The sequence below is a fragment of the Alligator mississippiensis genome, chromosome 2 (assembly GCF_030867095.1).
Source record: "Alligator mississippiensis isolate rAllMis1 chromosome 2, rAllMis1, whole genome shotgun sequence".
Classification (NCBI taxonomy): Eukaryota; Metazoa; Chordata; order Crocodylia; family Alligatoridae; genus Alligator; species Alligator mississippiensis.
The window spans coordinates 251,872,400-252,449,115 of record NC_081825.1 but is presented as its reverse complement, the minus strand read 5'-3'; the positions used below and the strand labels follow the sequence as shown (position 1 = coordinate 252,449,115).

General features: G+C 42.5%; 1 protein-coding gene and 2 long non-coding RNA genes across 8 annotated transcripts; 1 reads left to right on the top strand and 2 right to left on the bottom strand.

Moving 5' to 3' along the window:
• Window positions 1-41,605: 41,605 nt before the first annotated feature.
• Window positions 41,606-61,944, bottom strand: LOC109285378 (uncharacterized). The gene is made up of 3 exons (XR_009459609.1): window positions 61,853-61,944; window positions 60,387-60,458; window positions 41,606-43,849 (listed from the first exon to the last, which is right to left on the bottom strand). It is a non-coding gene; the product is annotated as an uncharacterized LOC109285378 (long non-coding RNA).
• Window positions 61,945-211,615: 149,671 nt separating this feature from the next.
• PRKD1 (protein kinase D1) lies at window positions 211,616-491,356 on the top strand. 6 transcript variants are annotated; one of them, XM_019496201.2, is made up of 22 exons: window positions 212,323-212,376; window positions 242,463-242,581; window positions 244,435-244,523; window positions 245,772-245,874; window positions 355,425-355,563; window positions 410,124-410,255; window positions 412,186-412,346; window positions 418,776-418,799; window positions 429,778-429,988; window positions 433,413-433,490; window positions 437,648-437,852; window positions 439,835-439,958; window positions 441,180-441,257; window positions 441,659-441,938; window positions 445,049-445,101; window positions 447,378-447,450; window positions 449,900-450,006; window positions 451,495-451,656; window positions 453,238-453,336; window positions 455,724-455,991; window positions 486,904-486,989; window positions 490,372-491,356. In XM_019496201.2, exons 4-22 carry the CDS (start codon window positions 245,788-245,790, stop codon window positions 490,588-490,590), a joined length of 2,586 nt encoding a protein of 861 aa, XP_019351746.1. In that variant the 5' UTR covers window positions 212,323-212,376; window positions 242,463-242,581; window positions 244,435-244,523; window positions 245,772-245,787; the 3' UTR covers window positions 490,591-491,356. The 6 variants fall into 6 exon arrangements, with proteins under 6 accessions (XP_019351742.1, XP_014451793.2, XP_019351744.1 ...); XM_019496202.1 differs by lacking the exon at window positions 242,463-242,581 and having other exon boundaries at window positions 212,298-212,376; XM_019496197.2 differs by lacking the exons at window positions 242,463-242,581; window positions 244,435-244,523; window positions 245,772-245,874 and adding an exon at window positions 211,616-211,770 and having other exon boundaries at window positions 212,185-212,376.
• LOC132248791 (uncharacterized) lies at window positions 480,738-492,343 on the bottom strand. The gene is made up of 2 exons (XR_009460208.1): window positions 492,064-492,343; window positions 480,738-480,958 (listed from the first exon to the last, which is right to left on the bottom strand). It is a non-coding gene; the product is annotated as an uncharacterized LOC132248791 (long non-coding RNA).
• Between the last annotated feature and the right edge of the window lie 84,373 nt (window positions 492,344-576,716).

Here is a 576,716-nt window from a genome sequence, read left to right as displayed (position 1 = left end):
ACCTAATCAGTGACCTAATGATGGAAGGGAAGCTGGGTGACAGTGACCATGAGCTGATCACCTTCACCATCTGCCATAAAGCTACCAATTCTGTCAGTAATACAGAAGTTCTTGACTTCAGGAAAGCTGATTTTGACAAGCTCAGGAGGCTTGTCAGAGAGGCCCTAAAAGGCCACAACCCAATGGAAAGAGGAGTTCATGATGAGTGGTTGCGCCACAAGGGAGCAATCCTGGATGTGCAAGCAAAGTCTATCGCATCTTGGAGGAAAGGCAGCAAAATGGCACAGCAGCCCCCTTGGCTCTCCAGGGAACTGGTGGACCTCCTGCATCTTAAAAGGAAGACCTACAAAGGATGGAAGACTGGAACCACCACCAAGGAGGAATACTCTGCTCTGGTCCGGACCTACAGAAAGCAATACAGGAAAGCCCAGGCTACGATGGAACTCCAACTGGCTACAAATATCAAGGACAATAAAAAGTCCTTTTTTAGATATGTGGGGAGCTGGAGGAAAAGCAAGGGCAACATGGACCCCTGCTAAACCAGATGAGGCAACTGACAATTGATGCCAAGGAAAAAGTGAACTTGCTAAATGAGTACTTTGCGTCAGTTTTTCACCAGTCCCATGGGATGGCCCTGCCCACTATTGGTCAGGGAGGCCCAGGTGAGATAGATTACTTGCCCTCCATCGAAGCCGACCTCATGAAGGAATACCTTGACAGGCTGCATACCTTTAAGCCAGCCAGCCCTGATGGGTTACACCCAAGGGTACTCAGGGAGCTGGTGAGCATCATAGCTCAGCCCCTGGCACGGACCTTTGAGAGCTCTTGGCACTCTGGTGAAGTGCCCGATGATTGGAAGAGGGCCTATCTTCAAGAAAGGAAGGAAAGTAGATCCAGCAAACTACAGGCCCATCAGCCTGACCTCTATCCTGGGGAAGGTCTTGGAAAAGATTATCAAAGAAGTCATCCTTAACAGACTAGCTGAAGGCAATATCCTAAGGGATACCCAGCATGGGTTTGTTGTGGGTAGGTCTTGCTTGACCAATCTCATTTCCTTTTATGATCAGGTGAATTATCACCTGGACAAAGGGGAAGAGATCGACGTTGTATATCTTGATTTTAAAAAGGCCTTCGATCTGGTATCCCATGATCACCTCTTGGCTAAACTAGCTAACTGTGGCCTCAACCTCGCCACAATCCGCTGACTGGGGAATTGACTCTGCAGCAGGACCCAGAGGGTGGTGGTCAATGGGAGCCAATTGTCTTCGTGTGCTGTGACCAGTGGGGTCCCTCAAGGCTCTGTCCTAGGGCCTATACTATTTAACTTCTTCATCAATGATGTGGAAATTGGTGTTAGAAGTGGACTGGCCAAGTTTGCCGATGACGCCAAACTCTGGGGTAAAACATCCACACCTGCCGATGGGAGGGTGCTCCAGGCAGCTCTTGACAGGCTCATGAAATGGGTGTTCAACACTGAAAAATGCAAGGTTCTCCACCTTGGGAGGAAAAACCTGCAGCATGCTTATAGGCTCGGTAGTGCTATGCTGATAAGCACTACAGATGAAAGGGACTTGGGGGTCATGGTTGACCATATAATGAATATGAGCCTTCAGTGTGATGGAGTGGCTAGTAAAGTGAGCAAAACACTGGCTTGCATCCATAGATGCTTCTCAAGCAAATCCCAGGACTTCATTCTCCCGTTGTACTTGGCCTTGGTGAGGCCACAGCTGGAGTATTGCATCCAGTTTTGGGCTCCACAATTCAGAAAGTATGTGGAGATGCATGCTTGAGAGGGTGCAGAGGAGAGCCACATGCATGATCAGAGGTCAGGAAAACAGACCTTATGATGAGAGGCTGAGAGCTATGGGACTCTTCAGCCTGGAAAAGCACAAGTTCAGGGGTGAACTGGTGGCCACCAATAAGTTTATCAGGGGTGCTCATCAAGATCTGGGGGAACATCTGTTCACCAGAGCTCCCCAAGGGATGACAAGATCTTCTATGGGTTTGATTCTCCCCTACCCCATGCTAAATCCCAAGTATTTAATTTCTTGTCCAGCAAGCATGCACTTTTTTGGGTTGGCTGTCATCCCTGCTGCTCCAAGCTCTTGCAGAAAGGCTTTCAGGGCCTGGATGTGTTGCGGTTAAGTCATTGTAAAAATGACAGTATCATCAATGTAGGCAGCGGTGTATGCTGCATGAGGTGCCAACAGTGCATTCATGAGTCTTTGAAAGGTGGATGCCACCCCATTGAGCCTGAACAACATGCATAAAAATTCAAACAAGCCCCACAGCATCCCAAATGCTGTCTTTGCACAATCTGAGGGCTTCATGGGGATCTGCCAGTACTCCTTTGCTAGATTGATGGTTGATATAAATTGGGCTTCCCTGATTCTCTTCAGCAAATGGGATATATGGGGCATAGGGAACATGTTGAATGGCCACTGCATTTAGTTTCCGGTAATCTATAAACAGTCTAAGTGAGCCGTTGGGTTTAGTGATGGGCACTATGGGGTTGTGCCATGGGTTACACTATGGACGAATTATACCCTGTTCCAGCATCTTATCTATCTCTGGCATACCACCTGATGGAGGTGCTGTGGGATGGGTTGCCATTTTTCCCTGACCAGAGCCCCTGGTGGTGTTCTTATGTCATGTTCCATCCCTCTGGCCTGCCCCAGGGCTTCCTGGAACACATCCTGGAAGGCTCAATCCAGCCCCTATGACTGACATTGTTGCACTGTAGTCAATTCATCCCAAAACCATACTTGTGCCTCTGGCATTTTTTGGTCTGCAACTCCAGGTAGGAGGGCTTGAACTCCTCCTCCGCATGCATAGCCATCCAGCCCTGGAGGGCTTTCTACTCTTTGAGAAGATTCACATGGTAAACTTGGTGCTCTCATCAATGTTCTGGTTTCAGGACTTCATAGTTCACTGGCACCACCTGTCTGATGACCTTAAAAGGGCCTTTCCAGGTCATGAGTTCTTTGCTTGTGGAGGTAGGGTGTAAAACCAATACCATGTCTCTGGGCTGGAATGTCCTCATGTTCATGCCTTGGTTGTATTGAGCTTTCTGCTAGAGTTGGGCTTCTTTCAAGTTCTCATTGGTGAACTATTGCACCCGGTGAAGCCGTTCCTACAGCTCGCGCTATTAGCCTTCTGCTGTCACCCCTGGCTCCACCGGTCTCTCTCATTCTTCCTTAAGAAGGTGCACAAACCCCTGGGGTTGTGTCCATATATGAGCTGGAAAGGGGAGAACTGTGTTGATTCTTGCAGTGCATAACAGAGCGCAAATACCATTGATGTCAACACCATATCCCACACTGTCCAGAACTTTATATATCAGGTCCCACTCTCGATCTATGATACAATATGAATACCATTGATGTCAACACCATATCCCACTAGTGCAGGTCATCTTGGGCACATCTCCAGATCATTCTCTTTATAGTTCTATTCAGCGTCTCCACCAGGCTGTTCTTCTGGGGGTGGTACACAGATGTCTTCAAATGTGTGATGCCTAGTGTGCTGCAGAGCACCTTCATCATGCCTGACATAAAGTTGGTCCCCTGGTCAGTTAGGATCTCCTGGGTATGCCTACACGTGCCATCCATTTCAGTAGTTCCTCAGCTACTCATGGTGCCGTGATCAATTTCATGGGTACTTCCTCCAGGAAGCAGGTGGCATAGTTGATAAGGACCAATAGATATTGGTGTCCTGCATAAGAGCTTGGTAATGGGCCCACTATGTCTAAGGCTACTCATGAGAATGGGGTTTCTATTATTGGCATTGCCTGTAAGGGAGCCTTGTGGCCTCCGTTCTTGTGTTTTTTGGCTTTCTGGACATGCTTCTCCCTACCGGTCAATGTCTGCTTGTAGACAAGGCCAAAAGAAATCTCAGGTAATCTGCGCCTTGGTCTTGTTTGGATCAGGTGCCCTCCCAATAGGGTATCATGTACTAGCCACCAGATCTGTCTGCGGAACACACTGGGTACACATCGTTTACTTAGACTTCAGGAAGGCCTTCAATATGGTATCCCACACCATACTTGTGAACAAGTTAAGAGGCTGTGACTTGGATGATTACACGGTCCGGTGGGTGGCAAATTGGCTAGAGGGTCGTACCCAGAGAGTGGTGATGGATGGGTCAGTATTGACCTGGAAGGACATGGGCAGTGGGGTCCCACAGGGCTCAGTCCTTGGACTGATACTCTTCAATGTCTTCATCAGTGACTTGGACGAGGGAGTGAAGTGTACTCTGTCCAAGTTTGTGGATGATACAAAACTGTGGGGAGAAGTGGACACACTGGAGGGCAGGGAACACCTACAGACAGACCTGGACAGGTTTGTCAAATGGGCAGAAAACAATAGAATGCAATTTAACAAGGAGAAATGCCAAGTGCTGCACCTAGGGAGGAAAAATGTCCAGCATACCTACTGCCTAGGAAATGACCTGCTCAGTAGCATGGAAGTGGAAAGGGATCTTGAAGTCCTAGTGGACTCCAAGATGAACATGAGTCATCAGTGTGATGAAATCATCAGAAAAGCTAACTGCACTTTATCATGCATCAGCAGATGCATGACAAACAGAACCAAGGAGGTGATACTTCCCCTCTATTGGGCGCTGGTCAGACCGCAGTTGGAATACTGTGTGCAGTTTTGGGCGCCACACTTCAAGAGGGATGTGGATAACCTGGAGAGGGTCCAGAGAAGGGCCATTCATATGGTTAAGGGCTTGCAGGCCAAGCCCTATGAGGAGAGACTGTGGCACCTGGACCTCTTCAGCCTCTGCAAGAGAAGGTTGATAGGTGACCTTGTGGCTGCCTTGTGGCTCCCATGAGTGGCTCCAGCCACCACAGTCACACTAATTGCTCTCCCCCAGGGAAAATAGGTTCTGACAAGAAGGAGAAGGGGGAGGGGCTTCAGGGAGGAGAAGCTGGGGGGAGGCAAAGAGCAAAGGGGCTACCTGACCTCCCCGATTTATTTTCCTGGCTGTAGCAGTGGAAGTGAAACAAATCCAAAGCAAACCTCCAATAATTAGACTCTATACCTGGAAATTTATAACAAATTTATAAATTTTCCATATATAAAATCTAATTACTGGGAGGTCATCTTATAACCAGGTTCATTTTATAGTCGAGTAAATATGGTAGTCTTGGTGGGAAAGGTGTGTGTCCCAGGGGAACAGGGGCACCGGGAGACCCCCGTGGCGGCCAGGGGGTCTGCTTACCTCCCGCAGGGCCGGAAGACCCGAAGAAACTCCACGCGCTGGCACTGCTGGCATGGGCCATCAGCCGGGCGTTTATCCGGCTGCGGCTGAACGGGGCATGCCGGCCGGGAGGAACAAAAGGCGGCCCCGCCGAAGCAGCGGGGCGGCTGGAGGGAGAGAGCTGGAGCGCGGAGCCCCAGCGAGCAGGGGATCAGCCGCCACCCGCGGAGTGCGGGACGCCGCCGGGTAGAGGCGGAGCAGGCTGCGAGCAGTGCAGCGGAGAGCCCAGAAGTACAGAGACGGGGAGAAGTCAGCCCCAGAGGCGGGGCAGCAGCTGGTGGGGAACTCAACACCCGAGGCAGCGGGAGGCGTAGCAGCTACCCCGAGAGCGGGGCCAGCTGTAGCCGGTATTGCGGAGCCGACGGAGCGGGTAACGGCAGCCGAGACTATTGGGGGAGGCAGAGAGGACGGCTGCATCCCAAGGAAGGAGGGATCAGGGCAGCACCCTCCAACTGGGAGAGGCATACCCGGCCCGAAGTCAGCTGGTAGGGGCTAGGGTGACCAAGCCAAGAGAGAGGACGAGACGAGGATGGGTGAGAGGCCAGGACAGGAAGACCTGAGGTGGCGTATGGCCGGGGTGTAGGGGAGGACGGAGCCCCGAGAGTACCCGCGAAGAGGCGTGCTGGCACCAGGGGATACCCCAAGGGAAGACCCCCCACTGAGAGAGTCATCAAAGTCGTGGCAGGCGAGTTCTGGGGTCCCCCTTAATACCAGCTGGGGTAAACCCTGGGGCTTACCAACGAAGCTCGGGGGCACAAGATCCCGAGCCCGGGCTAAGGCGGCGCGCGAGCTCCTAATCGAACGGAGGCGGGTACAAAGTGGTGCATTGGCCGGGAACATGGAGGACCTGGACATGGCGGCCTATGCCAGTGCCCAACCCGTGCCGGTGTCTGCACTCAAGGCTTTAGGCCAAAACCTACAAGCCCTCACCCAAATTGTGGGCGCTCAGCAGCAGATGCTGGGTCAACAACAGGAATGGTTCAGGCAAGGCCAGGCATCTTTTAGGATGCCGAAAATGACGCAGGAGGATGACCCCGAAGCATATATAGAGGCCTTCGAGCATCATGCCTTAATGACTAACCTCCCCCAGGAGCACTGGGCCAGTCAGTTGGGAGCCCTAGTGGTCGGAGTGGCACAGGCGGCCTACCGGGCCATCCTGAGAGAGGAGGCCCGGGACTACGATCGGGTCAAGCAAGCCATACTCTATTGGCTGGAACTCAGCCCAGATTATTACCGACACCTGTTCCGGGCTAAATAGAGGCCCGATGAAAGGCATCCCCGGGTGCTGCTACAGTTATTGCGGGACATCCTTGATAAATGGGTGAGCCCAGTGGGGTCGGACCGCCAAGATTTGGCAGATCAGGTTATTTTGGAACAATTCCAGATTGACCTAGATGAAAGAACTCAGCGATGGGTGTGGCAACACGCCCCGCGGAATTGCGAGGAGGCATTGAAGTTGGCGGAAGCCTATGCGGCTGCAGAAGCAAGTTATCCAAAGGAGCAGAGGAACCAAAAGCCAGCATCACTGCCACTGAGAGAGGCCGGACATCGGCCGGCCCCTATCCGGGGGACAGGTAAAGATACGGTGTGTTTCCGCTGTGGGCAGAGGGGGCACCTCTCACGAGAATGCCCCACGCAACCTACTGTGCGATGGGTCCCGGCTAGTCAACCCAGAGGCTTCCCTCACCGGCGCCGTGGCATGGAAGTGGGAGAGCCTATGGACTGCAGCTACGCTAACTGCGAGGGGAACGCGACGTGGAGCCGCCCAACCGTCAAGGCCTGGGTAGACGGCCGATCTATACGGGCCACTCTGGACTCAGGGTGCGCCCAATCAATGGTAAGGGCCGAGGTGATCCAGGGCCGAGAAGGAAGGGAGGCCCCTCCTGTGACGGTGGCCTGCCTCCATGGGGAGGCCAAACGCGTAAGGCGGCGATGGATACAGCTGCGCGTGATGGAGCACCAAGGGGAGCTACTCGTGGGAGTGGTGCCGAGGCTATCGTGCAACATGCTACTAGGCCGAGATTGGACACCCCTCTACGACGTGTTGGAGCGAGTGAGGGATGTGGAGCGAGCCCGTAAAAAGATGGGGGCCAGTGAAGGGTGGCTAGGAGAGGAAGAAGCGGAGCCGACCAACAGGGAGGGCCCCATAAGCATCGACCTCAACCAGGTTGCCAGTAGCCGACAGTTCCGGGAGGCACAGAGCGATGACCCGGAACTCAAAACCCACTGGAGGCAAGCCCAGGCGGACCGAGGCGAAGCCACATCACCCAGAGGAGAGCAACCCCAATACGAGGTAAGGAACCACCTCCTCTATCGCATACCAGGGCCCAGGAGGGAGGGTCCCGCAGAGGCACAGTTGGTAGTCCCGAGGCAGTTCCGCCAGGTGATCTGGCAACTCGCCCATGCGAGCCCAGTGGGGGGCCGCTTGGGGCGAGATAAAACCCTGGCCAAGGTGGGACGTTGGTTCTTTTGGCCTGGGATGGGAGAAGTGGCCCGTCGGTGTGCAGCCTGTCCAGAATGTCAGAAGACCCGAACGGAGCGCCCTGCCAGGGCCCCTTTGCAACCGATGCCGGTCATAGATACCCGCTTTGCGAGGATAGCCCTAGACATTGTGGGGCCCCTACCCCGCAGTAGCTCTGGCCACCAGTATGTGCTAGTCATGGTGGACTATGCAACACGGTATCCTGAGGCCATTCTGTTGCGAACCGCCACGGCCCCTCGGGTGGCAGAAGAACTGATAAAATGGGTCGCAAGAATGGGTGTCCCTGAAGAGATCCTGACTGACCAGGGCCGAAATTTCATGTCCGGCGTCATGAAGGTGGTGTGCCAGACCCTGCAAATAAGACAGATACGCGCCGCGGTATACCACCCCCAAACCAACGGGCTGGTGGAGCGCCTAAATGGCACCCTGAAGAGGGTATTGAGACGGTGCATTCAGGGAGATCCACGGAAGTGGGACTTGTTGTTGCCGTTGGTCTTGTTCTCTCTCAGGGATACCCCTCAGGACTCCATGAAGTTTTCCCCATTCGAGCTGGTCCTCGGGCATCGCCCGAGGGGATGGCTGCAGGTCCTCCAAGAAGAGTGGGAGCAGGACCCTAGGGGGCTGCAGGACCCGGCGGGATATCACCAGGCTTTCCAGCAAAGGATAAGAACAGCCCAGAATATAGCTCGTGAGAACCTAAGAGATGCCCAGGCACGGCAGAAGGAGAGGTACAACAGCAACACCAAAGAACGGGTCTTCGAACCTGGGCAACGGGTACTAGTGCTGTTGCCCACATCCACTAGCCGGTTCCTGACGCAATGGCAAGGCCCCTTCGAGATTCTCCGGTGAGTTGGGCCTGTGGACTACGAGGTGCACCGGCCCGGCCATCGCCGAGAGAAGCAAATCTTCCATGTAAATTTGCTACGAGAATGGAAGGAACCAACGGGCTGGGTAATTTTCGTGGAGACTGAAAAGGAGGATTTGGGGCCCCAAGGGCAGCAGCGAGAGGGGACGTGTTCCGACGAGATACAGCAACTAGACGGAATAGGGGAAGACCTGTCGGAACTACAGAAGCAAGAAACCCGGAAGGTCATTCAGGAATTCCGGGACGTGTTTTGCATAGAGCCAGGGTGGGTCCATGGAGCCAGGCACACCATTAAGACGCCTCCCGGGGCTATAGTGAGGGAGAAGTGGAGGCCTATACCACATCACTTACGAGAGGCCGTGCGGGGAGAGGTGGACTCCATGCTACAATTGGGGGTGGTGAGGCCTTCCCGAAGCCCTTGGAGAAGCCCACTGGTCCCCGTGCGAAAACCGGACGGGTCACTAAGGCTGTGCGTTGACTATAGAAGGTTAAACGCATTGGCCACCTTTGACGCATTCCCCATGCCCCAGGTAGACGAGTTAATAGAAAAGATCGGAGAGGCCCAATATATATCAACGTTGGATTTGGCCAAAGGCTACTGGCAGATCCCAGTGGCACCAGCCGACCGACCAAAGACGGCCTTCGGCACGCCCTGGGGCCTATATGAGTTTGTCAGAATGCCCTTTGGGTTACATGGGGTGGCAGCGACATTCCAGCGGTTAATGGACCGACTGCTGGCTCCGCATGCAGAATATGCGGCGGCCTACATCGACGACATTATCATATACTCGCCAACCTGGACGCACCACAAGCAAGCGCTCCGGGCCGTGTTGTCGGAGTTAAGGCGGGCCGGAATGACAGCAAATCCGCGGAAATGCGCTTTAGCGAAAAGAGAGACCAAATACCTGGGATTCCTGGTGGGTAGAGGCACTATCAGACCCTTAGCGGATAAAGTTGAAACGGTGCGAAATTTCCCAGCCCCTCAAAATTGCTGTCAGCTCCGATCATTCCTGGGGCTAACCAACTATTACCGAAGGTTCGTGCCCCACTTCTCAGAATTGACGGCTCCCTTGACAGAGGCATTAAAGGGAAGGAAAAATGGGGCGGTGAGGTGGACAGAGCACATGGAGCAATGCTTCCGGAGATTAAAACAGGCCCTTTGCGAGGAGGTAATAATGCATACTCCTAACTTCGGGAAAACTTTCGTTTTGCAGACGGACGCCTCCGAAACCGCACTGGGAGCCGTCCTCATGCAGGAGGAAGAAGGAATAGAGAGACCAATAGCATATGCCAGCCGCAAGTTGACACCGGCGGAAAAGAGGTACGCCACGATAGAAAGGGAATGCCTGGCCATTCGGTGGGCCGTGGACCATTTCCGATATTATTTAATGGGCTGAGAATTCAAACTAATAACGGACCACGCCCCGCTCCAATGGCTAAGCACGGCCCGGACCAATAATGCCCGGATCACCCGGTGGGCATTGGCCCTACAACCTTATAAATTCCAAATAGTGTTCAGGCCTGGGAAATCAAATACCGTGGCGGATTTCCTGTCTAGGTGCAACGGCAGCGACTCGGACGAAACAGCAAAGCCGCAGACGTTCAAGGCAGACAACGGCTCTGGTGTACCCCAGAAAAGTAAAACAAGAACGCCCCAAGGCATCTTGAGGGGGGGGGTTGTGTCCCAGGGAAGCGGGGGCACCGGGAGACCCCCGCGGCGGCCAAGGGGTCTGCTTACCTCCCGCAGGGCCGGAAGACCCAAAGAAACTCCACGCGCCGGCAGTGCCAGTGTGGGCCATCAGCCGGGTGTTTATCCGGCTGCGGCTGAGCGGTGGGGGCGGGGCATGCCGGCCGGGAGGAACAAAAGGCGGCCCCGCCGAAGCAGCAGGGCGGCTGGAGGGAGAGAGCTGGAGCGCGGAGCCCCAGCGAGCAGGGGATCAGCCGCCACCCGTGGAGTGCGGGACACCGCCGGGTAGAGGCGGAGCAGGCTGTGAGCAGCGCAGCGGAGAGCCCAGAAGGACAGAGACAGGGGGAGAAGTCAGCCCCAGAGGCAGGGCAGCAGCTGGTGGGGAACTCAACACCCGAGGCAGCGGGAGGCGTAGCAGCTACCCCGAGAGCAGGGCCAGCTGTAGCCGGTATTGCGGAGCAGGCTGCGAGCAGCGCAGCGGAGAGCCCAGAAGGGAAGAGACAGGGGGAGAAGTCACCCCCAGAGGCGGGGCAGCAGCCAGTGGGGAACCCAACACCCAAGGCAGCGGGAGGCATAGCAGCTACCCCAAGAACGGGGCCAGCTGTAGCCGGTATTGCGGAGCCGACGGAGCGGGTAACGGCGGCCGAGACTATTGGGGGAGGCAGAGAGGACGGAGGGATCAGGGCAGCACCCTCCAACTGGGAGAGGCATACCCGGCCCGAAGACAGCTGGTAGGGGCTAGGGTGACCGAGCCGAGAGAGAGGACGAGACGAGGATGGGTGAGAGGCCAGGACAGGAAGACCTGAGGTGGCGTATGGCCGGGGTGTAGGGGAGGACGGAGCCCCGAGAGTACCCGCGAAGAGGCGTGCTGGCACCAGGGGATACCCCAAGGGAAGACCCCCCACTGAGAGAGTCATCAAAGTCGTGGCAGGCGAGTTCTGGGGTCCCCCTTAATACCAGCTGGGGTAAACCCTGGGGCGTACCAACGAAGCTCGGGGGCACAAGATCCCGAGCCCGGGCTAAGGCGGCGCACGAGCTCCTAATCGAACGGAGACGGGTACAGTGTGGGTTACATGTGAGAAAATAAAGTAAATAAGCACTTTATTTAACAAACAACTGGAAGAAAAGCTTTCTCTGTAAAAGACTTCAAATTTCTGCATCTTTGGTTTAAATTGGCCAACACCTCTGAATGTTTCCTGTGGTACCAAACTATGCCCTTGGCATCTGCGGGGTGATGTAGCATGTTGTTGCCTGGTGACATGTAAACATGGCTATACTGCTTCCATGTTGATAGCTAATGAGTCTACATGCTATGCTACAGATAAACAGAACTGGAAGTGCTGTGATCAATTCCTAATTCCAGAGGTTTGTGTACTTGGGATTGTGTCCTGGATTTAGCTATAGGACTGTGGGTCACATTAGTCTAAGCTCTAGCCTACACAGGAAAAAAAAATCTGGCACTGATATAGCAACAGTATCAGCAGACCCTTCTTGTGTGGACATAGACTAGCAGCTGTTAATAATTCTTTTTGACAATATAGGTTATTCCAATTCTCTGTAGGGTAAACTATTCTACCAAAAGCACTTTTCCAGTATAACTGCATCTACACTAAGGTGTTTCCTAGAGTATCCCTAAAAGAACAACCCTAGGAGACATTGTTCTTCTACTCACATTTCTAAGCATAGACCTTAAGTGTCCAAGGGTTTTATCTTATATGTTAGTGAACTGGAAGAAAAAGCAACTCAGAAATGTGAAGGAATTAACTTTAAGTATTATAACCTTGTCATGTTCTTATGTAACGCTGTTCTTGTATGGTAGTTTCTACATGGACCTCATTGGAACAAGGTATGAGTGACACCAGCTTAGATTTATTTAAACACAATTTGGTCCAGTGCTTCTGGAAATATTATTTGAGGCTGGGCCTCAGTAGTCTTGGATACTAAGTGCTTTTACAAGGTTCAGCCCCACTTTATTTATCCCTATCCTAGCTTGATGTGGCACAGTGAATAGAATCCTAGACAGAGTCTAATGACAAGGTTGTAATTAGGCTCTCCTAAATGGTGACTGGAACTCATGCGGAACTGGGCACAATATAAACTAAAGAACACTTCAAGTTTGCTTGGACAACAATTAGATATCAGTTCTATACGTATATGTTGTATTGTGCACTACCTTCTAATAATCTAGTCAATGGAAAACAATTGACAAAGGAACAAGATAGAAGCTCACCTTCCAGTAGGAGGCCTAGTATTTTGGTTTTCAAGGACAATTGTGTCTAATAGAGCTGAATTGAACAGATATCACTGGAACCATTTGACTGACAGTTTGGCCCAGGTTCTCCAAGGACCTGGTTGAACCAATATGGTTTAGGGGATTTGATTTTCCAGAACACATTGATGAATACTGAGAAAAAGAGTTGGTAAAGTTGAGAAGAAGGCAGAAAAGGAATACGTGAGATGATGTCTGACAGTTTTGACTGTCTCCTTTTTAAAAGGAGGGATGGTGGCCTGCTCTTAGGAAAGTCAGACTCTAGTCTAGAATCTATTCTCCAAGAAAGGTGTGAGTTGATAAATGGTTTTCTGAAATTTAAGCTATGACAATCGTACCTAGGTTAAGTCTGAGGCAAATTTACTTCTAATTTATAATTCTTCTTCTGTTTTCAATCATTTTCCTTCACTTTTAAGCAAAATAGTTCTTAAACGTAAACATCCCATTTTTGTCTGAGTCCAACTACACATAGGGAAGAACCGTCTCCCACAGATACACGGTGCAAAAGGTCGAAGATATATAACGCTAAAATGCTGAGGATGCTAATGGGAAGAGAAGGTGAGGTAAGTCCAGAAAAAACCTATCAGCATGAGGGTCTTATTACTAAACTTATCTAGCATTGTTGTGGACTTCCTGCTATTTTCAAGTATGCAGCAAGCCCACTTATATTGTATTTCCTAAATATTGTGGTGATGTTTCTATTCCTCTTGAAATTACAATGATGGGAAAATGTTTCTGTGTCCATCTACCTTTTGGGAAATTACACCTTTAAGAGGTTCCACCATTGGCTAGGTGGAAGTGGTTTTAATGTTTTATAGGGGCACATGGTACATAATGCTAATCAGTATAAAGTACTTATCTGTCATATATCCTAGTTCTGATCATTAACCACAAAACATCCACCAAATCTTCACTGTATTGGGCAAGCATTATGACCATCGTATATTGGAAATACTCTGTGGAGGTCAGAGGCACACATGAACCACAGAGCCCATAGACCTTGGTTCAACAACAAAACATTTAAGCATGTGTTTATCTTTAATCCAAGGTATAGACTTATCTATTTCAATGGAGCTTCCTATATATTTCATATAAGTGTCAAGTCCTTTTCTGGTTTAGGGTCAAACAGAACTACATATGTGAGGATATACTTTCTTTGTTGGTTTTGTTTTGAAGTTGAATATCTTGCAAGAATTTGTGGTTCTTTACTTCATTTCTTTCCAAACTGATGGACAACACTAATTTCAGTAGACGTTTTTCAACATACAGTATGCAGATCACATTTTTATTGAAACACTTCTTTCACTTTTACTTATTTTGGCAATAGTAATAAAACTAAAAGTAGTAAAATCAATTGACTAATTTTTTATTCCTGTATATGCCAGATTTAATCCTTTTAAAATCACCTAATGGATTTATAGGGACAAAATTTCAAGTCTAGCCTCTAACTTTTAATGTGCAAGGGAACATGCACACCTTTTTTTTTTTTTTGCATGCTAATGTGGATGTAAACAGCATTAGGTCTACAAAATGCAGTCATTAATATCCATTAATATCCATCAAGATAAGAAAGAAAATATAATTTTATTTCAAAGAAAATATCAAGAAAATATAACTTCATTCAAATTTCAGCAGCTCCACAAGCTGAATATTAACACAGCTCCACTTTCCATTCTCCACTCGAGCAGCAGGGACAAAGGTGTCAAAGGCAGTGAGGACTGCTGAAGACGGGTCCGGGGAACCTGTAAGGAGAGAATTGTATACCCAGGAGTAGCCTACTGGTTCCCTTGATGCTTCAGAGAGGAAATGAACCATTCCCTGTCCACATCTGTATGTACACCACACCTATAGAAGTGCAAAAACAAGGCTCTACTAATCTCCCCACAATTCCATTTTCTGCTGCCCACCTGTATTATATGGGCTCTGTTGGGCCTACTTCCCCTCCCTTGCTGCTCACTACCATGTAGTTAATCAGTTTCATGGGAACTGCCTTCTGTAGGAATTGTCTATCACATGAGCTAGGCCTTCTGTATGGTACAATCCCAGAGATGAGACTAGGACTAACAGGTTGAGAGGGAGAAAATTTAGATTGAATATCATGAGAAATTGCCTGACAGTGAGAGAGATTACTTTTTGGAACTATTTCCCTGAGGGGATGCTAGTAATATTGTTGAAAGGGGGTTATAAAATTAGACAGAACAAAAAGACTAGAAAGTATATTGCAATGAAAATTTCTACCTGTTTTCTGTATCAGGAAAATGGTCTAGGTATGTTTTCCCTCTCTTTGAGTACATCACTGATTCTATATTTGTTTGTGCTATGCATAGGAAAAATGCAATTTATACAAAATTTATTAATGTAAAACCAAATAAGTGTTCTATTTCATGATTCCTTCAGACTATTTCAAAGAGAGTGGGGAAAAAAGGAGTTTACATCAAGATATTTAATACTATTTCATACTATCAATTTCATACATAGTATTTCATACTATCTATTAAGATATTTCAAGATATTTCTTTCAAGATCCTTTAAGGCAGGGGGTCAAACTGACCTGGGGCCCTGGGTTGGATGTGGACCATGGAGTTCCTCACAGGCTGGAACCAACCAAGGATATGGGGTGGTCACCATGGTGGTAGTGGCAGCAGGGGTCTGACAGCAGTGTGGGGGGTCTGGATGCAGTGCGGGGTCTGATGATGGTGATAGGTCCAGATAAGGCAGTGGTAGATCCAGGGGTGGGAATTTGTTGGCAGTGATAGGGGTCCAGGAGTGACAAGATGCCTTGTTGTAGAGGTCTGTTAGCAGAAGGAGAGGACCTGGAGTGGCATTGGTGAGCCAAGCTTGCTGCTGATAGCCATGGCCAGTGGGGCCAAAGGGACCTGAATTCTGTGATAAGCCAAGACCTCCAAATTATGGTGTCCCCCCCAGTGGCTTGTTGGGCCAGATAGAGAGGTTACAAGAGCCAGATCCAATCCAAAGGCCATGTATATAACACCCTTTGCTCTAAAGGAAAGACAGAATTAAGAGACCAAACAATACATCTCTATATATACCCTAGAGATGCCTCTAGGATATGGGTTCTGCACAGATGCCAAATCTTCAGTTTAGTCTGGTTTTGGATTTTGTTACAAATTCAAAATTGGGAACACACAATTAGAAAAGTCCTCCTGGACCGTGGAGCCTAGCCCCTTACATTTGCAGGAAAACATTTATCCACAAGATGCCTGACAGCATCCACTCTGGCCTCTTAGGCTAGGGACAGACATTCAAAAAGCCTGAGCCTGAATTTCATAGATTTCATAGACATTAGGACTGGAAGGGACCTCGGAAGATCATCGAGTCCAGCCCTCTGCCCAAAGGGCAGGAAGTCAGCTGGGGTCATAGGATCCCAGCAAGATAACCATCCAGTTTGCTCTTGAAGGTGTTCAATGTAGGCACTTGAACCACCTCCGGTGGCAGGGTGTTCCAGACCTTGGGGGCTCAGACAGTAAAGAAATTCTTCCTTATGTCCAGCCTGAAACGGTCTTGTAGTAGTTTATGACCATTCGACCTAGTCGTCATCCCTTGGGGCGCTCTGGTGAACAAACGTTCCCCCAGATACTGGTGGTCACCCCTGATTAAACTTATAGGTGGCCATCAGATCACCCCTGAGCCTGCGCTTTTCCAGGCTAAAGAGCCCCAGGGCTCTCAGCCTGTCATCGTAGGGTCTGCTTCCCTGACCTCTGATCATGCGTGTGGCTCTTCTCTGGACTCTCTCAAGCTTTTCCACATCCTTTTTGAATTGTGGAGCCCAAAACTGGACGCAGTACTCCAGCTGCGGCCTCACTAAGGCCGAGTACAAGGGGAGAATGACGTCCCGGGATTTGCTTGAGAAGCATCTATGGATGCAAGCCAGCGTTTTGGTCGCTTTACTAGCCGCATTGCACTGCAGGCTCATGTTCATCTTGTGGTCAATGATGACCCCCAAGTCTCTTTCTTCCTTAGTGCTAGCCAACATAGCACTGCCGAGGCTATAAGGATGCTGTGGGTTTTTCTTCCCAAGGTGGAGAACCTTGCATTTATCGGCGTTGAACACCATCAGATTCTCGTCCGCCCACTTGCTGAGCCTATCCAGGTCAGCCTGGATTACCCGCCTGTCTTCTGGTGTGGATGCTTTTCCCCAAAGTTTGGTGTCATCGGCAAACTTGGCCAGTCTGCTTCTAACTCCATTGAATTGATTCAATCTGTGCAGGTTAGTTCAATCTGGCTAGGCTAAACAGTTTTGTAACCAGACAGGCACCCCAGAAATGCAGGCATGTGCCTCCAGTGGCTCAGGCTAGAAGCCGGGGGGCTCTAGAGCAGCCCTCCTTTCTTTTGCACAGAGATGAGCTATGGGGGGCATGCCCAGGCCCTGGGAAAACATTGTGATTAGGGAGGGTTCCCCACCCTCTTGAACAGCCCAGCGGGGAATGTTTATCACCCCATTAAGAAAACAGAGGGACATTACCAGCTATCTGCTAATTCGGCCTTTGCTCCATGTGCTACAGCTCAGAGGTAGCCAGCATGCGGTCTTCTAGCTCAGGGGTTTTCAACCTTTTTATGCTGTGGGCCAGCAAACTCACTCAAAGAATCTTGCAGCAAACAATATAATTTACATGTTAAATCTGCATGTTTAAATTTAAATTTGCATATTTAAATTTAATTTGCTGTGGTGTTGGGGTTGGGAGAGCAGCTGAGTCTGCCTGGTAAGTCTGTTGTGGGGAAAGGGGTGTGGGGCTTGTAGATCAAGGCCTCAGTGGTGGGGGAGGGAGTGAGGATGGGGCAGCTAGGGTGGGGCACCAGACTGAGCTGTATGGGGGTGGGAGGTGGCTCCCCGAAATTCCCAGGCTCCTCACAGGGGTTTCCTCCCCCCTCAGCAGCTGCAGCCCAGGTTTGCACCCCAGCTGGGGCAGCTCCTTCCCCCAGGCAGTCCTGGCATTGAGTTTCCTCTGCCTCTGGTGCCAAGCGGGTCTTGGGCTGCCTCGTGCAGCTCTGCAGGCACTTGCTTCCGGGCCCCCGCATGGAGCAGGGAGGCAACACTACCAAGCTGCTTTCCCCAGCCACAGCCCTCCTGCCCCATGCAGATCCGGGGGCACATGCCCCCCATGCCCTCCCAGGATACACACAGCTGCAGGAGCTGTCCACATCTCCCAGATGAGTTGCAGCTCCAACCTGTGTCTGCCCCAGCAGCCCCACTCCTTCCCTTACCATGGGGGTCTATGGGAGTAGGGCTAGTGCCACATTCCAGCAACCAACTCTTCACGGCCTGGTACCAGGCCATGGCCTAGTGTTTGGAAACCCCTGTGCTAGCTAATGCTGAGGTGTCTGTGAGGGGTGGGAATGTCTGCTTAGCAGAGAGGTGGGGGAGGGAGAAGTAGAAGTTAGGTAGATGCCTGCAGAGAATGTCAGTTTGCAGCCAGGGAACAGAGCAGAGCAGAGGGGAAGGGCCAGCCCTGCTATGGAGCAGAGAGCCCCACCCAGCCCAGAAAGCATGCTGGGATGCTGGGGGAGTCTGATTTAATTTAAACCAGCAAGAGGTCTGGGACAGACATTGCATAAACCAGTTTGAGCCAAATCAGTTAAGTCTGATACTACATTCAACCTGGGTTATCTCAAACTGATTTCAGGCATTCTCAAACTGGTTTATGTACACTGAACATTTGTTCTGTTACAGATTTAAACCAGTTTCTGATTACTTAAGCTGGTTTATGTGTAAAATCTGTCCCTAGCCTCAAACCACGGTCACAAAGCACTCAATCAAAAAACCCTTACAATATGTCAGAAGTAAAGAGCAGAGACGAGAAGGCTATTGTTAGGTCAAATTCCTAGGAAGAGGACCACACCTCACACAATCTTGTCCTCTTCAGTGTCAGTTAGATATACGTAAAAAATCCTTTCTGACCCCAAACCCATGCTTTTGGAACCTCTTGATTAGTAGTATATTTTCAAATACTGAGTAAACTTATGCATGCTTAATATTAATATTCATTATTTAAAATAGGTATTTAATATAATCAGAGTTTCAAAATTATTACTTAGATTGATGTTTTCTTTCCTAGGTAATAATGAGGCCCTTCTAAGGGGCAATTAGAATGAGCCAAAAAGGCTAGTGGGCTGGTGATCCACCAACTGAAAGAGCCACGAAATGTAATCTCATTGCTTCAGGTACATCTCTCTCACTTTCTTTTCTAGCATAGCCTTTTTCATTTGTGACTGAAAAGTGACTGGAGGAGAAATTAAAAACATCATTGAAATATGGTTGCTGATTTATGGCAGGGTTAGTCAACTCAGTTCCATGGATATTACATGGACTGGAAGGCAATACATACTTGGGGTTCTCTGTGGGTCAGGTTATTTTTAGAGAACCTTTTTGGGTGTTAATTTCTGTGGTTTCCAAACTCTGGCAATTGGAAAAGTTTAACTACTGACTAATGTCCTCTTAAGTTATTTTACTTAGCTCCACGTCCTTATATTTATGACAGTTTCTGAGCTTGCCTGTCATTGAAAAGTATCTTTTACAGTAGCAATTTATAAAGTTTAAATATGTATCATTTCTAAGTGCAACATATATATATAAAGCAAAATGGCAGTTTCTTCAGGTTTCACACACACTGCTCCTCAAGGATGTGGATTATCAAAGAGCTCTACAAAAGCATATCTCTTTTTACAAACACTTGGAGTAAAACATGGGATATATATTTTTAGAACTGTATTTGACTGTACTATTTCTTACATTCACCTCTATGCTAGAGATCTGGTGTCTACAGAATTTTCCTACCTACCTGGCATGGAAGAAATTTCCTTTGTTGGGGCAAACAGATAAACTATGTCTTCATGCTGTCCCCGAGTCTATAGGAAGTGTATTTTAAAGAATTTATCTGAAGAGAGTTGGCTTCTACTTTGAAGTTCTCCATCATCATCAAAGAAAAGGAAGAGGGGAAAAGGAGTGAGATGGCTGGGCCTTCTTTCCATAGAATGAGTCTGATTATTAAGTCAATGCATATTTCTTCAGCTGTTAAATTTGAAAAGCCTGGTGATTTTGTATTTTCTGTTGAAGCAGAGCTAAGTATGGGATTTAGCATAGGCAACTAGTAGGGGATGCATGGGGGTGCACGTGCCCCCCGATGGAGCCGGTGTCCCCCCTGACGGCCGACACTGATACTGGTGGTAGGGCTGGTGCCCCCCTGACAGAGTTGCCTCTGTTGGTGGCTTCTGTGGGTGCCCCCCCAGATTCAGGAGGCACCAGTCTCTCATGGGATTTAGGTGAAACCATCCATCATAATGATCAGTGAATGAGAGACCAGGCAAAATGATTTAGGCTGAAGAGCAACTGAAAATTGATTTAAACCACCTGATTCATTTAATTTACAATTGCAATTTACTTTGAAATGTACTGGGTTAAAGTTAATTTTCTAAGTCAATGTCATTTTTTATTTAAAGGGAAAAACACTGATAGTGCATTACAAATTGTTTTACTTAGCTGTTACAATGCAAATAAAATCATATATTCTTAAGAATATGCTTATAGAAGAGATTGACTAGAAAAATTAGAAGAATCAGAGAAAGAAACCTTCAGGAAGAAGAGTTACTAGTAGTCTGTATGTGTGAAATCTATGCCTAAGCAAAAAACTGAAAATAGATTTTTCCGCTTTAGACTTCATTATTTTTACATGGCTACCCTAAGAACATGGGTCCTTACAGCAACTATTTAAGATGTTAACTTTGCAAAATACAAATTTAAGGCATTTTTCTACAGAGAAACTATTCTATACATCATCACTTTATCCATTAAAATACTGTTCACTGCTTTAGAATTTTAGCCAGATGGCAAAAGCCTTTATGTCTTAATGTATTGAATAAAATATAAATGAGCTCCTGTGTTACCAAACTCCCACTAGATGTCAGCACAGGACATATAATCAATTTAGTAGCACGCCAGGCTTCTGGAATTTTGACAGCTAAAAATGGTACCTGTGGTTTTGTGTATAAAACTAGTATAACTGTTTGTACATTTAAAAATGTAACAATAAATTAAACACAAGGGAAAAGTTGTTAATAAGTACAGTGTCAGTCTGCTTTTTTAATAGTACGTGATAAGGATGGGCATTCAGACCTGGTTGATATTTTGAGGTGTTTGCAAATTTGAAAAGTAATTATATGGTTTTTGTGTATCAGTGGTTTTGGGGTTTTTTTGTTTTGTTTTGTTCTGCTTTGCTTTGCTTTGTTTTTAAACATCAGGCCAATCTAATATCTTTCTAGGACAGGAAACCTGATTTCTTAAATAGGGGCAATGTACTGGACCTTATCAATCTAGATTTAGGCAAACTTTGCCTCATGGGAAATTATTAGCCAAACAGGAAAAGATGGGGATCAAATGTTATACAGGTACAGAAGCAGTTGGATAAAATGGAGATTGCAACAGGTTAAACTGAGATTGGAAATAGGAGTGCTGTTCCTCAGGAATCATCCTTGGGTCCTATCCTGTTAGCTACCTTGGTGCAGGAACTAAATGTATGGCTGGCACTAAACTAATATGTGGCTGGCATTAATGTGAGGGTAAGTGGGGGTTAGACCTGGATTATTACATAAGAAGATTTAGATTACTTTATGGGATGGTGTATTAAAAATGGTATAAAGTTTAATACTAGATTTACTCAAATATAGGATGATCCCCAATAATTTGATTCTATATATGCAAAGTTTACAATTTTTAAAATAATTTTCCCAGTTATAGAATCTAATTATTGGAGGTTTGCCTTGAATTTGTCCACCCTCCACTCTTACTGCAAGGAAAATAAATCTGGGGAGGTCAGGTAGCCCCCTTGCCCTCTGCCCCCTCCAACTTCTTCCTCCTGAAGCCCTTTCCCCCCATCCTTACTATCAAACCCTGCTTTCCCTGAGTGCATGGAAATGAAGAGCTAATTTGACAACAACCTTGAAACAAACATACCTGTAGTAATTTGCATATAATACCACACATTTAGTTAATCCACAATTTATGTATTTTCCCTTTTTTGAAAGTGCTACACATTTTAGCATGGCTGCTTCATAAAACACTTTAGCAGTACTTCTGTATGTATTTATATGTGATACAAACTATACATCATATTAGTCTAAAACCAAAAGACTCATGATTTATGCTCCATGTACTAATTCGCTCTCACGCTCATGGGCTAATTAGCTCCCCACTCAAAACTGGGTGTTCTTGTCATGAGTTCTGGGATCCTCCAAAAATTTATATGCATATGTGGTGCAGGGCAATTTGGTCTGGCTTCACCTCATGGAGGACAGAGCCACACTAATCATATGTAACAAGCTGAGAAAGGGGGTGACAGGGGGATTCTGGGTGAACTGTTTGGGTCCTGTTTGGTGATGTTTGCCAGACATTTAAGGCTGGTGGAAAAAATAAGAGTAATTGGAAATGGGCAAGAAAGGTGCAGCTCAGCTGTGGGAATGAAGAGGAAATTGAAATGTATGCAATGATGAATCACACTGGCAACTCAGGGTCTCTAGAGACTATTACACACACGTCCCACCCCTTTCTCCATTGCTTTCAATATGTGTATCCCCATTTTATGGCAAAAGCCCCCTAATCTTAGATTCATAGATTCATAGATGTTAGGGTCATAAGGGACCTCAAAGATCATCGAGTCCAACCCCCTGCATAAGCAGGAAAGAGTGCTGGGTCTAGATGATCCCAGCTAGATATTCATCTAACCTCCTCTTGAAGACCCCCAGGGTAGGGTAGAGCACCACCTCCCTTGGGAGCCCGTTCCAGACCTTGGCCACTCTAACTGTGAAGAAGTTCTTCCTAATGTCCAATCTAAATCTGCTCTCTGCTAGCTTGTGGCCATTGTTTCTTGTGACCCCCGGGGGTGCCTTGGTGAATAAATACTCATCTTACATTTGCATACAAAGAAACCTCATTAAAGTCTCATCATGTAGTGGCTCACCATAACCTGGAAAATAGTCGGTGCTGAGAGGGACTGCATACAATGAGCACTACCGTATATCATATTCAGTTAGGCTGGACAAACCTATTTTTGTGGTAGGTTTCCATCAGCATGTTTGCTCAGTATGGGCCATGTGTTTTATAGTCATGCTCAGTGTTGACTGTATTTAATCAGCTTCATAGGTGGTTTATTTTACTGAGCACATCCTGCTTTTGGCAGAAGTCTGATGATAGACAATGCATATAACAAGGGTTCCTTTTATGCAAATGTAGACAAGGAACTATTTTCCCTCATGCTGTTTGGTGGGAAAACCCTTGTCCTGTGTTCAAGTAAATACAGTAAGATAAAGTGCGATCTTAGACAGTTAGGGAAAAATAACAAGAATTGCCATAAAATGGGGGTATATAGATATTAAGCAACTGCAAGAGGATGGGTTGTGTGTGTAATGGTCTATAATAAGTAAGACCATAAGCTGCCAATGTGGTCCATCTATGATGAAGGTTAATATAATTCTACAGTATATATGGCAGTTTATATTCAGAAGGAACAAAGGATTACTAGTACTACTCTGCAAGACACTTGTAAGACCCCTTTAGAATACATTGTGGAGTTCTGATCAACAATGTTCAAAAAAGAAATTAGTTTAAACTGGAACAGGTATAAAGAAGGCCCATTGGGTTGACCGAGGGATGAAAAACCTGCTTTATAATAGGAAATTAAAAAAACTTAGCTAGTTAGTTTTGCAAAACTAAGATTGAAAAGGGATATGATTTTTTTTTAAATACATGTACAGGCAGGGCCATACATGGGCATGGGTGAACTGGGCGGCTGCCCAGGGCCTGGACAGAAAGGGGGCCCAAAAATGGTAATTTTTAAAATTATTATCATCATCTCTGGTGAAGTGGGGCCCAATACTAAAAGTTAATTCAGGGCTGCTGGAAGCCTAGGTACAGTGCTGTATACAGGGTGAATGCCAGGGAGTGAGAAGTGCTATTTAAATGAAAAAATAATAGCAGCACACAATCAAATGGTTACTAAAAACTTATGAGCAAATTGAGACAAGAAATAAGATGTTTACCTATTGGAGGAATTAAGTAATTGTGTTCTGAGTCAAGTGGTTGGGGCAAAGAATCTGAATTTCTCCAACATAGAACATGACAAGCTTATGGAAGGGATGATATGTGATATATGATAAAAGATTCTTGGGTCAATAATCCGTTCTTGTGATACGTGGATGCCCTCCTAATGTTAGGGTTTAAAGGTAATTTTCTTTGTGCAGGAAGTGTCTGGAAAGCTCATGTTTTAGGGCTACTGCTGATCATCTGTAGGGACAAGGAAGGCATTTTTTTTCCTTCATGAATGCTTCATTAGTTTCTGGTGGGTGTTTTTGGCTTTCATTGGAAGTTTGGATACTGGCTACAGCTAAAAACAAGTAGTTTGACTGGAACATACTGGTGCTCCTGTTGGGTTGGTCTAATAAAAGATATTAAATTCACCCAAGGAACCTTGGTGCTCCTGATGGCACTTTGAGTATAAAGAGACATTGCCTTTGCCCTGCCATAACAATTTTATAGTGGTACAAAGGGAAAGGAATAAGATGTCTATACGATTTGTCATGCCATTAATCCCCAAATTTGTGACCGGACAAAAGGTGGTAATAGTTTATTCTGTAGACATCACATCCCTTTATTTTTATGAAGTGAGAGTGAGGGCAGCTCCGAACTGCCCACACTCTCCAGCTACTCTAAAGGTGCTCCCAGGGCTTGAGGAACCCAGTCTTGCACACCCCAGGAATTCTCATGCAGGGCCAGGTGCCTCAAGTCCTGGAATTGCATCCCCAGCTTTCCCCTTTTACAGAGGTATGCCTTGGGGAATTTCTGCGGCATGTCATTGTAAACAGGAACTGTGGCTTTTCTCTATTTCAGAGTCACACTATGGATTTCCCAGGGCACTTCTTTGGAAGGAAGGAACACATTGCTCATTGTCCTGCAGGATCAATGGTGGAATGGTGGGACAATAGGCAGCATGTTTTACCTAATTAAGTGAATCAACTGTTCCAGGACACATTCTGGCACAGCTGATGTGCTTCGTTTAGCAATGGCTATTTATACCCTTAGAAACCTTTCAGGTACCTGGGTAGATGTCTTCTACTTCTATTTAGGGTTAAATCAATCATCAAATTTGATGTAAGGAAGGATTCCTCCCCACCACCATCAAATTGGCATGCACTCTGGGGGCTTTCCAGAGCCTTTGTCTGTAGCCCCATAGCCTGCATCCCCTTTTAGCATCCTCTGGGCATACAAAGTGCTTATACACATATTAAGTTTTCTTAAAATAAGGCAACTTAGCTAGGGGACTTAACTAAGTTGACTTAAATTAAGCCTTGTTGGAGTATACACATGTACAGTTCCTTGACGTGGTGGCAGCCATCTTGTGAGCTAAGTCTACTCAACTAATGTGACTTAAAATAATACACCTCAGAGGTGTATCTTATACCACATTTAAGTTGACTCTGCTCCACTTACATGTATAAGCTCAGACAGTTAAGGCAGTAAAAATGTTAAACTAGCTTAACTGTCAGACAGTTAGTACATGTGTATGCACCTATGGGCGTGCCTACACATGTCCCTATGGCCATCATTTAGTACTTTTCCAAAGTAACAGCTTATACTGTGCTGTCCATGCCATGCATGGTTATTTTTAGTTGCTATGTCACCGTATCAACACACTATAATGAGGGAGTGTGTTACTACGGCGACGTAGTTGTGGCTTCACTGCTTGTGACTGCTGATTCTACATTGCTGTAGTGCGTTGCTACAGCAACGTAGTGTTACGTGTAGACATATCCCATGTTAAGTAGGTTACTTCTTTGACATTTGTTTTACTTGTGCCAGATTATAGGGTATTTTGGTTTTGATTATTTAATGCACTTTGTGGTTGGGTTGACATGTCAGAGTAAATAATTTTAAAGACTTTGTTGGCTGCAAATGTAGGGGACTAGACTCAGTGGCCTGAGGTACCCCTTCCAATCCTATGTTGATATTCTTTCAGGCAATTTGGGAAACACGTGTTTACTGATATCCCCTAACAGAGTGTTTGTTTATTCCTTTGGAGTCAGTTGATCCAATATTTTGGAAGTAATAAATTTAGTGAGCCTGACATGAGAGATTTTAGTCACACTGCTTAAAACAAAGACACCACAATGTTAGATGCAATTTGACTGCCTAAATAACAGGGGGGGGGGGTTGGTTTTTTTTTTTTCTATACAAAAGCATTCATGAGCCATTGCCTCTTTTGGGAGATAAATTCATTAGAAATCCATAGTTGGCACCCTATGAAACATTCACAAACTATGTGATTTGCCATTTGGTATTTCAAGATTCCAAACTGGTCATTCAAGTGACATGGTTTATTTCAATGGTTTGCAAATATGATCAAAACAGTTTTGTATTCACATGTTGTTCATGAATATGTACGTTCATTATTCAACCAGCTGTAACGTTCATTCAGAAGTTATTTAACTCATTATTTTTGTAGCTCTCTGCACTTTCATTGTTCTAAATGCAACACTTCTTGACTAATGTTTGAATGAAAACAGATAAATGACATAAGTTTTGGTGTTCACACAATTATTATTAATCAGATTTTTCTCCCATGGAGCTATGGTACATTTGTGTGTTAATGGAGGGGTTGGAAACCTAACCACCATCTATGTGCACAGTGGCTGTATGCATACATTCAAATGATCTGGGTTTGTTTTCATGGTACAAAAACTTACCTGGAGACCCCTGAACAGACATTCAAGTGTTGAGCTCCTGAACAGCAGAGAGCAGCAGTGCTAATGCTGTGCAGTCAGGGGGACCTGGGCACACATCACAAAATGCTCTGCAGCCTCCCTCCATCTTCCTGGAGACAGATGGCAGCAGTGCACAAGGCAGCCGTGACTGGCTGACCCAGACTGCTCAGGGTCAGCCTATGTCTCCCTTTAGCACAATGTGGGGATTGTGAATGGGGTGTGTTATGTTCCCTGCTTAGTTGAACAGTAGAGCCCAGCTAGAGTGACATGCTTTCTCTCAAAGGGCCAGAAGCATAGCACCCTGAGATGCTGGAGGACTGTGCTGTGGTTTCTCTCAGAAGAGAAAGTGTACAGATATTTGCTGTCCCAGAAGAAACTGTCCTAGGAATGATTTTTCTCAGGCTATTTTTCTCTCATCTTTGCTCTCAGAGAAAAAATACTGAACATCTGTACACACACAGTTTCTACTAGCAGAGTAGTGACTCTCCTGGTAGAGACGAAATGTCTGGACATGGCCAGAGTGGGAGCCATTCCAGTCAATGACATTGTATAAGACAGGAAATCAATAAAGATGTGATATGTTCATGCATATGGGGAGAGCTAAACCTAACCAGTGAAATGACTGTGCACATATGGGTCACATTCAGACATGTAGGCATATGCACTTTCCTGGGGACAAACAGGAGTGGCACAATATGGTGCAGCAGGTTGCCCTGGATGGGGTAGGGAAGGCTGAGACCAGCACTTGGGCAAGCCCCAACAGCTTTACCTGGCATTCTGGAGGCCTTCTGGGGCTCTAGCAGTGGCAATCTGACAGCAGAGAGCCTGGCCAGCAGATGGAGTGTGACTCCAGCTGGCTGGGCTCTGGTTTTGGGCAGTGCATGCTGCTACCATGTGTGCTGCCCTGCTTTTTTCTGACTTGTTGTTTTTTTTGCCACCAGGATCTTCCAATCTCAAAAAATTCTCTTGCACAGCAAATGAGCAGTGTGGGGAACACCTGCATGTGTGGCATGTGGCACTGTAGATGGGTCTGTGGCACCACATACCACACATGCACATTTGTCTGGACATGTCCTTAGAGGGCTGGATTAAATATAAATCAGTGACACTGCAGTGTACAAGTACTTATGGGATAGAGAGGAAAGAACAGCATTAATAAATAAATGCCATTCCAAACTGCAGAAATAAGACAATGTAGCTGCTTTACAGGGGCACTGAGAGTGTGCCAATAAATGTGGCTGAGACAAGGAACCTTAGACTAGAGCTGGGTATATGCCATGGTGGCAACATTGCTTCCATTTACACACTTGGCATTCACAGTAGGAGTGAGTGGATGGGGCATGCTTCATGGAAGCCTCACTGGGTGCAGCACTGGAGATTAACAGATACCATACACAGCATGGGAAGTGGAGGTAAGCTAAACAAATATACAGGAATAGTCTGAATGTAACTACTCAAGTCATAATGCATTTTTGTGGGTCAACAGGCACTTCTGAAAGTGTGTTTTTGTGTGTCTGAGAGAGAGAATTTTTTGAGGAAGTGGAGGGTCCCTGATACTCTAGCACACTGGTTTTCAACCTTTTTTCATTTGCAGACCCCTAACAAATTTTGAATGGAGGCATGGGTGACTGGTGCCACCTTAGTAAGTGGGGGGCACGTGCCCCGCCTGTGACCAGTCCTGTTGGGCGGTGGGGGTCCCTTCACAGCTGATCTCACTGCCCGATTTCACCGTGGCTGATCACTGCAGCTGCTTCTGGGAGTGGCTGCAGCTAATTCTGCGAGTGGCTGCAGCCACCAGCTGGTGCTTGGAAGGGGAGCATCAGTGCCCCCGCCTGCCCCCCTGCCCATCACCTAAGTGGCAAGTGCGGCCAGTCAGGAGGTGCACCAGCATTCTCAGGGGGTAGATGTGAACCCCCTACATGTCACCACTGAATGGGGGTGCAGACCCCTTTGGAAATTTCAAATGGAGGTGTAGAACCCTTTGAATTCACATACTTTTGATTGAATCATAGTCATATTTTGTGGACCCTTTAGACATAGTCTGCAGACCCCCAGGGGTCCACAGAGCACAGGTTGAAAACCACAACTGTTGTGCTTTACATCACACTGGACTGAATGCACCCAATCTTATCTGATCATGGCACCTAGGCCTGGTTAATACCTGGATGGGAGACCACTTGGGCACCAAGGAATCCTGATTGAACACTTGGCAAGTTCTAGACCACAGAAACTGAATAAGTGCCTAACTTAATTCAATCCCATTGCTATTGCTGAATTTATGGAAGGAAATAAATGGAAAATAGCAATGCTTGAATACATATAGGACATTGGACTATAACTCAGGACACTTAGATATATCCAGTTTTCTGCCCTCCTCTGCAAAGTGTTTTGAGTTGGTTTGGTTAAAATATTTAAGAAGTACCATTATGTATCAGGAAGAACCAAATTTGTGTATTTTTTTTAATTTCATCATAACTGCATTAATTAGATTCCCTACCTACCTTAGAAAACAATACAGTATGACTTTTACAACAATATTGGATCAAATTTCAGTTGTTGCAGTGCTTTGGGCTATTAGTAGGCACCTTTCATACTATAGAGGCATGACCTCTTAATAGGTTTTACTCAGGAAATATATTTTAATGGAAAGTAGAAAGCTTGGATAAAATATTTGATTCAGCATCAAAGTTGTTGGTTGTAGACGTGTTGGTCTAAGGACATAGGCGGACAAGTTTTTTTGGGTAGATGTGATATTTTTTATTAGACCAACTAAATAGCTGAAAAAATTGTTCTTTGCAAGCTTTTGGGCACAAACACCCTTCTTCAGGCATTGTGCACTAGTATACTATGCTAAGTAATATAGTGTCCAAAGTATAGATGTGAACAGCACAGAGAAAAGGATTCAGTTCGCACCAGAAAACGTAGCAAGCAGAAAATCTTAAAAGGACCAGAAGCTCACCAAATAAGACTCACAGTGTCTGTGTGCAAGTGTCTGTGGCCATGTAGGGGCAATAGGAATACAAAACCTCGTTTAAACTATAACTAACCAAACATGCATGTGAGTCCTGGCTGCATGCCAGGAAATGGTGGACTCAAGCCCCCTTGAGTGGCTCGCAAGGCCGGAGTCCCACTGGACCGTGCCAGGCCGTGCCACACTGCCAGCTCTGAGGTCCCGGCCTCGTGCTGGGGGTTGTAGACCCAAGCTGCCTCATGCAGCTCCCAGGGTCTGGTGCTCCATGCACTGAGGTCCTGGCCACATGCCGCGGGTTGCAGACTTGAGCTGCCTCATGCAGCTCCCAGGGCCTGAGGCTCCATGAACCAAACCAGAGCTGCCTCATATAGCTCCCAGGGTCTCATCCTGTGTGCCTCACTATGCACCAGCTGGGGCTGAAGCCATCTGCTGCTCCTGTCAGGGGCTCTTCAGGGCAACAGCATCCGCTCACTGTGCTGCTCTTCCCCAGCTCTTCTTAGCCCCACTCTCTTCTCCGTCCATCAACGCGTCTCCTGTGTGCTGGGCACACTGCTCCTTCTCTTTTCTCCAGATGCTCTGACCCTGGAGTGCTGTTGGACCTGCAAGGTGCAGGCTTCAATCAGGTTGGGGGCTCTTCACCTCCCCCCTCCCCCCAGGCAGGGATGTGGCCAGCCCCACCTAGCATTTACCTGATTGGTGGACTGGCTCCACCAATCACAACAAAGCTCCTCTGAGCCCAGGCATGTCAGGCTGGTCAGGCTGTATTGGTAAATCTTCCACAGGTATCTGCACGTTTGCTTAATAGGCTCTCTCTTCCATCATGCGACTCATTAATAAACATGTTAAATAGCATTGCCCAGTGGTGGATTAAGATTTATTGGGGCCCTGGCAAACAGAAAATTGGAGAACCCCCACAGCCCATTATAAACATGGCACATTCATGAACATATAATGCCACACCTCCCCTGCAGCTAGACCCCCAAGTCTTGGGAGCTGGACTCCAGTCGGGTGAGGGGCCCCTTCCTCTCCTGGTGCTACTGATGCCAAGGGCAGGGTGGGGCCTGTATGCCCTGTGGGCTAGCCTGGGGCTGGGACTGAATGGCCCCAGCCAGGCTGGGGGTGAGGTGGCACATGCCCACCTCTCTTCCCTGCTCTCAACCCACTGTCCTCCCCACCATAGCCAGAGCAGAGCTGAGCAGGGCAAGGGTGGATGCAGGCTGCCTGCTGTAGGATTTGGGCTCTCTGCTCTGCTACCTTTGCCCGGGGGGCTCTGCACCAGCAGCACACCCCCTGCCCTTTCACAACAGTGGGGGTCAGTGAGTTGTCCCCCCACTTCTAGGCAGGCAGTGGGCACACAGCTGGCATGGGGTCCCTGGGGCAAAGGCAGCAGAGCAGAGAGCCCAAAGCCCACAGCGAGCAGCCCTCATGTGTCCCATACACAAATATTGGAGGGAGACGCATGTCTCCCCATTTCTCCCCTGGGTGTGTGTGTGCGGTGGTGTGTAGCCACCCTTCCCAACCCCTCACACTTCTTGGACAAGCTTTCCATGGCTCCATTCAGCTCTCCACCCCAGTCCCAGATCCCCTGTACCATCCTGGCTGGGCAACACCTCCAGCCCCAGCCCCTGCCCCTGCCCCTGACACTCTCCCTCCCTCACCATGAGGACCTCAGTCTGGCCCTCCATGCACCTTCCCCTCCACAGACTTACCTGCAGGGAGCTGGTCTCTATGCTGCCTGGCTGTTTTCCTTGCCACATGCATGCATGCGGCCGTCCACATTCACATGGGACCCCTGCATCTTGCTCCAAGCAGCCACAAGCAGGACCTCTTGCAGGCTAGAATGCTGCCCGCCTTCAAAGGGAAATCCACCATTTCCTGAGGGAACTGAGCCATCCAGGGGGCTCATGATTGGCAGGGGCCCTGGGCCAGGGCCTCATGGGCCTGTGTTTTAATCCACCTCTGACAGACCCCTGTGGAAGTCCATTAGAAACCTTCTGCCATTCTATCATGAATCCATGTGTCCATCCTTTGCTTCGAACTATTGAGCTAGTTGTCTATCCACTGGGTAATAATTTTGTCTAGCTCACATGTCATTAATTTGTTTATGAGAAGGTCATGTGGGACTTGGTAAAAAGCCTTGCTAAAGTCCAGATACACAATATCAGTTGCATACCCTCCTCTACCAAACTTGATACCTTGTCAATGAAGGAGATCAAGTTTTCTTGGAATGATTTGTTCATAATAAATCCATGGTAGCTGCCTGTGATCAGTCTGTCCTTTTCCAGATGCTTACAAATGAACTTCCTTATGGTATACTCCAGTAACTCCCCAGGTATCAAGGTGAGGCGAACCAGTCTAGAGTTCCCTGGGTCCTCCTTTTTGCCTTGCTAAGGGGGAAGATGAGCACTATGCTGGTTGTTTTCTGGTTGTCTAGCACTTCACCTGTCCCCTACAACATTGTAAACTTTATTGCCTAAGGCTCCAAGATCTCCTTTGCCAGTTCTTTTAGTACCCTGGGATGAAGTTCATCAGGTCTTGCCGGCTTGAATTCATTCAGACGTATCAAAAGTTCTCTATCTCTTGTTATTTCATTCCTCAGTTTGTCCCCTTCCATTATAATCCATATAATCTTTATTAGGCATCTGGTTTTAGCTTAATTTCTTTGTGAAGACTGAGGCAAAGTAGCTGTTGAACAGCTCCATTTTCTTTGCATCTTTTGGTAAGAATTTACCCTGGCTATTCCCTGGCCTATTTTGAGCCCAGTGGACTCAAAATTCCTTGGTCTTTCTTTTCTGGCCAAAATATTTATAGAACCTCTTGCCTTTAACTTCTCTTGCCATTTTTTATTATTGCCTTCCTGATTCTAGCCCTTAAAATTCTTGCTATTTCCTGGTATGCTTTCTTGCTGAGCTGTACACCTTTCCATTGCTTGTACGCTCTCCTTTTGCTTTTGTGGCATCCTAGAAGCTCCTTGTGCAGCCACATTGGTCTCTTGCCATTCTTTTTGTGCTTCCATGATGTTGGAATACTTTCTTGCTTGGCTTACAATATTACGCACTTTAGAAGCTTCCAACCCTTCTGGGCACCTTCGTCCTTTAGTCTGCCCTCCCATAGTACCATGCCTACTATCTTCCTGAGTCAATTTAAATCTGCCTTTTTGAAAGCCAGTTCACTTAGTTCTGCTTACATTGTGTTTCCCTCGTCTCATACTTATGAATTCTATCATACTATAATTGCTTCTTCTTGAGTTTCCCACCCCTGACATCCTTCACCAGTTCTTCCCTATTGCTCAGGGCAAGATCCAAGATAGATGTTTCCCTAGATACAGCCTCAACCTTCTGGAACAGAAAGTTGTCCTCCCATTAGTACCATCTCATAACTTTTGGATAATTTGGATAATCCTTGAAGAGTGCTTTGTCCACCTCCTTTTCTGGACTCAGCGGCCTATAACAAATCCCCACCATTGTATCGGTGCTGTTATCTTTCACCTTTTATCTTCATCCAGATATGTTCTGATCTCTACCTTCTTGCTCCTGACACTCTCACCTTTTCTTCCAACTCTGTCTCTCCAAAACAAATTGTACCCTGCAATTTCCTTTTTTTCAAATAAAATAATTATAAATGGACACAGTTCTGACTTCAACTCAGTTATTCTTCCACTTTGTGGGCACCATGAGATCGTACAATGAGACAGAAACGTTGTCTCCATGGAGATGAAAGGTGAGAAGAAGTTGGTGAAGATGCAATTCACATAGTTAAAAAACATTAGTCAAAATGGAACAATGCACAAAAGCTCACAATCTATTTTTATCATTATTTTGCAGAACTGTGTATGACAACACAATCATTTTCATTCCTTTCAAGATGAGCAGGTGTCAATGACATCAAGCATCCTTACTCCATATCTCTGGGCTAGAGGCACAATAAGTGAAAGGTTTTTGTGGCTAGGAACTCATATGAAAGTAGTTTTAAAAAGTAAGTGCAGTTTCTTTGAACAAAAAAAGCTCATAATTATCAGGATGAACATTTCCTCCCCAGTATATTTCTTACTGCTAGAAATAGCCATAGTTTTAGTAGAAAAATGTCTGCTTAATTAACATTTTCTTGATTGCATTTAGGAATTCCATAGATATGCATGCATGTATATGAGGGGTGGGTTGCTAACAGTTTCAAAACATAAAAATAAATGTATATATTCTCCCCTTGATGAGTGTGCATAACACTGATTAAAGTTAATAGGAGCTATATATACACACTGAAGAAAAGATAAACATTTGTTTATTTTTAAACCTTTATTATCATTTCCTATAGGAATTTTCAAACTGAGACAGCAGAACAGAACACATGTAATTGACGGATAGATCTAATGAAAATCTTTACTAATGTTATCAGCGTCAGTGGAAAGTTATCAGATTTCATTTTAGCCTTCACTTAAATTAATTAAACAACTTCAAAGGAAAATGTTTAGTTTTCATATCAGATTTCCGCACCTTGCATGAATCTTACAAAAGAATGTGTACTGAGTACAAATTTGATATGACCAGACCCTGAACATCTGAAGATTTGAACATTTTCCCCTAACTCCATAAAAGCACTATGTTTGGTACATATTCATGAACAACCCAAGTTTCCTGTTATGTTTAGAGTACGATGAAAATTTTCAGTGGAATAACACAACAGTTGGTGAACATTATTAGCCCTCCCTCCCAAAGTATAGGAAGGGGGGGGGGGTGGAGATTGTGAAGGGTTTTTTTGGATTGGTGGAACAGATTGAGAGTGATATGAACAAGCCTGTCAAAGTCTCTGGGAAGAAAATCCTGAAAACATGACTTGGGTATAATTAATTGAACAATGACTTTCTAGTTTGTAGAGAACCTGAAGAACAAGATACAAGAGCCTGAAGCTCTAAGATATGAACTGCCCCATTCATTTCAATATTGATAATTTTAATACATTGGTAATTATTACAGGGAACCCCTGTCCCTGTTACTAGCAAGGCAGGGGAGAGCATGAAGCAGGGGTCTAGGAAGTGCAACAAAGAATGGCTGAGCAGGTGGACTGAACCAAGGACTAAAAAGGTCAGGCAGTTAATGAAGCAATTAACTGCATCTGGCCCCTGGGTGCAGGAGATCCAGTCACATGGCCAGAAGAAGGCTGGGCTTGAGATATAAACCCAGTCTCCGACCATACAGAGGGAAGAACTCCCAGGAGAAAAGGGCTGCTGGGCATTGATAGGCAATCATCCAAGTCACCTGGGCTACCTAGGGTGAGATAGATGCAGGGGAGGTATGGCTTGTGTGCAACATTAACCCAGAGTAAGGAAGACTTTCTGTTTTGAAGCAGCTTGCTTGTGTTTATGATCCATTTTGAACTTGAAACTGTAGGACTGGGTTATAGCTACAGGGGTAGAAAAGGCTACACCTGGGGGTGCCTGGGTGGCACTCCCCACTATATGTGCCAGAAGCTAGCCCCATGCCAGAGTGGCTGAGGCTGGCAAGGTGAAACTGGAGTCCCAGGAGGGGCTGTTGCCAAGGTAGGGCCAATGCCTGGGTGCTGAGGTTTTAAACCAATGGTTCCCAAACTGTGGGTTGTGACCCCAAATGGGGTTGCAACATCAGTGGATGGGGTCGTGGGGGTGGGAGTGTTCTGGGTTGGGAGTGAGGGGCCATACTGAGGAAATGGGGTCATAAATGGGGTCATGCTGAGTAACTTTTGGGAAGCACTGTCTTAGACAGTAGACCAAAGCTGAGGGGGCAGCCAGAGAAAAGGACCAACTATGACAGCTGAATCCCAAACAGGTGCTCAGAAGTCTGAGGAAGTGCTCCTTTAAAGGGGAAGCACTTAAGGGGAGGCCACAGGCACCAGGTGGGGTGGACCTAGCTGGAAAGGTAGGGCTGAGCAGTGAGGGGCCTAGTGAGGCTACCCGGAGTCTCAGGGACCATCTCTCCAACAAAGCTTGGGGAGGTGAGGTCTGAGAAGGAACCATCAGGTGGGTTGGACCTCTGGGTACCAGGTGTCAGGGTGTGGATTCCCAAAGGTGCCACAGTAATAGGTCAAATATTGATGATTCTTTAAATGTTAATCTTGTTATTTCACATCTCAGCAAATTGTATAAGAAAGGTGATAAAGCACATTGTGAAAAACTATTTAATGCATTCTGAGCAATTATTCATTTTGAGTAGGCCTATAAGATGCATGGTAAAGTTAAAGGGGAGCACAGTTTCATTTTCTAGAATACTGCATTCAGAAGTCTTTACAACATTTGTCTATACAGTAATAGTCTACCTGTATCCCACTCATGCATCAAAGCTTCATGGGATCGTGAGGTAATCAGACAAGTTCTGCCACTTTTCACAGATGCTTCCTTATTCTTTCTTGTTGCAGCTATCTAAGAAACGTAAAATTTCTGTAGAAATTAGATCTTTGCTATACTGGTAATATTACTGTAAACATACTTTTAGATTCAGGTGCTATCATTTTAAGATATTGCATGACTCCAAATATTTTATTTAGTAAAAAAATACCAAAAGTTAGAGAAAATTACATCAACTCTGAGATCTAACGAGTATTGTTCAAACTGAAGCAATTAGTATCAACTACATCTGTCCCCACTGATAGTTCTCTGGTTACAAATAATTTCATTCCAATTGAGATGTGGCCAACATATAGTCCAAAGAAAAACTGAGGCCTAGAAGTTTTTTTAAGTACACTGTAAAAAAGAGAGGGAGCATGCAGCAAAAGAGATTCTAATCTCATGGTATATAGCTCTTAAACACACATTTTTTTAAAAACAGAAAGCAGAAAATACTGTTGTATGGGAAATTCAATGAATTCCCTTTTGCTTTAGGAATGCCGTTTATGATTGGGATCTTCATGGTACATTGAAATTGCCATTTTTTTGCCTACAAACAGATTACATGTCTCAGTCTGGTACAGGGCTATCAAAAAGTCATGAGCACTGAACACTGGTAAAACATGGTTAGTAGAAGCAGAACCATTAATTTATCACCTCTCTGCCCCAGTTGAACATCAAGTTGGAGACTGGAAATCCCAACAGAAAAAGAAAAACAGGCAATGCATGAAAATCAGCTTTTAAAAAAGAATAGATTCTCACAGCATTTTACCATGAGACAGAAAGAAACAGCTGAAGGGTGTTGTTAAATAAGGAAGGCAAAACTTGTCTTTCCTAAGGACATTATTAAAGCCCAGGGGCTCTTGGAAGAAGTAAAAATTCTGAGCAGCAAATTGCACCAAGGAACTTGTCAGTTTGCCTAATTTATAAAACTCTTGTGCTGGCAAAGAGTGAAGTACGTATGTTCTTATGCAAGGCCTTTACACCTTATTTTATTTGCTGTGTGTCCCTAAACTAGAGCAGTGATCTGCTGCAACTTTGGGAAGCACAGAACAGGTACCAGGTCTAGAGAGTTTTATGTAGCAAGAAAAGGGCCAGTCAAATAGTCTGTACTCTGAGGGTCTTCCAGACAAGCCCACACGTGCAGTCTGTGGCACCTCAAAGCTGTTTGAGGCACTACAAGATGCACACAGCACACACAGCCATTTGCTGCACTGCTAATTTGCAGCATGGCACCAGAATATGACACCAGGAGATCTTAGTTTTAAAAAAAATTCTAAAAAAATAAGTGGTACAGCACACATGGCAGCAGCTTGCACCACCAGAAACAGAGCCTGGCTGTCCAGAGCTGCTGGCCAGGTTCTGTGCTGCCAGACTGGCAGTGCTACTACCCTGAGATGCCCCCAGAACTGCAGGTAAGGCTGCTGGGGCCAGCACAGGTGCTGGCCACAGCCTTCCCTACCCTACCTGGGACAATTTGGTGCACACTGGAGCACCAGTGAAGGTGCATGCCCTGGGGCACAAAGCAGCAGTACAAATATATGCCGCTGCTATTTGTGCCGCAGCAAACATATGCCCATGCATGTGTGCGCTTGCCCGGTTGCACCCTGAGAGTCTGCTGGGGGCCAGATGTGGAGACCAAGTCAGGACTGTGCCCAGACCTGACTTGCTTCAAAGGCACATGTGATCCAAAGATTGCTTCCAGTTATAAATGGCCAGATGTGGGACTTATCCAGAGATGTAACAACCAAAGATTTGTCTGTATAGAGGCAACAGAGGCTCAGGGCAGTACATAAATAAATACATGGGGAAATTGACAGTAATACTATTGTGGAGAAAGCTATTTTGAAACATCTATCCCAGTCAATCTCTTCATGTGCATAAGCGCTAACTATGGAGCTGCAGGTAACCAAAATGATTTTTAATTGACCAAAAATTAGATTAACAATCCAAGGGAGGTTTTCAAGAGCAGCTAAGGGAGTTGAGGGCACAAGCTCCATTGACTTTCAGTTTTTGCAAAAGTGGCTGAGGCACTGATTTAGAATTGATTTGGAAAGAAAAGAGCTACCTAATCAATCATTACCATAACTTCCTGTAGTACCAAAGACTCCCTGAGTTTCCCATCCAAGAATTGCTAGGTGTGATACTGTTTAATAGGGGAGAGCTGATATAATCGCAGCCCATGGTTATATTGTTTCTGTGAAGGAAGGAGGTTGGCCATCTGCTGTTTTCTCCAATGTACAGGAAGCAACTTGGTTGCTGGCAGCTTTCCTCTGTGGCTCAGGAAGGGACAAAACAAGGCCGCTTCATGACTAGATCATCTAGACACAAGAAGCAAGTAACAGGGCAACTCCAAAAGTAAGGAATATGTACTGGCAAAGGAAGAAGTGGTGTCTTCATTAGTTCTAATTCATGTATGAACTATACCTTCTTTCTAACTTATAAAGAGAAAATGGGAAAAAAATATGTTAAAATCTAATAACCCCCCCCCCAGTAGTGCTTAGTATTTTGCATTGTGAAAGGTAATAATGAAGAATGCTATACAGTATTGATTTAAATAACAGTACTTCATCTGATCTGCTGGATATATGAAGGTACACCTGATGCTGCTGGCACTTGAGTATAGCCTTATAACAACCAAAGCAAATGAAAAGCCTCTGGAAAAAGGCCACGTCTACACAAGATGCTGACTACACAATGTCGGGACCCAGGGCAGCCGGCCAGCAGCTCTCCCTGACTCCCACCTGGGCAGATAAGGATCTGGGGCCTTAGAAGGCCGTCAGGCGGGTACTTGTGACGCTTGGAGTGGAATTACTTAGGCAGACGCTTATCGGTTGCAAAGCAAGATTATTTACTCACGCCGTCAAGGTGGTGAATAGCGGAGGTCAGAGATACTTGGTTAGTTACAGCTTAAGGTCAGCTTAAGGTTCGTAGGTCATAGGTTGGTCTGCATAAGAGTTCTTTGGTCGGGCAGATAAACGGAGAAAAAAAATCGGGCCGGCAGGTCGTTGATTTACGTCTGATAAGGTCGAGACGGGGGAGACTGACAAGCAATAAATTTGTCAGTTATTCTCACGCATACGTTCAGAGGTTTTTTTAGGTGTGTGCGCGCGGAGGTCTCCCGTTCTTCACGGAAGTGAAGACGGGTTTTATTTGTGTAATAGCCAATTGCTTTTTGCCATGTCATAAATTTAATTAGAATCGCCAATTATCTAGCAGTCTTCACTAGGGTGTTATCTCACAGGGTTACTCCCTGTTTTTTCTGACCAGTTATAATGATTTATGTACAGCACAAAAGGCTAAGTTTCATTTCATGTTAGTGTCACAGTTATAAATTTCTTTTTGACATGCGCAGCAAAAAAAAAGCGGTTACTATCATTATTGTTAACCCTTAGTTAACCTAGTGCAGAAAAAAACTGTTTTGAATGGTTTTACTTGTTTGTGACATGGGCACTACTTAATTTGGTTGTGACACACAGTAGCTCGAGACTGCTGTACAGTAGTGTCATGTGGCAGAAACCATGACATGTCTCGAGCTACTGCACAGTTAGCATCACAAAAAAGCCGTTTGCCAGTGCTACTGCACAGTAACACAGGTTACTGCACAGTCATTTAGTGCTTGTTTATACAAGTCCGTAATGACTGCACAGTCAGTGTCCATGTAGATGAGGCCAAAGAGTAGGACATTAACCAAATGTGGTTATTTGTCTTTTGTTAATGAGGAAAAAAGGAAAAGAAAGTGTATCAAGGTAGTAGATTTAAAGTTATAAGAGGCCACAACATGAATGATAATGAAATTTTCCATTTATAATGAAAAATCCGCAACCTGAAGAAAAAAGCCAAACTACATAGCAACATCTTTTTTCTAGGCTTGTCTGCAGTTTTCTTGTCTGTTAACTGCTCCTGGAAACATCTCTCTTCTCCAGTTTCACAGCCTTGCAGACTGTGCCTACCTTTTCCTCAAACCTGAAGAAGAATACCCTGCATTTGGAAGTCTCTCTAAAACTATCCCAACCATGCAGTTGTTTCAATAAGGGATATCCCCAACAAAAATCTTTGTCTCTTGCAATAAAATATTTTTACTTCAGCTATTACCATATTTACTTGCACCACATGCACCTCTCCCCCCTGAAATCAATCCTCCAAAATTGGGGCTTCTCTTCTAACCAAGGAAGCTGATTTTTCTTCACTGAAATAGAACCAGAGAAGAATTAGACCAGTGGCTTTAAAACATTTTTCATTTGCAGACCTTTAATGTTTTTTAATAGAGGTGCAGACCTTTTTGAAGTGTGGGTATTCGCATATTTTTGATTGATCATAGTGATCTTTTGAAGACCCCTTAGACATAGTCTGTGGACACCCAGGGATCCATAGACCACAGGTTAGAAACCACTGAACTAGGTGCTGTGCTACCTGAGACTGCGGCTGCTTCTCTGTGGCCAGGAGGGGTGGGGAAGCAGCAGCTATAAACTAAATGCTTTATCTCATGCCTGAAGTAACAGTTGAGTCAATTTTGTGCAAGTGAGCTGCTGCCTGTGGCTTGTAGTATCTTGATGAAGCTCCTGGTGTGAAAACAACACTTTATTATTTACAGGAACCTTATAAAGAACTATTTACAGTGAAGAAGTAACAATCTTACTACCTACCCCTGTTGCTGTCCTGCCACATCAGGGAATTCAGTCACCCAGACTGTTTGCTGGGATGCAACATTTCCTGGACACTTTATGGGCACTGACAGAAGTGGCATTTGTTGTGCATTGACCCCTGGAAGTCACTCAACAGCAGCGCTCTGACAGAAATGCATGGTTGCAGAGTGCTTTAAAAGTGCTCAAGCACAAGACAAATTAACTGTCATTACAGGAGGGTTTAGATGAAGGCACTCCAAAGCAAAGCGCCTTCATTAACTCCTGTAAGCCACTGCATATGAGCTGGGCTGGGTTGATGCAGCCCAGCCCTGCCCCCAGTGTTATCTGCAGGATGGGAGGGGGAGAAGGGAGGGGCAGGGAGCTGCAGACTGGGGTTTTCCCAGCCCACAGCTCCATGACCCTCCCTTTCTCCCCACCCCTAACTTCCCCCGCAGACAGCACTGCAGTGGCACAGAGGGAGCGGCGAGGGGGCAGCGCTAGGAGAGACAGGCTGCAGGCAGGCAGCGCCTCATTTGGATCAGCTTCAAAGTGGAGCTTGATTCTCCCCTTTTCCTGACCTAACAGTGAATGTCTGTTGGGTCAGGGGAGTTGGTCTACTCATAGTGCTTTCTGTGAAGTGTCACGAGTTAGACCAGGAAGCTGCACATCTGTTAGCAACCTATGCCTGTATGCAGACATTACATTTAGATGAATCTAAACCCAGTTAGGTTAGTTTGATCTAAGTGCCACTCTGTGGTACTTTCCAGATGTTCAGGGAGGTTAAATCAGGCAAAAAATGGCTGGCCTGATCTAGATTAGCTCACCTGATTAGGTGAACTAAGTTAAATCAGGCATGTGTTACCTTGATCTAGTAAATGTCTGCACACATTCAGAGTGCAGCCCCAGGGCTGGGAATACCCAGCTTCTAACTCCAGCCCCAGGGCTGGGCTCTTTCAGTGTCCCCCCCAAACTTTTGGATAAACAAAACCCACCAGACCCAATCCTACTAACACCTGTCCCCTGTAAACCCACTAGCTCCTTTGATCCTGCCCACCCCTCCCCTTACCAGGAGTTACTTAGATTGAGTTCCTAGCATGGCTCCTGGCATATGTGCACAAGCCACTCCCAATCTCATGTCACATGGCTTAAAGTAAGTCAAGTGATCAAAGATCAGGTGTGGCAAATTACTGTTTCCAGGGGAACTCTGTCACACAGCTGACCATTGTCTGCCTTCCAAAAACAAGATGAATGTCTTATTTGTGGAATGTTGAAAAACAATGTAGTTGTTAAACTGTATAAAGGCATGACTCATAACAGAAGTAGATGACCAGCTGGTTTTTCATTGGTTTTAAATGACATATAATATTAGTACATGAAGCATCTCACTTTCAGGAGCTTCCAAATATGTACAGGTTATGCTAGATTACACACACAATGAGCTGTAATGCATCATTTGTTTGACAATAGCATAAGGCCTGTGCATTGATTGGATACTGTACTACAGTATTACAGAAATTCACTTTCTGTCAGAAGGTTGTTAATATACATAGTGTCACTACCAAGACCAGATAAGGTAGAATTAGTAGTATGCAAGCTTGAAGAATGCTAATGTGAAAGTCTGCTTTAATTTTAATATTCAAATGATGCATTACATGACATTTTGACTATTAGCTAAAATTATGAAAAACCTTCATGAATTTTAAATTTGCTATGCTAATCTCATGCAATTTTTTCCCAGTTATGACATTTTTCACCAGTATTATTTTTAAAGTTAAAAGTTTAAAGATGAAATAGAGATATCACTGGTGTCAAAGTCAAATTTGAATCACTACCTCAAAATATTATGGAGCATTCTTTACAAAATCAGCACATGAGAGAAAGAATGGACAAAGAATTTTTTTTTTAAAATAAAAAGGAAAAACAATTTAAAAATTCGCTTTCATTTAAATTTTCAGTTAGCATAAGAACATTCTAAAAAGTACCAGCAAAATGCCAGAGGGAAAACACTACAATAATGTGTTGTCACCCGCTTGCACACTAATTTTCAGAGTGATTATTTCCAAACCAGAGCCAGCCATAGGGGTTTTGATAACTTAAGGAAATTGGCTGGTATCTACCACAGCCATCTGTAGTCAGCACACAGTCAGTGTCTTTCTACCTCTAATAATCTTACTCTTCTAGGCAGCCAACAATTATGCTTGTATGGTGGATCTAGCTCATGTTAGTTGTATGCCTGTATAAGTGAAAAGCTTTCAGAAAATTAAGTAAAAGTGGCTCCTGTGTTTGTGAAAAAAAAAAAAATATTATGAGGTCAAAATTAGGCCACTTTATTATTTTGAACCCTTGCTTTTCCCAGACACAAACTGTTAGGAAATAGCAGACTCAGAACAGTCTTGTTTAATTATGATGGCCATTTAGATAGGGGATAAACTTCCTTAGTTTCAAGACTTGGACAAGGCTTCACAGTCACCATTGGCGACACGTAGGGGGTGCACGCAGGTGCACGTGAACCACCTGAGATCGGCCATGCACACCCTGGAAGTGCCGGCAGAAGTGCATTTCTGGTTTCGCAGCTGGCTCGGCGATCAGTCGCTGGGGGACTCCTGCAGCCCCCCGCCCCCGGTCGGTGATTAGCTACTGGGGTACCCACCCCGGCGGTGATCCGGTGCACCCCCCCAGACTCAGGAGGCACCAGTTGCCCATGTGACATGCAGTCCTGGTATAGTGACCTAAGTCCAACCAACCCCAAATAAGACACCCACAAAAATCAGACTGGCTTATCACAAGGGATTTTTTCTGAACCATTCATGTTTCACATGAGGTTACAAGGGCCAGAAAAAGTACCTTTTGTTTTAAAAAGAAAGTCAAGATTCTTATGCTTCCAAAATTGGAAGCTACATGAAAAGCACAAAATATTGGGAGGCTACTGATAAGTTATAGTATTTGCTAATGCTACAGTCAGTAACTGTGCTGGTAACAAATCCTATGTCAGGACAGTGTTGTAATCTTGAATTCATATTCAGTCAGTCCTGGTTTAGTGACAAAGTGAAACAAAAAAGCCTCTTGCTTGAGCAACCCACTGGTGAGGGTGTGTGAGAACTTCTCTGTTCCCAAGCCCAAGAGGAAATAAGTTGGTAAAAGCTGCAGCTGCAGAGCTTTAGCAACTTGTGCTTAATAATTGCTGGTGGCCATCAGTTCAATCTCCTGTGTATTGGATGGACAACAGGGTGGGAGTAATGACTCATCTGTAATCAGAAGACTTCAGATGCTTGGAAAAAGTCTTCTTGAGAAAAGGAAGTATGTAACATACTGGATACAAATCCTCTTCTGTGCTTGAGTCATGGACGATATTAATTGTTACAGAAGCTTGGCTGTAGTTCAAAGTGTAAAAGCTTTTTAGCTTTAGAAGTGCCTGGTTAGAGATGTCAGTTTGGTGACCAAAAGGCTATTGTTTCATACATTTCAGGGAAGCAGGGAAAGAAATCCTCTGCTTTGGCAAGGCCTGGGCCTATGTTTGTTCCATGATGCACCTGATTAGACTATTCAAGTTCTTTCCAGTCTCCCATTTCCTGTATACAGAGAAGAGAATGTGAAAAAGAATTACAGGAATTGCTCCACCTAGATCACATCACATCCTTCTTATTCCTGGAAGGATTTTTAGGGGAAGGAGCTTTATAGATTGTGAGATGCTCTGTGGCAACTGCCTCTGTACATATGCTTACCTGGCTAAGCTAATCTGTGGTAGTTCAGCACTCAGTGAAAGAGGCATACATTTCCTGGGTTTAACTTTCATATACTGCAGGGTAAATGTGCCATGCAGGCAGTTAATATGGATGAGCTGATGGGATATTATGTCACCACCTCATATTGTTTGCATGTCCATACTCAAAATCATGTGAGCTAACTGCCTTTTGGCATGATCAGCTGAGTAAAGCACACCTGAGGTATCTAATGGCAGCCACCACACAGGGGTACAAGAAGGGTATAATTTCCGTTCTTTCTCTTTCCCATTTGTGTTGTATTTGGTTTTTCAGAAAGAGTAGCAATTAAAAAAAACCAAGCTACATTTAGTAACTAAGCCTAAGGTAAAAGGGGCACAGGGACCCTGGGTCCAACAAGCATTGTCCAAACAATGACATATACTGTACCAGTATATAATAATCAGTCCTAACAAGGTTCCATAGCATTGCTTTATCAAATTAAGTAACTTTGATGGAGTGACAACATATGCAGTGAATCGCATTATCTAAGGATATTGTACTATTAGCATGGAACAAAGAAAATAATGTGGCATTTACCATGGTTTGCTACATCAGTGACCTTGATTTCCCGCAGAAATGACTTATACTACTCTACCTTGTCATAAAATTCTGCAGAGAATATAAAACTTGCTCCCATCACCCCAGATGCAACTTTGGAGGTAATTTTTCAGCACATTATGCAGGAATTTTAGCTATGCAATTATATTTTTCTTTTCAGCACAGCAGTTGAATCCTCTCTCTCAGTGTCATGACATTTAAGTTGTTTTAGTGGCTTCTAGGATGAGTATGAGAGGAAGGAAAAAACTACTGTGAATTTTAATAAGTTTGCTTACACTACAGACATAACAAAGATGCTTAAACAGCACTGTGTAAAGATGTTAAGAAAATATTTGTAGTTCTTCTCACACACCTATAGACAAAAACAGTTCTTGTTGCTGTAGAAGCAACAACACTGTACAGCCTTAATTAAAGCATCATCTGACCTGTTTTTTTTATGCTACAGTTGCCGAATCCTGCTGAAAGAAAGATTAATTACAGATGGGGTGTGTGTCATGATAATTAACTATTGCTGCATCTCCTATTTGTCACATTCTGGTACTTTTTCCGCTTTAGTAGGTACAGGGAATAAGAATTTTTATCACATTCCATGCCTGCAGTCCCTGATGGAATTGTCACCCATAAATTTGCACAGCATATACAAAGTATTGGGCTATCAGCATTTTTATACTGCATGCATCAGAACATTTTTTCATATGCAGAAAGCACTGCATATAGGAGGAAAAAAGGTCACAAAAACAATAGTGGGGATACTATGTATATCAAATCTTACTAAGAAATTAACACAGAGCACTGCTGACATAACTTACTGAGTTCTTGAACTGTTACATAAATACTATTTCATGGAATTAAATGAATGGGAGGCACTGTACAATATCACCCTATTTTCACTGCTGTTAGATTAGGAGTAGTGACTTTGTCTCCCATAGCAGTTTGAGTGGAAAGTGGATAAATATGAGAGAGATTTGATCATGTATTACATGTGCTTTATGCAAGCAACACAAGAACATCAATGGAAACCACTCTCTGAAAATGAAGGGTGTACTCTTCTACCATACCTAATTTGTTTCTTGTTCTATTTCATTTATCAGGCATTCCTCCACACAAAAAAGGATTAAGGACTACCAATCTTTTTCTCAGGATTTTACTTTCCCTTTCCTTTCTTTTTTTATTACAACCCTCATATTCCAGTCCAGATACCATATTGGAAATAGCACCGAAGCAAAAACTATCCTGAATGTGTCTATATGTGCTATTAAAGTGTACAAATGAGCTCTGGAGCTTATTGCTCAGGAGGTTTTTGCTGCCTGCTGGCTAGCCCCGTGCTGAAGCACTTTTGTACCTCAGCCAGCCCTGTCGCTGTCTACATGTGCACTGCAGGGTAGTACTTGTGTTTAGCTGGATTGCCCTGCAGCGGCATTTATTAACTGACTGCGACCTATTAGTGTTGCACACATAGACAGTGACATTTTACTGTGGAGCTAATTATTCAGCTCCACAGTAAACATCTTGTGTAGATGTACCGCGACAACAATATAAATAAAGCCAGTATTCATTTCTTTTCCCACCACATCTTATTAAATGACACATTTTAAAACTAAGCTTTCCTATGGATTTATGCACTGTTGTTGAATCCTTTTCTCATAGAAAGCAAAGAGGATTTGGCCATTGACTTCTATGGAGATAGTGCCAGGAGTCTGATCTTTAAGTGCAGGGCAAGATTTCTATCGAATGCACTTTTCAGATTATTACATTAATAGGCCTTTTTCTATTTTTAGAATTTTAATTTTTTATAGTTGTACTTCCCTAGAAAATAATTATGTACTAGGGTAGAGTCCTTGATTTTAGGTCAGTCCAATAACTTTTTAAATCAAACATTAGCTGCCAGTAAATGCCCTCTTGACTGGTTATTATTTCTCAGTTAAACACATGTCAGTGGTATTCCATATTTGATGGTTAATTTTATCATTTGTTATGGTCTCAGTTATTTACATATAACTGCATTGACTTTAAGAGATGTTAATCTAAAAGTACAGTCTAAGCAATCAATAAAATATTTTAAAAATCCCTAAGGAGTTAATTTTAGCAATAATAATAGCATTAAACACCTGGTTTAAAATATCAGATTTCCTAAAACCACACATTCAAGTCAAAAGTACAGAGTTTAAGATCCAAGAGGGGAGGAAGGAAGGAGAGAAGCAGACTAAAGACCCTGGATTTCAGAAAGCAGACTTTAACAAACTCAGTGAACTGGTGGGCACAATCCCTTGGGAGGCAAGTCTGATAGGGAAAGGAGTCCAGAAAAGCTGACTGTACTTTAAGGAATCAGTATTAAGGGCACAGAAGCAAGCTATCCTGATGTGATGGAAGATTGCAAAGTGGCTAGACAGCAATATTTTCAATGAGGTGAAACTCAAAATGGAATCCTATAAACTGTGAAAGCTTGGTCATGTTACTAGGTAAGAGTATAAAAGTATTGCACAAGGGTGGAAGTAGAAACATCAGGAAAGGCAAGGCACAATTTGAGATGCAACTGGCAAGTGATGTAAAAGGCAATAAGAAAGTACTATATACATTTGTCAAAAGTAAGAGGAATACCAAAGAAACCATATGTCTCTTACAAAATGCAGAAGGCAGTCTAGTTCCAAGTAATGAAGAGACGACTGAAATATTTCATGACTTTTTAGTTCCTTCTTTACAAATAGGATCAGCTACCAGAAGACAAGTGCTGTTGGCAGCAAAGATAGGAAAGAAGACAAGCAACCTAGAGCAGTGGCAGAACAGGCTATGTATTAGAGAAACTACAAGCAGGATGGGATACACCCTGAGGTACTGAAGCATTTGGCTGATGTTATTTCTGAGCCAGTGGCTATCTTTTTGAAAAAAATTGTAAAGGTCAGGTAAGCTCCTGGACTATTGGAAAAGGGCAAATATACTGCCCATCTTTAAGAAAGGAAAAAAGGAGAATCCAATGAATTGTAGACCATGCTTCCTGACCTCAATACCTGGAAAGATCATGGAGCAGGTCATCAAGTAATCTACTGTGAAGCACCTATAGGAGAATAAAGTGATCAGGAACAGCCAGCAAATGATTCATCAAGAGAGCCCCTGACCAACCTGATTTTCTTTCATAATAAGGTGAGTGGCTCTGTGGATAGAGGGAGGGCAGTGGATAGAATATCCTTTAACTTTACCAAGGCTTTTGACAGTCCCCCACAACGTTACCATTAAACAGCTAAGGAAATACAGATGAGACGAAAGTAAAGTACTGGTTGGATCATTGTGCTAAATGAGTAGTCATTAGTGGCTGAATGTCTAGTTGGGAGGGAGGTTTTAAGTAGGGCTCTCCATAGGTCTGTCCTAGGTCCAGTAATGTTCACACATTGTTCATTAATGATTTGGATGATGGAATTTAGTGTGTGCTTAGTAAATATGCAAATGACAGCAAGTTGGGTAGAGTTTCAGACACTCTGGAGGGTAGGGCTAGTATTCAGAATGATCTGGAGACTGAAAAATGGTCCTATGATCCTAAGTCTTGGCTAAGTTAACTTAGCATTTAATCCTTCTGATACATTGAATTCAATGAAATTTATACTTCAGGTGTAGCTTTTGGGTAAGCCTAGCTGAGAGTTCTGTATGTTTTGTGTGGATATTCAAAATCTCATTTTCTCTTTGTTTGTACTTTAAATCAAAATATCTAATTTCCCACACTATTGCTGCAGGTCCAACTTGGTGGTCTTCTTGCAGCTAGAAGTGGCTGTAATAAAATTCTCTCTCTACATAGTTGGTCAGCATTTTGGGAAGTAGGCATGGTGATGATTGAAATTGTATCCTAGTAAATGTAAACTATTAAATGTAATTGTTTGATGAAAAACTGCCTTATGTCTATGTCTGACTACAATTATGTATCCTATTTTTGTGTCTGGTTTGTACCATGCTTTATTTCAAATTTGTGGCATGCAGCTCAGCACTGGGCTGCATGGTTTGGGTTTAAATGTCCCCATTTAGGAGCCAATGGGATCCCCCTGCTCAGAAAAGTGTAAAACTATACTGTACAACATGCTAGGTTCACATCATGGGCAGCTGAGGACCCAGGAGCTCCTTGATGTCTAGCAAGTACGAACCCTTCCATGCTGGGACATGTGAAGCTGAGCACTGGGGAGCTCCCTAGTCTCTACATACGATGGACAGAGGAGCCCCCTAGTCTCCGGCAACATGCACCACACTGACAGGTCCCCTAGTGTGTATGCACACATCTATTTGTGAATGAGGTCATGGGCCTAGCCCACCAAGGGAGTCATGGCCACCCTTATTGGGCAGCGGTGGTGACCTCAATCACAACTGATTGCTTGGGACAAATAATGAGAAAACAGGGCATGCTCGTGAAGGTCATAGGGCCAAAACAAGTGCACCCTTGGGGACACCGAGCAAAGCACCCCAGCTAGCGCCCACCAGCACTCGAAGGCAGCGAGAGAGCCAGTGACTACCACCCAGTGGTGCACCACCTGGATATGGATGCAAAGGACACTCAGGAAAAAAGCCCCAGTGTCTTCAGGAACCCTCCTGGCCAAAGCCTCCCACCTAGTTAGCTAGATGGTGACTTTGGCCAGTCAGGAGGAGGTTGACCAGGAGGTCCTGGGCCTTAGTGGGGCAATGGATGGGGAATGCATAAACAAAAAAGTGTGGGGAAAAGTGCAGCCAGAACTACAGGACCAGGTTCTGGAGGAGATGTGTATGCACACAGCTGCATGCGTACCACTGATTGCAGAGATCCCAAACCCATAGCTGGCTGCAGTGCAAACTTTTACCAGCACATGCAGGTGAGTGGGCCCACACTGGGCATAGGCATGTGGGTATTGTGGAGCTCTATGATCCCCAGCTAGTCCACTTGGGTAGATGAATGCAGCTAGCTACTTGCTCCAAAAGATGTGAGATTTGGATATGATAGATTTTACTGTAGATCCCAATATTCATGCATCTTGCCATGCATGTCTAGTTTGGTAGGTTGCATGATTTTTGAGATTCTCAGTAAAATTAGTCAGATTCCAATTGTGTCAATAAATTAACAACTGCCAGAGGCCTTAGAATAGGTGCTTGGTTTATGAATGAAGTGTGAAGCTATGTACAAAGTGCTACCATTTTTCTGGCAGAATCTAGACTTCTTTTTGGGTTTTCCATTTTAAATTACTTTTGGTCTTTGTTCACTTTGTTGCCTAGCAAGGCATTTGATGTCTTTGCATTAAAGGACTCCCATGATTTTTTTATTTGATTATTCTCACTTCACTGAAAACCTGTTAGGCTCCCAGTCAAAGCACATTGGAGTTAGCAAGGGCAACTGTCAGTTACTCACACTTGGGTACTGATGTACATCTTCAGTATTATGATGCTCAGCAGTGAACAATATTGTCTAAGTAAATTGAAATGTATCTGTCGGTCATATTCCTCTTCATTTCCTGAAAATCTGCATCACTGTCATTTTACAATAAACACTTACTTGACATTTTTACTTAACAAACAGGGTTAATAATGCTTGGAGATAGCCATGGAAAGTAATTAAATGGCTTTGTCAAAATTGAATGTGTAATTGTTGCCTTCTGAGAGACAACAGTATCTTGAAGTGTTACTCTAATACTCTACTGGCCCCTATTCTGTTATTTTTAGGCTTTGTAAACTGTACCAGCCAGATTCTAAATATTAGGCACATTCTCCAGCCAAGGGAATGAAAACTTTTGACTTCCATGTTCTGATTCATCTATCTTAGGCAGTGGTTCCCAGTCTGTGGTACGTGTACCACTAGTGGTATGCAGACAACCTGTCAGTGGTACATGGCAACAGCAAGGAGGGGCATTCAGGGTACTTATGTCTGGTGCAGGCACCTAGTGGGGCACAGCTCCGGCCAGTGCTGCACATCACACCAAGGGGCACAGCCTCTGCCAGGCCAATCTGTATTGCCAGCATTCTCTATGCACATGTGCAACTCTTGCACTCACTGGACATGGGAGGGAAGCCCCACATACTCAAGCCAGGTGCCTTCCCTGCTGGGGTTGCATGGCATAGGAGGGAAGCCCCAGGCACCTTCTCCTGGGGGGTGGAGAAGCCAGCCAGCTCCAGTGTGTGGGGCTTCTCTATCATGGCCGGTGAGTGCAGGGAGCACCAGTGACACACACTGCCCAGGAGAGAATGTGCCCCTTGCTGCTATGTGCAAGGCTGGCCGGAGCTGTGTCCCACCAGGCACCTTGAGCACCCCCACCTGCTGCTGTACCATGGGGGGAGTAGGTGGGGTCTCCCCACCTCCCTCATACCCAGCAAACCCCACACACCCACACCTGGCCCCACAATCCCCCACATATACATAACCCCCCAACATACCCTATGCTCTCCCACACACTCACAACTATGCCCCCTCACAAGCCCCCCACACACCCTACCATACACCCCCCCCGACACACACCCCTGGTTATACTTAAGGTTGTACCATTTTAAATTGATGGTGCACAATGTGTCAGTTTGGGAACCGCTGATCTAGGGTGACTACCCAAAGGGACCACATCCAAATTTAAATCAGGAGTGAACCAGACCCCAGAGCATGAAAATTAGTCCATAAACCCCTTTCAGCCTCCCACTGAATTGGCCTTGTCACATTTCAAGTAAGCAGAAATAAGTATCTTGGTTTTCCAGATAATTAACATTTTCTTTTCCATTCTCCAAAATAAAATTGCACTTTATAGTCTTAATAAGCAGTTTGATCACACTAGTTATATAGTGTCATCTCTGTGAGTACTTAGTCTATTGGTTCTGTAAACTTCGGTAAAAGTTACAGAATTACTACTTTATGGAATTAAATGACTAATTATGGAGGACGGGCATTATTGGCACAGTATACAAGAATTATATCGACTTATATTGACGTTATTATGTATGTAAAGCTCAAATTACTTTTCCATTTGAAAACACATCCTATCATGAAATAGCATCATTCTTAAGTCGAGGCACATTTATCCACTTATCAGACACTCATTTTTATTATGTGCTCTTCTAACATCCCACCTTAGGGTGAAGTTGAATGTTATACTTAGACCATACTAAGGACACTTAAAACATGAGCCTTTTCATGTTAAAGTTTGTTAACTTGTGCTAAGTACCCACTGAGTATCTCAAAGTTATGCTACTTTAGGGAAAGATTAACTTTGGCCTGTGCTACCTAGCTCATGTTAAGGTAACTTCAGACTGTTCCATGGAAATAAAACGAGCAATATTCAGTCCTCCAGCATACCAGGATGCCTTGCTCCCAGGCCCCAGCGAACAGAGGGATACTCAGGGTGCCTAGCTGAGGTTGTGACAATCACTATAAAAGCAGGATGTCTTAAGGGTATGTCTAACTACGATGCTACCTTGTGCAACACAGACACTGAATGGTAGCTCTGCAGTTAAGCTTACTGGTGTTGTCTTGTAACACATAGACATATAAGGATTAGAAAAAAAATCAGTATAAACACAGACAAGAGGATAGAAAATCTCATTACCTATATTTTAAGGTTAGCAGCCTAAATTATTTTTTAATCAGATGTTTGAAGAAATTGTTTTCTTAACTCTCCAAGTACAAAGCCTATCTACTATGCAATGTTACAGAATTCATAGGGCACAGAATTTATTCCTTTGGTGGTAACAAATGGGGAAATGTTTGTTTTTATGACAGTATAAAAATTCCTTCTGTATATGAAAACATCTGTATGTCTCAATATTTAGTCACTCTGATTATTCTGTGTTTAACTTCATTAAAAAAAAAAAAAAGAGAGCAGTAATTTTCTAATCTGTAAAATAGTAAATTATATATCTTTACATATTTCCCAAGGAAAGCAGTATGTATTCGCCTGATTTAGGAAGTCTACCCATTAATTTTTCATTGACTAGATCCAATTAATGTAATTTCAAACTGACCTAGGAATCCTGAACAACATCACTATAAAAAACACTGTACAATGTTTTTAAGGTATGGTGATCATGCTCACTGTGCCCCATCACTGGTCTCTCTAAGTAAACCCCTACAAGTTTCAGGCCTTGTGGCTCTCCCTCACTTGTGGTGTATTTCTGTAATTCTTTCACTCCTAGATTGGGTTCTCAAGCTGTGGTGCTCCCTGGGACTGCCCAGGCCAGGTGCCTGCAGGTGGGAGCCACGTGGGGGGCATCGCCATGGAGGGAAGCACTGCCCCTTCCCACTGCTTAGGGACCACTTACCCCTTGGCAGCTTGTCCTCCTCCTCCTCTCCTCCCCCTCCTGCCCCTGGACAGGCAGGTAAGGATTGGGCCTGACCCTTGTGTACATGCCAGGGGGGTTTACTTCAGTTTAATTTGAAGCAGTGTTTTTAAAAACCCACCACTTCAATTTAGGGAGAATTAAACCAAAGTAAACCCCTGTGGTGTGTACAAGCAGCTTTTGGTATTTTTTACAGCTGCTAGACTGAAAGGAAAAAGAAGCAAAACTGCATTTTACACATAGTCTTTCAAAGAAACATCAGGTTGCAACAGATGTGTTTTCCTGTTCTCTGGGGATGGAAAGAAGGAGGGGAAAAGTGTTCTCCTTTCCACTGTGCAGTTACTGCCAGGAAGACAGGAGAGAGGGGAGGTGCGTCTATCAATGAGTGAAGCTATATATATATAGAGGGGGGGAGTTTATGTTTATCTTCAGTTTAATATAAGAGGTTTAATATTAGATGAGTGATTCAGATAATGTACTCATGGAATGTACTAGTTACATGCACCCGATGTCTCCCAGGATCACCGTGAGATGACAAGTGTACTCAAAGATACCAGTAGTATTGCATGCCTGTTGCCCAGAAGAGAAACAAGAGAGACCATATGAATTTAATCCAAATGAGTGAGTTTAGCCACTGCATGCACAAATCAAGTTGACAAGGTATAGTCATTTCATTAAACAATGTCATTACTCTGACATGTTTAATTCAACCTACAGTAATCTGATCGGTCCTCAGAGTGCAGAAAATCTGAAGCTGACTTGGTTTCATCTGTTTTGGCACTTATACTGTATATTAATTAATGATGTGACCTCTGAGCAGACACTGCGGCTTTCAGTGTATGCTAACAAGCAGTCTTAAACTGTCTCCTCATCAACACTAGCTTGATTTTCTACTACTGTAACCTTTCCAAGCCTTTTTAAATGACTCCTTCGATCTTTATTATTCCTTCTACTGAACTTTGTTTTCAATGGGACCTCTAATGAAAGCAAGAATGAATAATTAGCAGCCTTTTGTTATTTGTTGATAAATTCTTAGTGTGTATTGCTTAATTGTAGAGACTTATATCAGCAGTATAACTCCATTTGGTTTTGGAAGCAGTAGTGTTTCTTTGACATCATGTGTCTATAAGTGAAAGAAATCCAGGTATATTATCATAGGCCTGACTAAACACTTGTGTGTACTGGCACCAGTTTGCCCCATGGGATCTGACATTTGTCTCTTAATGCAGAAACAGCATTGGGAACAGGGAGTAAAAACTAGCACTCCTTCCTACTGGGCTATCATCACATTCCTTCATGCTTGCTCTCTTTCTGAAAACATAAGAGTTGTATTCCTTCTCATCATACAGTAGGCCATGGTTGGAGCATGCTCTCAGCCCTCTCTAGCCCTTTGGCTGATGGTGATAGCACTTTTCTGGAACTTGGAAGATGCTGTTTCAAGCCCTGTCTCCCCAAGATAGGGCTAGAATGCAGGTTTCCCTCTTCCTAGGCTAACCACTACAGTCATAGGCAAAAGATAGGTCAGTACTGCACTCCCTGCCTCTCCATAATATTTACTTATGACTCTCTCACCCTCGCCCCCAGCCCTCCCCCCGCCAGACCCCCATTGTTTTGGGGATTTATGGCCATTCCTCTTAGTGATCACAGGCAGAGTATCAGGAACTGAAATGTAACTAGGCTGTACTCTAGAGAAGAATGGGGAGATGAAGCAACCAAACTACAACTCTCATTAGGTATGGTAGCACTGATCTTTAAATTGAAATATTTGATTTGGTTTCAGGTAGTTTGATGAAAAGAAAAATCAGAAATTTTCATGGAATGCAGATACTTTTCACCAAAAAGAAAAGAAAGTCATTTAGTACAAGGCTGTCCAGCTTCTAAACAGTTGGGTGCTGCATGCCCCACTGGCTGCAACAACATTAGGCCCCCAGGGGTGCACAACATATGTTTCCCCAGCTGCACAATGTTCCTGGGCCTTCCCTGGATGCACTGTGCATCCAGGTGCCCCATCCCCTCCCCCATACTGGGAGCCCAAATGTTCCTTCCTCTTGGCACTGCATGCCTAAATGCCTTTCCTGGCTGCACCATGCACCCTGGGGACCCCACCTCACCTGAAGCATCCTAAATACAGGCTCCCATGATGCATTGCACCTGGTGCCCTGGGCCATAGGTCTCCTATAGCACTGCAAGGTATGCCAACCTGTTATACCCTGCTTCCTGGAATGGGGAAGCGGAAACTGGAAGGAGAGGGAGTCTGCAGCCAGAGCAATAGGTGGCACAATGGTCAGGTAGGAACTCAGGAGCTTCAATTTAACCCATTATGTAGCCTGTAGAATACCAGCTGGACAGTATTGATTTAATACAAAACCCAGTGTTGAAACTTGAGAGTTTTGATGGGAAATTTTCAATCATCCTTGCTAATTAGCTCCTTCAAGCTATTCCCTAGTTCTCATGGAAGAATTGTAAAACCTTTCAGATGTGATCAGGTTTAAACAAAGGAGTGCTCTCCTCAATCTCTCAGTGTGTATCATATTAATTCTACTGACAATTTTATTGAAAAAAAAGGCACCACAGAGATTCATCAGGATGCTTCCTATATAAAATGTAATTCACTTCAGTCTCTTCCATACTGGTTACTTGAGGGACTAAGCCTATGGGAAAAAAAAAAAAAAAAACAAAAAACACCAGATCTGAAAAACTTATATCAAGGTAAGTAAGAAAGCAGTACTACTGTATTGGTGGATGTGGCAAAATAGCAAATTAATGGAAAGGACAACATTTTATCTGGCTGTTTACATTTCTGGACCTCAAAACTGTAATTTTAATCCTGTTTTTGTCTTGTTTTTAAGATAAGTTAAAGAATAAAACGTTCTAGACCAAAATTCCTACTAGAGCATTTTTATAGTCCCCTTTAAATAGCAAATGAAGTGTTTCCATCTGCATTGAGTGCTGCACCTGAAGCTTGGATCAGAGGTTGCATCCTGCCAACATTTACATGCTGATTACTCCTATAAAATTTGAGAGTCATTTCCACCGCAGCACCTGGAATAATTGCATAGTTGCTAGCAAATGAGAGATGAAGGTGCTGTTAAAATCTGCCAGTCATTGTGTAGCTAATAGTTCACCAGAAAATGGCATGAAAGATCAGAGAATGACCTTTTGTTTTATTCCAGCCCTGGTTTTTTTTAATCCCTCTTCCTTTGACTTGTTTGTTGCTACATTTAACAACAACAAAAAAGGACAAGCCACCCACACCAAATTCTTTTCCTTCTATCCAGTAAAATTAGCCATTAATTATACCAGTGAGTGAGAGAATGAAAAGGCTGTTAAATCTGAGGAACATATTAGACAAATATGCAACTACTTACTGGATTGTAGTTGCCCTTTTTATTGATGCGGACAGCAAGAGGCTACTTCAGATGTATTACGTACTGTTCTAATACGTAGGCAAACAACCTCATTATGCATAACAGGAAAGCAGAAATCTTGAGTAACAAAAAGCATTTAAAATTATACATAACACATTTATCTCATTTTAATTTCCTAACGCACGGTTTAAAAAAAAAAAAAAAAAAAGGCAACATGTGGGTCTGCAATTCATACCAGGTTTATTTTGTTTAGAAAGATAAATGCTCTTTACCTAGTTCCTTTGAACCCATTAACCCCCTCCTACCAAGAAAAGCCTTAATTCTTACTCTAATTGCTTGTAAGTTAGGAATCTTAATGGGATACTGGATATTAGCTTTTCTAGTTTTTTCTATTTTCAGTAAAAAGGACGGATGCTGCTTTCCAACTCCTGCTCTTCTCTCCTGGGGTGAAGGACTCCTGACTAGAATTTTTTAGCTAGGAAATGGTGATTCTCTGAAACAAAATGAAAACTTGGGTTTCAGATTTAGGATGGAATGTCTGGTGAACAAGAGACTACAGAATAGCTTGGTGCTTTCCTGGGAAGCAGGAGGCCTGGGTTTATGTCCCTTCTCTTTCAGATTTGGAGAAGGACTTTGAATCTAGATCTCCCATATCCTAGGGCTGGTAGCCATTTTGAAGTGGGCTCTCATTTTTCTGAGAAAGTAAAAAAGAATCTATAACATTTTTTTATCTCAGTGTAGAAAAACATCTAGAAATATCAGTATTTGCACAAACTTCTTGTTTTCTGACAACCAATAATCCTGATCAAATGTATTTCAAAACAGTGAAGGAAAATCTAATCACTACCTAAAGCATTGGTCACAATTAACAACAATCACAGAAACCTGGATGTGTAGCAGAAAGCCCCCTTTGTACATTTGCTTTCTGGACACTGATATAACAGAAGCCCTTTCTTGCCTGCACCCCACTTCTCCCATTTTGTGCATTTCTTTTTCTTCTCAGTATTGGCAGAGACCTAGCACACTTATTGTATGGGTGTGGCAAAGCTCAGAACAAACCAGAAAGCTGAAGTGGCTTTCTGTAGGAGAAACCTAGAAACTACATCTAGGTATCAGTTAAGCTCAGTGTCACTAAAGAAAACAAAGGATCTAAAATATCCACTGCAAAGACTGTAAATATATCCTGGTGTTAACTCACTTACTGTCCCCAGTAGCCTTTGATCCTCACTACCTCACATTGCAATTTTATATATATTTCTCACAGTGCATTTTTATATTTAATCTTTCTTGTCTTTACCATGGAATTTTGTATTTTATACTTTTAAACTCTTAAGGAATGTACTCCCTGTAGAATGAAGTTACACCCCAGACCATTGTTAAAACCTGCATTGAAAGTGTAATCGCAAAGTGATGAAATCTGTTATATTGGGCAGTCCCTTGTGTGAATGTGAGTGAATTATATTTATCAGTAGACAATAGCCTAGCCAAAGGAACTCCATTTTAACCTAATCAAGCTAAAGAACCGATTCCTGGAACTGAGCACCTACCCTATTGACCATTCCTGCAACCCTAAACAATACCATTGTTAATTAATCAAAGTTAAAAATTGACTCCCAAAACTGCATTACCAGCAGGCAAGACCCCTGTGACTAACAGCTTTCAGATACTACTCAAGACCCATGTGGGACAACGACCTCTGGAATGGGTAGCCAAGATGCTGGGGGGGGGGGGGGGGGAAAATAATCTCACAATCCTGCCAGAAAGGGATAAAAAGCAGTGAAGCATGACCCTCAGTGGTGCCCTATCATCCAGCACTTGACTTACTGAGACAGAAAGACAAGCAGGCAACCCCCTCCTTGAGAAGACATTGCCTTGAAGGAAACTGACCATTAACAGCAGACTCCAGCACCTTGGATAGGTAGATATACTAACACCAGTACTCACAATCACTACAGCAGCTACTATACACTATACTACATGGGTTTGAATGAGTGAGTGCATGTGTGTGTGTTTCTGCTAAGGTGCCCAGTACCACCCATAACCCAAAGTTTGTATTTATGATTTTATTGGTAACTTCACATCTTGTCCAATAAACTAGACTTTATTATGATCCTGTGAGTTGGTCCTTTGTAGCTAACAGATGAGATTAACTGGCTTCCTGCCAAAGGATAAGCTTACTTAGTTTTGATGAAAAGACTAGATAGTTCTAGAATTGTTTTGAAGTGCGATCAATACTGGGTGCGTCTACATGAGATGCTATGTCACCATAGCATCACTGGGCACAAACTGTGATGCCAATGCTACTGCATAAGTAGGGTTGGAAACGTCCCGGGAGCTGCTAGGACTGCTCAGTAATGCTGGTTACTGCAGTCATTTAGTACTTGCTGAATCAAGTATTAAATGACTGCACAGTAACAACTGTGCAGTCAGACACACGGTGGTCATGTCTACCCGAGATTAGGATAGCATTGGGTGTATCTACACTTGCACATAATCCAGAACCAGTTTACTCTAAAAGTACTCTAGAGTAAACCTTCTTAAGCACACATCTACACATGCAGAGATGCAGGAGCATATTTGCCGCTTCTAGCAGCAGGCTGCTCCCACTTCCTGTGGCCCTGCAATGGGCCCCTGTAGGAGCCAGGGAAGCTCTAGGCTAGGGATGGGCAAAAATATGGCCTGCAGGCCAAATCTGGCCCATCAGCTGATTTCATCTGGCCTGTGGATATATGTCTACCAACTCACTGTATCTGGTCCAGCCCCAGGCTGCACCTGTTGTGCTTATATGGGGCCAAGCTCCACTCACTCCTGCAGGGGCAGTGCATGCTGTGCTCCCGCCCTAACCCGTGGGATGGCCCTGACCCTGGCCCCACAGGTAGGGAAGAGGTGGGAGGAGAGGAAGTGGTGGTGGTGGGGCAGGGAAAATGGCGGCAGTGGCAATGAGCAGGAAAGTGATGGCAGCAGTGGTCAAAGGCAGGCAGGGGCAGGGGAGTGGTGATGGCAGTGGGCAGAGTGGACTGACAGCGGTGGGCAGGAGTGAAGTGGCAGCTAGGTGGGAGCATGGGGTCCATGCTGGTGTCTTGGGACTGGGGTGGCAGAAGTGTGGGGTCAGGCCAGCAGGGGCATGGGGTCTGCCTGGTTCCATCATGCTAGATTCATATGCAGTTTTCCACCCAAGATGCATGCCTCTAGGGGGAACCCAGATGATGGAGTGGGTGGCACAGCTCCACTAACTGCTACATGTCATGGGGAATGGTAGGGAGCTCCATGCTATGAAGTCAGGCCAGCTCTGCCCCATCCCCTGCCACCCCAGATGAGCACCACTGAGTTCTTGTGCTGGGCTCCCCCTGGCGGTGTGGGGCTGAGGCATATCCACCCACACACCCACATCTCCCCTCACAAATCCCACACACACACATCCATACCCTCCCACACATATACACCCACAGCCTCCCACCCCTCAATATACACACAATGCAAACACAAACAAATCAGGAGAAAAATATTTTTTGAAATAAAACTAAAATGTTATTGTAGATGTTTGATTTTATATAACTTGGGGTTTTCAAGATGGCAAACCCCCTTCCCAAAAGAAGTACATCCAGTGGCAAAGGTCAGGGGTTAGGAGTAGGACTTTCAGTCCTGAGATGGTGACAAGGGGGTAGTACACCTGTGAAGGGGCAGGGCTATACTTGTGGCCTTCAACAGCTCACCAAAACTCATTAAGCAGCCCTACAGCTGAAATACTTGTCCATCCATGTTCTAGGTGATCACGGAGCAGGGGCTGGGAGCTTGCTGCTGCCAGGGAAGAGGAACATTGTCCCCACCCAGGCTCCAGTGGTGAAGCCCACCCTGGTAGCAGGCAGGTCCTAGTGGCAAGGATCCATCTCCCAGCCAGGAGTCTGTGTGTGTGCTACTGCATAGTAAGCAATTGAGAATAAATTTGCTATTTGTATTTATAGGTAGCAAATTTATTTATGATTAGAGCAAATTACTGTGCAGTAAGCATCTTCACATGTAGATGGTGATACTTACCGTGCAGTAATTAGCTCTAATCTTGAGTAAAGCACCTCGAGTAAGTGCGCCCACTGACTAGCAAACCACTTTCACCACTAGTTCCAAATGTCAGCAGATTGAAAGAAAAAGATTACTATAACAGGGGTTACCTTCATGGCCAAGTCTTTGCCTCCAGTCTTCCCCCATCTCTGGGCAATCCACCTGCTCCTGTCTTGTCATGCCTTGGTGAAAATAAAGTTCAGCTGTTACTTGAGCAGGAGACTACTTTTTGTACACCCTAATGACTAGGGTCATAAGTGCATGCTTCAACCACCTCTGTACATGCCCCATGCCTTGCAGATGTTCCACCGGGGTAGCTGCTGGCAGCCATAGAGTCTGGGCTGGGGGGCAAGGGGCACAAGCAGGGCATCCTGTCATGTACCCCTTGCCCTCATTTTGTTTTTCTGGCATGCCGACACTCTGGCACCTTCCAAGGTAGGCACTGTGGTGTTTTTCGGCACTCTCGCCAAAAAATGTTGCCTATCCCTGGTCTAGAGTGAGACTTGAATGTTTGCCACTGGAGCTACAGCAAGATACTTTAACACTGTTTTGCCAATGTTCCATCTCCCTCCCTTGCCAAATCTAAATAACTATGTATAATTTAAGCTATATAATTTAGCTTGCTTTTAAAAAAAAAAAGAGAGATATAATAATATTGGGAAAATACAAACCTGTAATGTTATATCACCTTGATTTTGTTGTATTATTTGTTCCTATTCTTTGTACTTTATTAAAGATCTTAGTTGGTTAGAGAATGGCAGGTGTGTTTGGAGAAAACGTGGGGCAGGAGTTACTGAGAGTTGGCCTGACCCCACAGGGCAACACTTCTATATCTCAAAATTGCACTGTTAGACAGGAGGGTGTGACAATTGCACATATACAAACACACAAATCAATTAGGTACACCCCCCCCCCCCCAAGATTACCAGCCTAGGCATATACATACCTATTGTCACAGTGGATTCTGCAGGATGGCCGTAATCTCCTCAAGGCCCCCTTCCCATGCCAAGTTGGCCCAAGGGCACCCTCAAATTCTCACCCCCTACATCTTTGATGACACACTATATAAGGGAGGCTGCCTTTTATGCCCTCTTGGTCACATCTTGATGAAAGCTCAGGCCCCGTGGTTTCCCAGACCCCTCATGGGTCCCATTCTGTGATGGGTGCTGCAGGGGCACTCTAGCCTTATGGGCTGTGTGTGGCTCCAAACACCCCTGTACCACACCCCAAGCCTTGCAGATGGAATAGACATTGTTAGGTCTCAGCCTTGCTGTAATCTAGCCCCTTGTCCTCTCTGGGCCCTACCTCTTTCAATCTGCACCCTCTCCAGCGCTAGGGCACTCCACAGCCTTCTCCACAATGCTGCCCCCCTCCTCTGGGGCTGGGGTCAGTGCACCACAAATACTGCACCTTCACTGGCACTAGGGTCCCCACACTGCTGTGGGTCCCCTATGACACCTCCTCCAACCCCTAATAGCCTCACCCAAACCACCGGTGACAAACAGCAACACAAACGCAAGCCCCTTGGCTATAACATAAACCGAAGCCACCCAGCTATAACCATATTCAAACCTACCAGGGATACTTCATGCAGCTACAACATCAGACACTGCTCCTGCATTTAGGTTGCTCCTCCCTTCCATGACAGAGCTCCTTCCTCCTTGGCTGCTAGCAAGGAACTCTCCTGGCCTTAGTCCCTAGGGTTTATAAGGGAGCCAGGCCCTGCCCCTTTCAGTCAGCTGACCGCTGGCAGGTGTGAGTCACTTGCTAGCTCCAGTTGCCCCTGCTAACCAACAGCTGTGCTCTTTACTCACTGCTAGGGCTCTTTCCCTAGCAGTTTCTCCTCTTTAAGAGCACGGTATCCAGGTACTCTGTGACACCTATCAACAATTCACACACACTACACACACCAAAAATTAGACAAAATCAGTTACCAACACCCACAATACACATATCGCTTATTCATATATCATGCACACAATGATATATATATATATATACACACACACACACATATATATATATTTACCAGTTCACACACATAACACCCACCTACACATAGGTAAGTTCCTAATTTGGATGGCATGGTGTATATATGTGTGCTTGGAGTACATGGGATACCTGGGGGAAGGTTAAGGAGAGAGAGTGAAAGTGTAGGTAGTGAAAGTTGCTGGGAGTGAAAGTTGCCGGGACCGGGATTAGAACCAGTAGACTAGAGAGAAGCTGGGATGAGGAACTGAGGTTTGGGGTTACTTAAGGTCAAGTGGCCCCAGGGTTACTCGAGGTCACTGGTGCTGGGGTGGTAGCATGGGAAAAAGCCTGGTGGTAAGCAGGAGACAGCCAGGAAAGAGAGAGGCAGAAGGTTGGGAGATTGGGGCTGGAAATTGAGGCAGAAAGCTGGAGACTGGGGCTGGAAACAGAGAGGTAGAAAGATGGGAGATTGGGGCTGGAAACTGAGGCAGAAAGCTGGGAGATTGAGGAGGGTTGGGAGGTCAATAAGACAAGAACCCAACTCGGGGTTTCAAAATAGCAGGTTTATTAAACAGACAACACAGCCCCATAAAGTTATTGGTTCCCACACACACGCACTCACATACACACCCAGATAATGGTAACAGGAGAGAAAGAGGCTTGGTGGAGGGATTGAAGTCAAGGTGTGTAGGGACAGAGTCCAGGTCCTTTGTTTGGGGAAGGAAGGTGGGTGATAGCTACCTATCCTGGGCTGTGAGTTGACCCTCGATGACCAGACAGGGGTCTTCTCTAGCAAGGTGTTGTCCAGAGGGGGTCCCTGGCAGGGCCTCTGGGTGGATAGGTGGTGTGGCGTGGTGCTAGTCCAGATGAAGAGGGCATCCCACTGGGTCTGTCTTCACTGCCCCCTTTTATAGGGGCAGACCTTCTATGACCCTAGTGGCAGGGGTATGCCCAGGCAAGAGTCAAGCCCTGGTGTACTGAGCATGTGAACTCCTAGATAAGGACATGCAGTTTCAGGTGTCTGTAATGGTGGGTTGACTGATTTCTCCAGCTGTCTTTGTTTTCCAAAGCTTGAGCCAGAGAGGGTCAATGCAAGGTAATAGTTGGGTCCTCGAGTTGATGGTTCGGTCATTCAGAGGGAGCTATTTTTAGACCTACTGCCATAGTCTCTCAAGCACCCTCATTCATCACCATTCATTCTGGTACTAATTTACATAGGAGGGGTAAGTATGAGCCATAGGTTACAACATACACTACAGGGCATGGGGACAAGATGGGAACAAGATGGGAACCTGACACACAAAATGGATACTTAACATCACTCATATCAACCCGTACTGCAGGCCTAAATCATACAATGTTAATATGAAACAATAAAAATCAATGCACAAATGATAGGAATACAATATAATACAATATAAAACAGTAAAAATCAATACAAACATAACAGAACACTATTTACAATATAAAAAGGGGCTTATTACAATAATAGCATACAAGAACATAGCTTACCTAGTACTACTTGTAATCACTTATAAGGGATAGAGAGGGCAGAGAGAAAGTCAGAAATGGTTGGGAAAGGGGAAGGAATGCATTTTAAAATTAAAAAAAAGAAAAACTGGGGGTTTTCCTATAGAAGTAAATGTTCAACTTCACGCTATTACTTGGTTTCCTGGATTTTCAAGGAACTGAACCCAGGCTCTCCCTTCTAGTCCAGTGTTTCTCAAATCTCAAGTAACAAAAAAGTAAATTGAAGATATTTTAAACTAATCAAAGTGTTAACTACACATTTTAGATAAATAGTCCCTTTCTTTTACCTCAGTGCTAGTTGTAACATATGAAGAAGTTTATCAAGGACAACTATACAAAGAAACTACATGTCTCAGACCCTGCAGGAGTCTATGTGAGCATTCTGGTCAACACCTAAGGTATTTTAGTTTTTGAAGGAAAAGCTAATACACATGTAGTCTAAAATTTCTAAAATCAAACTCCACGGAACTCCAGATGTTTAGTTTATATGAAAAAAAAAGTTCCTTGGGGGGGAAAAAGGTGCTGTAACCATGACTGGCTACTGTGCCACAGGTGGTTCCCACTATTGCTTTCTCACAGATCTACAATGGTTCCCTACCCTCATTTCTTTTCCTTCCTCTCAGAGGTGCTTCCTGCATTTTTTTTTACTCTAGCCTTTTTCTCTTTTCCCCATCTGGCCCTTGCAGCTGACCTTTACTCCATGCAGAAATTTAATTGGTCTCACTTTCTGGCAGCTTCCACCTTCCCATCTGAGAAGTGCTTGCAAGAGAATGGATCTAGAGCCAACAGGTGCTGAGAGAGAGTAAAAGCATCTCTACTTCCCAGCAGCCCGTCCTTCTTGGCAACTTAGAAGAAGGGTATTACTGTATTGAATTTATGAATGAAATAGCTTAGCAAAGTAGATCTGGAGCCACAGTCTTGGGACACTGGCCAGGACAGCATTGTCCTGGAGCTGGGTTTGAAAACCTGGAACTGTCCTCACTACGACAAGATTCTTGGCAAACTCTCCTCTATTCTGAGCAATATGAATGTTCCCCCACATTTTTGTACTAAACCTCCTGGCTCCCCAATTCCCTTGCTATAGAAATAGGGCTCAATATTATACATGTAGACCTTTGTTGCTGTCATGACTGAGCCAAGTTATTAGGAACTGCAATCTGCTGGTCTTGGGCCCAGTTTTCAAGCTCTACATTCTAAAGTAGCATGTATAAAACTCAAATAGATTTGGTGTACCATTTTGTAATTCTAATTCATAGTTATTTTTCTGATACTAAGCTTTATAAATTTACTATTGGACTTATGTCTGATTACTATAGATTAAGAAATGGATTTCTACAAAATCTGGTCTGAACCTCTTGGAAGATGCATACAAGTACTGTCATCTTTAAATCCACCATTTATTTCCTGCTTATGAGAAGCTATGATATTATTCTCTCTTAGCAGCTTTAGGAAGTACCCCTCATGGTAACAAGTTCCAATTTTCTCCTGGCCAGAGCTCTTCAACAGGTTAGACACTAGGAAAAAAAAAAAAACAAAGGGAAAAAAAAACAGTGAAAGTTATTGAGAAATGTGGACAAAATACAGGGAACCCTCTGACTGGAAGTGGCTTTTTTTTTTTTTTAGAGGAACTGCAATAGCTGGAAATGACAAGTTCATCAGTTACTTCAGGGTTCATACAAGTCTACCTACCATATTCCAGCAACCAACTGAAATAAATCTAGACAATTAACTTCTATCATCCTGGTCATACTACTCAATCAGGAATTCCTATTCATCCTTTTTAAAATTTAGTATTAGTGACCTTACTAGTAAAGTAAGAAAACTGTGGAGCTGAAAAGGAAACTGATGCTCTTTCTCTCTTTTTTTTGAAATTTTAAATACAATATTGAGACATCTGTGCTGGAGTCTGAGTTTAGAAGTAGTCCTTTATAGGTTGAACCTACTTCTTGGCAGCCAGAGATTCTTGGTAGTTTATTCTAATTTCAGACCTCCCCTCCTCCCCTAAATAACCTTCCAATTAACTGCTTCAATATGATTATAAAATTCTTAACCTGATAATACCAACAGGCACAACATTTGGTGGAGATATTTTGATATGAACAGAGCTGGTAGTGGTAATACAGCAATAATTGCTGGCTCATTTACGGACTATTTAGCTCGTGCAGTGAGCCAGATGAGAACAGCTAATGAGCACAGCTTCTTGCTGTAATTAGTAGAACAGTAGCGGCTCACAGATGATTTACAGTTTGCAAAAATCTGTGTATTTACTGAAGAGCTCATGTGTTCTGTGAAGTTGTGACCATGCAATGACTTTGGAATGTCATGCTTTATAATCCTTAAATAGTGAAAGGAAGTAAACCCAGATCTTCCAAAGCCCAAGTCGAAGCCCAAGCCCAAGGAGTCTTGTAACTACTATGGTATTTGGATAATATCAGACCTTTCATTCCTCCTCCCACTTTTTTTTTATTATTATTATTATAAGGGCCCTGTAACAGGGCAGTCTGGCACTTTTAAAGGAGGCAGACAGCCCTGGGGTAGGAGCCTAGATGCAGGGCCAGACACAGGCATGGGAGAAGCGGGCAGACACCTGGGGCCTGGACAGAAAGAGGGCCTGAAAATATTATTATTATTATTATTATTATTATTATTATCATCATCATCTCTGGAAAAGCGGGGTGGGGGGGGCACCAGGAGCCTAGGTGTGGTGGGGATGTGGGAAATTAGTTGACAGTTAAAAGCTCAAAGGGAGAAGGGGCAAGTAGCATGATCTTGGAAGGAGTAGTTTATGGGCAGGAAGCAGACTGCAAGAGCTTACCTCTAGGACGGCCAGAGATACGGTGCCCTCTTCTCTTGCCCGGAGAAAGACTGAAGGTTTGGTTTACTTGTTTGTTTGGACCAAAGATTATTGTTTGTGAGTGCTGGCTGAGGGGCTCCCAAGGGATAAAAGCCAGGCAGTGAAGCTGCAGGCACCCAAGTCTGCTTGTGGACTATTGTTTGGACTGGCTGAGGAACTCCTAAGAAAGCAAAGCCTGCCTGCATGGCAGCAGGCACATTAACCTGTATGCATGCCCCAAAGCAAAAGGGTGCCCATACATGTGCTCAGGGGTGGGGAGGGACCATTTTAATTAGAGCAGTTCTCTGACATCTGCTCTAATGAAAATGACTTACTGTCGTGTGTATTAAATCCTCCCACATTTTCAAATGGCTGTGGGGCACTTTAACTAAATCTCATTCAATGAGCTTCAGTTAAAGTGCCCCCATGGCCATTTAAAAATGGGGGGAGGGGGGAGAAAGGAAGGTGGCTTAACACACATGACGGTGAAGTGATACTGGAGTGTTCTAATTAGAACATGAACCAGCATGTCTATAGGCAGCCAAGAGTGTCAGTAATAGTGAAAGAGTTCATATTGGATTGAACAAAATGTATCATTCAACTCAAATTTCCAGTGAAAGCAGCAAAATGCAATTACACGGCAGTTGGCTGAAAGTAATACAACTCTATTATAAAACAAACATTCAGCAAAGACTCTATAAGTATTGTATGATCTTCTGTATAAAATGAGATGCAATTATATTATCATTTGTTTTATCCATTTCCTGCTGTTTCTCCCCTTAGCTACCTTATATTTTCATTGTATTACAGGTTGGACTTGAATTCTGAAGCATAATGCAGGAACCATGGGGACTGAGCAGGATGAACTCAAAGTCTCAGTATGCAAAGAAAAAAATAACTTAACTAGCGTTACAGAGAGTTGTTGGGAAAACTCCCATAATTGCACATCAACATTGGCAGGTACAGCTTGTTCTGGAAGAATAGATGCAATAAAACAGGAAAAGGTATTACACTGTGCACCAAGAAAATATATATACTTGATGCAAGGTCTAAGAAGTGAGTGGCAGGTGTGTAGAGTGTATCTGGGTGAAGATTGGGAAAGAGAATAACAATAGAGATGTTATTGTGGGGTCAAATGTAGACTAAAGATGTGGATGGAGCATTCTTTGAATAGATAACAAGAATATCTAAAATGTGTGACCTGGAAATAATATTTTTTTGATCTACCTTGATATCTTTTGTAAGAAAAAAACAGTGAAACAAAACGTCCTTGAAGTTATTAATGTAAGGAGAAACTTTCTGTTTCAGAAAGTTGAGGAAACAACTAAGGGTCCTCTGTCATTAGGACCAGTAGGGATGAACTCAGTACAAAAGGGAATGTGGTTAGAATCTTGTGAGGAAGTTTCATAGTTTCATAGTAGCTAGGGTCAGGAGGGACCTGAACAGATCATCTAGCCTGACCCCCTGCCACAGGCAGGAATGAAAGCTGGGTTCACAAGACCCTACAAGACAGGTGATCATCTAACTTCTTTTTGAATTTACCAAAGGTAGGGGTGAGGACCACTTCCCTAGGAAGTTGGTTCCAGATTTTGGCCACCCTAACTGTAAAACATTGCCTCATGATCTCTAACCTAAACCTATTCTCCTCCAGCTTATTACCATTGTTCCTCATCACCCCAGGTGGTGCTGGGGAGAATAGAGCTCTTCCTATTTGCTGATGATCTCCCCTGATGAGCTTGTAGGCAGCCACCAGGTCCCCCCTCAGTCTCCTCTTGCCAAGGCTGAACAGGTTCAGGTCCCTCAGTCTCTCCTCATAGGGCCTGTCCTGCTGCCTTCTTACCAAATGTGTGGCCCTCCTCTGAACTCTCTCCAGGCTGGCCACATACTTTTTAAAGTGCGGCACCCAGTACTGGATGCAGTACTCCAATTGCGGCCTGATCAATGTCGCATAGAGGGGGAGTATCACCTCTCTGGACTGGCTTGAGAGGCATCTTTGGATGCATGACAAGGTATGGCTGGCCTTGCTGGCTGCGGTCTGGCATTGGCAGCTCATGTTCATCTTGGAGCCAATAATGACTCCAAGATCCCTTTCCACCTCTGTGCTTTCAAGAGGGGAACTCCCCAGCCTGTATGTATGCTGTGCATTCCTTCTCCCAAGATGCAGCACCCTGCATTTGTCTACATTGAACCCCATCCTATTCTCATCTGCCCACTTTTGTAGTCTGTCTAAATCTAGTTGCAACCTCTCTCTCCCTTCAAGTGTGCCCACCTTAACCCACACCTTAGTGTCATCAGCAAACTTGGACAACGTGCTTTCTACCCCTCGTCCAAGTCGCTGATGAAGATGTTAAACAGTACGGGCCCAAGGACTGAGCTCTGGGGTATCCCACTGCTCACATCCCGCCAGGTTGAGTACAACCCGCCCACCACTACTCTCTGGGTGTGCCCCATCAGCCAGTTTTTTACCCATCCCATTGTGTAGGCATCAATGCCACAGTCGCTTAATTTATTAATGAGAATGGGGTGAGAGACAGTGTCAAAGGCCTTCTTAAAGTCTAGAAAATCTATGTCCACAGTGACAACATCATCCAAGGATTTAGTTACCTGGTCATAAAAGGCCATGAGGTTGATCAGGCAGGACCTGCCTTTGATGAACCCATGCTGGTTGCCCCTGAGCATAATCTCCCCTGCTGGCCCCGCACAGATGTGCTCCTTGATGATTTTCTCCAAGATCTTCCTGAGGACCGAGGTAAGGCTTATGGGCCTATATTTACTTGGGTCCTCCTTCCTCCCTTTCTTAAAAATAGGGACCACATTAGCCAGTTTCCAATCCCCCGGCACCTAGCCAGATGACCACGAATGCTCATACAGCTGGGGCAAGGGCTCCACGATGACTCCTGCCAGCTCCCTCAACACCCTTGGGTAGAGGGCATCTGGACCTGCAGATTTAAAAATGTCCACCCCTTCCAGATCCCTAACTACCTCTGTGCTGACCCAGAGCTATCTCCACGATTGTCCCTACCTCTGGCACAAGGGATGTCCCGGTCCCTGTTCAAGAAAACAGAGGCAAAAAAACTATTAAAAATATCGGCTTTCTCATCTGGTGTAGCCACAAGGTTACCATTTGAGTCTTGCAGGGGCCCTACATTGGCTGTTTCCCTCTTATTGCTCCCAATGTACTTGAAAAAGGACTTTTTGTTGTCCTTAATCCTGGACACTAGCCTGAGTTCCATCTCTACCTTGGCCTTCCTAATAGCCCTCCTACACTCACGGGCTGATGAGGCATACTCCTCCTTGGTGATAGCCCCTCCCACTTGTTGTACGCCACCCTTTTAGCGATGATGACATGGCAGAATTCATGATTTAAAAAAGGGAAAGTATGAGAACAGTACTTCAGAAAGATAGCTTTTAACCAACTAAGAAATATAGTAGGTAAGATCCTGTAGATGGAAAATGTAAAAGAAAAAATAACTCCAAGAAGACTGGAAGTTCCTAAAAGGTATAATATTGAAAGATTAATATCAAGCTGTTCTAAGATATTGGAAAGTTAACTATTATTGCAAGAGACTGATGTGAGTACACAAAGAAGTCTTTTAGTACTCTGAAAATTAAGAGATACATGCAACTACTGGAAGGAAAGTGTACAAGGGATTAGCACAAACATATAGGTATTAGTTAAATATCTTTTGACTAATTTGAATGAATGTACATCAGCAAGGCATGATGAAATTCATTGCAAGGCACAGAAGGAACATCCATGCTTAAATGGATTAATATTTAAAAACATAATGATGACAGATAATGGCACAGAAAACAGGAGAAGCGCACTTGATTTCTTCCTTTGACAGGGTAGCTAGTGTCATAGGTGAGAGGAATTGAAGACGGCATAACATACCTGGACTTTAGTAACACTTCTGGCATAGTGCCCATATGATATTCTTATAAATATGCTAGAGAAGCAAGAGATAGATAGAATTACTGAATTGAGTGCACAATCCCAAGTAAAAGTGAAGGTAGATTTTTAAAAACTTGAAAAACTGCCAAAACGAAGATTGCTTAAAGTTCATCTACCTGGCCATAGAGGGCAGGACAAGAGGAAATAGGCATTGCAATTGAGAAGTCTTTGGGGTTGGAAGGGACCCTGGGGAAGAGAATAATTGCCTTGTACTTACTTCAGGAGAGAGAAAGACCACCATGGAAGCAAGCAGTGGCATGCCACATTTCTGGAGTGAATACTCCCTCCAGATTGGTGGATGGTGAGCCCAGACAAGTACTTCTAACCCCAGAGAGGGGCAGCCATGAAGAGACCTCAGCATCCAGGAAACAGAGATGCTGTGGGACTCTCTTGCCGATGCTGGCTTGCAGTGAGTGAAGGCACAGAGGTGCTCCATGAAAGGCACAAGTTGTCAGAGGGCCACCAAGGAAGGAAGTCCTGCTGCTGGAGTTCTTGAAGACTCCACCACTGCTGCCAAGTAGGTCCTGGAGAGGGATGTGGGGATCCAGAGGGCTAAGCCCTTCAAGGCCCAAGGGTGGTCTTGTAGGGCCCCATAGAGACTGTGTTTCTTTTCCCTTTTATTTGTTTTTCTTTGGAGATAGTTTGAAGTCCTGGGTAGGGTCTGGGACAGCAAAAGGACTGGACTTAAAAGGGCAAGCAGGGTGAAGTGCCCCAGCAGTATAACAGCCCCTGGGACTGATTGTAGGCCTGGTTTTTTCTTTTGGGGAAATAGAAAAACAGGAAATCTGTCATTGCGGCTGTAAGTGGACGTGCCTGGGCAGGTGGGGAATGGGGTCTGAGAGCAGTCCTCATAGGTTCCTAGTCTTGAGAGCCTGAGTACTATTGGAATGACCCAGGGCTCTTCTTAGCGGAGGGAAGACAGGGGGAGGTAGAGCCCAATGAAGACATTCCTCCTATCAGGCTGGAATGATCTCCCCATGGAACAAATTCCCAAACAAAAGGAACATCAAAGTCATGGTGGGTGAGAAACTAACATTGGAGAGCATCTGAGGAGGTAATGTCAGCATGTCCTTAGCCAGTCAGTGCACACAGGGAAGATGTCAGCCCAAAGGGGACCCAGGCTTATAGCACCTACCCATGACAGGCATAAACTACAGAAAAACATCTTGGCTAGGGACAAAAATTACACATAAACCAGCATAAGTGACTGTAAACTGATTGAAATCTGTAATACAACAGAGATTCAAGGAACATGAACTGCTTTCAAAATGGCCAAAACCAGTTTAAGATAAACCTGGATAGAGGTAGTATCAGACTTAATTAATTTAGGTAAAATCAGTTTATTGAACTTCTGCCTTCGATCCCCTCCAGATTCAAGCTGTCTGCTCCAGCAGAGCAGGGAGGTGAGCTATAGTGCCCCCTAGCTTCTGGCATGGGCTACTGAAGGTATGTGGCTGCATTTCTGCAATCAAATGTGAAGGTTTGTTCACTTACTTACTGGTTCAATCAAGCACAATTACCACATCCTTAAATAATGATAGTGAGAACTTAATTGAATACAGACATCCTTTGCAAAAACATTTTTTTAAACAGGATTATCATTGCAAGCTTATAAATAGAACTAAAAAGGATAAAAACTATTACTACTGAACATAGTTATAGTTTTGTTGGAACGTATAAAATGCACATAATCATTTCTGGCTGAAATAAATATCAGAAGCTAAGCAATGTTCCTGGAATTTTGAAAGACCTAAATTAAGCAATAAAAGAACGAAGATCCTAAGGGTCCTACAATCCAAAAAATGCCATATTGGCTTATTTTGAAACAAAAATAAAACAACCCCCACATATTTGGCTGAAAAGAAGAAAGATGGAATTACACAGGAATAAGATGCAAGTTCTACTCACTCCTGAATACTAATAAAGGACCTATTTCCATTCCAGTTTACAAACACTTGTGTCCCAGTTCATACAATCTTTGCCCAAGCCACAGTATTTTCTCCTAGAGTGGCATTTGGCCTTGGCAACATTTGTAAAACACTTTGCATTGACACAAAAATCACTCTGTATGGTTGATGCATGCCTTAGTATCTACTTACAAAAAAATCTTTCAGTAGAAACCAATCAATGCAGAGAAGCTAAATGACAGTAAGATTAACTGAACCAAATTCATTGGTCCATTTCTAATTTCAACTTTTGCCTACTTCTTTTCGATGCTGCCTCTTTGCAAGCTTCATATATTTCTTATATATGACAGATGAGTTGCATTCAGTCATGTCCCTGACCGATGCATTTGGTCTCAATTCTCCTCTACTTTAAGGACACCTGAATCCACCTTAAAAAAAAAAAGTTTTTTCATAGCTAGAGGCCACAAACCCCTCTTTTAACTGTCCAGGCTAACAGTTTGAATTATGTAAGCTTTTGAAAATTTTGGCAATGGAGAATGAGTAGTTTTTCACATCAAGCTTAAAGTACTTAGCCATATAGATTATGTGACTGAAGGAAAAAAACTGAGTACAGTTATTTTGTATGAAAGCTAGATACAGGCAGCTTCCTGTTTACCAGAACAGAAACAGGTTTTCTGTGATATTTTGTCAATTTGTTTCTTTGCAACAGTAGTATAAAGTTGTCTATGGGAATATTATGAGCTGACCCAAACAAATGTTCTTCTTATGGAGCAACTTTAAGACTATAAATAGATTAACATATAAAAAGCTCATTAAATGAATGTATGCTATTATGCAACTAAATCGTAATGCATGTCCACAAATTGGCTGAGATATGGTGCAAGTAACCTGAATTCTGGCACATTTCCTAACTTAATATTCTTTTATTCTTTTTTATTTTAAATTCCTAGGTTTATTTAAAATACAGCTGCAAAATACAGAAACTACTGAAATTCCATCACAAGAAATCACATTGACTCCTGCATCATTCACAAGCAGACATTAGAATTTTTAGATTCAAAACGCAGACCTCTTCTGCTTGAGCTGACAAAATAAGAGAACAGTAGTAGGTTGTTATCCGCTATATGGCAGTCACTCATGGAAGATGAAATCTATTTTGCCAAAGGCTTTCACAGATATTTACTGACAACAAAGGAATGTTCGGGCTCAAGAATTCTAGGTTCTGAGGAGCATCTATTGGATCCCAAATCTTCTTCCTTGTCCCCTGAAGCCTGATCCCTTGTGCCCATGCCTGTCACCCCACAAAGCTCCTCAACACAGGCCCTGTCCTTCTTCCTCTAGCTGTACATTCTATTCTTAGTTCCCTCCACACCTTAGTCTATCGCATATGTCAAGAGAACGCCCCCTCCCCCCTTCCCCTGCACTGTGGTTCATAGATTTTATAGATTTCATAGACATTAGGGCTGGAAGCGACCTTGTAAGATCACTGGGTCAAGCCCCCTGCCCAAGGGGCAGGAAGTCAGCTAGGGTCAAAGGATCCAAGCAAGATAAGCATCCAAATGTTTCTTGAAAGTGTCCAGAGTAGGTGCTTGCACCACCACTGGGGGGGAAGTCTGTTTCAGGCCTTGGGGCCTCAGACAGTAAAGAAGTTTTTCCTTATGTCCAGCCTAAAATGGTTTAGCAGGAGTTTGTGACCATTGGGCCTTGTCTTTCCTTGGGGTGCTCTGGTGAACAGACATTCCCCATAATCCTGATGCACACCCCTGATGTACTTATAGGCTGCCACCAAATCATCCCTGAGCCTGCGCTTGTCCAGGCTGAAGAGTCCCATAGCATTCAACCTCTCTTCATAAGGCCTGTTCCCTTGCCCTCTGATCATGTGTGTGGCCCTCCTCTGAACTTTTTCAAGCTTCTCCACAATCTTTCTAAATTGTGGAGCCCAAAATTGAATGTATTACTCCAGCTGTGGCCTCACCAAGGCCAAGAACAGCAAGAGGATGACATCCTGGATCTTGCTCGAGATAAATCGGTAGATGCGAGCCAGAGTTTTCTTCATTTTGCCAGATGTGGTATCACATCAGTGGCTCATATTCATCTTGTGGTCAATCATGATCCCCAAGTCTCTTTGGTCCTGGTGCTAGTGAGTGTCTCATTGCTGAGCCTATAAGTGTGATGAGGGTTTTTATTCCCGAGGGGGAGCATCTTGCATTTCTCCATATTGAATGCCATCAGGTTTTCATCCACCCACCTTTCAAGCCTATCAAGGTCAGCCTGGATCACCAGCCTATCCTCAAATGTAGACACTCTTCCCCAAAGATTGGTGTCGTCAGCAAACTTGGCCAGTCCACTTTGATACCAGTGTCCAGGTTGTTTATGAAGACGTTAAAGAGTACAGGCCCGAGAATAGAGCCGTGGGGGATGCCACTTGTCACTGAGTGCCATGTTGATTTGGTTCCATTAACTACCATTCTCTGGGTCCAACCTCAGAACCAGTTCCCCAGCTATTGGACTGTGGCATGGTTGAGGTCTCAGTTGCCCAAGTTTTCCATGAGAACATCATGGAACACCAGGTCAAAAGCTTTTTTAAAGTCCAAATATATGACATCAACCTTTTCCCTTTTGTCCAGGTGTCACATCACCTGGACATAGAAGGAAATGAGATTAGTTAAGCAAGACCTAGCCACAACAAACCCATGCTTGCTGTCCCTCAGAATGTTGCCTTCTGTTAGCCTGTCAAGAATGTGTTTTTTGATAATTTTTTCCAAAATCTTCTCAGGGATTGAGGTCAAACTGACTGGCCTGTAGTTTCCTGGGTCTTCTTTCCTCCCTTTCTTGAAGATGGGAACCACATTGGCCCTCTTCCAATCTTCAAGTACTTTGCCTGAGTGCCACAAGTTTTTGAATATGCTTGCCAGTGGCTGCACTATGATGTCTGCCAGTTCCTTTAGCACTCTTGGGAGCAACCTATCCAGACCAGCTGATTTATGGGGGTCCAGCCTCTCAAGATGCTCTTTCACAAGATCCATGCCAATGGTGGGCATATCTTCATCCTCACCCTGATCATCCTGCATCATGTTAGGCAGGGTGGTCCCTTTGGGCTGGTGAAAAACCAATGCAAAGTAATCATTAAGCAGATTGGCTTTTTCTTGGGTGGCGGGTTCCACAGTTCTTGAGCTGGCCATAGAACACAGCCTTTAGCAGATGATCTTGAGGCATCTGCTACACTTGTCCCAGACAATGAAGCCTGTGAGCATCCACCGTAGTCTGCATAGACCAGTTCTGTCAAGGATCTTGTTGTTGGTGATCTGTTTGTCCCAAGTGACTCCAAAGATTTTTCTGAGACAGCAAAGGTAGAAGCTGTTCAATCTCTGCTCCTGCTTGGAGTATGTGACCCAGCTTTCACAGCCATAAAGGGGGGTGCTGAGGGCACAGGCCTCACAGATGGACAGCTTTGTGTTCAGGGTTAGCAGCTTGTTGTTCTGGACACATGAGTTAAATTTCCAAAGGTGACAGAGACTTTACCGATTCTCACATCAAGTTTTCTATCAAAGGTAAGTGAGCTGGTAAGAGTTGATCTAAAATAACAGAAGTGGTCTACACTGTTCAGAGCTTCATTATTCACATAGATTTTGGGTGACATGTTAGTGCCCTGTGACATGCCAACTGTTTTCTTGATGCTGATTGCCATACCAAACTTGATGCATGCATCAGAGAACTTGTTCATCATGATCTGCAATTCATCAGCTGAGTTAGACATGAATGCAGCATCATCTGTAAAGAGCAGATCCTGAATAACAAATTATCCGTCCTTGATTCAATTAGTATGCCACATGGATCATTTCCAAAAGTGTACTTAGGAAGGATATAGAAGAAATTTCCAAAGCAACTAAAACACAGCCTTGCTTCATGGCAGTATCAATTTTAAACTCAGATGATGTTTCATTTTCATACTGGATGGTTGCCTTCATTTCCTCATGGAACTCCTTGAATAGGGAGAGTACCTTTTGTGGACAGCCAATTTGCAACAGGCTCTAGTAGATGCCATTTCTGCTAACTTGTCAAAGGCCTTTTGCAGGTCAACAAGTACTATGTAGATAAGGGCCTGTTGTTCAAAGCTTTTTTCTTGCAACAAATGCAGTGCGAAGGACATATCAGTTGTGGAGTTTCCAGCTCTGAACCCACACTGGCTCTCAGGGTGGACTCTCATGGAGTCTTTTCAACAGGACCATTGCAAGCACCTTGCCAACCATGCTGAGCAGAGATATCCCTCAATAGTTGCTGCAGTCTGCTCTGTCCCCTTTATTTTTGTATACAGTTATTATCTTTGAATCTTTTAGATACTGGGGCATATGGCTTTCTTCCCAGAAGGCACAGAGAAGTGCATGGATGTTGCTCCCAAATTTTCTCTCCCCTTCCTTTATGAGCTCTGGAAGTCTCTGATCATTGCCTGCTGCGTTCCAAGCCTCAGTCTCCTTGATAGCTTTCTCTACATCTTTGAGAGTTATTATTTTTTCACTTGCACCTCTAATTGCCATTGTAAACTCATTTCTCCAAAGCAAAACATTAGTAAAGGAAGAACAAATACCATGCTAAACTCATTAACATCTTCCCAAGTTACTAGGTATATTATTCAGGTAATTTTGTTTCATTGTACACCTGCCTTTCAAGTTAAATTCTGTTTTGTAAAGGGAGTAAATTCTATTGTGGATTACATATTTGTTATCTGTCAATGCCTCTGCACCAGAAATGATGCATTTAAAAAAGAAAGTGTTCTTTTTTCCCCCTGGAATTGCCAGTTTTGTAAATGCATCCCAAGATTCAGAAGTTTTCTTTCTTTCTCATACTTAATTGCTTATATTGCAAGTTCTTCTGATCCAAATGTCTTGTCAGGGATCCCTTTACAACCTCTGCCTTCAGTGGGCTTACACAGGTGTGAATGATCAGTTCTGCACATGGAATTAATTTAAAATATTTTTAGTTGTGTTTTATGTGAAACGTTAAAAAAGGTAGCAAAAGCTAATTTATCAATAAACTTAGCTATAAACTAAGTGTCTACATCCATTTCTGAGTAAGAAAGTTCTAGTTTTAGAGACAGTAATCATTCTTCATAAAAACAACTCACTTTTAAAAATATGATTTAGAATACAGAAGTGTAATAGCTTTTCAAATCATTGTAGGTTCCATGTTTCATTTCAGAAGATCAGGACAAGCTCAGAAAAAAGTTGTGCTAATTTTCATTGAATATAGAATATTTATGAAAGTAGTGAATGTTTGTCATGCATGAAGTCTTTCTGCCCATCTATTTTTCTCTGAGTCTGTGGCTCATAGCAAAAAGAATACAGTTGCTCTTAATATTCATCTGTACATAACTATATTAATGTACGTTAGCCATAAGTCTGAGTTATTGAACTAGATTGTTTAAAGTAAACAATACTTTCTTGGTTCGATCTATTCCTTAGTTAAGATTGTTTTAAGAGAACCTAATTACAAAAATTGAATCTTAACTTTTAAAAATGTTAATATAGACATAATCATTGAACAGAAAAAGGTATTGCTTTCACATTTATTGATTTGAAGTTTACATCAGAAATAAATAATGCAGTGCAACCTTGTTAGGAAGAAATGTCTTTTTACAAGAGAAAAACAAGTAAATATTACAAGAAATGTCAAGAGTGCTTTTTTTTAGGCACCTGGACATGAATGTCATGTGTGATATGAACTGTAGCTTATAGATGCTCTTCAGGCAAGGATTATCTTTCTCACAATGACCAGGAAAATTACAGTAACGTTTCATTAACAAAAACAGCTCTATCCCAAACCTTCATGCTCATTTTGATACTAGCACTTACAAGTAGGCATGGGGAAGATGAGAAAGAAATCTAGGAAGTCTAAGAAATCTAGGAAAAGAAATGAAGAATCTACCCAGGTATATTAACCAGGGTCAAGATGCACAATATTTTTGTTACCATACTCCTCACCTTATAAACTTTAAGCTTCTCTGGAGATTATTTCCCATCTCAATATCCACAAATACCTTGAGCTTCTATCAGTCCTTCTTGGGGGCTGACATATATATATTTTCTCTAGCCTACCTTTACATATTTTCTATAGACTACACCTTACTTGACCTTCACAAGGCAGTAAAAACAATCGAGTTAGATTTTCAAAGGTAAATTATTTTTACTAATTTATTCTAAACCAGCATGAAACAAGACAACAAAGCACACTCTTCTCCAAATCATTCTGTATTACACCAAGGAAAGCAGGCCATATAATAAAGCCCTTTAGTACCCTAAGTATGGAAGGAGCAAGTGAAAAAATGAACAAACACCAGCATTTTATGCAGTCAAATCACTATTTTCACCTTTTCCTTCAGAAATGGCCTTTTCTCCCTGGTCCTAACCAGGCTTCTCTATTTCCCCACCCAGTAAGTCAAGCCATCTCTGGTAGTCTCCTCACCGGACACCAGAGCAAGCCTCACTCTGTCCTATTCTCATTCTTGTACCCTTTTTATTATCTGACACAATATCAGTGATTTGAGTCCATTTTGTGTAGCTCTTTGGCAGGAAAGAATATGCATATAAGTATGAAAAATAATGAACTATGATGACCCCGAAAGTTCAACATTGGTTACTATCTATTCCGTAAGTGACAACATCATAAGCAGAGCATTTTCCTTCTGTCTGTTTGCTGGTTCTTTATTAAGCCTGCGGGCTATACCTCTATGTAGTTTTCAGTTCTGCCTCTCCAGGTTTCTATTAGTCATGAGGATTCCATATAGCATTTATCAATGATATTTACAGAAAAACAACTGTGTTGATCTTGCATATTCAAATAAAGCTTATTCTTTGGTGGTGAGACAATAAATTTAGAAAGAAATCTGAACAGCGGCTAGAAAAATGATTTCCTTCACTAGGATGCTGTAAACTGGAATGTGAGTCGAAGTAAATTAAATATTCTGAATCTTGTGTAAAATCTGCATTATATGAAAGTGACAAGAGTTTAAGTCCTTTGGATTTTTGGAAGTCCATTCTGTCACTAGAACAGTGTTATTATTCATGATTTAAAATGGGTCCTTTCCAAAAGAAAGTAAAACTGAAAAATATGAAGGGGTATTAAATCTATTTTACATGACATTTCAAAGAGACACTCATTCAAATGGAAGTATGTGCTCCTAAATGTGTCAACACTAAAATTTAAACCTAAACAGATATCAAAGCTCTAAAAGTAAACATTTTTGGTATTTTTCAATTGGGTTAAAAGCAAGGAAAGAAGTTGGCAAAATTTTGAGATGCAGCTTTTGTGCCTGGTCTTGCTGCATAATGTGCATAATGATTTCACAAGTGTTACACAGTATGCTTCTTAGAGCATACATGAATACAGTCAACTTAAAGTCACATATGCACAACAAAACAAATCATAAATAATGAGATACTAAAAACCAACTGTCACTGAGGTAGCAATTATTTGTATCTTTTTTTTAGCTTCAGTGACTTTTTCCTTTTAGCCTGAGACATGCAAACAGAACAAACAATTAGTGCAATAATTGATGATCAGTACCTTCAAAGCTTGTGATGACCTGGTTTATGCTTTATAGGTCTAATAATGAGAACACCTCTTGCTTTGTGATTAGCGTGCTGCCTGGTGTTCACTGATGGTGCTTGGGAGGTACATGGGTATCAGACAAAAGATTTTTATCTGCTCTTTTCAGGTAGTCAGTCCCTAATGAACTGATCTTTTGTCCCTTGCTGTTTTTAGATTCCAATTAAACTTGTTTATAGAATTGGTGAAATAATTAAATATGTACTGTGTTTTCTAGAACTTAATATTGCCTTCTCATAGGGTTGAGTTGCAGTTGATGATAATGTATAAAGAATGTTGTAAGCATTAAAAGGCACTCCAATTTTACACATTTTCTTTACCCTCCTTGAGTAAATCAACTATTGGCTTTTCTTTTGAGCTAGATACTATTACTCATTATCTATTAGGGCTGTGCGAAGCTTCAATCCCTGATTTGATCTAGCAGAGATTCGGCCCAATTGGGTGGCTAAATATCCAAATCTGAATTGGATCAGGAGAACCTTTTATCTCTCCAAATCAAAATGGAACCCGCTGAATAGATTCGGAGAGATTTGGAAAGATTCAACGATTTGGACATAGACACAGCTTTAAATGTTTTATCTATATACCTCAAGGTACCAGGCGGCTCATGAATGCTGCTATGGTGGGGCAGATAGAGCATCCCACAGGAGCATGGGGGGGGGTCCCTAGCACACCCAGCAGCACACCCAGAAGTGGACCAGAAGCACTTCCAGTCCACTTCTGGGTCCACGGGGGAGCGAGTTGGGGGGGCCCCCAGACTTCACCGGCTCAGCCACTGGTGCCTCCTGGGTCTGGGGGGGGGGGGGGGGGGGCACCTGGGCTGATTGCTGAGCTGGGAGGGTGTGGGGGGAGGCCCCCGCATGCTCGGCGGTGGGCCCAGAAGTGGACTGGAAGTACTTTTGGTTCACTTCTGGGTTCACTGCTGAGCACACGGTGATGGGGGCAGGGGGGCCTGTGCTCCTGTGGAACGCTCCATCTGCCCCACCATTGCAGCATTCATGAGCCGTGCCTCATGCCTCAAGGTATGTAGAAAAAACATGTAAAGCTGTGTCTATGGCCAAACCGCTGATTCTCTGAATCAGCATCAAATCTTCAGATTCGGATTTGGCCGAATCAAATCAGGGACAGTGATCCAAATCAACAAATCAAATCACTGTCCCTGATTCAGGCCGAATCTGAATTGAATACAGCCCATTTCACACACCCCTACTATCTATTGCTGGTTAAATTAAACTTTTTTCTGAAGGATATAAATTAGTATTTATTTTTATACCTGAGAAAGCCAAAGTACTGTAGTGTAGATAACATCTTTTATTAACAGAGATAGACATGGTAAACTTAGGACAAATTGAAGTTACATTGGAAGCAAAAGGAGTCATTAATCAGAGAAGTGGTATATCCTGTTAGAAACTTGTAAGAATGCAAATCTTTTGCTCATTTAATTCCTTGCAGTCTAGCGTGTATATTATTTTGTTATACACAAGCAGGTTGTGTTTTTGAAAGTGGTTTCTTCATGATCACAGAGCATTCTAGAAAGAAATATATAGAGAGCTGTTAGCTGGAACCAGCGATTACACTATCTAGCAGACTTGCTCTTCTCTAAGTTTGTTTACTAGTATCTCCATATCTTACTGCTTTCATCCTTTTCACTCATAGTAAAAGTAATCCTTATGTAGTAGCCTACATTACCATTGTAACAGGGAACTTCAATTTTCAATGAAAGATCCTTAGTAAACTGTTGTGGAGCCCATAAAATGATGCAGAAATGGTATTCCTTTGAACCTCTTGGTTCCATGGAGGCCTCTTGGTATTTTACATATGAATGATTTGGGAGAGGGGAGCAAGAAAATAATATCTACAATTTAACACTTTTTATGATTTCAGTTTTTCACCTGAGTGACTGCCAAACAAATGAATTTTTAAGAGATACCTTCTATATATTTATAGCTGTGAAGTTATTTCATACAGACTTAATTAGCCGTGTTAGTCCAAGATCAAGTAGAAAGAGGGTAGATTTGTACCTTATAGTCTAACCAAGGTAAAGAAATAAGCTTTCTTATAAATAGATATAAAGCACGTATATAAGCTTTCTTCAAAGTAGATATAAAGCACAAGCTTTCAGGAGCAGAAGCATAGGATAAAAAGAAGAGATAAATAAGAATACAAAAGACAATGAGGGGGGGAGTGCTGGGAGAAGCAAGCAAACAAGCAGCAAGCCCATGGGAATGGAAGAGTCACAAATGCTAATCCAGGAAATGGGATAAGAATCCTGAGTCCCTGTTTAAGCCACACTCAACCCAATTCAGTCTGTGGATGATGTCTTGCACTGCAATTTCCCACTCAAATAATGTTTTACCAATTTGTTGTCTGAGAACAGCAGTGGAGTGACGGGGGAGCTTAAAGTGTTCTGCCAGAGGCTTGTGTTTCTTTCTGCAGTGCTGTTCATTCATTCTATCATGTAGGGATCACCCAGTCTGCCCAATGCAGCCAGCAGAGGGGCATCATAAGCAGGTGATATCATATATGACATTGGTGGAGGTGCAAGTGATGCACCTCAGATATTACAGTGTTATAGTGTTATTCAGTACAGTGATTATGTGGTCTTGATGATGGGTCACAGAAGGCATTTGAGGTGGAGAAAAGCCTTAAAGTCTCCATACAGCTGTCTTCTATGGAGTTGTGAAGTAAGGCAGAAAGACAGACCATAGAAAAGTACAAACCCCTCAGCCAGGCTGAGCACCTGGTTGGGTAGGTTGATGACATTACCATGAATTGCAGGGCTGTTGTTAGAACATGCAAATTTGGAAAGTTTTGCTTCAGGTCACAAAAAAGTGAGTTATTTCTTAAGCAGTCAGAGATTGCTAGCCATGTCAGTCTGAAGTCAGGCAGGATTCAGTGTAGATTTCCCTATTACAGACTAACTAAATCAGAGCCATAAGCTGTCATAAGCAGTGGCTTACTGAAGTAATCACTGAAGTAAGCTGATGCATTGCTTGTTATAGTTTATGCCACTCTGATTTAGTCTCTACCCTGCCTTCTGCTTGAGTTTTTTATAGACTTGTGTGTCTAGAAACAGAAAACTTTATACCAGTTTTGATAAAGAAGAGTCCTAGTTTCCTTTGGAATCCATCCATTAGAAGTGTCAGAGATTTCAATTACCTTACATGTAAAATGATAATGCCAGTAATCTAGGTTTATATGTTTCTCTCTGTGCCCTGTGCCTTGTATTCATGAAAACCCAGATATCCAGCTTATAGAATGAGTGAGATAAAAAATAGATCCAACATATTTTTAAACCATCCTAAAAGGTACCTAAAATAGATATTCTTTAAAATATGTGACTGGGGACAAAGTGGGGTACTGTGGAATAAAAGATTTCATAATAACTGAATGAAAGATTCAGCTGGCATGCTTTACCCCTAGTTTCAGCACTCTTTACACCAGGCTCATGCTGCCAGTGTCCTGTCCTTATCCCTCACTACCATCTAATACAAAACACACACCCCATGTATGGATGCACGTTACTGTATAGTAACTCTGTAGGATGTGTATAAATTTCAGTCTTTATGAAGCTGTGGGGACTCACAGAACCTGTTCATATTTGGATGCTCTTATATGTAGAAGATTTCTCAGCATCTGCAAGACCCCATAAAAGTTTTTGACAAGAAATTCACAACTTTCATTAGAAGCCTTCCTTTCCTGTATATTAGCATTAAATAAAATGCTATACAACACTATTTACTGATGTCACATACAAATTATATTGCCAATGAATTGAGTACTAAATATATTATGGAAGTTCCTTGTGCAGTAAAGTAAGAACAAAAGGAGGATCAGCTTGAGATCGAGTTCTGAAATAATTTGAATAAAATTAGACCTATGGAAAGCAGTTTTGCATGTTTCTCTTCTTTCTATTTTAAACCAATACCAGAGGAGTTGGGGGTAAATTTTGCACAGTGGGCCTAAAGTTTCAGTCTAGTTTTGTACACTTGTGTTCCTTCAGAAAAGGAACTGAACTTTATAGAACACTTGAGTCTGCGATTTACTCATCACCACTTTATAGCAACGTTAACTAGTCCAACATTTATGCTTGCAGGAAATATCAATATAATATGAAAAATGGCTACTTGTTACTTGCTACCATATGTTGTTTGGTGTGTGATATGAACCTTAACCCCGTAGTGGTTTACCTTTCTCCTCTTGATAATACACATTGACTGAGAGAACATTTCTCACCACAAAATGGCACAATTATTGATGCGAAGAAGGAATATTGAGAACAGCCCCTCTTGGCTGCATGATCAACGTAAGATCTTACATCAAGTAACAGCATCCCCAACATATTTTTACAACTGTGTTACATGTGTTATAACTTAGGCAGCAGGAGTAATTAGATATGTTTGCTGCAGCAGAGGACAGAAGTCACCTTTGCAATACATCAGTTCTAATGCCTGCAAAGTATTTAAGCCTCCTAGTACCACATAGGATCATAGGAAAGGGACCCCAAGAGGTCACATAGTTCAGCATCCAGCTCAGGAGAGGATCAGCCCTAATTAAAACATCCCAGTCAAGTACTCACCTAAGGCCCCTGACAGATGTTCATAGATTCATTCATAGATTCATAGATTGTAAGGGTATTAATATTATGTGTAATTTAAAACCAATAGAAAAGTAGCTGGTCAGCTACTTCTGTTATGAGTCACAGATGCATCAATTGTAAGGGGCTGGAAGGGACCTTGCAAGATCATCAGGTCCAGCCCCCCTGCTCTAGGCAGGAGAGACAACTGGGGTCAGGTGACCCCAGCAAGGTGACCATCCAGTCTCCTATTGAAAATGTCTAGGGTAGGTGATTGTACCACCTCTGAAGGGAGTTTATTCTACAGTCTGGACACCCTAACTGGGAAGAAGTTTTTCCCAGTGTTAAGCCTGAAATGATCTTCCAGGAGTTTGTAGCCATTACTCCTGGTTTCCCCAAGAGTGTCCTGCTGAATAGTTATTTGCCGAGCCCCTGATGTATTCCTTTGCTGTAGTGATAAGTTGCTACCAAGTCTCCTCTCAGCCTTCTCTTTTTTAGACTGAAGAGTTCCAGGTCCCTCAGCCTTTCCTCGTATATCTTGCCATGCAAGTCTCTAGTCATATGGGTGGCTCTTCTCTGGTCTCTCTCAAGCTTTACCACGTCCTTGTTGAAGTGCAGTGCCCAGAACTGTATGCAATACTCCAGCTGCAGTCTCACCAATGCTGAGTGAAGTGGAAAAATAACTTGCTTGGTTTTGCTTGAGATGTATCGATTGATGCATATCAAAGTATTATTTGCCCTGCTGGCTACAGCATTGCCTAGATGGCTCATGTTCATACTGTGGTCTATTATTACCCCAACGTCCCTTTCAGTCAGGGTGCTGGTCAGTTTGGTGCCACTGAGGCTGTAGTTGGGGAGTGTTTGTCTCCAGATGGAGCACTATACATTTCTTGATGTTGCACTTCATCTGGTTCCGATCCGGTCAACTTGCCAGCCTGTCTAGGTCCACCTGTATCTGCAGCCTATCTTCAAGTGTGACCACGCTCCCCCATAACTTGGTGTCATCCACGAGTTTGTCCAGTGAGCTCTTCACCCCCACATCCAAACCACTGATAAAGGTGTTGAAAAGAACAGGACCAAGCACCAACCCCTGAGGGACACCGCTCGCCAGTTCTCACTAGGATGACACAGATCCATTCATTAGAACTCTCTGGGTCCTACCCTGTAGACAGCTTCCTACCCACCTGACTGTCGAGCAGTTAAGCCCACAATCCTCCAATTTTCCCATGAGAACATTGTGGATACCAGATCAAAGACCTTTTTGAAGTCAAGGTATACAATGTTGACCTCCTTTCTTTTATCCAGGTGGCGAGTTACCTGGTCGTAGAAGGTGATGAGACTGATAAGACAAGACCTGCCTGAGATGAAGCCATGCTGGCTGTCATTCAGGATCCTACCTTTTGCAAGCCTATTGCACATAGACTCCTTAATGAATTTTTCCAGGATTTTCCCTGGGATAGAAGTTAGGCTAACTGGCCTATGCTTACCTGGGTCCTCTCTCCATCCCTTCTTGAAGATGGGCACAACACTGGCCCTCTTCCAGTCCTCAGGGACCTCTCCAAAATGCCATGATTTTGGAAGAGTTTCAGCAGGGGTTCCACAATGACTTCAGACAACTTGTTCAGCACTCTCGGATGAAGTTTATCTGGTCCTGCTGACTTATATATGTCTAATTGTTTTCACTGATCACGCACCAGTTCAATGCATGCACCAGTTAAACGTCAGTAGTAGGCAGATGGTCATTCCCACCATGTCCATTCTGTGCCCTATCTGGCATTATTTTCCCCTTGGCCTAGTGAAATACTAAAGCAAAGTAATCATTCAGGAGTTCAGTTCTCTCTTGAGTGTCAGTAATGAGCTGTCCTGAGTTGTTGAGCAATGGCCCCACACTCCCATTTCTTTTCCTTCTGTTCCCTATGTACCTAAAGAAAGACTTCTTGTTGTCCTTGATTTCTGTTGCTAATTTAAGTTCAATTGCCTCCTTAGCCTTTCTAATCTGCTCCCTCCAAGTGCGGGCCGTTGTTGTATAGACTTCCTTGGGGACTGTCCCAAGCTTCCATTGTTTGTACATCTCTTTCTTCTTTTTTAAGAGGACCATGATTTCCCTGTTTAGCCAAGAGGGCTTCCCAGCCCTTTTGCTACCTTTCCTCCACATGGGAATGGACTTCTTTTGTGCTTCAAGGATTGTGTCCTTAAGGAATGACCGCTCTTCACGCACTCCTTTTAACTTCGGTCCCTGGTCCCACAGCACTTCCCCTACTATTGTCCTCAGCTTGTTGAAATTTGCATTTTGAAGTCCAAAACTTCAATCCTGCTATCTAATTTGCCTGCCTTGTGACAGACAGAGAATATGATGGTTCCATGGTCGCTGTCACCCAGGTTGCTTACTTTGTTCAAGTCGGTCACCAGAGACTAAGAGTGATTAACTGGTTAAGCACATCTTAAGTAGTCACTTGGCCACACATTCATGTAATTAGTGGCATGCTAAAACCAGGAATAAGTGACAGTTATTACACAAAATTTGTGTAATAACTTTGTGGATGATTCTTATTATACCTTTAATTGAATTTGTGGCCAGTACTCCCAGCCTCTATAGTACACATCTGCAGAGTCAGCCTTAGGGAAAATGGAACCCTGAGCAAACTTGTATTTTGGCTCCTCCCCCCTGTATTTTGGCATGCCTCCCAAGTCAGCAGTGCTGCTGCAGGCAGAGGCAGAGGCAGGCAGGGGTGCAGGGCAAAATCCAGTGGGGAAGCAGAGCAATGTGGTCCATGAGGCAGGAGGGCAGGCAGGCACTGCTGCTGCTCTGCAGGAGCAAGGTGGGCAACTAAAGCAGGCTCCACCCCACTTATGTGGGCCCAGCCGACATCTTCCTGAGCACCAGCTGGAGGTGGAAGCAGGGAGGGTGGGCTGGGCACTGCTTCTCTTTCCTGGGGAACAGATCAGCCAGGGCAGGGTGGGGCAGGGGGAGAGTGCTGCTGTAAGCATGGGCTGCTCACACGTGTGTGTGTGTGTGTGTTTGTGTGTGTGTGTGTGTGTGTGTGTGTGGCACCCAATGACCATGGTGCACTGCACAGGCACCCACATCACCCACTGTTAAGGCTGCCTGTGCACTTCTGTGTGCTCCAAAGGCTGGGAGCACTAGTGAGGTGATTGGGGAAGGAGGCTTTTGGAGGGGATGCAGACTCAGGCAGTGGCACTGCTCCCCTCTCCTTGCTGGCAGTAGAACAGGAAGCCTCATGCCTACTAATTGTAGGAAAGAGGCTCAATCTCAGTTTGGGGGTGGGAGGAAACTTACAGCTCTCCCTCTACACCCTCTTCTGCCCCACCCTGAAGGCTTGCCAGCTGCCTTTTCAGCATGCTTTATGGCGTGTTTCATAGTGTGTTTGGTATGCTGGAAAATCCGTGTGTTCTTCTGTAATTTGAACTGTATTTATGTAATATATGTACATAATTGTATGTATGTATTTATGTAATAAATAAAATATATAAATGTATGTATGTGTTCTTGTATAAATTCTATATTATAATATGCAATATATACTGTGCTTCTCTGCACAGTGAATGGAATGCACACTGTGAGAGAAGGCACAGATTTCTTTTCTGGGGGAAAAGAATCAAAATAGACTAACAAAAACAAAAAGACGATTTTTGGGGAGGAATAAATTGAAAGCAATGAATGAATATAATAATAAAACGGTATAGAAAGCAAAAGGTATTGAATCCCACTTGCTAGTAACAGGCTAGCAAGTAGGAAGTGATAGCCTTTCTCTGATGTTGCTGAGCTGCTGGAAGACACAGCTCAGTAACTGACCCCAAGGCACAGAGAAAGCTCAGTTCAAACAGCTTTTTATGCTGTTTTTCCATCCCTCCCCCAGAGCACTGGGATTGGAAGGGACCTCAGGGCAGGATCACAGTCACAGTCCAGCTACACATGTCACTATCAGAGCAGTCCTTCCCTCCTCTTCCCCCTCCCTCTCCTTAGTTTCTGTTTTCCCTGAAAGCAAGTCCAGCTTTGAAACTTGAAACCTTTTGAAACTTTCTAAATGTTTTGAGTGCCCTTGCTTCATTTCAAGGCTGTTTCAAAGCCTTTCATTTTGATGTTGCTGTTTCAAGCTCTAAATGAGTTGAAATGGCATAGAAACAAAACACCCTGTGAAATTTGCACAGCCCTACTGTTTTTCTCTTTCCTTATCTTTGTTACCAACTGTGCTCATCATTTGGTATCCTACTGCATTTGTGAAGAATTAATTAAAAAAAAACCCATTAAATACTGTAGCCTCCTCTGCAGAACTAGGTTTGTCTTCTTCACTTAGTAAGGAACCTACACTTACCTTGGTTTTCCTCTTACTTCTGAAATAATGTTGATTCACTTTTTATTCCCTATTATGTCTCTTGCCAGTTGCATCTCAAATTATGCCTTGACCTTCCTGATTTTCTCTCTGAACGTCCAAGTGATAATCTTATACTCTCCTCTAGTAATATGACCACACTTTCTTTCTTATTGGAATCCTTTTTTGAATTTCAATTAATTGAAGAGATTGCTGTTTAGCCAGGCTGGTCTTTTGTTGTATTACTCATTCTTTCATTACATTGGGGTAACTTGTTCCTTTGCCCTTGATACATTCTCCTTAAAGTACAGCCAGTTCTCCTGGATTCCTTTTCCCTTCAGTCTTGTTTCTCAGGAGTTCTTGCCCACCACGGAAAAATGAAACACCACTATATCTATCTATCTATCTATCTATCTATCTATCTATCTATCTATCTATCTATCTATCTATCTATCTATCTATCTATCTATCTAGTGGTGTTTCATTTTAATCACAGAAAAATGTAGATTTTGGTTAAGTTTTTTTAATGCAAAAATTGGGGATTTTTTTAATCAGAGAAAAACAGGATCCCTGCTGATCAAAAATCTACAGACAGTCCTCAACTTACAATGTTTCAAGTTACAACATTTCACACTTATGTTTATAAATTGACACCCTGTTTCAGCTTGCTGATGTCAGTTTTGACTTAACAACGCTTGATCTGACGCGATGCAATGCAATACGAGCAAACAAGTTTGCTGCGTCACCCATCTCCCTGAACATCTGTCCAAACTTCTTTGACACTTTCTTCAAGACTCCTGAGAAGTCTTCAGTCAAGAACCCTTCAAAAAGTCCAGCAAAGTTACCTTAAAGAAATCCTTCCAAATCAATATGATTGCTATTTACAATATAAATACATTAATGTAGCTATATTATTGATTGAGTACAAAATTCTGGGTTATTTTTGGTGAAAATAGGGTATCGCACCTTGGTTCATGAACAAATCCCCCATTTATAACATTGTTTCCTATGGGAAAATCAATTCTGAGTTACAACATTTCGACTTAAGATGCAGTTTTCAGGAAGCAATTGTATCGTAAGTCCGAGGACTGCCTGTATAATAATCTATGTTGTATTAATATATTATCTATAATCTAATATCTATATATTAGTGGTGTTTCATTTTAATCACGGAGAAATGTGGATTTGGGGTTACTTTTCTAAATCTGAAAATTGGGGGGTTTTTTAATCAAAGAAAACCAGGGTCCCTGCTGATCACTCCCAGAGATAGATCCACACCCACTGAAGGCTACAAAAAGTGAAACCACTTCTTCCCTGCATTGGTGAGAGATGCTCTTCCAGCTACATATACTAAGATGTTTATGATAGCTCATTTACTGAATATTGGAAAGGAGCCTTTTTGTCATTTAGTTTTATAGCTCATTTGTGTTATAGTTATTAAAGCCTTTCTGCCATTAATTGAATCCTTAACTGCACTAGCTTTGAATCCCACTGTTGACTGCAACACAGAAGGCGTAACATGCACATTTAACAGGAACTTTATCTAATGTTTGAAAAAGCAGGGGAGATGAGGAAAAATAGGATAACATTGGTAACTGTAGTACTTGTAAATATGTAGCAACTCACTAAAAGCCAGTTTGTGTATCAACTTCTCAAGCAATTCTCATTTAATTTCCTGATATTATATTTATTTAAAATAAATTGAATAATTCCACATAGCTATTTCCTTATGTTTATGTTATACATGGTCCAAACTCACTGTTACAGAGTGGATTAAGATAGGGATTATGCAGGTCCTGCTCCAGCCTTGCTGTTGAAGTGGCCCTCTGGGCAGCCAAGAGACAGATAGACACATGAGGCCAGGAGGAAGAGTACAAGCTCAAGGGTTTGTGGCTCTGCAAGATAGATGCTATTCTGGAAGCGGGGCCCTGATTTCTAACCTGGAGTCTTATTTCCAGTGAGGCTAAAAATGAGGGCCTTTCTCCTCAGTTTTGTGAAGCTAGAATTTTGGGAGCTATGATCAGGTACATTTGTAAGAGCTGTGTTCCTGCCAGGCCAGAAAATAGGTTACTGTGATTGCTCCCTAGCTGTGTGGACCCTTACATATCCACACTTTATGTGGGAGTAAAATCACAAGTTGTGCATACATGTCAAAATGACAGTTACAAAGTTGGGTGTATTAAGTGATATAGATTTGTGCCCCATAATTGCGTTTTCCATCCCATTTTATACAGTTTAAATATGTTGTCCTAGATCTGCCAATGTTTTTAAAGCTGTTCTCTTTCATTGTTTCAGATTAGTGGCAGGGGCAAACTACATTGTAATATAAGGGTGTTGAGTAGATTACACTCATGAACACACAAATGATTACAAGGTCATTCTAATATAACTACTCTAGAGCTTCAACACTCTTAGACTCTTGGTATTGGCCAATTTAGGAGACAAGTTGTTTAAGAATAGAATTGACCCCTTTCTAAGTGTTTCTTGAAATTATTTTGTTTTCATAAGGGCTGAAAAGGTTTCACAATGTCCCACTACTCATAATTCATTCCTTCCAGTAATTCTTCCAAAAACATTTTTGTTGCAGTTAATATGCTTTTTGACAACCAACAGTAAGAAATTCCAAATAGCAGAAAAGTAAAAAAATGGTATTTTAAAAAGTACAAATTGTATTTTTTTACCAGAAAAAGCAATGTAGCAACTCCTTCCCAGTGCCATAATAACATCCGATATTGTAAATAGTTATGTTGTTCAAAATCTAGGGATACTTCAGAAAAGTACAGAACAAAAGTAGCTCAAGTCCTCACCCAGAAACCTGAGAAAACCAATTAGTGCCCCTCTGAGTGCTTCCAAAAGGCAGTATTTCTCACTTGCAAGCAAAGAGCCTTGAAAATGCATGCAAGAAACTTATATAAAGGAGAGAAAGAACAAAGGATCAATTTGGGGAAACATAGCAACAACACCCAACACTATCTTTAGCAGTGGGCCTTTGCCTCAGTTTCCTCACTTGCTGATGTGACCATCTAGTATACAAGGACAAAGATTCCTTTGACATTTTATTTGCCACCTTTTTCCTCTCTGGTTCACTGTATTCATAGCTTCCTGTAAGTAATTAGTGAAGATCCAGAGCGTGGACAAGTCCATTTCCACTCTACAGGGAAAAGTTTTACCTGGTTTCCTTGCCTTACTGCTGCCTTAAGCCATGATTGTTCAGTTTAATCTTACGGTTCCCCTTCAAGGATTTCAGTTCTGTTCATAATTGGCTACAGGAGTTTACTCAGTCTTGTTACTCTTCTCTACAGGTACTATCATATCTTGTTCCAGTGTCCTTAACAAGACTTCCCAGTTATAGCAAATTTTCTCTAGGTGCTGAATAAAGGGGGATCTTGCTACCTTTTGTAAGCAGAAAGCTTCTACCACTGCTCATCCAAACTCCAGACCTTATATTTTCCCTGCTAATGCTCTGTGAAGAAAAGTTAATGTTATACACAATGCTTTAACTGTCTACATCATTAGCAATACATTCCCCCTTCCAAACATGGAACTATATTCCACTTCAGTCTTACTCAACTCTGACCCCAAGTGATAAACAGCTGAGATTTTGGTTTTGGTGAGCTACTTGCTCAGGGTATATTAAGTACAGTTTTGTTGCTATTTCACCATATAATAAGAATAACAACATTTCATTACTCCATACCCAAAAGCCAAGTGAATGTTAATCAAATGTCCAAAATGTTTGCAAGGGCATAACGGAGTTTGGTGTGAAAAATAAGTCTGTCTTTTTTACTGCAACCATTAGGTTCCCCTAGGCCAGATAGACCACAGGACAGTGGTTAACAACTAAATTTCATGCCAAGATACCATGTTTACTCATGCACCATACGTACCTTACTCTCCAGAATCAACCCTCCAAAGTTGTGGTGCATGTCTTAACCAGAAAATCTGATTTTTCTTTTCTGGAATAGAAGCAGGGTGGAAGAGTGCAAGCAGATACTGTGACTCGTGGATGCCAAGAGGGCTGCCACTTCTCCCTGCAGTTTCAAACAATAGGGCCAGGATCCAGCGTTAAACCTCTTCCAGATGCTTTTGGCTGAAGAACCACAGAGCTGGCTGAGGGTGAGTGAGCTGCTGTATAAACTCTGTAGTATCTTGATGAAGTGTGTGGTATGGAAGCAACATGGAAATGTAAGAATAAGAGCTACTTACAGTAAAGAAGTAACAGCCTTACTGCTGTTCCTGCCAGGGTCAGGAGGCCTAGACTTCTTGCTGTCTGGACACATGAGAAGTTTCTTCTGCCTCACCTAGACTGTCATATGGGATACCACACTCCCTGGATTCTCTATATTTCTAGGAGGACTTTATGTCACAGAATCAGCCCTGACTGGAAAAATATGTTCTACATTCTGCTTTCCAAGAACAAAGTGCTTGTTTTGTTCATTCTGGGGGGAGAGGAGCGCGTTCTTGAGCCTGGGATGTGCCAGGGCTCAAGCAGGTAAGTCCACCACAATTAATTTCATATTTTTTTTACACAAATTTTCTTTCCTCTTATTTTTAATTAAGCATTATTTATTATTTTTTTATGTTTTTATTATTTTATCTTTATTCTTTTTATTCAAGTAAAGTTTATTTAGTGTTAAAATCTGCTTGTATTTATTTTTTCCCCCTCAAACGTGGCACTGACATTTGGCTGGACAGCCAGTGGCAGCAAGTTTGTGGGTGAGGGAGTCTGTGATGTGGGGAGGGGAGCCCAAGCCAATGCGGATCCTGTGTGCAGTGGACAGCCACACAGCAGCCCCGGGCTGCACCCAGGACAACAGTGAGTTTGGCAGGGTTTACTTTTGGGGGTCTGAGCCTATGCAGCCCCTGTGTGTGGCAGATGGCCACACAGTGCCACACTCAGGATGGCAGCGGTAAAAAATTGTGGGAGCTCAGCAAAACACTTTAGCCACCAATCCTGAATTCAAGCTCAGGTGCCTACTGCAGGTGTCATGTCAGGTCCCATTATTACAGCCACAGCTAGTTGCCTGAACCAACAGCAAAATCCTACTCACAATTTTTCCAAGTCTTTTAGCCAGCACTCCCTTTTTACATGAGACACCCTCAGCTGTAACAATATGTGGGCACTCAGCAGAATGCTTTAACCCCTGAACCCTAAATTCAGGCTTGGGTGCCTACTATGGGTGTCACATCCCCGCCCCATACTTAACAATAGGTCCCCTTATCACAGCCACAGCTAGGTGCCAGAACACAATAGCCAAATCTCACTCCCAGGTTTTCCATGTCTCTCAGGAACCCCTTTTTACATGCAACACCTTCAGCAGTAAAAGTATGTGTGCGCTCAATAGACAACTTTAATCCCCAAGCCCCAAATTCAGTCTCAGGTGGGTACTGTGGGTGTCATGTCCCCTCCCCATACTAAACAATAGGTCCACTTATCCCAGTCACAGCTAGGTGCCAGAACCCAACAGCAAAATTCCACTTCCAGTTTTTCTACATCACCCAGCACCACCTTTTTTACATGCGATACCCTCAGTGGTATTTTCACAGAAGGCTTGGGGACATATCGCTTGGGAAATGTGGTGTAAGGGGAGGTGAGAATACTGAGTTTGGGAGTCTGGGGTAAACCCCAACATCTTTCTTCCCCTGAAGCACACCCAGCACTTCTTGAAGAGGCTGGCCCCTGGTCTACTTGAACTTGGTTTTTGGAGAGGAAGAAGACTTCAAAGAGGGCACTCAGGAAAGGGGAGTTGGTATATGGAAGTGTTTCAGTCATTTTTTTCACTGTTTGTTTCCTTAGTTATTTATTTATATTTGAATTAAAGGTTTATTCTTGTAAAGTCTTTTGCTTCCAATCAATGTATGCAGTGCTTTATTTGTGTAGCATCAGTCTTTTGGCTGGTGGCTGCTGTTGATGATGTGGGTCTTGCTTCGGGGGCAGGAGTACTGGTTTCATTTTGGGGATGCTTTAAACCATAAGAGGTTTCCTATAGCATACATAACCATTTGGGGGTGGGGACATGACACCCACAATAGCCACCTGAGCCTGAATTCGAGGTTTGGGCATTGAAGTATTTTGCTGAGCATCCAGTTTTGTTTTGTTTTTACCACTGAGGGCATCTCATGTAAAAAGGGGGTGCTGGGAGACCTTGCAAAACTGGGAGTGGGATTTTACTCTTGGGGTCTGGTGCCTACCTGTGGCTGTGATAATGACACCTATCAAAAAATGGGACACATGGAACCTGACACCCGTAGTTGCCACCTGAGCCTGAATTCAGGGTTTGGGCGTTGCAGTGTTCTGCTGAGTGCCCACATAGTTTTACCACTGAGTGTATCTCATGCAAAAAGGGGGGGGGGGGGGAGGGGGGCTTGTAACATGATTTTATTGAATGCTACCGTGCTTCTGCACTACTGGATGCCTGGCATAGTTCAAGCACTAGAGGTGTGCGAAACAGGCTGTATTTGATTTGGATTCAGATTCAGCCTGAATCATAGTATCATAGTGCTTAGGGTCAGAAGGGACCTAAACAGATCATCAGGTCTGACCCCCTGCCCTGGGCAGGAATGGGTGCCAGGGTCACATCACCCCAGCCAAATATCTGTCCAGCCTCCTCTTGAAGACCCCCAAGGTAGGAGAGAGCACCAACTCACTTGGGAGCCCATTCCAGAGCCTGGCAGCCCTAACTGTAAAGTAATGTCTCCTGATGTCCAGTCTGAACCTTCTCTCTAACAATTTGTGGCCATTATTCCTAGTAACCCTGGGTGGTGCCTGGGGGAACAGAGCCTCCCCCAATTCCCTCTGGTTCCCCCTGGTGAGTTTGTAAATGGCCACCAGATCCCCTCTCAGCCTTCCCTTGTGGAGGCTGAATAGGTTCACTGAATCAGGGACAGCAATTTGATTCGTTGATTTGGATCACTGTCCCTGATTCAATTCAGCCAAATCGGAATCTGAAAATTCGATGCTGATTCAGAGAATCAGTGATTCAGCCATAAGCAGACCTTTAAATGTTTTTTCAACATACACCAAGGTACCAGGTGCAGCTTGTGAACTCTGTGATGGTGGGGTGGATGGAGCATCCCACAGGAGCGTTTGGGGGGGGGGGGGGCGCTGCATGCTCAGAGGTGAACCACATGCTTCCAGTCCACTTCCGGGTCCACCACCGAGCATGTGGGGGGGCCCCTCTGTGCTCCCCCAGCTCAGTGATCAGCCACAGGGGGACACCAGGTGCCCCCCCAGACCCAGGAGGCACCAGTCACTGAGCCTGGAAAGTATGGAGGGCCCCTCTGTGTGCTCCCCAGCAGACCTGGAAGTGGCCTGGAAGTGTTTCTGGTCCACTTCCAGGTCTGCAGCCAAGCGTGCTGGGGGCCCCCTGGTACTCCTGTGGGACACTCCATCCACTCTACCATCACATCATTCATGAGCCACCTGGTACCTTGAGGTCTTTAGAAAAATCATTTAAAGCTGTGTCTATGTCCAAATCGTCAAATCTTTCTGAATCTCTCTGAATTGATTCAGAGGGTTCCAACTTAATTCAGAGAGATGAATTGAATCAGGAGACTCTTTAAAATTTGGAGATTCAGCCACCAAATCAGGCCGAAACTCTGCTGAATTGAATTGGGGACTGAAGCTTCACACAGCCCCTTCAAGCACCCCAAACTTCAACCCCCACAACACAGCCTGGCTGTCAGTACAGTGAAATTGGAGACAACTAACACAAAATGGTTTGTTTGAAATATTTATTTAATTTATTTAATGAATTAAAAAAAAGAGGTCAGGAGAAAATTGATCCATGTTGGACTCTGCAGCTATACCTGGTGCTAAAATATTCGTTACACAGAATACCTACAAATTATACTACAAATTACCTGCAAGTACCTGAATATTGTAGTGGCACCTGGTGGGCAAGTACCTCAGGACATGTAATTTAATGAGTTGCCATGTATATGTGACATATTTTTGGCCCCAATGGGACAATTTGCCATGTGTCAAACTAAACTACATTGGGATGTAATTTAGCTTGTCATGATGTGGGACAATTTGAGACACCCGAACCGTGAGCACATGTATATTGTGATGCCATTAAGCTACACAAATGGTGATTTTTGCCACATGTACATGGGAAAACTGTCATATGTATAAGTGCCCTGAGGCATTAATAGCTATTTAAAAAAATATGTAGAATTATTCTTTCATGATCGATTTCTAGATGCACCAATGAATCTATTCTTCATAGTCTCAAATCCTATCTTAAATTATCAATTAAAATTTAACTTTATCTTTCTTATGTTTAAGTTTATTCACCCTAATTCTTATCTCTGATATTAGATATTCATTTTTACATTTCATTACCAAAGCTCAAATAATTCATTTTTATAAATGTATTCAAGTCACAGAAAACTTGTTTCACTTTTCTTAAGTGAGTTTAGAATGTTCTTGTTCTTCTAACATAAAGTTAATTTGGGCTATTTTCCTGGTTGTATTGAGCATGTTTGTCAATGTATTAATCTACTGTAAACCTTCTGCCATTACGGTCTCTTTAGCAAAAGCACATCCAAAGGAGTAATACAACCACAACAAATTACATTAATACTATTTTTAGAGGATACTTTTAAGGAGGAAAATTATACAGCGGACAATGTATATGGAAAAGAACTATAGAGAACAACAGTAGATCTGGAGGGGGATGAGCTACAGTAGGTACCCAAATTACTCTGTCTTTCCAAGATTTCTGTGATTCTATTTTAATGTACTGAGAAGTCTGTACTGAAATGTTTAACAGTACCAGAGAGAGATGCCATTATACAAATGATCTTTGGAGGGCCTCAGAGCTCATGCTAAAAACACCAAACTGCTTATTCGGGGTAAACAAGGTTCCATTGAGAATTATAGGTATAAAAAATCACCTCTGCAGTGATTTCTACCTATACAAAGGCAGCTCCATCATAAATAGGGAAGACACTTTTGAGTATTTTAATATGGGGTACTTATTTGAAGTATAGGGAAATACTATGTTTCCATAATGCCATCAAATATCACTACTAATTCATATTAATTTATCTCCAAGCGGTTCTTTCTTTATTGGTTGGAGCACAAGAAATGATGACTTCAGGTTATTTATATGACTATAAATAACTCAATGTACTTGGCACTGTATTACTTTTTTTTTTTACTTCTTTTTTTTTTTTTTACTTAACTGATCCCAAATAAACAGTAAAAATAAACAGGACTTTTCCCTCTCAGTAGGGAAATGTAGGTGAACAAGTTCAAGTTAGGAATCAGACAATTCCCCTGCCCCCCTCCCCGCAAATCATAATTACCTTCCTTGCAATGTCCATTATAAAAAAAAGATGACATCATAGAAACATAACAACATAGCCTGACTGTTAAACAGTATGCCAAATTGTAGGAATATGTCTTTGCAGAAATGATGGCCTTGGGTGAAAGATATCAGCCAAGATTTTAAGAAGTTCAGTTCTTAATATATAGATGTAAAAGCCGGAAATTCACACAGACAGATGTTTGCATACCTTTGAAAGCAAAGACCTTAATGTGTTAGGTATCAAAAGGAATGAATTGTTAATGTCAAGATTCATAAGAGTTCAAATTATTCAGGCACATGCCAAGAACTAAACCAAAATGTCTCCCATAGCAAGCATGCCACCAGGAAATTGAAGGACAATGCCAAAAGAGCTAATAATAAAAAAAAAAAGACTCATTAAGGTTTCTGGGATTTAACAAAGAATTCTAATATTATAAAAGCCTTAATCTGTCTGTCTGTCTGTCTGTCCAAAACTCTTTATTTGCACTCTGATTGGCTGACAAAAAGCCAATCAGAATGCAAAGAAGTGTTCAGACAGGTGGCAGCACACTGCCATGATGGCAGGGACACAGGGGACAGAGGCTGTGTGGCCTCACCCCCCCTGCCTTGCTCCCTAGAGGCAGCAGCAACAGAATGGAAGGAATGAGGAGGTGAGGCCAGTGCTGCTGGCCTTGCCCAGTACCAGGCTCCTCTGCAGCTCAGGGGCTGCGTGACTTAGTGGCAGCTCACATGGGCAGGCTCTGGCAGTGGGGGGAGGAGGTGGAGAGCAGTACACATGCAGCTAGAACTCCACCTGGGCAGCCTTGGGAGCTGCTACCACTATGCAGGAAGCACTGGGCCCCACTGCAGTTTATGGGCCACTTAGCCCACCAGCAGCTCATCTTCTGGCCATGGGAGATGCAAACAGGCTTTGGGAGAAAAAAGAGAAAAGGATCAAGCCCCTATTCACTTTTTTGTTTTCTCCCTCAGCAGAGCCTGCCCACATGAGCTACCACCGGGTTGCACAGTCCCTGAGCTGCGGGGGCCTGGTCCTTTCGTCTGTGGCAGCAGTGCCCATGGGGGCTGCCTGGGTAGGCTGCTAGTGAGCGGGTATCACCCAAGGGGCACCACTGCCATGAAGGAAAGGATGGGGGCTCCCTACAACTCAAGGCCACTGGCAGCTCGCCCCCCAGCTGTGTGAGAGGTGGGGTGGCTGCACAAAAAAAAAAAAAAAAAAAAAAGGATCTGGCCCCTCACCATCGCTTGGAGAACACATTGGGGTTAAACCCTATTTCACGTGGGATAACAACCTTCCTATGCTTTAGCGCAAGTGGTTAGAGTATTCAACAAGAAAGTGGGACACTTAGTTTGTAGGCCTCCTGCACCCAGAAGGAGGGTTTACATCTTCTACTTCCCAGCACAACACAATGCATTTGAAGAGACTGGATGAAATGGATAGAAAACATCTCCTCCATTTGGATCAAGAGTCCAGGCTAGAAAGCACTTCCAGGACTCCATCTCTCACTGAACTGTATTAGGTAACACATCTACTTCCTCCTTATAAAGCCATGTATCTATTTCTTGGCTGTTGAAGGGGCCAGCTTCAAAAGGAGAGCTGAAGGGGGGATTGCTAACCTCTAGCCTGGTAGTTAGAGTACTGTGCTGGAAAGTTAGGGATCTAGGATCAGTAGAACCTAGATTCTGCATCACCCACTTCCTGGGTGAGTACCCGAAACTCTAAGTTATTTGGCTAAGATGTATTGCCACCACAGTATACTTGCTAGTCATTGGTTCTTGTCCTGCTCTGATTTCTAGACTTGTGAGTATATGGTACCATGTATCTGCCCATCAGCACACAGCCTACTCTGTTAGATGGTAAACTGTGCTTAGGTTTACAAAACAGCATTTACATGGCTAGGTAACTGCCATCTAGGTTTGAAAAGTGAAATAAGTTAAAGCCCTTAGAAATGTAGATGGATGCACACAGTGCTAGAGGTGGAGAAGAAAAAGGGAAAGGGGACCAGCCTTCATAGTACATGCAATTATTTATTACTGTGTTCCATATCCCATAATTAATTAACTTTCTCTCTGACCCCTTCATTCCATTGAAAATCCATTCATTTCCACAGTCTTACAAGAAATTCCTTCTTTTGTTTCACTTTCTGTAGCAGAAGGTAATCATGTCCTGCCTCTTCAGCATCTCATGTTCTCCATCCTCCCCTCTCCCTTCCATTTATATCTGCAGTCACCCTTACAATTTCATCCTCAGTAAAGCATTGTCAAACCTAACCCTGCTACTGGCTCAGTCCCTGTAGATACAGAGAGGTACAAAGAGAAGTTTGCTGTGGAGTCAACTGATTAGCTCTGCAGTAAATGTCTCATCATTTACACAGGCAGGGCTATTAGTCTAGAGTAAACTAATAAACACCACAGCAGGATAGATACCCAGTTCAGAGCATCAGTTTGGCGGGAGTCTCTGAGTTATGTAAGGAGTTATGTAAGGCTCCAAGCTGGTACTTTTTGGAGGGTCATGTGCACCAAGGTGTGCCAGGTGCAAAGGCAGGGGTCGTGTGCACTCATGCATTGATTGGTACATATATGTGAATGACAGCTGTCTTGGCATGGAAAGGGCTATAAGGGATGGATCTTGAGTGGTCTTTGTTCCTTGTCCTGGAGTGTGTGGTGGTGTATGACTGCAGGGTCTGGGTGTGACCAAAGGTCATAACTGTTTGAGTTATGACTGATTATGGAGTTATGGAGAATGAACAGCTGCAGCGGGAGTTGTAGTATTCCCCTCAGAGTGAGTGAGGACTGGGGTTGTCCATCTACACTGGATGAGTGGTGTCTTGGGTGTTAAAGCAGATCTGAGGAGAGATCTGTGGCCTGCCTAAGAGTTTGTGTGTGTTGATTGCAAAAGAGTATGGTATGTCTGTCAACAGGGGGGGGGGGGGGGTGACACAGAGATTGTTTGCTCTGTAGCACCACCTGCAGGGTTCTTGTGTCCCTCTCTTTGTGTTATTGGTATTGTTATTGTCTGCTGTATTAGTGGTTTTACTGTGTTGTTGTTGTCATATTATACCTTGTTGTTGATCTTGTTTGGTTTGTTGATGTACAATATGATTGGTTGTTTCACGTGTGGTGTGAATTAATTATTCTAATGCCTGGTAGGGTTGGTCTGCAGACCAACACCAGGTGGATAAAGCCCTTCAAGTCCACATTCATTTTAGGGGGAGTGAACTCATTACCTTAATTAGGTTCTTTCCTTTCCCTTTTAACAGTGTGATACATGCTGCAGTTTAGTGCATTACATTAATATGCACATGTAGACATGCCCAGAATCACTGAATGCCCAACACCCACTTCAGCCTTAAAAAGCTCTCCTCTCTGGACTGCCTGGGTGAGGATGGGGAGGGTTATCCTAGAAGCTTTCTTACCGGGTCAGGGGCCTAGAGACATTTCTTTCCTGATACCTCTAGCAGGAATCTTTTTGTTTTCTCATTTCCTCCAGTCTGGAAGGAAGTGCAGCACAGGAGCTGTGCAACCAGTAGTCGCACCTTCTCTTCCTTATTCTTCCTTGTTCTCTTTAAAGAACTCTGTCTTCATTCGGGGAAATTAGGATGAAGTAGATGTTCCATTGTCCTCCCTGTAAAAGAGAAACCAATCTGCATTTTCACAGCTCTGATTAGTCCATGAAGGTGGAGATATGGGGAGGGCACAACCAGCCAGACAAGGATTATCTCAAAGACAAGCAGCTTTCCCATGCACTTATGAGTGTTAGAAAACTTTGATTGAAAACCCTGTCACAATGCTAGCACTGCTTATCAAGCAATGGCATGGTGCCACCGTGTTCCCTTTGGTTTAATGCTGAAATGTGTGCTTGAGAACCAAAAGAGAAGCAATTATAGCTAGGCCTTGACTAATGGGCATAATTAGGGACACCAAACTACTTGCACCCTCCTTCCCTTGCATATGTACTAAAAACCTCCCATAGTTTTGTCCTTTTTGAGTCTCCATTAGAGAAGAGAATTTAATTACACTCAAATCATAACTATCTGGTATATCTCATATTTTCATTCATCACCTGCTATTTTTGTGAGTGATTTGTACTCTTGAACCCCAATATACACATGCAAGCATACAAGTTATGCCATTGACTTCAGTTGACTGCCTATGTCAAGTAAAGATTAAAATAGATTCTAAGGATAATGTAGGTTCTGTACTAGTTGGTGGCACTCAGCCAGGGGAGCCTTGCATTTATTGTAATCAAATGGCATCTGCCTCTCCAGAAGGTAAATGAGTTCACTTGGGAAAATTTTGGTGAGGGAATGTGTTTGGGAAGAGGGCAGGCAGCAGTACTCAGAAATGTCTGGACAGAGGAGATGAATTACAGGTGACAAATTTGGAACCTGATAGGCACCATTGGCAATGTGTAGGGGTTGCACACAGGTACATGTGCCCCTCCTGAGATTGAAGGTGCACCCCCGAGAGAAGCACCGCTGCTGCTGCTGGTGGCATCTGTAGGCAGTCGTCACTCACCACCCCACCCCATCCAGCTCGCTGTTGACACTGCTGGCAGCATTTTGGGGCGTCACCGACACCGGTGGCCGCCACTGATCCTGCCAGCTTGCCAGCCCTGCACCCTTGCCGCTGACACCACTGCAGCCACCTGCGGGAACTCCCTGCTCACCACCATGCCCCACCACTGCCACTGCTGCCACTGCCTGTGGGCAGTCACTGTGGCCCTGCAGCCTCCAGGGGCACATGTCATTCATGCTAGGCATTGAAACCCTTGCTTAGAGGGATGCTCAGATAAGAAATGCTGGATAAGGATTATGAGGAAATGAAAGCCCTGTAAAGGACTGGAAAGATGTCCGTACCTAGTGGGCAGGCTATGGTGAAGCACATTATAAACTGAAAGTACTAAACAAAGAAGAAAGAGACAGAAGGTTTTAAATGCTGTAGTATGGTAAAAATCTACACCTAGAGATGAGATAATGGCTGGGCTTAAAGCCACACAGGGCTAGGTCTGCTACAAACTCAAGTTTAAATGGCTAGTGATATTGTGTTACAATTACACAGGTACACAACAGGACCTGCAGATTTACTCTCACTGTGTGACCTTACACAGGTCAGTTTACCTTTGTTTCCATTTCCTCAGCTGTAAGATAAGGATAATGCTTTCTGTGGGAAGTATTTTGAAGAATTGAAGTCACTATGAAGGTATGTAGAAAAAGTGGCACTTCTATCTTCTATGCAACTCCCACATCAAATACTTCAGAATAAAAAGTCATGTGAACAACTCTTCAGTGAACATGGGCAATATTTGTGTAGAGAGAAGTCAAGTTAAAGGTGACAGATGTTAAGAGAAACTCTCTCTTGGTTCAGTAGTAAACAAAATCTGAACTGAGTTTTCAAGAACTGTATCAGGACAGTCTCTTGCTGTAAGAGGGAACAGTCCATCCAGTTGAAGAAGCCCAGGTGTAGGACACTGGGTTAATGAAGGACTATCCCACTGGGAGCTTAAAACTACAAGGGAGAGAGCAGAAAGTTAGCTGAAGGGAACAGTTTAAAAGTAGGAGAGGCAACTGCAAGAAAGACTGGAAGTTTTATTGTTTCTGCATAAACAGAGATTTGCTTCAAGTACGCATAAATCATAGAAAATTCAGGTTGGAAGGGACCTCAGGAGGTCATCTAGTCCAGCCCCCTGCTCAAAGCACAACCATCCCCAACTAGATCATCCCAGCCAAGGCTTCATCCAGTCAGGTCTTAAAAACCTCCAAGGAAGGAGTTTCAACAACCTCTCTTGGTAACCCGTTTGTGGCAGAGTACCTTTGGTGCCTGCCAATTTAAGAATTTGGAGCCAGCAGGAAGGCAGTCAGCAGGTGTGTGCTAGCCTTGATGAGATTAGCATGTGACCTTAGGAGGGCCCTGGGATTGGAGGATGGGGTGCAGCATCCTCCATTTTAACCCAGGCCCTCAGAGAGGGAGCAGCAGTTTGTTGCCACTGTCTAGAGAGACAATACTGGCTGCTGAGGAACAGCTTGGAGGTAAAGGCAGGAGCTATGGGGATGGTAGGAGGCTCCTGGTCCTGGGTATGACGAAACTACAGCTTGCTGGGAATGGGTGGCCTGGTGGGACTGTCTGTGGTGGGACAGTTCCCCAGAAATGCCAGGCCAGTTACCTCCCTAGTGAAAGGTGAGTAGCGGTGCCTGAAAACCCCAGCCCCTGCCTGTGAGTGGGTTATTAGCACCAGAGAGGAGTAGGACCAGGCAAGCCCAGAGAGAGGTTACCTGAGCCCACAGGGTGGAAGACCCCAGTGGTAGGGGCCAGGCATGGTGGCATCCATCTGAGCTCATGGGGTGGAAGATCCCAGAGTTAGGGGGGCCAGGCATGGTGGTAGCTACCTGAGCCCCATAGAGTGAAAGGACCCTGTGGCCCCAGTGAGGGGGCAGAGTGGAAGTACGGCCCCAGTGAGGGGGCAGAGAGTGTGGCCCTAGTGAGCAGGCAGGCCTGCATAGAGTAGGGTGTATGGTGGAGGGCTAGAGTACTGTGCGAGAGAGGGTCCAGTGGCTGAGTTCAGCCTGGAGTACAGCATAAGGCCATGGGGCATGTAGAGTAAGGCCAGAAAGCGCGTCCACACTGCAGGCAGGTAAGCCAGGTGGGTACCTGTTACAATGGCCATTAAAGAAAGTGCACAACTAACACAAAACAATCATGATGGGGTTCACAACTTGGTTCCCTTGGTAAAATAAAACAGACAAAAGAAGCCTAAAGGTAAGTACTGGGAGATCACAAACAGTAGCTCCAGAGCTCAGCTTTTTAGCTCTTGCAGGAGATCCTGCAAAAGAAAATATTAAAGAAAAAATAGCACATTGAACTCCCAATGCATATTAAAGATCAAATAAGCTTAGAACTGCACTGATGTCTGAGGCAATATTTTCCATTTTAGCTTCTAGATCAAACTACCTGATAACAGTAGCAAAAAGTCTTAAATAGAGTACATCAGAACTAAAAGTCAGGTTAAGGTAAATTGCATCTGAAAAAATAGATTATTAATGTGTCAGCTTATTGAATAATGCTTCTGTCTAAGGTCTTGTCTTTGCTGCTGACTCATAACATCAGCAAACTTGTAGTAATTAGTCTAAAAAGCTTTGAATAAAAATATGGTAGTTATTCATAGCAATGTAACACTCATTATTTAGTTTGGGCTCAAGCACTTTGTTTTGACAGATGCTCTCTGTGTCTGAGGTTTTAAATCCCAGCTCAAGGTTTCTGCCTTTCTGGCTGTTTTTACATTGTGCATGTGGTTCACAGAGCTGGGGAAGGGGAACAATCAATGGCACAAGGGAGAAAACCTGACAGTTGTTCCTATGACAAAGATGGAATGTAGAATTACTTAAATAAGAAAAAAAGTTGACACTGTTTGCTACTCTTTCTTCAGTACCTTCAAACATGAACCTACCCTATTGTAATGAAATGAAATTTCATTGAAATGCAAACTTCACAACTTAACAAGGAAGAAGCAAAATTCAACACCCTGCCTGCTATCTGACACCTTCAGGTAACCAGCCTGCTTCAGCCTTTGTCTGTGCTAAATTTGCACACTCACAGAGCAGCTTTTTTACAAATGGACTTTTACACCTTACCATCTCTCAGTTCCCTTGTGCAAGATGAAGTTTCTTTTTTACCTGGGAGAATTTTTTCAACCTTTGAATTCTCCTTTGCCTGAAGAAGGGTGTTTGGACCCGAAAGCTTGCAAAGAAAAACTATTATTTTGCACCTATTTTAGTTGGTCTAATAAAAGACCTTGCCTCTACCCTAAGAGATTTGCCTACCTATGCCTTTAGACCAACACGGCTACAATCAATATCCCTGAAACTACCCTATTAGTTTTTGATGAAGGAAAATTTTCAGGGGAATAGAGAATATTTTGGTGACCATATAGGATGGATATAGAAAAGCAATCAATAACATTACAGCTGTAGAATTTTGTAGCACAATGATTAACTTGCTGAAAATATCCAATTTCCATTAGCTTTAAGAATGTCATGTACTCCTGTATTTTTGTTTGCTTTCTGTGAATTCTTATTTTAAATTAAATGTTATGGTTGACAGCAGACTTAATTTACTGTATCAAACAACATGCCATCTCAAAATAAAAACAAACTGAAAACTAACAGAAGATGACTGCATAAAATCCTGTTGGGAAGAGCATAATTTACTAAAACCTACATCTTCTGTTCACACCTGCTTCTTACATAACACAAAAGTTAACTCTTGATCAAATAGGTAATAAGACTTTGTAGCAGTATATGGACCCCCTTTTCAAAACTCACTTCTTCTCTAATGCATCTAGAACATTGCAATCAGACAACACTGAGGCAGGTGACAAGTTTTGATCTATACTGTTGTCCTACTAAACTGCATGAATCCTGAAATATCTGTTACTCACTCTCCCTCACATGTCTTCTTGGGCCTATAGTCAAGGTTTGGACTCATGCTAATCACCCCACCCCACAAGGCCTTAGGTGCTATGTTGGGGAAGGATGGGACCAGGTTCTCTGTTGCTTCTTGGCAGGAGAGGAGATATTTGGACAGAGAGGTCATCCCAGGTCCTCTAATTTCATGGGAAGAAGTGCATCCTTAAAAGTTCCCATTTTGGGAAAAGCTACAATGCTAGGTTTTGTCCAAAGCCCCTTAAGATCAATGAAAGCATTCCTTGGCTTTGAATATGGCCCATTATATGGTATGTATAAGTAGATCTGATGATCAACATTGATTTCTTTAAAAAACAAACTTAATTTCAATATGGGTAATGCCTGAGAAGTTATGAAAAGTGACCAAGAGATCCCAGTGTGACAATTCCTAATTTGTATTATTACTATATTTTACCAGGAAAGTCTACTTGCAGTTGGAAATTATCTCTAAATGCAGAGGTAAATGCATTGAACTAGATCTTCAGCTGGTATAAGTTAGTACAGATCCTTTGAGCTTAATTTAGTCAGAATAGCACAACTACCATTGGAAAGCTGGCACACTAGATGCAAGTCTCCCTTTGCAGACATTAGCGACTTTTAAAATGTCATGGTAAACCAAGTCAATAGAGTTGACATTCAAATGTGGCTAATCTGATTCAGCACTACTGTGCTTTAGGAAATGTGTTTCACAGTAATAGGGATATGTCATACAGTTTTGTTTTGTTTTTAGAAAAATCTAAATTTGCGAATAAGAAATGTAAGTCACTTACTTCTTAATGTTTTCCTTAATGTTGTACATACAAGAAAATTGTATATCATCAGAACCTGAAATAGACATGGCTTAATAAAATTAAAAATATACTTTAATAACTATAATTGTGTCCTGCCCAATATAAGATTTGTCCTAAACAAAAAAAATACAATTAACTATATTAACAGAGCATCATATCTACCTGATGATTTGATGGATACAATCTGGTATATTAAAAAATTAATGTAGTTAGAAGATGTTACAGGCCAATACCTCCGTCAGTGACTTGGAAGACGGCATAGAGTGCACCCTTAGCAAGTTTGCAGATGACACCAAGCTGGGCGGTAGTAGTAGATGCACTGGAGGGTAGAGCCAGGATTCAGAGAGACCAAGACAAATTGAAGGATTGGGCCAAAAGAAATTAATGAGGTTCAACAAGGACAAATCCAAAGTCCTGCACTTAGGATGGAACAATCCCATGTACCAGTACAGGCAGGGGACTGACTGGCTGGGCAGCAGCTCTGCAGAAAAGGGTTTGGGGGGTTACAGTGGACAATAAACTGAATATAAGTCAACAGTGTACCCTTGTTGTGAAAGAGGCAAACTGGGCTGCATTAGTAGGAGCATTGCCAGCAAATCAGAGAAGTGATTCTTCCCCTCTATTTGCCACTGGTGAAGCCACACCTGGAGCACTGTGTCCAGTTTTGGATCCCACATTACAAAAAGGATGTAGACCAATTGGAGAGAGTTCAGTGTAGGGCAATGAAAATGATTAGGGGCCTGGAGCACATGACTTATGAAGAGAGGCTGAGAGAACTGGGCTTGTTTAGTCTGTAGAAGAGAAGACTAAGTGGGGATTTAATAGCAGCCTTCAACTACCTGAAGGGGGGTTCCAAAGAGAATGGAGCGAGACTGTTCTCAGTGGTGGCAGATGACAGAACAAAGAGCAATAATCTCAAGTTGCAGCAAGGGAAGTTTAGGTTAGTTATTAGGAAAAACTTTCCTTTCCTTTCACAAGGAGTGTAGTAAAGCACTGGAATGGGTTACCCAGAGAAGTTGTTGAATCTCCTTCCTTGGAGGTTTTTAAGACCTGGCTAGGTAGAGCCTTGGCTAAGATTATATAGTTGGGGCTGGTCCTGTTTTGACTAGGTGGCCTCTTCAGGTCCTTTTCAGCCCTAATTTTTTGTGATTCTAAAACCACGAGTGGAATTAATTAGTCTACTATCTTTAATGTAAAAGTTATGCCAGTTATGCTAGATGAAGGTCTGGATATATCTTTATACTGTAGCTATTCAGTTACCTAAAAAGTGGGGAATTGAAGCTATGGAGGTTCTAACATGGATCCAAAAAGTAAGCACTTTTTTTTCAATAAGATCTTTAAATCCAAAACAAAAAATAGGGTCCAGCTGCCTCACCACATTCATCTTTTTTTGCAGATACTTATTTCTGCTTATAACATAACAGCATGTTTCTCTGGAACATTCACTTACTTGAATAGAATTTCAAGACACAAAAGGTATGCCCAGATGCATTGGGTAAAAGCATTTCCTAAATGTATCTGTTATATCTTTCAACAGGGAAACAATCAATGTATTAGCATTTAAGTAGTCATAATTAGAGTTCAAAGAATACCACATTAAGACAATGGTGAAAGGTAAGGCCTCTCTCAATGCTCTAAATTTCCATTTGACTAGGTCAGGTATGACAAACTCTCTCTGAATAGATTGTTGAATTTCCTGTGAATTGGGTATATATTTAGGACTACTCTCAGTTCATGTTAAATTCCTTAAACCTCAAAGGGATGCTTGCACATTGATCATAACAGAGCATGGGGATAGATCCAAAGGAAGTGTAAAAAAGCTTTAAGTTAAGTGCCACAATATCTAATTTTTAAGTGCTTGATCCCTGGACTGGAATCCAAAGCCCAGACTTAAGCACCTCAGAGGGGTGCAGAACATAAACATATTCTGAACAGTGAACTGCCTAGAGCTAGTCAATAGAAAATACTAAGCGCAGGGATGTGTCTGAACTAGCACACACCAATGCTGAAACTTCCTTAGCCTGACGAAGGGTTTTTGAACAGGAAAGCTTGCTTAAAAATTGTTTTCCAACTATTTAAGTTGGTCTAATAAAAGATACCAGATTCACCCAAAGAACCTTGTCTGCTTATTCCCTTCTGGCACCTGAGTCAGAAATGCAAGGAAGACAATTTCATTCATGAATGATCCAGAACCTGGAATTTAATCCTGGGGTTAGACAGTATTCTTCAGAAGAACAGGGCTCATTTTTTTACAGATATGAGAGATGTTTCTTACCACATATATGATAACCTAGAGCACTGGTGCCCAAACTTTTTGCCCCTCAGGCCAGATGAGAAGTGCCAGGTCTGGGCCTGGGCTGGATCCAGTTGGTGGGCTCAATCCCACAAGCAGAAATGTCATTGGGGGGACGGTTGTCTGGCCATGCGGGGGGGGGGGGGGGTGCATAACCTGACTTTCATCCAGACATGCTGGAAGAGGGAGTCCCAGAAGTCCCAATCAGGACATGTGGGAGAAGGGTGGCCCACAGCAGCCCTGATCCAGACATATTGTGGGAGGGAGGGTGGAATGGAGCGGCTCCTATCTGGATGCATATGGGGTGAATTTGGCCCATGGGATGGAAGTTGAATACCCCTGGCCTAGAAAGTGGAGCACTCTCCTGAAAGTGGAAGATCTGGGTTTTCGGCTCTCTTCATCTCCAATGGGTTCAAATCCATGTCCAGTTCCCAGGAGAGTGCCCCAACCACCAAGTCATAGGGCATATTGGATGAATGTACTGTGCACTCCAACTGTTTAGGCTGTTACTGTATATAAAAAAAGAGATTCACATAGCCAGAAGGACATTCTGTAGCTTGCACTAAGGTCATTTAGTGTGAAGGAGGGAATAATGGCTTATATACAATGCTCCCCAATTATTCATTGCATTTCATTGTATTTATGCTGAATTAAATTTAATAACATTTAAAAGTAGAATTGTTGATTAAAAGCCAAAACTAATCCCCAGTTAACCAAGTGTCACAGCTACCTGGCTATAGACAAGTTCACTCTTGTTTATTCTCCTTTGGGCCCCAATGAACTTACCATTTCTTTCTATATAGTGATTCAGCTTCAATAGGAGGGATGGAGAATGCCCACAACTGCCTGTATTATTAACAGGTTGGAGTCTAGGGCACTCTCCTTAGAAACAGAAAATGTGGGTTTGAAACCCCTCAAGCTGAGAGTGACTGAATCTTCCACTTTTTGAATAAATGCTAAGCACTACAGTATTATTTAAAAGGTAGTCACCACCACTGACCACCTTTTTTTTTTAGTGACAGTGGATGCGGTTGTGTTCTGCAGTAGGTGTGGGTTAGTCATGTTCTGAGCTCACCTACTGGCTCAGGCTTCTCAGATGAATTATGCTCCATTCCACCTAGTGGGTTTCTAGTAGGACTTAGGTAGGAATCATGTACCAGCTAACCAGACTAGGCCAGTCCTGGCTATTCCTAGAAGGTAGACCTTCAGGCACAAGGGGGACATTTAGGTAAGAAAAAGGCTGTGCTATGCATTTAGGTCACTAGAACAGAGATTTTCTGATTCAGTGTTGGATTTAGGCCCTAAACATCTGCCTAAGCCCTTCTTTGTGTTTTCCCTATAGCCTCTTTGAATGGTCATTGTTACTAAGGTACTAAATGATGAGTAGCACATTTAAAACCCCTCAAAATGAAAGTAGGTTCCATGTTAGGGTCTCTGTTCTCTTTGCCTTTCATTTCTCTTGCCTCAGGTAAGAGCAGATTATGGTCTACCTCAGTGATGGGGTGCTACAAGATCCTTTGAACAGTACCACAGGAAATGTGAGGAGATAAACAGATCAGGGCAGGCTCAGGATCTCACTTGCTGGCTGCTTCCCTCTGCCTGACCCCTCTGAAAGGAAATAAGCACTGTAATAAATACAGTTGTTTTTGAAATGGGGTGCCGCTCAATTCATGAAAGTTATGGAGGGGTATGTTGACTGTAATGAGGGATGCCTGAAGTCTGAAATGATTGAGAACCACTAGTACGGTCTTTCAGATAGCAACAGTCCCAGAAGAGCAGATAAGCACAAAGTGTAAGGGCTCAGCCAGGATATAGGTGGCTGAGCCTGTGGGTAGACCAGTAGGAGCAACTAGAGGGTCAGCAAGGCAGAAGCCCAGATTACCAGTGTCAGGCTTGGGTTTAGATTGGGAAGGCTGAGAAAATGGGGACCAAATTCCGGGATGACCAAGAAGTGAAATCCAAGAGGCATACTCCAAGAAGTGAGTCAAAATCAGAAATCCAGGGTCAGAGAGCAGGTACCTAGTTCCAGGAGAGATCTGAGGTCAGAGTCAGGAAAAGTCAGAGCTGAGTCAAGAACCAAGAGAACCAGAAGGAGCAGCCAGAACAGAGACTGCCTCAAATTGTGCCTGAAGTTACAGGTGCGCTTAAAAGGGGTGAGCAGCACTTCTAGTGGCCAATCTGGTTGCTTGACTTTGCAGAAAAGTAAGACAATCTCATTAGCAAGGGATGAGGAGCAGGTGTGATGGTCAGGGATCCTGGTTTTCTGTTTAAAAATTGTAAATTCTCTGATAAAAAATGCAAATTCTCTGATTATAAAATCGAAAATCTGTATTTTTTCTGTGATTAAAATAAAATGCCACTATATATATATATATATATGTATAGGTTATGGGGAAAAGCAGTCTCACTAGGGAACAGGATGTGGCTACAAGCGGGCCTGGATAAGCTGGAAAGGTGGGTGGAGCAGAACTGTGGACGTAGTTCAATAAGGATAAATGCAGAGTGCTTCATCTGGGGAGAAGTACCCAGCAACATGAACATAGGTTAGGAGATGGCCTGGCCAGCATGATGGTTGAAAGGGACCTCAGGTTTATAGCTGATCACAGGATGAACATGAGCTTCCAGTGCAACGCTGTAGTCAACAGAGCTAATAGCATACTGGGATGCATTAGCTGACGTGTCGTGAGCTGGGATAAAGGAATGCTACTTCCTCTCTACTCAGCACTGGTGAGACCACAGCTGTAGTACTGCGTCCAGTTCTAGGTGCTACACTACAAAAAAAGACATGGAGGATTTTGAAAGGGTCCAGAGAAGGGTTAAAGAATGATTATGGGCCTGGGGGAACAAACTTATGAGGAAAGACTAAGGGATCTGGGGCTCTTCACCCTGGGGAAAAGAAGACTGAGGGGGGACTTGGTGGCCATCTATAAGTACGTAAAGGGTGAATATCGGGAGCTGGAAGAAAAACTGTTTACTAGGTCCCTAGGGGAGGACAAGGAGCAATGGCCATAAACTGTTAAAGGATGGTTTCAAGTTGGATGTAAGGAAGAACTTCTTTCTGGTAAGGGTGACCAGAATCTGGAATATACTTTCCAAGGCGGTGGTGCAGTCCCCAACTTCAGAAGTCTTCAAGAGGAGACTGGACAGTAGGGCTGTGCGAGGCTTCAGACCGCACTTCAGATCTGGGGCCGCTTCAGACGCTTCAGCCCACACTACCGGAAAAGCTTTGGATAAGCTTCGGAGGCTGAAAGTGAAAGTTAGAAGAGTAAGGGGGAATGGGGAAGGGAGGAAGAGTGGGGGGGAGGGGGAGCCGGGTTGGGGGGAGACTGACATGTGTAGGTGGCCAGTGAGAAGGATTTCTCTCTGGCTGCTTTTCCAATGACAGTGTTGAGAGGGGGGGGACCTAGAAACAGCAAAAAAGCCTCTGTTTGTAGGTGTGCTGTGCCTTTTGTAAGCTTGTTCTCTCTCAGGAACTGTGTTTGAAAGGTACCTTAGGAGACAGGCATCTTGGCCTGGTTGCTTTACTCACTAGTTAAACTTGTCTGCTCCTTTTTGTTGTTAGAAAGGATTGGGCAGGATTTAGCTTAGCTTAGCTTAGTTTAGCATCTCTTAGTACTATTCAATTCATTTCTTTCAGTTTATATTTGCTCTTTGTTTTGTGCAAACTTTGAAAAAAGAAAGCTGTGTTTTCCCTGCCATCATGATCCATCACTGTGCAGGGAGGCACACACATTGCACACACACACGCACACACAATATAAAGAAGAAAAATCAGATATTCATAGGAGAAGACAGACAGACAGACAGCACGCAATTTTACATAGCTCTTAATACTGAAGCAAACAATTGAAGAAGAGTTCAGTGCACGTACGCAACAGAGGGAATAAAACACATAACACAAAAGGATTCACACACACACAAACACACGCACACACAGACCTTTAGCAGCACAGGAAAGATTAATATGAAGCGTGCTAGAAAGGCAGGTGCCAGGTCTTCTGGCAGGGGAGGGAGAGGGGGTAGGGGGAGAGCTAGAGCTGAAAGCACCCCCCTTCCCCAAACATAGATACATTCTTTTCCCAAGCAGCCATGACATCAGTGCTGACAGTGGAAGCAAGGAGGAGGGAGCAGTGTCTGCACCTGACATCCCTGCACCTGCACCACCTCCGCTCAGTTCAGAAGCAGGGACCAGCAGTGGAATCACTGTCTCCTCCACCCCAATGTCATCTCTCAGCATGAACCTCCCACTGCCAGAGGAGGAGCTGGAGCTGGAACCAGGGATGCTAAGCACACTGGATCAAGCAATTCTGGAGACTGAGGGGGAATCAGAGTTTGTGCTCCACACCCCTCAAATTTCCCCTAGACCCAGGTCTCCTCCGGAAAGCTGCACCTCGGAGGAGGCTGAGGTTGCGGAGGCAAGTGGCTCAGCTGAGGCAGCTCTTCCTGCTGTTGAGCCTCAGCCTGCTGAGGAGTGGGATAAGGCAGGATCCTCACCTTCAACCCAGAAGCGGGGGAGTAGTGTAGTGTGGGAGCATTTTGAGCTGGCAGATGATCCCAGGTTTGCCATCTGCCAGCACTGCCAAAGGCACATGAGCCGTGGCAAGGATGTGAGATGCTTTTCCACCACGGTGATGCTGATGCATCTGAGGAGGCACCACCCCCTTGCCCTTCTTTCTGCTCAGCCTGGCACCAGTGCAATCATGCCAAAAGGGAAGCCCCCTGCTCGCTCCAAAGCCCCTTCCCCGCAAAGCAGAGAAAAACCACCCTGGACCAGTGGGGGAAAGGTGGACAGAAAGGGAGGCACATTCCCAAGGTGAGCGAGATCACCCAGAGCATTAGGAGATGCTTGCTCTGGATAGCCAGCCCTTCTCCCTAGTTGAGTGGCCAGGGTTCAGGTGGTTCGTAGCACTTCTGTCCTCATCTTACAAAGTGCCCACACGCACCACCTTTAGCAGCATGGTGGTGCCCTCCCTGTATGAGGTATGCAGGGAGTACTTGAGAGAGGAGCTGCACAAGGCAGGGCTGCAGGTAGCCTTGCACTTCATCTCTGACATCTGGAGCAGCCGGGGTGGTGATCACACCTACCTCTCCCTCATGGAGCACTGGTGCGATCAGTTAGGCTGTCGGTGGGCTCTACTGAAAGCCGAGGTGCTGGATGAGTCCCACATGGCATGGGAGGTCATGGGGGCCATGAACTGCATGGTGCAGGGGTGACTTGTTGGGCAGGCCGAGCTCATCCACAGGTTCGTGGTCACCGACAATGGGACCAATATGGTGAAGGCTGTCCATGATGCCAACTTTGTTGGCATCCACTGTGCAGCACACAGACTGCACCTCATAGTGAGGGATGCCTTGGAGGGGGACAGGGCTGCCGGTGACAGCACTGCCACCACTACTGCTACAAGCCAGCTGATTTCAAAATGCAGGAAGGTGGCGGGCTACTTCCACCGCAGCATCAAGGTGGGCAAGATGCTGCAGGAGAAGCAGGCAGAGCTTAGTGTCCCCCAGCACAAAATAATGCAGGATGTGGAGACTCGGTGGAACTCCACATATCTGATACTCAAAAGGTTGGTGGAGCAACAGAAGGCCATCCATGATCTCCATGGCCTTGCTTGGGGAGATTGGGATCAGCATCCCCCTGAACAGAGTTGAGTGGCGGTCCTCAAGCCCTTCTTCAAGGCCACTGAGACCCTCAGTGCTGGCGATGCCCTCCTTAGCCAGGTGATATCCCTAGTGAGGGAACTGGAGAACCAAATGGAGAAGCTCCAGGGGATCAATGTTCCTGGCTGGGGCAGGCCGCTGTCACCAGACATGCAGGCACTAGTGAGGCAGCTGTAGGAGGGCATCAGGAGATGGCTGGATCACTTATGGTGCAGTATGGTCCACATGATGGCGGGCATGTGCAATCCAAGGGTGAAGGGGAGCATGTGCACTGGCAGCACCAAAACTCTAAATCACTGCATGCAGGTGCTGGTCAACAAAGTCAGGGAGGCTGAAGTGGAGAGGTGAGGGGATGTGGAAGAGTGGGATCCACTTTCCCATGTCAGCACTCCCAGCACCGGTGCCAGCACCAGCAGCAGCACTAGCCAGTCTCCTCCACACCAGTCACTGTCAATGTGGGCCATGGGCATGGCTTCAATACTAGGTCCAAAAGCACCAGACCCCAGTCTCAGGCAGGTAGCACTGAGGCTTTGGTGGCTACCTGTCTTGCTGAGGATGTGGAGCCACTGGACTGCGACCCCTTGGTCTACTGGGCAAGCCACAGCCAGATGTGGCAGGATCTGGCTATGGTTGCCCGGCAACACCTGTCCTGCCCACCAACCAGTGTTCCAAGACAGAGGGTGTCCAGCATTGCCGGGGATGTTGTGACACCCCACTGCACCTGCTTGGATCCTGCTTTGGTGGAGCAGCTGGTGTTCCTAAAGGTGAACCTCCCACTGCTGGGGTTCCCCAAGCTCTACCTGCAGACGGACTGAGTGCCACCCTTCTCACTCTGTCTGCACCAATTTCCTTTTTGAGTTTTTTAAAAGCCAAGTAATGCCCTGCTGTCAGCTGGAGGGGGCACTAATTGCATCACCAGCCAGCAGGGGAAGAACGTGTCCCTGCTGAACTCATTCCTCTGTCAGGATGAACCTGGAGGTATGGGATTGGGGCTGTGGGGAAGGAGGCGGCCCAGGTCCTGGACATGACCACCAAAACTGCACCCTGCCAGGGTAGGGAGGCCTGGTGGGACTGCTGGTGGTGTGGCAGCCCCGTAAATGCCAGGACCAACAATCCCCTGGTGAAAGGCGGGTAGGAGCTACCATAACCTCCAGCTAATGCACGCACACACAAAGTCCTGGCTGGGGACCACCAAGACCAGTCACATCTTTGACAGGCCTGACACTTGCTGGTTGCAGTGCAGTTGTGAGGCTCCCAGTGAGCTCAGTTTAGCTGCCTGGGATGCCAGCTTTAGAGCTGAAAACCCCTTTGTCAGGCTGAGGAAGTACCTGCAGTTGGTCCTGGATGGAAGGGATAGTAAAGAAGCCAGAAGCTGGCCTGGCTAGCAATGCAGTCAAGAAAGCCAGTCTGTGAAAATGAAAATGGAGGCATCAAGGGGTGAGGGACAGGCTGGGGTGGGGGGTAGGGTGTAAAGGGGGATGTATCAGTGCAGGTAAAAGTGCAGCGGTGCCTGGGGTGTCAGATGTCCAGCAGGTCACAATGTGCCAGAACTCCACTGTGTATATTGAGTCCATGAGTTTCTGTACCTACTACCTAGGAGGCTGATGAAGTGCAGTTCATAGGCTCAGCTCTGAAAAGTGGTTTGCATTGTAATTTGTTTCCTCTTAGGATCAGGCCTGAGAGACTGGAGGCAGAGTGTTTTTTTGGTGAGGAATGTGCCTCCACAGGTAGTTGGGTTTTGTTGTCTCTGATAGATTCTAGTGTGCAGTTGTGGGGGTACTAGAGATAGTTGGCAGGTTTTGTGTTTTGAGATGTAGGAAGTTGGCTTCAGTTCTGGTGATGAGGTTAGGTACTTGTTTGAATGTACAAAACACAGTGTTGGAGCATGGGGCACAGGGCTGCTCCACTGCTGGCAGTAGGGTGCAGCCAGCTGTAGCAGCAGCTGTTTTTTGTGCCCCATGCCAAATGTAGTATCCAGGGCTACTGCTCCTATCACCTTCTCCCTACCCTGTTATGCTACTGGGTAGGTTGTTAACAGAATTAAAATAACTGACTATTGAAATGTTTGCTTGTTAATTTAACATGTACAATTGCAGTTTGCACGTTCTACATGGTGAAGTTGTTGATTCTATGCCTGTCATCTTACAAGACATCTTTGTAAGAAGAAAACTATTTCTTACTTCCTGTGGTGTTAACAGGCACCAATAGACTTCTCAAATTATCTTTATTTTATTTTATATTTCTTTGACTATAAGATTGTCCCAGCTGGAAAGGTCAGCCACATTGCTTGCCATTTTAGATAATCCAATTAATAGTTTTCCATAAGCAAAAAAAGATAACGTTATCTTTGGAGCAAATACTTAATTGCAGAAATCTCTGTGTGTTTTTCTGATGAACCGTACAAGGAAGCTATCCTTAGCTACTGAACTTCAACTTTGCTCCTGGTTTGTTTGGTTTTTTTCCTTTTTAAAAAATTGCATGTAATTCTGAAAGAGGCAGGCATAAAAATTAGTTTTAACCCAGCTATTTCCCTTTCTGACTACTGGTGAAGGAAGCATTGCGGGTACTTTCCTTTTGCCTGCATGTACTGACTGAACTGTGCCTTCTGGGAAGGACAGCCATAAAGATTCACTTTATTGCAATAACAAGTTCATTAATGTTTACAAACATTTTTTCTCATACAATACCAATTAAAGTGAGCAAACACACTGTGCAAACCAAATACTACATTCAGAAATAGCAGTCTTCAGTTTTTGTTCCCACTTTTTTTTCAGATACAGGATTGTCACAAAAACAGAAATTGTCACAAAAGGAATGCTGTATTTCTGAAAAGTTTTCACTGCTGCCTGACTCACTGTCATGAAGTGTACTGTTTCTAGGCTAACTCAGTCTATTAAAAGACACTTAGGTTCCAAACTGTCGTCCCTAAGTCATCAGGAAGTGTTTGCAAAAGAGTAACATGGCACCGCAACAATATTTAGAATACAGTGGCCTCCAGCATCTGTTGTCTAGTCTGCTGCAACACTAAGCCCAAAATAATTTTTCAACAGCTCTTTCAGGTCTTTTTTCTCAATTGATTTGAATAAAGTGTGATGCATGTTTTTCAAAGAGCTTTCTAAACAACTTTTTATAACCGTGCTGTCTAAGACAGTAGGGGCCTAGATTTTTAGCAGGTATGCCACAAATTAGCCCTGTACCCTACAAGACTGGCACTCTAATACCCCCCTACCCCCCTGCCTGATTTGCTGTTCTGCTTTCTGCTTCCTCCCTAAAGCTCTCTACTTCACCTGCTGCTTTGCTTTCTGCTTCCAGACCTTTACTGTGCTGCTTGTCCCCATCCTGATCTGCCATGTGTCACACACATAGGCTGCCTGTAGACCATGTGCTGCACATTGGCCACCCCTAGTCTAGGACATGAACTGGCACATTCATGGTAAACAAGACCAAGTTGGTAATTTTCTATTCTTTAATTTCTTTAATGCATTTATTCTAGTGTTTTTACAGAAAATAACTCACTCACTATTTTTTGTGCTTTTGCACTAAGTACAGACAGCCAAAAAGCCCAAGGCTGAATTGATTCAATTTTCACAGGTTAGTCTGAGCTGCATACGTTGAACATATAAGCAAGTGAACCGATATTCACTTTTAATTCTGGAAATGCAGACACGTGCCTGCAGTGGCTCAAGCCAGAAGCTGGGCTGGGGGAGGAGGGTGCTAGAACTCTCCTCCCTGCTGGGCTGGAGGCAGATAACTTGGACCAAACCTAGCCCACACACCCTTTGAGTCAGGGTTTGCAGGGCAGGTGCAATCTGGGATGCTGGGGGACTGTGAGTTAACTTGAATCTGGAGATGATCTGGGACAGACGTTCAATAAACTGACATAACCTAAATCATTGAAGTATTGAATTAAATCCATCCAGTTTTATCTTAAACTAGTTTTAGCCATTTTGAAAGCAGTTTATTTGCACTGAACTTCTGTTGCATCAGAGATTTGAACTGGTTTATTATCCCTTATACCAGTTTGTGTGTAATTTCTGTCCCTAGCCCTGTTGTCTTTCCTATTGATTTCTCTGCTTAGCATTTATATTTTCCACTTTGCTTGCACTTTTCAGGTAGCCTTTTTTACCTAATTTTCACTGGAATGGCCCTATCCACTTCTTTCCTCAGCTATAAAATCTATTACCTGAGCTATATTGCTACATATGCAGGCTGCATAATTACAGCGTCTAAGGAATAAGCTTACCAAGTGAGAGACCAACTGATCCGACTTCACTACATGACATGATAAACATTTTTTATAAAGAGTCCAACAAATTACGTTCATTTAAAAGTCACTTGCAAAGATTGTTCAAATATCTGTTGATTGTGAATCTTTCATGTCAAAATCATAACCTTCTAAGGTGCAATGCCTCTCCAATATGGGAAACATATGACAGTATTTATAACAAAAAGAATGGGGATTACATTTAGGGAAATGTAGAAATGTCAGCATCAGCAGCAGAGAGAAATCCAAATGTTTCCATACTTTTATTTCATAGTTGCTTCATTATATACTAGTGTCACGGCGGGGTCTGCCAGGAGGGCCGTGATCTCCTTATGGCCCCCTCACCGTGCCAAGTCAGCCCAAGGGCACCCTCAAATTCTCGCCCGCCACGTCTTTGATGGTTAGATAAAGTTGGGAGGCTGCCTTACGACTCCCTGGGCACGGTTAGCTGGGACCTCTATCCCCATATGTTCCCAGACCCCCTGGGGGTCTCCCGGTATGATGGGTGCTCCCGCTGGCACCCTAGCCTTATGGGCTACGCGTGGCTCCTACCAACCCCTAATACCACGCCCCAAGCCTCGCTGATGGGATAGACGCTGGTATGTCTCTCTATATATATACTGCCCGTCTCTCGGGCCTCCTCTACGTACTCTCGCCCCTTCTCTGGGGCCTCCTCTGTTGTGTTGCCCTCTGTTGGGCTCTCTGAGCCCACTCGGGGCCTCCCTGTAATGTTGCCCCTTTCTGGGGCCTTCTCTATAGTGTCACCCCCTGTCTGGGGCCTTTACAATAATGCCTCCTCCTGGGGCTTTTCCTACAATGTTGCCCGAACTCGGGCTTCTAAAATACAGCCCCCCGATCTGGGGCTCTCTGCACCCACTCTGGGGACTTCTGGGTAACGCCGCCTGATTCTCGGGCCCACCGCTCTGCTACCCCCTTCTCCCAGGGCTCACTGTGCAACTACCCCCTCTCGCCGGGGCAACCGCAGCACTCTACCCTGCTCCGGGGTTTGTCGCAGCACTAGCCCTTCTTCAGAGGCTTACTGCACCCACACTGGGCTTCCTAATAATTTTGCCCGCTCTCTGGGGCTTGCTGTGCTCGTCCTGGGCTTCCTCATAACACTGCCCCCTCTCTGGGGCTCGTCGTGCCCGCGCTGGGGCTTCTCAAAGCCGCCCCTCTCTGGGGCTGGGGTCTATGCACCCCGCAAGCTGCACCCTCACTGGCGCCGGGGTTCCCATACCACTGGGGTTTCCCCTGAGAATACTGCGCCCTCACTGGCGCCAGGGTCCCACCCCCTGTGGGTCCCTATGAGGCCTCCTCCAACCCCTATAGCCTCACCCAAACCACTGGTTTGTTCTCAGCAGCCCTCCGGCCAGGCGATGCCACTGCCTGGCCTCCAGCAGCCAAACTGCCCTGCCTATATAGGCAGCCCTTGCCTCTAAAATGGCTGCCTCAATCAGGCACCTGGAGGCTGCCAGCTCCAGGCCCTTAAAGCGGCAGGCACACACAGTGCACTGCCACACATCTCCCCCCTTAGATCATCACCTCCCCCTCACTGGGGCCACTTCGCCGCCCCCTTTCAATGGGGCTTCTCATCGCTCCTCCTACTGCCCCCTCACACTGGGGCCCTGCAACCCACTGGTTGCTCTCATCGCTGCCCCCTCTTGCTGGGGCCGCCCCCTCACTGGGGCTGGGGTCTCCGTACCCCGCACACAACCCGGGGTCTATGTTCCCTGCCCACAACCCACTGGTTGTGCTCATCACTGCCCCCTCTCTTGGGGCTTCTCTTCTTATCGAGCCTCCGGTCTTCTAGGCCCCACACATTGCTACCCTCTCTTAACTGGGCTCACCGTCCTACTATTCCGTCTCCCAAAGCTACCTTCCCCTCTCGGGCGTGGTCCCCCCGGAACCTTAGGCCTCTTGCCCTGGCCCACCTCCAGGCCAGTCGGGACCCCAGGCCTCCAGCTCTTGGGCATCCCTCGCAGTGGGCCCCTGGCCCTTTTGACCCTCGTGGTCCTGGCCCCAGCTTGGGCCAGTCGAGGGTACTCTCTCCTTCGGGCTGACCACCGCAGGACCCTGCCCCCCTCGAGGCCTATTGCTGTGCTCACCTACCACCGGGCTCGATGTATGGCCCCTCTCGGGCTCCTCTCATCGCTGTCCCCCTTTCAATGGGGCCAGGGTCCATGCACCCCACATGCAACCCACTGGTTGAAAGTGGCAGGCACACACAGTGCACTGCCACACACTTCCTCCAACCCCTTATAGCCTCACCCAAACCACTGGTTTGTTCTCAGCAGCCCTCCGGCCAGGCGATGCCGCTGCCTGGCCTCCAGCAGCCAAGCTGCCCTGCCTATATAGGCAGCCCTTGCCTCTAAAATGGCTGCCCCAATCAGGCACCTGGAGGCTGCCAGCTCCAGGCCCTTAAAGTGGCAGGCACACACAGTGCACTGCCACAACTAGCCTTATAACTAAAAAGTTGTGGGTAAATTCTGTGGGCCTTCAGTGTTAATTTGAAATATAGTTAATTAAATAAAAGTTAGGTGTACTTTCAGGAACTCACACACTTATGTGTCCCCTTTGTTTGTTATCATCACATTTTCTTAAATTTTGGTCTCTCTCCTGTTATCCTGTGAAGGAGTTAACAAAAAGTAACTAAAAGTTAGATCCACAAAGACACCTAAAATGACAAAACTAGCATTTGGGCTTCACTGAGATTACCCCAAGCACTTGATAGGCAGCTGCCTAACCTAGAAGGGCCTAAAGTTCTGCAGGTCCATAAATGTTTTGTTTGTTTGTTTGGTCAGGGCACATGTATGTAAGAATATACAGTACTGTATATTGTTTTATCCAACAAGTCCTGGAACATAATATGTACCTTGTTTTCAAAAGGAAGAATGAAGAAGTAAAGATTTTTTTCTTATAGTAACTGAGTAGCAACAGCCAGGGAGCCTACCCTCATTATTCTGCTCTCCGTGAGTGGCTTGTAGATTTTTACTTTCACTTTCCCTTCCCAACAGGCAGAAACTTATCACCATATTTCTTGCATGCTACACTAAAATTGCCAGCAGCTGGTTTTGAAGGAAAGGGGCATGTTATATGTGAGAAAGTGTGATAATTCCTAATAAATGAATCCTAGCTCATGTCTAAGTCCTGGTGGGACTAAGGATTCCCTACCCATCTTGCCTATAGGTTCCAATTCAGTAGGCATTTTTAGAGCATACCTACTTGATTTGTCCATGGCTGTCTTCTGTATATGGCCCAGATATTTTTTGGGGGGGGGGAGTGCTGTCCTATTTACTTAATGCTGGCTGTGGTAAGAAATAGAAAACCTGTTTTCAAATCTGGTTTTTGGATCTGGTTGGCCCATAGCACAGAAAGGTACTCTAAGTGCCAAGTTATAAATATCAAGGAGTCAGAAAGAAAGGAAACGAGAGGCCAGTGCTACAGTCCAGTGATCAGTGCTGTTGTCCCTGTCCTTTACATGTGGAAAGTTAAAGGGTGTTTTGATGTTTTGAGAATTTTGCCTGGTAGTTGTGTGTGAGGGTTGTTTCCAAAGTTCTTAAGAATAGGTTAGACAAGCACTCATCTAAGATGGTTTAGACAGAGATACTGCCTTAAATAGGGGGTTTGGCTAGATGACCTCTTCTAAGGCCACTTCCAACCCTTCTTTTCTATGATTTTATGGTAGAGTCAAATTCTAGGCACAGATCCAGTGAATGTTTATACTGTTCTAGTGCCACTAGCAATGGAATCTAAGGAGAGAATGGATCTGTCCATGATTTCTACTTCTTCAGGGTTCTCTTTTGGCCTGACTAGTACCTGATGTTATTCTGTAAAGGTAAAGTCCATGAAATCACCAGAGACTCCAGTATCTAAGAGAGCCAGAACAGAGATGCCCAATGTGGACTGGTAGGCAAAGGGTGACTAGGAAGGGTGAGTCTTGGGGCTTGATGGCACTTGAGAGTCTAATGCAAGTTGGAGGGGCTGGCAGAATGACCAGTGGCAGGTGTGGGACACACCCCTTTAGTGAGGATGGGCCGGGGAGTTTTCCCCAAGAAGAGGTGGGTATCCGTTTCATTGGGCACCTCTAAACAAAATGCCCTGACTCCCCCCCACATTTAGGAAGAGGCCCTATGGGGAGCAATGGGGAGCCTTCTCTTTTAAGGGAAGTCTCTTTCTTGTCATGTCTATCTGCATGGCTTCCAATGGGGGCCATGTTGGCTCTTCCAGGGTCCTAGCCAACCCTGGAGGCTGAGATAGGGCCCCACACTCCTGTTACCTCTGGTCATTCATATGGATACTGAGGTCAATAAGTCTGTCCAAGTTAACTGGGAGCCCCACCCAGGCCAACTCATCTTTAATGTGGCCCTGCAGCCCATGGTGGAAGTGGAAGGGTTGGGCCACCTTCTTCCATTTCATGTCAGCAACCATCCACCAAAACTCAGCAGCATAGCTCAATACTGGACAGTGCCCCTGCCCAAGGGTCTGGAAGGCTTGCTCTGCAGTATGGACCATGGCTTGGATAAAATCTTCAATTTGTCAAGAAGGGGGATCTGCTGAGTCCAGAAATGGGGAAACCCAGGCCAGGCATAACCACTTAAAAGGCTAATTATCTGTTCAACCTTGTCCATATCTGAAGGGAAGTTTCAGGACAGAGACAAAAAGAAATATATCACTGATACATTATTATAACTTCAGGACAGGGGCGGCTTGCCATGGCATCATGGGGCACCTGGCAGCAGTACCAAGCCTCCCCACCCTTCTCCGCCCTGCTGTGCTGGGTCCCACCCACTGGGCTGCAGAGGCCCCCAGGGGAAGGGTGGGGAGCCCCGAGCCTGCAGCGGGCAGCCTGCATCTGCCCCTGCCTGGTGCACAAATCTGAGGGGCACGTGCTCCTCCATGCCCCCTGGGGGAGTGCACACAGTGGCAGGGAATCCCCCCCCCCCAAACTCTTGGATGAGAATTTTCCTGCCCCTTTGGGCAGGGGGCTGGACTCAATGATCTTCTGAGGTCCTTTCCAGCCCCAATGTCTATGAAGTCTATGAAATCTATGAAACCCTGTGGCTCCTTCCTTCTCCCCACCCAGAGCATTCCCGCCCCAGTCCCAGGCCCCATGACCCATCTACCACCTCAGCTAGGCAGCACCCCCAGCCTCAACCCTGCCCAATCCTTTCCTCCCTGTGGGAGACTCAATGCCTTCCCTCCCCCCCCCCCAAAAATACCTGTGGGGAGTTTCAGGAGCTGCTCTCCATGCTGCCTGGCTACCACATGCATGTTTGTGTGCGCATATCCACGTGGCACCCCCGTGATGCCCTTCTCCCACTCCCCCCAGCCCCTTGCAGGCTGCAACTCTGCCAGCCTGCAAGGGGAAAACCCACTGTTTTACACAATTTTCTCCTTTAAAAGGAGAAAATCCGCATTTTTCTCTTTAAAGAGAGAAAACCTGCATTTTTCCACAGTGAACAGAAAACCTGAATCCCTGCTGATAATGAACACCTGGAAGCAGTGGGGTCCACACTGAACTTGGGAGGTAGGGGAATTCAGGGTTTGGGGAAGGATGAGTGGGCTGGCTGCACTAGTGGACCCAGGAGCAGGGTACTTTGAGCTTGTAGGGCTGTAATCTGGGTTTGTAACCCCTGTAAAGTAGCCAGTATCTTGCCCACAGAAATCTGTCCAGTGGTAGATCCATTCTCCCAAACCACTGTGCATCTGTGATGCATGCCTTGCTGTGAAGGTTTTGCAGGGCCATAGACAGCCAGGTCTGCAGGTAGGCCCCTATGGGCAATTAAGAGATCTGTAATGTGGGAGCACAGACTACCAGAGCATTGAGTTGGGGTCTGGGTCAGTGGCTTGGGGCAAAAGGACCAAGTTCCAGGAGGACCGAGGGGCAAAATCCAAGACAGGTAATCCAGGAGTGAACTGAGATCAGAAACCAGGGGTCAGAGAGACAGTGCTTAGTTCTAGGAAAGATCCATGGTAGGGTCAGGAAGAGCCAAAGCTGAGTCAGGAGCCAAGAGAATCAGGAGAAGCAGTGAATACAAGGCCTGCCGCAGACTGAGGCTGCGTCAAGGTGTACTTGGAAACCAAGGCTGCAGATATGCTTAAAAGAGTGCATGGTACCTTCAGCAGCCAATCCAGTTGCTTGCCTTCACAGAAAATTATAGCACTCTTGTTAGCCAGGGGTAGGTGTGATGGCTCAAGTTCTTGGTCCAGCTGGGTCTGATAGAAGCCTGGAAAAGGGTTTGGCAGAATCGATACAAATTTTTCAAGTAACAGCCACATGTACAAGTGAGGGTACAAAACAGAACAGGATTCTGTTAATGTATTAATGTCACTTTTAGTGATCTCTTAGGCAAAATTACTATTTATTTCCAAACAAAATGTGTGTATCAAGAAAAATAGAAGCTAAGAGTCCTTTTCTGGCACAATAAGTCAACACCAAAGTCAACAGCTTTGTTCTCCACTTATCAAGCTCTACCACTCAACAGTGAATTATCAGACAATATAATAAATCTACATCAATCTGTCTTTACTTTTATGCAAACCCAGTTTTACTATGTCAGTCTTGTCAACACTGCTGAATATTAATGTGAATAAAGTTAATTGCTGGGTGGATAAAGGTCTGATGCAGTCAGAGTGAAAACGAAGCACCTAAACTGAAATCTGTCATTTATGACAAGCTATAATTTATTTCTGCTTCATGATATGTACTGACAGGTTTCCTAACCTTATGCTAGGTTTTACCATAAATTACAATTATAATAAATTCACTGTGACATTTGACCCAGAGGTTGTGACCTAGTTCACCTCATATTAAAGGTGACAGAGGACATTCTTCTGCAAACTGCAAAGTTTACTTAGTAATTCTAGTTGGCTCACCATGGAGACACCAGAAATTTCACTATTTTCAGGACAAACAGCATTTTTAAGCAAAAAAAGAGAGTATTCATGTTAAAGTGTTAATAGGTCTTTTCAGATTAAAATTACAATTGAATTCCAACATGACTATGCATTTACTAGGAAGTCTTACAAGACTAGATTCTTACTGAGAGTGGCCTTGTGCCATAACCAATACAGTTTAACTTTACTGAATCATTACTTTACTTATTGGATTCTTCATCATTCACTCCATTTTGAAGCAAATTATTGAAAGGTATTTAACTTTGGGACCCATGAGGACAAATATTAAGGTTTGATTCTATGCCTCCTGACACCAGTCAGAAAATCCCATATAATTCACCGATGCAGGACCTTGATTTAACTATCCAGGTAGAGCTTCAAAAATCTCAAGTCAACACATTATCCAGCATAAGCAGAAATGAAATATTCTATGCCTCTACTAATTGAGGACCTTACCAGAAACTGCATTACAGTATATTTGTCTGGCAGCTTGTAGTTTTATTTTCATGTGGTTCTTGGACCATAAGGAGGGTCTGAATACAATGGAAAATTAGAAATCTCCTACCTGTGTACTGTAGTTCTGTATCAGGATTTGCAGTGCCCCAAAGACAATATTTTACTTTCATACTGCTTATATAAAAAAAAACCTGACAAATTACAGGAACGTAGCACTCCAAAAGCTTTGACTAAGTTTTCCATTGCATTTGAGATACTGGGGACACTGCAGCTATGCAAGAGCCTAATACTGCTGCACACCTCTGTTGCATGAAACTGAATAACCAATTAATTTGTAGTTGAGCTATTCCAAGCTATACTTGAGTTAAGGATGCTGTTACTACTTCTCTGAAGGAACGAGGGAATCAGAGGCCTCAGTGAGAGAGAAGGAAATGATGTGCTGTTAAAAGTTTAAATTAAGTTTACTAAGAGCAACTCAGGTGATTATTACTGAGATGGGAACTAGTTGTTCCTGAAATAGTTACCAGAACTGAGAAGAATCTCAACTTTGATAGAAGGAGAAAAGGCGTGATCTTCATTTGTTAGTCCACACATCTTCCTAAAACAGAAGCTTGTAATTTTTATACCGTTAAAAGGCTGATTTAAATCATGAGGAGGAGCCTGGAGCTTGCCTCAACAGTCTAACATAGATGAAAACCACAACCAGTTTGTCTTCACTAGGTTTTTACAATGTGTTAATTCAATGGGTTATCCAACGTGTGGTAAGAACACATCTGTTATTCCAGTAAAGACAAGATCTGAGCATGTTTCGGTTCAAAATATTTAAATTAGTTGGCGATTCCCATAAAGATTCCTATACATCCTTTATTTACTGATTACAGGTAAATTCCATACTAAATGGAAGTAGGTGTATTAACTGATTAGATTTCATGTTAAGTGGAGGTTGGTAGTGAAGAAGCGGGGGGGGGGGGGATCATTTAGTTTATATTTTATTTTCCTATTTTGATAGCCTAAATGTAATGTTTTATTGATTCAGATCCTTATAGGGACTGAATCTATCACAGTTAAACACACACATGCAGTTTTGAAGGCAGTGATACGTTAGGTGATGTTTTTCTGTAAATTTCCATTTAAATTTTATAATTATGATGTAACTCTAGCCAGTTCTGTCTTTAGAGCAAATGAATATCTACATATTCCTCAAACATTAAAAATGCAATAATTTAGGAAGAAACACAGAGTTATATGGAGAAGTATGCTCAGCCTGGTTAAAAGTGTCAGATTTTTCTAGAAACCATAAAAATGGGGTAACAGAACATTTTATGAGCCAGCAACTATCAATACCTCTTCCTCCATAGAAGTACCTCCATTAAAGTAGCATGTTAACCTGCAGTTTCCCCCAAATGGTGTGAAATCCTGGTGCTAATGAACTCAATGGAAAAACTCCATTTCATTTTACTGGGGCCAGGATCTTGCCAATAGGCCTAATCACTCAGAAAACTCTTGTTCATTTTCCAGCTTCTAGACAGTGTGGTTAACAATGCTAGAGCTACAGCCTTGGAAAGAGGAAGCAGAGAGAGCACTATGGGCATTTGTACATGACACGGGGGTGTTAATTTTCCCTAAATTGAAGCAGTGGTTTTTTAAAAACACCGCTTCAATTTAGGATGAAGTAAACCCCCATGTCATGTACACCTGTGTCTGCCTGATCCTTACCTGCTTCTCCAGCAGCGGGAAGGGGAGAGCAAGCTGCTCATGGGCAGAGGGGTCCCCGAGCTGCGGTGGGGCTGGTGCTTCTCTCTGTGGCAGCAGCAGCACCACCCCTCCCCCCCAGCAGCAGCCGCCTGCAGGCACCTGGCTTGGGTGGTCCCGGGGGGCACCAGAACCGTGGAGGGAAGCACCAGGCCCCTGCGCAGCTCAGGCAGGCAGCTCCAGGGAAAAGAGCCTGCTTTTTTTTTTTCCTCCTCCTGTGGAGTCTGCCTTCCTGGGCTGCTGCTGGGCTGTCTGGAACGGTCTGCCTGCACAGCCCCTGAGCTGCACAGAGCCCAGTGCTTCCCTCCACGGCTGTCAGGTAGGAAACTAAAACTCCTTGAAGGTGTTTTACTTTTCAGTGCCCCAAAGTCTTTTGCTGTGTCCCAAAGTCACTGAAAGTGCATCACACCGCCAAATGTGCTACAGCAGCTGGAATTAATGTGCAATGTGCTGCTGAATGTGCAAACAGCAATGCCATTCAAGCAGTGCAAAAGGCATTTAACCCATTTTAAATCTGCTTTAAAGTGTCATCTACAAATGCCCTCTGATAGCACTTCTCAAGATTTCCTCTGTTATGGGACTATGAATTTCTTTCATAATCAACTTCCTTCTTTTTTCTGGGATTCAAATGAAGAACTCTCCATGAGGTAATGGTGCATGCATGGGAGGGGCTGGGAACTGCACATCAGCTCCTTCACCCTGTTCTTTAGACAGTAATTACAGGCCTTTTCTATTCTCTTCTAGGGAGAACTTTCAAGCTGGGGGATTCTTATATAAGAGAAGCAACCAGAAAAAGCCATGATAGCAGAACCTGAAAGGAATTATCGTGTTTTGAGGTGCAAGTAAGTAGTGGTGCAGTATCTTGAGTCAACTGAGCCATCCCAAGGCTTTCATAAGCATAAGATCAGAGTCTCTTATGGATCATGATAGGTTTTTTCCTCACCAAGCTAGGTGCCATCCCTCAATGGGAGCAGGGGACATGGCTTTGTATGAAAAGAGGGTAGTAGCTTTGTAGGGTGGCATAGAGAAATCAAGCCAGGAATCATGTGGGCCTCAAAATACAGACACAATTGTGGGACAGTAGGAAAAAGAGATCTGGGACAGTACAGTTTACAATACATAATGTTGCAGAATTTTACAAAATATTTTAGGTTTTTCTTTCATTTTTGTTCTTTATACAGTGGAGACAATGTATAAAGCTGACCATTTATACCAGTCTTAAAACTAACCTTGAATCCATGTTGCCAGTTCCTTTGGTACATACATACCTAATATAAATATTTTGTGTTTACCAGTGAAAGCCATGTAGAAATAGATTTCAATGTTTAAATTCTCTGGAATTGTTGTTTATGAAATAAAAATGTGAGTTTGAATGTTTTGTTTTGTTTTTTTCTGTTGAGCAATGAAAGAAAGTAAACTGCTTGCAACAAATGTCATAGGGTAACAACATTATGGAAACACTTATTTTGCTTTAGTGGCAATCTCTATTGCACATTTCTGCCAGCATCTTTCTTACAGTGTTGAAATTGTCTTACAACAAAAGAAATTTCAAAGCTTTTCCACATACACTTTTCCTAAGAAGAGCTGCAACTATTAAGGATGGATATTGAATGTGTTCAAGGTTTACACAGCTATTTGTAAACACTCAAAGACCAATAAATAAAAAAAGAAATACTACAACAATGCAGACTAAACAGTAGAGGAAATCTATCTCAACACAAAAGGGAATATGAAGGCAGAATCTAGATACATATACCAGGATTCACAGAAAATCCATTTAAAGTAGCCAGATATTCTACAATGAAAGGTTCTACATTGTTTAGCATCCACACTGTTCTTAGTGCCAGCAAAATAGAGGTCCCCATTTACAGAAATTAGCAAATGAACAAAAAGCAGTGACTAGGGTGGCCATCATGGAGGATATTCCGGTTTTCTGCTACTCTGTCCTCTATTGAAATGAAACCCGGCACCTTTGTGTCCTCTATTTTTCTCTTCAGGACATAAAAGGTGCCGGGTTTCATTTCAATAGAGGACAGAGTAGCAGACTGCCCTCTATGATGGTCACCCTAGCAGTGACCCTTAAGATAATGATGTCAGGAAAGTAATATCTGAGGACATTTCATGTTTAATTTCTTGCCTTCAAGACATTTTTTACTTGGTAGAATTCAAAATAGTTGCATTGACCATGGTTTCAGATGAAAGTGGCTAACTATCTCTCTTAAGCCTTTCAAGCAGAACATGTAAGTGTGCATCAACTACTATACCCAGTTCCTCATAGATAAAAACAAAATGACTGCAAAATAGCTGATTTAGTTTAAAATACTCAAAGTTACTGCTCTAGCTCTTCCGTTTACCACATTGGGTTTGTCCAGACAAGTGTGCACGTGCTTCTTACCCTGCCTCAAACTCCTTTGAGGCAGGGCAGCATGGGAAGAAAATTAGACCCCTGGATATCCAGGGGTCTAAAAAAAAAAAATAAAAAAAAATGAAGTTTAAAAAAGCAGGGAACTGGAGGCTGAGGGAACCAGAGGCTGGGTCCTCGATGGAGATGCTCTGGCTGCCAGAGTGTCTCTATGGTTGACCCCTCACCCTGGTGCTGAAACACGTGGTCAGCCAGGCCATGTGTTTCAGCATCACGGCTCCAGTGCTGATGAGTAAGGGATTGGGGGGGTGGGGATGGAGGAGGGGACAGAGGACCATGGGAGGGGTGGGGGCGTGTATCAGGTCACCCTCCCCAGCGCCATCTTCCTGGTCATCTGCGCCTTGAGTGGGGTGCCCTTGGAATTCTTCTGTCCTGCCCTAATCTCTCCTGCCACGTCTTGATGGAAATTATTATGCAAGCAGGAGACTGCCTATTGTACTGGGTATGTTGGGGTCTCTCCTAGGATGGCTGGACCCCTTTTTTCCTCTAGCTAGGCCTCCTTGTCCAAACCCACCAACCAGGGTTTGACTCTGAGGCTCTAGCTTTTCTTTCCAGTCCCTGGAACCTCATGGCCCCCTTTCCTGCTCCTTTCTGGAGCATGGCACTCCCTGGCTCAGAGGCACAGGTGCTGGCCCCACAGCAAGAAGGCCACAAGTTCAAAACCAGGGCACAACACCACCAGTCCAAACAAAAACACACTCCCAGGTGCACCAGGCCTCTCTGGCCTTTTACAATCATCCCTCAAATACCGGGGTTTGTGTCATCCCAAACTGTGCCCTTACTGGCACTCGGGCTCTCTACAGCCCTGACTCACTCTGCGCCTCACTGGTGCGAGGGTCTATGCCCCCAAAAGCTGCGCCCTCACTGGTGCTGGAGGTTGTTCCCCCCCACAAAAAGCTGTACCCTTACTGGCACCAGGGTCTATGCCCCAAAAAGCTACACCTTCACTAGCACTGGGATCTGTGCCCCAAAAGCTGCACCCTCAGTGGTGCCGGGGTCCATGCCCCCAAAGCTGAGCCCTCCCTGGTGCTGGGGCTCCCACTCCAGAGTGGGTCCCCAAAATGAGGCCTCCTCCATCCCCTAATAGCCTCACCCAAACCTCCAGGTTTTAAAAAGCAAACAAAATGCAAGCACCACCAGCTATAACATAATTCAAACCATACCGGGGAATCCTCCAATCCTCAGCAGTGACAGAAGCAGCTTTTGCAGTCAGGCCTCTCCACTCTTCTCTGGGAGAGCTCCTTCCCCCCTGTGCTGCTGGCAAGGAACCCCCTACCTAGCCTTAGCTATGGGGTTCAAATATGAGTCAGGCCCTGCCCCTTCCGGTCAGCTGACTGCTGGCAGGTGTGGGTCACTAGCTCACTCTGGTTGCCCCTAGCAACCTGAACCTGGGTAATTATCTCTGCTCTACGAGTAGCAGGTGCCTTAGTGCCCTGCTACAGGGGGACCCCAACAGCCCCACTCACTCCTCCAGCCCCCTGACCCCTGCCCTGGCTAGCCCCTCCTCTACCAGCCCCCTCCCCCGCAGCCCCCAACCCCTGCCCTGGCTGGCCCCTCCTCCACCAGCCCTCCCTCCGCCAGCCCCCACCAGCCCCCCGACCTCTGCTGTGGCCGGCCCCGAGCCCCACCAGCCCTCCCCCTGAGCCCCCTGAACCCTGCCCTGGCCGGCCCCATCCCCCTCATCCCTCCCCCCGCCACCCCATAGTTTAAGGAAACAAAAAAAAACAACAACCAGGACTTACCAACTGCTGTCTGCTGACTGGAGCACTGCCTGCACAGTGTGGGGAAGGCTGACAGCCCCAGCGGCCCCAGCCTGGGCCCTCCTGCCCCCCCCACTGGTGTCCTGTGCTGCCTGGGGGGCTCTGCCAGGAGGCCCTGGAGCCCCCCCCCCCCCTTCTAAGGTAAGAAGAGGCTTTTTTTCTTTTTTTTTTCTGTTCTTTTTCTGGGTTTTTTTTTTTTAAGTGATGGTGCCTGGGGTTGTGAAGGTAGCCATGGGGGCCTGGGGGTGCAAGTTGGGGGGTGAGGATGGGTGGGGCAGCCATTTGGGGGTCTGGGGGAGCAGCCATTGGGGGGCTGCAGCATCTGGTGGGGGATGGGACCATGTGGGACAGCAATCAGGAGGCTGGGGTGAGGCCATGTGGGCCTTGCAGGGGGGATGGTAGCCCCTGTGGGGGCCATTTCGCCCCCGTTGAGGGGCTGCACTCCTTGTGTGGAGGCTGAACCCCCTGTTGGGGGGGGGCGAACCCTTTGTGTGGGGGTTGAACCCCTTGTGTGGGGGCCAAATCCCCTTTTGGGGGGCTGAAACCCTTGTGTGGGGGCCATCGCCCTGTGGGAGGGCAGCAAAATATGTATTCATGAACATGTATTTACAATTCACTTTATTATTATGATAAGAGACTTGCTTTAACACTGTAAGATATATCAATAAAACACTGTCCAACTGATCACTGTCTCTGTCTCACTCACTCTCCCTCTTTATAGTGGACTTTTGTTTTACTTGTAGAGGAACATGGATTTGGGGATGTTTTACAGAGCGACTTTAGGATTTTTTTTATCAGGGATTTTTCAGTTTTTCAGTAGGGAACACCAGAATTCCTGCTAGGGAGGCCAGTGGCAGGACCCTGCCTGCTCAGAGCTGGCACCTTGGACCCAGCTGACTGTGGCTGACCTCCTGGACAAATGGGGCCAGGAGGACATGCTTTGACAGTTCAAACAGGCCACCACATCCAGAACATCTTCCGGGCAATAGCTGCCCAGATGGCCAGGCAGGAGGCACACGTGGCAGCAGTGCCACACAGAAGCCAACCCTGCAACTGGAGTCCACTGGCAGCTGGCCCAGAGGGGCAGATGCCTCTACTGGCTGTGCAGTCCCCATCCAGGTCTGGTAGATACACAGCAGGTCACAGCCAGGCAGCAGCCCCTACTGCCAGACTGCTGCAGTGGGTAAAGGGTGCATTGAACTCTCACGACTGCTTCAGCAGTCCAGCTGGCACAAGGGGTAGTGTCCCCAGGTACCAATTGGCTGGGCCCCAGAAGCTCCCGAGAGCTAGTAGCCCTGAGCTACTTGTCAGAGCAGCTTTTTATACTGCTGAGGCCAGGACAGGGCAGCTTTTTATACTGCTGGGGACAACGCAGGTGCTGGCCCTGGGCTCTAGCTCCCCCTGGCTGAAGATCCGAGAGGAGCCAGGCAGGGTTATTTTGCCCCAAGTGGCACTATTTGCTCCACAACAAAATGCATGTCCAAGCACATGCACTGAGACAAAAAACCCTGACTCAAATTTGCACTGCTTCTATTTGAGCTGCTGCAAGCGCACATGCTTGCATGTGTGGATGTGCCCATACTGTCCATTCTTCATAACACCAAAGTATCGTAGGAGCACTCTATAACAAACAAAGACCTAATTTTTTACCAATGGGAATAATATAACATAATGTCCTATCATGGGTGGATCTAAGATTTTGCAAAGGGTGGTACAAATGTTGTGGTGCATCATCATATGTAACACAACACACTTTTTTCCAGGTAAAAAGAACCTAGAAGCTTTACTAATATGCTAGGGGCCTAGGACTGTATTATTCAGTTTGAGATTGAGGCAAAAACAAATATAACTTTATTGGATTCATTTGCTATATCATATTTTATGTATTAAAAAAACAAACTAGGCATAAATAATCAAAAGATCTTGTTTTTGTTAGTCCTGTAGTCATTAGAATTAAATGTACATTTCTTTCTGATTCATAAAAGAAAATCCTTCTTGAGCAAAATTATTTCCACACCCAAGTTAATGTTTTTAGCTAAAGTTAAAACCAGTCATGTAGGACTGTGAAATAAGACCTATATTATGAGGGTCAGCTAACAGAGAACAGAATCACAGAAGAAAGGTTACCTTGATTAGTGGAACATTAAGACCATTAAAAAAAAAAAAAAAAAGAGAGAGAGAGGGCCATTAACACCAGTGGAATGAAGAGTTCAGAAGGTATAATGAGCCATTAAGTCAAGAGACTTTTTCACTGCTGCTTAAATAGAAATGCTGCTGCCACTGCCAGGCAGTTGGTTTTAAACATAGGGTAGACCAGGAATAAAAAATGTGTGTGTATGGGAGGTGAGAGGGGCAGTAAAACTGCACAACTGCACGTCCCCTGGATCCGTCCCTGTCCTATGAATGTGCTACTACAGAAAATGCTCTGTTTTAGTGGCTTGGCATATTCTGATAGTCATCTAGGAGTGGCATCCATTTAAAAGCTAATTTTAATTGTAAATAAATGTGCATATTTTCTATGTAACTTGCATGATGGGTATTTTGGAGATAGAAATTCTGGTTTGTATGCATATGGGATAAAATAAAAGTCTGAGTGAAATATCCTTTTCCTTAGGAAAAAGTGGCTGCAGCAAAATTGTGTAGATGATCTGGATTTTCTCTGATGTGATTCAAATTCAGGCTAGTAGGGGTTAAAATCTGTAACAGCCTGATGGGCTGGGCTTAAATGAACTGAGCTAGTAATCTTACTCCACTTTCTCCTGTACAATTATTTGCATCACAAGATATGATTGGGTAAATGTTTATTAGGCACAGCAGACAGGCAAAGTTTTGAATTGATGTCCACAATGCAGTCTTTTCCCTTTCCAGCTGATCTCACAATTAAAGCACTGCATGGTAACAGAGGAAGCACTACAAGAACACCCTAAAAGCATACCTTAAGGAAGGTGGCATCAAGCCTACAACTTGGGACGTGCTGGCTTGTAACAGGTTTCAATGGCGCTGCACCATACATCAAGTTACAGCCCACTTTGAAGAGAACCATCTTGCTCAGGAAGCTGAAAAATAGCAGAGAAGGAAGGAAAGTGCTCAACATCCTGTCCAACAGTTGTCCCCCCAGCCCAAGGCACCACCTGTCATATCTGTGGAAAAACTTGCAGAGCATGGATTGGACTCCTCAGCCACTTAAAAACTCACTCGTAATCCACTGCCCCCACCCCCTGGATCATCCTAATATCAAAAGATAGCTGATAATGGAGTGTGGTAAAAAGACCTTTCTTGATGTGAAACCCCCCCTCTTATTAGCACAGAAAAAAATTAAAGTGTTTATGAATCATAATTTTATTATTGTATTTTCATCACTTATGGTCTTAACCAGACCCTTCAGCTCTTGTTATGAACTTGTCCATGGAATCAGGTACACTGTATACACAAACACCTTATACATTTCCTGAAATACATAAATCTGAGCAGCCAGATCATTCTCTATAGGCGTACTCTCCAATTTTAATAAAGAACTGGCCCATTTTCAGGATTATCTTTTCATTAAGGCAGGGCTGAAAGCAAAGGTTTTGAAAGGGGTTAGAGAAATAGTGTAATCACTAAGATACCATTATCCTGTACATAGTAGCCATTAGATGTGAGCTTCCCAAAGCTAGGAACAGAAAATTACTTATTTGTTACCTGGGCTGTGTAAAGAAGACTGAAATCCAGGCTATTAATGAGCTTTCCATTCTGTTTGGGAGATTCTCTGAGAGTTCATGTGCAGCACAGATGCTAGCTGTCTAACATTACCTCCAGACACACAATGAAACATAGGTGACACTTTACCTCTATCTCAGAGGAAATAAACCCAAAAAATTCCCATCTATGCGTAAAAGCATTTCTAAGCCACAAATTGGAGGAAAACAGTATACCTTTTCTATATCTGTTAAGAATAGTGATAGATCTGTAATACTACATACCCTAAATGCATTATTAATTAAAATGAAATATAAATTATTAACTATTAATTAGGGAGTGATTAATGTCACAGAGCCAAATAAATAATTTATTCAAAACAAAGATATCCAGCTTGTGGTTTCTTGTTTTTGCTTGCTTTTATCAAAGATATGTGTGTTAAATACTGTTACTCCTTTCATGGATTAAAAAAAAGAGATCAGAATAACCTATTTTAATTTGTCTGCTACTAAAATAGCTAACAAAGTTTAGGTGGCTGAATCTCTATGGAAAAAACATTCTAGGCATCATTGCAAAACAATTTTGTTAAAGTGTTAAGTAACTAAATCATCCATCACTTCCACGGATGATGAGAAGCTGAGGCAAGGAAAGACTCAGATACACAGTGTCACACAATTAAGTTCAGGCCTCCTGACTCCCAGCTTAATTTAACTGTATCATCATTCTCCTTCCCTGGTCTGTTCTTACACTGGTTTATTAAATTCTCTTTGTTCCAATGGCTACTAAGATTTGACTTGAGACCGACTCTTTTCATACATTTGAGACTCATAAAGTCACATTGTTTCCTTGCTTCTTTTCTGGCATTCTGACTATTCTCATTCTTACCTTCTCAGTATCCCAGCTTAAACAGAAGGAAAAAAGAATGCCCTCAACTCTGCCTAGTTTCAATGGGAAAAATAGAGAATCTTCTCTTAGCCCAAGCCCTGGTGATATGGGCACTGTTTTAGGAAGTTGGAGATGTTCGTTTAAGGCTTTTAAGCCCTGTTAGGATGAAAAGGACTGTTTGCCTTCTTTGGCCAGATCCAGGCATGTATGTAGGTGTGGCTGGTTTGTGGTGCTGCAGACCTCTTTGTGGTGCCACAAACAGCATGTCTGGCATGTTAAAATGTGCCCTGTGCTGCAAATTTGCAGTGTGGAGACAATATTTATGGAGGCAAAACAAAATGCCACAAAAAAGTGGCATGGTGCATGCCACAGGAGCATGCATTGGCAGACATGAAAGCTCATTTCTCTAGAGTGATATTCTGGCTGCTGGTCAGAGTGTCTCCCCTCCTTTACTTCCACTCCAGCTCCTCCAGTACGTCAGGAGCTGGGAGACATGGGGAAAGAGCAATTTGCCTGAAGTGCAGCATTTTGCCCTGCACCAAAGCACATATAAAGGGGCAAGCAGAGCGGCAAAATGTGCTGCTACTATTTTTACTGCTGCAAGCACACACCTCTGCATGTGGTGACATGATCTTCCTGAGCAAATGAAGTAGGACATTAAGCAACATGGGCTAACCAAATGTAGGGGAACTGTGGAGAGTTTCTTAGCTTAAGACAGGGGCTCCAAAAGGGTGACAAAAGAAATGTAGGTGCCCTAACAGAATTCAGGGTTTCAAACAGGAACATGTTTAATGACTTAGATGCCTAAAAGTTACCCTAACAGTGCATAGGTGCCTTTAAGTCACAATAGGATCTGATCCTAGGTGTCTTGAATCACATGTGAATGAGGGCACCTATTTTCCTGAAATGGGTGGGAATTCAGCCTATACTGCTAAGGACTTTTGTACACACGTATGCACCATGGCAGCAGGCACTTCGAGAAGCGCATGGCGCTGCAGCACATACAGTTGTATAAGTGGCAAAATGTGCGCCAGAGCTGACAAAATGGCTGTGGCACACTTTTGAACTAAAACACATCAGAGGTGCTTTAGTTCAAAAGTGCTCCACCACAATTTTCTGTGCACTGGTCTGCATTTCACCCCTTATACAACTGCATGTAACTCAGTGCAGTGCATGTCAGCTCACATGTGGAGCAGACTCAATTAACTGAGTCTCCTCACACATCCCTGCACAAAAAATGTATGTGTATAAATGCCATGCCCTAAGTGCTTAATGTTTCCTATTGGCTACTTCTCAGTGCCTTTGGACTTTCTCAGTTACTCCTTGGATGTACCTACCTCTCCCCACGCTATACAGAGAGCACCTCTGTTCTTAAATATGGCTGAATTGGAATTCTCTCCAAATGTCCCTAAATCTCTGCATTTGACTGCATAAAGATACCAGTTGTTTAAACCTGGTCAAATGAAAAACTAAGTTTTAGGCATCCCAGCACCCAAGTGTGGAAATAATCTGAGACTGGCTTTTAATCTATTTTTCATTATTGTTGTGTGTGTGTCTGTCCTGCTTATGAGTCTTGGTCATTAAATTACCTACTTCTTTTAGGTTGTTTTTTTTAAGCATTACTATTTTTATTCCCTTCCCTTTTTTAAGCCTTATTATTGTGGCTCACAACATAACCAAAGCTGAAGAAGAGAAGCCATATAGTGTTGTTATAAGCAAGCCTCAGAGCAGTTTCATCTGAGGCTTTCCCAAATGTCCCAAGAGATTTGAAACAGTATGACTATCTCCTTAAAATACACACATTTTCCAAACAGCAGAACTGTGACCTCACTGAATAGGTCAAATTTCAACTTTTAATTTCCTTTTTAAAGGCACTAATTTCCTCCCTTTGTAGCCTGCAGGGGATTCATGCTTATAGCTGTACCAAAAAGAAGAAACTGTTTTCTGTTTATTGAAATTTGGACTCTTGACCAAATTTCCTTCCTTCAGCAAAGCTAGTTCAATATCCAAGGCTCTGCATAAGTTATCAATAATGACATTATATTAACAGCATTTAATTTATTAGATGTTAAAGGCTTTTAGATTTAGATTTGGATACTGGGCATGTCTTACACAAGATGCTTTACTGCTTTACTGCAGTAGTGTAGTTTACTGTGAAGTAAGTGCATGTGTCTACATGTGTGCATGCTTACTGTGCAGTAAATGATGCTGCTCGTGAGTAGATTTGCTACCTGCAAATGAAAGTAGCAAATTTACTGGCAAGTAGTTACTGCACAGTAACGCATGTGTAGATGCCAACCAGCCCAGGTGATAACCAGGCCAACCAACCAGCCTAGTGGTAACTAGGGAGCCAGCCTGAGGCTAGTCTTAGGGCTCCAGGGCTGGGAGCCTCTCCTTCCCCAGGGCTGGGTCAGCTCTATGCCTGCCCCAGCCTCAGGCCCTTAAAAGCTTGAAGGAATTTTGAGCCCTGGGGCACATGCCTGCAGCCTGAGACCAGTCCAGACCCCTGTGTCCCCCTGGGCAAGCCACAAGCCAGCTACACCAGCCTTCCTGCACCCCAGCACCTAAGCCTGTCACTGCAGTGCCATGCAGCTTCTAGGCTGGCGCTGTCCAGGCCTGCAGGCTGCTCCAGGCATACCAACATCCAGAACCAGCTGCAGACAGCTCCTGGCCACTGGAGTTGCCTACCCAGTAGCCTGCCCAGAGCCTGAAGGTGCTATGGGGCATTGTCTCACTGTATGGCTGCCTGTCCCATGCCATGGCCCTGCACTGAGCAGTGCAGGCAGCTACATAGGTTCAGCAGCACAGGGACAGCTGCGCAGAACCAGTGCTAGGAGGTGTGGCACTGGGTGAGCCAGAAGTTGCGGGCACAGCTCCTGAGCCTAGAGCACAAGTGGGTGGACACCTTGGGGGAGCAGATTGTGGCCCTGGGTAGGGTAGTGCAGGCCATGGAGGATGACCACTGGGTGCTGGACACCATCCTGGCCCTGGCAGTCACCTTCATGTCACCTGCTGTCTGGCCTCTGATCCTAGCCCCACCTTCCCTCTGGCTGCCACCAAACACCAAGAAGCAGGCCCCCCCCACGGGCCCCAGCAGAGGCCCAGGAGCCACCTCCATAAGACAGGAGCCCCTTCCCTGGTCCCTGTCCCAAGTCCTCCACCACCCAGCCCCCGCTTCCTGTGCACAGGCTTGATGCTCACCCTGGTTCCACGTGGGACCAGAGCCAGAGCTGCCTGCAGTGGGGCCTGGACCACATGCTGGTGTGCTGGCCCTGGACACTGGCTGCCAGAGTGAGAGCTGTCCATGCCAGGTGACCACTGACCACTGCTGCCTCTGGACAAGCCCCTCACCCATTGGACTCACCATGGCATGTGCACCCAAGGCAGAACAGCCAGAGGCTGGGGTGCTGTCCCTGGGTTCTACCCGCTAGGTGCCCCCACCCTATGGCTGGCTGGGAGGGCATGCACACAAGCACAGCACTTCACTTGTAAACAGGGGAAGAGAGTGTTTTATTGTGGGTGGAGTGGATGGTGGAGGGACTGTGTTGTGGGGAGGGAGGGGGGGGGGGCTTTTTCTGTTGGGGTGGGAGAGGGGTCTGTTTGACATGAGGGGAATAAAAACTGTGGTTCTTCTGAAACTTGGTGCTGGGGGGGAGGGGGGGTCCAAAGGTGGCTGTCCAGGTGGGCTACAGCAAGGAGTGCAGGAGGAGGTGGTTGGCCAGCACGTTACTTCTCACACACAGTGCCCTGACCCCCAGGGGCAGGTGTGCAGCTCACCCAGGACCTCAGTGGAGGGGTGCCACTGTCACTGCCAACACAGCTGTTGCTCCCGCTGCCAAATGTCCTCCACCCACTGTGCCTCTTCCACCCAGGCCTCACAAAACAGCTCCCCCTGGGCCTCACAGAAGTTATGCAGCATGCAGGCTGCAACAACAACCTGGAGGATGTTGTCCTTGATGAACTCTAGACAGGTAGTGAGGGTACAGCAGTGACCCTTGAGGTGGCTGAAGGTGCAATCCACAAGGGTGTGGGTCTGGCCCAAGCATCAGTTAAAGTGGGCCTGGTGGGGGTCCAGCTGGCCAGTGTAGGGTTGCATGAGCCAGGGCAGCAGCATTCAGGCAGGGTCCCCAGTGAAGAGGGGCAGGACTACCATGGTGCTCAGCTTCAGGTCCAGCACCCCTAGCATGAAGTAGCTGCTCTGCACCAGGCCTGGCAGGGTGGAGTTGTGAAAAACATGGGTGTTGTGGGTACTGCCTGCCCAGCCAGCACTCATGTTTGTGAAGGCATTGCAGTGGTCCATGACAGCCTGGAGCACAATGGAGTGAAAGCCTCTCCAGCTGTAGTAGGGGTGGTTGCCATGGGGCAGGGAGGTGATGGAGATCTGGGTCTCATCCCTAGCCCCCATGCACTGGGGGAATCCCAAGGCATGGAACCCCACCAGCGCCACCAGCACCATGTGCCCCAACACACCCTGGAGGGCGCTGCACACCTCCAGGATGGCCTCCCTAGAAGTGGCCTTGCCCACCCCAAAGAGATAGCCCACACAGCAGAGGCTGGCATGTGTGGCCAACTAAAGCAGGGTGAGGGCCAACTGGGTGTCTGTGGGGAGGGGTTGCCTTCATGGATGTGTCCTGCCACTCCAGGTGTGGGTGGAGCTGCTCCAGAAGGTCCCAGAAGGTGGCCTAGTTCATCCAGAATGCCTTCACACACTGCTCATCATCCCAAGTCTGCTGGACAACGTGCAGCTACCAGTCCTGGCTGGCCCAATGAGCCCAGAGGTGGCAGGACTGGAGGCCCAGGAGGGCAAGGGTGGCCCTGGTGGTGGCATCCAGCAGCCCATTGCCAGCATCTCTGCCAGGATCTGACCAGCTGGACAGGGTCCAGGTGGCAGCTGTGTGGTGGCGGTGGCTCTGGGATGGTGTACTGCAGCCAGGCAGGTGGTTGCTGGCATGGGGGAACCAGGAGGGCCCAGATGGCCATGGGCCAGCTGGTGGTTCTCATGATGGCCCAGCAGGGTCAGCACAGTGGCCAGCAGGATCCCAGGGCACTGGTTGTTGCTGCCAGAAGCAGGGGCTGGAGCAGCCATGGCATAGGAAAGCAACAGTGGCAAGGAGAGAGCTGCTACATGCAGTCCCTCCACTGTGAACACTGCTCAGTGGCTCAGCACCAGGAAGCAGGACTGGTTTTTCAAGATAGCCGCTGGCAGCTGCAGCCAGAGCCTCGAGCTCCCCCCAGTAGTGGCAGGGGCCCATTACAGGGCTGCAGGATGTGGCAGCAGTTTGCTGCTAAGAGCAGCAAATCTGCTCTCACAGCCCTGTATGTGTAGATGCCTACCTGGCAGCATTTACTCACAAGTAGTTTATTTGCAAGTAAACTAATCCCAGATCAAATGCATGTGTAAATGCACCCACTGAGTAAGAAATGGAACACTAGAAAGTGTTTATGATGAGATCCAGTGTTTTAAAGAAGCCCTTACTGTTTTTGTGGTCTGATTATTGTAAATGCTGGGGAACAGTTTCTCAGTAAAACTCATTTATAAAGGGTATAGGACCACAGACAATCTATCCCCCTTGCCAGGGGATGGGTGGACAACCACTTGAGCAAGCTCACAAAACATCAACTGGAAAACCAACAGGTTAGGATACTCAAGGGAAACCACTCCTACCCCAGCCCAGGAACAGAGTTTCTCCATGAGTACAAGGAAGCCTAGGGCCTCCAATGGCACACTTACTTGCCTGTACACTAATACCAGGAGTTTGAGGAATAAACAGGAGGAACTGGTCCTTCTGCTAAACAAAAATGACTATGTTCATCATAGGAATCATGGAGAACTGATGGGACTCCTCCTATGACTGGACTACTGGTATAAATGGCTATATCCTGTACAGGAGAGATCATACTGAAAAAAGGGGTGGGGGTGTAGCTCTCTATGTGAAGGAGAGCTACCCATCCCTACAAGCTGAGATTGGCACCCAAGGAGGATGACTGGAGACCCTTTGTGTTAGAATACGAGGGGAACCTAGTGAAAGAGATACAATGGTAGGAGTCTACTACAGACCTCCAAACCAGTAACAAGTGCTTGACCAAGAATTCACCAGGGAACTGGCCGAGGCTGCATGCTCTCGGTGCATGGCCATCATGGGAAACTTCAGCTACTTGGACATCTCATGGGATGAGCACTCAGTTAAATCTGATCTATCACAAAGCTTCCTTACATGAGTGGATGAACTCTACCTGTCTCAAGAAGTTTCTGGGTCAACAAGAGACAAAGCACTGCTGGACCTGATTCCTGCCAAAGGGAATGATCTAATGAGTGACCTAAGAATTGAAGGGAAGCTGGGTGACAGTGACCAAGTGATGACAAGTTGATTGCTTTCACTATCCACTGCAAAGCTAGCAAGTCAGCCAGAAATTCAGTAGTCTTCAACATTAGGAAAGCTGACTTTCATAAGCTCAGGAGGCTTGTTCTTGAGGCCCTGAGAGGCCATGATTTCACAGTGAGGGGAGTTAATGATGAGTGATTGCTCTTTAAGGAAGTGATCCTAGAAGCACAAAGGGTGTCCATCCCAACCCATAGGAAAGGTGGTAAAAGAGCTCATCAACCCCTTGGCTCAACAAGGATCTCATGGACCTCCTACATCTAAAAAGAGAGGCATATAAAGGATGGAAGGCAGGAAACACCACTAAGAAGGAGTATACTGCACTGGTCCCCACCTTCAGGGAGTGAACTAGAAAATCCAAGGCTGAAACTGACCTCCATCTGGCTACATGAATCAAGGACAATAAAAAGTCCTTCTTCAGATATGTGAGGAGTTGAAAGAAAAACAAGGGCAACATTAGACCCCTGCTAAACCAGCTGTGGCAGCTGACTACCAATACACAGGAAAAAGCCAATCTGCTGAATGATTACTTTGCATCAGTTTTTCACCAGCCCAAAGAGACCACCCTGCCTAACATGATGCGGGATGACCAGGGTGAGTATGAATCCACCATTGGTGTGAATCTTGTGAGGGAGCATCTTGAGAGGTTGGACTGCCATAAATCAGCTGGTCCAGATCAATTGCACCTAAGAGTGCTAAAGACATCATAGCGCAGCCACTGGCGAGGATATTCGAGAACTCATGGGGCTCAGGTAAAGTACCTGAAGATTGGAAGAGTGCCAATGTGGTGCCCATCTTCAAAGAAAGGGAGGAAATGAGACCTGGGAAACTACAGGCCAATCAGTTTGACCTCATTCCCTGAGAAGATTTTGGAAAAATTATCAAAGAAACCTTTCTTAACAGGCTAACAGAAGGCAACATTCTGAGGGATAGCAAGCATGGGTTTGTTGTGGGTAAGTCTTGCTTGACCAATCTCATTTCCTTCTATGACCAGGTGACATATCATCTAAACAAAAGGGAAGATGTTGATGTCATATAGTTGGACTTTTAAAAAGTCTTTGACCTGGTGTCCCATGATGTCCTCATGGAAAAATTGGGCAACTGTGGCCTTGACTACTCCACAGGCCGATGGCTGGGGAACTGGCTCCAAGGCTGGACCCCAAGAGTAGTAGTTGATGGAACTGAATCAACATGGCCCTTGGTGACTAGTGGCATCCCCCAAGGCTCTGTTGTCAGACCTGTACTCTTTAATGCAGGGGTGGGCAATTATTTAAGGTGGAGGGCCACTTACCCAGTTTTGGCAAGCTGTTGAGGGCTGCAAGGGGAGCCCTGCCCCTTGACAGGTGCCCTGCCCCCGGTCACCATCTTAGGACCAATGTCCAAATGTCTTGGGACCAATGTCCCAGGGCCAGCACCAGTGGGGCCCAGAGCTGGGTGCAGGCTGGCAGGGGTCTATGAAGCCAGGCTGGGCTGGGCTGCAATGTCATTTTTGACAGGAACCAAGGACAAATAAATTTTAATTTTCAAAAAAATTTTAGGGGCCCCGCAGGCTGGATAGAATGGCCTCATGAGCCTCATCCAGCCCACAGGCTGTATTTTGCCCACCCCTGCTTTAATGTTTTCATAAACGATCTGGACACTGGTGTCAAAAGTGGACTGCCCAAGTTCACTGAAGATACCAAACTTTGAGGAAGAGTATACACACTTGAGGATAGGCTGGTGATCCAGGCCAACCACAATAGGCCTGTAAGGTGAGTGGATGAAAACCTGATGGCATTCAATATGGAGAAATGCAAGGTGCTCCACCTTAGGAACAAAAACCTGCATCACATTTATAGGCTTGGGAATGCTACACTTGCTAGCACCATGACCAAAAGAGACTTGGGGGTCATGATTTGACCACAAGATGAATATAAGCCACCAATGTGATACTGCAGCTGGCAAAGCAAACAAAACTCTGGCTTGCATCTACCGATGCATTTCGAACAAGACCCAGGATGTCATCCTTCTGCTGTACTCTGCTTTGGTGAGGCTGCAGCTGGAGTACCGCATCCAGTTCTGGGCTCCACAATTCAGGAAGGATGTATAGAAGCTTGAAAGAGTCCAGAGGAGAGCCATGCACATAATCAGAGGGCAAGAGAACAGGCCTTATAAAGAAAGGCTGTGAGCTATGGGACTCTTCAGCCTGCAGAAGCACAGGCTCAGGGGTGGTGGCAGCCTATAAGTACATAAGGGGTGTGCATCAGGATCTGGGGGAATGCCTGTTCACCAGAGCACCCCGGGGGATGACAAGGTCCAATGGTCACAAACTCCTGCAAGGCCATTTTAGGTGGGACATACTGAAAAACTTCACCCCGAAGGCCTGGAATAGACTCCCCCCAGAGATGGTGCAAGCTTTCAAGAAACAGTTGGATGCTTATCTTGCTGGGATCCTTTGATCTTAGCTGACTTCCTGCCTCTTGGGCAGGGGGCTGGACCCAATGATTTTACGAGGTCCCTTCTTAATGTCTGTGAATCTATGAAAAAAGTTTGTGGAGATTAGACAGTTGTTGCTAAAAACAGATTATGTAGACTTTGGGCTTGTCTACATGTGCAAATGCTGTGGGGTGAGTTTACTCTAGAATAAATTACTCTAAAGTAAACCCACCCTGGGCAGGTTTCTACATGTGTAGGGATGCAGGAACAGATGTGCTGCTCCTGGCAGAAGTCTGCTCCCATCCCCTCTGGCCCTGCAACAACCCCCTGCCACCACCAGGGGGAGCTAGAGACTCTGGCCACAGCTGCTTGCAGCTGGAGGCCATGTTTAAAAGGTGCTCCCAAGCCACCTGCTTTCCTGGTGCAGAGAAGAATGCAGACCATGGTGGCAGCATATGGCAAATGTTGTTGGAGCCTCTGCTGACCATGCTATGTCTGCTATACCCCCAGGCCCCAGAAGTGATGTCCAGTGCCTCAGGCTCCTTCTTGCCATGCTGATCCACCACAGCAACTGCCACCTGGCCCAGGTCAGTCTCGGTACTGGCAGCCACCCCACATGATGCAACCACTTGGCCTGGCTCACCATGCCATCCCAGGCCCCTGCCCAGCACTGGGGTGCAGGCAGGATGCTGTAGCTGGCCTAGAGCCTTTGTGGGGACATACAGTGGCCAGAGGCTGCCTGTAGGTGGCCCAGGGCCCTGGCATCCCTGCAGACTTTTAAGGAGCTGGGGGTGGGGCAGGCAAAGAGCCTTGGAGAAGCTCCCAGCCCATGGGCCCTGAGGATAAGCTATAGGTACCCCCCTAGTGGTGGGGCTGACCGGGAGCAAATTTGTTTCCGCACAGCGTCTACACGTGCATTACTTTACAGTAACTAATCGGAAGTAAATTTGCTACCTGTATTTGCAGGTAGCAAATTTACTCATGATTAGACCAAAATGCTGTGCAGTAAACATCTGTACATGTAGGTGATGCTTACTGTGCAGTAATGTGGTCTACTGCATAGTAAAGCATCTTGTATAGATGCACCCTTTGAGTCCCACTTTATGTAACCTATTTATGATACTTCGCATACTTAGCATTTACCTCAAACATAATGTAGTCGTACAAGTTTCTCTATTTAAATGCAAATATCCCACTATCCCTTTTGCCATGAAAATGATAAAGCAGATGTAACAAGTTGGCATCCCAGGGCCGGTCAAGTCATTGGCGCACCCACTTTTCTCAGGGCTAACTGCCTGCCTAACTCACCTGCCACGCCGTTGATGATACTAATTGGAAGATGTTCATGAGGCAGGAAGTGCCCATTTACTTGCCCTGCTGCCAAGGGCCTACATACACAGCTCTGAACCTTCTCTTATACTGTGTCCCATGCCTTGCAGATGGCATCCATGGCCTAACATTTGGCCTTATCATACATGGCCTAATGCCCAGCCTATAATCCAGTGCCCCCAGACTAGAATCTGCACTCCAGTGCCTCATGTTGGGACTCTCACTCCTATGCCCTCACACTAGACTCTCAATCTCATTTACTTGGGGCTCCCAGCCCCTCCCTTTCCTCAGGCTCCCTGCCTGGCTTGGTCTCCTCATGCCCCCCACACTGGGGCCTCAATCCCCTTGCCCCAGGATCTTCACACCCAGCTCCTCCATGGGCTCAGGGCCTCAGCCCCCTGGAGCCTCACACCCAGCTCCTTCATATACCTAAGAACTCGCTGTGAGCCTGGGCTCTGCCTCAGGTCCCTTCACATGGCCTGGGCCCTGCCTTAAGCCTCACTGTGAGCCTAGGCCCATTCTTTGTCTTTGGGGTGTGCTCCCCTAGCCTTTCCTGTCCATGGGGTAACACGCAAGGTAGCAGGGGCTGAGGCTTTTTGGTGCCCCATATGTGCCCTGCACTGGGGAAGAACAGGTGTGGCATTTCCTGGAGACTGCCCTGCCACTGACAGTCCCATCACACCATCCAACCCTAGCAGGGTGTAGTTTTAGGTCATGCCCCATAATCAGGAACCTCCAACCATCCCCATAGTTCCTGCCATATATTTCCAAGATCTTCTGAGCAGCAGCTCCAGCCAGGCAATGCCCCTCTCTGGCTGCCTGCAGCAAACTGCTGGCCCTGCTGTTCTTATGGCTAGCAGCTGGACCCACTTCCCCAATCAGGCAGCCTTTGGCTCTCTGTGTGATTCTTGATGGGGGTTGTAGCCACCTGCAGGCTGGTCTGCTGCTAGCTCAGCCCCTTTGAGTAACAAGCACAACTTTCATCAGAACAGAAACAACCATTTTGTTTTAACACTGAAAAAGAAACTAAGGAAAAGACTGAGTACATTTAGAAAGGTTCTTCCTCTCAATGTGTGCATTACTTTAGGGATCCCTAGAAATTGACTGGTTTTGTAGTAGATATTTAAAGAAATATTTGGCACCTTCTCCTACAGATAATTAATTGTTATTAATAAAGAATTTGAGATGTACTTTCGTATAGCCTATCTGTATATTGAGATATGAAACTATTTTACTTTGAATGATTATACTCTTCCCATAAGCACAGTTCCCTCACCCTTTCCTCAGAAGTCATGTGCCCTAACCCCCTACATTTTCATTGCCCTCTGCTGGCTTCCCTGCAACTTGTCCACAGTTGTAGTGGGACGCCCAAAACTGGATACAATGCTCCAGATGGGGACTCACCAGTGATGAATACAGGGGAAGAATCATTGCTCTCAATCTGCTAGCAGTGCTCCTACTAATGCATTCCAGTATGCCATTAGCCTTCTTTGCAACAAGGACACACTGCTGGCTCATATTCAGCTTATTTCCCACTGTAACCCGCAGGTCCTTTTCTGCAGAGCTGCTGCTTAGCCAGTCAGCCCCAGCCTGTACTGATGCATGGGATTGTTCCATCCTATGTGCAGGACTTTGCACTTCTTATTGAACCTCATGAGATTGTAAAGTGAGCTTTAGAAATTTGAATTTGAACATAGCACATAGTTACTTCACTTTGAAACTAAACTGAGACACACGTCCAATTTAGTTTAAAATGAGTACTCCAGATGTATTAAGTAAATAGTTTATTTTTATTGTTACTCTATTTTCTCTCTATTTTTAATGAGCCTTGTTGTCTTCAGCTGTTGTTGAAGGTGTTTAGGGAAGTTACACTTAGCCTTCTTGAGACGAAAGGGTATTCTGTGACTGTAAGAGAGTGATGTGATGAAATCATCTTGGGAGCCTAATCCTGATACTCCAAGTCCAACAAATCAAACAAGGAAACCACTCCCAGAAAAGTATGTTAACATCCATGAGGTGCCAGATGGTCAAGGCAAAAGTTGGCTTGAGGTAATATAAAAGAGTTGTTCCAGGGAGGACATACAGAATGTACATCCCTACTCTGCATGAACATTGAGGGTCCTGAGATATTTTCCTTAAAATTAAGTATAGATATGGGCTTTGTCCCTGGCCATAGCTTCCTTTTTGCTGTGAACTGTTGGCCTGCATCCACCATAGGCAACTGTATTAAAATAACATCCCCATATAATAACTTGTGAACAATCATACAGATATCATTTTAACCTAAGCCAAATGAAGACTGAAGCAGAATAGCCATTTAGTTTCAACAGCAACATTATAAGCCCATTTTTAGTATGGATGTAAAAAGACAAGTATGCAATTAAATTCTAAGTATAATTGTGTCTGGACAACCAGGTTACTGAATAATCTAAAAAGATTATTTAATCCTGAAATGCTAACCCTACAATAGTGTAATAGTGCTGCTTTAAAATAAGCATTTAAAATCTGAATATATCTGTAAACTTCCACTGTCACTTTAGTCAAATAGAAGACAAAAAGAATTCAAATAGAAGACAACAATATATGGTCTTATCCAGTCTGAGGCAAAAACACCAAACATACATGTAATGGATAGTAAACATTCTCCCGCTTGGATATGCATATTTAACATTGCTTCCCAGCCCAATCCCATAAAAGGAAAGCAGAAATACATTATCATTTCATAAATCCAGATATAAAAAATCTGGAATTATCAAAAATTTGGCACTTTTTAAAACTACACTCCATTGGGGAATAGTGGTGGCCGGTCCCGGAGCAACGGATGGGGAAGCTTGTACACAGCGGCTGCCGCCGCAATCCACCACCCTGCACTGCTGCTCCACGTGCAGCAGTTGCTCCAGGATTGTCTACCACTACCCACCCCTCCCTCCCCGCTCCAGGACCAGCAACTGCTTCAGTTTAAAAAATTCAGAATTTTCACATTTCCAGCAGGTGCTCGGTCCCTGGCATGCCAGATTCATGAAGTTATACTGTATACATAAATGCCATTTGAATCTAAAACCACTCCCTCTCTAGTACAATGATCCAAATCACACAAATATTAGCAAACAGGGATATAGCAAATTATAAATAATATATAATTTATAATAATGCTATTATAAATAATAGCAAATAGGGATGGAATATATGTATTCACGACCTTTCTAATTTGCTGGACAGGAACAGACTGAAATACAAAAACTAAAATGATACTAGCATCTGTACAAATATTTACATTCCTAAACTGTGATACAGCTTTTATTGGCCTTAACATATTTACTTCTACCACAGCCTCTGAAAAACTCAGAATGTTCTCCTTGTCTATAGCTACTACTGCTCTTGTGCATTGGGCAGATGATTACCTCATTTGGTGAATTTAAATACTCACACACTGGGTGTGTCTACACGAGACGCTATGTGGTTTTAATCTATAGATAGGATATTGCTATTTATAGTTAAATTCTATTGAATTTCACAGTACTTGTAGGAACTTGCATTATATTGCAGTTGTAGCTAGTAGGATCAGAAAATTTCATTTTTCTGCAGCCAAGTCCTTGTTAATTATCAAACCAAATCAAATCACATCTTCTAGTCAGACTGCCCAAATCCAGTTGCAGCTTAAGAGTGATGTAGTCAGCTTTTGATATGACCTGCTCCTTGTCTCTGGCTCTCCATTAGCCCTGGTGGCCCTGTTGTAACTGAATTATTTCTGTTTGTATGACCAGAACTGGGAGTCAAGGAAAGGTGAAAGAATCACATATGTGCTGTAACTTACCTTTCCCTGAAAATGAACTGGCTTAGTTACCAAATATGCATTTCTGTAAAACACAACAACTGTGTTTCCCCAAGATATGAACAAACAACTGACTGAAAATGAATTGCATTCTAGTTACTAAATATGACATATGTACTATTGGCTCATGCACTTCACACAGGCAGCAGCTAGTATAAGAAAAGACAAGAGATTCATGATTATCTTTTATGTCTGATTCTTCACATTTTACATATAGATTTACTGAAAATGCAAGAATTGTTAGGAAGTAGTTAAAAATGTCACCATAAGATTGTTATTTTATCAGAGAGCGGATAAGGTAGTCAGAGGAAGTCACATGGCTCAAAGCTAATCTACAACTCTTTTCATGGAGTTAGTCAAAATGTGTGATGTTATCGCATATCAGAAAATTAGCTGAAAATTTGAGAAAATGCTGCTTAAATGAACATTCCCTGTATTTCCAGTAGATGGCAGGTACAGAACTTCAAACTTTTAAAAACTAGCACAAATTATAAACATACTCAAGTTTGAGGACTAAGTGCTATAGGAGGGTGCCTGTGTGACAGGCATGCCCTGGGAATACAAACTGTATTGCGTTTGAAGACTGTGTGAGCTAGCAAAAACCCTGAGCCCACTATGTGCCCAACACTATTAGCTTTTTTGGTCACTGCTTCACACTGAGCTAACTCTTCAAAAAAAACCCAACTGTCTATAATGACTACAAAGTCTCTTTCTTGAGCATAATTGCTAGTTCAGAACCCAATGTTGAGTACTTTTTAGTTGAGGTTATTTTTCCCCATGTGCATTACTTTGCACTTGTTAATTGAAACTCATTTACTTTTTTGCTTGATGAGATATTTCTGTACCTTGTCTCCTTCAGTTTGGGACTTGAATACCCTGAATAATTTGTTCTACAATTAGGCTAAGCACAGACAGTCAAAAAGCCTGAGGTTGGATCAATTCAGTCTTTGCAGGTTACCTAAACTGTAGAGATTAAAACGAGAAACAAATGAACACACATTCACTTTTGATGCAGCCACAAGCCTGCAATGGCTCAGGCCAGAAGCTGGGGGATGCTAGAGCACAGCCCTCTGGCATATAGCCAGCATGGGCTGTGTGTTCACTTCCTCTTCCCACTGCCCCTGAGGTCTCTGGGATTTGCGGTCCAGAATCACAGAAGCAGGACTCTGTAGGGTTGCTCATCACTTCCTCTTCCTGCTTCTGGTTGCCTCTGGGATTTGTAGTCCATGGTCCCAGCCAGCAGTAACTTGTAGTAAGTTTATCAGGGCAGGGAAGCTCCTGTACTTGTGGACGGGTTAGCTCCCTCTCCCCAACCCTTATCTGCTGGAGCAGATAGCACAGCCCACCCCAGGGCTGGAAAGCATGCTGGGGGATGTTGATTTAATTTGAAGCAGGAAAGGGGGCTGGACAGAAGTTCCTTAAACTGGTTTGACCCAAATCAGTTAAGTCTGATACTACATTCAACTGGGTTTATCTAAACCAGTTTCAGCCATTTTGAAACTGGTTTATATACACAAAGCTTCTGTTCTGTTACAGGTTTAAATCAGTTTCTGATTACTTAAACTGGTTTATGTGTAAATTCTGTCCCTAGTTGGAGATTTCACTGTTCACCTCCACTTCCAAGTCCTTGATGAAAATATTCAACAAAATTTAAGCTGAGCAGAGGTCCCTGTGGAGCTCCACTTCTGACCTCCCTCCGTTCTCAGCAATGACTCTATCCCTAATCTTTGATTCCTGTTTCTTAACCAGCTCTCAGTCCACAGGAGACAGCATGTGAGAGTCTTGTGTGGTGTTTTTGTTAGAAAGAGAAACTAGTAAAAAGCTACTTTATTTTGTGGTTTTGTTTTTTGATGCAATCCTGTTGTGGGTTGGGGCGGTGGGGTTGTGCATATTTCTTTATTTTCCAGACTTAAAAAAAGGCCTTCTCTCAAACAGGAGAAATGAAATGGGAGATCTTTCCTTGTACACATCTTTTTTTTCTTTGTGATTTTTCTGCCCCCTGCCCTCCTTGGTGCCTTGCTTCAAGACACATGGCCACAACTGAATCAATTTCTCATCTTTTCATTTATCAGATCATATGGAACTCTACTGGGTAGGGTTACCATATGTCTGGGTTTTCCTGGGCATGTTGTCTTTTTAGGTCCTCCATCCGGGCAGTTCTTTGAAACATAAACATGTCCAGGATTTCCTCTGCTAGTTCTTTTTCAACATGGATGCTGGTAGGTAGAAGAATTTCATTTCCTGGCTTGCTTAGCAGTGAGTATCTTGGGGATCCGAGTTTTCCATTTCCTGCAGAACAATGCAATGCCATTTGTGGTGAATGGAAGCAGGGGACACCATGTGTATCTCCACATGGCCAGCATACAGCCAGGTGAGGTAGTAGGAGCAGCCCTGGCTCCTGGATATAGGTAACCCTATAGGGAGCAGGGTTGGCCTGTCTGGGGCTTGGGGACTGTGTTCAGAGCCCCCAGGGGAATGGGAGTGTGCCCAGGTGCTGTGACTATGGCAGGGCAGGAGGTTTGCCCTCCTGCCCTGCCATAGTCACAGCACCTGGGCAGGCACCTCCGGCCAGTGGGGAGGTGCCTGCCCCTCCAATGGGGGGAGAGGGCATCTTTCAGCGATTGTGGGGAGCTATGTGACCAGACCAGGAGGGAAACATTGCCCAGGACAAGGGGTGTCACAAGCCCCACTTCCTCATTCCAGCCCATGATGGGGTCAGATTTACTCCACCACCACCTGCCCCACATGAGCCAGAGCTGCTGTAGCCACTGCTCCAACCCAGGCAGGATGGGGCAACTGGGGCACAGTGGCTGGGGGGCCAGAGGGCTTGCAAGTGGGGAGTGAGGGACATGGGTAGGGCACCAATATATCACTCAGGGCTGCTCAATGCCACAAAGCACTGAAGGTGGGGGCGGGGAACAGTCACAGCTGAACCCATATCCTGGTGAGCAGAGGGGAAGGGGGAGCTCTGACTTTAAAAACAGAGGGGGAAAAACAGCCAAACATCAAAATTATATAGATATTTAGAATTTATTTTATTATAATGATTGAGGAAGTGGTAGACTTCCAAATTGCTTTAAAATTGTAAATATACCAATAAAATATTGTTTTTGAGTTCAACTGATGAAGGCCATTTTGAGGAGAGAGCTAACAGATTATTTTGTTAAACCAGGCAGTAAATTGGAGGATGCTGTTACTGCAGAAGAAGATGTTCTAACATTTCACACGGTCAAACATCATAATAGCTTCAAGTCAATTGATTGCACATCTGGCTTACTGAAAAAGACATTCCCTGATTCTGTGAAACCCCGAGAATGTTCAAGTGCTCAAACCAAGACGGAAACGATTGTTAAGTCTGTGCTTGCACCACATTCTGTTGACACTGATCTGAAAACACTTGGAGACCATGACATACGTTATTGTGGAGTTGCTAAAGATGGAAGCAATCATGGTGCTGTGAAAATATTTCCAGTAATAGTTCAGTATTTTGATTGGAAGAACGGTGGGCTGCAGTCAAAGCTTACTGAGCTTCAGAGCACACCTAATGAGACTGCAGATACAATTGCACAATATCAAGGAAATTCTGGAAAAGAGAGGGTTGTTTGAGAAGTGTTGCATTTTGCTGGTGACAACTGCAATACAATGTTCAGAGGACTCTGGTATGATTGAAGGCAGGAACATGTTCGCAAACCTAAAGAAGCTGTTGCAAAAGAAGACTTTAATTGGTGTGGGGTGCTCAGCACACATTTTGAAAAATTGTGTCCCTCACGGGGAAGATGCACTTGATGTTGACACTGAGAGCATTATCTTCAAAACTTACAACTACACCGTCAGAACTGAGCTTCTGAAGGAATACTGTGAGTTTGTTGAAGTTGAATACAGAAAGCTGCTTTCTCACAGCAAGACTCAATGGATATTCTTATTTCCAGGCATCACAAGGCTGCTTTGGATGTTTCCAGCCTTGAAATCATTCTTCCTGTCACAAGGCAAACCACCTAATGTGATCAAGAAACTTTTCAAAAATTAATTCAGCAAGATTTACTTCTGGCACATGCACTCACTCATGAGTGAATTCCATTCACACATTCAAGAACTAGGAAAAGAAAACAACTCCGTCATGGAAGTGGTGAAAAGCTTGAACTCAGTGCGCTCTGTCTTTCATGAACACATGGTCCAGAACTTCATGTTACTGAAAGCTAAGGAGTTACTGGCACAAAAGTGCAAGGAAGGAGTTGATAAAGTAATGTATTCTGTGCAAAAGTAGAATGTCTGTACAGCATGTGCATAGAATATTTGGAGGTGTGGATGGCACCCCTGGAAGACTCTTCCTGTTTCATGTGGATTACTTAAGTGAGACACCAAGTTGGAATGATGTGGAACCTTCTGTCAGATACCTGACAGAGAAGGGGGTGCAAATTGATGTTAAGTGCTTTGATCATTTCAGCAATCTCAGGAAATGTTGTGGAAGGTTGCAACAGTGAAGAATAAAAATCTGCTAGCACACTAAAAATAGGTCAGATGCTTTGAGAAGGCCAAAAACACTGACTGTCACTCAGAACTTTTAAAGATTGCCCAGTTCTTTGCCGTTCACTTTCACAATACAAATGTAGAGTGAGATGTGTTGTGTTTTTTTCCCCCCACCGATGCAAAGCCAGTAGACAAAGGAAAGGAACAACTTGGCTGAGTCGGAGTAGTATCCGACTGAGTCGGCGTTTCAAGCAGTATCAAACACTTTTCTAAGACTTGAAAGCTAAAGGCTGCTTACAGACATGGGAGGGGAGGGAGATCAAAAGAAGGCCAGTGCTTTACTTTCTACTTCGCATGTGCCTCCATGCCAAGTGCAACACATGCCCAGAAGAGGCATTGTGTTAGCTGGACCTGGCTCCTCCAATGTCTGTAGAGATTGCATATTTCGGTGGGCTTTTTCATGCTTTTATCTAATAGCTGATTGAATTGTCTTTAGATAAAAGCACTTAAAAACCATGCTGAGGCATCTGATCTATACAGATGCTAGGGAGCTGATTCAAACTAATGTGCTTCCTCTTCTAGTAAATCGCTTTTTCCTCTACATCTGTCAGCACCCAAAATGTACAGAGCTAGAAGGGGAAGACTTACAGTACAAGAAAGGAAATCTTCCAATGGGACACTCAGTACTTGCTTATAGGTCTGGTTTGTCTAGAGATACTAAACAGTCACTGGCACTGTCAGGCCATAGATTATTTTAAAACATTTAAGGGTGCTTTTATTTTTTACAGTATTACTTTGGTGCCATTTCTGAATCCTATATAGTCAAATTCATAGGCCAGATTTTCCATCTTGACTGTTCAAAGTTTTTTCAAATGGTCTAATTTTTCAGAGGTGTAGAATTATCTCTAATTCTCACTGAAGTAAGTATTACATAAATGGTTGATATGTTTGGATGGTATCAGGGCCCATGATCAAGCACACTATGCTGGGCCAAGCACCTGAGTTACCATACTGCCCCTTTATACCTGGCTAATGTACCTGCCCCACATCTCTGCAGCTGGATTGGCTGTCAAAAGTGCCACTCATCCGTTATAAGCACACCTGCAGCCTCAGGCCTCCATCTCTTCTGGCAAGCCTTGTGTTCATACTCAGCTTGGTTTCCTTGACTCTGATCCTGAATTTTTCTTGGAACTTGGTACCAGCTCTCTGACTCCTGCCTCCTGACCTCAGCTTACATCTCAGACTATGGTTCTTGGATCTCCCATCTCAACTTCTCTGGAATTTGGTCCCATGCTGTCTGCTCTGCTGACCCAGCCCCAATCCAACAGTCTGGTAACCTGTGACCCTGTCCTGGTGACCTTCTAGGTATCCCTTCAGGCCTGGCTGCCTACATCCTGGTTCAGTCCTCACAGATGAGAGCAATTCTTTAACTGGTGTTTAATTACTAGGGACTGTGGTAGGTAGGGAAAATATGTTTATAATGGTTACATAAGGAACTGGGGCACAATGAACTCTGTAGCTGAGAATGTTATTTTGGAAGCTCCTCAAAGCTCGAGCACATATTAAACTATTGCAAAGTAACATTTTTACCACCAAAGCCAATATGGAAGCCCTTTTTCCAGGCTGTTCTTTTAAAAAATGTTTTTGGCATTCAGACAGATGCTGAATATATTCATCTCAATCTATATATATTTGCATCAATAGCCTTCTTCCTTTTGGAGATCTATGACCACTGCTGTATACAGTGACCAGACAGCTCTTAAACTTAGTGCTGTCTATTCTAACAGTAACAGTAAAAAGATAGGTTAAAATATTCTAATCTCAGAAAGGCCTTCATGGGATAATACACAGCTAGTCCTAAATGTATCTCCTACCTTGCACAATACCCCCTTGATGGCTCAGAGCAACACACACTTGTCCACAATTTATTACAAAGGTGAAAAGTCCAAACTCAAATATGACACACACCCAGACCAAGAAAAGGAAGAGTTGGAGGGCATTGTTGGAGCCTGCCTTTGTGAGCTAGTTTCTGCAGCTTACTATCTTAGTCTGGGCCAGCAGGAAGTTGGCCAGGCAAATCATACTCCCTTTGGTTAAACATTTTCTCTATCCTGTACTGAGCAGAGTCTTAGAAAAGTCTGTGTATACTATGCTGAAGAGGACACTTAGAGTAGCAAAGAGTAGCCACAGTAAGGTACAGTATAGGAAGAATGGAAGAGAATTTCCTCCACCTCTTTGCAGAAAGGGTAGGCCACCAATGCCAATGGGTCTACGTGGTGGACAAAGGTGCCTGTGGCCCCTACTGAGAGAGTGAGGTAGTTAACTTTGTTAGTGTGAAATCAGGCAGAAGGCAGGGCAGAGTGGCACCTTGGAGACCAACTCATTCAGAAAGGCATATGCTTTTGTAGGTGATGGCCTACTTTATAAGATGCTATGAAAGAACAGAGTATAACTTCATAGTATCTGAAAAAGAAGACTTGCACTTATGAAATATTATGCCTTTCTGAACACATTAGTCTCCAAGACCACATACATCATGTGACTTACTTCAAGCAGTATGATTGTAGTTTGTATCCTGGCTATACAGCTGTTTGCCAGGGCTGGGATCCCAATCTAAGTAACTCAGCTGTATTTTGTAACTTGGTCATCTCACTTCATATGAAGGACATTTTCTCTCCCCCTTAATTACATGCTAAAAAGTAAGCTATTGAAAGAATCCAGGAAGTTGGCTAGAATAGGTGTGTTTACCACTTAGTGATATAAAATTTCTTTGGACTGATTCAGAGCTCACAGAAGCTAATGGAGCTTCCCATGATTTTCAGTGGCCGCTTGATCAGTCCCATTTTCCAAACAAGAAACAGAATAGGCTGTGATCTCTATTATACAATTTTGTGTATTATATACATCATACTGCAATAACTATGGGTTAAGTATAAAAGTAGGAAAAGAGAGGTACCTGATAAATGGGGATGTTTGAAAAAGTGATGGTGGGGGGGGGGGATTCACATTCCTCTCTCCATTTTTTGTCAGAAAACATTGGTATTTGTCTACCAGCTTTAGAAATAAAACTCCAGTTCAATATATAAAGACAATCTTCTATTTCCCTGGATCTCTCATTAGTGTAAATGATAAGTGTAGCTAAAGTGCTCTCCCCTTCACCTGCCACAGCTTGCTGAGAGAAGGTTGTTAAAAAAAGTTTCCTAACTGTACCTCTGCTCTATATTATTTACTACATAAACATATATCAGGACCACAATATAGAAAACCGTGCAAGAGAGTCTCCTATAGGATCAAATAATTTAACTGTTTATGGAATATTGTAGCTATTCGTGAGCTTAAATGACAATGAAGAATGAAAATTAACGAGCAATATCCAAAGTAACAGGAAGATTAATATTGGTACAAGACATCAGCTAAGAAACAGAAGAAAGAATATGCAAGTACAGGGAGGTTTGTGATTCATTTTAACCTTAAGAAGTTATAGCTTTGACGCCAAATGTAAATATGATGGTGTGAAGTCTTGCCACAATTCCTTAGGCCACTGTTTCTGCTCAAGCCACATCAGCAATATTTATTAACTTTAACTTCAATGCTGAGTTTTCAGAGAAGACTCAGTAAACAGATAACCATTAAACAATTCCTCTGCCACCTGGGAAGCACTCCCAACAGAAATTAAGTACTGTTTTCTCATGGACTTTTCATAGGCTCCTTTGTTCAATTATATCAGGCTGGCCAGGGAGACCCCTAGTCCTAGGCATGTTTCATTCATTTCTCTGACCTTTTAGACTTTCTTGCCCCAAAACTTAAAATGTACTTGTATTGTGACAAAACCTTGGGGTGTTAGGGTGCTCTCAAAGATGCACCCTGGGTTTGTTTAAGCTCATTGGTCACTCACTCTGCCCAGGTTATTAATTTGCCCAGAAATCACAATTTACCACAGGCGTTACAGGAAAAACAAAAGGGTTTATTGTATGGAAAGAAAAATTGATCAGATGCTTTACAGCAGAATACAGTCTAAACAGAACTGATAAAAGCCTTGCCCTACTTCTGAGCTGTCACCTACCCCTCAAACATTTCTATGAAAATCCTTTGGGGTCAACCTCCCCTCAGTCATCTAGCTCCCTCCACTGGGGACTTGAAGTTCACCTCTTGTCACAGGGACCTGTCACTTGGTCCAGAGTGTCACTCCTTCCAAAACATTCCACCCAGGCATGCTGCCCCTCTTCTCCCCACACCTACCTTCTGGAGAGCCAGAGAATCCTTTTTAGTGCCTCTGCTTGTGGGCCTGTGATATGTATTTTACCCAAATACTCTAAACTGTCACATGTGAAGTGCATGTGATCAGTCAGTCAATTCACCTGCTCACCAAGAGAAGTTGGCAGGGAATTTTCTCTTGTGTAGGGTCTTGGGCCATCTGAAGTTCTCAAACAGCTCTAGACACTCTCAGCTCTTTTCAACAATTGGTTTTAGTGAACATGTCTACACGTGCATTAATGTGCTTTTTCTACTCTACTTTAAATTTAGTACCACTAATATGAGGTACTACATAAATAAGCATTATGCTAACGTGCATGCCTTTAGTGACACTGAATGCATGGTAACCTATTTCTATTACATGTTAGTGGATTAGCACAATTTTTGATGTGATGTATGTGTAGATGCACCCAAAAATCAAGCTTTCTAGTCCTTAGAGGTTTCTGGCCTTAGAGTTTATATCAGAAGTACATGCATGGAAATTAATGTAATTAATCCCAGGAAATGACACACTCAATCCTGGAAGAAAAACACTTTCAAGGCACTAGGGCTATGTCTACACACCAAAATGCAGTGCATGTAGAGATACCTCAGTTAGTTCTCATCCAGTTAGCATGGGTACCAGATGCATCATGGCTGCAATAGCAAAATGCTACAGCTACCCCCAAGTTAACTAGCCCTGCCAAGAAACAGGGTGAAGGACCATATTTCAACTGCAGCATGTAACAGAGTGACCTGTCCCCTTAAGAGAAGGCAGCTAGCCTGGCTGAAGGGCTGCAGCTGTGGGAAGGCTAATAGGGATGTGGCTAACTGGAAATGAAAACCTCCAGAGGGCAGAACTAGAAGGAGTGGAGGAGAAGCACCAGAGGCAAGAGACCTTTGGACTAGGAAGAAGGCAAGCCTAGGAAGGATGAATCCACAGCAGATTCATTCCAGGATCCAAACAATAAAGGTTTGTTTCTTTACTCTGGTAAAAGACTGTATGGGTACAACTACATGTCACTGTATGGCAATGTTGCTATAGCGCCCAGCTTTAGTACTTCCTTTTGGAAGTACTAAAGCATGAAGCAGTACGGGCAGTCATTGTGCCGTGCATACAGTACATGGTTAGATTTTACCACTATGTCACCGTAATGGCACGTAATTAGGCAGCTCAGAGTAGATGTCTTGTGTAGACTCACCCAGTAATACCAGTTTTCATACCTGAGCTGGCATTGTGGGATTTTCTAAAGTGTTTGAAGAAACTTGACAGTTTTAGAAAAGCTAATACATTTATAAAGCTTCAAGAAGCCACAGGACCCAAGGAAAATGTTTCACTTCAAACCAGCACAAATTAATTAAACCACTAAGAAACTATCAGAGAGGTGAGGAACCAAATATATATATTACTATGAAAGAAATAAGAAAGCAGATAAAAACTGCTGAAAGGATAAAGAGCAAAAGATACAGCAAACCTGGTCAACTTTAAGACAGGAATAAAAGACAGCTAATTTAGTCTGTGAAGACATTGGAACAATTCTCTAAGCTAGGGAAACCCGCTGAACATGAACATCTAATATATTTAGTTCCCTGGAATCTAATCAACCATGTTGGTTCTGTGATCATTATTTTAAAGGGTGACAATTAATTTACACTGCTATACATGAACAGAAAATGGGCGGGGGGGGGGATACTACAATTAATGTGACAATCATTTCCCTATAGTCTGGTGAGTGCAATTTTAGAGGCAGGGTATCACATTGAAGTATTTTAAAAATGAAGTAATCAAACAGAGTAATGGGTGTTAAAAACACAGACCTATAGATTTGAGGATACATTTTGTCTCATTAAAAATATTCTGCAGTTTTTTTTTACATGAAAGGAGGAGTTCTTTGGAATTGGGATGAAGAAAAATATTTTTAAATGGTTTTAATGTGCTCCTGATTGGCCTACCTTCCACTTATAGTAATGAGGGTAGAAAGGATACTTGATTTAGGGCCTTGTTACACTGTAATTTTAGGTAGCTCCTGGAGCTCTTAATTTGCCCACACATTATCACCTGAAACTAGTTTTAAGTACTTGTTAGGTGGTTTAAAGTCCTGCCACTCCACGGCAGGATTATCTCTAATTCACGTTACCCAGTTTGTTACCTAGCCAGTCTAGGCTACACCTTAGTGCAGGGGTGGGCAATTATTTTGGGCAGAGGGCCGTTTACTGTGTTTTGGCAAGCCATTGAGGGCCACATGACAGGCAGCCCAGGGGAGATAAATATTAATTTTCTAAATTTTTAGGGGCCCCATGGGCCAGATAAAATGGCCTGGCAGGCCGCATCCGGCCCCCGGGCCACATTTTGCCCACCCCTGCCTTAGTGTATCTATCACAACTGCTCCCCCACCCAGCCTGGATTGAGTCTGCTGCCGCACCCTAGATCCCTGCTCACTGCATTCCCTCCCCACCTGCCCACTTGTTTGTGGCTGCCCATGCTGCCTGGGAGAAGAGCAGCAGCTCAAGAGGAGGGTGGGGTGCTAGGCAGGAAGGTTAGAAAGCACGGGCAAGTAAGTTGGTGTAGGGGTGAAAGATTTAACCTTTCAGTCATCAAAGTCCCTGATGGCCTGAACATGTGACTGCTCCAAACTTGAGCTAGCACTAATGCCAGTCAACATTTGTGTAGCTCACGGTGTATGCTATAACAAGGCCCTCAGTCATCAAACCAGGATGAATCAATGATCTTAACAGCAGCCAGCAAAAAACAAATCAGGAGATGACATGTAGGTGACCTTTTCATGGCCCATGCTCTGACTTAACTGTTTATTCCATGTGAACAAAAGCCACACTGAAATGGTAAATTCTTTTCATAGGAAGGAGTTTAAAATAAGTAAAAAAGTATTTTTTTTCTTTCCTGTTTCTTTTCTGATGAAAAGGGAGAGAAAAAAGAACATGTATTTTCTACTTCTGACACGTTCAATTACCTGAAAAATCAATAAAAAGGGCATTTTAAACATCATTGTTTTATATTATGAAATCAGAACTCTTGTACTCCAATGAAAAAAACAAAACAAAAAATCATAGCTTGTGAATTCTGCAAAATGCTAATCTATGAAAATTTGCCTTCCCCTTATTGTTAGCATTACTTACACTCTTCAGCCTTTCCAGCATCTGCTATATCCAGCTGCTATGTCTTGCCTTAAGTTAAGCCCAGAACCTGCAATAAACTCTTTTTATGCTTTATCTGCTCATGGGGAATTCAGTGATGGAAACAATTTGGAAAAATGGATGTTTCTGTTGACATGATCTATAATCAAATAGTTAAATGCTTGATTTTTATTTATTTATTTATTTATTTTGGTTTCAGAAACAAGGCAGTCCACACTTTTAGGTGTACTATTTCAGTCTGGTTGCAGTTGGGAAGACACTGCTGTAACTACTTAAACTCAAGTTACATTGTCAAGAATATCTTCACAACTTTAAGTAGTTTTTTTTTTAATTCCAAGGAAAGCTAAAATTCTAGAAAATAATTTTGCAGTTGTAGTAAATTCTATGGGTTGTGAAAAAATAGAATATGTGAGACTCTGAGATTAAGTAGAGGTTTTTACTTTTTCCTGGATAATGACTAATGAATCTCCCACAAAGATTTTTAAGAAGTTGAAATTTTTTCTGACATACCACTGTCTTAGCCATCCCTGGAAACAGGGACCTGTGTGGAAGTGTTACAAGACATATGGTATTAATATTTGAATTTGGACTGGTAATTGTACATTCATTTAAAATATGTTAATGACATAGGCATTTGTCCCAAATTGATGTTTTCATTGTAGGTTACTGGAAGTTTGACTATAAAGAGGATCTTTAGGTGGCTGTATTTTACTTCATTAACCTGCATAGATCCAACCTGGAATACACATTTCAGCAGGTAACTCCCTATCTGCTTAAATCCTTGGAGAGCCACACCATTAAGCAGACAAATACCATAGCTAACTCACCTTAACAACACTAAAATCAACTCAGAACTAGCCTTGGTGCCCACCTTTTGTCCAGCTACTTAGTGAGTAGCCAATTCTGCTGGACATAGAAGACCTTGATTCTAGATTCACCTCACTCTAGAGAGATTTGAACCAACAACTTTCAGTTCCTAGAAAACATCTTAATCACTTGCAGGGCCATCCCGGGGGCGGGGGGGGGTGTGTGCAAATCAGGGCAACTGCCCCGGGTCCTGCGCTTTGGGGGGCCCCAAAGAGTGGGGCAGAGCAGCGGCAGCACAGAGCTGGGTGGAGCAGCGGCTCTGCATCCAGCCACTTGCTAACCACCCCCCTCCCCTCCTGCTGATGTGGCCACCACCAATGGCAGCAGCAGCTTCTTTGGGTCTGGGGTCCTTGGGATTGGAGCAGGGGTAGGGCCCTGCATGGGCTGATTTGCCCCAGGCCCCTCATCCTGCTTGGGTCAGCTCTGATCACTAGTTTATAGAATAGACGACAGAGCCCACTACTCTCTTCCAATGAAAGCCGCCCACTTGACTGATGAGAATATAAATGACACAGGCCCAGGCAGAGAACAATCAAAGGAGAGGCTTCCCTTTTAGCCAGGTGGCTGGGCCTTCATGAGGCGGCTTGGGTTATAGTCTCTGCTTCCATAGTTACCATATTTTCTTACATATAACATGCCCCAGAATATACATACACCTCATTTTTAAAAGACTGAATTAAGAAAAATAGTTTTTTCCAGTGTTATGGTTGCATAGAGGAGAGGAAGAATTTAATCTTCAAATGACTCATTCTCCCTTTCCTGCTTAACTAAAGCTGAAACCCTAGCTGTTGCTGAAGACTGGTTTCCATGAGTAGATCTATGGCTTTGAAAAGAGCTAAAGAATCCCCAAGGCCATGAAATAGGTGAAGAGAAACTGAGAGCTGCTACCACACAGCAAAATTGCCCTAAGAAAGCTTAGCTTGATTTGTAGACCATCAAGGTCATTAAAAAGGAGAGAGACAATAGTTAATATCTCTTGAGTGAACAATGAGCTATTAAGTCAACTGATTCTCTCAGTGACCTGAATAATAATACAACAGCCGCTTTACTGTGGAGTAGGAGGCAAAGGGGACTTCTATCCAAGTCAGAAAAATCAGCTTCTTTGCTTAGTACACCCTTCCCCCCCCTCCCCCCCAATTCTGGGGGTTGGTTTTGAATGGAAAAGGCATGTGTTATATGCAAGAAAATAAGATATTTCTGTTTCTTTACCAAAGACAATCTAATGTCAAATGCACAAATAGCTTGGAACTCAGGAATCTCTTCTAGGGAAAGCTTAACTACTTGGCTATAGAGACAGATATTCCTATTTTGCTCCTAACACTGTTTATGCATTTGACATTAGACAGTGAGAGAGAGAGGGAGAGAAGGAGAAGGAAAAAAAGACAGACTTTTCCCTTCCCACTCTTAAACCTGTATTATTCAAATATTGAAAACAAATGGTAAAAATGTAAAGACATGTGCCCCCCCCCAGGAGCTGAGCATGAAACACTCATTAGGAACAACAATAGCAACAACACCCCCCTCCCCCCTAACCCCACCTCCCTACCCCAATGTCACTGGAGATTAAATCCCCCTCCTCCATGCCCTTCATGGGGTTACACATGTAGGACCAGATGTCTGTCTCCTCTTGATGGTCCAGTATGTCACAAACTGGTCCATATCTTGTTGTAAGATGAAGTGTCCAAATTGTGACACACGTCCAACTAGGAAGCAGAGAAATTGGAGAGCATCATCAGAGCTAGCTCCTGTGAGCCAGTTTCAGTCATCCTGTGGCTTTTCAATCACCATTTGGGCCTGGCCGAGCAAGAACTTGGCTAGGCAGACCATGCTCCCCTTGACTGCTTGGTATGGGATAGAGGAGATATACACAGTCCTGGAGAAGTCCAAGTCCAGTGTGCCAAAGAGTGTTGTTGGCAGCAAAGAACAGCTGCAGCTGGGGGCAGTCCAGGAAAATGTGGGGGAAGAGATCCTTGCAGAAAGGGCAGGAAAGGAAGGAAGGCAGGCAGGAAGGAAGGCTCTGCAGTAGCAACCAGAATTCAGGACTCATCTCTTCCAGAGGAGTAAGCTAATCATTAGGCTACAGCAGCATGTTCTCTCTTGCTTGTTCTCCTTCTAGTTCCATGAATCCACCTTTGCCCAGATATTCAACCTTAACAAGAGTGGTTTCAAACATCCTTACCCATCCTATTCTAGAGCTTGATTGGCTGAGTGCAATTCTAGGAAGTCAGGATGAGGGACCTAAACCCCCAGTCTCCCACATCCTGGGTAAATGCCTTCACTTTGAGGCACTTGTGCAAAAATCTGCACTATAACATATCACCTAACTTAAGAATTCAGTGCATGGTGATCTCAGAAGTAGGTGAATTACAAGTAAATAGAGACGCAATGGGTAGCTTGAGAAGGGTGACTATTCAGTCATAGGCTTTAGCATTTCCCACCGGCTACCTTCAAGTGTTCCTGGGCCTTAAGAATTGCCCTTTGGAAGTGTGTACCACTTCCCATTCTCTGTATAGCACCTATATACATAAATATAAAATGTTCTTAAGTGTCTTCAAAATCTCCCCACTGACTCAGTGGAGATAGTGGTTGCCTACCTGGGCCATTTTGAGTCTTCTTCGTGGGGCAGGCATTCAAAAGGGAGGTGCTACTCTACCTAATCTTACCTTACTACTTGAATCCTGCTCTCCGAACTAAAGTCTTGTGCAATTTGGCTAATTGAAAGGAACAAGTAAGTAATAATAGATTTCTTCAAGAGCAGAATTTGCCATAGTTTGGCAGTTGAATAAAGGCTTATGTTATGCTCCAAATTCTGATCTGAGAGGTCAGATCCATGTGCGCAGTTTGTGGCACTGTGAACTGAATGAGTTGCATGTTAAACCACATGTGGTGCTGCTAGTTTGTAGTGCCAAGACAAAATTTGTTACTGGGATTTCCAGGTAGCAAAAAACAAACAAACCAAAAAAACCAAAAACCCTTGAAAAAAAAAGCGGTGCAAAGTGGTATGCACCAGGAGAAATACAAGGACAGAGAATTAGGCAGCCCAGGACTACCTATTCCCCCATCTCCACATGCTGCGGAGCCCCCACACTGAGGCACCTTGTGCCCCAGCCAGCCACTCGAGGCACACTACACCCCAGCTAGCTGCATCCACAGTGGAGCCCCCTTCTCAAGGCACCCTGCACCCCAGCGTCAGCTGCTTGCCGGTTAGCACAACACTGAGGCACCCTGTGCCCCAGCCAGACCCTTCCCCTCACCCGCGCAGCACTTGGAGTAATGGGACAATGAGTGCTGCTGCAAAGCGCAAGGGTAGGAGCATGCACTGTGGCACAAAGTAGCGGCACAAATTTGTGTCTGTGCAATTTGTGCTGCTGCTAAGGCAAGGTCCTGCTCATATGGACATGGCCGGTGAATGCATATATAACTGGTTGACTAGGATCTGCAAGTACTGAAGAACAGGCCTTGTCGTTAGTCCTTTTACAACTGATGATTGACCCTTTTATTTAATTCTCTTAATTCCTAACAGTCATTTTCCATAAAGTAAAACTATCCTATTGCAGCAAGGATTTTAGGGGCAAAGACAACTTAAAGGCAAATGTTTAGAAGGTAACCCAGCAAATCTTGCAGTTATTCTGTACTTCTAATAGTTACTTCTCTATAAACTCCAAGGTGGATAAAAGCAACTAAATTTAAAGTAAGACAAATACTCACACTAATACATCCCTGAGTTAAATTAGTGCATTCTCTCCTCAAACATACAGTAAAAGAGTAGAAAGGGACCAACCTCCCCAAAAGGAATGAGTAAAATATTACAGTTAATTTTATCAAAAGTAAAACTGCATAAACAAATATAAAGGTTTGGACATCCTGGAGAAAAGAAAGGTAGGTATTTATTTAAATTAAAACTTCTGTTTTCAAATAGAGAATAGTCATAACATATTTTAATCCTTGTTTGGTAAGAATTGAAAGTTGTAAGGCTTCACAAAAGCAACTTCTCCCATGTTATGTGTATAACTTATTCAAAACTATTCCCTGAATTTTCAACTAATTGATTTTAAACTGTCTCAATTCTTGTTCAAGATTGTTTTCTATCCCCGACTGGATGATTATGTCATTACATATAAATAATTCTGCTTGTAAATATTAAAGTTCAGTTTTCAGAAATTTGTTCTTGACTTTGAAATACATTAACTGTGAATATTTTTCTCAGTAAAATCAAGTCACTGTGAAAAAGAAACATGATGTTTATAGATATAGGTTAAATGTTAAGAAAAAAAATTAACACATATTTGAGAAACATTCCTTGAATTGCTTGCCAAACTACGTAAGTCTACATTTCTGATGTCTCTAAAGTTTTAATAGAAAGGCATAAGATTTAAACCCAATCAAAGGATGATTTAAAAGCAAGAGCAGTTTTTAACGTTTAAAAAAAGTTAGGTTATAAAAATGTAATGCTTTAAAATACATTTACAAAATGTTTGAAATACTTGTCCTTATTTTGCAGAGACCAATAGATATGTAGAGGAATTTTCACTAATATCATGCCACTGCCAGATATGAAGTGCTTTATTCCTAAAATGAATAAACAAAGCTTCTACAGACTGTTATAAAACACTGTGTTTACAACAGCTGAACTCAATCTCCAGTAGAACAAATTTCTAACAAAGAATTTTGGCAGAAATATTGAACATCTATCTTAATGAATAGTATATAGAGAGATAATCTAAGCAATATTATCTCAAGAAGCACTTTGTGAGTGCTGACTACAGAATTCAAAGTTCAATCCTGATTGTTACCATATATTCAACATAAAGATTTAATTTAATCCAGTGTGATGGATGAACTTTTAAATGCCCCAGAATATGGAAATTACAAATCACAGTTCTCCCAATGACCAACACTAAACTCTTTACACAGATGTAATATTCTTTTACTGTATAATCCTGTGAATATGTGCCTTTTATGTGTTTAATGCAGCTGAGTTACTGTTGCTGTGAAAAATGTAACATTCAGTTTCCTGACTTTTACACATAGTTCAACCATCATCTTGAATTAAAAGTAAATATTTGCATTGAATGTAACACTTAGCATTTTGCATGAAATTGCCTTTGGGTTTTGGGGAAAAAAAAATCCCAAAACAGATGCTTTTGCATTTGAAAGTGGGTATGTAATCTAACAACTACTGATTCAATTTAATGAGCTAATGTATTTATTTAAATATGCTAATAGGTGATACTTTCAATTTAGGAGTTGTATGTTGTCTATAGAAAAATGCCCTGAAGGGTAGATTTTCCCAAAGATTAGATCTACAGTCTTATAGTGTGAAGAAAGGTTGCCCAACACCCTTATTCTTGTTTTCTACTACAACCCCAAAATACCGTAAATCTCAGTACAGGGCCGCATCAATCTAAAACGTCTTTGTTCACCCAAGAATTATAGTGCATTCCTGGATGCAGAGCCCCACAGTCCTTGAGACTTGGCTGAATGAATTTGCTTATTCCACTTAATGAAGAAAAATACATTTATGAAGAAGTACAGCTGGGAAGAATATATGAAATCTGTGGGTCATAATATAAAATGTATAAATCAGGGCAGGATGGCAGCCTAGAGACTAAATGGTTCAGAATGCCATAGGCTTTCCTAGATGACAGCCTATAGGAGTGATGTTCAATGTAATAAACTTTATGACCTAGACCCAATCAGGGGAACTAAGTCCATGTACAGATGTTCACTTTCTACTGAGAGGCAGGGACTTTGCCCCACTGCTTCCTCTACTCAGCTCTAGGGCACCTGCTTCCTTACCCCTGCCCCCTCCCACCACTCAGTGGAGTGGAGGGGGTGGGGGTGAAGGGGCAGAGGGAAAGGGGAAGCCATCTGACATTGAACCGGGCTGTGGAAAACCTCCCTGAGCCTGGCTCCTAGCCATGCTGGTATTCCTGATGTGAGAAATAGGCAGGAGGCTTTGCCTCACTGCTCTAGTTCCACCAGGAACTAGGGGACTGGAACAGTCCACATTTTTCCCACACTGGGATCACCCCAGTCTGGGGAAGGGACAAGGAGGAGGATAGAGGGGGCAGTTGCAGACTGAACATATGTACTGCTCCCTCTCCCAGAATCAATTCTAGAGGTGGAAGTTTTCCACTGCCAGGAATGAACATTTGTAGGCAGTCTAGGTCAAAATAATAAATGTTTTATAATTTTCGAACTCTAGTTGTCACTGCTACAGTTACTACTACCTAGGAATGTCCAGTCACAGCATGTGAAAAGTTTTAGGTAAATGTCCCCCCTTATTACATCTATTGCAGGGGCAGGCAATTATTTTGGGCAGGGGACCGCTTACCGAGTTTTGGCAAGCCATAGAGGACTGCAAGACAGGCAGCCGGGGGCAGATAAATATGAATTTTCTAAATGTTTTAGGGGCCTCGTGGGCCAGATAGAATGGCCTGGTGGACTGCATTTTGCCCACCCCTGATCTATTGGGATTTTCACATCACAGTGCATTAAAGAAAGAGAGGAGAAAAGTCACATGTAGGGCCCAGATCTTTTAATTGGAAATTTATTCTTAGACAGTTTTTCCCCCCAAAAAACTACAGCTTTATTGAAGACAAAGAATACATGTCTCTAGGCATATATAAGAGGTCTACCAAATTGGTAAGGGTGCTCAAGTCAGAATTTGAAGAACCATGGAGGTAAGGGAGTGCAGTCCCAGCTGGGAGTCTCTTGGCCTGGTGTTCCCCGCCACCCCCTAGGCTAGCCATTAGCAGCAAATCTGCTTCCACTTCCCTGCATGTGTAGATGCCTGCCCAGGAGCGTTTACTCATGAATTTACTCAGGAGTAAAATAATCCCAGATCAAATGTATGTGTATACATGCCCAGTTAGCAGTCCACAGGGCTCTCTGGCCCAATCACCTGTCCACAGAGCTCACCATCCCAAAACCAGTTTTCCTGGGCTGCATAACCCAAAATAACCGACAAATAGTAAATAGACGCTGCTGTTGCTCAGAATGTCCTCAGCAGCTTTTCAGCTTCCCCATGCCTCCTATAGCCAGGAGTCATCCCAAAAGCACAACAATCTTAACTCCCTCTTGGGGTGAAGTTTGCTGTCCACGTCACTTTTCTCCAGGGCCCCCCCCCCATGCTTCTCTCAATTCATCTGGGATGCTTCTTGCAACTGGAAATCTCTAGTTCAGCTTCTGTGGCCTGTAGCAGCGAGTTTCCAGAACCAGTACTCTCAGAACCTGCCTGAACAGTTCTCCCCAGAGTCCACTTTATATAACCACAGGGACTACCCCTTCTTGCCCTATTCACTCCAACCTTAAAAATGCAGTACTCTTTTCCCCACTCTTATACTCTCTAGTAACACGGTTAAGAGGGTCCCATTACACAGAGGCACTAATAATCATAAAGACGGAACTAATCATGAGGACATGTTACTAATCCATGTCACATGAACGTATAACATTTCTCTATTTTCAGACTGGCCCTCTAAGACCTTAGTTTTTTAAAGCAAAATCCATTTCTATCAGAACAAAGCTTGCAAAGTTCTTTTAATGGTGAAAAAGAACAAACCTTTGTTACTGTTACAGGTTGAGCAAATTAAATGAGAGCTCATGAATAATGATGTGGAATATAACTAAATCTTTCTCTTTACTGTCTGCTCATTACCATGAAAATAAAACATCTGAAGAGATTACTTACAATGTGTTTATTGAATGAAAGTTCTTTAAAAAAAAACAACCCAAAACCCAGTTTCCTTGCTATGGGGCAGACTGTTCTTTTTTCAATGTACTGCCATTTATCTAAATTCCCTGTATTCAGTTTTCAGTACCAGGAATGTGCAGTTACATTCCGGTGGTTTGTGAGTCAGTTATACATGCTGTTTTCTTTGGTGCAATTCTTTCTTTCATAAAAATAATGAGAATTATAGAAATTATTCAAAACCATGCTGGATAATGAAATAACTTTATAAGACTAAAAGTAACAAAGAGCCTAAGAAAATATATATTTAAATTTCCTTCTATCACTTAGATTCTCATTCCCCATGTGGTAATACTGAGGATTTTGAAATTAGAGACTTCTCAAGAGAGATACAATGGAGAGTCCCCAGCTTGTTTCTCATAATTCATTGTATTAGAGGTTTAGGCTTGGTTTACCACCATATTGTAGTTTGTGTGATCATTTATGCTAAAGGACATTGGAATAAAATGTCACTGTTCTCAGTTAATAAAGCTTTGTAACTACTTGCACTGGTGCAAATAATTGCAGAGGGAATGTAGCAGGAGCATGCCCCAAGGGCAGCTATGATGTCTCCTGGTGGTCATGATCCTTGGGGTACCCTTTCTTTTTCTTTCCTGCCATGCCTTGATCAAAATATTAAGATATTAATGGAGGCTGCCCCAGGGTCCCTGAGTGATCCCTTGTCCACTTTGGCTGACTAGTATCTCTTGTACATGGCTGGCCCCAGTTTTGCCTCTCAGCCACTATGTTATGGCTCTCTGGCCCTATCAGTGCCTCAGGGCACCATCTGCATTATGGACTACATCCTTGGCCTCCTTCCTCCCCTGTAGGAGGGGAGGAAGGAGGTCTATGCCTTACAGATGTTACTCAATTTTTGTTTGGAGGGCCCCCCCCCGCAGTGCCCAATGCAACTTTTGGCCTTCAAGCCCAAAACTTTGTCCAGGCTTCATCCTTCCTGGCCTTGGCCCTTTTATTTTGGTTGCACCCCTTAGCCCAGGTTCACTGCCCTGGACCTTGGCTCCTAGACCCCAGCACTGTCTTACTCTTGCATGCTCTGGGTCCCTGGGCCCCCATCTCATGTCCCCCTGTCTCATGCATTCTGTGTCAGCCCTTAGCCCTCTGGGTTCTCCAATTCTAGGCAGGCTGCCTACTGCAGAGTGCCACACCGCACACCCCTCCATGGCCTCCACATCTCCCTCATAGCCACACCCCAGTCCTCTAGTATCAAGCTCAAAACACAATATAAATGTAAGCAAGCTGCTTCACAAACTAAAACTCTTCCCTACTCAGGGTTAATCTTGCCCACAAACCATACCTCCTTTGGAGCCCTCTCACCCCAGCCGCCTTGCAAGTTTGGCTGTTGGTCACCAGCAGCCCTTCTTTGCTAACAGCTCCTCTTCCTGCAGCACGCAGAGGCAGACTGTCTGCTTGGGCTTAGGCATAGGCTTTTGTGCCCCAAAGCCCTACCCCTTCCTGTTACATGGCTCCCCAGTCACACATAGGGGTTTCCACTTGTTCCTGCCTGCCAACCTGCTGTCCTTTGCTGCAGCAGCCAGCTGTTCTCCCCTCTTAAAGCGACTGGCCTTGGTCAGCAGACATATACTCTGTTTTTGTGCTCATTAGCAGCTGCTCAGCTTATCATCAGGTAAAGACAAAACTTGTTTGGTGCAAGACAACTATCACCTTTTGCCTTATTTTTCTTAAGAAGGAGAATGCAGTCTCACTGTGCAGTCAGCTTATCTTTAGGAAAGTATATTTGTCCAACCTGCATTTCCTAAATAAGTTTAATCACCATAAAGCAAACCAGGAGTCAAGATTCAGTTTTTGGAGAGAGAGACAATTTGGTAAAACCATCATAAAGGAGAATGAGGTGGTAGTGTCTTCTTCCCGGATAACTTGTGGTTGTAACAAGATTCTTCCTTGTTGGGCTATTTCAAGCAGCTTCACTTGGATGAATTTGCATCTATTTGTAGAAGCAGAGATGATAATTTGAGGCAGTGGCTGCCTTTTTTTCCTGTTATTTTCATCATTGAAGTATTTAATCTCTTCCTTGCCAAGCAGTGTTTAAAATAGGTACAAACTGTCACAAGACTGCAAGGGGCAGGGGGTCGGACACGATGATCCATTGTGGTCCCATCCGACTCTACAATCTATGAATTTATGAATCATATCTATACCGCAACTAGTAAAAGCTTCAAATAACGATACTTCTGATAAGAAATGAAAACCTTGTAAAAATGGTCTAAATTAAAGCTTTTGTTGGCAGCAAATACTGCTCACATATTGTACTATTGCAAAATATTGGTCATTTTCACATATATCTAAATGGCAAGTACTGTACTGGATTAACACAGTAGGCAATGGCTGCTTCATTGTATAAGTAGGTTGTAATAGTTTTCTCTTTTCAAGTTTAAATATAATATTCACATTGAAATAGGTTCATATTTGTCCATGCATGAAACACTGAGCTGCTAAAATTATCTGTAATTTGTATATGTTTCCATATATACTTAGGTTAATAACATTTCATGTGTCTGAGCTGCGCTCAACTCAGTGAGTTCTAAGTAGGTAGATTATTTTAAGTCTCTGTAAAGTTTCTGACATCCACAGGAATCTGGCTGCATGAAACAGGACTTACACTCAAGCATACACGCAAGCATATAAATCAGTAGCCAATGGTTTGAGAGATCTGTATTCAAGTCCATGTTGTGTTATTCAGTAATTAGTCAAAGCCACCATGTCTGCTCCACTCAGTGTTGGAGGTCTAACTGATTAGGTTTGTGTAACATGAGTCTCTGCATAATATAAGAGTCAGCTCCAAATGGCTCATGGAAGAGTCTCTTATAATTAGTTTCCCAAACAAACAAACTAGCAATATTCAGTTAATCTCTGATGTGACATACGCTGTCAGATTGACTAGTGTGTGGTCTCCTGAATCCTGTTGTGTCTATAGTATTTCAATTAGTTCTGACTGTGCCATGCCCTTGGGCTCAGTCAGCTGTGGCTGTTGCCTGAGACTTCTCTGCCAAAGCAACTAACTGAGGTACCTTTATCTTCTGCCCTGCAGCTATTTTGGAGAAGGGGCACCTATTTCTCCAGAGCATGTGTCTGCTCAGTATGACATCTTCATACAGCTGTTCAGTATATGATACCACCACTCCTGTTTTGCAACCATTGTGTGCTATCATAGACAAACACACAGCATCACTTGCATGAAATGGTGGTAGGTCCCTATGCTAATTATTTATCACATATTCATCTATGTGTCGTCCACAAACTTTAACATCATCCATTTTATTTCCACAAAAATATTGCTTAGTATTGTCTCTAGAGCATCTCTCTCCAAAACCTGACTGCAATATCTGTATGTGATGATTCCCTTTGATACTATATTCTTCATCTCTGTTAGTTTTTTCGACAACTGATGCATGATGTATTGATCTTGTGTCATCCTAGTTTTGTAACAAGAATGTTGAACCCTAGCAGATCAAAAATTCTGAGTATTTTATGTATAAAGAGTAACCTTTACCAGGGAAACCTCTAATTTTATCAAAGAATGAAATCAGGTGTGAACTCTCTCATAGACACTAGACAAATTTTGCCCACCAAGAGATTTTGCACCCTGTGGAGCATGAATCTTTGTGACTGGGCCAGCTGTGAAATAGAGCTGATTTTGCTTTGAGATTTGACTGGACCAGGAGTAGGACTTTGCAGTACAAACTAGGCAGGGACACAGCCAGCCTCTGTTTCTTGGCATAATAGGCCAACGGAAGCCTATATCTGATATCACAAATCAGGACTCTATAACTGGCTGGGACCTGTAGTGATAGAATTTGTAATTCAAAGATGTTCCCTAACTAAGGAGACAGAATAAACTGCATGAGTTAAGTGGTGGGTAAGCTAGAAAAAGAGTAAAAAGCTGCAGAGGTTGCCTAGTACTCCAAAATAAAGGACACTTTTGTTACCTGTAGTTCTCATTTATGCATGTTTGTGTTTATTGAACTCAGTCAGGAGTGGCAAATGAGAAAGAACTTGAAACAATTTTAGTTCCGTACTGAAACATAAGTTGAAAACTGAGACCAAGTGGAGCAGTGCAGCCATGTGGAAGGATAAGGCTCTCTGTAAGTGATCTTCGAGCAGGGTTCTAGTTTAAGTAAAAGGACAGTTAGTCATGGATATTCTGTAAGCTCCATCTGCCCTTCTAATGTCAGGCAATATAAGGAACACTTGAGGACATTCAGTGGTACCTAGCAGTCACAGGGGCAGAAGAAAAAAAATGACAAAAGAGTCATTTTTTTGTATACTGTGGGAGAAGGGGTAAGCCCATAATACCCTTACATTTCAGGAAAACCAAAATATGCAGTTAAATGTAATATTGTCCAAGTTTCAGGAGTACTATGAACCAAAAAAGAATGAGACCCTTGAAAGACCCAGGTTTTTAATGTACCAACAAACAAGAGGGGAAAATATATATTAGTATGTTACTGAACTAGACTGAGTAAGAACTGTGCTTTTGGGAACTTGACTGAATCCCTGATAAGAGATAGAATTATTTGTGGTATTACAGACACTGCTTTACAAAACAAGCTATTGTGTGAAGGATATTAGAAAATACTGCCCAAACATGCAAAACATCAGAAATTGTGAAGCCCCTGGCTTCAGAACTGAATACACCAAAAAACAGTCATCCATCCTGTCCCAGGGGAGCTGGGGTGGCAGGAGGACCCCGGGCTGAAAGAGAGCCCCACTTACCTCTCGCAGAGCCCGAAGAGCTGGAGGAGAGGCACGCGGCAAAAACACTGGTGAAGGTGATTAGCCGCGCGTTTGTACAGCTGCAGCTGAGCAGCGTGGGCGGGAGGCACTGCCCGGGAGAAATAAAAAGCGGCCCCGACGATGCGGCGGGGCGGCTGATGGGTGGAGGTTGGAGAAACGAGCCCTCACTTGGAGGGGATCAGCCGCCGTGCCCGGCAGCGTGGGAAGCCGAGGGCAGAGCCAGGAGGGGCTCCGAGAGAGCCGACAGGGAAGCCGGCTGCAGCGTCGGATGCAGAGCTGACAGGCAAGCCGGTTGTAACGCCGGCAGAAGAGTCAGCAGGAGAGCCGGCAGTGACGTCAGCTGCAGAGGCAGCAGTGCAGGTGGGAGCAATGCCTGTGGGGGATCCAGCAGCCTGCCCCTCAGAGGAACCGGAAGGAGGAGTCAAGAGAGCAGCGTCAGGGCGAGCTGGTGCTGAGGTCAAGGAGCGAGCCTGTGCAGGGGCCTCGGAGACGAGGTAACAGAGGGGCGAGTCCAACGGGGCCTTGTTGGGCCACACCAGAGGGCGGATGAAAACCCGGAGTGGAGTTGGACGGTGGACCTTCAGGGCCCACAGCAGCCTTACGAAGAAGCAGTGACTCAACACCCCAGTGGGTGAGCCGCTAGGGTGGTGGAACCCGAGTCCAGGGCAATCCATACGGCCCAGAGGTCAGAGGCACCCCTTTTGGGCCTCTCAGCCCAGTAGTTTAGAGGCCTTAGTTATTGCAGTGGTGGTCAGGCACGTCATATCACAGGGTGTTTAGTATAGGGCGATAGGGAGCCCTATCGGAGGGACTAGGCCACAGGACTTCATGGACCCTACACCAGGCCCGAAGACACAGATGCGCAGCTGGCAAGCCATAGGCAGAAGTTGGGGAGGAGCCGAGGACACCAAAGGGGCCCGAAGATCGGCAGCCCAAGGTGGCGAGTGGCTGGGGTGTAGGGGAGGTCGGAGTCCCGTGAGTGCCCGCCAGAAGGCGCTATGACCTGGGAGGCTGCCCCAAGGGGGAACCCCTCCACTGAAGCAACATACAAAGTCGTGGCAGGAGAGTTAAGGGGTCCCCCTGACGTCAGCAGGGGTAGCCTGTGGGGTCCACCCGCAAGCCCGGGACAGACGCGATCCATAGTCCGGGCGAAGGCTGCGCAGGAGCGCTTAGTTGAACGGAAGCGGACACACATCCAGTAGGCATAAAATAATGTGGCCAGAAAAAGTCTCCTCACATGGTGGAATTTTTGATCCAACCATGGGGAGGGGTCAGGGAATGACCCAGCCCCAATTAGGGCACATGGGGGAATGGGGAATGGCCAGGCCTGGCCCCCATATGGGGGGAGGGGAGGCGAGGGGTGGTACTATTGCTTGCCACTGCTTCCCCACCACCCAATTTTCCCACCCATGGGGAGCCCTGCAGCCCAGATGCCATGTCTCTGTAGGCCAAAAATTGAGCATCTCTGTAGTACTACATTTGGAACTTAACTGCAACAGGAGGAACAATTTTGGCAAGTTCTGTAGATCCCAAACACAAAAACTTCAAGTGGATATAATTAGTATGAAGTGGAGGAGGAGTTTTGATAGACGTGTTAGAATCAAGTAAAATCAATGAGGAACTCGATTTTACCAGTGTAAATGCAAGGAACAATGGTCTCATTAAAATAAGACACTGGAGCTCAGGTTAATATTTTACCAGAACATGAATAAATAACAGTGAAATTGAAACCAAAAGTGAGTCCAACAACAAACATCAAAATAGCTGGCTATTCAGGAACAGATAGATATTCCAGTGAAAAGGATGTTGCTAGCATGCACTATAAAATAGAATATACAAGCTCCCATTCATTGTGGTACCTCAGCAGATGACACCAATTTTGTATCTTGGAACTTATGAGAAACTGTGTCTAGTTATGCATGCGCTTGCAGTACACAGAGACACAACATTTGTGCCTTCTGAGGATCATCTTGGCTGTCGAGGCCCAAATCTGGACAATTTTCATAGAGAGAAACAATTTGTTCAAGAACACAAGAAGCAACCATGCCCTTGTGGAAAGAAATGTACCTATGAACACAACAGCAAATGCTATCATGCTGAAAGAGGAAAACAGTCTCAGCGATCAGTAGCTAATGGATTTAGTTCTATGTGCAGAGGCACAGTTGCCAAAAGTGCAAATCAGTCAGATCCCAGTATAAGGACTGAAGTCTATCAAGAGTCGGAGGAAAAGCTTCCCACAAAAAACAAATTGGAAAATGGATCTGGTACATCATTGCTCTAAGAAAGTGAAACCTCCTGAAAGACTCCTGAAGACTTATTAAATCAGCTGCATAAAAAAGACAGTAGGAAAGAGAGTAGTAAAGACTCACTCTAGAGTGACACGCTAGTAATCTCTCTTTTGTAGATGGGTGTTAACTGATTTTTGTGCTTATTGCTTTGAAGGAAGATATAATGATAGAAGTTGTAATTTAGAGATGATCCCTAAAGAGACTAAGGAAGTTGATACTTTGGATGTGGTCCAAATGGACGAGAGATCAAGGGGCTGCAGATTTTCCTACTGCTCCAAATAAAGACCATTGTTGTCAATTCTTCTCATTCACTGTATGCATATCTTTACTGAAACCAGTGATCACTACGGGCATTTTTACATGTGCTGGGACAAGGCACCAGGTGCTTTTAATTAGGGAGCTGTGCTAATTAAAAGCACCCATACATCATGTGTATCAGCATCACCTTATGTCCCACACTGAACAAATGGCAGTGGGGCACTTTGAACTAAAGCTCATTGAACATGTTTTATTTCAAAATGTCCCTCTGCCGTTTTTTTTCCAGCGAAGAGATGCGTGGTGATGCTGATACAAGTGATGTGGAAGACTGCCGGAGCACGTCAATTTTCGTGTTCCAGCAGACTCGATTAATCAATTCAGCCTTGGGCTTTTTGACTGTACTTAACCCAAGTATAACCATTAGTAAGGTTGTAGCTGGGTGGGCTTCTGGTAAAACTAAGAGTTCTAATGTTCCATGAAGTCAGTTTTTTAGGATTGCAGCATTAACTGTCTCCTGACATGCTGATTTGGGATGTTCATTTTAGGATGCTTATTTTTCAGGCTGACATGGTTTCTTTCTTTTCCTTATTATCTCTCTTTTTCCAGTTTCAGAGACTCCTGAGTTTGGGGAACAACAAGCTGGAAAACTGACTGGGATGGAGTTATTTCACTTTCCCAGAGACATAACTAGGGGTACAGCTCTGGGGGCCATAGTTTTATTTATTTTAGAAAAAGGACCATGTTTCTGCCATTAATACTTGGCAAAAGGATAATATACAAGGAAAAAACCACATCATTTTCTGTGATTAAATTTGAAGTGTGAATTAAATAAAAGTGTTGCTCAGTGTTCACTTAATTTTTTTTTTAGGCAATTTTCAGTAATGAATTATTTTGTATGGATGGCTGGTTTTGCTTCTCTGGAGCATGGTATGGCAATAGGAGCTTTGTTTCTGATATGAATTTAGCTCAGTGAGGTTATCCTAGACAAACATATGATGCAATTGGTAAAAATGAACATTTATAACTTATTTACATGGAGTATGGGGAACACTTCAATGCATCTTCCTTACAGTATCCATTATAAAAATGCACCTAGTTATGCTGTTTAAATGCTTTGTATACTTTACATATGAAAAGAACATTCAGATAATAAGGGGGAAAAATAAAAATTAAGTTACAAGAATTTGTCTGTAGCCTAATGGTTAAATTGCAGAGAGATAATTACCTGTATCCCAAACCCAAGGATTATATGTAGTGGAAATGCAGAATTAAAATTCCATTAAAAAAAAGTCCAAATGTTGTCAGGTAAAAAAATTCACAATTAGGCTACCCAGAAGACTTAACTCTGTACTGTATTGATGTCATAAAAGGAGGCATTTTGGAAATGCTGGTGTTGTATGTGTATGTGTAGTAGTAAGTAGACACATAACTAGTAAGGTTTGGGCATGGTGCAAAACCCTGCCAGAGAGCGGGGAGCATCGGGTATGCAGTAGAAGCCTTAGCTGCTTTGGGGCCTCAAAAAAAATCCCCATCTGCTGCTGCTATGGCATAGTCTGCTTATCCTGGTTGTTGCTGCTACACAGCAATGTGGTGTCTGCACACCCAAATGCTGCTGCAGCATGGGGCTGATGTTGTTGCCATGACACAAATTTCCTGGGAGGCTGCCATTCTGGCACCCCACTAAGTTGCTGCATAGAGCTGGTACCCTGTTTGCCAGCTACAATTTATGCTAATTTTGAAAGACTAATAAGAATTTAGATGTGTAAGTTACGAAGGAGAATTCTTGCTATCTGTCAAATCCTCTTATAATATTAAGAAAATTTGACAGATAGCAAGAGTTCTCCTTGGTAGTTTAAGTCATTACAACCAACAGAATGATTGGGAGGAAATTAGCTATAGGGAAAGGGTAATAATTGATTGATTTGACTGCAGTGTCAAAATCGTCCCATTTAAGAGCTATCTGCACTTGTCTATTGTTGATGAAGTTATGGTGATTGCATACTACAATCATTAATAAATTAGCTTAATTATAATCTAATTTCTTAAATATAGCCTATCAACAACACTTTAATTAATTTAAGCAACACAGAATTGAAGACTATGTACTATCCCATTGCTAAAATTACTCAGAACACTAGTATCTGCAGGGGTTTAGGTTGTAGCTGTGTTGGTCTAAGGACATAGGCAGACAAGGTTCCTTGGGTGAATTTGATATCTTTTATTAGACCAGCCCAAATGGTTGGAGAATGGTTATTAAGCAAGCTTTCAGGTTCAAAAACCCTTCGTCAGGCTAAGGAAGCTTAGTGTTTATCTGCTTTCACATACTTATTTTGAATGAAATTTAGCTGAGCTGGGTCAAGATCAGGTCAACAGCATTAATAAAGGCACAGATCTATGCAAGATTACTTTCCACACAGCAACCACACAGAGGCCTTCAAAAGACTTTGGTTCATTTTTACTGATATTCAATCATTAGATCTTTTACAATAAAAGATACTTTATAATCCTGAATAAAGAAGTGCAAAATAAATAATAGTTCATTAGGTCGTCATTGGCCACCCCTAAAATTGAGGACAGTCTCTGCCATGCTTATTTATGGGTTTTGAGGACCATTTATAGAAATTACATTTTTCTAGGTTTAATCTAGACTACAGCCTTCACTAATATATATGGGCATCTGTAGTCCAAACTAAAATTGACTTCAGTCCAAATTTACTAACCTTCACTGAATGAGGATTAAAGTTAATGTAAATTAGGGCAGTCTGAACCAGGTAATTTAAACTGTACTAATTAACATGTATATACAGCAGGTATCTAAGGCTTGCCATTGCTCATTCCCATGACCAGATGTAGCAAGTGAGTTCAGTTTTATAGCCCTGAAGTGCAAAAATGCACAAAAATTCTCTTATAGTCAATGGTCATCTATTAACCCTTAATTTGAATTGATATTTGATTCAAACTGTGTGATATGAATCAGTTAACACAGTTTAGAAAATGGTGAACATATCTACAAATGACAAAGGTGAATTAAAAGTCAAATTTTAGAGCCACATCCAGAGAAGTGGCAGGGCTTTCCACAGGGTAGAGTAGGCTGTAGGCTAGGATTTCTCTCCTTTTCTTTCTTTGCTCTTTCTTCTCTGCTTTGAGGGCAAAATGTTTACCTCGAAATGGGCTGCTGCTTGGTTGAGGTTGCAGTTCCATTGGAGTTGGATGGTAGCCAGCTCTTCCCAGCTCTTGATGTCAGCATCCATCTTTGTGAGGTATGCCTTCAGTGTGTCCTTGCAGCATTTCCTCTGGCCACCGGGAGATCTCGGGCTGTTACTAAGTTGGGACTAGAGTGCTTGTTTAAGGAGTTGAGAGTCGGGCACCCACACATGATGTCCAGTCCAGCAAAGTTGGTACTTGAGAATTATGGTAACATTGACTTCAGCAAGGATGCTGGCATGTATGCAGTGATCTTCCCATTTGATGGGGAGGATTTTCTGAAGGCATCTTGGTGATACCTCCCAAAGTTTTTGAGATGATGATGGTAGGTCACCCATGTTTCACATCCACAAAGGAGAATAGGTATGATGACTGCATTGTAAAACTGGATCTTGGTGTCTTTCTCAGGACTGTGATGAATAAAGACATGCCAAAGCAATTTCCCAAAGGAGGCACTTGAACACCAGATCCCAGGTTGGATCTCTTCATCTATGTTCACTCCCTGAGAGAGGTGACTACTGAGGTAGGGAAAGCATTCGACTAACTCCAGGGTCTTTCCCACAATGATAAGTTGGAGAGGAGTTTACATTTATGGCTGGGGCAGGCTGATAGAGCATTTTAGTGTCCTTGATGTTGAAAGAGAGGGCCAACGTTTGATAGACTTCTCTGAAAAGATCCAGCATGGTCTGGAGGTTTTCCTCTGTGAGAGCAAGGATGAAGTAGTCATTGGCGTATTGAAAGTCAAGGATAGTTGTGTTTTGAGTATGTTGGTCTTTGATCAAAAACATCCCGGATAGATATTGGGTTCTTCAATGCCAATTCCAGAATGAAGACAGTACTTAATGAGAATCAGTATAACTGTAAAAAAAAAATGAAGAACAGTGTTGGGGTGATGATGCATCCTTGCTTGACCCCAGTTTGGATGACAAATAGATCAGTCTCCAACCCACTGCTTAGAATGTCACAGTCACTTGGTGGTGGAGAAGCATTAGAATCTTGTACTTTTCAGGACATCCAAATATGGCCATGTGACAGGGGGCCATCATGAGGCTGGTTGAACACTGGCCTGCCCACCTGCCACTGTCTAGTGCAGTCTGTCCTCATTCTCCTGCCACATCTTGCTGTTACATTACTTGTTGTAAAGTGAGGGAGGCTGCCCATTATGTGTCCTGATGCCTAGGGCATTATACACAGCTCCAACTTTCCCTAGACCATGTCCCATGCCTCACAGATGGCATCATAGTTAGTATGAGCACTGGCCCAAGGCTGGGCCAAACTCTGCCCCTTGTAGGGCCTCTAACATTCAGCTCTAACACTCTGCCCTTCACAGGGCTTTTTCCATACTGCTCCCTCTCACAGGGCCTCTTTAATACTGCCCACTCTCACTGGGCCACTCTCATTCTGCCCTGGTCCATACAGTCCACTCATGTCCCTTTAGGCTTTTCTATTCACACTCAGGCCAGTTGGGATGATGTTCCCATCCTTGTCCCTCACTCCGGGCTGAATTCAGCCACTAGCCCCTGTCTGGGCAATTTTCTCCCATTGTCGCTGTCATGGGGGTTGGCACACATGCAGCCCTTCAGGTTGCCTGTGCAACTCTACTCTACACACCCCCTGGTGCAGCCCTTCAGGCCTGCCTATGCAGGCCCTACCCTACACCCCTCATGAACAGCCCTTCAGATGCCACCATGCTCTCTACTCTGTGCAGGCCTCTACACACACTTCCATCCCCACTGCTGGGGCTAACTCCTTGCCCCTTCCCTGGGGCCTTAGGGTCCTACATCCCCTGGGCTCAGGTGTCTGAAGACATGCCCCACTTCCTCCCTACTACCAACTAAGTTGTGGGGGCTGAGGCTATAAGGCACCCCTTACTCACCTTTCACTGGGAAGGTGACTGGCATGGCATTTCCTGGGGACCACCCTGCCAGGGTGGACCCACCATGCCAGCCTACCCCAGCAGGGTGTAGTTTTCAGTCATGCCCCAGGACCAGAAGCCTCCTGCCATCCCCATAGCTCCTGCCATTACCTCCAAGGATGTTCTGAGCAGCTGCTCAGCTGGGTGGTGTTCTTCCAGCTGCCAGCAGCAAACTGCTGGCTAAGCCCTGAGGGCCTGAATTAAAATGGAGGCTGATCAGCCTCCTCCTCCGATCACATGGCCCTCCAGCAGCCATGTGACTGCCTCATCAGGGCTAGCTTGCACCTGCCAGCTGCCCTGCTGCCTGCTCTATGCCCTTAAAGTATCAGGCCATAGCCCAGTACTTTTCCACAAGGTTTCATGACTAATGGAGTCAAAGGCCTTAGTGAGGTAACTGAAGGCCATGTACAGATCTTGATTTTGTTCCTGACAATTTTCTCCTGACAATTTGGACATGGTGGGCAACCAAAATCATGTAATTTAGGTACCATTGCCTTAGACAACAATGCGTCAGATTTCCATGCCATGTACAGTTTTATAAAGTTAGTTTTTTGGTTTCTAAAACTAGAACTGAGCTTAATTCTAAAAAGCCTGAGTTGTTTGGAAACTGGGGCTGCATGTACACATATAGGAATGCTGCTCCAATGTGTTGTAATTAATCAATTAATCAAGTCTGCTGGAGCGTGCTAATTAGCGTGCTTTACTAACCTTCATGTCTCATATATTCAGCATCCCTGTATTTCAAAATGGTGGTACCCAATTACCGGTGGGGGCACATTTCTCTCTCTCCAAAACCACTCTCTCTCCAATCTCTCAGTCCTGATCCTCAAAGGAAACTTACACAATACTTCCCAGAGACAAGCCTATGAACTCCATTTCATCAACCTCCTGGATACTAAAAATCATGGACTACATATAAACATTGGATTTCTGACACATTATAACCTGCCTGACAACTGACTCCCCAGCCCAGGCTCTGGCTTCTTTACTTTTCATTCCATCCAGGAAGAGCATACACAAACTGCTGAAACTTCCTTAGCCTGACGAAGGGTTTTTGAACCCGAAAACTTGCTTAATAACTATTCTCCAACTATTTGGGTTGGTCTAATAAAAGATATCAGATTCACCCAAGGAACCTTGTCTGCCTATGTCCTTAGACCAACACAGCTACAACCTACACCCCTGCAAAATGGTGGTAGGGCACTTTAACAAAAGTTCATTGAATGAGCTTAGGTAAAGCACCCTTGCTACCAATTTGAAGTGCAGAATGCTTAATACACAGGATGCTACGGGTGCTTTATTTAAAGCAGCTCTTGGAGATGCTCTGATTAAACTCCCCCCCCCCCCAACTTCCACCCCCTGAAGCATCTGACCTGGTGATGTACAACAAAACTTGAAACAGAAGGGTTCCATTTCCATTTGGTTCTGATAATAGTACTATCGGGGGGGGGGGAGGGGTGTACACACACACACACACACACACTGTATTCCATTACTTCTTATTATTTTCAGACAAGATTCTTTATTGTTTGCATAATGCAGACTTGAAATAATTAGAAAAGCATAAAGAACAACAAGCTTTTTTGAGAGAAAACACTATTGGAATCTGTCCCTTAATTTGCTGTCATGAGTCAAAGCTGGCTTTGATGTTGTGTTTGAAGCTGGGCAAACATTGCTAAGAAACATAAATATTTGAAAAAAATCATATGTTCTTTAATAGTATTTAAAACCATACGTATATTCTTTTTAATAGTTATGGTAGAAATTTTTTGTGCATATGATTATTTCTGGATAGGAAGTGTTGGGATCACTCAAACAAACAAATCCACAAAAACATTTATATCAGAAATCATTCCATGTCCAACTTCATAATTTTTGTCTGTTGTATAATCACCCAATTATGCAATATCTCTTAATTGATCAATTTCACAGTTGAATATAACATTAAGAGGCATAACCAGAATTTGGGCACCTTGAGCAAGGTGCGTGTGCTGAAGGCTGGGGAGCAGGGGTGGGAGGAATGGGGGAGAGTCTGACTAGACTCAAAAGACTCTGGCCGCTGCTGCTGGTGCCGCCACCGTGCAGCTTCCCTGTGCAAGCTCCTCACTGGCAGCAGCTTCTGTTGCTGCCTCACTGGCAGCTGTTTCTGCTACTGGGCAGTGTCCCTGGGGGCTACCTTCTAGTGCCATCTCTGAATCAGCCCATGGGACTGGTGGACCACTCACCCACCCCTAGTTATGCTACTATTGGGAAAATAGAATACCCTAAAAGTTTCAGCAAATCATTTGTACGCAAACTATGGGTTAAGAAATTCATGATCAAGTAGTATGTTCACATAAATCATTTAACAAATCACTTCAAACTAATAATTGAATATCATTTAAGCCTTTGTTGATACTGTGCAAACAGGAAAGCGGCTGAAAATAATATATTTGTCATTGTAAATTATTCACATAATGTTAGTGGTTAGAGTAAATCACAGCTACCTCTTTGAGTCAGCACTGAAACATTTATGATGTTTAGGACTACAGAAAGTAAGTGCCACTTGAATAAATCTGCAGTCATGGAACCATTTCCATCTTGCTCCAAATAAAGTTAATACAGGCTTTAAAAATATCAGACTACTTCTTGAAGTTAGTCTTTATCAGTAACAAATAGCAAAATATAATCCTCAGTTGGTACCTGCACATTGCAATTAGTGAAGCGACTGCAGCTCATGTAGACATATCCAAGATAGTTTTAAACTATTTAACTTGATTATTATTATCAGTGTAGCTGTAGTAGCAGAAGCTACAAAACTCAATTGAGAAGCTGGGAAATTACTGACCCACACATCCATAGCCTCCCACAGCCCCCACACACAGTCCTACAACCCCCACCCCACACCATTCTCACACACACACCTACACCCTTCCTTGAATGATCATCACTCATATTCATGGGGTATGACTACTACTGATACTGGAAATCAGTTTCCACATGTAGGGTTCAGGAAACGTGCCAGGACAAGTTGGTGTCTACTGTCAGCCAAGGTGGCACGATGATGTTCTGTTGCTTGTTCTGCTTCCTTTGTAGCAGAGGGCCAAGCTCACCTATCATATGCCATATCCTCCCAAGATGTTAAGTCTAGCCCAGCAGACTTTAATGTATTGCTTAATGAAGTCCTTGTGGTGGAGTTTGGGACAGCCAGTCTTCCTACTGCCTTTTTCAAATTCACTGTACAGAACTATCTTAGGCAGTCAATTGTTTTCCATACATATGACGTGGCTGACCTAGATCATTTGCCTCTGTGCTAGCATGACTTCCATGTTTAGTGTGGCTGCCAGCCAAGTATTTTGTTGTTGATGATTTTGTCCAACCATTTAATTCCCATTATGCTGCAACAGTGGTGTTGTTGCAAGCAGTTACGTTTTTTGATATAGCAACCATAAAGGGGGCAGGTCTCTAACAAGTTTAGAAGATAAAGGAACACAACAGCTCTGTAAACTTGGGATTTTGTAGACACTTTGATCTCCCCCCAAGTTGTTCATAGTCTTTTTTGTAGGCAACTGAAAGCTGAGGCAGCTGCCTTTAAGCATACTGAAAGTTCTTTGTGAGTGCTGGTGTCCTTGGTAATTGTGCAACCTAGGTAGCAAAAGGACCTGATGTTGTTTAAATGGCTGCCATTCAATTTTATTCCTGGTGGTGATGAAGGTGATAGGTTTCTGGAAGAAGGTCATTAGTACAGGACTTTGGCTTTCTTTACATTAATACAGAGCCTGAAAATGGATACAGCATGGGCAAAGGAATTCAGTAAATATTTCAGGTTATTCTTGGAAAGGGTGACAAATGCTGAGCATCAGCATACAGTAGATCCTTTACTTCACTTTGTTGAGACTTGCTTTTGGTCTTGAATTGGTGGAGGTTTAGAAGTCTGCCATCAAATTGTGTTCTTAGGGTGACACCAGCAGGTGTAGTACATGCGGTGACTTATAGCACTCCAGCCAAGAATAGAGTGAATAACGTAGGAGCAAGCACACAGCCCTATTTAACCCTATGGACTACAGGAAAGGCATCAGATGAATCAGCACCCACTGATACATGGGCCTGTATGTTGTCATGGAAGCAGCATTTGAGGTTAATTAGTTTGTCTAGGCAGCCAAACTTTGCAAGAAGGCACCAGAGAGCAGAAGGGCATTTGTTGTTCATCAGCTTTCTCCTGTAACTGGCATAGGGTAAATATCACGTTGGCAGTGCTGCATGATGAACAAAGACCACACTTGGATTCATGGAGTACATCCTGGAGTACTTAGACTTCAGGAAGGCCTTTGATACGGTATCCCACCCCATACTGGTGAACAAGTTAAGAGGCTGTGACTTGGATGACTACATCGTCCGGTGGGTGGCGAATTGGCTGGAGGGTCGCACCCAGAGAGTCATGGTAGATGGGTTGGTTTCGACCTGGAAGGGTGTGGGCAGTGGGGTCCCGCAGGGCTCGGTCCTTGGACTGATACTCTTTAATGTCTTCATCAGCGACTTGGACAAGGGAGTGAAATGTACTGTGTCCAAGTTTGCAGATGACACAAAGCTATGGGGAGAAGTGGACACACCGGAGGGCAGGGAACAGCTGCAAGCAGACCTGGACAGGTTGGACAAGTGGGCAGAAAACAACAGAATGCAATTCAACAAGGAGAAATGCAAAGTGCTGCACCTAGGGAGGAAAAATGTCCAGCACACCTACAGCCTAGGGAATGACCTGCTGGGTGGCACAGAGGTGGAAAGAGATCTTGGAGTCCTAGTGGACTCCAAGATGAACATGAGTCGGCAGTGTGACGAAGCCATCAAAAAAGCCAATGGCACTTTATCGTGCATCAGCAGATGCATGACGAATAGGTCCAAGAAGGTGATACTTCCCCTCTGTCGGGCGCTGGTCAGACCGCAGTTGAAGTACTGCGTGCAATTCTGGGCGCCACACTTCAAGAAGGATGCGGATAACCTGGAGAGGGTCCAGAGAAGGGACACTCGTATGGTTAAGGGCCTGCAGACCAAGCCCTACGAGGAGAGACTAGAGAAACTGGACCTTTTCAGCCTCCGCAAGAGAAGGTTGAGAGGCGACCTTGTGGCTGCCTATAAGTTCATCACGGGGGCACAGAAGGGAATTGGTGAGTATTTATTCACCAAGGCGCCCCTGGGGGTTACAAGAAACAATGGCCACAAGCTAGCAGAGAGCAGATTTAGATTGGACATTAGGAAGAACTTCTTCACAGTTCGAGTGGCCAAGGTCTGGAACGGGCTCCCAAGGGAGGTGGTGCTCTCCCCTACCCTGGGGGTCTTCAAGAGGAGGTTAGATGAGTATCTAGCTGGGGTCATCTAGACCCAGCACTCTTTCCTGCTTATGCAGGGGGTCGGACTCAATGATCTATTGAGGTCCCTTCCGACCCTAACATCTATGAATCTATGAATCATCTGCGCTAACTTGAAGCCTTTTCAGCAACAGCTTACCAAGGGTCTTACTAACAATGGAAAAGAACAAAATGCCACAATAGTCACTGCAGTCATGTTTGTCTCCTTTGCACTTGTAAATTATTACAATTTTGGCATCTTTAAAATCCTGAGGTAAAGCCTTGTTTTCCCAGGAGAAAGTAAATGGGTCTAGCAAAGCTTTGTGATGTGTCAGACCATTGTATTTAAGCACTTCAGCTGGGATTTCGTCAGTTCCAGCTGCCTTTCCTTTTGCCAATTCCATAAGTGCATTCTTTGTTTCCTCCAGAGTTGGGGGATTTTCAAGTTGAACTGGTCTTTGCTTGATTGAGTCTATTATTTGGTCATTTACACTGAGCTTGTGATTTAGTAGGGTCACAAAAATGTTCTTTCCATCTTTCTAATATTAGACTGTAATCAATCAGAAGGGCGGTGCCATCTGTGGACAGGATTGGACAGGTATTGGCTTTTTGTGGTCCATAAATGGGCTTTAACTTCAGACAAAAACCTTGGGTGTTATTTGTATCAGCAAGAACTTTTAGTTCTGTTGCTTTGTTTTGCCACCAAGTGTCCTCCATTTCCTACATCTTTTTCTGCACTTCAAATTTTGATTTCTTGGTGGGCAGAGCGGAACCAGATGCAGCTCAATAAGGATAAATGCAGAGTGCCTCATCTAAGGAGAAGTAACCAGCGACATGAATATAGGTTAGACAGAGATGTCCTGGCCAGTACGATGGCTGAAAGGGACCTCGGGGTTATGGTTGATGACAGGATGAACATGACACTGTAGTCAACAGAGCTAATAGCATACTGGGATGCATTAGCCAATGTGTCACAAGCAGGGTTAAGGAAGTGATACTTCCTCTCTATTTGGCACTGGTGAGACCCCAGCTGGAGTACTGTGTCCAGATCTGGGTGCTGCACTTCAAAAAGATGTGGAGAATCTTGAAAGGGTCCAGAGAAGGGCCACAAGAATGATTAAGGGCCTGTGGAACAAACTTAATGAGGAAAGACTAAAGATCTGGGACTGTTCAGCCTGTGGAAGAAAAGACTGAGAGGGGACTTGGTGGCCATCTATAAGTATGTAAGGGGTGAATATCAGGAGCTGGGAGAAAAACTGTTCACTAAGGTGCCCCCGGTGGGCGGGGGGGGGACAAGGAGCAATGACCATAAACCATTAGAGGATAGTTTCAGAGTGGATGTAAAGGAAGAACTTCTTTACAGTAAGGGTGACCAGAATCTGGAATTGACTTCCCAAGGAGGTGGTGCAGTTCCCAACCTTGGAAGTATTCAAGAGGAGACTGGACAGACACCTTGCTGGGATCATTTGATCTCAGAAGTATTTTTGCCTTGATCTTTCGAGATCCCTTCCAGCCCTTCATTTCTATGATTTCTATGATTTTGATTCTTGAATCAAAATCTTCTGCAGCTTCTGCAGCCATGAGAGAGGAGGGGTTGTTCAGTTAAACTTGCTGCATGGCTCAATGGGCAACAAGGCTCGATGGGCCGCAAGGAATGCTTGAATATTGTTGTCATTTGCATCAAACCAGTCCATGTTTCATCAAGTTGCGACAGTAAGTATTTCTTTAGCTGCTGATTGCACTGCAATTCACAAAGTGCCTCACTTTTCATCAACAGCTCCACTTGCTCTTGTATTAGCACAGTTTGATATCACAGCATGAGTGGAAGTTGCTAACTGAGTTCTCCCCTCGCCCGTGTGAAGTTTTGAAAAATTGACACTTAGGTTTGGTTTTGGAGCAACCTTCTATCTAGGATGAACCCAGCTGTTCAGTTCAGTATGGACAAGCTGGTGATTCATAGAGCATTCTATGCCTCACATAACCCTGGTAATGTAAACTTCCCTTAGGTCATTGCGACAAATGATGATGTAGTCTAGAAGGTGCCATCATTTAGACTGAAGGTGCTGCCAAGAGTAGAACCACTTTTTTGGCATGTTAAAAAAGGTGTTTGTAATAGCAAAGTCAAACTCTGTACAGAGTGTTAGGATAGTTTTCCGTTTATGTTTAGAGACCCACCCCATTTTCCCATGACTCTGTTCCAAGTGGTGTAGTTATCTCTAGTACATGCACTGAAGTCACCTAGTAGTTGGATTTTATCATTGTTGGGTATGTTTCTTACAGTGTCACTCTGCTGGCTGTACAACTGACTCTTTGTTTTGTCAGGAGCAAGCAGTGTTGGCATATAGGTGCTTATTATTGCCAAAAAGTTGTTGTGGGACAGTGGTATCTGCAACATCATTAGGTACTCAGCTATTGACACAGGTTGCTGTGGTAGGTTATTAGCAATGGAGTTTGCTATTGCGAGTCCTACCCCATATAGTCTGGCGTTTTGGTCTGTCTTGTAACCTGACTAGTAGAAAAACGTATTCTTTTTCTCTAAGCACGCTGCTGTCATGTAGCTTAGTCTCAGATAAGGCAGCAATATCCATTTGATACCTGTGCAGCTCTTTCGCTACTAATGCATTTTTTATGTGGGCATGATTTATCTTTCAGTCAAGTAGTGTATGAACAGTCCAGCATCCGATTGTCAGTTTCTGTCCTTTTTTGTGATTGTTTCTCCCACTTTAAAAGGAGATCCCGCTGATCATGGGAAACCAGCCAAGAGTTGGTGAAAGGCAAACCTTTTTTACCCCAACTTTGATAGCGGTCTCCTCAGATTGAGGCTGGTGGGGCCTCCCTAAATAAGACCACCTGGTCACCTAGGTAGGACCTCATGTTCCTGTCACCAAGCAAGAGTCATGCGACTGTCCCACCTAGGCTGCTTATGTGGAGATTGCTGGCTGCTGGCTTCTAGCTTCTTAGGTCTGTCGGTACTCCCTAGGAAACTCTCATCACAAATCTTTTGGTGAAGGGTTAGTGGATGATGATGGTGAAGTACTGGGAGGGTGGAAACTGTTGGTACCAGTAGACTGTCCATATGAAATAATTTAACATGCAACCTGTGGTGCATACAGGTAGGATGCACACTCTGGGATGCTGCAACCTTTACCCAGTAGAGAGCCGAGGCTCTGTGTCTGCCCTGCAACTCGGCTATGTGGTTCCTGCCATTGTCCAAAGAGGATCCTCCACCAGGAGCCTGAAGCTTAGTGGCTGTTGATCCATATTAGGATTCTTCCACCCATTTAAGCCCTAACCATTTGCCCTGTTGCTGATGAAAGGTGTACACCTTTATTCACCAGTCCCAGATCCAGATACTGGACATTTAGTCCAGATGAGTACCTATAGGAAAGGCAGGGGTAGCCTCCAGGATGAGGGTCTAGGTGGGATTTCTCTTACCCCAATAAACACCCTCCCACACATACACATACACCCTCACCCTTCCCCATACGCACATCCACCCCCCTACAGCCACTCATACCCACACCCCCCACACACCCACTCCTGAACCACATCCCCCACATATTCCCCCTTATGCACGCCCACACACACGATACAAGAGTAAGACTGTATTTTGAGGTAATACACAATCACCTCTATATACACACTATGCAAACACACATAAATGGGGCACAAATATTTTCTGAAATAAAGTTAAAATATGTTATAATAGATGTTTGACTAGTATATGATTTGACTTTTTTCAAGTTCCAAGATGGCAACCCCCCCACCAAGAAGTACTTCTGGGGTGAGGGGAGGGACTTCAGGTGGAAAAGGTCAGGGGCAGGACTTCCAGTCTCACAATGACAACTAGAGGAGTGGGTGTCACAGGACAATGTCAGCCCCTAAAAAGGGTCCCAGTTCGTGTATGTGAGTAATTGCCTCTGCTTTGGGGACTTTCCTGCCATGCCTTGATGGGAGAAAATAATATATATACTGCAAAGGGAAAACCCCTGTGTCACGGCGCGGGGTCCTGCAGGAGGGCCATGATCTCAAGGCCCCCTTCCCATGCCAAGTTGGCCCAAGGGCACCCTCAAATTCTCATCTGTCACGTCTTTGGTGTTCAACTATATTAGGGAGGCTGCCTTCACGTCTTCTTGGACACAGTTTAGATGTGCTCTAAGCCCCGTGGGCTCCTGGACCCCTTTGTAGGCCCCGTTCTATAGTGGGTGTTTCGGGGCACCCTAGCCTTATGGGCTATGCGTGGCTCCAACCATCCGTTTACCATGCCCCAAGCCTTGCAAATGGGATAGATGTTGTTCTGTCTTGGCCTTGTTATAATCTGGCCCCTTGTCCTCTCAGGGCCCTACCTCTTTTGATCTGTGCCCTCTCCAGCGCTGGGGCTCTCCACGGCCCTGTCTCACTCTGTGCCCTCCTCCAGGGCTTCTCAACGCACTGCCCCCTCCTCTGGGGCTTCACAATGCACTGCCCCCTCCTCCGGGGCTTCTCACAATGCTGCCCCCTTCTCTGGGGCTTCTCACAGTGCTGCCCCCTCCTCTGGGGCTCTCCAAACCCACACTGGGGCTTCTCATCCACGCCCCTCTCTCTGGGGCTTCTCAACTGCCCCCTTTCTGGGGCTGGGGCCAGTGCACCCCAACTGCTGCACACTCACTGGTGCTGGGGTCCCCACACTGGTGTGGGTCCCCTATGAGGCCTCCTCCAACCCCTGGTAGCTTCACCCAAACCACAGGTATTAAACAGTAAACAAAATGCAAGCCCTTCGGCTATAACTTAAACAGAAGCCACCCAGCCATAACAACATTCCAGCCTACCAGGGAATATTCCATCCCTCAGCTGTGTCAGACACTGCACCTTCAGTTAGGCTGCTCCTCTCTTCCATGAGAGAGAGCTCCTTCCTCCTTGGCTGCTGTCAGGGAACTTCCAGCCTGGCCTCAGCCCCTAGGGTTTATAAAGGAGCCAGGCCCTGCCCCTACTGGTCAGCTGACCTCCTCTGGTTGCCCTGGGAACCCACAGCTGGGCTCGTCCCTCACTTCTAGGGCTCCTTCCCTAGCATTTTTTTCCCTTTTTAGGAGCAGTGCACCTAAGTGCTCTGTGACACTCTGACTCACATCTAATGAACAGCATCCACTTTAATGGTTGTTGTTGTTGCAGGGCTCCACCTCCCCTTATACCCTGTCCATGCCCAACCTGTCTTGGTCTTGTAATTCTTAACTTCTGGAGGACAGAGAACATCACACTCAGCTTGTATCACTAGCAGGTTCTTTCCACTGTCATTCTTCTCAACTAATGTTATCAATTATTCAATCTCTTTTACAGTCACACAATCCCTTGCATCAGCTTAGATTTCCCTCCCAGGTTCTACCCAATAGTGGGTTCAGGAAGGTCTCTTTCCTTTCTTTGTTTCTCCAATGTAACAGAGTTCCCCAGCTGTCCCTTTTGCCAGGATTTGCCATGAAGCTCACAAAGCTCTCAGGGTCAACAGTTCCATTTACTGTCAGCTGTCGTTAACACCGTTTATCCTGAGGGTCGACAGTTACACTCACTGTCAGCCATCATTAGCACTGTCTATCCAGCTCTACGCCTCCGCGTAGATTACAGCAGCTATCAGTGGTTGCTCCTCCGTCCCGTCCCGGGTAACTAACCTTCATTTTACTTTTCTTTTATAGGTCCTTCTGGTTCCAGTGAGCATTCCGGGTCAATCAACTTCCCACTGTGCTGGCTCTGGAGTCTCCCCAGGTGGATGCTATTTGATCATATCATTTTTCCATGCAGTGCTCCACACTCTCATCCCAGGTAAGTATTTTGTATTTTTTCTCCTAAAAGGGGGCCAGTAATGGCTTCCCTGTTACAGTGGAGCTATCGTTGCATCCCTCAATAGCTAACCAAAACTCGTTAGGTGGCCCTCCATACGAAATAATTGCCAACCCCAGATGTACAAGAATAAACACTTGTGTATCAAACAATGGGCATGAATAGACAATATCTTTACACCAGACTATTCAGCATTACACCTGAGTAAATTACACTGTTTGAGCTGAAGTCTGTCTGTATCCTGGGCAGCTATCTGTTAAAGGCAATAAAGTTTTTTGCCTGTTCCCCTGCCACTTAATAGTGAGATACAGTAGCAGCTGTCTACTGCATTCAGCCATGTTGGGATAGCTGCATATTGTTTTACTCCCAGTTCTGGTGTAATTTTCATCAGTTCACAAACCAATGGCAATTATATTGGCGGGCCTGTATTGTCTATGTCAAGATACCTACTATTACCTTATGTATCAACTATCCTTACTTTAACCCATAATTAAGACCAGCCACAGGCTTCTTTGACTGACTTAAGGCCTGGTCCAGACTAGAAAGTTTTATCAAAGATAAAGGACTTTTTTTTTGCTCACCTAATTCTTCATTAGACCTTTTGCTATCATAATCATGTTAGGTAGGGAGTATAGTTTTTTTCATACTTGTAACTGACAAAGCTTCTCTGGTGATATTTAATTGATGATTCTTTGATAATTTTCTTTTTTTCTGTTCATTAATTGCCCTTGAACATATACATTTCATCAAATGTATTAATGAAAAAAATCATCAAACTAATTCTTGGTGTGTATATTGCTTATGTAGATTTGCAAATAAGAGCAGGGAGTCAGGAATCCACAATCCCCAAGCCCAGAAAGGGCTGGGAGTGTGTTCAGATGGTCCAGGTACAAGTAGGGCTGAAAGAGAGAGAGACCCGAGAAGGTCCAAAGACAGGGGGACTACCTGAGTGTGGGACATGAAGGAATGAGCCAGGAACTGATGGACAGTTGGGCCAATAGGCCAGGGTCAGGGCCAGGGCCAGGGTCTACAAGTCTGAGAAGGGCTGTGAGCCAGACGAGGGGTCCAGGAGCCAGAAGAGAGGTGCTTTGAGCCAGACTGCGGGTCTGGGAGCCCCGAGAGAGGGGCTGCAAGCCAGACTAGGGACCTGGGGGCCAAAAGGGTCCAAGTGCATGAAGTGAACATCATAGTGATAACACCCACAAGGCTTGGGATGTGGTGTAGGGGAGGACTGGAACCATGTAATGTAATAGATTTCATAGATTTCTAGAGTCAGAAGGGACCTGGTAGATCATCTGGTCTGACCTCCTGCTCCAGGCAGGAAAGAGTGCTGGGGTTAGGTAACCCCAGCCAGATGCCTGTCTAATCTCCTCTTGAACACCTCCAGGGTAGGGGAAAGCACCACCTCCCTTGGAAGCCCATTCCATATTTTGGCAACCCTTACCATAAAGAATGTATTCCTTATGTCCAATCTAAATCTGTTCTCCTTCAGTTTGTGGCCAATACCCCTGGTAACCTCAAGCGGTGCCCTGGTAAAGAGAGTGTCTCTTGTTCCCTGCTGGCCCCCCCAGATGAATTTGTAGGCAACCACAAGATCACCTCTCAGCCTTCTCTTGCGGAGGCTGAAGAGATTCACATCCCTCCGTCTGTTTTCATAGGGTCTTATCTGCAGGCTCTCAACCATATGAGTAATCCTCCTCTGAACCCTCTCAAGGTTATCCACATCCCTCTTGAAGTATGACACCTAAAACTGGACACAGTACTCCATCTGTGGCCTCACCAATGCCGCATAGAGGGGAATTATCACTTCCCTAGACCTGCTCATGATACTCCTACTGTTGCAAGAAAGAGTGCGGTTAGCTTTGCTTATTACCTCATCACACTGGCGACTCATGTTCATTTTTGTGTCAACCAGGACTCCAGGATCTCTTTCCACTGTTGTGGTGCTCAGAATGGTACCCCTCCAGTCTATTGTGTTGGAGATTGTTTCTCCCCAGGTGCAACACCTTGCATTTATCCTTGTTGAACTGCATCCTATTCTGGTCTGCCCACTTCCCCAGTCTGTCCAAATCTGCCTGAATTCACTCCCTGCCCTCCAGTGTGTTTACTGTGCCCCATAGTTTAGTGTCATCTGCAAATTTATTAATTTAATAATTTGCCCTTAAGACTACAGGTGCCCTACAGGGGCATAGTCAGGCCCATGTGGACCTATCAGGCCTGAGGGCTGGATTGAGACTAGTGGGGTCCAAGAGAGACCTGGTGGGGAATTGTTAGGATTACGGCTCACTCTAAGACCTGTGGGCTACCTCTCTTAATCAATGTTTAATAAGAAGAATAAGGTGTGGTGGCCGAGTAATTTCAAGAGAGCAACATTAGAGGCCAGGCTGGGCAAGAGCTGCAAAGCCACCAGGGGGCATCACAATCACTCTATGGCCATGAGCCTGCAGAGTCTGCTACACAGTGAACTTAGTGTCATCTGGAAATTTACTAACTGTGCACTCAGTTTCATCCTCCATGGGTCCATGTACATGTTTGCTTTACTGGGGAGTTGACTTCTTAGCTCTGCAGTAAAGGGTCACTGTCTATGTGTGCACCAATATTAAGGTGCAGTAAATTCATTACCTCTGCTGTATGATAGTACTGTCTGGGAAAAAGTACTATCCTACAGTGGAGTAATTACATGCACTCAAATGCGTGTGTAGACTGTTACTGGGGTTGGCTGGGGCACAAGGTTGCTACAGTGCTGGGACTGCCTGCCACCTAGCCCCACACTGTAGCACCCTTGTGCTGCAGTCAGCCTCTCTGTCACCCGAAGCTGCCACCTGGAGCCCAGGGCTGACCCCCTGGACTCTCTGCTAGCATGGGGCTGCTCTGTCCCAGATCAAATTGCTGTGGTCCTGGGCACACATGAAGATGCTGCACCTGGGAAGCAGCTGACTCTGGCATGAACTGTGCCAGAGTTTATTCAGGCCCATTAATAGCACATGTAGATGCGCCCCATGTCATTAATTATATCTAATAGAACAGGACCTAGGACTGACTGACCTCCAGAGACTGCTACTTAGTATCTCCTCCTTTGAGCCACTGATGACTACTTTTTGAGCACAATGTTGCAACCAGTTATGTATCCACCTTACAGCACTCTTATCTAAACTGTATTTCTTTATCTTACTAATGTGAATGCCACAGGAAACTGTCAAAAGCCTTGATGAAATAAAAAAAAAATCACATCCATTGCCCCCGCTCAATCCACAGAGTGTGTCATTTTGTCACAGAAGGAAATCAGGTTGGTCAGGCAAGACTGGCTCTTGATGAATCTATGTTGGCTGGTCCTGATAACCTTGTTCTCATCTACATATGTAGAAACTGATTCCCTGAAGACCTAATCAATTATCTTTCCAGGTGTCAAAGTTATATTAACTGATCTACCCTGACTACTCCTATGCCCCTTTTTAAAAGGATGGGTGCTATATTTGTCTTTTTTCACTAATCCAGAACCTCACATGGCCTCCAGGAGTTTGCACAAATAATGGCATCTTGGCCACTTCCTTGATTACTTAGGATTAATCTCCACCATCTCTGCTGAATTAAAAATATCCAGTTCTCCAAAGTAATCACCATCCTATTGTTTTCCTATTCTAGGATGATTATCTCTTCCCTTATCCTTGTTGCTTGGGCTTGTTATCTGAAAGTTGAGCTTTTTTGTGAAGACTGAATTAAAAAAGGCATTAAATAAATACTTCAGCTTTCCCCATTTCCTTCATTATTATACTGCTCTTCCCATTTAGTAAAGGACCTGCACTTTCCTTCGTCTTCATCTTAGTTCTAAGATACAGATAGTATGCTCTTTATTGCCTTTTTAATGCTTTGCCGGCTGTATCTCAGTGACTAGATCCAGGAATAGTCAGCACAAGGAAAGTCTGACTTCACCCCTGTGGCTCTAGACTGAATTGAGCCCTAGACTTGATCAATCTGTTACAATTTATGCATAACCTTGTCAGAACTAAGAGCTGTGAAAAATTCAGAGATGCAGAGTATGGACAGTATCTTTGGAGATGTATATGCTAAAATACTAGATGCATCTACTGAACATAAACTGCAATTTTGGAAAGACTTGACACTTGCCCACATCCCTTCTCAAACTTGAATTTCCTACACCATTTATTGGTGTACTAGAACTTAGAAAGAAAGGAAGAAAGAAAGGAAGTATTTAGTTGTCTGAATTTTTCATGAGAACATATCAATATATTAATTCCTATCTTCATTCTCAGAATTGCCTGGACTACTCAGGCTGACATTTCCCAGAAAATGCATGAGAGAGGATCTGCCATGGAAAACTTAAATCCAAACAGTTGAAGTTTGACAAAGTTGAAAACAACTAATCCTGAAAACAGGATCATATAGTGTGGAAGTGTTAGACAACCTTAATAAAGGTACCAGCCTTCACTGTAATAGAATTCTATCTTGGATTTAGGGTTTATTATTACTAACAAGTATCAAAAACAGAATAGCAACAAAGAAGCTGATTCCTAGGCCTTTCTGTGAGAGCTATAAGTCAAAATTTGCAATATACTTCATGTTTCAGACTATTACATAATGAAAACTGACTGCTGCTGATTAAAATACATGATTTTGACAAGATTAGAAACATTAAATTATTCAGTGGTTGTAATGATTTTGAAAATAAATAATTTTGGAAATAAAGTATTTTAGATGCTTGCTATAGTATATATATATTTTTTAATTGCAGAAATGACTACATCTATCACTGGAAACTAAAACTCCATTATGAATTTTCATGTTCAAGTTGTTAATTTCTAAACTGCCTCAAAGTTCTTACTTTGGTAGAGATAAAGAATAAAAAAGCAAAGAACTTTTCTAGTCTCAGAACATATAACAATTCAGAAGGAGAATAATATTTATAACACATTGAAAGGAATTTCACATCATGGATACTTAATTTCTCAATGAAACCTAATGTTTTGCAATTAATTTATACTTTTGTATACTTTTGTATCACATATGTTGGAATGCTATGGGGAACACATTTTAGTCATTTAGTCATTTTAGTCACAATTTGTAAATATCCCTAGCCAGCTGATTAAACCGCAGTTTGTCAGGGACTCTGGGAATTAAGCCCTGATCTATGGCATCTACAAGTAGAAGACTAGGCTGCAATTCCACTAGGCAGCTATCCACCTGATCAGCATGGGCCCCCTTTAATAAAGGATCGGATGACCTGGGATGACCACTGAGGGCCCCAAGCCCCTGATGAGATGGCTATAAAATTCTCACACTTTGTGCAAAGTCTTGTCCCTGCAATAATATTCTTAGTACCTTTGCTGAAGACCTCCTTGCCTGACTCTTGTCTTGGACTTCCAAGCTAGTGTCTCAACCCCACAGCATACATACAGGCTGGGGACTTCCCCTCTTGAAAGCACAGAGGTGGAACGGGATCTTGGAGTCATTATTGACTCCAAGATGAACATGAGCCACCAATGCCAGACCACAGGCAGCAAGGCCAGCCATATCTTTTTCATGCATCCGAAGATGCATCTCAAGCCGGTCCAGAGAGGTGATACTCCCCCTCTATGCGACTTTGGTCAGGCCGCAGTTGGAGTACTGCGTCCAGTACTGGGAGCCGCACTTCAAAAGATGTGGCCAGCCTGGAGAGGGTTCAGAGGAGGGCCACCCGCTTGGTGAGAGGGCAGCAGGACAGGCCCTATGAGGAGAGACTGAGGGATCTGAACCTGTTCAGCCTCAGCAAAAGGAGGCTGAGGGGGGACCTGGTGGCTGCCTACAAACTCATCAGGGAAGATCAACAGGAAATAGGAAGAGCCCTTTTCTCCCCAGCACTGCCTGGGGTGACAAGGAACAATGGTCATAAGATGATGGAGAATAGGTTTAGGTTAGAGATCAGAAGGCAATTTTTTACAGTTAGGGTGGCCAAAGTCTGGAACCAACTTCCCAGGGAAGTGGTCCTTGCCCCTACCTTGGGTAAATTCAAGAGGAGGTTGGATGATCACCTGTCTGGGGTCTTGTGAACCCAGCATTCATTCCTGCCTGTGGCAGGGGGTCAGGCTAGATGATCTGTTCAGGTCCCTCCTGACCCTAGCTACTATGAAACTATGAAACCCTGACTCTGCTCATGAACTAGGGGTGCCAACTCTTTTCAAATCTATTCTGGGAGGTTTTTGGAATCCCTGAGTGCCCACGATCCACAATGTGAACATGCCATGTACTTGCATATATCAGTTATGGATTACACTGTGTAGACTTTATGCCAGGAAGGCAAATGCACGTTACTATTACATTTGAAAAATCCACTGGTCTACTGTATAAGTCAGAGTCAACACATACTACTTACGTTAATGAATGTCCTATCATTTATCTCCCGGGTGACTCTCAGCAGTCTCCTGGAGATTTATATCTAATTCCTGGAGACTCCAGGGCAATCCTGGAGGGTTGCCAACCTTATCATGAACCCTTGGCTTGTGTCTCTAGCTCTGAAATTTTGCCTTGTTCCTGTATCACCTCATCTCAGATCTTCCAGCCTTGCTTCAGCCTTAAAGGTCCCCTACCTTGGACCCCAGTATATCACTCCATGCACATTGGATTCTCTAGCTCCTGATCTCTGGTCTGGCCTTGACCATAGACAGGCAACTGACAACAATGGAGGTTTGAAAACAGACCAAAACCAGTGGCTGCAAACCAAAATCAATGGCTGACCCAAATCAGTGGCTGTAAACATGGGAGTTGTTTTTGTGGATGGGATAACAGCAACAGTAAATTTGTCCTGTTTTAGGTGGAGGAAGTTAATGTTCACAGATAAGAATATACTTTTGCCTAGAGTCTGCTTCCTCTTCCCCAACTGGCATGCTGTTCCATTTTGAAGAATCTCAGCTTAGCACAGGGAAAACATAAAGTTCAAAAAAGGAATTTTTCTCAGTTACTTTTCTTCCAGCCAAACTATGCACAAAGAATAGAAAAATTCCACTTTGCTCAGGGAAACAAAGGAAATAATTTCCATTCTTCCCTGATAGCAAGTTATGGGGGGAAGGAGAGAAGAGCAAAAGGGAGCAAAGGGAAATAAACAATCTGCCTTGGCTTAAGAAACAGGACAAAAGATGTTCTTGCTACTAAACCTCCTTTAGTACAGATGGTGCACTAAAAATGTCAGAGAGGGCAAAAAGAAACCCTTATGTCATTAGGAACTTAAGTTGAACAGAAAGGTACTGCATTCCACTATTTAGCTTATAGGCCTTATGGACATGCATCATTTTCCTCAACAATATATTCTAATAGCAAAGCGAGTTTCGGATTGTCTTAGGGTAAGCAAATATTTTACCTTGGAAAGATATGCTAAGTGAAGAAGTTAATTTTTATTCAAGTTTCTGGGAAAAGGGACTTGTGTGAATAGTAGCACAGCTTATTTTCTGCCCTGATTTATGATTAGACCTAATTCTTGAGGCAAAATATCTTCTTGGGCTCCAGATGTTAGTGTTGGGCTGAGATTTCTGAGCCATGCTGTTTGTGATTTCCCCTTTGCAGGACTGTATGAAAGTGAATAAAACAATTTATTTCCCCCATATTTAGAAGCTGACACACAAGGTCCTGGATAGCTGCTACTACTTAGAGAGAAGTAAGTATTAAAAATAAAGCAAAAGACCTAAAATTGGGACAAAGCAGGTTTTTATCAGTTAGAAAACAGCAGGGTATACTAGACAGCTGTCAGTTACAAAAATAATCACAGTAAGGTTAAAATTGCTCTTAAAGAGACAGCAACAGAAATTCATGTTGAAAAAAAGTTTCTCTAATTAGACAACCTTAAAGTAGGGAGTTATCTGGGACTCTGAAACTGTTGTGAATACATTGTTTAGTCTATAATAATTATATCACTTATGGCAGGGATATCAAACTCAACTGAGGCCCTGGGCTGGATCTGGGCCACAGGGCTCCTTATGGGCTGGATCCAGCCTGGGGCATGAGGACTGTCAGAGCGGCCACCATGGCAGCAGTGGTGAGGGGTCTGGCAGCAGTGAGTCCAGGGTGAGCCAAGCTTTCTGCTGATGGCCACTCCCAGTGGGGACAAAGGGTCCTGGATTCTGCAGTAGGCCATGACCCATAATTTCTGGTGCCCACTGGTAGTCTGGTGGGCCAGACAGAGAGGTTCCATGAGCTAAATCTGCTCTATGGGCCAAATATCTGACTTATGGCATTAAAATATGATTACTAGAAGTAATTGGAACAGCTAAGGTAGATATGTAATTATATCTATTTTCATGTCAGTAGTTACTGATAGTGGTGACAAAGAAGAGATCCGATACTGCTAGGAAACATGTCATGACTCAAGAAAACACATTAATAGATTAAATGCCAAAAAGGACCACCTAGCCTGACTTTTTGTATAACAACGTCAATAGAGTTTGAGCTAGTTATCAATGTACTGAGCTCAATAACTTAAAGCACCATGGGGCAGTGGGGGGAAGTGGGAATCACCCTCCTGCCTGGCAGCAGCCAGTGAATGCCGAGCTTATTTTTTTAAAGAGCTGGGAGGCTGGGGCCAGGCAGGGAGCCACTGACAGGGCTGGGAGAGCAGATGGGGCCTGTTTGATTCGGAGATTCAGCTGATTTGGCGGTGGCCGAATCTCCGAATCAGATTCAGCCAAATTGATTCAGGACAGTGATTCAAATCACCAAATCAAATCACTGTCCCCCAAATTAGCCGAATTTGAATCCAAAACAAATACTAGCTGCTTCGCAAAGGCCTAGTGGCCAGTAGTGTCCCTCAGGGTTCAGTACTCAGATCAGTGCTCTTCAACATGTTCATTAATGATTTGGATTCAGGTATTATAAGCAATCTGGCAAAATTCACTGATGACACCAAACTGTGGGGAGTGTGGTCACACTTGAAGACAGGCTGGCAATACAGGCCAATGTGGACAGGCTTGTGAAATGGGCGGACCTCAACCTGATGTCGTTTAATACAGAAAAATGTAAAGTGCTCCATCTGGGGAGAAATAATCTGCAACACACTTACAGGCTCAACAGTGCTATTCTTGCTACTGCCACAACTGAACGAGACCTGGGTGTCGTAGACTGTAGAGTTGGAAGGGACCACAATGGATCATCGTGTTCAACCCCCTGCTTCTGGCAGGAAAGAGGACCGAGGTCAGATGACCCCAGCCAGCTGACTATCTAGCCTCCTCTTGAAGACCTCCAAGCTGGGTGATAGCACCATCTCTCTTGGAAGCCCATTCCGGATCCTGGCCATCCTTACTGTGAAAAATTTCTTCCTAACATCTAATCTAAATCCACTCTCAACTAGTTTACACCCATTATTCCTAGTCACTCTCTGGGGTGCCTTAGTAAACAGCGCTTCCCCTATTCGCCGTTGACCTCCCCTAATAAATTTATAGGTGGCCACAAGATCTCCCCTCAGCCGTCTCTTGTGAAGGCTGAAGAGATTCAGCTCTCTCAACCTCCCCCTGTAGGGTCTATCATGAAGGCCACTAATCATGCAAGTGGCCCTCCTCTGGACCCTCTCAAGATTCCCCGTGTCCCTCTTGAAGTGCAGTGCCCAAAACTGGACACAGTACTCCAACTGCAGCCTGACCAGTGCCGCATAGAGGGGGAGCATCACCTCCTTTGTTCTATTAGTCATGCAACTGCTAATTCATGACAAGGTGCAATTGGCCTTGTTGATGGCCTCATTACACTGACGGCTATGACTGACAACAAGATGAACAAGAGCCACCAATGCGATGCTGTAGCTGGCAGAGCTAACCAAACACAGGCATGCATCCACCAAAGCATCTTAAGCAAGGCAAAGGATGTCATCCTTCCACTGTACTCAGCCTTGGTGAGATTGCAACTGGAGTATTGCATCCAGTTCTGGGTGCTGCACTTTAAGAAGGATGTGAAGAAGCTCAAGAGAGTCCAGAGGAGGGTGTGTAGCATGATGGAAGCCTGAGGACCAAGACATATGAGGAAAGACTGAGGGACTTGGGATTGTTCATCCTGGAGAAGAGAAGACTCAGGGGGGACTTGGTTGCAGCCTATAAGTATATCAGGGCTTTGGGGAGCATCTATTCACCAAGGCCTACCCATGGGAGAACAAGAAATAATGGGAACAAGCTGATTGAAGATTGCTTCAGGCTAGACATAAGGAAAAACGTCTTTACAAGCCGAGTGCCGAGGGTTTGGAACAGACTCCCCTCAGAGGTGGTACAGTCATCCACCCTGGAAATCTTCAAAAAATGTCTTGACACCCATCTTGCTAGGATCATTCGATCCCAGTGGTCTTTCCTACCCATGTGCAGGGGGGCTGGACCCAATGATCTGTAAGGCCCCTTCCAGCCCCTAATGACTATGAAACTATGACTGCACTAGAAACCCATTATGACCTTTAAGTGCTTTTTTAGAGTTAGTGCTTCCTAGGATTCACCTCTCCATACTACAGATTTGTCTGCATTCTTGCTTTTTAGATGCCTGATGCTGAATTTGGCTATATTAAAACTCAGAAGACTGATTCTTACTTGTACTGAAGAACATAAGGATGAAGCAGAAACATGCTGGCAGTTAATGGTACCAGTTACACAACAGACAGAGTGAAATAGGGAGTTGACTATCTTAGACCTTATGAAGAAGGTGACTCTATTTCCAAAGGATAGGACAGAACACTTGCATGGATGGCAATTCAATAAGCTGAGTAACATCAGAAAAAGAGAAACAATAGAAATCAGGTTCACAAAGATTAATGGAGACACTGGTGGCACGTTATATACATATACAAAACAATACAATATACATGTACATGCATATATATATACATATATAGGCGACTGGTAAGGGGGAATACGGTGGGGGGGGGCACATGCCATCCCTGCCACCGCCACCTTCGGTGGGTGCTCGCCAGCCCTGTCCCCACCACTGACACTGCTGGCGATATCTGCAGGTCCTCACCAGTCCTATCCCTGCCACCGCCACCAGCTTCTACAGGTGCCCCCTCCAGACTCAGGAGGCACCAGCCCCCGTGTATACATGCATACATAAATGTAAAATACATAGCACAATATGTCCATATTTAGATTTATTCTGTACTGCATACACTTATATATAATTTATTATTATTATTATTTACGATAGATACTTGTATGCAGAACAGTAAAGACCCAAATATGGACATATTTTGCTACGTATTTTACATGTATGTAATAATAAATCCTGTGCCACAGCATATTCTTAGTAATTTTCTATACTTAAAACTTTTTTGACCAACCCATTGATATAATTATAATCATTATGACCTGTTTTACAGTTCTTCCTGAAGGCCCAGGTTTCATTACTAAGCCTGGTATGAAAACAATCTATATTCCAAAGAATTTGTGGCTAAACATACGAAGACGGATAGAAAAGACCAGCATGAAGAAGTGAATGGACTTATCCATGGTTGTTCAACAGGTCTCTGAATTAATCCCTTGGGACTGACTGAATTGTTATGCTTGTGCCCCTGGTTGTTCAGTAGGTCAGTGGTAGGAAGAACACAGTTTTCCAAACCATTCTATGTTGCCAGTATGACAACTCACAGCTTGACTTATTGAACTCATACAGTTCTTGATTAATTTAAGTTTCAAAAAGCTACTGCTCATAAACTACAATTATTGGTTCAATTAAGGAAATGTATCATATGACAGATATATGCATAAACCTGTTGCAGGTTTTTTCTCTATTGAGCTGTGTGAATTTAAATTATTCATTGCATTTAATTAGTATTTATGAAGAGTCATCTAGCTGCCATTTGTATCCTCTGATATTGCAGTCATTGTAGGCATGGCCAAGTTATATTTAGAATCACATCATTTGATATTATTAAATCTGTTTGGAAACAAGGGTCTAACTGTGAGTTGATGATATAATTCTGAACATGACTTGCTCATCGCCACACCAACTGTAAAGTTGTGATCAGCATTATGTCTGCTAACTGAATGCACACATTTATATATTTTAATGAAAATAGTCCTTTATGCACATCTAAAAATGGATCTGGGCTGGCAGTGCTTATGGGTTTGCAGAACTGAAAACAAACCTTTGGAATAGTTTTATCTGCTCCGAAAGTGTGCAGCACATGTTGAGAAGCAGCTCATAAGTGGCATCACCCTGTAAAATGTTTAATTCATTATCTCAAAAACTACATTCCACAATCCATTATCACCATATAGATTAGGGTAGGTTGTGTAGTGATAAAAGTTAAAATTTTAAAAATCATCCCTAATTTAAAAGAAGTTGGTAATTGGGAGCTGGTCCCTCAGTTAAGTGAATTAGAGCTGGACAGGGTCTGCAAAAGTTGCATGCAGCTTCACAAATGTAAGTCTACATGTGTTTGTGTTTACTGAACCCAGCGATCACTACATGGTGTTAGAAGTGGTGAATGAGAAGAACTTGAAATCATTTGGAAACTGAGAGCAAGTGGAGCGACACAGCCATGTGGAAGGGCAAGGCCCTCTGTAAGTGATTTTCCTGCATAGTTAAGTTAAAGGGAAGTTGGGCGTGGAAGATTTGCAAACTCCACCTGCCCTTCTGATGTCAGGCAATATAGCTAGAGGGCATTCAGACAAAGTTTTAAGTAGCACATAGCAGCCACAGGGGCAGAAGAGAAAATTGGCAAAGTTAAATCATCTCTTTTCTTGCATATTGTGGGGGAGGATGCCTTGGCTGTTTGTAATACCATTTCTTTGAAAAAGGCCAAAATATGAAATTAAGTAAAATACTATCCAAATTTGAAGTGTAGTACACATCAAAAAAGAATGGTGCTCTTGAAAAGCACACAATTTTTATGTGCAGACAAACAGGAGAAAGCATACATCAGTATGTTTCCAAACTAGAGACTAAGAACCGTGCTTGTGGGAACTTGATAGAATTTCTGATTAGAGATAGGATTATTTGTGGCATTGCAGGATAGGATTATTTGTGGCAGACACTGCTTTACTAGAAGGGCTATCCAAATGAATAGGGCAGCAGTAAATGTGAAGGCCTAGGCTTCAGAGCTGAAAAGGGGTTGTCCATGTAGTGGACCAAAAAGCACGTGGCCAGAAAAGCCACCTCACAAATGGGAATTTTCCATTGGCAGGAGCAAGCTAAAGATGAGCCATTACAAGGAGTAATGTGCACCAAGTAAGGAAGGCAGCGTGGGCCCAAACATTATTCTACATTTGAAATGCTCTGCTTTAACTATTACAAGAAGATCCATTTTGCTAGGTGCTGCAGATCCCAAGCACAAAAACTTCAAGTATGTACAGGTGTGAGCATACCAGAAACATTTTATGTAGATATAGTTGAATCAAGCCAAATAAATGAGATGGCCTGGATTTTGGCAGTGGAAGTGCAAAGAACAATAGTTTTATTTAAATAGGACCCTGGAACTCAGGTTAATACTTTACCAGGGCATGAATAAAAAAAAATTGAAATTGAAACCAAAAGTGAGTCCAACAAACACCAAAATAACTGGCTATTCAGAAACAGATATATCACTGAAAAGGAGATGCATTGTTAGCATCCAGTATAAAAAGGGTATACAAACTTCCATTTGTTGTGACACCTTGGGAGGTGACACCAATTTTAGATCTGGTAGATTCAGAGAAACTGCATGTAGTTAAGTGTGTGCTTACAATACAAGACAACATAACATTCGTGCCTCCTAACAATAATTTTGACTGTCATGGCCCAAATCTGGACAATTTTTCTAGGAAGAAACTAAATGTTCCAGAACACAAGAAGCAACCACATTGTTATGGGAAGAAATGTACCTGTGGCCACAACTGCACATACTGTCATATTGAAAGAGGAAATCAGCCTCAGCAACTGTAGCTAGTGAACTTTGTGCTATGTGAAGACACACTGCTGCCAGAAGTGCATGTCAATGAGATTCCAAGATAAGGACATAAGTCTATCAAGAGTTGGAGGAAAAGCTTCTGACAAAAAACAAATAGGAAACTGGATGTGATGCTTTCTAGGTTCTAGTAGGAAGTGAAACCTTCTGAAAGACTCACAGAGACTTGCTAAAGGGGCTAGAGAAAAGGAAGAATAGTAAAGTGAATGGTAAGGACTCACTTCAGAGTGATGTACTAGTAACCTCTCTTCTGTGAATGGGAGTTCATTGATTTTCATGTTAAATGACTTTGTATTTATTGTTAAGAGGAAGGATGTAGTGATAACATTGCTCCCTAACCTAGAGGAAGCTGGTGACTAGGAGATGGTCTCCTGAGTTAAGAAGCTGGTAATGAGTGAGTTAGAGCCAGACAGGGTGTGCAGAGGCTGCCCACAGCTCCACAAATGAAAGATTGCTGTTCTTCTTGTTTATATATGCCTGTGTTTGTTGAACCTGGTGATTGAACAGGTTGTGGGACAATCTTGCTTGTTTTGGATTGCAGATTAAATATTGAAATTGATACATTTGATTATCCTGGCTCTTTTGCTGCCCTACTGGCTAGAGGCCATACTGGCTGCTCATCAGAATACTGTAGATAGATAAAGCACAGGCAGCTGGCTGATAGTGCCGTCAAACTGGGTAACAATCGCTCAGCAGCTGTCAGTTGACCTGGTGGTGTCTTCTCAAGCATTAAAGAACTACAACTGTAGTTTTCCTGCGTCTTCTGGCTAACCTTGGGTGGCCAGAAGACGCATAACCTTCTTTTTCACAAGTGGTGGAATACTCATTAGAAGCACAATGAAAGAAAATAGCAAATACTGTGAGAAAACAGTATTGCTTTCTCATAATGCTGTACCAAGAATAGGTAATGTCAAAAGTTGGAATATCAATGACCTGTTCCATTGGCAGCAAGTCTTATTCCAGAATATATATTTACATAGACATAGATAATGGCATAGGCCCACTAATTGGTTTCAGCAGCAAAGCTGTGAAAGTGGTTGGAGATGTTCATTTACACACTAAAATATAAACTTAACCTTTTAAGTGTACATACGACATTTGTGACCTAGGTAAAACTAACTAAGAGGAGAGGGCCAGATAGAGGTGCCGGCCACAGGTGCTGACAGTTTGATTATGCTTGGTTTTCTCAAGAACAGAAATAAAAATGTAAATAGCTAAGCAAACCTGGTGAAGAATAAGATTACCTCAAAGCATTTACATGGAACAAGCAGCAGAAGCATGTGTTTGTTCCCACACCTCCCTGTCATCCATAGGACAGACATGACCCAAAAGTTCTTGAAACAATACAGACACAGGTAGAGTGTCCAATAACAGCCAGTGAAAACCAGAACCATGTTTGAGCTGTAAAATATCAATGAAAGATTTTTTTTTGGTAAACATTGCAAAGCTTGAAAATGCCTGACCAATTATTACTGTACATTTTAGTGTAAATGAACATCTCCAACCACTTTCTTCTACTTCGGCTTTGCTGCTGAAACCCACTAGCGGACCTATGCCATTATCTATGTCTATGCAAATATATATTCCGACATAAGATTTGCTGCCAGTGGAACAGGTCATTGATCTTCCAATTTCTGATTAGTGACTTGGAACAGCATCACCAGAAAGCAATACTGTATTTTTGTTTACCTGGCAACAGGCATTTTGTACATCCGCGGTTGTGACATGTAGGTGCCACACGCATAATTCAAGAACCGCTCTCTTGGTACCCAAGCTACCCGCCGTCCAGTTGTTCTGCCGGATCCTGGCGCTGGCATTGGCCTCGGAAGGCTTGTGCCAAGAGACCCGCCTTGTGCCTTGAAGTTGCCAAGTCCCCCTCACTTAAGGTTCCTAATGTGCCCCGCGCATCCCTCAGATTGGAAGGGATTTTAAGGAAGAAACAGGTGAGCTCTTTATCCCTCGCTCCTTTCCTTCAGCTGCCTCCTGGAGAAGGAGAGGAGCCCGCCAGCAAGGGGCGCAGCGCTCAGCAGAGGCATCTGCCTGGGAAGGAAGAAGCAGCTCCCCTCCCCCGGGGCCTGCCCGCTCCCTCCCCCGCCAGTGCGCGCCTGGCTCCGGGGAGGGGGGCGGCCCCGCGCGCTGCTCCAGCGTGTGCGTGCGGGAGAGCTGGCGACAGGTTTCAGCTCCTACTTGGCTGCGGATCCCGCCGCCGAGCGCGCTCCCCAGCCCAGCAGCGCCCGCACCAGGCAGGGGGCAGAGCCGGGCTCGGCGGCAGCATGAAAGCGGCACTCAAGGTACCGGCCCGGCTGCAGCGGGCTGCCCGCTCTCCCCCCGCAGAGGGGAGGTCCGGGGCAGGGCAGCGGGCTGGGGGGAGCCGCTCCGCGCCCTCGGGACACGGCGGCGGCGGCTGTGGCAGCGCGGCCTCCCGCCCCGCCCCGCCCCCGCGGGTGTGTGCGAGTCTCTCGCCGCCTTTTCCTGTCTGCATCCTCCCCGGGCGTCCTCCGCCTCCTCCCCCCGCCATTTTCGGCCGGGAGCGGCGGCGGCGGTGACAACAACTACTTCCCTGAAACTTTTTGCCGCGGTGGTGGTGGTGAGGGAGGGAGGGAGGGAGGGCCGGGGGCCCCCGCGGCAAAGTGGTGACGGCGGCTCGGGTGCTGTGTGTGTGTCTGTCTGTCCGTCCCCTGCCGGCCCCCGCGCCCCGTGGGCAGTTCTCCATGAGCGCCCCTCCGCTCCTGCGCCCGCCCAGCCCGCTGTTCCCGGCGGCCCCCGGCGGCGGCGGCGTCTCCTTCCACCTCCAGATCGGGCTGAGCCGGGAGCCGGTGCTGCTGCTGCAGGACTCCGCGGGGGAACTCAGCTTGGCGCACGTCCGCGAAATGGCTTGCTCCATCGTGGACCAGAAGGTAAGATGGGGGCTCCGGCCCCTGCTCCCCGGGGAAGGGCCGCGGAGCCCCTCGAGGCGGGGCATGTCGCGGCGGGCTGGCCCCCCTTTGCTCTGCTCTGCTGTGCTCTGGGCCAGGCCTGGGTGCGAGGAGCAGGTCTGCTCTGGCGGCTGTCATCGGCCCCCGCCCGGGGAAACTCTGTGCTTCGCAGACGCGGAATCGGAGCAGCCTGGAGCCCGGGGGGGGAGAGCGAGAGCGAGCCGCTCCCCGGGCCAGGCACCAGGTGCCCTCTCCGGGCCGCGGGGACCCGGCCGGCTCCGCACTCACTTCCTAACTAGGCTGCCCGAAGCCGCGGGGCTGGAAGGTAACAGGATCCCGCTTGGGCAGCCGCGAAGGCCCCTTGTGCCCCGCCCGCCCGCGGGCTGCATGCAGGGCGTTTTGTGGACAGATGGAGCCGGGTGCTAAAGGGCAGGTGGTGCAGGACACAGGGATGCGAGGTACCCGGGGTGGGGAGCGAGCTGGTGCTGCGTTTCAGCCTTGGGAACTGGCAGGTGACCTTCGTGCATAATGAACCTAACTGAATCTCCCCCCTCTCTGGGGCTGTGGGTGTGAAACCATCCCATAGGCAAGGTCAGGGGTAGATTTCAGCTGGCAATTTTTGGTTCCAGGAAGAGCAAGGAGCTTTCTTCAGGTGATACTTGCTGCCTTGGGGGCAGGCCCGGGGGATTGTAGCATGGGCTCCAGTCTACTCTGCTTTGAAAGTTAAAAGTCACTCGCAAGGACCTCATCTGCCCTGACAGAAAGGCACTTCCTTGTTGTCAACTTCTCTGTTTTACCCAGCACACCTGATTTCTTCTAAACCAATATTTTTCTCTTACACAAAAGGCTAACAATAAACCCAAAGGGGAAACAGTGAGAAGGGCTGGGCACAAAGTTCTGTCAAATGCCTGCAGTAAATAAAGAGCAATCTTTTCTTTATTATTGTTATTATTTTCACTTTAAAAAGGGGAAAGAATTTCAGGCAAGTGATTTTTGGTTGTTTTTTTTTAAAACTTGATGGTATCACTTGAAATCTTGGTATAGGGCCAGTCATACAAAGTTTCTTGAAATGTGGCAGACTTTCCCCATCTTGTTTTTCAAGTGCGAGACATGCCTTCTAAATGGTTTGAACAGGACGTTTTGGGGGTCTAAATTGTGTACTGATTTTACCTTTTAAGGAGCAGTTATTTCCTTCAGTGTGCACATGTATTTAATGAAGTAAACACATCCTTTTGTTTAGTCATCCAATGTTTATTTTCAAAGCTAGACAGAAGCAGATTACTTTTCATATAGAAGCCAGACATGCAGAGCTGTTTTCTCCTTGACCATTCATAACTTATTGCACTGGGTGTAATAGAAATGAGCTCAGATCACTGCAGCTGTTGTTCAGTTGTGTGCACTTAGTGTTTATTTCATGTTTGTAGTGTTCTAGGCTGCGTTCTCTTAAATTATTTCGCAACCATGTTATATTGCCTGAAGAAAATTTACAATTTAAAGAAATTGGATGTCATGATAGAGTGTAAGATGCTAGGTTTAGCCAGTGTAGGAATAAAAACCTTGAACAGTTTTTTCAAGGTAGTGTCTTTCAATGTAGTGTTCGTCTTCCCAGGGTCGATCAGAGCCTGAGTTTGTTGCTCTTCAGGGGACACCGCAAACCTTCCTTGTTTCTTACAGCCTTTTCTGGGAGAGGGTGGCTTATGGAAGGGCAAAAATTCAAGGAGGTTAGTTTTAAGTTTTAGATGGTGGCATACATCTACTGGGAATTTTCCCTTGGGTTTAAACCAACAAGTACCTACATGCACATTACTTTACCTGCACAAGTAATTAAACACAATGTTATTACTTGCATGAGTAAAAATATACTGTGTTAATATTTGCAGAATTGAGGCCTTAATTTATTTTTTAAAAAGGGGCGTGTGAGCATCAGGGAGCACTGCACTGTCACTGCTTAGTCTTCAGTATCTAGGGCTAATTTTTTAAAAAATAAGATGACTATAAATATGAATAAATATATAAATAATAAAACAGCTCATGGCAGTGCTAAGTATACATGTTAAAAGTACCTGGAAGAAGTGATTACAGTTACTCTCTTTTGCAGTTGATTACACAAGCATTCTTAGATTCTTTTCATGTTTTAGAAAATAACTAAGAAGCTGTGGTGGAGTTAATCAAGCAAGAAACGATTCAACTTCCTATAAGCATAACTGGAGTAAGTGTCCACTTACTCCTCTGTTTTCTGAGTGTTTATTATTTTGTTCTGTCTAATGCTCAAAAGCTTGAAAACAGGTTGTTGTATTAAAAGCATGTTTTCTTGTTACCTTACAACATGCTTGTTATATTTAGAAGATCACAATGCTGCAGCTCTTTTGAAGGCATTTCTTTACTTCTGATAATATAGAAAACATTAATATGTTTGTCAGGGTTAAGGAGGCAATTATACAGGACTGACTACAGTATGGAAACATCAGATAGTTTTTAAGTTCTTTTGTGCCCACTGAATAGGTACATGCTACCTCCCAGGAAAGTAGTGTCTTTTATGTAACTATTCTGAATCGATGTCATAAAGAAGTAGACAGCTGGTACAGATAGTAGACAGCTGTCTGTCCATACTAGACAATTGGTACCATGTTAGTCTGTCAAAACCAGTTGTACCTCCTTTATAGTGCTCATAAACTCACAGAAGGTATAGGATTACTGGGTGTGTGTTTCCAGGTTAGGCTCTATGTGTAGATATCATTGAGCCTGTATGAAATCAGTGAAGATTTCACTACAAAATGGGGTTTATTTGCCTGCATCTTTCTGCAAAATTAGAGTATTTGGATATGTTCTGGCAAAGATGAAATACTTAACTTTGTACACTGTGAGTAGTACTACTGAAGTCAATGACATCTTTTGAAGCCTATGAAGTTTAACATATGTCCAGGATCAGACCTATAAAAGCTGTGGATGTTTGAACCATGTGTTTACATATGTGCATGTGTGCATGCAGCTACTCTCCCCCAGTAATGATAGTATTTGAAATGCAATGGCTTGGGTATTTTTGCTTTGTAAGAGGACATAGTTACATTAACAATTAATAACCTTTTTATGACTTGAGTGGTAAGTTTCCTTTTTTTTTTTCTTTATTAAAACTAGTACTGGACAAATCTTCAAGCCTGTCCGTATGAGGTTATTTGTTTTATGGTTGAAGTGGAGCTCTATCATTCAACTGATGTTCTAGTTGGAAAGGAGTGAGAATCAACTACTGAATGTGTCAACACTTGACTTTTAGAGTATCTCACTTAATAAAAAAACTGAGCAAATATTGCAAAAGAGAGGATTTGTTCTTTGACACAATATAATGTCTTGGGACTAAGTTTTAAGGAAAGGCACAATATGTAACAAAACTAACTACTTGCCTAAATAGTTGCCCAAAGTGTCAAAGTAGAAAATAGCTGCATAAGTTTCTTTTTTGAATATACCCCTATTCTTTTGGCAGCATTAAGTAAAGTTGAAGGAAGATAATCCTATTTTGTACAATACGGTTTGATATGTAGACTAGTGAAAGAAAATTTACACAAAAGTTAGCTGAAACTATTTGTTTCCATTAGGTTCTAATACATGGTGGTAATGTACAGTACGTCTTTGATATAGAGAAAATGCATATCTTTTTGTTACAAATAATGCTATAGCTAACAGAATTAGATATCATTGTCAGTTTGCAAACATTAAATCCCTGATGGAAAAAGATTATTTAATTCTGCAACAGGACAACATGGGTTTTTATGAGACGGTCACTGGTGATGAAAGAAAATATCAGCTGGTCTCTTGAGAGCCAGAGGCAAAGGAGTTGTTAGTAGAAGAACCATATGAGTGGCTACTAAGACTGTCATGTCTCATCCCAAACTCACAATGTGATTACGTGTTGAGCTGTAGAAGGGTGTTCCATTGTTACTTGAGCAGCCAGGATGCATGGCCTGTGTATTTTTAGTGTGGTCATTGTACTCAGGTTGGATCACTTAATCTGTGAATAGAATATATGGGTATGGAATTGGCTTACTGGGGGTACAGTTAACATTGCTGTTGTGCTGCTGCTGCTGCTATTTAGTTGAAAAAGTTGACAGAATTTGTCTTGTAAATCATCTTTTTAATAAAAGATTTTTGAGAAGCTAAGTACACTATAGAGTTATGATTGACTTCTTGCCTTGGATATTACTTTATTTCTTCAATAAAAATGTAATTTAAAGGAATAGGCCATTTTAATAATAGAAAACTGCAAATAAAATAATTGAAATGATGTATTGCAACCAGAATATTGAACTTATGTACTCGTAGTATTAATAATAATGCTAATGATAGATGTCTTTGAGATTTTTTGCTTCAGTAGTTGTTGTCTGAACCTGGAGATTTTTGAAAGTTTGTATACTCAGGCATGCTACCTATCACTGAGTTGAGACATGCATGCATTTAGTTACAGGTACTCACTTGTTTATTGTCTTCCTTAGCTGTCTTTGGTCAGGGACACCTAGCTGTCTGTGTCATACATAGATAGTCCTGGTGTGTTCTTGCCCATGATCCTTAGTTCTGTGACCCGGGGGGTAGAGTGGAGATTTTCATCTAAAGAAAAGTTTAATATTAAAATGTGCTTTCTCCTTTCCTGCTGTCATTTCAAACAACCTCAGAGATCATATGGGGTTTGTTTACTTGAAAGGGACATCCTCTTCCTTCCTCATCTTCATAAACCATCCTAAAACAAACAAGTGTGTCAGTAATCAAAGTGCTTCCTTGAACTTTCTACCCAATGTGGTCTTTCTTAGAATTGGTCATTTCCTTGTGTGCTCCTTGTGAACAAACAAGAGAGGTAACTTTCTTTCCTGTGATTTGAGGTGTTGTCCCACCATACACAGAAACATATTTCAGCCTTCTAAAAACACTAGTGAATTGCCCGTTAAGAATGATGGATGAATTTCAGATAAAGCCAATGCTCTCAGTAGCTTCACAGTAGCTGGGTAAGTGTCTTCTCACAGTAGCCGGGAGCCCGGCTCCCTCTCAGCTGGCGCCTCCCTCTGCCCTCCCTGCTGTGCAGGGCTCCTGAGGCCCTTAAAAAATGTTATGGACAGACAGATGGACTAAGCCCTTTATATAGAGAGAGATAGAGATATATATTGTTTCTAATAAAAAGGTGACACCTAACTCAAACTGGCCTACACATTTTAGAAAAGGGACAAATACTACATTTATACACCAATAAGTTACTTATCTGGTACAGAAAAGGAAACCAGATAAATCTAAGTTATGGGTCATTATTGTAGGAAGAGTAATAGGCAGAGTTACCATAGGTAATATAATTATATTATTGCCTGTAAATATCATTATTAGATAAGACAGTTAAAAAGGTCAGCTTAATTTCAAGTATACAAATAACAAGACCCATGTAGGTTTGAAAAAAACCCCACAGAAATTATGGTTCTATTTAATGGCTCTTTAAAAATATTTCACTAGCTCCAAATGTGACTTCTGGAGATTAGTCATGCTTGATATCTTCCAAATAGAAAGATCAAAAGATCTTCATATAAAAGCTCTTAAAGTATTTTAAGAAAGACACGCCTTTTTTTGAAAAGATCTCAGAAAGTATCTGATGAGATATGGTGGTGAATGGACACTTGAAAAAGTTTTGACTAAAGGAAGTCAGATTGGATTAGGAATGGGAAATTGTTGGATAAGCGATGTGTTGTTTGGGTACTATAGTGCTGGGTAAGGCAAATATTGTGGATATAGAATATTCATATCTCCTAAAAGCCTTTGACAAAGTTCCACATTGGAGTAAAAAGACTGCAGAGTGAAGTGCCATGGAAGAAGGCATAAACATAATGTTTTGCACTGAGAACTGATCTAGCAGCAAAACCAGTGAGACAACAGGTTTGAAAGGAGTTTCAAAGTGGTCGTTTTAGGAACTCTGTTAATTTATAAATAATAATTTAAATGTAAGTAAATTTGAGAGCAGTCTCAGAGCTATATACAGGTTTCTGTTGTACATTTTGTGATTGTTTTATATGTAGTACTTAAACTCCATTGACATCCCGGGAAGTCCCACATTCCTAATATTAAAGAGGTCTATGAGAGAGGAATTCAGATAATTTTGCCCATATTTTCTGTATGATAGAGTATATAATGAGGCTTAATTCAGATGGATTCAGAATGACTTAGATTATATAGGAGACATAGTGATAAAATACAAAATGTAGAGAAGTTTATGATAATTAACAGTACTCTGGGAATGAAGAACCCACTGTTCAGCAGATGGAAGATCTCGGGATTAGTTTGACTTTGTCCTTGTTCCACAATTTTTCCACACAAGTAAAGACAAATAAGGTATTAGATGTTATTAACAACATCATAGACTTTAAAGCGCTCATGTTAGACATTTGTTAGAAACCCCCCTGCAGAACTGTATGAGAAGGTGGTTCCAGTATCATAGGAGAGAAACTGTTTGTGAAAAGACAATGCACTGAAAAGCAATAAAAAAAAGTCTAGGACAAAATGGGGTAAGGAGGGAAAAATACTCACTGAATGCCAGAAACCCCCCAGTGTGGGTGGGGAAAATGCAATGGTTTAAACAGGGTGACAGTTTCGTTTTGTGATTGTTATTGATTTCTTATACATTAAGCTATTTTGTTGAATCTTTTGTTAATTACTGCAATCTGTTTTTCAATTTATACAGTTTCTTTGGGCAAATGCTACAAGGAAAGTTAACAGTGTAAATATAGAGTTTGGTAAGAAATTAATATTTTGATGAAAATTATGGTGAAGCATAAAGGTCTATAATGGATAATAAGATCTAGACATAGATTTTAAGTAATATTATCACATCTATGTTTATTTTATTAAGTTGCTTTCTGTGTTTAATACTGTGAGCCCCCTGTAGCTTTGTAATTTTTTGTTACTTAGCTGACATTGAATATATTGGTGTTGGAACTGGGTAATAGTTCTTTTTATGGCCTTACTAAGATCTGGAAGATTCAAATATATTTTAAGTTAGGCTTTTTTCCTGTGATTGTTAATTTAAAGTGTAGCTGTGTTCACTATCTACCTGGAAACAGTTGACAGCAACTCAGAGTATAGGTCAGGGCTAATTGGTTGGTGGCCCTAAAGGACTGGGCACCCCTTCCTGATGACTCCCCTTCCCTCCCTTGCAGCTGCCAGGCTGTATGACAAGATCCAAAGTGGGTTTGCTGTCTTTTGAAGCTGAAGCTTTGGCTGTGGTAGGAGGGCTTTGGTCATGGGGAGCTGGGGCTGTGCCCCTGCCATGGTGTCCAGTGCTGGGACTCCAGCCGTGGCAGGAGGGAGAGGGTGTTGACCACACTGATCCTGGGGAAGCGCACCTACCACTGCAGTCAAAGCTGGAGATTTCAAGTGTGCCAGCCATGTTTCCTCTGATTGAAGGGTTGTGAACGCTTGTACGCTGAGCCTTTCAACGGGTGGAACTGCGATTGCACTGGTTGAACTCTAATTTTTGCAGTATCCTGGGTGTTAATTAATAATGAATCCTTCTTTGGAAGTGAGGGCCTTAGAATCTAATGAGCATTTTTAGAAAATAATGAACTTTTCTTCTATTTGGTTGAGCTCAGTGAAAATTTCTCTTTTTAGTAGTCTGATTTAGGCCTTGGTTCTTGCTACTCTGAGTATGGCTTCTGATTCAGATTCTATCCTGAATGTCTTGTTTATATATATAAACATGTGACTGCTTTATTTGGCATGGCATTGCATCTTCCCTTAAATTGTCTGATAAAATATTTTCTACAGCCTCATCATAACGTTTTAATTTTATAGGTATATTCCTTGAGTTTCAAGCTTCTGTTGGAGTAGCTATATGAGCTTTGTTTTTTTTTCTATGGTACTACATTTATAAAAATTCAGACTGTCTTTTTGAATTGGGAATTAGTGTCTTTTTCTTCAGGTGACTTTGTTGCTCTTCACCTCCGCGCATAATAATGTTACTTTCGACACTGACATACAGCCACAAACAGGACATGTTTGCTGTAGGTTAGGACAGCAAGTTTTTACATGACATATTTTTAAAGTTAGAAAGTTTGAACAGTGTAAACAAACTTTTTAGTGTGTTGCCCAGACATAATCTCCATTTGCATTTTTCTTTCTCTGAAACCCCTATGCATGTCCAGCATTTCTGCAAGCACAAACAAGCTTCTTTCATAGTATCTCTCTGTGATTTGATGTCTTACTTATCATGTTTAGTGTTGCCAAACTTAGTGTTTTAGTTTTTGATTAGTTCTTGCATGTATTTTCACTTGTAGTCCCAGGTGATGATATAATAGATTTGGTATAATTTAGACAGGAATATTCTTAGGGTTAAAATAATTTCTAAATTTATTTGCATTGCTTATGGCAGTAGCTTGAAGTCCACACCTCAAATCACTGCATGAGGTAGATTTTTAACTTTTAAATCTCATTGCTGTTTTACCTGCTGAAAGAACTTCTATAAAGATTAGTGTTACTCCTGTCACCTCAATTTCGATGTCACAATACTACCTAGAAGTAATAGTGTGGAAAGTTTATACTTTCCGATTCAGATATAGGTCACTGTCTCGGGTGTAAGTATAAGTTTATAGCACTTTATCTGTGGTGGTGTACTTTCACTTCCCTTCTGCATTTGCTGGTCCCTAACCCATCTTGCAATTCTGCTTGCTTTCTCACTCGGAGAATCTTGGCCAGGAGGAATACTCGCCCTCTTTGCACTATGCAACATGTATCATTGTCAAACACCGCAGTGTGGTCTGCAACATAACTAAATAGAGATGGGCTGTCATTTGTGTATGTGCTATAGTTGCTGGCACACAGAAACAGTGAAAAAATGACTAAGGACAGAGTACAGTTGCATATCTTGAAATATAAATAATAACAAAAACAAATGTTCTGCAACTTACTTGTATTGTAGCCTTTTTTTTTCTGTATGCCTGTGTTTAGAAGTTTCTCTTAGTGGATGCCAATCCAAAGCTTTTTGCATACCACATTAAATACAAAGTATATAATATACTGCCATATAATTTCAGCATTTTAACTCTTTACATGTATTAAATTCTATTTTATTATCAAAGTAAACTTTCCTATTTTAAACGTATACATCTAATCTTAAATCATGTTCAATTTCTTCTGTTTTCAAGATGTTAAATAGACCTGCCTTTAAAACTGAAATACTTCTATGCCTTAGGAACACTGTAGCATAATCTCATCAGTTTCAAAATTATAGAGAAGATGCAGCTGTGATCAGGACTACTGTGTCCAGTTTTAAAAGTACTATATTTAGAATATTCATATTGCTCTGCTGGATTTAAAAAAAAATTCCTCCCTAAAATATTAAACACATTGGATTAGATTTCTTTTGAATTTATGTTACTCACTGGTAAGGGTGTTACAGGTCCCATGTGCATCCAAAGATGATATGAATTATTATAGACCTAGCCACTAGGTAGCTTAAGTTGCAGTAACTGTGGAGGTCCCTGGATATTGGCCAAAAGGTATGGATGTTACATAAGTAGGAGCTTATCTAGGATTTAGGTTAGTGTGGAAATCTAATGCTTGGGGAAAGCTTCTTTTGAGCAGAGGAAGAATATATTGTCTTGTGTCTTACCTGTTAAAGGTTTTCCACATGACAGTCTTCAGAGGACATGAGTTGTTGTAGACCTAAGATTCCTAGCCATGACTCCATAGTGTAGGGGGTGTCAAATGGCTCCCTGACCTGGATCTGTACTGTGGGGCTCGCCAGATGTGAATGTGGTGGTGAGGTGAGTGGCAGAAATGGCAGATGTTTTTTCTCTCCCTGCTCCTAGCTGCTGACATGTATGCCCAATAGAGCTCTGTACCTTACATTTCAGTAGCAGGCTCTGCCCCTACTCACCCTGCCCCTAAATTCCCAGTTCCTCTAAAAGCTCTGAAGGTGAGATGATGAAATTTTGCAGGCCAGATTATCTGTGGACTATATGTTTGACACCTCTGCTTCAGTGCAAGCTGTAGTTGCTCATGTTTTTAGCTTTGGAGGTTTCCAGGTTGATCCTCATTGCAGAGGGTTACACTTTTATACATTGACATATTGCAAATGTAGACATGCATTGTACTGTTCCAGTATGCTCTCATGATCTTTTCCCATTTTGAGGTTTTACATTGCTACCCATGATAAGCTAGGAATCAAAGAAAAAAACTCCACCCAATGCATCATATACAACCTCTCAAGTTACTGTACTTTGTGTGTGGGTACATACTGGTTTGTGGGTGTGCAGTGTATTCCTTAAGTAGGAGGCAAGGACTTTCATTAAAATTTAAATTGTGGTTTTTCTGAGTTTATATGTGGGATTTTCAGCATAATGCTGCAATAGCCAAACTGCTGTTGTTGAAAGTAAGGCTAAAACTCCTATTGACCTTAGTGAGAGAAGGATTGGGCCAATGGTTAATTGAATGCATTTGAAAAATTGTACATTTCCTTCAATATGGCAATACAAAACTATGCAGAAGATGGGCAGCACTTTCCCATTATCCCTTTTCAGGGGGGAGGTAGCTGTTCTGAAAAGAAAAACTTCTGAGGAAAGAGATTCTCTGAAGTAAAACTTTAAACAGGGTGAAGAAAAGTGTGGGTGAACAAACCTTTTGAGGAAGGTTGGAGTGTGTGTTTTTGATAATGCAGCTGTCATCCCTCTTACCTAACAGGACATCAGCTTTGATGCTTTTAACTGTCTAAGGAGGTCTCTCTTTTTTAGCAAGGTTGGTAAATCATTGTAGCAGAAGGAGTCAACTGTAGCTAACAAATGCTTGGGCGAAATGTTATGAAAGACATACTAGGAGTGTCTTGTTTCTCTGTTTCGACTGTCAAATCTCATCTAAATTTAGCTGCAGCAGTTAGAAGCATAATTGTACAAATAATAAAGAAAATGACACAGTATGTCATGACTGGAGAAACAGTGATCCAGAAAAAATCCTCAAAACCCAGCAGTTCTGGGGAAAAAAAGAATATTTGTACTAGATGACTGGATGCATATGCTACCATTCTTCTTCTGTACTTTAGCTATGTGTACGGCCATGCTTTTCATTTCATGCTATCTAAATCTTACCTCTAAGAAATGTAGAGTGACAGGAAGAATCCAGAATTCATGATTGTTTTCCAGGGTTATATTTCAAGAAAAAGTCCTACTGGTCCTCGCATCTTGATTTTTGTTTGACAAAAAACCTGGCTAAGGTAGTGATAGAGTAGAAATGTCTCAAGTCGGTAGAAGGGGTAATAATAATTGTATTCCAACTTTGCTTTAATGTAATTTGATTTTAGTCCTACCTGGCATTGAATTTTAATATTCCTCTTGAGCTTGTGAACTTTGGCATGATGATTAATAAAGATTATTTTGTCGTCTTTTGAAATAATGAATAAACTCTCGCTTAGGTATTTCTTGGATCATTTGTAGGCTATGGGTGGCATTCTGTTCTTTCTTGATTAAGTGGTGAGTTTTCAGATGTCTACAGGGCACTTTCAGGACTTACATGTCCAGTGATATTCTATTCCTGTACACATAGCTCTGCACATGTGGGGAACTCCATACATTCACAGCCTGAAGCAAGTAGTTCTTTCTATCTTTTCCCCTGAAGAGCTGAGTGGATAAGGCATTCACCTGGGAATCTAGAGGTCCTGGATCATAGAATCATAGAAAATTAGGGTTGGAAGGGGATCTCAGGAGGCCATCTAGTCCAAGCCCCTGCTCAAAGCAGGACTATCTCCGAGTAGATCATCCTAGCCAAAGATTTGTCTAGCTGGGTCTTAAACCTCCAGGAATGGAGATTCCACCACCTCTCTGGGTAACCTGTTCCAGTTTTTTATATCCTCCTAGTGAGAAAATTCTTTCTAATATCTAACCTAAACTTCCCTTGCTGCAACTTGAGACCATTGCTTCTTGTTCTGTTGCTTTCACTCAGAGTTTGATTCTGGATACATCTGATTTTGCAGTACAGTGCGTTAACCACCCCACTGCAAGTCAGCCATTATCTAGCCTCTTCTCTAGTACTCTTTTTGAATCTGGTGCTCTTGGCACCCATGAAAGGGAGGTCTGCAGGAGGTATGTAGGTCCAGGAGGAAGCAAATAAGTCAGAGTGGCTCAGTGAAGTGGGTGATAGCCAGGAAGGGCTTCTAGCTGGGGTATTTGGTCCTAGTGAGCAGAAGCTTCCTTCCTGCATTGTTTGCCATCTTTTTTTCCATGGACTGTATTAGTGGCTTAGCTGCATAAGGAGTGCCAGAGAGGAGAGTAATGCCTGACCTGTGGTGGGATGGGAAGAGTGCTGTTCTGGGAAGTAAAAGAATCCCCATTTCAGAACTAATTTGGGAGAGGAGAACCTCCAGCATCTGAGGTGAGTACCCTTACCACTGAGCTGTGTGGACAGAAGAGAGAGAGACATGTATACAATTTTTTTCCATTCCTAAGTCTAAGACCAGTAGTTGTGATTTCTGGACTACTCCATTTCCAGATACCTAAGTCTGTTGCATGTCCAGAAGGGGTAGGTGTAAGGACTATGGTTGCTCCTGTGCATGGTTTGTCAGCCTGATTATGCAGTCACATACGTGCATAGTAGGGCTGCGTGAAGCTTTGGTTGCTGATTCGATTCTAAGGAGATTTGGCCTGATTTGGTGGCTGAATCTCTGAATCTGAATTGAATCAGGAGACCAATACAAAGTTCCAGATCGGTCAGAAGCCACCAAATTGATTTGGAAAAAGATTCAGAGAACATTTGGTGATTCGGGCAGTTCCTGCTCACTGCCTCAGGGAGCTGGAGCCAGACTCCATGCTGGTAAGTAGGGAGGGGGGACTGTGGGGGGACCCCCCACCAGGCCCCATCCCCTGACCCCCCCCCACCTTGCTCTCCTAGTCCCATCAATGGCTGCCCCACTTGGCCTCAGCGTCCTGGCGCTTAAAAAAAAAAAAAAAAAATGCCCTGCAGTCACTGGCTGCTGCAGCAGCTGTTGGGGCCTCTGGGGGCTCACGGCAGAGACCCCCATGCAGCATGGGGCAGTGGGGATTGCCCCCCCCCCGGTAGGAGCCAGTGAGCGTGGGGCTTAAAAAAAAAAAAGTGTCAGGAGAGTGGGGCTGGGCAGGGCAGTCATTGACAAGGCTGGGAAAGTGGTCGGGGATGGGGCTGCTGATTCAGCAATGGCCGAATCTCCGAAATTAGACTCAGCCAAATTGAATCAGGACAGTGATTCAAATCACCAAATCGAATCACTGTTGGCCAAATCCAAAGTAAATACTAGCTGCTTTGCACAGGCCTAATGTGTAGGGGTATTCACCCAGGAACAGAATACCCCTGGTTATGTAAGTGCCAGAAATGACCACTTAGATGACCAAGAAATAATAGAGTGCCATGGATCTATGGATGTTTTGTGTCTTGTGAATGTATGTTCTGTACATAATTGCTGATTGCTCTTCATAGAATATAGTTAGGTTTGCATATTTAGTGCACTTTGCCTTTAGTAGTATGCCTCCAAAAGGCAAACACAAAGGAGATGTATCCTTGATGATGCAACTGTTATACAATAATAGTTATTATCGCATTGCATGCAAGCCATAGTAATGTACTTAAAGAAAGGGGAATGTACAAAGAAAAAGATATAGTACCAGCTTGGATATGGTTGCTAAGGACAAGATGGAAAAATAACTGGTACAATTATTTTTTTAAACAATGCTTTTGCATCTTTATGTTCTCTAGGATGCGTTGCTCATATTGGGGTTCTGTTGAGAGGAGAGTTCCCTTATGTAACATATAATTTAAATGGGTAACAGAGAGAGTCTGTGCCTTGAAGAGCTTACAATAAGTGTAAGGTGGTAGCCTAACATTGCAAAAATGGTTTGGAACAATGAACCACTGTTAATACTCAATTTCTTGTGGACTGCAAGGCTAGAGACAGACATTACACAAACTGGTTTAGGTGATCATAAACTGGTTTAAACCTGTAACAGAACAGATGTTCAATGCAAATAAACCTGTTTGAAAATGACTGAAATAGAGATAAACCTGGCTGAATGTAGTATCAGACTTAACTGATTTGGCTCAAACCACAACCCAGACCCTTTGCTGGTTTAAGGCAAGTCAGACACCCCCAACATCCCGGCAAGCTCTCTGGACTGGGTGGGGCTCTCTGTTCCACTGCAGGGCTGGCCCCTCCCCTCTGCTCCCTGGCTGGAGCTTGACACAGACTTGCAGGCACAGAGTATCTGCCTGGCTTCTCCCTCCTAAGCAGGGATTATTTCCCCCCTCCCCTCTGCCTTACACAGACACCTTAGCATTAGCTAGCAGACCACACATTGGCTAAGGTCTGTGCTGTGGGAGAGGACAGAGGCAGACCGGCTTTTTGGAGCTAATCAACAGGTAGCTTAATGTCGTTTCTTGGAAGAGCTGTTTAAGAAGAGCTCCATTAGTTAATGGAGAGAAGCTTTGTTTTCTTAATGAGCTGATTAAACACCGAGTTAATGGTGATAAACATTTCCTGCTGGGCAGCTCAGGAGTGGGGGAGGGGAGGAATAATCAGAGCCTCCTGCCAGGATCTGGCCACATCCCCCTTTGCTCTGCTCTGTGGCAGTAAAGGGAGGTATGCTCTAGCACCCACCCTTGCTTCTAACCTGAGCCACTATAGGCATGTCCCTGCATTTCTGGGATGTCTGTCTGGGTTACAAACTGATTCAGCCTAGTCAGGTTAGGCTAACCTGCAAAGATTGAATCAATTCAGGCTCAGGCTTTTTGAATGTCTGCCCCTAGCCCAAGTTACTGTTATCAGCTTTTTAATTGAAAACACTATAAAGGTCCATGGGGTCGGGCCCGCATGCCACAGTTTGGAGACCAGTGCTGTAGATGAGTGGAAAAAATAGTAGGAAAAAAGGGAAACTTAAGTTGGTGCTAGTCATCACGAAGAACATGAACTCTCTAAGCATTGTTAAGAAGGTTTGAAGAAGCTAGTGAGGTGTGACTTCATAGCAGTGATACTCCTTTATGAGGGTGCCACAGTGCACTGTGATGACTTGAGATCTTTTCAAAGGTGCCACAGGGTGCCACGCTATGTTAGCATTGTTAGGCATGCCAAACATGTTTCACAAAGTAAACCTCAAGTTTTTGCTACAGAAAAAAATGTTCTATTTTTCCATAGTCAAAAAATGAGTGAAAACTAAGAGCTGATGTTTGCTGAGGGGTGCCTTGAGTCTAGTTAGGTTGTGTACAACAGCTTTACAAGTATTTATGAGATACTTTTGTGTATCAAGGGTGGCATGGGAGAAGCCACAATGCTTCTTGGGAAATTTTAAGAATGGGCAGTGGAGATTGGCAGTATCTGTGGAATAGAGACATTTGGAGTCTCAAATTTGGGTTAGGAATGATGGGTTGGACAGTACAAGTAAGTATTTTGCACGTGATGCAGTGATGAATGGTGAGATATGAAGGGATCAAAAGAAAGGTAATGCGATTGATATGGTGAACCAGAAAAATGGTATTTGCACTAGCATATTTTGGCAACGATATATTTTAGTTACATGCCTCCAAAAGGATAAAATGGATAGATCTAAGTGGAAGAATGTGGAATATGTCAATGCCAGGGAAGAAGAGATTTCACTGAAATACAAAACATGAAGGAATGCACAAGAGACTTAACTGTCTTGACGGGAAGGAAAGGTAGATCTTAAGAATGATCTGCAGGAGGAAAAGGGAAGACATTAAGACAACTTGGTTTATAGCTAGCGAGAGCGAGAGTCAGTGATGATAAAACTCATGTTATGGCTTGAGTAACAGGGAGGAGAAGTGGTTTTTTCTCCTGTATTTACATTTTTCTTCCCTTCTCTCTCTCTCTAACTTATTAATTCTACTTGCTACTCTTGTCCTGTCACTCTTTTTTTTATCATGTAAAGAGCTGAAAGGGAGATGGAAAAAAAAAAAAGTATCACTATCTCAAATAAACCCCAAATAACTCTAAAATCCAAAGTTTTAATTTATAAAAAGCAGCATATCTCTAAACCTGCTAAAGTGAGAGGGCAGTGCCCAAGTGTGATAGTAACCCACTTACACCTGGACATTCTTTTAGTCTCAGTGACATAGATTCCCATTTCCTTCCCTGGCTTGGTGTAAAATAGTGGGCTGCTTTTTAGTCTTGAATATTGTCTGACCTACCCCAGTGTAATTTTGGGAACAGTATAGAAAAGTATGGGGAAAGAAATAATAATTTTGGGACAAATTAATAGTTATTTTAATCACAGTGCCTCTTTGGAGCTGTTGACTAGTCTGGAATATTAGCAGTTGTTTGTGGGTTGTGATGGGTTAGTCGGTGGCTGCATTTCAGTGGGTCAGAGATTCATGCCAAGTATAATTCATCATATTTCCAAATGGAGTAGATATAGGAACAGAATCAAATACATAAAGAATAAAATACTGTAATCGGATCAATGTTTGTTCACTCAACTGCATGTCTATATTAAATTAACCCCCCCTCCCAAACATCTTACTATTGTATTTTATGCAAGTTTAAGTTGCAAAGTAATTTGAGGGTTGCACTATTAATGATTGGTATTCATAAATGACTGTACAGTAGACAAGTCATTCTCTTGTACTGTATTTCTCTGTGTGCATGAATGAGATTAATTTCTTCAGATGAGCTTTACAACTATGTCTGAAAAGATTAAGAACTACTGAATCCTTACTCATCCAGGCATAAATCCCATTATTTATTTCCAGGCTTTGTGGTCACATCTGTAATGCTGTTTGCAAATTGGTTAACTCCTGATTATGGAACAATTTTGAAATATCTAAAAGCTTAAAATAAACCAAAATGTATGTTTGTGCTGTCATCTTCTAGAAAAGTCAAAATTGTGTTTACAAGTACGTTTAGGTAAAAGGGTAAAGATGCTAACATTTTTGTGTATGCACAATATTTTTGTCTGTATTGAATGATATGTTTTAAACTAGAATAATAAATGCTAACTTTAGTACTTCAAATATATGTATATTCTGCTGCCTTTACAAACACTAACAAAAATTAAAAATTGCTCAGCCATAATTTTATATGTAAAAATTATCTTCATAAATTCTAAATAATCTTTTATAGTAAAATATGTGTGTATACTGTTGCTAGATGAGTATTTCTGGGATAAATATTCCAAGTTGCAACCAAGATGTCCAGTTCACTAGCATTCATATTTTGGTGTTCATAAAAACACTCGAGTAATGCTGGAAAAAGATGTTTGTTTATTTTCCAATATCAACAAACAGATTTTTATCATTTTTGGAATGCTATGTATGTACATCTATATTAATGGGGATGGATCCAGCGAGTGGCAAGGTAGCACAGCCACACCCTCCTTTGGCTGTGCTGCATGCGCAATGAGCTCTCAGAGCGCACTGGCATGTCAGAAGAGCTTCTGCTGGGAACCGCATGTGATGTGAGCTCTCTGAGAACTGGCTGGGCTGCCCAGAATTCCTGCTTTCAAGCAGCTCTCTGGAGCCCACTGCTGTTAACTCTTCCCTCACCCCCTCTTCTCCCTGAATCCAGCAAATTGTTAATTCAAGGTACTTGGTTGTTTGAGAAATTAGTGTAGCGTGTGAAAATTGTTTATGGTGAAAAGGATATATTTTTGGCTGTGATGCCTTAGGTACATTTCTCTGAATGCATCCTTGGTTCAGTTGTTCTCATATTGTAGCTCTTAATTTGACAATCTGACTCTTATCTTTTGTATTTTCTTCTGGTGCATAATATTGCCAACATACAGCTAAATTGTTGTTCTTTGTAACTTTATTAATAATACATACTTTCTTGTAATATATATTCTTATGTAGGAGATATTCAGTGGTGTGGCAGGCTTTCCTATATGCTTCATGATTCTGAGAAGTTGGATTACAGTAATTAATATGATAATGCAAGCAGATACCAACACAAAGAAATGTGTTTATCCTTTCCAAAAATGAAAGCATATGTTGTTTCTTTCCATGTACTGTTTCACACAAGAAGTGTTTTTATGTGTAGGATCTTTTGAAATGCAGAGAATTACTGGAATCTTGTGGTGGTAATGTATTTTGTTTTTTTTCCCCTCATGCCTCCTTTCCCAGTACTTGATGTAGGATTTTACAGAAGGGTGTGCCCTAGGGTGTTCTTGGTAGGCAAGGTGTTCAGGGGCGGGCAGTTGTAATGCTGTCTGCTACTTGGACCCAAGTAAGTCAGTATTTTTGCCAGGAAGATTTTTTGAAATACATATTCTACCAACAATATGAAAACATGTTTAAAGTGTTTTTTCTTTTTGTAAATAAAAAATAAAATGGGTAAACCATTCCTTTAAAACCTTTCTACATTCTGAGACTTGGTGCAGTGTGCTCACAAGCTGATGGTATTGTTGGACCTCTCTGTGGTTTGCTGAACTTAACATGAAGTCCATTTGATACTGTTTTATCAGAATGGGATGTTCCTAACCTTTTGGACCTGAGGAAATGCAGAAATTTTGTTGTCGGAAAGCTAGGTGGGCATTGCCTTTCCTCCCTGCTGCCTTTGGAATGTTTTGTACAAAATAGCGTGTTTCTAGAGCAGGCTATAGAGCATATCTGGTTTATGTTTGCATCCTACAGTGGTTTTCTTTACTAGTATGAGGCGCTTACAGTGTTCATTCTCTCTGCCCTTTCTTCAGTGCAGCAAAGGGAAGATGGCTGCTTCTTCCTCTGAGCCATCAAAATGAAAGAAAAAAAGTAGTGATACATGGCAGTATTTAATTGCCAGCACTTTAAAGACAGACAAAAAAGAAAATGGTGGCAAGATCTCCAGGTACAGGAATTTGTGGATTCTAATGAACTCCAGGTTGTGTGTAAGATGAAAGAAAGAAGACTGGAAAAGATTCTTTTCATTTGAAAAAAATATTCTGGATCTGTACCCATCAGAAGTTGCATATTTCTATCAGAGCCCTTATAAACTTCCCTGGGGTTCTTGCATTGAGTCCCATGTCCCTACCACTATATAGGATCACTGGAAAGTGGGGCTTGAGCCAAGATCATCCCTGACTATACCCACCTCAGACAAGTGTCTGTTTAACCTGCTCTTGAAAATTTCCAGGGATACAGAGTCCACAACTTCTTTAGGTAGTCTGTTCCAGTGTTTTACTATCTTCATAGCCAAAAACTTCTTCCTAATTTCCAACCACTGCCTTAAGCTGTCCCTTTATGGCCACAGACAAGAGTCTATCTCTATCTTCGTCATCATCTTTCAGGTATTTGAAGACTGCTATCATATCCTCCCTCAGTCTTTTCTCCAGACAAAATAACTCTAGACCTTTCAGCCTTTCCTCATAAGTTTTGCTTCCCAGGCCTCTAATAATTTTTGTTGGTCTTTGCTGGACTTTTTTCAAACTGTTCACATCCTGCTTGAATTGCAGGGCTCAAAACAGGAAACAGTACTCCAGGTGAGGCCTTGCTAGTGCTGAACAGGTTGGGAAATTCCCTTGATTTGCAAATGAAGCTCTTGTTAGTACAGCTTGAATTGTTGGCTTTTTATTTTTTCTGTAACAAGAGCACACCTGTGGCACATGTTCAGCTTATGGCCTACTGTAACTCCCAGGTCCTTTTTTGTAGTGCTGCAGCCTAGTCGGTCATTTCTCAGTCTATTTGTGTATGCAGTTATTCTGTCCCAGGTGTAGGACTTTACACTTGTCCTTGCTGAACTTCATTTGGTTGGTTGCACACTATTTCTCTAGTCTGTCCAGGCCAGTCTGGATCCTAACCCTATCCTACAGTGTGTCTGTAACTCTACTCAATTTGGTGTAATCCACACATTTGCCCCACATGTATACATTTTGCTGTCCTTCCTTAATGTGTTATACCCATCTATGACAGTACTTCAGTCACATGAATTGTCCCACTATGGCTCTATAATCCAATTGCATCCTAATTTGATTGTACTTGGACCTCCAGCTTTTTAATTATTCCCAGTATTTCTTGCATTAGGATACAAACAGTTCAGTTATGTAACTAATTTGTCTTACTTTCTTTCTGAGAACACCGCTAAGACCTCCACTATTGCTTCCTCTTTTAAAACGTTTTTCAGGTCCCCTGGCTGTTTGCTTACCTCTGGGCTTTGTTTTCGTTCCCTGATTAACTTGGTTTAAAGCAGGGGTGAGCAATTATTTCAGGTGGAGGGCTGCTTACCAAGTTGGGGCAAGCCACTGAGGGCTGCATAGGTAGCCCTGCCCCTTGACAGGTGCCCCGCCCCCTGGTCACCATCTTGGGACTGGAAGTCCTGTCCCCTAACCCCTGACCTTTGCTACCAGAAGTCTCTCCCCTTGCCCCCCCAGAAATACTCCTTTTAGCAAGGGGTTTTGCCATCTCTGAACCATAAAAATACCACATTATATTCTAAAAATTGATCCTATACTACAACATCCATTAATTGCATTAAAAAAAAAATTCATCCCGATTTTCATGTGTTTGTGTAGTATGCATAGAGGTAATAGCTTAAATTGAAGCCTTACACGTGTACATTGTGGAGGTGTGTGAATGGGAAGGTGAGTATAGGTTTGTGGGTATGTGGGGGATGGTGTGTGTGGGATTTGGGGGGGGGTGGATAGGTATGGGGGTTCCAGGTGTGGGTTGGTATGGGTTTTGAGCGGGGAGCGTGGCTGGGGAGGGTTGTGGCTTGTGTGGAGGGGGAGGGTCTGCCCACAGCTTCCCCCCCCCCCCGCCCCTGCAAGCCTGGGGTCTGTGCTCCTGCCACTCCTGGACCCAGGGCTCTGGCATAGGCCCCATGCTCCCGCTCGCTGCCACTTGCCCCCCACATCTGCCACTGCTATCCTTCTGCTGCTGCTTCCCCATTACCCAGTGCTGCAGCTGGGAACCAAGTGATGTCGGAACATGGTGGGCAGGTTGCGGGGGTGAGTGAGGAAATGACTGTGGCAGGCAGGGGGAAGGGACAGTGAGCGGGTGCGTGGCATGCAATGACAGCTGAGTTGGAGTGCGGGGCCCGTGTCGGTTTACTGGAACAGGGAGAGGAGGGGGAGCCAGCCTGGCTCCATAGAGTCCCTGCCAGCCTGGACCCATGCTCCTGCTGCCCTGCTGTGGGCCCCGCTGGTGTGGGCCTTGCATTCCCACCTGGCTGTTGCTGTGCTCTGTGTGCCTGCTCGCTGCCCCTTCCTCTGCATGCTGCAGCCATTTACCTGCTCCGCCCACCGGTCGGCACTACATGGTTCCGAGGTGCAGTGCTGGGACCACAGGAGCCAGCCCGGCTGACCCTGAGGCCAGGGGCAATCGCCCATGTTCCTCCCCTGCCTCCCACCTGTCCTCCTTCTTATCTGTATTTTCCTTAGCACACAGAAGCAGGAACAATCCCAGGACAGAAGCCTCCAGAAGCCCCTGCTAGGCAGAGGTTTCTGGCTGGGGTTTTGGGGAGCGGTAGGCAGGGTCGTACTGGACTTGCTGTGGCTGTTTAGTTCTGCCTTTGGCTCCCCTGGGTCCTGCTGCCCCTGACTGCCTGTCAAAGATGAATATTTATTTTCATCAGATAAATATTTATTTTCTACATTTTTTTAGGGTCTCCACAGGCTGGATAGAATTGCCTGTCGGGCCAGATCCAGCCTGCGGGCTGTATTTTGCCTGCCCCTGGTTTAAAGCCTTCATCACTAGATTAGCAAGCATGTATACAAAGACACTCAGACACTTTTCCCCCTTTGTCAGGTAGACTCCATCTCTTCTTAGTAATCTTTCTTAGAACATCGTTACATGGACAAAAGTCAAAGCCCGGCTGGTGACACCATCAATGCAGTCACATTTTGCTTTTCAAGATGCATCTGCTCCTAGCCTTACCTATACCTTTGACTGGAAGGACTGATGGATAAGAACACCACGTGGACCCCCATCCCCTTTGCCCTTGCACTCAGAGCCATGTAGTAATTTTTGATCTCTTTGAGTTTCCCCTTGTCAGTATTATTGGTGCCACGAGCAGGGGATCATATTTAGAGGGTCAAATGAGTTTCTGCAGCCTTTCCATGGCATTTCAGACTCGGGGTTCTGGCAGGCAGCAGACCTCCCAAGCCACCGGCTCTTTGCCCTGCAGGAGCGAGTTGCCAACCACTGCCACCCATTACTTCCCCTTGGCAGCTGTGCTCTCGATCCTCTTCTGCTAGTGGAGTAGGCTTCTTTTCATATGAAGCCAAGGCTTCATACTTTTTTGAAGCATAGAAGCCTTTGGCATGGTTTAATTCCTTGATTTTTTTTCTGGTAGACCTGTGCACACGCTTTCTGACTGTTCCACCATTCAGAAATGAAATTTTGTGGTACAGCAACCACAGGCCCACAGCACCAGTGCTGACCTCCTGTCAACACTCAGTTTCTTGAGCATACATATTCCCAGAACTTCAAGCTCATCAGCATTTTGCCTTGTACTTTGTCCTTTGAGGAATGTCTGATAGTTGAAGCATGGAACATATAGACTTTGCAAAAGTTTTATAACTAATCACTCTTTAGTTTACAAAGTATAAGAAATATATAAGACCTACATGCAGGGGCAGATCCATGAGGGCTGGAGTGGTGCAGACACCCCGCCCCCCACCCGCTTTTGGTACCATGCTGTAGAAACGGCAGCAGTGGGGATTTTTTTTTAAGTTCACAAATCGGGTAAGAACTGTGAATTTAATTTTTTCCCGCACTTTCCTCTCCTTCCTCAGCCGCATGCCCACTTCCCCTTCCATTTGCCTTTTTCCTCCATTTTGCCACTGCTACTGCCACTTTCCCTGGCTGATCAAGCTGGAGGGATGGGGGTTGTCCTTCAGAGCCACTTTTGCCCTACTCTTGCTGGGAGCACTGGGTGGATTCCTCTTCCCTGCCTGGTTCCCTTGGGTGTTCCCTGCCAGTCAAATGCAGGCACCCCTTGCTGAGCCCAACTGCAGGAGTTCTGGAGTCTTTTCCCCCTGTGAAGTGAATTGGGATGGTTGTAGTTTGGGAGGCTGGGGGAAAGGTTCGAGAGCCACTGCATCTGTGATCCTCAGGAAATAGCAGTGGTAGCAGGTAGGTTAAATGAAGCTAATATCTGTCTAGAACTGGATATCATGCTAGTATCCTTTTCCTGTCTCCTTAGTACAGGGGTGCTCAGCCTCTGGCCTGCAGACCCAGTCTGGCTTGTGGGGCTCCCCACGTGTTGGGAAACATGGTGGTGGAGAAGCAGCGGCAAAGAATACTGCCACCCCTCCCCCACTGCCAGATTCCCAAGCCCTGCAGAGTGGATCAGGGCAGTACCACATCTCCTTCCCATATAGCCAGATTGGGGCCGGGCCAGGCCACTTCCCCCTTCCCCCATGTGGGCGGATCAGGGACAGATTTACCATCCTCTCCCCCTGCACAGCCAGATCACAGCAAAAGATGGCCATAAAATACAAGAATATGGATATTTGATTTCTAAGATGTGTATAGAGTGATTTTTCCCAAAATTTTAGAAATATATATAAAAAGCCATTTTCATGCAGCGATACTATGTTCTGTAGGTTCTTACAAGAGTAGGCTAATCTAGTTTTGTTTTTACAAGTTTAAAATTTTTTTTCACTAGCTTGGTAGTGTTTTCTCCTATGACTACCTCCTGTGTGAGAGAGTAACTATTTCAGCAATATTAAAAAAATATTTATACTTTTCTTCCAACAGTCCTATATTTTTGGGCAATAACAACTCTTTTCTAAGGTTACTTTTCCATTATAACTTCTTTAGCAGTTCTCATGTGGCAGTGATTTTATATACTTTAACCTTACAGATTTGTAGTGGAATCTATATTAACTGTTTTATATTCAATTTCCATTAATTTGCAGTTCATGGCACTATTCTTTGTATGCATTATAATCTCCTTTCCGTTCTTTTCTTTCCCTTTGGGAGTTGATATGTTTTTCTCACTTATTTTTGTAGTTACTTTTGCTTATCTTGTTCAAGCTACGTCAGATTTTTTTTAAACATTATACTCCTAATCCTCCATTGAAAAGTTAGGAATAAAAATGTAATTATTATTATTATTATTTTGTGACAGAGTTTACAGAGTTATCTTTGTTTACTGTATTTTTTTAAATGCACAAACTTCTCCATTCCTTAAGGTTAGTGTAATGCTTTTCACTACTTTGTTTTAAATTGCTTTTTCCAATATATTCTGACCATTATGAAACTAAAATTTCAAGTTCAGTAGGTTAGAGTTAACATTTTAAATATATTCCTTATACTCAGACCATGGAAAAGTACCTAGACAGTCAGTTTTCCATCTAAATCCTGTTTATCATTATTCCAAATTGCAATCCTTTAAACTATCTTTCCATTAAAATTACTAAATGTTTGGGAGTTTGCTGTTCCTTACTGCAATCACTGGGATTACTCACATAAAGTTAAGCATGGGCCCATGTGCTTCAATATATCAGATTTTTACATAGAACTCTTTATGCTTGGGTTTATTTCTGAATATTTTACAGAAGAGGAAGACTTACTTTATAAGTTTATATGATTTATATATGACTAAATGTTTGTCTATTTTTGATACCCATGAGACAGACTCTTCTTTATCTGAATTTACTTGATAACCCAAAATGCCTTTAAAATTAGCTACCTCCTAAAACAGTAGGTTTTGAAGGTAAGAGTTTCATCAAACAGTCCTAACTGAGCTGAAGAATTTCCCTGCTTGGATGACAAGTTTCCCTGTTTCCCAGTCCTTTGGGTGGATTTCTTTGAGCAGGCCAAATGGATACAATTCATTGTGCAACCTTAAGTCCTCTGGAGTAATTTTCATTCTAGAAGGCAAAGAAGGGTCTTGATACTAATTTTTCCATTAACACGCACGCCTTATAATTATTCCTTAAATTAAATATTTATTCCATTTAATTTATTAACATTCTGTAGCATCTTAGCATGGACCACTATACCCCTCTGAACAGAGGCTTTTTCTGTATGTTATCTTTCTTATTCTTTCTCATGACATTCTACTATGTTGATATTTTGGCATATTATTTCAAATACTTAATTATTTAGAAAGAACTCAAATAGCAAAACTTCTATTGTGTCTCTAGAGAGCCATCATAGGAGTTTTAATGAAGATAATCTATGAAGGCATAGCTGCATTTTATGTTAAGGAAGACTACTTTTTGGCAAAACTTAATTCCATCCTTATCCCTGTTCCCTTCTGTATATAACTACACATATACATCAAGTGCTAACAGATAATATGGGGGGAAAATATCTTAAACTGAATTTATATTCATATTAAAATATATCCAGATCAATTTTTACCATTTATAGCCGTTTTGTTTTTGGAAATTTGTTTTTGTAAAATTTAATAATTTATTAACATTAACTATATATTCAGTTATGACTCACGTCCATAGCATGTTATTTTTATATGTATTCATTATACTATGGTAACTTTACATGGGTATTATTTAGTTACACCATGCATTTAGGATACTTACTGTCTGTAGAAAAACTCCATATTAAAATTCAGAGAAAAATATCTGCCCAACAATGGCTCAGAGCAGCCTCATACCACTCACATAAGAAAACAATGTGAAGAGTATCTTGATGGACATCTTAACACTGTTCATGAAATTTACTTTTTGACTAAGATGTTTTATACTGTTTTCCACACCAGAATGTATGTTCTGATTCTTACTCCCTGGAAAATGGGGGGTGTATAATGGAAATGTAGAAGGGTTTCAATCATATCTGCAGGTACTATGGATAGAATTTTCCAGGAGCCAATATTCTGAGGAAAGGTACAATTTCTTCACCTGTTGTTCTATGTTGTGGTATTGTTTCAGCAGAAGTACTTTAAAATCAACTTAGAAGGAATAGATAGACGATTACTTCTGTCATGAAGTAACTGACTTTCTCTAGTCAAATATATAGAAAATGAATGTTGAAGATAGCCTGTTATATATCTGTGTGTTTATACATGGAGGAAATGGAGGCTTATACATATTTTGGGAAGCTAATGGAGTGGGCCAAATAAGTTACCTACATGCATGGAGCTGTGTTCTGAAATTTGTAACAAAACCCAAACATCCTGAGTACACTGGCCTGCCTTGTACCCAGATGTTTGTCACTGATTTGCAAATGATTTAAAATAAAATAATAGTTTTATAGAATTTATGACTTTTAAAGACCACGTTATTATTTTAAATAATTATTTTGTAACTCTTATGACTAGATGCACTACTCACTGGCATGGTCTGATTGATATACAAAATAAATTTGAATAAGTGCAAATAAGTCAGCCCAGAGAGAGAAAAACAGTAGGTTCCTAGTATTCCCATTGATTTGTATTTTATAAAGTTTGGCTTTATCCAAGTATGATGGGCCCTAGTCTAGGGCCCAAGTATGATGGGCCTTAGACACTCCTGGGGTGCTTCTACACCTTTGGGGATGCCTTTCTGTCCCAGACCCTTCTCTGCTGTCTGTTGCTTGACCACTGAGAACTAGCTGAGGTGAGGTGTGTGTTAGAGGCCACATCTTGTCCTGTGGGTTCTCGGCTTTAACTGTCTCTATCAGGCCTTGCCAACCATTAGCAGAGGAGATTTTGCCAGCTAGAAGGATCACACCTTTGTTCCATCATGTGCTCAGAAATGATGGATCTCTCTTTCCATAGAATGGGGCAAGTTTGAATGGTACAAATACTCAGGAATCCTCACTGACATCAATGATTTTATAAAAAGATAACCAAAGGATTTATTATACAAAAAAAGAACAAGCATAAGAAATCAGTAACTATATACTGAGATGCAGACATAAAAGTAAATAAACAAAAAGAAATATCAGAACAATAACCTGTTCTTACCCTGCAGCGAAACCCAAAGATGTGCCCCTTCACCAGGTTAGAGAGTAGATCCTGTCTCTAACTTCATGGCTATTCATGCAAGTCATCCCTTCATTTCTGGGGGATGAGGAGGGCACACTATGCCAGTAACTTCCTGCCCCCTTCCCACTCCCCAAGGTACATGTTTACAAGACTACAAAACTTTTATCCTTTTCAGACATGTAGATTCACTAATGCGATAAGTACAAAGTAAACCCTGCAGCCCACCCCCCTCCCTGCCACCAGAGTGGTCAGGTGTAATTCTTTTCACCTTTAAATAAAAATTTATCGCTGTCTGGATAGATCCTGGCTTCTGTCCATCTGGGGTAAACAACCCAACCCAAGTCAAATGCTAGTTCTCAGCGATTGTCTCTTCTAAGTGTAAATACAAGATACCCTCGCCCTACTCATTCATTCTCATTCATTCATGGGGGAATCCACGAATACTGGGATCAGCAGCGGGAGCCCAGAGGTGGTAAGCTGGAAGCTCCTGCAGCTGGCGGCGGCACTGTCAGCAGGGTGTGCAGGGTAGAGACAGACTTTTTTCTTAATGTGGACTTGTTAATGCCATACATTCTACCTGCCAAGGCTGCATTAAGTCCACTTGCAAGCTTACTGAATGTAAAAGTATCACCAGAGTGCACCACAAATATTTCAAATCACAAATCCGCAAATAGCGAGGGTTTCCTGTAGTTAAGGGCTACTTAAATGAATCTCTAACCTCACAAAACAACCTTGGCTATAATATTGAGATTTATGAAAGTTACATTTATATCAAATGCTATAATATAGACATAAACAATACAACTGAACACAGCTTAACACTTGCTACAAATGGAGACTAAACACCACAGGAGTATATTGAATGTAGGAGAAAATCCATGCCTGCCACAAAGGGGATCTCAAAGGAATTTGTTTTTGGGGTCAGTCCTTGACATCAAGCCCATATCCAGCTTATACTTTAGAAAAATATTTTTTTATCCGTAGTAAAAATCACTTCTCAAGATGTGCCTCTTCTTAACTCCCAAGGCCCTTTCCCCCTTTTTCTTGTGTTATCTAAAAGGTTCTCTAAACAATTGTGGTTCTCTATAGCTTTTTTCTTTCTTTTTATATTTCTGTCTTTATAATAAATGATCCTAATCCTTTCTAATCTCTGTGTGTGTGGAAGTTTGTATTCCTTAAATAATTGTTGTTGCCATTCTTTGGTATTCTACATCTTGTTTGGGATGGGATGAAAAGGTGTGTAACATTGTATTAGAGTATAAAATGGTGTTATATTCAGGTGCCCAGTAGCAGGATCTCCTACAAAGCATGAATTTTTGGGTAATTAAAGATCCCAATGACCTTACCACCTGTGTGGTTTGCAGGCTTTAATGTATTTGTCCCCACAACACCTGCATGAGGAAGTACTATTAGCCTCATTTAACAGATGGGAAGGTAGAGTAGGCTTATAGTACTATAATTTATAATATAGCATTATGCGTTATGTATATGATAATGATAACATATGATGAATTGCAAATTGTGTATAAAGCATGCACATATATGTGTGATATTTATAACCTGTAATATAACATCTATAGTATTATAAAGTATTATATTAATATAAATTATAATATCCAGGGTTCATGTATCTGCTTCTCAACTAACATCATACATAGTATATGCCAATACTGGCTAACAGTGTCCATGTGCTGTCTACATTGGCCACACAGGCAATCCCTACATGAAAGAATGAAAGGACACCGATTCAAGAAACGCACACAAGCACATGGTGGAACTCATTAGCTTCTCCGAATCATCACCGACTTCAGAGTACCTTTATTCAAACAGAAAATCTTTAAAAACTACCTTGAATGTGAAATTACAGAAAAGAAATTATCCACACATTGGATTGTATTAATCATGGTGTCAGCACGGGGACTGTGGATTCTTATCCCAATACCTGGATTTTTACTCCAGTGCCATGCAACTAGTAACCACCTTCTTCATTCTAAATGGTTTAATCAATCTACTTATTACCATTTTTAGCAGTGTTCCCTTCCTTTTTTCCCCTTCCCTCTGTATAAAACCTTTTCTTTCAACAAGTCTGTTCCTACAAGCAGATGAAGTAGGTTGTTATCTATAAAAGTCCACACCTTGTTAAACCAGTTATTCTCCAAGGCTAGGGACAGAAATTACACACAAACCAGTGTAAGTGATTGGGAACTGGTTCAAACCTGTAACACAACAGAAGTTCAATGCATAGAAGCTGCTTTTAAAATGGCTGAGATTGGTTAAAGATAAACCTGGATGGATGTAGTATCAGACTTAACTGATTTAGATTAAATCAGTGTATTGAACTTCTGTCCCAAATCCTTTCCAGATTCAAGTTAATTCACAGTCCCCCAGAATCCCAGGATGCTTTGTACTTCTGCCACAAAGTCCCCTTCACAGAGTGGGCAGGCTAGCCTTGGCCCAAACTGTCTGCTGTAGCCGAGCAGGGAGGTGTGCTAGCATCCACTGGCTTCTAGTCTGAGCCACTGTAGGCATGTGGCTGTGATTCTGGAATCAAAAGTGAATTTGTATTCACTTGTTTATTGGTTCAGTCTACACAACTTAGACTAACCTGCGAAGACTAAATCGATTCAGCCTTAGGCTTTTTGATTGTCTTTACTTAGCCCAAGGCAACAGTTGGCAACCTTTTTGGGCTGTGGGCCAGATTGACCTAGTTCAGGTCAGAGATGGGAAAACAGGTGCTAGGACCCAGCCACTGCTGCCAGTTTTCCCTGTGGCAGCCTGGGGAGAGGGCCCACTGCCAGAGCAGCACAGGGCCCATGGCTGCTGAATGCCACTGAAACATTTGGGAACTAGGTCATATGGCTCTGCAGATCAGATCTGGCCATGTATTGTAGGTTGCCAACCCCTACTCTGAGGTGCTGCCCTGCCCCCTGCCTGACTTCAAACTAACACATCTCTGTTTTCATTTTATGGGAGGGAGTATAGACAGAGAGAATTAAGTTATTTACCTGAAACTAGATGTATGAGTGGGGAAAGTAGGAGAACCTGAGTCTCAGAGTCCCAGTCTGCCTCGTAACCAGTGGACAATTTTTGCATTGTTTATGTTCCTATGACAAGTGTGTGCAGCAAAATCCTATGTTTATTTACATTTTATTTCAGATCTCTTCCCAATTTATCAAGGTCATTTTGAATCCTACCCTGCTTTTTCTAAGATGGACACTACATAAGCCTTATTTTTCAGTCTTCTAGGATCTCACCTCAGGGTCTGCAGTAGTTTATGCCAGTTTCTTGAGTCCCTCCAGAATGAATCTCATCAAGGAAGATAAGCTGGGGATAGACTGACCTGGACAGGTTTGCAAGGTGGGCAGATGAAAACCTGATGATGTTTAATACTGAGAAATGTGAAGTGCTCCATCTGGGGAGAAATAATCTGCAACATACTTGCATGATTAGTGGTGCTACACTTGCTAGCACCACAACTGAAAGAGATCCAGGGGGTCATGATAGATCACAGAATGGGCATGAGCCACAAATGTGATGCAGTAGCTGGCAAAGCGAATAAGACACTGGCATGCATCAACTGATATGTCTCAAGCAAATCAAAGGTGTCATCCTCCCACTCTACTTGGCTTTGAGGCCACAGATCGTGTACTGCATCCAGTTTTGGGTGCCACACTTCAAGAAGTATGTGGGGAAGCTTGAGAGTGTCCAAAGGAGGGCTATGCGTATGATTAGAGGTCTGGAGAGCAGGCCATATGAGGAAGGGCTGAAAGACATGGGACTGTTCAGACTGGAGAAGAGAAGACTTAGAGGGGACTTGGTGGCAGTGTATAAGTATATAAGAGGCACACATCAGGGCCTGGGAGAGTATCTGTTTAGCAGGGCACCCTAGAGGAAGACTAGGAATAACGGTCATAAATTGCTAGAGGATTGCTTTAGCTTGGAGATAAGGAAAGACTTCTTTATGGTTTGAGTGTCCAGGCTCTGGAACAGACTCCCCCCCCATAAGTGGTACGCTCACCTACTTTGGAAATCTTCAAAGAAACATCTGGATGCTCATCTTGCTGGAGTCATCTGACCACAGCAGTCTTTCTTGCCTAAGTGCAGGGGGGCTTGGACCTAATGATCTCAGGAGGGTCCTTCCAGCCCCTAACATCTATGAATCTAAGCCCTGCAGATTTGAAAAAAAAATCTGGTTTATTTAAATAATTTCTAATTTTTTCTTTCCTTACTCTGATGGTTGGCCTTTTATGGGATGCTTGAAGTAAAAAATAATGTACAAAGTTATCATCTAATTGGAATAACCTAAGACTTGATGTGATAGTTCACCTGACTAGATTATTAATATGGATAGCTATAACTTCTTCAGGAAAGAGAAGCATAGAAAAGGCGTAGTTTTGAATATTGTAATGCGTGTGTATATACACACTAGTCCTGATGTCTAGAACGAAGTGAAAGGATGTCCCTGTTGAAAATCTTTGGGTTAAGGTAAAAGGGAAAAATGGCAGAAACTGTGTCATGATCAGTGTTTATTATATATCTCCAAACCAGGAGGAGAAGGTTGGTTGAAGATTTAAAGCAACTGCCTGAATCAGCCAAATTACAGAACCTCATGGTTATGGGAGACTTTAATTACCAAGATATGTTTTGAGCAGGAAATGCAGAAAAAGCCTAACAAGCTTGCAGAACATGTTGGGGAAAAGTTTTTAGCATAGCTGATAGAGAAATTAACTGCGAAGAAATTCTCAGTTGCTTCTTGCTGATAGGAAGGAAATGGTTGAGGAATGAAGGTGGAATGCAACTTAGATAACTGATCGGATAGTGATAGAATTCCTGATTCTAAACCAAGTAACTAAGCGGCACAGAAACACTAAACCTAGGAAAAGCTGACTTTAACAAGCTCGTAGGACTAGTAATACTCCATAGGAAGTAAGTCTAAGAAAAAAAGGAGTGCAGTTCTTGGTTACAACCCATGATTATTGTATTAGTATGTTGGCATCTTAGATAATTAGCTCATTATATCACTAATTGTCCTTCTTATGTCCTTGTTAAGATTTCCAGTATTTCTACTTATTTCTGAACCTTTTTCCAAATTATCCTACTCTTTACTTCCTTGTGGGCTTTTTTGTATCACTTGTTGAATGTAATTGAAGTCACACTCCAACAAGGCTGTTGAGTCTGCAAGCAAAGATACTCATTCTTTTCTTCATTAGGCGAGTCCCATTTCAAGTTGGAAGGACTTCTTGAAATATCACCCTATGGTCAAAGAAGCCAAAGCCCTGCAATGACACCATCAGTACAGGTACACATTGATGTCCAGGATTCACCTGCCCACGACTTTACCCTTGAATGGAGGGGTACATTATAACAAAATTTGAGTGCTTGCCTTAACTCTTATTTCAAAACCCCGTTGTTACCAACTGTCCTCAGAATAAAGCTGTTTTTTCCTTAGCAAATTGTAAAATGAAACCAATTCTTCTGGCACAGTAATTCTTTAAATGAGATGCTATTTGGAAGTGCTTCACTTCTTGTTTTTTTTTTTAATTTGTGTGTAGGTCTTCCACAATCCTGGAGTGCACTGCTGTACCTTTCAACAGGCAGGCACTTTTAGGCACCCAGATTCACCAACTCTCACCTTTCCGCTGCTGCTCTAATCTACCTCTCTGCCCTGCTGGGAGGGGGTGAGGAAAGGTTTAGGGGATTTGGGACTAAAGTGACATAATCCTGATGGTGGGAGTCCTCACAGCCCTCTAGTGGCCTTTGGCTGGAAATCTATAGCTGAATTCAGCCACAGTGGTTTTGAAGCATGCCATCCTGAGAATACTCTCGTTGCAGCAGTGATGTGAGCTTGAGTGCCCAGAACATGGGCTGCTGCTGTGGTGGTGGTGATGATGTGGGGTATCTGGGGGCTGCCTTTCTGATGCCTACTCTGAGTGCACACCTTTGGCTGGTGCCCTGCTCACCCACCCTAAACTATGATACAGGCTTGCATAGTCATTTGTTCAAGCTGAAGCAAAAATTGTTGAAAGCTTGATGAAGATTAGCAGCAATTTAGGAACATGGCTGAAAAATTTCTGGTTGCTACTTCAATCACACAGATGGCTGCCAGCAGCAGCCACTTTTTTTAATCCTTCTTTCTCACTTCCCCACCTTGGCACCCTGAGCTGTTGCCCTTATTCCCCTACACTCCCCTTCCTCCCTCTCCAGTTATGTTACAGAAAAACAGGCATGGTCACATTTCCTTATTCATGCTTTCATTGCTCAGGTCAGTTTTTTGCCCTGACTTAACAATTATATGATTATATCAGGGTCCATTAGCACTCAAAATGAAGTTAGTTTTGGCTTACTCCTTAAACTGAGAAACAGCTTTGATGGTTTATTTAGCTGTCTCCATTCTACAGTTTCATTTGTGATGGTGCTATTAGATAACAGGCCAGTTCTTATTTATTTACTTTTTTGAGATCTCTTTTGGAAAGGACACAGCTTATGATGTAGATAATTTTTTGCAAGAAAGTGAGTGTTGACTTGCTTGTTGCTTGCTTGTTTGCAGAGTTATCTACTGTCTCATGGGGTACAATATCCTTTTAGGACTGTATGCTGAAAGGCAAAGAAAAGTCTGTTTTTCAGGCACAGACTGGCTAAGGGCTGACAATGTAAGTATACACTATCATAGTTACCTAAAAACTCACTCTTTCAATTCATAGCCTGCATACATAGTTTAAAAAGAAAGTAAAGGGCTAGTTATTTTCCTAAAGTAGATTAAGCTTAATATTTTGCTTTCATTAACAAAATGTATGCAGAATAGAGGGGGAATTTGATTTGCAATGGCTTAGCTATGGCCTCACAAAAATATCTGTATAACTTGAAAGCATGAGTTTCCCCATGAATATACTTTTTGTTTTGACTGCATGTTGTATACTGATTTGCTCCATCTCAACCGTCAAATGGAGATGTTCTTCCAAAGGGGTACAAAGAAACAGTAGGATATATACAATACAGTACTCATGTTGGAGATTTGCTCTTATTTAATTAAAAAAATGATGACTTTTTATAACATGCTCACCCCTCTACCCAGGCAAAAGAGAATCCTTTAATTTGTGCATGATTTTCATATGCGAGTCCCAGTCACAATAGCCTCAATTACATTTATTCATTTCTATGACCTTTTTCTTTCTTTCTTGTAAAGTGATCCTATCTAGGGTCAAAACATAAACATCTGTATGTTTAAAATGACTGCAGGATAGCCAACTTATGTCCTGGTCAACACTGGAGATGCACTGATGCATAGATCTGATATTGGCTCTGTACTGACGCAAAGAAAATTGGCTGTATCAGGAATCGGCACAAGTATAAATGCCTGTGCTTGTGCACAGCTGCAGCGTAGCACTTGGGCAGCAAGGAGCAGAGCCCAGCAGCGTGGAGAGCTGCCTACAGCTGGTAAGTCTGGGAGGGGGAAGGGAAGGGGCAAGGGGGGGCAGATCAACCCAGTGGTGAGGAAGGGCTGGGGCAGGGGCAGGCACTGCCTGGCTGGGGCGGGCCAGGGTATGGGATGGACCTACAGCACATCGGGTGGGGGGCAGGTCCCACCACTGTGTGCACCCAGGGAGGGCATGTGCCCCTGGATCTGGGCAGGGCAGGCGGGCTGCAGCTATGGGCTGGAGTTGGGGCTGCACTGGGATTTTCTCACCGGGGGGTAGGGTTGGGGCTATGGAGGGGGCTGAAGCCATCCCATAGTGCCACTTCCTGTGGCACCACTGCTGCACGCCTGGTGCAGCCCCATCTCTTCTTGATATGTGGGGGGAGGCTAGGGTTGAGCTGGGAAGAGCTAGGGCTGTGCTGGGCATGCAGCAGCAGTGGTGCTGGGAGTGATGCTACAGCAAAATTAGGGGTGGCTACAGCCCACTCCATAGCCTCTGCCACAAGCCCAGCCCCCATTGAGAAGAGCCTGGCGCAGCCTCAGCTCCAGCCCGCAGCTGCAGCCCGCCCGCCCATCCACCCAGATCCAGGGGCACACCCCCCCCCGGTACCCTTATGGAGGGCATGCAGCAGTAGGAGCCACCCCCCAGCCCCAAGCTGTGGTTCTGTACTGTGGCCTACCCCTCCCAGGCTGGGCAGCCCCTGCCCCTGTCCCCTCCCTCACTGCGGGGGGGGGGGGGTGGGTGGGGATGATATGCCCCTCTGTGCCCCTCCCCTTCTACCACAATGGACTTACCAGCTGGAGACAGCTCTCCATGCTGTATTAGTAATTGGATCGGTAGCAGCCAATATGCCTCCTTAAAAATCGGATATTGGTATCAGCCCCCAAAATCTCTATCGGTGCACCCCTACTCAACACATATATAAATTACTTTCATTTAACTAAAATTATTATGATACTGAAATTACACACATTGATTAAAACACCTGTGCAAAGACTGTCATACTGGTTAACTTGTATCAGTAAATTTTAAGCAGCATCAAAACAAGGGAGCTTATAAAGGTGTTATTCTCCAGTAATTTAGCAGTGGACTATTCATTCTCTGAAAATTGTGGTGATTATTTTATTCCTTGCAAGATAAATTTTCCTGACTAATAGAAGACATACCAGTAATGTTACTTTCAGATTCTTAAAAATTATAACATTTTGCTGGGAAGCAAAAGTGTTTGCAACTTATAGAGAAATTGAGACTTCTGGAAACATCTGAAGTTGCTTTACAGTTTTGCAAATACTTGTAGCTAAAGGCTTTTCTTTAGACAGATTAGGTAGACTGATTCTTATATTGCCTCCTATTGTTGCCAACACCTGTTCAAGAAATAGAATGTGTAACAATAGGCCTTATGCTGAATTAAAGAACTTCAAGAATAATTTTATCAGTGGTTCAGAAGGATAAGCATTCTGGCTGGCTGTAGATGACCAAGTGAAGCAAAGACAAAAGCTTAGGTAGAGTTGACTAATATTTAATAGTCTGATCCACTTCTAAGCTCTCTTGAAGAAAAGTTAGTATATTTCTAAAAACTCTTGCTTTATAAAAGCTTAACCCTTGCTTTATAAAAGTCACCCAAAATATATATAAAAGTGTTTTTATGTAAAACTTACCTATATTTTGGCCTGATCTTGCTCTGTTGAAGTCATTGGTTGTTTGCTTAAAGTCTTTGTGAACAGACCTGTTTACGATTCTTCAGATTACAGCTGCTTTCTAGACTCAAACCTGTATCCATTAATTTTGTGTCTACTTTAGAAGTGGATCCAGACATCAGAAAGTAGTTCTTGGAGAAGTAATGCCTGTCTTTCCACTGTTACTCCCATTGCTTTCAAAGTATGCTTTAATTTAATATGTATTTTACAATGTTTTATACCAAGATAATTTCACTCATGGTATCATAAGTAAAATGAAAGCACATAGCTTATGCATCTAGTAGCCAATTCAAAGTTAAGAAGCTCAATTAGCCTGATTTTTCAGGTCAATAGACATGACTATTTGCTTTTAACTAGGAGAACTGCACCACTTTGCTTCACATATTTCATATTCTCCAGGAATCCCCAGCTTTACCTAACTCACTTGATAAATGTTTTAAGGCCAGGGATACTCAGTTCAACATCAGCCTGACTGCTTGCTCTAGGGCATTGGTGCTCAACCTTTTGTACCTGCAGGCTGGATGGACAGTGCCCCATCCATCTGTGGGCCAGATTCTACCAGATGTCTCTTTCCAATCTGGCACTTGTGGGGGGATGGAGGGAGGTGTGGTAGGTACCATTTGGTCATGCAGAAGGTGGCATGGGGCAGCCTGACCCTAAGTCTTAGGGGAAAGGGAGCATGGTTTGGTCCTATGGGGGGGAAGGGAGTGTGACATGGCCCCATGGGGGGAAAGGAGGTATGGTCTGGTTCTAACTTGGTCCTGCAGAGGGGGAGGGGACGTGACCCAACCCCATGGGGGGAGGGGATGTGGCCCAGGCCCATGGTGGGGAAACGGGTACAGCCCAGCTCCAATTGGCAGTGCAGAGCTTGGGGTTTGCGAATATGGTGGAGCAGGGAGGGTGGCTGCATTAATGGCCACTGCTCCCCCACCACCAAATTTCCCAACCCTCGAGCCGAATATGAAGGCTTCATGGGCTGCATCTGGCCTGTGGGTTGGAGGTTGAGCACCCCTGGTCTAAGGAATCATGTTTCAGTGAACTTGTATATTGCATCTAGTTTACACAGCTGATAAAGTATCTCACTTTAAAACTCTTATTCTCAAGGTGGTAAATACTTACAACATGGCCTTGACTCTCAATAAAACATTTATCAAGGTAAATTGTGTAGAGATAAACTGATGGCAACAAGCCTTTATTTTCTTCCATGTCTGGTTGCTCTCCTGTAGGCTGCTTTAAGTGTCACTAACAGTTGCAACAAACAGCTACTGCTTTCTGACTGAAAATTGCTTTTGCTGATTTGGTTTATGCTTGTAGAAACAATTTCAGACATTATAAACACTTGTTCCCTGGCTAGTTGGGTACCTGGGAAAACGCCAAACAGGAAAAAATTACAATGTGATATCATTAGTTTCATATGGAGCTACAAGCTCAGTGTAATTATTCAATTTGAAGAAATGAAAAGTGACAATCTAGGCTTACAGCTGTTGCTTGATTTGTAGAAAGGATATAGGTAGCATACACTATAGTTGAAAAAACTGCACATTTTGCTGCAAGCAAACCAAAAAGTTTAATACTTTTTTATAGCTTATTGAAGGATCATATATGCAAGTGAAAAACAGAGTGAGGCAGAAAACACTAGAAGTAGAAATGCATACAGAAAGATATTGTTTGTTCACATTCAAACTTTGAAAACTGTCTTTATAGCATTTTCCAAAGTTAGGTATATTTGGATTATTTTAGGTCTCTAAGTATACATTTTATTCAGGAACACTTTTTTTCCTTCTTAATACACGGAAAGTTTATGGAAAATTGCTGTTTTACAGATATAAAATATGCAATGCCATTTATTTTTAGTAATGCTATAAATACATATCGTGCAGTTGTTTTTTCAAAATTTAATAGTTCTTACTGTAACAAAGTTCACGTTCCTTAACTATTGTTGTGTCTTTGGTATTTCAATAAATATTCAAATGAAGCTTTTTGAATTATTTTTTCCTCATTTCAGTCATTCTTTCCACTGTTCCCCTGCAGTTTTTTATTTCAATTTGTCAGATCAGTGGTGAAACTGGGTCTGAAAAGTATTTTCACTCATTCATTTTTGTGTTCTATGTTTGCTAGGTGTTTAACTCTAAAATTCTTTATCTTTAACTTGTGCCTGTGGTACTCAGGATTCCCATGACTTCCAAGATCAGATGTCATTAGATGTATTTAGTCCAGCATGGATATGAGGAGTGGTTATGCTAAGAAAATATAAATTGGCCTTTAAGACCTCTGACTTGTAAAATCATAAGAAAATGGGCATCATGCTAACAACTAGGTTAGTTGAACTGTCATTTTAAGCATGTACCAACTAATGCGGATGTGTGAAGTTGGCCCTATTTGATTTGGATTCTGATTCAGCGTGAACTGGGGACAGCGATTCAATTAGTTGATTTGGATCACTGTCCCCAAATCTGAAGATTCGATGCTGATTCAGAGAATCGGTGATTCGGCCATAGACACAGCTTTAAATGTTTTTTCTGCATACCTTAAAGTACCAGGCACGGCTCATGAGCGCTGTGATGCTGGGGTGGATGGATCGTCGCACAGGGAGTACTTCTGGTCCACCAGTACTTCTGGTCCACTTCTGGGTCCACCGGGGAGCATGCAGGAGGGCCCCCCATGCCTCTCTGGCTCAGTGATCAGCTGCAGGAGGACCCCAGGTGCTCCCCCAGACCCTGGAGGCACCAGTCACTGAGCTTAGGGGCCATAGGGGGGCCCTCCTGTGCACTCTCCAGCAGACCTGGAAGTGGACTGGAAGTGCTTTTAATCCACTTCCGGGTCTGCTGCCAAGCACGCTGGGGAGCCCCCCCCGTGCTCCTGTGGGATGCTCCATGCACCCCAGCATCGCAGTGTTCACGAGTTGCCTGCTACCTCGAGGTATGTAGAAAAAACATTTAAATTTGTGTCTGTTTGAATTCCCGAATATTTCCAAATCGGTTCAGAGGGTTTCAGTTCGGTTCAATCCTCTGATTCGATTTGGATTTGGAGATTTGGCCGCTGAATCTCCACTGAATCAAATCAGGGACTGAAACTTTGCACAGCCGTACCAACTAATGCCAGTTAAATACAAGTTTAATAAAAAATCTGTCCATGAGTTTGCAGTGACTCTTTTCCAGCTTCCATAGATTGGATTTTTGTTAGGAAAAACACACCATTTATTTTTTCTAATTGCTTGTAAGTCACAGAATCCTCCAGACATTTCTTTCTTTTTGTCTTGGATACCTGGCATTCCTCTGGCTGAGGGGCCATTCCTCTCAGTTGCCTTTGCTATTGTTCAGTTTTTCCTCCCATTATAAACAGACAGTGCCTTGATGCCCACCTTTCCACCTGTGTCTGGCAGTTGTTCTTAACTGTGCATACCTGAGTCCCTTGGCTAAAGCATGTCCAGAATTATAAAGGTATATGTAGACAACATAATATAATCTATACAGTGATAAAAATGTCAAAAATGTAAACATTATAACATGGGGTTTTCAGTGTGACCACACATGCCATATCAATACAACAAAACACAAGACAACATTTGTGACCCCCCACGACCCTCCAGAACATAACAGGTTCTTAACACTCCGTATCTTCACTTGGTACCAGTTTCTGGTACAACCAAGTAGGTGAGCCATTGTTGCTACAAGGAGTGATTTTAACAAGAAGCTGTGGCAACAGGAATGCCATTTGTAAGGTGGTGTTTGCCTTTCTCAATAAGTTTATCTTTCTTCTCTCCAAAAGAGCAGAAGTAAATATCTCTTTCCAGCTCTTTACCTGTGTTCATTTTCCTATTTCTGTTTCCCTGCCTGCATCATCACTTATTTCCCAGAGCTCCACAGCCTGTTTGTTTTCTACCCACTGCATTTTGAAGCCCTGTTGATGTGCCTCAGCTGCTGTGCTCCTGTCGATTATAGAATTAATGACAAAATGCTTCTTTAAAAAAAATTAATCAGAACATTTCTGCAGAAGGGAGTGAGGGATCCTCATGTAATCAGTTTACCTTGAAAGAGGGAGGATATTCAAACATGTAAATGAACAGACTGTAAGCTAGTACAAAGCTTAGAAATGCCAGCCTGCCACGTTTTTAAAAGAGTGAGTTATTTTATCTTCCTAGTCTTGTTCTGCATCTCAAATGTTATTGAAATGCCTTTGTAAAAAATGGAGTAAGTCATTTTATTACAAAATAAGCTATAAATCTGAAGGGTTTTCAGGCCCCAATTCATTGTGAGCTTTTAAACTCCTCTTTAACTTTATGGGTACTTATGTGCTGAAATGTATGTGTGCATGTAAATGTTTGCAGGATCAAGACCTTCCATAGTGAAATTTTTCCTGCAGTTACTGTTTTTGGGTCCCAAATAAAGGTAATAAAATAGGAAGTATAACTAACTTACTTTCTAACTTGCTGCTAAGTAGAATGTAAATGCAGCAGTGATCTAAGTTTATATCAAGTTAATAGTGGTTTTTAATACTAAAAATATATGTGTTACTAACATTTTCTGTAGATCCATAAAAACTCTTTCTAGAAACAAGTAGCAATACAAAATCACGTAATTTGCCCAAAAATAAAATACATTTTTAAGTTTCAGTTGGCCAGAAACAGAATTTGGAATGGACTTTTGTAGTAGAGTATAACCTACCGACCTGAAGAACAACTCAGGGAATTGTGTGATTACAATGGAAGTGGGGTAAGCAGCAATTTAACATAGGAGAGATTATAGGAACATTGTATTTGGTATTGAGTTACAAGATTTTCACACCCTGACTTTTGTATTACCAATTTGAATGAAGAGGCAGACCAGACTGAAACTGTTGATTGTCACGCCTGATTTAGTGTGGGAATTGGTTCAGGTTTCCTAGAATGACTTTTGCACTTTAAGATTTTTTTCCCCCAATAAATCTTGACTGCCTTTCTCGTATGAAACCAAACTGGGAACCAGGTCAATTAAACACAGTTTAGGGTTTTTTTTTGTCGATTTGTTTACATATATACTGTTTTTGAAACCAGCTAGGATTTACCAAACCTCTAAAAACTCCTAACTACCTAATCTGAATGGGGACTGAAGAGACAAAATAATCCAGGAGAAAATCAGTCCTGGTAGTCTATTAATTCCCTAATCACATGAGGAGTTTGAGTGACAGCTTCTACCCCATCAATAATATTCCCTGGAGGGATTGCTAAGTAAACAAGATGCTGATTCTGGAACAATGCCTGCTCCAAAAGCTTAACATCTGTGGCCTTAAATTGCCAAATCCATCTCCTCAGTGGCCCTGTGTGCTCACCCTAATGCCAACTGAGATACACAAACAAGGTGGAGCCATTTATTTTAGCTTAAATATCTAAGAAGATTTTTATGTTGAGTAAGGTTTGCAGGGTTACAGTTAGCATTAAAACAGTGGAAAAGAGGATTTATGTCCTATATTTCAGTCCCAGAATATGAATTAGAGTTCTAAGTGTTGCCATATTCCAAGGTTGGCAAATACTTCTTGGGATATGGCAGTAATGTATTGTGGGTTTACACTCTGTTTTGAGCTAAATTGATTAGTGTGTCTAAAAATGTGTATAAAATCTCTATATTTTATCAGTGCAAACCAGCCCATACATCTTAATATTTGAGACACTTGCAACTGTGGTACAAAGACATAAATTTTGTTTGCAGTACTATTTGCTCTGATACTAGTGACCACTTATGAACAAAATTAAAACATACTGCAGTTGTCTCCAAGTGTAGCGCTGCAGTTTAAGATATTAGTAGGCATAAATGCATGTGGAAGAGCTGCAGCTGAAGGGGTGTGCTTTTTCTCATCATACACTGAAACCTAATTTGGTCTTTATTTGTTTCATGGATTACATGAAATGTGGAAGGAATCTGAACTATAGTTCTAATAATTTCTGATTGCACCTATTTTTCATACTCTTCAGTTTAAAAAAAAAAAGATAGATTAACATGACCTTATCTGGGTAATAGTGAGGTAGGAGGTATGTCTGATGAAAGGCATAGATTGGGGGTGGCCAATATGTGGCCTAGGGGCATGGACATAGCCTCTGTGTGTGCCATGTGACCAGGCAGGAAGCAGAAAGCAAAGCAGCATCAGTCAGGGAGCAAAGAGAAGAAAGCAGATCAGTTGGGAGTGGGGTTGGAATGGCACTGGAAGAAGGTGCAGGGCTCTTTTGTAGCATGCCTGCTGAAGGTTGGCCTCCACTGGCATACATGAAACTGGATGAAGTCAAGTAAACTACGGCTAATACTACTGGAGTAGTTAACATGCAGGAAAAAAATAAAAGGCAGAAAGAAAAATACATTACAATTAGTTAAGAATGTACTCAGATATGAGAGTATTCCTTATTACAGTTGAGAACAGAATTGTATTTTCTATTGGGAAAACATAAAGGACTAATTCAGAACCTGAGACATGGGTTTTCTGGAAAATTTTGAATTGGAAAATTTTCCAATGCCTTAAATAGAGCGTGATTATGTCCCAATAGCCACAAGTATTTGAACTCAAATATTTGATTAGGAAAAAAATTAAATACAGCACACTTAATGTGGCTTAAATATTTATATTCAAACAAATTCAAAGCTTTATGTGGAAAGAAATTATTTTTTATTGGAATACAGTAAAAGCTCCAGTAACCAGCATCCTACAAGCGAGCATGCTCAATTAACCGGTATGCCGACTTGTAAGATAAGGTGAAACTGGAAGTGCCCACCGTGGCACTTCCAGTTTTTCTGAGCCCCCATGGCCCAGGGCAAAGAAGCCTGTGCTGTTGATCCCCCATGGCCTGAGGGCATAACAGGCTGCGTGGGGCTGTGTGAGGCCCGCCTCCCTGTCCCACAGGGCCCGTGGGATGGATGGCAATGTGGCGGGAGGGACGGCGATGCTGCAGGATGGGTGGAGGGACACCCCAGACACAGCAGGAGAAGCGGCGTCCAGGGCCACTCAATTAACCGACATATTTTGTTATCCGGCATCCCCCATTCCCAGGGGATGCCGGATAACAGAGCTTTTACTGTACTTGTAAAAATGTAAAGACAATGCCTAATAGCATGTACTTCCCTTATATTGTTTGTTAAATTTAAGAAAAAAACCCAAAATCACTAAAAACTGTTGACACACTAATTTTAGCACATCCAAAGAACTGTGCGTGATATGCCGTGGTTGTCCACTCATCTACTTCAACAGAGTTTAAATCTCTTCCACTGAGGGCATTGCGGCACCTCCAGTTTCACTGTCACAGAAGCACTTGCACTACTTATTAGTTCCATTTCAGAATCGGATTGAGGCAAATCTAATTCAGAACTACTTGAACCACAGTCTCTTTCACTAAAGGATGGTTTTACCAATGAGTCTGTGGACAAGGGCAACTTATCATCACACTGCATCTTCTTCATTAATTGTGCTTCTGACTGATTCTCCAGAAGCAAGATATTTTGAGAAATAGGAACAAGCTTAGCAGTGCATTTATTTGTTAGTCTATTCCTCTTTTTTTGTCTTGGTTGAGCTGAAAGTCTTCCAGTTCCATTCCCAAGAAGCTGCTGTTGGTAGAATGCTTAGGATCCTTAGAGCAATCCTGAACAACAGTTGGGTGCTACGGTATCTCTTCCACCATACGAGAGGAGACATATTCGTTGCTGCCAAATGATGTCTTTGCTCCAGAGTTTTTCTTTTCCACAGTGCTTGGCAATGTTTGTTGTCACGGCTATTTAGTCGATGTTGGGGACATTCTTAGCTACTTCCATAATTGTACTGAGAGCAGTAAACAATCTGTCTTCTGATAAATATTGTCCTCTGTGTTGAGGTTCCAAAAGGCTTGCTGCCAGATGAACTGGATGAGAGCAAAACTAAGATCTCTTAGTAAACATTTGTTTTACTACTACTACTACTTTTTTGGATAGAGGTGAAGAAGGCAAATGCTCAATTAGATTTTCATTCAGGTGGCACTGGGTGCTCCACTAGTGTCATGTATTTATTGTCTGAATATCTTTGGAATACTATTTGAAAGACTTGGTCCATCTCCTTCAAGTTTCTTGATAGCCACTGGAACTGGCAGTAGCAAATTGAATGCTCCTTGAACTTGAACCCAGAACACATCGCTGTTGAGAATCTGCTTCTGAATGTTTGTGGGAATAATCTGGGATACTGTGTCATCTAGGGGTGCACCGATAGAGATTCTGGGGACCGATACCAATAGCCAATATTTAAGGAGGTGATACCAATCCGATATCCAATACAGCTGCCATCAGGTGGTAAGTCTGGTGTGGTGGAAAGGGAGGGGGGGAAGGAAGGGGCATGGGGGGGTTCAGATCAACACCTGCTGTGGTGAGGGAAGGGGCAGGGGTAGGCGCTGCCCAGCTGGGTTGGGGATGGGGCGTGGGATGGGGTGGGGTAGGGGTGGGGGGAAGCTGCCGCTGCTTGCACTCCAGGAGGGCGGGGGGGCATGTGCCTCCGGATCTGCGTGGGGTGGGCTGCAGGTGCGTGGTGGAGCTAGAACTGGTGCTGCATGGTACTTTTCTTGCTGAGGGCTGGGCTTGGAGTGAGCTCTGGTGACACTAGAAGGAGGCTGCATCCACTTGAAATTTCACTGCAGCTCCACTCCCCTGTGTGAAGATCAGGGACCCCTGTGCCTTCCCTCTCTTGGTTCCTTGGTGCCACGCCAGCTTTGGAGGAGCCTCTGGGTTGTGCTGGGCTCAGGATTGGGGCCTGTTGGAGCCATGAGGCCGCTGCTTCCCCTGCACCTGGGGTCGATGCCTGCACCAGTGGCTCCAACAAACCACTGCCCTGCATTGGCCCAGCTGCAGCCTGCCCATGCCCTGTGCAAAGATCTGGGACCCATGTGCTTCCCTGCTTTGCTCCCCAGCACCGTGTTGGCTCTAAAGGAGCTTCCAGGCTCTGATTGCCCCATGACCTGGCCTGGCTAGGGCCTGATTCACTGTGAATGGGGCCCCGGCCGAGCCGGGTTGTGAGGTAATCGCCACAGTGCGGGAGGGAGTGGGGCCCGCTGTGATCCTGGCTGCAAGTGTCTAGGTATCTGAGTGCATGCATGCCCCTCTGCCCTGTGGCGGGGCTGCCCTCCGGGCATCCAGCTATATCTGCTGCCCCTCATTTAGGGGGCTGAGCCCCATTAGCTTCCCCTTTCTGCCATCTATGGGCAGGGCCTATATTGTGCTGACAGCGGGGACTCCCAAAGTACGGGGTCTGGAGTGGTCGCTCCGATTTGCCTCCCCCCCCCCCCCCCCCCGGGACCAAAGTTCCCTCTGTGGTGTAGTGATCCATGACTGCTGCCTCCTCTCGGCGCATGCCGCTTTGGTCCACCACACAGTATAACACAGTATAACAATAAAAGATGATACAGCATAAACCTCACAGTCAAAACATAGAAATGGAAATAGGGGAGAGAAGTTGTTGCGAGAAATGCTGAGGGTGGTAGGAAAGGCAAGTTTCAGACAGCCTCTACCACCTTTCCCAGACGGGAGATTGTGAGATCATGACTCTCTTCTCTGCCCTTGTTAGAGACAGTTCCCTGTAACCCAGAACTTCCCATGGGGTTGTGCTGCTGCACAGGCCTGCTATTTATTTGAGGTTTGTCAAACATGCAGCGATGCTGTTGTGGCTGTCTGCTGCAGCGTTCTTTTGTCCATCAGCAAGCAAATGCCAAATTGCAAATACCCTCATGGTTGTGGCCGTTGGGAAGTTGGTGGAATTTTTGAGCAGGTGACAGCGAGAGCTTCAGCTAGAGCAGTACAAGAAAAATAAGCTTAAAACTTTTATGTGTTACTTAAATGGAAACTTCCCAACTTGTGTTCTGAACCAAACCTTGGAGAACTCTTTAACCAAAAATGTGTACTTCTGGAAACCTAACTGACAGGGACTGGGGAGCAGAGCAGTTCCCTGGAGCCGGCAGAGCCTGTGGAGTAGTTCCCCGGAGTCAGCGGAGCCTGCTCCAGACCCCAGACCCAGCCTCCACCCCTGCCTTGCCTCGGGGAGTGAGGAGGCACATGATGAGGAGGCATTCTGCCTTAGCCCCACCCCCACCTCGCATTGGGGAGGAGCTGCTTGCCTGCCCCGTGTGAGAAGCTTACCTCTGGTTAAGTGTCCCACACTGGCCCCGGTGCCTCTGCCGTACTCTGTGGCCAACTTGTCTCTAGAAAGCTGCAGCCCAACTCCTCTCTGGGCAAGTGCGCGGCATTAAAAAATTAGTGCACGGCAAGATTTTTAATTGTGTGTGGTTGCGCACGTTCACAGCTTAGAGGGAACCTTGCTATGGATGGCCCTGGGTGCACATCTAGTATCATCTATTGAAGCACACTGCGAACAGTTATTTATGCACAACAAGCTATGTAAACGTTTTGTAGCCAAGCCCCATCTAGTTTTTCCTGGCAATAAAAATTCACTTTCCTTCCCCTGCTTCTCTTTCTGTAATTTCTTCAAAATCTGATTAGCAGCATGATGATTGTTGAATACCTTCACAATCACTTTGCAGTTTGCCAATATTGTCTTCACTGTATTCACATTTACTATGTCCTTTGCCAGAAGATTCAACCCATGACCAAGACCGCCAAATACTATTAAATGAGGATACTTTGTCTTTAATATTTGCCATGCAGCTTTCATGTTACTTGCATTATCAGTTAAAAGGCTTGTACCTTGGAGAGACCTGCACTTTCTGTCTCTTCACTCAGTAATTTGGCTATGTATTCACCTGTATGATGAGAAGATTTGGTAGCAGTTGCTTTCAGGAATATTGGTTCAGGTGTTGCTAACACGATGTTCAATAAAGGATTTCCTTGTATATCAGTCAATCCATCTGACATCAGAGTCAGTGATTCTGCTTGACCAATCCTTTGAGTAACCAGTGTCTCCTCTGTTTTTTCTTGATCTTCTTTTGACATTTTGTCCACAAAGCTTGGTAAAAAGCTTGACTATCTTGAACAGCTATTCATGGTGGATCTCATATCTGGTGAGTGACCTTGAAAGCGAGGATCCTGATGCCTCTTCCCCCAGACCTGGCAGATCAACATTTTGATTTTCCATTTTTTGCAAATCTGTTATTTCACTTGAGCTACCAAGTACCGACAGCAAAAGGGGGAAAAGATTTTTATTTTAGCCTATTCTAGTCTGGCCTTATCCATCCGAAGAAGGAGAAGCAGCAGGTAACTTGCTTCACCCCTCCCTGCCAGAAAGAACACTCTGCTGCTCAACTTGCTGCTGCTCAGTTGCCCTGGGACTGCAGAGACAAAGGGAAGTATAGTCTGGCCTCTGCCATCGGCCAGAGGACTAAGCTCATGCTGCTGAGTTGAAATAGTTAACTATTTAACTATTATGTCATTTAACAAAAATATTGTTAAGCCTAAGCTACTTTGGGTGGTTAGTGCAAGCAGAAAAGCAGGATACAAATATTTTAAATAAATAAAAGTCCAGAGTTGCATTTACAGCTTTTAAAATTATAATGTTTTAAAACAATATAGATGCGAGTCTATACTGTGTGTTGTGTAACATATTAATTTGTTTACTTGCATAGGATTCCTAAAGTAGACTTTTCTTAGATGATGTTGTTCCACCACTTCATTGTATTAACTTTTTGTATATGGCTTGTACTCTTTCAGGACAGTTTCTACATGGAATTAAATGTTTCTTCATTCTTGTTGCATTGTTAGCATAATCCTGCCCGCAATATTTACATCTACCAATTTTCTTCCTTCTTTCAGTGGCTTGAACTTCATTAGAATGATGCCACACACTAGTTTTTTTCTGATTAGGCATTATTATGACGACTTCAAACCAAAAGTCTAACAGATCTCATGCAAAGACTTCCAACTTCCCCAACTCAAGAAACGAAATGAGACACTGCTGTGTGTGCTTGCTGAACTGAAAGTGAAACAAAAATTAATCACAGTTTTTGTTCTTGTTTTGCTTTCACTTGCAGTCTGAGATGAAATAAGAATTTTAGCTTTGGCTTTGATTTGACCTGCACAGCCAATTAGGTGAGTTCATAACTTGATCAGTAAAACATGTATGTACTCTCTCTCATGCTTCCAAGGGATAATCACCTGAAAAAACATTAATTACACCTTTGAAACTGCCAAGCTTGTCTAATATTGTATCGCCATCCATTCATTGTTACTAATTAATTTTATGAAACAATGCATTTTTAGACATGGAATATTTCCCACGGAAAAATGAAGCACTGGAAAATTTTCTGGAAAATTTCAGAACAAAAACTTGGGTGGATGGGTCTGCTCTGTGTGGTTATAATTTTTACTAAGAAGGAAGTCTTTAAAAACATTCTGCACCAAAATCAAAGCCAAAGCAGCTAATTTAATCAGTTTCACCAGGAGGTCTAATGAAGGCAAGGTGAGTAGCATGAGGAACATCTTTATTTCTTTTGACCCCATTTATTAACATAAATATTCTATTTCATGGAGTATACTTTTGCACAGCTGAACACAGAAATGGTATGCTTAATGTGCAAGAAAATACTGCCCATAATTTCATAGTTTCATAGTTGGTGGGGTCGGAAGGGACCTGAGCAGATCATAAAGTCTGACCCCCTGCCACGGCAGGAAAAAGTACTGGGGTCAAACGACCCCAGCAAGGTGTTTGTCTAACCTCCTCTTAAAGACCCTCAGGGTAGGAGCCAGCACCACTTGGAAGTTGGTTCCAGGTCCTAGCCGCCCTAACTGTGAAGTAACGCCTCCTGATGTCTAGTCTGAATCTACCCTCTGCCAGCTTGTGACCGTTATTTCTAGTCAGTCCTGGTAGTGCTCAGGGGAACAGGGACTCCCCCAATGCCTGCTGGTTCCCCCTGACTAGTTTGTAACAGGCCACTAGATCCCCCCCCTCAGCCTTTTCTTGTGGAGGCTGAACAGGTTCAGGTCCCGTAGCTTCTCCTCGTAGGGCCTGCCCTGCTGCCCCCTGGTCATATGGGTGGCCCTCCTCTGAACCCTCTCAGCTTCACCTAAATATAGGTTGTATTTTGATCTTGATGGCATTCATTCCTTCAGAACAAATTCAGTTTGTATTGATTTAGAAAATACTACATCTTAGTTTCAGTTGAAACGATGAATGTATAATCCTTCTCGTGATTTAGCCCTTTACATTGCATTATATTGAACTGCATAATGTAGGTCCAGAATTGCATTATGTTGAACAAACACAGTTCCTTTATTGATTAAAAATCAACTAGTGTTCATAGCTCTCTTTGTATCTGGAGCAGGTCTATTTAACTTTTTCAGGACCCAGACTGGAATAATCTCCAGCATGTCCTGTAACGTGTAAAATGAATAAACTGTCTTTTTGAGACAACAGTCTGGCTTTGTGGGAGAAGAGGGCTTGACCTGGCCCTTCCATGACAAAAGGGGGCTTGATGTAGCCCCAGCCCAACCCCTCTGATCCAGCTGTTCAGGAGGGGAGGGGTTATGGCCCAGTCCCTCTGGTTACCCAGAGGGAAGGGGCCTAGCCCCGCTCCAGCCTGTCATGTGGAGCTTGGGGTTGGGGGATTTGGCAGCAGAGGATGGTGGCTGAATTAATTACAACAGCTCCCCCACTGCCAAATTTTATAACTGGTGGAGAGTTAAATACCTATTACCTTACCTTATCTTTCTACCACTTTTGGAGGGTGGAGAGACAGTGGCCTTAGAGTAGAGTGGAAGGCAGGGTAGATTTACACCTTATAGAACATCTGTCTTTTTCACATCGCTTTTTGCAATGTAAACCCATAATGATATTTCATAAAAGGGGACTTTAAATTGAATAGCAGGAAAAACTTTCTAACTATGCTTAATGCTTAAGTACTCTAACACAGATTTGCCTAGCCAGGTTATAGAATCTGTTTCATTAGAACTGTTTAAATTTAGATTAGACAACTATTTAGCTATAATAGTTTGGACACCGGGTCTTGAGGTCCCTTTCAACCCTATTTTTTGAGGATTCAGTTGTACTTTATAAAGAGCTACAGTGTAACGCTAATCCTTGATTGCCGCCTTTCGGATGGGCTGCATCTCTCTCTCATCTTTCTAAGGCCAAACACGGATAATAGAAATAAGAATGGAAAGTGGATCTTTTTGTGATGACTAGATTTCATAGACATTTGGGCTGGAAGGGACCCCGGAGGATCATCGAGTCCAGCCCCCTGCCCCATGGGCAGTAAGTCAGCAGGGATCCTAGGATCCCAGCACTATAAGCATCCAAATGTGTCTTGAAGGCATTCAAATGGGTGCTTGAACTGCCTCCAGAGGCAGTCTATTCCAAACCTTAGGGGCTTGGACAGTGAAGAAGTTCTTCCTTATGTCCAGCCTGAATTCGTCATGGCGGAGTTTGTGACCATTCGATCTTGTCATCTCTTGGGGCGCTCTGGTGAACAGACGTTCCCCCAGATTCTGATGAGCACCCCTTATACTTATAGGTGGCCACCAGATCACCCCTGAGCCTGCGCTTTTCTAGGCTGAAGAGTCCCATGGCTCTGTCTCTCATCATAAGGTCTGTTTTCCTGACCTCTGATCATGCATGTGGCTTTTCTCTGGACTCTCTCAAGCTTCTCCACATCCTTTTTGAATTGTGGAGCCCAAAACTGGACACGGTACTCCGGCTGTGGCCTCACCAAGGCCAAGTACAGTAGGAGAATGACATCCCGGGATTTGTTTGAGAAGCATCTATGGATGCAAGCCAGCGTTTTGCTCGCTTTACTAGCCGCAGCATCACATTGAAGGCTCATGTTCATCTTGTGGTCAATTATGACTCCCAAGTCCCTTTCATCTGTAGTGCTAACCAGCATAGCACTGCCGAGCCTATAAGCATGTTGCAGGTTTTTCCTCCTAAGGTGGAGAACCTTGCATTTTTCAGTGTTGAACGCCATCAGGTTCTTATCTGCCCATTTCATGAGCCTGTTGAGATCTGCCTAGATCACCCTCCTGTCTTCAGGTGTGGATGCTTTACCCCAGAGTTTGGTATCATTGGCAAACTTGGCCAGTCTGCTTGTGACACCAATGTCCACATCATTGATGAAGATGTTAAACAGCACAGACCCTAGGACAGAGCCTTGAGGGACCCCACTGGTGACCATGCACCAAGATGATTGGCTTCCGTCAACCACCACCCTCTGGGTCCTACCGCGGAGCCAGTTTGCCAGTCAGCGGCTTGTGGTGAGGCCGAGGCCGCAGTTAGCCATTTTGCCAAGAGGTGATCATGGGATACCAGATGGAAGGCTTTTTTGAAGTCAAGATATATGATGTCAATCTCCTCTCCCTTGTCCAGTGATAGGTCACCTGGTCATAAAAGGAAATGAGATTGGTCAAGCAAGACCCATGGTGGGTATCTCTCAGGATATTTCCATCAGCTAGTCTGTTAAGGATGGCCTCTTTGATAATTTTTTCCAAGACCTTCCCCAGGATAGAGGTCAGGCTGATGGGCCTGTAGTTTGCTGGATCTACTTTCCTCCCTTGAAGATTGGCACAACATTGGCCTTCTTCCAACTATCTTGTTTTTAAATGGATTAAATAAGTCTTCAAATTATATTCAAATGTGGAGGGACAAGGGGGGCATTTGAGAGAAAAGGAAGTAATAGAGACCATATTAAACAAGGTTTGAAGATCAGTTTCTGGTAAATGTGTTTGTTTTGTTTTCAGTGTATCATCTTGGATCCTGAAGCATTTCATACTGGAATGATACTTCCTTGTCTATCAAACAGTATGCCTACACATTCAACTTGTTGTGAATTTTTGTGCCTATGTTGTTCTTTGCAACAATGCTGCATGATTACTGCATGCACATCTAATATTTGTTCCACAATCAAGACGTTGTTGCCTTGTATCTTTGTAGCTCCACAGCCTGATTATGTTTGTTTGGCAATAAACACTCAGCATTTTGATCAGCTATTCCATGGTGCATTCTATTGGTGTTATAAATGCTTTCTCTTATTTTTTTTGCACTCTGGTGTTCTAAGATATCTATCGGAAGGTAATGAGATTATGGGGACAAACGGATCAATTTCCATGATTCCTCTTGTTTTGTTTTGTGGTCTCTTTGATTTTTATGAGCCAGTACCATTTTGAAAGTACTGTCAGGTATGAGAAAAGTAGGTTTTATGTAAGACGTTTATTATTACTGCAGTTGATTCTTTTGTATTTCAGTGAAATGATATACTTACACTTAATACATGTGAATTATCAGTTACATTTCACCTTTTATTTTTGTCGTATTTGTAATGTAGTGCTTTTCACTGGAGTGTTTGTTTTGATAATGTGGCTCTGGATTTAGGACAGTAATACTTCATTTCAGAAGAGATCTGATACTGAGGACTAAGAAAGAAGATAAAATTGATGTATTACTGTGTATTATTTTACATGGAAAATTTGTTAGTAAAAGAGCAGTAATTTTGTATAGCACTAATAGGAGGCCATGTGTCCCAGGAAAGTTATGTGCCATCTGGTGTTGTCCTCTACCCCTTTTTCACATTACTGTTGTGTACAGTAAAATAATTATATACAGTACACATGAGTAAAAAAAAAAAAAAAAAGTCTCCTTTTTAAAAATATATTATGCTGTTACTTTTATTTGGGATGGGGGAGTTTACTAGACAGTAAGTGGAGTAGGGGATGTGACACTAGATACAAAAAAGGTTATATAACACTTGCTATAGATTGCTGTGTGATCATACCATATCAAAGTAAAATTGCTTGCAAAGATGATTTATCAACATGTAAAAATGAAAGATGTTTAACAAGAAAACACTTTGTTTGTGGATGTACAAGAAGTTTTGACAAAACAATTCAACTGGACTCACAACAAATTTAAGTTTGCACACAGCATGGCTTGACTGCTGTTTTTAGCAGAAGGAAAACTTATTAGATATTTCCCTACAGGCAAATGTTTGGCTCCAATGAAACTAATAAGATATTTCTAATGACTTTAGAAAACCTAGAATTTCACCCCATATTCTTATTGGTAAACTGTGCAAATTTATTTTCAAAAGGATGGACACATTTTAAATTTTCTTAAGCCCAAATGTCATTTTGTGGTGTCACATTTCAGACTAGAACTCCACTGTTAATAATAACAAAGCAGAAAATTTGAATTTTTTTAAAAAGAAAAATGTATCAGGGTTTGGATTGGGCATTGGCACTATATGCTAGTGTTTTATTTTAAAAAGTCATAATGCAAACATAACATCAAAAAAACTTTCATTGCTAATTGCTAATTTATTTGGGTAAATAATTTAAATGCAAAAAAACCCTGATATTAAAGTTTAGTAATTTTGTTTTTAAAAAGCCTTTGAATAAGGAAACAAACAGAGAAATTCACTTACAAATAGCAACATCACTTCATCTTTGAAGAATGTGTTTGAAGCATACGTTGCAAAAAGAATCTGGCCAGGAATAGCTTTCATATATTTGTTGTAAAAATAATTGTAAAACTACAGGTCCCTTTTGCATTTTTAATATAAAAAAGAATGTAACAGCAATTTGGAAAGGATTATTAGTACATCATTATGTAATGGTATCCTTGGTCTGGCAGAGAGCTTCTGATTAGGTTTGAATAAAAATACAGAAAATAGTTTTGCTCTGAAAAAAATAGAAGAGTGTTTTGTGATACCTAAAACACAGCATATAACACAACACAATCAAGATTCTTATAAACAGAACATTCTTTCAATATATAAAAACTGTCACTGAAATTATTAGAACACTAATTTTACTATAGGATCTCTACTTCATGCATGTTTGCTCTTTCTGCTTTCTGAACGTACTTTAAATGATGGGCTTCAATAGCATCTGGAATAACTGTGTACTTGAAATAACTTTGGATATGGATATAGCTTATGTTGGTTTATGGAGTACCTGTGCAGATTGTATAGATGTGTAGTTACCACATTACACACAGTTCTCAGAGTTTCCTGTTTCCTTTATGAACAAGTGTAAGAAGACTCTTTAATCTTTCAGCATACTATGCCTTACATGTGTAATACAATACAATACAACATGCATTTTCATATATTAAATTATTGAATTGTTTGCAATGGCTTTTTCCTATGAGTTCTAATGGATCGAACATTTTTTCTGCAAGGTACTTTCATTGCAGTCTCTTCATTTGCTCCAATTTTCCATGTATATAATCTAATTATTGGAGGGTTATTTTAAATTCATCCCCCAATGCTTTATAAGGGAAAGTAGTGGCAGGGGGGCAGACAGGGAGGTAGTAGGGCTAGGGGAAGACATTCAAAAAGCCTGAGCCTGAATTGATTCAATCTTTGCAGGTTAGTTTAACTTGGCTAGGCTAAATCAGTTTGTAATTGCACAGATATCCCTTCTGGACTGAAAAAAATGCCAGCACATGCCTGCAGTAGCTCAGACTAGAAGCTGGGGGGGGAAGGGGAAGGGGACTAGAGCAGCCCTCCCTTTCCTTCCATAGTGCTGAGCTGAATGGGTCATGGCCAGGCCCTGGCAGAACGTTCCTGATAACAGAGCATTTATCAGCTATGTTATCAGCATTTAGCATCCCATCAGAAAACAAAGCCTCACTTGTTAGTTCAGGCTCTCCTTAAACAGCTTTTTCCAAAGGAAGGAATGCAGGCACGTTACCAGTTGACTTGTTGATTAGCTTCAAAAAGCCCTAAGCAGACACTGTCCTATTTGCTTTATGGCTCAGCATTAGCTAGCATACCACATGCTGGCTATGGTCCATGCTGTGGGAAAGGAGGAAGGAATCACTCCATACAATAAAATGGACTTTACCTTAGATCTGTAGAGCGTTAGTGCTGCCAGTACTGCCCTTCTAATGGTTTTAGATTAAAATTCTACCTAAAGCTTGTTTTGCTTCAGTGCTCACATTGTCAGTGTTTTTCCCGATCGTATTTTTATTAAAATTAATTTTGAGGTATTTAAATGAGAACACCACCTCTAATTTCATTTTCTCTAAAAGCCATATATGCTTCTTTCTTTGATTCCCAAAAAAACAATATCTGGGATGTAGTAGTGTTGATTTCCAAGCTGTTTGAGAGGCAGTATTGTTGAAGAATATCTAATAACATGGGGAGGCCTAGTTGGGATTGGGACATTAATAACGCATCATCTGCATAAAGCTAGAGAGGGGTAGACTCATTTAATAGTGTGGGTGCATGGGATCGATTCCCTGTTAGCATGTGTCTTAGATCATTCAAGAGCAGATTAAAAAGTAATGGAGGATTCAGACATCTTTGTAATACCACTGTCTTCACTGAGAAACTACTGACTGGATTTGGTTAAAAATAATACACTTAACTGGCCCCAATAGAGATGGAAGCAATTATACAAGTGGAAAGACAGAGGACTCTTTATAAAGATTAATGGGACTGTGTATCCCTGTAAGTAAACTCAAAATAGCTTATCTTGGACATCATGGGAGGTGGAAAAGACAGACAAACAAACCAGACAGAGATTGAGAACACAGTAAAATTAGTTTAATTAAACTGGAGCTTTAGTCTCCCAGATTCATTAATATCTGGAAATAACTCGTCTATCACAGGTCATTCTTCCTTTATCCATCCCTGCCATGTGTTGAGATTCACCTCAGATCCTCCCTGCTCATACTTAACTTGATACTAGTACCGTAGCACTCCCATCCCTTTTCTGGGTGTAGAATGGTAGTTTTGAAAATTAGAGGGAATTAAGACAGTTGGTTTCCAGACTAAAGGATGTAGTTGTAGAAATTTCAGTTTCTGGCTGGGTAGCTGCGCTTTCTAGGGCAGACAAAATGGCTCATAAAGACAAAATGGCATGAAAAATGTTTAAAAGGGATTCTGCAGGGTTGGTTTTTTTTTTTGCTGGTCACCCTACTGCTGAGACTTTGAGCAGAGTCCTGTGTCATTGTTAAATGCTTTACTCAGAATGCCACTTAAGGCCAGGACAGAATGGTATTGGAAAAACTGGCAAGAAAGAAGCGCTTAGGAATCAAAACAAACATCATAGTCTGTCCTCTGTCAAGACTGATCACCCAATGGCATGCATCTCCCAAACCCTGATTCAGAGGCAGACCATATAGCTTTGCATAAGCTGAATCTAGATAATTCATACATATGTCAACAATAATGGGCCAAGGTAGAAGCGATCCTGTATTAGCATGCTGGAGCAGTCCAGGTACTAGTTTCTCAGAAGGCTTCCCTTTCCCACTTGTTAGGGTAAGTTTTCCAAATAGTTTCTTTCTTTGGTCCTGTTCCCTCCCAGAGTATGGTCTCTTCTCCCAAGTTGCTTCAGCTGGTCAGATGCAAGCTATTCTTTAGCTTTCTTGAGTGCTTATGTACCTTATCCTGTCTACTGAGCCTCTCTTTTATTCTTTTTCTCCATACCCATATCTGGCAGATGTAGTAGAGTGGAGGTAGCTTGATTCAGAGATTTTTTTCAGACCCTTCTTCACCATCTGCCAGCCCAAAAACCATTGTGCAGACAAAACCTACATTTCAGAAAATGATCAGGAAATTGCATGCAATATGGGAATTGGAGTGTATTAGGTGTTATCTGTGTTCCCATAATAAATATATTTAATATCAGATTACAATATTTTACAGTGACCCTTTGTCAAGTAATGCTTTGTTTGCAAGAGGACAGAATATGGCTGACAGGAGGGTATTATATTTCTAAGTTGATACATACTTTTTAGTTGTTGCATGTTATTGGAATCAAAGCACATTCTTCTGTTTTACATTGTATCTTGTTTGTTTCTGCCTTTTGCTGATGACTTTATTTTATATACAAAGTTTTAGGAAATGGGTTGGAAGGCATGATTTAAAATGACATAGAAAAAATCCTTCATGAGTTCTGCAATTATATACCCTCTGAAAGCCAATGAAATAAGAAATATATTGATTAGGTTTAGGCTGGTAACGAGCATCACAGAATGCAAGAGAGACCTGAATTTAAAATGAACTATGTACACCAAATAGATAAATGCTAGTGAAGTAGCCATTTGGAAAGTCTAGTCTACAATAATAGTGGCCCAGGTCCTGCATTGGTCTCTATAGATGAACTGTTGCTGAAGTCATTGAAGCTAACCTTCTTAGAGAAGTTTACGGAGTTTGGGTTTCAGATTTTAAGAACCTGGGAACAGGGCTCTGTTTTCACTTTTTGTTTGATGTCAGCACACTACCAGTGGGTGCTTAACAACTCTTTCAGTATTTTCTAAGAAGGGATAATATAAATGAATTTGGGGGGAAAAAACAAGAAAATATAAACTATTCTACTGAAAAATGAACACAAACTTCAAGAGTAACTGACTTCCAGCAGGAGGAAATTCTACATCATAAGGCTGTCCAACTAAGCAATTTCAGCAATTCACATTAAAATAAAAACAATTCACCCAAACACTAAATTAAGTTGAAACGCTGCTTAAGAAACAGTTCTACTTATATGGTAAACCCTATCAACTGTGTGGATAGCCAGGAACAGGGAGCTCATTTCTTGTGTCTCCTATGATCCCCGGCTTGGCTGAGGCCAGGCCAGGCAACATGGAGAAGAAAGCCTGATTTGAATATAGAGTTGGCAAGAGTCAAACTGGGAGAGGGAAACAGAGTGAGGGGCAGGGGAGTAGACTAGGATAATGATGAACCTCAGAAGACAGAAACTGGTGCCACAGGCTGGCATAAAGCGATTGGGATTTGGAACTGGTGTGTGTGGTGGGGAGAAGGGAGATGGAAACTTCCTGGGGATAAGGAGTTGGGGGTGGTGAAATAATGGGAAATAGCAAAGAAAACTGAGGGTGGGAATCTGAAGGGAGACTGAAAGGCTAGAAGTTACACATAAACCGGTTTAAGTGATCTGAAATTGGTTTAAACTCCAGCAGAAGTTCAGTGCACATAAACCACTTCCAAAATGGCCAAAACTGGTTTAAGATAAACCTGGTTGGATGTAGTATTAGATTTAACTGATTTAGGTCAAGCTAGTCTTTTGAACTTGTGTCACAGATCCCTTCCTGATTCAAGTTAACTTACAGTCCCCCAGCATAACAGAATGCTTTGCAGCCCTGGGCTGTGCTGTCTGCTCCAGCAGAGCAGGGCTGCCCCTCCCCCAGCTATCACAGAGATAAGGCACTAAAGCCTCTGCTACCTGCCAGCACCTGTAACCCTGGCAGGATGGGGCAAGGGGGGGAGCAAGGGAATGGACCCCCAAACCCCTCTAGCCTCCTGTCAGTATAGGACAAAGGAAAGAAAAGCCCCGGGGGGCGGGGGGGGGGGGGAGCTTTTCATCCCCAGAGCAGTGAGGAGAGTGGGCTTGCCATCAGCTCAGCCTCCACCCCTCCCCCTACTCCCTGCCCAGCTCCCTGGCTTGCCAGACTGAGATCAACTTAGCACCCCCTTCCAGCCCCTACCTGTGAGAGGCAGGGGGTTGGGGGCTGAATACACTGGCCCAGCTGGGCTATGGCTCTCCCAGCCAGAGTCTGCCTGGTGTGGGGGGAAGGGGGAAACCCCCACTGCAGGCTTTTTGCTCCTTCAGAACCTGGCTGGCATGGGCTCACCCTGGCTCCTCCTCTTCCCTCCTGTCTGTGAGAAGTGGGGGGCAGGGAGTGGAACACACTGGCTCAGCTCAGCACCAGCTCCCCGCACCCCCCCAGCCAGGGCCTGCTCAGCATGGATGGTGAAAGCCCCATGGGGATGGGGTGGGGCTGAGCCAGGCTGTGGGGGAGTTAAAATCCTTCTGGAGGCTTCCCATCCCCTGAACTGGGCAGATCCTGGCTGGGAGTCCAGTGCTGGGCTGGGCTGGTGTGTTCCTCCCTTACCCCACCTCTGCTATCAGAGATGGAGGGCTAGGGTGGGGGCCTAAGTTGATCCCAGCACAATGAGCCAGGCTGCGGGGGAGTAAAAAGGCCCGGTGGCGGTTCTCCACCCCCTCCCGCCATGGTGGGCAAGCCCTGGCTGGACCAGTACATTCACCCGTCTGGGCCCCTGCCTCTCATAGGCGGGGGTTGGGGAGGGGGCAAGGCTGCAAGGCTGGTGAGATGAACTTTGAGAGAGTGAAAAACCCTTGGTGCAGAGCCCGGTTGTGGGGGTAGGGATGCTGGTCTGGGTGTGTGCATTTCCCTCACAGATGTGGGGCTGGGGTGGGGGCAGAACTGAGCTAATGGGAGCCCTGCTAGCCAGTTTGAAGTGGGTGAGAAGCCCCCCAGTGGGGGCTTTTCCAGCACTAGGCAGATTTGAGCTGGGGGGCCAGGGATGAGTGGTGCATTACTGTTTCCCATCCCCATCTCAAAAGTGGGGGCTGGGGAGAGGGAAAGATTTTCTGCTTGCTCTTCCCTCCCTGCAGCCCGGGGGGAGGGGGGAAGGATGTGTCTAGCAGCCTAGCAGGCTTGGGCTGTCACAACTGAGTTTAGTAGCCTTAGGTAGATGGCCAGTAGGGCTAAGTACAGATGCTCAAAAAGTCTGAAGCTAAACCAATTCAATCTAGGCAGCTTCCTCTAAGCTGTGTAGGTTGAACCTGTAACCAGCTGAACTGATGTTCAGTTTTCAGTTGGGAAAGGCAGGGGGAGGCCTGCACTGCAGGGGCTGAGGCAAGCAGCATTGCGGTTCGGGAGGAGAAGAACTCTCTTTAGCTCCCTAGGGCTGCCCCGGGCCGGGGTTTAGGTAAGCCTCCCAAGGTAGGGGTTTCCCAGTGCACCCATGCTAGGCTGAATGGGCAGGCACCCAGCCCAGAGGTCTGCTTTTCCCACCTGTGGCAGCCACTGAAGCAATCAGCACCTAAGAAGGGGGAGGGGGTGGGGGAGCGGAGAGGGCTGCCAGGGTCTGAAAAACCCCTATCACAGGGGATTTTCCTCCCCCCATGTGCTGTGTAGACCCTGGCTAGGGGTGTGGGGGTCTATTCTCCTGCCCCCCCCCCCGTCTCTATGGTTGGACAGACACAGGCAACAAGCAGGATAAGGAGTAGAGGGAAGAGGCAGTACCTGCACCACTGAAGGAGACAACATAGCCCAGAGCTGCAAATCATCCTAGGATTCTGGAGGGCTGTGAGTTAACTTGAATCAGGAAGGGATCTGGGACAGAAGTTCCATAAACCGGTTTGACCTAAATCAGTAAAATCTGATACTACATCCAACCAGGTTTATCTTAAACTAGTTTTGGCCATTTTGAAAGCGGTTTATGTGTACTGAACTCCTATTACAGGTTTAAACCAGTTTCTGACCACTTAAACCAGTTTGTGTAACTTCTGTCCCTAGTATAAGGGTGATGCACATAAGCACTCTCAGGCCTATGCCAATGCAGGCGTCTGCCTGTCTTGGCCATGCAAACACTGAACATCAGTTCAGTTTGTTTATCAGTTCAAGCTATGCAGCTTAGAAAAACCTGCAAAGTTTGGACTGACTCTGCCTTGGGCTTTTTGAACTGCTGTACTTAGCTCAGGAGTCTGGAGGGGTGAGACTAGGGCTTGCTGGGCAAGAAGAGTAGGATTGGGACTGGAAAGTGGGGTGGGGACTGTAACTAGGATGAGGAACTACAAGTGGAGAAAATATACATGGACTAGGCACATGGACTAGGTCAAATGAAGCTGTAGCTGTTAAGATGCGCTTCCGTCCATGATTCTTGAGTCTCACCCAAACACTGCTTAGAAACAGTTCTGCTTCTGTGGTAAAGCCTGTATTGTATTGTATGTTCTTCTTTTCCAATTGTTTTCTAAAGAACCAAGTATGTTTTTATGAGAACAGGGTATAGGTTTTTTTTTAAGTGTTTATGCTTATTATATGTATTAATATTCTAAAAATATCTCCCTTCTCCCCTCATTCTTTGATCTGTGTTCTGTGATTTTGCTTTAGGTGGGAGTAACTTGTCAGCTTGATGGTGTTTCTTGAGATACTCAGTGAGTTTTTGATCAGTCTCAATAAATTCAAGTCATTAGAGCCTGATGTACTGCATCTTAGGGGACTGAAGGAATTAGCTGGGTCGACTTCTGAGCCCTTGGCAATAATGTTTACCAAGTCTGGGAGACACATGAGGTTCCAGAGGACTGGAAAAGAGCCAACATAATGCCCCTCTTTTAAAAAAGGCAAGAAAGGACAGGGAGAATTATACATTGTTAAACCTCGTCTTGATACCTGGTAAGTACTGGAGCATATCAAAATGAAGTCCCTTTGCAAGCATCTGAAGGAGGAAAGGCTGATTTTTGAGCAGCCAGCATGGACTTGCTAAGAACAAATCATGCCAAACAAACTTGATGTCCTTTGACAAAGTGATTGTCTGGATGGATGAAGGCAATGCAGTGGATATAGCATCTCTGGACTCCAGTAAGGCTTTTGACAAAGTTCCTCATGATCTTCTTATAAAGATATTGGAGAAATTGGGCTAGACAAAACTACTACAAGGTGGATATAGCTGGCTCAGTAGCCACAAGCAAAGGATGATCATAAATGGATCCATATTAGAAAGGCTAGAGATTTTGAGTTGAATTTCATAGGGGTCTTTACTGGACATTAACAGTTTGGGTGCTGGAATACAGAGAATGTTATGCAAATTTGCAGACAACATAAAACTGGGAAGGATTGTAAACATGCTGGAAGACAGGAGTGCAATTCTTAAGGATCTTGACAGATTGGAAGGCTGGATTAGAGCCAACAGGATGAAGTTCAATACCAATAAATGCAAGGTGCTACACTTTTTATTCTCCGGAAGAATAACCGAGAACACAAATAAAAAATGAGACACAAATAGCTGAGTGGCAGCACTATAGAGAAGGATTTAGAAGTCTTGGTTCCTTGCAGAGTGTGTATGAATCTGCAGTGTGACATAGGTGCAAAAAAGGTGAAATAAATAGAAGCCTGTCTATCCATAGGGAACAATGCATCTTTACTTGGACCTGGTTAGGCCTCATTTAGAACATTATGTGTAGTTTTAGGCTCAATATTTAAAAAAGGATGTGGGAAAGTTAGAGAGGGTCCAAAGCTGTGGGATAAAAATGATAAATGGCTTGAAATGCAAACCATATGAGAAGTTGAAAGATTTAGGTATATTCAGCTTGCAGAAAAGGTGATTTAGGAGGGATATGATAGCAAACTTCAAATATCTGAGGGGCTGTCATTCAGAAGAGGGAGAACACCCTTTTTCCTATGTGGCAGAGAGAGAAATTTGTAACTGTGGCTTGAAGTTGCAGCAAAGTAGATTTAGACTGAATATGAGGCAAAAAAAATCTTGATGATTAGAACAGTCAGACAGTGGAATAGACAGCCGAGGGAAGTTGTGGCTCATAATCACTGAAGGTTTTCAAGAGGAGGTTAAATAAACATTGGTCAGGGATATTCTAGGGTAGGCAATCCCAGGGCATACATGCCAGAGCATGGCATGTTGAAGGCATTTTGCTTAGCACTCACCTCAAGGAAGGGGGTGGGGCTGTGTTGCCAGAACAAGGATTAGGCCCCTCAAACCTCCCTTGCCATCTGCCCCTAGCATGCCAACATCTTCCAAGTCAAGGTTGTGGGTGATTTTGGCACTGTGCCTAAAATGTTTTCACCCCCTGGTCTAGAAGTATCTGTGCCTAGAGTTCTCTGTAAATGGCAACAGTTGGAAGTCTAGGAGTATGCCCCCTCACTCTCCATCCACTTGCCTCAATTCCCAATGGATCACTAGGAGATCACAAGAAGAGCTCCATAGCTCTGAGAAGGTAGGAGCCTCCTTAAACTGTGGTGAGACAAGAGTTTTTCATGGCCTGCTTGTAGCACGCAAAGCTGATTGCATGAGTATTTCGTGGTAGCCCCACCCCTCAGTTGGTGAAGATTGGTGGAGAGGCCCTACCCCTCAGTGCTAATTGACAGAGAGGTCTCGGGGTGGAGGAGGGATGAGGGAGTAGCCAACATCTTGATTGATGGCTGCCCTTTGTGCCTCTCCACCCCTTCGCACTGATTGGTGGAGAGGCCCCAGCAGGGGGAGAAGGGACAAGGGTGCAGCCACCATCTAGTCTGCTGCCCCTCATGCTGCCCCACCAGCTGGTGCATTCTTGTCCTGGCAGTGAGGACTCCTGGCTTCCACTGGGGAGCCAGCATCTTAATAAAAATAAGGTTTTTTTTGTGGATTCTGTGGACAAGCATGGATTTTACAGTTTCTGTGAAATCTGCCAAATTACAAATTAAGTAGATCTCCTAGATACAGGAGAGGACCATGGAGCAGGAGAATGAAGCAGAGCTCCATACCCAGCTTAGTTAGGAATGAAGATTAAAGCATCTGAGAAGTTTATGGGGGGCATACAGAATGAGGAGTTTTGTCTGTACAGTTGGAGGGTGTGATATGTGGTGTTATGCTTGCTGTTCTCAGGTTGTAGAGCAGGGTAGATGGTATTTGTTTTTCCCCATGCTCTGGGGGTTGCTCGCTGACACATGGCTCCAGAAAGGCTTTTTTTCCTCTCCTGTTGCTGCAGGTAGCAGGTTTTTTCTTTTGTGTTTGTTACTCAGAAGCACCAAGTGTAGGCCACAGCTGAGGCTGGGGACTTTAAATGAGATGTGCCAGTACACCCGCTGGAACTAAAACTCAGAGGGTATTTTTATATGTGCTCCTGATGTGTCTCTGGGCGCTTTTATTTAGTGACGTGCGCTAATTAAAAACACCCGCAGATCATAGATTCATAGATGTTAGGGTCGGAAGGGACCTCAATAGATCATCGAGTCTGACCCCCTGCACAGGCAGGAAAGAGTGCTGGGTCTAGATGACCCCAGCTAGATGCATATCCAACCTCTTCTTGAAGACCCCCAGGGTAGGGGAGAGCACCACCTCCCTTGGGAGCCCGTTCCAGACCTTGGCCACTCGAACTGTGAAGAAGTTCTTCCTAATGTCCAATCTAAATCTGCTCTCTGCTAGCTTGTGGCCATTATTTCTTGTTACCCCTGGGGGCACGTTGGTGAATAAAACCTCACCAATTCCCTTCTGTGTCCCCGTGATGAACTTATAGGCAGCCACAAGATCGCCTGTCAATCTTCTCTTGCGGAGGCTGAAACGGTCCAGGTTCTTTAGTCTCTCCTCTTAGGGCTTGGCCTACAAGCCCTTAACCATACGTGTGACCCTTCTCTGGACCCTCTCCAGGTTATGCACATCCCTCTTGAAGTGCGGTGCCCAGAATTGCACGCAGTACTCCAGCTGCGGTCTGACCAGCGCCCGATAGAGGGGAAGTATCACCTCTTTGGATCTATTCGTCATGCACCTGCTGATGCATGATAAAGTGCCATTAGCTTTTCTGGTGGCTTCATCACACTGCCAACTCATGTTCATCTTGGAGTCCACTAGGACTCCAAGATCCCTTTCCACTTCCGTGCCTCCAAACAGGTCATTCCCTAGGCAGTAGGTATGCTGGACATCTTTCCTCCCTAGGTGCAGCACTTTGCATTTCTCCTTGTTGAATTGCATTCTGTTGTTTTCTGCCCACTTGTCCAACCTATCCAGGTCTGCTTGCAGCTGTTCCCTGCCCTCCGGCGTGTCCACTTCTCCCCATAGCTTTGTGTCATCTGCAAACTTGGACAGAGTACATTTGACTCCCTCGTCCAAGTCGCTGATGAAGACATTAAAGAGTATCAGTCCAAGGACCGAGCCCTGCGGGATCCCACTGCCCAGACCCTTCCAGGTCGAAACCAACCCATCCACCACGACTCTCTGGGTGCAACCCTCTAGTCAATTCGCCACCCACCAGACTGTATAGTGATCCACGTCACAGCCTCTTAACTTGTTCACCAGTATGGGGTGGGATACCGTATCGAAGGCCTTCCTGAAGTCTAAGTATACGATATCCACCCCTCCTCCTGTGTCCAGGCATTTCGTAACCTGGTCATAAAAAGAGACTAGATTAGTCAGGCATGATCTGCCTGCTACGAACCCGTGCTGGTTTCCCCTCAGCATAATTTGTCCTGCCAGGCTCTCGCAAATGTGAGCCTTGATAATGTTTGTAATTTGATAATCATGTATCAGTGGCACAGTGTGTCCCCATGCTGAGAAAATGGTGGCCATGCACTTTGAACTGAAGCACATCAAACATGTTTTAGTTCAAAGTGCACTGCCACTGTGGGTTTTTAAGCTGTCTTTTGTAGCAGGAGTCATGGCTAGGGTGAATATATGTCCTGGTTTGACTGAGACAGTCCTAGATTTTGGGGGCCAGTCCTGTCTGGCTCACGAAATTTGAAATGAGTGTCTCTAGCACAGGGTGTGGAGGCAGAGCAGCAGGAGCTGTGAAATACAAAGTGCTACCAGAAAGAAAAATTGTCCTAAAATACATCAGCTCAATTAGTGGAATGACCATTAACACTAATGATTACTTCACAGGTGTTTGTAGTAAAGAACTGTGAAGTAAAGAACAGAGGGTCATTAATGGGCTATTGACTCCCATGTGCAGTGCCCTGAATTTTATATTGTCCCATATGGTCACCCTAGTCATGGCCCTCTTCCTTGGATCTCTTGAGTGCATTTTGACAACCTTTCCAGCGGTGGGACTTTTACAGCCCTCATCTACCTGCTTTACCTGTGGCAGATGAGTGTGCTTTTTGTATTATTGTGCAATATGCCTTGTAGTTGTGGGACAGGGATGATTTTGTAGTTTTAGGAATAGATTAGACAAGGATTTGAATTGGGTGGTTTGGACAGATGATCCTGCCGCATTCAGGGGGCTAAACTAGATGACCTCTGAGGTCCCTTCCAGGCCTTTTTGTAGTTCTGTGGTGGGTCTAGTGACATTGGACTCAGAAAAAGTGAAATACCATTACTTATCCTGTCTTCCCTCTACTGTAAGTACTGATGTGAATATTTTACTTTCAATTTTGCCCCGACATGGAAGTGGAGATATTGCTACATCATACTTTTCCTATTTTCTTACCTGTAAAATAATGATAACTACACTTTTTAAGGTGGTCTGAGATCTATTGATGCAACTCCCTAAGGTATAAATTAATTCCTTTAAATGTTTGTGAATAAAGTTGATTTTAAGAAAGACTTCTTTACAGATGATTGATGCAGTATATAGGAAAATGTAGTAGTGGAAACCACAGAAGTTACTAAATAAAAATTACATTTTTTAGGGATACATACTTAATTTATTAGCTGCCATGTTGTTGTTGTTGTTGTTATGTATGGAACAGTCTAAAATGAAGTAATTATATTACAGTTTACAGAAAAAAATGTGTATTTCCAGGGGTTCCCCCCCTCCCATTTTAGATTAATAAAGGTTCATTAAGCCCCAGGTAAGAAGCATTCTACATTTTTTTTTTTTTTTAAATAAAATGTAGTGAATAATCTGTTTAAGGCTTAGAATGTTAAAGTGATGATGGATCTTGTCTACTGTTGCTATAGCTTCTTAGCTGACCCCTTGTGGTCCCACTTCTTTCAGTGATGCAGCTACAATGTGGATATAGTCTACCTGCAGCCACTGTCACACCATTCCTGTTATCTAAGTGTGGTATATTGCTAAGCAACACTTATGTGAAAAATAGCATTTGCTTTTGTTTAATTTTAAAAAAAATAGTAATGCTGATGTATGAAAATTCTGTGTATGTATTTTTCAGCAGTCCATCCAAGCAGAAATAGTAGTTCAGTACATCAATGGTAATGGAAGAATATACATGTCGGGACCGAGGGTCGGTCTAAGGCTATGGCCAGTAGCTCGGACCGTCAGGTGGGGTTTTTCCACGACGGAGTAGAGTTAGGCACGGAAGCGTATTGGTTTTACAAAGAAATCTTTACTTACACTGCTGATGGTCACAGTGCAGGGAGGAAACTTGCTTGAGTTGCAGTTGCGCACTAACAAACACAAGTGAGATCTCTTCCGAACCGCACCGAACTGAGATGAGTCGTCGATGTACGACTCCACGAGCGCTTCACATGGGGGATATGTCAAATTTCCACTATGACGGGGAGTGGCTAAGAGCTGATCAGGCCTCTATGTCCTCCTCCAAGACGCACGCGGAGTTTGCTAGGCTCCACAGCGCGCTCAGAGTTCCCCACGAGATGGTTGTGGAGTCCTCCAACTTGGGCGGAAACTGCTCTAACCTTTTGTACGGCTAGCGAGTCAATTGCTAGCTGCCACGTAGGAATAATTTAGAATTGACCAATAGTGGGACACTAATTTGCATACGTGTGGCGGGAACTCTTTTGCACCGGGGATTTCTCTCTGCAGCTGAGAAATCCACCGTGCAAAGAAAGCTCCATGTGGCGGGAAAATTCCAATGTGCCGAGGCACTAAAAATCATTGGGTTATGACAATACAGTATGAATTAAGGACTGTCTGTATTTTTAGTTTTATCATGTAAATATATATACTTGTTATTGAAATATAAATATTGGATAGTATTCCTAAAAATCATATTCTCCTGTTCATTGCAAATAAAATATCCAGCTCTATAGAGGAGAGAAAACAAAACTGGTCATTTTTCTTATTACTTGCATTCAAAGGGTCAGAATTACCATTTCAAAAATTACTACTTTGATTTGATAACATTTTATACCCATGTTGAACTATAAGTCACTGCCCAAGGTAGAGAGCACTGGTGAATTGGGATCTAAAAAACCTACCATAGACATTTCTGAAGTCCTTGCTATGTGTGTAGTGAAATGTTAAAGTGCAAAATAATAAGAAAAACAGAAACGCATACAGTGGAAGAAGATTTCATAAGACTGGCTTAGATTTTGTACAAATATAGCTTCCTAAGCTTTTCTTATACATTATGCAGAATTTGGGTTGGCTGTTTTTGCTTCAGAATCATTATATAATATATATATCACTCATGTAGAATACCACTTAAGAGGTGTGCAATAATTGGATCACAATTTGATAAATGTAAGTGCTTTAAAAATTCTGTAATTACTTTAGAAGATTAGAGACCTAGAATATTCTGAAAAGTTGTCTTTTTTTTTTTTTTTTTTTTTTTTTTTTTTAAAGAAGACGGGCCCTACCTAGTGTCTCAGGGAATTTAAACACAGGAGTCAGTTGCAATACAGGACTTGTCTGTGAGTTTTCTTGAGCTGACATGCTTTAACACTGTGCAGATATGCAGGCTAATTATTCAGACATTCATTAGGATATCCTTAGTTCCAGTACATCTATAGGAATGGCTGAATTTCCTGCGTGGGGAGTGATAATTAGGCCATGGGGCACAGGAAGTACAGGATGGAAATTATTGTAATACCCAAATTTGGAAAGAAAGCATTGTTATTATATGTAGACTTTGTTGAGTGCAATTTTCTTAGTCTGGTTTTTATTCTTTAAATACTGTTACCACTCACTAGATGCTAATTGTACTTTAATATTTATATACATAGTGCAAGTTCTTCTCTTACAAAAGACTTTTTGTAGTTCCCAGAGTTCCACTGTCAGTGTGGTGGTTAATGGTGGATTTGTGTATTGTGATGGATTCTAATCTCAGGAAAGGACTTGGTCTCATACCTTAACTGACTGCTCTAATTGATACTTTTGCTTGTGGAGTATGTGTGTAGATCTGTTATAGATACGGATGTACCAAAATTGTGATTTTGTGATTTTCACAACAAATGCAAAAGCAGGCATTTTCTGCGAAAATCAGAGAAGTCCGTGGGAAAAATAAGCCCTGCAAAAAATCGGGGGAAAAGCAGAATTCCATGTAAAAATAAAAGGTTTTTCTTTTTTCCCCCACCTGGGCAGCCATGATGGCTGCTGCTCCTGGCTCTGGCTGCCAATTGGGCAAGAGCGCTGCCATCATGCAGCCCCTCAGCCCCACTGCCCAGGTAGATGGGGACAGGTACAGCCCAGCTTTTTCTTCTCTGCAGCCATAGCAGCCCAAGCTGGCTATGCCCATCCCATGGTAAGTGGGGGATCAGAGCTGGGGCAGGGGTCGGGGGGACAACCTAGCTGGGCCATAGCAGTGAGAGCAGAGTCAGGGTGGGGCAGGGAGGCAGTGTGGCTGGGCCATGGCAGGGGGAGTGGGGCTGTGGGGGGGGGGAGGGGATAGTGTGGCCCGGTTGGGGCAGAGGGGCAGTGGTGTTCTGGCCCCATGCAGGGAGAGCAGGGCTGGGCCAGGAGGAGCAGGGCTGTGTTTGGACAGGGGGCAGTGTGGTCTGGTCAGGGGGCAGCAGGATAGCAGTGGCCCGTTCCTGTCCCTGTGGTGGCCCATTTCTGTGCCTGCGTGCAGGCCAGAGCTGGGCAGCAAAGGGGGCCAGGCCAGGCCAGATGGCATTGACAGGCCATATGTCTGCCGCCCCCACCTCCAGCCAATCAGAGGTGGTGGGGGGGAGGAGGGCAGCTGCAATCTGCCCACGAAATTGGAGCCTGGGACCACAGCAAGCCTGCAAAATTTGGCTCTGGGCTCCGCAATTTGAGTACATCCCCAGTTATAGATGCTGTCCAAATGTCTTCTAATCATCTTTGGTGTATGCGTAGGTGAAAATCAACTAGGAAGGTTATGGTATAACTCTTAGGTGTGAGCCCTCTTTCCTTTTATCATTGGAGCAAGTTGAGGCCATTGGTGAATGTACAATTACTGATACATTTTCCTGCAAATTATTGTACTTCCAATTTGTTCCTTCAAATCTTAATTATTTTATCAACAGCTTTGGTGATTATCTTTAACTTAATGGCACTTTACAAAATCCAAATTCTGCATATTTATATTTAGTCATTTGCAAATAATTTATAACCAAAGAATACTTGATATTTGATCAAGCATTTGTATTTAACAGTATGGATTTTGCTTTTTATTTTTCTTTCATTGACAAGCTGGAGATAACCTTAACCATGCATAGTTTTTTCTTATTAAGGAAAAAGAATGTCTTTTCCAGAACGTTTGATTACGGAAAGGTGAACTCCATTAATTTTTCTCTCTGATATTCATCAATTTGCATATTAATGTTTTCAGTGGAAAATAGATATGTTAATTTTTTCATCAGCCTAAGAGATTCCATAATCATGAGGGTATTTGTATGTTTTAAAGAAGAGGTAAACTTATGCAGCACTGGTTCAGATAATTATACTACAGACCAACCAGAAAATAAATTTTGCATAAAATAGTTATGCTTCCTCAGCAATGTGTAAATTATTGTCCTTACTAGGATCATTATCAACTCAGACTTTGCTCTATTTGCATTTTTCTACCAGTTTATATTGTTGCACAATCAGTACTCAGTGTAATCAAAATTGTGCAGTATAGTATCCTCCATTCATTCCATTTTAATGACCTCTTCAGTGATGTGTACTTTAGTGGATATCAAATGTATCAATTTTTTTCATTAAATTTGATCTTCCCAAAATGAGTACTTACATGCTTTTCTTATATCATCAATGTTTTCTATTAAAAGGAAACTGCTTGCTTAAAAAGTACATTTCTAAAGTTTTTGTCAATCACTATCAAAACAGATATGATTATAATAGCATCCTGATCCATGACTGGAGCACCTAGCTGCTATGATAATACAGAAAATGGTATGATTAATATTTTGTCTTGGCCTGTTTGAATTTTATTTTTCTCATATTTTATTTTTAATTGATTTCAGCAGTTAGGAAAGGTATTGGAAATCCTGTAGAGTGGACTTCTTATTGAAAAGGTAGTGTACACATACTGTAAGGCTCTCAATGTTGTGTTATCACTGTGGGTGAACAGTGTTCTGTAGAAAACACTTATAGGCCTAAGGTTAAAGCATGTCTCTTAAAACATGGGTTCAGTATTTAGTCTGCCATACACTCATAGTATAACACTAGAAAAGTCACTAAAGTTCTGTGCCCTTCTCTTGCCTATCCCTTAGGTAGGCTATTTTGGGAGGCTTTCAGGTACTACAATATCTAGAAATAAATCTAAGTTTCAGTTCTGAATCATATTGAGCCTACGAATTGTGTTGAAATTCTGTTACTGTTACTCTGATTCCAGGGTAACAACTCATTAATTTTAATGTGCTTTTGTGATTTAAATATTTTTCTTAGAGCTAACTAGGCTGAAACTACCTAAATTCATGTTGACTTTTACAGAGGGATCATGTTAGAACCAGGGCCTCTTGTATATTTGGGTTTGTAGAAACAAGCCACATAGACTAGAGGCAGGTATTACACAGAAACTGGTTTAAGTGATCAGAAACTGGTTTAAACGTGTAACAGAACAGATATTCAGTGCACATAAACAAGTTTGAATGGCTGAAACTGGTTTGAGATAAACCTGGTTGAATGTAGTATCAGACTAAATGATTTGGCTCAAGCTGGTTTATGCATTGTCTGTCCCAGACCGCTTGCTGGTTTAAGACATGCCAGACACCCCCAGCATGCTCTCTGGGCTGGGCGGGGTGCTCTGCTCCACAGCAGGGTTGGTCCTTCCCTTCTGCTCCCTGGCTGCAGCTCAGCAGAGACTTGCAGGCACATCAGTGTCTGCCTGGCTTCTGCCTGCTAAGCAGGGATTATTTCCCCCTCCCCTCTGCCTTATGCAGACACCTCGGCATTAGCTAGCAGACCACATGTTGGCTACAGTCTGTGCTGTGGGAGACAACCAAATCAGACAGGCTTTTTGGAGCTAATCAACAGGTAGCTTAATGTCCTTCCTTGAAAAAGCTGTTTAAGAAGAACTGTTTGTTCCCTGACACCGCCCCCCCCCCCCTCCTTTCTGCCTTGTGGAGAGGTGTCTGTCTGTGTATAAGCTAGGAGACCATGTGTTGGCTATAGTCCGTGCTGAATCAACAGAAAACTGGTAATGTTCCTCTGTTGTTTTTGTAATAGGGTAATAAACATTGAGTTGGGGATAATAAACACTGTTATCAGTTCCCTTCTGGGCTAATCAGAGCATCCTGCTAGGGCCTGGCCATGCCCCACCCCCCATAGCTCAGCTCTATGTAAGGGAAGGGAGGGCTACTCTAGCACTCCCCAGCTTCTAGCCTGAGCCACTGCAGGCATGTGCCTTCATGTCTGTGTGCAGTTACAAAGTGATTTAACCTAGTCAGAGGCTTAACTTGCAAAGATTGAATCAATTCAGGCTCAGGCTTTTTGAGTATCTGTTCCCAGCTATAGTGCTTCAATGCACCAGATGTGCAAAAAGGTAGCGTCACAATCACTGTGTTGATATAATGGTGTCTTTAATCTCTTGTACTAATGATATGTATCCATATCTCTGGATCAAACATACATTGAATTCAACAAGAAGTTTGTCATTGCTTTTAGAGAGTGAATTAGCTGAGGTATACATAACTGCTTAGCTTATACGTTTGAATGTATTTTAAACCAGAAACCAGAGTTGAAAGTTTTGAAGGTCATGGGGTTTGGTTTGGCCCTCTTCATCCTTCCTTTTCAATGTTTGCGACTTTGATCTTCTTCAGGAAAGTTCCCAAGTTGGCTAGATTTTTTTTATGATTGTGTTTGGTTATTTTTTCTTTAGAATTTACTTTGTATACAAATGCCCAGTTTTAGTTATAGAGCAGGGGGGTGTATAATTATTTCTGCTGGACTACCACTTAACGAGTTTTGGTGAGCTGTTGATGGCTGCAGGTGTGCAGCTCCAGCCTCTGAAAGATGCTCCAGGTCCTGAAAGATGCCTTGCTGCCGTTTGCCATCTTGGGACCAAATGTCCCACCCCTAACCCCTGACCTTTGTCCCTTCTTTTGGGTGTACTCCTTTTGGGAGGGGTTGGGGTTGCTATGTTGAAACCAGAAAAAAAAATCATATACTAAAAAAATCAAACATTTATTATAACTAATTTTAAATTTATTTAAAAAAACATTTTTGTCCTGATTTATGTGTGTGTTTTTGCATCTAGAGGTGATTGCATAATAACTCAAAATACAGTCTTACTCTTGTATATTGTGTATGGTGGAGTGTGGAGGGGTGTGGTGCAGGATATGGGGTGGGTGTGGGAGTGTGTGTTGGGGCTGTGGGAAGCTGTGGATATGTTTTGGCGGTATGGTGGGGGATGGGGAGGCAAGGGAATGTGGTAGCATGTGTGGGGGATGTGGGGTAATGGTATGGGGTTGGGAGTGTGTATGGGGGCTGTGGGAGGGTGTGGGTGCATATTGGGGTTATGGTGGGTGGGGGGGTGGCAAGAGGGGGTGTGTGTGTGTGTGTGTGTGTGTGTGTGTGTGTGTGTGGTGGAGGGCAGGGAGGTACTTGGAGTCCCTGGAGTGTGAGAGTCCCTGAAAATCCCTGTGGTGGCAGCAAGCAGTGCCAGCCCCTCTCAGCCCCATAGAGCACAGCTCCCCATGCTCCCAATTCCTGGCTGCAGATGACAGCAGTGTGCAGGGCCAGTTTCACCTGGCCCAATGGCACTCCTGCCCGAGTTCCCAGCTGCACATGTTGGCAGCATGCGGGGCCAGCCCTACCCAGTTCAGTAGTACTCCAACCCAAGTCCCTGGCTGCACATGGCAGCAGCATGCAGGGTCAGCCCCATCTGGTCCCATAGTGCATGGCTCCTGTGCTGCTGCATTGTGCGGGTCCAGCCCAGCTTGGCCCCATAGTGCCCAGCTCCCCACGGTTCTGCCCTTTTACCCCAGCAGGAGTCCCTGGCCCCTGCCTGGTAGGGCCCTCATCTGCAATTACAGGGTCACAGCCAGGGAGGCTGGAAACAAGAATGGCGTGGCCTGGAAAAGCCTCTGCCAAGCAAAGGCTTCTTGCCTCTAGCATCCCCTAGCAGAGGGTCGGATGCAGGTCAGGTGCAGGGGCTGGTTGCTTGCAGAGGAGCAGTGAGGGTCAGGGCTTACAGAGGGCTTATGTAAGGGCCCCACAGGCTAGATGGAATTCCTGGTGAGCTGTACATGGCCTGCAGGCCATATTTTGAAACTTGCATCGATATGGCTGGGACCTTTCTGTTTTAGGAAAAAGTTTTGAAATATGACAATTTAGGTTTATTTAATACTACATTTCAAAATTTATTTTTATTTGAATTTGTGTTCTTGAGTTTTCTAGACTTCATTGCAGTTGTTTAGCAGTTTTATTTTTTATTAATATGATATTCATTCACTTCATGCTAATAGGGATCTCATTAAATTGCCACGGGTGTAATGAATTAATAATTTACATGTAAGTTATATTGCCATTGACACCTTTCCATCCTAGTGTAATAGATACTGATCTTTAAAGTCTGCTAAAATAGGTGTGTAAAGTAAAAAGTAACATAGAAGAATTTAGGATTGAACCGTAATGGCTGCCATAGCTTTAACAGTGCTTTCTCGTTTTGCTTAAATACTGTAATATGTAGTCTTAACAATATGATGTGACTGTTGGGATGCAGAAAACCTGAAAAGCTCATTAAATTTCCAAGGATATAATGGCCATGTACAGGCATTATGTTTCTACCAGGAGAATCAGACTCTCCTGGTAGAAGCTGCAAGCATGCAAGCATTCATTCAGTTTCTCTCAGGGAAATATGCCCCCGTTGGGAGAGAGAACTTTTAGGTGTAAACCCGGGAGATTTCCCTTGTGAGAGAAACTCTCCTTTAAGAATGAACGCTTGTACATTCCCTTTCTGGTCTGGTCCAGGAGGGGAGGGAGCAGCAGAGCAAAGCTCCAGCCTTAGCCATAGAGCAGACTGGGAGCTTTAGTGGCTCCTCCAATCCCTTCCCTGAACGGTACTGGAGGGAAGTGGAGCAGCTGTGCTTTGCTCCACTTTGTTGCCAGGAGCAGAACAGAGGAAGAGTAGATCTTTGCTTTCCTGCCTGCTCCTCAGACTGTGAATTGATTTAGGAGGGAGTGGAGCAGTCACTACTCCCTATGCCTTCTCTCCAGTCTGGGGAAGGCATGGAGAACAGGCAGGGTAACACATAGGGGGTGCACATGGGTGCGCTCCCTGAGTGTAGTGGTACACCTTGTACAAAAAGGCGCCGCTGACACTGTTGGTGGCACCTGCAGGCGGTTGCTGCTTGCCACCCTGCTGCCAACACTGCCATGCCCCACCAGCCACCGGGGGCACGCATTGTTCATGAGAGCAGCACAGAGAGGGACAGCTGCAGGATGAGAACCCCTGTACTACTTCCTTTCTCTGATAGATTTGTAATGGTGGCAATTTCCCAGAAATTTCCACCACTAGAAATTGAATGCCTGTTTGAGGCTTGTTATGAAATAATGTCTTTGTTTAGGGTGGTAAGATTTCTTTATATGTTTATTTTATATTTATATTTGTATATTTATTTATTTCTATGTGGCTATGCTTCTGAATATGAAAATGCAGAACACCTCATACTTAGAATTTTCCTTAATGATGGACTGTCAGAAAAGAAGGCCTATAGAAGTATAGAGTTGGGGAAGTATTATATAATCAAAACCATCCTGTTCTAGAACAGGATGTAGTGTCCAGACTGGGAATGTATTGCATATTAAACAAAATAACAGACACATTTCCTGTAATAACTTAAGCAATATTCTGTATTCAAAATTCCAGTAACTTTAGTTGGTTCAGGAATGAATAACATTAATATTCTTTTGAAAATGTAATTTATCAAGCATTATATATTTTGGAAAGAGCGTATTTGTTTTATCCTAATTTTTTACATTTAATAACAGCATATTGTTTTCCTACATTTTTGTAATTATCAGATAATTCTATTGAGAAATGAAAGCCTTTCTCTAAGATTTCATATGTAATATCAGCAAATGGGGTATTAAAGAAATATAAACTAACCTTGGGATGTGTTAAATTTTTAGTTAGTTTAAAAGAGTGGGGTTTGCTTTCCCTGAATTATCCTGAAATCTGTTTATGACTGAAACTTGTAGAAGACGGTTTTTCTTAACATTGCTTGTCTCATTTTTTATGTTTGCTTATACTTGCTTAATATCACTTGTCTCATTTTATATGGTTGCTTATATTTGCTTAACTTAAATGGGTTATAGAGGCATAATTAGTGTTAATTGTACTTTGAGACTTTTTAATGCTACAGAAGTGTAGTAGTTATACTGGAACACATTTGAAAACTGTAAAGCAGTTTGTTCATGGAGTTCTGAGGAAGCAGTAAAGAGAATGATAACGAAATCTTCCTAATATTTAAAGAATCATTTTTCACTAGATATTAGATGACACAGCAGTTCTTTGGTATATCAGGCACTGATTTTCCAGAATATAATTTGTAGAACTAGCTGGATGCCTTTTCAACTGTGCTATCATGATGTTTGAAATTGATTAGTTTTTTCCTTTTGCCTTAAATCCTCATAGTGTATAGTACATGTTGAATGATTACAATTCTAGAAATTCATGAAATTTATGTTTCACTCATTAATTTTTGTAGTCGAGTTGTGTGATTGTGATCCAGATGCCATCATGCAAGTGAGAGATGTCTCAAGAAGCAGTCCTAGTGAGGAAAATGTAAATAGACTTCATGTCATATTCTTGCTGTGAAATTCTAAAAGAGATTTCTGTGTCATATCCTGTATCACTGTTATCCTAGCATTCTATAGTAATACATATGCCATAGTTGTATAAAAAATAAGACATTACATTATAAAAAAATGTTCTTTAAGAATAAACATCTATGATATCTTACAGGAATAGTAGTGCTGCAAACTATTTGGATTTTGGTTTTGAGCTAATAACTTGGAATAAGAGATGTTAATGGTTCCAAAATGGCACGTAATCCAAAACCCCCAGAGGATGTAACTGAGAATCTCTTCCATAATTCAGTCTGGTGACGATATAGGCAAAATACCAAATTTCTTAAAGAATGCTTTTATGAAAAAAAAAAAAAATTTCAGTAGATTAATCCACTCATGAAAATATCTTTTTTTCAGGTCAGTTTGACATATTAAGTATAGTTAAGGAAGACTGAAAAAACCCAAAAAGCATTATGTAAAAGACAATACTACTTGTAATACACAGCACAATGTTTAAAACCACTGCAATGAGCAAGTTTAAAACTTATTCTCTAATCATATATTTAGGGGGATGGGCTGTTTAGGAGATTTTTAGATTTCCAGATGCTCAAACAATGTGCGTTAAATGCTGTATTCATAGATTAGACCCAGAATGCAGAAGATGATCTATTTTAAGATTTGAATTGTGAACAAATGTTGGAGGAAAAGCAACAACACTTGCAAATCTGTGCAGTCTCAATTAGCTCATTTAAAATGTATTTACAAGTGAAGTAGACAATAGCAAATGTCTGTGTGAAACACTGTTACTTCATTAATATTTTTATAACAGAAAAGCTTTCTGTGAATACTGTCAACAGAGAATATCTGAATCAATTGCTTTTCTTGTATGTGTGTTTATTTGCACTCAGATGGAAACAACATTTCTTATCACCCAGGACTAATTAGAAAAACTTGAACAATAATAAACGTAGTTAAATTTTAAAATAAGCTTTTTTCTGATTTTTAGATGCCCAAGGTTTGACACCTTTGAAAGAGAGGTTGTCTGAATGCCAATTCGAATACTATTCTTATATTTTCATTAAGAATTGTAACTTGTACCCTGACTGCTCCCTTTATTTTACTGTTAACAGTGTATGGTTTTTATTCTAAAGATCTTAAGTTCAATTTCAAACTGTCATCTTAAACTCTTCCTTATTTCTTAGGCGTTACCTTATGTTTTTGATGTTCTTGCTCAATATGATTAAGCCATATTAACTCAAGTGGAGTTCATAGTTATATGCATATTGTTTGATGCATCTTCATCGAGGATTTCCTTTAGATTGAAGAAGCACTTACATTCCTTAAATGCTCTGACTGTTCTAAGAAAAGTCTTATTTACCTCCAGCCAAATGAGCAAGTTGGACTGATTCTTTAATGAGAAACTAATAAATGGTTTCAGTGGGGTCAATAAACAGATTAAAGATGACCAAAGCAGGTTTTTATGGTTTGCGTCTGTGTGACTCAGTTCAGGGTGATTCTGACCTTCCTTTCATTACTTTTACTTACAGATGAACACATTGTAAAATATGCCAGGCAAAAATAAACAAGAAAGATATTTAGCATAGGGTTTTAGTTTTCCAAATTTCCAAAAATCTGCCTTTTATCTGAATTAACCTCTGCCCATCACATGTATTACTTAGCATCACAAAAGAAGTAGCATTTATTATTATGTTATTGTAAGGTTCTTTCATGAAGGTTTATGGTATTCAGTATATTTCTACAGATTAAAATGTTCCAAACATTTAAAACTCATTACAGATTCCAGTTAACTCAGTATGTTATATAGTTATATAGTGCAGTTGCTATATAAACTACTTGATGGAAGAGCCATTCCTTTCTTGATATTTGCACATTATACCCTACAGTGTAATCAGTATGGCTTAGATTAAAATAGGGATTTTAGTGTTGTAGCAGTTAGCTTTATCATGTATAACTTTTATGTGTAACCGGCATAAGTCAGAACCATTATTTAGGTGCCTGTACACTTTATGGAGAGAGTTACGTGCTTCAGAATAGGATCCAAAATAACCAGTGAGATGAATTGGAAGCTGCCTGAAGTCTGCCAGTTGAGTAGGGAGTAACCTAGCTAACCAGTAGGTAAAAACTAGAAGCAAGGTCTTCTGTTAAATCCCAGTGTGGGGTGCGATTTATTTACTTCAGTCAGAATTCATAGTCCTAAAGCCTTGCTGGAGGATGGTTGATGCTTAAGCCCTTCCTTTAAAAAAATTAGAGCAAGGATCACTCTTTTCTTTTACAACAGAGAGGGAAGTTCTTTTATAGAATAGTTCTGTTGTCACTAACCTAGGATGTGGGGAAGACAGGCTCACACAGATATTACTGAATATTGTTCTCTTATATTTTGTATGAAAAGGCTGTTGTAGTTAAGGTAGTTATAGGTCCTTGAGGCCTGTGAAATCAGAGAGAGAGTGTGAAAGGGGTGTGGAAACAGCAATATCTTACTCCTTTCCTGGTGTAAAAGAAAGCCTCTACCACTGCCTTTTGAGTGAAGTCTGATATACTAGGTATCCTAAAAGAAAATATAATGAGGAAATACATAGTTGAGGAGTGCCTGTTTTCTGGATTCTCACTGAATTTTAGGAATAAGTCCAATTTTGGGCCAGTTTTGGGTACCACACTTCAAGGAAGATGTGGACAGATTGTTGAAGTGTCCATTGGAGAGGGACAAAAATGATTAAAGGCCTGGGAAGCACAATTTATGAGGAAATGTTGAAAGAGCTAGGGTTATTTAGTCTAGAGAAGAAAGGCTGAGAGGAGGTGTGATAACAATTTTTAGATACCTGATGAGGTGGTCACAAAGAGGATGGAGCTAATTTGGTCTCTGTGGCTGTGGGGGACAGCTAGGCCACTTCTGGCCTCTAGCAGAGGAAATTTAGGTTGGAGATTAGGAAGAATTTTTTACTACGAGGGTGGTCAAGCTTTGGAACAGACTACCCAGAGAAGCTGTGGAATATCCATCCCTGGAAATGTTCAAGAGCAGGTTAGATACTTGGCTGTGATGGCTAATCAGGAATGATCCTGACTTGAGCAGGCAGTCAGATTAGATGGCCTCATGTGGTCCCTTCCAGTCCCACTTCCTTATGATCCTACAGGTACCAAGCTGTTCAAGACTGGGGTGTTCCTGGCTTTTGAGCAGGAGAGGATTTTAAGTGCATATCTGGGGTACTTTAAGATGGAAAACAGGTACGTATGGAACTAGGTGCCTCTAGTGTTAAGGAACAGATGTGTTGAGGGCTTTAGAGTCAATTTTGGATTTAGGTGACTACATTCTGCCTAAGATATAGCTTAGGTATCTAAGCTCTTATTAGGATCTGGGCCTAAATAAATAATTCCAGTAGTTGGTTTCAGACTGGTTATATTTGTCTTCTGTTTGTTTACAATTAATTTAATATATGTCACCATTGCTGGCTTGATAGTACAATACAGAAAAATAGATCTTTCTGAAAGCTATTTTTGTATTCCAAAATCTTTCAGTTGGAGGCCAGCATGTTATCTTTGCTTAGTTACCTTGTATATTAGTTTCATTAGAATTCAAGAGAAATGACTATGGCTCCTCAGAGCTGCTCTAATTAAAGCAGCTCCCTCACATCCCAGAGCATGTGGAAAGATGCCATATGGTATGATACTTTATCTAGGCAGCAACTGTGGTGTTTTCTGAAGGCAACTGACAAATGAGTTTGGTTCTTGATTCCTTCAAAGTCTGAAACTGGCACTTACGGCTTAAAAAACTTACCGTTTTTTAAACGCTGAAGAAGATATCCCTGGAACCTCTATATTTCAATATTTGTTCTTAGTAGAAATATTTTTAGCAAGAAAAGTGGTTAAACTAAGACCTTTCTGCAAAAAATTAAAGTGTTTGTGTGACTGAAGCTAGGGTTTGGGTTCAAGGCATCACCAGCTTTTACTTCAACCCATGACATCATGACCTTTCTGCCTTGAATGTAAGAACCCTAAAGAAGTCTACATTATCTCAATATACACAGTTTCCTATGGACTGCCATAGCAGGAATGTCAATCTGAGACTTGTCATCGTACATGAACACTGAAAGAGAACTGTAGTGGCTGCCTAATCCTACTAGAGATGGTAATCAGAGAATGTTACATGGAACAGGAAAAGAAATATCAGAATCCTCTTAAGTGTCCTCCATGCTTTCAGTGGCATTCTCATGGAAAAACTGAGGAGATATTTTTAATAAATATTTGCAAGACAGCTCCTTGGACTCTTATCTATTCCTTTGCCAAACATCATAGAACAGACTTGCAGGCATCACAGAAACTGCAAACAGTAATTTCAGGCAGTTGTCAAATGATACTCCCACTTGATACAAAATGTTACAGCTTCAGAATGCAAGAAGCTAGGGGAAAAAATCACTTACCTGTTAAATTTCTTTATTTCTTTTCAGTCCAGACTTCTTATTGGATAAGAGCTGCTGTTTTATTGCATTTAATGGAAGTAACCAAGATGCTCAAAATGTTACTGTACTAGTTATTTGCAAATAATTATTGAAGATCAGTGTTAATCACATTTTTGTTTGGTCCAGCTTTCTAAGACTGTATTAAAAAAACTGATTCTTATGGAAGTCTGACAACATTAAAAGTGCTAGTAATGTTGTTCCCAGCTGACTGCTTGGGAAGGATTGTAAACTAAATATCAGGGCTGGTATCTAAGACTTCAAATTAAAAACCTAAAAGGTAGAAAAATCTTTGCTGCTGCTACCAGCCTGGATTACTTTGATCCAGTGGCACAAAATGAATTTTCTGTGTTCCTTGAACCATCCATCATTTTGCTCATCAGTGCAGAGAGAAGATGGCTATACAGACTATGCAAGTATTGTGTTTCATACATTTTACAATATACTTCTCTCTACTACAATATGATCAGACTTCACATTCTTTATGATCCTCAACTTGTGGTAATTAGGCATTCTTTTGGCTGAAACTGCACAGCTCATGCTGTGTGCAAGTCATATGCATAGAGGATCCAGAGGAAACCTTGTACCAATACATCTCCCACACATTCTGGAGTGTTGTTTCAGAATGAGCTGAATGTATTATTTCTCCTGTATCACTTGTTTTTCTAATATTGAAGAAACATTTTTGTTTTCTATTGTTTGCTTAGGATAACATTACAAACCTGATAAGGTCTGGGAATTTACCACCATCCTTGCTGCAGATAACTCACTTAAAATGCACATATATTGATTAAACTACTAAAGTGCCTTGAGCACTGACTTCCAGCCGTGCATGTTCTGATTACAGCTTGCAGTGCATACTGGGAAGTTCGCTTGTGGAGAATTGTGAGAGATTTTTAGCCATGGCATTGCACCACTCAACATTAATCTTATAAGAACCAAAACAGTCAGTGAAGAAAAACATACTTGCTGTTTCTAGTTAGAAATGGGCTCCTTTCCTAAGTAGAAGAAATAGGTATAGATAACTGTGTAAATGGGTTGATTTTTTTCATATGTATTTTATTTTCAGGCTACTTAATTGGAATAAAAATGGACAGTCTCCTGCTCTCAGAATTGCCTACAGTTTCTCCTTAGTTTTCCAAATCACACCTAGGTTTATTTTACTGAAACCTAGCTATTTACCTAAGCATTTCCCCAGGAGTGGTGCAAATTTTTTTTTTTACCACCCTAGGTAAACAATATTTTACTACCTTCCCTTGTAATGTACCTGGGACCTAGTGAGGGCGGGCACCAGGCAGAGCCCTAGAGCAGTGGCGTGGCAGTGCAGGAGCTTCCCTGCTCACTTCTGCACATGCCCAGACTCCTGAGGTAGCCCCTTTTGAGCAGGTGAGCTGTTTACACACCAGTTTTGCTGCTTCCTTCAATTTGTTTCCCTATGCAGATGCTCTCTGTGTTACCTGAGTGGTTACGTTGGCCCTGCATTTCTCATTTTCAGATATAACCCTGATTTTTCATGGGAGAGCATCACCAAGTATGCAAATAGAAATAATAGTGTATTTTCTAAAAATAATTCATATGCTGAAATTATAGCAAAAAACCTACTATAGATCTCCACCCCCCTATCTATAATAGAGGAAATAATGTAAACTAAGTGATGTAAGTATACTCTGAGGTTGGGAAGACATCTGTCTGTGAACAATGCCAAGTCGAATTTTTACAGTTGGGGGGGGGGGGGGAAGGATTTGGAAACCATACCATCCCCTTCATTGCTGAAATGACTAAATTTGATCTGCTGCTGCTGATTAAGTTCTGCAGCCTGACTGTAATGAATACTTTCAGTCAGACAGCTCAATATTATTTATTCAAATGATTCAGCCAGAAAAAAACAGATCATTTTCAATAGTGACCTGAGAAACCGAAAGCACTGATGATCCAGACAGCAAGTTATTAATGAAATAAAAAGAATTTTAAGCATGGAAAAAATTAGGTTTTCAAAGTTGGTTGTAAGCATTTGTTGTTATTCAAAGTTACTGATTACTGGTATTATCATTTTCTGTAAAGAGGGTAGATGATGGAGTTAAATTCATAGTAGTTGTGGAAATCTAAGTGTTTAAGGTTGTTCTGACTAGTAAATTTGTTTATCATAGAATTTTGTTGTGATGGGTGGGTTTGCTTTCAGATCAGAATTTCTTTTATTCTGTATTTGAACAGGATGCATTTGTATTTTAGATTCAGCACACTTGAAGTACAATATTTTACAAGCAGTAATTGGCTTTTTTTCATGATGTCTTTGTTTTGTCTCTGTCTCTAATGAAATCTGCTTACTGACTTGATTTTTTATTTTGAAATGTAATTATTTTAGAAATGCGATATTTTTACTGTTTTTGTTAAAGTTGGCTTCCAGTTTTACTCTGTCAAAGGGTTTGAATCTCTAAGTTTTCTATTGAAAGTGTTATCTTCCCCAAATTTGCAACATGTAATCTAATTGGATGGTTTGGTCATTTTCAATGAACTACGTTACTTAATATGCAAGTTGCAATTAACTGGATTTCAAGAAATGTTGTTTTCAAACTTCTTTGGACACTTTTGTTAGTAACTGTTCCTTCCATGTAGTTAAATATCATTAAATATAGTCTTAATAATATTTGGTAGTAAGGAAGTTATTAATAAAGGTAAATAAATCTTTTCCATTATAGTCACAGTTTTTCCTTATTGAGAATGCTGATGGTTGCAATTTCCCATAAGTTAAAATGGGTTTGAAGTTACCAGTATCTTCACTAAAGTTCTACGCAGCATCTTCTATTGTTTCCAAATAGTCTGAAACTGCAGGGCATCCTTAGAAAAGATGGCTCTGATTTCACTAAATGCTTTGCTTCATACCTTTCAACCTTCAAATCTGCTACCTTATAATAAAAGGCATTGAGCTAATTTATTTATTTATTTATTTATTTTTAAAAAGGAAAATAGAAAACAGGACTTATATATTGTACCATCATAAAGGCACAAATGGTTTGGGTCCCCCCGCCCCCCCAGTTCTGCCCCCAAAACCCCACATTGGACAGTTTACCTCTGTTAGCTAGACTAACAATTGTTACATTCAGTGTAGATGTAGTACAGCAATTCTGAGATGGAAGCAACACATCATCCTTTACTTGTGGGTTATGCTACTGATTATTAGCTAAATTTCACAATGTATAGATAATGTATGAGAACCCTATTAACCAAATTAATACATTGTTTTTAAAATGCATAGGTTGAGGTTATAATCTTAATGTATTTGAAACCCCATCCCCCAGTACTATTCTGTGTTGATAAAGAATCTATTACAACAAAAATAAGTTGAGGATATAGTTCCTAAAACAGTGCTTCCCAAATGTTTCCTCAGCATGGCCCCTCACTCCCAGCCCACAGCCCTCCACCTCTACAAACCCACCCACTGATATTGCGACCCCATTTGGAGTTGCGACCCACAGTTTGGGAGCCGCTGTCCTAAAGTATGAGAGAATTTCCAGAACCAAGTGTGTGGTAGTTAAGGATGTCTTACAAAAAGTTTATAGGGGTAGCTGTGATATTTGATTAGGAGAATCAAATTTGTTAGACTTGAGATGCATTTCAATTTTGAACCCCCATATACAAAAGTTAGTTGATAAAAGTAACACTATTTTAGATTCAGCACTCTTGAAGTACAATATTTTACAAGCAGTAATTGGCTTTTTTTCATGATGTCGTTCTACCTTTTCAACTAAACATTTTGGTTTCTAAATGAATTCATGTACATTTCTTCAGTACTTAGGTATTTATGAAGCATACCAGTTGCACAGTCTTCTAAAATATGAAAGTCAAACTGTTCATAGGAAACTGTTTCCTGAGTCAGAGCTTTCCAAATTGTGCCCAAATATTAACTTATATCCAAATGTGGAATTAAAGTCAAAATTTGGGCCTAGATGTGCTCTTGCTTCCATTGTTTCAGACTTGTTTAATCCAGTGCTTCTGAAATTACTGATTTATACCAGGAGCTGAACACATAAAATTAGAAGTCTGCATAAATAACTTAAGTCTGTGTATATCAGATAGGTGGAGATCTGTGGATTTTTTTTCATCCCAGTGGACCAAGGTGCATTTTTCAGCACCAGTGTTGAAGGTGCTGAATTAATAATTGTAGTGAGCAAGACTGAGACATGTAGGCTACCCAGCTCCATAAGATATGAACCTGAAACTTTTAGGGAGAAACTTTCAGCTCTGCAAAGGTGAGAGTAAGTCAGTATGAATGTATATAATCAAAGACTTGCCTAATATATTTTCATTTTTTACTGACAGAAAAAATACTAGTATACAACCTAGAATTTGGAAGGAGTTAAAGATTACAGTGCTCCTGTACCAAATATGGAGAAAAGTATACCTCCAACCTGAGGACGGGAGTCCTACATTTAAGAACTACAGTTAGCCAAAATTTGCCTGGTTTTCAAAATAGCCCCCAAACTTCAGAAACATGTTAATAACTGAATGAGGAAAAACAAACTTTTTATTAAAAGGAAATCAACTCCAATCCAGTGAAAAAGATTCGTCCTGCTCCATGTGAAAGCTTAACCTATCTAATGCCTCCTCCTTTCTTGGACGAAACTCTTTCCTTAAGACTTTTTACTGCTTGTGCATAGCTGAGAAGGGAACACTGAAGGGCTTTATTGCAGTAAGGAATAAGAAGACAAACAAGCTGCTGTTTTGATATATAGCCTTACATTTTTTACATACTCAGCAGTAACAACTAACCCTCAAGCATGAACTTTTGGGATGCCAAGAACTTTAACATCTAATGTTAATGTGGGCATGCCTTTTTTGGCAGTAATGGAGTTATTCAGTGTAATTTATTTACTTTATTAAAGGCACCATCTTTTAGCTGACAGCATTTACAATCTGCTGAAGTGTAAACCTATCACAGGATCTGCAGTAATAGCAGAATCTGCATAGCTGTGCAGAAGGTGAAAGTAAGTCAATATAAACTATGCTAGTGAAGATGAGATGTTGGGTACATTATCTAGGAAGGTACTTTAATTTTTGCCAGTCTTCATTACAGTTAAATGGAAACAACTGAAAAAGTTGTAAGTCTATTTGTAGCAGAATGTAGTAGATCATATTCACATTTAAATGCACTGGTATATATAAAAATTGTAGTAAATTAGAGATTATGGTCCCAAACTTACTGACAAAATATTATTTTCCCTCCTAAATGTTGTCACAGTGCTTTACATCTTTTCCCTCATGTTACAATTCCATCCAAGTGGCACTATTTGAGGATATTTGATGGGAAGCTGAACAGAGAGTAAAATAAAGGAAGTTGTTGAAAGCAATACTTTCATGCAATGTAAAGACTTTTTATCTGGTTTATTTGTTTTTATTAATTCATATTATTTTACTAGGTATGTTTACTAAGTATGAAGTAGAAAGCAGTTACCATGGATAGGAACTGAGCAAACACTTTGTCTATAAAATTATAGTTGAAAATTTTCTAATCAAGGTTAGTGTAGATGCTACAAAATAATTTCAAAGACAATTTGTAAAAAAACAAACAAACCCAGTGATTTAAGACAAAAAATAAAAAGAATATTTGAGTTGAGTGAAATTGTTGAGCCACATTTGGTGGCTTAGGAGTTAAAGTAGTATTGACTGAATATTCAGCCTGAATATTCAGTATTGCTGAGGATGAGATCTTAGAGTTCAAACGCTCCCTAGGAATTAGAATTAGTAATTCAGTACATGTTGCCAAAGTTGTTGGTACTGATAAATTAGCATGTGAATCCAGCATTTATAAGACAATAACTAAAATGCTATAACTTTATATTACACCAAATAAGCCTTCCACCTTACATTTTCATATGGGAATTTTAGCTTTTGACTCTTCTTTAATTGGAATTGTGGGGCTGGAAAATACATAATTTAAAGTGTAATTCCAATAGTGTCAGTAGTGTTAAATCACAAAACAAGAAGCAAAGAAACTGACAATATTTTTTTACCTGTTACCAGAGAGTAGTGACTTCTTTTTTCACCCCATTCAAATAGTAAATCTGTAACTAGCATTAATCATGACTTCCTTTCTTATTTTTAGGTTATGTATATGAATATGAGAATATGATTAGTTTCAGCACCTTACCTGAACCATAGCAAATAAGGGTATTTTTGCTAACTGGCATTTTTCTTTTGCTAGGAGTATATTTATAAGAACAGGTCAATTCAGTTTATTATTACACTTGTAAGAGCAAACAAATCCAAAAGTAAAGTAAAACATCTGTATCCTAGTGAGCTCTTGGCTTTTAACACATATATAATACATACAAGTATAGGAGATAAAAATTAGCAGGCTCCACCCATGTTCATAACCAGTAAACACACACTGGCAAAGCATTCAATAACGTTTTAATGCAAGTATTTTTAGAAGAAATTCAACCTGTTTTATGAAATTCCAAATCAGTAACATAACTAGGTGGGGCAATAAGGGCAACTGCCTTAAACGCCATCTTGCGGGGCCAACTGGGGGGGGGGCGGAGAGGAGATGAGGGTACAGAAAAAGTGGCTTCTGCAGGAAGCTGTATGTTTGTGATCATGGTGGCACCTGGAAATTGCCGCTTCCGCTTTGCCCCAGGTGCCTAGCCCACATCTCTACACTGCTATTTCAGATATTAAGTCTTCCAAACTCCTCATGTTGTCAATAAAAACATAGTTGTTAAATTTCTGGGTTAGTCATATGCAATTATATAGGCCTTGTCTTCACTGGATAAAAAAAGTGTATCTTAGCATATGTTAACATTCTTTGTTGTATAGTGCAGTTATAGTTTTAACAGTGAGTGTTGAGAATTTACTTTGATCTAATAAGATGTATTAAATTTACAACTTGCTTTGGCCACTTCAGAATTTTAATACGTCAGGTAAAAATATTAGCTAACACATGCTAAAACACATCTTTTTTACTAGTATAGACATAACTGTAGTTGCAATATAAATGTTTCAGGAAAACGTCCATCTGGCTACATGGGAAATTAAATTTAAAAAAATGGAATATGTTTATATTTAGGCTTAGGTGTGTTCATGAGTGTTTGTGTCTGGATTGCTTGGGGTTCAAGCCTACTTTAACTCATTCAGGTTCCAGCACCAGGTTGGAGTTGGAAGTGTCTCCATTGCATGTGCTGGGCTGGATCCAGTCAGCAGGGAGCCCTGCAGTTCAGATCCAACCGAGGAGTCTGACATCCCTGATATACAGGATATTGTCTTCTCTTCCCTTAAAACACAGTGGTCCTAGAGGAACCAAGGTATTATTTTGTCTTTTGCATGTCCATAGGTCTGTGTGGACACTGTACCGTATCTCATTTCAATTCATTGTCTGTGTTGAACTGTATTAGTAGTCACAGGAGGTCAAAATTAAATTCTGGGAATTTACTTACTTAAGGGCCGTCTTGAAAAATGATTACTGCTTCTCTCAGCAACTGTCTGTATTGTCTCATACAGATTAAAACATATCTTGTTTAGAAATATCAACCTGTTCAGCTTTCTCTGGCTGTAGTAGGTTCATAGGTTAATTAGTCACCAGGTACCTTTTAAAAGTAAACTGCTCGGTTAATTTTTGATCACGTGTAGGTGCACATACTCTGCATTGTTTTTCTTTATTTTGTCTTTCCTGTTCAGACAGTTTGAAATCTGACCAGGTGCTTGTTTCCAGCAGGAGACTTTAACTCATTTGTTCGGATTTCAGGTAGCATCAGCAGCTGAAACATAACACATTTTTGCTGGTGCATATGCAGTTTTTAAAAGCGTCCCTGTCCCCTTTTTCTCATTTCCGTATGATGTAGTATAGTAGACGGGAAGTTGAAACCCTGCATAAAGCTAAATATGTGGGCAGTGGAAAAGGACTGAAATAAATGTGTTGGAAATTGTAATTAGAATTCTTGAAAAATTGTTCCAGACTAGTTAATTAAGTACCACTTCAGTTAATGATTGTTTTATGCGAAAAGCATATTTATGTTTTTTCTTTGTTTGTTATGCAGGATAGTTCAACATGAATACATAAAACTATTCTAATCATTTACCATTTCCATAGTATTCTTTCATAAATGTATTTTAACAACATTTTTCACCGTTGTCCCGTCTTATTTTTAATGCACAGTTGCTTTCAATAAAAGAAGAATTTAATGAAGTTTTCTTTTTTTGGCCAAGACTTTACCCATACATTTTTTTTTAAGTACAGATGAGGTATTTTGACATTTATCTGTAAGTACTCATAGGTCTATTAAACATCATTGTATCCCATAAATAATCTGAAAAACTGTGTAAAATGTGTGTTTGGTGGTGCGCAGAGTATGTAATGAATAGGCAGATAGCTGAACACCACCAATGTGGACACTTTATTATGCCCATTATGGAATAGAAGTCATTTATATATTTTCATTGTCATTGCAGATGATACCATGTTGGGGGCATTTGCAGACATTGAGAGTAGGGTTAGGTTTCAGAATCACCTTGATAAACTGGAAAATTGATCCAAAAAATCAATCGAGTGAAATTTAAAAAGGATAAATGTAAAGTCCTGCACTTGGGATGAAAAAGTAGCATGTGCAAATACAGTCTGGAGAATGGTTGTTAGGGTGCAGTACTACAGAAAGGACCTGGGAGTTACAGTGGGCCATAAAGCTGAATATGAGCTAAGAGTTTGCTACAAGAGTGGCAAAAGTGTTTCTATTGTCAACAAGCCAATAGAGTTTTCTGTTACTGACTAATATGAGGAGCAACTTTTGTTCAACCTGTTGTGTATTATTGTGAGATATTAGATTGCCTCTTCTTCCTTTGGGGCATATGATGTCCACTACTGAGATAAAAATTCTAGAAGTGTACCGATGTATCAGTTCAATATTGGATCAGTGTGGATATAAAGAAAATTGTCTGTATTAGGAATCAGCCTGATATGGCTAATAATTTGGCCGATAAATGGCTCATGCATGTGTGTAGCCTCAGCGCAGCATGTAGGTGGTGAGGAGCATGGCCAGGCAGCTTGAAGAGCTGTGTGCAGCTGGTAAGTCTGGTGTGGTGGAAGGGGAGGGGAGAGGGCAAAAGGAAGGGGCATGGGGGGGAGCAGATCAAAGCCCCTGCGGTGAGGGAGGAGTGAAGCTCGGGCAAGAGTTGCCCAGCCGGGGCAGGACGGTCACGGGATAGAGCCGTGGCTCATCTGGTGGGCATGGGGGGCAGCTCCCACCGCTGCCCACTGCTCGTCCAGCAGCTCCCATCACTGCTCCTGCTGCTTGTCTGGGAGGGCGGGGGGGCGGGGAGGAACACGTGTCCCTGGATCTGCCCAGGGCCAGGGCTGTGTCAAGGTCTTCCCCGCAGGGTAGGGCCAGGCTTTGGAGAGGCAGTGGTGGCACTGGGTTGGGTGGGATATGGAGGACTGCAGCCACCCCATAATTCTCCATAGCTGTCCCATTCCCGCCCCCCTCTCGTCCCAGTGCCACCACCACCTGCCCTGAGTCCAGGCTCGCCCCACTGGGAAGAGCTTGGTGGAGCCCCGGCCCTGCCCACATCCAGAGGCATATATCCCCTCCATGCCGTCCCAGATGAGCGGTGGGAACAGTGTTAGGAGCAGCCTGATAAGCGGGTGACTGCCAGACGAGCCACCAGACCCACGGCATGCAGCAGTGGGAGCTGCCCCCCAGATGAGCCACGGATCCATCCTGTGCCTGCCCTGCCCTGGCTGGGCAGTGCTTGCCCCAGCACCAGCTCCACTCCTTCCTCACTGGGGGGCCTTGATCTCCCCCTCCACTCACGCTCCTTCCCTTTCCCTTCCCCCCTCCCCACTCCCCTTCCACCACACCAAACTTACCAGCTGTATGCAACTCTCCAAGCTGCCAGGCTGTTATCGGAAATCGGATCGGTATCATCTGATATGCCTCCTTAAAAGTTGGCTATCTGTATTGGCCCCAAAAATCTCTATCAGTGCACCCCTAAAAATGTAAATTTACAAGTGATGTGTTTCTCAAATAACTCTGCAGCTACATATCTATTGTAATAGATTAGTGACTATTATAGTAAACTACCAAAGGGGATTTTTTATAAGCAATTTACAAAACTAAGGCTCTATTTTTCCTTTTTAATCTCCTCTCTGGCTATGGGTCAGTATGTAGCTGCACTTTATCTATACCAGACAAGGGAAAAAGTGAGTTTTGAGTAGGTCCCTGATTCCCTCCTTGCATCTTCAGGGAGGTGGTATAAACTAGGTTTTCTACCAGGTACTGACACTTCTTTCAGCAAAATATCACATTCCATAAAACATGAATTCATAGTATTGTGGCTGGGATTAGTTTATTAACTGAATATAAGAAAGAAATGGAGACCTGTTATCCTATTTAATCAATTTGGTGTTTCTTTTAAATTTCTACTGGCTTTAAGTAGTGGTTCATGTTAGCACAATATATAAAGTAATCATTTCATATTGATAATTACTGCAAGTTTACCCTGTTTAAACCACAGAAAAGTAATGTTAAAACCTATTGCCAGTGTTCTGGGAATAGGTAATTGCTATTGACTAACATTATAATTAACTGTATGTAATACAACCACTGGGAGTGTTAGCATTTTGGAAAAATGTCTGCTCATTAAGCCAAGTTCCTGTTAAATCATTCTTACCTTTCCTAAACTCTTTTTTTTTTAACTTATTGATAATTTAAGTTGTTAGACATTTGTCCCACTCTCTTGCCCACAATGATTGATTTATATTCATTGCTTTGTGAAAGTTCACTTATGGTTGTGGTAACTTGATTCCAAGAATGAGGAATGGATTTGCTATAAGAATAAGGAGGCCAAAGTCTCCAAAACCTTGTTTGGAGAAAAATTCTGAGATCAAAGGAGGAGAAGCGCAAGCATGAGTCCAGTTCAGTGAAGAGGGCATTGCTTTGCTGCCTGTTTAATCCAATGCCCATTTAATACAAAAAGAAGAATTGGCCCTGGTATTTGGGAGTAGAACCCAGGCCCACCTCTTCCTTAGTACCTCTGTGGTACTATCCTTTTGCTTGCTCTCTGTACTGTTTATATATTGTATGTTAGACAACAATTGGTCAAAAACACAAGAATATTCCTGACAGCAGGGGGCAGAAACCAGAATTTCTTCCTCAAAGGGCAAAGCCTTCCTCATTGGGTTTAAAGTCATAATGCCTCTTGTTTACTCCCCTTCTGGTCCAGCATTGACAGGAGGTGGGAAGATCATAGAATAATAGAAAATTAGGGTTGGAAAGGCCCTCAGGAGTTCATTTAGTCCAACACCCTGCTCAGAGCAGGACCTTCCCCAAAGATGTTCTCAGCTCTGTTCCCATGAGTAAAGGCACTACTAGGAGATGTAAGCACAAATCCTTTCATGGTTAGGTGGGCCAACAATCCTGATTTCCCACTTCCTGAAGAAGTGTCTGTCTTACTACGTTGCATAAAGAAAGGTGCGGGTCTGATAGACATACTGATGTACATCTTGAAGTAAGCTGATCCTGACATAACAGAAATTCCTAAGGCTGCCCATTGACTGTGTGGTTCTGTGGGAAGAACAGGATTGCCTTTTTGGGATAAATTAAGCTTCCTGCTGTCCATTGCCAGAACAGAAGAGGCATGTGATTCCAGGGGTGGGGGGGGTGGGAGGGTGGCAGGGATAGGAATAGGATAGGCCTTTGGGAGTGCACTAGGCTGAGTGACCTAAGTGTCTTAGATGTGGGATCACTTGCTGAAGGACAAACATTATTTTTGCGAGACTGGAAGGTAAGTTTCAGGTGTTTGTTAAATGGATTAGGATCCAAGTCATTATTGTATTAAAATAGATTCAAGCAATTTATTTTCAGTAAAAGAGGAAAGAATGTGCTTAGTTTGGGCCCTATTTAATATAAGTTGATAAAGGTTCATAATGAGATTTAGAAAAGTGTTTGGAGATACTAAGTTGGGTGGAGGCGGGCAGGTGAAGCACGGGCACTTGGATTAGTGTATCTTCAGAATAGCAGGGGTAGTTATTGTTGTATAAGCAGATAAGATTGGAAACCATAGCAGGAGAGGAGGGATGTAGCTAGAAAACAGACCTTCATGTGACACACCTGAAGTTCTACTGAAACAGGCATTTGAGAGAGAGGAGGAAAATCATAAATAAAAATACTGAACATCACCTTTCAGGACACCACATTTTATATCCACAAGGGTATCCTGCAAACTGTTCTGTACAGAAAATGTATGGACTACCACACTTACATCCACAAATCCAGCCTGGAAATGCACCCCCCCCGTGATTTTTGTCAGGCCATCTGATATAGCGTATGCTCTGAGAGGAACACTACCAATACTCATTTTTGCAAAATGAAAAATAAACAGTATCTTTGAAAGAACCACTCATATATTCTGTAGCAACCTACTAAAATACAAGGGTGGGGAGGGCACTGACTGCATACCATTGGTTGCCACCTACTGTCCCACACTTGAACTTATAAAAAGGATCATCAAACAACTACAGACTGTGCTTGAAAAGGACCAGACCTTGAGAAAAATATTCCTAGCACTCCCCTCTACCTCCATGCTTCTGGCCTTCAAACAGCTTCCTAACCTTGCCCAACTCAGAAGTAAATTTCCTGCTGATCAACGAGCACTTAAGGGGAATCAGCCAGCCTTACCTTAACAATGAATGCAAGAGCTGTTAGCTGTATCTCTACTGCCACAGCAATCAATGGTCCCCACAACAAAACCATCAGAATCCATAAATCATCCACATGTCTATCCCAGAATGTGGTATACCTCATCTAGTGAACCAAATACTCTTCTGGAAACTGTGTGAGAAACCAGACAAAAAATGTGCACCAGAATGAATTATCACTATAAACGATAAAGGACCAAGGCACTAGAACACAGAAGTAGGCTTGCAAATGAATCTTCTGAATCCAAAAAAACCTGCTTGTAAAGTTGGTGTTAATGACTGAATACCTTCAATTAGCAATTTATGTTTGCACTGCTATTCTTCCTATACAACACAGTAGGATAAAGCTGAGTAAAAACTGATGTTAGCGGGAGTGTTAATTTTAACTTAAATATTAAGTTGGTTCAAAAGATTTTTCCAGTGTCTGTAGCCTGGTTAATGTGCCTGTATATAAGAGGATAACCCTGATTAACAGATTAGTAATGAAATACTATTTTAGGAAGATTAATGACTAGCTGCTCAACTCAGTGTTAGTGCATTGTGCATAGAATGCTAGGATTTATACATACATCTGTGGATTTATAAATAAATCTGTGTACTGTGAGAGAGATTTCAATGCAAAGTTCATTAGCCAATAGTGAGGGCAACACTGGTATGGCCCATAGAAGTCAAGGTAGAAAAGTGTGTGTGTGTGTGTGTGTGTGTGTGTGTGTTGCCTTTGCATTATAATAGAACTGTACCCATCCAAAGATTGGGTCTTTAAGGGAGCACAGTGAAAGTACAGGTGAATGCACTGGTGATGCGTAGAGGGCGCACACAGGTGCATGTGCACCCCCTGAGATTGGCCACCGCCGGTGGTGCCTGTGGGCGTCTGCGGACTGTCACCAATCGCCGCTGCTGCTGGCAGCATCTGCAGGTGGTTGCTGGTCAGCACTCGCCACCACCCCTGCCGCTGCCACCACCGCAGTGACTGCCTGTGGAAGCTTCTTGTTCGCTGCTGCCACACCCCTGCTGCCAACACTGCCACCACTGCTTGCGGGCGGTCGCCATGCCCCTCCAGCCTTGGGAGGCACGCAACGTTCATGGGTGAATGTACTTATACCGAATGTATAGTTAGTAATATATTGTCTGTTAAAAGGAGGGAGATTTTACTATGTATACATACACATATATACATATGAGCATAAGCAGAGTTACAGAATTCCAGACAAATTCAGTTAAGATTAGATTAGAATGTTGTACTTGAAAAAACTTTGCAAATCATGAATTCAGATTTCAGGTCTGGTCTCAACAGAGCTACACTCTAGTTAAAGAAATGAATGTTTTTGTAATTTTATAAATTGGACTCAGTGACCATCTACATGAAATAAAAATGGAAATAAATGGATCAGTTTATAGGAGGAGTGTCAAACTCTCCTTGTGCCCTAGGCCAGATTCAGACCACAGGGCTCCTTGTAGGCCAAATCTAGTCAGAGGCATGAGTAAGATGAGGTAGGGGCAACAGCAGTAGCACTCTGGCTCCAACCTGGAGTGCACAGCATTGGTGGCAGCTCTGGCAGTGACCTGGAGCACATGATGATGCCCCATGCCACAACAGCAGCCAGTTTTGACTCTGCCACAGGGCATGCAGCAGGGGCCAGCAGACGGGTGGCAATGCAGATGGGTGAAGCAGCTGGAGACTGATTGCCCTTCTGCCACTTGATTGCCATGTATACTGGGGCCTGAGGACTCCAGATTCTGCAACATGCCACTCCCCCCAGTCATGTCAGTAGTCCAGTGGGCCAAATAGAGGGGCTTCTTAGGCCTTGTGTTTGACACCTTTGGTTTATAGGAACTGTTGGTCAACAGAAGCTCTGGCTATTAAAATACATTTGTATCCCACGCACTGGGGTGTGGGCATTCTTGTCTAGGGGTTAGTTACCCAAAGCATGGAGGATAGTCTAGGTCAGTTTCCCAGCTGAGGTCTGGAGGGGCCTGGCACCAGAACTGGATTTGGAAGTCATAGCCAAAGTCAGATAAGCAAGGGCCAGAAACCAAAGCTGGAGACACAGTAAAACAAGGATTAATTTGGATCAGAAGTCAAGAGTTGAAACTCAGGCCAGAATCACAAGGAGGAAACTGAACTGAGGACATGCCAAGGGTCTTGCCAGAGGCAGAGTGAGGAGTCAGAACCAGAAGATCAGCAAGGAAGCACACACAAGGATTAGGAACAGGAACTTCCACTTTGCCTAGACAAAGAGGTTGCAGGCTGGGCCTGGCTTTTAAGAGCTGAAGTGGCTAGGGCCTACTGCCTGTGGCTTCAGGGGATTGGCTGCCCTGATTGCCTCACTCAGCCCCTCTGGGACCAAGGTGCTGCGCTGGGTTTGCTGCAGGTGACACTTGTTTTGGGGATGACATGCCCTGTTCTCTTGATTGGGACTGGCTGAGTCTAGGTTCTAGTCCGTCCTCATAATATATAGCCTGACTTAATATGAATAGTATCTACAGCACATTTATTTTAATTTTTTTCTTAGTCCATCTTCTAGGGAAACATTTGTATACAAAGTGACAGTAATCCCATTCCCTCCCCCCAACCAATGAATAATTTAGCTGCTAAAATTGATAAATGTGAGACTAGATAGTAAAGACTGTCTTCTGATAAGAATCTGAGTTTGGGGGCTTTTGAGAAGATGAATTTGTTTCCTGATGAGTGTATTTTTTTTCTATACAATTTGCACTTGCTGATTTTTTTCAGCTAATTTGCTTCTTGCTATTTTGAAAAATTCTTACAGCCACTCATTCCAGAGATGAGTGTTGTATTTGAAATATGGGATCGGGTGTCTCATTTACATGCCATTCTGTTTTGGAGGAACACCTATTATTTAGATAAAATTATAGTGTTTTTACAAGGAAAAACTAGTCTTTTGTTACTTCTGTAGATTTATGCATACTTTATTTTAACCAGAAGTAATTTTTTCCATTTTTGGCAGAAGTAATAATTGGCAGACCGATTTTCTTAAATGCCAGCGTGAAGAATTCTATTACTACTTGAAAATTTGTCTGCATAACTTTGTTTTTTTTCTTACAGCTTCTCTCTCTCTCTCATATGTTTTTAATCAAATATATATTTTAATTCTGTGGGTTTTAGCTGTTTTTATAAAGCTGGTTTTATTAAACTTTCTGCAAAGTGATTTGGGGATGTGGAAGGTGATAGAAAATCTTTGGCCTTTGCAATATTTACATGGCTCGTGAGTTTTCAGCGTAGTTTCCCTGTAGTCAAAATATTTTTTAGAGCTGCCACTGTTGTGTGGTCACTCCCAGTTCTTGTCGGCTGTGATGCCTGATGATCTGAAAAGATTTGACTCATATTTTAAATAACTGACTTACAAGAGACAAGCAAGTCTGCAACTGTAGGGGATCTAAAATAGGTATTGGGAACACTGCATGCATTATGGAAGCAATAAAGCAATGCCATTTTTACCTTCTTTCCAGTACAATAAAAATATATATAGAACAGTGACAAAGAAACTTGTATATTTGTTTACTGTATATTTGTTATTGAAAGTATCTTTATATACTGTATATTTGTTACTGAAGATATCTTTTTACATGGCTAGCTAGCATGTAATTATTTCTAATTTTCCGTATTTTCTGCTGTGTCCAAAACTAAAGACGTATTTGTGTACCTCCTAATCTTAATTCATTCTGATTTTTATATTTGGTAAAGGATTGTTTTTTGAAGGAGAATATAATATTTTACAGAAAGGCAGATAATCAGAGAGTTGGTGGCTACAAATTGTGGTCTTATTTCAGGCTAAGTCTTTAATCAAGAATTTCTAAAGAAGGACTCATGAGCAGGGAGTGCAAAGTGATCTAAAGCCAACAGGCCTTTCTGCACTTAATTTGTATTGCACTTGTCTGTAGAGATAAACCTCACATTTGAACATGCAAAATTATTCCTTAGGATACCAATTTTGTGTAAACACAGATAAGAGAGGTCCACTTAAAATTCAGGCTTTAATAATTTACTTTTAACTTCATAAAATTTATCTTTAATTATTACTTGTTTTCTTATTCATTATGTCAACCCCTCATTATACTTAGGAATAAATAAAATCCTTCTCTTTTGTGCCTAAGTGATATCAGGTAGGAGTGTGATGTCTGAATAAATCAAGGAGGAAAGGAGATTATTTACAGAAATTAGAGCTTTGTGCTAATCAACAATCAAAATCTTTGATTTTCTTTCAGTTAATTGTCCATATGCACATCTTCACTTTGAGTGCTCATATACCACAAATACTCAAGGTCAGAGAAATTTTGCCTTAGTAGTACCTGCGGAATGTACTATGGCCCTCCCTTCTTTTAGTACTCCATGTTCAGGCAATAAGGGACAGTGCTTCCTGTACCTTCAGTGCCTCAGACCATGATGGAATACTTGTTCGCTTGTGCTCATTATGGCCTACAAACCCTTCAGAAAACTTTTCTTCAAGGAAATTCTTCCTGTGTTTCCCCTTTTACTAAAGCAAAAACAGTTACAAGAATTTATTTTCTGTCATGTGTTTTCTTTCCTTTTTATTGCATAAGTGGCTCCAGTTTAGATTCGCCTTACCCCCCTCCCCCACACTCACACACTTCCTACCCATGCTTCTGAATGCTGCATATAATCTACCCACAGTGATAAGATTTGTTTTAGATTATTTACACTGTTTAGATCAGGGCTGTCCAGCTGGTGGCCTGCTATGTTGGTTTGGTTTTGCAACCCATGGAATAATGCCACCCCTTACTCTCCCCACCCCCTTACCTGCTGCTTAATTCAGGGTTTTCAGTCACTGCTGACTGCTGGCAACTCAAACTGGTAACAGGCCAGCAATATTTAGCCCCTGGCTTATAGAGCTGTGCCAGTGCAGTGGTTTCAGCATTTGCTCTAAACAAGCTATTGCTCTGCTGCCAGAGTTGGGTAGTCTGGTCTGTAAGAAATCCCATGGTCCATGTCCAGCCCATGGGTCCAAATAGGTTGAACAGCCCTGGTTTAAATGATCCTGCTGGCCCCTGCATGACCAAGATATTTTTGGTAAGATTTTCTGCTCTTGTCAATGGGGGACCCAAGGGCTCTGCCTCACCCATGATAGAAGGTGAATGCATCAACTGGATTGATTCTCTCTACATCTCACAGGTCGATGGTTCCCTGAATGGTTCAAGGGCAGATTGGTCAGGGGCTCCTGTCCTTTCTTGCAGGACAAAGGACTTGACTAAATACACCTATTTAGCTAAGTGAGCCAGGCTCACAAACTGTCAGAGGGATCTCTCTCCCAGAAAGTCCTCTATTTTAGTCATGCTAGAATTCTTGCTAGAAATTCAACTGAGCTTATTCATCAGTTCAGTAAAAGTGAACATGGTCAGTGGCTGCCCTGTATTTTCTCATCTCCCAGTTCTGATATTCCTCAAAGGTGTCTGACTAAGGTCTTCCTTCACCACGCTGCTAATTTACAGTATAGTGAGGGGTTTTTTTTGCTACTGGTAGATTTCCAAAAAAAAGGGTGGTGCACTTGATTGCAGTGTGTGCTACCAAAAACCAGAGCTTGGCCAGCTTCACGCACCCAGATCGCCACTGCTAGAGCTCTGGGAGGTCCCCAGGAAGGCTGCCCAGCCTCACTTACCCCACCTGGGGTAACTTGCTGTGTGCCAGAGCCTGCATGCACGGGCATTCCCTGGGGACAAGTAGCAGTGGCATAACTATGTGCCACTGCTGTTTGTCCCCAGGAAAATGCATGTACTTGCTCATCTGAACGTGCCCATGGGAACTGCTTTTTGAACTCATAGCAATCTGGTTCTATCTGCCCATGAAAATTGGTTTCCTCATAGTGATTCTTTTGGCAAGGAGAATGGGTGAGATGCAAGCCCCGAGGCAGTGTATCATTGAGGTCCACCGAAAATTCCTGCATAAGATGATCACTGAATTCCACGTTAATAAACAGATTACTGGTATGCTTTCTAAAACCTTGCTTTTCCTGAGCTGAAACTTGAAGAGATCCCTACTCAGGACAAACACTTGGAAGAGTTGAGGTGGAATGTAGTTCAGTGGCAGAGTGATTGTTTTGCATGTTTGAGGTCCTAGGTTCAACCCCCACCATCTCAATTTTTCAAGAGTGGCTAGCATTGAGGGGGCCCAGAGGAAGGCCACTTGCATGATCAAGGGGCAGTGGGGCAGGCCCTACGAGGAGAGGCTAAAGGGCCTGAACCTATTCAACCTCCACAAGGGAAGGCTGAGAGGGGATCTGGTGGCCATTTACAAACTCACCAGGGGGGACCAATGAGAATTGGGAGAGACTCTATTCCCCCAGGCATCACCTGGGGTTACTAGGAATAACAGCCACAAATTGTTAGAGAGAAGGTTCAGGCTGGACATCAGGAGACATTACAGTTAGGGCTGCCAGGCTCTGGAATGAGCTCCCAAGTGAGGTGGTACTCTCTCCTACCTTGGGGGTCTTCAAGAGGAGGCTGGACAGATATTTTGCTGGGGTGAAATGACCCCAGCACCTGTTTCTGCCCAGGGCAGGGGGTTGGACCTGATGATCTCTTTAGGTTCCTTCTGATCCTAAGCACTATGATACTATGAAGTTTCCATAGCTTTTTACTTTCTTAGCTGAGAGATCCAAATGTAACAAAAAATTGTCCAGTTGGATATTGGGTTGTGTGAAGTTGTGTTACCAGATCACTAAGGTGGAACTTCCACCAGTAAAGGTGTATATCTATCCTGCTTTCTGATTGCCATGAGTAGTCCGAGCTCATTTCACCAGAGCCCAGGCAGCTTCTCCATTTGGTAAGCTGGTTCCTCAGTTACTATTTCATGGGGATTCTGAGACCCACCACCACAGAGACATATCCATAGTGATATGTGCAAATGGACAGTCACTCAAAAGGGAAAGAGAAATTACCATTTATAGAAGTTCTTTTAAATGAATTGTCTATATCTACATTCTGTCTTCCTTCACCTCTTATTCATGGTCAGGTACATATGGGCAGTGGGGTCCCGCAGGGTTCGGTCCTTGGACTGATACTCTTTAATGTCTTCATCAGCGACTTGGACGAGGGAGTGAAATGTACTGTGTCCAAGTTTGCAGATGACACAAAGCTATGGGGAGAAGTGGACACGCCGGAGGGCAGGGAACAGCTGCAAGCAGACCTGGACAGGTTGGACAAGTGGGCAGAAAACAACAGGATGCAGTTCAACAAGGAGAAATGCAAAGTGCTGCACCTAGGGAGGAAAAATGTCCAGCACACCTACAGCCTAGGGAATGACCTGCTGGGTGGCACAGAAGTGGAAAGGGATCTTGGAGTCCTAGTGGACTCCAAGATGAACATGAGCCGGCAGTGTGACGAAGCCATCAGAAAAGCCAATGGCACTTTGTCGTGCATCAGCAGATGCATGACGAATAGATCCAAGGAGGTGATACTTCCCCTCTATCGGGCGCTGGTCAGACCGCAACTGGAGTACTGCGTACAATTCTGGGCACCGCACTTCAAGAGGGATGCGGATAACCTGGAGAGGGTTCAGAGAAGGGCCACTCGTATGGTTAAGGGCCTGCAGACCAAGCCCTACGAGGAGAGACTGGAGAAACTGGACCTTTTCAGCCTCTGCAAGAGAAGGTTGAGAGGCGACCTTGTGGCTGCCTATAAGTTCATTACGGGGGCACAGAAGGGAATTGGTGAGTTTTTATTCACCAAGGCGCCCCTGGGGGTTACAAGAAATAATGGCCATAAGCTAGCAGAGAGCAGATTTAGATTGGACATTAGGAAGAACTTCTTCACAGTTCGAGTGGCCAAGGTCTGGAACGGGCTCCCAAGGAAGGTGGTGCTCTCCCCTACCCTGGGGGTCTTCAAGAGGAGGTTATTTAAGCATCTAGCTGGGGTCATCTAGACCCAGCACTCTTTCCTGCCAATGCAGGGGGTCGGACTCAATGATCTATTGAGGTCCCTTCTGACCCTAACATCTATGAATCTGTGAATCTATGACACTGTGTGATTAAGAAACTAAGGAATGGGATGTGTGTGTCCTTTATCCCCTTGGTACACAGCATGTGGGGAGGTATGGCATGCCCTACAGGTACTGCTGAAGCAGAAAGTCTTCAGGCTGTGCTGTGGCACATGCATCTACAATGAGTAGTTAATCTCAAACAACTCCTATCTCTTGCTTGGGGAATTTTTGATAGCTCTCTTTTAACATAGCAATTTGTACAGGTGAATACTTTGTAGGCTAGCATAATCAAAAATAATCAGCCCAAAAGTCTTGGTTGTTAAGGTTAGATTTAACAACTTGCATAAGAATAATCACCAGATGTTCTGAAACTCATGGCCTTGGTCCTTTTACCCTGCAGAGAATACTTGCGTGTTGGCTTAGACTGTTAGTACATTAAATTTAATGTCAAGTGCTTATTTAACTTGTTGAAATATAGCAATTCTTAGTCAACACATGCTTATAAAAGTACATTTGCTTTAAGTGAATCAAACGAAATATAACACTTTGTAGATTTCTTGGTCTTTACAATAATGGTCTAGGTGGGCATTTTCTATTCACATAGAACCTGAAATAGTTGCTTTGTGAGCTGCAGGGACCGCTATTGACATGACCATGGCTTCCTGGTTAATTGTCTCTGGGAAGATACAGCTCAAAAGGAACCTCAAAAGAGGACATTTTTCTTACTTTTGCACAGATTGCAGGTGGCAGCACTCTAAAGACGTATATGATTGACAGTTTGAAGTACTGACGTTATTTGCATGATCCCTGGCAGGGCACTACATGGAGGTGGACCAGCTCTTAACCCTCATCTGTGTAAAAAAAATGCCACATCTTCAGAAAAATGATGATATATATGTTATTCCTTCCTGGAAATTCAAGTTCATACCAACAACAGGCAACCCCTTGATGCATAAACAGCAACCAGCACCACACAATAAGTACATGCGCCTCTTCTACTAAAGAAATAAGCCCCCGTATCCTGTTTCAATACTAACTCTGTTAACAAGCAAAAATGAAATTTTCGGTTTCATTTGCTTTCTTTCAAGACTTTTATGTAGTCATTTAAGTTTTCAAGGCCATGGTGTTTGTCATGGATCTCTGTAGTACAGGTTCAGAAACTGGTTCACTTGAGAAGCCACTTCATAGCCAGTTGAATGCTGCTGCTTTTTCCTGAGGACTGGTTTGTGAACAGGTATGTCAAACTTACTGGGCCCTATGGACCAGATAAGGGGCATGGAGCTGGTCTGCAGGCTGGATTGGACCCACAGACTGGTCCCATATGCCAGAGATAGGGCACAGGGCCAGTCTGGTACAGGCAGATCTTGCAGTGTGCATCCTAGACTGGCTCTGCACACTGCATGGTGGCATCAGTCCAGGGCTCGAGCTCAGTCCTGGCATGGGGAGTGTGCTGCATGAGGTGACTAGGTCAGACCAGACCTGTGCGCTAGCTCTGCTATATGGGGTGGTCTGTGAGCCCAATCTGGACTGGCCCCAGAGGCAGCATGCAGACCCAGTCTTGCATGGCTCTGCATGCAGTATGCATCTGGATCAATTCCCTATGTCATGTGCAATCTGTGCACAAGATCCGGCTCCACACACCATATGCAGCATGAACTGGTCCCAGTCCAGGGCTCATGCTACACGTGCTCAGGGACACCCCAGGGCACATGCAGCATGCACCACGTGTGCTGGACCAGCCCTGTGTGTTTGCTCTGATGTACAGGGATGGTCTGTGGGACACATTTGGACTCAGAACCAGCACACCAGGCTAGTCTGGTACAGGTGCCACATGTAGTATGTGCCAGACTAATCCTATGCACCGCACATAGTGCATGGGGCACGTGTATGTCACATGTAGTGCATGGAGTTGGTCTGAGACCAATGGTTCACATTCTAGGGTTTCACAGTCTGGATTTGGCCCATAGGCTACATCTTTGATACCCATGCTTTAAAGTAAAATTTGGTTAATTTTTCCCAGAGGGTTGATAATGATGATGATTAATCATCAATAAATATCCATAGTTCACTGTTCACATAATTATTTGCATGCTGTATCGACATACGGTATCAAAAGATTTTTTACTTTTGACATTGACAAAAATATGTATATTACAAAATTTATGACTGCAAATTATATACTCTCTAGCTTGCTGTACAAGAATTGTATGATTATAGAGATACATGCTAAATCTACAGTTTCTTACTACAGAAATTCAGAGCGCTCACTTTACAAGAATTACATTTATTATGAGGGAGTCAAATAATCAGTCTAAAAATTTTGTTTTGCACTTTTAGAAGCACCTGTCATCCTAATACAAGCTAATAATGCAAATGGAATGTTTGATTATCTGTCTTGTTGAACAAAGAGTATCCAGTGTTTTGAGAGCATCATCTGACTTGAACATGCTAAAGAAGGCATAGGTCAGTACCATTTAAGGCAGTAGTTCCCAACCTTTATGGAGGGGGAGTCCCCCATGCGCCCATGCCATGCTTGGCGGCGAACCGGAAGTATTCTTCTTGAACACTTTGCAAACCTCCTGAGGGCTCCCTGCGACCCTGATTTGGGTTGTGACCCTAGGTTGGGAACTGCTATTTCAAGGTGACAAATTAGCAGAAAAAAATTCTGCTGTGAGCTAGTATTCATGTACATTTGCAAATTTTAATTACACGTTAACAGGTCATGAATTGACCAAAGCATTTTATGTACATATCAATGGGACTATAGTGGGGATTCAGGCTACGAACTAATAAAACTGTACTGATGAGTTATCTCAGTGTCTAACCAGATTTCTCTTTGTTTTGCTTCTTCTGTACCTCTGCTTGTTGATAGTCTTTCTTTGGCAAAATGCTCTAGTTCCTTACCCTAATTGTTCTGCTTTCCAGAGATGGAGTCAGAGGTGGATCCAGACACAGTACAGTGGTATGGATGCACTTTCCTTCAACGGAGTAGCTCACCTCCTGCTGGCTCCAGTCCTCACAGCCAGATGCCTAGGCCCCTTGTGGAATCCAAGGCATGGCTGAAACCTCAGGCTTGTGAGGGATACCCAGGAGGACCAAGCAGGGAGCAGGTGAGGAAGCGGGACCTACCTGCCACTTCTGTTGTTCCTGACTGACTGAAGTGGGGGAAGCCCCAGGCCTCTCATGCCCTGCTTTAGCCAGAGGCTGCTGGGAACTGTTGCATGGAATGCTAGGTTAGGTGATAGCTGCAGCAAGTGGGTCTCTGCTCCCTGTCCCCTTCATAGATTCGTAGATATTAGGGTCAGAAGGGACCTCAGCAGATCATTGAGTCTGACCCCTTGCCCCAGGCAGGAAAGAGCACTGGAATCAGATTACCCCAGCCAGGTGCTTATCCAGTCTGCTCTTAAAGACCCCCCACAAGGTAGGGGAGAACACCGCTTCTCTTGGAAGTCCATTCTAGCTTCTGGCAATCATTACAAAAAAAAAAGTTCTTCCTGATGTCTAACTTGAATCTGCTCTCTGTCAGTTTGTGGCCGTTATTTCTAGTTACTCCAAGGGGTGCCCTGGTAAACAGAGCATCTCCTATCCCTTTCTGTCCCCACTGATGAATTTGTAGATGGCCACAAGATCACCTCTCAGTCTTCTCTTGTGGAAGCTGAAGAGATTCAGGTCCCTCAATTTGTCTTGCAGGCCCCTAACCATATGAGTGGCCCTCCTCTGGACCCTCTCGAGGTTATCCACATCCTTCTTGAAGTATGGTGCACAAAACTGGACTCGGTACTCCAGCTGTGGCCTCACCAGTGCCATGTAGAGGGGAAGTATCGCCTCCCTGGATCTGTTTGTGATGTATTTGCTAATGCATGATAAAGTGCATCACTTTACTGATCACTTGATCACATTGATGACTCGTATTCATCCTGGAGTCATCTCCAAGATCCCTTTCTACACAGTGCTGCTGAGAGGGTCATCCCACAGCCTGTAGGTGTGTTGGTGATTCCTTTTCCCTAGGTGCAGCACTTTGCATTTGTCTTTGTTGAACTACACCCTGTTCTGTTCTGCCCACTTTTCCAACCTGTCCAGATCCACCTGGATTAATTCCCTGCCCACCAGTGTGTTTACTTTACCCCATAATTTGATGTCATCCATGAATTTGGATAGAGTGCTCTCCACGCCCTCATCCAAGTCACTGATGAAGACATTGAACAGCACTTGTCCAAGGAGTGAACCTTGGGGAACTCCATTGCCCACATCTTTCCAGGTTGATGCTGACCCATCCACCATCACTCTCTGGGTGTATCCCATTAGTCAATTTGCCATTCACCTGACCGTGTAATCATCTATGTCACAGTCGCTTAGTTTATTTATGAGATTAGAATGAGATACCGTACCAAAAGCGTTCTTTAAATCCAGGTAGGTGACATCTACCTCGTCCCCTGCATCTAAGCATTTTGTGACCCAGTCATAAAAAGACAAGGTTAGTCAGGCAGAATCTACCTGCTGTGAACCCGTGCTAGTTGCCCTTCAGCATTATTTTTCCTGCTGGACTCCCACAAATATGATCCTTAATAATTTTTTTCAAAGGTTTTCCTAAGGATACAGGTGAGGCTAACTGGTCTGTAGTTACCTGGATCCTCCTTCCTCCCCTTCTTGAAAATAGGGACCACATTGGCTCTTTTCCAATCCTCTCGGACCTGACCTAAGCACCATGAGTGCTTAAACAACTGTGCCAGTGGTTCTGCTATGACACTGGCCAATTCCTTCAGCACCCTTGGATGAAGATCATCTGGGCTTGCTGACTTAAACACATCCAGCCTCTCCAAGTGTCCCTTCACTAAGTCGGCGCTGACAGTTGGTAGGCTGGCTTCCCTCCTGTGCTCGTTTTTAATCCAGTTGGGAGATTTGTCCTGACCCATGTTCAGGAATACAGAAGCAGAAAACTTATTGAAGAGCTAAGCTTTGTCCCGCCTATCTGTCACCAATTGCCCTAGTCTGCCCTGTAGGGGTCCTATGTTACTGCCCCTTCTTTTTGCTCCCTATATACCTGTAGAAGACCTTTTTGTTGTCTTTAATTTTTGTTGCCAGCCAAAGTTCCATTGCAGCTTTGGCCTTTCTAACTGATTCCCTGCAAGTGTGTGCCAGGGAGGTATACTCTTCCTTAGTAGCTACCCCCTGCTTCCACAGCCTGTATTAGTGGCAACGTGTAGGGGGTGCACAGGGGTGAGAGCGCTGGTGCACCCCCTGATAGGCTGCACTCCCCGCTTAGGCAAAGTACCCCTCGGTGAGATTGGCTGATGGCGGACTCTCCCCCTGGTCGCTGGGGGCGGGGGGGAGGGGGCACGTGGCTCCCCTGACTAAGACCAATCTCCCATGGCCTGTATGCTTCTTTTTTTGCCCCTAATCTTTCCTGAATTTGCCTGTTCAGCCAAGAGGGTTTCTTGGACCCTTTGCCCCCTTTCATGTGTAATAAGATTGTCTTCTTTGTGCCCGAAGGATTGCTCCCTTTAGGAATGACAACCCACCCAGGTTTCTTCTGTGGACAGGGTGCTCCAGCTGTAGGAAGCAGCTGTGTGGGGTGCCAGGCTGGCCTGGGCAGTGGCATTGATGGGCAGTCCTAATTTTCAACACCAGCTTCCAGCCAGTGGGAAACATCCAGGGGGACAAGGCAGGAATCAGGTGCTGGAAATGGGGACCTGCTTACCATTGCCATTGTCCCTGACTGAGCCCAACACTCCATGCAGATGCTCACTGCAACCTCTGGCTAGAGCAGGGTGGGAACAATTCTGGGACTTCCCCTTCCCCGAATCAGTTGGGGAGTGGCAGCAGGCTTGGAGGCAGCCTCTGCTGGAGAGAGGGAGGGGGAAATGGGAGGGAATGGTAGGAACATGGGCACTGGAAGAGAGTGGCTGCCCAGTGTGAAATGGGGGTGTGGAGAGGCAAGGGAGTCATACCTGCTATTGGGTCCCAAAAAGGTTCCTTACACATGCTATTGTTGTGTGATCTGCCTTTGGGTGGCATCAAGGCTTGGCTGCAGCCAGTTCTACATTTCCTGCACCCCTCTTTTTGCAATTCTAGATCTGCCCTTGGGTAGAGCACTAGGTCTTTTATATGAGAAGGCTACAAACTTTTCTTTTGTCACTCTGGCATCCTCAAGTTACATTTTATTAAGTTGCCATCATTTATGAAATTGTTTCTGGCACAACATTTGTAATCAAATACCAACTTCATAAGTTAGGGGTCTCTCATAAAGATAACTTCCTGCTGCGTTTGTTCAAGTTGCACTCTTTCTTACCCATCAAGCTTCAAGAATCTTGAAGGAGTAATTTCTTTTACTTATTTCCACTTAGGAGCAAACTTTTTTCTTACACAACATAAAAGGATCATAGAAAAGAAGATTTCTAGACTCAGGTAGAAAACTTTGAGAGTCATCGTCACAAGAACTAGACAGTCTTCAAGCATGAATAGAAAGCTTACCTACCTGACTCACTTGTCAGAGTTTGAATCTGAAGAGAAATGAGTGATGGAAAAGGCTATCCTGAGACACTTGGAAAATTGGTAACTTACTCCTTGTGGTTTTTTGGTTCTGCCTGCAGTTTGTATCTCATGATATATTGTTCCATATAGGAGGATCATAAGCAACATAGCCGATGTAAGCTTCCTTGATGTAGTGGTTATGAACCTGACTGTATCTTGCTGCCTGTTCCTCTGATTTTAAGAGTATGCAGAAGGATCAAGAAGAACCACAGAAAATTAATTCTAAGTATTTCTTATTTTTTTTAAGTGTCAGAGACTTTGGCAGTGAATTCCTGTTCTTCCTACAGGATGTCAGTTGCTTTTTGTGTGGAGTGCCTAATACTTCACCCCAGCTGGCCCAGTGCCAAATAATAACTCAGAAATTAGCTGTCACACCATGCAAATTGGCTTCTTTAGTAACTGGTCATTTGTTATTAGAATCTAGAAAGGTTTCTTCTACAAATTTGAAGAAAATCAAAGTGTTTTCTTTTTTCTTTTAGAGTCTAGCTCAAATTTGATGCTATATATAGAGTTTCTCCTCAAAGTATACCCTTTGGCCCTTGCTTATAATACCTTTTAAAATACAGTTGTCAGTGATAGATGTTAGATTTAAACAGAAAGCAGGGACCTTGGGTTACATCTCTAGCTTTCTCCACTCTGTCTTTATGATTAATACATTTCTCACAATGGTATTTCATACACTCATGAAATTTCCAACTGAACCATTTGCTATGAGGAGTTAATGATCTTGTGTGTAATATTAATTTCCTCTTCGTTATATCACAGAATGACAGCTCCAACCAGGTTGGATTTTGGGGACTAAATATAACAGCAATATATAGATTCAAATGTTAGAGTTTATTTTACTATTTTATCTTCAATACCTTAGCAATTGTCCAAGAATATAATAAAATCACAATTGCAGGGATTTTCTGAACTTGAATTAAATGAGATCTCATAAAATCATTTTAAATATTTTTTTAAGAAGTTTTTGACAAATACCATTGTAAACATTCTAATAGTGCCCTGATTGTTAAATCATTGATATAAATATTTGCACAGGGATCATTGACTATTCACTATACAGTATTTCTATAATTTGCAATGCACAGTTTACATATATACATATGCATGCATACCTCCTTATTCAAAATCTGGTTTTCACTGAGTTTTTTATGGAACTCTGTAGTACTATAAGTCATTGCATAAAAGTAATATTTGAAATTATGGAAAATTGAAATAGCATCTCAGCAGTATCAAATACAATACATAAGCTTTAATCTGTGAGGCCCTGTATTTATGTTAAGCACTTACCTCAACATAAGTCTCATCAGTCATTGCTAAAGGACAGCATTAATAATCATAGTAACTTAAGTGTTGGTGATGAAAAAAGTAAGCAGCACTGGTGATGATTACTCTGGCAATCTGTTTGTTTCCCATTTTAGAGGATGATTGACTTCAGTGGGAGTTGAGGGCACTCGTCATTTTATGGGATCAGGCCCATGTGGAAAACATAGCAACTGGATATATGCGTTACTTCCTAGACTTGCTCTCTGGGTTTGTTTTCTAAAGAACACTTAACGACAGATCAATAGAAAGAAGGAAAATGTGGCATTAAAAATTCTCCCCTCCATTTTGCTTTTTGTGAAGTTGACTTTTTCATACTAAAAACAGTTTTGGTGTTTATTTCTGTATCTCTTAAGTGTGTGGCACATTTGAAGAAAAAAAAAAAAAAAGATTAGTCATTTTCCTGAAGGGCTTTACCAGGTAGTTAGACAGAGTTTGGATAGAAAAAGGAGGGCACAGGAAAGGTAAGAGATTCTAATACTAAGATTTTTACATTCAACACGTATTTATAGAAGGAAGCTCAATCTAAATTCTGAAGTGCTTTGGTGGAAATATAGAAAATGTGCAGAAGTTTCTGATGAAATAAAATATGTATGTCTCACACAATCAAAAACATAAAATAAGGTAGAAAGGTTTCTTTTATAGATTGCAAAGAAATGTTTTCTTTCTTCTTTTAGAGTTATACTCATACACCTGTTGCTGTTTAGAGTTTCTTCTCTTCATTTAATACAATGGTGCCTGAACTGTTTATTTAAAGAACCTGCAATAAGAAAATTATGTAGATATTTCTACTAATATGTTCAGCACTGAAATATTAAACTGGCAGTATCAACAATGCCATGAAGTTTTGTCTATCAATTTTTAAGTTAATAGATAGTTTACAGTTCTCATTTTAATATATTATTTGAGAAAGATAAATCTGGCAGGAGCATTTGTGATACAAAGCACTTAAATATAGAGCCAGTCCACCCTGATTCACCATAGTCCTTAACTATTTAAGTTTTTGGTATTTGTTTCACTCCTTTTTGGTTGCTGAGGCATATAAGTAAGGGCCAGCATCCAAGGAGGACACGATGACCCTATGGAACGGTATGGGAGATGAGGTTGCAGAATTTGAGAGTGAAAGTCAAAGGCACTAATATGATAAACCATGAATGAGCATGAGACAGCCAGGGCACAGTTTGCAGAGCCTGGGAGGTGAGCATGATTCACCAGAAGACAGATCGAATAGCAAATCAGTTCAAAGAAGATGATGATGTTCCTTTTATCTCTGTGAAAAATCATTTTTGAGGTTTCCTCCAGACCTATTAAATTCTAAAGCAACTTCTGTCTTGATGTTTAAAAATATTCTTGAGGCAGATAAACTTGATTGAAATTAGACTGTCAAATAATCTGTCAGTACTGTGTGAATGGGGGTGGACATGTATTCACCCACCACTGAGATGCAGAAACCTCTCTTGTGTAATGTGGCAACTATTTAATACTGCAGTTCAGCACAACAGTTCAGGTTAGAAAATAGAGAAAAACTTAACCAGTAGGATCTACCGAGAGAATTTTAAGTAGGCAGAAAGGAATGTTGGAGGAATGTGATTTTAAAGGGAACATTGAAATGAAGTGTGTCTTATACATACACTTTATTGTTCTTGAAACCAAACTGAATAGAATTGTTTCCATTAACCACACATTTGTAGTTATGTCTGTACATTCCAGAAATCTTACAGAAGAACAGTTGTCTGTAATGCTTTTGAAAACAGAGTTAAATGCAAATAACTTAAAAATTAATCCTTATTAATCAATGGAAAAGCATCAAACTGCTTTCTTCTTCAAGTCACCATTTCAGTGTCAATAGCATAATTCATAAAAGGATAAGAGTTTTCTTGCACATCTTTGAGGAAAAGTAGATCATCCAATATTTTCAGAACCCCAGGGAAGTCCTAAGCCTCCCTTTCTTCTATCCCTAACTACTGTCACTGAAAATTATTCATCTATGATAGGGCCAGAAGGGACCTCTTATACAACCCAAGCCATAGGTTTTCCATGAATAAACTTTGTCTTGGATGTTTTGACTAAGGTGATCCTGTCTTGAGCAGGGAGCTGGACTAGATAACCTTTTGAGATTCCTTTTAGCCTTATTTTCCTATGATTCTAGGTCTTTTAGGAGGCAAAACATTCAGATTTGGTTTAAACACTTCCAGTGATGGAGAATCAACCACATATTTGGAAAATTGTTCCAATGCTTAGTTACTCTATCTGTTAAAAACAACAAAAACTCTGCTTTTGTTTGCTACTTGGAAGAGCTCTCCATTATTAAACTGCTGTTCCCCATGTAGTAGTGTGTGATCAGTTCACCTCTTAACCTCTTGTTTTATAAATAGGGTTTGGATACACGAACTGGAACCCTTCCAAAGCAGAAACTTCAAAAATGCAGAAGGTGATACATTCTAATTATGTGTGAAGAAGCTGAGAACCATTCAGATACTGGAAACCCACTCCAACTTTAACACTCCTTCATCCTGGGTTAAGGTTGGAATATTTGCTGTGTTTGAATTATTCTCAGTTTGTTTACATGTAGCAATTAAAAAATGCCAATGTCTACCTTTTTCAAATGTTTTCCTTTCGGAAGGGGTCCAAGCATTCATATATCCACACCCGTAGATGAAGTTTTTGAAGCCTTTCATTCTTCGACATGTTTTTGCTCACAGCTCTTCTCTGAATCCTTTCTGTTTTATCACCTTCCACCTTGAATTTTAAGCTATGTCTACACATCAAAGACAGTGTGACATGTCTACACATCAAACATTGTCTTAGGGAGCAGACCCATCAAGCACACTGAGGTCCTCTAAGTGGGCTGCTTTTGAACAAGAAACAGAATAGCTGCATCTGCATAACTGTTCAGCTGATTAGCTTGGTGGTTAGTTGGTACTGGGCATACCTTCATTTGCAATTAGTGTGCCTAAATAAACTCTGGTGCAATTTGTGCCGGACTTTATTGCTCCTGGGCACAATATTCATAAGGGTCCCTGGGACTGCAGCACACGTTGAGCAAGGTCGGCGCAGCCCTGGCTAGCAGAAGAGCCCTGGAGGTCATGCACGCTGGACCTGATCTGTTTCAGCTTAATGTGCTGTGGAGGGGCTGGCTGGGGCACAAGGGTGCTGCAGTGTTGGGCTAGCCAGCAGGCAGCCCCCTGCACTAGCACTCCAGTGCTCCAGTCAGCCCTGGTCACTGTCTACACATGTGTTGCAGTGGAGTAAATAGTTCTGCCATAGGATAGTACTTTTGTTGGGCAGTACTATTCTATGGCAGAGTTAATTAGTTTACTCCAGCCTAATAGGGGTGCATGCTTTACTGCAGAGCTAATTAGTCAACTACCTCTGTAGTAGTAAGCATGGCTCTTTTCTTTGGGTTTCTTGACCATTTTAACACCCTTGGAGGTCCAAGACTGTGCTCTTCTGTTTTTTCTGTTGTACATTAGGGTGTTATGTCTTGTGGTTATGTTAGGGTTGACTGTAGTTTTACTAAGAGGTTAGACAATGGCTTTGTATAGAATGCTTTGGATGGGAATGATCCTGTCTTGGTAGGGTTTGGATAGGTGGCCTCTGGACGTCCCTTGCAGCCTTTTTTCCTTCATGATTCTATATACATAGGCCATTACCACCTAGAATAGGGGTGTCAAACATGATCTAGACTGTGGAGCTGCTCCATCTGGCTTACCAGGCTGCTGGCAGACCAGGAAATTTGGGGGTATGCCAAGTGAGGCAAGGTCTGCCATGAAATCCAGAGTCCCAGGGCCCCACTGGATGTGGACCTGGGTGGCAGAGGGAACAAGTAAGGGCTGTATCCCATTTTCCTATGGCCACTTGCCTCACCACCACCGCTGTATGCCCCACTGCAGCTGTAGCTGCCGCTGCCACCACATAGATCTCCACCACCATTTCTGGTCCCACCACAGCTGCTGCTTGCCTGCAGATCTAGTTTACAAGGATCCTCTAATCTGGTTCTGTCCTGGGGCTCGGGTTGACACCCTTGATCTGTAAGATTACGTGGTTAAATCCTGCCCTCTCTTTCCCCTGTGGTAAACTGATCACATGTCTATACCCTTTGTAAGTCATCACCTAACTCCCTCAAGCACCTAAGTTTTTGTCAGTAACTTTCCCTGGGCACCTATAAGCACTACTTTTACAAATGCCCAGAACTACTTCTATCTTGACAGTGTTGAGAGTCTTGGAATCTAGAGCATTTTGTATCCACAAAAAGGTAACCATGCATGTAGGTATGCCCGAGAGTTCAAGTGTGGTCATAGTGGGATGGGGCCAGAGTGGTCATATTTCCAGGTGTGGATCATGTTTTTGGGCACAGGTGGGCAGTGTGCTAGGACCCATAGTTGTAGGCACCTAGCATTGCTGCAGTGTAGACATGCCCTGAAGATCCAAATCCAGTAGGATCATACCTAACACATGGACAGCATAGAGTTTTGCACAAAACACAACTACCATGATGTTACATTAAAAAAGAATAAGGCCAGTGCTAATGATAGTGGGTAATCCTAGGTTATTCCAGGACTGTTTCTGTATTTTACTCAGTTACTTTTTAATCCAAAATTCATAAGCAATCTTGGGAGAAGGAGTCAAAACTGTGGGTTCCCCCTTACCAAGTGAGTTTTCTCGACACTGATATACAGAATCCTGTTATTTCTTTTGGTCTGTCTCTGACTCCTTGAGTATCCCAAGCCTTTCTTCATAATGGCATACTTCTTAAGAGTGCTGGAGAGTGTCCCTACCCAGTCCTTGTTTCTAGCGTGGTTGTTAAGGCTCCGATATCCCATCTCCTGGGAGATGGGATATCTGAGTTCAAATCCTCTCAGGCTGAGACAGGCCATAAACACAGGACTCCAACTTCTAGGTTTTTTTGTTTTTTTGTTGTTTTTTTTTAACCAAGAGGTTATTGTATAAAATGTTAGGCACCACCACTGCCTTCCCAAACTCCTTGCTCTTCTTCCTTTTGTCATGTTTTAAAAGAAAGCCATTTGTCTATATCCAAAAGGACAACTTGCATGCTTAAATCCAGGAGAGGGCTAGGGCTGTGAATTCCAGTTTCACATAGGCGCCTTATTCAAGGGAGGGAGGCTTCTTAATTTTGGAGAGATATAGAATTTCAGAAACACCCCCCCTTTCATATACTATTGGCTATCTTAGGCAAATCTACTTCTCAGTATTCTAGTTGCTATAAATCCCATTCTGATGGGATTCAAGGTAATATACGTAAGTGTTTAAGTCAGGGTTGTCAATTCAACTCTGAGAACTGAGTGCCTAAATCCATTTGTGGATCGGTCTTCAAGTGAACTGGTTTGGATTTTATTTTATTTACACACAACAAATATAATCTCATAATACCTTCAGATTCAGGAACAAATTTTATGTTGTGAACAGATAAAAGAACAAATAGTTCTTAAAATTATTTTTTAAATTAAAAAATAGAAAAAAAAACCCCTTATTGCATCCCCCAAGAAATACCTTAAATATTTGAAAACTCTTTACAAATCTGTCGTCTGTTGGAGAGAACTGGAACTGAATGTAATTTTAACAACAGAAAAAAACACAAATTTTTCTTACAAATTAGTAATGAGTTTCCCTTTATTTTCTAGTATCAAAGGGTAGAGAACTAAGGTGACACTGAAAACCAGAAGGTCTTTATTGAGTAGGAAAAAATGCTAAGTCATCATGGTAGACCTCAAATTTAATGACAAATAGTGAAAATCAAACATTGCCAGTACTAAAACACTCTTGGATTTGTTAACAACTAGATGACAGTTTCTTAGCTGTGAAGTATTGCATCTAAAGAACGGGGATTCCACAGAGCTCATCTTGCAAGGTAAAAAGTAATTTATTACAGAATTAATAGCTTAGGTACCAGTGATCATTACTAGATTATATTTGTTGTATGCAAATAGAATAAAACTCAAACCTTAAGAGAATACTCCTCTGTTGTTCAAGAAAAGCACTTATTTTAATAGTAAAGCCTGTTATTTTAAAATCTCTTTAATGGCATAGGCTTGTTTAACGCTGACTTCTTTTTTATGCAACAAAATGATCAGTGCAATTTTTAAGTTGGTCTCTAAATTACCAACCTTCACAGAATTCTCTGTTTAAGGAGGTGGGAGAGTATGTGGGGGTGAGGTAGAATCTGAGAGTTGTTGATGACTTTGTTCTAGAAACACTTGACAATATGTGCTAAGTTTTAATATAGGTTGTTAGATAAGTTGTTAGTAACTAAATCACATTGCACACATGTTTAGTACTTGCTTATGGCTTAAAGAATCAGATTCAGAAAACATACTTGGGAGGGACATTATGAGATTCAGCTTTAAATAAACACAAGACAACTAAAATTACAGATCCTTCAGTTTCATCACGTTTAATTTAAAATGACAGTGTAGTCTAGGAAAAAAACTGTAAAGACACTATAGGACTCTTTTTTTTAATAGTTTGTCAAACTTGGTCCATGAACTTAAGTGAAACCTAAGGATACGGTTAGATGTCCATTTAAAGCAGGATTGTCCAGCATATGGCCTGTGAGCCAGATCTGGCCCCTAGTACTGTCTGTGAGTCTTGGAGTGACTCACAGGAAGCATGTCGGACGGTCCCACTCACTGCATGGGGTTCCTGTTCCACGCTGCATGCGGCGGATGGTTTGGGGCTCTGGGACTGTGCTGCACAGCCCTGTGGTGACGGCTTTACTGGTTCTGGGACCATACTGCAAAACCTTGTGGTGACAGCAGCACTGGATCCAGCTCTGGCTCCATCAGGATCCTGGGCCCCCCTGCACCAGCAATTTGAAAGCTGGGTGCTGATGATCAGCTGACTGTCAGCTGGATTGGGACCACAACAGGGATTCTTGACCCTCTTGGTCCCAGCTAACAGTCAACTGATCACTGGCAGGATTGGGACTGCATTTAGGACTACCTGGCATGGTCCTGATCCTGCTGCTGACCACTGGCCAGCAGAGAAGCCCCAGGGCTTGAACCAGAGCCAGCACAGTCCCATTTCTGCTGATATGCTGACAATCAACTGATCACTGACCAGCAGGGACACACTGGGGCTTTCAACTCCTCATGTTCCAGTTCAGTTGACAATTGGCTGATCATCAGCTGTCAACATAGAAAATTGTGTGGTTCCAGTTCAGCCAAAAATCAGCGGATCGTCAGCTGGCATGGATGCACTGGAGACCCCACTCTTCCCTACATTCAAGTTAAGGTGCGACGGAAATCAGCCACAAATTATTATGTATATTTGTGTGATAATGGTGTGGCTTATTTCCTGTTTTATTGCGCCATTAATTGCCTGCATGTGCGGCTGGGTTGTGCTTTAAGACATAATTAACTGGTTAATCACAACTTAAGCGTAATGTCTTTCAGGGGCCTAAGCCACTGTTCAGTAGTGCACATTGGAAAGGATCAAAGATATATGTACTATGCATGTATAATCTTAGGAAATATACACCTGATTAAGCCACCTAAATTTATATGGAGTTCAATGATTGAAGAAATACACTGGTGGCAAAACTCTTACAGATCTTCTGTACCCCAGGTGATCCTCCTCCCGCTTCTCCCCATCAGGCACCCCAGGACAACTCCTAATCAAGCCTTCTTCCTAAGCAGTCCAAATCCCTTCCTGCTCTTAAAGGTAACCTTTAAAGAAAACAAAGAATGCCCTCATCTAGCTTTTAGTAGTGTGTGAAATAGACAATTTTTCTCTTGTTTTTATGTCAGAAATTTAGGTCTTTCCAGAAAGACTATATGGCTAAGGGTTAATAATACTCAGGCAATATAGAAACTGTGGGTATTGGGGCAGCAAGGAAAGTTTTTGTCATATTGTTGTTATATTGTCATATTTGGTATATTAAAAAAAATTAGCACAGCAGAATTAGGAGAAACAATCTTTTAAAGATTCACTGCATCTAGCCTTTCTTCTACAATATGGAAACTTTTATTCTAGCTTTTAGATCCTTGGCTGGAAACTTACTTCCTTCTCCATCTATTCATGCAATATAAAGCATCATCATAATCAACAGCTCTATTTTTAGAACTTAATATGGACATTTCATATTATTGATCTGAGGTGGACAGTGGTGAGCTGCAAGAATGTACAATGGCTGCATCTACACGAGAGACTGAGTGCTCAGTAGCTCATTAGTAGTGTTCAGTAGCGTTGCATGACGCAAAGTGTGATGCGATGCTGCTGTGCAGTAGTAACGAGCTACTGAGCAGTCAGCATCACCAAAAAGCCATTTGGGGATGTTATTGTATACAAGTACTAAATGACTGCACAGTAACAACTACACAGCCAGCATCTTGTGTAGATTCAGCCTATAGGAGCTATATGATTTCTTCTGCTAGGTTTCACCATCAACTCCCAGATCAGCTTTAGTCAAATGAATCTTTTCTAATGTGGCATCAAAGAAACTGTACTATGCAAGAGTCAAACATGAGGAGCCAGAGTTTGCGCAGACACGCAGAAGCTAAGGTAGGGCTAAGTGGTCACTTTTCAGGATGGAGGGAGTTCAAGAGTGAGGTCCTGCAAGAGTATGTGCTGGAGTTAAGTGTATTCAACATTTTCATCAGTGATCTTGAAGTGGGGGTGCACAGTGGAATTTCCAAGTTATTATTGTTATTCTAAATTATTCTTTTTATTCCGGGTAGTCAAATCCCAAGCTTATGGAGGCAAGCTGCCAAAAGTTCTTACCAAGCTAAATGAGTGGGCAAAAAAAAGGCTGATGAACTTTAGTGTTGACTTGTGCAAGTTAATGCACTTGAGAAAAATAACCTTGAGTATACAGACACAACAATAGGCTCTGAACTGTTTCTTGCCACTTAGGAAGGGGATTTTGGGATCATTGTGGGTAGTTATCTAAAAACATCAGCTCAGTTGTCATGACCAAACAAGCCAATAAAATGTTAAGTATCATTAAGAAGCGAATTGAAAGCAAAGTGGAAAACATCATCATGCCATTATACAAATCTGTGGTGCTCCCATATCTTGAATACTGTGTGCAGCTCTGGTCTCCATATCTCCAAATATATATAATAGGATCGGAAAAGGTATAGAGAAGCCAAGCAAAATGATCAGGGTATGGAGTAGTTGCCACACCAGGAGAGACTTAAAAGTCTGGGCGTCTAAAGTCTGGAAAGAAAAGGCCTAGCGGGGATGAGGTGGGGAGGGGTGGGGAAGTGGGGATGGTCTTATAGAAGTCTATAAAACATTCACTATGATAACAGAATGTTTCATTCAATACCAAAAACCAACAACCCTAATTGGGAATGCTATACTAGCTTATTCCACTTTTTCATTTTTCATCTTTTATTTTAATGTATCATTCTAATGCAACATGACAAGTAGCGGCTAGATCACTGTGGATTGAGTAGTGTGTATTCTGTCAGGAAGTATTTTGTAGGATGATAGAATAACAAATGGAAATAGACTGGTTCAACAAAAGCAGAATAATGTGCAAGACTGATATCAAAAATCACTTTTCAGTGATAAAAGCAGGAGGTTGCTTAAACTATGATATAACTTCCTGTAGAACATACAGAATTAAAAAGGGGATGTGAGAAAAGAGAGGGAAGGGAGAGATTAGGAAAGAGGAGATTAGAAAAAAATATTTTCTAGGCATTTGAACTTTTTTTAGTTTTTGTAGATGACAGGGATCTGATTAGGCTTAGTTTATTTATTTTCAGTTGAAGATCCTACAGAAGAGCAGTAAAATACTTTTTCATTAATAGTTTATAACTCAAATGAGTCTGCTTTTTACTGTTGCTATTCACTTCCAAGTACATGAATCTGCCTTTTGAGTTGGTTAATTACAAGAGGTGCTGTTTTAGGATGATTAGGCTTACACTGTTCATCATTAACTTCCTCATAGAGTTTGACATAAAGGCATTCTACTCTACTTTCTGTTCAGTTCCCATTCTGTCTACTGCAGAAAAAGATGCAATAAGAGTCGGGGAGAAAGGAGGATAGTGCTTTTCCTGTTCATATTCCACGCCGTGCTATCCTAGGAACAAAACAGCATTTAATAAGAGAGTCAGCAACCCTTTTGGGCTAGGTACAGATATTCAAAAGGCCAGAATTGATCTAAATTATGCTTTTCTGTAAACAGCAAAGTTTAGCTTGGTAGCAAACAGAACACACCTTTTGGTGTGTGGGGGAGCAAATCTTAGACTGGGTTGATCCAGTTTTAAATCAGTCCATTTGTGCCAAACTTCTGTTCTGTTATGGGTATTAACTGGCATCCAATCACTTATATTAGTAAAAGTGTAATATCTCTATCTTGCCTTGGTGTATAGAATGAAGTGTTGCACTAATGAGCTTTGTTCCAAAGCATAAGGAAAAAAAAAACGGGTTCTCTCTGATTCCACATACAAAATTGGGGCATTTTTACGTGTGTTTTGGGATGGGGCAGGGGGTTGCTTTATTTAGAGTGGCTTTGAGAGCCGCTTTAATTTAAAGTACCCAGAGCATCTTGTGTATCAGCGTCCCCACACTTAATAATGGTGGGGACTCTTTATTTAAAAGCTTATCAAATGAGCTTTAGTTAAAGCACCCCCCCTCATTTTGAAGCATCGGGATGCTGATACACGAGATGCGGAGACTGGCTGGAGCATGGTAATTACCACACTCCTGAGTCTGTTTCAGTGCACTGTCATTACAGCATGTTGGAGCAACCTCTGCACTCCTGTATAGGCACCCTTAGGCTCTAAACCATGTGGAATCCCATTGAAGTTGGTGTGGGCCTGCAGACCTGCAGGAGAGTTATCCACAAAGACTGAAAAATTAAAGCCTTAGTTATGATGGCAGCAAAGGAAAAAAGCTGGTGAAAATAAAAGTTTTGTTAAAGGTGGGTTTTTTTCAAGTGACTATCCTAGTGAAAAAAAAATCACATTTGGGAACAGGACACTCTAGAACTGGCTTGTCCAACATATGGCCCACGGGCTGCCATGCAGCCTGCCAAGCCATTTTCTGAGGCCCGAGACGCTGTGACAGGAAATGAAAGTAAACACTGTTTACTTTCGTTCCCACCCCTTGTCCCTCCCCCCGTCCCTCAGCAGGTAACCGGTGAACACGGACTATGAGGCAGTTGGCTGCCTGGTGACTGCTGGCCCTCTCCCACGGAGGCTGGGGCGGGTGAGCATGCACCAGGTGGGTCCCAGGGCCTGGGCTGAGGTGTGCTCCCCCCCTTCGCGCCCATCATGTGGCTCCTTTAAGCCCCGCGCCAAGGATGGTCCACACTGCATCGGCGGGGAAGGGGCAGCACGGAGCAGGGCGGGGTGGCACGGTGCAGTCCGGTCCGGTGTGGGGATGAGTGCATGAACGTGAAACATGGCTGCCTGGCTGTCAGCGGGGCCGCATCCCTGGGCGGGATACTGAGGAGCCTGCGTGGGGGTGCCACATGCATGCGTGCACTCATGAGGAGGAAGCACAAGGTCACCTTCTCCTTCTCCTCCTCCTCCATGGGAGGCGGGGGCGAGGAGGGAGGCAGGCTGCGTGTGAAGACCGGGCTCCTCATCCTTGATGGAACTGGGCAGTGTCCTGAGGCACTGCTTCTTTTCCTCCTTGCTGCTGCTGCTGGAGGCCAACAGCTGGCTGCTCCTCCATGGCTTCCTCTACCTCGTGCTGTATGCCCAGGTGTTCCAGGGCAAGCCTGCATTATGCTTCTTTCATTCATTGAGAAGTGAGTAGAAGTGAAAGTGTTTATTTTAGTCAAGTGTTCAGTATTATTTCATTCTTGCTTTTATATTGTTTTGTTTTGGATTTTAAACCACCTTTCCAGACCCATTTCATTGTCACTTCCTGCAACTTCATTGGTGTCAAAGGTCACGTGACATCACTTCCTGATGTGATACCGCTTCTGTGAGGTCTTTGAATATGGCTCGCTGGCCCACTGGGTGATAAAAAGTTCATGATCCGGCCCCACATTCAAAAAGGTTGGACACCCCTGCGCTAGAACAATTCTTGGAGAAGAAAGTTTTCTAAAGATTTCTAAGATTTTTCAGTGGGTTTCTTTCTCTCTCTTTTGGTACAAGCTGTACATTTATATTTTATTTTTCCTTGGGAGGGTGTTACTTGCTTCACAGTTACCTCCAAACTTTTTTCCCTGCTCCTGTTCTACTATCGGTGTAATTTTTTGATATTGCTTAATAAAAGGGTTGCTTTAAATAAAAACAAACTATTTTTGATGTAATTAATTAGAGCCCAATCCAATGAGAGCTGGTTTCAGACGATGGCTTAGGAAGAGCAACATTAATTATTCTAAAGAGAAAACTATTCTCTTATTATTTGATATTATTGTATAACATTAACATAATTAATGCTTGTTATTAAATATAATAATTTAACTAATGCATACATTAATATTTTATGAATAACATTGAATGGCAGCAGGAAGTAGTGCATGAGCACAGGTATATTTTTATTTTAGTCCTTTAAAAAATTTTAGAATCAAGCAGAGGCATTTATTTTAGAATCTCATTAAGATGTGGCTGGATCCACAAAACTAATATTGGCTTATTAACATTTTATTTATCAAGCAAATGAGTAAATTTGAGTGGACTTTTGAACCCACAGTCTTTGATACTTAGATGCATCTTCAAAACTACCCTGTCCCCACCAGATAAAAATAATCCCAGTGGTCTGCTATTCCAGATGCATCATTTTGATTATCAGCTCCAGTCTTCTGCTTTCATCCTCGCAGTAGCTGCAATGGTTGCATTCTTGAGTCATTAGTGAAGGGCGTGTATATCCTTTATGCGGGCAGCAAGCATCGTGTTTGGTGTGTCATAACGGAAATGGAGACAAAGCTATTCCAGGTATAGGTAACCAAAGGAGAATGTTTGCTAAGATGCACGCTATGGAGGAAGTGACACCCTGTCTAACTCCTCATCTGCTGGCATAGAACAGCCTGTTCTTTTTCAGAGCCTCAGCAAGGTACACAGGAAGGTCACCAAGAGGCCAGGCTAAGAGGCAGACACACCAACATTGTACACAAATAGACCCTTACATTCTGTGCTTGTTATCGTGGCTTATTCCATAGATAGCAATGGAGAAGAAATTGTTGCCAGGTCAGATCAGTATATGTGGGTTACTTGCCCACAAGTTGGTTTTCATATTGAATGTTAAAGAAAAAAAAAAAAAAAAAAAATCAGCCGGTGAAACAATAAAGATAGAAAAAAATGTTTGTATTTGACATAAGTAAATATAACTTGGACCTCAGAACTAAATGGAATTTTCTCTTCTCTAAAGGCTTATTTGACAAAAATTGATTGTTCAGGTCTTCCTGCTTTTGGGCCACTAAGTTCATGACTATTTTACTTTTCTGATGGGACTACTTCCAAGATTGAAGTCCTAGGCACTCACTCCTTCTCTGAATATATCCAAGCCTCATAATTAAGGAGAGTAGTTAGCTTAAAGATGTTCTGAATGTGTGCACTCATGTGATGCTCAAGGTTTCCTGAGGTACACAGTCTGATAGCAGTATTAATGCAAGTGCTTAAGATCCCTTTAAGTTGTTGGATCTATCTACTTCTCAGGGATGTGGGCAAACTGGGGTATGGATGGGTCTGGCTTCTTGTTGGCTGTCTAGAAAAGCTGTGTAGTAATGCTGGTGTTGGGTAGATGGTGGAATAGTGAGAAGGGCAGTGGGCTTTAATTTTAAAAACATAGACATAGGTGTGTCTATATTTGGAAACACAGGAGGCATTCTAATGCCAAAAACAAAACAAAACAAAAAACAGGGAAGAATATTTCTGCTCATAGAGTAATTATTAGGCCTGTGAGAAGTGGTAAATATTTGCTTTGGATTCAGGTTCGGCTGATTTGGAGATTCGAATCAGTGTCCCGATTTGATTTGGCTAAATCAAGCAAAGATTCAGTGTCGCTTTGGAGATTTGGCCATAGACTAAATAGACAGCAGTCCTTACCATGCTGGACACAGCTGCTTCCAGCTGTCACATTTCCCCCCCCCCCCCCCCACTTGTTACCTGCCTGCTGGGGGATTCCCCCCCGGTCACCGATCAGCCACCAGGGGACCCCCCCCCCACACACTTGTCTGGCCACCAGGGGACTCCTGCCTTCTTGACTGGCTGCCAGGGGTACACTGACTAAAAAGTGTTGAAAGCTCCTGATCTAGTCCATTGTGGGAGGGAGGTGAGCAGCAGTCATGGGCAACTGGGGAGGAAGAATGGGCAAAGAATAAACAGTGGGTGTTATTCCGCCTAGGAGCTAGTGACTTATGGGGATAGGCACAGACCCAATTGTGCACTATTAAGTGTTGGTTCTGGGCATAGGAGACTAGCACAGGCTGGTAGGCCCAAATTATCCTGCAGGTATGTACTGATCAGGAGTGGCTGTAGATCTTACCATGTGCAAGGCTACTTTCTTGATCTGTGTATCAAACAGGGTTGCTAACTGTCCATAAATCTGTGGACAGTCCTTTAAAAAAAGTGGCTAAAAACACTTCATAGATGTTAGGGTCGGAAGGGACCTCAATAGATCATCGAGTCCGACCCTCTGTGTAGGCAGGAAAGAGTGCTGGGTCTAGATGACCCCAGCTAGATGCCTATCTAACCTCCACTTGAAGACCCCCAGGGTAGGGGAGAGCACCACCTCCCTTGGGAGCCCGTTCCAGACCTCGGCCACTCGAACTATGAAGAAATTCTTCCTAATGTCCAGTCTTGTCTGCAAATTCTGTTAAAAATCCTGCCTGTAAAAACAAAAAACAAAAACAAAACAAAACAAGAAAACATGAGCTTGATTGAATATCCATTGGCAGAATGAGATTGTTAACTGGTTATGATTGGCCTTATACCTGTTCTGACTCCTTCCTATCTAGTTTCCAAATAGATCAGCATGGAGAGTGTAGGACCCAAAAGGATGGGGGTTAGCTACCCTGCCTCCTTCTACCCCACCATGGTCCACCCCTCTTGTGAGTCCTTACCCAACCTACCCTTATTTCTAGTCTCTCACTTGCCATGACTTTGGTGTTGCTCTGTTGGTTATTAGGGAAATAGTTCCTGGGGCTGGGCATAACCTCACAGGGCTTGTTTTGCTTAGTCAGACTATCCCCACCTTGGTGCCTTTGTTCTCTTTCTGATACTTCCCCTTTAAAGGCATCCTCACATAGCATTCTGAGCACTTGTCAGGGTTTCAGCTGTCACAGACTCAGCTTCTTTTTCTTTCTGACCTTGCCTTTCTGACCCTTTGCCTTGAACAGTGGGTCAAGACCTCAGCCTCTGGCAATTGACTCTGCCTTGATGGCAGCCCCCTTTCCTGGGGTCTACTTTCACCTTGATAGTCTCTGCCTCAGGACTGACCTTTGGTACCTATTGCAGGGAAACACACTTAGGCACCTCCCTGCCCATGGCCTCCTCTGCCCCTATAGCCACAACTCAGTCCTCCGGTTCAATTTTAAAAAAATGCAAGCCCATTGGCTGTATAAACTAAAATTATCCCTACACTGAGTCCATAATTCTTCCCTCCTGCCCAGTCTACAAGTCCCCCTTAGGTACTTACCTTTTAGGTATAGCCAGGGTGCTGGTCAGTCCCTTTTCTCAGCCATCCTGTTCAGGAGCTCCTCTACCTGCTCTCAGCAGGACCAGACTGGCCCTTGCCTGCTTAGGGACTGGGCTTATATTCCCCTGACCAGCTTCCTTCTGGTCACCTGATTGGCCCTTCTGCCTCTCTCCCCTAGGGCCAAGTGTAGCTAATTGCTTCATTAGTTGCCTGACCCCTTGTTCTTTAACTCAGGGGTTTTCAACTTTTTTTAGTAAGCATACCCCCAGCCAGATGTTTTTACTAAATGTACCCAAACTTTGGGAAGTCAAAGGAGAAGCCTTGTCTGGAATGGCTACGGGAGGTGGAGCTGCTTTCATGAGTTTGAGCAGCTAGATGCAAGAGCCATAATCATATGATCAGGCTGCATGATAAGCAAAAACTTGTTTTAAAAAAGTATACATAACAAACACCAGAATACAATAATATTTGTGAAAGGTAACAACTAGCTGTGAAAAGCATCTATTGCAGTGGAAAAAAACAGAAAGCAACCAAAAACAAAGTGCCAAGACCTCAAAATGTAAACATATATGAAGTTATATCAGAAAAGTGACAAAGCCTGGGGTGCCAAGCTGATCCTTTTAAAAGACCTTCCTATACACTGTTGCTCAGTGAAATCCTTGTGTGGTGGAGAGGTACAGGGCATACCATATGATATTTCCTCAATGCCCCAGAAGAGTGTGGAGTAAGGATTTCTGGACAGTGGACTACTGTAGCATCTCCACCTGTTGTTTAAGGAATTGTCTCTAGCCTATCTGCATGTATTCATTGGCCTACTGCAGGGGTGCTCAAGCTCCAGCCCCTGGGCAAACCTTGGCATCTGGCCTTTGGGACTCCCCCTAGGTTGGGAAATTTGGTGGTGGGGGAAGCATGACCATTATATGGCTACCCTTCCAAATTCCAAAACCCTGCATGGCCCATCAGAGCTGGGCTGCACCCCCTTGCTCCTGCAGTTCCCATAACCAGCGGAAAATGCAGGAGACTACCCATTACAGGCCCCAATGCCAGGGGCGCTATCCACCACTCCGAGCCTCCCCTACGTGGTGGCCTATGCCTTGCAGATGGCATCATAAATTCTTGCTATGCACCCAGTCTAAAGCCAGACCAAGCTTAGCCCTCACTGTCAGGCCTCTTTCATGTGCACATTCACACCGCCCTCCTCTCACTAGGGCCTCTTGCACTCCACCCCCTCTCCCAGGGTCTCTTTCTCGCATTGACAATTGGTTCTGCCCTGCTCCATCTTGAAGCAGCTCCCGTGGGCCTTGGGACTTTATCCAAATCACATGACCCTCACTTGGGTAGTGGCCAGCCAAGTTCCCGACCTGGGCCAAGCTTGCCCTGGCCCCTTCCGGGGCAACTCTACATAAACATACACAAACACAGACTTGGCTCCGGTTCCCCTTCACTGGGGCTCCACTCTGCCCCTTCTCCAGGACTAACTCTATGCCCCTTCATAGGTTTGTGGTCTTACACCCAGAGGGACTCAGGTGTCTTTCCTTCAGCATGCCTGGCCCCATAGTTTGTATATTCTCCACTATAGAGTGGGGGCTGAGGTTTTAAGGTGCCCATACCCACCTTTCACTGGGGAGGTAACTGTCCTGGCATTTCCTGGAGGCTCCCACAACACTAGGAGCCCCACTAGCCCACCCTTCCACCAGCAGGGTACAGTTTCAAGTCATACCCAGGACCAATGAGGCCTCCTTCCCCATACCTTCATTCTTACCTCCAAGGTATTCCAGGAGCAGCTCAGGCTGATGTTGCCTCCCAGCCTGCTCCACCCAGATTGCTACCTTTCTGGCCTAAATGTCCACCACAATAAGCTACCTGGTGGCTGCTTGCTCCAGCCCTTAAAGTGACATAGCACTAAAGAGGTAAGCTCTAGTACCTCCAGCCTTCTGGCTTGGGCCACTTCAGACATGTGGCTGCATCTGTGGAATCAAAAGTGAATGTCTGTTCGCTTGCTTATCAGTTCGAGCTATGCAGTTTGGACTAACTTGGAAAGGTTGAATTGATTCAGCCTCTGGCTTTTTGACTGTCTGTACTTAGCCAAAAAGGGAAAAGTACCTCTGAATTCAAGTCTTTATAGAGAGATGAAGCCCCTGAAGTGCCCATGGGTACCATTCCTATAATGGATCAGGATGAGCCTACTGGTTTCTAAAACAGCTGAAATTCTTGAGCCTGTTGTTAGGCAGCTTAGGGTCTAAGGGTTAAACCAGAAAGCAACCAGAAAAGGATCAGAAGTGGCCCCACCAAATCCTGGCTCTTATATCTTATGTTCCTGTGGACAAGTGTTCTCAGTTTACCTGTTTTAATGTTTCCAAAATAGTAAATTAAGTAGTTCTTTTAGAGAAGTGAAAAATATTTTTGATCTCCTTAATGGAGCTCTTGGCCAAAAATGCTGTAGTTTTCAATGTCATAAATTTGCTGTTTTGGAACCTCTGCATGGAAAGGAAATCCTGCCATCTAAAAATAATGTTTTTATTTTACCGATTGGTAAGAAGTGCATCTTGTTTTGGTTAATGTATGTGATTCAGGAGTTCTAAATGCTTTTAATTATTTTATTTCATTGAAAGATCTGCTTTGATATTTTTTTGAAATCTATTAACTAACTTTCATTTTGCCTGGCTTTGTCCACATGCTATGAAGACACTATTTGCCTCAAAAGTCCTTACATGTGCTGAATTGTTAGCCCTGTCATACTTAAGATAGGTGCCCAAAATGTTCTTGCTAGGCTCTTTGTTATTTGTAAGGTATAGATTTTTTCTATGGGTTGTCTTAACATGATTTTGGACCAGTTTATCTAAATCAGTATAAAAAAACTTTCAGTAAAATTTGTGTTAAAAAGTGCTTATTTGTTTTGGCTGGGGAGTCTTGTCTAAGTAATCATTCCACAGGTACAGGATCATACCTGTAGTTATCCCATGAATTAAGTTATATGCATGTTTTCCATGTTGAGGGGTGTAGGCCTACAGTGTAAAATTAGGCACTGTTTCATTCTTCAGCTGGTTCTGCAGGTAAAAGAGGATAAAAAATATATCTCTAATAATAAGAGGAGAAAATTCTAAAGGAGAACAGGAGAGAGAGAGAGATAAGTATAGAAAAAATGCAGACAATAATTCATGTGGAGATGGCACAAAGGAGATGAGGACAAAAATGGAGACAACAACAGTTGTTCTAAGGTCCCACTTTTCTATTAAATACAATTTAGCATGTTTCCTAATGTTTTTCTACATATAACACTCCGATTATATTGATTAGGGCTGTGTGCAATTTTGCCGGCTGTTTTGTTTCAACACTGTTTCTACTCATTTCAAGTTCGAAACAGCGAAATCGAAATGAAACGAAGGGCTTTGGAACAGCCTTGAAACACAGTGAGGCTAGTCAAAACGTTTCAAAAGTTTTGAAACATTTTGATTTTCAAAGCAGCCAGCAGCCAGGTGGTGGGAGACAGGGGAAAACCAAGGCTGCGCACCCAGCAACTCCGCAGCCCCATGTGGCTCAGCTGGGTGGGGAGCACAGCTCTGGATCTCCCTGCTTCTCACAGCTGGGCTGCAGGAAGCCAATCGCAGTGCAGGCGAAGGGAACTGAGCCCTGGCTCAGTTTCCCTTCCCAGCACTGTGATCGGGCTGGGGAGGGGAACTCAGCTCAGTGGGGCTCAGTTCCCTTCCCCAGCCTGATGGATTGTAGCACTGGGGAGGGGAACTGAGCGATCCGGCTCAGTTCCCTTTCCCAGCTCCTGGTCCCAGGCAGCAGCACCCAGCTTCCTGTCCTCTTCTGGCAGGTAGATTGGGGGCCTGCAACCCCAGAAGGACTGGCCCAGGCCCCACAGCCCTCCTGGAGTTGTGGGCCCTGATCTGCCTGCTGTATGACAGAGGCTGTTTCGAGCTTCACCCATTATAGCCTATGGATGAAATGTCAAAACAGCATCAAAACAGCGTCACTGTTTCGACTAAACGAAACCGAACAGTGGTTTCAAATTTAAATGAAATTCGCAACAAAACTCTGTTCCATTGAAACCTCAAAACGCAAGTCAAAACAGAACAGTACCCTTTTGCACAGCCCTAATATTTATACATGCTCTTTTTCTAACAACTCAGGCATTTCATTAAATACTTGAATTTTGGAAAAGGGATTTTTGTTTTGTTTGCAGCAGTGCTACTATAAAAAATATTTCTGATTATTGATTAGAAATATTAAGTGGTTAAATTATAGTCTTATTTATTATTAGTCCTAGGTACCTGGAAGTGGAGGAGAATCCCTCCTCAGAAACACTGGGTGCATCTACATGTTCATTAATGTGCCATAGTTACGGCACATTAAGTTTAATACTTATATAACCAAGTACTAAATGAATGCTCAGTAACTGGCACTACTGTGCAGTAGAGCCAGCATATGGCTTTTTAGTGATACTAACTGCACAGAAGCCTAATACTATGGCACAGTAGCATATTAGCATAGTTTTTGCCACGATATACTGCTGCACCATAGTATTAGGCTACGGCACAGTTAACGATTCATTAACAAAAAAAACCAGTACTAGTGCAGTCTCTCTGGTGGACACAGCTGATGTGAAGCTGCCATATAGCACTGAAACTTATTGCGCTTCTTATAAAGGTATAAGATACATCTGTGCTGGTTTACAGTGAATATATAATTCAGTGTTTATATATAGACTGGTATATAATTCAATCTGGAGGTTGCAAGGATTCTGTCAGGAGGATTTATCACTTTAACTATGCTAGAATATCAATAAAACTTACGTTTGCATTCAGTATCTCCATTTGTAATGTATACATATCTTCCAGAATTTTTCCATGTATACCTTGCCTTTGGTTTATTTAAGTAATGAATAAAATGTGGAATTATTATAAAGCACAATTCTTCCCTGTACTATAAAGACAGTTTTATTCAGCGTGGGAGACAAATAGTGTGAAGTGCTTTTGGTTTTTTTTCATTTTAGTTGCAAATCCACACACCTAATTACTGTTGTGTTAATAATTTGAGCATGCCCACTCCACCTCACTAATAGCTTTCACTAAGCAATAATCTGTCAAAGTATAATAGAGCATAATATGTTTTTACACAACAATGGTGGACCTTTCATTAATTATTATCAACTATCATAGATTTATGCAAATATTTTATTTGAAAACTTTGAATTCCTATATAAAACATTTCAAATGTCTACAGTAAGAATAATATGCACATTAATTTCTCATTAAAGGATCCCTCTTTTAATGAAAATGTAGATTATTCAAATGAAATTAATAAATGAAAAAAATGTTTCTAAAGTCATCTGAATTGCATACTATACTGAATCTCTTATTGCATCAGCAAGGATAAACATTAATTAGGTATATATGTTACGATGATTCCTAGTAGTTGAGAAATTTCTCACAGAAGAAAACTCTGAAGTCTGGTTTTATAGCCTATAAGACTATACAATATTGTATAAATTTCTTGTCTTATGAGTCTTAGATTGAAGGGTTCATGTTGTAAGACATTGTAATCGTGCGTATCATGATTGCAGGCTTTGTTGTCTGCAAGAGTCAAATAGCTAATCTACCATTAATTAGCTATGGAAGAAATTATCGTAGGTCCAGACATCCAAACAGCAAATGCTGTATACTAGGTAATTTTATATACATATTCTGTTGTGTGTTTAGTTTGCATACAAGCTTTGTCTGTAGTTTTGAGAATTGTCTGATTGTATCCGTTACAATTTCTAATAAAAATTTTAAAAAGCTGAAGTTGCTATAAAAAAAAGATACTTTGGCTTCCTTTATTGATTTTTACTGATGTAAGAAACTATCTGATGACCTTTAAAAACAGTGCGAGGAAATGAGGAGCTAATATAAAGATATCAGTCTGTGACCTCTGACAGTCCTTTTAAGTTTTAATGGCAGTTTTAGCCATAGGTGATGTGTAGGGAGTATATGGGGAGGCACATGCCCCCCCTGAGATTGGCTTCCACCAAAGCCTCTGCTGGCTTCTACGGGAGGTTGCTGCTTGCACCTGCTCCTCCCCCCCCCCCACCACTGACACGGCCAGTGGTGGTCGTGGGCAGTCCCTGCTTGCCGCCATGGTGCCTGCCCAGTCTGGGGAGGCACCAGTCATTCATAGTTTTAGCTCTTTTTCTTAGTATCTAGAGCTGGTGGGTATAACTCTTCAAACCAAAAAAAGATAATGTTTGTTAAATATTAACCCAGTGTAAATCCCAATGGAAGCCCAGTTGTACTTAGAAGCAGTTGGTGAGAACTATATCCTTCTGCGAGTCCTTACAACCCAGAGTTTTACCTGCTTGATTTCCATTGACTCTGGTGGCTGATAAGCATAATCAGTGTATAAAATATGTGCGGGATAGAGTCCTATATTTGTAAACATTTAATCCTGAAACTTAAATGTATCAGTTGAATAACTTGTGCTCTTCCGTAATCTTGTTTCCTTTCCATCACAAGAAATGTGAATATACAGAAAGTACTTTCCTTAAGACTTCAGCATAATATTCAACTGACAATTGACATCACAGTTTATGATACTGAACAATATAGGGGCGTGACACATGATATATTTAGGACACAGTTAAGGTATTAATATTGCCATAAATAGTAATTCTGCCACCTGTCTGTAAATAAAATGCACTTTCCAAACATGGAACTAGTTCTTTCAAAAGGATTATAGCTACAACTTGTACAGTGGATGCCAAATAACTATAAATATTAAGTGAAAAAATCATTATGAGATTATTTGCCATGGTCCCTAAAATATATATAACCTCGGCTTCTCCCAAAAATGAAGGTTTGACAAATTTTTTTAGGTAGCTTATAAAGATAATAACTTTTTATACCTTATACTGAATATATTGTTTATTTTATCATATACTGGATTTTTTTCTTTTATTCCTTTAATTTGGAAACTTTAATACACCTGGATAAAATATTTGCATTTGGGGGCAATTTGTATTTATTTAGGAGTTCTATGAAGCTATGAACCTGGAATCAAACATGACCTCACAGTAATTTAAGTTGCAAATGGTATATTTTGTTACCTCTGTCCTATGAAAATTTATATTTTTGTTGTTAAACTGCTCAGTTGACATCCAAAAAAGTTTAGATCACACAGTGAATGGTACCTAGGTTGGGTAGAAGCATTATCACAGGAATGTTCCAATTAATTCATTTTATTTTTGTGTGATTTTTTTTTCACTATTTCTGGAGTTTTCTCTTACTCTGATCATATGTTGTAGAGTCCAAGGTATTTTTCTTTCCAAAGTGCATAAAATGATTAAAAGACGCATCCTAGTCGTCTAAATTTCCAATGAGATTCTTTGTATTTCCATCCATGAATATACATCATCCCTAAACAGCTATGCCACAACCCAAGGTCAGGTTAGCTGCCAAGATTCTATAAAGACCGTGGGATTTTACATTTTCCACATCCATTTCCAGAAAACAATATACAACACTTCATGAACTTCATGTTTTTTGAAGTAGTTTATGACAATTACAATAATTTGTCTACAATATTTTCAGAACTTGAACTGTTTTATTTTGTAGACTGCATCTACTGTTCCTTTTTATTTACTTTATAAAACAGTATCTACTTTCCACTTCTTGCATTCCAAGAGTGAAAGCCCCAAAGCTCCTTCTGCACAACTCTTGCACTTACACCCTTTATTCACACCTTAAACAGCCAGCGTAGTGCAGTAGCTCATTAGTGTAATTGGAAATTGAGATCCAATGTAATAATTCTGACTTAGAAAATTGTTGTATTTCTTTTTCTTTTGTCCCCTATTTAGCAAAATATTGTTGTTTGTAGTGCTGAAGTATCTAAGCAATGCTTTTGGTTTACTTGTGTTTGTGCACATTAATATCATCATTGGCAAGAATAGGCACAGCCCAGGGAATAATAATATTTGTTACTGCTGCAACAGTTGGTTCTTACAGTGTTTTCTTTGGAAAAATCATACCAGTAAAATGGCTTTTTTGGCAAGAGGGTAGTTTACTTGAGGAATATAGCTGGGATCCAGAAGAAAATCCTTACATAAAAATACCAGAAGTTTTTATTCTTTTCACAAAACATATAGTATTGTATCTATGTCTAAGTGCAAATGTGACATAGAATAAAAATATTTATGGTAGGTGCACCAAAAACAGGAAGATAATTAGGAAAAGAGTTGGAGGGCCAGATAAGAGAAAGGACAAATACATTATACACGGTGTAAATATCTCAGGGGAGGAAAAACATACTTGTAATACCATGTTTACTCAAATAAACATTCCCATTTTCCCAAAAAGTCAGCCCTCCAAAACTAGGGTGCATGTCTTAATGAGGGAAGCTGATTTTCTTTACCTGAATTAAAGCATGTAATGGGTGCCATGGGCTGAGACAGAAGGGATACGCTTTTCAGGCTCACAGTTTTAACTCTGTTACAGCCACTCATCAGTAGATCTGTACTTCTAAAGTGGTAGCTAGAGATTGAGTGATGCTGAGAAGAGGGCTCTGTCCCTTTTTCCTAGGGCTAACATTCAGCCATGTAGAACCTGTTGGCACTGGATTTATGACCCAACTACCTTGTTTCAGATGGACCCAAACCCTCAGACTGACCATGACCTCTCCATTCGATAATAGGCAAATTTTATTGATACATAGTGATAGCAGATAAGAATAATGCAAACAATTCTATATCTACCAGTCCCAAGGCTGTCATCAGAGTCAAGATATGTCTGGCCAGCATGCAAGCTTCACCCTCAGGTTCTTTCTTGAATGTTAGATGTCAGCAGCCTGGAGGTTGAGGGTGGAGGCCCATGCTCCTCCGCCCCCAGTGAGATAGGTGAAATGGGCTAGTGGTATGCCCTTTATCCGTCGTGAACTCAGGTTCCTCTCTCAGGGACCCTTTGCTGCTCTGAAATCTCTCCTTTTGTATCCTTTCTCCCCTCTGATGACTCTTCATCTCTGGGCACTATTGATTGATTTCCCTGTGGTCGTTATACTCTCCACATTCTGTCCTGTCAACATATTCCTTTGTTTCACAAAATCATCACATGCACATATCCTAATTTGGGTTTTTACAGGTTTTCTGATTTGGTCCATCTACCAAAACCAGAAATCCCAAAGGCTCTGCAGCTGGTCACTGTGACCTGGCCAACGTGGCAGAGTCCTTTATCTCTGTATGGAAGACTGTAGTACAAGTCTTCAATTTCCCAGCCAGTGGGCCTTGAAAGAAACTTTGTCAGAACTAGGCTTTGAGAAATCAGTTAACCCTTGTTGTTGCTCTGGATCATTATTCTAATGCATACCTACTTTACCTACAAGCCAATTCCCAAAAGCAAAGCTATAAATACCATTTTCTAGCCATTGGAACCCATTATGTGGTAGTGAAGATTCTGGAAAAAAAAAATCTTCATTCTTCCATCCTAAAACAAAGTGCAGGTATTATTTGGATGCATGTGGTATGCTTATAAATATGCTATTTGTGAAACTTCATGAAATGAGGAATCTTCCAAATTTTGGAAAAGGTCAGTAATTTTTATTTCTTCAGGAACTTTAGTTTTCCAGTATTTCCTGATGAAATCTGAATGCCCTAAACTCTATTCTCTACTATCAGGCTGGACATATAGCTGCAAAACAGAAAGTTGTCTTATTAAAATTGTAGCCTCCTGTTGTCAGACAGTTATACTTAAGACATTAACAAAATGCACAGGAGTTAACCTGTCTGCCACCAGAAAACTCAGTGCCCTTACCATAACTTTTGTTAATATACATTTGGAAAATGAAACTGACGTGATTCTTATCAGACACTTACTGATACCCTTTGGATGATGGATGGCAACAAAGAAGGCAAGGTAGATTTACACCTTTATAGACTAAATAATTCAGAAAAGTATAGCATAAGATTTCATAAACAGAGGGCTTACTTCATCAGATGCTGTGAAGGGACTGCAGGAAGCAGAGCTGCTAAATAGAAAGCAGTGATTAGAATGCAAAGGGAAGGGAAGGGGGAGGAAGATGAAGGAGGGGGCATTGCTGAGAAAGACAAGGTGGGTAGTGAAAAAACAAAGCAGTTAACCCACTGAGGGACATAAGATTTATAAAACCTAACCCAGGTAATTGTATAAGAATCTGTAGTCTTGGTTTAGAACACGTATAATGCAGTACAGGGATGATTTGTTTTATAGTTTCCTGTTTAAGTTCATTTTTAAAGATTTGTTGTCTAAGAACAATTGCTCTGAGGCAGTGATAGAATGCTTAGAGAGTTAAAAGTGTTCTTTATTGGATATTACCTTGAATGTTATAATCCCTGTTGTTTGGTCCAGTGATAATGTGGTCTTTGTTGATGAGGGGGCAGAGTGGACTTCTGGGTCTGGAGCAAGTTCTACTGCATTGGTGAGAAGAGAAGTGAAGTTGTCTGTTGCTGGAGAGATGCCATTTGAGGTTGGGGTGCTTCTTGTAAGCCAAGATAGGTTTTCCTCCCATGACTACCTTGAGCTAGTCATCATTTTCCAGGAGGGTTACAGGTCATTAATGATGTATCTAAGTTGTTCAAGTTGGGGGCTGTAGGTGACAACCAAAGAGATTTTGTTGTCCTTGTCTTATTGTCAGTTTAGCAGGCCAAAGCAAGATCTGAATCTGGCTCTGTTGATTTTAGTGGGTACAGTTTTGAGATTGTATTGTAATTGTAGGAATCCCTGCTCCAGATTTTTAAAGTGTGCATCCCAGGCAGTGGAGAAATCACAGAATGTTGTGGCAGTTAATAATTTAATCCTCTAAATCATCAGATGAAGTATCCTATGCAGCAGATGGAAGTTATCACCTATTATTTATCTATACATAAAAGATGGGCCAGAATTTCACCCATAATTACTCATAAATATATAACTAGTGTATTTACTGCCTTAGCAGCTCCAATAATTAATTTAAGAAAAAGAAACTACCAGCTTTTTAAACAATGATCTCAGAACTTGTGATGTCATTTTAAGCCTATAAAAATTAATACCGTAAACAGATCTTACCAACTAGAATCCTTTTTTTTTTTACTACAGGCATCTGGTTGTTAATTATGGGTGATTTAATTTCTTTGGTGAACAAATAAGCACAGAATATCGTATCTTTTGGCACTGGGTCAACTATACCATGTTATTTCAGTTTACTACCCCTATACATTTCTCATACAGATCAGAAGGTGAGGAAAAACTCTTTCTATTAGAGCAGGAGGTAGAGAACACTGTAAAAGTTGCAATGTGTCATGTTCTTTATGTGCAGTCCATCAATCAGAGCATTTAGAAGTTGAGTCATTACCATAAGTAAGCTCCTAAATTTTATTTTTATTATAAGCTTTCTTAAAATTTAATTTTTGAGCCTGTTTCTACCTCCTGCTGAAAGTAGCCATTTTATTAAACAGTTTATTCTAATTAATTATATAGAAATCCTTTGAGGTAGGACTAAGGACTGTGTCCACAAAAGGATTTAAATGTTAAGTCATTTAGAAGTTACATGTTGCTACTATAGGTACTTGGCTGCCAAAGTTGAACCAATAGCCTAATCAACAGTTAGGTGTCTAAGTTCTGAATAAAATGCTTGGTACTCAGAATAAGATTCATAACAACCATTTTAAGGAGAAGAGAACACAAAGCCAACCACTAGAAAATGCTGAAGAGAGGGGGCTATGTTAAATCTAACATGTTTTGGAAGCAGAGGCTCTAAGAAGAGTGAGAGGAAAGAGGCAAAGCCTAGTTTCTGGTTTCTGCTTTAAGAAAGCTTCAGTAAAATTATATTGAATAGATGCTTATTTGTTTTACACAATGTTTAAAGTAAAATGCTTAAATATGGGAATGATGATATTAAAGATAACAAACATTTTGTTTTCAGAAATTGAGCCAGCCTTAAAGGTAATTCTAAATGCTACCATAACATTACCATTTACATACGGAATACTGAAATGTGAATGAAGCCATCATGTGAATGAAGGACAGCTTGATCATCATGCAAATGCTAGACTTTACCTAAAGTGAATTGCAGAAATCACTGCATATACCAGGTGACTGTGGTGTAAGTCAAGACCAGTCTCTCAGGGTGTTTATACATGTGCTCGTGGGCAGGGGGATGCTTTAATTAGAGTAGCTCTGAAAGCCACTCTAATTAAAGCACCCAGAGTGTCACATGTATCAGCATCCCTGTGCTGAAAAATGGTGGTGGGGATCCTTAAACTAAAGCTCGTTGAACAAGCTGATACAAGTGACAGTGGAGGCTGCTGGAGCACAGTAATTACCATGCTTCAACATGCTATAAATACAGTGCATCAGAGCAGCCTCGATGTACTTGTAGAGGTGCCCTCAAAGCATTCACTTGCAGTTTCATTTTATATTCTAGGGTATATTTCTCCTACTTTAGAATACGCTAATTCTTTCCTAGCCCAGGTTTCTATAAGATCATATTTGCTTAAAAGTAACCACTTTTCCAAGATTTACATAAAGTCGTTGCTGGTCTAGGGGGAAAAATGCCTAAGAGGTAGATTGAATTATCACCTTCAAGAGATTTGGAGCAAAGATCAGATTGTAAGCATTAAACACACCTCTTTATTTTAAGCCTGTGGGGTTTTTTGTTTTATTTTTATTTACCTTAGAATGTTTGTCTTTAATATTTTACTGAACATTTGCATCTTCACAAGAACTTCTCTGTGTCCTTGGGTCTATTTGAAAAAAAAAAAAAAAAGATTATGAACAATCCAAGTAAAAATATATTTCTAGGAATCTTGGTGGTGTACTCAAATGCAGCCCACATTCAATGTCTTGGTAACAATTACTGTAACTACAGCATATTTAGAAGTTGATTTCAGCACTACTAAAACTTAAACTGTCTTCTCCCCTCCTACTTCTCTTAGTTTTCTGAGGTTGATACTCAATTCTAGAGGGCAGAATTATAGTAAAACAAAGAGAAATACAAATTCATGGAAAAATTCTGCTTAATGGACACTTTATTCAGTTTTTGTCAATATATATTTTCAGTCTGCCTTGATTGTTTACTTCTTTAGTAACCTTTTAAAAAACTTGGAAGTAACATTCACTTCTTTAATATTATTTCTCTTTCTAGGGCAGTTAAAATTAATAGTACTTTGGTACACAGGCATCAATAATAGTGTTGCTTTAACTCTGGGAATATTTCCTTGCATTTTTCCCAGCAAATGGCACTTTTTCCATTAGGACACATTATATTCTCCAAATATGGTGGTAAGTCATAGTACGCTGCGGATGCCATGACAAAATATAACATTTAGGGCTAAATACAATTTCATAGTACATGCCTAAGTGTCAGTTATCCAGCCATGTAAATGCTGTTTTTGGCACAATTTGTTTATGCAAAATTTGCAATTCTGTTCTGAGCATAGTGCAGATATGCAAGTGATCAAATGCCTACTGATCATGCCCAGTACAGCTCTGCTTTGGCCAGGCTGGTATGCAACAGTATGTATTTGCAAGCTGGGTAAGCGTCGATATTCTAGGGGAGCAAAAACTCGTGACTATTGGGTATGAAGAGAAGGGGCTTTCCCATGTTTTAGATCAATAGCACACTATAGAGGTGATGGGTGTGGCCTTGTGGTTAAAGGACTGTGCTTGAGAAGCTGGAGACAGAATGTCAAACTCCCTCTGAGTAAGAGAGGCCTTGAACTCCTGCTTTAAATTGACTGCTTTAAACACTAGGCTAAAGTATGGAAGGGTGTTCATCATTTGCAGTAGGTGGAATAGAATTACAAACTGTGCCTAAATGCCAGAAAAAAACCTTCTAAAAGTATGGCCTTAAATGGTGAACATTAATGGAAAATATCTAACAGTTCTAGATACTATTAGAAATATGTGAAAGGAGCAGAAGAATTTACTTTTGAGGTAGGACTCAATTTATAAGGAGTTTACTCAGGAAATTTGCAATGACAACATGTTAGGTGGAGTTGCAGACACTCTGCCAGGTAGGTTAATGTTTCAGAATGACTGATAAACTAGAGGAATGATCCAAAATCGATCAAACTAAATTCAGTAAAGTCTAATGCAAAGTCTTGCACTTAAAATGGAACAATTGCATGCACAAATACAGACGGGAAGGACTGTGTAGGTTGCAGTACTTTAGTGAAGGACTAGGAGCTTATAGTAGACGGTAAACTGAGTATAAGCAAACAGTATGCTCTTATTGCAAAACAGGCCAACATGCTGTATCTCAGGGGTGCTGTTTAATATTGTTATTAATTATTTGGACAATGGGATTGAGTGCACACTTCGAAAATTTGCAGGTGGCAGCAAGTAGGGTGGAGTTGCAGACACTGGAGGACAGGGCTGGGATCCAGAATGACCTGGATACACTAGAAAATGGTCTGAAATCAATCAGAAGAAATTCAATGGGGATAAGTGCAGAGTCCTGCATTAATAATAGAATAATTAATAACAGAATAATTGCTTGCACAAATACAGACTTGGGAGCGAGTGGCTAGGCTGCAGTACTGCAGAGAAGGACTGGAGTTTACAGTGGACCATAAGCTGGATATGAGCCAACAATGTGTTCTTGTTGCTAAAAAGGCCAGCGGCATCTTGGATTGTATAAACAGGAGTGTCACTTGCAAATAAAGAACAATGATGGGTGCCTACACATGTGTAATTACCGCACTCCAGCAGACTCCAGTGTCTCATGTATTAGCATCCCTGCACTGAAAAATGGCAGGGGGAGAGGGAGGCACTTTAAAGTTTGCTCAATGAGCTTTAGCTCCCCCACCGCCATTTTCCAGTGGTGGGACTCTGATACATGAGATGCTCTGGCTACTCACGGAGCCACTCTAATTAAAGTGCTCTTCCCCCCCATTCCCCCTCCCACTTTCCGAGCATGTGTATAACAGCCCAGTGCTTCCCTATTCATTGCTAGTGAGGCTGCTCCTTGAGTATGGTGCTCAGTTTTGTGTCCCATGCTTCAAGAAAGATATGGGCAGATTGAAAAGAGTCCATCAGAGAGCAACAAAAATGATTAGAGGCTGGCTACCATAACTTATGGGGAAACACTGAAAGAACTATTTTAGTGCTATTAAAAAGTGCTAGAAAGTATTATTTAGTGCCAGAGAATAGAAGACTGAGGAGGGATTTGATAGCAGTCTTGAGATACCTAAAGGGCAATTATAGAGAGGATGGAGACAAGTTTTTCTCTGTAGCCATAGGGGACAGGACTAGAAGCAGTGGGCTGAAGTTGCAGCAGAGGAAATTTACTTTGGCAATTAGGAGGAACTTTCTGACTATGAGGTTTTTCAAGCTTTGCAGCAGGCTACCTGGAGTAGTTGTAGAATCTACACTCATGGAAATTTTCAAGAGCAGGTTGTGCAGACACTCGGCTGGGATGATTAGTTGGGAATGATCCTGCCCTGGACAGGAATCTGGATTAGATGACCTTGTAAAGTCTGTTCCAACCCTATTTTCCTGTGATTCTAAAAAAAATGAATCCAGTCTATATTATGGAATGCTGCAATATCAATCTTCAGTTATCACAAATATTGTAGAACTAATGGTTTTATAATGGCTCCCCCATTTTTATGTGGTGCTTTAAATGAGCAACATATTTTAGCTGTACCCACTTCGGGTTTGGGGGTTTTTTCATCTTGCTCATCCTCTTTTAATACATTATTCATGATCCTTTTTCTGGATCTGCCCCCTTAACCCACCAGTATTTCAGTACCATATCCTCTGTACATCAAAAGATATGTCATGCTGTATTTAGGGTGCATCAGATGGTGCCACCCAAGCATAAGCAAAGTGTCACCAAACAGAGAAAAATGATCTAAAGTTGTGGGACTGCCTGCTGAGCCTGCAAACCTGTTCATATGTTCTGCTCCTGCAGACAGTAGGCACCGTGGCCGTGATGTCTGGACGTGACTTTTCTGATCAAATAGATTTTCATTCAAAATAACAATTCACTTAAACCAATTAGGAACACATGGTTTTTGATGGAGTGTTTGGCAGGACGGAATCTTAAGCAACAGGATGGAATTTCTGGTGTGAAAATGAAAGTGAGACCCAGTGTTTAGTAGATTTATTTGGGAAAACTTAGCTTTAATTCTGTGTTTTATCTCTTTTACACCAGGGATTTGAATGTCATCATCCAAGACCCCTGCTGAGCACACTAACGACCAAACAGTAGTTATAGTTAGTTTGTCTCTTGACTGAATGATACTCAGTCATCTAACAGCTTGTACTATAGTTAATTTCTTGATTTTTGGTGCATATTTTTGTTGGGCTTCTTTTTTTTTAAATCTTTTTTCAGTGTAGCAACAACACTTGAGTGCTTAGCTATCTGTATGTTTACCATGCCATGTGTAAATTATACATAGTTGGAAATTCCAAGTGATATCCAGAATTATTTTGCGAATATAGAATTGAATCGAAATGCTGAAACTAAATTCAGGAATTGCTGACTGTGCTTTCACAGTTAACAATTTGTTTTTCTAAAATTGGAAGCTTGGACTCGCTTATCTCAAATGTTTTTGCTAATGACAAATAAACTTGATTGATCTTGTAATAAGTTCCAGCAAAGTATACCAGCTCTGAGCTTTTCTGAAAGGTTGTTTAATGAGAATTTTCCAATTTCAAAACTCAAACATCTTTACTAAAAATGGACGATTATGGTCAAATTAGGGAATATTGTTTCATGCAATTAATAACATACTGAAAAAATGCAGCACCTTACTACAATAATCTTGCTGCTAAGATAATATTTAACAGTTTTTTAAAGTCTCATGAGCATGTTTTTTATTCTAAAAGCATGGTGTGGAAAAGCAAAGATTATCAACTGATTTTCCTGTTAAATTAAAATCTGATATGTGTACATTCTTCTGTCCAATAAATAAGCATTTAATATAGTGGTTGGGGAAAGACCTCAGGTTCCACTCCCATGACATCTAAGTAGTGATTGAAATTCTGCTGTGACCTCTGTGCCCCCCACTGTATTACTCTAAAGCCCCTGTTTAAAGGGTACATTAAGTGAAATAAGAAGTTTTGTTAATGAATAGAAAAAAGTATTGTCTAAAAAGCAGTGATAAGGAATATGTAAGAATACAAGCTGTTACATATTGTACAATTAACTAATGGCCATTTATAAGTTAGAAGTACATTCTTATTTAAAAGTTGAATCACTAGCTTTGACTTCAGTTTTATTGGCAGGGTAAAAAATTTGATTCATTCATATTATGCCAAATGGTCATCCTGGATTTATGAACAGGTTAACCTTACTATCGAAATGCATATGAACTGAATGGAGTTATAAAAAGTCCATAACCTTATTTCAACAGTTAACTTATTGATCTTATGTTCATCCCTCTGTAGACAAGATCTAAAATCCACTTATGACTTGGGAGGAAGGGAGAAGGGAAGACGCTAAAACAGGGGGTGGCAGCCTATGGCCCACAGGCTGGATCTGTTCCAAGGAGCCTTTGGGTCTGGCGCACAGAGTCATGACCAGTGCATTTGGCGATGAGGGGAAGAGCGGGGTGTGCTGCAGTGAGGGAGTTGTCTGGGGCCTTCTCTGCACCACAGTCAGATGGCATGGGCTTTGACGGAGCACAGCTGTTGCTGCACCATGCTGCAGCTGAGCAGTCGGGGGAAGCAACAGCAGTGGCTGAGTACTAATGCCCATCCCCTCCAACTCAACCTGGGTCATTCCAGTCCTGCTGAAAAATGTTGCTGTCCCCTGAGCTAAAATGTTTAGCTAATGAGGGAGTACTAAACAACTTTTCACTTGCACCAAATTAATACCAAATTTCAGTTTTTTAAACATTATTTGAACATCCAAGGACCGCTTTACCATTTCTAGGGTTTCTAGACTGGCAAATCTGAAAATGCTGGGATCCCACCCCTAGTGAATTTCACCAAATGAAATATTTTGCGACTGCTTCCAAATAGCTGTAATCTAAGGATTCTTACTTACTGAGAAATGAAAACCTTTGGATTTGAACTCTAGAGCATTTTACAGTTAATCCAGCTAGTGGTATTAGCTTTAGGTAGTGTTTCACATACTACCCTATTGCCCTATCTATTTTTTTTTTTTTACATATTTTATTAGGCACTTCAAAGAGAAGAGATGAGATGAGCAATAGGCCTCATATTTTAGGATTTTGTGAGGTGATACATGTTTAATGAGAGAAATGACTAAACAAAGCTACGTGCATGCTTAGTTTATTACTATGTAAATATGAGGACTAGTCTATTACCAGAAATGTTAGTTTTGTTAATTATGTTTTACAGATCTGTATTTTATACAAGTTAAATGTTCCTGGTTTTATATTTGCAGTTTCCTGAGTGTGGTTTCTATGGAATGTATGATAAAATCATACTTTTCCGCCACGACCCTACCTCTGAAAATATTCTCCAGCTGGTGAAGTCAGCTACTGATATCCAAGAAGGAGACCTAGTAGAAGTTGTCTTGTCAGGTAAAGTGTATGTTTTCTTTGTGTTTTTTGCCATGCTTTTGTAATTGAGGATACCCACAATATTTTGGCCAAGGTAAACATCTTACAGGGCAAATAGAAAACAAATTATATCAAGCAAAAATGGAAGGAAGAAGCAGGAGGAAGGGAAAATTCCTGTGCATCATCTGTTCTGTGTTTTATCTCACAGTAAATGGAAGCTAAAGCAAGGTGATTTATCCATGAATGAAACAGCTGCTCAGTTACTGTATTTTATCTTTCACTTACCACAGGACAGAGCAGACACACAAAACAGCTACCATAGGTGACCTGTATTAAGTCCCTACCATCCCCACCTTTTAACTCCTAGCTTATATTTTACATGTTTTTATCTGTGCGCATAAAGCCCTTTTATTTTTAATATGCATTTATAGTAAATATCAAAATAAATATCTTTAAGAAATGCATATAGAAATGGTTTAAGTTAATCAAATAAACATTAATGGCACAAATGTATCAATTGTGTGTGTGAGATATTTATACTGGTACTTTACAGGTAAAAAAAAGCATGGACTTAGCTTCATAGAACTTACAACATGAAGTAGGTAGTAATAAAATGTAAAGATAACTAACACACAAAAGTAGTCATGAAGGGAATGATGTTTAAAGTAAGCACAAAAAACTTCAAGTCATGCTGTGAAGTTGCAGAGGATTTTATAAATTCTGGTATTTTTAAATTACTTAGAAAAGACAAGCAGAAAGGAAGGGTCTATAATATGTTTTCTCTAATTGAATAAATAAATCAACATCATTTTTAGTTTCATTTCTTGACTCAACAGCTGCACTTACCCTCTTAGATTCTTATTTCCACTTGATATTTGGAAATTGTTTGAGCAAACCCCAGTTCATGATCTGATTCATTTTCAGGGAATACTTTAAGTTGCATAAAGTTAGTGTTGAACAAAAGCTACTATACTGATTTTATGAGCTTGAGAAAATACATCTGGTATTTGATGTGCTGAGAATATATTTGAATAAAGTTTAGTACATTTGTCCCTTACAAATGGTCTCTAAATGGATAACAAATAAACAAACCAAAATAAAAACCTGCTGTCAATATTTATGAAACTGAAAGCATATGGAAAACCTCTCTGCTGTTTCTTGCTATAAAGATATTTAATATGAAATTACAATGGCTTTAGGAAAATGCATCTCCACGCAGTTGGTTATTTTATTTGTTTAAATTTTAAAGTAAAATACAATCTATAAATATTTTTCTAACAGGAGCAACCCCCTCCCCCCCCATTTGTCTCTATATCCTTTGTTAATATGAAAGACATGATTTCAAGGAGTAAAACACTCTACAATGACTGCTTAACTTTCTTTGCCCCTCTAAATAAAACATACAAGTTGAAAATGTTATTTTTGTCACTCATCTCTCCTGACCTAACCTTAGACCTCCACTCATCTCACATCCCACAATAAACATGTTCTGTGTTGTTCGTCAGCACTCTATTCTTTGTGCTTCTAAATACACATTTTTAGGTGGGTTTTCTTACCTAAGAAAGCTTCACATAATCAAGCCATGTCTTATTCCATCCAGGATAGGGTAAAATAAGAAGCAGATGTCTATCTAGTCTCCAGATAAATATAAGATAAGGGAAATCTTAAGTAAGCTAAGAAAATATAGTTTAGATTAAAGTACTGCAAAGCAGATACATAACTGGTTGGATCACCATGCTCAAAGAATAGTCATCAGCTTCATGTCTAATTGGCAAGAGGTTTCAAGTGGGTTCCCCAGAAGTCTGTTATTGTTTAGTATCTTGATTAATGATTTGAAAGACAAGACTGAGTGTATGTTTAACAGATTTGCAGGTGACTTCAAACTGCTTGAAGTTACAGACACTCTGAAGGGTTGGATTGGGATCCAGAGTGACACTGATAAACTAGAGAAATCATCCAATATTAATCAAATGAAATTAATTATGAAAAAAGAAGTCCTGCACTTAGGACTGAATAGTTTCAAGCCCAAATGCAGACTGGGGGGATGATAGGCTAGAATTCAGTACTGAAGAAAATGGTTATTATAGTGGTTCACAAGCTGACTATGAGCCACGAATGTGCTCCTGTTGCAAAAAAAAGGCTAATAGCATACTGAGCTGTATTAATGGGAGCATCACTTTCAAATCAAGAGTAGTGATTTTCCCAGTGTTTGGCACTGGTAAGGCCCTGTTTTGGATCCTGCATTTCAAGAAAGCTGTGGACAAATTAGAAAGAGTCCAGCAGAGAGCAACAACATTATAAGAAGTCTGGGAAACATGAAAAGGCTTATTTACTTTGGCAAAGAGGAGGATTTGATAATAGTTTTCAAATACCTGAAGGATGGTATATGGTAATAAACTATTCCATGTGATTGTGGGGTACAGGACAAGAAGCAACAGTTTTTAATGGCAACAAGGGAGATTAAGACCAGATATTAGGAAGATGTAACAGGGAGCCAGGTTTGTCAATATCAAGTGGAAATGCAAAGATGCATTTCTGAAAATGAAAAACATATTGACAAAATTTCTATGGGGATGAAGTTAAGAGTATTGGATTGCTGTTATAACAGTCCTCATGTATGCATCAGAATGGTGGACAATATCGCCAAGTATGGAAAAGAGAATTGAAGCAACTAAGATATGGATCTTAAGGTGCATCTTGAAAGTATGTTGGACAAGTCACACTTTAAATGAAGATATTTTGTTAAGAGCAGGCTGCAGGACAAAGCTGCTGATTAACATCAGAAAGAGACAGTTGGAGTTTCTCGGACAGGTTATGAGGAAAGAGGAAATTGAAAGTCCGGTCATAACTGGAAAGATTGAAGGAAGGAGAGATCATGGAAGGCAGAGGTTGACTTTTGTCAAGGGTTTATCTAAATGGAGGTATGTACCGATACTGGAAATTCTGTATGCCTCAAAGAGAAGGGATCTGTGGAAGACCATGGTCACCAAGGTCCTGTTTGAATATGGCACCTGGAAGAGAGTGCAGGGGAATAGGTGAGAGACCCATAGGCTACAAACACCAATTGTGGGGCTAGCTGCCCGACAGTAGGACAGAGTCCTGCTTGAGCAGCAAGAGCAGTGCTGTGACAGCCAGAGTAGTATCCATAAGCTACCCATTAGAGTTAGAGGGACAGCTGTGCTGGGGCTAGAAAGTCACCTGAGCCAAGAGGGGCTGTGCTCCAAGGAGCTTAAAAGCCAGCATCTGGAGAGAGGAAAGAAAGAGGTGGGAACTGGGCCTCTACAGGGAAGGGAACCCTCAACAGGGGGAGCTGCCTGAGAAACCTGGGCAAACACTAAATGCCCTGGAGGCAGCAAGGTGAGAGCCCCACAGGAGAATGGTTGGCTAAATATTCGTTTAACCCCTAGTAGGGGGGAAGGTTTTGTTAAGCAATTGCTTGCTTTTTGTATTCAAGTTATACCAGTAGACCAGGAGTGGCTATAAAGGGTGATGAGGCCAGAGGAGATACCTGAGAGGAATACCATTGAGTCTTGCCAGGAGTAGGGGCACAAACCACAGAGGTGCCCAAGGGTTATGTGCAGGTTTGAGACCTGCTAAGGGTCGGGGCTCAAAACACAGAAAGGTGGAAGCCAGGAGGGTTAAAGCTTGAGCCAGCAAAGGTGAAAGTGGTGTCCTGAACCTGGTGGGGCTAGGGGAGAGCCTGAGAGGTCAAAACCAGGGCCAGGGGCCTAGAGCCTAAGAGGGGTGAAATCTGGTGAAGCTGAGGTCTGGTGCAGTGCACCTAGGCTAAGTAGCCCAGCTAGAAAAAAGGGTTGGGAATTGGGAAGGTCGAGGCACCAATAAAGGCTTGGAGGCCTAAAGAGGCCTGACATTGTATTGGGAGCAAGCTGCCCGTTGGAGTAATTAAGCGGTAACATCTGCAAGGCATGGGCAAAATGAAGGCATGGGAGTAATTTAGCGGTAACATCTGCAAGGCATGGGCAAAATTAAGGTATGGGAGTAATTAAGTGGTAACATCTGCAAGGCAGGGGCAAAAGGAGACCACAAATAGTCCTTAAGACAACTGGAGTCCTGGAGCATGCATAGGATCAGAAGGGCCCTACCTACTGCCTGAGGGATAGGACAGGGACTGGCTGGGTCTGGGGGAGACCAGCTGGCCACAGAATAGTAAGTGTTCACTCTGGGACCCTGGGGACATTCTCCTTTTCATAAACAAATAATTCCATCAAGGCATGGCAGATGAGAGAGAAAAGGGAGGTACCCAGGGAGAAGCTGGGCAGGAACCACATGGCAACCAGGAGGCATCATGGCTGCCCTTGGAGCGTGATCATATCACAGAAGAGCTTTCTCACTATGAAGGTGATTAAGCATTGGAACAGACTAACTAAAGAGTTTGTGGTATCTCGGTCCTTAGAAGTTTTTAAGAATAGGTTAATTTTGTCTAGGATGGCTTGGACAGGGTTGGTCTACTTTGAGCAGGGAGTTGGCCTTCTAAGGTCCCTTTCAGCCGTACTCTCCTATACTTCTGTGGTTCCTTTTTCAAGTAGGTTGTAGCCTGAGGCACAAAAAGGTGATCAACAGATGAAATCCAGATATGCTATTTCAGTATTTTAAGAATTAATCAATAATAGCATTTTTGCATATGTTGAGAATGTGTGTTGTAGTAGTGGACTTAGGCTTCATGGAAGTATGTTGTCAAGATAGATATAAAAATATATATGCTGCTTACTTGCAGCATAAATATATGCTGCTTACTTGCTGCATTGAGTTAATCAGGGTATTGCAGATATAAAGGATAACATGGATTAAGTAATGAAGATGAAAGGAAAAGAAGAAAATTAAGGGGATAGTTATGAATCTAGGTCATGACAAAAGATCAGAAGAGGCAACGTAAAAATGTTCATAAAGTTGTGAGGATCCTGGAATTAAGAGCAAGCAGTTGAAGGGAATTAGAAAAGTTAATGGAGGTCACAGTTGCCACAGAAGGAAACAACCCACATTTTGATGATTGGAAAGTCAAGGGAATGATACATTTTTGGACTATTGTAGATGAAGTTGATAAGATTTGGCAAAAGCCTGATCAAGAGAGAAAATTGGAGAGGTAATAATTGTCACAACCCAAAGTTGTGAGTTTTTGTTTGTGTGTGCTTCGGCACTGCTAAATTATGTTCCCGCTAAATTGCAGCTTCCTTGCATGATGGAGTTCTCTGCTGCAGAAGAGAACTCCGGTGCAACGGGGAATTTCCCGCCAATTTGTAGCTTTCTTTGCATGGTGCATTTCTTTTGCATCTCAGAAATGCACGGTGCAAAGGAGTTCCCGCCATTTGTATGAAGATTCGTGCCACGTTATTGGCTGATTCTAATATATGCACACGTGGCGGCTAGCGATTGGCTTGCTAGCCATATAAAGAGCTTGGGTGGCTTCCGCCCAAGTTGGAGAGAAATCACTTAGAGAGTGTGAAGATCTCTAAGCGCTGCGGATCCTCACGGACCCAACGCATTTCTTAAGCAGGCAACAGAGGTCTAAACAGCCTCTGGCCTCTCCCCGTTGCCAAGCGCAATCCTAGACGTATCCCTTTCCTATATACTCAAGATTCAAACCCGTGGAGCTTTAACAACTCCAGGGCCAGAGAGCCGAACCAAACTCACGGAGCTTCGACAACTCCATGGGAAAGAAATTGCCGAACCCGCGGAGCCTTAACAACTCTGGGGCCAAAGAACCGAATTTATCGTAGTCCTCCAACGAGGATTTAAGTGGAGCTGTACCTGGGAAACTGTCCAGCCTACACCGCGACCATCTTGGGTGTAAGTAAATAATCTTTAAATCAACCATTACGCCTCTGTGACTAATTCTAGCCCGTGAGTGCCTTGCCGCCGCACGGTCCTCTCCGGCCCCGCATGCCTGGGCTGCTGGCCACAGCCCGCGTGCGCAAAGACGGGCCCGGCTCGCCCCCGGCCCGCACAATAATATGCCAAATTTTAAAGGTTTGTATCTTAAATAGACTGCTTGCTGAATCTTTCAGGACAAAAGGTGAAGTTGAGATAAGGGTGTATTTCAGAGAGAGATGAGGAGCTTGATTTTTACTAGAGGATTTTCAAGACAGAGGTGCTACAGTGATAGGTTAGGGATAAAGAATGAAAAATTGGAGCCTGATTGATAGTAGGTGAAGTTTTGGCAGAAAGTAAGATCTTTGAAGAATAAAATAGGAAGAAGCCAAAATCCCGCTGGACACTGGTAAAAAGAAAGTGAGCATAATTCAAAATATTCTAAACCCTGCATGCATGCTGTCATACTGTTTTACCTTACTATTCTCATATGGATTTCATATGAAATGCTCATCTTCATCCTTTGCTCAAGAAGGCAGAGAAGCAGGGTATTCAGTAAAGACATTCAGATTTAAAATATTCCTGCAAGTCAGTAAGTGCTTCCATATCAGGAAGCAAATTTTGCTCTTTGAAAACATCTTAGCTATCCCTTTTTCCTGTTCTACATTTGCTACAGATAATAATCACTACAGTTCAGTAAATCAGTAATAATGCTACAATCAGCCCAGAACTTAGTCTTTTATTTGGCCTGGTGCTTGCTCTCTTTTTGAAATGCAGACCACATAAAATTCTTTTCAGTTTTCCAAAATTAGAAAAGCAGCTGTTTGTATCTTAAAAAACAACACTTGATGTGGTACTTTAAGACAGTAAAGGAGAACTGTATTATGGGAAAAAATAAAGTATGCAGTTTTTTATGCCTCCATTTCATTGGCAAAACCTCATGTCCTTTCATGACAGTGGCTGGTTATAAGTAACCCCACAGTATTTATATTAATGGCATTAGGATATGTATAAATGTTACATTTCTATTAACAGAGGTTTTGGTCCAAATATAAGGTTTTAGTCTGGTGTACAGGTGTCCACAACACTTAGTCTAGTCTAAAAATGGTGCACCGAGTGGAAAATTGAACCTTGTGCAACAAGGTTTAACTCTAGCGCAGTAGGAGTGAGTGTAGTTTAATGAATGTTTGTGCACTTAGCCAAGCAGTAGAAACTCCCCAGCTGTCCAGTGGGCATCCCACTATACGTTGCTTCCCTTCTCCTCCCCCTGCAAAGAGGGACAGCAGCCTGTGACTTAGCGAGACTCCACTGCTCCTGCTGAGTCACCGACCAAACCCCTTCTGTCAGCCCAGCCTCTCTCCACAGCCTGTGCAGTTGTTAATCTCCCTGACCCTGAGCATGTAGCAGGAAAGCCAGTGGTCAGCACCCCTGGAACCATCAGCACACCCTGAGATAAGGGCTGGGCTTTAGACACAGGGCTTTGAAGTGCCATGTGAGGGAATGCTCCCCCCTCGCGACACTTCATGCTGGCACCTGGAACCCTGCATGTGGATCTATGGGTGCCAGCTTGAAGTGCTGTGGAGGGACAGATATTCTCCCCACCTGTGGCACTTTCAGCACCCTGCCTCTGCAGCCCCACACCTAGGGCTGTGGGCACTGAATTTGAAGGGCCATATGGGGGAGAAACTCCTTCCTGCAGGACTCAAGAGCCCTGAGCTCTGGCCATGGTGGCAGGACCACAGGAACGCCACCACTGTGGATAGGGCTGGGGCTGTGGCCATGGTGGTGGATTTTCCTGTGGTGCAGTCCACAACCTAGTGAAAGCCAAGGCACAGACAGCCACAGCAGTCCTACAAGCAGAGCCCCGCTACTGACCTCCCCTTCCCACCAGAGATTGGCCCAACCCAGCCCCTGCTAGGAATGCAGCCTCCACCCTGGCAGCCCTCACCCCATCATCATCGCCTAACCTGACCCCACCAGCACTCGACCCTGATGAGACTTGCTTGACCTACAGCGGAACTGGACTTTTCCAGAAGGGTAAGGATCCATTGGGCTGCTGGAGGGAAATTGATAGTCTTGACAAGATGGTAGAAGAGGGAAAGAGGAAGTGTTGCGAAGAGGGTGTGTCCCCTGGGGCCACCAGCCATTCAGCCCTGACCTGTGCCCTAGGCTGTTGTTACCTGTCTCCAGGCAGACTAGGAAGCCTGCAAAGCACTTGGGGATGTGGGCTCTAGAGCCCACTGACTGGGTGTCATTAGCAGCACAGTCTGTCTGCAGAGTAAGCAGTTGGCAAGATGAATGTTTGTGCGCTTTTCTATCAGTAGGGTTTTCAACTGCCTAAACTGAACTGCTTAACTTCTCTTGGTTCATTTGAATGTTTGCAGGCATCCTTAGGGCCTCGTCATGCAGGACACTTATCATATGTTTTATCTGAGATTGTAGCAAGAATTTCCATGCTGTATTAAAAGTTAGAACGTCTTTTGAGTACTCGCATGGTAACGCTTACTATGATCTTAGCCCACCCATTGTCCCCACCAGCCAAAACACTGACCCCAACACTAGGTGCTGCAGCTTGCACGTGCAACTGTGCAACTGTGGGAAAATGCAACTCTCACTCCTGGCATCTGTACCCTCCCTACTGCATGCCCAGTACTGCCCAGCTTGGGAGCACCTGTCCCTGGCAAGCCAGGGAAAGCTAGGTCTCTGCTGCTGGCAGTAAACAGGGCGTGGCATGGGAACCAAGCCTGAGAGTGGGTCATGCTCCTGCTGCTGGAACCTGCCAGTGGTGGGAGGACCACAAACTACTCTTGTTATCTCTGGAGTGGTCCAACCATACCTGAATAATTGCTACTTGATACAATCTGGAGATCTTTCTCCTGCAAAAAGTCATAACTCTACTATAATGAGTGTACTTAGCATGTGTTTTACTGCTGAAATGTGCAGATGCATGCACTTTAAGTGCAGTTAAAACATCCTAAGTGTAACATCCAGCCCTTAATTTCTGATTTCTATGTGACATAGCCCTCAGTCAAGCTAGCAGAAGGAACACAGGAAAATGTGTGCAGCATCTAGGAACACTCTTGCATCCTCCAAACTCTCTCTTTACTGGCTCAGAGCCTGGAATTTTGAGTCTGACAGATGATATCATGGAGTACTAATGTCCTCTTCTGTGCTCAACTAATCAGATTTCAATTAAGAAAAACCTCTGAAGTATGCTATTATGTACTCCCTAAGTACTGAGCTTTATAGTTGCTGACAATATAGATCAGCTGTGTAGTCATCTATTTTTACTTATGACCAGCAGTAGCACTGTTACTGATCTCTGGTTAACTTTTGCTATTGATCTCATTATTTGATACCTGGGGCTCAGCTGTATAAGAAAAAAAAATCAGAATATATTTGAGGAGTGGAATACTCTGAAGACAAGATAGTTCTCTTAATTACTCTTATCTTTTCTTTGCCTGCTCTCATGGTGGTACTATTTTTTTTCCTGTCAGTTCTCATCTTAGTTGTAAAAGATGCAGTCTACTATTTCTTACCAAGCAAAATGTTCAGTGAAGTTAAAGGAAATGGTAGTTCTGCATAAATAGTAATGTGGGACATTTTTAATGACATTTTTGTATATAACATATTTACTTGAATATAAGACAAGACTCCGCACCCCCCCCCCAATTGGAAAATTGGCTCCGGGGTTGGACCCAGAGGGTAGTAATTGATGGAAGTCACTCATCGTGGTGTCCTGTGACCAGTGGGGTCCCCCAGGGCTCTGTCCTTGGACCCATACTGTTCAACATCTTCATTAATGATGTGGACACTGGAGTCCGAAGCGGACTGGCCAAGTTCGCCGATGACACCAAACTTTGGGGCAAAGCATCCACACCAGAAGACAGGCAGGTGATCCAGGCTGACCTGGACAGGCTCAGCAAGTGGGCAGATGAGAATCTGATGGTGTTCAACGCCGATAAATGCAAGGTTCTCCACCTTGGGAAAAAAAACCCACAGCATCCTTATAGGCTCGGCAGTGCTATGTTGGTTAGCACTATGGAAGAAAGAGACTTGGGGGTCATCATTGACCACAAGATGAACATGAGCCTGCAATGCGATGCTGCGGCTAGTAAAGCGACCAAAACGCTGGCTTGCATCCATAGATGCTTCTCAAGCAAATCCCGGGACGTCATTCTCCCCCTGTACTCGGCCTTAGTGAGGCCACAGCTGGAGTACTGCGTCCAGTTTTGGGCTCCACAATTCAAAAAGGATGTGGAGAAGCTTGAGAGAGTCCAGAGAAGAGCAACACGCATGATCAGAGGTCAGGGAAGCAGACCCTACGATGACAGGCTGAGAGCCCTGGGGCTCTTTAGCCTGGAAAAGCGCAGGCTCAGGGGTGATCTGATGGCCACCTACAAGTTTATCAGGGGTGACCACCAGTATCTAGGGGAACGTTTGTTCACCAGAGCGCCCCAAGGGATGACGAGGACGAATGGTCACAAACTACTACAAGATCGTTTCAGGCTGGACATAAGGAAGAATTTCTTTACTGTCCGAGCCCCCAAGGTCTGGAACAGCCTGCCACCGGAGGTTGATCAAGCGCCTTCATTGAACACCTTCAAGATGAAACTGGATGCTTATCTTGCTGGGATCCTATGACCCCAGCTGACGTCCTGCCCTTTGGGCGGGGGGCTGGACTCGATGATCTTCTGAGGTCCCTTCCAGCCCTAATGTCTATGAAATCTACGAAATTGGCACAGGGAAAAAAGTCTTTTGCCTTTTAATTGCATACAAGGAAACCCCATTAAATACATTGTTTATCATTAAACTTCTGCCAAAAGGAGCACATGTTTGGGAATGGAAACCAACAATGAAGCTGACTAAATGCAGCCAGCACTGAGCATGATAATAAAACACATGGCCCATGTTGGGTAAACATGCTGATAGGAACCTACCACAAGGATACGTTACTGCAGCCTGTCTGAATAAGATATATGATAGTTCTTAAGTGCAGTCCTTCTCACCACTGACTCTTTTTCAAGTCATGGTAAGCCGCTACATTTTATACATTTCACCTTCCTCTTTAATCCCACAGCTGAGCTGTGCCTTACTTTCCCATATCCAATGACTCCTGTTTCTTCACCATTTCTTCCAATGCTGCTTGGCAAACATCACCAAATGGGACCCCAAACAGTTTACCCAGAATCCCTTTGTCACTCCCTTTCTCAGTCTGGCACATATGATTAGTGTGGCCCTACCCTCCATTAAGTGAAATCTGACCAGGTTGCCCTGTGCCTCATTTGTATATAATTTGCATACACCTGGTTCCAGTGATGAATGGGGGGCTAGTTAGTACATGGATCCTTTTTGGGGTATATCTGGAGTACACACAGACTGAGTAGTTCAGAGTTGTGGGGTCACCATGGCTTGAAATGTTGTTGATTCTGCTGGGGCCCAGCCCAGTGAACTTTATGGTAAATCATGAAGAAGGACCTATTGAATTCACGATTTTGCTTATTCCCACAAATACAAGCAATGCTCATGAAATCTGTCAAATCTGTGAAATCTGGGGGGGGGGGAAGGAAGGGGGGCAACTTACCAAGCATGGCAGTAGCTCACTGGGGTGGAGGAGGGGGAGACTGCCTGCTCAAAGGACTGCTGGCAAGATGGGTGCTGCTCCCACCTCTTTTTGGTTGCAAGGGTTACCCGTCATATGGTTGTGCTCCCCCCCTCAAATCAGTAGTAAGGGGCAGGGCTGCATGACTTCAGTAGTAAGGGGTGGGGCTGCCCTCAGAACCAATCAATGGCAAGGGGTGGAGCCACTGGGGCCCCTCAGCCAATCAGAGGTGAAAGGGGGCCTGTTGCACTCTGCCTACAAAATGGCTGCCTGGGCCTGAAAAATTGTGGGGCAGCCCCCATGAATTAGGTACATCCTTAATGATGAGCCTTTTGGCTCTATGCTAATATCATGCATAGTTTGTACTACATATAAGTACATGCCAAAGTGTGTTTATGGAGTACCTGTGCAATTTCAAATTTGGAGCAATTTCAAAAGAAGGTAACGTGCATCATTTCTGGCTAAACTAGGTGAATGAGTTCTATATGTAAATTGTTACAGCCATGTTTAATTTCAAGGTCATTGTTTTCAAATTTACTTCTAACTTCCATTGCTCAGGGACAGTGAGGTCTGATAGAGTAAGGAGATGGGAAGGGGCTGCTGGGGGGGGGGGGGGAGTTGAGGAAAGCAGAGAATAAAGGGGCTACCTGAACACCCCCCCCCCCCCCAAAAAAAAAAAATTTTTTCCCTGCTATAGTAGTGATAAGGGGACAAATTTAAGGCAGACCTCCAACAATTAGATACTATACCAGGAAAATTATAACAAACTTATAAATGTTCCATATACATAATCTAATTACTGGGAGGTTATCTTATAATCAGGGTTGTCTTCTATTTGAGTAAATACAGTGCATATTTAACAGCTTTATATGAACTAAACATCACTATCCTCTACTGATTGGCTGCTGTAAGAATAGCTCCTGTTCCATTTTCTCTTTCTGTTTAGCAATAATGTCTACAACATGCTAGCTCTCCTCTTTTTTTCCTTAAGACAGCATGCTTATGTGACTTCACTTCTTCTGGAAGCCAAGAACAAGGGCTGTCATCACATTGACCAGTCATCATTCCATTTATTTCCAGCAACTATTCCATAACCTATAGTTTGTGAACTTCTGGTTTATCTAGCTGTACTGACTGCTGCTCTTGCTATAATTAGTATTAATTGCACTGTGTATATGTAAAAATGCAGGTATATGTGACATAGTATATGCTGTTTTACCCCTATTATGGCTGTAGTGTTAGCAAGGCTTTCAAAGGAAGACTTTTAAAAGTACTCAGTGTTGGCTTTACTTTAGAAGCAGCAGGTTAAGTACTTTGAAAATTTATGCCCTCATTGTGGAGTTCATTCTGTTTTCACCATCCATATCTGCGTCTGTATCAGCTCTTTGAACAATGCCATTTAGCCATTGTTTTCAGTCGCAGCAAGTTTGGAGCCAACAGAAAACTATTATAAGAGTGCAAATGTCAATCATTCATTGGCTGCTTAATTTGAATTGAAGCTACATTTGTTATAAATTTACGAAGAATAGCTTTATTAAGAGAAAATATGCTAACCACTACCTATTTGATGCTGAGTTGCAAATTGGTTACAAGCAATTTCATTTTGTTTTAGATTTCTTAGTTTATAGATTTTATCTGCATTTCTATTTAATATTTTATATAGTCTTAATAATTAAATCTAAATTTGGACTTGGCTTGCAAAACATAAACAGCTCTGATGGGATTGACTGTTTGATGTGATGAATGTGAAAAGGAATCTTATTAGACAATGTAACTATAGTTTAGCAAATAAACCAAGCCTTGAAAGTAACAGTGGTATGTCCATTTGGAAGAGATTAAAGCAGTACATTTACACAGCCTATTCTATGGAATTAGCAACCCTATACTTTTTGTCTTTCCATACTCCTGTGTTTAAAGGTTTGGGGGCCAGATAAGGTTATGAGGTGATTAGCAATACTAAATGGAACACTTTCATATAGTTTCACATAACTTTTCAACATTAGATAATATTTATTTTTAGTCTGTTTTATTACCTTAAAATTCTGCCCTTGAGGGGCTGATGGATAAAATGGAGCAGTTTTGATTGCAGATGCATCTCATTTGCACAAATCTTTCTGGCCAGAGAACAGACCTTGTAAGAGCTTGTTCACTTATTAATTTGTGCTGCTGAAAGTATGAAAGCTTAGGGTACAGGGAGAAGGAGTATAGTCACATGAATATGCTGCCTCAGGGAGATGAGCTGCAGGTCATCATAGGTCAGAAGTGGGCAAAATAAGGCCCATGGGCTGAATTTATCCCACTAGGCCATTCTATCTGGCCTGTGGGCCCCTAGAAAATTTAGAAAATTAATATTTATCTGGTCCTGGCTGCCTATCAAAGGTGACAGGAGCCAGGGGCACTAGAACCGCAGGGAAGCAGGCAACAGAACTCAGCAGCAAGGCCCACCTGGCCCAGCCCCACCCAACCTCTGCCCCCCTAACTGGGACCATGGGGCTGTTCCTGCCTCCCTGTGCTGGAGAAGGAAACTCAGATAAGAACATGGGGGGAAGGAGGGAGGCAGGGGAGGACTGTGGGCGATCATCCCAATCCTTGGGGCTGGAGCCACATGGCATTGGAACAGCTGGCAGCAGGCAGAAAAGTGGGGAAATGGCAGCTAAAGGCAGGGGGCAGTGGCAGTGAGTGGGCGTGTGGGAGCACAGTGACAGCTGGGCGGAAGCGCGGGGCCCACATGGGTGTCCCGGGGCCAACACTGGCAGAGCCCAGGATGGGGCGGCAGGAACACAGGGCCCCTGCTCCTCCTCCAGCGCAGCTGGTGCCAGACCCCATGCTCCTGCCACCCTGCTCTGGGCCTCACAGATGCTGGCCCTGGGACACCGGCATGGGCCCTGCACTCCCACCCAGCTGTCGTGGTGCTTCCTTGCACCTGTGGGGTGGCACCTCCCCCACCTGTATCTGCCATTTCCTTGCTTTTCTGCCCTTTGTCAATTGATCCAGCACCACATGGCTCCCAGCTGCCCTCAGGAGCATGGGACCTGCACCAGTACCCTAGAGCCAGGAGCAGCAGGGGTGTGTGTGTGCAGGGAGGGAGGAACAGAGTGTGTGTGTGTTCATAGGGTGAGTTCTACATGCACATCCCATCATACACATACACCCACAACCCCCCTCTCACTGCCATACATGCAGACCCCCCACCCTCTCACACACTCTAACCACCCTCCCCCAACATACAACCCCCCCTTGAAACCCATACCCACCCACACCTCAAATATACACACACACCCCCACATGCTCTCTCACCCCACACCCTCACACCTTTCTGCCCCCACAAACCCCTCCACACACACACACACCCTCCCCCACACCCTACATACCCACACACCAACTGCTTCCCACAAACCTATACCCACCCCTCCATACCCCCCCAATATACAAGAGTAGGAATTCATTTTAAGCTATTGTGCAATCACCTCTATGTACACTATACAAACACATGTAAATCAGGACACCAACAGGGCACCATGTCCCCTGAGGCAAAGTGGGGCAGGGAGGAGAGTTAGTCTCCCCTCTACCTCCACTGGCAACTGGGTCTGCCCACCATCACCACCATGCTTGCTCCCTACAGTGGAATAGGTCCCTTGCTGTCCCATCTGCCAGATGCCAGAGGGAAGAGGAATAAACCCTGTCCTGCCCCTCTCGCTCCCCTGCAAGGGGCCCTGCCTGCAAGCATCTGGCCATGCCCCTGCCCCTGCCCCGCTGCTGCAGTGGTAGGGGGCAGGGCCTGGTTGGGGGCAGCAGCCCCTATCATAATATCAGGGATCACAAGCCCCTTCCCAGTGGGCTGCTGCGCTGCAGGTCTAGCAGAGCTGCGGTAGGCTCCATGCGGCAGCACTGGCATCCAGAGCAGGCCAGAGCCCTGCAAGCCCCCCGACAGTGCTGCCATGCTCCACAGGAGCTGCCAGCCCTGCAGCACACCCCCCACCAGGAAGGAGTTCATGCTTGGGGAAACAGGGATGGGGGCTGCTTCCCCCATCACAGTTGCTCCCTTCTCACTGCTACAGTGGCCAGGCGAGGACAGGGGCAGGGCCAGACACCACCGACAGGGCCTCTGGGGGGGGCAGGGAGCAGGGTCTGCCCCCAGGGAACCGCAGCCAGGTGCTCCCTGACATTATGACAGAGGCTGCTGCCCCCAACAAGAGCCCTGACTTTTCCTGCTGCAGCAGCGGGGCAGGGGAATAACCAAATGTCTGGGGGCAGGTTCCTTGGTGGGGAGGGGGCAGGAATAGGGTTATTCCTCCTCTCTCTGGCATCTGATGGAGGGGACAGCAGGGGGGGACTATTCCACTGCAAGGAGCAAGTATGGTGGTGATGGCAGGCAGACCTGATTGCCAGTGGGGGTAAAGGGGAAACTAACTCTGCTCCCTGCCACCCTTTGCCTCAAGAGCCATGGTGCCCTGCTGTTGTTGCAGTCAGGGGAGAGCACCTGGCAGACCTGGCTTGGGTCCCTGCTGGTAGGATAGGGAGGGGGGGAATTAAACTTCTCCCTGGCCTGACCCCCACCCCTGCCTGTCCCTGCTCTGGCTAGGGAGCGGTGGGTGTGGGAGGTGGGCGGCCTGGCTGGGCTGGAGCAGAGAGCCCAGCCCAAAGAGCATGCCAGGATGCTGGGGGAGTCTGGTTTAACTTAAACCAGGAAGGGGTCTGCAACAGACGCTGCATAAACCGTTCAGCCAAATCACTTAAGTCTGATACTACATTCAGTGAGGTTTATCTCAAACCGGTTTCAGCTATTTTGAAACTGGTTTATGTGTGCTGAATATCTTTTCTGTTACAGGTTAAACTAGTTTCTGATCACTTAAACCAATTTATGTGTAAGTCTGTCCCTAGCCTAGGTGGGCCTGTTATCCAGGGAATGGATTTATGACATTAAAAAGTAAAAAAAAAAAAAAAGAAAAAGAAAAAAAAGAGTAGAAATGAGAACAGATTTTTAAATAGCCTCCTTTTTTCCTTCTTGAATGTGTTTCTTAGGTGTATTTGACTGTACAACCATTGATCTTTTAACTATTTTACTGTGAAGGAGTAAGCACAGAATAGCTGGAAACATCTTTCATCTGCAAATGCTGCATGATGTGATTCTGATGCCCCCAAGTTATTTATAATCTTTTTGCTTGTTTTCTTGGGCCTGTTTATCACCAGTTAGTGTGTCATTCTTTTCCTAATAGCAGGGGAAAACATGGTTCACATACATGCTGTGTTTTAAACTTGTTACTACCGTAGAGGTGGTACAGCCATCCTTAAGTTTGTTCCTCCTGCTTTTGTTAGTGTTCCTTTGGAAAATCTCAAAATGTTGTTATATAAAATGTATACAATGTATTAGAATTTTGATTTTATCACTTAAAAATATGACCCTTTAGTTAAACTTGAACACACTGCTTAAATAAGTCAGGGAGTTTATACTGGTATTCTACAGCACAGATGGAAGGAATCCAAATAATAAGAAAAGGAAACATTTTTTTTAACATCTCACTTTTTATTGCCCAGAGACTAATTTTGTGTTTTCAAATATTCAGATTCATTAAACTAAAAGAAAATATTAGTGCTTGAAATACCTACACCTGACAGGTCCAGTGTGAATACTGATAATGGTTTTAAGAACATTTTGCAATAGGATGTGCAATCAGAAAAACATTTCAGTAAGTTTACTTGAAAATCATTTGTGTTTTCTCATACATTCTGACCTTTAATTCTTCTAGGAAAGCATAATGCATCTCTGAATGCTGTTCTATAAATTTGAATAGGCATTTATTCTCAGGTGCTCTGTCTTTTTTGGCATGTAAAATTACAGGGTTCTTATATAATATCAAAAAAGTAGAAAGCTGTAGGAGTTTTACAGTTTTGTTATGTCAAACAGGGAATACATTAAAACTCAGGTTTTTTTTTAAGTTAAAAATATATCTGTTGGGCAAATTGTAAGCATAATCACATCAAAAGAAATGAAAAAAAGTATTAAAGTGTGACTTATTTAAAATATAAAATTTTATGTCTGTGCTGATATACCATTCCCCACAAAAGTCCAGAATTTGCCTTTGGAGATGTACAGGTGCATTACATTATATTGAATTCTTAACATAATGAGAGTAAAAATGTGAGATGGCTAAAGGAAAGAAAATCCTATTTTCATTTTTCTTTGGAAGGGAAATCACTCATAGGCTATTAAGCTTTCATTGGAATCTTTCAGGAGAATTTTTCTTCCATAATGATGAATGTAATTCAGTTTTCTTTCAGAACTATTTTTATTTCTAATTGTCATATTGGATTTTATGAAGAAACACTACCTAATCAGCCAATTACAGTGTTCAGCTGCATCCACTGTTTTTCCAAATTGGGCACCCAACATTTTTTCACGCTTTTGATTGTAATCTCACTGTGCATCAGTTTTCTATCGTGCCATTGTTTCATTTCACATGGCTGTTGAAAAAATATGTTTGTGTAACACCCAATTATGAGCACCACAGAAAAATCCCATAAATATGTTAATAATTTTGTCTTTAGAGCATGGTTTATAAAACACACAGTAAAAGAGACTTATTGTGACACACTAAACAGTGAAGACAACACAAAATATTGGATAGTTACTCATTCTTTGGTCACCGTTTATTCTTTTTACTGAATGAGGCAGAGGTCCTCATTCAGTAAAAAGTACTGAAGAAAGTAATATATGAGCATGTAATTAGAGACTGTCATGTGTTCCAGCTTGCCTGCATTCCAGTAAAACAGATTCCTTTTCCACATCACCTGAACCCAGCATAGGATCACTGAGTGCATGGGAGAAAAAAGTGTTCAGTCTGGCAAGATAGTCATTACACTTTTACTGGTATAAGTGATCAGAAATCCATCTGTATCTGTAACAGAACAGAAGTTTGGCATACACAGACTGGTTCAAAAATGACAGAACCTGGTCTAAGATTTGCCCTCCACCACTAACCAAATTAAAGGGCAAAAGTGTGTGATATCCACTACCAATCAAAACTACGCTGCTTACAGAAATCCATGTAACTTAGATCAATTCTGCCTCAGGATTTTTGAATGTCTGTACCTAGTCTTTCAGACCCAGCAATGCCTAAAACAGCCCAGAGTTGCAATTGCTAGGAAAGCAGAGTACAGTCTCAGCTGCTCCTTGTTCAATGGTGGCAGAATCTTGATAAAATTTAGTTGCTAAAATCAAGGTGCTACTAACTGGGTGCATCTACATGAGATGCCTTAACACACAATGGACAGTTCTACTGTTCATTAGTACATCACAGTAAAAACCATCCTAATGCATAGTAGAATTAGTCTACTGCGCATTACCCATCACAAAAAAGTTTGCTTTTGCTTTATCTAGTACCTAATATTAGCAAAAGTGCATTAATGAACATGTTGATGCATCCATTGAGGCCAATTTATACAAGGATAGATGGCACATCTTTGAAACAGAGTTCACTTCTTTGTCAAATTTCAAGTTTATTTCCAAAACATGAAGGCAGTAGAGGTTTTCAAAGAAAAGGTCATCACAACTGTATAGTTAAAAAAAACCCCAAAAAACATTTTACCATTTTCAGAAACAGATTAACTGCTGTGACTGAAATTAAATTAAAACAGAAATAAATTAACCTCATACAGACATGCTAGCATAAAAAAATTCAACTAGAACAGTTCAAATTTGGCCAAGTTATAAGCAATTGAAAACTAGTTGTTTTAAGGGGACCTGCCAGGCTGCTATAATCAGATGGAGCTGGTTTGACCAGCCCTACCTATTATAGATAGGATAATTGTGTATTCCCTTTTAACATGATCATTTTTAGTAGCTCGCACGTAATTTGATATTAGTTGCCTAGAGTATGCAAATCTTTTTTTCACAAAGGTAAACAAGACTACATATATATTAAAACATCTAGAAAGAATACTTTGCAAGAAACAAATTCTTGCAGCTTAAAATATAATTAAAAGGCCGGTATATCAAAAATACTAATTACCAAAACTGTTGCATTTGCCTGAATCTGGGATGACTTTAAATTTATGACAATCCCCCACAATAATAAGATCTTATACATGGGAAATGTATACATTTGTTATAATTTTCCATGTAAGGAATATAATTATTGGAGGGCCATCTTAAATTCATCTTCCCTACTGCTGCAGCAGGGAAAGTGGTGTGGGGGGGCTTCCAGTGGCAGAGTCAAGTGTTCTGACCCCTGCTTCTTGCCTCCTGATGCCTATTGGTTCCCACCATTTACCCCTGGCATGCAAACACCCCAGCAGCTGCCAGCCCCCATGGTGCCTGCCCCTTGCTATTTGCACCCCCATGCCTACACCCCTGGCGCCTAGCCGCCCAACATTCTCACCCTCCTACCTGCCTCCTTCCCACCGCCTGGCCCCTGCTCCTGACTGTCCCACTGCCTGTTCCTGTTCCCCTCCCCACTGCTGCTTACCTCCTGACCCTGGCTTTGGCCCTGCTCCAGCCTTGGGCATGGTAGATATGGTTGTTGCAATCTCTTCCTAGCCATGAACAATGGCTGCAGTAGCAGTAGCTCCAGCCACTGCTGCTGCTGCATGGTTTGGTGGGGGCCAGAGCCAGCATGTGTTCTGTGCCCCAGACCGGAGCAGGGCTAGATCTGGTTAGGGGAGAGGGCAGACAGCAGGGGACACAGTAGTGGTGGGAGGGGCAGCAGCTGTGGCTCCAACTCTACCCCAGGTCCAGGTTGGTCATGTAGTTGGAGCCGCAGCAACTGCTTGTCCCCTCTTCCCTGTCCCCCCACACTTGTACTTGAATCCAAGATTTGGGGCTTTCCCCCTCATGTTGAATGGGGGAAAATGACCAGTTTTGTGTGCTGAACTTCTCTTCCGTTATAGATCTAGATCAGTTTCTTGCCTTGTATTCAAGTAAATACAGTATGTGGTGGTATTAGATCATGAATAAGAGAGAATACAACATGTTTTTTTATATCAAGTCATTGATTTTGATTTCAGTGGGACTGTTGTGTGTGTGCATGGACTGATTCATTTAGCTTTTTCTAGGGATGAAAAAGAACATTCAAAATCTGTAGAACATTGACAGAAAAAGAGATAAGGATTTGGAGGAAAGTCAGATGGAAAGGAAAGACATAGGTATATAATCTCTGAAGATCTCTTCTTTGTAGAAATCCTTAAATAAAGAGACAAAATTAGGGTGGTGTGTGGGTGGGAGGGGGTAGGGAGAGGGGATTTGTTTGTGGGGGGGGGGGTTCCCCCAGCAGACAGCTAAAATTATAAAAGTCCTTCTTTTTTCAACTTTATTTCTTTGTAAATGTATAATAGCCTCAGTTGTAACCAAAAAGTGAACTTAAAGGTAAAAAAAACAAACAAACAGGTTTTCATAACAGTCTCTTAAATTTTAAGGCTAGGGACAGAAGTTACACATAAACCAAATTAAGTGATCAGAAACTGGTTTAAACTAGTAACAGAATAGAAATTCAGTGCATACGAACCAGTTTCAAAATGGCTGAAACTGATTTAAGATAAACCTGTTTGAGTGTAGTATCAGACTTAACTGATTTGGATCAAACCACTTTATGAAACTTCTGTCTCCAATCCCTTCCTGGTTCAAGTTAAAGCAGAGTCCCCCAGCATCCCAGCATGCCTTGCAGCCCTGGGCTGGGCTGTGCTGCCTGCTCCAGGGAGCAGGGTTGGCCCCACCCCTTTGCTCTGTAGCTGGAGCAGTAAGGACTGGTTCACTGGCCCTCCCAGGCAAACCTCTGCTGGGGTCTGGGGCCAGGGAGGGGAGTTAAACTTCCCTTTCCCCCAAGTATGGAGCTGCCCTGCTTTGCCCTGCTGGCTTACTTAGTGCTGGCTGCAACTGTGGATTACAAATCCCAGAGGCACTCGGAAGCAGAAGGGGGAATGATAAACAACCCTGCAGAGTCCTGCTGTTGTGACTCTGGAATTAAAAACCCAGAGACCTTGGGGCCAGCAGGAAGAGGAAGTGAACACAACCCATGCTGGCTACATGCCAGAGAGCCATGCTGTAGTGCCCCCTGGCTTCTGGCTTAAGCCACTGCAGGAATGTGGCTGCATTTCTTGAACCAAAAGTAAATGTTTGTTTATTTGCTTATTGGTTCAATCTTTGCAGTTTAGAGTAACCTGCAAAGACTGAATCAATTCAGTCTCAGACTTTTTGACTGTACTTAGCCTAAGGGTGCTATTATGATTAGGCAGTTAATTCTACTGAAGTGGATATATTAGCTTGTAAGCTTTAAATACTGATTAAAGAGAAAGTTCAAATATATATCTGAAAGTATATGGATACACCTGTGCTTAACTTGCAGTTGCCTGTTTGAAAAACTATTTTCAGTTCCTTTTTTAAATCATCATTAGACACAGGCAAAGATCTTTCTGTGTCTCTGAATGTTATGGGTAAATACATTCATTATTTTAATCAAGCATTTGTTCAGAAATCCTAATTATGTAGTTTATGAAAAAAGCATTTCCATATGGTTTATTGTTCAACTGGAAAACATCATGTCTCATTAGGGCTTGTCTAGACTAGGGAAAATAGGTTGTGTTTTAATGTGTGTTAGCTAACACGTTAATTGCCATATTTTTAAACACAGCTAAGTACCTAGTGTAGACAGCAGCAGTGATGCTGGGAGATTAGTATTGGCACTGTAAACATCTTGCCTTTGTATACATTTGGTGAAATGATGTGGTGAAATCTGTGGTAGAATATAGCCTATCTTCCTAGTCTAGACACATCCTTTTAGGAATCCCAAACATTTGAATATTTGCTTTCATTTCATTCCTTACTTTAGAACTACACTGCCTGTACTTTTTACCTTACTAATATGACTACAAATGTAAAGATGATGTGGAATTTTCAGCTAGATGAAGGATGTCAAAATCATCTAGGACCAGCAAAAAGGTGTGATGGGATCAAATGTGTGGTCCACAATCATTCCTCCTGCCGTGCATGTGTGGCATGGAAGGAGACATGATTGCATGGATCACACTTCTTTATCCCATTGTGCTTTTACCTGAACAAGTGGAGGGGGCCTAACACAGTTTCTTTGTTGTATTGCAGTAGCATGCCCTGGGAGCTATCAGATCCACCGCTCTTTGTTGTTTTCATGCATATCAGTATTAATCAATGAAGAGAAAGTGGACTGTCAGTGGAGTTAGTTGTCAAATCCTAGTAATGTGCAAGTATCTCCTAATACGTGTTTAGCAGTTTGCTACACTGCAAGATCTTTTTAAGGAGTTTTATTGTTTCTGAAGCACATTCCATTTTAGAAAAAAAATGTACTTAGAGACTTCAAATGCTGTCATATAAACAATCATTTTAACAAACAGTTTTCATTGGACCCAAGATTTCTAGTGGAATACAGAAGGTTTAAATCTCAGAAATACAATGTTCCTGTCATCTAGGCCTCCTTGTCTGTCTGTACAACTGTACATTATGCACCAGGATTTTGACAATGTAAGAATCATACATGTGTGCTACACTAACTAAATGTCATATCACATTGTCCAGGCTGGTGCACCAAAGTCACCCACTAACTATTGCTAGAAGCTCATGAAGTTACTTGCTCAGTATCAGAGCCCCTCTACATGTACAGGTAAAGGAGCCATGGGATCTAATGCATGATCCACAATTACGCCTCCTATCATGCCACACCTGCATGGCCTGCAGAAGTATGACTGTGGGATCGCACACTGGATCCCATCGTGCCTCATTGCTTGTGCTTGATAATCCTGGGCTCCCGCTGCACCAGCAAAAAGCAAGCTCCTGCAGTGGAGAGCCCCCTCATTTGAGAGGTGCTTGCCACAGGGGGACCCTGTCGCCGAGTCTGGGGGATTGCAGCCATTGCGATCTCCCAGCCCAGGGGTTTTTACACACCTGCTGTCCTGGGAGATCACAGCAGCTATGATCCCTTAGCCTCAGAGGTTTCATGCACCCGCAAGCCTGGGAGATCATGGCAGCTTTGATCTCCCAGCTCTAGAGGTTTTACATACACCGAAGGCAGCCGCACCACCCAGCTCCCAGGGGGGTCCTGGCACCCACTGTCCACAGGTGCAGGACTCTGGGTCCCCATGCTACCAGGACCCAGAGTTGGCAGCTGCTGGAGCTGAGAGGTCCCATAGTTGCAGGACTCCCAGCCCCACCTGGGCATAGTGCACCCCTGTAGCTGGGAGCCTGACAGGGCTCCTAGCTGCTGGGGAAACCATGCTTTACAGGCAAATTAAAGCTGAATAGCAACCAGCTATAAAGTTACTACACATTTTTGATGTCTAACTTTGTAGTTGGTTGGAGCTTTTTATGGATAGCTTCTTTGCACACGTAGCTGGTCATAAGGTAATTGTCTAATTAACCAGTTAATTGAACGATACCTTTAATGTGTAGACCAGGTGTCAGATGAACCTTTTTCATTGATCTTCCTAGTGAGGAGATAGGGGACTATTGCATAAGTGTAGTTATGGGCTCATCTCTCCCTACTTTAAGATAATGATGATAAGATAATTGTAGCAAGTTTAAGTTCCAGGGACAGCCATGATGCTCCCAGTCGACTACACAACCTTTGCCCTGCTCCAGCTGTAGAGTACCCCCCGCTTCTGACTCATATTCCATACCTTACTATATTTAATTGATCAGAAGCGAGGCTGCTTAATGGTAGGGTTAAAACCTTGAGAGAGACATCATTTTCCTGACAGTCAACAGGTTTCTCCCAGAGTCCATCAGTCTTGACCCCGCTTTCATGCTAAGTGGGCCTTGTTGGCCCGCCCTTGCCCCCAAGGGTACCTGTAGCCTTAAGGCCTTTCATGGCCTCTGACCCCCTCCCCCCTACAGCACTGCCCATGCCTTTCAGGTGTTACTGTACCATCGCTCTCTTGTTAGGACCTTGGCCTTCTCAGCCTCAGCCCCTTTTCTCTAGCTGGCCCTGCTAGTCAATGCCCACTGTGCTGGGCCTGGCTTAAGAACTCCAGCTCTTATCTCAGTACTTTGGTCCTGGGTCCCCTGGCCCTGTCTCAGCCCTGCTTTGGGCAGTGAGCCCACTTTGGCTCTGTCTAGACACCTGGCCTTGTCTCTGCCCTTCTCTAGGCACTGAGCCTACTTTGGCTCTGTCTTGGCCCCCTGGGCTTCACTTGGCTCCAGCCCACACTAGGCTACTTTCTCTCTCTAGGCTTTAACCTGCTTTGGGCCTCAAGCCTACCCCATGTCCTGGGTCCCCTAAGCTCTTGGTGGGCTCAAGACACTCTCGTGCCCTCAGGCACTATTGGGACCTCCACCAACCCCTGATAGTCTCAAATCCAAACTGCTAGTCTAAACTGCAATGAAGGAGTAAACCCACTATAACTAAAGACTCCCAAGCTCCCTAGCTGTAACACAGACTAAACCTATGCTGGGTCCAGACATCAACAATAGCTTACTGTCAGACCAGCAAGACTTCCCTTGCCCTGGTTTATATCATTCTGGTAGGAAGCCTTTAGTGCCTTACTTGTATCCTTAAGGTCTATCAAGAGCCAGCAGAGCCCCTTTCTGCAATCTGCTCTTCACTCTGCAGCTTGCTGATCTGGCTCAGGCCCTCCCTAGGTTTTTACGCTACCTAAGCCCTGCCCCTTCTGGGGAGGTGGTGGTCCAGCCCCACAGGGGTTTCTTCTTAGAGCCTGAGAGCTGGTTGCCATGGTGGCTTATGACTGCTGCTCTAGCAACAGCCCTGCTGGCCTATTGCCTAGGAGCTAGCTCTGCAATAGGCAGTCATAGCCTTTTGTCTTAGTTGCCTTTCCCCTTACAGCCAGCTCACCCTAGACAGAGTTCCCCTGAGGTGTGCCCCTTCACTCTAATAGGCAGCTCCCTGACTAGGCAGCAGTGTTTCTTTACTACCTTCCCTCTTGTTGCTTACTCCTGCTCTGCTGTCCATCTACCATTTCTCTCCTTAAAGTAACAGGAGTCCCAAGCTCCTTGTTACAATAATAAAATTAATTATTTTTACCAATTATCTTGATAATATCAGCAATAATAATAAGGATTTTTTAATCACAACTACTGTCAGACCTCACATGTAAAATGTACTTCTTTCCTTTGCTTTGTGTATTATTTTTCCTCATCTACTATTTTTTCTAGCTTTTAGGATTGACTGGAGGGATTTTTTTTTCAGTTATTTTGTTGTATTTTTGTAATGTGTTACTATACAGGATTCTGAGCATGCCCAGAGCATGGAGAGAGAACAGAGTTTAAGAAATACATATTATTATTGAATGATAGCCTATTTTGTGTCTACCTCTTTGGATAATCATGCTAAACTTCTGTTCTATTGGATCCTGGATAGCTTGGTTAGGGGAGACTTGAACTTTAATATGAGATCAGTGGTTCAAATCTATCTTCAGACTGCTCTGCTCTTGAAGAGTTCTACCACAGGGCATGAAATACCAGTCAGTGACCACAAGAATACTGCACAAAATACAATTAGCTCTAAAAAAAGTGGGGCCCAAACCGATGTGAGCACACATCTATGGAATCTTAAATTCCACATTTTCTCCCCTGGCCTGTTGGAAGAGCAGCCCAGAGACTGAGCTGGGGAAGATCTTAGTTTCCATCATGTAATGTTGATCTTGTTTGCTTTACAAAAGCAGTCTTCTGAGTTTGAGACGCAGTGAAGCAGCTGTCTGGGTTTGAGACCCAGTGAAGCGAGTGAGGCTGTATGTTCCTGTAGTTGTTGGCTGAAATACTCTGTAGTAGCTGGTCTTTGAATTGCAGGGTCCACCTCTCCCACCTGAGATAATGGGATTCTCAGAGCAGTGAGAAACCACCTTCCTGATGGAGGCATGACAGCCTTACAAAGAGTCATGGGTAGTAAGCGATGGAGAATGTGAGCAAACTTGAGAGGGGAATGAGATAAAGGCAGCATTGAGAGGGGCTGAGGAAGGCACAGGCCAGGAAGGTGTGCACACTGGTGGGGCTGGGGCCATCAGTGGGCATGGGTGACAGCGCATTGTGGGCTGCCCCAGGTGGGAGGGGGTGGGACTCAACCCTATGCAAAGCACCTGACCAGGCAAGCTCTCTTCAGATGCCCCCTGCCTATCCTCCCTCTCCCAACCCTGGCTTGCTCCCAGTACCTAGCATGTGGACAGTCCCCTCCTCCTCCCCCCCAAACACACATGCACACACACATGCATGCACACACACACATGCATGTACCCCACACCTACCCCATACAATATACAAGAGTAAGACTTTGAGCTAGTATGCAGTTGCCTCTATATACACTATGCAAAAGAACATAAATAAGGATAACACTTTTTTTTTTAAATAAAATTAAAATATTATAGGAGATATTTGATTTTTAGTATATGATTTGTTTTATTATTTATAATTTGTTAAAATGATATCCTTTAAAAGATTTTGTGTGCAGCCCTTGACAGCTCACTAAAATTCGTTAAGTGGCCCTGCAGCTGAAATAATTGCCCACCCCTGTATTTAGGCACTCTGGCTTCTTAGTAGGTTACCTCCCTTGCTCTTTCCTGCCATGCTTTTTTGGTAATTATTATAAGTTAGAGACCCTCAGGACCTCAGACCACCAGAGGTCACCCTTAGGCACTTTGCTTCACCCTCTTCATCATTGGGCTACCTCGGCCTGGCCCAGTCTTTTAAAAAACACCACCTTTGGGAAGAGCATCTTTATATCCCCAGTCAGACTCTTTCCACAGGGTCAGCCCACTTTAGTCCACAGAGCCTTACTCTGTCTACACAGATTCCTTTAGACCTTACTGTACCCCAAATCAACAACCATTTCACTGCATCCTGCTCAGGCACCAACCCCGTGCCCTTCACCACAAGCTCTTATGGTCTGTACCAGTCTCAGTGTTTCTTCACTAGGCACCCATAGTACGTCCTACTTTCCATGGCTAGGGACAAAAGTTACACATAAACCAATTTAAGTGAACAGAAATGGGTTTAAGCTTGTAATGGAACATACATTTAGTGCACATAAACCAGTTTCAAAATGGCCAAAGCCAGTTTGAGATAAACCCAGTTGAATGTAGCATCAGACTTAAGTTGGCCTAATAAAAGATATCAGATTCACCCAAAGAACCTTGTCTGCCTGTGTCCTTAGACCAACACAGCTACAACCTACATCCCTGTATCAGACTTAACTGATTGAGGTCAAAGCGGTTTATGGAACTTCTGTCCCAGACTCCTTCCTGGTTTAAGTTAAATCACTGTCCCCCAGTATCTTAGATGCTCTGCAGCCTTGGGCTGGGCTGTGCTTTCTGCTTCAGCACAACAGGGCTGGCTCCGCCCTTCTACTCCCTAGCTGGAACAGGGGTGAGGGTGTGGCCAGAAAACAGCCCCCCTAAGGTGAAGGGGGCAGAGAAGAGGTTTATTCCCCTCCTCCCTCCCATGTCCTACCAGCACAGACCCCAGCTGGGGTCTGCCAGGCAGGGGTGCAGCAGCCCCTGCTAGGCATTTCTTTGCCTGCTGCTCCAATGGTGGGGGGCATGGCCAGCCCCAGCAGCAGCATGATGTGAACAGACTCGGGGGTTAATTCCCTCCTCCGTCCCTTGTCCCAGTGGCACAGGCCACAGCTCGAGTCTGCTTTGCCAGGATGCAGCAGCCTGTGTCAGGGTTCCCCTCTCACTGCCGCAGGGGTGGGGGTGCAGCCAGGCATCAGCTGGCATGGCCCCCTGAGGTGAAGGGGGCAGGGAGGGGGTTTGCTAGCTCCAACCGCCATCTCTGCTGATCAGAACAGAATAAGCAACCCCCTTTGCCTAAGGGGGCCATGCCAGCTGGCCTCTGGCCACACCCCTGCTGCTGAAGTGGGGCGGGGGGAGGGACTCAGATGGGGCAGCAACCTCTGTGATGGTATCCCAGGAGCACAAGGCCTGTGACAGTGTCCAGGGGGGCTGCAGTGTGGGAAGGAGTGGGGGGGGGCAGAACTTCCGCAGGCTCCTGCTCCTCCAAACCTCAGTGCCACAGCTTGTCCCACACAGTCTGTAGTAGCTCTGCCTGCCCACAAAACAGACCCCACAGTGGGAGGAGACTTGCACTCCTGGGCAGTACAGAGCTCACAGCAAAAAGCAGATTCCCCACATGGCCTTGCTTTGCCCTGCAGCAGTGGCTTGTACCTGCTAGACTGTAGAGTCCCTGGGAGAGAGCAGAATGGTGGGGAGCCCGAGCGCACAGTGGGCAACCAGCCCCCACTCCCACCCCCATCCGATGCACAGATATGGAGGGCACGGGTGCCCTCTGCCCTCTCCCCCTCAGGATTGCACACAGTGGTGGAGAGCCGGCCTCTCCCCTCTGGATGGGCTGCCTGTGGCCCTGTCCTGCTCCCCTCTGGGGCCATGCAGGCCCTGGGCCCCAAGCCCCACCACCACCTAGCTGGGCAGCAGCCCCAGCCTCAGGTCTGGCCAACTCCCTCCCTCCCTATGGGGGCCTTAGATCCACCCCGGCAGACACTTACCTGCAGGAGCTGCTCTCCAGGCTGCCTAGTAGCCATTTGCATATACATGCTCATGGAGCCCCCTGCCTGACCACCCTCCTTCTGCTACCTCACTGCTCCTTGCAGGCTAGAGCTCTGGCAGCCTGCAGAAAGCTCTTTGCAAAACTGCATAATTCATGGGTTTCTCTGGTAAAGTGAGAAACCTGTGTCTTCTTCTGGTAAAGGGTAAAATCCACAGTTTTCTGTTTTCTGCAGGAAATGGAAAACCTGGATTCCTGCTGATCACCAGGCTCCCCTTCCCTAATGGGGCATTGGGGTTCTTCTTTTCTAATTAGCAGGAATAGTGTTTTGCAACCTTCCTTTCTAAAGCAGGCCCCTCTGCACTCAGCAACAAGGGTTACGAGCTCTTGTTACAAAAAGTTACAACCAATGAGATATTCTCAACAATGCCTTCCATGGTGAGAGAGGCTTTAAAAAATATAAATGGATTTTACAACATTTTTTAATTCAATAGGTTGAAGTTCAATAAAGACAAGTGCAAAGTACTATACCTAGGAATAACCAAATACACAAATACAAAATGGGCAACAGCTTGCTAGGCTGTAGTAGTGCAGAAAAGGATCTGGGAGTTATAGTAGATAAGCCTAATTTTTCACTATGTTTTGAAATAAAGATTTGAAAATATTTTTCCAATGTTTATTTTCATTCTAGTCTGGAATGACTCTTGGGCTGGGGACAGACATTCAAAAAGCCTGAGCCTGAATTGATTGAATCTTTGCAGGTTAGTCTAACCTGCAAAACCTGAATCAATTTGAAGATGGATACATTCCCTTTTCATCCCAGAAATGCAGGCATATGCCTGCAGTGGCTTAGGCCAGAAGCCAGGGGGTGCTAGAGCAGCCCTTCCTTCCATTCCACAAGTCTGTGCTGAGGGGGAGGCTGTGTGGCCAGACACAGTCAGGATGCTCTGATTATCCCATCAGGGAATTGATAACAGTGTTTATCACCCCTAACTCAGTGTTTATCACCCCATTAAGAAAACAACAAAGGGGAGGGGCATTACCAGCTACCTGTTGATCTTGGCTTTGTCACAGCATGGGCCAGAGCTAGCATGTGGTCTGCTAGCTGATACACAGATACCTCTCAGCAAGGCAGAGCGGATTTCCTGCTTAGCAGGGAGTGGTGGGGAGCAGCCTGCAAGTCTCTGCCAGGGCTGGAGCCAGGGAGCAAAGGGGAGGGACCAGCTCTGCTGTGAAGCAGAGAGCTCCGCCCAACCTAGAGAGCATGCCAGGATCCTGGGGAAATCTGGTTTAACTTAAACCAGCAAGAGGTCTGGGACAGACATTGAATTAACCAGTTTGACCCAAATCATTTAAGTCTGATACTACATTCAACCAGATTTATCTCAAACTGGTTTCAGCCATTTTTAAATTAGTGTATGTGCACTGAACCTCTGTTCTGTTACAGTTTCTGATCACTTAAACCAGTTTATGTGTAATGTCTGTACCTAGCCTTGGTAGCTATCCCAGACCTAGAATCAAGGGAAACAGAAATGATATACAAAAGGACAGGTCAAGAGAAACTGGCAGATTGCCAGATCCCTGAACCCAATGTAGAAGAGGATGCAGCATTCACCTTAAATATTGTGCAGTGAAGAAATAGAGGGAAGCCCAAGGAGTGCCATAGCATGGCGCACCTGCATGCTACTTCCCAGCTGCAAGTTGCATAATTTCATTAATGCAGTGCTGTGTATATACCACAATATTTCAGTCCATTACAGAAGCTTATTTGAACCAAGGAATTATCAAGCAGACTCAATTACTCTCCCTGAAATAAACCACACTTTCCCCTCTACTTTCCTCTACACAGCTCTCTGTTTCAGTGGGAATCTGATAACCTGCCACCTCACTTCACCTGAGACTGAGAAAAGCTATAGTCCATTGCCCAAAAATGTAATTTTTGTGTGTGATTAAGGCCTACATTTCATCCCATCTTTGCTCTCCATGTCTTGAAGTGGTGCCCTTTGTAGAGGTTCTTCTTTCCCTTGTGTCCTTTTACTTTCTTTGTGCTCCATTTTATTCCTTAGCCCTGTGGATCATTAGAGGGATGAGATTCATATCTAATAGCCTAATTTTCGATAAACAAAATTGCTTTTACTCTGTTGCTTCCCAAGTAAATTCTTACATGTCTGGAGCAGGTTGGACACTTTTGCCATACCTTCTTGTTGCATACATCTATCTTCCCTTGTAACAGCTGCCTCATGCTGCACCCCTACTTGGGTGCTCTGCTGTCTGCTACAGAGAATAAAAACCCTGCTAAAATTGTTGCTGGAAAGGTGGGGGTAAAAAAGAGTAGGTCACCAGCAGCAACACCTGCATCATCTATAATCATAAACCCAAGGGCATAAACTTAGCTAACATCATCAATAGAAGCTGGCAAAATGGTATGTGATAGGTAAATGTCAATAGGTAATCATCACTTAAGGTGTCAACTTTGCTTATAGTGCAGAAATACACACAGTTCCAGTTATTCTTCCTTAGATACTTTCGTATATTTTTTGATGCTTAATGATTATTTCAGCAAGAGAGAAGTGTGAAATTAAGCACGCAAATTTGCATATGTGGCTTGCAAGAGGGAAAGTGGTGTATTTGTTTACAAGGAACAGAATTACCTTGACATTTTTAAATAAGCTTTTTGAACTCTAATAATTTCTCACTCACGTCAAGCTTTTATGAGTCAGTTTAAAGCTAAAATAGTATGTAATTATAAGTAGTGCCATTTTGCATTTCTGTAGAAAACACTTTACAGTAAATTTTGGAAAAAAACAGATTTTATGATGGGGGAAAGTCATTGCATCAACAGTGAATTTTCTTTGATCAGAGCTTTATATATGATTACATTAAAGAATGCATTTTTTTCATTCTTATTCTAAAAGAAATCTGATGCTCACTGCTATTTTGATTTCATTTCTATCTCATGAGGAAAATCAGCTTTATTTATTTACAACAGACATTTTGCAAAATTTCTCTCATTTCCATACCATCTACCGTCTTATCCCAGGGTACTGACAAAATCAATATATTGGTAAGTGTCTGTGCGTGCCTACCTGGATGATTGCTGTCCTGTTATACTTTCATATTTTAGCCCTTTCTAAGTCAGCATATGTAAGAAAGAGAGATTATTATTTAACTTGGCATGGCTTCAGAGAATTTTAGTAGTACAGAGAGAGATTCATATACAGAGGTATTCCATGCTTCTGGAGAAAGGGTCACACACACAGACAGTGAGGACCAATCCCAATTACTGCTTTGCTTATCAAGATAACTAAATAGTGACCTGGACAAGTGGTGCTCAGCCTCCAGTTTCTGGACCAAATCTGGACCCCAGGGACCCTTTCATCCAGTGTGTGGAGCTTCCAGAGCTGCAGCAATTAACACTACCACTGTTGCCCTGCTGCCAGATTTCTGGACCTGTGGGAGCCATTTTCATAGTATTATTTGAATTATAATTTCTCAAAATATTAACTATGGCCCATTGTTAGACAATTGTAAAGTGAAAATATTAATTTGCAATGATTATTGCTAATTTTTAATATTGAGTTTAAACTTTTATCTTTATATTAAAATCTGTTGATCAAGTATGACTTTCTGGAAGCAAGGACTTTTTGGGCTTTAACCAAATATTGAGGAAAGTTCCCACAACACTCATCAAATGCTTGACCTTTTCTTTCTAGGTGTTCTGAATAGAGCAGACTGATTTAAATCCTAGTGATTTAAATCACTGATTTTATTGATAATTTAAATAAACGCTAGTCTCACTTTCCTGTTAGTATTTTTAGTTTCTTAGCAAAAGGCTGAAAAATAGATTTTTAGCTAAATATAGACTTTCTACTGAATTTGTTAGTTTTGTTATTAATTGGAAGAATACACTGTATATCCATTTATGTAAGCAGCTATATAACTTAAGATATATGTTATTCATATTCTTAATTCTTAGATTTCTTATTTACTAGTTGACTAACATATTACTTACTTTTTGTGTCACTGGACATTTGGATGGAAATTGGAATTCCAATTAAGAATTCAGAACAACAAATAAATGCTGGTTTATTAGCTAAATAGAAGTGCTAGATAGCTATATGAGGAAAAAAAAGAGTATGTATCAAGTATGTCTTCCATTTAAAATTGATTCATCAATGAAAATATCTTCAATGAGCAAATTGAATTATTTGCTTCAGGTCTCCACATCTTTCAGGATTTTACACCTCGTAGATCTTATCTTCTTTTTCGCCCAAATGGTTAGATGGAGGAGAATATGCTTGCTTTCTTCAAAACAAAAATAATAATCCATTTTTCCATTTGAGTGAACTAGTTATTAAACTAAGGTAACTGAACAAACTGAAATAGAATATTGAATATAATATTCTTTGTAGCTACAGAAAAGCCTGCTGTTGTCAAAAACTACTTTAGCGTATCAACAGACTGGTTCCAAGTGCTTTGCCTTTGACTTTCCCTAATTTAGTCATTTGATCTTCTTTTAAACATTGGTAACAATCATATATTTGTTCAGAAATAATTATTTAATTTAAATGATTTAATAAATTGTCACAAATATAGGCTGTAATGAAGATTGCCATAACTTCAAATGTAATTGCAATCCTTTATTTTAAAAAATTAAAAGTGTAATTGAAATTTAAAATCCAGTATAAATTAGAATTTTTTTTTTTTACTTTCCTGACACTCATTGTCTGAAGTTCTCCAAATCTACTTGTTATATGTTCTGACAACATTTTATGTTTTCAAACATAGCCTTTTATATTTACAAAATAGCCACTGTAGCTCCCCCTGGAGAATAATGGATTCTGTCACTGTGTAAGCTCTTGACCTATATATTCATGAAAAAATAAGGCTGAAAGCGACTCTGAGAAATCATCTAGTCCAACTCCCTGCTGGGTATTCTCTATCTAAACAATCCCAGACAAAGGTTTATTTACCTGGCACTTAAATTTCCAATGACAAAGATTCCACAACCACTCTAAACAATCCTTCCTGTGCATAACCAGCCTCATGGGTAGAAGGTTCTTTCTGCTTTTAAGCCTGAACATCACATGTTGCAATTTAAGCCCATTACTAATTGATGTGTGTCCTGTGGACACAGAATACAATAGATTGCTATCCTGTTTATAACAACCTTTTTTTGTTTTGTGTTTAAAGAAAATTTCACTTCGGTCCTCTCCTACTTTAACCTTTCCTAATGTGTTCTCTAGACCTTTCATCCTTTTTGTTTCTGCCCTCTAGATTTTGTCCAATTTGTCCACCTTTTTCTTAAAGTGTGATACCCAAAACTAAATTTTTGCTTCTAGTAAGGCCTTAACAGTGCTGAATAGAGCAGAAGAATAATTTACCAGGACTTGCATAAGTTACTTAGAATAGTTCATTCCAATGCTCTGTTATTGTTTTTTTCCTCCAACAATAATTCACTGTTCATTCATATTCAGCTTGATGTCTGTTATAGTCTGCAGATCTCTGGAGTACTGTAGTTTGCTAGCCATTCCCCATTTTGCCTGTTTATATTCGATTTTTCCTTTTTAGGTGTAGTAGCTTGAACTTGCATTTACTAAAGTTACTAAGATATAGTTCAGACCACTTATCCAATTCATCAAGGTCAGTTTGAAACCTAATGTGTCATCCACATCCAGTTCTATCCAACTTCATTCCACCTTGCAAATATAGTCAGTGCACACTCAATTCTTTCCTCCTAGTTATTATTTCAAAATTTATACTACCAGACTTAATAGAGACCCTTGGGAGCTCCATGCCTTTTCCTAATTTGACATAGTGCCACTGGTGACTAGTTTTTGAGCACTTAGAAATCCTAAAGGATATCATGCCTACTTCTTTCCTCTTATCTCTGCCTCCCATAGGTGAGGTAGCATGTTTAGTAGGTCTGTGCGAATAGGGAAGTATTTGATTTAGATTTGGATTCAGCCAATTCAGAGGACAGTGATTTAATTTGGAAATTTGGATCAGTGTCCTGAATCGATCTGGCTGAATCAGCTTCGAAAGATTCAGTGCTGATTCGGAAAAATTCGGTCATTTGGATCAGCTGGGGAGAGGCAGGCACAACCAGGCAGCTCTTCCAGTTGTGCCTGCCTCTCCCCAGGTGGTGGGAGCCACAGGAAAAGCCCCCATTGCTGCCCTGCCCAGTGCCATCCCCCACCCAGCCCCAGTCTAGTCCTGACACTTAAAAAAGCACCCCACACTCACCAGCTGTAGCAGGGGCTCTGGGGATTCTGGGGCCTCCTGGCAGAGCCCCCCTGCACAGCCCCCACTCCCCAATCACACCCCCCCACCCCGCCCAGCCTTGCCACTGATGGCCTCCCTGCCCAGCCCCTACAGCCTGGAAATTAAAAAACAAACAAACAAAAAAACCCAGAAACCCACACTCACTGGCAGTAACAGCGAGGGCTATGCCCTGCTGCCGCTTGCCCAGCCAGTGCAGGGAGGGCGCAATGCAGGCATGGCTCACTCCAGGTGGGAGCAGGTCATAGCCCTCACTCCCAGTGCTGCCTTACCCACATCAGTGCTGGGAGTGGGGCTCTACCTTGTTTCCATTTGTCAGCCAGTGAGGGGGGTGCGGGTTGTGGGTGTGGCAGTGCTGGGAGTGAGGGCTATGCCCTGCTGCCACTTGCCCCCTTCTGCCCAAAGCGAGCTGTGCCTGCATCCCTGCCCTTGCTGGGCAAATGGCAACAGGGCAGAGCCACCCACTCCCAGTACTGCTGCACCCACATCCCACCCCCCTGCCCCCCTTTCCCCCTCCCCAAGTAACGTGCCCCCCCCCGCCCCACCTGGGCAACTTGTTCCAGCCCCAGCTCCAATCCCTCCCTCCCTCCCTCCCCCACACCCCTTCTATCCCCCCTCCCCCAACCCCAACAGACTTACCAGCTGGAGACAGCTGGCAGCTGCCTGTTTAGTCTATGGCCAAATCTCTGAATCAGCTGCATCTTTTCTGAATCAATTCAGATGCTTCGAATTAATTTGGAGCTTTTACTTGGTCTCCCAATTCCATTTGGATTCAGAGATTTGGTCCCTGAATTGGGCTGAATTTCCTCTGAATCAAATCAGCTACTAAAGCTTCGCACAGCCCTAATGTTTAGTGCACTTGGATTCCCCTAACAGATAGATTGTTATATTGGCTTACCAATAGCTATTGGCTATTCAGGAGAATCTTAGCATGTCGAGAAATTGGAGCATCTTAGCAGTAGATGGAGAAAAGTACTGGTGGAAGAGACCATTATCTCCCAGTCACCTCCTAGAAAAGTCTTTTATGTGGATAAACATAGGAGCTATACTGGAGATAAAGTTATATAATTAAACATTCTTGTATTGTAAAGGCTACTGTTCCCCCTTAACAGTTCTTTCAGTTGATCAGCCTGAGCTATTTTTTATGTTTGTGAAAGAAGGAGCTCAGTCTGGAGAAAGTCTGTCTTGTGAATAATCCCGGAATCTATCACTGGTTGAGCTCCCTGAAGCATAACTACATTTCCGGGTCCTGTCTATCCTAGCTTCTGTAAGTCAGTGAGGTAATTATGGAAACATTGCTAATGGACATTATCAGTGACTCACTTTGAGCCATCCTCAAATATGAAGGACTGCTGCTTCTTCATTTAGATAATAAATAATCAGTGGGCTTGTTAGTTATTGTTTTGTTTCATTTTTAGTCCAGGGAATTAAGAACCTGATTATTTTCACTGTCGGTACTATTTTACACCACTTACGTCCTAGGTAGGTTTTAGTCATAGTTCTGGCCGTCTTTTGGAACTGACAGACTATGATGGTCAAGGGTATGAAACAGGTTTATAATTTACTTGTCAACTTAACTTAGTCATTATCAAGTTTTGAAACTGAAGTCTACAAACTGTTCCTTCAGTAACTAAGGGATATTGTAAATGTGTCTGACTACTACTTTCTAGTGATTTTGCTCATGTCTATAAGAAAGGAGTCATCCAAAAGTTTGTGGAGTTATCTAAAAAAGTAAACTATGCACTTTGGTGAGATTTTAAAGCTTTTGATATTTAAGGTATTCATTATGAATGTTTGTTTGCTTTACAAAAAATGTAGTTTCATTGTGAAAAATGCTGAGCCTCATTCGGGTAGATGTCAGTGTTCAGACACTGACCACTTTTGAGAGGTTTCACTGTTGCATTTTAGGGTGATAGATGAGCTGAAAAGCCTCTGTCCTGCAACTAGGTCAGTAACACTCAAGTCCCTAAGGAGGGCCAGCTGAGCCTGAACCTGCTGCTTGGTTCCAGAGCCAGAGCCACTCTTAAGAAGCTCTTGCAGCACCTGGCTCCTGTTGTGCAACAAACTGGCCTCAGTCTGTGTAGCACTCATCCATGTGACTTTCCTGGTGTCTGTTCCTGCATTCCTACCCATGCACCCAGTCCCTGAACTTCAGAAGCCCAGTTTGATGTTGGCTTGCTTTGTGACATCTGCTTCTAGTAACCCCTTGGCCCGGCACATGAACCCCGGTTTGCCTTCAGTTTGCTCCCTGACTGTGGATGGCGGTAACACCCCCGGTCCCCTACTATTAGGCTGAATGCCTCTGTGGACCCGAAAATAAGCAGTATTTTGCTCTAGGTGCTTTACACTTCCTTTTTCATGTTTATAACTAAAATAAAAAATCGGATGCTATCTTTCCAAAGAATTTTTCAGTTTTTCAGTAATCACTTGCAGATTTCTCTTTACATAGAGCCCTCCATCTTACTTTTCCTTTTTACGGCATGATTTAAAACAGTGGTGCCCACCATTTTCATTCCATTGGTTGGATGAGTGGTGCTAGTTCCAGATCTGGCTGCAGGGGCTTGTCTGCCTGTGGGGAGGAGGAGGGAGCGGGCAGGGAATAGCTCAGTCCCAATCTGGATGGGGAGGGGGGGGGGGGGCAGGGCGGAATGGAGCAGAGCACTTCAAATGCAAATGTTGAGGGGAGCAGCCTGGCTTCAATCCAGATGCAAGGTGGGGTGTAGGGCAGGGCTGAGCCCTGATCCAACGTGTAGGTTGGTGAGGAGATGGAATAACCTGGATGCATGGGAGCAGACCTGGCCTGGTCCCACTGTGTGGGCAGTGGCCTGGCTGAGGCTGGATCCAGCTGTAAGGAAATTTCACTGTTCTACCTCTGCCAAGTTTTCCAACCTGTGGTGATCCCTGCAGGCTAGCTCCATGGGCTGGATTTGGCTTGCAGTCCAGAGGCTGAGCACCCCTGATTTAAGATGATTTAGTTTTTAACAGTTTGTCTTGTTTTATGTGGGTGGGTTTTTAACTGCATTTTAAAATGTGTCATGCAACATCTGGGTTATTAATTATTATTATACAGTGACTATTTAACATTACATTTTCAGAAAAATAATAGTTTTAAAATTCAGTTGATGTAAGGCTACTAATCCTGAGTTTTATAACGTATCTTTTTAGTGTTTCCAAAGTTAAGGCAAGTATGATATTGTGTTTGCCAGATGTACTTTATAACAAGTTCACAAAAAGAAGGGTGAAATCCATTTCAGTTAATATTTTAAAAGAATATCCATCTTTCTCCAAGTAGCTAGATTTAATTATATCTTCATTTTATTTTTGATTATGTGGCCATATTAACAGTAGAACAAAGGCTTTTTAAAAACATATTATTTTTTGCTGGAGTCAACCACAATATCTTTGTTTTATTTCTTTTTTACTCCATTCTGTTTAATGATGTACACTAGATTTTCCCTGTTTAGAAATGTTTTATGTATCATCATTTTGATCTACTGTAGAAATCCCCTTTCAGTAATAACAGCTCAATAGGTTATTCAAGTACAGTACTTCAGCAGTCTCTTCTTTAATTGACCTCATCTCATTCATGGTGAAAGCTTTGAAGTAATCTGCCAGAGTTAGAATTTATGGTACATAGTGTCCTTCATTTCTAATTGGTAGTTCAGGTCTTATTTGCCCTTTTAGTATGATGGTATCAACTGATTAGCACTTTGAAGCAACATCAAGTGTTTATTTTACTGTGCAAAAGGAATTCATAGCAGAAAACAAAAATACATATTAATACAAAACATTTTTGTAAAAGGATAAATTCAGTCTGCATTCTCTTTTAGGATCAAGCATTTACTTCTGTGTTTATTAAACATGAATGTGGATATATATCATCCTACATGACAAAGTGGATGCTTCTCTGAGGGCCTGATTCAATGTGTTATATTCAATGGCCAGGTATAATTGGTTTGGTTACAATAAGACACAGACTGAAATCTCTGTTCATCTAAAAATAAATCCAAGACAAATATTTTTCTTGACTAAGTTTCTTTTAACTATGATCTCTAGGTTGCTGCTGCAGCTGGTGTAGTCTGTGCTTCCTTGGCAGTGAAACTTTGGAGTGCACAGCATGTCTATGGTTAACTCTTCTTTTTCCTGTCAGATTCCAGAAAAAATTCACCATGTTTTCACATTCCATGACTGACCTTCACTTTCATGTCCATCAGTTGCAAATGGCAAGGCTCTTGGGCCTACCGTCAAGTCCTTTCTGTTACCTTGAGGTATAAGTGTGTATGTCAAGACAAAAATAAAAATCTGCCAAAAGCAAAAACACACAGAGAGAATGGGATTTTCATTTTTGTAATACTGAAATCCTAATTTTTACTTCTTTTGAGCCCATAGCTTCAGTGATGTTGAATTGCAGTGAGCATCACAGATTAATTAAGAGTTGTTTAACAACATATTTCCATGATCAATAATAAGCAAATTGCATTTTAATTTCATTGACAGTCCTCTTGATCTTGTATTAGGATCACTTGATCTAAATCCTCTGTGCTGTTCTGTATACCTCATTTGTGTATCACATTGTGGTACAAGATACCAACCCTTTGAGGAACGGTCTGGAGTTTACAGCCAAAGCAAGCCTCTGCACAATTAAGGATCACTCCCTGTCTTGAACTTGTGCTGAGTTATACCCTCAGGAAAAGGAAACTATTACAGGTTGCAGCCTCCTCCAGTGCTGGGACACTACCCTTATCTTGGCTTCATCAACTATGGTTTTCTGACTGCAAGTTCAATGGCTTTGACTCAAGGCCATGACTCAAGAGTATTATGAACTTTAAACTGCATGCTTACTAACTAGAATGTTGCATAGTAGGAGCTCTGCTTCCTGGCTCAGAGGCTGCCCTAAAGGGACATGGATGCTTTTAGTATTCCTCTTCTTAAATCTTACATAACACTCTACTCATTTCCTCTATGGATTAAATCATTCTAGTCTTTTCACTCTCTTCTTATGCGGAAGCCTCTTCCATTCATCTACTTATTTGTTTCTTGGCTATGAATCTCTTCTCTTCCTATTGAAGTTCTTTTTAGATAGGGTGACAGAACTGAACATTGTATAACAAATGAAGGAACTCTATTGATTTTTATAATGGAATCCTAATTTTAAATTTTAATATAGTCCCATTTGGGTCATACTCTGGGTGAGATCCTGCCCCCTTTGAAACTAATAACAAAACTCCCTCTGTCTTCAGTGGACCTAGGATATCACTTCCTAATATCTGGTCTGCTTTCTTGTTCTGTTTGGCATTTGGTCTGATACTTGCATTGAGCTATTTATTATGAATTGTATAAATGTTCATCAGTTGTTGTGTTTCATTAAGTATATAACAATTTATATACTTAATTCAAATTGTTCCTTGGAATATGTTATCTGTTTTCTATAACCAGTTTTAGACCACACTTTAAGAAGAAAGTAGAGAAACTCAAGCAGATGCACAGGCAGGTGATGAAGGTATTAGAGAGATTAGAATACAAGCCATGTAAAAACAGGCTGAAGGAAATAGGTATATTTAGCACAGAGAAAAGGACATTAAGGATATTTGAAACCATGCTCAAAGATGATGGAGAAACATTGGGCACCTATACACAAGTAGTGAGGCTGCGCTGATGCACTGTAATTACATCACGTTGGAGCAGGCTTGATTAATTGAGTCTGCTAGAGCATGGTAATTACTGCGCTGCAGCAGTCTCCCATGTCTCCTGTATCAGCATCCCCATGCTTAAAACTTGCACTGGGTGCGCTTTATCTAAATCTTGTTCAATGAGCTTTATATAAAGCACCCCTGCCACCATTTTTAAGCGCAGGGATGAGGATACATGAGACACTCCAGGTGCTTTCATTAAAGTGACTCTCGGAGCTACTTTAATAAAAGCCCCCCTGCACCACTCCCGGAGCATGTGTATAAATGTCCCTTGTTCTTCCTTGTCACAGAAGGCAGGCTGTGGGCCAAAGGATCTAGTACATCAAAGCAGATTTAAATCAACTTTCAAGGAAAAAAAAATTAGCTGTAAGAACAATAGGACGGTTCTTGTGAAACAGTTAAATAAATTGCTTAAGGAAAATATAAAAACCTCTCATTGCTGAGGTTTTCAAAAGTCTGGATAGGCATTTTCTGGGATGGTTTAGGAATAGCGTATGCTCTATCTTTGCAGGGACTGGACTGACTAAGAGATCCTTGAGGTCTCTTTTGCCACTTTCATAGATTTTCATAGATTTTCATAGACATTAGGACTGGAAGGGACCTCGGAAGATCATCGAGTCCAGCCCCCCGCCCGAAGGGCAGGAAGTCAGCTGGGGTCATAGGATCCCAGCAAGATAAGCATCCAGTTTCAATCTTGAAGGTGTTCAATGAAGGCGCTTGAACCACCTCCGGTGGCAGGCTGTTCCAGACCTTGGGGGCTCGGACAGTAAAGAAATTCTTCCTTATGTCCAGCCTGAAACGATCTTGAAGTAGTTTGTGACCATTCGACCTCATCATCCCTTGGGGCGCTCTGGTGAACAAACGTTCCCCCAGATACTGGTGGTCACCCCTGATAAACTTGTAGGTGGCCATCAGATCACCCCTGAGCCTGCGCTTTTTCAGGCTAAAGAGCCCCAGGGCTCTCAGCCTGTCATCGTAGGGTCTGCTTCCCTGACCTCTGATCATGCGTGTGGCTCTTCTCTGAACTCTCTCAAGCTTCTCCACGTCCTTTTTGAATTGTGGAGCCCAAAACTGGACGCAGTACTCCAGCTGCAGCCTCACTAAGGCCGAGTACAGGGGGAGAATGTCGTCCCGGGATTTGCTTGAGAAGCATCTATGGATGTAAGCCAGCGTTTTGGTCGCTTTACTAGCCGCAGCATCGCATTGCAGGCTCATATTCATCTTGTGGTCAATGATGATCCCCAAGTCTCTTTCTTCCATAGTGCTAGCCAACAAAGCACTGCCGAGCCTATAAGGATGCTGCGGGTTTTTCTTCCCAAGGTGGAGAACCTTGCATTTATCGGCGTTGAACACCATCAGATTCTCGTCCGCCCACTTGCTGAGCCTGTCCAGGTCAGCCTGGATCACCCGCCTGTCTTCTGGTGTGGATGCTTTGCCCCAAAGTTTGGTGTCACTCTTCTGGTGTGGATGCTTTGCCCCAAAGTTTGGTGTCATTTGCCCCAAAGTTTGGTGTCATACACTTGTGTATTTCATCTGCTTATATTTTTCCTGTCACTTAGTATCGCTTGGTATTTCTTAATTTCTATCAGTCTCCTCTAGTCTTGCCTATTGTAGGTGACTAAACTGGGTCCAAACTGACTGAAGGATTGGGAAAACATAGTGGACTACAGTTTATTTGTGCCCCTTTGGCCTCCATGATTCTGTGCAATGGGTTGGAGACCTAGACCCATGAAACAGGAAAACATCCTTATACAGAAAGGGACATAACTATGTGTTTACATCACAATGGGATTATGCTGGGACTTAAGCACATGTTTAAACATAGGCAGATCCAGGATTTTATGAAGGAGAATGTGGGAGCTGTGACCAGTCCTAGTGCTGCAGGGGTGGCTATACCCCCCCCACTCTCAGCTCTCCCCTGAACAACAGAGTGCGTGACCACGCCACGGGAGCAGCAGCTAAAAACATTTTTGGAGTCCTGAATCAGGTAGAAATCTCCCTCTGCCCACTCTTGGCACACCTTGATGCTCAGTGGAACTAGCCCTTCCCTCTGATTTTTCCCCTCTCCTGTCCACTACTGCTCTGGATGCCCCTGGAGCTCTCTCTGCCCCAGAACTGCTCCTGTCCTGTTCCACCTGGGCTGCACAGGGACTTGGGCTCTGCCAGGAATGGTGGAAGTAGTGGCAATGACAGGCAGGTTCCCTAGCCCCATGCCAACTCTTGGGCAGGCAGGAATATCAAGAGGGTTGGGCATGGAGGAGGAACTTGTTCACCACTGTCACTGTTGTGACCAAGCCCAGCTGGAGTGGGACAGGAGCAGCTCTTAGAGCTTCCCCTGCCTCTGGGGCAGCTGGAGACAGTGGGAACACAGGCAGCAAATGGGAGAGGGAGCAAAGGGGAGGGGAGGGCAAGGGATAGGATGTGAGGCTGAGCATAGAGGGGAAGGGAGGGGTAAAATTCTGCCTTGATTCAAGGACTTAAGAAAAATCTCTGGCTTCTGATTAAGAGGGGAGTATGGTTATGCTACTGCACCCCCTCTAGCTGTGCCCCTGTGCTTAAATGACTTTCTGACCCAGGCCTTAGATTCCAATCTATGCTACTGTTTAGAAAGAGTAAATATCCCTTTCAATAATAGCCAATGTAATTTTTAGTAGTAGTTAGTAATATTATTAATAAAGACTATTAGAAAAACAGTTAAATGCCATATAATTAATGAAGTATATTCTCAATTAACCCCGGCCAACAAGACTGTTATATATTTGTCTGAGAGCTCTGGTTTTTAGCTGTCATACTCAGTACTTCAAGTTACAAACACAATTTTCTCCACTCTTCATGAAACATCTTGTAAAGCAGTTTACAAGAGCTACTGATTCTGATGGGCAGGGATATGGTTATTGCTCACTTACATAGTTCTAGCATGGACCAAATAATCTGTCATTTCTTTTATTATGAACCTTGGAATAAAGGATTGTAAATATAGCAGATCAGAAAAGAACAATTATAGATGTATTTGAAGTATTGGATTCACCTTATGATTTTAATCCAAATCTGAATGATTGCAACAAGGGGTAATAACCTGTTACTTTACTATAATTTCTTTTCAGTTATTTAATTTTACTAGTCAGTGTCCATTTTGGATCTATAACCTGAATGAACTCTAATTACTATATACAATTTATTTTCCTGTGCTAAATGATTATCTCTAAAGTGCAATTTTATGATTAGCAGAGACTGAATTGATAAACTAAGCTAGTGTTGATTTTCCCCTTGGGTGTAAAACAGGTAAATTTATAATGAAAGGATGTTGTGCTTGGATTTCAAATGAAGGTAAAGTCTACTCTGTTGCATAAGTTGCATGTTTAAAACCAACTAATCATTCTCAAATTAAGAGAAGCATATTAAAATTGAACTTAAGAAATACAGGATTTAAAGATAAATCAAGGATGTTGACTACTTATAAATATTAATCTTTTTCCCCCAGAAATTAATAATCTGTGTGCAAACTAAGTAAACATGTTTGTTGCTTGTTTACCTGTACTAGGGTACATTGTTTAAAATCCTAGGTAATATAATACCATGGCAGTCAGAAGAGTATATATTGCAATATAAATTATAAACCAAAGTCCAGAGGGTCATATCCTCAGGTGGTGTGGACTTTCATAACTACAATGAGTTTAATGGAACTCATCTTAAACAGAAGATATTTGGCAACCGTAGGTTTTTAAAATATCTCATATGAAGAACAGACTATGTTCTTCTCTTTTACCTTAACAAGCATATTATACATTATGGTTGGAAGAATGATTCCTTCCCAAAATTGTTCTTATTTTAAATGTGTATGTTTTAGTTGAGGCTTAAAATTCTTAGAAATGCTTAAACAGATGGCAGCAAATGAGTTCTGAGAGTTAAGGATATAATAATACCCTATTATGGACTTAATCTGGCAAACATTACCCGCATAAATTAGTGACGCTACTCATCGTAGTAAGCTTTTCAGGATCCAGTCATGCATTTGTTTTGAATTCTCTTCTTTTTCATACAGTGTCACTGTTGCATTTAGGTGAAAGAATACACTGAAGTTACTACAGTTGTTTGCTGGTAGCAAAAAGTGTCATTAAGTTTGTAAAATAAACACAAATCATATTTCTGCTGTTATAAACTCATAATGTCTGGAATTTCTTCCAAGAGCAAAACTTTGCAAGCTTATTCTCAGCTTAATGGTAATTTGTATTTCTAAAGAAGTATGCACATGTAACAATGACATAGTAGTAACTTATAGCAATATGACTTGATATTGATCCAACTATTACATTTAGCAATAGCATCAAATTGTGTTACTCCATGTAAAAATCAAAAGCTAGTGGTTATAAAAAAATACTTTAACCTTTTTTTTTATAATAGTTATATGCAGTGACCACTTTAAAAACAAACAAACTATAGTACAATTGTTGCTACTAACCCCATTTTATTCAGGTCTAAAGTTACAGTAATTCAGCTCTGGAGCATGCAATTACATTGTTGCTACAGGAGCACTGTTACAGCTGAAACGAACTCCGAGCAGCAGTCCTATCTCTGCTTTAAAAGTAAAGTCATGTTTCTCTGTAGTGTGTATGTAACAAAAAAGTTGTAAGATACTGAAAAAAAATTGAAAAGGCTCACAAGAGTAATGTAATACTAACTTGCTACCTTTGTACTTACTTTGACTAGACATTTAGCCATTTACTATATATGATATGTAGTCATATTAAATGAAGAGTCATAGTTAAGTCTTACTGGCTAGGTACAGACATTCAAAAAGCCTAAGGCAGAATTAATATAATTTATGCAGCTTTCTTTAAGTGGCATAGTTTAGATTGGTAGCAAACAGAACACACACTCACCCTTTGGTGGAGGCAGGGTGTGGGGGGGAGGGGGGGAGGTGCAAACTGTGTTCCACCATTTTTAAACCAGTCTGTGAGCTGAACTTCTGTTTTGTTACAGGTATAGAGTGGTTTCCAATCACTTATACTGGTAAGAGTGTAAGGTCTATACCTGGCCACTGAAACCAGCAGGCAGAACAGTAATTGTGATTTGGCTTCGCTTCTACTCTACCTTAAAAGTAAAGCTGTTTGACGTCATGGCTAAGATGATTTTCAGGGTCATACTCTATTATGGCTAGCTCAGTTAAAAACAAAACACCTCCCCTCCCCCCCCCCCACACACACATGCATGCGCATTCTGTATCTATCCTAATGGGTGCAAATTAAAATAATGATCTGTGATTACCTTAACAGCCTTAAAAAACAGCACCTTTACATGCAACATAGGCCACGTACAGACATAATGGGTGTGTACAGAAGTGCTTTGTGCACATTTTACAGCACTATAATTTAGAGCACTTTTTATAGCAATGTAAAGTTACAGTATTCTTAAACATGGCTGAAGTGCTGTGGTTGGTGGGGGTAGGGCTCTGAGCCTTCCTGCACTTTCCAAGCTAGGAGGCAGGGGGCACTCCACAGCCTCCTGGGGTTTCTCCACTGGTCAGAAGTTTGCCCAACATACAGAAGATATTTAAAGCACTGTAGGTTGGTATAGTGCTGTAAAATACTGCACTTCAAATTTAATACCTCATTTAACAAGGGTTTATTTAAAGCATTGTACCCATTTTTAAAGTGCTGTAAAGCTGTGCACTTCTGTTAAGTCACAGCAATAAAGTACTTCAAATGGTGAAAAAAAAAATTTCTTTACACACCCTATGATTTTACCTGGAGATTTGCTGCTCTACTGATAGAAACTAAGAGCATACAAGTGTTCATTCAGTTTCTCCCCTGGAAAACATGTCCCCTCCAAGAGAAGGTCTTTTAAGTTAAATTAACACCTGAAAGATCTCCCTTGGGAAAGAAGCTCTCTTTTAAAAATGAATACCTGTATGGCTCCTGTCCTGGCCTGATTTGGGAGGGGAGCTTAACCCTCTACTCCCCCTCCCTCCTGGATGACCTTGGCAGGGGACGGCAGCGATCTCAACCTCTTCCCTCAGATGAGAAACTGTCTTGTCTGTAGAACAGGCTGGGGGCTTTAACACACTGCCCCCTCCACTTTGCCATTATAAACTCAGAATGGGATGGAGGAGGCTGCTTCCTGCCTATTTCCCAAATGAAGGATCCCTGGTCTATGGAAAGTGCAAGGAGTCCTTCCCTGCCATGGATCAGGAGTGGAAGACCTAATGTTCCTCATGCTTTCCCCAGACTGATAATGTTATGTTTGTCCTGTGGCCTTCAGTAAATGACTGCAGCCACAGCAGGAAGGAGCACTGCCAGCCTGGCAAGCACAAAATATATTGGAAACAAAGTGAAACTTTGCCAGCATTGGCATTAGCAGGTTAAGCAGAAAGTAACTTTAGGATTACATATGCAGATTCAACACATTCATGCATCTCACAGGGATCAATCATCCCAGTCTGGTGAAGGTGTGGAAAGCAAGGGAAATTTTCCACTGCTAGAAATGAATGCCTGTTCATGGCCACAGAGTATCACAGGGCCAAAGGGGACTTCCCATTTTTTTTTGTTGCATGGTGAAGTATCTTCCAAATGTAAGATTAAAAAAAATCCTTTTTCTGTTGAAGACAGTAAATATAGAACAAGGAGCAATGGTCTCAAGTTGCTTCAAGGGAAGTTTAGGTTAGATATTAGGAAGAGTTTTCTCACTAGGAGGGTAGTAAAATACTGGAACAGGTTACTCAGTCAGATTGTGGAATCTCCATCCTTGGAGTTGAAGACCCATTTAGAAAAAGCTTTGGCTGAGATGGTCCTGCTTTGAGCAAGGAGTTGGACTAGATGACCTCCTGAGGTCCTTTCCAACCCTAATTTTTTATGATTTTAGTGTTAACACAGTGTCTCAGTCACCCACCCATCATTATGCTACTTGCTTAGGGATACTTTCTTAGGAAGGAGATGTGAGTTAAAACTTTCTCTGGATGTGTGAGGCATAAACCCCAAGGCATTTATACACACACATTTGTCTGCTCCAATGCACCAGACATCCGGTGCATCAGACCGGACTTGATTAATCACTTCTGCTTCACATGAGAGCTGATGCACCCAGCGCTGCATCACATGCATTTATATAAACAGTAAAATGCATGCCAGTGCCAAGAAGATGGGAGAAGTGCACTTTAAAACTAAAACACCTTTGATGAGTTTTAGTTCAAAAGCACACTGCCACCATTTTCTCAGTGGTGATGCACAAATGTATGTGCCGCAGCACTGGGTACTTTTAGAAGCACCACTTGATTCTTGTACTAAGCTATTGGGCAAAAGGTAGGTGTCACGGGATGGGGTCCTTAAGGATGGCCATGTTACCCTTAGGGCCACTCAACTGTGCCAGTTCAGCCCGCTGGGCACCCTCTATTCTCGCCCGCCACGTCTTGCTGGAATAATTGGTATAGGGAGGCTGCCTTTAAGCCTACCTAAGCACGGTTGTGATGGATTTCCCTGAACCCTATGGGTCCCATTTCAAAATAGGTGTCCCGGGACACGTCAGCCTTATGGGCTATAAGCCTTTACCATGCTCCAAGCCTTGCAGATGGTACTGCCGTTGTCTCACCTAGGCCTCGCTGTAATTGGTCCCCTTGTCCTCTCTTTCTGGACTCTCCGCAGCCGTGTCTCGCTCTGGGCCTCACTGGTGCCTGGGCTCTCCACAGCCCTGCAAAGTGCTGCACCCTCTCTGCACTCTCTCTGGTACCAGGGTCTGTACACCCCAAATGCTGTGCCCTCTCTGGCCCCAGGGGGTCTGTGCACCTGAAATACAATTCTGCGCCCCTCTGATGCCGGGATCTCTGTGCCCCAAATACAATGCTGCGCACTTTCTGGCGCCAGGGTTTATGCACCCCAAAGTGCCGTGCCCTCCCTGGTGCTGGGATCCCCATGCTGCAGTGGGCCCCCTATGAGGCCTCCTCCTTCCCCAAATAGCCTTACCCAAAACACTGGTGGTATGAAACAATAAACAAAACACAAGCGCCTGGGCTATAACATAATGCAAAAAAAAAGGGTGTGCTCTGTCCCCTTAAAAGCATAGAACTTCCTCTCTGTCCCTTAAATATCTTATGGGCAAAGGTACCTGCGTAGCTCATGGAGCCCCATTAGCCCTGGGTGCAACATATTAAACAGTTGTTGCGTCACTGGGCACTTCCTCCCTGGAGGCTCCTTCCCTTCTGGCTGCTAGCAGGGAACTGTCCCCCCCCCCCCCCCGGCCCCATCCTCGGATTTATATGGACCCAGGGCTTTGCCCCTTCTGGTCAGTTGACCATGTGCTATTTTGCTGTCTGGCTTATTGCTGTCTGCACCTGGGCTTCTTTGTCTCTCTCTTTGGGCTCTCTTGCCAGGCAGTTTCTGCCCTTCTAGGAGCAGGGCACCTTAGTGCCCCTGCAATAGTAGAGTCTCCTCATCTTTCCTTTCCTTGACAGTGAAATCAGCTTTAAGTTAGATACATTGGTTCAGGATGACATTACCCTCTGACTGAGTTGGATCCTGTAACAGGTTGCCAGCTAGCCTGTCTCAAATCAGTCCTTGAGCCCTTTAATCTGGTCACAGCAACAGTCTCTCTCTGGGCCCAGAAGTACAAACTGTAATGCCCTGGGTTCCTCTGCTTCCCAGGGGTCAGACAGAAGCAAACAATCCAACTCAACACACCTGTAGCATGCACAGCAACTTAAGCTTCAAAGCCTCAGGTTAATCTACACCACGGGCTCCGTTGCTATTACAAGACAATTCCAAAATAAACACTCCCAGCCAAGGTTAGTTCTCACTTGCCTTTCTGGTCTTTCTTTGAGGAGTCTTCTCTCTCCATGTTAACATTTGCGCCATGCCATGCCGCGCCGCCCCTCCCCTCCCCTCCCCGCCCCGCCCCGCCCCGCCCCGCCCCGCCAAGTCTTCCTCCACACTTCCTCTTCCTGTCTCCCTTTATATCTGAGTCAACCAGTCAACTTCCCCTCATTACTGATTAACTGAGCCAGCTGTGGCCCCTTATGTGTGTGACCTGTTACCAACTGGCTAATTACTACAGGATGCCAGCCTGCAGCCTGTTACAGATACCAATAGCATATCTTCCTTTAACTGAATAACTGAGATTAAGTCATCACCCAATAGGATAGGACAAAGTCATCAAGACACCTAGAGATGATAGGAAGCATTAATTGTAGATAAATACTGCTCAGTGAGACTGTGTTAGCAAGGAATCCAAAATGACTTAGAAACTATAGACTGATGTGGTCAAGGATCAGGATATATTTTCAAACCAGTTGATTATCAACTGTCAGCTCTCCAAAATGGTTTTCCTTTTTGCATCAACATTACCACTTCCTTGCTCAGGTTCAAGTCCATTCAGCTGTTTCTCAACTAACTGATCTCACCTAAGCATGAGGTAATCTTGGAGTGAGGAAATAATATGTGGTGAGGGATTAATACAGCCATGTGTCATCTTCATATGGCTGTTTCTTGAGTCCACATCATCTGACCAGTTTACCCACTGGCTATATGAAGATGCCGAAAAGAACTGGAAAGATAATTAATCTTTCTAGGACTCCGCAAGTCAGTGGTCAGTTGATGGAGATGCAGGTTCCATACTTTACTAATAGATGACTAGAATATGACATGAAGTATTTAAGAATTTGTGGCTAGGTTTTCTTTATGATGAGTACTCTAGGTCCGAGAAAAATGAAATATTTTAAACAGTATTTTTAAGTACATGGAAATATTAGGATTTGATTCTGCATTGTATAATCCCCGCTGAAGGCTGAAGAAGATAGCTGTAAGAAGCATATCTTACAGTGCGTTCCTGACTGTAGATGCAGATTCATCTTCAGTTCAAGCCAAAGTAAACTCTTTAAGGATTCATCTAAGTGATATAAAACCCATTTTGATGAGTTTGGTTTCTTAATATATCAAAGCTAACATTGATTTAACAGTGGAGTTGGCCACTTTAATTTGAAAAACACAAGAGCAATAACACTCTAAAAATGTTTTTCTTAGGTGATCTAAACCTCAGCTGTCTAAAGTGTAGCTGAATAATTTTTTATTGGCTGAATATAGCCAATATTAAATAATTGTGGAGTGATTTTAATGCTGAATCAGGATGTCCTAACCTCTTAGAGTTTCTGTATGAAGAATAACATTTCATCTGGAATATTAAGTAATTTTTTACATAGTTTTTAGGAAAATTGGGAAGTGAATATTCTCAGAAAAACAAAATAACATCCCAAATGTTAGGGTTTTCTTACTATAATAAATTTCTAAACTGTTTGAATTTTTTAAATTAGAAAAGGATTTAATATCATTACACTAAGTCACTGGCTCCCATTTTTGTAATGATATCAAGTGATTTCTGATGAAAAAGTATTCCTTGGTTCCATGTAAACATAACTAATACAGTTTTTCCACAGACAACCTTAGAACTATTTTTCAACGTTGCACCCTCTTACTAGAAATGAATCTAGTGTAGCTGTCCTTTATTATAGCCATCTATAATGACTGTAAAACCTCTTCTTGATTAATTTGCTGATTTTTGGTTTTAGGAATAGGAATGGGGGCAGGGTTTTTGGTTCTCAGGGATTTATTTGAACTATGTCTTTTGGAAAACTGAATTTGATATATATAATCTATTTTCTATAGGTCTTGTCTCCATAGCCTCTATAAATGAATACCTAAGTAGTTAGGTCACAATACCTAATTACCTTAATTAGTTACATATTTTACTGTGGCACTGCCTTTTAGTATACCCTCAAACCAAGCTTCCAAAGATGTTTTTGGCTGCATTTTTACTTGCGTAACTTAAATCTATATGCACCATTTTGTTCATACTTCCAGGGATATGTCTTTTGTGCAGTTGCTCTGTCTTATATTTTTACAATATTATTTACAATCCTTTCCCTGATCCTTCGGGTACTCACTCCCACATTTGCAGTAAGGCCAGCACAGCTCTGATTCAAATAAAACTCAGCAAAAGTCTTAATACTGACTTTCTTGAGCCATAACTTCTTAAGAGACCGTAGCTGTCTATTCTATTGTTTAAACCACTCTCAAAATAACTTAACTACAGCTATTTCAATAATTGAGTGGTAAAAGTTGCAGGACTCTAAATGTTGGTTTTAAAATTAGCTTCAATAAGGATACACTAATTTTGGACCTGTTGGTGAATTATATATTGAATTATAAATTTTTGCAGTTGCGTTGAAGGATGTTGATATACTTCCTTTCCAAAAATAATTCTTTCAGAATGAAAGATATTGGCAAGAAAAAGATCGTGCATGACACTGACTATAAGATCAGTCAAAGTTTTCGAACTCACCTGGTGCCTTGGGCCAGATGCAGACTGTGGGCTTCTTGGAGGCTGGATCTGGACTATGAGCCTCCTGAGGGACCAGATCTGGATCTATCTGTGGTGGTGAGGTGACTGGTGGCAGCAGGGCAAGCAGCTTCAGGAAGCCACAGGGATTAATGCAGCCATCGCTCAACCCCTACTGCCAAAACACGTGCCCAACAGGGCTCTATACCCTTGATTTTGGCCCTGCCCCCATTCACCCTTTGAATGCCTTTGAATTCCAGCCCTAGTCCCCCTACCAGGTCAGGTAACACGGCTCCATGGTCCAGATCTGGCCTGCAGGCTGTATGTTTGACAAGTTACAGCAAATGATACCAGACATAATCTACAATTTTTGATCTAGTTTCATTTTCTCTGTTTTATAATGACACAGCTTCAGTGGATATATGCACTGTGTCTTAGCATTGATATATCCCATTGTCTAATGCTAGAAATGTTTTGCAATATAACCTGGAATGTGATTAAAATCCTTTCTAATTTATCATTTAATATACTAATCTTTCTCTGTTTAAAACCTGTTAAGACAGTAAAGACAATGTTTATCATAGTGCATCAAAGGGAATCTTAATATATCTAGATGAATATAGCAAGTATCACATTTGACCTTTTTGAAAGCTTGTCAGACTATCACACCTCTAAATGTTGATGACAGTGCTTAAAGTAATGTAAAGTATAAAAAATTCTAGGTAAATATTTTTATATATAATAAAAATTAAGTTTTATAAAGCCAGCGACTTCAGTTGGTAGGATAAGAAACACAGAGGCTAGGGACAGACATTACACATAAAGCAGTTTAAGAGATCAGAAACTGGTTTAAACCTGTAACAGAACAGAGGTTTAGTGTACATTAACCAGTTTGAGAATGGCCGAAACCAGTTTGAGATAAACCTGGTTGAATGTAGTATCAGACTTAACTGATTTAAATCAAACCATTATGCAGTGTCTGTCCTATACCCCTTCCTGGTTTAAGTTAAACCAGAGTCCCCTAGCATCCTGGCATAGTCTCTGGGCTGGGTTCTCTATGCCACAGAAGAGCTGGTCCTGCCCCTCTTCTCCCTGGCTGGAGCTTTGGCAGAGACTACAGACATCTGCCTGGCTTCCTCCTGCTCCCCCCCCACCTCCCATTACCACTGCCTGTTCAAGCAGGGATTCTCCCCTGCCCTCTGCCTTACACAGACACCTCTCAGCATTAGCTAGTGTATCACCTGGGCTACGGTCCATGCTGTGGGAGACCGGACAAAAGCAGACAGGACAGTGTCAGCTTAGGGCTTTTTGGAGCTAATCAACAGGTAGCTGGTAATGTCCCTCTGTTCCTTCTTTGGAAAAAGTTGTTTAAAAAGAGCTTGAAATAATGAGAGAGGCTTTGTTTTGCTGATGGGCTGACAAATGCTAACAACTCCCTGTGTAACTCCTTGCTGTGTAACTCAATGTTCTGTTATCAACAGCGAGGGGGGAGGAACCCTTCCCTAATCAGAGCATCATGCCAGATCCTGGCCACCCCCCCCCCCACCCCAGAGCTCAGCACTGTGGAAGGGAAAGGAGGGCTATTCTAGCACACACACCCACAGCTTCTATCCTGAGCCATTGCGGGCATGTGCCTGCATTTTTTCAGTCCAGAGGGGATGTCTGTACATTACAAACTGGTTTAGCTTAGCCAGGTTAGACTAACCTGCAAAGATTGACTCAATTCAGGCTTCTTGAATGTCTGTCCCTAGCCTGGCTGACTTCACTCTGCAGAACCAGCCTGAGCAGAGAATTCAGATGGTCCTTCCATTTATCTTATTCCTTCTTCCTAGCTGCACCCCCCTACAAAAATTGAAGAACTAACATGACATCACATTGTTCACTGTTCAGTGCCATACCCCTTTTCCCTCCATTTCAATCACTTCCATCACCTGTTTGTCTTCTCTACATAGATTGTGAGCCCTTCAAGGCACATACAGTCTCCATCTCTGTGTGTACAGTGCTTAGGAAAATGCCCCATTCCTGCTTAGCCCTGAGGCACAGCAGCAATAAACATAATTAATAAAGTAATGCACATGTGAGGGTTGTTAACATGTTCTTCTGGAAAAATGCATAAATATGCAGATTGGAAAAATAGCTTTTATAATAGGGCTTCACTAGTGATTAGCTATATTCTGAGCAGCACAATATAAAGCAAATATAGATGTTTGATGCAAATTTAGAAAACCATACTTTTATATTGCTTATCAACCTTTCCTTCCATAAATGATATTCTAAATGAATAAAACGCATATTAATTTGCCAGATGATTAAAGGTATCTTTTATGATAAAATATCACTGAATGATACATATTGATGATAACTTAATTATCTTCATTTGTTTGGGGTTTTTTTACAGCTTCTGCCACTTTTGAAGACTTTCAAATCCGCCCCCATGCTCTGTTTGTTCACTCATACCGAGCACCAGCTTTCTGTGACCACTGTGGTGAAATGCTTTGGGGCCTTGTGCGTCAAGGACTTAAATGTGAAGGTACGTTATATTAGAATTTATTCTCAAACACAATAGTGAACTGGAATGAGACTTTTCTGTGTACTGTGCACTCGATAGCGATTGGATATAAGGCACTAGAATTTCAAGTTACAGGGATTATAAGAACTTGACTGACAGTGATTCCTGCAGAAGAAACAGCAGCTTTTTCATATTTGTGTAGCCTCTTTTTTAAAGGAATATTAGGTTTAGAGTAGAGGAGCACCGATACATTGGTCCAATATAGGATCAGCACTGATATAAAGACAATTTACTATATTGGAAATCAGTCATATCAGGCTGATAATTTGGCCAATAAATGGCCCGTGCATGTGTGCAGCCACAGCACAGTACATGTGGCAAGGAGCACAGCCCGGAAGGGTGGAGAGCTGCCTCCAGCTGGTAAGTCTGGTGTGGTGGAAGGGGAGGTGGAAGGGAAGGAGCTGGGGGCACAGATCAAGGCCCCCATGGTGAGGGAGGCATGGGGCTGGGGCAAGTGCTGCCCATCCGGGGCAGAGTGGGCTTGGCACAGAGCCCCAGCTTCTCCAATGGGCTTGGGGAGGGGGGGGGGGTCAGCTTCCACCATGGCACGCTGCTCAGTTGGGAGCTGCTGATATAGCGGCTTGTCTGGTGGCTCTTGCTGCTGCTTCCACCACTCATCGAAGAGAGGAGGGGGAGAGCCTGTGCTGCCTGATCTGCATGGGGTGGAGCGGGCTGGGGCAGGGGTTGTGCTGGGAAGGGGCTACAGGGGGGGCTGCAGCCACAAATTTGCCATAGCCCTTCCCAGTGCAGCCCAGCCCCGCTGGGAAGAGCTTGGTGCAGCCCTGGCTCCAGCCCACCCCACACAGAACCAGCTGGCATATGCCACCCCCTGCCTTCCTGGATGAGCAGTGGGAGCAGCAGCGGGAGCCGCTGCATGAGCGGACAAGTGCCAGCCAAGCCACTGAACCACCGGCTCCCAGCTGAGAGGCATGCAGCGGCAGGAGCCAGTGCTGCCCCCACCCCTGCACTCGCCAGATAAGCCACGGTACCATCCCACCCCACCCCAGCTGGGCAGTGCTTGCCCCAGCCCCTGCACCAGCTCCAGCCCCATACCTCCTACATCACAGGGGCCTTGATCTGCCCCTCCCAGCCCCTTTCCTCCCCACTCCCCTTCCACCACACCAGACTTACCAGCTGAAGGCAGCTCTCCACGCTGCCAGGCTGGGTATCAGAAATCGGATCGGCATCAGCTGATATGCCTTCTTAAAAATCAGCTATCAGTATCATCTGCAAAAGACTCTATCGGTGCACTCCTAATTTAGAGAGGACTGGTAGTGTAAGAAAGACCAAATGACCACATTATTCATGTATTATTTATATTTATTCTGTATCTTTATGAAAGTCTTATCTTTCTGTCAGTTAAATTTCCCTTGGCTTAATTCTTATCTTTCATTATTCTTTCTTTTTAAACCACTATAATTCAGTTAGTTTCATTGTATTTGCTCTTAATCTATATTTGTGTAAGTTAAGTGTGTAACTGCCTGTTATTCCTTATTTTGTTATGACTGCTCTGACCCTTCCCAGAGCATCCTTCCTGGGTTCTAATTGGAGTCTTGCCAATGATTGACATATAGTGGAATCTTTTATTCCCTACCTTCTGGGTGCAGGGTAAGCAGCTTTCAAACCATAGAGAAATGAAGAATTAGGGAGTCAGATTGAGGTTTGGCCATAATTGTAATTTCTGGAAGTGTGTAGCATCCTTAGGATTTCTGGAAGCCTGTAGTATCCTTAACATCCATTTTAACCTCCAGAATTGGAGAGCTAAGTAGTGAAGCTGAGGAAACAACAGTTTCAAAGAAAATGAGGATGCCATGCAGTTCAATATAAAAATGCATTTTTGCTTTATACTAAAATCATCTATAATAGGAGGGTTTCATATTTTTCTTTTCAGGATGTGGTCTAAACTACCATAAGAGATGTGCATTTAAAATCCCTAACAACTGCAGCGGTGTACGTAAAAGACGACTGTCAAATGTTTCCTTAACAGGAGTCAGCACTATTCGGACAGTGTCTGCAGAGCCCTCACCGAGCACACCAGATGAGGCCCTTCTGGTATGGTATTCCCTAATCATGAAAATACTATATGTTGTCATTGAGAAAAGAATGAAACACAACATTTAAGGATATTTTTCCTGTCAGACTTGTTGAGAATCAGTATATGTAAATTATACAAATTTTGGTTTATCATAAGAAGATCACTATCTAAATGTGTGCTAGTTCATGTGTCAAGTTTGCTTCCCCTAGAGACTTAATACAGTTAATAATAATCTATTTGTGAAAGGTTGTGGTATTTGAGGGTCCAGTTCTGATGTAGTTACCAAGATAAGCAGTCAAAGCTGGTTGAAGGATTAGCACATAGAAAGCAGAAGAAATAATATGACAAATACACTTCCTTCAGAACTGGAAACTGAATTTCTTTTGTCTCTTTTGTGCTAAAAAGCATATGTATTTATTTGTAGTATAGAAAAAGAAAAGAAGCAAAAGCTTAATTAGAACATGTAAAAAAGTATCTCAGAAACCTGATCATTTTTGTTTCTCTCTGTGTGCATGCACACTTTGGGCCCGATCCTGTTTCAGCCTCATATGCATAAATGGCAGGTGCATAACTGCAGTTTTTGGCACCCATGCATACTTTGGGATTCTATGTAGCTATCCTTGATCTGTTCTTCTATTCTGCACATGCTCAGTATATGGCACTTTGGCTGTGTATGTGCCCCAGCAGAATAGAATTGCCCAATCATGCATATAACTTTAGTCATCCTACGTAAGATCTAGCTGATGTCATGCTGGTTGGGGCACTTTCCTGAAAAGTGAAAGATTTAGGTTCAGATTCCAATTGGGTAAAGAGGGTCTACAGCTTGGTTAAATGCTTTAGCCCCAGTCTTTTGATCTAAAAGGTGATGGGTACTAGCTATTCTTCTTTGTTGTTTCACTTCTAGTAGGTACAGGTACAAGACAGTCATATTCTACCACAGGTGAAAATAGAATTCAAACTCTGTGTGTGTGTGTGTGTGTGTGTGTGAGAAAAATTTCCATTATGCAACTGTGCACCATGATGCATGTGAAGGTGATAGAGCAGCAATTCTCAGCCAGGGTGCTGCATCACCCCAGTGTGTCTACAGATCCTTTCAACAGTGCCAGGGGTGCCATGCACAATATTAGTATTGTTAGGTGGGAAAACATGATTCAGAAGATAAACCCAGAGATTTCAAATAAGAATCCACAGTATTAAAACATTCAGATCTTTTATGGTCTGAGTCTTTGCAATGGAAGAGTTGCTCTATTTCTTTTCCGTAGTCAAGAAAGAAATGAAAATGAAGAGCTTATCTCTTCCAAAGGGTAGGTCAAGCATATCAAGGGGTGCCTCAAGTCTAAGGAAGTTGATAATCACTGTAATAGAGTATTTAGCCCTTTGTATCTGCATAAAGTGTGAACCACAGTGCTTCCTGCGGAGCAGGGGTGTCAAACACAGCAGCACAGCTCTAGAACCCAAAGGGTTAATGTTGCTACCACTTGCCACCCTTCCCCCCCCCCCCCCCCACTCTATGAATGTGGGAGTTTAAGTAAATCAGTGGCAGGGAAATGGACGTGTGTGTGTGTGTGTGTGTGTGTGTGTTGTGGCCATGTTACCCCCCTGGGTTCTAGAGCTTCACTGATACAGAAACTCTGCCAGCCACAGAGATTTGAGCCTCTGATGTCACTTGCAGTCTGGATCTGGTCCATGAGGCCAAATGAGTTTTAACCTCCAGCTGTACAGCAAACATCAGTGTGACCAAGATTCTGAACAGTGTGACCAGCTTCCTGTGTTTTTTCCATTTATTGACATTTTCCATAAGCATCTTGTTTTGAAAATAAGTCTGGCTTTAGATTGAGTTTAGAAAGGAATCTTGATGCAAGAGTCAGTCATCAGCTTCACAATACTGTATCTCTGTAAAGCCATCACAATTTATAATTAATAATTATATATGTATATATACACACACTACACACACACACAGATTTTGAAATTTTGGGGATTCAAAATGCTCTGAAGCTAGAAGAAGTTTTCTTTTTCCTTTGGGTTTTGCTTTGTTTTGTTTATTTGCTCATTTTGTTTTTTGTTATTTTGAAATCTCCAGAAAGATTCAGTGCATTTTGAGGAAAGAAAAATAGATCTAAGGATTTTTTTTTTTTATTATTGCACCAGGACCAGTTACTTCATACATAAACATGACTGCTTTGAAATGAGAAATTTTTACCTTGAAAAAAAAGATGAGCAATGGCAATAGAAAAGAGGGTATAGTTTTGGTATTTAGATATATAGTTTTGATATTTAGAATATATCTTGAAGCTAATATGTTTTTAAATTATAAATAGAAAACTAATGATTTAATAGGTCTGAGAGTCTGACAAACTGATAACGTGAAGGAAGTTCCAAGGTGAGTTGCCCACTCTTTGCTTAAATTGCAGCTTGTAGTAAATATGTTATCTGTGATTATTCACCTCAGAAATGGCTTTTCTAAGACCAAGATGTTAATTATTAGAACAAGTTGTGTTGCTATATATTCTTTGTCCTAGAAATATTTGCAAATTTGTATATTTAAGTTGCAACAAATATATTTCAATAGCTAAGAAGCTACACTGTGCACACAGAATTGTACCTAATTGTAAATAAAAGTTTAAAACCATTGCAATTTAAAAACAAAAGAAAGAATGTGGAAGCAGATGAGAACAATCTATGTCATGTTTTCTTCTCAGCTAACATGTTAGTTTTATTAAACCTGACATGCCTAAACAATTTTATTGCAAATGACAAGAGACCCGGCATTACAAGCAAAACCATCTATGAGCCCTGATTATGTACTGAGACTACTAATTATCATTAGCTTTAAGATACTTAGGAATTCAGGTGCACATTATAAATATGTTATTTTTTAATGGAATGCTAGTTAAAATTAGCTGGGTACTCAAATTTTGCGAAAAACAACCAAGAAAAATCATTCTACAGATTTTTGTGGTTCTCAAAAATGTGTTTTTGATATGTATGATAGTTATGATTGTAACTATATTAATAAAATAAATATCAATAAAAATAAAATTAAGAAGCAGTTTAACACTGCTCTAAGTTGTTTCCAGAACTATGATTAAAAATGATTACTGCCATGTTATATAAATGTTAAACAGCTTAACATTGCTCCAAGCCATGATACTGTCAAAAGAGACAATATTGGATTTAAAAAGATAAGATGCTTCTTCAGAACAGACAGAAAAGCATTAATACGTGATTGTCATGGAACCCTGAGGCTGAATTTTGAATACCTAACATACGGTGGAAAGTGTAGAACAGTTTTTCATTTTTGTTTGTGTCTAACTACATCTTGAATGTTTGTTATTTATGATAATCATTACATATAATTTTGGGAGGCATGATAGATCACATGATTAGTGACAGAACACTGAGTCTTTGACATTTAGTCCATTAGTCTAAATGCAGCTCAATTAAGTAATGACTCAAAATCATCATCTAATTCGAGTTTGGTGGCCAACCTACAATACTTTAAAATTTTAGTCAAAGATCCCAAGGCTGCCATTACTCAGTATGTTCTAGCCATGGTATACTTTAGCTTTCAGGATTCTCATTAAAGCATTAAATAGGTAGCATCTGCAACACTATTTAACAAGGGTCAGCACCTATAGCCCATAGGTTGGATCCAGCTTGCAAGAGGATTGCAAGTCCTGCATAGGCCCAACCTGGTTTGCATTTTACTAAGGATGCACCAGTCCCCAGCCGTTTGAATTGGTTTGGGTTTTGCTAATGGCACCAACTACCTCTGGCTGCTCCAGGCTCTGCAAAGGGCTGTTCTTCCTCACTGCAGCCTTTGCCCACTATCACTGGCCCATGGTGCCCACTGGGTCACAAGTGTGGCCCATATTAGTAACAAATTGCCAAACCCTGCTATTTAATATTTTTAAATCCTCTGGAAGAGTCAGGGTCATCAATGTGACTATCACAGTGGAGAAATGTGATAGGCTTCATGCCAAACTACAGTGTATATATAATTTTCTGTATTTTTTTTTCTTTAGCAATCACTAACTCCTATCAGGCTGTCCTTTTCTTACAAAATTGATGATTCAGAATGTCATATATGTAGGACATGGATATGGGAAAAGTGAAAGAAAATTGTAATGACTAGCAGGCCACAAGCATAACACCGAGAAATTAAATGAATAACTTTCTGATTTTCCTTTTCTTACAGAGGTAAAAATTATGTTGAAGAAAAACCTAGTTTTTACTTGAGCATTTTTTTCCTGCTTTCTTCTTTTTTATGTATTATTCTTTATTCTCATTCAAATCCCTTGTTTGGATCCATTGCTTCTGCAGTGTTTCTGAGATAAGTTTTGCTTTACTTTATATTGTGGCAGCAACCAAAGGGATTAGGTTATGTTATTCTAGGTGTTCTACCAACACAGTGGAAGATGCAGTCGCAAAGAACTTATTTTTATTATTACATGGAATTGAATCCCCAGCATATAAACATAACCATAAGGATTCCATTCTGGACCAGTACTTTCAACAGGCCAAATACCTTTTATTTCTATAGGTGTAATATCAGTGTCATAAAAATAGGGCTGGATGGGACAGCAATAATTGGTCACCTAGATCAAGTTAGGATTGTCCCTAAAGAAACAGGTGATTTAACGGCTGTATAACCTTTGTCTTTCCAGATTCTTAATTATACTTATTTTGTTGTTTTTTTAATTAAATGGTAAGATTTACTTTGTATAAATTAATGTTGGAGGCATTTAGGATACCTACAAGCTTTACATTTAGATTGACCTACACTTGGACAGGCACTCACAGGGCACATATCAGCCCAAAAATGGCATGCTTGATCTAAATTAGTTCATCTCAGGAGGTGAACTAATTTAAGGGATTACCTGATCTACAAAGGAGGTAACTTGATTTAGCAAACTCCTGTACCCATTTATACATAGGCCTGAGGCTTGGAAAAGACTAGCCACTCACTCCAGTCCTGGGGCTTTGCAGTTCTTACCCCCTTCAACCCTGACTGGGCTATTTTTAGCCCCCCTGGCTCCCGCATTGTAGGCCCACCAGACCCTCCATGGACCTGCCAAAGCCCCCAATTCCCACGAGCCTCTCCCCCCAACCAGAGTAATTTGCCTTGGGCTGTCCACGCCACTCCCAGTTGAACAAACTGGCTGCATGTACCCCTCTCAATCTAGTCACCTAACTAACCGTAGACTGGGTGCAATGGATGTTTGTATGTACCCTTAAATGCTGACCACAGACTGAATTTTTCTATTTCATGCAGACCATATGTGGAGACTGTTAAAATAAGATAAATAATTTGAACACAAAAAAAAGGTATATAAATATCTAATGCAGATGTAAAACTCCATATTTTTGCATGCTCAGATTTGTGTGTGAAAAATGCATGCATAACATGTATATATGAAAAATTGTGGCTGCAGGTCTACAGAAAATGGTAGTATAATTTATTTTCACAGAACATTCAACATTGTCTCTAATACTTTGTTCTCAATCAAATTCAGTTGACTGAATTTCTCAAGAGCCTTACCTAGAGTTCCTCCTCTTCTTGTTGGTACCAATAAAAGAGCGAAGACAGCATTTTTTACTGAGAAAGTTTGTTATGGGTTTGTTCAGTCAGTTCTGCTTACTTTGCTGATCAACAAAAATGTTTTTTACTGAAGAGCCAACGGAGCTGAACGAGAGAAAGGCTTCCTGGAAATGTGTTATAAACAGAATTGTTAACTAAGTAATGATTTTAGAATCTTTATTGTTGGAGTTACGTGGGCCAGAAAGAGAGCAGCTTTAGTCTGAGATAGTAAACTTAGTTTGCACAACTATTAGATGGAAAGAATGTCTTTTTACTTGTAAAATAAATATATTTGCCATGGAAATCTTAGAAACATGATAAATATGGAGCCACACCATGATGTTTTATTTGTCATTTTGCCACTGCATTTTAAACATATAAAATGTTGCAAATACGTTCTGATCTCTGAGATATCCTTAATTTCCCAATGTGTGGGTACTTCCATCAACATCATCTCATAAGGCATTTAAATTATTTGAATTCACAGTTTATTGTAGGCTACTTTTAAATGCAACTTAACAGATCTAGCCCTACATATCTAAACATTTTTTTCATTCTATTACCTGAACAGAAATGACAAGAATATGAAAATCTAAGAATAGGTTATATAACCTAGATTCCTTTGAATAGTAACTCAATTTGAAAATATAATTATTTTTGTTTTTATATTCTACTATATGTTAGTCTCTTAGTGTAAAATGATAAAACATCCATGCTTACTTCAAAAATAACATTGTTTTCTGTCTCTCTCTCTCTCTCTCTCTTTCTCTCTCTCTCTCTCTCTCTCTCTCTCTCTCTCCCTCCCTCCCCTCACCCCCAATTCTTTGCTCTCCTTTTTTCTCTTTCCAACTTCCTGTCTCAGTCCCCTGTCAGCCCTGGCTATGAGGTATGTACTAAATTTACTCTGCTGTCTATCATACTATCAAGAATAGAGTGTTAGAATTCCTGCAACTTTTATTTAACATCAGAACTACTCTTAAAACACACAGGAGTTTATTCAGATTTATGTGTTCTTCAGATTCATATGTTCTTCAGAATCCAAGGGTGTGTTTAGTTCCAAAGATTAGATTTGTCCTTTAGAGAGTGAGTGGTCAGCCATGCAGTTCAGAATTAGGGTTATACTTTAAAATGTACCTCCACCCAACATTAGAGTTAGCGGTTACAGCTTACATTTATGCCATGTCTATGTTTATAAAAAACAAAACTAATTAAAAGCCTTATTTAGTTCTGCTTTGAAAAGATATGAAAAATGGCACCTTTATATTCAACTGGTATTGAGCAAATGGCATTATTTGGAGTGTATATATTTTTTTTATTGGTGGTAGGATCCATGAAGGAGAAACTCAGTTTTGCTTTCAGATTTCTGGAAATGTGTAAGCTTGGAACTGTCTAAATATTTAACCCAAAATTTACTGTGTACCTAAACAAATTTTATCTGGACATAATTGAGCAAGAATATATTTGGTATATTATAAAATATTACAGTTGACTTTTTTCAGGATAGAACTATTTTTTAAAACTTAGTCCAAAATTTGGTATCTCTATAGGGGTCAAAGAGTTTGAGTAAAACAGAAAATATGGTGAAGCTTTTAACTTCATCTGTATTCAGTTTGTTCAATATCTTCATTAACGATCTGGGTGATGGGATGGAGGGCACCCTCTGCAAGTTTGCAAATGAAACCAAACTGGGGCGGGGGAGGGTAGTAGGTACACTGGAGGGTAGGGCTAGAGTTTAGAGTGACCTAGACAAATTGGAGGATTGGGCCAAAAGAAATATCATGAGGTTCAGCAAGGACAAGTGCAAAGTCCTGCACGTAGGACTGAAGAATCCCATGCACCGCTACAGGCTTGGGACCAAATGGCTAAGCAGCAGCTCTGCAGAAAAGGACCTGGGGGTTACAGTGGACAATAAGCTGGATATACGCTAACACTGTACCCTTGTTGCCAAGAAGAGTAACAGCATACTGAGCTGCATTAGGAGCATTGCCAGCAGATCAGGGGAAGTAATTATTCCCATCTATTCTGCACTGGTGAGGACACATCTGGAGTACTGTGTCCAAGTTTGGGCCCCCGCTACAGAAAGGATGTGGACAAGTTGGAGAGAGTTCAGCAGAGGACAACAAAAATGTTTAGGGGGCTTGGACACATTACTGCTGAGGAGAAGCTGATTGAATTGGGCTTATTTAGTATGCAGAAGAGAAGACTCAGAGGGGATTTAATAGTAGCCTTCAACTACCTGAAGGGTGGTTCTAAAGGAGATGGAGCTAGACTGTTCTAAGTGATGGCAGATAACAGAACAAGGAGCAATGGTCTCAAGTTGCAGCATGGGAAGTTTAGGCTGGATATTAGGAAAAAATCTCTCACTAGGAGGGTGGTAAAGCTTTGGAATGGGTTGCCAAGAGAGGTGATGGAATCTCCATCCTTGGAGGTTTTTAAGGCCTGGTTCAACAAAGCCCTGGCTGGAATGATCTAGTTGGGGATGGCCCTGCTTAGAGCAGGGGTTTGGACTAGATGACCTCCTGAGGTCATCTAACCCTAATTTTCTATGATTCTATGGTAAACCAGTTTTGACACTATAGACTGTACATGTAACTAGACGTAGCTCCACCTAAACCTACATGGATTTAGGTCTGCTATTTTGGCTATTGTTACCCTTAAAAAAAGACAGAGCCTTTGACACATAAGTGAGTAATTGAATAAAATAGAAATATATAGTTCATGTTGGCATAAAAATGGGGCCTTTGCCAGTTTTATGGACTTCTGCTAGAAATTGAAATTCATGGGACACGGGATAAAACTAATATTTAATTAATCTATGAGTTGCGTTGGCACTTGTTCATTGATAATAAAATAACAACAATGCTGAGTTATTTCCTTTGTAGATTTGAAATTTATAAACAAACAAAGAAACCCTAAGCTTTTACTGTGTAGTTTTCCTAGACGATGATTCACTTGTTTATTTTTACTTTATGAAAGCCCAAATGGTATGAGACTAAAATTGCTGTCCAGAATACTATTGATGTGAAATATGGTAAAGTAAATTACAGTTTACAAAGAGATATAGTTATTCTGTTCTTGGCTAAATATAAAAATATCAAACAAGGTGTCATTAGATAAGGAGAACATTAAATGGTTTACAGTCCACAAAATTTCATGGATATGGTACTACTTTTGTTATCGTATGAACTGATTATCATAGTTAAATGAATAAAAAATAGATTATAAAGTCTACCTCCCTTTAAAACATTAGGGAGTACATCAGTTATTATACTGACTCTACTCTTAATCTTTGCTAAAACTGCAAAAGAATAATAAAAGAAAAATCGTATTCAGGTTAAATTCCATACTTGTTGACATGTGATATTAGAAACCATGAGCCAATAAAAGACCTTTCCAGAGGATCACAAATAAAGCTGTGTTCAAATATATCTTTCTTTTCTCTAAGGAATATTGTTCAGCAAGGCCTGCGTGTTATGCAATTAAATTATAATATGAAAGAATCAATATGAATTAGAATATGAAAGAATGGAGAACACAGTCTCCTTTGAGTAGAGCTAGTCCAACCCTACTAGATTTTATCTGTATAAGTTCTTAGGTTCCCTATTGTCATAGTGTCTGAGTGTTTAAATGATTCATTCTTTCAATGAAAATTGCTGGCCAAGCCTTCTCATTCTTTTTTTTTCAGCTCTAGAAGTCAATGACCTTTACCGCATTTCTCTTCCTACTCTAAGTACTGCTTCAAAATAGGGTTTCAGTTGCAATTCAGGGAGCCTACAGATTGTGATTACATCCAGTACAGTTGTAACCACCCTTTCTTTCTTTATGGTGAGATATGGAATAGTCCTTAAACCTTTTTTCCTGTTATACTCCTATATGAAGAAATTTAATAGTAAAAGTAGGTCATAATTAGGCAGAGAAAAGTAAAAATTATCCAACCCTCTAAATAGAACTCATAGATTAAGATCATGCTATTTTGTTTTGGTTTTTTTTGTTCATTTCCTCCATATATCCAAGGGTGAGTTTTCTGAATGTTATTTCTTGAATATTGGTTTTCACCCACCATTGAATCTGTTCATGCCCAGTCCTGATATTAAATACACTGTGGGTGCATCTACACAAGACATTGACTAGAGTTGCTAATTAGCTCCTCCATAAATGTCTCAGCATCTACATCTATTGGGCAATTAGGCTGGAGTAAACTATTAAACTCTGCCACAAGTTAGTACTTGTAAATAAAAGTATTATCATATGGCAGAGTTTTTTACTTTGCAGCAACATATCAGTGTAGACACTGATGGGGCTGGCTGGGGCACGAGGGTGCTTCGGTGAGGGGGTTGCCTGCATTGCAAGGGAATTTGGCATTGAAATTATTTTTAGATCACCTAATTTAGTATAGTGTCTACAGTCCTTAGCAAATCCTTTGCACAACATACAGCTTTTGTGCTAGGAAATCCCCAAATCTCTGTCTGAAAAGTGTGTATAGTCATAAATGCTATTGAAAGATAGAAATTGTTTGTTATTACTTTAAAAAACAAGATGGGGTGCAGGCAGAGCATTTAAAGCAGAGTTTGCTGGCATTGATGTCTGAGCAGGAGGGTGTAGGATATGTAATAATTTCCATGTGTAGATGGTATCATGTTAACAGATTGTACTGCAGTGCGTTCTTTGATACATTCATTTAAGTGCTATGAAGACTTTAGTTATCCTTCTTAGTCCTTGCATGATTAAATCATGCTATATAGTTAAAGAGAAGGGTTGTAAAGTACAGAGCAGTCAATTATGTCTAAAGTAGCTGAATTTTAAGTCATCTTATCATGATGTATTTCAGTATGCTTAGTTGAAGTTTTGCCTCCTTGAGTACAAATTAATAACAGTGCTTTAGTTCTCATATAAAGAAAACCAATATTTTGACTGCATGAAAACTCAAGTGGTTCCTGTGTAGATATATATAGCCTCATTTGATACCAATTCTGTCAGATATTCACAGATCAATTGTGTATATGAAGGAAGCAGATATTGCTGCAGGTATCCCTGATCATAAGAAATAACAGGTCATGTAACTAATTATTTTTCATTAAGAACTTTGTTCTCTTCTGCACAAATTAATGTATTAGAAGTTAGCAGTTTATTTTTTTTAATGCACAGAACAGTGAGGAGATAAAAATAATATATTGAACTGGTTTAGTTCTTTGGTTAGATTGGATGCCTTTGGCTAACTTTTATTATCAATATAAATGCCTATGAATAATTTTACATGTATTTTGTATTTCATATATTTACTTAAATTTTGCCATGCAAAAGTAAAAAAAGCCCCAAACAACACAGCCTCTTCATGAATGGAATTGAAGAGTTAATACATGTAGTGTGACATTTGTTTCTAGTACAGCTGTTGACACAAGTGTGCCTGCACAAGAACAAATAAGAAAAAAAAATTGCCCTTTATTTTTAAATAGCATGAACAATCAGATATCAAAAACAAGCCATTTATTTTCTGACTAAGAAAATATGAAGTTTTTCAGTTCATGTGATATTTATTAAGAGTCTTAAGGCAGTTTTAGGGACATTCTGGTACCTAGGAGTCTCTTGTAAATTTTAGGCACTTCTGAGCAGTTGGTTTTAGAGGACATTTCCCATCTTTAGAACATAAGGGCATAAAATGTACCATAGTGGGTCAGACCACAGATCCATATCCTAGGTCTCACACTGGTACAGAGAGGTGCTAAGGGGAAGAGCATGTACACACACACTCACTATTATATTCAGGGGAGGGGGAGATGTCTGGGTAGGGCCTGAATATAGTATAGGCTCTGTGTATGTCTGTGTGTGTACACACATGTGTGCTTAGAGGAAGCATCAGTTTCAGCATCCCCCAGGCAATGAGATTGGCTGAGAGTGTAGTTACAAGTTACCTTTCAAATGTGTTAATATTCTTAAAACAGGAATATTCACACATTAAGACAAATTAAAATGAGCTAAGTACCTACTCAGGGTGAAGTTACATGTTACATATAGACCATACTAGGGCTACTTAATTTGTGAGTGTCCACATGTTAAACACATTAACTTATACGAAGTGCCTTCTGAGCATCTCAAAATTATTCCACTTCAAGCGAGGATTAACTCTGGCCTGTGCTACCTAACTCATATTAGGGTAACTTCAATCTGTTCCATACAGTTAAAAAAGCAATTTGCTGTCCTCCAACATCCCAGGTTGCATGGCTCCCAGCACTCCCAACCAGACCAGGGATAGAGCCCAGGTGTCCTAGCCAAGCCTCTGCTCAACAGTCCTTTAGTGCCAAGTCAGAGCTTTGCAGGCAAGAAACAGTATTAACAGTCAGCGTGCAACTGCTCACAGTATATTCTGATTTTAATACTACTTAACATTCCACACTTAGTGTGGTCTAAGAGTAGCATTAACTTCACCCTGAGTGTCTCAGAAATAATCCTCTTCAGGTGACGATTATCTTCACTGGCGTTAGCCAGCTCATGCTTCAGTAATGTCAGTCTGCTTCACAAGGTTAATATCAGCAATTTCTGGTCCTCCAGTATCCCAGGAGGCATGCTCTAGCTATCATCCAGAACTCTACTTCCTTGGATTGACAGCTGGGGACAGTTGGACAGCAGTGGGTGAGTGGGAGGGAGAGAAAGGGGGCAGGAGCATAGGGGCCCTCTCTGCCACCCAGATTGTCATGTCCCCGCCTCCCCTCTCCCAGTGCTGAACCTACTGCCTGAATTAGCCTGCACTGTGCAAGCACAGAACAGACATGACAGCTCCTAGCCATGCCCCCTGCTCACCAAGCCTCTGGCAACAGGTTAGACCTGTGCATGGTAGAGAGAGTATTAACCCTTAATATGTGACTGCTCACAGCATGTACTAACTTTAACAATGCACAAAAAGCCTTCTGTATATTGGTTGCATCCTTTCTGCAGGCTTACAGATGCATTCCAACTGCTTTAGTGCAGCTCATCAATTAGTAGCATGTAGTTTTATATTCTCATTATTCAATTATTACTCTTTCAGTTCAATTTCACTGACTCAGTTTAACATCTGTACTGTTAAATGAGGGTGCACATGTCTTTGTGTCACCTAAAGCCACCTGAAATATAATACCAACCTGTTAAAAGTAGAATACCTTGCTTGGGAAATTATTATGTTGGACTGTTTGGTGTTTGGAGCAGAACTGGCTGCTCTAGTTTCCATGGTGTAATCTAGTTAAGCAATCATTTCCTGGGAAGTATCCAAACTTGTTGAGTCAGAAATGTGGCTGGCAACCAGGAAAAAATAATTTCTCTCTCAAACAAACCAAACACAACAGCTCAAGAAGTAGGTGCCTAATAGACAGGATTCTGGCTTTCACTGTGATTTCTAAAAGACTGAATCAATTGCAAGATAAGTTATTCTGTGAAAAATAGGGTCATTCCCTTTCCTTTCCTTAAGGATACTTTTAAATTATGTTAGACGTAAGAACCAGCTCCAGATATTGTGGGACAGCTGTGCTAAACTTACAGTTAAAAATATAAGAATTGTGTATTAAAAAGTCATCCTTGGCTATCATTGCATTAGTAGTGATCATAGCCCTTTAAAAGGAGTCATCTCTTCTTACCTGCCTGACAGACCTGCTTAATCCATTTCAATCCCTAAAGTGACTGAAGGGCTAGAGCCAGAAATTACACACAAACCAGTTTCAGTGATCAGAAACCGATTCAAATCTGTAACACAACAGAAGTTCAGTGCACATAAATTGCTTTCAAAATGGCTGAAATTGATTTAAGATAAGCCTGGATGGATGTAATATCAGACTTAACTGATTTAAGTAAACTCAGTTTATTAAATTTCTGTCCCAGTTCCCCTCCAGATTCAGTTAACTCACAGTTCCTCAGCCTCCCAGGATGCTTTGCACCTCCCCCACAAGCTCCCTTACAGGATGGGCAGGCCAGTGTTGTGCCCAAGCTGTCTGCAGAGCAAGGAGGTGTGCTCTAGCATCCCCCTGTCTTTCTGGCCTGGGCTACTGCAGGCATGTGACTGTATCTGTGGAATCAAAAGCAAATGTCTGTTCACTTGCTTATCGGTTCAATCTAAACAGCTTAAACTAACCTGCAAAGATTAAATCGATTCATCCTTGGGCTTTTTGACTGTCTGTACTTTGCCTAACTGGCTATCTCAGTTGCTTGCCTGCAGCTCCTCAGGGAGTTCAACCCCCAATAACTCCCACTGCTTAAAACAGGCACAGCTGAGGGGAAATTGTTTCTCTACCACATAGCACTACAAAGGGTATTTGAAATGACCACACACACAAAAAAACAGTTGTACATCTTTATTATTTGAAACATCCATTAGGCCCTATTTGTTGTTTTTAAAAATTGCAAAGGATGTTCTCTGGCAGGTAGAGCTTCTTTTTGTTCTCAATGAAATTGTGCACAGTTAATCTCAACAAAAATGAACTATTTCTTTAAACTCCACCATCTTTCATATGAGTCGGCATATTAAAGTTTCCGTTAAGGAAAACTGTATCACCTCAATCTGCAGAATTCATTGAGCCACATTAAAGACATTGGACAAAGATAGCAAGTTGTAACATATTTGGATTTGCAGATCACCTTTGGCACAATCCTTTAAAAGAGGCCCCTAAAAGAACTAAGTAATCACAGAGCAAGAGGTAAACTTTTTAGTTGGATTGCACACTAAATTCTAAAGAAGACCAAGAATAAATCATTATTTTTCAACCAGCTCCCTTGAAGATTGATCTGATACTTATGCTATTTGTTATATGAATTAATACTCTGGAAAAGGGAGGCAAAGAGTGAGAAAGCAAAATGTATTTAGTTTAGTTGAGATTAGGCAAGGCTCTGAGGAACTCCAGAGGGAGATAACAAAATTAGGTGGCAATGGAATAAGCCAGTAGTAGGTAAATTCAAAAGAATATAGTAAGGATTCAATATGTAGTTTCACTGAAAAAAGATTTGTATCTCAAATGCTAGTTTCTGCCAGTAACATAATGAAAGCAAAATGAATGCTTCTTTCAATCTGCCCCTTCCAATTAAAAGAAATAAAATCCCAGCTATGTAACTGAATGGGAAAAGATCCCAAAAACGTCCACGTTGTAAGGCCAAGTCAAACCACAGGGCACTGTAAATAATGTTCTGCAGATGGTAGGTTAAAAATGAGACAAAACGTTGAAAGAGGTTTTTTTTGCAAAAGCAGAAACTGTTCTAAATAAAAGGTAGTGGCACAGGCATCATTGACAGCAACTTATACAAAAAAAGCAAGTCCAGAGCTAAGTGGCTGATCCTAGCCATGGGCAAATATGTGACAGGAAGGTATCCTTCTCTTGGAATACCGACTCACTCCATGAAACCTACTGAAGCAGAATGACTGAAGTTGCCTCCGCCTGCTCCAATATTTTCCCTCTTCTATTCCCAAGGTAAGGTTGGTGATAGGAGGACCAAGTTAGCTGTATGATTTCTGGCTCTTCTTGTGGCATATACCTGTTTCCTCATGTGAGAAGGACTGCCATCTACAGAGCTATCACAAACAGGGATGTCTGTTCACAACATATGCACTCACTGGTCTGGTCACCTCTGTTTGGCCTGCAGAATTACACTGATTCCTCAGCCAGAAGGCTTACTGTCCTGGTGGATGGGAAGGACCCAGATTTCATAAGCAGGCTTTTTAACAAAGGACAGTTTATCCTGACTTTGAGATTTTTTGAGGTTAAGTACAAGTGCTTAAAAGTAGAACATACAAAAATCCTTTGTTAAAGGGATCTATAAACCATTAGATGAGGTAGTGATTGAACAAATGTTTTCATTTTGTTTCAGGCAGAGAGTTTGGCACAGATTCCATACATTACTAAATTTCCATGAAGAAATACAAAGTTTAGGAGCCCAATTAAAGGGAGAGAGAAGGGGGAGGTAGAGAAAAGTTCATATGCTGCTTTTGTACGATATTCTGATTGGTAAACTTAAATTAGTTTATTTTACAGTGGAAATACAGACTTCGAAAAAAACCTAAAAATGATGAATGCTTCAATTTTATCCAGTTGGCTTTAATGTTCTAGCTTCTGGTTCCTAACATTTCAGTTCACATGTTCTGTTAATATCTTAACCTGTACTGTAGTCCAGCATTCTTTGAAATGCTATGTGAGTCACATTACTACTGAAAGAGATAAATATGTATAAAACTGCTTCTTGTGTGCACCACTAACACAGAGCAAACAGTTGATATGAGAGTTTATTTGTAACTTAAATCTTATACTATATCTTAGTTGTTACAGGAAGCAACAAATGCTTCCCACTGTTTCAGACTGTGGCTTGAAGCAAGTGTATGATACCATGCATCGCTAAATCCATAGATTGTGAAAATATTAGAACAAAGCATATTTTATTTAGGTCTTGTTGAGTTGACAGGAGTCTACCTGCACAAGCAAAGTATTATTTGACATTCCAGATGAATTTGGGGAGCATATTTAGATAAAGGAGTGGATCTGCTAATCAGTAATGCTATAGCCTATGCTCCCCCTGAGAAACCCAAAACATTATCTGCAGTAAAATCAAAATAAGTAATTGTTCTTTACCATATAAAAGCTTATTGGCTTTCAGATTGAAAAATATGGGGGAAACACTAGCAAAGCCTCAAACAAACCATTCAACTGCTGCCTTTTATCAGTAGTGGCCTTAGCGGATGGCAAACTGAGTGACCGGTCAGGGCCCCACACTTTAGGTGGGGCAATTTGGGGGGGGGGGGGAGGGGGGGGTGGAGGTGGTAGTGAAGCTTTTTCAAGGAAATGGCTCTATTTGCATTTTAACACTAAACTATTTATCTAATTCCCCCAAAGAATATTAAAAAGATCCACGATACAATTGTGGTGGGTTAATATTTATCTGAGTACATACCTCTAAGGGACCCCAAACAACTCTCTTGCCCAGGGCTCCCACAACCCTAAGGCTCTTATTGTATTAAATTGTTTTCTAAACATTTTTCTCAAATTCAGGATTACAAATTTCTCTCTGCTCTTAGGTTCCCAGGTAGCAGTATCCAGGAAAAAAGAAAGTACATTCACCTTTTGCCTTCTGGAAAACTGCACCCAGTCATCTTAGATAGAAATCTTGGTGTAGTAATCTATATCATTATTAGTTTGAGACTAGGCAATTACAACAAGTTCAATCTAAATGCAATTTTGTAGGCACCTAAAGGTTCAGCAGGCATTGTGAAATTGTTTGCTTTTTGGGTAGGATATCTTCACTACAGAATGATACCTATGCTCTGTAAGCTATACTGGCTGTCAGATCACTTCCAGATGACATTCAAATATTTACTATCTACTAAGTCTTAAGTGGCCAATGATCAGTGACACCTTTTCCTACTTCATTTCCATGGCAACTGTAGATATACTTACCTTTCTGTGAACTGGAAAAAAGTGTGGAAGTAGGGGGGTGAGGTCATTCTGCATGTTACTCTTCTGTGGAATTTATTCTACTATATAGATTGGTATCCCATCCTTTTGGTCAGGTATCTACTGTAGGTTTTAGAGCTCCTGACACAAGGCTACTGACTGCTATTCTGAACTCTGCATAGATCATTTGAGGGAGACTGATTTGGATGGTACAAAAGCCCATGAATAGAGCCAGTTGAAAAAATGCCAGTTATGAAGGGGTGGGATTTTCAGAAATTCTCTGTGTTTTTCTGTTGTGTTTTCTTCCCAAAAAATGATTTTTTCCCCAAAATAATTTTTCAAATGTCATTGAACACTTTAAAAAAAAATGAAGAATAAGTTTTGTAGCAAATGTACATAACCATTACACTCCTTAAACATTAAAAAGTAGGTTACATATGTGTGAAATGTTTATTCTGTATGTATTTACAGCAAAAGACACCCTCAGAATCATTCATTGGGAGAGAGAAAAGGTCAAATTCACAGTCCTACATTGGACGACCCATTCAGCTAGACAAGATCTTACTTTCCAAGGTTAAAGTGCCTCACACTTTTGTCATCCACTCCTATACACGGCCAACAGTTTGCCAGTACTGTAAGAAGCTTCTCAAAGGGCTTTTTAGACAGGGCGTGCAGTGCAAAGGTAAGTGTGGTAAACAAGGTGCTGAAAACACTGTTGGCTAAAGCCAACAAGGATCTTAATAATGTATTTCTTTTCAGGATGTAATCTTCATTTATTACTAGTTCATTGTACTATAATTTATATAAAACGTGAATGTGACTAAATATGAGGTATCACACTCATCTAGTCCTATGGGCAGGTGAGTGTCATGGGACCAGATAAATAGGGTGGGGCCCATGGACCCCTCCCCTCTCCACCCCTGCATGCTAAATCCAGCACCGACAGCACACACCGCTCACCCTTGTTTGATTGGGACATGAGCTGCGCATGGTTTTTGCTTCAGTTGATCTGGGCCAGATGCCACATGCATCACATGTCATAGACTGCCTGGTGTCTGTGCTGCACCTGGTGCAGCCTCGGACAGTCCAGATCCAGCATGCAGGTGACTCATGAAGCCCTCCCACCTGCATGCTGCATATGGTGCAGTCCTGGATCACCCAGACTGGGCACTGTTGGCACTGAATCCAGCATGCAGGGAGGTACAGATTAGCCTTGTGCAGGGCCAGCACCAGGGGCCAGATGATGCATCTCCAGAGGAGGAATCTGCCCCGTGGGCTCTATATTTGACAACCTTGGGATAAATTATTTAATATTTAATATTCCTTTCCAGGCCCTATATTTAAACATAGAAAAGAATTCAATGGATCTGAAAAGGGATATCAAGTATTCATTATGTACATATATAATACATTACATTTTATATGTATTATCATATTTATATAAATCAAATGGGAAAAAAATATATTCAGGACCATGGAATCTATATAATGTGAAATATTAGTAATTCGAGTTCAAAATATTGTGCCACAGCCATAATAAAGGTTTCTAAGTTAGCATCAGATGGCTGTTAGGCCCCTTGTACACATTACAGTTATTGTGCAGTTAGCTGGTTAAATGCACAATTAACTGAAACCAGCTATGTGTGCAAAGTAGCTATCACGCTATAGAAAGATACAACCAGATATAAAGTTAGACCTCAAAAATATATACAAACTTTATAGCTGTTTGGGATCCAGTTTTAGTTTGCATGTCTAGCAGGGTCTCCCCTCTGGCTGGGAGCCCTGTCAGCTGTCCCAGCTTCAAGGGCATGCTATGTCCCACAGGGGCTAGAAGTCCTGCAACTGGGATAGTTCTGGGATAGTCTCAGTCCTGGCAGCTGCTGACTCTGCACCCCAACTCTGGATCATGACAGTGCACCTCCCCATGCCAGGATCCAGCTGGGTCCAGCTATCTGTGGGGCATAACTGTGTTCTCAGTCTTGGGAGTGCTGGGACACCATATGGAATGATAGGATGCATGATTGTGTTGATCACGCATTAGATCCCATTGCACCAGCACATGTAGAGGGACCCTTACACTATCTACACTCATTTTCAGGCTTCAGTCCTCCAGACATTAATGCTTAAAGTTAAGTATGTGCATTGTAGGATTGAAGTCTCTGGACTTTTCTTACTTTGGATCTAAAAGAGGTGGCCTTACAAGAACAATTTATCCAACCCTGTAGCAGGTTCAGGCAATATGCTTGGTGTCAAAGGTCCCCTAGAGTTTGGACCTACCTGCTCACAACCCCTAGTCCCTACTTAGCCTCTTATCTCTTACCTGCCATGACTTGATCTTTAAGGGTTTTTTTCAGAGAGGCTGTTGGCAGAGAACAGGGTAGCCCCTTCCTAGGTGTCTTTGCCTGGTGCACTATCCTCTGGACTTCTCTGCCCCAAACTCTATGGGGTGGACCTCACCTTTTCAGGCAGCCCCCTAATTAAGCCTTAGGGGTAATAATTGTGACTTCCAGCCACCCCCATTCTCACACTCATGCCTTGCAGATGTTATCAGCTGTTGTTCTCAGGCAGTACCTTGCTTCAATACACAGTATGGCCTATTCAGAGCTTTAAGCACTTGTTGGGATCTTGGCCTTCCCAGACTTCTGTCCCTTTTTTCTAGCTGAGTCCCATCAGCCTAGGCCCACTGCACGCAGGCCCAGCTTTGGAGCTCTAGCCCTCTCAGTTTTGGATCCCTGACCATCATGGAATAAAGCCCCTGAGCTTCTCAGCCTCTGGCCATCTCTGGCTTATGCCTGGCGTTGGTGCTTCCTGCGATCATCCTGCTCTGGACTTCACATTCACTCCTACAGCCATACCCAGTCCACCAGGTTAACTTTAACATAAAAGCAAGCTGCTGCTTTAACAAAAATGTCTTTGCTCCCTGGGTGCAATACAGCAAAGGAAACAAAAAGCACTACTGTTTTAACAGAAGTCTTCTCGCAGTGCTCCAGCTAGGGAGCAGAGAGGCGGGTCTAGCCCTGGCTGTTTCTGCAGACAGCACAGCTCAGCCCAGGGCTGGAAAGCATGATGAAATGCTGGGGGATTGTGATTTAACTTGAACCAGGAAGGGGTCTGGGACGGAAGTTTCATAAACTGGTTTGACCCAAATCAGTTAAGTCTGATACTACATTCAACCAGGTTTATCTTAAACCAGTTTCAGCCATTTTGAAACTGGCTTATGTGCACTCAGCTTCTGTTCTGTTACAGGCTTGAACCAGTTTCTGATCACTTAAACCAGTTTACATGTAACTTCTGTCCATAGCCTCAGTGCCTGGGCCACAAAGATTCCTTGTGCCTGTAACACAGGAGTTGCTGAGTCTGTGCCCTTCCCCAAACAGCACCTTCTCTAATGCCAGCAGAGCTTCTCATTCTCTACCTCTGGCTTCAGGCAGGTTTATGTGACCACGAGCCCCTCCCCCCTGCCAATTAATTGGCTCCTCTAATGCCAGTTCAGTAGTTTTAATCTTTTAGTTAAAGGGCAGGCTCTATTCCTGCTGCTCTGTTCTCTAAAAGTGGTAGGATGCTGGCTCCCTGACATGGGTTCTGCCCTTTCAGACCGACTGCTCTGATCGTTGTTTCTCCATTTTTCTTTTCCTCCCAGCTGAGTAACAAGGTTCTAAAAATGTAATGTAGTCAAGACAAGTAACACTTCAGCAAGTTAGCTAGTTAAGTTGAAGTTCAGTTTGGAAATTCAAGTTGATCAGCTAACATGCCTTTAAATACAGTCACCCTTGTTTACACTAGATTTTCAGAATATATTGTTCAACATATTCTTTTAAAAAATTGTAGTACCTTGATCATAGTAAAGACAAACAGTTTGTGTTTTAAACTATCCATCCTTTTTATAATGTTGAGCAGCATGCTTTCAAAGCAGGTGTTTTGAACTCAGGTTGTGTCTAAATTCAAAGAAGTACTAGTGTGAGTTCCATTGGCAACTGGCATGCAAACAGTATAGCGTTCTCTAGCCACACAATATTAACGTCACATTTTTCAAATGATAGAGGTTTGCATTTATGTATGCAATACAAATAGAATCTTTCAACAAAATGTTTTCTTTGCCTTATCAGATTGTAGGTTCAATTGTCACAAGCGCTGTGCACCTAAAGTACCAAATAACTGCCTTGGTGAAGTAGCCATTAATGGGGGTAAGTTATCTTAATGATTGTTGCTTATTATGCTTAGATTACCAGTAAAAGAAAAGAGCTTTGAACAGTGCCTGAAGAAACACTTGCTTTCTGTTTCCTGGGAATATTTTTCCTTTGTAAAATATTGCATGAAGTATGGGAAGAAACCTGCTGATGGTTCATGCATCATCTTCTTATAAACAATAGTACTATAATTTTAGCATCTGCCTTTTAGAAAGGCCCAGATACATTATATAGCCAGAATAACCAGTTGATCACAGCAGCAAAATTGTTCAGTGTGCATGGGCTTTCAGAAGTGTACATTTAGTAGGATGCCAGTGGCAGCCAAATATTAATAAATAAATAAATAAGCAAACAAACTCTAGGCAATAAAAGCCTAGAAACAAAAACAAAATTGCACTTTAGTCCAGGAAAGAGAAAGTTGTTCATTTTAGGATGATTGCCTGAGAAGAAAAGTATACCTGGAAGAATTGAGCAAGCCCTCCATGAGAAAATACTACCCCTTCCTGTTGGCATGAAGCTCATTGCATCAGGTGCCAGAAATTAAAGTTTGGAAATCTGCCCACTTTCTCTTGCATGTGGCATCAGTTTTGTGTCAAGTGCAGGAATGTAGCGGTAGGCTTGACAGACGGTACTGATGCGAAAGAGGGTGGTTTTAGATTAGTTGTTGATTGCTTTGAAAATGTCACTTTTCCATGCGATAAGGAAATAAGATATGTGGTAATGTGTTAAATTCCTAATGCATATCACAGTATTTTAAATTGTCAGCTTGAACTGTGTAGAACTTTATTAAAGTATGTATAAGGTTTTATTAAACAATCTCCTCTGTCAAAGCTTTTTTCTTAATTTTCTGCTTCATTAAACAGATATTGAGTGCTTCCTAAACCTAAGTTATTTTTAATTGAATAAAATGGAAATACTGGCAAAATTGACTATACAAATCACAGATCTCCATGTGTAATGCCAGTTAATGTCAGATGAAAATTATGGCTGACATTTTCAAAAGTATAACTAGTGATTTTGGGTGCACAACTGGAGACAGCTTATAGGGGACCTGATTTGTCAGAGTCAGTGCTTGACATTTCCTGAAAATCTTCCTTCTAGAATGTCTTACCTGGGCATTCAGAATCACTAATCATGTTTTAAAGTCTTTACTAAATCTCAGGCCATCATAACCACTCCTATAATAACATTTTATTCCGCTATAATATAACTCCAGGGTTGTGATGCACAGATTGATATTTAAACCCAAGGGCTAAAAAGTTGCTGGAAAAACAATCTGTATGTTCATTTCATTGGTAGCATCAGTGAGTCTTCTTTATAGAAAACCAATTCCCACTTTGAAAAAAAAAATGTATGGGACACCATATATGATAGTGCAGATAATTGTAAGCACAGAGCCTGTTTGGAGGTCAGAGAGGGGCAATGAGTAAAGAAATCACCAAGTCCTTTGGGGCTTCTTGAGAGCAATGCAAAGCAGAAGAAGAAATAACGGTGAAAAGGAGATGTGATCCATGTAGACAGAGAGATGGGTACTACATTTGAAGAGTTGGGCAAACCTATATACACTCCTGAACCACTGCCTGTTGCTCCCTGCTCTTGTTCATGGCAGCTGCAGTCCACATGACAATGGCTCCAGCCTTCCCTTGGGGGAAAAATACCATGCTGCATTTGCCAATTTTCCTCCTACGCTGTGCCTGATGCCAAGCCGATGAGAAGTATGTGGTGCTCTCTCTGTGGGAAGAACTGAGCGAGGGAAGTTTGTCTGAAGCTCCTGCTGAGAGAGGAGTTGTTTCAGAAGCTGCTAAGAGAAGGCACTTTTCCCTTTCCCCAGGATAGCTCTGCAGAAGTGGTGCCCTTCCACCTGTAGCTTCTTACTGCTGTTTCTGCTTTGTGGTGCTTTTCCTGATTAGTTAGTGCATTCCCCAGCAATGGTAGCTAGATCCTAGATACAGTGAGTATAGTGCCCTTACCAGAACCAGAGGCTGTTTCATTTCATGGGCTCCCATTTATTTTTATAGACCTGTGGATAAGTTTCTTTTATTCAATCAAAGTAATTAAAATACGTTGCTTTACCTGGCTCCTCAAAGTTGCTCTATCTTCTCAGTCATGTTTCTACCCCAGAGTAACAAATAATGGGTAAGGATGGAGCTATGAAATTCAAACTATGATTTTATAGTGAACAATTTAAATCCTAAATAGCAGAGATTATTTTTAACCTGCTGTGAGTTTAATATAAATAAGGATTAGAAATACTCAAGTGATGGGGTAAAAGCGATATATCCCCACACTTTAATGTGTCAACCGTGACTCCGTGGTTACTTCTGCTGTGAGTGAAGTCCAATATGTTCTTTGCATACCCTCATATAAATAACTTGTATCCAAATTATTGAATTACTAGGTATGGGTTGAGTAGGTAAAATCTGCCAGAATGACCTTTATTCCTCTCCTGTCCCCTCCAGCTACTTGTCATCTGTGAAAAATTTTTGCTGTCAATCACCTTCCTGCACTCTTTCTTTCTGAGGCATTCTTTCTGTAAGACTGACTTTATTTTTATTAATGGCATTTGAGAAGACTTCTCCCTCCTGCCATATGCACACACAGACAGAACTAGGATTGACACATGCAGGGTCTTACAGTTATTTTTTCCCTACTTCACCTTGCAGCACATGGCCATGTGCTATGCTAAGAACTGAAAGACAAGCTTCATAGAAGGTCTGATATTCCCATTCTTACCTGTTAGTACTGCAGTTTTTCAACTCTTTAATCAAAGTCTGTCTAGTATCTGGCTTACCTGGGGCCAAAATACCTGTGTTTTTAAATTCAAAATTGTTCCAGCAAAAGATGTATAAGTGTATGAAAAATGTAGAGTATATGGTGCACGTTGTTTCTTATTCTTATCTCAGTCAGGCACCTCATGGCTTTAAGAGCAAGAGAGTTGAATGCTGTTTGAGGAAAAACGAGGGCCACATCCACACCAAACACTGACTGTGCAGTAGCTTGTGACGACAGAAAGCGTGATGTGATGCTGCTATGCAGTAGTATCAGGCTACTGCACAGTCCGTGTCACGAAAAAGCCATACATCAACACTACTGCGCAGTAACTCCAGTTACTGTGCAGTCATTTAGTACTTGTTTATACAAGTACTTGTATTACAGTAATGATTACAAGTACTTGTACTAAATGACTTCACAGTACTTGTTTATACAAGTACTTGTACTACAGTAACAACTGCTCAGTCAGTGTCTTGTGTAGAAGCAGCCAATATAAATGCAGTATGAAATTAAAAACAGTACTGGAAGATCTTGGTAATGCTGTACCAAACAGAGTCAGATTGGTTCCAACTAAAGACTTAATATAGTTTTCCAAGTAAAAGAGATTTTTCATTATGTTGGTTTTTGAAAGGACAGGAAACCAAATTTTTGGGACAGGAGTGAATCTGATGCTGTTTTATTGCCCATTTTTGCCTCTCATCTAGTCATTTACATCCATCTTGAGGTGAATCCTAACTCCGCATTTTCAATGCTACTTGGTTTTGGAATTGCTGAGATCAAATTGTTACATTCAGATTACTTGGGGATAGTTTCTTTTCAAACTATGCGTTACTCTGCTGCATTTTGCAACCTTCACACAAGATAGAAAAATCAGTGGTGTAAAGAAATTATATTTCTTTCATTATATAATTCATGTTTCTAAATAATTATCCTGAGAATTTATTTTAATATCTTATGATCATGTAATAGGAAATTGTTAGATTTTAAATTATTTCTCTAACCATACATCAGTTTGCACCTGTGGACTGCCAACAGCTATCAGACACATCATTCAAGCTGTATAGAAAATCTGCCAGGAAATTTAGACTATAAATGTTCATGAGTACAGAAAGTTGGAATAGCAGCCCATGGACAAGAACTCTTGCTTGAACTTTGGCAGTCCTAACAGAAGATTATATTTCATGTTTGCTTTCTGGAAATATTTCTAGAAATACTGTATTTTTCATGATGGAAATTCCCAATACCTATTTAATGATAGGACATCACTTTTAAAATATGGACCTCACTTTTTCCTAATTCCAAGGCAGCATTGTTCTATGCTCGTGTTCTTGGTTTGGCCTATCCCCTACTGTATCATAATAATACTGAAAACAATATTGCAGATTTGCTTAGTCCCGGGGCTGAGTCTGATGTGGTTATGGAAGAAGGAAGCGATGACAATGATAGTGAAAGAAACAGTGGTCTTATGGATGACATGGAAGAATCTATGGCTCATGATTCTGAGATATCAATGACAGGATGCCACAGTGATAATGGGGAGATGCAAGATGCTGATCCAGACCATGATGATTCTAACAGAATGATCAGGTGAGCTGTGGAGCGTAAGCTATACAACCATTTCTTATTGTATCTACCATGTCTGTGATGCAAACAAAAACTTGAACAATTTTATATAGTCCTCCAGAGTGTGAAAAAATAATAAGGATATCTCATGATGTCAATATAACTCTTACAACTGCTTTCATGGAAACATAGTTTTTTCCTCAAATCCCTTAAATATAATTGGCTTATAGAAAAAGGAGCAGCAAAGTGAAAAGAAAGCAAGCACCCTACATTTGTTTGTTCTGAACAAGAACATGAATGAGCTTTTGGGGGGGGTTACAGACGCTTAATTGTTTATTTATTTTTCCTAGCTCTTTTTAACCTAAGATAGTACTGCAGTGGTTATGGTTCAGATTGAGATGTAACTAACTTCTTGGGCGCATCTACACAAGACACTAACTGCATGGTAGCCTAATACTACTGCACAGTAATGTGTCTTGGCAAAAAAATGTGCTAGTATGCTACTGTGCAATAGTGCTAGTTAGCATCAATAAAAAGCCATGTGCAGACACCACTGCACAGTATGACCAGTATCACAGTATCACTTGGTTATACAAGTACTAAACTTAATGTGCAGTAACTACAACACGTTAATGAATGTGTAGACCCACTCCCTGAGAGGTAACTATATGTCTGTCCAATAGGGATGAAAAATTATATATACTTACTTGAGTTTTGCAGTTTCCCAGTCAGATTTAGTAAATCTGAGAATAGAAGTGAACCCATCAGATTCTTCAACTTTGTTGTTAAAGGAACATAGGCATAGTCTGGTCACTAAAAGTTCCCACAGAATTACCATATCATGTAGTAGCTTGGTAGTTAAGTAGATGAAACAGTTCAGTTAAACTTGCATTTGAACATTTTTTCTCAGAAAAGCTCATTCCTTTAAACTGATTTTTTGAAGGAATATACTGTACCTGTTTCAACAAAACTTCTGTTAGGAAAGCTTTCTCAGGCACATGATAAAAATCAGAAGTCACATCAGGGTAACAAATAGCCTAGATATCAGGGCACTCACCTAGGATGTGGCATACATATTTAAGTTCTTTTGTGAAGGAATATTAATTTTGAATGTAAAAGTGTACAACACATAAGAGTTCCAAAAGAAAAGAGAGGGAGTCAGAGACCAAAGGAGAAGTTTTAATGTGATATTTCACACGGAATTCCAGATTTAGCATAAAATTTCTCTGCCATCAGCTTTATCTGCAGATGTACAAGAATGTCAGTCTCTCATGGTAGTATCACTTCAGTTTAAACATACTCTTTTAATGAAATTGTCAGAAATAGTTGTTCAACAGCCTGAAACCCTGGGCTTTGTTAAATAACAGAAACACAGCATGTCAAAATCATAACCACTGACTGGACTATGAAACAGGACTATCAAAAGATGACATTATCCTCAAAAGTATCTTTTTATATTTCCAGTTAGACTTAGATTGTTGTAACTCGTGATTATAATAACATAGCTTTCACCTAGCACTTAAAATTGCAAAACAATTCTTCTTCAACTAAGTCTGGTCATGACCAATATTCTTCCCATTGGGCTGAAATTTTGAGAAAAACCTTTATTTATTTGCTTCATAGAGCCTATCTAGAGCTTTGCAATGTCTTTTTACCAAATCATGCAGATTCATTCAAGAGTCCTCAGTTCACAGATGGATTAGAATGAGAAGAGAAACTGCAAGAATAGCTAGAAACCCTAGTGGCTGAGCAATCAATTCAAGTCCCTGGTCTAATTCAGGCATAGCTGCACTTAAACCTTTGTCTCTCACATCCAGTTGTCTTCAGTAACCTCCAGTTTACTATCTTCTTCATTCTTCTCTCTAGTTTTCAACAGGTTTTTGGGACAGGTAACCAGCTGCTCTGCCAGTCCTGTTTCATTGGATACTAAATAACTATGTCATACTTTGAACGTGTTTTGTCTAAAATTGTATATTTTTAAAAAGTTTTTATTGATTGTTTTAAAGCCCTTCAACAAGCAACAATATTCCGCTAATGAGAGTGGTACAGTCTGTCAAACACACAAAAAGGAAAAGTAGCACAGTGATGAAAGAAGGATGGATGGTTCACTTTACAAGCAAGGACACACTGGTAAGAAAGATTCTTAACAAGGACATCTCTTACTAAATCTATTTGATAGTATTAAGGGATATGATTCAGCAAATAATTTATACACTTGAGTCATTAAAACTAACACTGATTTTTAAAGATACTCTCAGGATTGGATGCTAAAGTTTTAAATATTTCATAAAAGGGGTCACATACTAAAACCACATGTAATTCTCATTTCTCCTTGTTAGGTTAGTTGCAGAACAAAAGAAATCTAAAGATGTCAGATTTACTGTCACAAGCAGGTGAATGTGAAGTCATTTAGAAAGAAATTCTAAGAAAATAAGATCATTTACCAGAACATTTATTAAAGATGTTTGGCAAAGAAAAATGCATTGTATTCCAAAATTTGTCTAAGTCTATCTCAGCCATGCAATAATACCAATAAAAGGTATTACCCACAAAAATCCTTGCCTCACATTTATATTCTAAAACTATTTCCTAGATAAGATGACTTTTTGAGGTCCCTTTCAGCCCTACTTCTCTATGATTTCTACTATTTTTTAGGAAGAATTAAGACTTTTGCAAACCATGATGTACTTGGAGAGGGAAAGTTGTTTTTCTTTATCTCTACTGAATCAAGAATGAGAACGTTGGTTTTGTTGTAGAATATAAAAGTGAAGATGCTGGGTATCATGCTCAGTATAGACAGAATGATGAGTAGTCTGCTAAGCATAACACAAGGTATGGACAAACAAACATTTGTAGAGACTTCAAAAGGGGAGGAAAAGCTGCAGCTCCAGAGTGCAGCAGCTGTTATATTATAACTGTTACATCTGCATGAGCTTATAGTGACTCACGTGAACTAAATTACCCTGACTTTGACTCTGGATGAAGTAGGATTAAAGTTGTAGTTGTTATGCTAAACTAGTACAGCTACAAGCTCATGGTGATATAACATTTAAAGTATAACAGCTGCTGTGAAGTCTGGAGCAGCAGCTTACCAAGAAATGTACAAAGCCTATACACACAGAATGCAAATGGCAATTTTTTAATTTTCATACCTCAGCCAAATATGAATACATTTTCATGAGAATAGCATGACACCCTAAACTACTCACTTATTCAAACAAATACAAAAATCCTTCTGAAAATCGTGTAATACAATTATTTATCTTTCACAATGTATTTTATTAACAATATCTCATTAACATACTTTAAACACTGTTGAGAAAATATTTTTATTATAATTTTTTGTTACAGAGGAAGCGACACTACTGGAGACTAGATAGCAAATGTATAACACTCTTTCAAAATGAAACTGGAAGCAAATATTACAAGGTAAAAATGGCTTCTGTTGTTTTATGCAGTATTTTCCATGTTGTCTCCAGACTTACAGAATCCAATGCTTAGAAACTGGAGTGAATAGACCTGTTAATAACTATTTACTTGTATTATACTACTGGTACTTCTTTTAGATACACCGTTCTACATTTGTTTTCATTATTTAACCTGCATATGCGTTTAACTTGCCTGTTACCACCAAGGTACAGACCAAAACTTATGATGATCAGCAAAATACATATGCTATACAACTGATCATTCTTCACAGAGGCAATACATCTTTGGTGACTAAAAGCAACAGCTAGTATTATACTTTAAATTCAATGTATCCTCAGTTCAGTTTAATTTTACAGCACTTTAATAGTCTACATGCAAAAGTCAATATCTTGTCTTGCCAGGAAATTCCATTATCTGAGATTTTGTCTCTGGAACCCGCAAAAAACTTTACTTTACTTCCTCAAGGAGCCAATCCTCATTGTTTTGAAATAACCACAGCAAATATAGTATATTATGTTGGAGAAAACCTAGAAAACCGCTCAAGTATCCCACTTAATAACAGCGTCCTCACCAGTGGCGTTGGCCTGGATGTGGCAAGAATGTGGGAGATGGCTATACAACATGCTCTGATGCCAGTCATCCCAAAAGGAGCACCAGCAGGATCAGGCCCCAGCTTGCACAGTAAGTTTAATTACCTATCTTCATTTTACATATAGACAGTGTATTAATATGTATTTAAGAAGGTACTACATACTCCATTGGAATTAATATAAATAGTCCCACTGAAGTTAACAGGGCTTAGGAAATATTTTGGGCTAATATTGTACAAGTATATTAATATTTGGTGTTTACATTTATTAGCAAGGAACTTCAGAGCATGTGCTGGAATAGAATATCATCATCATCATTTTTGTTACTAACATGATTAAATGCAAACTTTATCTGGACTAAGGCTTCTAGAATCCTGGGAAAACTCTGAACTCCAGAAGGCTGCATATGTTGCTTGCACTTGGGAGGAAGACCAATGTAAGATAACAAGTAGGGGAAAATGTCTGTGCCTAGACTTACTTAAAATCTTGTTTGTGCAGCTGATCTTCTACTCCTTTCTTTACCACTATCTTGATTCTAGGTTCTCTGTACTTTCCGTAAGTGAAATTATGCAGGAGCTGCAAGTTTATATGACAGGAATAGGGAATGGAGAGTTGGATAGGAGCTGAGTTAGAGAGTTTTTGTTTGATTTTGGGGGAAAACCAAACCAAATAAAACAAAAACTATATTTGGAGGTAACGTTAAAAGTAGTTCAGCCCACCTGTGGATAATTTGGGGAACTGTGGAGATCACTACAGATCACCTTCTGTTATGTGATGTGGAAAGCAGGAGAGGCAAAAAAGACAATGTGTAGCCTAAAGTGCTGCACACAGTCCCCTGCAACTCTACCTTATATTGGGGCACTGGCAGCTGCCAATCACATAAACATATGGAAGGCTAGTTGGAGCCCACCACTGCTTCTTTTTGGGGAAGCTAGCTTCTACTTCTGAAGTCATCACCATATGGATTACATATAGCTCCCAACTCTGCTGCTTGGGTAGAGGGAAAAGTGCTTTGAGCTTTTCCACCAGTTAAAGTACAAGCCTACAATTGTTCACACAGGGTGCGTCTACATGAGACACTAACTGTGCAGTAGCCTAATAATACTGTGCAGTAGCGCATCACGGCAGAAACAGTGCTAATACACCACTGCACAGTAGCATCACTAATAAGGCATTCACCGGTGCTACTGCACAGTAACTCTGGTTCCTGCGCATTTATTTAGTACTTGATTATAAAAGTACTAAATTAAATGTGCAGTAGCTACTGCACATTAATGAATGTGTAGATGCACCCACACAGAGTAGTATGTAGATGATAACAAAATAACCATGCCAAAATCCAATTCTGTACACGATTATCTTTCTAGGAAAGGAATGACAGAGAAGAAACTACATGTGTTGTAGGTTAGTCAAGCTGCTTAACCTGCTGTTGTAAAGCCCTGAGATCCTTTGCATTAAGGATGGCATAAAAATCCATTTAACACAGCGTAGGATAAACAAAGGCCTCCATCTTCAGTTGCCCTGAGACCCATATATACAATGAGAAACTCATTCCCAAACCAAATAAGGACTTGGGGGAGTTCTCTCTTCGCTCCATGTTGCCAACTTCATTTAGTCACTGGCTCTTGTTGCACAGCATGGTCACAGAGCCCCCCATAAAAATAAAATAAACATCCTGAAACAGGCACCGATAAAACACAAAGGAGGTAAGGGCAATACCAAAGCCTTGCCACTATAGTGGCAGGCAATTAGATGGGTTAAAACAGGTTCCTCTGAGTCAAGGATGTGGACCATACCCCATGTTACCTACAACTTACATAGCTATTGTCATAACCTGATATTTACATTGTGAATGCATTTTAAAAGCTAGTCTCCTCTCATATAAGGTTCTCCATTCCCAGAGCCTTTCTAATAGCTTTTCTCTGTACCCTTGACAGTTTAGATTGATCCTTTTTTACTATAGATAATTAGTTTTGTTCATGGTGAGGTCTGTGACTGACCATGGTTTTACTGTAATATTTATGATTTATATGTGTTCATGTAGTAATAATGTGTGCTTCAGCTTATACATGGGGGAAAAAAAGGATAAAAGGGTCTTTCTTAGGACCCAGGTCTACCTGTGCAGGACAAAACAAAATGTGCCTCCAGCAAGGAAGAATGTGAATAGCCTTGTTGATACTTCAACAGGGTGGGATTCATAAATAGCCTTGAAAGGAGACACCCTACGAAAGCAGGGAAAAAGGAAGATAAGCGTCAGTGAACAGAAGAGTGTGAATAGGAGGGTGTTGGCCTGAGACTGCAATCTGAAAAGAGAACAGTGGAGCTACTTTGGGGTTTTGGGAGCTATGTAGACCAGCGAGAGAACAATTGATCTTATATTGAGGAGCTTAGGGTTATTATGGGCTGGGTTGGAAATGAGGGTGTGGGGCTGCTTACCCTTTGGAGGAGGTAGGGTCTTCTTGCCACATGGCCTTTTCCCCAATAATCATCTTCACAGGAGCTGGCTGATTTACTGCTTGGAATGCCAAATGTACCCCTTTGAGGAGGTAAAATCCAGTCAATTTATCAACTGGAATACCTGCCTGGCTTCCATTTTTACTATTGTTATCACCACAGCCTCATTTCCTCTGTTTCCTTCATATTATATAGATATAGATATATCTGTCTATCTATCTATCTAGCTGTATCTTCAGCAAGGAGATTTTATGGTTTTCTCCCAACCTTCTCTCCTGAGCACCTAGTTTAAAGGTCTGTCCTTATCAATTATGCCAAAGAAGACTCTTTCTCAGCCTGGCCAAGTGAAATCCACCTCTAAGAGAAAAGCCTACTTATGGATGCTTATGCTACAGTATGCTCCAGCAGTTGAGGTGAAGGATGTAAAATGGCATTTTAAGGTGGTAAGGAGGTTATGAGCAAGATAAAAGGATGAGGTTATTCAAAGAAACATTTAAATAATGAGCTCTATCAGACTCTGAAACCGTCTTCCACAAAATGTGAAAACTAATTTTGCAAGTCATGTAAAAGTGAGCTAGATGCAACTTTGTACTGGCTGAAAGGTGAATAGCATAACCTAATTGATTCCATTTCTAGGATTGTATGTAGGCATTAGTATAGCAATATAACATAATAGGAAAAGACATTTACTGTGTTTCTGAACTAAAAGCACAGCTATCTAGTGTGCATTTTACTATTTTTCCCCAGGGGATATATCCATCAGCATTTCAGTGTCAAACTGCCAGGTTCAAGAAAATGTGGTGAGTATTCTCTGAATGCTAGACATGATATGATAAAGCTTACAAAGTCATTGATCTTTTTTAGAAAGATGGGTGGTTGGAAGGATTTCTTAGCAATCATTTTCACGTTTGCAAAAATACAATTAACTTTTGAGATAAAGTCATCATACATAAAGTATTTTTTCATTCAAACAGAAAAATTACATTTTAGTAGTTTAGCTTAGCATGTATCTTAGCTAAATCTTGCATCATGATGATTATTTACGCACCTAATCCAGGTGAAATTGACTTGCACAGCTATTGGTTTGTGGGAGCTCTGCAAAATAAACACTTACAGAGAGTAATGTCACCTCTTGGTAAGTATACCTTTTCCCTGACAACACTGAAACTCTGCACTGCATATCTTCCCAAGCATAGAGCTGTTCCAGGGAACTGAATAACAGGTTGCATATGCACCCTTCACTGCATCTGCTACTTCTCTTGAACCTTTTAAAATTGGGGCTAAATACAGAAAGTCAAAAAGCCAAAAGCAGAGTTGATCCAATCTACACAAGTTTTTCTAAACTGCGTAGATTGGACCATTGGCAAATGGAACTCATGTTTGCTCTTAGTCTGAGGAAGGCAGACAAATGCTTGTACTGGCTGAGGCCAAAAGGCAGGGGACGCTTTATGCTTGCACCAAGGGCAGCCAAGCTCCACTAAGTGGGGGCCATCCCTTATTCACTACATGGTATATACCTCCTTCTTCTGCAGGCAGCTAGTGGGAGGGAGGTGTGCTTGCCCCCTCTTGGCAACATATGGGTCCCTGGGCTTTGTCCAGGCTGAGGGTGTGGGGGTCTATCCCATGTAGGACAGAGTGGGTAGGAAGGTATTTGCAAGCTGCGGGGGGAGGCACTGCCAACAGTGTACCCTACATTCCCAGTCTGGTCGGTGAGGCACAGTGTCTCTCCCCTGTCCCATCTGTGTCCCAGGATCCTGCACTGGAGTGGCTCTAGGAAGGGCTCACAGGATCTTTCCCCTGGAGCCAGCACCAAATTCCTGGCTGAAGTTGCTTCTCTGCAGCTGCAAGAGCATGACTGCTGCCCCCCTCCCTGGGAACTGGAGCCCCCTGTCTGCAGAGAAGCAGTATCAGCCAGGAATTCAGCTCCAGCTTGGGGGTGGGGAGGAGGGGAGTGCGGGTGCAGAAATCTGTAATCCCTTCCCAGAGTTGCTGCAGCATAGGGTCCAGAGTGTTCCTATCCTTTCTGAGCCCCGGGACCCTGTGCTGCAGTGGTTCCAGGAAGGGCTCACAGGCTTTCCACCCTCAGAGCCAGCACTGAATTCCCGGCTGAAGGCACTTCTTTGCAGATGCAGGGCTCCAGTTTCCAGGGAGGGGAGGAGGTAGCTATGCCATTGCAGTTGCAGAGAAGTGCTTCAGCCAGGAATTTGAGGCTGACTCTAGGAAGGGGAAAGGGGGAATCCTGCAAACCTTTCCCAGAGCCACTCCAGTGGGAGATATTTGCTGACTGTCCTATGAAAGCCCAATGCAATTAGACCAAAGGAATAAATAAGAGAGGGACTCCAATGAGTGCCCTAGCACTGAGGGAGGCCTTTTCCATTTATACATTTCTCAGTTTGGGAAGAAGTTATAAGGACTTGAATGGCCTGGAGCATTAAATGTAGTAGTTTTTCCCCGGTTCAAATATTTTTATTGATTTGTGAGCTAGCGAAAAGGGAAAAAAGAAAATTATAAAATACAATACAATAAAAACCTTTGACACTAATCCAATGGACTGCCTGGGCTTGGAATAGAACTTTGACTTAGGGGTGTCAATGTAAAACAGAGTCATGCTCACAGAGTCATGTCATCTGCCCATGGGGTTGCAGGAGGGCTGGGAATTTGGAGTTAGGATGAACAGGAACAGATCTTATCCCCAGAATCCAGGCCATTGACCCCCCTGGGGATGTGTGTTGGAGGTAAGGGGCAAGCGATGGCCGTGGTGATTCCCACTGCCACTATGTCTGGACTGGCCCATGAGGAGCCCTGTAGTTCAGATACAGCCATGGGGTCAAAATGAGTTTGACACCTCAAGGTCTAGGCTGAAGTGTCACTATGATCCCCACTACAGTCATGGTTTTTTTGTGTTTTTTTTTTTTTTTCAAATAAACCAATCTTAATGGTGTAAGACCCTCCATTTCTGTAATATCATAAAATATGCTATTGTAAAAGTATGTAAATTAATATTTGCAGAATATTTCAAAGTAACATTTTGTTTCTGTATCCCAGCACTTAATATGGATTATATTTATACCAACAGGATATTAGTACAGTATACCAAATCTTTCCAGATGAGGTGCTGGGATCAGGACAGTTTGGAATTGTATATGGAGGTAGGAGCAATAGTTTCTTAACTTGTTATATGTTTACTATCAAAGAGTAAGTGTTGAAGATATATAACGTTTCTTAAATATTCAGTGTGTTTAGATTTCAAAACAGAACTGCAAAATATAGAAAATTAGCTGTGCATTAATAAATACATGTTGTATGGTGAAACTAAAGTGGATCTTATTTAGCTTTGGTTGAAAATATATCATTGTATTTGTATTCAGCATATGACTGAATTTTTTTCTCAGTATAGTCAATGTATTTTGTTGCCTAAATCCATTCTTCACAAGGTCTAATCAGTGTAAGACCTTGAAGTTCCCAGACTAGGTCTCTGAACAATAACGTGGTCAAAAGATTTTAAAGACTTTTCTCACAGAAATACCACTCAGATCTTAACTTTACATGGAACTCAGTGGTGCTGATTTTGCAAACTCCCTTTGTAAGAATAAAATCATAGTTATATATGTAGCTCCTGTTGCAGCTTCATAATATGGGAGATTATTTTAATTTAATTTAATCAGGATGGAGAAATAATTTTTTTTTTTTAACAAACTAACAGAAAATATAAATTTTGTGTCACAAACACATTTTATTATGGTTTTTCCCTCTGGAAAACAGATAATAAGACACAACTGGAAAGATTATTTTAATAATGCCTTATATGCCATTTGATGGAGAGAAAGAAAAAAAGAATTTTCTTATATAGGGTACCAAGTAAAGTGATATAGGATAATAATAATGGAGCTGAAACAGTTTCATAAAGTTGCATTTCCAGATTTGTTTATGACCCTATGAAACATTAATACTCTCTCAGCATTATTGATTTTATCTCCTGAGTACTTACTGAAAATATTAAATAGTTTGGAATGACTTCTAGTCAGGTATGTTCATATAATTGGTTATATCTAGTCAGGTATGTTCATTATATTTATAATCACAGGGGCTAAGTACAGACAGTTAAAAAGCCCGAGTCTGAATCAGTTCAATCTTGGCAGGTTAGTCTAAACTACGTAGATTGATCCAATAAGCAAGTGAACAGACATTCACTTTTGATTCCACAAATGCAACCACATGCCTGCAGTGGCCCAGGCCAGAAGCCAGGGGGGCAGTAGAGCACACCTCCTTGCTTTGCAGATGGCTTGGCCCAAGGCTGGCCGGCCCACCCTGTGAAGGGGTTTGCAGGGAGATGCAAAGCATCCTGGGATGCTGGGGGACTGTGAGTTAACCTGAATCTGGAGGGGAACTAGGACAGAAGTTCAATAAACTGATTAAACCTAAATCAGTTAAGTCTTGATACTGCATCTATCCAGGTTTATTTTAAACCAGTTTTACTCATTTTGAAAGCGGCTTATGTGCACTGAAATTCTGTTGTGTTACAGATTAGAACCAGTTTTGGATCACTTATACCGGTTTACGTGTAATTTCTGCCCCTAGCCCTAGGGAACAGACAGAACTTGATCCTGCAAGCTACCAGCCAATAAAAGTACTTTAAGTGTATATTTAACATGAAGCAATTTCAGTGGGACTACCCACGTGCTTACAGTTAAGAACATGTTTAAACACTTCGGTGGATTGGGGTCAGCATGTTCACTACTTTGTAGACTGTGAGCTCGATTCTGAAAACCATTTAAATAAATTATTACGGTCTGACCACAGGTTGCTTTTTCTTGAATATAGTCCTAAGTCAGTATCGTACATTTAAGTAGATTGTCAGTGATAAGCAATTTAACATGAAACACTCATTTGTCAATAAATAAATAATAGGAAAAGCCTTTGTGCCACAACCACACAGTGTGGACATTTGGTTCCCCGGGGACAAGTAGCAGCAGTGCACAATGTGTACTTGTCCCCAGGGAACGCCAGTGCCACGCGTGCTTTGGTGCATGGCAAGTTACCTTGTGGGCAGTAGGGGAGGCTGGGGCCAGCACTGTGCTGGCCCCAGCAGCCTTACCTGGGATTCTTGGGGCTTTTTGGGGCTGCAGCCATGGAGATTCTGCCACTCAGAGCCTGGCTGGCAGCTGCAGCCTTGCTCCAGGTGGTCTGGATCTGCTTTTGAGTGTCTATGCTTTTGAGTGTTTTTCTGCCTGGATCTGCTTTTGAGTGCTTTTGCTCTGCCCATGCATGCACTGCTCCACTTTTTTTTCTGCAGGGTTTTTTGACCCCTGAATATCCAGGGGTAAAAAAAAAAACCCTCCACACTGCTCCATTGCAGCGTGGAGAACATCTGAACATGAGATATGTGATGCTGCAGATGTGTTTGTGGCACCACATATTGCATGGCTGCACTTCTCTGAACGCGGCCTTAATGTCTTATTAAATTCTACTCATTTTAAGCAAGATCTAAAAAATGCTCGATTGTTGACTGTTATGCAATACAGTGAAGTGAGTTGTAAAAAAAGCCAGTGCTTATCAGCTCTAATAATGCTAACCAGCATACTTTTTATTAATATGCAGGGAAACATCGCAAAACAGGAAGAGATGTTGCAATTAAAATAATTGACAAACTAAGATTTCCAACAAAACAAGAAAGCCAACTTCGTAATGAGGTTGCAATTTTACAGGTATTTTTTTTTATCTTACTACCTCTTCTAATGTATTAGCTAAGTGTAACGATATAATTTAATATCGTTAATTACATTTGAATAGTTCAGTGCAATCCTAAGATTACAAAACCATAAAAAGTGCCATACTAGGTCAAATCAATGGTCCACCTAGCCCACCATCCTGTCTCTGACAGTGACAGAATGGATGCTTTAGTGGGAGAGCATTGAACTGGATATATGTAGAGTGACCTTTCCCCTATTCATTACCCTCCCTGAATCAACTATTATTGATTTAGAGATGCCAAAGAAACATCTCTAACCATTCTGTTTAACAGTTTTTAATAGAATTATCATCCAGGAATTTGGCTATCGTGTATAAGGACCTTAAATGAGTAAATGATGCTTGTGTTTAAAAAACTTAAAACAAATTGAAAACAACTGTTTCCAATAATTTTTCTTACTAAAGCATATTCACATAAATATCAAAGAACAAATATATTGGGAAACAATTTAAGAGCAGATATGTTACTGTCCTTTTTATTGGTAAGTAATAAACAGTATTTCTGTATCTGTTTATCCTTCACTTCTAGCTTGGGAGCTTAATTTCACGTTGTGTCCTTTCTGGCGCCCACCATCATGAAGAAATCTCCCCAACTTCCAGGACCAAAACTAGAAATTTTGTTGCTTCGCTTTTGTTTTTTAGTTTTAGACTTTTCACTGAGGCAGCCTTTCTTAGGACAAATAAGGCTGGTGTAACATTATTCTACACATTACATAGCCCAGAGGACACTGTGTGTATTCTTTTCAGTAGACCATTACATTATCATTAAAATGAGCAAGTACAAACCTTTTCACAGGAATACTATGTAATATGTGTTCAGAGCCCACAGCAAGGAAGCCCTGTTCTTGATTGACTTTACAATCATAGAAAATGGTCTTAGACATCATGCATTCTGTCAGGCTACTAGAGAAAGTAGTCTGTATTTTAGAGGGCAGCAATTAAATTATCCTAATTACCATTGTATGGTGGAAAAACCTGGGTTTAAAGTTTTTATATTTGAGTGAAAAAAAATAGTAGGCCTTGAAAATATGCCTAGGGTATGTCTGTTTACTTGTATAGTTTTAGTTTAGTACAGAATATTATGCAATATGTATTGTGCTTAAAAATATGTTACTTTAACTCTTGTTATATTGTATTAAGACAACTTTCCTCTGTGATTTTAACCCATGAAAAAAGAAGAAAATACCATGATTGCTGAACAGATTTTAAATTTACCCAGCCTGGCATTGTTACCATTTCTGCTACCCTACATAGAACACAGCTTCTGAAATTTTTATGTCTAGTTCCCCAGACCAAACAAGCTCTATATTAGTCTCATAAGCTTAGAGTGATGGCCAGTCTGCCCCAGGTCTCAGCACTCACTTGACAGCTGTAGAGTGATAAAGCCCAGTAATCAGTACTGGAAAAAACTCATTCGATTCAAGTGCTATATTTATCTTCGATAGAACCTGCATCACCCTGGGGTTGTAAATCTGGAGTGTATGTTTGAGACACCGGAAAGAGTGTTTGTTGTTATGGAAAAGCTCCATGGAGACATGCTCGAGATGATCTTGTCAAGTGAAAAAGGCAGGTTGCCAGAGCGAATAACGAAGTTTTTAATTACTCAGGTAAGAAACCAATTACAGACCTAGAAAGATGTTTAGTCTCCATTATTACTGCTGTATGCTGTGTTTTTCTTTAGTCAAAACTTACACTTCTGATTTTTTAATCCTAAATCACAATATGAAGGTTTATATTTTCATAAGCACTATTTGTGGTACATGCATCCATTAAGGAGAATCAGACATTTGTATATGTGCATGGCTTCAGGATAGGAGGCCTTTCCCTGCCCAGTTAGAAAGAAAACAGAAAAAAGAGATGAAAGGCACTGTATGTGGACAGAAAGATCTGGCAGCCTGGTGAGGATCTCCATGCTATGGATAATTCACATAGGTATAGAATCTGAATCTTTTTAGAGTCTCCTAACACATTTAACTGAAATGTATTTTGCTTACATAAAGCATGGGGGGCAGGGGAGGAATAGACACAGGTGTTACACACTGTGTTGAAGTTAATTTACATCACTTACTTTATGTGCCTACTTGTGATGAGGCTGTTTTAATGCATAGTTTTTATATGTAGTTGTCCTATTTGCTTTTTTTTTCCTCCCATTAGTCATGGTGTAGAGATTGTAAGAGTCCGTGTTGTTCTGAGAATGTTGTGGGACCCAAATAAAAAGTAGGCCATGTGTCATCTGCTACATCATGGCCACAATAATCAATAATACCCTAATCATTACTCTTGCTGCTTTCCCCCTGGCCACCCATAATCCTAGTGTAAACTTGACTAGCTGGTAGCCTCAAAATTACAACATCCCAATAAATGTTATGGAATGGAGAAAAGGATGAGCTTATAATGACAGGAATAATACAACTGGAAAAGCTCACTATTAGAGAGTTTTCCACTGTTGAATTATCTTGGACATTGTCTGTTCAACCTTACCCCTCCTGTACCTCAGCTTTTCCTTTCTGGGTCAGATGCAAAGTTTGGGAATATTAAGGGTACAAAATCCAATTATACTGCATCTGAGAGTGGGGACAAAGTGTTGCTAGTATTTTTAGTGGACCAAGTGTGGATTTGCATATGAAATACGTATGAGCTTTATTCCAAAACATATATTTTCTCTATTTTCTCTCCACAAGCTTAAATTTCCAGAAAGGCTTTCACGTTTTTCTGTGACTTTTGAACACAGATTTCAAGCTGAACTGAGTGATTTAACAAATCAGTTTATGAAATATTTTTGGAGTCCCAACATTTCAGAATAAGAAAAAATAGATCTCTAGAAAGAAAGAAATGAATTTTGGGCAAAATTGTGAATTTTGTATCCATGTTGAATAGAAACTATTTGGGTTGAGAGGTGTCTTATTTCATATTGTGATGCTTTTAGGAAATTTTTGACACATTATATATTTACAATATTGTAGATAATCTGGCTATTACTTACCATACCTTTAAAATAGATGTTTTTACCACTGCCTTTTCAGAAGGTTTATTCAAAAGAAAAAAAATTCTTAGAACTAACTAATGATCCTCTATCCATATTGCAGCCAGAAACATATAAGAATTAAACCCCCCTCCCCACCAAAAACCAATAAAATCCCCAGGGTATAGCATTCTAACTAAATTGTTTGTTTTTTCTTCCTTCATAGATCCTTGTTGCTTTGAGGCATCTTCACTTTAAAAATATTGTTCATTGTGACCTCAAACCAGAAAATGTATTACTGGCATCTGCTGATCCTTTCCCACAAGCAAGTAGAAAATCTTTTCTTCATATACGTATTGACATAGAGTAAACATCTGAATTATGAAGTATTAACTATGATTAACTTTATGAACTAGGATTTTCAAAAGTTGGTAATGATTCTGTATACTTTTAAAGGAAGCATAACTTTTGTAATTTTGTATACTTTTATGTTTTAAGGAAAACCCCAAATCACTTGATACTGGTACTTCTGAAAAATCTAATCATATATGATTGGAAAACTAACCTCCTAATTTCTACAATACTATTGGATCATATTTTCAAAAGTCAAACATACAAGTGCATATATATACAAGTGGGTAGCTAATTTGCCCATAATTGCAATACAAGTCAGATGTTTTATGTGCACATAAAGAGTTTTAACAATGCTACTTGTTTGTTTGCCAACACAGCCACAGTAATCTTTGGAAGCCACAGTAAGCCACCCTATCTTCAAAAAGGTCTATAATTAGGTCTATGACTGTGAAGAATATGGAATCTCTCTCATATTTTTGTGTCTGTTTACCTGGGTTGGGTGGTTACTATTGCTGGCTAAATAGTATATACAGGATCCAAGTCTCCACTTGCCACTATTCACGCAGGAAATGGAGGTCATAATTACTTCTACAGATGTGGAATTGGGAATCTTAGCAGTGTAGGTTGTGAAGAAGAAAGAGTGAGGCCACTTTAAATGTTACAATCTGGAGGTTTAAACAAGCAATTAAAAGCTGAGCCTGTGATGAGTTAGGGAGATGTGGGGGGACTGCATAGAAGCTGGGCATAAGTATTCCCTTGGGCTAGGGACAGACATTACACATAAACCAGTTTAAGTGATGTGGTTTAAACCTGTAACAGAACATAAGTTCAGTGTACATAAACCAGTTTCAAAACGGCTGAAACTGGTTTATGATAAACCTGGTTGAATGTAGTATCAAACTTAACTGATTTGGGTCAAACTAGTTTATTCAATGTCTGTCCTGGACCCCTTCCTGGTTTAAGTTAAACCAGAGTCCCCCAGCATCCCAGATACTTTGCAGTCCTGGGCTGGGCTGTCTGCTCTAGAGAACAGACTAGCCCCACCCCTCTCCTCCCTACCAGACCTCTGGAGCAGATTAGACACAGCAGAGTCTGCCTGGCTTCCCTCTGCCCCACCCCCCATTACTACTCACTGCTCAAGCAGGGATCCCCTCCTCCCTCCATCCTATCTCCCACAGCACAAACCCCAGGCATGTGGTATGCAAGCTAATACTGACAGGTGTGTGTGTCCAGTTTCACTGGGACTGGCAGACAAAACAGTGCCCACTTAGGGCTTTTTGGAGTTATCAACAGGTCAGTTGGTAATGTCCCTCCTTCCTTCCTTGGAAAAAAAAATTGTTTAAGAGCTTGAACTAATGAGAGACACTTTTGTTTTGTTAATGGGCTGATAAACACTATGTTATCATCCCACTGCTGGTTTTATCAGTACCTTGCTGGTCTGCAGCCCTGTCAGTTTTGCAGACAGTATGAAGAAGCAGGGAGGAAGAGATTGAAAAGCTCAGCACCATCTTGCCTCAGGGTGGTAGCCAGGGGCTGAGCAACACTCCTGCCCTTTGAGGAGCAAGTGGGGAAAAGCCTGAGATGGTCTAGGCTAGGATGGGGGTTTACATCCCTCCCTAATCAGAGCATTCTGCCAGGGCCTGGCCATGCCCCCCTCAGCTCAGCACTGTGGAAGGGAAGGAAGGGTTCACTCTAGTATCCCTCAGCTTCTAGCCTGGGCCACTGCAAGCATGTGCCTGCATTTCTTCAGTCCAGAGGGGATGTCTGTACAGTTGCAAACTGCTTCAACCTTTGCAGGTTAGAGTAACCTGCAAAGATTGAATCAATTCAGACTCTGAATTTTTGAACATCTATCCCTAGCCCAGAAGCATAGGCTGGGAGGATTAAACAGCTCTACTTACCTAAATATAGCATATCTTTCAGGTGGCTAAAACAGCGGAAATTTAGCAGTTTTAACATTTAGCATTGTTTTAACACTTTTCTCTATGCCTGCTAAATTCCTATGAATGGATGAATAGTACTTTGTTGTGAGCAAGCCAACTGGTTTTACCATGTTTACCAGGGTCATAATTCCTCGATAAGCAAGGACCAGGCCCAGTCAAATCAACTGAAAACACAGTTGGTGAACAGTGAGTGCTGTAGCCTGGAGATCTAGTCTAACATGGGATAAATCATGGAATTATGCCCTGTTTAAAGTGCAAGTGTAGGCTTGTCATGTCAAATACATGCCCATGGATAGGTAAAAAGAGTAATGGTATACCGCCCCCTGTATCATAACAAAAATATTTGAACAGACAGAAGGAAAAAAATACAGTAAAAAGATTTTTTTTTTTAATTGTACAACTTTATTCCAAACAGGTTAAACTTTGTGACTTTGGCTTTGCCCGAATCATTGGAGAGAAGTCATTTAGACGGTCAGTTGTAGGCACCCCAGCCTACCTAGCTCCAGAAGTGCTGAGAAACAAAGGCTATAATAGGTCTCTGGATATGTGGTCTGTTGGTGTCATAATTTATGTGAGTTTAAGTGGTACATTTCCATTCAATGAAGATGAAGACATCCATGACCAAATCCAGAATGCTGCTTTCATGTATCCACCTAATCCCTGGAAGGAAATTTCTCATGAAGGTAACATCTGATTTTTGTCTCATCTCCCAAAAAATGAAGTGTAATTGTAGTGCCTTATATTGTGTTTTTCTCTGTGTGACAAGTGATAAAAATGGTTTTAAAATTACAAATCAAAATGTCACCACAGGTGTGTTAATCCATTTATTACAAAATATTTCTTTCTACCACTGGATCCATTGTTTAAATTACAGTGAAATTGTGTGTTCTCAGCTGAGCTCCATCCGAGGGTACTAAAGGCACTGGCCGACGTCATTGCACAGCCACTGGCGGGAATATTCGAACACTCATGGCGCACAGGCCAAATCCCGGAGGACTGGAAAAGGGCCTATGTTGTCCCCATTTTCAAGAAGGGGAGGAAGGAGGACCCGGGCAACTATAGGCCAGTCAGTCTCACCTCCATCCTAGGCAAAGTCTTTGAAAAAATTATCAAGGCCCACATTTGCGAGAGCCCGGCAGGACAAATTATGCTGAGGGGAAACCAGCACGGGTTCATAGCAGGCAGATCGTGCCTGACTAATCTAGTCTCTTTTTATGACCAGGTTACAAAATGCCTGGACACAGGAGTAGGGGTGGATATCGTATACTTAGACTTCAGGAAGGCCTTCGATACGGTATTCCACCCCATACTGGTGAACAAGTTAAGAGGCTGTGGCTTGGATGACTACACAGTCCAGTGGGTGGCAAATTAGCTAGAGGGTCGCACCCAGAGAGTCATAGTGGATGGGTTGGTTTTGACCTGGAAGGGTGTGGGCAGTGGGGTCCCGCAGGGCTCGGTCCTTGGACCAATACTCTTCAATGTCTTCATCAGCGACTTGGATGAGGGAGTGAAGTGTACTCTGTCCAAGTTTCCGGATGACACAAAACTGTGGGGAGAAGTGGACACACCGGAGGGCAGGGAACAGCTACAAGCAGACCTGGACAAGTTGGACAAATGGGCAGAAAACAACAGAATGCAATTCAAAAAGGAGAAATGCAAAGTGCTGCACCGAGGGAGGAAAAATGTCCAGCATACCTACTGCCTAGGGAATGACCTGTTTGGAGGCACGGAAGTGGAAAGGGATCTTGGAGTCCTAGCGGACTCCAAGATGAACATGAGTCAGCAGTGTGATGAAGCCATCAAAAAAGCTAATGGCACTTTATCGTGCATCAGCAGATGCATGATGAATAGATCCAAGGAGGTGATACTTCCCATCTATCGGGTGCTGGTCAGACTGCAATTGGAGTACTGCATGCAATTCTGGGCACCACACTTCAAGAGAGATGTGGATAACCTGGAGAGGGTCCAGAGAAGGGCCACTTGTATGGTTAAGGGCTTGCAGACCAAGCCCTATGAGGAGAGACTAGAGAACCTGGACCTTTTTAGCCTCCGCAAGAGAAGGTTGAGAAGTGACCTTGTGGCTGCCTATAAGTTCATTACGGGGGCACAGAAGGGAATCGGTGAGTTTTTATTCACCAAGGCGCCCGTGGGGGTTACAAGAAATAATGGGCACAAGCTAGCAGAGAGCAGATTTAGACTGGACATTAGGAAGAACTTCACAGAGTGGCCAAGGTCTGGAATGGGCTCCCAAGGGAGGTGGTGCTCTCCCCTACCCTGGTGGTCTTCAAGAGGAGGTTAGATAGGCGTCTAGCTGGGATCATCTAGACCCAGCACTCTTTCCTGCCTATGCAGGGGGTCAGACTCGATGTTCTATTGAGGTCCCTTCCGACCCTAACATCTATGAATCTATGAATGTGGGGATGCGGTCAGGAAGGCTAACCACACCTTGTCATGCATCCATAGATGCATCACGAGCCGGTCCAAGGAGGTGATCCTCCCCCTCTATGCGACATTGGTCAGGCCACAGTTGGAGGACTGTGTCCAGTTCTGGGCGCCGCACTTCAGGAGGGATGTGGACAACATGGAGAGGGTCCAGAGGAGGGCCACCCGCATGATCAGGGTGCTGCAAGGCAGGCCCTACGAGGGGAGGCTATGGGACCTAAACCTGTTCAGCCTCCACAAGAGAAGGTTGAGACGGGATTTGGTGGCCATCTATGAACTCACCAAGGGAGACCAGCAGGCAATGGGAGTGTCCCTGTTCCCCCAAGCACTACCAGGAGTAACAAGGAATAATGGCCATAAGTTGACTGACAGTAGATTCAGGCTAGATATCAGGAGGCACTACTTCACAGTCAAGGCAGCTAGGAGCTAGACCCAACTTCCAAGGGAAGTGGTGCTCGCTCCTACCCTGGGGGTCTTCAAAAGGAGGCTATATAGACACCTAGCTGGGGTCGTTTGACCCCAGTATCCTTTCCTGCCCATGGCAGGGGGTCAGACTTAATGATCTGCTTAGGTCCCTTCTGACCCTACCAACTATGAAACATTCATCTTTTTTTCAAGCTTCCTTAATTTGTGTCAGAATAAAAAAGCCAACAGAGATAATGACATCCTAATTTATCTATAATTTATAATATATAATAGAAGAATTAAATCAGTAAAATTGTCATTATTCTGGAAAGTGTTCCTATACAGGTTAGAAAAGTACTTTAAATCAGGACTTTGGTTTTATTGTTGACTTGGTCTCTGAGTTGTAAGACAAGTCACTGCTCCGGCTTGTATGTTTAAGATGTTTATAATACAGGACTGCCTTTATACATAATTAATAGTTTATATAGTACTCTGAAACACTCAAGTGAAAGATGCTATTTAAGTGTATTTATTGTCTGTATCAGTATTACAATGACAGCATAAAGTTGGATAAGATCAACTGAAAAACTACTTGAAAATTGCTGCTACTCTAGAAAAATAAATACAGAAATCTGCCACAATCTCCCACAACTTTTGATATTATATATTGTGATTGAATCTGTGTTGTCCACAATACTATATCTGGTATGAGAGAGATAAGGAGATAGCAATAAACACAAAAAGGCAACAGGAAATTGTTTCCCACAGGCCCATACTGTCATAGACAGAAGATCAATTTCTAAATTCACATGTTAAAATTCTGTAGAAGCACTTATTGAAAAGCCACCTGCTGGGGTGTTATCTTTGTCGTCTCTAGACACACAGTCTTAGTTAGGATAACTTGTTATTTTGCTCCAAAAGCAGCATTTGAGCATCTTATGTGTAAGGGGGGCAGGGAACCCATTGCTTTAAATTTAATCTTTTAAGATTTATTTCTTAAATCCCTTCTTTTTGTGGCTATTTTGGGTTTCTTCCAATGTTTGATTTCTTAATAATAGTAGGGCTGTGCAAAGCTTCAGATCATGATTCAGATTCGGAGAGGATTTGGACAATTCAGAGCCTGAATCTACAAATCCAAATCGAATCACGAGAAGCTTTAGGCTTTCCAAATTGATTTGAAAAAGATTTGGAGATTTGGCCATAGGGTATAATGGGAAAAAAAAATAAATGAAATAGCTATAACTTTGTTGGTTTTTGGCTGATTTGGATGCAACTTGCAGGGTTGGTAGCCTCTGCTGAGGGCATGAAGCCTGACAAGTTCCAAGATTATAAGTGCAGGGGTTTCTGGGAAACTGCACCTCAAGCTTCCGACAAGCAAAACTCTTGTCGTGTGTGTGTGTGTGTGTGTGTGTGTGTGTGTGTGTGTGTAAGCCACGGTGAGGTAAAAACTTCAGGGGTGGTAGCTCTTGCTCAGGCCACAAAGCCTGCAAAGTTTCAAGGAGATAGGTGCAAGGTTGCAGGTGCACTGCTACATATGCCTTGGAAGCCCAGCACCAGGAAGGGTGCACCTGAACACACACACAGTCCCATAAGCACCCATGTCACGAGTTTTGCCTGCCGGCAGCCAGAGGTGCAGGTCACCAGAACCCAAACTGCCCTTGTACCTATCTCCTTGATAGCTGGCAGGCTTTGTGGCCTCAGCAGGGGCTAGCAGGCCTGCAGTTTTCACCCCCCTGTGCCTTAACACAGTGTCACCTACGTCATGAGTTTTGCTTGTCAGCAGCTTGAGGTGCAGTTTCCCAGAAACCCCTGCACTTATCTCCTTGAAACATGGCAGGCTTCATGCCCTCAGCAGAGGCTACCACTCCTCTAAGTTTCATGCAAATCAGCCTAAAACCAACAAAAGTATAGATATTTAATTGATTCCCTATCATACCCTATGGCCAAATCTCTGAATCTTTTCTAAATCAATTTGGCTGAAAAGTGATTCGAATCTCTGAATTGAATCAGCTAAATCTGAATCCAATAGTTGCCTATTTGCACAAGCCTAATAAGTAGGAGAGATGAGCAGAACCAAAACCCATGTGTGAGGAGCCCTAAATTTTGAGACAGGGAAATTTGATTTTACTGCAGGTGTGTATTTCTCACCTGGCAGTATCTAAATCCTACCTGTGAACTTTAGTAAATTTCAATACATTTTCATACTTTCTGGGACCAATTCTAGTCTGGTGTGTTCTAAAGACTGTTTTATATTTAAATTATAATAAGAATTGATATGATGTAGAAAGTTTTCTGAGCAGTCAGAAGTTAATGCTTACTGTGATCTAAATATAGTAGTATCTGACCAGAGTCTTGAACTGTCTCCCAGTTCCAAAGCTAGGACCCAAAAATCAGCTGCATTTGGCCCACGGGCTTGGGGCTGAACACTTCTGACCTACCCCACTGTAGTTTTACTTTATAAAAACTGTTACTATTAATTTTGTACATGCACCTCATCCAAATTGAATAGCATCTTATTCTACATCTTATTATGTAATACTTTCCAAAAGAAGATGGCAAACAGAGATGACATTCTGCTATATACAGCTGTCACCTTAAAATAATAATAAAATGGATGGAGACATCTACATATACTTTCAGAGGGTGACAGTTCATCCACTCAGAAGATAGGTTTTATCTGCATTTTATTATACGATTTACCTGCAAAATATTGGAGATGAGAATTAAGAGCAATAAATCACTCAAAATTGTAAGGGAGATAATGTGTTAACTGCAGGACATAAAGCTGCAACAGGATTCACAAGTCATAAATACTAAATCTTCAAGATACTGCGAGATTTATTTGCATCTATTTAGTAGATTGAAAGAAAACAATGCTATGCTCTCATGGTAAAAGCTCTCTTTGGCTAAGTACAGACACTCAAAAAGCACAATTGAATCAATTCAATCTTCTTAGGTTAGTCTAAGCTGCGTAGATTGAACCAATAAGAAAGTGAACAGATATTCACTTTTGATATCAGAAATGCAGCCACATGCCTGTAGTGGCCCAGTCCAGAAGCTTGGGGTGGGGGGAGCTAGAGCATGCCTCCCTGCTTGGCTGGAGCAGACAGTTTGGGCCAAGGCTAGCCAACCCACCTTGTGAGGGGTATATGTGGGGGAAGTGAAAAGCATCCTGGGATGCTGGGGGACTGAGTTAACTTGAATCTGGAAGGGATCTGGGACAGAAGTTCAATAAACCAATTAACTGATTTAGGTTAAAATCTAATACTATATTCCATCCAGGTTCATCTTAAACCTGTTTTGGCCATTTTCAAAGCAGTTTATGTACACTGAACTTCTGTTGTGTTGCAGATTTGAACCAGTTTCCAGTCACTTTATACCAGTTTGTGTGTAACTTTTGTCCATAGACTTTAAGATATGTTATGCCTGTAAGAAAGAACACTGATCAGAGATCAGCTAGGGTAGTGATCCAGCTGAAAGTAAAGATTTACTGTCAGATTAAATCAAGTTATTTGGAAAATATAAAATTAATACAAATATCTGTATGAACTTGCCTGTAACTTTATGGCTTTTGAAACAAACATTTTGCACTATCTCCACAAACTTGGCATTGCAGCATTGATTTTGTATGTGACACGATCCCAGATGAATGAATTGCTGAAGTAGATAAAAAGTAAGTTTAGTGAAAAGGACTAAAACCATTTTTTACGTTGTAATATCATTGGGCCTTTTAAAAGAGCTGTTAGCCATTTTGACAACAGGTCACACAGCTACTAATCTAAACTGAGAGACCACAAAGTCCATGCTTCCCAAGTATCCAAAAAATGTCTAAAATGCACATCTTCACTGGGAGCCAGATTGAAGAGCTCAATACCCAACATCTCCCTCCTTTCTTCCTTCCTTGCTAATTAATGGGTGTTAAACAGTTGTTAACATGTTAAAAATGACAACTACACCCAAAATGACAGCTATACTCAACATTCCTTCTGAGTTCCCAGATCAAGAAAATTGTCCCTATTTTTGCAGGACCAAGTTTGACTATGCAGCATCAAATTAGCACCGTTGTACCACTTTTTGTGAGAATTCATATTGAAGTTTATTATGCTTTAGGTTTGCCAAATATAAATGGTCCAGTCCTGTGACAATGTACCATTTAGATATGGTGAGCTATTTTGACATTGGGCTTCATGGCTATTACCTCTTTGCCACCATCAACTATTGCTCATTATGATGTGGAGAGCAATGGAAACTGAGTGAATGAATGCCAATAGAAGGAATTACATATCGTGTTAAGACTTTAGAATATGGACATGCTGAAAAATAATTTTCTACTGAAAGGTCTTCTTACCTATTGGATATTAGGGGTGTGTGAAGCAGGCCCTATTTGGTTCAGATTCATCCTGAATCAGGGACAGAGATTCACTTAGTTGATTCGGATCACTGTCCCCGATTCGATTCAGCTAAATCCAAATCTGAAGATTTGATGCCGATTTGGAGAATCAGCAATTCGGGCATAGACGCAGCTTTAAAAGTTTTTTCTACATACCTTGAAGTAGCAGATGCAGCTCATGAACACTGCAATGCTGGGACAGATGGAGCGTCCCACAGGAGTGCGGGGGGGGTGAAGGGGCCTCCATGTGCTTGGCAGCAAACCCGGAGGTGGATCGGAAGTACTTCCAGTCTACTTCCAGGTCTGCTGGGGAGTGCCCTGGGCTCCCCCCCGCACCTCCTTGGCTCAGTGATTGGCTGTGGGGGGACCCCAGGTACCACCCCCAGACCCAGGAGGCACCAGTCACCAAGCCAGGGGGGCCCCCCTTGCATGCTCCACAGCGGACCCAGAAGTGGACCAAAAGTGCTTCTGGTCCACTTTCAGCTCTGCTGGCAAGCATGCTGGGGAGTCCCCTGCACTCCTGTGGGACACTCACTGTGCCCCAGCATCTCAGCATTCACGAGTCCCTGCTACTTAGAGGTATGTAGAAAAAATATTTAAAGCTGTGTCTATGTCCAAATTGATTTGAAGGGTTCCAATTCAATTCAGAGAGATTAAAGGGTCCTCCAATTCTATTTGGATTCAGAGATTCAGCTACAGAACCAGGCCGAATTGAATCAGGGACCAAAGCTTCGCACAGCCCTACTCGATATATTTAGCAAGAGCTTGGTGATATATAGCAAGTTCACTTTACAAACCTAAATGACAATTTTCTCAATATATAAGTAGCATTTTTGCACTATTCTATTTTGGGCGCTTTTAGGTGCATTCATTCACCTTTTGTCAGGCATAGGGAGCAGCAGAGACTCCCTATGCTTGACAAAGGGTGACTGCGCTTGAAAGCTTTTTTCCCCCAACTACTCAGATGGTTTAATAAAAGATGTCACATCTACCCAAAGAACCTTGCCAAAAATGAGGATGGTATCCCTATATTTTAGTCGCAGTAGCTAAGTGGTTAGGCTACTCAGGGGACTGAGGTTCTAGGTCCTCCACCTCCCCCTGCCCTACCACAAAGGGGTTTGGATCTGCATATCCCTGCACAGTTTGCTAGCTACCAGGCCATGGATTAGGCCTCTTCTTAAAACTGAACCACTGCACTTTGCATTTAATATTTGTTAAACACAGAGAAGTGAAGAAATTGCTGTTACATCAAGAGAAAGGGGACTTAGGCTCCTTTATAGCAGCAGTAGTTGCAATTTATTTTATTGTTTTGGAAAAAGCTGTAAATTAAAATGAGCCATAAAATGATATATAATAAAATAATGTTATGTAACTGCATATCTCACTAGAGTGAATCTCAATCAAGTAATGGCCTCTTGTCTGTGGCCTTGCACCATAGGCAGTGCTTAGTGAAATAAGTACGTTATTAATCTTAAAAAATGGGAAATTCAAGACAGTCTACTGCACAGTCTGCATGCTGGCATCTTTAATTCTTAAATGTCTGTCTTGTTTTAAGTATAGGGGAAATTCTGGGTCAATGACTTTCAGTACATTTCCCAGGTCATTTATCTGGAGGAGAATATAAGTGTTGTCTAACTATTCAATTATGGGTTTATTAAGCAAAAGAGAGGCTTCAAGAATGCGCTTAGGGTATTGGGTAGGTCTAAAAGATCTGATTTTTATCCAATAGTTTGGTGTTCTTAATTTAGATAAGGTATTCACATTTATCAGTCCAGTTACAGAGCATATGCCCCCTTCATAAAATTAGGTAGAGATAAAAGTTGCCTTAAAAAGTAATTAGAATTTTTTTTACGTTTTTGGGTGGACCATAGGGTCAATATCCTGAAGTGCTGCTCCATACTTTACCTTCAATCTACAGACCTTTAGTACTGCCAGAACTGCTCTTCTGCCCGTCTTCTTGTAAAAGGATAAAACTCCACTCAAGGATTGTTTTGCTCTAGCATTTACATTTTCAGTGTGCTTATTCCAGCCCAGATTTTTGCTAAAATAGATTCCAAGGTACTGCATTTTCCTGAATCTAAGAGAACCCTAAATTTAAGACCCCCCCCCGCAATAGTTAGATTCTATACACAGAAAATTTATACATTTATTATAATTTGTCATGTATAGAATCTAATTATTGGAGGGTTGTCTTAAAATTCACCCCCCGCCCCAACTACTGCAGGCAGTGTGAGAAAGGGGAGTCAGGGATTGAGACCAGAGCCAGAGCTGCAGCAGCTCCCTGTCCCCCCCTCCCCCCCTGATTGTAAGACAAGGGGTTTTTTTTCCCTGCTGTGTTAAATAGCGGGGAGTGGGGGGGAATCTCGTTGTTTAATTAGGTAAATACAGTATATAAAATAAGACACACTTGTGGTTTCATCTGTATAAACCAAACTTGGTTCCTCCTTCCATCCCCCCAAAAGTAATACCTTAAAATGTAGATGTGATGATTTTTAAGCCATAAGAGGTGCAACAGCCCACGATTACAGCCCAGAACTTGCAGGTTTGAGCAGCAAAGCGCTCACTGCACGACCATGTTGGATTCCAACAAATCTGCAAATTCTGCTAAATACCTTGCCACAAGGACACAAAAAAGAAGGGTAGAAAGTGCTGAAAAGCATCTAGTAATCTTTGGAGACATTGTTAACGCATCATCTTCATAAAGGAAGACAGGGATAAGGTCATTCAATATCATGGGTTCATGGAGTTGATTCTGTATTAGCACTTTTTTAGATCATTCAGGAATAAATTTAAAAGTAGTAGAGCAAATACCATCATTATCATACCCATCTTTGATGGTGCCCTCTCCAATAGGTTTTCCAACTATTTCACAATGCTGTATGCTAGATACTGTATTTAAATAGTAAGTAATGATTAATTGCAAGACAGCTTTATCCATTGATGTTATAGCCAGTTTCTTCCATAATTTTAATCTGTGTATGGAGTCAACCACCTCTACCCTGCCTCCTGCCCCTTAAATGTGTGAAGGCTATATACAAAAGATTGTCTTTTTTTACATATTTAGATCCTAAGTAGTGCTGCAACCTCAAGAAATGGTCTATTCAGGAATAGCCTTCTCTAAGACAAGGCTGATCTTCTCCCAAAATATTATTTTTTAGAAATCCATGCCTTAAAATGAAAAATTAAGTAAGTATCTCCCAAGAATTTTGGTAGGAGTACACATAAAACTAATGTGTGATATTATAAAGGATCAGTCATCACTTTTTCTTTTTAATATTGGGACTCTTATATTATCTTTTCAGTGCTTTCATAGATTCATAGATGTTAGGGTCGGAAGGGACCTCAATAGATCATCGAGTCCGACCCCCTGCATAAGCAGGAAAGAGTGCTGGGTCTAGATGACCCCAGCTAGATACTCATCTAACCTCCTCTTGAAGACCCCCAGGGTAGGGGAGAGCACCACCTCCCTTGGGAGCCCGTTCCAGACCTTGGCCACTCGAACTGTGAAGAAGTTCTTCCTAATGTTCAGTCTAAATCTGCTCTCTGCTAGCTTGTGGCCATTGTTTCTTGTAACCCCCAGGGGTGCCTTGGTGAATAAATCCTCACCAATTCCCTTCTGTGCCCCCGTGATGAACTTATAGGCAGCCACAAGGTCGCCTCTCAACCTTCTCTTGCGGAGGCAGAAAAGATCCAGTTTCTCTAGTCTCTCCTCGTAGGGCTTGGTCTGCAGGCCCTTGACCATACAAGTTGCCCTTCTCTGGACCCTCTCCAGGTTATCCACATCCTTCTTGAAGTGTGGCGCCCAGAATTGCACGCAGTACTCCAACTGCGGTCTGACCAGCGCCCTATAAAGGGGAAGTGTCACCTCCCTGGACCTATTCGTCATGCATCTGCTGATGCACGATAAAGTGCCATTGGCTTTTCTGATGGCTTCATCACACTGCCGGCTCATGTTCATCTTGGAGTCCACTAGGACTCCAAGATCCCTTTCCACCTCCGTGCCACCCAGCAGGTCATTCCCTAGGCTGTAGGTGTGCTGGACATTTTTCCTCCCTCGGTGCAGCACTTTGCATTTCTCCTTGTTGAACTGCATCCTGTTGTTTTCTGCCCACTTGTCCAGCCTATCCAGGTCTGCCTGCAACTGTTCCCTGCCCTCCGGCGTGTCCACTTCTCCCCATAGCTTTGTGTCATCTGCAAACTTGGACAGAGTACATTTGACTCCCTCGTCCAAGTCGCTGATGAAGACATTAAAGAGTATCGGTCCAAGGACCGAGCCCTGCGGGACCCCACTGCCCACACCTTTCCAGGTCGAGACCGACCCATCTACCACGACTCTTTGGGTGCGACCCTCTAGCCAATTTGCCACCCACCGGACTGTGCAGTCATCCACATCACAGCCTCTTAACTTGTTCACCAGTATGGGGTGGGATACCGTATCGAAGGCCTTCCTGAAGTCTAAGTATACGACATCCACCCCTCCTCCTGTGTCCAGGCGTTTCGTAACCTGGTCATAGAAAGAGACTAGGTTGGTCAGGCACGATCTGCCCGCCACAAACCCGTGCTGGTTTCCCCTCAGCATAATTTGCCCTGCCGGGCTCTCACAAATGTGAGCCTTGATAATTTTTTCAAAGACTTTACCAAGGATGGAGATGAGACTGGCCTATAGTTGCCCGGGTCCTCCTTCCTCCCCTTTTTGAAAATGGGGACCACGTTAGCCCTTTTCCAGTCCTCCGGGACTTGGCCCGTGCGCCACGAGTGTTCGAATATTCCTGCCAGTGGCTCTGCAATGATGTCGGCCAGTGCCTTCAGCACCCTCGGATGGAGCCCATCCGGGCCTGAAGATTTAAAGGCATCCAGTTCTTCCAAATGACTCTGCACCACCTCAGGATCTACGTATGGAAGTCTGGCGCCTTGCTGCTGCCTCTCTACAACCCCAGTGAGAGACTTGTCGTGCCCCTCACTTAGGAACACTGAGGCAAAGAACTCGTTGAGGAGTTCAGCCTTGTCCCCCCTATCTGTCACCAATTGTTTCTGCCCATTTAGCAGCGGTCCTATTCCTCCCTGGGCCTTCCTTTTACTCCCAATATATCTAAAAAACAATTTCTTGTTGTCTTTTACTTGGGTTGCCATCCTCAGCTCCATGGTAGCTTTGGCCCGCCTAACTGCCTCCCTACAAGCACGAGCAGAGGAGGTATATTCATCTTTAGTGATCTCACCCTGTTTCCACTTTTTATGTGCTCCCCTTTTGGCCCTTAGGCTGCCCTGGGTTTCTCTGGTCAGCCATGGAAGCCTCCTGGCCCCTATCCCTCTTTTGCCTCGCTCGGGGATTGTCTTGCTTTGTGCCCGAAGGATCATTTCCTTTAGGCACAACCACCCTTCTTGGGCTCCCATCCCTTCAAAACTCCTACTCTGCAGTGCGTCCTTGACTAATCGCCTGAGTGCATTGAGATCAGCTTTCCTAAAGTCTAGCACTTTCACCCTACTAGTTACCTTACCCACTCGACGTCTTATGGTGTATTCTATTATTAGGTGATCACTGTCTCCCAAATGGCTACCGATCTGGAGGTCCCCTATCATGTCATCTCCTGTTGCCAATACCAGATCCAGTATGGCATTCCCCCTAGTGGGACCATGCACCTCCTGTGTCAGGTGGAGGTCCTGTATACAGGTTAGAAACCTGCATGAGCGATGGGACCTTGCTGTCTGCGTCTCCCAGCAGATGTCCGGGTAGTTTAGGTCCCCCATGACTACCGCCTCTTTAGCTTTTATGGTCTCCGAGAGTTGCCTCAGGAGCCCCGCATCTATTTCTTCCCCTTGGTGTGGGAGTCTGTAGCAGACCCCTACCACCAAATCCCTTTCTCCTTGCCCCCCATGTAGCCTAACCCACAATCCTTCTACTTCCTCAACCTCGGATTCTGTCTTGATGAGGGTTGATGTATATTGCTCACTGACATAAAGTGCAAACCCCCCCCCCCCTTTTCTTCCCCGACCTGTCCTTTCTATACAATCTATAGCCCTCCATATGTACCGCCCAGTCATGGGATGAATCCCACCAGGTCTCTGTTAGCCCCACTAAGTCATAGGTGTTTAGTGCAAGCAGGAGCGCTAATTCATCCTGCTTGTTCCCCATGCTCCTAGCATTAGTATATAGGCACTTGAGCCCTGCAACTGGTGCCTTTGCTGCCCCCCCCCGCTCCAAGTCCCAAGGGGCCCATTGTTTCTTACCTTCTTGTTTCTTACCTTTGGATCAATGCCTTCTATGTTATATTAATTTTTTTCATCAAAGTTGGATAACACTAGTCAGTTAGTTCCTTGAAGTTTTCAGGGGGAAGAAAATCAAAGCTGAGGGCCTTTCCATTTCTGAGTAAGGGTAAGAACTGCCATTATTGAGTCAGACCATAGGTCCATCTTGCTCATTATCTTGTTTCACACAGTGCCAAACAGTCAATGCTGGAAGAAAGAATGAACAGGGTCTGACCAGGGTTCTTTCCTTGTTCGTCTCCCACTTGAAACTCCAGAATTTAAAGTATAGGAAGTTTTGATTCAGAGGCTTTATGTACATCTAACTCCCACGTTCAATAGCTACTGATGCAACTTTTCTCCAGGAATTTGTCCAATCCCTTTTTGAATCTGGTTAAACTCTCAGCTTCCACAACATCTTGTGGCCATGAGTTCCACATTTTAATTACATGCTGTGTGAAAAACTGCTTCTTTTTGTTAGTTTTGAATTTATGACCTACAAGTTTCATTGTATGACCCTTAGCTCCTGAGAGATAGTAAATAATAAATCCCCATTTACTTTCTCTACACCATTTATCATGCCATCCCTCGAGCATCTCTTTTGCAAATTGAATAGGACTAGCCTCTTTAGTCTCTCCTCATATGGAAGCTCAGATGATCTTGAGATTCAGAGGTGAGATAATGACCTGCTTGTAGATTAACAGATAACATTTCCTTTAGTGAGAATCCACCATTTTCTTCACCAGCTGACAGCAAGTTATTAAACCTTCATAGCATAGCATCCATGTCACCAGTGCCCCTGGAAGATACAACCCCTAAGCCTCAATTAGTCTGTAGGATCACCTTTTAAAGAGTAATCTGACCACTTGTTCAGGGAATTAATGGTACCACAAAAAGGGAAATCAAGGGGAAAATGTGTAATATTTTTGTGGTTGGTTTCCATCATACCTTGAACTGAATGTGTGTCAAATTTAGAACCACACTGAGATCTTCAACCACCTCCAGTGTGATTCCCGGTTGCCAACAATCAGGTGATCCAGGGCTACACTAGGGCTCAAATCCTTTGGAGCCAGCTGATGATCAGCTGATTGTTGGCAGTCAGGGGCCACCCTGGGACCAGCTCGAACTCCAGTACAGTGCCAGAACCAGCTGACAATCCTCTGATTATTGGGCACCCAGCATTTAACTTGCCATTGCAGGAGGGAGCCCAGGATTCTGATTTGGATCTGATGTCCAGTCCCAAAGTCATAAGTCCTAACATTCATGTATGGCATGCCAGGAGGTACTATTGTTTGGATTACAGGTCAGCTCTTATCATGCTTTTAAATGAATGTCTATCAGTGGCCCGAGCTATTGTACATTCTCTAGCTTGTCCATTTCTTCCTGGCTGCAAATCTCCTGCTTCCTCTATCTAACTGCCCAGTGGACCAACTTCAGATGGAGGGTTGGAAAAACAAGTCACTAATGCCTGAATAATGGCCTGCTGGTTCAGACACTAAGCTAGGAAATCGGACAGCAAGTTGAAAACCCCTCTGGGTGAATGTCATCTAGAACCTGAGGTCTCCCTTCTTCTTGGTAACTGCTCAGGATTCATTCATTTATTTAATACACGAGGTAAAACACAAGAGACTTTTCCTCTGGCGTTTAACACATGCTAGTTAGGGATTTTTGGTAGGTAAAAAATGTTGAGACTTGCATGCATTCAGTGTATACACAGAGCTGGATACCTGCCTGGCCAGTACTTAACCTGCTACACAGGCTCAGTAGCCCTGTTGATATTTATGCATCTATGCTGCATGGGTAATAGAATTGCAAATGGTGCATAAGTGCTTTAAAATGCCATTTACATGCCTAAATTGCTTTGCTATGTAACAGAAAACAGAATTCTGTGTGCTGCGTCCTGTGCCTTTTGAAATATCAAGTTCTTTTTCATTTGTGTACCTCACTTTTTAGTTTGGATCAGTGGATTCTATTATGAAGTATCCATTTTGCCAGTAATTGAAGACATAATTTTTATGTTAAGAAATAGAATTAATAAAGCAGTGATTAATAAAAGCAGACTATTTAAAGTGCTACGCGTCTGTTATGAAAAGGGCTGGTAATAAAGAGCAACATGTTTTCTATGTTTTTAATAGAAATCAAATTGGAATTAGAAGTAGAGAGTTAATTTCTTATGGTCAGATTACACTGAAATTAATTGATAGTTCATGAAGTAGAGAGAATAATATAGTGTTGGTTGCTCTCTCGCTTTTAGTTAATGTTTGGCCCTGCTTTGTAGATGTGCTTCCTAGGATTGCCAAGCAACAGCATACTGATTTGGAAACTGGAATGCAGAGGGTAGCAAAAAAATGTAGGAAAAAGAATAGCACTACAGCTGGAGTAATAACAATCACCAATTTTTTAAGTGTTTTTCTTCTGAGTCCTACCCTCACTTGCTTGTAACAATCTTAATTTTTCACCCTTTTGTTTGAAATGTCATTTGTTTAGTATCCGATTACAGTGACTTACCATTTGGAAAATCTTTGACCAAAAACAATTAAGTAATTTGAGCATTCAAAAAAGAGAAAATAGAATTTTCTCATTAGAAAAAGGTTTTTAATAGTTTATAGAACAGAAATATTCGGAAAGAAATTTGGAGGGAAGCAGTTATGAGAAAATGTGCTTCTGAGTATTCCAAGGAAAAGTGGTGTGATTTGACTGAATTCTTTTTCTTTTTCATTTTGTACATTGTAGTGCAATTTACATGTTAACATTATCTAGAAGTATTTTGCACAAGTTTACACAATGAGGCCTATTTAAGAACCCGTAACTCCCTCCGTCTGGCATGAACAAATGATCTTGTCTGTCTCCCGAAAAGGAATACGCTTCCCAAGCTCGTGGAGGTTTATCAGGGACAAGTTTTGTGCCATGACAAGCCGAACTCATCAATGCTGTGCGTAAAACTGCGGGTAAAAAAAAGAATGCCATGTTAAGTTTGCAGACATGTTGATGGCTAAAGACGCGCTCCAGGTAACCAGAGATGGGGGTCTGCAAAAAGACGAAAGGGTAACTTGAGGGACAGGGCCAAGTTTGAGCGGACAAGCATTCGAACAATTGGCGCAAGGTGCAGTACAAGGTGGGAGCGCAAGATACCAAGGGGGAGTCAAGCTTTGTGGGTTCCAAGTTAAAGAATTTTCAGGCCTGGACCAACTCATACCCCGAGGGTTTATGCCCCACGGGATTTAAGAACAGAAAATTGAGATGGTATCACCTGTCACGGTACCACTTGCCAGGTGATCGGTGGACGTGGACATACGATTACGTGTGGTCGTGTTCAGGTGGGCGAATGTAATATCTGGTGGCCAAGTACAGGTTGTGTTTCTGGGAACCCACTTGTGGGACCCCCAGTCGTAGTAAACAGTAATGGACGGGGGATTATCTTTGGATCTATCCCGGAACCAGGCTGGAACGTCGAGTGGTTCAAGATAGGGGGTCAGCACTGGATCAGAAACAGAAAGGGGGAGACGGAGACATGCGGTAAGACTAGAGCGGTTAGTGGTGGTCCCGAGGGTCTCAGCCCAAACAGACAACATAAGTAAGACGGTGTTGGTCAACAGCGGTGGGCTGGCGTCTCGTCCATGTTGTGGGTCGGACGGCATTTGTTGTGGGTCAGAGGCCCAGTTGGTCGAGAATAACAGGATACACCACACGTGCAGAGGTATAGAGGATGCCATGTTGACGGACCTGAAAAACATAATAGCTACGAACAGAGGTTAGGGAGCCACAGGAGACAGGTCTGTACGATGACTTAGCCGATTGTGGTGTGCCAAGACGTTGCATGGGGGAGAGGCTGCTTGGAGAGAAATTAAGTAAGTATTAGGGAAATCACCGGGTTGTACGATTGTCCCGGCAACGGGGACAGGCCGGCGATCATTTGCGACAGGAACAGAGACCCAGACTTGGTCTGTGGCCGCATAGCAGGGAGTCCAGGGAGGCCGCGGAAGGGCGGTGCAATCCTCCCAAAGGGGTTTGTCGCTATTAAGAGTGGTTAGGACCAGGTCGGAGTGTTTGGTCCAATTTTTGTAGGAGCCCCCTCCCTGAAGACAAAGGTGTTCTTTGTAAAGACCAATGTATCGCTCGATGACCCCGTTAGATTGTGGATGATAAGGGAGGTGATGATGCCATTGTATGTTGTGCTCCCGGGCGAAGTTGTCCAGTGCCTTGGAGGTAAATGGGGGCCCGCCGTCTGAGTGAATGACATGGGGCACCTGCCAATGGGCAGATGCATGAATGAGGCACGTCATGATGGCAGGGGCATTCAAATGACAAGTGGGGAGAACGAGGAGCTGTCGGGAGACAAGGTCCACTATAGCGAGGGCCTTGTTTGGCGGTTTGGCTCCTGGAAGGGGTCTGAGGAGATCCAGTTGCCAAGTTTTTCCGGGGGAAAAGAGGGCAGGATCATAGGTACCCCATTGGTGCCAATGTGAATGCAGTTTATTCTGGGCACAAGCTATACAGGCTCGTGAGATATTTTGCCAATCTTTTAATGAGGGTGCAGGTCCTGTTGGTGCTTGGGCGTGCCAAGTGCGTGTGGCTTTTCGGGGCCCTGGGTGACCCCAGTGTTTGTGAAGCCAGGATAAGAAAGGGTTATAGTCCGCTGTAGCAGTAGAAACCGCTCGAACCTCCTTTGGCCATGCTTCAATGAACTCATTTTGAGAGTTGGTGGCCAATAACTTATCAATAATGGCATGTATTGGGTCGGTGTCAGGTCGATGCGAGCGGGTATGTTTGAGCATAGGGAGGACAACAAAGTGGTGAAGAATCTGGAAGACGTCCTCCCAAAGCAGTGAATTCTCGGAGGGGTCGGCGGCACCTGTGGCAATACGGTAAATATACTCGGAGTCGATGGCTATGACCGGTACCGGGAGGGTGCCGTTGTGACATTTGAGGCAATGTTCTAAAATGCTATAAAAAGCGAGCAGTTCATTTTGTTGTGCTGAGTTAGGACCGAGATTGGATGAGATGACGTGGACATCGTAACACGGCTTGCAGTAATATCCATAGCGGCCGTCGCCTTGAGTGGTACCGTCAGCCGCCATCCAGGCTGGAGTTTTTGTACCATATAAGACAGGTCTGGCGGGTGTGTCTACAGCGGCGGGGTCGGGAGATCCCTCTGCGTCAGAGTGGCCCAACCGGACCAATAATACTGATGTCGTAGAACGAGGCCAGTCCAAGTTTTAAGAGTCCCCTGGAACTCCTGATGGGGTTGAAAAGGGTCGAGAGAGGCGAGTAGGCTCGCCCCTGTCCCAAGGAGTGTTACTGGCGATGAGGTTAAGTGTTCTGCCATTTGGGAGGCTAACATAATTTTTCCCAGGCACCCGTACCAATGTTGATGCGATTGAAGGGTTTTGTGACCTGCGAAAGCCAAAGGTTTTTGATCCGAGGCGGAAGTGGTGAACCAAAGGTGAGCGGTGGTATATCGTATTGAGATTGTCAGTCGCGTGGCCATCAGCGGGGCCTGAAGCTTCGTTTCCTGAACTGTGGTGAATAAAGTGATGAGGTTGCGTTGGTCTTTGGGTGTCCAGGGACAATGATGGGGAGTCTTCTTTCAGATTTGTTGTTGTAGGCGTTGTAAGAGAGGAAGGTGATTGGGTGTGAGAAAGTTGCGAAACCAGTTTAAGAGGCCAAGCAGGGCCTGAAAGTCCTTTAGGGTATCAGGGTGCTGGTCCAACGGAGGGACGTCCGTTCCATGCGTGGTTCCCCAACGGAATGATCCGGAGAATCGAGCCCCCAGAAATGTGACGTCTGTTGTGGGCTCAAGGTGGGACTTTGTCGCATTCACGGTCCATCCCGCGTCTTGTAGATGCTGATTGAGGCAATTTGTGGTGGCCCGAACGCTGGCATGATCAGCACCAAGAATGATGATGTCATCGACATAGTACCATATGTGAGTGTGGGGCAGGCGTTGGGGCTCAAAAGTGCGCAATGTCTCTCCCATGGCCGCAGTGGCCAGCACGTGGGCGTTACGGTACCCCTGTGGGCAAACCGCCCAGGTGTACATCTTTCCTCCCACACACATGTTGAGTATCCCTTGTGGGTCACTTATAGGGATGGAATAAAACATGTCTTTTAAGTCAGCGGTGGTCGCGAACCACTCTCCCTCGCGCTGAACGGCTGTTATAGCATCTATTATTTCTGTAATTGTGTGCGAAGCTGGAATGGCACACACCAGCGGTTGGCTTGGTGATAGTCTACGACTAAACAAGCATCGTCTGGATTATTGGGTTTGGGGATGCCCCAGCCAGCAGATAGGTAGGTCGAGGCATCGACCGGCCGAATGCGCCCTTGTTGTTCTAAGCCCCGTAGTAGTGCGTCAACTTTGGGCCATAGCACTGGCCGTGTGGGGATGGGTTGATAACGCCATGCCATAGGGACGCTCATTTGTGGTTGATGTTTCGTAGTTGGAGTAATGGTTAGCGGGAGGGCCGAAAAAATGGCGTGCTTTAGCTTTAGGGCTTTGATGGCCGGGACACCTAAGATGTTAAGGTCGCCCATGACTGCATAGAGGGGATAGGGTGTGATGAAAAATTTTACCATGGTAGTGGCTGAAGTCGCGTGAAGGCCCCTAACGAACAAAGTCTTGGATGTGCGTACGTGGAGAACTTCAGGACGTAGCACGTTAACTTGTGCGCCCGTGTCTAGGAGAAACCGAACGGGGATAGCGCGAGAAGAAGTTGCACTTACGTCAAAGGTGGCGTACAGGCGGTCATCTGTGGGATCGCGACCGGCGTAGCCCGTCTTGGCGGCCGCTACTCATTTTTTACTTCTTGGGCATCCCCTGACCGGAATGTAAAGCCCAGTCTCTCCGCCCAGGCCCGTTGGGCCACGTCCCCCAGATGGCGGATCTGTGCCTTAGTCAGGCCGCTTTCGTTGAGAAGGAACCCAAACATGGCTCGTTCTTCCGGAGATCGCTCCGGTGGTCCCGGGTCTCGAGGTTTGCGGGGTTTATCTGGTGTATTTGACCAGTGCATGGTGGCAGCAGCGACTTTTTGCACAGGCGGTCCTTGCTGGACGCTTGTAAGTTTCCCTAGGGAGCTTAAAACATTTCCGACAGGATCTCCAGTTAATGGGCTCAGTCGAAGCCAGAACATAGGCGCATGGGAACCTCTGTATAGCTCCACGCACGACTCTATAGACTGGATAGTTACCGGGACTTCCGCCGGATATCTACAATAGCGGTGAGGCCAGTCAGAATTAGATTCTGCTCCGGTAAGGTTTAAAGGGTTGTGGGTGGTGTCCCAAGTCAAATAACTTCTTTATGCTGTAGCGGGAATCAGTTGAGCGGGTGTGGGCGCAGGGGGCAGGTTCGCATGCCAGGCATGGGCACGGACCACGAGCTCCAGGACGGCAGCCGCCAGCAGGTGTATGGGCCAGTCCTGGTTTTGGAATAGCCTATCCGCATCTGCACAGGCTCCCCCGCTCCAAGCCGGCCGCTGTATAAGTGCCGCACACTCTTCAGGGTTGACTATTTCAGACCCGTATTCTAATACCAAACGCCCCATCCAGATGGCGGCGGTCTCGCCTGGCTGAATTTTTGTGTCCTTCGCTAGGTCTTGTAGTTCTCCCCTTGTGCGAGAGCGGTATGTGGTAGTAGTTAGGGTGTTCCCCTGTGGGTCTACTACGGCCTTGACGATGGCAACCGGATTGGCATGCACAGGGGAAATGGTCATGTCGACACCTTTGTCGAGTGGGCATTTATTCGGGGGGAAGGCATCTGGGTAGGGGGGCGGGGTTTCTGCCTCGAAGGGAGGGGCTGACACCACAGGGAACGCCTCCTGTGGTGAGGGGGACGGATCTTTATTACTCACGGTCTCCGCCTCTTCTTCTCCCCACCCCTGCGCTGCCGCCTCGGCGCCATGTTTAGGTGCGGTTGCGGCATGGTTGGCGGCCATCTTCGTAAGCGTTTGTATCAAATTCACTTGATTCACGGCGTGTCTCATTAGCGTGGCAAACGAGCGAAACAAGACATTAAGCATTTTTCCCTTGTCCCACTTCTGTCCGCCCCACTTAGAGGAGTTTTTGCCCTCCTCTTCTAGGTTCTCCCTCAAGGTAGTTAGGATTTCATTTTCGGCCCCTCCCGGGACGATAGCTGGACAGCGGAACTTGTTGGGGGGGGGGTATCACAGCCTCCTCCTGTCTTGAGGTGTTGTATGCACCAGGCAAATCTCTCCGGGGTGCGGTCGATGCCCCCACCCATTGGTTTGATCCGACTAAGATCGACCTCCGCCACTATGTTGGGGGGGGGCCGATAAAGGACAGAGGGGCACAACAGGAGACACCCAAGCGCAGCGGGACTGAGCCCGGACACCACCCATTCCTTAACTGCCCCGGGCTGGTGCGTGAGGGTGTCAGTTGGCTGGATGGACAAATAGCCCCCTAACTTTCCGTTCTGTGCAACCTGGTGGTAGGCAATGTGGGCCCAGAGGCCGTCTGCATCGGTGGGCGGGGGCCGCTGATGGTTGGCCCACGGGCAATACTTTACTAAGGGGTCTGCGTGTTTTCCCTTCTCGTCTCAGGGATCCCATCCTCGTCACCATGTCGCGTGCGGTGGAGTTAAACGCTCTGGCCGAGAACAAGGAGGTAATAACACAGAGGCAGAGTCCCTTGGCACTTAAAGCGTAATGCAAAAAGTTTTATTTTTGTATTCACGTTGGTAGTGAGGCTCAGTGTTCTTAAAGCTGTTACAGATACTGCAGTTATTCGCTCCCCTGGGAGAGATCACTCATTTGGGATACAGAGGGGTCACCCTGGGTTTTGGATATCAGTGGGCGTTCGTGAGACTGGGATAAGAATTGGCCAGATTCCACCCTGCTCGTTCAGTCTTGGACTCTGGAGTGTTCTCTTCCAGATTCCTTGGTTGTTTTATAAGACTGACACAATTACTAGTGTCCCCGTGAGCCAATTAGCTTCTATTGTTTTGTTCGTTCCCTTATATGGTGGTCTCCCCCCGGGTTTGAGGGAGTGCCCAACAGTTACGGCAATAGCGTGACAAGATACATAATGGCTGCGGCTGCTTATCTGCGAGTTAGTACTGGCGGCTGCTTATCTGTAAGGAAGTACAGTCAGTACTTTCCCAAAATGACAGCTGGTCACTCGGGAGCAAGCAGCAAGTATTATACAACATAACCTAGTTGCCATTCCTGAGTCAACACGCTCTCTTGCGCATTCAGCCACATCCAAATCTTGCCATTTCTTCTTGCAGAACTTCCGTAAAATCTGGCCTTCCCTTTCCAAACCTACAGTTACAAAGTCTCTTGGAGAACCCTATCATTTTGTGTGCCACTTATCAAAGCCACAGTGGCTGAACTACTTCCTGTTTTTTCCCCCTTTATATCCAGTCATCAGCTTACTGCAACAATCAATTCCCTGGGTCATCACTTGGGCATCATCTCCTCCCCATCCTTCTTCCCATTTATATCCAACCATTGGCTCGCCCTTCTCCACTACATCACACAGCCACTTACCTTTATCCATAAGAACTTTCACAGCCTAAAATCCCTTTCCACTTATCTCCTATGGGCTGTGGAGACTAACTTCTGCCTCTATTCTGGCAGTGACTCCAAACTTGATTGCCCATTTGTTACATTTTCTAGCAAAATGCAGTTGTTTTTTTTTTTTTTTTTACTTATATTTGTTTTCATTCTCCATTAAGAAAGCTCCTCAGTAAACATCTAGAAACAAGATTTTTAAGGAGAAACAAAACCATATTCTCTGCAAAATGCCAACAAAAACACTTAATGGTTAAATGGTTGATCTACTGTGATTTCCAGCATAAATCATTTACTTTTGCTGCCTTAGTTATTTCTACTTCATATTATTCTAAGACTGTAAGCTATTCAGGTCAGAGATCTGTTCTATTTTTGCACAGATCTTAGTATAACGGGCCTTGTTTCTGACTTCTAGGCCAATGATTCTCAACATGTTTAGATGTGAGACACCCCATAGAAAATTTCAACTCTTACTATTTTTCACTCTTATTTTTTACTATGGAAAAATGATAGAGCAGTTCTTCTGTTACAAAGAGCTTATATAGACTACAACAGGTCACATGATTTTATGAATTACATTTGTACACCTACCAGTGCTAACATTGTGGGACATCCTGAACCACCTCTGAAAGGATCTCATAGCACCTTGGTTGAGAATCATAGTCCTAGGCATTATTGAATACAAATTAAAAAAGTTAGGTTTAAGAGGGAAAACAGCAACAAAATGCAAAGATCCTGAAAGCCCAGCACATGACCTTCCCCCTACCCATCCATCACAACTTCTCCACATCATTGGGAAAAGCCCAAACAGTATGCTTTGAAATTTGACAGGCAAAGCACTAGGCAGGTTTTAGTAAGTCACATATTTATTCTATTCATTTGTTTCTTGGAAGAGGTCTGACAGTTTCCTCCACCGATAGTGTTCTTCATTGCAATGGCCCATCTTCATCTGAAGTTTATCCCAAAATGCTGAGGCTCTAAATCATCATAATAAGCCCTTATATGCAGTTCAGTGCTTTCACTTATACAGTAACCCAGTTAATTTAAGCTGTGTAGTGGTGACGTAGTTTCTCTGGAATTTAAAGAGTTTGTCATAGTCATTCAACATTCTTCTTTGCTATTTGCTGGCAACCAGTTGTTTGTGTCCTCTGTCTTAATTTACTTTAAGACTAGTTTCAGGCATCATGCAACAGGCTCTGGGCTTAAGTTGGGCTTCCCTAGGGAATTTCACTACCTACTTAATCTACTTGGTTGTACTGCAGAATTGTCACCCACCTATATCTAAGTTTTAAGTTCGCCAGACCTGGAAAAGAATGTTTTGTATTCAAAAGTCTCTCTCATTTTATCCCAACTATACAAGTGGTCCAAAAAATGTATTAGCCAAAATTTGTTGCCTCTTACATAATTTGTAGACCACCACAAGTATAACATCATTCTAACACTATCAGAATGTTTTAGCTGTTTTCTTAAATTCTAATTTGAACCTCCTCAACCATCACATTCACATGGCCTGCAAGGGCTTTTTTCTCATTTATCTATAAAGTTACAAAAACTAAACTTGTAATGAATATTCCACCAGGTCTCTACTCTTGTGTCTGAGTTTATTTTATCCAGCAGTCTCATTATCTAAGCCCTGTATGTTCAAGATCCTGTGTATGTAATATGCGACAAATCATTAGATGATTCTCTGCATGCTTCAATTCTTCTGTATGGATTTCTTTAAAATTTATGAAATTGCCAGATTCCATACATTTTTTAGGCAAAATCTTTTAGGACCATTTTTACCTCCCAATGAACCAATGTGAAATGTTAGCACATGCTTTCCTTTTTGATTAGCTGCTTAATACCTGCCTTCACAATTATGGCATTTTGGCAGAAACCCTGCAGTTTTTTCCATGCATTAAATTTGACCCTGGTGCTCTGCTAGTGGAGAATAGTTTTAAAGTCAGGAATAAGCATTGCAGTTGCTTGCAATAATGTATTTACACAGGCCAGTTTCAGCATGATGTTAATAGAAACTCTGGTTCATGTATTAATGAATAAGTCACATGAATGAACATCAAGTACAAGAAGGTCAAATTCATGTTATGGCTCAAAGATATGCATTAAATCTTGCTCCATCAGTAAATATTTAACTTTTCTATACTTACAAGCATTTGACTCCATAACTATACCAATATCTTGATATATATTATCAATATGTTATGTTAGGTACATCAAGAAAGCCATTTAGTCGAGGCACCCCAACATTGTTTTTTGTTCATTTATTTGTCAGTATAGCATGAAAGAACTGTGCGGGCCAGGGGCGAGCCGGGCCCGTCTTTGCGCACGCGGGCCGCGGCCAGCAGCCCAGGCACATGGGGCCGGAGGAAACCGCGCAGCGGCAAGGCACACACGGGCTAGAATTAGTCACAGAGGCGTAATGGTTGATTGAAAGATTATTTACTTACACCCAAGATGGTCGCGGTGTAGGCTGGACAGTTTCCAGGTGCAGCTCCACTTAAATCCTTGTTGGAGGACTACGACAAATTCGGTTCTTTGGCCCCGGAGTTGTAAGTCTCCGCGGGTTTGGCAATTTCTTTCGCATGGAGCTGTCGAAGCTCCATGGGCTCTGTTCGGTTCTCAGGCCCCGGAGTTGTTAAGGCTCTGTGGGTTCAAAAATTGAGCATATAGGAAAGGGATACGTCTAGGATTGCGCTCGGCGACGGGGAGAGGCTAGAGGCTGATCAGACCTCTGTTGCCTGCTTGAAATGCTTTGGGTCCGTAAGGATCTGCAGCGCTTAGAGATCTTCACACAGGGTGAAGACTCCTCCTCCTGATGTTTGTGGAGTCCTCCAACTTGGGCGGAAGCCACCCAAGCTCTTTCTACAGCCAGCAAGCCAATCGCCAGCTGCCACGTATGCGTATATTAGAGTTGCCCAATAATGTGGCACGAACTCTTATACAAATGGCGGGAACTCCTTTGCACCGTGCATCTCTGAGATGCAAAAGAAATGCATCATGCAAAGAAGCTACAAATTTGGCGGGAAATTCCCCGTTGCACCGGAGTTCTCTCCCGCAGCAGAGAACTCCACCGTGCAAGGAAGCTGCAATTTTAGCGGGAACATAATTTAGTGTTGCCGAAGCACACACAAACAAAAACTCACAACTTTGGGTTGTGACAAGAACAAGTTACACTGGGGGGGGGGGAAAACATACTCTGCTAGTATAACTGGGTCTACAGTAGATCTTTTGTGTAGTTTTGTTGATGACAAGGTAGGGAAAAGATCACACCCTTGATGAAGAGAGCTGTGCTGGCCAAACTTTCAAGTACATATGAAGCCACATCACAAGTTCTGTTTTACTGGCATCAGGTTGGTCTCTTAAAGGGGGCCAGAAATAAGACCAAAATAATATTATTTTGTAGTTTCAGGTTTTATTTCAGTGTTCCAAAACAAACAATAAGTTAGTGGTAATCTTGCAGCGCTTTCCACAGTATTCCAAACATAATTGTTATACTTGTATAAAACTCAAACATTCTGTGCCCTGCAAAAAACTTGTCAGGCTTTTACAAATGTTTAAATATCTCAATTTAACTGGCAATAAATTAACTTCTGGTTAAAAAAAAAAAAAAGAGTCCAGTCTAGATATGCCTGCAGACCCTCAGCCAAAAGTTGACTTTCCTGCTTACTGCATTCACAAGTTTTACTCCAGTTCTTCACAGCAAAAGAGGTGTGCTCTTATCTTAAGCTAATTACATTCATTTGCGGAAGTTTCCACATGTTTGATAGGCTTTAACTCAATATGCTACCTCATGTGAAAAAATTCTCTTGCCTTCACTAGGACTGACCTCAAATTAATCAACCAGATACAGTTGATAAACTTATAGACAGGATTAGATGATGTAATATCCTGTAATAGCCAGGGACTGAACTCCACAACTCAAAGTCTCTTCCAATTCTGTGCTCCTAAATAAGTACACCTTTCTTGCAAAGCTGCACATTCTTTTGAAATTTAAGACTTTTGAAATTGAATCCATTTTAGAACCTATTGCTTCTATTGCTGGTTAACAGTCCTATTCTTGAAAGCTGGAAGAAACTTGTTCATGTATTCTCTCAAGCAAGGGAGACTTGTTAAACCCTGTGCTGCACTTTGTGGCAGGGAATATTGTGCTGCAAATAGTCCACTTTGTTGAAGGAGTGGTTGGGAAAGGAGCATTATAACTTCCTAGCACTTTTTGCTAACCTGCTCCAAAGAAACATGCCTTAGCAACCTAAATTCCAGTAACAAGAGGTTCTCCTTAGATCTCTGTTTTTATTTATAATTGTACACAATATGGTGATAAAATTCCGTGGAGTCATGTCACTGGTCTTTACAGAACTATTAATATGGTGGCCATCCACAGTGTTCACCAGTTTTTTTCCTGACACAGCATGTTTTTTTCTTGGAGGGGGAAGGAAGAGGGAGTGCTACTTGCATTAAATGTATCCAGAGCTTTATGCTAGCTATTAAGAACAAAACTAAACCCTTCAGACTCTTTACCTCTTCTTTGTGACCCCACTGGGTACATTGAAAAAGCCAGATGACTTTATCCCAGCTACTTTCAAAGTGACTTATTAAATGCATCTTTACCATTGGCTGGTGAACCTCTCCCTGCAAGCATCTAAATTTTGCTTCACTTGTGAGCAATCAGTATTATTGGCCTGCTTCAGAAATACAATGTTTTCAAAGATTTTTAAAGAAACTACTTAATAGATGCCAGTCAGTGTCTCTAAAACTTTAAACCCTTGAAAGAGTAGCCAGAGTAGATGCCAAGCCTGGAAGAGTATTATTTCAGTCATTATTCAATTGAGCTGCATCTCCCTCAACCCATCATCAAGTGTGGATACTTCTTGGCAGCCACCTGCAGTGGGATCCATGCTGACACACAGTGGTTTACCAGAGGAGGATATCTGCATGGGGCCTATATTCCCAGGTTTTGTATTTAAGTTTTCAGCTATGAGGTTTGGAATTGCAAGGAAATTGAGGGTGGTCTCACCCATGTCACCCTTCATGGCCTCACACAAGGGTAAGAGTTGCAAGTTCATGTAGCATGGCTGACCTGCTCCACCGGGCTTTAAACTAAGCCCGCTGGGGGACGGGGGGGACTACCGCCAATGCTGGCCCACTGAACAATCCTTGCAAAGCCAGCGGATCACGGCACTCAAGGGAGCCCACCCCAGCCCCAGCCCTGGTAAAATCTGTGGGCAAGGAAGGAGCCCCCCAGGGGGCACTTGCCTGCCTGTACACAAATGCCAGGAGCTTGGGGAATAAGCAGGAGGAGCTCATCCTCCTGCTCAGTGCAAACAATTACGTTGTCATAGGGATCACGGAGACCTGGTGGGACTCCACCCATGACTGGACCACGGGGATAGATGGCTATACCCTGTACAGGAGGGATCGTGTAGAGAAAAGGGGCGGGGATGTAGCTCTCTATGTTAAGGAAAGCTACGCGTCCCTGCAAGCCGATATTGGTGACCAGGGTGGACGGCTGGAGACCCTCTGGGTTAAAATCCGTGGGGAACACGGCACGGGGGACACAATGGTGGGAGTCTATTACAGACCTCCCTCCCAAAGTCCTGAGCTAGACCAGGAGTTTGCCCGGGAACTGGCTGAGGCAGCTTGCTCCAGGACCATGGTTGTCATGGGTGACTTCAATTACCCAGACATCTCATGGGAGGATCGCTCAGCAAAATCTGAGCGGTTGCAGAGCTTCCTCTCATGCGTGGATGACCTCTACCTGACTCAAGAAGTCTATGGGCCAACGAGAGGCAAAGCGCTGCTCGACCTGGTGCTGGCTACTGGGGAGGACCTAGTCGGCGACCTAGCGATCGATGGGAAGCTGGGTGACAGCGACCACGAGCTGATCACCTTCACCATCCGCCGAAAAGCTGGCAAGTCAGTCAGCAACACGCAAGTCCTTGACTTCAGGAAAGCCGACTTTGACAAGCTCAGGAGGCTTGTCAGTGAGGCCCTAAGGGACTGTGACCGCAGGGAGAGGGGAGTTCAAGAAGAGTGGTTGCTCCTCAAGGGAGCGATCCTCAATGCACAAACTAAGTCTATTCCATCTCGGAGGAAAGGCAGCAAGAGGGCACAGCAGCCCCCCTGGCTCTCCAGGGACCTAGCAGACCTCCTGAGGCTAAAAAGAAAGGCCTACAAAGGATGGAGGATGGGAGTCACCTCCAAGGAGGATTATTCTGCACTGGTCCGGTCCTGTAGGGAGCAGACCAGGAAAGCCAAGGCTACAACTGAACTCCAGCTAGCTTTGAGCATCAAGGACAATAAAAAGTCCTTTTTCAGATATGTGGGGAGCCGGAGGAAAAGCAGGGGCAACGTTGGACCCCTGCTGAACCAGATGGGGCAACTGACAACTGACGACCAGGAAAAAGCCAACCTATTAAATAGGTACTTTGCATCGGTCTTTCATCAGCCCCATGGGACGCCTGTGCCTGCTACAGGGCCGGGAAGTCCGGGTGAGGGTGATCCCCTGCTCTCCATTAATGCTGACTTTGTGAAGGAACATCTTGAGAAGCTGGATACCTTCAAGTCAGCCGGCCCTGACAATCTTCACCCCAGGGTACTCAAGGAGCTGGCGAGCATCATAGCCCAGCCTCTAGCGCGGATCTTTGAAAACTCTTGGCGCTCTGGTGTAGTGCCCAAAGACTGGAAGAAGGCCAACGTGGTGCCTATCTTCAAGAAAGGGAGGAAAGTGGATCCGGCTAACTATAGGCCCATCAGCATGACTTCTATCCCGGGGAAGATCTTAGAAAAGTTTATTAAAGAGGCCATCCTTAATGGACTGGCCGACGCCAACATCTTAAGGGATAGCCAGCACGGGTTTGTTGTGGGTAGGTCTTGCTTGACCAATCTCATTTCCTTCTACGACCAGGTGACCTATCACCTGGACAAGGGAGATGAGATTGATGTCATATATCTTGACTTCAAAAAAGCCTTCGATCTGGTGTCCCATGATCATCTCTTGGAGAAACTGGCCAATTGTCGCCTTGGGTCCCCCATGATCCACTGGCTGGAAAATTGGCTCCGGGGTCGGACCCAGAGGGTAGTAATTGATGGAAGTCACTCATCGTGGTGTCCTGTGACCAGTGGGGTCCCCCAGGGCTCTGTCCTTGGACCCATACTGTTCAACATCTTCATTAACGATGTGGACACTGGAGTCAGAAGCGGACTGGCCAAGTTTGCCGATGACACCAAACTTTGGGGCAAAGCATCCACACCAGAAGACAGGCGGATGATCCAGGCTGACCTGGACAGGCTCAGCAAGTGGGCGGATGAGAATCTGATGGTGTTCAACGCCGATAAATGCAAGGTTCTCCACCTTGGGGAAAAAAAACCCGCAGCATCCTTATAGGCTCGGCAGTGCTATGTTGGTTAGCACTATGGAAGAAAGAGACTTGGGGGTCATCATTGACCACAAGATGAACATGAGCCTGCAATGCGATGCTGCGGCTAGTAAAGCGACCAAAACGCTGGCTTGCATCCATAGATGCTTCTCAAGCAAATCCTGGGACGTCATTCTCCCCCTGTACTCGGCCTTAGTGAGGCCGCAACTGGAGTACTGCGTCCAGTTTTGGGCTCCACAATTCAAAAAGGATGTGGAGAAGCTTGAGAGAGTCCAGAGAAGAGCCACGCGCATGATCAGAGGTCAGGGAAGCAGACCCTACGCTGACAGGCTGAGAGCCCTGGGGCTCTTTAGCCTGGAAAAGCGCAGGCTCAGGGGTGATCTGATGGCCACCTACAAGTTTATCAGGGGTGACCACCAGTATCTAGGGGAACGTTTGTTCACCAGAGCGCCCCAAGGGATGACGAGGACGAATGGTCACAAACTACTACAAGATCGTTTCAGGCTGGACATAAGGAAGAATTTCTTTACTGTCCGAGCCCCCAAGGTCTGGAACAGCCTGCCACCAGAGGTTGTTCAAGCGCCTTCATTGAACACCTTCAAGATGAAACTGGATGCTTATCTTGCTGGGATCCTATGACCCCAGCTGACATCCTGCCCTTTGGGCGGGGGGCTGGACTCGATGATCTTCCGAGGTCCCTTCCAGCCCTAATGTCTATGAAATCTATGAAATCATCCCAAATAACACTGCTAAATACAAGTGTCTGACATGTATAAAGTCTACACACACTGTGGAATCAACACGGACTGTTGCATCTCAAAGAGTTGAAGTTATTGTATGGTAAGTAGGAGTGATGTTGTAGACATGATGGCCCAGGAAATTTGAGAAGCATAAATTATTATGGGTGATATCTTCCATTAGATCAAGTGCATGGCTGGCATAGACTTAAGTTTCCTGATAGGCTTAACAAAAGGAGGTCTGAAGAACAATGTGCTACACTTGAAAGCTTATCTAAGTCTATCCCAGCCATGCAGATATTCAGTGAAAGATATTACTCACAAAAATCCTTTGTCTTGTGTTTAGTAACTTCTCACTCTTTCCAGTCTCAGTATCTTATCCTTAATTTTGGGGGGGGGGGGGAAGAAAAATGAATCATGCAGAGATTGAAACAAGTCTATTCAGCTGATGTGTTTGGAAATTATTTCTTTTCAGCTATTGATCTCATAAATAATTTGCTGCAAGTGAAAATGAGAAAACGCTACAGTGTGGACAAAACATTAAGCCACCCATGGTTGCAGGTAACACTATCAATTTCATGCTTTCTACATATATATATATACACACACACATTTTGTATGTGCACATTGTATTTATATCTTTAAATAGAGTATGGGTAATTGTGTGCCTTGTAATTTTCTTAAGCTTTTCTCTCTGCACAAGTTTACTTACAGAATTGTAATTTATAGTAGCAGAGCCTCATATTCCAAAAATTGTGTTGCATTATCAAACTTGCTATTGTCCAATAGATGAACCAATGAGAAATACTATCACCAAAACAAAAACAAAAAAGATTAGATGTGTCAAAACTAGCTAAAAATATATATTTTGTTATATAGGCTTCTTGATGGGGTTTTTTTGTTTTGTTTTTAATCTTGAAAAAGAACTCCTGTAGTTGATTGAATGACATTGACTTCAATGCAATTTAGAGCAGGTCCAATTCACTTATTTTTATTTGCAAAGGTTATAATTCAATAGCAGGTCTCCTGATAGTAATCAGTTCCACTGTTTCTTCAATAAGAACACAATATTACTATTTTTTTTCTCTAAATAAAGCGAGTTCTCCAAGTTTTAAAGCAGCTGTTCCCAAACAACTTTAAACAATCATTTTTTTTCAGATTAAGTCTGGCTTGAGTTGTGCATAGCCACTGAATTTTATTGAGTTTTATTTTAGGAGCAGGCAGAAGTAGCATAAAAGGCTAGCCCAAAATTTCAACGTTCATTATAGCACTACACAAGATACTGAAGTCCTTCAGCTAGCACTTAAATCTGCATATAGGATCTGATTCAGGGAGATCCTGAAAACTCTTTCACAAGTGCTGTGCATATTCAGCTTCTTATAGAAACAGGCTTTATGGATGAGGTGTTATAAAACTGACTGTATTGGCATATGTATTAGGAAGACCTGTTAGAGGGTGCTGACATTTAGATTCATAGGATTGGAAGGGACCTCAGTGGGCCATCTAGTCCGACCCCCTGCCCCTGGCAGGCAAGATATTTCTCTCAAAATTGTCACAAGATACATGTCATTAAGCCATGAGAATCTTAGACAAATTCCACATCTCCAAATAGTCAGGAGAACACTTTTCTTGTACCCGTGTTATATACAAGGGTCAAGAGTTTTTTCTAATTCCCTTCCCCCACCCCCACCCAGTAAGGCATCTTGGCCTCCCAAAGTATGAAGAGCCCACAGAGAAATATTTGCCTGTGTCCTGCAATTGCCATGGACTTGGTGTTATCAATTATTAGCTCATGTTTGAATGACAAACTAAAAAACCAAAACAAAACAAAAAAAATGACCACATATTAATTATTCCTTAGATTTTTAATCAATCCTTCAAGCAATAGTATCAGTGATACTGAATATGTCAAATGTTTTTAGAGGTTTATAAACTGTGCAGTTTTTCTACATCCCATTTTTCCTTTAAACTGATCATAAAATATTTGTTTCTGGCCTCAAGCAAATTTGTCCTTATTGGCAAAAGTGCTGCTTTCACCCTCATAAATACCTCCCAAATATTAGCATTTCTGTTATGGCCTAGCCAGGAAATGCTCAGTTGCTGAACTGATTTTTCTATCTTGTAATGCTTGTCCTCCCTTCATTGTGTGTTGTCTGTAAAGCTTTCCTGGCTTAAAAATAACTTTTCCCAATGCCTATCAATTTCAATACAGATATAGCTCTCAAAACTGCAGTATTTCAGTGTCTCCCATTGATTGATTAATGTTTTTTTATCCTCACATTTCCACTCTGACATAAAAGTTTTTATTTTAAATAAGAAACTGAGGCACAAATCAGATTGGCTCAGTGTTGCATAATCTCTGGTTAAACTAGGAATTGAATCCAGACTACTTGCATCCCAATCTAATACTTACATCATCCTTTCTATCCTACAGTTCATTGTACAAAGAACTTTGGGCCTTTGTGGATGCCACAAAAAAGGCCTTTAAAGCAGCTTAAATGCTCTTTTGCACCGCTTTAATGGCATTGCTGTTTGCACTCTCGGCAGCGTATTCCACTTTAAACGACTTGGGTACGTAGCAGGATAAAACACCTCCGAGGTGTTTTAGTTTGATACCTAGCAAAGTGCAACAGTGCACAAGGCACTGGAAGCCGATGTGCTTAGGGCTTGGCAGGCCCCAAGCAACTCAGGGGCTGTGGGGCCCAGCAGCAGCCTATGCAGGCAGGCTTCGCTGAAAGGGGGGGTGGGGTGTGAAAAAGAGTGGCAATCCTCATTTCCTCTCCCCCCCCCCCTTCCCCGGAGCCTGCCTGCCTGCTTGAGCTGTTTGGGGGGCCCGGTGCTTCCCTTCATGGCTGTGGTGGGGGAGCAGTGCTTCCCTCCATGTCTGTGGCATCCCCTGGGACTGCCCAGGCCAGGTGCCAGCAAGTGGGTACTGTCTAGGGGGCCCCCCGCACAGCTCAGGGACCACTCAGCCCGCCAGCAGCTTGCCCCTGCCACCAAAGAGGCTGATACAGGCCCCCACCCTTGTGTATATACCACAAGGGGTTAGCTCAGTTTAATTCTTCCTAAATTGAAGCAGTGTTTTTAACACCTCTGGCCCCCCTCCCCCCCCCCATTTCAATTTAGGGAGAACTAAACCAAATTAAACCCCTGTGGCGTGTACAAGCAGCCTTTAAGGCTAATTCAGAGTCCTAGGCAGCTACACATTTCTACATGAGCACCTCAGTGCTTCCTTAGGTTTTCAGGAGTTAGATCCTTTAGGCTAAAACTGACAATCCTGTCTTATCACTAATTACTATACACCAAGTTAAATAGTTTACTCTGCAGTTGTTATAGAAAGCTAGAATGTAAATATGAGGTTTCAGAGGTGTTTTTCTTCATCAGCTGTATGCCTAATGGGAAGGGATATTGGCCTAAATTGCTAACCCCCAACCCTTCCTTTTCTTTTAGTTCAGATAATATAAATATCTGTAGCCTCCAGTGCATTCTTTGGAAGGCAGTGGTTTCTAGTCCTTTCTGGCTGATATGCAACAGTACTTAAGCAAGTAAATCCTCGGTGACAACCAGTATCAGACATTGCTCTCTCTGTCAGCATGAAGAAACATGTATATATGGAAAGTAACATTTCCTGTGATCATGAGTAACATTGAAGGGTCCACACCACCAAGTTGAGGACCACTTATATAAGCATAATAGAGACAGTTTATCACTCTCCCTCCCATGCCAGGAAGTCTAACCAAAACAATTAACTAAAGAACCTTTTGCAAAAAAATTGCTCTCTCTCAATACAGGCTAATTTTGTGTTTTACTAATTGTTCCAGAGAAAGAAAAATGTAATCTCCAGGTATGGCATTTTGGAAGCAGAGCTAATTGCTAGTTCTCATATCATTAGAGGCTTTATTCAACCTAATATCACTTCTTTTGTATGTTTATTTTTAATCAGGACTACCAAACCTGGTTGGATTTAAGAGAACTTGAATGTAAAATAGGGGAGCGTTACATCACCCATGAAAGTGATGATTCACGGTGGGAACAGTATGCAGGGGAGCGTGGCTTGCAGTATCCAGCACACCTTATCACTCCTAGTGCTAACCACAACGAAAACACTGAGCCAGAGGAAACAGAGATGAAAGCCCTCAGTGAGCGTGTCAGCATCCTTTAAATTGCATCCCCTATAATCTGTCAAAACACTGTGGAATTAATAAATACATACGGTCAGGTTTAACATTTGCCTTGCAGAACTGCCATTATTTTCCATCAGATGGGAACAAAGCTGTTATACTGTTACCACTGTTGATGCATCTGAGTTGCCAAGACAAATCAACAGAAGCATTTTTATTTTGTGTGACCAACTGTGTTGTATTAACAAAAGTTCCCAGAAACACTAAACTTGTTATTGTGAATGATTCATGTTGTATTTAATGCATTAAAACCTGTCTCCACTGTGCCTTTGCAAACTAGTGTTTTTCTTACTTGAGCCTCATTTTGGTAAGAGAACCTTTCCATAAAGATCTCTTCTGTGTGCACCATTAGTATTGTAAATGTAAGCAAACTCTTGAAGAGTAGACTATTTACTGCTGTTCTGTGAACAACTTCTACTATTTGGATTAAGGTTATTTGATGTGGAAAAAACGCTGAGATAAAAAAAAACAAATACAAAAAAGCATGAAAATAGGAAATTCTATAATACTGTACAGTTCCAAATAAGATGCCCAGTCTGCGTGTATGTGTATTTATGTATACATAGACACACAAACACATATGGTGCAACCTGCTCTTAAGCCTAAATGCCTTAGTAATGTAAACTGCAGTATATGTCAGTTGTATTTCCTCTTTTCTTAAAACATTCTGCTCTAAAAATGTAAATTCAGAAGCTGAAAAACATGTTGCCTTTGTGTACGTTTTCAATAAAAGTCTTGTTAAAACTATTTCCTTTGGTGAATCTTTTTTGTTTGTTTAAAATGACATGGACTGCTTTTCCTGAGCCAAGTAAACCCAGAAACACCTCAGAGATTATTAGAAGGGAATAGATGGTACAGGACCTTTCCTCTCTCCACAAGGAAGTGCTATCTGCTGAGCTGAGGTGACATGTATCATTAAATAGTATGCTCCAGTGACTAAAAGACTTGGATTGATCTAATGCCCTTAGTGCAGTCTGGACTTGCTTTTGAGGGCTGATTTTGTGCCATACATGGCAGTAGGAGCTTTGACTTTGGGGGAGGCCCAGGCAGAATCAGGCTGAAAACTAGTTCCCTAGAACTAGATTTTTGCTTTCCTGTAGAGTTTGAGTCTGTTAGGGATGACAGCAGAATTGTTGTATTTGTTTAACTACCTGCCTGTGTGGGCTTCTAAGGCCAAAAAGGAGCCTATCAGTGCTTTCCTATTGCTTTGCTTGGGAAAGGCCAGTAGGAAATGGACCCAGTACTGAAGAATGGAACAGAGTTTCAAGTGGTTCCAGCCTCCAGGAGCTATGACTCCCAGGAGCTACCAGTTTCAGAGGTGGACCCTTCACTGACAAGAAGTTTTGTGAGAATTGCCACACAGGATTGCTTTTTTAAATTTTCCATTCCAAAAAAAAATGTCCTCTACACAAACATGAACAGAAATAGTCATGATTTAAGGCCATGATTCTCACCTGGAACTCCTCTAAGTCCTGAACTTCAAGTTGGATTCAGACTCAGAAGCCAAATGACCAAATCCAAGGGAAAATTCAGAAGCTACAATCCAAGAACAGAACAAGCACTCAGGAAACCAAAAGTACTAGATCACAGAGACTTGCTAGAGTCAGCAGGAACTGTTGGGTGGTGTAGAGCCTGCTGCCACAGCTGAGCTAAATCAGGCAGCAGCCAATCAGGAGGCCAGGCTGTAGGCAGCTGGAATCATTACCTGGGGTAGAGCTGCCAGTCAAAGCCCCAGGCAGCTGTGGCCCTCTGGGCAATTAGCAGAGGCTTCCCTGCTTGTTAGGGTTCCTGACAATGAAGGAAAGCTAAGAGCTGGCATTTTTTGAGGGGGACCTTGAGACTGACAAGTGGTGGCTTTGAGAATAAAATGGTTAAGAGCTACTGACAAGGCAGAGAAAAACCCTCTGCCAATGCTTTCTTCTCATTAAAATTATGTTTACTTGACTTGTTTAAATCTAGAAGTCTTTAATCCTTGGGTGACACTCTAATTGCTTTATATTATAATGATCTTCAAGATAATCCAGCTCTGAAAAAGCATGTTAGGAAATTAAACTCTTAAGCCACATTTTTTTTTAAGACGTGGGTTTTGTTCAGCATATTTTGTGCAATTATAATTCAGTTGAATTTGTTCTGTCAATATTGTAGCTGTGACAGTTCAGAGTATATTAGCTTTTTTTTTTTTTAGCATAACGTCTATTTATACATAAATATTAAATTACTATAAAACAGGCTTACAAAATTTGTGAGATGTCTGGACTCCATCATGGTTATCATGTGTAAGGCCTTCTTCAGATTTCTCCCAGGGGTGTTCATAACACATTGGTTAAGAGGAAATGGGGAAAGATCGTTGTCAAAAAAGCCATATTCTTTCCAAGGCAACTAAAAATTGAAGAAAATGTATGTTAAAATTGACTTTAAAGCTCCTAACCATGACTCTGGCTAACAGAAGGCATTCTGCCTCCCTGCCCTCAATTCTCAAACAACCATTGAAATTAAATCCAACTCCTCAAAGAAAGTCACTAAGCAGATGGTCTTTATGACATGTCCTGAAAGTTAACAGGTCTGGAATAACAGCGGCAAATTTCATAGGATCATAGGAATGCAGAGCTGAAAGGTCTTCTAGTCCAGCCCCCTGCTCAAGGCAGGATCATCCCTAACTAAACCCATCCTAACCAAGTGTCTGTTTAACCTGCTTTTGAAAACATCCAAGGTTGGTGATTCCACAGTTACTCTAGGTAACCTGTTCTACAGTTCTTGACCACCCTCAGAAAGTTCCTCCTTATCTCCAACATAAATTCTCCTGGTGCAGCTGGAAGTCATTGCTCCTAGTCCTGTCCCCTACAGCCACAGAGAAAAAGCCCATCTCCATTCTTTCTGTAGTTGATCTAAAGATATTTGAAGAGTTTTATCATATCCTCCCTCAAGACTAAATAATCCCAGCTCTTTCAGCTTGTCCTCATAAGTCTTGCCTCCCAGACCACTAATCATTTTGGGTGCTCTGTGCACCAAGAGTCCACTCTTTCCAAACTATTCAGACCCTTGAAGACCCAAAAGTGGACACAGTACTCTAGGTGAATGCCCACCAGTGCTGAATAGAGCAAAAGAATTACTTCTCTTGTTCACTTACATTCACTTGTCTATTTGCCCTGCAAAACTAGCTTTCTCCTTTGTGCAGCAGTGTTACTTCTGATGTTGTTGGCTTTTTTGTCAACATTAACAAGTGTAAGAACACACAGAACAAACTTGTCTAAGTGCACCTAGAGAGGCATAGTATAAATCTAATGGAAACTATATAGCATTCCTGCTGCTAAACCTACTTTGTCTATGACAGACCCACATATTAATTCTCATCCTCACAGCCAAGATTCCAGCTACTTTCCCCAGATAGATGGTGTATACTCTTTGCTCTTCACAGTCTGTTCTCTTCCAAGTAAGAATTAGCAGTTCTAGTCCAGCGGGGCAGCCATAAACTTTTTGTGATAAGAGGTGATTCACAGCTCCCTGTCTCTTACTTCTAGCTTTTCCACAGATCCCATCTCCTATCTTATTATTTCCTTTTACCTTTCAAAAAAACAATATATGTAGAAATGCAACCTGGACAGAGTTTTAGCTATTTAGATGCCATAATCAGGAAATTTTCTGGTTTTGAAACATTATGCAACTGGATGTGTTTTTCTGCTTACTCGCTCAGACTAGCTGTGCATTTAAACTTTGACTCCAGCTGAAAAACATTATTAAAGGTCACAGCACTATCTACCTCTGGCAAGTCACATGAATTGTTGCTGAGAGGGTAAGGATGTCTCTACCTCTTGTGTATAATAGGGCAGAGAAGGGATATTGTTAATTTTGGAACCTGATGGGATTTTAGAGTAGCTCACTTTTAACATCTCAAAAGAAAATTCTATGATTGTATTTTTTTTTCCTGATGCATTGTGAGGACTGTGCTCTCAATATTGTTTGCAGGGGGAATGAATACCCTGCTGGTCTGGCTGCAGTTCAAAGGAAAGAGAGAGAAGAATGGTATCTGTGATACCCATGCAACATGCAGTGCCACTTTTGTCAGTTTTGCCACATTTGGTGTAAAGATAGGCTATTTTGTGAGTATATCAGATTTCATTAAAATAAAGTTGCTGAGCTTCTAAAAACCCATGTATCTGCACTCTTTTTAGCTCTCAATATTTAAGCCAACTTCATGAATTTTGGGGACTTCTGAGTGCTTAGAAAGTCAACACTGGAGAAGGAGGAGCTGCCTCACTGGAGTCCTAGAATAAGAGCTCTCCAATGTGACTGCACATGTGATGAACCACACCCAAAAGTGAGGAAAGGTATGTTAGGTCCTGTTATTGCTTTATAGCTTGATAGCTCTCTTTGGAATGCATGGTATCAAGCGGCTGCAACTAGCTCTAACCACCAGCGAAGGATTGGCTAGTGGTTACAGCCAAAATCTGTGTTGTATGGAATTTTAAAAGCCTATGCTTATTCAGTGGCAAACAGTGGATTAAGTGGGATGGGCAATCCAACTGGGAATTACTGAGGTCTTCTTCCTGTACTTGTAGAAAAAGACCCATTTTTATTATATAGACATTTTAAATTATAAATAAGTAAATAAAAGATATACTGAACATCAAGCCACTGATAGGCAAAGCTACCTATTTTGAAAAAGCAATCCACTTTTTAATAGTAGATTAATAAATCAACAGTCATTGATGCATTATTAGAACACACACAGTATTGTTAAACAAGCTTAATTAATTAATAATTAATCTGTAATTAATTCGAGTCAAGCCAAATTAATTAATTATAGATAATCTTCCTGTTTTCTCCTGTCAGTATCCTATATATTTTGCTCAATGGCAGATCTCATGTATGTTCATAATGAATGCTGAGTTGATGAAAGGTAAATTCATTGTACTGTCTCACCCCTACCCAGTAACAACATATAGATGCGTTGTAGATTGGGCAGTTTCATGTCTGGAGGACAGATTTTCTTAATGCAAGATTCAATTATATTGTTCTTACCAGACAAGGTTCTTTGGGTGAATAGTATATCTTTTATTAGACCAACTTAAATAGTTGGAAAAACAATTTCTTAGCAGGCTTTCAGGTTTAAAAATCCTTCATCAGGCTGAGGAAGCCTCTGCAGTTGGTGTGTGCTCTTCCTGGATGGAATGAAAAGTAAAGAAGCCAGCAGCTGGGCTGGTATGCATACAAGACAGGTAGTCAGTGAAGATGTAAATTGAGGATCAGTGGGTGAGAGACAGGCTGGAGAGTGTTGGGAGAGAGAAGGGGGATGAATGTAGTGGGTAAATAGTGGAAAGGTACCTGGGGAGTCAGGCAGGTCATAATGTGTCATAAATCCAATGTCTATATTTAGTCCATGATTCTTTGTACCCAGGAGGTTGATGAAGTGAAGTTCATAGGCTCGTCTGTGAGAAGTGTTTTGTAAATTCCCTTTGAGGATTAGCACTGAGAGATTGGGGAGAGAGTGGTTTTCTTGTGAGAAATGTGCCTCACTAGTAAATGGGTATTCTTCTCTTTGATAGATTTCCAGTGTGCGTTCATTCTGGTCTGTAGTTGTTGTTTGGTCTCTCCTATGTATTTTCCATCGGGGCATTTGTGTATTGGATAAGAGTTATTACATTTCTGGAGGTGCAGCTGTAAGATGCAGGAATGCTGATGGCTCTGTTGTAGGGTGTAGTAATTGTGGGGGTGGTGGAGATGTGTTGGCAGGTTTTACACTTCTTGTCATGGTATAGGCTGGATCCATTTGGTGTGTTCTGAGCCCTAGGAAGTTTGCTTCTGGTGATGAGGTTAGTGAGGTTCAGTGATTGATTGAAAGCTAGGATGGGTGGTTGTGGGAAGATCTCTTTAAGAATAGGGTCTCGTTCTAGTATGGGTTGCAATTGTTTGAGGATTTTCCATATGGTTTCGAGGGAGTGGTGATATGTCATAACCAGTGGTGTGCGATTATTGAAGGGGGGTGTGGTTCTGTACCACAGCAGTTCTTCAAATAGTATCTGGGTGGCTCTTTCAAATGTGTGATCTGTCTCTCTGGAGGATTGTCCTTGTTGAGTGAAAGCCTTTTTAAGATTAGTGAGGTGGCAATCCTGGGTGCTCTCCTCAGTGAATTGTTCTTACCATTTATCAAACAGAGCTGGTTACAAACCACGCATCCTTTAGAAATCCAAACCCAGCATTAATGCCTTATGCTCAAGGTGCAGCTGTGCCCAAGAATTGATGCTAGAAAAAGAAGCTATTGTAGAAACCAGGTTCCCTTGCTGCTTGCCACAGCTCATATAAAAAGAAACTGAATCATAAAATTAACAACACAACATTTCTTCAAAGACTGAGTAGACCTTGCCAATTTAAGAACTGTGTACAGCAGTGCCATCTAGTGGCTCCTGCCATAAATGTTCTTGCATGAACAATGAAGTGTGTGCTAAGTACAGATCTGGGTTGATACACATACATTTTCTCTCATGGATAATTGATGATAATTGTTTGAAGATAGAGTTGAACCAGGAGTATAAATAAACTATGTTTCTAAATCATATTCTTCTAGACTTGCTACTAACCATGAATTCAAAGGCAATCTTGTTTTTATTACTAGGGCGAATGATGCTTTTTTTCCCATGCCTCTTTACTTGAACCATGGAGCTTGCCAAATATTTTAGGGAACCTTTTGTACAAATATTTATTGCTTTTCATAAAAGAATCGGTCGTTAGCCAACATAATAAATTGAAATTTTCCTTGTTGCTATTCAAAAATGTTACCCTGTGAAATTGGAACTGTTTGCAGTACAGCCAGACACGTATTCACATATTCCTGACAAAAGCCTGTGTGAAAACAAAACTGCTTTTCAAAATGCACTAGTATCAAATCTGAGGCTCTATAATCTTATACAGATCCTCCCTTAACCCTTCGACCCTCCTTGCACAGGGAAGAGAAGTAGTAGAGTGTTCTGTACCTGTAGTATTGTTTTCCTACTTCGTGTGCAGGTCAGAAGTTCTGGCTTGTGTTAATGGGGTTGGGGCTGCTATGGGGTTAAGAGGATGGGAATACTACATAAAAATATTTTTGCTATGCAGAATCCACTGACTGTATCTTTTCTACTGAAACATTTCATGCCATAAATGCCTCTGTAAGTGAGACTACATTGTGGAGCAAAGCAAAACAGCCAGACATTTTGTCTCTTGCCCAGCACTAATTGTTTTTCTCTCTGGTCTCTTCTTGTTTCATCCTAATTTTCCCTTCTTCATGCAGCCATGCAAGACTTTTTATTCTTGGCCGCTTCCATTTTCCTAAAAACTGAATGGAAGTCATGACACACTTGAGATTCCCTTACTCCCTAACTCTCCTGTTCCTCCTGACACTCTCAGCCTCTTTCACCAATTTGCATAAGGTCTGTACCAACTACTAAAGCTATTTGCAAGTATTTGTTAAAAGTACAAGTGCTTCTATATTTCAGCCTCTCTGGGTGTGTCTACACAAGACGCTAACTGCACAGTAGCCTAATAGTACTGTGCAGTAGCATGCCAGGCAAAAACTGTGCTAATACACTACTGGGCAGTAGTATTAAACTACTGCACAGTTAAGCATCTGAAAAAAACCCATCTACCTACACTACTATGCAGTGGCACCAGTTACTGCACATTGATTTAGTATTTGGTTATGCAAATACTAAACTTAATGCACAGTAACTACAGCACATTAATGAACATGTAGATGCACCCTCTTTGTATTAAAACACTGCAGGGTTTATGCTAATTTATATAGGACTATATGGTATATTAAGATATGCAGGAGCAATTTCAGTGCAAAGAAAAAATTGAAGAAAAAGTTGGATGCTGCATAGATTTCAGTTATTTATAGCAAAACAACAGCTATTATTTACACAATTGTAGTTTATTTGCACCTTTTGCTAAAATGATACAGTTGAATTAACAATAAAAGTATAGGCTATATAATAATAATAATAATAATAATAATAATAATAAAAGTCCATGATTTTTGGTTATTGGTAAAAGCATACAATAAAATTACACATTCTTCTACTTTTAAACAAAAGTAAAACCAAACATAATATGTCATGATACATAGAAATAAATAAATGAAACAATATAAAATACTAGAATAAAAAATTAAGAACAGGAATCTATTTGATTTTGGCCATTATGCTTTGTGCAAATAGCACAAATACACCTATGGAGTATAGGACAGGTTGAAAATTCTTAGAGAGAAACAAAATTGGTTTCCTTCATTAATACTGAAAATTTTCCACTAATGGAAAGATCAATTTTCTTCTTCTTTCTTCAAAGAATGAGCAAGACCATAAATAGTGATTTAGGTACACTCTTCTTGCAAGAACATATGCTGTCTGACTATAGGGTCCAGCACCACTTCCCCTTGACAACTGCAGGTCTGCTTAGTGTGAATCTTGATCTAGTAATGGCCTCTAATTGTTCGTGGTTTTGCACTTCAGATGGGTATCTAAGCCAGAAGAGTGCTTTATTAATTTCAGAAAAAGGGACAGTTTGAGAATCTCACTGGTTGCATATACTTCTCCATGCTGGTGTCTTTGAATTCTTAAATATATCTTGTTTTAAATATGGGGGAAATGTGGGTCAGCAAAGGTCTCAAGTTGCAGCAAAGGAGGTTTTAGTCGGATATTAGGAAAAACTTTCTCACTAGGAGGGTGGTGAAGCATTGGAATGGTTTACCTAGAGAAGTGGTGGAATCTCCATCCTTGGAGGTTTTAAGGCCTAGCTAGATAAAGCACTGGATGGAGTGATAGTTGGAAATGGTCCTGCTTTGAGCAGGATCTCCACTCTTATTGGACTAGATGACCTCCTTGAAGTCCCTTCCGACCCTAATTTTCTATGATTCTATATTCTCCAGGTCATTTGTATGGTGAAGAGCATGGAAATTAAAGAATATAGTCTACTTCTCTAAAGTAAGAAATATTATAAGACAGCTGAGGGTCTCCACTCTTATCAAGGACTCTGCTACTCATGTATCTGTGGACTTAAGAGAGTGAATAGATCCTATGGAGAAACAAATCGCTTATTATGCCTTTATGTTTATGTTGTAGTCCAGGGAATTAACATTTATGTTACAGTTTAACTGGTGGTTTGGGTTGGGACTGTAAGGGGTGGTTTATGCAGGGTCCATCAGTGCCCGTGAGGCAAACAATATAGCCTTGAGCCTTGCCAAAGGCAGGCTCAAGGCTTGAACAGTTATTGAGCCCAGAGTGGGCAAAGAGCACAAGGCAGAAGCCAGACAAGGGCTGAGGTGCTCCGGTGCCTGAGAAGGACAAACATGAGCTAGTTTCTCAAAGTCAGGTCTGATACAGTAGGCCCAGACTAGCAGGCCTACCTAGAGCAAAGAAGGAGAGACAGAGGAGGCTGAAGCCCCATGAGGCTTCAGGCATGGTTTATGGGACAGTTGGGAGCCAAGGAGACAGGACATGAAAGAATTTGTGCAAGAGCTTGTAAAGGGTACCAGGTGGTATGAGGAAGAGAAAGCAGAAAGGGGATAAGAGCCTGACTACAAGGCAGAGGATCAAAACCCTCAAGAGGACCTGAAGACAGAGGGCTCCCACAAACCCATGCCCATGGGAAAGGCCACAGAAAGTGCCCAAAGCCAAAGTAAATAATGGAGGTAGAAAGACTGCCGGCACTCAACCTCAGTCACAGCCTCAGGTAAAAGGGTGGACTGAAGAAGAGAGGGTGTTGGCAGTCTCTGGCACAACAGTGGCTAGGGAAGAGGCAACCCCCCACCCTCCCCCCAAAGGGGAGTTGTGGATCCACCAGAGCATGAGGAGACGGCCCCAGAGAAGGCTGAGTAGGTTCCAGAGGGGGAAGCATGTCCTCCTGCTGATAGCGGTAACATCCACAAGGTTTGGGGAGCAATGTAGGGGAGATTTTGGAGCCACATGATTCACCCTTAAGGCTTTTGGTTCCCTGCAGAGAACCATTGACCTGAGTGGGCCCCATGAGGGGCCTGAGGACCAGTGAGGCCCAGCAAGGAGCCTGGGAGAACAGTGAGGATCAGTAGGGAGCTGGGGAATGGGTTCGGTCAGACTGGGGCCATGCAAAAGCCCATGGGCAGCCTACCTATTATATTTCCATCAAGGTAGGCCAGGCAAGACAGGAAGGCACCCTGGGATGGAGCGGGACGTGGTTGTGGAGCCACCAGGGGCCATCCCACCCACCCTTGGCACACTGACCTAATCATACAATTTAATCATAAAATCATATTTGTCATAGATGAATAGACCAGCCACAGTGTTGCAGCAAAATAGCCAGCTAAATTCCTTCTTCCTTTTTAAATCAGTTCTTGGGTCCCATTTGCCTAAGCCTGTAAAAGACAGATGAGTACAGTTTCCATTTCCAAAAGTGATCTAGTAGCTTCTGTTTCACTAAGTTAGTAGATTTATATATGCTCTGAGAAGCTTTGAAATATGTAAAATATGTCTTCTTCATGAGCTTGTAGGAAACCATGCATGGTTCAAATAGAAACCTATTTTGCAAGAAATTTTGAAACCAGTTTGCCTTCTGTTGAAGGTTCAGCATAATCAGAACATTCCTTTAAGACATTCTATTTAACTGGATTGTTATTTTGCAACAAAGTGTATTCCATCAGAAAAGTCCCACCCAGCTCCTGTGGGACAAAATACCCCAAATAGTTACACAGAACAGGGGGAAAATGTGCACAGAAATCCTTGTTATACCCTCAGACACTCTAAGTGCTGAACACACTAACTGATTGCATTTTTAATGTTTAGCTAAGATATTTGGAGACCCCTTCAAAGCAGAGCACAGACTCCTATATGCTAAAGTTCCAATATTAATCTGTGACTCATGAGAATTCAAGAGTACAAATTTAGTTGATTGCAGTAGGTTCTTTTTCACACTGTGTAATTAGCTTGTGGAACTCATTACCACAAGATGTAGAGAGACTGATAATTTAACCAGATTCAAAAGAGGATTGGACAAATGCATGCAGGAGAGGTATTAATGCAGTCAGAATTAAACATTATAGTTAGCGGTAGAATCTCCAAATAGGACTTTCTAGGCTTCTGAATGCTGGAAGCTGTAAGGAAAGAGGGGCAAAGGACATATCAGTTAGGATAGGCCCTACTTATACATTCTTTCCTTGGCATTCATTCTCTGCCACTATGAAATACTGTACTAAATAGGTCTATGCTCTGACCTAGTATGATGCTTTTATGTTCTTAAGTGTGGTGTTAGAGTGATATAGCTGTGATGGTCCAGGAATCATAGGAAATTACCTTAGGAAAGCATCTAGTCCAACCCCTTGCTTTAAGCAGGGCCATTCCCAACTATATCATCTCAGCTAAGGCTTTGTCCACCCGGGTCTTAAAAACCTCTAAGGATGGAGATACCATGACCTCCCTAGAGGTCCCTAGGTTTTACTACCCTCCTACTAAAAGTTTTTTCCTAGTATATATCCTAAACTTCCATTACTGCAGCTTCAGACCTTTGCCCCTTGTTCTGTCATCTGCCACTACTGAAATAGTCTAGCTCCATCCTTTGTGGAGGCCCCCTTCAGATAGTTGATGGCTGCTATTAAATCCCCTCTGTTTTCTCTTCCCCATACTAAATAAACCCAGTTTCCACAGCCTCTCCTCATAAATCTTGTTCTGCAACCCACTCGCTATTTTCATTACCCTCTACTGGACTCTTTCCAATTTCTCTACATCCTTTCTGTAGTGAAAGGCCCAAAACTAGACACAGTACTCCAGATACTGTTATCTGGAGTTATGCAAGACAGGAGGATTTCTTAGAATGGCATTTCTTATTGTACCAACAGTATAGCTGGGATAGAGTTAGAAAAGCTTTTGAATGTCTTGCATCTTATTGTAGATCCAGTAAAAGAGATTTCTCTAAGAAATCCTTGCCTCTGTTCTGAATTGTGACATTTTTGTATGGAATGAATGCATTCAATCACAAGTAGGGGTCTGCGAAGTGGACTGTCTTCAATATGGATTTGGTTTGGCCCAAATTGGGCGGGGGGGGGGAGGGGAAGTGATTCGGTTAGTTGTTTCAGATCGCTGTCCCGATTTTTTTCTATTTGGCCAAATCCAAATCTGAAGATTTGATGCTGATTCTGAGAATCAGTGATTCAGCCATAGACACAGCTTTAAATGATTTTTCTACATACCTTGAGGTACCAGGCGTGGTTCATGAACACTGAGATGGTGGGGTGGATGAAGCATCCCACAGGAACATGGTGGGGGGGGAGGGCATGTGCTCAGCGGCAGAAGTACTTCTGGTCCACTTCTGGGTCCATGGCCAAGCATGCAGGGGCTCCCTGCAACACCCTGGCTTAGTGATCAGCCACAGCGGGGGGGACCCCAGGTGCCCCCCACGAGACCCAGGAGGCATCAGTTGCTGAGCCAAGGGTGGGGGGGAAGGTCCCCTGCATGCTCCGCGGTGGACCCAGAAGTGGACTGGAAGTGCTTCTGGTCCAATTCCGGGTCTGCCGCTGAGCATGCTGGGGACCCCCCCCCTCACACCTTGTGCTGCCATGGGATGCTCCATCGACCCCACCATCTCAGCATTCTTGAGCTGCCTGTTACCTTGAGGTAATAATGAAAACTTGCCCTCTGAAAAGCAAACCATTGTTAGGTATCTTTAGCTGGTACCCCAGAAACGCTAAGAAATACTTGGTTACATTTACACAGTACACTATTATATTTACAAATAAGAATCTGCACATGCATTTCTCAAGTAAAATTTAGACCTTATGTTTAAATTAAAAACAAAACAAAACAAAAAACCCCCAAAACCTTATGAGGCTTAGGACCTTATGTCACATTTTCAGAAATGACTTGGGCACTTTGAAGCCTAAAACCCATAAGAATTTCAGTACAACTTAAGCACCTGTAAATTCCTTTTGAAAATGAGACCTAAAGCCTTTAGTCACTTAGGATGCTTATACATATGATAGGGGTTTCGTTCTCCCTAAATTGAAACGGTGGTTTTTTTTAATGGTGTGTTATTAATTGTTGTTTAAAAACCCACCACTTCAATTTAGGGACTTCCATGATGTCACAGTGCGTCACGGCCCCCCATCAGCTCATCCACCTCCCCCCCCTCCCCCACTGTAAGCTACACCAGGGGGAAAAAAAAGCAGTGAGGAACCCCAATTATTTTCTTTCCCACAGCCAGGGGGTGAGCTGCTGGTGGGCCGAGCAGTCCCTGAACTGCAAGGAACCCCGGACCTTCCCTCCATGGTGGCAGTGCCCCTCCAGGAAGCACCCACCCACTAGCATCTGGCCTGGGTGGTCTCAGGGGGCACCACCACTGGAGGGAAGCACCACACCCTGTGCAGCTCAGTGGCTGTGCAACCTAGCAGCAGCTTGTGCAGATGGGTTCCATTGGGAGGTGGGGAGAGAATAAAGCAGTGAGGGGCCTGATCTTTTTTATTTTATTTATGTATTTTTATCTCAGAGCCTGCCTGAGCTGCACAGGGCCCAGTGCTTCCCTCTGTGGTGGCGGTGCCCCCCGGGCTGCACCCACCCACTAGCAGCCCACCCGAGCGGTCCCATGTGGTGCCACAGCTGTGGAGGGAACCACCGGGCCCTGTGCAGCTCAGGCACACAGGCTCCAGGACAAAAAAAAAACAACCCAAAAATCAGGCTCCTTGCTGCCTCTCTCTCTCCCTCCTTTTATTACCCTTAGTGGAGCCTGCCTGTATGAGCTGCCACTGGGTTGCATAGCCCCTAAGCTGCACGGGGACCAGTGCTTCCCTCCGCAGTGGCAGTGCACCCCAGGACCTCCTGGGCCAGGTGCCAGCAGGCAGGTGCCACCCAGGGGGGTGACACTGCTGTGGAGGGAAGGTCCAGGTCCCCCATAGTTTGGGGACCACTTGGACTGCCAGCAGCTAACCACCCAGCCATGGGAGAGGCAGGTAGGCTCCAGCACCCCATGCACCATCCCTGCCATCTTCCTGCCACCGGGGACTGCCTGGGAACAGGCTGGCTTGCCCCTGGGGAAGAGCAGCAATGCACCAGGAGGGTGGCGGGAACAGTGCATGGGGTGCTGGAAGCTTGCCAAACCTGAGCTTTCCCATGTACGTCTGGGCTTCCAGAGCCCTGTGCACTGTTGTGCTTTGTTACATAGCAGACTAAAGTGCCTTGGGTGGGTTGTACCTTGCTACGTAACAAAGTCATTTAAAGTGGAATACACTGCTGAATGTGTAAACAGCAACGCCATTAAAGAGGTGCAAAGGGGCAATTACGCTGGTTTAAGACCAATTTTGTTGTGTGTACAAGCACCTATAGGTGCCTTTTGAAAATGTTATCCCTTTGCTCTTAAACACTTAAATCATACTTAAAAACACAGCCTACACTCCTGAGTCACTTGGTTGCATATCCACTAAGTGAGTCTTTTTAATAAAAGTAGTGACTGAATAAGTTTGTATATATGATAATTCTGTAGTAAATAAAATTTCTTGGGTTAGCCTAATAGTGTAATCCAACAAAAAACAAATATAGGCAAGAGAAGACATATGTCAGACATACCCATCTTAATAGAGGCTGAGGGATTCCATGAAACCTTTGATTTGCATTACATATTTATGGGACTATAAAAATAATAATAAGCAAATTGATGCCATTTGATAGAAATATGATGACTGGAGCTCTTACAGGACAATCAGGAATTAATTAATACAGCCTCATGTCCTGGATTTAGCTTGTCTTTAAATTAATTCCAAAAGGAAGTCTTACAAGTCAAAGTTCCAGGGACAAAGACAGGTTCAGATTAATTACTCTGAGTCCTTTCAATGTCTTTATCTTATTTACAGTGCTCTGAAAGCTAATTTATCTTATCCACATGGGTGTGCATATGAGTGACAATATGGTTGTAGTAATGCAGGTGATAGAGAGAAAAGTTCTTACTAAAAGAAAGGTTCTTAATAAATATTATCCCAAAATATTAAGACAATTAAACAGAAGTGCCTTCTTATTTTAAAATAAAAGGCAAAAGAAAAGTTTTGAAGAACTTTGCAGGGTTTACAGTTAATAATGTAATATTCATGAGTTTTGGTTTCCTTTGTTTATTCTAGTTAAGTACAAAAAACACTTTATTACAGAAACTGAGGAAAAAAGAAAGAAGTGGCAATTCTACTTAACTAGAATGAACAAAGAACTAGGAGTCCTGATCTTATGAATTCTCTTCCCATCTCTTACACTGAAAGGCTTACAAAATACTTTGCACTTATAAAGCACTTAAAATAATATTTACCTACCTTATCAGTGATGCTAGACTAATATTTGTTGAGTAACAGAGGGGGAAATAGGAGGTTTAGAGAAATGGCTTGCCTACAGCATGATCGCATAGGAAATCAGTCTTAGAAACAATATTGGAACCCAGGTTTCCTACTTCCTATCAAGGCAACATTCAAGACAAGTCACCTAAGGCTGGAGGCAAAGAAGGTTTTAGGTTGAACTGAGAAGTCAAAGTAAAAAATCATGATTCCCAAAACTCTGCTCAGCAACTGCAGAGTACTGCCTAAGTCTACTGAAGGAGTCTTGGCTCAGTCAAGTATAGGTACAGTACAAAGCTCAGTCATCACATTTACACCCAATTTGAACCAATTCAGCCTTTAGTATAAAGATGAAGTTACAAGTTACACTTGGATCATACTAAGGGCACTTAATGTGAACCTCTGAACATTCAATCCTGTTAATGCTTCTGAAAATTCAACCGTGTCATGCTAGGTGCTCTTTGAGCATTTCAAAGCTACACCACTTGAGGTGAGGGTTAACTCTGAGCCATGCTAGCTAGTCTGCTTTACATACATAAAGACTGCTTGTAGACATAACCCAACCCCTCCCCTCCCCTCCAACAAAAAATAAATAAATAAAACATGCTTTACTGGAAGAAGCAGTGCCTTACTTTAACTCGGCTCTGCAGCTTCTGCATAGATTGGTGCTTCAGCAGGGGGTTTTTTGGCCCTTTTAGCTAAAGCTGATTCAATCAGCTATTAGATAAAAGCACCAAAAAATCCCCACTTAAGTGCCAATTTATACAGACATCAGGGCTAGGGACAGACATCTCACACACACACTGATTTAAATGACCAGAAATTGGTTTAAACCTGTAACAGAACAGCTGTTCAGTATACACAAACTGGTTTGAAAATGGCTGAAACTGGTTTGAGATAAACCTGGTTGAATGTAGTATCAGATTTAACTGATTTGGTTCAAACTGGTTTATGCTATGTCTGTCCCAGACCCCTTCCTGGTTTAAGTTAAATCAGAGTCCCCCAGAATCCTAGATGCTTTGTAATGCTGGGCAGGGCTCTGCTCTCTGCTTTAGCCCACCAGGGCTGGACCCGTCCCTCTGCTTCCTCGCTGCAGCTCTGGCAGGGACTGCAGGTACAGCAGGGTCTGCCTGGCTTTCTCCTGCTTCCCCCTGTCCCCCTCACTATTCCCTGCTCAAACAGGGATTCCCCTCTCCCCTCTGCCTTACACAGATACCTCTCAGCATTAGCTAGCACACCAGAAGCTGGCTACACTCCATGCTGTGGGAGACAGGACAAAAGCAGGACAGGACAGTGTCAATTTGGGGATTTTTGGAGCTAATCATCAGGTAGATGGTAATGTCCCTTCATTCTTTCCTTGGAAAAAGTTGTCTAAGAAGAGCTTGAACTAATGAGAGAGCCCTTTGTTTTGCTGATGGGCTCCCTTGCTGACCAACGGGGTGGGAGGGGACTCCTTAATCAGAGCATCCTGCCAGGGCCTGGCCATGCTCCCCTCAGGTCAGCACTATGGAAGGGAAGGGAGGGCTGCTCTAGTGCCCCCTGGCTTCTAGCCTGAGCCACTGCAGGCATGTGGCTGCATTTTTTTTCAGTCCAGAGGGGATATTTGTGCAGTTACAAACTGATTCAGCCTAGCCAGGTTAGACTAACTTGTAAAAATTGAATCCATTCAGGCTCAGGCTTTTTGAATGTCTGTCCCTAGCCTAAGTGAGCCTGGTCCAACTAAAGCACTGCCTCTTCTGGGCATGTGTAAGTCTCAGAGTGGGGAATGCACTGAGTTTAAAATAAGGCACTGGGTTTTTTTGTTTGGTTTGTCTTTTTTTTTTTTAACCTCTGCAAGCAGCCAAAATGAGCACTTTTCAGTCCTCTGGTATCCCAGGATGCACTGCTCTCAGGTCTTCCCCTCCCAGCTGGGAAGGAGCCCAGATGTCCTTGGCTTCTAGCTATACCTCTGCTTGCCATCCCTCTGGTGGCAAGTCAGAGCTGTGCCGGCATGGTAATCCTTAATGTGCAGTTGTTCACAGCATGCTCTACTTTTAACAGTCTAATTTTTAACGGTCTAACATACTCTCTTTATGGATACCCTCCGTTCATCCTATGCAGCCAGAAATGCAAGTCATGGGACCAGAAGGAAACAGAACCTGATTGCCCGATGTTCAGGGCACTTGGCTAGAAGGACCCAAGTTCTGGTCCCTGCTCTCAGGATTAGTTCTGTTATTGATGTAAAAAAATAGAAAAATATAAAAAGGCATAGCATATCCTAGAACAAGAATCCCCACTCCTAACTGAGTGCCCTCCTAAATAGATTACACAGCTAGGTTCTCTCTTACTTCTGGTCCTTTTAATCCTGTATTTCTTTCTGTTGCCCATCTGGAACAGGAAGAGTGCCCCCACCTCTGAGTACTTATTTAATAGTCTATCGATTAACACTTGTAAGTGAAGAGGTTTAAATCCTTAGAGCAGGCACAAACTTATCATTTTTTTCTATGGGATGAAGAAAAGATGTGTCTTCTGACCGAAAATGACAGCCCATCAGTGTGGCAAAAACACTCGTGTTCTGCTGTTATGTGTCTGTATTGAGTTAATGAAGAAAGCTGTCTTCTGGAAGAATAATCTAATGAGGATTAATTATAAAATATTTCCTAAACTCTGTGATCTTATGACTGGAAACAGCATTCAGCCTCCCATTTCGATTATGACTTACCACCTCACTTAACTGATGGACTAGTTTACAACCTTCTTCCCAGACTTGGACATGTCAAAATATGTTTGGGTACAAGGCTCATTTCATTGTCAGCTTGACTAAACTAGATTGCCAACAACTGAAACTAAGCATCTCAGAGAACTGTCTTGTGACCACAGTTTGAAAGGATCATTTGCTCAGCTATTTGTAACTGATTTCTGGTTTAATGAAGGACATACATTCACCATTATCAAGGTTGTACACTAAAACAATTCTTTGTAACTACATGAATTCAGCATGAAGCTGAATTCAGAGAATGCGTTTCCATTCATTCATACTCTTGCTTCATCATGGATCTGATTTTGGATGTGAAATGTGCCTTTTTAACAGAACCACTAAACTTTGAAAGGATTTGTCAGGAGGTCCAGATCATGTGTCACATTAGTTCAATAAAGTATCTGATTTCCATCACTAATTATTTTATGACATAATATGCATATATTGTTTATGTTAGTATTTGGGATGGCAAGAATTATTGATCTGTAAATGGGCTCACAACAGGTTTGGGAACTTCTGCTGTATTTATCTACACATATGGCAATAGTTATACTGATTTAAGCACCTTTTTATACTGGTATAAATACACCCATTATGTGGGTGTTATACCACTTTAATTATACTAGTGTAATTAAAAGTGTTGGGATTCTCTGAAGACATGGTTTTAGCTTCCACTTCGACTCTAGAAAATTTTGCCAAGTATCTATTATCATTCTATGATATGGACAGCTTTTTTTGGGTTGAAATCACCAAAACCTTTATTTTCTGAACTAGACAAGTAGTAACCACCACCCTAAGATGGACTCAAACCAGTGATCACAGACAAATAGCTCTGTAATACATTGCCATTTCCATGAGTCATTCAGGCCCTAGATGGAGTTCTGTCAGATTCACATGTTAACTGTGAAATAGGGGACTATTTTATTTTTCTTCCATATCCATTTATACTTTTATTTCATCATAGGAGCTGAATAAGAAAAATCATCAATAGTCATTGGATTCCAGCCTAACACACACTTTAATATGAAACTATCGTATTCAAGGTGGAACCTTTTCTTTTGGGAAATTGAAAAAGATGAAATAATATAGTGCATTGCTCATGAAAGAAAGTCCATCTGTTCTTATAATAATTTTAGAGTTTAGCTAATATTCACTTCTTTAGTTACAAAAGAAAAAATGTGCTTGGTGTATTTGTATACCTTGCCACCTAGTGGCCATTTTTTATATCTGCGTGAATGTGTTCACTGATATATACAACATATACTATGGCTTGAATTGAAAATTCTTAATATGAACCAACCATAGACACCTCTGCATTTTAATATTCCAAACACCCACAATGTATAGTAGTATAGATAACACAATTTTACTATGCCAACAATTTGATATTAAAAATAAAGTAACACAAGAAAAAATATATATGTCCAAATTCTCTTACAGTCTGATTTTTGGAAAGAAGGTGTCCGTTTTATAGCTATCACTAAACTGACAATTACTGATTTACTGAAGAACCATAAGAACATATTTGGATTTACTTAATAAATGCTTAACTTTATATTTAAATATAGAAGCATACTCTGAAGAGTCAGAGATCAAGACATCACTTTTGCCAGTTTTGAAGATTTCAAGCTACCAGAACTTGCATTACTCTTCGGCAGGCAGAGCTGCAGATGCATTCACAAGCTGGTGCATATGAGAATATCACTTACCACAATGTTATTTTTTTTGTTCATAAACACTTCCACTCTTAGCCAATAAGATAGTGATGCACAGATTTCAGGATATGCATACACTTTGAAATATTTTTTTTTTCAAATTCCTGAACTAATATGCTGTGCAAAAAATCCTGTCTGGAAAAAGCAGAATAATAGGAACATAGGGTTGAAAAAGACCTCAGTAGGTCATTTTGCATCAAAGCAGGACGGTGGCAATGTGTAGGGGGTGCAAGTGCACCCCCTGAGAACACTGGTGCACCTCCTGACCGGCCATGCTCGCTGCTTAGGTGATGGGCAGAGGAGGCAGGCGGCAGTGCTGGTGCCCCCCCTCCCCTGCCCCATGAGCGCCAGCCAATCCCTGCAGCTGCTCCCAGAAGTGGCCGCAGCCACTCCCGGCTGCAGTGATCATCTGTGGAGGAACTCCCCCCAGGCAGCAAGATCTGCTACAGGGGACCCCTCCCCCCCTGGTTGGTGGGACCCTCCCCAGTTGGCAGGACTGGTTGCAGGGGGGGCATGTGCCTCCCTGACTATGGCAGCACCAATCACCCATGAAGCAGTATCAGCCCTATCTAACCACTCCAGACAAGTGTTTGTCTGACCTGTTCTTAAAAACTTCCAAGGATGGAGATTTCGCAACCTATTCCTAAGCTTTACAACCCTCATAGTGAGAGAGCTCTTCCTACTATCCAACCTAAATTACCTTTGTTGCAGCTGAAGATCAGTATTTCTTGTTGTGTCTCTTGCAGCCACACAGACTAGCCTATTCCTCTTTTATAACCACTCTTCTGATATTTGAAGAAGGTAATCAAATGCCCCCTTAGTTTTCTTTTCTACAGCCTAAATAATGTCAGTATTTCCAACCTTTCCTTGTAAGTCATGTTTTGTAGTACATTAATCATTTTTTGTTGTTATCATCTGGGGTCTTTCCAATCTTGTCCACAGATTTCTTGAAGTGTGATGCCTAAAACTGGACACGGTGAAGCAGATGATGCCTCACTGGTTTTGCTTAGCATGGAAGAATCATGTTTGTTGACTTGCAGGCAATAAACTTGCCGGTATAGTATTGACTTTTTTCAACAACAGTACAGTTTTGACTTGTATTCAGTTTGTGTTCCACTGTAATCAGTGTGTCCTTTTCTTCAGTAATGCAGCCTAGCAAGCAATTCTCCAATTTGGATTTGTGGATTTGATTTTTCTGTCCTCCATGCAGACTGCTATACTTGTTCTTAATGAATTTCATTTAATTAATCTTGGACTATTTTTCCAGTGTATAAATGTGACTCTGAATCCTAAGCCTATCCTCCAAGGTAGCCTACCTCATCCAGCCACAAATTTTACTAAGAGTACACTCAATTTCATCCTCAGTCATTAATGAAGATACTGAACAGAAGTGGACCCACAACAGACCTTTAGGGAATGCCACTTGAAACCTCCACATTTGAGCCATTGATGACTACTCTTTGAACATGATGATCCCGCAAGTTATGTATTCTCCTTACAATAATCTCTACCAGCCTGTATTTCCTTAGCTTATGAATGAGAAAGTTATAGGAGACCAATATCAAAAGCCTTGTTAAACTAAAAGTGTTTCATCCACTGATTTTTATTTTTTTTTTTTTTCTCCCCATGTCCACTGAGCCCATCCCTTTTTTACAGAAAGAAATAAGGTTGGTCAAGCATTACTCACTCTTGACAAAACTGTTGGCCATTCCTGATTGCCATGTTCTCCTCTAGGTACTTAGAAATATATTTCTTGATGACATCCTCTAGAGTCTTTCCAGAGACCGGCTGATCAGTCAGTAATTCCCCTAATTCTCCTCCTTCCTTTTTTAGAGTGGGCTTTACACTTGCCTTTTTCCAGTAGTCCAGGATCACACCTGACCTCCATTATTTTCCTAAGAGCTCAATATTCAGTTGGCTCTATAATTACCTCAGCCAGTTCCTTGAGTACTCTATGATGAATCTTGTCTGGCCTGTGAACTTCTCTAACCTGTTCTTTCCCTACTTTAGGCTGATTATCTCCTCCCCATCTTTGCTCATAACTAACTTTACACACGAAGAGTGAAAGTTTATTTGTATAAGGGCCTTTAAGGGTTTTTGAACTTGAGCATCACCTAGATAGCTTTTGATAAGGGTTAGCCAGGCTACAGCAAACACATACATGGTGAATTAGGAGGTAGGTAGGTAAGTAGGTAGGGAGCAAGGAAGCTAGTATGCATAATGGCATGGGACAAAGGAAAAGTATGAAACTGTAAGGAGTCAACTGGGGTTGATCCAGCTGAAGGGCACTGACCGAGTCATCTCAAGGGCTGTCAGGAAGAGGGCTTGTCCACATAGTCCATTAGCTTATAAATCATGCAGCCTATGGATCCTGTCAATAGTCTTTGAGGGCTCTGGCAAACTAGTGAAGAGAATGGTATATTTACCGTAATAGATTGTAACAGAGATAAATGCTCTGTTACAGAGTGTAACAAGTATACTTACCAGGAGTCAGAGATGCTGCCTGCAGGCAATGATGTCATCAACCAGCATCCCATGGTGGGAGATCCAAACACCTGTAAGGAGAAATGCTGATCATTTACCAGAAAGGAACAAAGGAAAGCATTGAAAAGTGTACCGCTTATAAGCCTCTAGGGGAATAGAGTGTAAGACAGAGCAACCAGGAAGGTTGAGGAAACCCATGAGGAGGCACGGGAACACACCAGTGATTTGTTGGAACTGACGACATACACTAGAAAAGGAGGCGACTTAGCTGTGAGAGTGAGAGGTGAGACCGCCTTAGTAGACGGGAGGACATGGCTCTTGGGGACTGCGAGCTGGATTCTGGAAAACCAAAATTAGGGAAGAGACAATAGTAGGGTGAGAACAGTTGTTGGCATCTCACCAGGCATAACAGATTGCGCATGTTATTGCTTTAGGCAGGCCCACAGTGGGTCACTTCTGTAAGGAATTAACTAGCATTATATAAAATCAGCTGTATGATCTGCAATTATTTTCTGTTTGTTTATTAATTCATTTATATGTAACCCAGGAAGTACCTGGTTATGTACTCTCCTCTCAAATCAAAGGGAAAGGTTAGCAGGGCAGGTGCACTGGGGGGTGAAATTGTTAGCTGCATTCAGTTTCCCTCCTTCCCCAATAGAGCCAAGCTGAGACACACAGTGAACTTGACTATACACACATCTATTAATATAATAAACCATAGGGAGGAATAGATATAAATTACACACGCGTGCGCGCACACACACATACAACATAGAACTACATGCAGTGTGTATATATACAATCCTTTACCACCACTCAGAATACAGGTAAGTAATATAAAAGAGCCAGAATAAGGGTTTCAATAATGATCATACACTCTTAAGCTCTGTTAAAATACAAACCACAAAACATGAGGTGCTAATTCACAAAATATAAGCCCAGGCTGTCCTGGAGCAGTGGCTGCGCTCCAGTGATCAGGAGGAAGGAGAAAGATCCCTAGTACCCTTCAGGCCTTCCATAGCCCACAAAGGTAACCTCCAAACCTGGGGAGCCCTCTTCTTCTGGGCTTCCCCTCTAGTGGTCAGTTTTACTGACTGGGGAAGATTCCCCCTCCCCTGTGGGAATACCCTTCCCCAGTAACTCATGACTCTGGAGGTCCAGGGGGTCTTCCTCTTCCCAGGTGAGTTGCCTTCACCCTTGCTGAGGCCTCAGCTGGCTCAGGCTCCCTGTGGGCTGCCAGCCCACTCAGGTCCCTGTGCACCATCGCATGCACTGGGGCTCTGCCTTTTGCTTGAAGTTGGAGAGCTGCCTTGTATGGCTCCGGGGTCTCAGTCTGTTCCTGGAGTCTCTGTACAATGTTTTTGCCTCAGCTCATGCCAGGGGTTGAAGGCCCAAGCTGCCTCAAGCAGCTCCCAGGGTCTCAGTCTACTCTCAGACCTGGTGTGCACTGTCTGTGTACTGAGTTCCTGGCCTTGTGCCAGGGGTTGGAGACCCAAGCCACCTTAAGCAGCTCCCAGGGTCTCAGTCCCTCTTGGCCCTGGAGTGAACCGGTCTGTGCACCGCTCACCGTGCTCCTTTGTGGTGGGGCTGGGGGACACGGCTGCTTGCCACTTCCTCTCCAGTGAGGAGTCTTTGGGCTCTTCAGGGCAACAGCTCCACCCTGCTGGACAGCTCTGCCAGTTTTTCTTCACCCAGCCTCTTTGCCATCCCTCGACACAGCTGCCCATGTGCCAGGCATGCTGTTTTTTTTATCCCCTCCAGAGGCTCTGCCCTCAGATTGCAAATGGACCAATTAAGAAGGGGGGGGGGGGGTGTAGTCCTCAACCAGGTCCAGCTCTTTGCCTTGCCCTACGGTAGGGGCGGGGCAAACCTTTCCCCTGCCTTCATCTGATTTGTGGGAACACCCCACCAATCGCTCAGAGCCCTTCCGAGCCGGCAAGCCGGGCTGTTACCAGCAAGCCCACCACACACACATTCTCCCATCAAAGGCATGGCAGGAAAGTGAATGGATGAAGATAACCATTAGGTCCCCAGGTTCACAAGGGGAACCTTTTTGACCTTACAAACCTGTAACATGGATCTAAAATTCAGTGTCATACGAACTCTGTGCTGAAATTATAAATCACTATCTAATGGCTCTTTATATTACTATAGTTCTGATTCCCAAGTTGCAGAGTATCCTATACCATAGACTTTACTAGGCTGGAGGCATAAATTTGGATTGGGAAGCCAAGGGGTATCAGGTTCTGCTACTAATTCAGTCAGTTTGGTCAAGTTACTTTGTCTCTCAGCCTCTTGTTTCTTGTTGGTAGTGAGTGGGGTAGTACTTGGAATCCTCACAGAGGAACAAATACATGTAAATGGAAAGCAGGGGTAGCCAGCCTTATTGGTATGTGTGACACAACTTAAGCTTCAGCCCTCCCTGAGTGCTGCTTTGATTCCCCCTGAAAAGGCATAGCTGATAGTGCCCTGGGGCACCAGAACACAGGCAGGGAAGCTCAAGCCTCTGGCTGTGTAGAGCAGGGCCAGGATGTTGCTGCATGGGGATGTGTTACTGCCAAGAGCCAGGTCAACTGGCTGTGTCCCCACATGTTTATGTAGTGAACAAAAATCCAAAGCCCTGAATTTGGCAGCTGCAGCTCGGCCAAGGAAGGGTTCTATGACACCTGGCATCTCCTTTCTCCGCACCATTGTGCCTCCACTCCACTCCCCTCCACTTCACAGAATCCTCTGGTCTCTGCCTCCATTCTGAGTGCTTGGAGTTTATGTACCATACCACTTGGGCCACCCATGTTGTGGGTTGGCCATCTGTGATGTACAAAAGTTCATTATTATTGCTTCTTCAGGGAAATGAAGAACTTCAAATAAAGAGGTATGTGTGTGTATCTATGCCTACACAAATGTACATGTACAATTTGTATGGATATATAGAACTCTAATTCTAGAGGGTTTAAGTGTACTTAAGGCTGCTAGCACTGGTACTACACGGTAGATGTTTTGGGATGGATTCACAAGGGCATTGCAGTACTCAGAGTTGCAGCATCAGCTGTTAGCTGCCCTGCTATCTAGTCTAATTTATTATCCTTAACTAGGCACCAGACTCACTTTACAACACCTGGTTAGTAGACTAAAGTACCTAAGAATAGGATTCACAGAAGCAGAAACCTGTGCTAAGAATCACTTAAACTAACCAGTAGGAAATGTTGAGAAATAGTTGTAGCTTACATATCACTTCTCTTATGGAGTCACTCGCTTCAATCTGGATTGCAATAATGTGCTCAAGATCCAATTCATAGCTCGGTTTTGGGTTTAGGTACATAGGTGTTCTTTATGAAGTTAAGGGTGGAAGTCACCTCTCTTTCAAAAGACAGCTGGGAAACAACATGGTAGTGCCATTTCCCTTTGATTCAGTAGCTTGCTGTTTAAAACAGGGGTCAGCAACCTGTGGCTCATAGAGATATTAGACCCAGCCTGTAGACGTGAGGCTTCAGTGGCATTCAGCAATAGGGAAAAGCACTAGCTCTGGGTAGGTCTTAACACCCACACATCCTCCCACCTCTGAGTTGGGTCATTCTGAGCCCTGGCATGAAAAGGTTGGTTATAGCTGATTTAAAGCATTCACCTGGGGTATGGGAGTCTTGAATCCAAATATACTAGGGTTGTTCTAAATCCCTCAGTTTAAGCTGTTCCCCTTCATGTAAAATACTTTGGAACAGGGAATGGATCCTACCATATCCTCTCCCAGCTGTGTACTTTAAGTAGAAGGCTGCAGGAGTGCTGGCTTCAATGCCTTCTATTTCTGTTGTGTGGTGTTAGATGTACACTCTGTGCATTGAAACTTTGCCAGTGCCATTGTGGTGATGGGTCCGAGCATTGAGTGGCTTGAGTATATCCTGCCTATATAAGTATGTAGGCATGCTCCAAACCTGGAAGTGCCTTAGTAAGTCCACTCTGTACTCATCCCTCTGCACCTGCTCTCAAGCTCTTAGCCTCTGGCCACTGAAAGTAAGCCCTCAGCATACTTACTGGTGACCATCTGGTTTGAAGTATACCTATAAATTTGGGTGAGAAGAGTGCAGCCCCTCCACCACAGTCAGGATCTGCTGCTGAAGGGATATAGATGAGCCCTAAATGGTACCTTAGTATTACAATTAGGTGCTTAACATAGCAGTTAGATGCCATTGGCATTCAAACACACCCCTCATAAAACTGTAGGTACCTAAGTTCTTCTTGCATGTAACCCTTTGTTTCTTTCAGTTTTCAATCTGAAATGATTATTTGAATTACATTATCCAAATTTTTAGTCTGTGCAGCCTCCCTTTTCTGGGACCACATTGGCCACAGAAATGGCCCTGTTCCCAGGCCCAACTTCTAGAGTGATTGATTTGGTTCTACTAATCCTTGTCATGGTAGGGTTACTTTTTATAGACTAACCATTTCCAGTCTGCCTTTCTGGTACCGGCCCTTTAAATTTGGCAGATCCAAGCAGCTGCAGCCCTAAAAGACTAATTTAGCTACTGGCTGCTGTTTTCTGTATCCTTTTCTCTTGCTGGCAACTATTCTTGAGTTGTTCTGTTTTCCCCTTTGTTTTGTCTGTCTAATTTCTGAAGAGGTGGCACATTCTCACAGCTAAGAGTGAGAAGGTGCTGCGTAGCTGTTCTAAACTGAAACAGAAGAGCACGGAAACACACGCACAAAGGAGACAAATAAATGACAATACAGGGCTGTTTTCTTCAGAAGTGTGCAAAACAGGAGCAATGCAGAAAAGAGATGTTTGGAAACGGGTGGAGCTGCTGGTCCATTAAACTCTGCGGTATCGTGCTGCTGCTGAGAAATAAACTCAGTATTTGCTTTCAAGTGTAGCACTCGGAAGAAAAATAAATAGGGTTGCCATATACAGCACCTGAGGTGGAACCCACAGCAACAAAGCTGTCAACAGATGGAATTCATGTCCATCACTGCTTGAGTGGGACCAATCACCATTCAGGAGAGTGCACAGGCCTCTCAAATATCAGCTTATTTATTGTCTTAAATGTGACATCCACAGCTGAGATGTTTCCACCATACAGCACAGGCCATTAAAGATGGATATTTGCTAGCCACTGCTACACAGTTATTGAATGTATTTCTTCTCCTAAATGCAGATGGGAAATTGGTAATTCCTGAAAGACTGTATGGTCAAGTCTTGGAAAATGGTGGCTTTTTAATGGTGATGTGAAACAGCGTGACCTCCCCTCATGCATGTACACACTCTACCCAATGTGAAGGCCATCCCTCTGTGATTTGGCAGAGTGTAAAGACTTTTGATCCCTGGGTCTGCATGGGAGCCTAGATTGGTGTTTTCTAATTTTCAAGAAAAAAAAAGTCAAAAAACTTGCAATGAGGATAGGTATTTGTCATGCTTGTCACAGTATGTCATCTGTTAGAGTTTTCTTAAATACAGTTTTTCTGAAACTGTTTTTGAATTAGCTGGCTTTGACTCAGGATACTTATAAGACATACCTATGTCAATATTGTTGTCTTCAAATCTATATCCACCAACCCTCAGTGGCAGTCCATCTCAACCCTAGAAGCTCTGTTGCATATTATGGTTAGGGTTTGATCCTGCTGTTTCTTGTCTGTACTTTCCTTCCCTGCAATGTATCTGGAACTTACTGGGGTACTGTAAGCTATAAACACAGGAAACCCAGCAGCAGGAATCCCACAACTCCCTATTCCTGACGTAGCATTCTTCACCCCAGTTCCTGTTTCTATTGTCCATAAGTAGAGATGAACAGACAAGTAGTAATAGAACTTGTTCGTACTCTGTGTGATGGACAGGAAGTACAATATTTATGGGCCACAAGGTAAAACATACTAAGAGTTGGCTCATGATGAAGCTATAATTGGTTCAGGTTGATCTTCAGGATTCTGTGTAGACATATCCTAACATTTTTACCACTGACGCCCATGGGGGTTCTTTACTAGTGTTTACTATGGATCTTGTGAACTTGCTGAGGCTTATAGGGCATCTGTACACGTTTGCAATGCAACACTGGGCGCTTTTAATAGTGCCCAGCGCTATGGCGCATGCATTTGTATGAACAGTAAAATGAGCATCAGTGCTGAGAAAATGGTGACAGTGCGCTTTTGAACTAAAACACATTGAAGGTGTTTTAGTTCAAAAGCACAGTGCCACCATTTTCTCAGCACTGATTTGTATTTTGCCATTTATACAAATGCATGTGACACAGCTCTGGGAGCGTCAGCTTACATGCAGAGCAGACTTAACTAATCAAGTCTGCTCCAACATGCTGGATCTCTGGTGTGTTGGAGGAGACAAATGTATGTATATAAATGCCCTTTAAAATCAAGTTATTTGCTTTATGTAGGTTACTAGAAAAGTCTATATCTTAAGGGACCCAGGGAAGGGCTTGATGCTGTTTGCTTGGACTGAGAGATGGTGGCACACATCACATCATAGGTGGCTGCAATTCAGTTGTGGATGCACTGATTAATGAGTATAGTTTATCTGGCTATAAAAAGTGTACAGGACTTGAGACTGTATGAAAAGACCTGTACCGGGTAAGAAAATGTAATGTCAAAAATGTCTAACAATATCTAATGCAGCCAGAGCTCTTGTATAGAATCACTTGCTTCCTTGGAAGTGAAAACAGACAAAATGTCAGGAGAACCCTTTTTTTTTTCAATTTCCATTCCCATCTCAGCCCCTCTATCAACTTCCTTACAACCCAACAAATGGGTTGTGATGCCCTGTTATAGCATTGTTAAACCAAATTCTCAAGTCCTTGCTTAGGCAATCTCAAAAAGTGATTGAGTTTGGCTCTACATTATAATTGCACTGAAGAGCTGGTCCATACCAGACCTGACTACAGTTTGTGCTGTTAACCTCTCATTTTTTTACAAGGGGTTCATTGCATCATCAAGATTCCACACAGGGTAGAAATGTGCAATTAGTCTGTGAAATATACTGCTATAGCATGTTATTGTGGTGATGATTCATTTGGAAAAATACTAATATTAGAGTACTAAGGTCCAACTCCAGCTTCAGTGGGATTTTCATTTGTGAAAATGAGAACAAAATGCATACTATAAACACTAACAAATGTATCTTCATGCTACTTTTATGAGAAGGAAGTATCAAAAATCACAAATCATAATTTTTGCTGAAGGTAATATGGGGAAGCCTTAAGTGACATGGCTGAGTTACATTAGAAATGTGTAGCTGAGCCAGGAAGTACACATAGATCTCCAAAGTAAGTTATAGAGCCATAATTATAAAATCAACCTTCATCCTGAAGGCTATTTATCTTTGTTTATCAGGGGATAAAATTACAGTTCAGAAAGACATTTTCCCTAACTGTATGCTGAATTAGGTACATCATAGGCATGTTTTGCTTCCTTCTAAAGATGACATCCAGTGTTGGGTATAAGGATATTTAAAAGTATATAGTGACTTTGTATGTTTCTCCTAATGGTGGCCATCTTGAGACATCTTGATTTCATAGCTAAAACCCCTTTTAAAGTTCCCAAATTCAAGTTTCAAAAATGGAGGTAAGGAAAATCACTAGCCACTTTTGAAGTGTTAGGGCAGAATACCCATTGGATAAACCTTTGCTTTGTTTTAATAGTTCCCAGATATCAAACACTGACTCTCCCTGGTGGTGTGCTAGTGGCCCAAACTGCAGAATTTGGATCCAAACATTAATTCCCCAAAGCCTGGGGATTCTTTGTCTGGGATTACAGATATGGAACCATCTCTGTCTGGAAACAGCAGCTACATTAACTTGCAATATTTATTAACCAATATAAAAGTATGAAATTAACAATTGAATATAATCTGGTAGGAAAAATTTAACTCTTTCAAGAAAAGAACTATATAAATGTATTATCTAAAGCATAAAGGTATTATTTAATACAGGCTCCCTTTCTAGTTATCACTGCCTCAGTAAAAATATGTAGGAATATAAAAATATCAGTCAATGCAGTCAATTAGGGGGTTTTTTGTTCATTTGTTTATCTCTCTTCAAAGTAGTTTGTAGTTTTAAAATAAAATGTGTAAATATTTAACAAGGTTTCAGGGGGCAAAAATAAGTCTAGCATATTGCTACCAGGAGATGGCACCATTAACAAAATAATTTGAGAGCCACACACAAGTTCTTTGCAGCCATCTGTATGTCTGAATACATTGGCAGTCAACCCCAGGTGTTCAATCTGGGACCAATCATTTGGGCAATGAGAGACGACAGGATGACTTGTGTGACTAGTGACTGCAATGTTAAGGTCTTAGGATCAAATCCTACATCACATGTCAAATGCAGAAAGAAAACAAATGATCATCAAGTTTTGATGTGGAAAACACAACTGAAAATATATTTCCTAGTTTCTCTACCTTTCTGTTCCAAGTGAACCTGGGTTTTTTCCAAATTCTCCTTACACTGGACAATGTGAAATGAATTAAATTCAGTTAAAGGTAAAAGAATAAAATGTAAGTATCAAAACATTTCAACAGAGAAAAAAGCTTTTGGTTTCATTGTCTTCATTTGATAAAATAAAATATATAATTTGTGTTCATTTGATACAATTAAATAAAATATATGTTATCCAAAAGTGCATCTCAAGCTGGTCCAGAGAGGTGATACTCCCCCTCTATGCGACTTTGGTCAGGCCACAGTTGAAGTACTGCATCCAGTACTGGGCGCCGCACTTCAAAAGGGATGTAGCCAGCCTGGAGAGGGTTCAGAGGAGGGCCACCCGCTTGGTGAGAGGGCAGCAGGACAGGCCCTATGAGGAGAGACTGAGGGACCTGAACCTGTTCAGCCTCAGCAAGAGGAGGCTGAGGGGGGACCTGGTGGCTGCCTACAAGCTCATCAGGGGAGATCAACAGCAAATAGGCAGAGCCCTTTTCTCCCCAGCACCACCTGGGGTGACAAGGAACAATGGTAATAAGCTGATGGAGAATAGGTTTAGGTTAGAGATCAGAAGGCAATATTTTACAGTTAGGGTGGCCAAAATCTGAAACCAACTTCCCAGGGAAGTGGTCCTCGCCCCTACCTTGGGCAAATTCAAGAGGAGGTTGGATGATCACCTGTCTGGGGTCTTGTGAACCCAGCATTAATTGCTGTCTCTGGCAGGAGGTCAGGCTAGATGATCTGTTCAGGTCCCTCCTGACCCTAGCTACTATGAAACTATGTTGATAAATGTAGCTAGGGGGATTGTTTTACTTCATTTTAAATGACAAGAATTTAAATGGTCTGGGTCTGAGACAGTTCTGGGCCAGCCACCTCTATGAGCAGAAGATCCATTGGGTAAAATTGGCCCTGTTGCAATGAATGTTACAATTTCTGTAGACTAGAATTGGGTAAAGATTTCAGCCAACGACTTTAGGTCAATGGGAATTTTATATACAGAAAGCTCAAAGGGTCAGGCCTTAGTTGTGAGAGGAAATGAAATATTTTCCATGTGTTTCATCTCAGTTCCAGAGCCATTCAGTTTTGAATCCCTCTAGTTAAGTAATTGATGTTTGAATTCCCTGTCTCTTGTTTGATATTTTAAAATAAACCTTCCTATAGTGCAGCTCATGAATCAAACCAGCTGCTGAGGCCGGGAATATTCATAGATATTTCTTTGAGTATCACATGGTAGCTGATCTCTCATATTTTGCTTTAACTCCCATGGAGCTAAATTCAGGTATTTTGGATTAAAGGATTCATTAAATAGATTAAGTGTTAACAGATTTATCGATCTCTCCCCCTCCACCCCTTCCTGCCAGAAAACAAATGAACAAACAAAACCTGTTAGTGATATCTGTTGTTAAACTCACATTTCTCACCTGCCACAGCCTTACAAATAAACCTTTCATCATCTGCAAGTGCAACTAGATATCAGTTAAAAATAGGGTTGTTTTTTTTTTACAAGAACTGCAGTAAGCTGTTTGCAAGATAGTCGAACACTAGCAAACAAGACATTGTAGGCATGCCCAAAATATCTAGGATCTAGGCCCAGGTTTCCAATGGCCATTGATTGTTAGAAGACTGATTAAAAGGTTGGTAAAATAGACTGAAACTCTGGCTTTGGTGTAAGCAGCAGAGATGAATATACCCTAAAGGTGAGCATTACTGTAGTGAAGTCAGGAAGTGACAAATGAGGATGACAGTGACACGTCAGAGAGCTTGTGATATAATATTATTATGGTGGAATTTGGGTACAACCATGTTGAGGCAGCTGGATATACTAAAGCACATGTAGGATAAATATAAGAAGCAGATAAATTCTCTTATGGTATAAGAGAAAAAAAAACCAATAGGATTCCAACGGTGTTCAGGAAAACAGGACTTTGTATATTTCATTGTAAATAAACAGACTCCAATCAAAAAAAGACTCATTATTTTCTGTGTGAGAGGTTCTGTCACCAGCACCCATCCCCTGCCTGTTCTCCCAGCCCCATCAATGGCTACCTTGCCCAGCCCCAGCATCCCAGCACTTTAAAAAAAAGGCCCGCACTCACTGGCTGCTGCAACAGCCATCAGAGACTCTGGGGGCTTGTGGTAGAGCCCCCCAATGCAGCACGGGGCAGACGGGGCAGTGGGGATCGTATGCCCACATGGCATGAGCTGGCTTTTTTTATTTTATTTTTTAAGTGTCAGGACACTGGGGCCGAGTGGGGCAGCCATTTACAGGGCTGGGAGTGTGGGCAGGGGTTGGGGCCTGTTTGATTCAGAGATTTGGTTGATTCAGATTTGGCCAAATCAATTCGGGACAGTGATTCAAATCACCAAATCGAATCACTGTCCCCCGAATCGGCCAAATTTGAATCTGAAGCAAATACTAGCCACTTCACACAGGCCTAATATTTAGGGTAATAGTTTTTCAGGGACCAGCTCAGGGGATTTACTCAGCTGAGGGTAACAATGAAACTGGAAGGGAATTCAGGATCAGTTTCCAGTCAGACCCAATAGCAACAAGGGAATGGAAAGGGAAGTATTATAGAACAGGGTCATGCATTTTAAGGCCAGAAAAGGCACAGGCCATTCACACTCAGGAATCAGATTTAAGACCTCTGTTTGATCTCTTTTTATTCAAGAAGGGACTGTTTTCTCATGATATTTCCTGGACCATCACAGCTCCAACAACAGTCCAACTGAGCTCTTTTTAGTAAGGGATCAAATCTTCCAAATCTTCAAGTAGATCTTCACATCCTTTGGTAGGATTTTCTGATGTAAAAATGGACACCGGATTTGTAGTCTGAATTTCTGCTTTCAAACACTGAATCTTCTTATGGTAGATTAAATACAAAGATAATTTCCATATCCTTAAAGGTATATGTAAACTGACAAAGTCACTCAGACCCAGGGTAATTTCACAGCAAAGATGGGAAGCATGCCATTGCAAGAAGGAGCCATAGAGGAATGGACATTGTTACCTTCTGATTTTGTCCCACAAATGTCAAATAACTTATCTCTGACAGTTATGCTTGTGTCTGTATCTCAGAACAGCTGCAGGGGTGGGAGACATCTCATCACCAGCTTAAAAAATCTAGGCAGAGTCTTTGTGTTCCCAGCTTCTGTTCCCTGGCACCCACAGATTCTGCAGCCTGAGACATGGCAGTTTGTCAGGGGGTGACTTAAACTCTACATGAGTCTAGAAATGCTTATTTTTGTTCAGCATTTGACATTTTCTGTTGTTTCATGTTCCTGTGACTATCCTGCCTAATTGAGCTTAATACATCATTGCAGCACCTGACAGAAACTTGATTTAATGACCAATCTAAAGGCCAAGAAAAGTGGAACAAACATCATGGAAATACTTTAAAATAGTCACTTATGATGACCCCATTGGTGTGGGGCTTCAGTGTGGATTTCACTTACTCTAGACATTTAACAGAAAGCCTCTCAGTAAATCAGGTTTAATCCCTATCTTGATGTATCAATTAAGATGTATCAGTGATGTGTTAAGTCAATATATGGAACATCTGCCCCCTCGCCCCTCCTCCCTTGTTTGATGTTTTCTCCCTGTGTCACATCACTTCTAGTTAAGACTGCAAACACTTAGCTCCAAGGTCTCATTCTGCCTGTAAAATATCACAGTTGTGTTGTAACTATTGTGGTTCATGGAATATATGAGAAACAAAATTTGGTAATGTTTTCCTGGACCCTCTTTATAGTTGGGAGAGATGTTAGATAAGCTTTTGGGTACAAAAATATTTTTCCTTGGGTCTGGGGAAAAAACAGGCAAGGCAAAATGTCTTCCGGTAAAATCTTCTGACACCTACAAATATCACACACAACCTGTAAACAACAGAATCACTGCTAGCTTTGGATAACTGTCCTTTTTCTTTCCCTATCCCTTTACTAGCTGATCCATGTCAGAAGGTTTGAGATGCATGAAATCTAGAGTTTTTGCAACCAGAGGTCACTTCCCCAGCAGAATTCAGTCAACACTTCAGTCTTCTGAGCTACATAAACGAAGTAGTATGGTGTTACTCGCTATGGATCTTTGAGACAAGCTCTTGAGAGCCAACAGTCTGTCAGCACTGCAGTAAAGATCTGATGGTAACTTTAACAAGCAGTAAGGATTTGATTTCATTTCCTTGAGTAAAATTGCCCTTCTCCCAATTTTATTGTTAGTTACTGCCCTTTACCCTAAGGAAGGTTATATTTCAGTAGTGCTGTGATTAGCTGCAATGCAGAGTTGAAGAACAACATCCATCAAAACAGTTTTGAAGAAAAATTATGTTATCAACTAATCCTCTCAGATTTTTTTTAACAGGAACAAACGATCCATCAGCATTCCAAGGACAATGTTGATCTTTCATCCAAAAAACAAACAAACCCCACCCCACCAAAACCTCTGAATTTTCAACCAAAAATTTGGGAGCGTTGGCAACGCATAGGAGGTGCACACGGGTGCACATGGAACCCCAAGATTGGTGGTGCTTCCCCTGCAAAAAGCACCGTTGACACTGCTGGTGGCACCTGTGGATGGTCACCACTTGCCACCTGCCGGCAGCATCTGTGGACAGCCCCTGATCACTGCTGGCTGCCACCAATGCTGCCGGCAGCATCTGTGGGTGGTTGGTGACGAAGGTGCCCCCCACCAACACTGCCGTGGCTGCCTGCGGGAGTTTCCCACTAGCCACCACCTGCTGCCATTGCTGACACCACCGCAGCTGCCTGTGGGGGCTTCCTACCCACTGCCACCATGTCCCTGCCACTACCACTGCTGCCACCACCTGCGAGCAGTTGCCATGCCCCCCCCAGCCTCTGGGGTCATGTGGTGTTCATGTTTTTTGAGGGGGAGTCAAAATTCTCCTTTGTGGGGAGGAAAAAGCAATTTTTTCTGTACTTAAAAGTGCCTGGGAATCTGCTCATAGAACACCTGTTTTCATGATGATTTTAGAGGTTTCCTTGGGATGGGTTTGGGATGGTTTTCCATTACTCCTTACTAGTGAAACCACAGGTAGATCATCTGAATTGAGAAGTGCATGAGTTGACAAGGAAATGCTCTTTTAAAACAGGGAAAAATAACCATGTTCGCAGGATGCACATTTCTTAGCCTTTGTTTCAGAAGGTATAAATGAAGCCCTTATGCTTTTTCTTGGAATAGAATCTACAGATGGGAGAGAATACCTCCTGAGGCATCCAGTAGATGTTTCCAGAAATGTAGAAATATCAGGGAGATTGAAGTCTAGATATTTTTTCAAAAAAGTTATACAAACTTGTTTTTGCAGTGTCCTACTACTCGTTTTTTTAATTTTCTAGTGAAGTACAAAGCAGAGACTTGAAAATAGAACTAGATCATAAGAAAAATGTCCTTCAAATACCAGATTTAATTTGCATATAATAGGGAAACAACTATAGCAGGACAATGGAGTTGAAGTGTTCTAGCTATGATGGCCCAAGAAATGTACAAGAACCAAAGGGGGGGGTTGTTTGTTTTTGTTTTTTATTTTACTTGACAAACTGTATAGTTTGGAGAGATGTTGGGTACACATCAGACATAAAGTGTCTGTCTGGTCTGAAGAAGAGACGATTTGTGCCTCAAAGTTTTCCTCTCCCCCTACTATACAATGGATCCAGCAAAAGATATCTTAAAAAACAAAACAAAACCCTTGCCTCTGTAACTGGATAAACATTTGCTAGCAATCAAGAGAAAATACACTCTGGATGTGAAAACATCTAAGTGCAGCAAGCACCCTATTCTTTCTTTTATTCTTTCTACTTCTACTCATACCCAAATATACTTTTCCCCCATCTCTTCTCTCTTTTAGTTTTCATAATTGCAGCAGTAGTGCTCTAACCTCCTTGTAACCAACAAGAGATCAAACTGAATCAACTCCATATTATTTATCTGCCAAAAAAAGGAAAAGATCTTTCTGATTTTCTCATTACATTGTACATCTATCAGTGTCTTAGGAAGAAAGGACTCATCAGTGAAAAGGTGTTGACTACAAAGGAGAAAACAAATATGAAGTAGTGGTGGCCACCTAGCTGGGGGGGGGGGGGTTGCTATAAATAATAATGCCAGGGATTATGAAGAGATCAATAGGACACAACAGTGGGGCAATTAAGAAGATGCTAATTAAGAGGTGAGGTAGGAAGGGATGCCGGAAGGAAGACATAATAGGAAGGAAGGAAATGAAAAAGGACCTTGTAAGTGAAGGAATGGAAAGAAAAGAAAAAATGGGAGACTGAATTAAAGAATATCTAGACCCTTCCCTCTTTTTCAAGAAAGTTAAAAGTTCATTTTTGTACTCTACATACATATCTTGCAAAGCACTGTGTGCTCTAAATCATGCACACATCTCCTTTAGAAGGTAGAGGCAGAGTAAATTTGCCCTTTATTAATACGTCCCTTAATAGGTTGATCTCATATCTGCTTCTATTTTATAGTGCACATGAAAATTTGCATTTACTCCTTGTTTGGGCTTCTTGCTAAAGCCTGCATGGCCTGCTTTCTTTTCTTTTTCCTAAAGATTAGTATATGACATTTTTTTTATTTGCATGTTGTGAAAGCCCCTAAAGGCTGCTGATTAAAGATCAAGATCCCAGTCTTACAGTGCCTCAAGAGTTTGCAAACTATGTGCCCATACACTCAGAATGTTTCATGCTTTTGACCTGTATTTGAAACACAAGGTATTTATGTAGCTTTATAAAAGGGGCTAAGGTTTGTTTCTCTGTACATGTGTGTGTGGTTTTCCCATTATTCCACAAAGAAAACGTCTTTTTATAGAAATTGGAGATAATCATGCACTGCCTAACAAGCAACAAACTTTCACACTCCCTTGCTATCAGCACAATTTGTTTTCACCACTTTATCCTAAGAACTAAAAGTGAAGTAAGCTAATAAAACTCATTAAAGACATAAGTTTGGTAACTACGGTCATTAGCATATTTGAAGTTTTTTCTTCTGTGTATTAGCACCACCAATGCTAGGTTGATGTTTAGCAAAGAGCACCTGTCAAAACAAAAGAAGAGCTTCACACCTCACAATTTTAAGCCCCAGGTAAGAAACTCAGCCTAGTGAATCGGCAAAGAGGAAGACATTGCAACCTGAAACTAGAAGACTTGGAGGCGAGTAAATGAGATCCCTCTGGGTACCAATAGGCTTTTGTTTGACACGATTAAGTCCTCTTTGTTTCATTACATACGTCAGTGCAAAAACAAACAGTGAGATCAAGATAAAGAGCTTGCAGCACTTCTCTCTTTCTCCCTCTCTCTTTTTCCCCCAATCACAATTGCTGCCTCTTTAGTGGACAAGCTTAAAAGAACTTACTTCACTCAGATAAAATTGATTAGACCTGCAGAGCAGGTGTAGGAGAGAGCTTTGGGCTTAAAAAGTGTGAAGCACTTATGTCAATGACCTGATCAAATGATAAGCATGCCAGCTTCCTTTGCTTGCTAATTATTTTTTCTCTTTCGAAAGGAGAATTCTGCCATTGCATGAAGGCCAGAAAATATTTAAGCCTTAGGACCCATAGAAATACCCACCAATAATGCTTCTTCAAGGGAAGCAAACATTGCTGTGGGGGCTTCTGGGATTGTACCAGTGTTGAAACTTCCTCACAATTTTAAGCCAAACATTTACTTAAGCTATATTTAAATGTGGCGCGATCCCAAGTTCCTTTCCCTAGACAAAAGAAGGTATCGATGGCATGCCAACAAAATAAAGCTGGCAAGAATTAGGGTCAGCTGGGGACGCATTTTAATTATCTCTCTTGAGTCAGGTAAGCCATTTGGAGTTTATTACCATCTACTGCTTTGAATGTGTTTAAAAATCACTGAACTGTAATTTCTTTACAAACCTGGATCTGTCCCTGCACAAATCCAATATAGTCCAGTGGGACAATGACTAAATCAAGTAACCTTTTACTATGACATTGTGGGCATCCACATAATAGATGTCATGTTGCATTTTATTTGCACTGAAAGGGCAGGGTTTGGCAATCCTTGAGCTTCACTGGAATGGTATTTCAGTAGGTTCTAGCTATTGAATGGTGAAGGATCAAAACTTGTGCTTCTGTAGCAGAAGACTGACCCTGAAAGACCAGTGATATGCAATTTATGCTTAGGACAAAGAATGATTATCTTTATGTATCATATAATTAAAGGAATTGGCACTCCTTAAATTCTGCAAAACCAGCATTTTTCTTTTAGGCTCTGCAGTTCAAGTAAATGTAACTTGTAAACCAAAAAAGTTTTGCATACAGGAAGTTTTACTACCTCTAGTTAGAAAAATTACACAAAACAGAATTACTTCTTGTGATAGTTTGCACTATTGCAGTTGAATTGATATGTATGAAACATCCCTTTAGAGAGTCAACATGTGTTAACTAGGGCAGGTAAGTCTTCACCCGTGCAGCTATACAATAAAGTTGGACAAACAGAAGCTAGGCTATTTGGATAATTACACATTTTTGTTAGTGGCTTCCTTTCAATGAAAGAATAGGATTCCACAAATGAAGTATGCCTTACTGTGTTTGTTTACTTTTGCATGTGTGCATGCAGATACACCTCAGTGAAGTCAGGTCTGGCTTTTTGACTTGGGGGTTCTCTGCTGCAAACGCCTTCAATGGATTTTTCATTCTACCCAACAACCTATCATCTTGTAAATTGTATATCCCTGTAATTGGTTAAAAGCCTTACTTTCTAAGGCTTCAACATATTTTCATATTGTGACCATATCATGGACAGCATCATTATCGGTAGTGTTCATGCAGCCTTGAAGTCATTGTGATATGAAACGAAGACGTGTAAGCATTTGGGATGTATCACAACACTAGAGATTATATTTGTCCAATTTTGGAATTGCTTTTACAATTAAATAATGCTCAATACTTCTTTTGTAGAGGAATACAACTAATATGAATGTTCATCCAATTTAAAGTTTCTTGAATTCAGATTGTATTGTTTCTTAGAAGCTGTCAAATTCCCTTCTTTGAGCAAAGAGTACATAACCTATCAAAATCCCTTTTTAAAGTATATTGCTAATAAATGGCTGGTATCCTTAGCCTGACGAAGGGTTTTTGAACCCGAAAGCTTGCTTAATAACTATTCTCCAACCATTTGGGTTGGTCTAATAAAAGATATCAAATTCACCCAAGAAACCTTGTCTGCTGGTATCCTCTTACACATAGCAATAAGTCATTAGTAATGAGAATTGTTTTAAAGAGACAGATAAAATATTTCATTAGACAAAATTTCAAATGATCATCATTTTCCCAGGTAGAAAGATTTCAGTTGTATGACAAAAGCTGATATCAAATAAGTCTTTATTTAAAAACATAATATTCTTTCTCCAGGTGATGACATAACCACTTGGTTTCTTCACTTCATTTACCGTTTGATATGTATTAAAAGGTCATCCTTAGCTAATGAAAATGCCTGGTTAATTTTAACTTTCCTGTTTTGTCCAGCGTGTTTATCTGAGGGATAGCCCATTTGTTAGAGATGTGTTTAGAATGTCTAATTCAATTAAAAATGCCAATCAAAATTAAACAGCATAAAAATACTTTTATATCAATGCTTATATTTGTAAGAAGAGTTATGGGTTTTTTATTATTTATTTTGGAGATGGAAAATACAGGAAAAGGCACTGTATTAACTAAATATTGTACCTTAGAATATCAGTCATTTCATTCTCAATAGTACTGAAAGGGTCTAATTTATAAGTTTTTCCATTTCCCTGTTATGCTGGTTTGTAAGTTCTGACATTGCTACTGGTATGTTAATGAGAAGCTAGTGTTCCATTAAGAGTAAACCATATGCTCTACCGCATACTGTGAAAGAGAAAGCATATAATGTGACTGTTGCCTTAGTAACACATTAATTCATTTTGTCAGTGTTGGCACAGATCATTTCATTTATAAGAAAACAAGTATAATAGTTTACCACATCTATAATATTTACAGTGTTTCTGTTACAAAACAGTGACAAAATGAGTTTAAAAAATAGAGTTTGGATAATATAATTAAAAGATGATATTTGTGTTAAAAAAAAAAAAAATCCCCGTACAAATTAAAAACAAGATTGGTGTAAAATTTCTTTCACATTTTAACACCAAACTGTTTGCTTTTTCACATATTTGTATTCTACTAATAATATGCGTAAAAAAATTTAGTCCATGAAAAACACAAGTGCATTAGCAGTTTTTAATGAATGCTAAACAAAATATTTCATACAACAGTTTTGTTAAATTACAACCATTATAAACCTAATCGTATGCTAGTGTGTTACTCATAACAAGGCTAAACATTTATCTAGTTTTATCTGTTCTTCCAGATGTTTCTTAGTAATCTAACACTTCTAAAATATTTAAATTAAACTACTCTATTCTCTCAAGTGAGAGTATTTTGTGTTTTATTTGCTGAAGAGCCAGTCACATGTATATCTAAATAAATATAGTACACTACACGCTTGCAAAACAAGTGATACCTAATGGGAATTGAGATAATCCGAAGACATGATAAGGAAAAGTAGTGAGAAGAGAGAAAAGACAAGTTCCTGTTATTAAAGTCTGCACCTGCGGAAGGGTATCATCTCTTCTCATCCTGAGGGCATCCCACACCTGTAAACACATGTTCCTAACAAAAGCATTTTACATTTGTAATGCACACCTACCATTTTATACCAAAATAAAGAGCATTGCATGCCAGGTATCTCTACGAGGACAGAAAATTATAGTAAAAATGGCTTCTCTCTCTCTCTCTCTCTCTCTCTCTTTCTCTGTCTTATGTGCACACACACACACCCCCCAAACCACACTTACTTTATAGGTACTAAACGGCATTTACAGTTTTTAATTTTTTGGACAACTGCAGACATTTTCCAAAAGATGTGATTCAATGCCAGTTGTTCAAATATTGTGATACTGGGCCAAATTATGCAGCAGAAGCAATCTTGAAACGCAGAGCTGAGACCATCCTTAAAGGATCTGAAAGACTTGCTTTTAGGAACATTTAGTTAAATGTCATTTATGATCTCTCTGATATTACTCAGGAGTATTTCCTGTCTGAATAAATAAATCCTATAAATAAAAATGTCTTGAAGATAAAAATTAAAATGAAATATGACTATGAGAAATATGAGATAAAATGGACTTTCCTACTTAAAATTGTTGAAGTATTTTATCTGATTTAAATATTTCAGCTATTTTTTTTTATGAATTAATAGGGTCAAATATGTAACTTTGCAGAAAGCCCTTTTTTAACTATGAACATTCTTCTCACTAAGATTTATCTATAAACTATAAAAATGAGTTCAGATTTTACCACTTAGAAGCGTATTAATAATATCCTTTATTTGAGTGTAATTCAAAATGTAAAGAATATTGTCAATAGTATTGGGTAAATCCTAAATTCTGTAGGTTAAAAATGTGATAATCTCTCTTGTATCACCTAAGGAAGGGTAATTCTCAAGTTTCTGCCCAGGATGTATGCAAAGTTATGGGAGATTTTTTTTATTAAAAAGCATTGCAACATTTTGGCTAACTCCTGAAGCTTCATTTAAAAACACTAGCTAAAATGTAAGGCATGTTGAGGCTATTAACATTGAAATCTCATTTTGTTAACTTGTTAGATAAAAATCACACATTGAAAGTCTGAAGTCCTACTGGTTAAAATCACATACTGATTTTGAACACTTTATTTAAAAAAAAACCATATTTATTAAGGAAATATAAAAAAGTAAATAAATAGGAAATGAAAACCTTGTAATATCTAGATGTATATAACATTATTGTGCATATCCATCTACATTTGACCCATATACTACATTGTAGAACATGATATTTCCTCTCATGTTAATGCAAATGAAAAGTAACACTGCTGAAGTCAATGGGGTTACCTCACCAGTGAGTGACAGAACAATCAGTCCATAATATGTGTATGTATACAAACAACAATGAGAGATAGTGTGTGAGTGAGTGAAAGAGAGGAGCATTATTTCTAGGCTGATCAAAGCTTCTGATGGCATTCTTTGCCAACCATGTGATCAAAGCTCAGTTCATCTGTGATGTCATTAAAAACCCTGTGATGTTTTCATAGATTTGGTCACACAGCTTGTTATGTATTTATTCATTTTGAGATGTATTATAGAAATTACTTAAAAACAACCTGCTCTTTATACAAAATAATTCTCCCATTTTTCTTTATGCATAAGAACCTAAAACAATTTAATCTTAAAAAAAATAATCCCACCCGTGGGTGTGTGTGTTTAACACTTACAATTTGATATCAAGACAATTGTGGACTATTTAAGTAGTAAGACAGTGAAAAACAAGAGCAATTTATCTATTAGAAAGCTTCTTTCAATCAATCAAAGTATTTTGTCTATTGTTTCCTTTATAAAAAGAAATATATTTTATGTACTAGGTGTATATATGACTTGCAAAAGCTTTAATATAATAATAAGCATCTAAGTAATAGAAAGAGGGATCTATTGAATGAAGCCATGTAATATAAACCAGATGAGCACTGCTTTATTAATGACATCACAATAATTCTGATGTAACTTGTAATATATTGACTCCTGCTTCAAACCAAGCTAGAGATTTTCTTTATTGCTTATAACTCCATTGCATTATATATTTGTAAGAAAAGTGATGCAGAATTGAAGGCTTAATATTAATATTTATGAAGATAAAGGCATATAGATTCAAAAGGGATGTGTCTTTGGGTACTCCAATTTTTAGGTGCCTAACTGGACACCCTTTTAAAAGGGACATGATTTGCAGAAAATGTTGAACAGCTACTGCCTGAAAATTAAGCAGTATTATAATAGATACAGAAAAATTACTAGACACTTCTAAAAATATAGGTCAATGGGTATGAATTTGAAATCCCTAATTTAGTCAGAAGTCCCATTAGCATCAATAGTTTGATGCGGTATGGTTTTTTCAGATATTTGTATTTGAAACTGTATTGCATGCTTCTGCTGCCACTTGAATCCTACATATAGCTCATTCTCTAACTCAACTTTTGTTCATTCTTGAACTGTACATTCCTGTTTTGCATGTAGAGTATGAACAAAGAAGAATCAACTTTCTTGTAAGATGTTTGTAAAAAATAACTAAATCTTAGTTCATCTGTACTAATTAACCTGATTTTCTCTGGGTACCAACACAGTAGCGAAATATAAACAATTCTTTTATGACTTGAGAAATAGAGGTGTATCACATAACAGCCATATTATCTATTCTTAGGTGATTATTGACACAAACATTCCAGCATGACCCCTGCATACTATTCCATTTTTCACATGTATCAAGGTACCAGCATATAGGGAGATAGTATACTGATTTACTTGCTCGTTCATCTTAGGTCATGTGGAAGCACTAGTATAGAGGTACTAGCATGGAGTCAGTCCCTTAAAAGTGTATGATTCATTTCTGTTATTTGAAGAAATAGCTTCTTTGACTTATGACTAGGTTTGGCTTTATTTCCATTACGCAATACTCTGAGGTGGTGAGAGACACTTGAAAGAAAAGAACAAGTGTTGAAAAAGGAAAAAAAAAAGCCTAAAAATGTGATCTGGCATTTTTTTTTTTAATGTTTATTGCTCTCCAGACTTGGATAAAACATGTGGCTTCTGACATGTCTTGCAGTTATCTCCACAGTGCTGTGCAAACACAGTACAGCTACTCATACCTGACACAGGCTTGCATGTAACAGCCAGCAAACCAGAAGCTTAGCTAGATTTTAGGGAGTGGGGGTGATAAGCTTCAGCTGTTGTAGAAATAGTAGCCTAACAACTTGTAAGACATGCAATTATTCTCCCTATCCCCTGGTCAGCTTTATCTTCTAATATGTAAATTAGATGGAGCAGGCAGATGTATAACCTAGGAAGCATTCCAGGTTCCTCTTTATAAATGCATGGTGCTCACACAAAATATGGTTCTTTTATCTATAACAATGCTTCCAGGATCGGTGAAAATATAGCTACTGACCACTTCCAGAGGAAAAACCTAATCTGCATAGACTACCTGTGTCCCCTGCGCTGAATACAACAAATGATGTTATCTTGTTGCGTTGCCCATTGGACACAGAAGCCTCAAGTGGGATCAGGGCCTCAGTTACATTAGTAGTGTATGAAAACATAGAAGAACAGACTATGCTGCAATACTCTTATACTCTAGTTTTAAGATAAGATGCAACTAGTGGGTGTAACAAAATTAGGAATGTCCAGGCAGAAAGAAATGTGGGTGACAATGTGGATACTTAGGCCAACTATGTGCATAATTAGCACTTAGAATGAGTAATTTAAGAATATATGTATATAAATATTGGTAAACACTAGATGGTGTGGAAATTCCTGAAGAGAACATATTTTTTTTTCACAGTGATGCACAGACATCTTCACACTTCTCAGTGTAAGAAATAGTTGGGCAATAGTGTACTTACCATGGCAATTTTTTTTTCAATCAATATAAATGCACATTAAGCCTTTTTGTGTAATTCTATTGGCATCTAAACTGGTGCTATAGGACACAAACTATCTGGGTGATCAACTGAACTCCAAATTATCCAGTCACAATAGCTATTTTTATTATGTGTGTTAATGAGGCCCTATTGTTTCATCAGCCTCCTGTGTACTCACACTTCAGTGCTTAAATCTGGCCAGGGAAAAGTAATTCCTTTCTATAGGTCCTTAAATGAGCACAGCAAGTATCGTATGGAAAATATATAATACAGCATTTTGGGCACAAAGCAGAACAAACCAAAGGTTTTTTTTAATATAAGTTGTTGAGATAGCTTGCTTATTAAGATTTTTAACCAGCTACAGTGTCATATGATTCTTTTTCTTTACTTAACAATTTACTTGGAATATTATAGTAAGCTAACTCAATGCCTGATGCCACTTTACTATTTATTTCTCGCTCGATAAATACATTCTTGGAATGATGCACAAAATGGGAATTTATTGTCAGGGATCAGAAAAATATGAAGACCTTTTTTTCCTTTCAGCTAGATTTCCAAAAAAGAATTTGGAAATTGGAGGGTTGATTCCCCCGTGTCTCCAACATAGTAGTTTAGTTGTTATAGTGCAATGAAGGTTATCCTAAATACTATTACCAAATTAAGAAATATTGGACTTGTCCAATGTGCTTAGGCAGAAATATATGGGTGAAAACAGGGCTCTCCAATTTCTCATTCTTCTGTTTTCTTGTCTTCTGTTAAGGCTTATGCAATATTTGGTTATAGAGCAATATTTGTGGAAAAAGTAGATTGTGGTCTATACTTAGAATACAATGTTAATATGTAATATGCATTTTACTTCTAATTGTGCTTCCATTTAAATCGACCAGGGTAAGGAAAAATGAGAATAAATATGTGCTCCTTAGTAGACGATTGAGGAGATATGTAACATTTGTTTCCAAAGTTGACCCAGCTTCTGCTGAAGTTTCCTATTGCCTTCAGTGGGAATTGAAATAGAAGCCTATGCAGTTTGCCAGTAAATGATCAAATTCAGTTCAGTGTATTAATGATGATTTATTGTACAGAGCCCTTAATTTTCTAGAGTCTAGGTACTCTTGAGATATTGTCTCATTCCAGGCTTCTGCAAGGCTTTTAAAGGAGACTGGATTTTCTTGATCTCTGTTCTGACATTTCACTGATTTAGGTTTGGGCTGGAAGTTTTACTCTCAATCACAGTGCCACGGCACCCTGGGTGCCTTGAGATCCTTTCAAGGTTGCTCCAGGATGCCACACAATGTTAGTACTATTAGGTTTACAAACATGATTAATAGGATAAGCCCAGAGATTTCAAATGGAAATCCATAGCTGTGGCCTTTTTGAGTTCTTTGCAACAGAAAAGCTGCTTTATTATTTTCTTGAAGCCAAAAAAAGAGTGAAAACTAAGAGTTGGTGTTTTCTTAGGGGTGCCTTAAGTCTGTCTGGGGGTGTCTTGAATCTAGAAAGACTGAGAAGTACTGTTCTGGTTTAAGGAACCTCCTCTCTCTGTCTTCATCCCCAAGTGTGTCCACCAGAGGGACTATTCTAAGAAAAATTTCCAACTACATAAACAAATTGAAGGAGTAGAAATATATATTCCTGAGGTGGATATTTTTCCTTATTCTATATTCTTGTAGAAAGGTTTTATTAGCCACAAATTTTAATTTCAACCTTTAGGAATTAGGGAACAAATCTGTTGGAGGATGGAAAGGGGCGGGGTGGGGGGGGAAGATATGTATAATTTGCTGTAGTGTGGTAATGTTACTCAGTTTATAACATCTAACAACTTATTTTAGAATATTGATAAATTAATAAAGAAAATATAAGTAGACAACTATACCCCATATAAAGATAGTGAAATGATAACCAATTCAACCACTTGATTACAACCTCAAAAACTGCCCACAGTTTTCAGTTCTGTCCTCAATTGTCTCAGCTACAGAAAACATGTTAAACTAGATCTATCAGAATCATGCTTGAGTTATTCTGTAGCTTCAGTGCGAGGCTAGTTTCAGGCAAAATCTGACCATTTTAGCCTTATTTAAAAAAACATACACAAAACCCACCCCCAAAGTCTAAGATGGGGAAAGGAAACAGGAACTGTGGGGGTGGGGGGAGAAAAAGAGGCAAATTTGTATATCATTAGTTGTTGCTTCCTTTTATGTAGTTTGCCTCATCTCTATTTCATTTTAATTGTTTTCTATCTTTTGGTCAGTGAATGGATATATTTTGATGAGCCTGATGTAAATCATGTTTTATAAATACCTAACATATATGTCCTGTTAGCAGGTTTTTAGGGCAGCTGGATAATGCCAGAAATTGTATGCTTAATGTAAAAACACAAGCCCCCAAAACCAAACCAAACCACTGTTTAGAAGCATTCTGTTTAAAATTATTTTGTTTATTTTCTTCGATTAATTTTCAACACTTCTTGGCTAAAATATTCTGCTGATTACAGAGCAAATATACACTCAAAAGGAAAAGCACTTGTATTTCTGGAGACAGTCACCAGAGGGCATTTATGGACTAATTCAAGACATCTTTCTTCACACACTGTAGGAACACAGAGAAGCAATCTAAATTGCATTATACTGATATGAAAACTTAAATCATTGCTATATATAAAAAAGGCAGAAAAGAGAAAAGACGCCAGCATGTTTTGACTTAAATTAATGCTAAATTTGAAAAGAGAGATGCTGACCAAACTTTCACTAGTTATTTTAGAAATGATTGACTCCTCTTTATTCTATATTTTAGGTATTGTTGCCTTTGTCACAAAACAATTGAAAAAAGGTAATGAAGAGATAAAATAAATTAAGAGAAAACAAACATTTTTATCCACAGCATTCATTACCTGTAAAGTTTGAGGAAACAGTGTACTATTTTTTTAACTCTTGCCATTAAAAGGAAAGCTATTTTTTTGAAAGATGAGTTCATCTTCTGTGCTGGGAGGCAGGCTAATTAATATTCTTAAAAGGTTGCCTTTCAAAGAATATCATAATAAATGTTCTAATAAAATGATGAGTTTGGAGAAGTTAACAAAGATCAGGTGGTAGACCCTGACATGATGCACCAAATGTAGGGCAAAGTTCATGAAAAAATATGTACTTAGGTGCTGAAAAATTCTGGTGGGTGTTTCAATTTCAAGGTGAGTGCCATCTTCGGGCATGTCTTATTAAACAAGTGAATTTCCTTTGAAGTTACACAGAACAGTAGTGCAAAACACACAAAATATATTGATATGATATTTAGGAAGTGGTCCTTGAGCCAAAAACTGTGGTAAAATATGGTGCTAAATTCTATAATAACCCCCCTCAAAACTGTTGCAACATGATTGTACCCTGCATAATTATATATGTGTGTATATATAGAGACAGAGACAGAGACAGAGAGAGTTATCTTTTAAATAAAGGAATTAGGTATAAAGTCAGTGCAAATGAGTGAGAAAATCTAAATAATAGTTAAGGTGTGAACTTCTTGAGTAGATGCCTGCACTCAAATGGAGCACAACTGCAGTTAACGAGACCCTATGCAGATATTGGCATCTGTCAATGAGAAGCAGCTTGAAGGATGAGGGCAAGAATGTTATCTCAGCAGATGTGCATACTCATGTACATATTGCCAGCTGCAGCTTTGACATATATGTAACAACTTTCATCTGACAAAAATGTGCATACAATGGTAATAATGCATTTAAGGCTGAATGCTTCTTGATGGATGTGATCTATGTGCTGTGTCACATTCTAGACACAAATACCCAATCCCCTCTAAATCATTAATATCATCCTCTATCATATATATGTCCTAAAACAAGTCCTAAATGAATGCATGCAGTATGCTCTGATGTCAGCAGAATCAACTTTTGTCAGAGTTGTACATGGAACAAGTTCCAGGACTAAGAACCTTTCATTGAAAATGAATGTCCTGCTTCTCCCAGTTGGCACTGGAGGTTCCGGTAATCTCAGCTATAGTTTCATGATATAACAAAAAGAGACAAAAAAATCTGCACTGTGTCCATAGCAGATAGAGATAAATCCATCATCACTGTAAACTGAACCAGAAGTTTAAAATATATGCACAAATAAAATACATGTATTGTGTATATTAACATGATTTATTGAAAGTAAAATTGCACTGATAATTCCTAATGCTGGACGACACCATGTGGTTATATATTCAGTATATCTACTGGCAGGAGGTGGAGACGTGAGGAAGTGTAATCCTTCAGAAATCAGCATAAACATACACAGCATTCTAAAGCACAACAATAGTCATTGAGGTCTTTACACCAACAGGGAGATAAAATACTAGTTTTTAAACATATGTTTTACATGCCAAATTGCAGCAGCATTTATAGTTGAGTTGAGCTCAGTGATAGACCAAAGGTAAAGTTTCCAAAATACTGAAGTGAGTTAGGGAATAACTACACTGTGGTGACAGTGAGTGCATCTACATGTGCAATAAAGGCGGAGCAATGAACTCTGGTGCAGTTCATGCCAGCTCCTGGGCAAAGTGTCTGTACATGTGCCCAGGACTGCAGCACTTTGAGTGCTGAGATCCTGGGACAGAGCAGGGCAGCCCCAGGATCTGGGAGGTGGCATCAGGTGGCAGAGGGGCTGGCTGGGACACAAGGCTAGGACACAAGGATGCTATGGTGCAGGGCTAAGCCCCTGCACTTTAGCACCCTTGTGCCCCAGCAAGCCTCTGTCACTGTCTGTGTATGCATTTCAGCACATGTAAGTATTCTGCTGTAAGATAGCACTGTCCCTGACAGTACTGTCTTACAGGGGAGTTAATTAATTTATTGCACCCTAATATTGGCACATGTGTAGATAGTGATGATTTACTGCAGAGCGAATTAGTCAGCTTCACAGTAAAATACATGTGTAGATACACCCAGTGGCCATGTCCAGACGAGCATGGCCATGTGTTATGTGGCACCATGGACAAGTCGGGGGTGCTACATACACATAATCAGCTGTTCTCTGTGCTGCAAGGGAGCAGTGCAGGGGTGTGTGCGTGGTGGGGGGGGGGGGTTTGGTTAGGGAGGGTTAACCCTGCTGCATATCCAAAGGTTAAAAAAAAACCCACAAAAAGAAAAAATCAGAGTGGTGCACATGGGGACAGTGTGCACTGCTCAAAACCAGAGCCTGGTCAGCCAGAGCCATACTTTGGCTGCCAGACAGGCTCTAAGCAGCAGGACCTCTGCTGTGGCAGCTCCAGGAGGTGCCCAGGACCACAGGTAATGCTGATGGGGCCAGTTCAGTGCTTCAGAAGCCAACTGGTCCAACCCCCTACACAGATGTAGGACTCTTAGTTTCCAAGCTTAGTGTCCCAGATAGATGTCTATCAAACCTCTTTTTGAAAACCTCCAATGAAGATTATTCTATAATTTGTCTAGGAAAATTATTCTACAATTGAGATTAAAAAATCTCATTTTAAAGTTTGAGAGGACATATAATTTCTGCCAAGAAATACACAAGGGAATTATAACTAGGAAGAGAAAGAAAGAAGAGTAATATTTAAACTAAAGTCAATGTTGGCACAAGAACATATGGGTATAAACTCTCTGTGAATAAATGTATGCTAAAAATTATAAAAAAGTTTATACTCATGAAAGCAGTGAAAATCTGAATTATTTTACCAGTAGGAATAGAGCGGTAAAACAATCTAAATAGTTTTAGGAGCTTGACACATTTATGATTATATGACTTGGCTGCCAGTGATAGGAGGAGACTCGACTTGATGACTTGAGAGGTTTCTTCCAGGTTTATATCCTTTGTTCTAATAATGACAGTACTAACAGAACACGAACTCTGACAACACCAATGGTGGGAATATTAGAGTGGGCTTTTAGTACTGGTTAATATCATTTGTACTTTGGTCTTTAGATATAAAATTGCACTGAATTGCACAGTATGAGTAAAATGCCCTTCAAAAATATGGAATAACCATTCTTGTCTTCTCAACTGTTTTCCTAGAGGAAATAGTAACTCATAAATGACAGTATTATGTAATTTGTTTTTTTAGTAAAATGCAGTCTAATACAGTTAGTCATAGTGCTTGTGCCATTCCTTTGCCAGTATTACAGACTGATGTAGTAAGAGGCCAACTTTTACATAGAAAAACCTAAACTTTTATTTATAGCTATATAAATTCCTCAGGAACAGAAAAATTATTGTAAATACACACACACACACACACACACACACACACACATATATATATTTCCCTTAACACTTTTTCATTGTTAAAATAAATTTATATATTTTAACAATGAAAAAGCATGAAGAGAAAATCTTGGAGGTTATCCTTTATGGCTCCATAGCTGGCTCACTCGTTGACAGAGATAGGCAATTGGTCCCTAAGGGGTGCGGGTTGGGAGGAAATACTTTGAATTTCTATTTTGGAATTTCTGTGTTGGGCAAATATAGAGTATTGTTCAGCAGTTTTGGCTGAAGAGGGTGGGAAGAAAAGAAATCCTGGTGGGGCTTTGGAAAAGCAGTTCCTTTGTTTAGGAAAACAGCAACATTATTTATCTTTATCTACAGGTGAAAAAGAAATATAAATACTATTTTAAATAGCTCAACTTTGAGTCACCTATTTTATTTTGATGGGGTAGTTGCATCCTGGGTCAGTAAAAAAAATAGATATATTCTTAAGTGATGCATGTAAGTCCTGAAATATTTCTGTGTTACCTTCTTGTGGCCATATCCTGCTGTTTGCTTGGCAAAAGGAACCTCTGCATTTGAAAGAAATATGAAAAAAGAAATGGAAGTCAAGAATAACTGAGTGATTATAAGCTTTACTTTATTTAGATCAGTTTAAGTGGGTATGCTTAAATCACTGTTATAGAAAAATAAACGTTTAATTCCTATTGTCATGTTATAATATAAAGCCATCATTATACTTTAGTTTTTACATCTGTAGTATAATATTGTTACTTCAAACAGATATGAAGTGATGGACAGCATAAATCTTGTATATTTTTCACACACACTGGAAATCTATCAAAGACAGAAATACCCAATTACTTCTGGGGGCACATTTCTCACAAGAAAACCACTCTCTCTCCAATCTCTCAGTCCTGATCCTCAAAGGAAACTTACACAACACTTCCCAGAGACGAGCCTATGAACTCCACTTCATCAACCTCCTGGATACTAAAAACCATGGACTAAATATAGACATTGGATTTATGACACATTATAACCTGCCTGACATCTAACTCCCCAGGTATCTCTCCACTTTCATCCCCCTTCTCTCTCTCTCTTCCCCCTCCACCCAGCCTGTCTCTCACCCATTGACTCCTCAATCTACATTTTCACTGACTACCTGTCTTGTATGCATACCAGCCCAGCCGCTGGCTTCTTTACTTTTCATTCCATCCAGGAAGAGCACACACCAACTGCTGACACTTCCTTGGCCTGACGAAGGGTTTTTGAACCTGAAAGCTTGCTTACTATTCTCCAACTATTCTCCAACTATTTAAGTTGGTCTAATAAAAGATATCAGATTCACCAAAGGAACCTTGTCTGCCTATGTCCTTAGACCAACACGGCTACAACCTATACCCCTACTAACCACTTTGAAATTTCACAATCTTGTTCCAAACTGACAGAAGTTTTACAAATTGGAAAACAGGCATTTTTTGTTGAAAACAAATAAATAAAACCTTCATGATAAACAGTTTGCTTGGTTGTACCACAAAATAGTAGTCCAGCTAGTGTTAGATACTCAAAGTAGTTCCATGATACCAAAAATACTGCCAAAGCTTTTTACAAGTACAATGCTAATAATTCTGTAAATTCTACAGGATTTTATAGTACATGTAAGGGAGCAGCAGTATTAGTGATAATGTTTAGTGATCCTAATCTGGATTCTTCATAGTTGCCTGATGCTAAATCAGATTCATGTATTTAGAGTCCACTTTCACTCACTTGATTATTCAAAATATTTTATTCCTCTTTCCCCCTCCAGTAATGTAGGTCTAAGTTTAGGGGCCTAAAATACCCAATGGATAATGCTGTACAAAATTAGAGAGATGGTCAATCATATTTTGGGCAAAAATATTACAACCATACTTGTTTTATACAAATATGATATCACAAGGAGGCTTGTTCTGTATTGAAAAGTCAGAACAAAGCACATCGTAGGAAAAAGGCCTACAAATGCAAAAGAGCACAAAAATATGGATTAAAAATTATCATACTTGATCTGGGTAGCAAAATGTAGCAAGAAAAAACCCCCACACATAGCCAGAGCTGCCAATTCTGTATCTTCCAAAAAAGCAAGGGCAGGATACCAAGTACATTAGTCTGCCTTGTGCCAAGCAAATATCTATGAAAATGTCACCTTTATGCAAGTGAAACACAAAGCGGGTAGAATTTGCCCTTAAATGTGAGGGGGAAAATGTTCTGAAAATAAACAAAATGTTTTTTTCTGCTAATTAAAACATGAATCAATAAATATTTTCAAAGTTTAAAAAAAATACTGTTCCTCTCAAGCTGAGCACCAATCTGCTGGGCTCCAGCCAGGAGAGAATCTTTCTAGCATAGTTACAAACAACTGATGCGAGGGTAGAAAACAGAAACATGAATACATCCCTCATAATCATTCAGACACAACTGTGTGATATTTAACATGTTAGTTAAAGGGTTTCCTATCCTCCACCCCACACCTCTTCCATTGGTCAGTGCATTACTGGTGAGATCATAATGTGCAATAGATAGACTATTGAAATTACAATGTGAATTTTATAATGAACAATGCTTGACTCAACAAAGCCTAAACCCAGGATTATGTCAAGATTACTAAGAAATTTGAATTTAAATCTGAGATGAGTTGCTGTTTCTAAACATATGCTAAGGAAACACATTTTAGTAGAGGTTGACCAATTTGTTATTACATTTCAGAAATAAGTGCTGATTATCTGAATCTGTTTGCTAGGGCTGGATCAAGGTTATACTTAATCTGTTCTTTCATCGATTCAGATATTTAATCTGATCAATTCCTCATTTTTTGTCCTATGGGACTTCATATCTCCTCTACTCTTTCTGAAAAATATCTTTTCTGTAAGCAAGTCTATGATTAGGGGAAACTGGTTACCAATTGCTATCTTTTGCTGCTGTTGTTCTGTGTTTTCATCATGTGATAATTATAGTATGCAGCAACAAGGATGATTTGAATTGTACACAGAAATTGCCATCAGACCAGTGTATACCTAGCACATACTGGGTGTGAACACTAGGTGTACCCTCCTAGTACATCCTGCCATTTGTTAAATATATTTACTCAGATCTCCTACTTCCCAGTATGCCTTAAAATATTTAGACACTAAAATCAAGATAAAATAATATATTGAAAGTATCCTAACAATCCATGAATTACAGGTTAGTTCTCTGCAAACCTCCTGCCTCACCACTTTCAGTACATCAGTTCAGCAGTGGCACAAAGTTACCCTCCTAGTACATTCTGAATAATACAAGTGGTGCATCTTGAACCACAGTGTGTGTGTAGGCTGCTGGTCCTGCACTTTGATTACCATATACTGTACTGGGCAAACTACATTAGGGATGCATACTACCTGTTAATAATAGGATCTATAAAGTAACACAGGGTGCATCTACATGAGATGCTTAATGTGTAATAGCCTAATAACACTGCGCAGTAGCATGCCAGGCAAATACTGTGCTAATATGCTACTGTGCAGTAGTATTAGGCTACTGCACAGCAAGAGTCACTAAAAAACTGCGGGCAAGCTCTACTGCACAGTAACTGTAGTTACTGTGCATTTAGTTAGTACTTCATTAAGCAAGTACTAAACTAAATGTGCAGTAACTACTGTACATTCATGAACATGTAGACATGCCCATAATGTATCTTCTTGGGTTTGGATTAAGATAAGAAAAATATATGTTTATGCTTAAAGCCTTGGCTCCTGCTATATTGCAGTTCCATTACACTGGGCGTGTCTACACATGCATTTACTCAGGTCTAAATTTACTCTGGTGTAAGATACTCTAGCGTAAATTCTTTCGGGCAGGCATTTTCATATGTAGGGATTAGTGAGCGTATTTGTACCAAGTTTCCTGCAGCTCTTCAATGAGCCCCTGCCGCCACCGGGTGGAGCTCCAGGCTATAGCTGCAGCTGCCAGCAATCAGCAACCATCTTTAAAAGCCAATCCTGCTCTCTGCTTTCTGGCCATCCCCTTCCCTGCCCAGGGCCAGCGTGCCCAGCACAGGGGCATCACATGGCAGCTCTCTCCTTGCCCACTTTACCTCCCTCTGCCATGGCTGCTCCAGCCCCTGACAGCGACAACCAGTGCCCCATCCTCCTGCTGGCCATGGTAATGGCCCTGCTGCGCCTAGCAGCCTCCCCCCCCCCCCCGCAGGTCCCAGGAGAGCCATGTATCCACCAACGGGGGCCAGGGAAACAGGTGCAGGAGGTCCTGGCCAACCACCTCCTGCAGTACTCCCTGCTCTAACTCCCCTATACTGCTTCCCACAGGACCCAACCCGACCTGTCCACCCCCTGCACCACACTCACTGAAGATACATGTCAGAAGAACAAATATTTATTTCCCTCACATCAAACAGATGTTTCCCTCACACCCCTTCCCTCCCCAACAAACAGAGCACCCCTCCATCTGCAACAAACAGAGCCCCTCCACCATCCACCCCACCCACCAATAATAAAAACTCTCTTTCTTGTGCAAACTATGTACAAAATTATTTTTGTGGTGTCCTGAACTAGGGGGCTGTAGGGTGGGGGTGGCTAGGGGGCAGGCATCCAGCACCCCGGCCTCTAGCTTTTCCCCATGGGTCTGGATGCCACAGTGAATGCAGTGAATGGGGGGGGCTCACCCAGGGGTGATAGCAGTTGGTGCTTCCCCAGCGCAGACACCTCCCCCTCTGGCAGGTAGAGTCCTGGCCCAGCAGGACTGGTGTGCAGTCCTGGTGCCATTCCAGGCAGCTCCAGCTCTGTGGCCACAAGGAGCCAGGGCAAGCAGTGAGGCTGGGGAAGGCTGGCGGGTGGGGCACCTAGGGTTAGGGCTAGGCCAGCAGTTCCTGGTGGCTGGAGGTGGTGAATAACCTCTTCCAAGGCCCAGGCAGGGGCCTGCTGTGGGATGGCGGGCAGCTGCCAGGGGGTGTGTGGGGCTAGGATTGGGGGCCAGGCAGCAGGAGGCACAGATGCGACTGCCAGGGCCAGAATGGTGTCACTGGTCATAGCACTCTATGGTCACTGTCTGTGGCCTACACTGTTTGGCCCAGGATGACATTCTGCTCCTGTAGTCCTTAAAGCCACTTGCACTCCAGGGCCAGGAGCTTAGCCCAGAACTTATAGTCTGCCTGATCCCATACCTCCTCACACTGGTCCCTTGCCCCTTTCTGCTTGTCCTGTATGTTCTCCTGGGTGATGTGTCCTCCAGCTGGTCCTGGGATGTCGCCACCAGTTGTTGCAGGAGAAGTGTCCTGTTCTGGGCACTCCTCTATGGATTTGATGCATCCACAGGGTCCTGGCTGTGGGTGACGGCAACCCTAAGGCTGCATCCTGGCTGCCAGAGGCATCCTCTCCCTGTATGCAGCTGTGGGGCCTGTAGAGCCATGAGACAGGAGCTGTTTGTGAGAGTTTGCAACCTTTCTCAGATAAGATGCTCTGTACCAGGCCTGTGCACTGTCTGTCCTCAGGGGATCGGGATGTACAGGTGCCCAGGGGCCATTGTAATTCTGCTGGGCAGGCCCAGGCCCAGGCAGCCACTGACTGAGGCTCCCATTCCCACATGCTCCCCTGGGTCTGGCAGGCCATCTGGGTGCTGGCTGCAGGTAACCCATCTCCCTGGGCCCATTCCCAGGGTGAAGGCTTCTAGAAGCACCTGCTTCCACAGCTCCAGATGCCAATGCACTCCCTTTCCTCCTGTAGGCCAGCCACTGTCCTGTGCTGCTGCCCAGCCCACAGCACCTGGGCTTGGGGGCACGGAGCTCCCAGATGCCTTGGATGAGGAGAAGCCCATGCCTCATCCCTCCCCACAGGAGGCCTCTCTGGGGAGGTGGTCCAGGGCCATCCTCCCCTGCACTGTCACTGAGCTCCAAATGTGCCCCTGTTGCTCATGCCCTGGGTAGTGTGCAAGGAGCTGTTTGTGTGGGATGAGAGGTATGCCCTGCTGCTGCTGATTGGTGCCCTGAGTGCATCTGCACACCTGATTTTCATAGATTTCGTAGACATTAGGGCTGGAAGGAACCTCAGAACACCATTGAGTCCTGCCCCCTGCCCCAGAGGCAGGAAGTCAGCAGGGATCATAGGATCCCAGCAAGATAAACATCCAGATGTCTTTTAAAGGTGTTCAGAGTAGGTGCTTGAACCACCTCCGGTGGCAATCTATTCCAAAGCTTGGGGACAGTAAAGAAGTTCTTCCTTATGTCCAGTCTGAAATGGTCATGGAGGAGTTTGTGACCATTTGATCTTATCATCCCTTGGGGCGCTCTGGTAAACAGATGTTCCTCCAGATTCTGGTAAGCACCCCTGATAAACTTATAGGTGGCCACCAGATCACCTGAGCCTACACTTTCCCAGGCTGAAGAGTCCCATGGCTCTCAGCCTCTTTTCATAAGGTCTGTTTTCCTGACCTCTAATCATGTGTGTGGCTCTCCTCTGCACTCTCTTAAGCTTCTTCACATCCTTTTTGAATTGTGGAGCCCAAAACTGGATGCAGTACTCTAACTGTGGCCTCACCAAAGCCAAGTACAATGGGAGAATGAGCTATGATGGTGCAAGGGGAAGGCCTGGGGTGTCCTGAAACTTCTGCTGCTGCCTGAAGTGCTATCTGTGGCTAAACTATACATCCCTTCCCTGCAGATGAGGAGGACATTTCTATCAGCATTGACACATTCCTTGGCATGTGAGAGGCCTGTGCCCACCTAGCTGTGGGGCACAGGCTGCTCAAAAACGTTTTGCACTGTTTCCCACCTCCCTGTGTGCTGTGGGGGGAACCCAGGACCGGGGCAGTGCGAGCAGGTTGGGCAATAGGAAAGGGCTGAGGCAAAGGCAGGGGTGGGGAAGGCCCTCCCCTCAATATGGGGTTTTCCACATGGCTGAGGCTGGCATCACTGGTGTCTCTGCTCAGACCTGTTTGACTGTGACAGTATCTGACTCTGGGCAGTGTCTTCTGATGGAGGGGTGCACTATACAGACACCCAGCTGGGGGCCCCCCTGGGGAGGAGCTGGCATTGCTGGTGGCCAGTGATCTCATGGCCAGGTGTGCCTCATGGCTAGCCCTGGGGCTGTGGAGCTGGTGAAACAGGCATGGGCCAGGGCTCCCCATGCTACTGGTGGAAACTGCAGCTGGGGAGCTCAGTGGCATGGGATACTACATGCCTGGAGGACCTTCCTCTAGTAATCTGCCACTGGAGGTGCCAGGTGTGGGCAGGGGCTTGGACAGGCCACACATGATGCTAAAGATAGCATGGCTATGATTTGGGTCCTGGGGTGGCTGTCACTTGCCGCATAAAGGCCATAGACTTACAGGCATGGCCAGACCAATTATTGTGATCAGTCACGTTGACCCACTGTGCTCACAAGGCCTTGACCTTTATGTGCCACTACTGTGCCAACCAGGTGTGCCTGCACTCCTGCATCCAGCCTGACAGGGCCTCATAATGGTCATGGGCCTTGGTGAGGAGGAAGAGGATGTCATGTTGGGTCCTGTGCTGGCTCTCTGGGCCCCCACACAGCTATCCTGGTGTTGCTGGCCCTGGGCAGCTGCCAGCAGTGGCCAGCACAGGGGCACAGCAAGCGACTGGTAGCCATGCAGCAGAGGCAATGCCCTGCAGCACCTGTAGGCACAGGGCAGGCTGCTGGGAGATGTGCTGCAGGCAGGTGGTGCTGACCCTGCTTTCCAGAAGCTGCTTGTAGCTTGGGAACTGACAAGCCTGGCCAGAAGCTGAAGCAGCCTGCAGCACCCAGCTGGCCTGGACAGCAATCTCCTGGCAGCTGTATCACACTGCAGTGCTGGAGTTTTGACTGGTAGGCACAACTCTGCCTGCCCAGGGGGACACAGGAGCTTACAGTGCCCTCAGGCTCCTTGTCTGTATGTCCCAGGGCTCAAAATGTCTGCAAGGCTTTTAAAGCCTACATGCATGGGCTGCCATAGAAGCAGCCCAGCCCAGGGCCAGGAGAGGCTCCTAGCCCCAGCCCAGCTGCTTGCCTCAGGCCAGCCCTCCAGTGGCTGGGCTGACCCAGAAGTAAACTTGCTCCCAGATCATGCCTACACATGTGTTGCTGTGTATTAACTAATCCCACTTAAATTTGCTACTTGAAAATTTAAGTGGGAGTAAGAGTTTTTACTGTGCAATAAGCCCACACACATATAGATGTGCATGCTTACTATGCAGTAAACTATGCTAATGCACAGTAATGCACTTGTCATCTTCCATTAAAAAATTTCTAGCCCTGTCTGAAAAACTGAACTTAATGGAAACATTGTAGTGAGGTGCACCCGAATGTCCAGGCACTCTGAAAAAATACATCTGAGTGGGTGAACTTCTCCATTCATCTAAATGTCATATTAATGCCATGAACCACTGCTCTGGAATCCTTGTCAATATCATTAAAAAGTCACTTTTTAAGGGGGCATCTACATGTGCACTTTATTGAGGAGTTCATTAGTTAGCTCCACAGTAAAGCATCACTGTCTACGTGTGCAGTGCTATTAGAATAAAATAATTAACTCTGCCATAGGATAGTACTCTCCAACACAAGAACTATCTTACAGTGAGTGTTTTACTTTGCTGCAACATATGTGTAGACAGTAACTGGGGCTGGCTGGGGCATGAGGGTGTTGCAGTGTGGGGCCTGCTTGCTGGCTAGCCTAGCACTGGAGCATTCTTGTGCCCCAGTCAGCTCCTCCACAGCACATTGAATTGAGGTGGAGCATTTCCAGTCTGGGGGGATGACTCCCCGGGCCCTCTGCCAACTGGGGCTGCACTGCCCTGGCTCAACATGCTGCGATCCTAGGTGCATGTGAAAACATTGCACCTGGGTGCAATAAACTCCGGTGTCAAGTGCACCAGAGTTTATTGTATTGCATTAATAGCACACGTAGGTGCACCCTATGAAGAAAATCAGAACTCGTGGTAGAGGTGATATCTTTCTAGACCAACTAGATTTTTTTTTAAATGTCTTTAATTGCAAGTAGACCTGTGCAAAGTGGCTACTATTCACTTCGGATTCAGATTTGGCCCATTCGGGGAACAGTGATTCGATTTGGTGATTTGAATCACTGTCCTGAATCGATTTGGCCAAATCTGATTTGGAGATTTGGCTGCTGCCAAATCTCTGAATCATGTAGGCCCCATCCCCCACCTGCTCTCAATGGCTGCCCCACCCGCCCCAGTTCCCAGCTCTTTGGGAAAAAAAAAGCCCCAGCTCACCGGGTGGTGCCAGGTGGGGGGGCAATCCCTGCTGTCCCACGCCATGTAGGGAGCTCTGCCATGAGCCCTCTGATCCCCGCCCACTGTCCCAGCTTCCCCCATGTCTACTCGGCCTGCCCCAGCTCCCAGTTCTTTAAAAAAAAAAAAAACAAAAAAACCCCCAGACTCACCGGCTGCTGCCCAGCAGGAGGTGATCCCCACTGTCTCCCACTGACCCACACCACATGGGGGCTCTGTATGAGCCTCCAGAAGTCCCAAGACCACTGCAGGAGCTGATGAGTCCAGGGGGTTTTTTGGGGGGGTGTGGTTTAAAGGGCCAGAGCTGGGGTGGGCGGTGCAGCCATGGGGGTGCTCGGGGAGCAGGCAGGGGTTGGGGAGCTCATGGCAGAGCCCCCCATGCAACGTGGGGCAGTGGGGTGGCAGCAGGTGGCAGGTGGCATCCCCCTGCTTGGTAGTATCCAGTGACTGCGGCCTTTTTTTAAAGGGCCAGGAGCTGGGGTGGGTGGGACAGCCATGGGGTGGGGCTGGGAGAGTGGGCAGGAGTTGGGAGGTGCTTGGGGAGAGTTGTGGAGCAGGTAGGGGATTGGGCCTGGTAGGGGTCCCCCCGTGGTCCCCTCCCCTGCCCCCTACTTACCAGCTCAGAGTCTGAGTCCAGCTGCCTGCTGCAGCAGGCAGGGACTGCCCAAATCAATGAAGCTCTCTGAATCTTTTCCGAATCAATTCAGAGAGCTTCAGATCAATTTGGACCTTTTAATTGGTCCCCTGATTTGATTCAGATTTGGAGATTTGGCCACTAAATCGGGCTGAATCTCCTCTGAATCGACTCAGCACCCGAAGCTTTGCGCATCCCTAATTGCAAACTTTCAGGCAGAAGCACACTTCTTTAGGCATAGGAGAAAAGATTGTAAAAGTTCTCCTAGGTAGAAATTAAAGTTCATATTTCATAGGAGAGTTGAAAGTGTGGTAAAATCTCCTGTTTGGAGCAGTTCATTTTATTTTATTTTATTTTGCTTGCAAAAATCTAGTCTAATAAGATATCACCTCTACCACAAGTTCTGATTCCTTTTCCCCCTAGACCAATACGGCTATAACCTGGATACCTGACCCTATGAAGAGAAGAATTCATTAGGGAGAAGAAAGTAGCATTTCTGATTTTGATAACCCCACCTTTCAAGCAGTGACACCATCATTGTGACTGGTTACACTCCACTTTGTGTTATGGTCAGTCATGAGGTTAACATCTGGTGAGAAAAAAGTTCATTTTGAGCTCTTATTCTTAAGTAGATAATCATGCTGAAACATAGCTATAGTTCAACAGGAGCTCTAGATCAGCTCAAAGCCTTATGTAGTTGCACAGCTGACACTGCACTAATGCCATGCATTGGCATACAGGTAAGACTGAGTTGTCTTAGTCTGACTGTGCATCATCCCTGATACTAACCTTATTCATTTTGCTGTTTTACAGTAAAAGTAATCTGCACAGACAGCACAACTATTTCTCCTCTTTTGTGTACATTTCAGCAGGTACAGGTGTGCTTTTCTCCAGGATATTCAAAAGATATCTTTATCCGCACCTCTCAGCTTTTTAATGCTCTGTAGTCTCAGTCTATAAGTGTATCAAACTGAACACAGATCATCACTAATGTCTTTAATGATGTCAAGTTGCTATTGAACAAAGGGTCTAGCCTCTAATTCAACGTGGAAAGATATTCTCAAATTAGAGGCTGATATCAGCAAAACAAGTGGGGTAAACCCTACAGACAAGGAAATCCACTAAAAATATGCAGAATTTTAATACACATTTATGTGCAAAATAATTTTGTCAATGAAATATAGAAATGTATAAGGCTTGGCCTCTGAACATGCACACCTCTCTCTGTGTACATTTAGCTGTGGTTGGGAACTACCAGAGATAAGGTGCTCAAACCCAAGGCCTGCTTTTGATCACTCAAAAGCCATTTTCATAGCTAAGGCTACATTTTGTGTTGTCACTTTCCCCTATTTTATCATGGATCTTGCTATATTTAAGTATTTTTCTTAAAGCTCTAGTTTTTGGGATCATATTTTTTGTGAGAACCTCAGGTTTCATTTTAAAAAATATTTTCTAACCCTAATAGTTCTGGAGAAAATGTGACCCAGTTGCATCCATTAGACTCAGAACAACAAGATTAAAAAAAAGAACCCCTCCACAAGGTTCAGTGGGGTCCAGCAGTACCTTGTCCAGACACTAAGATCAAGGGCATCCTCCCTATATTATAATAACAAGCAAGACGTAGCTGGTGAGAAAGAGGGCACCCATTGGACTGAATTGGCATGGTCCAAGGGGACCTAAGCATATCACGGCCATTCTTGAGGACCCCATCCCATGACAGAGCAATTTTGAGAAACTCGAATCAAGGAAGAAGCAGCAGAATGTGAATAGCTTTGGCTTAAGCACAAAGCAAGATAAAGGTTCAGAGTACTGGCTCACTTGACTTTGACTAGTCAAGTGTGACCAGGATCAATCCTCAATCTTAGATAGATATCCCTTTAGATAGTTAATTATCCAGTTACACAGTGATTGTACGCATGTCTACATGTTCATTAATGTGCTGTAATTATGGTGCATCAAGTTTACTACCTGTAATAACAAGTTCTAACTAACTTAATGTACTGTAATAGGTGCTACTGCGCATTAGCACAGATAAATGCTTTTTGTGTGATTCTTAATGGTCATTGGACTAAATCTACTGTGCATTAGCATAGTAATTGCCAGTCATGCAGAAGCGCAGTAGAATTATTCCAATGCACATTAAGTGTCTTGTGTATATGTGCCCAGTGTATGTAAATGCGGCCTCTGTGTGGGATTGGCTGGTTTAGTTTGCTTTTTTTTGCTTGTTTTTTTTTTTAACACTGTATATGTATTAGGTTGTATATACAATGACCTATCCATCTATCCTTTACACTGGAAAAGACTACTGCATATCAGGTATTCTGCTTATTCATTTACATTAATATTAATGTCCAACAACAATACAGCATTCAAACATACCACTTTTTCCTGAAACTTGTCCCTTTTTAAAGGAGATCACTCTACTCAATATTGGATTGATACAGCATAACAATATTATCTGGTACATGGAAATATCCTATAGACCAAGATTTCTGCCTTTTTAGCCAAGGTATAGAGACCACTTAAAGTCTCGAGTCTAGGGATTGTATTATAGCTTGGTTGTGTCCTTTAAAGGTATAGTTTTCAGTATGCCTTAAAAGTTATAGGGATAGGTTTGTTTATATAAAGGACAGCATTTCTAGATCTCATTGTAGAATGAAATAAAAGGAAGCCTGTTTCTTCACTCAGGAAAGCCATGTGTATGGCAATCTTTAAGTAAGCAGGTGCAGTTTGTGGAGACATCCAAGCCAAAGGCTTGCACCTTCATTCAAATGAGCAGTCACAGTGAAGGCATAAGGAAGATTCAGACGATTATGGACTGAGTGTTAAACCCAAACTCTAAACCTAAATACCAGCTGGTTTGAAATGTAAAGCAAACAGTTTACTATCATTAAAATTCCCTTCATGCTGCATTGTTAGCTATACTTTGTAAAGTACAAGGGCTGCGTGTTGTATAGATAAGCACAAAGAAAAAAACAATCACGAGCAAAGGGACTTCAAGAGAAGACGGTCTTATGTTAGTGAAAACAACCTCAAATGTGACTGATAATAGGCGATTGGTCAAAGAATGAAATGCCTAACTATACATGCCATTAGAAAGAGCAGGCCAAGTTACTTCAGACATGCTTCATTCTACATCCTTCTTTTTCTCTGCCTTGTGTACTGAGGTATAAGGGTGTGGGCATACACATGAATGTCTGACACTACCTTAATCCTTAGGTAGCTTAAACACTGCATACTTCATAACCTGCTTACAGTATGGATCTCAGAAGGACTTGCTTGATTATCCATTATTTTTATATTATTAATAGGACACAGCACTTGACTTTTACCTTTCAACAGTGATTTCTTTATTTTTTTTTCCAAAATGCAATCCCCACTTCAGTCCTATAAGATAAAAAGAAAATAATAATTATTTTATTTTATTTTTTCCTTATTATTTCCTTCATATAAACAAAGGTTGAAGGGTGGCCTGGAAGTTGGGAGATGCAGGTTCAATTTCGTGTTCTGCTGAAAACTTTATGCATGGCTTTGGGTAAATGGTTTAGTTTCTGTGTCCTAGTTATGGCACTGTAGTATCAGAATAATAGCACTTTCCTACCTTAGAGGAGTGCTATGAAGATAAATACATTAAGAAGTGTGAGACACAGATACTTTAGTAATGAGGGATGTAATATAAAATATAGATGCAGAATAATAAAAACTGTACTAAAAAGCAGTAATTCACACCTGTTGCATGCATGTATTATAATAAAGTCTTTCATTACATGATCACATACTAATTTTTCTATATGAAACCAACCTTATTCAGTGAGATAGTAGCTATTCAATATATTTTTTAATCCTCTTCATTCAATGTGGTGTCCTAGTCCTTGTTTACTGCACAGCATCAAAGCCCTGCACTGAATATAAAATTATGATTTTTTTCCCTGGGCTTTTTAGGGTGGTCTCACCACAGCAATTGAATGCTACACCAATATTAAAGAATATATCTATATAACAGCCCTATGAGACTAGGCGGTATTATCATCTCTATTCTACAGCTGAGGAAATGAGGTGTAAACTTTTATTATGGTCAAATTTTCAAAAGAGTCCAGTAATTTTGGTTTCCAGCTTGAGACACTTCTGGCCTGATTTCTATAGTTACTTTTTAAAATTCCATTTCATATGTTTAAAGCACAGCACCAATTGACTTTAGTTGCAGTTACAAGTGTTCGGTGCTTCTGCAAATCTGGCCCCAGACATCTCATTTTTTGTATTCCAGAAAATGAGAATGTGCAAATAGAGATCACTTGTGAACAGTCTGGTTTAAGTCAATTCTTTGACTTCTGTATTTCTTTGACTCCTGTCTAAGTCAGAAACCCTACATGCAGCAACCTAATAGCCTTGATTCGTTCTCAGAGCATCATCCCTCCTGTTTACTGAATAAGGCAGGTGTCTTCTGGAAGAAATAGTGTATAATCATCTAATTAAAGTCTGTATCATAATGCATATGCACAAGGGGGTCGAATTAAAGCATTTTAAAATATACATCCTTATTTTTTTTGAGCTGAAAAAAATCATCAAATAGACCCAACCATTTCTAACCCAACTTGGCAGTTGAGTTTGGACCATTAGATCTATAACAGACTTCTTGCAACTGAGCTAATAGGATAGCTGGTTACAGCAGTAGAATGTTGTCCTCCACCTGAACTAATCACTAGAGGGGGATGAGACGCACACTTTACTACTGGGTTTTATGGGTATTTGCTAAGAGCAGAGGAACGCAGAGACTCGGATTTCAATTCCAGGTGCTGGAGTGGAGTGTTACTTAGCTGTTATGCTACACTGCTTTCTGTCCCTAGCCTGTCTTTGACTATTTGCTCTTATCTGCTTCCCATGTGCTGGTTTCTTTGTCAACTTTTCTGCTATCCAACTCTCCAACCTCATGTTTCTGCACCTTTCCTACTTTTCCACTGTCCAGTACTCCAGGATGTCCACCTTGGGCCTTGCCCCCCTCCTCTATGCCTATTCATGATTCATCTTCCTCTGCTCCCAACCTCTTCCATGCTCCCCCCCTCATCTTCTTATTCATCTTTCATTCCCTGACTCCTGTCCCTTTTCTCTGTAAATATTCACCCCTAGACCTCAGTTCCTGATGCTTTCTATCTCATCTCCGGTTTCTTCCCTTCTGCTCTGCTCCTGTCTGCTGTTGAATTAAGCCACCTTCCCCTCCAGCTTCTACTCCATATTCACTGGGGCCAGAAAGCGGGAACCATTGAAAGAATGGGAGACAGTCTCTGTGCTCTCTCTTTTCGGTCCAGTGTGACAGCAATCAGGAGGAGCAACTGAAGAAACGATCCTGATCAATCCCTATATTACCAGGATAGAGTAAACTCATTGTAGATGGAATCTGCAGAGAATGTATCTGCCAGGCTCTACCAAGTTCCTTTTCAGCATGTGTGAATTGACATTCTTCAGCCTTATAACTTGATCAAATTTAGATAAATTTTCATGGGCAGTGCAAAAGGCACTTTCTTTACATTCCTGACACATGCAGGATTCTCACAGCTGAATTTCAAGATAGCGTTCCAAATACAGGATTTGCTAGAGTTTCTCAAAAAATCTGTTATAAGTTTTTAAAGATTTTTTTTTTAATGTTGATTCCATTTCCCCCTCTAATCTTGCTTGTAGAAACAGCTGAATGTTTCTATCTGAAACTTTAAAAATAATTAGCTGGAGCTGGACATCTAGTATGCTAAATGTGGGGCTGAATGGCTTAAGTTGGTAAAATGATAAGCAAAAATAAAGAAAAGAATTATTAAAACATCAGGCAAGCTTAGCATTGATGACTCTACTAGCTATAATAAAAGTTAGTGTTTAAACCAAAGAAATCAGACCTTGAACACAGGAAGGACAACATACTTCTACTTCTGCAATATAGTCCCAGTTGATTACCTGATCAAGACACGTGACTATTTATCTTATATAAATCTCTTCAGAACAAGATGCTGCTCAATGTACTTTTACAACCTTCCATTTAGTAATTTATTTTCTTTTTATTGGCTTATTAGAGACACTGGCAATTTATAATATTGGAAACCAATCTGCTTGGAGTCGGGCTTTAAATATGTCCAACCAAGCCTACACGTATTAATGGAACCACTTAATATAAGAACTATGCAAAAACTACTTAATTCACACAGGATCTTTTTTTTTTTAACATTTATATAGAACAATATTTTAACGCTCATCTCAGACATGTTAGTAACCTATCTTGTTACATGCTTGTAAGAAAGATCATTTTATTTGCTGTTTATTGTCCTCAAGGTTATTGCTGCATTTGACGAACAGTCTTTGTTATTTAAATTGTCAATCTTGTCATCCCAAGACATTTTCTCACCAGTTGCTGTTATGAGATTTCAACATACTTGTAAGGACAAAGAAAATACATAAAGAATGTTACTAATAGATTGGTTAATCAACAAATATCCCTATCAGATTTTACAGAGAGAAATTAACGGGCTACTGGGTCCTCAAAAAATCTTCTGTTTAAAAAAACCCTACATTCGTACTAAAAAATAAAGTTCCTTTTGTGATTGATTTTTCCATCCAGCTGCACCCAGCTATAAAAGAGTTTTCAAAGAAAACTACCCATTAGTTGTTAATTTAAAATGACTTTTGAAATTAATCCCTTAACCTTTCTTGATATCCTTCTGACAAACTCCTAATCTCTTTAAATTGTTGGTTAAAAAGTGCACCATTAAATCAGCCTGTCATCAATTTTGGCTCTCACCACAGTGACTCAAAGGGTTGCATTAACTATGATCGCTTAAAGAAACTGCAACTTTTTTCAAGATTTACAATGTACAATATAATCTCACACCCAGATTTAACAGACCTGGGTAATGTCTTCTACAAATAAACTGTGAGAGAATCTGTCTTGGGATGCTGCAACCAAAGCAGGCTATTAAATAGTCTGCTTTAGGTACTATATAGATATGCTCTTCAGTGTAAAGCAAAAACAGAAAAATAACCAATCTCTAATTTGAATACTGAAAAAATGATGTAATGCAGATTTGTTTTTCAAACTGGCTGTTTCAATTTTAAATATGCGCTCGTTTCTCAGGACATAATTTCCTGAGATTAGTGAATATGAATGCAAGTGCTAAGTGCTGACAATTTGAATTCTCACTTCCCTTAACACTCAAGTGCTAAATATTGCCCAAACTCTTGCTAAAATGTTAAGTAGTTATCTTTTTTACTAGTAAATTGCCATTGATTTGGAGATCTGGCAGTCATGGTCACAATATAGTAGGAAGAGTAAGTAGGGTACAGGAGAAGCCAATTCCAAATCGTGATGAGAAAAAACATCCAATTTTCATGACAGCAGGAAATTGCTCTCACCGTGAGAGAAAATGTGAAAACAAGTCAAGTAAGTTAGCATTGGATAGTAGCCAATCAGGCGAGTTGAAATCAGGTGGTTAGTTAGTCAAGTTATGCTTTAACACTGAGCGTACCTGATGATATTTTGGAAACTAACTTTTGAGGAGAAACATCAGCATGGAGGAGTATTTCAATGAAAAAAATCTATTGTTTTGCACTGTCTTGACTCAAAGATGCATGAAATATTCATTTGTCATGACTAAATATTTATCATCTAGATTTCACCCACATATTTGTGTGTTAGCCATAGTGAGACAGGCAAATGAGGAGAGAAAAGCTACTAGGTGAAATGGAGAGACGGGATGCTTGAGATAAAGACTCAGTCTTCGTTTATGATAACCGTTGGTACTACTAACAGACAACCAATATTTTTACTACCATTTTATAGTTGCACTAGGATTTGTGTACAGTTTTGCCAGATTCCTATAATTGGTACAGCATGGAAACTCGCTTTCAATACTCGTGAAAATGGTGGAAGTCAAGTTGACTTTTTTTTTTATCGAAAAGTTATCCACTCAGCCACAAAGGTTGTGAAGTTCCCAGTTTGAAAGTACTTTACAATCAGAGACCTCATCAAGAGAGTCATTTTCAAAAAAGCACCACACTCCCTCATTGCAAATGAATAAAAAGCTGAGAAAACAAGCAGAGAATAAAGCTACTCTCAGCCTGGGGTTGGCTCCGTAGTGTGGCCTAAATCAATCTCCATCCTTTTTTATGCAGAGTGCACTTACATGCTGATGTGATGGCACAGTTTTGTATAAGAGGTCCCAGGTTTGGTAACTTAAAAGTGGCTTATACAGTTCTTAAAATGCTATAAAAGAGAAGGCATGTTGTTTGTAATAAATAAAATTGTATACTGTAATTATAAAACAGCATCCTCTTCCATTAGAAATTGAATATTATTTATATTCTTATAGTGTATTGATTCTCATGGAATTGCACCGACCAATGCTGAGTTTGGATTGGACCAGATTATATAGTCATTATTGTTATGTTGATGCCACAACAGTAAGTACAAGTAATATGACAATAAAATGAAATTCACAGATATAGCTCATGCACTAGGTTGTACCATATTAATTTTCAGGCTCTCAGAAAATAAAGATGTATTTTGTGAGCATCAGTGCACATTACAAAAATAATGCAATTTGCATTAAAATTATTATATTTAATAATAATGGTTCCTTTTATGCATGTTATTATGGCTGAACCTTTATGATACATTTTCAAAATTTTATCCACAACCATGAAGACTAAAAACTTCTTTTAAAAAAAAAAATGAAAGCAGATATTCTTTCATATGCCTGGGACTTACGAGCTGTGGCTTGAAGAAAAAAAATGTTGTGAGGCTTGTGATAAAACTATGACAGTTGGCAACACTACACTATAGATACATTTTTATTGTGCTATGTAACTCCCATTAAAGGAAGGGATTGTCTAAAAATACACTTGTCACGTTTGAAAAATTCATGTGTAGTAAATTCCTGAATGGATGCTTTAAAGATTGTAACCATGAGAAAAGTTCTAATACTAGACTCATCTTTCACTTCTTTGTTGGAAGCAGGGACTGGGTACCAATCTGAAAAAGATTCCCAGCTACTAAGACTTTATTTGTAGATGAAATATGTTCTGCCCCATCCAGGAATCACAATATAAAGGTGGAGTAGGTTAAGGTTTGCACTGTTTGATGCCTTCAAAAAGTGCATCAGGATTCCTTTGGGCCCAATATATTGTGTAAAATGACACATTCAAAATTGCACCACCTACTGTGACAACACTGTGCCACGGCATTATTTGATGATGCATATGCAAAAGCGTCATAACACAATGCTTGCTATTCATGTGTAATTTAGGGTATGTACAAGTATTACTTTTAGATTGCCCTAAATGATCTTAGGGTGATCTAAGTGGCTGTGTGTACAAGGTGCACAAGGCATAAATCACCCTAAAATGCATCCATTCTAAAGTTAGTTTACCTCAAAGGGCAACTTAAATGGTTTAACCAGGCCTAACAAATACCTGTACATGTTCATAGCACAGCCTTAGGCCCGGAAAAGTCCAACCACTCACAACAGCCGTGGGGTTCTGCTATTTTAACCCTCCTAACTTTCCTTCCCTGGACTGGGTAGACATGGCCTCATGGAACCACCAGCCCCACCCCACTCATTAGCCTCTTTGTGGACCTGCCAGCCTGCCAGCTCCTCCCTCCAACTGATTTACTTCTGGCTGCCCACTTGAATGCTTACATGCTCAAAAAAAGCTGCCTAACACGAGTTGGGTAATTTAAATGCTTGTTTGCACCCTTAGTTGAGCAACTAGACTCAAGAATGAGACCAAATGTTGAATGTCTGCGAAGTTTCTACTGGCAACCAATGCTTATGTTGTCACTGAAGGGGCTAACTTGTTTATCTGCTCTTACATTTCTGAGATAATCAGAACTTTTTTGTCTGTTTCAGTGCTTAATTCTCAGAATGGTACTGAGGTCAAGATGGCTATTGGAACTGGCTGGAACTGTATTCAGAACAAGGACATCCTTGTCTTTGGAGTAGTCATCCATAATTTTTCCCCAAATATGACATAGATACAAGGGGACATGTCTTTGTAGTGCAACTGGATACTGCCTTGAATGCTTGCCTACTGTACAGAGTTGGGGGGCAGGAAGAGAGTCTCAGACACCCCTCATTTCAGAGCACAGAAACTCCAAGAGCACCTCATGTTGCTCTGCAGTGCTTCCTACCATGGGAGAACTGGCAGTATTTATGGGCAGCTATTCACAAACAGTGAGCCTGCTCTGATGTGCTATTACAGCATGTTGAAACAGACTTGATTAATCTACTGGTAATTACCACACTCCAGCAGACTCCAGTGTTTCATGTACCAGTGACCCCATGCTTAAAAATGGTAGTTGGGTTGCTTTAATTAAAGCTAGTTCAATTAACTTCAGTTAAAGCGCCCCCATTGTCATCTTAAGTTCAGGGATGCTGATACATGAAACGCTTCATACACCTTAATTAGAGGAGCTCTCAGAGCCGCTTTGATTAAAGCACTCCCCGCCTTCTCCCCCTCCCCACTTCTGGAGCATGTGTATAAACACTTTATGTGAGATTGTAGTTTTGCAGCATTTAAACTGAAAAGTTTCCTTCATTTATAAGTAATCTGATTTCTTGTCTGGAGAGGGCATGGTAAGGGAAAGGGCGAGGGGGTGGAAATATTGCCAGCTCTTATCAGCAGATATTTGCCAGAAAAAAACATTTAAAACTTCCTTGATGTTCCTAGGCAAACCTCCTAAAGTAACAAAAATGTCAACAGACAATTTACCAATATTAGATGTACTGGAAGGAAACAGGATTCTTAAAACATATATTTTGTTGCTAGGATCCCCATTCTACCTCCATAAAAAAAAAAAAAAAATTGCACATCTAGGAACAAAATAACTAAGTTGTCAATGCAACCAGGGGATTGTCGGTCTTCAGGTGACATTAAGAAACTCCAGATCTTGTGTTATTTCCAGCCTAGCAGAAAAAATAACTACTGCCTTCAACATTTACCCACCTTCTAGGAAAGAGCAACCAATCAGAGCTGCTCCAGAGTTAGACAGAACTCCTTTTTATTTAGGAGTCCCATGGAAATTTAACAAAGAAGGAAGAGGTGATGGATTAATGATCTTCTCCACTACCACCTCATCCAATCAACTCTTCCTGCCTATAACACCATGTTCAAAAGCTGGAAATAATTCCTGGTGCTTCTAAACCTCCATAAACCTGAAAAGAAGAAGACAGGGACCTTGTTGTAGCTTCTCTTCTCTTTGGATTCAGCATCTGGATGAAGGGTTCAAGATTCGTTGGAGCTGTGAGGCAGGGTAGAAGTGCCTTAAGAGAGGCAAGTGGCAGGTTTGAGGGTAAGGGAACAGAATTAACATTCTCCGCTAGTATATTGGGAGAGATGTTAGGCAAGCTTTAGGACAAAAAGTGGTCAGAGCCCTGACCTGTGGAAGAGAACTTTGTCTCTCCAAGCTTGTCTGACATCCCTCCTAACTGTACTTTCCTAACTAACAGTTGATCCAGTAAAAGATATAATCAAAAGAAGCTTTGCTTCTCACCTATTTCCTGGACCATCACAGCACTCTGACCCTACTCTAAGTATCGCAAGTCTCTCTTTGATTTAGCTAATATTGTAGCTGCATTTCTGTAAGTATAATGAATCAAATATTAAGGAGTTTAAGTAGCATGATCTGTTAGGTGGATGATATACTCATTACAAATGCAAATGAGGAAGCTCATTTGAGAAATGAAATTTAACTCAGTTTAATGTGTTTGTTTCAGACTATTTTTCTTTCTTTTAATTATTGTTAGAGCACCTAGGTGCAACAATATAGTCATAAGTGACTTATCTGGATCATATGATTGGTAGAAAGGACAGAGGGCCTTGTTCAAGGAAAACTGTCCACATCTACTATGTTTACTGAACTTGTATAACTGAGGTTTACTTACATATTATGGAAAAATTATGCTTAACTTGACTATGATATTTGTGACAGGAAGGTGAAACTCTATTTTGAATGGAGAAAAGAGTCTGGAAAGGGGGCCTGGCTCCTTTAAGACCAGGACCTTTTGGGCCAGCCAGGGACAGGTATGACTGAGCAGGTAACATGACCAGAAGCAAACAGTGGCTCAGCAGAGGGAGAGGGGTCCATAGGGCTAGACTGCCCACACCTGAAAAAATAAGGCCTTGCTGGACCCTGTAAGTAGCCCCAAGAGGGGAGGAAGTTTTGTTGAGGTTTTTCCTTTTGTTCCTGGGTTGTTTGACAAGTCCATGAGATGAACCCTAGAGACAGAACTGTGTCCATTACCCCATGGTGCAGAAATAATTTTAAGTTAAGAAATCTTTTTTTTTTTTTTTTTTTGATAGACACTCAGAAAACCAGAAGAAGCTGTAAGGAGAGATGTGGAGGCCGCATACCAGGGTATCCCAGCACACAGCCTATGATGCTTTTGATGGGGGAAGGCCAGAGCCACAGATAAGATAGCCTAAGGGCCTGCTGCAGCGATACAAGATTTTGAATAGTGTGACTGCAAAGCTCAAGGTCCTGGGCTGTAGTCCCAAAGAGGTAGAAGCCTGGGGATAGGCCAGAACCTGAGGCAGCTGAACTGAAAGAGAGAGAGAAAGACAGTGTTTGGGAAGCATAGCTTTAGAGGGAATGTAACTATAGAGGGCTACACCCTGCATAGAAGGGACCAGGTGGGGAAGAAAGGTGGACGCTTTGCTCTCTATGTGCAAAAGCAGTACACCTCCTTGGAGGCTGACATCGGCTCCAAAAATGGAGAGCTTGAAACTCTCTGGGTCAAGTTGGAGGGGGTGGGGGCAGTGAGAGAGACGTAGGTGTATACTACAGACCACCAAACCAGGGGGAGGAACTCGATCTGGAGTGCACCCAAGAATTGACTGAGCCCACATGTGCATGGGACATGGTTGTCATGGTTGATTTTAATTATCCAGATATCTGGGAGGAACACTAGACCAAGTTGGCTCAGTTGCTGACCTGTGTCGAGTTGCTTTTCCTGCCTCAGGAGGTGCGTGGGCCAACCAGAGGTGACGCTCTGCTAGACTTTATCCTGGTCAAAGGAGACAACCTCGTGACTGACTTAAATATAGAGGGAAGTCTGGGCAACAGCGACCATGAAACCATCATGTTCACTGTCTGATGTAAGGCAGACAAATTGGATAGCAGGATTGAAGTCTTGCAATTCAAACATGCAAATTTCAACATGCTTAGGTTACTAGTAGTGCAAGTGCTGTGGGGCCAGGGACCAAAGGTGAAAGATGTGGACAAAGAGCGGTTGTTGCTTAAGGACATGATCCTTGAAGCACAAAAGAAGTCCTTTCCCATGCAGAGAAAAGGTAACAGAAGGGCTGGGAAGCCCTCTTGACTAAACAGGGAAATCATGGTTCTCTTAAGAAAGAAGAAAGAGGCTTATAAACAATGGAAGCTCAGGATGGGCCCCAAGGAGGACTATTCCATGATGACCACATTTGTAGGGAACAGATAAGATAGGCTAAAACTGACTGAACTTAGATTAGCAATGGGAATCAAGGGCAATAATAAGTCCTTCTTTAGATACATAGGGAACAGGAGAAAAACAAATGGGAGTGTGGAGCCATTACTCAACAGCTCAGGAGAGCCGGTTACCAGTACCCAGGAGAAAGCTGAACTCCTGCATGACTACTTTGCTTTGGTCTTTCACTGGACCAAGGGGAAAACCAATTAATAAAATTGGACATATACAAGTCAGTGGGACCAGATGATCTTCATCTGAGAGTGCTGAAGGAGCTGGCTGAAGTCATTGCAGAACCCCTGGCAAAACTCTTCCACAACTCATGATGCTCTGGAGAAGTCCTTGAGGACTGGAAGAGGGCCCATCCACAAGAAGGGCAAGAGGGAGGACCTGGGTAACAATAGGCCAATCTACCTAACTTCTATCCTAGGGAAAATCCTAGGAAAGTTCATCAAGAGGTCTATCTGCGATAAGCTTGCAGAAGGTAAGATTCTTAATGACAGCCAGCGTGGCTTCATCACGGGCAGGTCTTGCCTTACCAACCTCATCTCCTTCTATGAATTGCCACCTGGACACAAGAGAGCAGGTTTACATTGTATACCTAGACTTCCAAAAGGCCTTTGATCTAATATCCCATGATGTCCTTGTGAGAAAAATGGAGGATTGTGGGCTTAACTCCAAGGTAGTCAGGTGAGTGAGAAACTGTCTGCAGGATAGGATCCTGAGAGTCATAGTGAATGGATCTGTGTCATCCTGGCAAGAAGTGGGCAGCAGCATCCTGTAGTGACTGATGCTTGGTCCTGTGCTTTTCAACATCTTTATTAATCATTTGGATGTGGGGGTGAAGAGCTCACTAGCCAAGTTCGCAGATGACACCAAGTTATGGGAGAGTATGGTCATGCTTGAAGATAGGCAACAGTTGCAGGTGTACCTAGACAGGCTAGGAAGTTGGGCAGATTGAAACATGATGAAATTCAATGTCAAGAAATGTAAAGTGCGCCACCTTGGGATGAGCAACCTCCAACACACCTACAGGCTTGGCAGCACCAAACTGACTAGCACCATGAATTAAAGGGACCTGGGGGTAATAATATACCGCAGTATGAATATGAGCTGGCATGTACAATGCTGTAGCCAGTAGGGCAAATAATACTCTGTCATGCATCAATCGATGCATCTCCAGCAAAACCAAGGAGGTGATTCTTCTGCTCTACTGAGCACTGGTGAGACTGCAGCTGGAGTACTACATCCAGTTCTGGGAACCACACTTCTAGAAGATTGATTCAGACTTGACATTAGGAAAAACTTCTTCACAGTCAGGGTGTTCAGACTGTGGAATAAGCTCCCTCCAGATGTGATGCAATCACCTAGCCTGGAAATCTTAAAGAGGAGACTAGACAGTCACCTTGCTGGGGTCACTTGACCCCCAGCTATCTTTCCCGCTTGGTGTAGGAGACTGGACCTGATGGTCTTCTGAGGTCCCTTACAACTTTAAAATCTATGAATCTAAGCCCTGGAACTAAAGCTTGGAGCCACTGGGGCCCAGGAAGAGGCCAGGATCCAAAGGGGAGTTGATAAAGTAACAACCAGGACAGGAAACTTGGGGAGGCAACTGACACTGAAAGCTCTGCCAGGGGGTGAGACCTCATCCTAGGATTTCTCCCACCCTTTGCTTTGGGGTGAGACACCTGCCAAACTAAAACTTTTTTTTTTTTCAATAAGGCATGGCAGGTGAATTTGATTGGGAGGTACAGGGCAGCAGGACTGTAAAAAGTGGAGGAATCCCCCCTTTCCTCTACATCCTACTATATTTGGTACAGTGGCCAGGAAGTGAAGGATGACTAGCAAGGAGCTCAATTTTCTAGCTCCAGCACACAAGGGCTGGAGAGATGGATACAGACCAAATGCCCTACAGCCTAATACCCCCACAAGAAGAGACCTCAGCATGTCTAGGTGCATGGGATCAGATGGTGCAAGAACAGTAAAAAAGATGGAAGACATGGCTTGCCATCATATCCAACAGGCAGAGAACTAGATAGGCAACAGGCTATACAATTACAACTGGTCTGGGCTATTCAGGAACAGATGGACAAGGGGAGGGGCCCACAAGAAAATTTCAGGCATTTTTCTCTTGAGAAAATGATGAAAGATGATTATTTGGAGGCATTCCTTGAAATCTTTGAGAGAACTGCTGAAACAGCTGTGTGGGAAGTGATCAGCTGGGCCATGAGACTGGGGCCACTGCTAAGTGAAGATGCCCAAGGTGCTTTCCAGGCCCTGGTCTGAAGAGAAGTTTGGGATTATGACACAATGAAAAAGGCCATCCTAAGACATTCAGATATCTCCATAGTGATGGTATTGCCAAAAGCTAAGGAGCAGGGAGGCTAAGATAGCCCTACAACCAGGACAGTTGGTCCAGTCCCTTAAAGACCTGGATTATAAATTGCTGATTCCTGCCAAAGAACTAAAAGAAGAGGTCTGGCATGAGTAAGCCATGGGTTGCTCTTGTTGCCAGGGTGTGGACTCTGAGTGGGTGAGGGACAACTCCAGTGTCCCTCCTACCTTGGTAGTTGGGACAGGTGCCCTTCTTATCCACCCTCAGTTATACTACTGGGTTTGGCATGAGATATAATGTGGGATTTGGCAAATGATATTTTGAATAATGTAGCAATGCATTTATTCTAATTTATTTCTTCTAAAGACAAGTTTGCATATAAATCTTAGTTTTGCATGTTATAGCATGTAGGGGTGTCTATACATGAGCAGGGAGGCTGTCTGATGTGCTGGAATTCCAGTTTGTCAGAGCAGACTCAACTGTGTCTGCTGGAGCATGGCAATTACTGTGTTCCAGCAGCCTCCTGTGTCTTCTGTGTCTTCCCCGTGCTACATGAGATGCTTTGGGCATTTTCATTAGAACAGCTCTTGAATTATCCCCCTCCCCCACCACTCCTGGAGCATGCATACAGACACCCTAAAACTCTTTTGCCACAAAGGCCTGAAAGTGCAGGAAGTTAAAAAAAAAATAATCCTGCCCCCCAAGCTCCACAATGACACACTAGAAAATCTAGGACAAATAACATGAAATAAAACATAGTGGCTAGGGACAGACATTCAAAAAGCCCAAGCATGAATTGATTCAGTCTTTGCAGGTTAGTTTAACCTTCATAGAATGAACTGGTTTACAAGTGGATAGACGTTCAGAACATACCTGCAGTGGCTCAAGCCAGAAGCCTGAGGGTACTAGAGTAGCTCTCCCTTCCCTTCCATCGGGAAGCTGAGCTGAGGAGGGGGGCATGGCCAGGCCCCAGCAGCTCCCTGACACCTGGGAGCAATCCAGGCACACAGAGCTGCCCAGCACCAGAGGAGAGCTCTTCACCCTCCTCTCTCTCCCCCACTGCCATGGGGACAGGAGGTGGGCTCTATTAGGTGCTGGCAGGGTGGCTCTTCTCCCTTTTCCTTCCCTGCTGGCACTGTGGGGTGGGGAGGGGGGCTCTGTGAGGCTGCCCAGCCTGGAGGGGGAGTCTTCTCCTCACTCCCTCCCAGGGCAGATGGAGGCTGTATTCCATGCTGAAGGGAAATTTCCCTCTCTTCCTCCTCCTCCCCCCAGAGAAGCAGTGGGAGCATGGAGCTCAGCTGGGCAGGGGCAGGAAAGCAGGGGAGGTGGGGCTTCCTCCAGTCCTGGCAGACTGCGAGTGTGGGATTGCATAGCAGGGAGTGGGGGAAGCATCTTGCTCCAGTGCTGGACCCATAGGCTCAGGCTCAGGCTCAGAGCCCCAGTGAGGGATAAGGCAGGATCCACTCTCTCCCCAGTGCAGCACTGGCTGGGGCCATGCCTGCACCAGACATAAGCACCCTAACCTCCCCGCCTGCTGCTGTTGCCAGGCAATGGGGGCTGCAGCCAGGGGGAATGTGTGCAGCCATGGGGGGAGTCCCTTACACCCCCCCCACCCCTGCCCAGCTGAGCTCCATGCTCCTGCTGACCCTCTGGGAGGAGGAGCAGGGGGAAGAGTTCCCCCAAGCATGGAACAAAGCCTCCCCCTGTTGTCCCTGCCCCTCCCAGGCTGGGCAGCAATGCATGGAGCCCCCCTCCCAGCCCCATGGCAGTGGTGGGGGGAAGGTGAGTAGGAAGAAGAGCAGAGAGCCCTGCCCAGCCCAGACAGCATGCCAGGATACTGGAGGGTCTCTGGTTTATCCTAAACTAGCAAGGAGTCTGCAGTTTATGTGTAATGTCTGTCCCTAGTAAGTCATTCTTTTCCTCCCAGCATGGCAACACATGTTGCACAATTTAATAAGAGGGTTGTAATTATTGAAAACTTGATCTCAATACAAGGGCTTTATTAGTGTGTGCTGTGAGTAGTGTTGAACCTGGGGACCATATTTGCAATGTTTTCTCCCTCTTGCACTGATTGTGTTTGTTAAATCTCATATAGCCAAAAGCTAAGGAGCAGGGAGGCTAAGATAGCCCTACAACCAGGACAGTTGGTTCAGTCCCTTAAAGACCTGGACCTATCCAATATAGCACTTGTGCAAAAAGAGGTGGTGGTGGGGTTGGTGACAATTATTACTTTGCTACATGTGCCAAACAATAAAAACACAAGACATCTATAATCAAATGCCAGTTTTTGAAGAGGCACCTGTTCACTCTCTCATTGCACATTGCCTGTTGTAATTGCCTGTGTGTTAACCTAAAAGTAACTCTGGTAGTTTCTTCTCCCCCTACCCCTACCCCTACCCCTACCCCCACACCTCCTTCTTTAAGAGTAAACTGATAATCTACACATTTTAGGAAGATGTCATGGTGAACCTAATTTCTTCAGAGTTATTTACATAAGATTGTGGTCTTGTTTATTGAGTAGTGATCGCCATACTTTGGGGCTGATAATGGCTGTTTAAAACTCATTCATGTTAACTTACAAAAAAAAAGGAACATTAATGACATGTTGAATGGATCAAACTGTTTTTGTGCTAGCTACTCCCCTGGGACAATTTTCTATTAATTTTGCTTTCTGCAAGTGATAGAAGATTTAACCTTGGTTTACCAGATAAGCCATTGATCTGTCTTCAGACTTTCTCCTACCTCCCACATTATTGCTCTTCAAAAGTTTGTTTGGAAATGAAACCAAATTCTATGTTTCCTCTACAGATGGTTGACCTCTTTCAGTTAGTGGCTGCATTACTCATTCAAACAATTATACAGGTCAGAATGGTATAATCTAAATTATTTAGTCTCTTGGTGTTTTTCAGACACCACTGACAGTTAGAGAAGACACAGCTGCTAGTTCTACCTGGATTTGAACTCCACAAGATAACAGAGCTTTAGTTAAAGTTTCAGGCACCATATATTGGTTTCATCTGCAAACGTGCATGCCACAACATTACAAACCAGTCTTAAGGGAACTGAAACGTAATAAGTATCAAAATGTTGACCCAGCAAAACTAATTATATTGAAAAAGAAATGTTCAAAATAGTTCTCACTTTTTTAAAAACTAAAACTACCTGGGTGCTCCTTCATCATGCAACATATCTTTAAAAATACCATTTTTGTTTGTCCCCCACAGGGAGCAATTCAAGTCTACCAAACAGACTAGCAAAATATTATGATAACCTTTTCCATCCTAATTTGTACTGGAGGCTGAGTGTGTGCTAGGATCAACATTAATTACTGTATAACATTTCAGCTGTATAGTTCATAGAAATGTCAGGGAGTTAGCTAAAGGGGATGTAGGGTCCTGATAACAGCAGGGGGTAAGTGGCCTTGGCCATTGTGCTGCATGGGGGTGAAGAGAATTTACAAAAGTAGAATCCATAACTAAGGTGTTAAAGCTAACTCACCCCAATAAAAGTTATGTTTCTCCAGGAAAACCGTCGCATATATAAAGTGTTCACCAGCAATTACTTGCATTTTCTAATAATTTTTAAGTTAATAAAGTCTGAGTTCCAACAGTTAGCAAAACAGACTGTAATAATGATTCTACATAATAAGAGATCTAGTTTGTTAAAGTTAATATATCAGTTTGAATTAATGCATTTTAAATTCAGATTCCTTTTGCAGCTTGAATCCAAACTAATTACAGGTTTTAAATTGTCACTAGTAGGAGCTCAGCCAAGGCATATTTCCTCTCTTCTTTAGTTGCACCCTGAGAATTCATGAATCAATTTTTTTCTGGGTCATGACTTTGCCCCACCAGGAGCAGAGAAAAAACCCTTCAGTGTAAAGAAAATCTAATGGCAGGGATCCCAGTACAGGCAGAATTTGCACGCAAATGGTAAGAAAGTAAACGGCAGGGGAAGTTTCCAGTGCATGAGAAAGAAACCTTAAAATCATTTATAGTAATCAAAACAGCAATGAATTTAGCAAATAGTTTTAAGCACAGCAGTATCCATGTCTGTCCTAGTAATTTGGGATTGTTGAAGGATTTAGGAAGGGGCTGCTTTTGCAAGCCTTTTTTTTAAACAGCAGAGGTCACCTTAGTACAATCCTCTTCAGGGGAAAAAATTGCTTTTCCTCTCAGTATTGATAGTTTAAGCACTTTTAAACTACCCACAACTCTTCTCTGATATTTCACTTGAAAATTAGTCTAAAATAAATGCATTGGTGGTTAGATTGCAATGTATTTAGCCAGCATGTAAATCAGATTTCTTAAACATATTCACTTCATGTTAATCTGTGAAATACACATATCAAGAAGACTCATTTAGATACCTGAAAAAATGGTGATTTGTTTTTAAGCTTTGCCATTATATGAGAACCTCTTAGACATTTACCTTTTGCCCTCTGCCTCCCCACTTTGCATATTTATCCTGAAGAAAAAAATAACAATGTAATTCATTTCCTATGAGGAGATTTTCCAGGACAAATGTGTTCCAATCAAAATTTACTCTTGCTCATTAAGAAAAATATATTCAGGAGCTTAACAAAGCAACACAAAGATTTGGTAAATTAGCATAAAGGATATCCAGGTTAATATGACATACCTTAGTCTACATTATTTACTTTCAAGACATGGTTTCCTTTTATCAGCATTATACCTAACATCACCTTGGAAACCGCTTTCTGCAAAAGCTCTACCAGGCAAGAGTGGAAGTAAATTATTTTATTAGTTTAATAAATATTGTATTACTTAGAAAGTCCAGCACATAGCAGAGGATTTTTTTTCTAGATAACATGGGCCATATCAGAACAGAACATTTTGCTAAATCTGGATGTTTTAAAGTATTTTGCTTACTTTGAAAGAAACTATGAATTATGCAATAGTATCACTTGCTTTGCATGCAAATATATTATTACATATTACAAGAATTTTGCACTTCTATTTCTAGCATTCCCAGATATCAGCTTTAGATGGTGTAAAATGTATAATTTTTGGCAAATGTTTTCTCCAATATAAAGTCATTTAAAGGACACAAATTAAGAATATTAGCTAGCATCAAATAATGACTTTTTAAAACCATTCAGATTTCAGAAGTAAAAGTGCCCAGGATATTCCTAAATGCTATTTTGATTTTTAATCACTTTATTAGATTTTGTGCTTGAGTGATCTGTGCAGAAAACATTATATCTACATTGTTTTCCTCTGATTACAAAACTGTTAGACACAAAAGTCTACTTGAAACTAGTTTACAGTTTAAAAACAGGTTTAATAACAGGTGAACGCTGAAAAATATGCAAACAAAATGGCAGACATGAATGACTTCATTTAAGGCATAATTGCTCCTCATCAACCCAAGAAATCATGCAGAAACAGTCCCTGTTTCAGCCAGCCGGGAAGAGACTAGAGAAATCACTCAGGCAGAGACTCTAAATGGAAGGTCCACTCCTGGATCTCAGCCAGACAACTGCTCCATACACAGATCCAGGCCCAAGACAATAGTCCTTAGAATCATAGTTCATCATAAGAGATAATTATACAGCAAGTAAAACAATAAGGTATTTTGGCCTTTGAATATATAGACTAATTGTAGACTATGGAGTTCTGCCTGGGAGGCATAAAACACACCCCTCCGTGAGTCATTTTGTAGTGGTGGGGAGTGGTATAATTTTTGCGGAAAGAGGTTTTAGGATCTGGTGAGTTCCTTATGTTGTTTTTTGCTGTACGTCTTTGGCACATATCCAAAGAGTTCCACGCACACAGTTAGAAGCTTTCAAAAAACATACTTCCCAGTTGCCTGTTTAAATGTTTTAAGGAGCAATTTTTTTCAACAAAGTCAATAACCATAGTTATTTGATTCTATTAGCCATAATAACATTTTGACCAGGTTAATGCTGAAAGAAATATAAAATACAACTTTGCCCTCCTTTGCAAAAGGGAACCATTAAAATGACCCCTCTATAAAGAAGGGAAAAATGAAATGACACTGTATTCCATAGTACTAGTCAAAAACAGCACCCTAGCACCACTGTATTCTATTGCATCCAGTATTTTTGTAAAGAAGAAAAAATACTGAGGTGATACACATAATCCAACCCTGAGCAAATCTGAAATAATTTCAAACTCATCTTTCTGTTTTATGCTCTGCCAGAATTTCCAATTCCTTTTATTTAAAGAGATAATAATTGAGCAAGTATCTTCCTAACAAATACAAATGTCAGTTCCTGGTAACCAAGCAAGGGGGCAAGTGCACAGAAAGGCTGACCTCCCCCCTCCCCACCAAGCTAGGAAACAAATATCGTATCTCTGCAATTTGTGCAGCCCCACTGCCAGCCAATTAACGTGAAGTTGAGTTTTGACTCAAACTCATGACCCTTCAATCCATAGAATTGTGAGTTGCATCTGGTATCATTGAATTGGTTCTCCAGCTTTTTTGTTGTTTTTTTTTTTAAATCCTTCCATTTTCTATTTTATTGCCAATTTTAGGGCTGATTATTTTAGCCAACTACTAATGACTGAACAAGGAGCTTTATACACTATCTGTATTGTTTGTTTGTTTTTTCACTAGAGGTAACTTGGAATAATTCTGGTACACATTTTTTTTTTAAGAATAGCATTTAATTCTGCATTTCATGATACCCTTTTATCTTCTTTTGTACCATAATGGTGACCATTACATCATATACCCTGAGGGCTGTGCTAGCAAAGAAAAAGGATGGTGAAATTAGCAAAAATAAAAGGATTTCCCTGACATGAATTCACAAACTGTGCTTGTTTTTGTTAAACAAAACAAATCTGCAGTGATGATAGCGAGTTCAATAACGTGTAGCGCATACGTTTTCTCTAGGATACAAAGCACCTTCTTAAAGAAATGTTCTTAAAATATTGAATCCAAGCCCCTGAAGATGCGTACAATAAACATTACTGCCCAAGCTGTAGATATATTTTCTAACTTATTTTTAGTGTTATTCAACAGAGTGCAGCTTCTTATAGAGAAATCTCTTTTTTTTCCCTAAATTATTCATACTGTTCTGTATTAAAAAGCCCTGATAGAATGAGTAAATCTAGCTAATTCCTTTAACCTTATTCAGCATTTATATTCAAGGAGACATAAAGGAATGAAAATAGAGTGTTAGACTTTTTCTGTATTATTTTTATCTTCTTCCTGTTTCTGCTACAGGAGTAGAGTATTCAGCAAATGATAGGTACTGTTGATATAGAAAGATAATTCCAGCCGTGAACATGTAATCAGTCTTTCTGTCCTTAAAACATGCTTTTTCTTCACCATGCCTGCACTGGATCTTTGCACGCAGCTATTGTATGAGCTTAACTTCATCCTCATGTCAGCATATTTTCATGTAAGTCTCCTATTTTACTTCAGGAGCAAGCTGAATCTGTCATAGCCAATCTTGTACGCTTATGAAGTATTTTAAAAAAGAAATTCTAATTCCTACTGAAAATGTCCACAGGTGGGAAGGAAATCATATACCATAATTGTTTCTAGTGCTTATAAAAATGTTTTCATCTACACAATGTACACGTAAAATAATCTCGTGTGTCATAAATAGCACATTTTTAAGCTCTAGGGAAAAATAAATGGTAAACAGTATAGAATGACATGATATTTAAATTTTAAAATTATGTATAAATGCCCTAGCAGTTTCCTACTAAGATTTTGCTCATATGAATGTTTTTATGACTTCCAAATCACACATTTGCTAAAATGAGCTCTGTTAGATATCAGTTTGAACACAGGCACAATGTGTCTCAGTCAGATTCATAAAACAGATAGCTGAACTAGAGTTTGACTTTTGACATCAACAATCTGACTTCAATATTTCTCCACAAAAAGAGACTTCTGACTCTCATCGCTGTTTCACTGTGATGGATAGCTTTTCAGCTGCTGACAGCAGTGAACATAATAAATGTAATCATCTGCACTGGGGGCTGCATATCTCTATTTTTTAAGTTTCCCAGCTTGTGCATTCCAAATGACAAAGTAACACCTGCAGTATTACAGACATTCCTATCCTACAAAACTGAGATGCAAAAATATTATTATAAGTTGTCTATGTATTAATACTTCAGTGCTAAATAAGCTTTTAATTACCTACATTTTTCCTAGAAACACTTGCAGAAACAGGGCTTAATTTGAGCTCTGTTTGACTTCTCTGATCATCTGGGTTTTCATTGTCATTGCTTCATAATAATTTAATGTCATATATAATGACATAAAACCAGGGAAAACCAAAGAAGCTGCCAATCTGAACTGATCTAAGCGTTCATGAGTACAAGCCTAGAAAAGCCTGATTTGTTTGTGCCAACAACATTCATCACGGTCTGTATCTAACTGGGCTAGTGTTCTCTTGCTCTTTCATTTTCAAATACTCTTTCAGCATACAGTGTAGCTGCTTAATCAGTGTGTTTTATCTACTACAATTAACAAAATGAGTGAATGTATATATTGGCAATACATAAAAAAGTATTAAAATGATGTTTACCATTCTGTTAGCTAAACATTTTACCATCCTGTTTTTTCACTTGGTTCATGTTTAAGCAGCTATTATAATGTTTGCTGCTAAAAGTACATAGTTGGACCACATGCACAATTCAACATTTGTTCCAAACTTTCATTAAACAGCATCATAGAGAAATATCTGCCTTTAATGAAAAACTTACTTGGAAGCATATATGCTACAGCTCATATTTATATTCTTTTCTGAAAGCAGTGACTTCTCTTATTTTACATCTAATTAAAAGTTTGTGGAGATGTGGTGGATTTTTGTGCAAATTAAAATTAATTAGAGTTATTAAGAAGCTATGAAAAGAAGGATTTGAGAAATAGTGAGAAATATTATTTAAACCCTAATGGAATTCAGTGAAACCCACAGGTCTATTACAGGCCCCTGATTTGCCAGGATCACTGCAGGGAATCTAACATTAATAAGCACACTGGTAATTAAATCATTTGTTACTTTGTCTGTAATGTTGTAATG

What these genes read in the sequence shown, in the direction of transcription:
- PRKD1 (XM_019496197.2), top strand. An exon ending in CTGGAAGCAAATATTACAAG is followed by an intron (nt 441,258 to 441,658) that starts GTAAAAATGGCT and finishes TTGTCTTGCCAG; the next exon opens with GAAATTCCATTATCTGAGAT. An exon ending in GCCAGGTTCAAGAAAATGTG is followed by an intron (nt 445,102 to 447,377) that starts GTGAGTATTCTC and finishes TTATACCAACAG; the next exon opens with GATATTAGTACAGTATACCA.